We start from the raw sequence: 576716 nt of genomic DNA on the forward strand, positions 1-576716 counted from the left end.
ATAATAATCAATAAATCAGTTTTTTCTAGGAAAATGCCAAAAGGAATGTGTTTAAGCTCATCATTTTTGTTATAGTTTACATAAGCACTTGGTAAACGCTAACCCTAACACTATCTTTTCTCCAGTTTTTTAAAGATTGTGAGACTAGGGCGCTGTTTACACGGGAACGAAACGTGTTGTATCTGCTACTTTTCTCTTTCGTATAGCCCGTTCGTTCACACGAGGCCGTAACGGAAACGCGGAAACGGACCCCTCAAACGATAACGGGTCCCAAGGTGGATAGATCTGCGGACGGAACACTCTGGGGGGCCAAACGGCTCTGTGTGTACGTCCTATACGATCATTTCCTGATAACGATGAAGCCATAGCCCCGCCTCTCCCCACCTCTGCTGCTCACTGCTGTAGCATGGTCAGTAGCATGGTCAGTAGCTACTGCTACTGACCATGCTTTTGGTGTATTTTGTGGCGGAAGTACAGCGCCACTTACAGGCCCGACATATGTACTACAGCGTCTCCAGCGGGTCGAGCGGTCTCGTGTGAAGGGACACGTTTATTGAGCCGTATCCGTGTGAACGGAAGACTTTTTTGATATCGAGTTCGTTTGCGTTTGCGTTTGCGTTCCCATGTAAATGGGGCCTAGGTGTGCCTGCAGATTTTGTTCTAATGTACAGTGGGATTAAGAAAAAAAGCTGCAAAATAGTTCTATAGGGAATACATGGAGAAAGCTATTTGGAAACTATTCGACTATGTTGTCAGCGGGGATTGGATAATGAGCTAAGGATTTAAGTTCCATTTCATTTCAGTTTCAACATACATCTACAGCTACTGTATGGGAGATTTTTGCTATGCATCTAATGTAGGGCGTTTTATGTCAAGTTCATGCGTTCAGTTTCAGTTTTTCTAGCAGTATTTTCTTTGGTAAAAAGAAAACGTTCTTTCTCTCATTCATGTAGAAAATGACCACAATTGACTTGTTTCCTGTCAGTTCTTGTGACGTTCCCTGCAACTGCTCAGATCTGATACACACTCCAAGAACAAGCAACTCATGACAAACGACTCACTTCATGTTTTATTTTTCTCTAGATGCAATTCATAAATGGAATCACCCCCTGACACTCTGTGTTTTACACGGTCAAACTGCAGAGTGGTTCTACACATACTGGGAGTATATGACTCTAGCTCTGTTATACAGATCCAGCACATAAAACACGCTCACCACTGAGGTGGTATATCCCCAGGCGTGTCTGCCATCATCATAAACATAACTGAGCCATCGACCAATGATAATGAAGCCTTGTACTGTAAGAACATACTGCATGCTCCTCATTCTGCCTCAGGCTTTACAGATGAACAGTATGATCTCCGGCTGTAACAGTGATGGAAACCTGATATAATTGACTGAGGGATCATTTGATTGCCTGAATCTGACATTCATTTACACAGCTAAAGTGATACAGAAGGTCATTTTCCATTCAGTCAGGAGAATGTGTGCGCTCTGACAGCACAACCCTGTGAGGTTAGCCCAGCATCGCTCACCGGGACAGCAGGGCAGGAATTAATGTGACACTTAAATGACAGTGGTTTCCTAAAAAGGGTTGAGAATCAATTTTCAATATGCCGCTGCAGTGTCTGACCCACACTGGCAGGCAACATCCCCCCCCCCACCCGCGCCACATGCTCCCAGTAGAGTGTGTTAAATCCAGTCCAAGCGCGGGGCTGGAATAAATCTGCATTCAATTAACGGATTAGCCACTGTTTAAACATGGCTTCCTCGCTTTCCCACTAATCCGCCAAGTGGGTGTCTGTGAATGGCACAACGCAGCATTTTAATACGTTCGTTTTTTAAATGGCTGGGAGATGAAGTGAAGGAAGCGTCCTGTGTGTGTGTGAGATGGAGAGAAATTAATATCTTTACAAGAAATAAAAATGGGGGGAAAAAGGTTTTAATATATTGGGGAAGGAAGAGAACCCCAAATGTGTTGAATGTGCAGGGTAATAAATCATTTTGGACAGTTAGGATGTGGTAATGTAAAAGAGCTGACTGATACGCAGTGGCAATTACTCTGACTGTCAGCATACAGACAGGTTATAAATACGGATGCCAGAGTAATTTTGTTTTGTTTTATAGATGTTTTGACATTATTTCTTAATGTTGACACCTCAACGCCCCTCTGAAGTCTTACCCTCTCTTGCTGATCCTAAATTAACCTCCTGGTGTGATGACATTTCCTCACAAGATTAGTTCACTATCATTAATATCTGTTCGTCTTTACCCCTGACCTTGTCTTCTCGAAGGTCTACATCCTCATCAGCTCACCCTTCTTCTGCCCTATATTCATCCACACTGTTTCCTCCTGCTTCATATTCATTTTATTATGATGGTGAGCCAACACATCCCTATTTTCACTGCATAAGGCATTAAGTACACTAAATTATGATAAGTTACTTTGTGTTGATGTTTGGACCAAAGTGGTTTAGAGAAAGCTTTTGACTGTTTCAGTCATCAGTTGTCAAAATGTTCCAAGGTGAGTTTACTGCTACAGGGTTCCCAGATGATGAATCCTACTGACTTATCCTCTTAGTCCACCATAAGGTTGACATTTGTAGTTTTGAACTACATTTCTGAAACGATTGGATGCATGGGTGTATTTATCAGCAGACATTGTTGCCTTATAATAGTAGGACAAGCTGATTAAAGTATTAACATTAACATCTGCCCGGTTCCACAAAGTCTCCCGCTATTCCAATAAGCCACCATGAACAATACCAGTTCCTCCCAAAAGTGGAAAGCAGTTGGGTCTAGATGTTAACCCTCAATTGGGAAACCTTTGAGAAAAATCTTGTGGGACTCACTTAGGGCAATGCCTAAACTTAACCATCGTCCAGAGTTTACAAATTGAGAGTAACAATTCTATCCTATCCTAACTGTTACCATTCAAGGTCAATGCCTCACCTCAAACAACTTGCAAGACTATCACACATTGGGGGTTAACATCACATCATACATCTTCTGTTAAAATGTCTAAATGTTCAGGATTTTAATTTGACAAACACTTAGGTTGATTTTTGAATACCTGCCCAAACTAATGACATTCCCATCAGCTGCAGTTTATTTAAAATGTGTTAATTAGCAAATGTTGTATATGGTAACAAACATCAAAGCTGTATACACACTGTATTGTGCTTTTCTATTGGGAGGAAAAACAGAACATGGTGTGCTTCTCAACCACTCGGCTAACACAAACACCCCACAGTTTTTCTTCTGTTTGTTTGGTTCTTGTCAAACCCACTGCTGTAGCTGCTGTAACAACAGTACAACATGTCTCCGCCTGTGTGAGGGGTGGTTTAGAAGAGCAAATATAGAAGTTGTTAGTGGCTACACTTTTTAATCATCATTGTGTAAATTAGATTGTGATAAAGAGGACAACATGCATATTTTATGTTGTGAAAATCTGATGGATTCTTACTGAAGATTAAACCACTGTGATGTGGATTTAATGGAAGAGAATGAATTGTTGGAATCCTTTAATCACCATGCCAATATTAATGGATCCCGCTGCTTAAGACACTCACTACAACAGCTCTCCAGAAACAGCTAATTAAAAGAGCCCCTATCTTTATTCCATGATGGAGTTAAAGTGTGTCAGACTCAATTAATTTCTTCAATACGACACCTTGACTTGTTAGGAATGTAGTCTGAACCCTCAAAGTACATTCACATAGACATGTATCCATTTACACGCTTCAACACAGCTATGCGCTTTGCACACGTATTGACAATTTCTCATGCACATCATTTGACAGGCATCTTCAGAAAAAACATTGAAACTTACAGTAGGTAAAGGTAGAGCCACACACAGGCTGCCAATCCTTATCGAGGAGACAGATATTTTGAGCTGTACCCGACATCATGTACTTAGCGCGTCACACAGATGTCACAGCGATGCTGCTCAGATTGCCAGACAGCGCAGTGGAGTATGAATGGCAGAGCCTGCAATGAACTCCTCCGCTGCCACAGTCAGTGGACCGTCTCAAGCCCCCACAACCCCAAAATGACTTACTGAGATAAGTGGCTTTCACAGGCCTTATATCTTACTGTGTGTGTATGTGTGTGTAGCCCCTCGGCTGGGGAGAGTCTATATCACAAGAATGCAAGAATGAAAAAAAAATGCACATCGTTCATTTTGTACAAGCTGAAAAACAAGAGCAACACCACGTTATGTCATGTTGGAAAAGCTACAGCTTAATTTGCGTGTGAGAGACAGCATAACTGAGAAGGAGATTGGAAATTAGTAAAGCCAAGGAACATTTTTCATCACTCCTAAGTGGCTTGAAGTTCTCTTAAGCACTTAAATTTGACACTGAAATTCATCTGTATTCAGATGAACCCATTAACGTATTCATGCTGTGGAGCTGCCACGAGGCTCTCTCTCATTTCCCTGGCATTTGCACGCCTCCTTCTTTAAAAAAACGACTTCAAATGCTGATAAATGATTGCCCTGACAGTGCCAGACAAATCACTCTCAGGCGACCCCGGTGCAGAAACAAGAAGATAACACTTATAATGCCGGATGCACAAATATTGCTCGATGCTAGGAAAAACACTTCCTTCCCTGCCATGGCTCTTGGCATGCAGACAGGTGCGGTGACACTGTAATAGGAGCTAATGAAGCAGTCATCAGGGGAGATTATGTGCTGCCTAGATGTGGTGTAATATTGATGACAGAAGTGCAGGTAGCCACAACAACGCATCAGACCACCCATCACATCACACTGCCCCCGAAGGCTGGAAAAGACCAATTAATTAGTGACTGTTAGTTCGATGGCAATTAGATGCTTGTAAGCAGGTATCCACTCCACTCTATGCCTCTAGTTTCTATCTCTCAGTGCCTCGATCCTACCAGGAAAATTATTCAAGCTGCCCTTGAACGAACTGCTCGAAAATATATAATGTAAGCATGGACGGAAATTCAAGAAAAGAGAACGGGGAGAGATAAAGAAACTATGTGTGAGACATATGCAGTCCTAAAGGAAATGAGAGTGGTAGAAAAGGTAGAAGAAAAGCAAAGAAAGATATTTAGTCATCCTTTGGCAGAGTGACAGTGGAAATTAGGCTGTGGAAGTTTCTGTTGCATTAAGATACATCACACAGAGAATATGTGTTGCATAATATAATGAAATCCCACTGTTGCTGTCTTGTAAAATTCATCCTGTGTTTATGCGAGTGATTATGGAACAGTGCCGTGTTGGCTTCCAAAAGCACAGACTATGAAGCTCTAACAGATTGTTTATTTTCTCAACAGGATCTCAGACTTGTCCCATCTACCTCAACCAGATCTTTGGTAAGGAACAAGAATTACATATTTCAAAAATACTAGGGAAGATGTGGCTCAGTGCATTCAGATTTTTGGATCAGGGGGTCACAGGTTCAATCCCCACAGTCAGCATGCCACTGTGTTCCTGGGCAAGACACTTCACCCTAAATTGCTCCTGTGGGGATTTCCCACAGTATTGAGTGTATGTAAGTCGCTTTGGGTAAAAGCGTCTAACAAGTGACATGTCATGTAATTGAAAATAAATATATGATTATGACATATACATCCAATTATATTAGAGTACAAGTACATACAAGTAAGAGATAGGCAGCATACATCTTCAAACATTTTGCTGACTTGCAAAAGAGTGAGATTATTTCTTATATCCTCCATCCAATTATTTAACGTCAATATATGCAACACATTATATCAAAATGAAATGGCAACAATGGAGTCACTTTTGAAATTTAAAAAAGACCAACTTCCCAAACAGTGTAATGCCAGGTTGCAGTTATATTGCTCCTATTATTGTGCTTGACATCAGAAATACCTGTAAAGAAAAAATGCAAAGCTCCCATTTTGATTGTTGAGAACACTGCTGTCAGAATAGACTCAAAATTGTGTACATTTTCACAGCACATTCTTCTTTTTCTTTATTCAATTATGTGTCGGCCTGACATGGGATTCGACCAATGCCCATCCCATGTTTTTGATTGATTTGAGAGTCAGTATAACAAACACAGTTATACTCAGACACATTTGAATGATAACGGGTGTATATGAATGGTTGAAATGGTGTAAAGTGACTCCTGCAAACAGTTGTATTGCTTTTTTTCCAAATCAAAGAGAATGATGCCACATACCTATAGACTTTTCTATCCATTCCCAGACAGGAGCAGAACAGAATACATAACGTTTATGTAAAATGTGTATACAAAAAAAAGAAATCTAAATTACCATACAAAACCTTGTTTTTTTACACCATTCTGTAGAGATAAATGGATGAAACTCTTCATATCTTCTTTCCGTACAATATGCACCTGCCTCTACTCCCAAGGGCAGTGAGGCTGAATTAAAAGTACATTTTCAACAGTGCAGAGGTAATACTGAAACAAACTACAATAAAATAAAAAGTAATCTCACAAGCCCTCACATTTGGGACATTACTGCAAATATACTATATATTCACATGACATAATGCACAACTGATTGCCTGCAATAGTGCACTTCTCTCTCTCTCATCTCCAGCATGTTAATATGAACCACAGCTCTGTGTCTGGTCCTGCACCAGTGGCTGCTGCATGCTGCTGATGGTCTGGTGTCTGTCTGTGATGTCACAGACCTGTGTGTGAGTCTCCTCTCCTGTGGATGCAGTTTTCAGTTTGAACTCCATTAGCCCAGCCTCCTATCCTCTGGTTGAGTCGGAGCATGAAGGACTTCATTAATCGTCCACAGAGGGCTCCCAGGTGCTGGGTTAACAGGAGGAGGTGAAACACAGGCTGCCTCTGGCACTGAGGGGAGATATGTGTCTCACAGCTGTCCAGAGAGCAAAGCCAGGGAAATAATAACTACAGAAGTCCACACAAAGTGAATATACATTTGATTAACGTTTGTAAGAACACCTGGTGCAGGACAGTACACTACATTAACGACAAAAGGTTTTAATTGGCTCAGATATAGGCAACATTGAGTATTCATTTGATATCAGAGACAGAGAGGAAAATGGTCTTTACCCTGAAAGGCCTGCAGAAACTGTAACACAGGCTGCAGGATTTTGCATGCTCGGCTATTAAATATTAAGAGGACTTCATATTAGGCAGCTGAGCCTTTCTGAAGGTCATCTAAATCCTAAAAGTGCCTAGTTATTCAGTAAGAATTACAGTATAGTGCGAGTTTAAAAGTAATTCCATTTGGTTGAGTTGTCATTGTAGAATTGCAGGACAGTATAGGGTGTGAGCTCAAATCAAACCCTAACCCAAGTAACTTGCTTGAGACTAAAAGGTTAAGACTTGAGATTCATTGACCGTGTGACTTATCCCACCTCTGCTGATCAGATTTACAGTTTTACAGCTACTTTGTCATAAACACAAGTATTTCACAAAATAAGACCCAATGATGGCTATAAATAAACAGCCAGTACGATAAAGTGTCTCGAGATCCATTAATGTCTGTTAAAAATGTTATGGCAATCCATCCAATACCCGGTGAGACATTTTAGTCTAAACCAAAGTGGTGGATTCAAAGATTGATATATTGCAATTGCTCGAGCCATGCCAGCAGAGTGAATAAAATGCCAGAGAAAAGGGTGATGCTTTTTCTATGTGGAATGGCTCTTTATATACTCACTGACAGAAACAAGATACATTTTAATTATTCCATTAACTTGCATTGTTGGCATTGTTTTGAACTGGTCTGCTAAGATATTTACCTCTATTTTACCTTTTGAATTCTGGCACAGCATGTTTTATTAATGTAAAAAGTATACAGGAAAGGTATTGGTTAAATAGCCTTGATAGTGAAAAGGTTAAAAGACTGGAAGAGGCAGATAAATTGAGAAAAATATACATTTATTGCTAGCATATTAACTGACAAACTAATACAAACTGAATTAGTTAGCGAATGCCACAAAGGAAAACTAGCAGAATATTAAACCCTTCTGTTTTGATCTCAGGGCTACACCACATGCTGTTGCTTTATTAGATCTATCATAATCTGTTGTTATATTAAAAGCAGCTGAATGCAATTACCATAACAACAAGCATATGAATAAATAATGGCTTCATGTTTAGTGTTGAGTGTACATATGGTTTGCCTGTATGTAATGACAAGTCACTTTTTATCATGCAGGCAGCACACACACATGTTGGTGGTTATGAAGGCGCTTCCAAATGTCTGTGTGTGTTTTGAGCTACGAGTGTGCGTGTTTGTTGTGTTTGAGCCGAGTGCCATCCTGATGTATCTGGGCTGGCCACCTGTCTGAGCGGCTGACAGGGGCGGGTTCTAATCTGACAGGTAATCTGCCCAGCAGACACAGTGACAAACGACTCCCAGTGACACCCCCACCCCCCCTCTGCTCTCAGGCCGAGACTGAATTAGTCACACGGCCAATCAGACCTCAGGTACACAAAACTAACACCTGATGGCGTAACTACAGAAAGCCTGTGTGCACTGTGCAGCCTTTTAGGCCTATTTACTGTGTAGACAAATTACCTTCCTTATAATTAATCAAAGCAAGTAGATCCAATATAATAATATACTGTATGTTTGATTTATACTGCACGAGAGGGAGAGTAGAGAAGGAAAGAAAATATCCCCTTGAGACATTTGATGTAATCTCTGACTGGATATTTACAGGCAATATGTTTGTAAAAAGGGGCAGTTCAACAGAAGCTTGTTTAACCTTGGAGGTTATCCTCTTTCAATCCATCTTAATAAGGGTCACTTCAGCTAGCTGTCCATGCTTTACTTATCCTAGTTTATAGCAAAACAATGATCTACTTTAGCTGTGTGACTGATGAATGAGACCTTAAGAAAACAAACAGCAAATCCTTGCAGCGCATGACTGAGTACCTGAGAACAGCCTTGCTGGGACTCCTTGGGGAGAAAAGGGAAGCTATCTCATGTAAAGCAAATTGAACAAGGGAGCTAGCGTATCTACATTTACTATGCAAAGGTAAATTGCCAAAGGGGCAAGCAAGCACTACTACAAGTTCATTTTCCCAATTATAAAGTGGCTCGCCAAAAAGAAACCTCTTGCGAATGTTGGTTAAAAATTGCTTGAGGTAGCTTTTCAGTATTTTAAAGAAACTGCTAAATATTGTGGTTTTCCTGTTACACCTGAGGGTAAAGCCAACATTTTGATTAATGACTAATATCTTGGCTGAGAATGTTCTATTATGTGGACCACAACAGCCCTGCATATAATGAACACAATGTTAAAGAAATGCAATACTGCTAATGCTGTTTTTCTAATACAGCAACAACTATCAATAACTGGATTGCCACTTAATGTATGCTTACTACTCATCTCACTGTGTCAAATACAATACCATAATACACCTTCCAGTAAACAGTCTGCAGTCTGAAAAACACTTTAAGCATGAGAAGCAAATGGTATGCTGATGATGATTTAAACTGTCCTGGAATCAGTGTGAACCTTCAAAAACTCTCTTTAGCCGCTTTCACACCAAGTACTTAGCCGGTACTTGTCCCCGGTACTTGTTCCCCCCGAACTCTTTAGTCCCTCGAACTGTCCTAGTAAATCGCGTTCTCACCGGAATAAGTCCCTGAGGTAGGATTAGGCAAATGAAGCCGCTGACGTCACTTCTTCTTCTGCTTTGGGTTCACAAAACTTTTCTGAGTTTTATGGGGCGTGGTTTGCAATTAGCCCAGCCAATCAGAAATTGTTAGTGTGGCCGACACACCCACGAACCATTTCCTCCTCAGGAAAGTACTACCTCTCTAGCAGGGTTATGGCTAGAAAGGATCCGTCTTGTGTAAAACTCTCGCGAGAGTTTGCAAGTCACGTGGCTGAATGTTTACGTTTAGCAGGCAGCCTTTCAGTTACGATCGTTAACATCAGTGGGCCACAGCAAATGATGGTGAGAAGCTAAACTATCTATTAATTATGTCAATTACAGGGAGTGTGATTGTTGAAATAGGGTGTTAGCGGTCTTCCTGTTCAAAGAAGAATGACAACACTGTAGATCACCAACACTATGGTTTATTTTGTATTCACAGGCAAGTCAACGTTGTCGCAGTAAAAGTCCCAAGATAGCTCCTGGTGCAATAAAATGTTCCCTTTCAGTGTTTTACTATTATGTCTGATGTTTCTCTATTAATATTAGAGAACGTGACGTCATATTTACACAAGACGGATCTTTTCTAGCCATAACCCTCTAGCAGGGACTATCTGGGGGTGAAAAGGTTTGCGCGAACTAGGGACTAGTTCCAGATCCTTTTTGGTGTGAAACCAAATCTCCCCCCCCCCTTATCAGCCTAGTTCGGGGGGAAAAGTACTCCGGTGTGAAAGCGCCTTTTGATCTCTTGTCACCCAATAAATATTATTAGGAAATCAAATATTGTGTTTATATTCAAATATTTGCTTTAAAAACAATCTTGGCTAACCATCTTCTCTGTTGCATCGTCTCCCCCGCCTCAACTCCACCAAGACTGGTAATGTCCACTGCCTTTTGGTGTTTTAAAAAATATATAGCTAGACTTAACAATTCACGTGTGCATTCCCTTGATGCCAAATAGCCTGAGTTATAAGACCAGAAAACAGCAGCCATGTAACAACTGCATGATGTTTTTGCAGTTGGTGGGAATCAGTCATACAAACAGAAACAGCGCAGAGAAATACAACATAAAAAGCAATTTGTATTTGTCAGAATAAATACAATTGAACACGTAACAGAGCTGTTGTGCAGCAGAAAGAATGGAAGACCACATTATCTATTGTCATGCCTCCTTCTGCTACTTGTTATCACAGACTAACTGCCCAGGCAGGTTGAATCCATCAGTTCATTTAAGATGAAGAACAGTCTTATCAGTTTAAGTTGTCCCATCTTGACATGGCCTTGGTGTCAGTTAACTTTAAGACAAGCTGACATTTTCCAGGACTTCCTGATCTTTTAATCATTTTTTATTCACAGGCCTCTTATTTGGCAACAAGCAGAAGAAAAATAAAGACAGATACGAATGCGTCCATTCCAGGCAGACATTAGATCAACCGGATCAAGTTTAACCAGAAGCAGCCTCACAAAGCACCCTGCACGATAGCTTAGCTAGTAATCGGAGAAACCGGAGCAGCTCCACGCTGACACCCGGCTGGTGTGTTCAGTAGACGCCGTAGACGCTGCTACTGGCTCCGCCGCTGACGCCGTGGAGACTTGATGACATCCAAGCCGAGAGTCCAGAGCAAAGTTTCCCGGTGAGTGAGTGGAGGAGAGCTAGCTGCTAACGGAGCTAACAGTAGTGGAGGAGAGCTAGCTGCTAACGGAGCTAACAGTAGTGGAGGAGAGCTAGCTGCTAATGGAGCTAACAGCTCCGGGAAAAGCCGACAATCGGACAAATCTCCCCGTAGTGACAACAACAACAAATCATGCCGGGAAATCATCCAAAACAGAAGAAAGACGAGTTGGGAATCGAAGGGGTATTGGCATCAAAGGTGATACGCCTCGGGACTCAAGAACCGGAAAAAAAAAAAACAGACCAATGCTAATCACCACGAACTCCATTTTCGAGAAACGAAAAATAATGTCAAGTCTCTACAAATTGAAGAACGCATCAGCAAGTGTGGCAAACGACCTCTCCAAAGAAGAACGGGAACAGAGGAACAACCTTGTCAAGAAAGCAAAAATCAAGATGGAAGAGGACGGAACGAACTTGTGGCAGTTCAAAATACAAGGACCAGTGTGGGACATGAAAGTGGTATGGCAAAAAATCAAACCAAATTAAAACAAGACAGAACCCACAAAGACATCAATAATAACAAATCAGAGATTAGTAGAGGACTTTCTAAGGGCCTTCAATGTCTTTACACTAATGCAGATTCTGTTATGAATAAGAGAAATGAACTGGTAGCAAACATTGAGAAATATGACCCAGATATTATAGCTATTACTGAAGCACTTCCAAAAAAACCACAAGTACCAATCCAGTTATGTGAATTGAACATCAGTGGATATGACATTTTCAGCAATCTAGATGAGGGTAGAAGAGGTGTCTGTATCTACAGTACACTAAGTCCTACCTCAGAGCAGTACCTAAGAACTTGAAGGGCTGTACATTTACAGAATCTGTGTGGTGTGAAATACAACTCCGCAATACGGACTGTCTTCTGGTTGGATGTGTCTACCGGTCACCAAACTGTCAAAATATCGGCAACTCTGAAACTAGAAGTTTAGTTGAAGAAGCTTCCTCACTAATCCGCAGCCATGTTTTAATTATGGGAGACTTTAACTATCCTGAAATTGGTTGGCAACCCATACGGTCACCAGAGAGTGAAAACCACCTTGCATCCATGTTCCTTGAATGCTTGAGAGACTGCTACGTATTCCAACATGTAACAAAACCAACTCATGCAAGAGGAAACCAAACCCCACACGTGCTTGACCTAATTATCACAAATGAGGAGGGAATGGTTGAGGATCTAAGCCATGAAGCACCACTAGGAAAAAGTCATCATGACTGCCTGTCCTTCAAATTTCTATGCTACTATGAGATATGCGATAATCCAAACCGCAAGTTCATCCTTGATAAAGGAAATTACGAAGGCCTGAAACAGGAAATTATTTGGACAGACTGGGCACAGACCCTTGAAAGCTATGGATAAATGATAGAGTTAAACATAAAATAAAATAAAAAAGCGCAGTTTACACCTTACAAAGGTTATCTGGTACAGAGAGTGACCGTTGTTCAAAATTGTGCAACCAAGTTAAATGGGAGTGTCGGAAAGCATGAGAGCATGAAAGAAAAATTGCAAAGGAAGCCAAAGAGAATCCGAAAGCTTTTTATAAATATGCCAGAAGCAAGCTAAAAGTCAATGCCACAGTCGGAGATCTGAAAAAGGCTGATGGTAGCCTGACTCAAAATGACAATGACAAAGCCAATACACTAAATCCCTTCTTTGCTAGTGTGTTCACAAAGGAGGATACCTTATCAATACCAGACTTCCAGGACAGACCATTTAATAATATACTCAATAAATTGGACTTCACATCAAAGGTCATCCATAAAAAACTATCGAACTTAGATGCCTCAAAAGCATCAGGACCGGATGGCATCTATCCCAGGATTCTCAAAGAATTGTGTGACGAACTAGATGAACCCTTACTTACATTATTTTAAAAATCGCTTGATGAAGGTGTGGTACCACAGCCTTGGAAAGATGGTCATGGAACTCCTATATTCAAAAAAGGTGACCGAAGCAATCATAGGTTGCGTTCGAATACTCCAAAAAAACAGCTCCTAAGTTCTAACCCTATCGTCTATTCCTTGACCTCTGAGTGAAACGTCATGGGGTTAAGGGATAGTGGATAGGAGAATTCAAAAGGATTTAGGAGAAGAGACTGCGGCACTTTAGAGAATCCGACTGCACTTTCACTATCCGACGTGTTTATGATGCGCCAGCGGAGGTCATAAATGTGCGCCTGCTGCTGTGGGGAAACTATGGAAACTACAGTTTTCTATACAGCGGACTACAACATGGATGTTTAATAAGAACGAGGGACTACTGTAAACTCATCTAGAGACTCTGCACCGTGCTCTGATGCTGTTGTTTTATGCTTTATGAACGGGGACAACAGAGAAACATATTCTTCATGACCAAAGTTGGAATTGAAATAAAAAAGGAAAGTGAAACTTATGCTCGTCACCCTCTCCCTCCGGTCCACATTAATACAAATGATCCCAATAGCCTACGTATGATTGTATGAAAAGATCTTAAAATCAATACAAATGTATTTATTATAAACATTAGTCCTTAACATCTATCACTGTGTATATCACCATTCAAACATCTTTTAAAAGTTGAACAAACCCCACACAGCTCAGTAAAGACTGTGAAATGTTGACTTTATTTGATCATTTCAGTAAAAACTAACGTTCATATTTCTCTTTTTGATTATAATACTGATGAACGTTCAAAACAAAGCACTTTGACAACTTACCACATACGTTTTAAAATGCTTAATAAGCACCGTAACTTTCATGATATCATTTCTCATTCATAATCGGTTGTTTCCGTGAACGGCCGACTGTTGTGTGACGGCAAATGCTGCGGCCGCAAGGCATTGTGGGGCAGCATTTTCTCCTCTCCTTTCGGTTAGGGAGGTCCAGTGGTTCCTAGGCTAAAGGAGGTTATAAAGGAAGTTTGAAACCTCCTTTCCTTTTAATTTAGAGAATTCGAACGGCACTTATCATGGCTGCCACTGAGGGACTTCCGGGTCATTTCACTCCGTTAGGAAGGTTCCTAAGCTAAATGGACTATTCGAATGCAACCATGGAAACTATAGGCCTGTCAACTCCTTGAATCCTTTGTGTGTGATGACATCTTGACTCAAACAACCTATTATCAGACCGCCAACACGGCTTCGTCCAGGGCAGATCCTGTTCGACCCAGCTCCTGGCCTGCCTTGACATATGGTCTCGTACCCTTGACGAAAGAGGAAGTCTCGATGCCATTTATTTGGATTTCCAGAAAGCATTTGATACTGTCCCTCACAAAAGATTACTGAAGAAGCTCTATGGGTATGGTATAGTATTTGATATGGATATGGTATCCGTGGAGACATACTCACCTGGATCTCAGACTTTCTCAAAAACAGGCGACAGAGAGTCTTTGTTAATGGGAAACCATCTGGATGGTGCCCAGTTCTCAGTGGAATTCCACAAGGTAGTGTCCTGGGTCCTGTACTGTTTGTCGTCTATATCAACGACCTACCCGATAATGTGAACTCCATGGTCCAGATGTTTGCAGATGATACTAAAGTCTTCAATGTAATTAAGTGTAAGGAGGATGCAGAAAAACTCCAGTCAGATCTCAGAGAAATGCAAAGATGGTCCGAGTGTTGGCAGCTCAAATTCAATGCAGCAAAGTAATGCGCTTAGGTCTGAACCCAAAATATGAGTATAATATGGGTGATAAATCAAACAATATAAACCTATCTGAGACTCAGAATGAAAAGGACCTTGGTTTGAATGTTGATAATACCCAGACATTTAGTGACCATATCCATCGGGCAGCTAACAAAGCGAATGGTATCCTAGCAATGATCCGCAGATCATACACTTATTTGGACTCTGACGTAGTACGTAGTTTATACACATCTCTTGTACGGCCACTCCTCGAGTATGGGAATGTCGCCTGGTCCCCCATGTACAAAAAGGATGCTGAGCTCATCGAGAAAATACAGAGAAGGGCAACGAAGCTGGTTCCAGAACTAAATGACCTACCATATCAAGAACGTCTGCGAAGTCTTAAGATCCGGAGTATGTATTATAGAAGGGCGAGGGGAGATATGATCGAAGTTTTTAATATCTCCACAACATCCACAAAACATCATGCCCACTACAACGGGATTATAACACCAGGACTCGTGGACACTGCCTCAAGTTGAAGAAACAGTACTCAAGACTGGCTATCCGCTACAACTTTTTCAGTTGACTTTGTCACATCCAAGACTGTTAACTGTCTCAAATCCCACCTCGACCATTACTGGTCAAATATCACCTTCACTTTGGACTATGTGACTGTTGCCAGCATCCATAGTATATAAAGAACAGTGATCTACTATTTATGAGCGACTAAAAGGCTAAAAAAAGCCTACTATAAAAAAGCCTACTATAGCCGTATCCTATTGATTGATTGATTGATTGATTGATAAGGAAATATGAGCCAGTTACAGCAGCTAGGCCTCCCCATTCCTTCAATCTCCCAAGCTTTGTAAATGCTCCCGGTTCCAGAGTGTATTGCTCTGCCATTCTCTCAATACAGAAAAGGCCCAAGCACAGTTTGGTTACTATCTAATCAAATGTAGCAATGCTGCCTGGGCTGTATAAGCAGCTGTTATTATAGCACTCCCTAGTGTTATAGGCGTTTGGCAGGATCAGCCCAGTCTTCTGAAGAAGGTGCCTTAAATATTCTTTCCTACTCTATTGCCTTTGTGAGATTGGTTATGTTCATTTACATATATGGGTGAGAATATGCAAGCAAATGAGGCAGGGAAATTAGAAGAGAGGGAAGCCAAAGTGGTTCCAGGTGGTGCACTGTGATTTTAACAGGGGTGGAATAATTGGATCTATTATGAAATCATAAAAGATTCATTATAGCCGCTATGCAGGAAATGGGATGAGAGCGAGGCTGTTTGTTCTGCGCAGTATGGATGTGCAAGTCAGGCGGCTCAGACAGGAGGGTGTGGAAGCCAGTGCTGAGTTGCTGAGTCTATGGAATAAATCATAACTCTCTTGTTGGCATTATGTTTTTTTGCTATTTATTATGCTATCTTAACATGTTATGGCTATGTAATTGATTGTATCTGATGGTAAAAGTCACATATAATAGAATAGTTGTCAAACCAAACAGTCAACATGAGCAGTGCTGGATTGGACCATTTCTGGGCTCTTCTGTATTGGGTATCAGCATGATTCACCAGATGGACAGGTTCCTGTCATCATTAAAAGGAAGAGAAGAAAGAAATTAGGAAAAAAAGTCAGCATCCCAGGCTTGGGAGGCTTTTTTGTTCAAATGATAAGAGATACATTTAATACAGTAACATCTTAGCGCCATTTCCACACCCAATATGATCTGCATGGGTGACTGCTGGTGCAGGGGAGTTAATGGGGGCCTACTCAGTGTAAGGTCAGTGGTCTGATCCCTGCCCCCTGTAATCAGGATATCAAAGTGTCCTTTTGCAAGATATTTAACCCCAATTGGCCCCAGTTTTGGTTACAAGCCTCCAGTAAATAGCATATAATGTAATGTGCGTCTATTTGCTTCAAAATGATCGGTTCGATTCACTTTAACTTCTTTCATATCAATGTGCCAGTCGCTGAATATACACTACTGAAAGATTGGGCTAATATATAAATATCCAGCATCTGTGGATTGTGAAGAATTTATGAATCTAATTAAATCTTGTCTGTTTAATAGGCATAGAGTATGTTCATCATTAGGAGACTCATCACATATTAATGATCAACCTAATTGTGTGTCTTCCTTCCAGCTTTGGTCTAAAAAAAGCTTTATGAAGAGAAAAAACGACACTGCTTTAATCCGTACAGTATGTAATGGTTTGCATGTTGAAATGACTGTTGTTATTATGGTGTACTGTTGCTTTAGGCGCTGTGCATTAAGCGCTGCCTTGTTCCTGCTGACTGCAGCACTGAGCCCCCCGGGAGCTGCTTTTCTGAATCATCAAGTACTGTCGGACAGAAACAACATGGAAGCAGTTAAATACATGCTATGAAATAAATATCCTTACCTTTACTGTATTTTTACAAGCTATATATGTGGTAAGACAATGTCTTTGAAGCCCTTAATTAACTATCATGTCACTCCTCTCACCTGAGGTCATTATTTTGAACATGTACAATGTAATCTTCTGTCAAGACACAATGCAACGCTCTTCATTGTTATGTTCACAGTATTAAATATGACAACAGGCCAATAGCTGTGCTCTCACCGTGAAACAAACAAATGGTTACGAATAAAACTGCTGATCCCTGCAGAGTTGGGGGGTGATGTGGGATATTGTTCATGTGCAACAACCTTTACATCTGAATGAGCTGAACACATACAGGGGGGCCCCATTCTCCCCTGTGGCTCATTGATTTCCCAGGTTCCCTTGAGCTATGCTGCATTCAAAGTGCTTAAATATGGTGATGAATTATACAACAACAACCTTCTTTCTTTAATCTCATCACTGTGTGCATATTGGAGGTTATTTTTTTATTTTGCCTATATTTGAACGTGTATATTTCTAGAGTACTGTAAATATGTGTTCAATTAGGAAGCAAAACCATTTTGAATCTAGTAAAAACACTTCACGAAATGTATTGGTTAATTTCAAATTGATTCACAAATGTGCCTCTCACTTTGTGTTATGCTCCACAAAAATGTTTAAATAAAATCGCTTTGACACATCGTAATTCGTAGCTATTTACTTTGGATGCAATTGCGCCGTCTCTAAAAATCTGGGCATGCATTTGTAGATTTCAAAAAAGAAATATGTATGATGCTTTGCCACATTCTAAGTGTGACTATTAGATAATGTTGTATAATATCATGTTAAACCGTCTTAACAACGTCCATGGTATACAGCTGTGACCTGTATCATGAATACAAATCAGACAAATAAGGAAAGCAACTCTCTTAAAGGTCCCCTATTATACTGTTTTTCATCAATATATTATAGGTCTCAGATATATACAAAACATGTCTCTGAAGTGTTTGGCTCGAAATTAGATTATGCATTGCAGCATCCCATAAACCCCTCTGTTTCAGCCCTGTTTCAAAAGTGCTGATTCTCTGTTTTTACTTTAGATGAAAATAAGGAGCCACTCCCCACGCCCCTCTGAGAGATATTTGGTTAAAAAGAACACAATGGTGCTCTAGGAGGAGATTCAGGTGATAAGGTGGGGGGGGGGGGGGGGGTTACCTTGGTTGGTTATTGGCTAATGGTTACACAAGCCAAAAAAACGTTATGACATCATAAAGTGGCCAAAATCTGATCAGCCCATTTTCAGCAGGTTTTTATATAAATGGATCAGGACAAAAAGGGAGCGAATCTTTTTTCCTGAAAGTTTCAGAATCTCTTTACACAGAGGGGACACGTGTTTATGTATAAAAGACATGAAAAAGTGGATTTTGCATAATAGGTGACCTTTAATGTATGTGGAAATCTGTGATTGCAGTGTGAAGTTCCTGTGGACTTGATCTGCATGCCACCACTATGATACAGCAGGATGGGGTCTGTCAAACTGAAGCCGGAGAAAATGTCCATGCCGTATGTGTGCAAAACGTCCCTCATTGTGAAGTTAGAAGACATGACACCTGTTGGTATTTCCATACATAATACAGCACACAAAGCATTTAACATATGAAAGAAACAGCTGTTCACAGACATGTATATGAATCTTTTTCATTTAGTGGATGTTGATGTTGGCACGCTGCTATGTATGAGACGGTAGGTGGAATCCCTCCAGCTCTGGGACCATGTACATGTACTGTTGTTGTATCTGAATGATATTCACACAACATTTGTTCTCTTCCCCTCCATATGCTATTATTGCATGAGTTGTTGGACAGCACATAAACCTTTAGCTCCAGTTCGATGGCATGCTGCATGATTTTACAGCCTAATGTAAACTATAACTTTGATGTGGCAGTGGTAGGATAAATAATGCATTTCATGAATGAATGCGCAGGAGATTGCGAAAGGTCAGGGAGAGTTTACACGGCAATATGTGGCAGATGGAGGGCAAAAAGCATGAGTGAATAATTTAAAAGGGGAACTGACAGTGTAGTGACAGAAGGACAATTCAGAATTAATCCAGTTTACTAACCTCGTCTGCCAGCATATCTCACACGTCTTCAAGGACCCATGAGTAAAACACAATTTGATTTAGCCTTCTGTCAATTTTGTTAAATTCAATGTAGCTCAATATATATCAGACACACAGCTGCTGATGTAGTGAATGGTTTGCATAATAGCTGCTTGGCAAGCCACGGAGCGATGCAAGCTAATGTGACATCAATAGCAGTAAATGTAATAATTGAACCAGCCTGCCATTGAGCTGGCAAACCGTTATCAGACGAGCACAATCACCATTTGATTGCAGAATTGTAACACCAAATTCCCCATTGATTTCCATTGACATACCATTCATACTGTGAAGAAACAAAGCTGTCTCTTGTGCAATTAAATCTATAGCAGCTCATCGATTCTCCTCGCAGACAGAGAGGCTGAAAAGAAAACATCTCGCTTCCTTCTCCTTTCACATTAAGCAGTAAAACAAAACCCCAGCAATGCATTTAATATGCCAATCTACTAATGTGAGCTCCTACTGTCACTCTCTTCAGGCCTTGTAACCTGAAGAGAAGGCTTGTTTGAGCGGTGTAATGTGTCTGCAGGAGGTTGTACCTGCATGTGTCCTTGTCTGCTGAGGGCTGTGACTGTGCGCCTGTAAGTCTGTTGAAGATTTCTGGACACATGTCAAGTCCTTTCATGTTTTATGAGGGTGACGGCCAAGGGCTTGTTCACAGCGTGAGCTAAAGGCACAACAAGGGCACCTGTCACTTGATAGCACACCTATTGTGCTTTCCTTTCTCCCAGCCATGTTTCTATGAGAAGCCCTTAAAAGATGGAAAGAGGAAAGGAGTAAGTGAGAAGGAGGGAAAGGTGGTAGGAGGACAGAGTGAGGGAAGAAAGAGGAACAGCCTTTTATCTCTTACCTCTGTGCCGCTACTCTTATAATGGCCAGAGTTAATAATTGACAGTAAAAGCTCACCAAACTGAATGAAAACAACTCAGATCCACAAAGGCTGGGTAGTTTTATTTAAAGCTCTCCTGATGAATGGATTCTGGTAGAAGGTGAAGTCAATGGAGGCATTTCTATTTTAACTGCAGAATGCAACAGTATTCTATTATCTTAAACAGCTAAATGCATTGTTTGAGACCCGTACACATAACAAAGGTGACATTAAGACTCACCATCCTAGCATAAGGAGTAGTGGGCATATGTTATATATGTTCTCTTTGCTTGTGCCCAGAGATGGGGTCGTTACTAAAAAAAAGTAATATATTACACTACTTCGTTACTCTCTACATAAAGTAACTCGTTACTTTACTCGTTACTTTACTCGTTACTTTACTCGCAGGGCCGGCCCGCCCCTCCCTACAGGCAGATCACGCAGACTGCTAAAGTTTCAAATGTTCTCTTTAGTTCAGTTTCCATTGTCGCATAAGACTGGTCAAAGTAACATTTCCTTTAACAACTACAATCAATATGCTATACGAAAGACTTCCTTTTAACCAATATTATATATATTTCCTGCTGTTGATGCATAACTTGAGTTATATTTAAGAATTTCTGGCATAAATGCCACATTCAATGTTGTTGTAAACAATAAAAAGCTGCTAATTGAAACAATGTAATATTGTTTTCAGCATGAGAATGTCCAAACCTCACATTTCTATTTGGACACATTTCCCTTTGAATAAAAACGGACAAATGATTCCAATTCATTGGGTTTTTAAGGCAATTTTTATTTCATTTGTCAGTTGTTTGCATTTTCTAGGTTAATTTAAAGGTTGGGAGTAATGCAGTTTCAACGGGGTCCCTAATTACTGTATTTAGAAGGAAGGATAGGTTACCAACACCAATAAACAATACACTTGTGAGTTGGCACTGTAGATGCCAAATTAACCAAATATCTACTGGGAAGTAACTATTATGGGATAATTTTAAATGATAAGTTAGAAAGAAGAGGACTCGACTTGATGAACTGATCGACTCCGATCCTCCACTTCTGAATTAGAATGAAAGCTCCTTAGGCAAAGACTGAACACTTATTAGGAAGAAAATTAGTTGACATTGATAAGACTTATTTGAAAAGCACTCTTGAGGCTTTTTAAAATCCCTTGACATGTGTTCTTGTTCGTGCATTAGTGCTCTGTGTTATCTGTTAGAGAGAAACTGGTTTGGCAGAAGCTCATTTGCACCTTATACAACTTAACTGTACAATACAGGCGCTGAAATATAATATGCAAGTGATGCAGCAGGCTCTTATTTCTGCTGTGTATGCAGCTTCCTACAAATTGTAATTTAATCCAGAGTGCTTTAAAGCGTTTATTGCAAGTCATCCGCCTAGCTATTAGGCTGGATTTTAACTATGGCATTTATGGTTCATAAACAGTGTTTTGCTTTCAAACACTAATGATCATTATACACTGTTAAAACTAAGTGTCACAGCTTGTTTTGGATCTGCGAAGATGCAACAATAGATGTTATTTCAGGCTGGTTAGCGTAGAAGTTAAATGGCTGTTTAAGGATAAATCAGGATTATACATAAACACCACTACATTATGATTACTGGTTTTGTTGGTAATAGGCTTTAGAGGAATGTGCTGCCTTACAGCCTTACCTATCAAGTCTAGTTCTCCCTTAAATGCAACTGTGAAACATATACACTTTGGGATCAAACTTAATACAATGGGTGAATAATAGCAGAAAGCATTGAGCATGCGTTATGGCTCAATACACAAAGGTGGAAAGCACATTTACCCAAGTGCTGTTCTAAAGTATAATTTTGAGATAGTTGTACTTTACTTGAGTACTTCCATTTCTTATACTTCTACTTTCAGGGGAAAACTTTGAAAATAGGACTACTTGCTGGGAATTATTTGACTGTGGTATTACTGCTTTTACTCTTTGACTACTGCAAGCACATGACTTTAAGACGCAGGCAAATGGGATCTTTATGCCCTCTTTCAACGAGTGATGACAACAGCATGTTTCCCTTTCTCTCTGCCTCAGTCACTCATTTTCTCTCAGCTGTTGGTCGGGCTCAGTGCTGTATTATGGGGGAAGCCTTGCGGCACCAGGATCTGTGTGAGGCTTCACAGGCGTCGACAGGGAGCTCTCACTGATCTCCTGGAAGAAGATTTAAACTGTGAGCTCTTTAATGTGTTTCCGGGGAGGCAGGCAGGTGTGTACACAGGCCCCATCATCTCCCCCCGGAGATAGTGGTGCCTGAAATGTGAATAAATTAGGAGTGAGGCGCTGTGTTGATGCTCTAGGAGATAACCTGGGAAAGTGGGGAGAGATTCTTCTGCAAATAGTTCCCTAAGGTGTAAGCCGTGTGAGCAAAAGCTAACTATTCATCTTTGCACGTTTAAACAGGGCATAGTTATGATCTTAGCCTTGGGCGCTGTGGTGGTGATTTATTTTCATCTACTCTGCTCTGGGTTATTTCTCGCTTGCATTTCACTCACTTTTTCTTCAGGTAGATTGCAGCTCAGTAATGCACACCCAAAATGTTCGGTGTCAATACAGGAGCTATGATGTTAATAAAATGAAACAAAATTGCATGGATGCCAACAACAAAAAAAGATTGACACAACATCCATCTACCACAATAAAAGCCCAAGCGTCTCATTAAACGACAACCAACATGCAAATAACCCTCAAGGCTGGAGACCTTATTAATAATTCATGAATTGTTCCCATAAGCAACAACGAATCAATAATATACCCCGTCCTCATTCTGATCTCAGGGAGCTGTGTTTTTGCAACATGGTAAAACAAATTAAATCATTTTGCGGATAAGTAAAAAAACATGACTAAACAGAAGCTTTTTTAATGGACCTGATAAATATTGCGCAAACATCCTTCAGAAAAAGCGAATACACAGTTTCAGAGAGGAGGAGGTTTCCACTGAACATCCAAAAGTTCAAGCTAAGTATCCATACAAAGACTCGATAATATCCCTCTAAGTGTACATCCTGGTATTCATCACTGTCGCTGTTATGTACTTTCCCGTGTCATTATCAACCCCACCATCGTCCCCGCCAGTGTCCTCTCCTCAAAGTCAGTAGCATTTTGATTGCGATCAGCTTGCCCGGCAGTAATACAGCAGCTTAATACTAAGAGTGTGATGCTGTCAGAGCCATACTGTATGCTTCAGATGCCTCACCTAGAGCTGTGCAGATGTTTAGTATGCATGAGCTCGCAATGGAAGACTGATAGCCGTCTGCCTCAGGTCTTTTAGCTTTTACGGCCTCCTCTCCTTTGTCCCTATCATCCATAATGATTCACTCAGGACCTGATCCGAAAATCAAAACCCGATGCAAGGTTTAGAATATGCCATTAAACAAGCAACAACACATTATGCCCAGGGTCCGTCAAAGCCATTAGCGGAATTGGATCAGTCTTTAGGTTCATTACCTCTGTGTGAATTGGATAGCCTCTGTGGAACACTTTGCTTTCTAGACTGCTGCTGTTCAGGCAAGGCATTTGGCCTATTGAATACACACTTCACTACACAAATTATTTACAGAAATATACTAATTAATTGGATATTAGTCTTCACATCTATTCGAGAAGCCTCAGAGAACTAGTACTCAATTACTGTACATGACTGCTTGGCAATAAAAAAAGACAAATGTCATTACCAGTATTCATCTCAAATCTAAAAAGCTGAAAAGCAAAGGAGTAATATTTAAAGTGACAGGCTCACAAAGATGCTAAATGGCAATTCATACCTAATGTTGTAGTTTAACATTTTGGAAATACACCCATGCACTTTCTTAGAGAGATTTGAATAGAAAGTCTGATACTTCTCTCATAGCTGTGCAGAACTGTTTATGTGAAGCCACTATATGCTAGTTAGCTTAGCTTAGCACAAAGGCAGACATGTAAGGAAAATGCATGCCTGGCTCTATTTCAAGGTAACATATCATTAATGCGCTTAAGTGGTGCTGAAACCAGGGAGGCTGATTTGGTTCCCTTTGAACAGAGCTTGGCTAGCGTCAGTTTCAAGTCTTTTTGCTAAGCTGAGGTAAACTGGCTACAGTCTTTATGCTAAGCTTAACTTACAGTACTGGCTGCTGTGGTTGGCTTCATAAATAGTTTACAGTCATGGTAAATAAATAGTTTACAGTCTTGGTATTAATTGGTATTAATGTTGTAGTATAACTGTCAACAAAAAATAAAATAAATGTATTTCCCAAAATGTAAAACTACTCCCTTATGATTTCGGACACCTCACCTATTACAGTACAGTATGTTCTGTGAATCACCCCAATAAAACGCTATAAGTGTTAGACATTTGTGACATCAATGGTTTGGAGCTTTCAATTCGATGAAGGCAATTTCACATTTATCACACTGGCTCATAAAGCAGCTGTCAAGAATATGACTCACTCAGTTTAACATTGAACAGGGTATTGTTCGCAGAGTAGTAATAACGTTGTGAGTGCAAGGATCTTGAGTATTTGATCTTTTTCGAAACACTTCAACATTTCACGAGGGATATAGCTGTCATGTCCTTATGTTAACCATTTTCACTGCCACTGGCAGGGCTTGCATGTCTGTGTTCTCGGTCACAGTAAAACCTTCAGGTCATGATAGAGCTACATTTTCATTGTAGCAATGAAATTAGCAATTACGTTCCAATGTGTTATTGCAGCTACATTTTCATTTATTGTAATAAATCATCACTCTCAGAATCCCTGCTTAGGTCAGCATACTACAGTATCTCAAGTATTTTACTCAAGTGTCTACTACAGTGCCCTGGGAAACACATTTAGTGACAATACGATTTGATAGCTTTATGCACAAATAAAAGCAATACCTCAAAGAACAACTATGTAATACGGCAGAGAATGTAAAATACACTTAAACTGCAAACCTTATATTCAAGCACATTGTTGCACTCTGAAGTTGCTTGTTTCAGGCACATTGCATCATATGTGCTACATCACACAGAAAGTGTTGCTTCCTTTGTAATATAAGCTATTCACTGCACACTTCTAGGAGAGGTTACCAGGTTGTACAGACAGCCAAAAGCAAAACTCTCTGCAACACTCTGAAAGAACTATTGGTTTGAAACTCGAAAACAAGATTAAAATGGTATCTGCAGCATATTGCTCTCAACAAAAACATCTCCAGATAGATTGTATCATGACGCAGGTTACATTGTATTTTGGAAATCATCCCAAAGGACTTTCTTTTTTGCAATTTGTTTCCACAAGTGGAGGCAAAGAGTGACAGGGAAGAAAAAATAGCGAGATATGTGGATACAGGCACCGCTTCACAGAAAGACTACCTCATCAAAGTTAATATATGCAAAGCCATTCATGCGCTGTAGCTCCACTGATCCATACAGATGCACAGGCACTTACAGACGCATCAGTCTGGAAATACCAGATCGACATGCTTACATGAGATGTTTATTGATTGAATTTGAGGTTAGGACAATTACGTTCCAATGTGTTATTCCTGTTAGACACGCCATCAAAGGAATTCTGAAGCATTCTTTATTTGGCGACATGAGATTGTCCTAAGATATTTTTGTATTCAAACCGAAAACAAATAATAGCTTAGATGTGTTAAAACAAGGCTGGATGGTGATCACAGCAGGAACATGTTATGGTTCAGTTCAACATGACTTGAGTCAAGATAATGGGATGTCTGGTATCATTGTTTACAGTAAAATGAGTTAATACTTCCCGGGAAAAAAAAACAATGGTAACATTTAAATAGGTTTTTGATGATAATTCAACTGCATGCTTGGATTGACTTTTAAATTGAATCGGTTATTTCTGTAGAATACGTTTTCTATTAATGTTTTTTGCTGAAATGTTGGCGTCTACCTTAAATGGGTTACTAGGTATAAATTAAAGTGCATCCTCACTCATCACTATGGTTACCAGCTAACATTGTGGGTCTAAGGATGGCTTGGTCTATTTGTCAGTCCACCACTTTGGTTCAGACTGAATATCTCACTACTTCTGGATGGATTGCCATGAAAACGTTTGCCCAGAGGATGAATCATAATAACTATGATGATCCCTTGACTTTTCCTCCAGCACTTTCACAAAGCTGACATTTTTGGTTTTGAGTAAAATGTCTCTGCAACTATCGGATGGATTGCCATGAAACTTTATAAAAACATTCACTTGCCAACAGAAAAATAATGTAATTACTTTGGTGATATTGTAACAAAATGTTGAACTCCCTATAGAGTTGCACTTCACTTCATCTGTCTCCTTTAACCGCTCTATTTGTAAGTGCTGTTAGAGACTGACACTTTCCTGTGGTGCGCTGCTCTGCAGGAAACTAGATAGATGGATGTGTGTGTGTGTGTGTGTGTGTGTGTGTGTGTGTGTGTGTGTGTGTGTGTGTGTGTGTGTGTGTGTGTGTGTGTGTGTGTGTGTGTGTGTGTGTGTGTGTGTGTGTGTGTGTGTGTGTGTGTGTGTGTGTGTGTGTGTGTGTGTGTGTGTGTGTGTGTGTGTGTGGCTCAGCTGTATGCTAATCTCATCTTTTATCCAGCTTATGTCTTGTTTGTTTGATCATTGACGTTTATCTCTCGTTTATCTTTCATTCTCACAGCACTTGCAGTTTCCAGGGTCAATGTCTTCTTCATTTTTTCCCCTTGATGACGAGCAACCTTTTTTGTCAGCCTCACTCTATCAAAGAGGAGGCCACTTCACATAACAGACAAGGGCAACAGCCCCCTTTTCACTCAGCTCCCAGCTGTTTGTTGACTGGAATCAGAACACGAGCTCAGCAACAACACAAAAGGACAGGGTACTACTTGACACATGGTTAGCTTGCAGGGGGTGTACACAGTGGTGGTCCTTGCGTAGTCAGAGGTCTTTCTGAAACAGTTTGACTCCCCAAGTGACATGCTCTGAAACACTGAGTTGTCAAATAAATGGTTCTCTGTGAAGTGCATTTAAAGAATCTCCTTGTGTGTTATGTTGGATTCCCTATTGTGCTTTGCGGAATAGATTTTTTATAAGCCTTCAACTCGCTAACAAAGCTCTTGCTTTGACAGCTCTAAAGATGCTTTTCTTCTTCTTCTGTTCCAATGTGATGCAACATCTACCAACAATATGCACGGGTTTCGTTATGCTGAGAAGCCTGGCCTCCTTCCTGCTGCTTTGTTTCCTCTTCTGTCACTCCTCCCACATTTTGTTTCTCTGCTGCTATCTTTCTCTGACATAGCTCATCACATTAGCAGGGCTGCATACTAAGCCCGCACACACAGTTTGCGCACACACCTGGCTCATTGGACTATAGCTGTTGCGATGTCAAGCACAAGAGGGGGTTGGGTAAAGGTTTGACAGCAGACAGCGGGTTGTTGCTTAACAGACAAGCGGTGAAATGCATGACCGTGTAATTGCAATGAAGGGATAATTTGACAGCCGCTTGGTTATGATAGCCTGCAATTCTCCTTGAATACACACACACACACACTCTGCATGAAAAAAAGGTGCAGACGCCAAACCCATGCTCGCACAGACTACATTTGAGGTAAAGCCCTGTCATTTCTTGATGATTTCTAAGATCCTCCTAGTTTAGAGTATTATAATCATCCAAACATTTCAGCACAGGGTGACTTAATACTTGTGTGACATAGTAGTAGTTATTGTTTTCTCAGAGAAAGGTTTCCATTCTCATTTCATTGAGACTGACAGCGCAATTCATCACTTGCAGGTCTATGAAAATGCCTTGTTTAAACATTTCCAGTGCATCATTGCTCAAGGACTGAAAAAAGGAGCACTGCATACCGGCCAAAAGTACACTTATATTTCATCTCGTCCTTTTTTCTCTCTTTTTCTTTCACAAAATGAAGCCGTCTCACTTGTGTTTCTGTCTGCACAGGCTCCTGCTCTGCTCAAGGACACAGACGAAACTGAATAAAATATGACTGGCATCCTGTCATCTCAGAGAGGACGGGCTGTGAACAGGAGAGGGAATGTACAGTCTCACCTCTGCTTATTTGTCAGCATGGACATAAAGCCAGGAAGACATTGTACATGTGCACATCCAGGGAGCCTGAATATGTTTTTCAGGATGTACGATGTGAAATGATTTCAGGCTACAGTAAGCACTCAATGTGAAGGAAGTTCACACTTCTACCAGCTACCACCCTTCTTTTATCTCTTCTGATTACTGACTTCTTAAGCTCATACATCAAAACTGTAGATCCTCTGATTATTCAGGCAATTGCCCTGCCTTGTCGGTGCTCTGTTAATAGTAATGCCTGATGTCTCTGTAATCACACTCTAATCTACTTCTGATCCTTATCCAACACTGATCTTTTCCCTTTTTGATAATTCTTCTCCTTCCAGCCCAAGTCCTCTATTGCTAATTTCCTCTACGCTCTTGTTCTTCACTCACTTGTTTATTTTCTTACATCATAAGAATACCTTTGAAGGAAAGGCTTCCCCACACTCTCAGTTGTTGTGCCTTGATGTATGGCTCAAGATATTTACATGAGAAAGAAATACCCTTCCAGTATGCTGTGTATACAGTAGACCTTGAAATATCTAAATGATAAACTATCATCAAGACTGTTGATACGTCGAGTACAGCAAAAAGTAGTTTTCAGGAATGTGGGGGAAAAAATCAATCTTAAAGGTGGGGTAGGTAATTTTGGAGAAACCAGCTCGAGATCGCTAGAATTTGAAAATACACAGCCGGAAAAAATCTGCCACTTCCTTGCAGAGCCCCTCCTCCAACACACACGAACACGCACATGACCAATGAGGGCACGAGATAAGTTTGTGCACAGATGGAAGGCTGACAGGCAGGTAGGCCATCCAGTTATTTTAGCCGGGCCGGCTAAAATGATTGGTCGTGCTTTTTACAGTATTACGGCTTCCACAGATGACATTTTTTAATGGATTTTTTGTCAAAGCACTTAAGATATTCATTGCTATCGGGATGTTAAGAGCATTCCATGGAATATAACAAAAAGTGGATCTCGAGCCGGTTTCTCAAACTTACCTACCCCACCTTTAACTTGGTTCAATTCAATTATATGATGGCAAATCTACTGATGGCTGAAATTGGGACAGACAATCCTGTCAACTAAGTGTTTGACTTTTGCTCAATATGAGTAGTTTTGCTGATAAGCTTTAATTGATGGTACATACATCCATATCAGACTGATATTGCAGCCCTTCTCATGCATAGCAAAAGATGGCCATGGTCCCTTCATTGCATCATCAATATAGATGTGTACCACAAACCATGTACCATTATTAAATATAATGTCTGTCTGTCATTTAATTTGGAGGGCTTGTTGTGTTTTACAAACATGTATTGTGAGCCCAGCGGAGAATAAACAAACATTTTGCTAGCAACACCACATCACGATGAAGTGACTGCATGTCGGATTGCTGTTGCTCTTATTTCTATCTTTTTGTGTAAAACATATATGTTGTTTAATATGCAATATGTTGTTTTAATTACTAACATCTTGATGTAAGTTATACAAAAATATTCTCTTTTCTGACTGCTTGGCTCTGAAATGTGATCACTTAGAGTCTCTCCAACAGCTGTGCTGCTGACCTTACAAGTGAGTTAGAGGCATCTCTTCAACTAGAGCAATTAAAAGAACAGCAGGATATAGATTTCCGTTGGCTCCGATAAATGTGGTGGGGAGAATTATAATGTGTGTGACTAATGGTACGCTCACATTATTTAAGCATGGTTCTCTATGTTAAGCATCCAGCACTAGCTCTGTCTTACACACTCCTCCTGAGATCCGTTGTTCGATCAAATGGTTTGCTCTCCCTTTTGTACTTTACATATGGGTGGACATACCCACTGAGATTTCACATAGTTGAAATGACATTTACATGATGTTAGATGATATCAAATAGACACTGAACAGCCTCTCGGGCTACAGGGTATTATACAATTCCCCTAGATGAGATTCAGTCACAAAGGTAGGAGAGCAGGATTTGGAACTGGAAAGAGATTTGATGGGGGCTTATAATCCTCAACATCATTCCTCAGCTATAGTTAATGATGGATGGCTTATTGATAATGTCACACAGGGTTGTTCATCCCCTTCAGGGCTGAGATGTGAATGGCTTAAGCCTTGAAATGCACCCAGAATCTGGCAGGCGAAAGACAACCTGCAGTATTTCTCCTCTATTCGCCAGCTTGGCCCACTTCACTCTCCATCTGTTACAAGCGCTCTATCAGTTTGTTTTGTAGCCTGCCATTCAGAGCATGCTGATGTTTCCAGCCCTCCTGTCAAATAGTGTTTTAATGTACAGTAAGTGTCAAGATGTAATAGGCCGACAATCAATGCCCTGAATGTATTAATTATGCCATACGGGCTATCAAAGCCTTCAGAAGCATCCCATTAGCTCTGGGCTTGTGACAGGCCTGCATATAATTACAAGCTGTGTGTGATCACAACCTGCGAGCTCAGAGATAAAGAGCATAAAGACGTGTATACTTTACATAAGATCTGAGGGAGATTGTCATGGCAACCCCCAAGATATAGTGTAAGTATTCACATAGTGAGTAATAGACCTTAGTTTGCCTTTACATATTATATTCACATTTGCCCTGTGATTACTCAAGAAGCCAGACCTTCTGCTCAATGTTAATCAAATCAATTAGAATCATAAATGTAAACACGTTGTTCAGTGCAGGTGTGTGAAAACACACTGTAGTTAAAGAAAAACAACTGCAAAAAGAGTACTTTGCATGATTTGTTTTGAATGGTTATATGTTTCTTTGCTTTCTTAATTAGTGAAGGGAACACGTTTCCAAGAGTACAATTCTTTTTTTATACGTGTATCTTGTAATAATTGACAACTTACAGAAGGTGATTATCATGTTTTCCTGGTATAGTGTTTTTGAGCACAGTCCTCCTTGGCTTGGTTTATTTGGCCTGAAATTGAAGTGCTGGCCGACAATGTCAAAGAGAGGACAGACCAGAGATCAATTAATTAGATTTCTGCTTTCAATAGGTTTAACGCAAAAAGATGCTGCACTTCACTTTTGGTAACATAAGTTAATAATGATTGATTAGTGATCTAATGACAATGGAATTCATCATTTAAATATGCCTACTCTTAACCCTTATATGGGCATCCAATATTTTGGAAAATGACTTGTTTGATATTTTATACCTAAAACGCTTATTACACCCATTTACACATTAAAACACCCCTTTACACAGTTATTACACCCGTATTACAATCACATTACTTCGTTATTACACCCATGTTACACTATAATTACACCCTCATTATACCCCTTGCTACATTATACTGTACCCATATTACACTGTTATAACTTATTACACCTATGTACAGTAACACCATTATTTCACCCGTATTACACCCATGTTATACCCATGTTACTCCCATGTTACACTGTCATTACACTGTTATTAGACCCATATTACACTCATGCAACACCAATATAACCCCCATATTTCACCCTAATTACACTGTTATTACACCCGTTTCACACATGGAAACAGCCTGTCAAAGAAGTGTATCCCCCCAGGATACAGAAACCATGTAAGGGTTCATTTACTCATGAGAAAAAGTGTAAATGTTTCTGCCTCTGATTTAAGTTAACAAGGGTTCACAAAGAACTAGATTCTAAATAATTCATGTCATGTGCCACATGAATCCAATGTGGTAGTGGGCATATAAACAGATGCTGTCAGATAAACATTCATGTCCTAGAGATGTTTTTTTACAATAATAATAATAATATATAATAATATATAATCAAAAGAAACATTTGCATGAAATAATACTCATTTTTTTAGCTGGCTTTGACATTTAATTTCTACTGATTCTAGTTTTGCTTAGGTGGGTGTCACTGCCTCATGCCTTGTTTTTCCAGGGTGAGGATATTATCTTGAGTGAAGTACTTGCTGTACCGAATGAAAAAACATGGGCCAATACTGCAGCTGCATCGTCAGCCGCTTTAACCGTGTGTGGTGCATTTAAGCAGATGTAGACACGCTCATGAGGGTAATTTTTCATTCCACTTTTGGTGTTTCAATATCCACCTAGCCAGCAAAATCTAAACCTTTGAGCCGTGTACCAGTTCATTCACATAGACAGCAAGGTAAAAGCAACCTGACTCCCTTTCAGCGTAACTCTGAGGTGCCTCACCTTCAGAATAAACAGCTGCCTTAGGGGATTAAAATGAAAGTGTTTTTCTATCAGGTGTTGTCATCTGTTCAGATGGATGATTGATTTGTCTTTACAGCTTTTCTAAAACCTTTAAAATGCTTAAAGGTTAAGTCAGGATAACACAATCGCTCGTCAGATTTAAATCCAACTCATTATTAGGAAAGACTCCACTGATGTTTTTTAGTTTTTACTTGAACATTAACTCAGGACTACTCCCACACGGCATGCTTTGATTTGAACAGCTTTTTCTCTAGAGCTTTTAACAAATTGAAAAATACTCTAAAAGTTAAAAGTAACAGTCCTGCATTCAAAATCTTTGCTCGACAAATGATTGGCATCAAAATATACTTAAAGTAGCAAAGAAATGCGGCAAGTTATTGTAATCTAAAATATATCTGGTATCTGAATCTAAAAAGTAACTATTTACTTAAGCTGTCAAATAAATCTAGTAAAAAGTCAATTGTTGTCAAAATTGTACTTAAATACAGTACTACAGAGAGAATGTACTTTGTAGTCCACCACTGGTCTTTGGCAAGTTTTAAGAAATCCACTTGTCAGTGTATCAGTCTAAAACAGACAATCAATGATTTATTTTGTCTTCCTCCCCTCTGCTTTGTCCGATGATGATTAATACATATTATTATCATAAGAAGATACCTACAGTATGTCTTAAAAATGATAGCTGCCTCAACCCCACACAATCCACAGGTATTTTATGTTGAAAATAAGTAAATCTCTTCATATTAGCTATAGGACATTTTAAAATGTATGTTCAAAATAATTTGTTCTGCTGACCACCACAAAATCCAGTGTCTCTCTTTCGCTGCAGCCGCTGTGAAGAGTTTATTTCAAACTAGAAAAATGCTGTGGCATTATTTAGACTTTTAAGATGTGCATGTTGTTTGTTCTCCATTTGAATATTGTCAGATTGTCACAAAGGACAGAGCGGCAAAACAGGAACATGATTTCCAATTATTTCATCCTACAGTATGCTGGGGTTTTGCTGTCACAACATAGAAACATGTCTTCTTGAAATGAATTGTTACGGTGACATTTTATATAGATTCCTTTTTTTATTTCAGCTATCATGACTTTGTTCAGAATGAAAGATATGTATTTATGTGGCTATGGATGCTACTCAGACCATTGTAACCACTACCGCGCCGGTCTGATATCTATCTTTTCATGTTTTTTGTATTTACATTTGAGGTCCTTTAAACACAATAATATACCATTCTGGCACCAAGTAAAATCCTAAAAAGAGTAGTATACTTCAAAGAGATCATCCTTCTAATCCTCATAATCTGTCCAAATCCTTAGGAACAATGTCTCTCCATTATGGAAATATAAAACACGAGCATTATCCTGGGGGCTCCCTGCAAGACCGTGATATTCGTGAGTCCACAGTTATTGCATGGTCCAATGTTTTTATTACATTTTCCATATTTATGTTACATTGTGTGTTTATGACCACCTAATGAAACACAAGATGTTGTAAAAGCACAGTCATCCCTGAGGATCCATTTTGATGACGCCAGCGCCCTCAGTAATGGACTGCTCCTGTAGGTGGGCCAGTAAATTAATGACTGTATAACGCCTCATCTCCAATAATGCAAGGCGGCAACTCGTTGCAGTAGGAGAGAGATGAGAATCAAAGGGAGTCATAGTGTATTCACCTCCCTTTTTCTGTCACTTTACCACCCTTCGCTCATATATTGCTTCCCACAGAAACCCCCGCCTCAAAAGGAAAAAAAACAGTTCTTATGTCATTTTGTCTTTTACCATCCACTTCATTTGGAGGCTTACAAATTCTATTAAGGTGATCTTGTGTGCATTGCACAGTTGCTGCAGGGAAGAGAGGGGGAGGCGGCCTGGGAGGGGGGAACAAGCCCCTAATACTAATAAACGAGTGCGACTTTGCCTCCCCTGCACTGCGAGAAGGGGCCGAGTAATTGGAAAATATCCCTCCCTCCCGTTACAGATAAGACCCCCTCCCCATACACACAAACACGCCAACCCCTCTCCGAGCCTTAACCCACCACCCTCTCTCTCCTGCTAGATGAAATACACAGTCCCTGCTCTTGTTTTAATGTTGAAAACAAACATCACAGTTAGTCTGATTTCTGTAGCATGCCTCTGCCTGTGACCTAAGATTTTCATCGTCATAACTACACTGTAGCTATGTTCGTATGACAAATAAAAAACCTTGAACCTTGAACCTTGAACCTTGAACCTTGAAAACCAAGGTGGACAAAAGGACAGAAGATATTATAAATCTGACATGCAATCTGCAAAGAGGGATCAGTGGAAGAGGGTGGACAGGTTCAGTAGTTGCATTGATAGACTATATAACGAGGCTAATGTCAGTGACAACGCGACAAAAAACAAATATTTATGGAAAAAAGGAGACAAGGAAACTATTGCCTTGTTGCCAATGGTGATTTTAATGGCATATGAGGGTGTTGTTCATATTTTCAGTGCAAACTTTAGATATAAGAACACAAGGTAGAACAAGTAAACCGTGTACAGGGAATCATTTACACACACCAGGCTGTAGGAGAGTGAGCTTTCCTTTGTGACCTCCATTATTCATGAATTTGACATTGTAAAAGCAGAAATACTGCAACATATCCCTCAACCCCACAGACCTTCAGAATACCCTGCATGACTTCATTATGTTGGATTTAAAACCACACGCTTCCATCAGGCCTCTGTTGCACTTAACACGAGTAAAGCAGGCTGAAATCATTCTCTTTTGTCTCAAGTGGCTGAACTTGATGTTGAACTTGTCATCTCATGAATTAGTTAAAGCGGAATGTTTCTGTAATTGAGCGGAGATGTGCGGTTTAAATGAAGACATTACTGGGTTTTGTTTGCAGTGCTAAAGATATCTGACAACATAGTTAGTTTATTTAAGATATGGTGTTGTGTTAGTAGGTCAGCTATCATTTTGAGTATTTCTTCTTGTCATTCAAGGAGGCTATCAGCAGCGTTTTATTTTGGTTCCACATTGTAAAAGATGGGTAAAGATAGCGGCATGTTGGCTTTGTGCTATTTTCTATTTCCATCTACTTTTTTTATCCTTTCCGTTAGATTATATTTGCTTTATTTGCACAGATAACATCTACGGAAAATGACAGTACTTCTCTGAGGCAGGAGATAAAAGAGAATAACAGCTTAAGTGCCTTGAATCATCCACTGAAATAAAGAATACAGGAGTAAATGACCTCCTCTTCGAGCTGGAGCATGCAGTGAAAGATCAACCTTGGCATTTCAAATGAGGGGGAGTTCATAAAGAGACCATCAGTAACACTGACACAAAACTGTAGCGTGTATTTAAAACTGAAAAGTCAACTGTTGAATAGAAATAATGAATACTCGAGCGCTACACTTTGAAGACCTGTGAGAACAACCTTGTACATATTTGTTTGTTCTTCAATAGGTCTTTTTCACATCAGATTATTTGATTTTAAACAGCCTCACTTCTATTCAAAAGCCACAGTAAGCCATGTCAGTATGACGGCGAGACAGCATGATGAAAAATAAAATGTACACATTTTCTTTTCCTAGAGGTGGAAGAAATACTATGTCCTTTACTTGAGAAAAAGTACCTGCAAAAATGTTTGTATACTTTATTGGAAGTACATCCTTGTGCTAGGGTAACACTACATGGCATTGTTATCAATTAAATTAACTTACAGCAACGTGTCAAGTAACCCTGTGATATATGATTTTATATTATATAACAAGATTGATATGGTTAAAGTTGTGAAAATAAGTTAGGTGATTGAATGTCAAGTGTTAAGTTCAATAAAAATGGAAAATGTCCTGATTAAATGTATTGGAGTAGAAGTTAAACATAGCATAACATGAACAAACTCAAGTCAATACAGTACATATACCTCAATACCATTTCAGCTCTTTACCTTTAGATGATGGTATAAGGTCTAATCTAACATTTAATTCAAACTTTATAAAGACAGACTCATTTTGGCATCCACATAGCAACTGGTGTGTGTGATCACATAGCAATTTAAAACTTGATTTAATCATCATACATAATCAGTCCTCTTCTTTAATGAATGTCAGATCCTTATTTCTCTGATGGTAAATGTGGATTGTATCCAATACTTAAATAGTAAGCAGTGATTGATGGAGTGAGCCAGCAGAAGAACCATGAGCTAAGACGATTTTGACAGGCATCATATATTAAGACCAGTGAGGTTCTCAAAACGTACTGTTGTTATTACAGGTATAAGCCTCCGTCATATTGATCTTGTATGATCAATCACTTACTACAACTCACAGTTCTGCTTTTTGGGTTGTTTGATCTTTTAGTGAAATGTATTCTCACACTATTCAGTAGCGCTGTTATGTCGCTTCTTTCTGTCTTCTTCTGACAGTGGGGACACGTTGACACTATTCATATTTAAGGTTTGCTCTTGAACAGCGGGTCATGTGCCACAATCTAGCAGTGAAAAGGCCATGTGTTTCATGCACTTTAATGGCATTAACCACTTGTTGATAAATGTTAAACCTCCCACACACATTTGTTAAAGCCACTTTATCTTTGATTAATACCATCAACAAATCACGTGTCATTGCAAAGAGGATATAATAGGAGAGAACAAAGTAGCTTACTCTGCACAGATACATAGATATATAATTTAGTAAGGACGATTGTTCTGCCTGCACAGTGCAAATAATAAGGGCTATTATAGTGCTTGTAGGCAGACCTGTAGGGGGAGGAACATGAGCTCATTCTTGTATCAAGAATCTCTTTGTGGCTTTAAGTATCCAGCAATTCAACTTGCATTACACTCAAAGTGTCATTACATCCCACTTGAGTCTCCTTCCTGACAAGTACAGATAATAATGATGAAGATGAACACAAATAAGGTAAAAGATGGTAACATGCAGGTGGGAGATAATATGGGGATGTGTTTCTATTTGTGGATTTGATTCTCTAATTACCACCATCTGCTGTCTGAGTTAAATGCCGAAGAGGAAGAGAGGGAGTGAAGCGTTGCGATCAGAGTTGGCAAATAAAGATATATAAGTACTGTAACAGGAGACATGCATTACTGTATGTTTCTTTCAAAGGTAACACTAGGTGTAGAATGGTTGGCATGTGATTGACTTCTCCCAGGGGCTTCATCCTATTATGAGCTCTTTGCAAATTGGCATCTTATGCGGAATACAAAAAATCTGTTAATCTTTATTAAAGCTTAATTGGACTTAATGGCTTATTAGAGGATTGTTGGTAATGTTCTCTTCTAACACAGTCATTTGTTTCCAGCAAATATGCTTTCTCGTTCTTCAGTTCCTTTCTTTAAACAGTTTTTTCACAGTGATTGAACTTTACCCCAAGTCACAGAATGGAGGCCAAGGGACCATTATTCAAGCTGGTTGGAACAGCCACGTTTGGAAGGGATTAGCTTTGTTGCTTTGAGACCTATTGAGTCTGGAAGCCATGGTCGGTCATAACGTTAATGACATAATAGCTTTACTGTCAATATTACCATCCACCTAGAGGGCCTGTTTTTGGTTTGGATAGTTTGTAACTTTTTATGATGGCTGTTTTTGAGCAAGATTACAGAAAAACTACTGGCATGACTCAAAAAGACACCATTTGTGAAAGAACGTCTTCAATGTCTGTGAACATGTTAAATGCAGCATTGGTCTTGTCCCAGGTCTTCACTCCTGTTAAGCCCCAAGCCTGTTTTTCAGGTCTCAGGCTCGAAAATGACATTTCCAGAACAAATGACCATAACTACACTTCTAAAAGGGGAAAATTAATAATCTTTTTTCTCAAAGTAATGATAAACCTGTGAGTTGGATGTAGAAAAGTCAGAATCAATATAGATGTTTTTTATTTTAAATAAAATTCAGATTGAACATGGTAAAAAACTGTAAATTATAGTGTCCGTCCAAAAATTCTTTTTTACTTATAGTGAAAACTACCCTTGGATGATGGGTTAGTAGACTAAAAGCTTTAGGAATCCAAAGTACAACATATAATAAGTACCCTGTATAAAAAAAAACACTTCTGGGGTCATTTGGGTGGATTTTCCATATCTCTGGCCCCCCTTGGTCGATTTTGATGATTGACATCTCTTTCTAACCGTCAGAGCCAATGGAATCGAGGGAAAGTTCCACATACACACACAGTTGACCAAATAAGGAGTGATAGTGACGCGTAGAAAAACCGGAAGCTGCGCTAACCTCTGGTGGCTACCATTAGCAGCTCATTTTTCTTCTCCGATTTTTGCATAAAAATTGAATTATGGATTATCAATAATTTGTTCAAAGTGACAGACACATTGGTATAACCTATGGATTAACCTTCAGCCGCGTTTTTTCTCGTTTTAATGCCATTGAACACAACTTTTGATCAGAATAACAGCTAAGGTGAGCATATCTCCGTTTTTTGCTACCTAAAGCTACGTCGTGTGTTGTCTGTATTTGCTTCCCCTGTCACGAGTTCTGATCGCTCAGTGATGATCCTTATATTTCTATAATCTGTGGAATCTCAGGATGTTATCTAAGCTTGTTTGTGCAGATCCAATAAGTATATCGATCGGTATAGCTAGAGTTCTGTGCTAACGGCCTTAAGATCTTTTTGCCCGTGGCTAATTCAGAGGCTCAGCGTTAGCTTTGAGGTTTAAAAAAAAAAGAAAAAAAAAAAAAGATCAATTAGCTGAGTTTCTTCCCGTTACATAGATATGAAACATTCATAGTTTATTAAATCTTAAGAAGCCCTCAGACACTTTTGCTTGCAGATGTTGTGATTTCGGCCCCTTCGGCGGATCCGTGGGGCTAAAGAGGTACCATTCTAGTTATTTCAAGTGCAAAGCACTAGACCAATGTTGCAAGAAAATATGTTGGAAATCATACATTTCTGTTGTTTCCATAATACATAATCATATATTCAGTTTTTAAAATACCCAAATGTGGAGTTTGGTTTGACAGTGAATGAAGTTGTGGATGCAGAGAAAGTTAGGGCGAAGGTGTAATTAAAGCTGATCATGGTGAGGCAGAGGGGAGGGGAGGACAGCACATTCTTCTTCTCCATCTAACGAGTAGTGGCTGAGAGAGCTGAATTAGCTGCCTTGCTGTCGTCTCTCCCCTGCCATGCCACTTTGTCACAAGGACACTCCTCCTGGAAGATGAGACAGGGTCAAGTGCATGTGTATCCCCTGGCATTATTCTTACAGGCCGGTGGGGTCCTTGTTCTGGGAATTGAGGCACTTTAGCAAGCTCTGCGCCGCACCACTTAGCCTCTGCATCATTAAACTGAGCTAAAAATACACAGCCCACCCATGGTCCTCTGTTCACAGAAGACCAGTACATTTGTACTCTGAAACAATCGCTGACTCCTGTTCAGCTGTTCAGGAGAGGTGTTGCACCATCATTTTTCACTCACCAATTGCCATGACAATACAATAACAGTATGATTTACAAAATATTATTAACCCACTGATCAGCATTAATACCATTACCCACCACACACAAATTCACACTGTTGTGTTCACATTGTTGTCAATGTCAAAGTTGTCTTATCCCCAAGGTATTAATGGACATACAAATCAATATGTGTTGATGGAAAGCTGGTGTGACATCTGCTACGAGGCAGCACAAATGCCAAAGCTCAAACTTTACTGCAAAACCAAATATTTATGACTGCTACTAATGTTTTTTTTAACATCGATTCATCTCATTTCAATGAGACGTTTAGTCCATTAAATATCAGTAAATACTGAGAAATGCACACAACAATTTCAGCCCAAGGTGAAATCACAATTATATGATGTTGTTATGCATAACATCATAGAATTAAGATTATAATAAAAAGCCAGCTGACACTAAGGTATTTACTTCTTATGGTTTGTTTATCTAATACTGGCCTTTGAACCAACAGTAACATACATTTAGTCCTGGCAAAGAATTATATAGATTTTTTGTAACTGCCCTCTTACATAATCATGTTTCTCTCTCAAGGGCAACTCCATGTCAATACAATTAATCATTCAGCAGACCTGAATCAGTTGGGCTTTACTGGGAAACATATTTGTGGGATAAAATGTTGAGGATTTTGAAATCAATCAGTGTATGTACTAGTAGCGAGAATAGCACAGCTATTTGGTAACATGCAATACATTGGGCACTGCACTCACGTGATAGTCAACCCCACAGCAGGTGTAGGTAATTGCCTGATTGCAACGGTATGTGTAACTGGATACGCAGAGGACCAGCCTTCTAAGGTATGTCCACTTTTTTCAAGTTCAAACACTTCTCTGTAACTGTGAGTGGGGAGATGTGTTAGTTGGCCCCTCGTGTCCCTGAAGCGAATGCTTTCATGCACCAGCTAATCAGATAGCTACCTGAGCTAGCGCAAATAGCCTACAGACTTACATGTATATTTTAATTGTTTAATATATTTAAATATATGACTTGGATAATAGCAGGCAGGCTGTGGAGGTGAACTGAGTCACTGAGCACATGTGAATGAAAGACTTCTACTTGTTGCCCACTTCAATACAAAAAAAAATGTGTCAACATATTGGTGCAGCTAGCTTGTTTGTAAACAGCTTAGTAGGTCAAATTAGCATAGCCTAATTGTCTGTTTCCCGTTAGCTTCAGTAATTATGCTATTAAATGCATATTCTTTATTAATATATTATCCGACACAGTTGAGGCTCACTTTACAATGGCCAGTCATTATGTTAGTGTTTCTTTTTTATTCACAGCTTGCGTTAACATAACAAACACAAACTTTATACTGTTACACCTTCTTGCATTCACTGCCATAAAGTGTATGCCAAACTAAAGACATAAATGCGTCTAAAATGTACTCCGAAGGTTAAAGAAAAGGTGTAAACTAGCATGTCTGGCTTGTGTTCCGCAATTTTCCTGGTTATTCTGTCTCTTTATTTTAACTCTGAGTCTACCAAATGTCCAGAGACGGCACTATTTGCGCCGAGGAGGAAGCATGCAGCCTGTAAAGCGGCACTGCGGCATCACCGTATCACTGCGCCCCGGTCCCCCTTCTCCGGGATCCTGAAGCTCGGATCTGGAGAGAGGAGGAGATACCCTATGGTTTTCCTTTGCGGGATTTATTTTGTCAGCTTCAAACCTTCTTGTGCGTTGTCTTTTAATAGTGACCGAAGGCCTGCAACTTGTCCGGACGGTCTCTCCCCACTCGCAAGGGTTTGCATTTCTTCGTTTTGCATGACGTGTCTGGAGCAAAAAAAAAGAGAGGCTTGCTTTTGTTGTGTGTTTTACAGTGGAAAATGAAGCTTGAGAGCCGGAGCGGGAGGCAGTGCCAGTCCGCTTCTGCTGCTGTAGGCTGGACTGGATTACAGAGTCTGAGATCTCTACTGACAGGCAGCATAGGCAGACAAAAAGGGACTTTGAGCGAAGACAAGGGAAAGAGTCTTTTACTGAGCTAGAAAAAGCCAGGGCGAGTGCTGGAATACAGTTTATTCCCCCCATGAGCGATATTTTGGGAGCTATTTGTGCAGTGTGTGTATGTGTGTCATTAGATGAGTGCTGGCACGGGGCATCAGGTTAAAGGCATTGGTACTCGGGGAAAAAGGTTTAGGACCGTCTTCATAGAGATGGAATTACCTTTTCTGGATTGTTAGAAGGAAGAACATCTGAATGGAAGAAATCTCTTTTCAAATTGTTGCTCCATAATTAAATGGTTGCACGCTGGCTTGTTGGATGTGCCTTTTTAATTTTTTGTACATGTTTATAATTGTGCATGTTTAAAACATGTGTTACTGTTAATGTATTGTATGCTGCAGAAGCCAGATGAGCTACATTGCTTGACAACCTGTGTCCAAGGAGACAATGTAAAGTTGAATATGGTGGTTGACTGTGGTAAATTGCTTTTGGTTTGTGTGTTGATGCAGGAAGGTGTGAATCCTCGGTTTGATATGTCAACCAGCATTTGGAGGCATGGTTATTCAGAGAAAGGATATGTAAAAAGCCTGCATTCTGTTGTTTCAGTTTTCTTCCACATGGAATACAATTTCTATGATGTAATGGATGAGAATTGATATTCTGGACACATAGAGAAGCCATATGTGATTTAGACTACAATGCCAGATTGACTTTCAGTGGCTTTAGGCCTAGGCTTTAGGCTATGCCTTGAGAACGATCCAGAATAGGACTGCAAGCTGTTGAATGTTGCATCTAATATTGTTAAGCAGCCAGATGCCTTCAGTGTCAGACAGTAAAGGCATGCACCTTAAGATCTATAGTGAAGTGCAATATGGCATTATCAAAGGGTCTTGATTTAATGTTAGTGTGTAAAGGCTAGAGGACATCACCCTGTTCTATAAGATCTGCTTTCATTTATTCAAAACAGAAATATTGTTCTGTTTTATTGGTGGAATATGTGAGTGAAATATTGTGCCCAATGTGACATTTTGTTTATTCCGACAGACTTGTTAAAGATTGATACATGTTAGAACAAGTTTTATTCAAGAAAAGCATTACAATCACTTCTCTTGAACTTGAGATGATATGTTTTACTATATGTAAAAAGCTTAAGTCCTACGTTCATATGCTTTAACAATAATATTGAATGTGTTCAAAATTAATGTTTTCTAAATTATGTCATTAACAAAAGTGGGAGGATAGAATACATTGACAGTTCTCAATTTGCATTTGTTCATGTTGTGAGGTTTAAAACACCAAGTGGCAAAGTAAAAAACCTCTCGTTGACTAAATGAACAGTTGAAATTGCAGAGTGAACATGTGGCAAATGCTTGCTCTCTCTCTCTCTGTCTTTGTCTTGCAGGAGGTAGAGTTTACTGACCTTGGGTAAGGGAGTAGGCTCCTGAAGAAGAAGGATGTGGCATCACCTGCTCAACTCACCGTGGCGGGACATGTTCACTGAGCAGATATTTGCTTTAACTTGAGAAGCTCTTCCTCTGGTGGAATTGACAGTTTGGTGATAACGTGTTTAATAGATCATTTTACACCTCTGTCTTAGGATTTGATGGACTGCCTTTGGGGATTTTTGCTCAGAACCTAGTTTGGTTCAGTGACTCGATGCAGTTTTGTGTTACCTGTTAAAGGTTTCATCTGTTGGATATTACATGGTTACCTTGGATATAATACATCAATAACATTTGCTTGGATATTGTGGAGTTTCTCTTCTGGGGTTTCCACACAAGTGTAGGTCAAGCTGTGCCAGTGTTTGGCACTTGAAGAGTTTGTTTCTCTGTAAGAAGTGGGTTTATCTGGATGTTTCCCATGAAAGGCATGGATGGCCCTCGATCTAGTGGCCTCCGCAAGAAGAGGAAGTCAAGGTCGGTGAGGGATCAAGACAGGAGATCAAATGGGATAAGGAACAACCATGTTAAGGGCTCGGTCTTTCGCTTTTCCTCTGACTCAGAGAGGGAGGGCAACAGGAAGCCCTCCTCATCCCGCCCTCGACCCCCACGGAGGAAGCGAAAGGACTCTACTTCTGCTCAAGAGGACATCATCGATGGCTTCTCCATCACAGGATTCGTCACCTTGGAGGCTCTGGAGGTGAGTAAAACACTCTGTTAAGCGTGGTGTGTGGTGAGTTTTTTGCCTGACAATCGTGTTGAAAATCTGTAACACTGTGTAAATATGTGTTGGTTCTTGTGTGCCTCTCTAACTCGGCCGGCCAAGTGTTTTGGCTCCAGTCTGCATATTTGGCTGTTGTGTGAGCTGGAGTTGAACAGATGTAGCTTTAAATGTAGTGCTGCAGCCAGAGATTACATCTGTGTCACTGAAAGGCTGTTGTTTGGTGTACTGCTCTCGATTTGTTTTCAACAAGAGTTTTCCAGCAAAGCCTTACACCAGATTAGGGTTATTCAGGTATGTTTGTAGTGTAAAAAAGCAATTTGAGCTATTTTACAATAGTTTATTCAGAGTAGGAGTCATTTACTGTGTACTGACTATTCATTTGGTTTGGATTGCAAACTGAGCACATGCTGTCTTCCAACAATATATCCTAGCATTTTACAGTATGTAGCACCACTGCTATGTTTGTCTATAATGATAACTGACAGATTGGTGACAAGTGTAAAAGCAAAATTACAAAGCAAAAGTGTCTTAAGGCACATTTTTCCAGCATTTTACGACTCAGTTCTAGTATCTGGTACCTGGTTCCTTTTTAGTTCTTTCAGGTTCTTAGTGAGCTGAGCCAATACTTGAGTGAAGTTAAAACACAGCAGACAACTCATTTGTCTGAAAGAATCATCACTTGTTTGACACATCCTGCAAACCCTACATTTTTAAATGTCCAAGCTACTGGAGATGCACATTACATCCAATGAATTGGCATATACATATATGCATAACTCATCCACATTCTGTTTGCTCGAAAGGAATTTGTTTTCTCCAGTTAAGACAGCAAGCGTGAAGACATATCACACTGAAGTAGTATGTGTTCTGTACTCCCTGTTCACTTCGATGTACACAACATTCACTATGCTATACACTACTACATAAACTACGCCATACAATTGACCATACACTTTGCTATACACTATGCCATACAACCAATAACCTAAGTAACTATGCCGTTCAATGCATCATGCAAAACCTATAGTATGGCTTACACCATGCTGTTGAAGATGATGTCAAATCAGGTTCAAACAGCAAACATCTCAGAATCCTGCCTCTACTGACTTAAAAATACACAGTGGAAAACAAAATAGATAAAAGTACTTTGTACCATAAATGAGCCAAACTTAGACATTAGTAAGGTGTTAGGACACCATGAGCATCCAGAACAGCTGCAGGGCTGGCAACTTAGATTTTGCATGTTTTTAAAATGTTTTCCTTCATTTGGTTTTTGGATAATGGTGATGTAAAGCACTGTCCAACACAAAACGCCAAACATATATTTAAATTATTGTTTTACCTTCGGCATACCTTTTACTACTCATTACACCACTCATAGACTGCTTGGCCCCTGCATTAGTGTGTTCACCACTTCAAATGTTGCTTCTTAAATCATGCATGCCATGGTTGGGTATTGTTAATTTGGGTTAGGGTTCAATATTACCAATCCAACTGTAAGTTGTATGTTTTAAGCATTTAGTATTGTGTTCACCCTGATCTTATTTTTGCATAATATGAAAATAGTTTGTAACTTTACAAGGTCAGACTCGGGAACATACCAGGACAACACAGCCTGACTTGCACTTTCTAATATATGCAGTGTGATATACAGCAGCAGCACTCACTTGTCCTTGCTGTACCCCTTTTGATAGTCAGATCAACTATTTTCACAGCTCAAGAGTGTCATTTATTTAGAATAACTCTTACAGACTTTAGCCTGCATGTCTTTCTATTTCTTCTTGTTTTGTTTGACTTTTTTTATGTTCTTTCCATTCATATTTTCTGAGTCAGTCTACTAAGGCACTGATATTTACATTGAGTGTCTCTTTAGAGGACACAATATTAATGTCAACAGTTAATCAAACTGATCATTCTTTAGGGCAATATATACAGTATTAATCACGTGTCATCTATACTTATATTAATCTAATATTATATATATAAAGGTTACCCCAAATCTGTGTCAGTATATCATTGAATGGAATAAGGATATTTTAGTCGGTATTCACGGTTTTTGACATCCAGCATATGATGTTCTATAAATGTATGAACATTTAAAAGAAGTGTAAATGATGTTGTTGCCTTATACGGCTGATTGTAACTGATTTACAGTTTAATGTTTGTTGTAGAAAATATTTGAACATTCTATTACCCTACACAAAACAGTTGTAGCCTTTTACTGAAGTTAACCTCATGACTTATATATCAAAACAAATTGCAGTATCGAATTACATTAACATCAAACCTCAGTAATATGAAAGGCACTTCTTACAAAACAGTCTTTTCTTTGAGTGATTCACTGAGTAATACAAATGCTCAGTTCAAGTACGAGCAAGAAATAAATATATACTCATGTTTGTGTGAATGTGCAAATGTCTACACACAGGAGGATTTCTTTGAGATTGTGACATAATGTATTGATACAGTGTAATTTAGAGAACTAAAGGGAGATGGCAATATTGTTTTGTATCATATCTAACATTAGTTGAAGAACTTTAAATATAGCAGTTTGACGCCCTGTGTCCAAAATGTTGGAGAGCTGGAGTTTCATATTTTTATACGCAAAATCACTGAAAGTAAACTATCGACTATGGCCTTTAACCACAAACCTCCTCCCACCAAGCTACTATTAGTTTACACTACTACACAAACAAAGCAGCACATCCGTACACAGTAGATGCTGGAATGAGAGAATGCTTATAATTCCGACTTGGATCCAAGATGGATAGTTTGTCATAACTTCTCCATGTCCCCTGTTTCCATACTGGCCTCACTTCTGGTCTGAGAGAAACAGGTGGAAATGAAGGGTAATTATATCAAACACAGCTGTGGGATCATTAAGGCGAAACAGTCAGGCTTCTGATTGAAAGGTTAGTGATGCAAAGATCAGTCTTTTATGTAGGCATGGAATAAAAAGAAAATCCCACCCTAGTTACTGCCTCTGAAGTACTACTTGACCCCCACTTATTCATTATAGCTGGTCACAGGCCAAATAGAAGACATTTTACTTGGCAGCTCTCTGATGTGACTCACTGTGTTAACATGACTGAGGGTTAATCAGGAAGTTGCTGATACAAACTTAAATAAATACAAGTTATTAGGTTTTAATAGGATTACATTCTCCAAAATGAAATCTTTGAGATTCAGACGTATCCCCCCCAACCAGATTATTCAGGATTGTTTGAGAAAAATGTCCTCTGTATTTCAACTAATGATCATAATTGTCACTGCCTGTATAGCTTAAATCATTTATCTGCTGTTTGAAATTGATATATTCAATACAATAAATCTTCTGTTTCCTTATTCGCCTACACTCTGTAATAATGTGGGTGGGATCTTTCCTTTTGTAACCTTCTTTTTAATTGCTATATTTTGCTTTTGTGTTTTTACCAAACTGTGATTAAAGACTGTGTATAGTGTATATATGGAGATATGCACAAGCATAACATAGGACCAGTGTGACTCTTTCTGTCTGAGTAAAGTTACATTCTGATGAGGTCAGACCCCTATATGCAGGTGCTCTCCATCTGTCACCACAGTGCTGGAGCTACACTGCTCCCAGGCCTGCTTTCATGTGCATGCTGATATCTTAGCTTTCCCTTTCTGTTTTGCAGTCTCAGGACTGAAACCTCCATGATCAGGCACTTTACAAACTGAAATTGTTTTTGTTTTCATTGGTTTTCCTACAACTTGTTGTGTTTATCGGGCTGTTTGTTGGTGTTGTTGTTTGGAGTAACTCACCCATGTGGGACTATTGTTAACAGCAGATGAATAGGAAGGCGCTTTTGGAATAAAACTTGACAATCAGAATTAAGCATGTAACTGCTTTTGGTGAATCTTCTCTGGCCTTTTTATGATAAGTATTAGACAGTTTTCACCTACAGTACAGCCAAGTCTTAATATTACAATGATTTGCTTTTTACTTATGCAGGATACAGAATGTGCTTCTAAAATACTCACTGCAAGTAAATGATTCTGAATTTTTTACAATGCTCTTTGTAAAATCAACCATAATAGCTGTTATCGATCCCAACTGAGAAAACACGTTCTCACTCTGCGTTCCTTAAAATGTTAAACACATTATAACTCAATAGGCCTATTCATACTTGCATATCATTTAATTACAAATGTGAGCACAAAGCCATGCTACAGTTGAACTGTTTAGCAGTAAATAAACAGATAACATTCTTATAACATGTGATCATATGGCTGTTTCTTTTTTGTCAGACGTAAAAAGGTATCAAGTGCAAGAAGTCAATGGGTAGCTTGAGGCATTTTGAGCTTATATTGATTGGAGAATAACTATGTTGTTTCACACTGTGTAGTTTTCTCAACCATAACATATAAATAATAGATGGATAAACATATCAATATAAAACAGATATGCATTTATTATGAGCTATTAAGTGTAACAGTGGAGCTTGGGCACCACAAAAGATGCTACAATCACTCACTGTTGTTTCCATTCTGCGTTTCAGAAATGTAGCTCAGTCTGCTCAATTGAGTAAGAAATGAAAAAACAATAAGCATTCATCAAATGAATCAAAGTACAAAGAATCAGCTGTCCTTTAAAGGAGTTGGTATGGAGACAGATTTCTACTGAGAGAGGCCGTAGTGGGGACTTTTTACAGCACTTCTCTCTCCCTGTAAAACGTTTGCTGTGTGCCCGTTTTACTTTAAGTGTTCCTAACTTTGGCATCAACTGCTTATACAGGCTTGGTCAGGCTGCTGTCCAATCAGACTCTTTGTTTGCCCAACCTTTTCTTTGCTGTTTAACATTGCGAGTCCTTTTTTATTTATTTATTTGTTACGTTTGTATTTATTTTGTATTATAGTCTTCTTTCTCAGCAGGTTAACAGCAGTCTATTACATGACTGACTGCCTGTGATAATACGATGAACAGCTCAAAAGCAGTACTCTTTAAATGACCACATTTGCAGTTTCTGTTTTACTCCTTCTTTTCCACAAAAAGAGTCTGGAAAGACTTCTTAATCCACAATGCCCCACAGAGCTCCTGCCGCTTTTGTTCCTCTAAAAGATTTCCCCCTCCAATTAGTTAGTTATAAACCTAACACACAAGAAAATAGCTTCAATAGATAGTCCAGATGAAGATATTATCAAGATGTCTCCCAACAAAAAGCTATATTATATATTCCACGCCAGAGGTTAAATCCTTTCTCTGGTTTTGGTTGTCTTGGTTTTGCCGAAGTACAGCTGAGGTCGTAGCTTGTCGTGGGTTTTGGACCATGAGCAGCAGTGTTTTTAGCTGTATTCTGAAACAGTCACCAAGAGTTTGTTATTTTGTTGGCATTTTGTTTCATTAGCTTTACTCAAGCAAAACATGTAAAGTCACTAACATGATTTGTGTCAGTTCCCCTACAAACTCACTGGGAGATATGTGTTAAAGCGATTTTTGGCTGTGTGCATCAGGTTGCACACAGGCACAAGATTTGACATGTCATGCTTAACCGCACCATAGCAGACCACTAGCTGCTGACCACCAGAGAGCAAGGGGAAAGGCAATCGATTGAGAGCTTTAATGCCTTTCACTGAAGGCTTCACATCACACTGACAAAAGGTCCATATGCATAAAACATGTGTCTGCTAGTGGAAAACCAGTTTCATAAGAGCTGTGGCAATCCTCTACCCGTGCTTTACATTTCATTTCAGTACCACTGATGCACCAGCAGGTCCTTGTTGGTTCCAATGACGTGCCATTTCCTATTTATGACTTTTTCAGCATTCTTTGGTTATTTAATATTGTGCAACAGCTTCACCCCCGTCTGTCACACCCACAGTGGCCTTGGATAAGTGACACATAAGCCAGGGCACAGCGGAGCATCATAGTTCATGTTTTAGTTGAGTCATCAGTGCGTGTGGGTGGATGGTGGAGGTGGTATGAAGAACAAAATGATAATGGGTTCATTGATGAGTTGTCAGACCTTCAAATAACAAACGGTTAGCTAATTAATGCCTATTGACATTTAAAGTGGAGTTAAGGACAGGACTCGTACTTAGCTGGAAGGATCAACTGCAGTAATAAATTAATGATGTCAGCAAAGGGCATTCCTCTTACATATGGCCAAATAAAGATGATGAATTGCAGTTTAACGGTTTGGCATTTTTCTCGTCTTGTATACTGTTTGTAGGAAGATGCTGTCTGCTTGCCAGAATTTCAAAAACAATTGCTTCTCTTTGGCACAGCCCTCAGAAGTCTGCCTGACGGAGGACTTGTAAGTGCAGGCAGAGAAGAACACATTGATTGGGACTTCATTGTACGAAAGAGGCTAATGTGAAATCAAATGTATTGACAGCTTGTTTCCAAAAGACTAAAAAAGAATGACATTTCAAACAATTAAGACAGATAACTATCAAGCCAGGTTTTCTTACAGCTTTGTTCCTGAGAGAATTCATGTTGATGAATAAGGTTGCCTTTGGAGAAAGCTTTTATTTTTCTTGACGGCTCTCCTTGTGCCACGCTGCCTTGACAGATATTCCTGTCTAGCGAATAATACCACTTTTCCAGCCTTTTAATTAATTTTCCACCTTCCACACATGTACAATATTTATTCAAGTCACTTGGCAGTAGTGGCTGCATTTTGGAGGTGTCAGAGAGTGATATATGATATGCATTAATATGCTGTGACAACCCAGTGAATGACACATTCATGAAATAAGATGTCATCTCTGAATTTAAAAAGCAAATTCGATCATCTCTGTTGTGTGGGAATTCTGGAAGGGTTACACAGCATTCAGTTATCAAGCTGTTGTGAGTGTGCAGTCATCAAAAGGACCAGGGCTGCCCTGTTCAAAGCCCCATTGATCGCCTACCGCTGTACATTTGGTATTGTCGTTTCCCAATCGACCGCTCAAGCAGGTAGTCTATTGTGGTGTCCCTTCGCTGATGCTGTTGGTAGACATTTTTTGCCATAGATGCAGAATCATTTGTAAGACTTACTTTGTCTGCAATATTGAACCGTGTTACATGCTTTACAACTCAGACGTTATCTTTTCCAGCAGATTTCTCATTTCCCTGCCTCTGGTGTTGCTGTGGCAGCCTTTCCATCTGTCACTAACATGGTTCCATTGTGATTGGAATGTAACTGCACAGAGCTACAATGCATGAAGTCCAGGTGTAAATCCACCCAGGATGTGTTGTGGCGATCCAGTACTCACACAACAGGAAAGAATGAAACAGAGAGGAATCAATGAAACACAAACACAGAAATAGTTGAGATTAATCATTATTTAGTTGCGCACCACCAAACAACAATGGGGAAACATTACCTTGCTTCAACAGCAACCAATCGCAGAAATGCTCCCACGAACACAAGAAAACACAGGCCAAATATACGTTTCCTAAATGACACGCGAACATGTTCCCTAATCATGTTTAACGCACACACATTGTCAGTTCTCCTAACATGTTCCAGATGTCGAAAGGTCATCATCTCATGACTTCTTTCGGAGTCTTGCAGGATATGAATTATCCAAATAACAAACTATATATACGTTTGCAAATGAACGCACATACATTTCTTTCATTAACTAACACTTAACTGTATTATATCTAAATGTAGCCTCTTTGCATTTCCTCTGAGCTTGGCGTCAGCTCACTTAACGTAATAATTAGCAAAGAGACGATTCTATGGAAACTGTAACTTAATAACATACCTAGTTACTATGACTAGGTCCAAGATTGATATAACAGATGCTTTTAAGATCTGCATCTGCCAAAGTAGGAGCTGCTTACAGACACATTTAGTCGCATCAAACGGCTGTAAAAACTGCTTTTTCGATCTAAAGGAGAAACGTCACATTCAAAAAAGATATAGGAAGTATTCAAGTAAGAATAGAAGTCTGATTTTGTTCTATTAAGCTAAGAGGGCTGTTAAGTTTTATTTTTAAATGTAACCTTCTTACATAAATAGTTTTAAACTTGCATATAAAATGCAACGTGCTCAGGTTTGGATTGATGTCTTGCTGGTGGAGAGGCTCATAAGCACCTGACTCACAAGCACCTGACTCACGTGCCCCAAACTGTCACCTTCAACTCACTCATTAAGGAAGAAACTGACACCGATGCACTCGTGTATATACTCAAGGCAAAAACAAATAGCTCTGCGTCAGGGGAAATGTGCCACAAGCAGCATTAATGTTTGAAGATGACACACAGCAAAAATAAATGGGACTATAGGATGCAAGAGCAAGGCAAAGTGATAATCAGTCTTCAAACTATTAACATATTTTATAATAATGTTTTAGCCACAGGGAATTGTTTTACTTCTAAAATGTTATTTGTTTTAACTAAGGGCTGTCCATATATTTCCACTATGCTGAATAATTAAATATATAATGTCACTATTTCCCAATAAAGCCTCCAAATGGGCATATTTCTACTCTAAAGGATGTTTCCCGGTCCATCTTAAAGCATAGATACTGTTCAGTTTGTGTACTGCGTAAAGCTTTTTGTTACTCCATTGACAGCTCGAAAAAAGCGTTCAAGTGGTAATGTGTGTTTTTGTCATGCAATGGACAGACTTGTTTGCAAAGACTGAAGGCTGTTGTTGCAGAGATTCATGAATGACAATACCAATGAAAATAAGACTACCATCAATTTATGTGTACATTAACGGCTAATCTTTTGCTAATGGCACACCCGGAGTGGCTGAAGAACATCGGATTACTGGATCCAGCTCTTTAAGACCCAAGGCTCCCTGACACTTGTTAATGTAGCATACAGCTCTGAAATGAAATCATTGTGTATCCTTATCCAAGTATTAGCACAGAGGCAAATCACATCCTCATCCTGGTATAATGAACTTGCCTCAGTTAAGAAACATGTATTTATGCTGATCTGTGAGGTACCAGCTCGCCGAGCCCAGGCCATTTTATTTTCCATTTCATCTTTGTTCTTATTTTGGCAGGTTCTAGTGACAGATGTGAGGGGGGGAAAGATAAATGTTGGTTAAGGTCGATTGTAAAATGCCATCTCTGAAGTAGAGCCGTGGCCACTCTCTCTTTAGTGTTTAATGGCTCCCATGATGATGAATTTGGACAGCTTTTTTTTTTCTTACTTGACAAGAGACCCTTTTCATGCTTAACTGCACAGTGCATACTAATGGTGGTGTGTTCAAGAATATGAAAGCGTGTGTGTGACTGCACCACGGGCTGGTGGACACAGCCCTGTTGAGATCTCTACCTGCAGCTTTGAACCTCTGATCCCCCGTCTCTTCTCTGATCCTTCTTTCAACCAGAGCCAGCCTTCCTATGTTTCATTTCCATCTGTTTCCAAGCCTGCACTCAGATAAGCTTTGCTAAAAAAAACTGCACTGCTTCAGTTCTTTTTTTTTTTAAAGAATTGTTTACCCTAGACTGAATGCCAGACTTTATTCCATACTCACAAGCTTTTTGCAATATTTAGGAAATTGGCGTATATCATAGCCTCTAATACCTTGCAATTTGGTTTTCTCTCACAGCACCTTAGTTATCCCCAGGCTGGGCTATGTAGCACAGGATGCAGTTCCATCTCTTTCAGGTCAGATGATGTTTAAATACTAATGAAAGGCTCAGTATGATGTCATCCCCCTGCCTTTGCCTGTGGAAATAACTGCTCTAGATGCTCAGTAGGAGGTTTTCTGTGGACTGTAACTGCGAGTCACTTCGGTCCCTCTTTGGATACAGATTTTAAGTTAGTCATGTTATGTACTCTGTTCGGCATCCAATGTAAAAAGGGTTTTGGGCCATCCGCTTGATGTTGGCTTTTCAAAGTGGCATTTTGATATTTTAGCCAGTGGGAGTCTAGGCGTACAGTCACTAGAACGTGTTTAATAAAGCCTTGAAGTTTGAGCTTTCACATCTACTACCAATCTATTTATCAAATACTTATATATTTTAAACAGTGTATCTATTACTTTTGGCTAACTATTTGAACTATTTATTTATAACTTTAACCTTTTTATTCCAACAATTTACCCAAAGCTTTAAGCAAAAAAAAAGTGCACTGTTAATCCATCAGTTTTAGCTAACTGTTAAACTGCAAATTCCACTTTCAAAATAACACTGCCATCTTATGTCCATGAAATATGACCGCATGCAGTATATTCTTGTTTTTATGCACCACGACACTAAGTCAAATTCCTCGTACGTGTAAACCTACCTGGTAATAAACCTGATTCTGATCTGATTCTGATAATCGTCTGGATTTCTTAAACTGGCTACCTGTTGCTTTTAGCATCATCTTTTACGATCCTATGAATTCTTTACAATCATGTAACATATGCTTTTAATCTTAAAAAAAACAAGACAAAGGTCTTATTTCACTTAGGAAAAAACAATGTTGATTTTTGACGAATGCTTAAATACCTTAATTAACGTGGTGCAATTACCGGCCATGCCAGTAGTTTGAAAAAGCAGCTATTCAAGTTAAACTATTATGAAATCTGATTTGATCGAAGTCTATACTTGGAGAGAGCCGGAGGTACATGCCTTTGTGTGTGAGAGAAAGAGAGACTGCGGAAAATATACTTCATGGTTTCTGAGAGAGGAAAACATCCGACTATGTTGTGTAAGTGTGTGCAGCGGGGACAGAAAGCCAAAAGGATCCGGAGCTTTATCCCAAATGAAAACACAGCCTTGTATTGTTTTCAGTAAGTGCTATTCGGCTCATGTGCCTTTTGCTTGAGGGAGAATAGAAAAGAAAGCCAGATCCCACAACATCTCATCCATAAATAAAACATCTTAAAGAAAAAGCCACTGTGGATAAGTGTTTGCCCAAGGAGGACTTTGCTTAAGAATTTGTTACAACCACCACATACTTGGTAATTGGCCTATTCTCCAGCAAATGACATGTGCGGCTTTGCATTATGTTCAGTCGTTTCTTTACAAGTTATCATCTGACTGTTGTTTTGTTTCTTAGATTTTTGAATTACAAAAGCTTGCTTGATCACATTTTTTTTTATTGTTTATTTTTTTAACAAACTAATTGTTAACTTATGCAAAAAGCTGTTTCAAATAATAATCAAACATGTTCACCATTTTTTCTCCTTGTCAGGGAATTATGACTTTAGAATGAACAGCTTTGAATGATGAGATGATTAACTAAATCAAATCAAATCAAATCAGGTTTTATTTATATAGCACATTTAAAAGCGATTTTTGGTCGAGCCAAAGTGCTGTACATGTACAGTAATAAAAACACATTACTACAAATCACAATAAACGACAATAAATTACAACAGATATATCTTAAAAAACAAAATAAAAATAAAACACACGGACAAGTCAGGAGTCGTGCTCCGCTCTAACTAGACTAATGTTGATCACATGAAAATAAAACATGAGAAATAATCACACACAATATCTAAACAGCTTTTCATGTCAGAGAGTAGCAAAATCAGAATTCATTGATGTAAAAACATGTTATTTCTTAAGACTAAGAACCTGATTGAGAGTTAAAGACAGTGCTAAAGGAGAAGAGCAGTGGAATCCTGGATGAATAACATTTTTGCAAGTTTTGGAAATTGACGTGATTTATAATGAACAATCTGCTACTGGCAAAAATGGAAAGGTTTATGCTCAGCTACATTTGGGCTAATTAGTAAACATGGAAAAGCAGCCAGTCAAATTAATGATATTTCCCAGACTGAGAACATTTAATGAAACCATAACATTTCATTTGAGTTTAATTTTAGGTGAACCTTTCTTCTTTGAATGTACTGCTTTGGACACAAGTCTCCGGACGCTTTTCATTACAGCTGAGGCAGGTCATTGTTGCAGGGTGGTTGATGGACTGTCTGTTGGACCCTGCAGGGGTGGTGGGTTATCGCTAAACACAACCTGTGTGCACTTGCATCTACATTATACGGCTTCATTCCCCTGGTGGAGCGTTTTTCATTAATCCTGTGCAGAGTTTTTTAAATGGAAGGCTTAAGCTCGGACGAAAGGTGCTTTTATGTAAATGCCCACATGGTTTTGTTGATTTAACACATCCCAGGGTGTGCGTGAATCATGTAAACACACATGCTGGCACACATTTACAAACACACAGACACTGTAGCAAGGCAGGGTTTTAGGCTGGATTTAGTTTTACCAGCTTTACTGTACAAGCAGTGAGTGGAAACAGCCGGTGGGCTATCCACACAGGCCTTATCACTCAGCAAGCAGACCCCATGATAAGGCATTATATTTTACACAATAGTCTGTTATGTTTTCTCCTGTTTGTGCAGTTTCCCCGTAGTGCATGCTGCAATAACCCAAGGCTGCCAATTACACATACTGAGTGTGCTACCAGTGCGTAAGCCTCCTTCGTCACATCTATCGTGTCATGGTGGTGAGTCCGTAGTGGGAATGACGGTGAGTGATTTCCAAGAGCCTAAATGTCTAGTGCCCACACTGTTTCATTACAAGATTTCCACCCTCTATACATTTAAAAGCAGAGTTATCCTGCACCCCTCATGTATCTGCTCTGCAGGATCACTCCTAGCTGAACTCTCTGATCCTCTCTGTACATTGTCTTCTCCATAATATCGATCCTGCATTCAGACGTGTGAGGACTGCCAGCATTGGGAGAAAATCTCATTATGGAAAAGAAATCATTGTTGCATTGAAATTCCTTTTGTACTAGATTTGATTTGTTCTTATGTATTCATAGGGATTCATATAGGGATAAAGCTAACAATGATTATAATTAAGGATTCGACTGCTAGTTATTTTATTGATTTAAAATGTGCTCATTAGGGCTGTGCGATTATGGCAAAAATCATAATCACGATTATTTTGGTCAATAATTGATATCACGATTATTAAATACGATTATTCATTGACTTCCATTTATTGAACTTTAAAACAAATACAAATAATAATTTGAACAGTATCTTTTTAACTGTTGATTACCCTGAACGTATAATTCAACTGAAAAACCAATACAAAAATAAATGAAATATTTACATTTAAATAAATAATGTAAAAATAAAAAATACCAAAAAACAAGATCAACAAATATTTTGGAGCGTACTTCCACAAGCTACTAAACATATATAAATATGATAAATAAAAAATAATTGAGACCAAAATAAATTAGATCAAATATGTTGCAGTGCACTGTCACAACCTAGCAAAGCAAAATAATAGTTTTTTTCGATTATGTTGTTTTCGTAATTGTGGCAGGCCAAAATCGTAATTGCGATTAAAATACGATTAATTGCACAGCCCTAGTGCTCATTCTAGTGCCAGAAAATAAAAATAAATGCCTGCCACATCTTCAGATGTCATGTTTGACAAACCGGCACTCTTAGACCAACTTAATTTACAATGATCCAAAAACTAAGAAAAGCTGAAAAACCTTGCACTGGAGTACCTTAACCAGAAATATGCACTTCTAGTTTCTTCTTTGGAAATTTAGTATGGATTATTACAATAATAATAGGCATCATTAATGGAGATCAGAAAATCTTATGATGAAATCATAACCCAAAAACGTAGGGACATGCAAAAGAGCATTTTAAAGTCACTTGTAGTGTAGTGAAGTTGCCTAAGGCTACTGTAAAGGGAAATGTATAATGAATACAGGATTTGGTGAGTCGCCTCAAATTTGCCTTTGTTTAATCGAAATGCATATCTTCAGTAAAAAAAGTTTTTTCAGGCATTGGGTGACCAGACAGAGGGTTGATTTAATGTTCCTCTACCACTGAGAAAACACACACGCACCCCTTCAACATGAGACAAAGCATCAGTTAAATTGATCAATCCACTCAGTTGTTCCTACGCCAGTGAGGTTTTAAGCTATTAATCCAAGCCTGTCTGTGACCTTGAGCCTGATCGGATTTACCAGACAGTCAAACCTGCCTGCCGTAGTTCTTCTGTACTCATCTTTCAATCTCTGGTCAAGTGTAAACCTGGTTAGCTGCTATGTTAAACTTTAACTCATGTTTGTACATAATTCACATCCGTATGTCAGAACTATTTAGGAATATTAACACCCTAAGCTCACCTCCAAATATGTATGTCAGATTTGCTTTCTGTTAAATATTTGACAAAAAACAGGAATGTGCTTAATCTGTGTCCCTGTAACTTCATGTTCCACACAGAGTGGAAAGTGTTTTTTCCCCTGCCCTCAAGGCACTTGACATTAGATAAGGCAGCTGGCACAGCTCCATGTGCTGTGAAAGTGATTTACTGCTGGCTCTGCAGCCTGTAAAAAAAATCACAGTAGAGCACATATAGAGAACAGTGTCGGCATAAATGCACCGTTGCTCATCACGTCTCCCGCGGCCTGTACATTACAATACAGTGTCACAATGGAGTGCTTCTCTCAGTGCTTCTAAAGTGGCCTTGTAACTGCAGTACTGGGAACAGGAGGGTTGCTGGTGATGGCTGTGGTGGTTGTTTGGGGGGGGGGTGGGGCATCCTGCTTGTCAACAGCTCCTCAGTGTCTGCGGGGCCGTCGTCATCCCTACTCTCCCACAGGGCTCGGGCTTCACTCTGCACTGGAGGCTTGTGCAGTCTGTCTCTGCGCCTGTTTCTCTCGCTGCCACTCAGCCATCCCTCTTCCTCCTCCTCTGAGCTGCCTCTCCCCCAGAGAGACTCCTGTGAAATGAACCATTGATTGCCCCTGTGCAGACAGAGCATAATACATAATGATATTGCTCTGCTCACCCCTCTTATACTCTCAAAGGTTAGACGAACCAACATATGCTATTTGACCAATATTAGTTTTTTAAGATGACCTTTGAAAATAACATTTGATTCCTTGATTATACACAATCTTGGGTTTGTTCTCAAACTTTTCCCAGGTAGCCACCAGACATTCTTTCTGAATACAAGCAAGTTAAATCAAAAACAATTGCGCTGTGTCAAACTGTGTGGTACCGTATATTGCTTGGCACATTGAACATGATGTAATTTCCAAACATGCTTTCATGTCCAATTATATAACCTGAAAACTCTACACTTAAATTACCCAAGTGACCCGGTAAAGGATGTCATTTTATCCAATTAAAAATCCTTGACTTATTTTTCATCACACATTGTGGAGATAGTTCAGTTTTCAATCTGATGAGAAGCATCAAAAGGCAGAAATGATACAAAATATGCCCGTGAAAATGTAATCAGGATTAATTCTGTTTGTATTATTGTAATTATAATTGGTATTTTTTGCCATGTATTACACTGTGAACAATTGTGCCATTTGTTTTGTTGCCATAAGACTGGTAGATACAGTAGTACCATCCAGCAAGATAATGATCTTAATTATTGTATTTGCTTCCAATTGTTGTAACAGTTCCATTTTCTATTCTGTTCATTAGAAGTGTTTAACAGTTTACAGTGGCATGCTGCTGAATGCCAGCCAACGGTTTGGTTAAATAGCCCGAGTGGTCCAGGGAGAGGGACTATCACTCCCCAGGACATTTATCCAAATGTGTTAATGGTACACACACACACACACACACACACACACACACACACACACACACACACACACACACACACACACACACACACACACACACACACACACACACACACACACACACACACACACACACACACACACACACACACACACACACACACACACACACACACACACACACACACACACACACGCGCGCACACTGTTGAAACTCACAAAGTTAATGGCATTCTAAATAAACAGTTTATTTAAAGTGATACATTAACCTCAGTTTAAGTACTAGTGACAGCACAGCAAGATATTTAAAATATTTTGACTTCAAACAATGGCTTTTACTTTCCATTTCATCCCAGTACCGATCAAGGGTACTGACAAGTTCTACGATCTGGCTCACTCCACTCCATTTTGTCTGGTAATGCACACATTTAACAAAAACAATTTTTTTATATCAACTTTCCTCTTTAGGTTTATATTATTAAAAGAAACACAACTACAGGGCAAGAAGGCAGTTAAGTATCCAAACTGAAGTTTTCTTGGCAAGCTTGATTACTATCACCCTACATGAACTAGCAAGCACGGAGTCGACCTCACCCTCCTCTTTGTCTGAAACTTAATCCTCTCCGCTGTCAGCCGAGGTTTGTACATTTGCATGCTGATTAGGAGCAGGAGTGACTGAGACTGAGGGTGGTGCACAAATGTGTGTGAGTCTGTGTTGAGGGGGTTTTAATTGGCTGCAAGTGTTTAGCCATATTGAAAGCCCCACTGAGCAATTAGTTCAACACTGAGTTGTTCTGTCAGACCATTTTCATTAGATGTCAAGGCATTCAGCAAATGTAAAATCCCAAAACATTTTTATTTGAAGCGAGAGACAGTTATGATAAAAAGGGCACACAGTTTATCTAAAGCTCTGCACAGCTACCAATGTTATTATTTGAAGATTAACAAAACCAAAAATGTAATTGCAGATTGTGTTGATTCAGTACAAGAGCATTTAAGAGACAATGTCAAGGCTGAATGACTAACTCCAAGCTGCTTAGATATTTTTGACTTGACTTTTACATTTATTCTTAGCTGCTTGTATGAATGTATATTGACTGGAGGCTCGATGCAAATCAGGGTTGGTCCTACCTTCGTCCAGAGGGAGGTGGTAATGCACAATGTTTGTTAAAACTATGTTAGTGTTTGGTATCACAAACGCATACATTCTTTTTTTTTTTTTTTTTTCTTTCTCTCACAGGCTCTAAATTACACTGCTCCCAAAGAAAAGATAAACACTTCAACATTTCAGGGCGCCACCAGTGTGATTACATTTGTTGAAATAGCTGGAGCTGCCTTTATATTTCACTTTTATGGGACACAATATAAGTTGATCTTACATAAGCTGCTATTATCACAGGGGATGGACCCTGTAGAGACAACTTTGAATGAGAGAGCCTACTCATACACTTGGGAGGAATAGAGCTTACGTTGCAAAAATGGATATGAATGCGTCTGGAATTCTTCTTGAATACATTAACACTCAAAACCCTTTAAAAGAAATTCCTGCGTGTATGCGTCTGTCGCTCTGGCTGCTTGTAGATGTTTCTGCAAATTGTTCAGCTCTATATATGTATGTACATATTTGTAGTTGATGCTGTGTCAATGTCAAATCCAGCAAAGCTAGAGCCTGGCAGCCTGAGTTGTTGAGTGTGCTTCTTGTCATTGCCTGGTCTTTCATCTCTGGGTGTCAAGAAAGAGCTGCTTTGCAAGGGAAATTGGCTTTTGGCAGACGGATCAGTAAAATATAATCATGCCAGAGTTGGAACTAGTTGGCTTGCCGTCTCCCTTCCAGCTCATATTCTGTATGCTGTCAACATCATACATATGTTGTTGTACTCTCATAATATGGAAGATAGTTGTAAAATACAGCATGCAGTGTAAGGTTTTTTGATGTAGTTGAATCAATGGAAAGCACTAAGCAGTGAACTGAAATACTTTGCTCAGAAATAGATTTCAGGGTTATTACATCTGTTAAATTCACAGTTTGAAAGGAGCTTAGATCTGGTTTCCTGGAGATGTTATTTCGTAAAACAATCTGCTCGAAGGGCGTGGATCATGATTACGCCTCTTGTGCTGCTTCTCAGGAAGGCTAATTCTAGGTTATACAGGGTTAATGCCTTCATACACAAAATCTCTTGAGACTCCGACAGTGTAATGATGTACTACTAGAGGACGGTGGAGCCTCTGTATTAAATTAGCCTCATGGTCTCTGGGAAAAGTGAGAACATTTGCTGTGTCTGCCTGAGATGAGTTTATTGAGTTCATGTGTGGAGAGTGGAGACCCATCCTATGTAGCGTGTATCATTTGCTGTAATGCAGAGCTGTACAAAATATGAAGCCACCATTGACTCTATTGAAAACAGCCTGGATCTTATCCCCAAACTGAGGTTGGAAGTCACTGTTTTGGTGCCTGATCAGGCCCGCTGGTTAGTAAGAGAGGCACACATGAGCAGGAATGTAAACAATGGTGTTAGCAATAAAGTGTCACAACAACGCAGAAAACGATATTCCAGAATTTGAGATGAGTAATGCATTAAAATAATTTCTGTTTTTTTTGCCTTCCCCATATACGTAGCTGCACCCTTTTTGTTTTATGTCTGGCATTTTATGTCTAATGTTACCTGTCATTTAGGGCTGGAAAACATGCTTTCTACTACCAGACTCCCATACTAACTGAAGGCAGCCATTTGCAACTGTTAGTGTAATACAATTGTTTTGAGAACAAGGTTGTAAACTAAATGAATGTCTGGCACATTTGTCCCCCTTCCCTAAATACATCTTATAGCTACAGTAATTGATATTGATGCCTGCTGCAGGAAGTGCTCCTAAATCACAGCCAGACTTGAGGCACGGCTGTGGGTTTAGCGGCTCCAAATAGTGTGAGTTATGTGTGAATAAGTACCCTCCGTCTTAATGATGTGTTGTTGCCTTCTGCTCCTGCTGGGGAGCTCTGACAGGCCTGATGGATGAAGTGGTCTTGATGTGCCCTCCTGCAATCACCTACGTGTGGTTTCAATCAATAGTTCATTAGAAATTCGGATCCCTCTCCAACAGTGGTGTAATTTATAAGTATTTGTTTTAGTTTGCATTTTATGACTTGCTGCACATGTTTGCATAATAAACAGTCAGTCATAACATGCCAATGTCAAGCTGTTTGATTTCACTTTTTAAATTGTTTCACTGTTTCTTTGACCAGAAAATAAACCATGTTATTAATCTGCTCTCCTCCTGAACAGTCAGCGTACGTTGCTTACACTTTAATCCAGTGCTTAAATTGTGAGGGTTCTCTACGTAACTCACTGTGAAGCCTGCTTGTTTTGTTGATGTGTTTTTCACACCGGCTGCAAGAGTATGTTAATCAGTCTGCTCGGAGACTGCGTTTAACAACAGCCTCCCCCTCTCCATTTTGCCCTCCAAATGAATGGAAAGGCAAAAATAATTTGTGTGCTCCAATGCTTACGGTATCGACTTGTTTCCAGTTTTGCCTCGTCATTAGCGGCTGATAAGTTGAGCCCAGGAACCAGAGCTCAGGCTAGTCCAACAGATCCATCTCATCTTGCAAGTTAATCAACTGGAGGATGAGTGTGGGTTGTTCGCTGTGGCTTTAACCAGAGAGTAAATGGTTCCGTTCATGCTTAGAGGATCGAGATGACCGAGGCCTGTGAATTATGTATAGTAAGATATATGACCCCATATTTTCGGGGTTTAAAAAAGGTTTAGAGTGTATGGGTCAAGTCAATTTTTCACAGTTTGTGCAACAACAAGGATTAAACGGGTTTCCCACTTGTTTTGTTGCTGGAATATGTCTATTTCTGCAACTCCAGTAAGAAATACATATTCCCACTCCTTAATGTACTTACTGTACATATTTTTAACTCCTACTGTATGTCAAAATGCTGTATCCAGAATACCTCCTACCTACTTCCTACTGTGAATGTTACAGTAGTATTCTGACTTTGTAATATATACATTAGGAAACAGTATTATGTGTTTTAAGTAATTTCTACTTACATATATTAGAGGAAATGTGATAAAACTTCAGTTGATGATTATATATATCTCTGCGCTCACAGTACTTGCATCGTCGACCATGTAAAACACCCCAAATGTAAGTTTATTGTGGCTTGGTTAGTTAGTCAGAAACAAATGCAATGTTCTCACACTAATAGGCTGAGGTTAATTAAATCACCTCTTTGTCAGCCCTCAGGTACTAATCTGCTCTTAATTGAATGGCTTGTGGTAAATCAGGGGAAACGTGCCCCCTGAGCTCTGAATTACACAATCCTTCCTAATTGTGATTGGGTAGAGCAAAGTAATTGAACTCTGTTGCTTGGTGGGGGTCAATGTATGGAGAGAAAAGAGTATGGTGAGTCATAAGGGTAATATAAAGTGTAGGTTTGCTTGCAGGCAGCATTTCTTATTCAGTAATAAATGACTCTGTCTGGCTCATGTGAGGGCTGAAAGGGATTATAGTTGTCTAGTTGTCATGTCTGTTTTGAGTGTCTTGTGGTGAGGGGAGTTTGTACTGGGCAGTTTGATGGGATTCAGAGGAGGGAGAGGAAGGGGGGAATAGAGAGCAGCAGGAAGGGGGAGTTTTCTGTGGTTGTACATGACATTATTTGCTTTGTGCAAGGAGGCTCCTCAGGACACTCAGGAGGAGAGTAGGAAAAGAGTGATGTTTGTTTTCCTAGAGGCTCTGTGTGTGGCAGAGCAGGCCCAGTCAGCAACGATGGACAGACGGACAAGAGGAGATAGGAACTAAGGCGAAGGCTGACTGACAGGCAAACATACAGAGAGAGAAGGCAGACACACTAACAGACACTCTTGACAATCAGTGGAGCTGTGGGCTCATCTCAGCACGCTCTGGCGCAGTTGGGGGAAATGGACAGCGCGTTCCCAGATAAATACAACTGACAAAAATAACGTGGCTGAGAGAAAAGTGTCTCAAATCAAAGTAGAAAAAAAACGTATTTTCCCCAACCCCTAATTTAGAAACACTGAAGCTTACCCACAAACCACCTGCTGCATTATGCATCAAATAGCCATTACCTTTGCTATCACATCCTTCTTTTCCCTCCATGTGGGGCCGTAATTGTACACAAGAAATCATGGTTTGGCACAAGTTCAGTACAGTGGGGAAAATACATAGCGCATAAGTATCCTTTTCTTTTCATTTGTTTCAAACGGAGTGTAGTGAAAGTGGCAAGGAAAGAACACTATTCTTTTGCTGGAGTCTGAGATGGCATTATGCCTACTGGTAAGTTTACTAAACTATTCATTATAAAAACAAGCAACATTTCAAACACTTCTGTATTTTTCCAAATTTGACAAGTTCCAATAAGAATAAAAACAATATATCTTATACTATAAAACTGAATTACCAATACAAATCAAACAATAAAAAAGAAACATTGTATATTAAATATGTATTAATCACATGCACCTCGGCTAACAGATTACGGCTTTACGTTTCCTGGTTGAACTCGCACATGTTCCTTTGGACTTGTGTTATGTTCATCAACCTACATGTCGTGTAATTTAGATGAAGTGGGCCTTTTCTGCACACACATACACATTCACACAAACACACTCACAAGCATTCTCTGCAGGCAAGCACTCTCTGCTGCACTGTCTTCCAAATTGTTCAGGTAATTGCAGTATCTGTTACAACTGAGGGGTAGTTATTTCTGAGAGGTGTAAATTGTGTGTGCGTGTGCATTTCTGCTTCTAATGTTCCCGCAACCCAAGCAGCTCTGCAAGTGGTACTGCCTCTGACCTGACGAGTGCCCAAGCTTTCTGATAAGAGTTACAGATATTTCATAGCATCTATTAGAGCAGGGTTGCTTCTTTCCCACCTCCTCCCCCATGAGACAATTCTCACCTTATTGCTGCTGTCATCACTGGGAGGGTCGGTAGAGGGAAACCACTGCCCTTCAAGTTGTTGCTGATAAACATGTCCAATAAGCTGCACATTGTTTTGTGATTAAAAAGGAATTAGGCCACATATGGTTGTAATGTAATACAGTAACAGATGGTTTATGACATGCTGAATACCAGCATATGTGTGTAGTCAGTTTAGCTGCACAGCTTTTTTTTACCCAGAACTCCATAGGGAATATAGCAAAAATAGCCCATCACATTCCCCTCTTTAATTCATTTATGGAAAAATGGGTCAGAAAAAATCTAGTCAAAGATGGATGTGATTGTCGTATGCAGTATGTACTAATGTCTTCTATGAGTAGATGGGTGTTTGATGAAAGTGGCTTAACCTCATTCATATGTGATCATCATGGCACCACTACCCTGTATTTTTTTTTTTTTTACCAGTTTGGAATAGTGGAGTGTTTTCTCAAGGCCATTCGGGACACTTAAGTTTTAAGGAGGCCCCACTGAGCCATAGCACCACAAGTCCTTCTGGAACACACATCCACAATGTTATATTATTCTCTTATTGTTTTACTGAACAGAAATATTCACTTGTTTTTTTCATAATAAAAGATGCCCATGTCATCCCATTAAGTGGGAGTTAGTGGTTCTACATGATTTATCGGATGCAAAATAATTTGGCAGCCTACTGCTGTTCATTGGCATGTTTACATTTCTCTTGAGTAATAATATAATAGTTTATTGTACTATTAAGTAGATTGAAAGATTTATCTTTATTTAGATTTTTCTATATTTTTACACTTCAACTTGCACCTAAACTACTGTTGCCAGAAGCTTTTTTAAAAAGTGCTAGACTGTTGGAGGTGACAAAATAACCGTCATTTCCCCTTGCCCTTGATGCTGTGACGATATCACTTTGAGAGCAAGACCTCCCTTGCAGTGTTTTCCTCCAGTGGGATACACGCCATCTCCCTGGTGGTGTGAATTACACAGTTGGAGACGGAGCTTTTACCATATGGACTGTGATTTGGATTCTTTAAACTGCAAGAATGCAGCGGCGTCACTGCCACATTTAACAAATGAAAAAGTTCACCCACTGGTTAAACACAGCCAGTGGTTTTGCAGAGCCAATATGCACAGGCTACTCTAATTATGAGTACAGGCTAATTGATTAAATGCAATTGATCTCTAATGTTATGTCAGGACATACTTTTGCAGTAGCTATGTAAACACTTTTCTTTTCTATGCCATCCACAGTAAAAGGTGTTTGCTCACACATAATGCCCAATGGCTCCCTTAAACATAATGAATGACTTTGAAATATGTATTAAAAGAAATGGCTACACCAATCAAACTGTAATGTACTTTTCACAATCAATTTGAATGCATGCTCTTTTTTTGTTAAGTACTTTTTGTAAAAAGTCAATAGCCGCAAGTGGTGAGTAGAATAGGACAAACAGCAGGAAGCCAGAAGTCTGTCTTACCTTTTAGATAATGTGAAATTATCTGAAATGATTAAAATGTTGAATTTGGCTAAAGTTATCAAACAGCTAGCAACGGCAGCAAAACCACTCATTGCACTGAATTTAGAATATATGTGTTTTATTGCTTATAAAATAAAAATGTTGTCTAATAAAGAATGTGGAATTTATTTACTCACATATTGAAGTCTAAACATTTGAGGTGATTTTCCAATCATATTTTGTAACTTCCATATCGACACAATCCTGAGTTTGATGATGCTTTCGAGCAACTACAAAAACCTTCCGGTTATCACATAATAGGCTGTTATTTGATCTATTCTTTAGTATTGGTTGAGAGCAGAAGATAAACTAATGGATTCCCAATAGTCTCCTATTAAATGAAGTTGTAAGCAGGGTATACATTCCCATTGTTGAAATCAAACAGTTGACATCCAACAGAAATGAAACAAAACCCTCTTCTCATAATCACAGCGACTTTTTAGTGTTAACACATCTGTAATTACATTCGGAACTGTAAACAATTTACAGCTGTACTCATGCATTATATCATCTACTTTAGTATGACACTGCTAACTACATATGTTCTGTTATGGTATGCAATTGTCAAAGCAACATGCATATAAAACAGTCATCTATACATAGGTCAAATATTAATGTCAACAATTTTGCTTTTACAATAAAATAGCTATGTAATTTCATTGCAATAGACATAGGCCAACACATATTCGCCATCACAGACACTCTACAGTCATTTTGGTGAATGGCCCATTCAAAAGCAGGAAGGCTTTGACTGCTCCTCTGTCTGTGGTTACTGTTCCCCCCCAGAGGGGCTGTGTTGGTGCCAGACAGCAGCAGCTCACCACTCTGTCCTTCCTCAGCATTCATCTGACATGCTCTCAAGGACAGTGCTGCCTTGCCACCAGTACTAAGCTGTCTGTCTTTTTCTCTTTTCCTACTTTCCTCTCTCTTGCCTCTCACCGCCTCCCTCTCCCTGACTGCTCCCATCAGGCAGTGTGCTGGCAATGCAAACAAGCCACTAAGATTAAACGGCATTAATTGGCGGCACTGCGATCATTAAGAGCTCATAATCCCTTAGTAACTATTTCTTTTTATGATAAGCATTTGGCTTGCCTCATTACATTACCACTGTGCTTTCTTGGCATACTGCACCGAAATGAAGATGCTTGTATATGTGTGTCGTCTTAGTTTTATAATGCCTGCATGGAGCAGCACTTCATGGGGCCATCTTTAATCTCTTCCCATCGTTTATTTTAAATTGAGAAGCAGTCGAGTGCATTCACACTATGGCAGCAAACATGTTGGGTTTATTGTTTTTGGAAGGAGAACTGAACTACTGTACATTCTTTCAAAGTTGGCCAAAAGTGTTCTACAGTAAACAACAACACCGTAGACGCCAGCGACATGACTTTTCCCTTCGACTGCTGAGGAGTGTTGGCAAAGGCTTACAATCAGAAACCTGCTTTGTTCACTTGCTCTTCTAATCTGATGGTCCAATAAAGATAAACCACTACTTTTATTGTCTGAGTATGCTGTCGTCCAGCGGAGCAAACATTTGGATTTGCTGAGCCATTTGTTTGTGTTCATATTAAACTGGAGCAAAACACACAGCTACTTGTTGAGGAATGGGCCTCAACCCCAACATTGACAGGTAGAGGCTAAAATGTAAATTACTTCATCATTTCAACCTCATTGGTTTGTGGAAATGTGGTACTTATAATACATGAAGTCACTGTCCAAAGGCACTTCTTCGTCAGGGTGTTGTTGAAATACACCATGGATAAAGTGAAGTTTGATCTTATTCAGTGTTTGTATATAACATGTACCATTACATTTACTCATCTGTCAACTGTACATCTTCCAGTCTTAATGTACTTGAGCAAATCCATGTTATGCCCCTTTATACTTCTGCTTCACAAAATCTGAAAAGGAAATAATGTACTTTTTATTTTCGCCACATTGGTCTGACATTTTCAAATCTTTCACATTAAGGTTTCGCATAGAAAAACATATGATAAACTCATGAGACCTTACATAAAAGCTGTTCGTTTGGGCTCCTTTTCATGTTTAAAATATCCAAGCGTTGTTTACCATGGACACAATATCCCTCAAAGCTTATTTCTGCAACAGTAATTTGCCTCTTTAATAACTATCTAATAAAAAATAAAAATATCTCACACTCACCACCAAGTTCTTTTAATTGGATGATTTCAGCATAACAGAAGGTTTGCTATAAAGAGAAGACTGTGATCAGGATCTCTAACCCCTGTAGTTCATTTTAATAGACTAAAAAATACCTGTTGTGAGAAATGTAATCGACAGTTAGCTTGTTCTTGTAGTTCACAGCAAGTGTCAGGAAAACCAAAATCACTTCCCAGGCTGACTCAGCCGGTGTGCTCTGCTTTAATGGCAGTTTCAATGTTTTTTGGATGAGGCCGGCCAGCTTTACCTGCCACGAAGCCGCTGTAACTTTCTGTTTTCCTTCATGTGCCGAATGTATTTCTTACGGCAGCTGTGTTTCCTCTCAGCGGTGACAAAGGGTCGTCCTGTTATGATGAAAAACAGCTCAGCGGCGTGACTCTCCCGTTTCTGACTCACCCCGGGCTCTGTAACTCTTCTAAAGACACAAACAGCTCTTTCGCCTCATGGGGACATTTTAATGGCTGCAAACCACACATCCATCTCCTCCTACATGTCACCTTCAAATAGGCCAGGAGATGGTAAGAGATTGAGGGGAGCTTGTGTGTGTGTGAGTGAGAGAAGGGAAACAGGGCTGGGTAGATTTTTCATTCCTGAGCCCTTCACCCCTGGCAGTCGCCACAGAGCGTTTCATCTTCCTCTTCATTCATCTTGGATACATGGAGCTGCAAAGAGCAGGAAAGCATAAATAATGCACTCCATACTGCTGGGCCTCTAGATGCTTTAACAATTCATGCTATACAATGCATTCAGTTAATGATACCGTGCTGCTGTTTATGGCTCATCAGTATACATTGTTGTTTCATATCAGGTACTACAAGATAAATGCCTAGTGATAGCTGTTTTAGTGGAGTCCTGCGGTGTAATGATGCACCATGGTGCTTTGTAAGCTCTCACTGACCTGAGATTACATTTCAACACATCATTGAGCTCATTTAAGCTAATGTGCATTCATTTGTATCCTTAAATAGCACTCAGTGCCCATCCATACGTTGTGTAAACACATAAAAGCCTCTCAGGTCCTCATATGAATATGTGGAGTTGCATCTCTGTAGCACGATGTGGGAGGGAGCGCCAGGTAAAGACTTTTCAATTTGAGTGAGAATCAATCAAGCTGCCAGTTGCTCAGCTGACAGCTTTACGGTGGGGAGAGAACAGTGTTTGAGATCTGCTCAAATAACAATGATAGAGTTGAAAGAGACATAGAAAATACGGGTGTTAATAACAGTGGGCGAGGGGTTTCAAAACCTCTATATTTTTAGTTTACTCATTTTATTTGCTCTTTCTCTTTTGTTTTTCTTTTGTCTTTTACTGTTTTTGGTTGGTTTATATTGTATTGTGCTTTAGTTCTGTGTTTCAATTGTTTGATAAGCGTGCATATGATTAAGTGCATTAGGTGACATTCTGTAAACTCTTGCATTTCTCTTCTGCTCAAAAAGCAGCTCATATCAGCCGTTATTTATGTTGAACAATTAAAAAAAAGGTTGCTGTGAATCTGCAGTCATCCATCACTGCTCAATGCATTTTTTTTTACATATTAGGAGCCTCTGATAATACTTTGAAAAAGTATGAATAAAAGAATACAACCTGAGCATAAATGTATGAGGATAATGTAGAATGGAAATGACACCTGTTTTACTGACAACTATTGTGTGCCTCCTCTTGTTATAGCCTACATCAATGGTCACCAACCTTTTCAAGCCCAAGATCCCCGACCTCGGTCTTGGTGAAAGGCGAGATCTACCGATTGCAGAATTGAGTGAAAAAGACAGCCCAGACAGTACTTCCAATTTGAGGCCTTTTATGTCGGCTAATTACATCTGAATGACATCAAATCATTTGGTGCAACTTCCAATTTGATTAAACCAAGAACACAACATAACATTCTCCACTGAAGCTTCATGCAAGTGCAACATTTAACATTATTTTTAACACAATTCTTACAAATTCTAAATTCAAACAACATTCTTTATCCGTGCATAGACCATTGGTGCGTTACGGCCGCGTTACGGCCGCGTTACGGCCGCGCCTCAGAAGCGTCCCAGAAGCGTCCCGGCGCTGGGCTCCGCAAAAAATAGGTGGCTGTTCTATTTTTGACACGAGACGTGAGGCGTTGCATAGCGCCGAGCAGGAAGTGGAACGTTCAGAGCATCCAGTCAATCCCCAAAATAAACTAATTTTGCAGACACTATCCCTCCGTAGTCTTTCAAGTAGGAGGAGAAATGTCAGCGTTCTCCTCCGGTTTACAGGCACTGTGTAAATTATATATATATAGAATAATTATGATGATGAATGCATTTTTTTACCACTAAAAAAAAACAGCAACACATCTTTGATTCATGTAGTTTATAACTGGACTATTACAATTATTATTAACTTTGTCTGTACAAACTAGCCTGTGCAGGAAATATGCCCAAACCAACAAAAACTGCGAGCCGGCACGCAAGACGCTCCGCTTCTGAAACGCGCCCGGTGGGGTTTGACGCTGTAGGAGGTCGGAACAAAACCGCGGCGCAGACGGACCCGGTGGAATCCCGGGGTAAGTCAATGCAAAGACGCGGACAGACGCGGTTGATGCGAATGACGCGTTCGCGGTAGCCAATCAGCGGTGAGGATCTCAGCCTGCCGTCACTGGTGTTGAATCAGAAAACCAAAACAGCAGCCGTTAGCTGTTAGCACTCAGAGCTCACAGCTCCTCATATCTGTTCAGAAACTGGACAAAAGTTAAACAAGTACAAAGTGAACCACAGACTGTCTTTGTCATGGCAAATACAGTCGCTGTTGTATCTTTGTCTGTATCATGTTGTTGTGAGTTTGGACGGAGCATATACAACATTAGTTTAGCCTGATCGATCCGATCTCCATTCAGAAAACACGCATTTTAAAAGGTTTTTTCGCCTGCCGTCTTGTCTGCAGACTTGTCAAAGCATTAATTCATGTTTTTTACAACCGGTATCAGTATGTAGTTATTCGGGCATCATTTTGAAACGTGTATTACAATTAAATCATGGTAAAATATGTTCATTTTGTTGTAGTTGGTATCTACCATAAGTGCAGTGAGTTCAAAAATATGCAGCATCACTTGAAGTCAGTCTATTATTGTCGGGAGCGACAAGGAATGTCTCAAAGATACGTCAATCAAGTGGCACCTGCTAACGGGGTGGTGGATGATAGGCTTACATCTAAAAACTTTATTAAAAAAAAAACTTCATTTTTTTACTTTTCTTTCTTTTGTTACTTTCTTTTTTTTTTACGGTGCGCTATCTATCCACACTCGCGATCGACCGACATCATTCCTTGTGATAAATTGTTTCTTGTGTTTGTATGTTTTGTCAAATGTAGCTTGCTCGCTCAGCCCCGCTGGCTGGCAGACATTGTTCTATGGTGGCGAGGGTTTGTGTTTACATTGGCAGACAGCTCTCTGCTGCGGGCTGATGGGACACGACTGTCTGCATTTGCAGGAGGGCTTCCATTTGTCTTCATCAGGGACTGAGCCCAGATAATGAGAACGGATTGCTGCATAACTGATTAGCTGAATTAAAAGGGCAATATCTTGGAATTACAGAATTTACGTTTGTACATTTTATGACCGTGGACAGCACATTATGTATTTGTAGACACAACAAACCAAACCATTCCAAACATTTAATTTGATGTACCCACATCCACTGAAGCCCAATAATAAAGCAGCAATAATGTTGCTTTTTTAATTATATCATTCTTGGATCTTTGAAGTCATTTTTTTTTATATTTCCTTTTTCATATCCCCCCACATGTCCCTTTAATATTGAGGGATTATTATTATCTTGAATTTAAATGGTTGATATATTAAAATTGGCACCTTCATTTGCAAACTAGGAGTTGTCTCTCTATGCCTCCATGTTTGGGAGTTGTAACTGTTTTTCTCTTTTCTACTCAAATCACTGTGGAGTGGCTCATTAATGTGGCATCACAGATTAGGGATGCCCTTTTCATTAAGGCTCAATAAAGCAGTGGCAAACCGTCAGAGACAAAGTCCAAGGGGACAGGATAAGCACACTTCAAAGATGGAACTCTGCGGTGGTTTTCTTTAAGAGGAAAAACCTCAGAAAATATAGCAACTGATAAAAAAAACATGATGCTTGTTTTCATTATAATTAAATCTGAAGAATTAAGTGGGCAGAGCTAAACCCTCAGAACAGACGCAGTTAAAACAAATAAAAAAGATGGATTGCACATTTTGTGTGACCTGACTTCGTTTTTGCTCCTTGTGAGTTTATGTATACATATTTTAAACCCTAATAGCCATTAACATTTTTACATTCAATGCTATGTTGCAGTCTGTTTCGATGTGTGTTTGCACGCATACTTCATAGCCCAAATGATACCTAATATCATCACTCTGCTAAGGCCACAACCTGCTGACTGCATGGACACTTATAAGACCTGCCAGGCTTCTGAAAGTGTCCATTTGTTATGCTGCTCCATCCCCTTTGTGAGCGGCTGCCGGTGTGAATCCTTTCCATTAAAATGTCCTCTTTGTGTAATTTCTGTTGGCTCAGGTGGTTCAGGTTCAAGAGATTTTACAGACCTGGCTAGATGTAAATTGCACCCGGTTCCTAGACAAACACAGGTAATGAGCTAGATGGAGCCGAAAGCAGAGACATGGTCTGTGACGCTGTCCCACACACTTCCCTTTGTGAGGGCTTTCAGTGTCTGCCATAGTGTTTGAATGGGTTCAGCTGATGGGGAATTCTCCAGTTAATCCAGCCTTAAGACATCGATCAGTCCATCACAGGGCCGAGGGTACATTATTACACATGGAAATGCCTGCTAGCTACATATCTTCCTTTCTCTCTCTTATCTAGCTCTCTTTTCCATCCTTGCTTCATTTTTCGCTCTTGTCCGTCCTTAGTAAAATCATTGATGCGTTGTTGAGCCTGCACATTCACTGATTGATTTCTTCCTCTGTTTTCAATCTGTCCGTCAGCCAAGCTTAGTGTTCCTGCTCCCCAATCCATATACTTGTTAAATTCCCACTCTCTGCCAGCTTATAAGGCCATTTTGTCTTTGTGCAGGCAATGCACTTTGGGAAATGGAGTATTATTCAAATGCATCAATCCTTTTTATTAAAAGCTTTTCAAAGAGAACATGAGCCTTTGAAAAAACTGAAGAGCTTTCCGTTTTTGCTAACTGGTTGGTTGTCTTAATGATAAACTGTAGCTTCTGTCTTTTTATGTAGAGTAGAAAAAAAATGTGAACAGCAGAAACAATCAATAATGCAAAGAGAGAACATAGAAAACATATGAGAACTGAATATTTACTTGCAGAGTGAACCTTTTGAAGTTTTAATCTTGATGTTGAACGGCAAGTGATCAACACGCTCTAGCACATTGTAGACAGGTGTCTAAATGTATCAAGTAAAAACATGCCCTTAAAGCGATAATCTTTTAAAATGTTCATGGACACAGACATTATTTTGATATTATATGGGATTATCATGTTTTACATTTTATGTTTTACATATAAAAAATACATTTGTTTTCTTTTACAATTTCACAATTATTTCTGGAACGAAACGCTGTAGACAAGACAGATGATGTTGCACGGGCATACTGTAGACTGTATCAAATATACTTTTAACTGTAAACTTCTAAATGATTTATACGGAATCTAACCTGTTACAATAATTTCTTGATACCCTACCTAAAGCTGCTATATACATTAGTTGAATTGATGATCCCACCCAAACAAAAATATTGTTCCTTTAATAATGAAGTAATAGGATGGACATATTATATCCGTTCCAATGACCTCTACACTGAAATAACTAGTGCACTTGCAATATCCGGATTGTGTCCGCATCCAGCAGTTAACCTGCTTGTTAAAATCATGCAGGTTGAAGATTTGTCACCATGGTCTGAATTCTCCACTGGACTTTGCACTTGAGAATCAAATATAAAGGTGAACAAGTTTGAGGAGAGACTGCATAATCTCGCTATACAATCCCCCATTGTATTATTATTGAAGTCAAGACTGGTGAGAAAGAATCCATGTTTGGGTATTGGCATGAGATAAATAAATGTAGTTGCTGACACACTGATGACTTGGCATTTCTTCAGAGCAGTCAAGGACACATCTTCGCTCAGACTGGCCTGGTCATGTGTCCTTGAACACCCACCGAATGAGATTTGAACCGTTGGATTGGGTATTTTCTCTCTCGATCTGTCTTGTCTGTGTCTTTTTCTTTGGACAGCTCCAAGGCCTATGTGGTGCTTCGTAGGAATCCACACAGGTGCGTGCGTGCGTGGTTTTTGTCAGACCCATTTTTTCACTCACCACTCAAACACTCATAAGCAGGGGGACTCAATGTGCCAACAACTGCAGAGCTGTGTGTGTGTGTGTGTGTGTGTGTGTGTGTGTGTGTGTGTGTGTGTGTGTGTGTGTGTGTGTGTGTGTGTGTGTGTGTGTGTGTGTGTGTGTGTGTGTGTGTGTGTGTGTGTGTGTGTGTGTGTGTGTGTGTGTGTGTGTGTGTGTGTGTGTGTGTGTGTGTGTGTGTGTGTGTGTGTGTGTGTGTGTGTGTGTGTGTGTGTGTGTGTGTGTGTGTGTGTGTGTGTGTGTGTGTGTGTGTGTGTGTGTGTGTGTGTGTCCTGTTATGGCTGACATGCAGGAACAATGTTTCGTCTTCCTTCTTTCTCCACGAAACACTTTGAGCGACTAGACTTTCAAGTGTTTTGTGTTCCAAGAACCTCCTACATCAGATGCGTCTGCTTTCCAGTGTTCGCTGCCTTCAGAGTCCTCTCACTGGCTTTGATCTTCACACGTACGCCTCATACTGTCTGTGTGCGCTGCTTAAAAGGTTCCAGTCAGCTGTCTACAATACCACGGCAGAAAACTGGCTGCATACAAAACAGTTATCGGGTATTTCAAATTCTCTGTGCTTGGTTACAAATTAGTTTAGTAAATCCGGTTTTTGAAGCGATGGTGTTGAGAAATACTCTGTCAAGGTTTTTTTTTTTGTTTGAATCATTGTGTTTGAATTTCTATGCGGGTAATGTGAATAATGTTCAATGTTGTTTCCTCAGTCCTCATCACGGATAGAGATGTTTGTGTAATGTCTGCAGGGCGTGTGCTGATCCAAACATCTCACATACTTTTTTACGTGTCTTTGGATCCTTTCCTTTTAACAGAGTGAGTGCCTGCTTCAGGCATGGTGAGCATACACAGCATTACAAATCAAGTGCAAGTCAAGGCGACAATACTAAGAGTCATGACAATATAACATGCTGAAGTTTAGCAGGTACTGTACTGTTTGTTTACCACACCGTCTTCGTGTGGGAGATTAGTATGTTTGCATGCTATAATGCCTTAATTTAGCACTACATATTTCACAAATTAAAAAAAAAGTGTTTACAAAATAAAATGACTAAACTTCACAGTGATCTCTTGAATCGTTGTAGAAAGTAAAGTAAAAAGGACAACACCTTGCGCTTTTATCTGGTCTCATCTCATGACTTTATTTGCCTTTTTAAATGGTTAGGTGTCTGAGGCGCTGAACTCTTCTTAGACAAATCGTCTGCTCTGTTTTTCCTGCTTATTCAAACGTTTTTCTCAAACAAACGTTCTTTAATTTTTTGGCAAACCTCTACATCCTCCTTCTAAAAAGATAATAGTGTTGCCATACATCATTTTCCACTTATCTTCTCCACTTGATTTCACACACGATTTGTACCCTCTCATCTACAGTATTTCTGTTTAAGTGCTGCTCTCTGAAGCGTAAGCATGCTGCCCTTGCTAGCTTCCACATTGAGAACCTTTTGTGTAATTGCAGTAGTGCAGCGATAATCACTTGCCTCTGCGGTTTCTCCTCTTAGTCACAAAGCCTCAGATGCCTGTCTTTTAGCAGCCACTTATCCCTTTTCTTTCCTCTACCCTTTTCCTGTGTCGTTCTTGTTGTATCATTTCCCTTCACACTGTCAGACTTACTCAGCACACACACTTTTTGTCTGACAGCTGACAGGTGGCACAGATTTCACCAAGACAAGATGACACCAATGCAAAGTGCTCTCTCTGCTGGCTGATGTATGGTGGAGATCAGTCCCCCGACAAAGCCATTAGTTATGCTCTGACTCAAAGCACTGACATCATCAGCTGCATGCGAATGCTCTGATCATTTGATAACACCTAACTGTAGCTGAGGCCGGTTTATCCCAGGCTGACGTACTGTAGCTCTTCAAGCCTCTCACTGGTGCTGAAAGCTGTCATCTCTGTTTAGCAGTGACCCCAGGGTAGTTTGACAGGCAGGTAAAGGGGGGCAGAACGGACTGTCATCAGGGTCACGGAGCCCTGTCGTACTTTTGTCACACAGCCTATCCTCCCAGGAGACATCCCGTCACAGACAGAGAGAGAGAGAGAGAGAGAGAGAGAGCAGTGCTGGAGGCCAGCCTCTGATATAGAAACGCAACAGAGTGACAGCTCCTTAAAACATCTCAGATTCCACTTCCCTGCAGACGCACAGCCCGGCCCACAGGATATTGGTTGTAAAAGCAACAAAACCCATACACCCTGCCCGTGTACTGTATGTCAGGTCATTTTTCCAGCGGATTCTTGCAAGCCGTAAAAGCTGTCATTTCCTTGATGCTGCTCAGCTTGCTTTATCCTGGGGGCGCACTCCCACCAACAGAAGTGCTTTGAGCTAAATCACGCAGCCAGGCATGCATGCTCGAACCAGAGGGAGGGCTATGGTTAGTGCACGCTGCACTTTGTGTGGTTACTGAGCAGCGTACTGCCCCCCCACCCCCTACCCCACAATAACTCTCTGTGGTCTATTCTAGATAAAGATCAATATCAAGCCTTGAAGATAAGCACAATTTAGTTTATTTACTTTTTTATCTCTGTTGTTTGTTCCAGCCATTTACTAAGTGGATGTTTCAAGTCTCCACTGAGAATGTTTTCTAGCGTGTTAAATTAAGAATTTGAAGTGTCCTTTTTTTATTCAGTGTAGATCCATGCAATCATCGTTTAAAATGGCGCTGAAGACACTTGTTTTTATAGCGGTGATTTTATATGCTATAATAAGCTTTACTGTACATCAAATAGCTTGAAAGAAAAAGAGATAACAATCTTGTAAGGCCAACAGAACTGGGCCGTGTCTTTGTTCTTTTCTTTGTCTTTTCATCTCTCACACTGACTCTCTCACCATATTTCTGGATGTTCTCCCAGACTGTGTCTGCAGTCTGTGTAGATATGAATATAACACACATTCTGCAAATCCTGTCAAAGTAATTGATTTGCCTGATTAATGGCAGGCAAAGGGGAAAGTGTGCGGTGTAATAAAGAAACAGAGTTGTATGAAGATATTTCCTCCTCTGTAATATTTCATTAGCTGGGATAATTAAAAAGGTACTTTTCTTGGTACCTGTTGTCTGGGAACATTAATTCTTAGGCTTAACTGTTGAGATTTTTAAGCCGTTCCTCTCTAGTATTCAGTGTTTTGAATTTGTTTGATTAAATGCTTGGCAGTGTTGAATAGATGAGACAGCTAATTGTGCCATTGTTTTCTAATCTCCTAAAAAAGACATATCAATATCAATCTATTCCATATCTATTTATCGTCAATATTCACTTAGAGACATCTTGTGTTCTCGTAATTGCATTCTGTGGGTTGTGTTGATGAAGGGAAAAAGGCTCCGCCTGAGTGCAGTCTCGAGGGACAGGACTACAATGGCTGGCTGAGATAACATAATTATACACAACGTTACCTAATGTTCACATCTGCTAACCTTAGCAGTGCTTCAATGATTTATTTCTGTTGGCATACCTTCTGTTGTTAATTGAGAGTGGGTGGGCTGTGATCTTTAATGTTACACTACTGTGTTTGTTTCTATATGACCTCAAGTAATAAAGATGTCTTTCAGTTCATGTTGTGCAAAGTCATGTCAACATAACATATTCAGGACCTCTAGCCGCATCTCCGGTATTACCTGCAGTTTTTATTTAAATTAGAAAATAAATAAATAGCACATGCAGTTTGGTTGGAACACAGCTCTTAAACCACTTTAAATAGAAAAAGCCTCAAACCCTCCAGCTTGTACGAGATCTCATGTGTAGTAAATACAGTATCTACTTCTGCAGTGATGGTTATGTACCAATCAACATTTGCAAACTAAAATCGACCAGGTTCAATGACTTAGAGCTCTTTAAATGTGTTCTCCATCAATTAAGCTTTGCTTTTACCTCACAAGAGAAGGATGAACCCTTGCAACACTACAGCTTCTTCTGGTGTTAATTAGAGTAATTGAGTGCAGGTTAATATATACAAAAATACTTTTTTACGCAGTTTAATGATAAAAGTCCTACATGCAACCTCCAACTGCATCAGGTGTCCTCTTTAGAATCATTTCTGTCACCTTGGAAAGTAACATGTATTAGGTTTCATTTGGAGGAAGTGGAAGGACAAGATAGTGTGGGTGGTGAATACCAAGCAGTTAGGGTGGATCGTTATTGTAATTTGAGGGAATAGTGTTCATGCATTGCATGTGCAAACACTCTTGTTAGGCTTGGTGAGCAACTGATGTGCAGGGCGATTCTATTTTTAAAACCTGATGGTAATCAATTCAACTATTCATACAATAAAATGATGGATGGTATTTTACTTAATGTTATGGGCCAGTGCTTTGTAAGGAGAACCTTCAGTTCTGATTTAGATGACTATTACACATTTCAGATTTCTGCTCATTTCTGCCATGTAAATAAAGAAATCCACCCTGCTGCGACTGTAGATTAAGTTTAAATATCCTGATTAACAAAGTCTTGCATATGTGAAAATCATTCGATGAGTATCCACTTAGTGAGTAAATGTCCAATAGCTCCTTGTTATAACCAATTTAATTGGCTGTGATTTTACAGACAGAAATGTATACATAAAAACCATTGCTTTCTTTACCTACTGCTAAAATGCCTAGAAATGTATAAGACATTTTCACAACTGGATGCTGAAACTGGCAGACTGAAAGTGGGAACAACAGAATCGCAAAGACCAGCTTAAAGAACACACAGAAACACTAACATGCACCGTCTGTCTTTTTATAGTACTCTGATTATACAGAGAAATTCCAGGCTTTATTCAAGGTGACTGATGCCTTCACTTCCTAATTTCTTCTGCTGAAACACAGTTGAACCAGTGAAATGTAGAGAAAATGTCTGCCTATGACAGATTACAATTAGTTTTCCTCTCTACAATGAATTCTTAACTCTTTCAGACCGACTTTATCAGTAGATATTCATTTCTCTTCCCCCTCAAGGACTTCCTCGACAAGAATGAAGCAGGTTTCAGGCTTGTAGTTCTTAGCAGACCTATTGCAGGATTTAGTTACTGAGCCAATCCAGACTGCAGATGAATACTAAGCTCACTCCCTTGTAGTCTATCGTGGTGCATTTCCACTGCATCTACTTGGCTTGGCTCGCTCTTTTTGGTGTTGCATTAGGGATAGTGCCTGGTATCTAATACTTTCCTAAGTACCATTTCAGCCAAGGTTCCAAGCTAGCTGAGCCGGTACTAAAAGGATACGGTAAACCACTACAGACCACTGATTGGTCAGAGAAAACCATCACACTTAACATCCTGCACTAACCCAGCATGTTTTAATAACAAATTACCTTCAATAGCAATCACTTTTGCATTTTTCTTTCTCGACCAAGGTTTAAAACAAATAGTAGCTGGCACAATTACACCATATCAATTACTATAACAAAAAGAGGGAGAATTGAGGAGGGTAAGCAGCCCTTTGTTGCAGATAAAAGGATTCAGGGATTTTCCTTGATTGTAACTGTCTAAAGATGTTGAATTTTAAATGGAACTTTTGCTGCAAAATAACTTTAAATATAACTTTTGCTGCAAATGATCAAACATGTTTTGATTGACAATTGATAAATCCAATTAGGCCTTCACTCTCAAGTCTTTACTCTTTAATTATTGATCCCTCTTTGGTGCTAAGAAGTCATTTTTCACTTTGGCACTGATTATGTTGCTAATGAGGTTTGGCTATATTCCTTTCTATTGGATTGTGCTTCTCTGTATTTATAAATCTGACTTCCTCTGAGGATTGTGCTCGGGAACATTTGAACTCCAAAAAAGTAGAGTTTTTGACCACAGTTAGCATTACATTACATTACATATCATTTAGTTGACGCGTCTATCCAAAGCGACTTACAATAAGTGCAAAAAACATTAAGAATCAAACTCCGAACAACAAGGAAAGTGCAGATATATTCTCCTCAAGCACGATCATACCATAGTAAGTGCTGGTGAATCAGTTACAAGGCCTAAATTAACTCAACAAGTTCTTCGTTTGGTTAGCACTATTGAACAATGTTTTTACGAGTTGTTCCTTTTTGTATCATGCACACGGAAAGCACATGAGCAAGCATGCTGATGGAATAATACACATTCCTTTCTACATTTGTATTCTATTCAACTGATCAGGAGGAAAAAGAAGAAATTCAGCACATTTGTTGAACCTCAAGCTTACACACAATGCACTTTGGTTACAAAACCAATGTAAACATATTGGTGTGTTCAGTGTCTGTCCATGAGCTAGCCTGTTTAGATCCCCTCCCCAATTCCCCTGGTAAGCAGGGGTCTTTGTTGCTTTCAGAGGAAGCAGGTTGGATGTTGCTCAGAGATTTACTGCTAATGAGAAGAGCTCAATAAGCTCTCTCTAATGATCGCGAATGCATTGTAGTGTGATTTCAAAGATAGCAATCGTCATTCATTTTGAAGTGGAGAATATATAGCTAACCTTTCATTAAAGGTAAAACACGCAGCAGTTTCACATGCAGTCTGCCGTTGCTTTGTAGCTCAGTTGAACCTGTCAGGGAGGACACAGTAATGATCTCTTGGGAGCGTTCTTCCCTGCTAGATTTCCCTTCTCAGATGCCTGTGTTGCTCCCAAGAGTAGCAAATGTATAACATATCATCAGTGGCCAATACACTTCATCACAACAACTTCATTTGTGACACTGTTGGACAAACACTTGTCTACGCTGGTAAATGAAGGAGTTTCAGTTTCTGTGGAATTTAAGACATTTCAGATAAGTTGTGTACAATCAGACTTATGTATCCTTCTAAAGACTTTGGCACGCTCTCAACACAAAACATGAAGCATATTATTATCAATCTTGGATCGCCAGATGCTTTCAATAAATGTTTGAATTGCCTGTTTGTGTTTCCCTGAGACTCGTCCTAGCCTCCGCTTCTCCTGTTACATCTGGCTCAGTCAGACAGCCTGCCACTCCGAGTGCTGTTTATCAAATAGCTTTTCTCATTACACCTTTGGTGGAAACCTGTCAGTGGCAGTTTATTATATTTTCATAGTTTGGTTCATACTGTTGGAAGTCTGATTTGTTCTCTTACCTGTTTTACACAGATAGTTCTGTGCATGTTATTCAGGAATGAGGAAGTAAATGTCGAGTTGAGAATGCGATCACATGCAAGTAAGGGTTCGGTACATACAATCTCAACTACATTGAAGGGGAGACCATTTTTGTATTGTTTTTTTCTTTCTCCACATTCAAGCTTACCTTTTTTTCCCCCCTATCTTCGATTTATTTGCAATATATGGGCCATTATGAAGAGGAGGACAGCAAGAACACTTGTTTCTTTGTCCATTTGAGCACTTGACTATTGTTTAAAGACAGACCTGAAACATTGTGAGGATTTATTTGTATTGTCTGCTCTTTTCTCCTTCTAACTAAGATACCAATAACACTCAAATGACAGGAGTACATACAAATAAGTGGATTCAGTGTTACTCCTTCCAATTAATTGTGATGCCATCTTAAGAAGCCAAAATACTTTATCTCTGCTGAGTCTTCTTTATTAATGCTGATTTTGAAAATCTGTCTATGCTCAAAACACGGTTATAAATTCCTTGTGAAATATCTTTCACACGTGGCTCACAGTGCAACAATGAGCTGCATTAGACAGTTGAAAACTTAAACGACTCGTTGCACGGTAACTGTTATTGTGACACTAAGCTAAACTTCAGCATACCAACAACTCTTAATCCACCAAAGTGCTTGGAATTACTACATTCATCCTGGAAAGACTGTATCTGCAATGTGAAGCCAGCTGAGCAGTGTGAGAGTGTATTCTGGGTCAGGCCCACTCTGTCTTTCCTGGCACAGTCTCCCTACTCCATTGTAGAGATGGTGATCTTTTGCTGGGTTTCTAATTACCAGTGGAGGGGCAAGTCTGCGCTCTCTGGTTACACAGTTGGCTTTAATGTCCGCGGGCTATAAATAGTGCAGGTGTTGGCTCCCTGTGAGCTGCAGCCGCTGCTCACAGTCTCAATACAGGCAGAAATAGAGCTCTGCATGCACAGACACCGTGTGCTTCATTGATTTAACTTAATGTAAACTTAGCGGAGGTCAGCTTTGTTTTTGCATAAGCAGTATCAGATATTACTATATCTGATACTGATATCAGTACTTAACCATGCTATCTAATCCTGGGAGGAAATTAGATAGCATGGTTAAGTACCTTCACAAGGACACTAAGCTTTTTTTTGGTAAAGTCCGAAAAAAGGTTTTCACAGCAAACCACAGTAAGCAAATTCACTGTCTGAACTGCTGTGATATGAAAGGTTGGTTGAACATTTCCCATTGCTTCTTCATCCATCCGTCAGTCATTCATTTATTGACATTTCCATTTATCAAATTAGCTGAAAGATTATTATTTTGGAATGACCTGAGGTGACTTTACTTCCGTCTGGGTCGTGCACTGCGCTTTTGAGAAATACAAGTTCATCCGAGGGAAGCTTCTTATTCACTGCAGGATGGAGCAACAAGTTTTCAGATACATAACAAAGGACTAAGTGAGCATCAGAGCAATTTAATGATCTTCGTTCTGTACCCAGTTGCTAAGCAACCTGCACTGTGCTGTCTGAAGCCACAGTGTCCCAAAAGTAACATCACGTCATTGGTCTGAGGAGGAATGGTAGCAGGGAATGTGAAGCCACGGGTTAAACAATCATCATTTTTCTGCATGTTGACCCTCCCAAGGTGCCCACATGGTATATTTTCAAAACCACCTTTGTACCGTTAAAAGAAAATGTTCCCATGTAACCAAATGTTTAATAGTATATAAAGAGAGTTAATCGCCTCCTACTTGGTGGTCAAAGCATGAAGATTGACTGTATTCCAGGCTGCAGAAAATCCTGTAAGCCTGCTGGGCTCATCTAACAATCATTTCTTTGCTGGAGAGCCCATGGAGAGAACCTCTTTTGTTCAGATGCCATAAACTGTACACCAGTGTACTGTAGAAACAAAAAACTAAAAAATTAAACCAACTGCTATAAGTTTCTCCCTCTGAAAATCACTGCTACAGCCTGACAACAGTCTTGTTTCGGCAGTGAGCAGAAGAATAGCACATGCAGAACAGGAAGGCTTCGGCATCCATCATTCACTTCTTTACAGAGTCAATGTTCTGCTGTGAATCATAGAGGTGGAGAAAAGAGAGAAATAACAGGGAATGAGAGCTGTTCCTACAAAGCCACAGCTTGAACAAAACCAAGCATTTTCCTTTATTTTCTCACCAAATCCCAGGAGAGAGGGATGCGTTTCCTCCTGTGGTTATTGTTCTGGCTGCACCGCGCACTGAAAACACAGAAAACAACGCTTTTTCCAAGACAGCAGTGGAAGCAAATGGGCTTAGGAAAGTTCGGAGAGGATACGTCAGTATTGCACTTTTTGCCTATTGATTCTTGTTCTATATGATTATAGGCATTATATGTTATCCATTAAACACTTTTACAGGATAAAAAGTACATTTTATGTCCTATACTCAGTTTAGTTGTTTTTTGTTTTTTGTGACATCCTTAATGCATGCATATATTTCATTTGAATGCACGCACACATTATTTAAGTGCTGCAATAGGCCCTCATGCTGTTTCTTTTGCTTGAATTACAATAATGCTGTTTCTAGTGCATTCCTTAACAGATAAGATGAGCAGTTCTGCTCTGATGTTTTCCTTTGAGGCAATAGATGGAGGCTCTCATGATCAACCAAAGTCTCATTAAAGCTTCCTTCTGGCTATACCAAACACTAATATGCTTCAGCAAAGCTTCCATCCGCTCTGAATCCAGGAGGAGGCTAGGTAAAGCTTTGCTCCTCCACTGGTTTCTAACCTGCAACCACATCACATACAGAAACAAAATATGTTTTCAAAACTGATTTTGTGCACTGAGCTGGAATCTCCAGGGGTTTAGACATTACAATGGAATAGTTAAATGGACACATATCATAAACAAACACATTCATCTTAATGTATCTACTCTAGATTTAACAGACGATTGCCTCTGACCAGACATTTTGACTCCATTCAGGAAACAAATTGACGGTACAGTAATTAAATGGTAAATAACACATTCTGAATACTGCTCTCAGTGAACCATCACCCCAGCCTCCATTATATGCTGCCCTCCATTGGTCATGAATGCTACATGTTTCCTGCTAGCAGCTCTTCCTCATGTCACTAACAGCTCTCAAGTCCCTTGCCGTCTTCCTTAAAAAGCTTTCACTGAATCTTTCAAGGGAATCAGTCTCCATGGTTTCGCTTCTCCCAAGCACATTTTCTCTCACCATGTGGCAAGCTTATACATTTATAGTAAGTTGAAAACAAGCAGCTTCACAAGCAGTGTGTCTGTGTGTTGGTTGTGTGTGTGGGTGCCAGTGCTGCTGGCTGCTTCCTAAATGTGGTTGAAGCTTGGCACAAGATGTCGCTTGAACACGTTTGGTTTTAGTTGGATGCAACACTGTAGACAGAAAACCTGTGATATGGGAATTATTATACTCTTACATATGTTGTCGTTGGTGATGCATCAGACATGGCACTTGCTGCCCAGGGATTTGCTTTAATGATGTTGCAGGCTGGTGTTGCAGGCTGGTGTGTGTGCGGTTGAGTACATTAGTGAGAAAAGTAAATCACTCGAGTTGGCTGGCTGAGATTTGTTTTTAGTTATTTCACTCAAATTGATGTTTGTTTTTTGTGTGCTCAGGGACAATAACAATTTATCAAGTTTGTGATGATAATATTTCGATCTACATATCCCTGCAATGTACTTATCCAGAATACATATTTTTAGTCTGAATTCTCGGCTATGCACAGTGGCAGCATGAGTTCTAAGATGACTTGTTAAACAAAAAATTGGAGCAGTATTAGACTTCATCTGGATGTCACCAACACTACGCCAAGTAAATGTTGCTCTGTAATTGTGCATGTATACATGACCAACTATTGGTTTACTATATAAACCTAGATGCTGATAATGTATCAATTAGCACCCTATATATTGTTTTTTATTTATGTATATATATATATATATATGTATACTTTATTGTAAAGCCAAATATTTGCCAAAACCAAGACCCGTAATACATAAAGAAATGTAAATGCATTGACTTTCACAACAATCTTAAATGATGACTGGTTACAGTCAATGAATTACCAATACATAACATAGCCTATAGTATATTAAGTATAATAATCTGCTCGCATACAATTACACAAGCTGTTTTTTTAAGGCTTGTATAAGCATGTAATTACTTTAGAGGTTAAAGGTGGGGTAGGTAAGTTTGAGAAACCGGCTCGAGATACACTTTTTGTTATATTCCATGGAATGCTCTTAACATCCCGATAGCAATGAATATCTTAAGTGCTTTGACCAAAAATCCATAAAAAAAATTAATCTGTGGAAGCCGTAGTACTGTAAAAAGCACGACCAATCATAACTGGCTAAAATAACTGGATGGCCTACCTGCCTGTCAGCCTTCCATCTGTGCACAGACTTATCTCGTCCCCTCATTGGTCATGTGCGCATTCGTGTGTGTTGGAGGAGGGGCTCTATAAGGAAGTGGCAGATTTTTTCCGGCTGTGTATTTTCAAATTTTAGCGATCTCGAGTTGGTTTCTCCAAAATTACCTACCCCACCTTTAACATGAAATGTTCATATAATAAAACATATTTTTGTATTTAAATAGAGTACCTTTTGACGTATGAATGTAAAGTCTCGTGCAGATTACAATGAACTCCCATCATGCCTTGCCATGAGAAGATTTTAAGCAATGAGTGAGTTGTCCGTTGTAGACAGCTAAACAAATTGTCCCTTCTCACAGAAAGTGAATCTTCTTTAGTAATAGTGAATGTCAGACTCCAATAAAAGCTCTAGCCCAGTGCAGTCACCTTAAGCAATAGGTGTGCCTGTTCAAGCAAATGGTTCATTTGCCTTAACATCTGTCAGCAATTGGGTGTAATTATTAAAGCCAACAAGGGCAGCTTCAAAGGCTGAAATCCATCCTGCAGTGCGGCTCGAGCTGGGACCGATCGCAGCACATCATTATTTCCTTGTTGTTCATTCTCATTTGAACAAGGCAGCATCTGATTTCGCTCTCTGCTTTATTTATTCATTGTTGTCGCATGTTATCTCGCTGTTGCTACAAATAAGGCTGAACCTTACAACCGATGTCTGCATCTAAAATGGTCTTTATTGGCTTTTACAAGAAAATGCAGTGCTCTGTTTCAGTGACACAGCAACACAAACCGTGCTGGTTTACGTCTTTCGACACCCTTAAAGGGCCGCTCTGCCTGCTCTGCTTACTCAGTGATTAACATGAGAAAAGCCAGGCTGTATCTGCTCCGCATGTTTATTTAATCAGAGTAAATGTTGTGGGTCCTTGTGGCTCATGCTGAATGTTTGTTTTTCATTAAGTCCTGGTCTCTGTTGGTGCCTCTGCAGAAGGTCTGATTTCCCTCCTGTCAAGAAGCACAGTGGAAACAAACGCATGAACACAAACACATGCAGCGCCATAAATACAAATGTACATGAATAAAGATGTGTTGACTTCGATGCTTAGTGAGATCTGTTGTTTCCAGAATGGAGATATTGTCAGGACCTTTTTAGCAGCAATATTTTTGGAATAATGCCAACCTCCCACCCACTACAGGCCTGTTGGCACTCTGGACACGTTTTCCAAGCATGTTTATGGTGGAAACAATGGAGACATTTGATTGCCGCCTGCGATACAGTACTGTATGTCAATGAAATTGTCAAATTGAATTTATACAACCCAATGTCAAAAATTACACATTTGCTTTAGACTTTATAAATAAGTAAGGCTCTCACCACTTTCGCAGAACATCAGTTGTTGTGTTTCTTTCCGGAAGCCTGATTTAACTGGATGATACAAATAAGACCATGTTGCTAAGATTCCCATTTACCTCAGCTGCCCTCGCTCCTGTCTGCCATCACAGAAAGAAAAAGAAAGCTGTATTTGTTTAACAGCCAGACACAACCATGAAATCAGATTGGCATACACAGGATATCCCCTCGTCTTCTTTCACGCACCCTCCTGACTCAAATGGAGAACAAAAAATGACTCTGCTATGATGAGATTAGTGCCAGGAAATTGGCTGGGTGTCTCTGTCTGTGTGTATGTGAGTGCATTTCTTGAAGTCGACCCTTTCTTGTCAGGCCCAGCTATTGCTGTTAGAGTGCTATGATGAGAAAAGATGGTGAACAAACAACTTGTAGATGGTTATGTCTGTCAGGGGAATCATTTACTGCCGACCTGAAAAGCTCTGCTAGCCTCAGACAACTCTCCCGCTACTTCTGTGTATCAAACAGACTGGAGCCATTTCTCAAAGTCAAGGACGCTCCTTTGGTAGGACATGTCCTTCCGAGTCAGGTCCTTCAGAGGCTAGGCAAGAATCCTTCCTAGCATTCGGAGAACGAAGAATGGAACAGGCTAGCAAGTGTGCAGGTGTGCGTCATATACAAGGCTAATTATGAGCTTGCTTTACTTTCACGGAACACATTTATGGTGATAACAAATGTAACAAAGTAACATATTTACCAACACATTTACTACGCCACTGAACATACTTACATTTAAATGTGTACTGCACGGATTCAGCCATTTTCAGCCAAAGATTTGGGAAATTGGTCCGTGTGCAAAGAATTGTGGGTCATTTAAGACCGCCGAGGATACACATAAGCAGCCTTGACATTTTCTGCAACGAAGGATTCAGTCCTCGGTAGAATTCCAAGGATCCTGTACATTGGAACAGTCCTTCGGCGCGATTCGATGACGTAGCATCCTTGAAATAGAGACATTGAGAAGCAGCTATTGGCTTATCTGCACCTGAACATTTTCTTACTACAGTATACATAAGAAAATACAAGATATTAAAAACAAGCCTGAATTCAAACTGTTGTAAGGTATTTGAACTGCATAAATTGTATTGTGTTTAGAAATTGGCCTCGAGATGTGAAAAGCCAGCCTTGATACAAATAAGTAATAAACCTCCCTAGAAAATGCAGTCTTGAGTTTAATTAGTTTCTGATTTTGAATTGTGTGGGCATCTTTTGATTCTTCATGTAGTGCACTGCTTATATTCATCACATTTAAATCAAGTCAGAAGTCAACATTAAATACTGAGTTCCATGACCTACATGAATGCAATAGTTACTTTTGTTTGAAATTCTGTCCTACCTTTTCATTCCCTTTACTTTATTTGGGAGCTGCTGTCCGCTCATGCAACTCGCGGCTCCTTTCTTTGAGCTACATCCATTTGCACCTTGCTCGATCCCTTCAACTTTGGCTCATTATTCTGGCAGAGTTGTTGTACTTGAACTTCTTGGTATTTGTATTCCTCTTTGTTTCAGGAGATGCAGTTATTAAGGTCCATAGACAGAAGGCTCAGTCAGTGGTGTTTTCTCCATGGTCAGTTTTCTTGCTGAAGCCAGAAATGGCTGATTGTGAACATATGTGGATTGCTCTCACTTTATTTTCAGAGTAAAAGTGTGTTTTGTTGGCAAAACTACTCTGGGACAAATGTTTCAGTATTGCACTACCATTTGAAAAAACTCCCAAAAGCTGTGCCACATTACCATTCTGCCTCATTCAGTCCAGGCATGTTGACTCTGACCCCACAGAAAGACCTGGAGGTTACCTATTGTTTATCCCTTTCATGATTGTGGTTTTAGAATATGAAATAAAAAATAAGTGGGATCTGACAAACATAACAATGTTATTTAAAAAAACTTTTTTGATGCCAAGCATGGTCAAACATTGCTTTTCTGTGTCTAACATTAGCTCTGAATTGTTTTTACAGCTTTTTAATCTTAAGAAAATGCTTAATAATAAAGCAGATTGTGATGCACACGTTTTTTTTCCATCTTAACACAATAATTGAATGAATCCTTGTGCTGTAAAGCAAGTGCCAGTTTCCATGCATCACTGGGTCATCACTGTAAAACTAACCTTTGTATTTTGGCCGTGTGGATTTATATTGTTATTTTCAATTATGTAGAAAGTATGGTATCAATATAAGCAAAACTATGACACAAAGAACAAGAACAACAACAAATAAATGTTCCTATTAATCTGCAGCTTAAAGTCTTTTATCATTTCATGTAGAAACTTTTAGAAAAAACACTTATCTCCGAACTAGTTGACATCTCCATATCGCACCTTTTTTATGACCAACATCCAAAGATATTTACTATACAATAATGTTTTAAACAGAGAGGAAGAACACATTATCAACAGTCATCACAGTGTTAAATAATGTTGTAATTCCCCTCACAATTGGCCGATATTCAGTAAAAACATGCAATTAGGCGAGCTGCATTAATGCTTTCCAGTTGCTGATCCATAATAGTGTGATGTGATCCGTTGGGCCCCTAAATAATAATCACATAAATTCAGTTGTTTTAACATTAATTTAGAAGATAGCTTACATCCGAGTTATGCCCCCACAAGAAGCGCCAAAGTGAACCTGGCTATGAACCATTAGATTGCACATGAAGGAGGTCAGCTGTAATCACCCCCTGTAATTGGTTGCATCTTCACAAACGGCTGTAGTGAATCACCCATCAATTTGTTGGGCCCTACTCTTGCTTAATGCTATTTCACACCTACTAAAACTGTTAATACCAGTTCAAGGAGTCCCTAAAGAATGAGAGACATTTCACTACTCAAGTAACCAGACATCTCAAGTTGATGAGGGCTGTTCTCCCAGAGAGATTGTACTCATCAGTCCTTATTAGCATTCATTAGATCTCTTATTATTGTTTACTTAGTCTTCTGTTGTGTAGAGATTTGAGACGTGTGTGTTGCTGATGTACATGGAGCTTGTGCCTGTTTGTCTCTCATCAACATCTGTTGTTCTGCCACCAGTCATCTCTCTCTTTGACTCTCTGCTGGGAATCCGCTCTGTACACTCATTAAACTGTCTCAGTAGCACAAGTTGGTAAGACTGATTGCTCAGCCTCTCCCATAGGTGTTTGTTTGGTGGCTCAAATGCCATCAAAGATACATTGTCTGGTTTGTTTTATCTTCTGTTGTAGATGTTGAGTTCAGGGTGCTTCTCCCCACATAAGATGGACAACAAAGGTACAAACACATGACAAAAGAGTGCTGGGAGACAGCTGAGATGAGCAGGAGAGAATGCGTCAGATAAAAATAGGACACTGTACAATTTTTGTTTTTGTTTGGAGAAGACATCACATGCTGCAGGATTTATTAATACCTGCTCTTGTCCAGTTGACCAAACTAAATATTCCAATGAATTCCAGTTCATATTTTCAAGCGTAGTAAAGTCAGAGCTATCCATTGTTACATTCAACCTCTCCACAACTGTGAATGTATCCTCATTGACAAACCATTTCACTTGTATTGAGCGCACCAGAGGAAGCACAGTGTATTGACTGGCCCTTCACAAACATACTTTATAAGAAACGGTGATGAGGAATGTTCAGGAGAAAATTGCATGCAGCGTGCGATATTAATACAGTGCAGGCGTCTGGAGTTTGATAATGTGCAATTTTCTAAAGATTCCACATCCAGTTTGAATGCATATTTGGGTTCTGTTATAATGACACAACAGTGAACGTTATAAAGTAGATTCAAGACATGTTTTAATACTTATCTTGGAATAATAGGTTATGATGGTTTTTCGACAAAAAAGTACATATTTTATTATACAATTATTGTTCCCTATTAAACCCTAATTTTAAAATCCTCAATCTATAAATATGCACAACATGTCTCCTAGACACTTCAGCAGTACAATAGAAAATATCTGCACCTTTGTCCTGTCTAGACTTTGAGATGCAAAATGGATGTCGTGCTGTGTATGGTGAGTGTTGACAAATTATACAAAAAAATATTTTATACGAATGTAATGGAAAATCAAATAATCTGAATGCAAAATGCATCATTCTGCAAACATGTGTACGAACACTAAGAAAAACACTTTAATGAGTAGAGAGGGCGACTTTCAGTAGTTATATAATCATTTTTGATGTAAAATATCAGGATCTCACGAAACGTTTAAAAATCCAAAATGTACCAACACAATTAAATAAAGTTGACTAAAAAAAGCTGCCTTTCAGATTATAACAGGTTGTAAGGGTACCTGCAAACATGCATTTCCACTAAATGCCACAGTGTAATTACACTGTACACTGCCAGGCAATCACAAAAATGAAAGCTTGTTGAGAGTGAGCCATATCGGGTAATTACTTTCTTTTCAGTGTCTTCCCAAGGCGCTGAAATAAGGAATTTGTCTTGCTATTGTTCGTAGGGCAGGCAAAACAAAACATGCATCATTTATTCCAGGCAATCAGTTGATTTGGAGGCTCAGAAGCATGCAGAAAGCTGGCACAATGGAACCTATCTCAGCCCCTTCATAAATGTGTCACTCAGGCTATTCTGTACACTGACAATGAATGTCATGTTGCATTATTTGCCTTGGATGAGTGTGGGCGGGAAAGGCAAATAAGATTAGTTGATGCATGCACTTGTTTTCTGCGAGTGACTTGAGGCCTTTAGAGATGGTTTAGTGAGTCAGTGGCAGTAGCACACCCATCAAACTGACAGCAGTACATATCCGTAACACTGGTGATGTAATTCTCTACAGGCACGCTAAGGCTGCTTCGAGGTGGTCCTTCAGCCAGAAACTGCTGCTGCTTGAGATGTGGTGGATTTCTTTTTCTCGCCAGTATTTGGCAGAAAGGCTGCCCCGATTTCATTCCTTATATGCACTGCACACCAAATATGAGTCACACTGTGGTTTCTGAGGGCTGCGGATAAATCCTGGACTGGGGCAAGGTTTTAGAGGCCAGCTTGACTGCTGTTCAACAAATAAGCTATAAACCACTGCTAAATATGTGACTGCAGCCTTACTGCACTGCAAGTGAAAGTTTTAGCAGCAAATATTTAAAAGTACCAAAAGTAAAATAAGTGAATTGGAAAAATAGAAAAAAAAGAACATCAGCACTAATAAAATGTGACTAATAACTGAATAAATGCATTACCGTGTATGCAGTGTAACACGTCATGCCTGGTTGAAGTAAAGCTAATTGTACTACTTTATATTCTGTGGGGTGGTTTAATTTATAACCATACATTATATTTGATAACACTTTACTTGTATTTACTTTGATGTAAAGCCTTGAGCTTCAAATTGACTATTAAATGTACTGCTTTTATATAGAGCTTGAGTAACGCAAGGCAAGTTTTTTTTAATATCACATTTCAAAGTGCTTTAAACATTAAAGGCATCAGGTACAGTAAACATTAAATACATATAAACATTTTTTAAATGGTCATTAAAAGACAAGTAAATAAAATGTAAACAAGCTCAACTAGTATGAGACAGGTATAAACTACAATTATTTAGGTTATACGACAAGACATAGCAATAGTATTGGAAAAACGGCAACTTGGGTCTCGTTACTATAATCAAAACAATAGCTGTACACACCCACCCAGAGAATAAGGCCCCGGCTCCACGAGGACGAAAACGGGTTGAATCCGCATATTTCTCATGCGTATAGCCCTCTAAGCTCGACGACGCCGTAAGGGAAACGTAGAAACAGACCCCGCAAACGACAACGGGTCCAAAGGTGGATAGATCTGGGAACGGAGCGCTCTGGGGGGTCCAACGGGGCCGTGGAGTCGCCTATACGGTCATTCGTTTTCATAGCCCCGCCTCTCCCCCGCAGGGTTGCTATCGTGCTCCAGTCGCTACTGACCATGCTACAGTTCTTTGTGCAACATCTACAGGAGCTCCTCCTTGAATTCAGATTATTTATCTTTATCTCGATATGGACATAAACGCGAGTGAAGTCTAATCTGACAGGACGGAGACACGCAGCTCCTGCCGCTGTGATGCAGCGGGAGCAAAACACACACTTCAAGTCAGATCATCACCCTTAGCTATTTTAATTACCTCTCAAACTACCTAAACTAGTTATAAATATGTTCATTTTTACTGTCGGGTCACTCATTACAGGATCAGCTGCTGCATGAGACAGACACTGACGCTGTCAGAAGAGAGGAAAAAGAGACAGGCTCCGTGTATTTGATGATTATATCGTCGTTATTCATTTGTTTTAAAGCTCAATAAATAACAATGAAGACCTTTGACCGGCACTTTTATAATTTTGTCCGGAAGATTTAAACTTTAACACACGCTGACCGGCGAAAAACTCTGCCCGGTTCTGTCGGCCCCCACCGCGGAGAATACACAGAAGTGCAGCCATGACAACCATTCTTCTTCGCTGCTTTTGTGGAGGAAGTTGCTGCTTTTGTGGAGGAAGTTACAGCGCCACGTACAGGTTTGGCATATGTACTGCAGCTTTCCCAGCGGTTGGATGTAAACGGAGCCGTCTCGTGGAGCTTGACACAATCCGGTGTATATTGCGTGGGGACGGAAGGTTTTTTGCGGTTGCATTTGCGTTACTCCGATGCGTTTTGCCGTATTTGTCCTCGTGGAGCCGGGGCCTAAGTCCTTTATTATAAATCACTATATATACCGTATCATTTCCTTGACCTTTAAAGGGTCCATGTTTGATTGGTGCTAATTGCCACTGGGTACTCAACCTTGTCTTTTTAGCTTTCCTGTGAAAATGTAGCATCGACATGTCATTAGCTCCGCTGTGGCAGCTTTGCACCTCCCCCCCCAACAGTCGGCCTCCACTCTCATGGCTGCTCCACCAGCTCAAATGTCTCCCTGGGGATCTTACCAGCGGTGGCTCTTTGGTGTACAATGGAGCAAAGCAGGTCACCAATTCAAATAACAAAGCTGATTTGTTCCATAAGCTTCACTGCTGTGATACATAACACAGTCTCTCCGTAGCAGATGAGTGGTTCTATTGATCAGCCCTGTCAAACTGTATAACCCCATGTGTGGACCCTGCAATATTGGAGTTGTAGCTTATCGGTTTGCTTTCAGAATACAGTTTACTTTTTGAAAAGAAAAGTCTTCTGATGTTGTTTTTATTTGTTGACGGACAAACTGAACTCAATTGTTTTGATGTCTCTTGCTGTGCTTCTGCTGATCTGCTTCCTTCTCAGAAATGTGGCTTTAGGTGAACACAAGTTCAATCAAAGTTACCAATCATCTTCATCTTTGCCCTTTCTACTTCAGGCCGAGCTTGAATGTTGTTTAGAGTCTTATTATCTGGTGCTCCCTTTATCCTCAATATCCTTGTTGGCTTCTTAACTGTTCACTTTTAACAAAGCAACCCTTTTTGTTATGCTGTTCTTTGTGGAAAAATATGTTAACTTCACTTCACTCCTTTTCTAAAGTAGAGATTTGTTATCTGTCAAAACGGGCTTCCCAGAGGATATACTGTCGTTTTTGTAAGCTCTGGAGTGTTGTATTAGGTGGATTTAGTCCAGGTATAGAAAAGAAAATGATTAACATGTTGATGAACTGAACTACGGAGAGAATATACTCAGCAGCTTCATTCATCTAGCTTTCAGACTCCTAGATTCATTATCAACACTCAGCAATAACATTTTTGTGTTTTTGCCTTTTGCAGTTAATGCATTTAATTGTGCTACCAAATTCTGTACAATGACAATAAATGAAACGTATTGCAGAATCCTCTAAGGTCAGTCATACAATACGCGCTCTAAAACACCGTACCAACATTTTGGTTTTGGACTAATCCAGCTTTCTCTTCTGTTGTTTTCTCTAAAGAAGAACTTGACACTGAGGCCCCAGGAGTGCAGAGAGAGCCCGGCAGTGCCCCTACGCAAGAAGAAGGCTGGGAGGGTCCTCAACGGCCTGAGCCTGGAGCCCTCCAAGAAGACTGTCCATCATCAACGGTCTTCAGACCAGGAGAACAACCCCCGCCTGGTACACACACAAGGCAAGAAGAAGAAGAAAAACCTGAACAAGAAACACAAAAGGGTGAGTTTAAGATCTTTCTGTCGCACAGTATTGATACAGTTATCAGATCATATCTGCAATATATCATTTATGGTAAATGTAGCAGAGAACTACAATTCCATTATGAGCTGTAATATGCCCTGGAGAAAATCAAGAGACCACTCCAAATGTTTCTTAAATCTAAATCTCTACAGGTATGGCAGCCATTCCATTCCAGTGTCTGTTGAATTCAGAGAAATTATGTCAGTAGATTATAGACTATACAATTAAAATGCTTTTAATTTGACTCAAACACATACCTATAAATAGTAAAACCAGATAAACTGATTATGTTGCAGTGGTCTCTTAGTTTTTTCCAAAGCTGTACATATGGATAATAGCAATGAACTTTTTCTGACACACAGACTCCATGTAGAGGCTGTTTATGTTACAACCCATAGAGAGAAAGCAGAATATTGAGACGATCTGGATCATATTTCTTCATTTATTTCAGTATGACAGCTTTAATGACATGACATGCGTGTACAACATACCCATGAGTTGTGGTACAGAGCAATGTTTAACTTGCACTGGTTGAATGAATGAAGTTAAAGTGCACTAGTCATGTGAAATAGACATTAAGGGTATGTGAGTGTATATCAGTGTACTGTATGCCTGAACATATCTTTGTGTGTAGCAAGGTGACAAGGTCACTAATGAATATTTATGTTACACTGATGCAGTGGCATATCTCTACACACACACACACGCACACGCACACGCGCACACACACTCACTGAGGTTATTCTCTGCAGTTTCTCTGAGAGGCTGGGTCTTCTTGAGCTGCAAATTCAAGGACATGTCTGAGTGGGTCGTTGCAGGACAAACAGCCATGAGGGAAAACAAAGACACAGGTTACAAGGCACGGCATTCATCCTATAAACTGTACACTGTTGACTCAGGAGTGTAATGGTTTCTGTTCCACCGTTGTTCACATATTTGAAAGCTGTGATTTGTGTTCCTTTGACACATTTTCAGATTTTTTTTATATGACACACCTTCAATATTTACATTAGTCTAGCTCAGACCCATGTAACACCACAGGTATTCAGTGGTGAAATGAAAGTAAGTGCATCTACAGTATTCAAGTACTCTACTTAGGTATCATTTTATTTTCCATTTTATGCGACTATTAACACTGCGCTAAATTTCTGAGTAGCTCTGGGCAATTTATCGATATTATATCATGATATGAGACTCTTTTGTCTTCAGTTTTGGATATCCTAATATGGCTCAGGTGTTGTCTTTTTTCTGGTTTTCAACTCTGCATTACTCTGTTGTCATTTTCTGAAAATACCTTGGCTTTACCTGCCTGGGCAATTTATCCATACTACTTCAATCAAAAATCTTATTTTGTAAATATTTAGTGAAAGCACCTATAGTCAACCCTTTTCTCCACTCATCCTGTCATCATTAGTTAGTTGTGTTGTTATCCCAACTGTGTTCAAAGGCTTCTATTTTTAACAAGTCACATGACAGAGAGTACAGTAGTGATGTGACTGCAGTATTACATTAGCTGTATCCTGTAGCTTAGCAGCAGGCCTGTTGTGACGGTCATGTCTGTTCCTGTACTGGCTAATGGACAGATGGTCCTGCCTGCCACTCTGAAGGTTGTTTTATAGTGCCGTGATCACAGTACATAAACCAATCAATGTCCTGTATGTGACACTGTGCACCTGCATCTTGATTTCATGTGTCTGGTTATGTTTGTGTTGCATATGGGACTATGGTTGGCTATGTTTGGGTCCTGAGTGGTGTTTAGGGAGCCCAACACTGATCTCATCACAGATGCATTTACACACACAAGCTCTCACACACAAGCTCACACACACACACACACACACACACACACACACACACACACACACACACACACACACACACACACACACACACACACACACCACATTCTCACCCACTCTGTTTCAACTCCCTGACCTACTCACACTGAACGCAGCATGCGCAGCCATAGCCCTCCACACACATTACAGGTGTGACATGATGGCAACAACAGCGATGGGTTAAATGCAAGTCCTTTCAGCTCTGTAATTGAAAGAGCTATTATTAGTGACTAAGAGACTTTTCAATATTGATAATTATTGTTAATGATTTAATGAGTGTAGTACTGATGATTGTGATAATGCGTTTGCCTATTAATACCCAGACTGCTACAGAGTCACCTTTCTTACTTTGATTTGTATTTTTTTTGTTCCCTTATCAACCTTGATGCTCAATAACACCCTAATCTGTCACGCTTGATGACATATGCATAATTAAAAAGATCATCATCTGCGCCCTACGCCACCCCTTTTTGTCCTCTCTGCAGAGAAACAAGCTGCAGTTATCTAGCGCAACTGTTATCTTTTCTTTGCCTTCACTATAAATAAATGTTAAGGCATTGTCCTCCCTCAAGGTTACGTTTGAAATGTCAGAGGTCTATCTCAAAGTTTAATTCTCCATTTAGAAAATGCTTCAGTCTGGTGAGAGAGAGCGCCTGTTATCAGCACTTTTTGTTAGCGATGACTTTAAAGGAATGAGGGAGGAAGAGAGAAAGAAAATTTAGTGTTGAATAAAGCGAGAGGTGTTTTTTTTTCTCTCCTTTTTTTAGTTCCTTTTCCAGCCGAGCTCGCAGATTGCAGCAAAATGTTTTCGATCTCTGGCACTGACCCAATGTACTGAACTATGAGATATTGTAAGCTCAAGGGGGGGGAAATAGACAAATGTTTATAAGCGCCTCTGACATATCGCCTCACAGTGAAAAAGAGTTAAGATAGAGAAAGCTCCACCACAGATGGATGAGAGAACAGTAGGAAGCCCCAACTATCTGACTGACTGTTCTCCAGCATGTATTGCTTGTAGCTGTATGTATGTATTTGTATAATGGTCATCATAATGAATAACTGATCTTTGAAAATGTGATTATTTTATGCTACTTTGTTTTTTTTAGCTCTAAAAGTCTTTGTGATACCTTTTTAGGTTGAGGAGTTTTCAACTTATAATTGCTTTCTGTCAGTCAGCTTTGTGTCTGAATAGTTTGTGTGTGTGTGCATTGGAATCAAAGTAGGTAGTGTGGCTTACTTGCATGTATATGAGAGCTCTACCTTGTTGCTTTTAACTTAATTATGCATGTCTACAGTAACATTTCTCAAGGACAATATTCAGATATGAAGTATATTTCAAACACAAACAAGGAATGTTAAGTGTAGGATTACAGCAGAGTGTATCACAACCTGTTTCACGTAATGTGTAGGAGCCATAATAATTAGAGGCTGGTGTGTAGGAGCCATGAAACATGTTTAGTATTGCGTTTTCTTTTAATATAAGATATTTGTTTGAGCACAATTGATTGGTTGGCTTGGGTCACATGGATATGGGTGGCACTCATTATAATCCTGTTCACCTGCGTGAGGTGTGGGTGGAAGAGAGGGTGACACAGGGGCGTTGTACTTTTTGTTGACCGCAAGTTGAAATTATTGCTCTGATTAATATAACAATGTTCATGTCCAAGGAGAATAAGTTGATCATCCCAGTTTTCATTAAACCACATTATTTTGCAACAGAGTTTTTGATCTCAGCAAATACTTTTTTGTAGCGTGTCACACAATATCAAACAGGCCCGGCCTCAGCCTCTCAGCGACTTTGTTTGTTTCCTGCTGTCGCTATATAATGTATGCATCATACTGAGGTTGTACGCTATTTTCAGGAGCACAGCTGAAATGTAAAGACATGCGCCCACTTTACAAGTTAAGAAACATAGAAGGGAAGACGTTTTGGGTTTAGCTTGTTTGTTTATCCATGTGTCCCAATTGATATCTCAGAACAGGCTTTGACAAATTGTTAGGTAATGTTACATTCCACCATTAACAAGCACCATTAACATATTACACTCCCTGGGCCAATGGTAGTGCGGCATCTACAGGTCAGATAATAACTTCTGTCATATCTCAGACTGGCAGGATACATGTTGCGTCTGTTTACCCGTCTGTCTGTCTGTCTGTCCCTCTGTCTGTCGGGGGGTGTTGTTCTGTTCTTGTGAGGCTCTCCTCAGCTCACTGATGTACGATGATGGCCTGTGGTGTGTGCTGCTTTGTGCTGGAGCTCTGCAGAACAGAGTGGCATGCTGTGAGGCCCATCTGCTCTCTGGCACTGGGTGAGTGGGGAGTAGAGTAGGGCGAGGAGGGGGGGGGAATAAGGAGAGCTCAGGTTAGACCTCCCTCTGATTCTTCACATCTCTATCCGAATACCTGTCCGGCTGTCTGTTTATCTCTCTGTGTCTGTTATTTAGACATCTGGGTGCAATGATTTAAATTGGTCTGGACTGTGGAGTCGATATGGAAGCAATTGAAGTTTGCAAATGTATGACAATTTGGTGAGATTTCTCTCCCGCTCGTGTATAATTACTGATATAGAATTGTATGTAAATACAACACTATTTCAGTAAACACCAAAATAACTTAAAGTGGACCTATCATGCTATATTTAAATGATATATTGTGGGGCCATACCTATATAAGGTATATTTATACGTTTCTGTTTTCAAAATACCAAACAGATCATGCATTTTAGCCATGCCTCATTTCGCTCCATGTGCTATTTGCTGTCTACGGGGCTGATTCTGCTGACCACGCCCCCCTGCAGGAGAGGGTAGCTGTGCTCTGATCAGCTGCTGGGCTGTCAGAAGAGGGGGAGAAAAAGAGATCTCCGTCCTCCGTGTTTTATTATATAGAGTCGTTATTCATTTGTTTTAAAGCTCAATAAATAACAAAGAAGACCTTTGACCGGCACTTTTCTAATTTTGTCCGGAAGATTTAAACTTTAACGGACATCTTGACCGGCGAAACAAACTGAAACTGAAAATCGTTCCTTGGAAGAGGCGGAGAGGTGGGTGTTTGTCATCTGCTGGTGGACTAACCGGAGAGAATTACAGTGCTTGCCTCGACGGGGAGGGATTGCATTGAATTAAAGCAGCGGGAGCAAACGCTTGCCTCGGGGAGGGAGAAAGAAAGCCACAGCGGAGGATAAACAGAAGGGTAACCATGGTAACTATGGGCGGGAAGTCTTCTTCGCTGCTTTTGTGGCAGACTACAGCGCCACTTACAGGCCTGGCATATGTACTACAGCGTCTCCAGCGCTTTCGAGCGGCAATGGCCCAACCCCACATTCCCCTGATAGGTGGAGAGTTGGCCCAATAGCCGTAGCGCCACCGTCCTGACGTCAGGACAGTGTTCAAATCTGGATCAGTTTTTATCAGATCCGTTGCAGCCCCTTTTTTAGAGATTTGGGTATGGAGGAAAATAGAGAGGGTTGTGTTTTCTGACACTTGGTGAGTTCCCTGGAACACCGGGGACACATATTCATGTATAAAAGACGTACAAAAGTGCATTTTGCATGATAGGTCCCCTTTAAGTAACTGGAAACATGTTTGAAAAAGGACATCCAATAAGCAAACCGATTTCTCCATGTGTTCTGAAGTGAAACCAATAGTTGTGCCATCGGGTGCAATTTTGGGATAAGTATCAAGATGCTGCTCCATGCATAGCTGACATGCACCTATTTCTGACAAAACTTCCTGTAAATTAAAAAGTACAGTATGTTGTCTTTACCTGCTTCAATTGTTTTCTGACTAATATACTGTATGTTATCAACCTTGAGCACAAAGTGATATATTCAAGGAGATAATCAAGACTACAACACTAATCTACAGGATTGCTTCCAGGTAACCAGGGTTCCAAGTTTTATTGTAATTTGTTGTCTTTATTTCACAAAGAACATGCAAATAAAAAGATGTGATAGATTAAGTACTTTGCACCATGATATCCTTGTGTAAACCTCTCCTCCACATTAAATGAACCGTGGATTAAGTGTGATCCTGGCATCAGGTGCTGTCAGCTGGTTGTGGTTTTTAATGGCTCATAATAATTAAGGCAGCGGAGTGTAATGGGGATCACAGGCACTTGTAGTTTTTTTAGTTTTCTGCGAAGATACAAAGCCCATGTTAATGCTGGTGGATATCTGCTTCTTAGGACTGACACGACATGAGTTATCGTATTAAAAAGACAGTAAAGGTAAAAGCCTGCCACCACTTCACAGCTGTCCCCATTTGTCAGTCACACCTAAAGCATGTGAAAAAAGAGCTGTGGGCTTCATTCTGTCCCTGTGGTGAGGAGTAATTGCTGTGGAGAGTGTCTGAGCGCCGAGTTGCCCCGGGGTTTAAAAAGGCTTCCTCCAGAAGCTCTAAACAGGTCAGCCAGTCAACCGGAGGGCCCTGGTCTCTGGCCTCTGGTTCCCTGAATCATCCAGTGAATCAGCCCTTCCTTGGGCCCTCCAGAGGCTGTGTTATCATTCAACATCGGGTACTTACCAGCACTGAGCTCTTGTTTTAACCTGCTGGTGTGTGTGTGTGTGTGTGTGTGTGTGTGTGTGTGCCCTGATTTTGTCAGGATGAGGGCAAGTTGACATGCTTTTCAATCTGCAGTAGGACTAATATAATGTTCAGCTCTTACAGCTTCTTGGGTCACCCTTAATAAGCTTATCCACTAAGCCAATAAGGGATTCAAGGAAAGCAATGTCCTGATTGTCAGATAAGATGCTAAATCCAATCTGATGGGGGCCTTGGTTGTGGTGATGATAATTGTTGCTGTCACAGTGGCGGTTTACAGCACTGGATCTAATCAAATCCAATCATGACGGCTTGTTCTGTGGTCTTTGTGTCTGTGTGACACACAAGGCAGCAATCCGTAAACACTTAAACGCATCTGGGGGCTTGACAAGGCTGCATTTAATTAGTGTTTAAATGTGTCTTACTCTTTACAGCACTATATGGTAATGTAATGGTTACACAGTAAAGGTTTGTAGAAAATAATGGAGCCACGCAGCTTGTTACTACGGCAACATGCCTGATTTAGCTTTACTGCTGACCCATAAACCTTTGCATTACTTCACCATGAACTGTGTGCTTTAATGTTTGTGTATATCTCTCATAGTGAAGACTCTGTAGCTGCTTTAGGGTAGGGCTGCACGATTTGGGGAAATAATCTAATTGCGATTTTTCTGACAGATATTGCGATTAGATTTGCGATATTTGTTTTTAAGCGACCCAACGGAAGTTTATTGTAAAATGCGGCCATATCTCCGGCTAGGAAGGTCGTCTCAACGTGCTCCCGTCTCTAGCACCCCAGCAGCCCGAGCTACGAGTGAAAGCACTAAACTTACATGAAACTTCCGTTGGGTTGCTTTAAAGTCAAGCTTCAGTTTCAGATTCACCCTGTAATAGATGTAGAACATGTGATGGAGCATTACTAACCTGACTCAGATGCTTTGTTTCACCAAACCATCTAGGAAAGCTGCATTGGAAGCCATTTGGAAAAGTATTTCAAAAATACTTGGCAGTTGATTGGATCAATCTGTCTATCACCTCTGTCTAGGGAACTGAGCAATGAAATGAAAGACAGACAGCATCTGCTCTCACTAGTCACTGTCCGACCTGACACTGGCTCACACTCTTGACAACCCCTCGTCGTCAATGTTTGAAAAATTAAGAGGCTGCACTTTTAAACCAAAGTGTCGCCCCACCCTAAGCCCTGGCCCATCTAAACTGTCAGTCAGAGTTAGGCAGGGTGCCCGAGGTTTTTGAAGACACTTTTATCACGGCTGTCCCAGTCCCAGGCAGACAACTAGTGCAGCATTCATACTTTCATCTTATCCAATCCGCTAACACTTTTTAACACACAGGACCACTCATGAACACATATCAACTGTCCTATGACAGGGCCTGAAAAACTATTAATGTCATGCAGAAGATTAATTGTGATGATGTTGGTAACCCTGTGGTCTTCTCCTTTGGTGTCAAAGAGGCTAACATGTCCAATAGTACACCCACAAGTAAATACTGGGATACAGGAATGGATTATTTGAATTAAAAAAAATATATATAATGTTCACTCAAGGCAAACTGCCCTGTTATTTTGACATAATATTTCACATAGTAATCAAACGATGAGCAAATGTATGCTCTCCACAAGATACAAACATGACATTTTTGTTACCCCTGACACAACATCCCATCTTTACCCAGTGTAAACAAGATAGGGAAAGTTGAAGATAAAATCTGTTACTATAGGAATCCATACTATTACTACAGTATTTTAACCATGACGATGATTCAAAGCATCAGCCAAGAAAAACGTCAAACTTTATCCTGTAAGCTGTATGATATTTAGCTGCATCCTGGATTTTGCACAATGCTTGGTAATAATTATTGAACTTTTACCAGGTCATAAAGATGTACCAGACGGCAATTTGACTGGGCAGCAGCCATGAAAACTAAAATGTCATAAACTGAATTAGAAAACAAATTGTGATTTGAAAGCACAGTACCCCATTGAACAATTTTCTCACTAACCTTTAGATAAACTACTTTAATTTTCCAACAAGTGACCTTTGCTCTGACACTTCAATTCAACAACTTGTATTTCATGCTATTATTTGAGAATTACATCTTGCAGCGCTGCTAGTCTAACATTTTGCAGTGTAGCGTTTTGGCCCTACTGTTTAATATTATATAATTACATAATATGAACGTTTTGGCCATGTGTAAATTCACAACATTAAGGACCACCCGGGATGTAGCCACACACTTAACATACACGCCACCTCGCTCACACACACTGTGTTGCTGCACTTAAATGGGCTTTAATAAGGTGTATAATTGCCAGAACCACTTCTCCTGCTGCTCTTTGATGCGGCCTGCACATTACAGACGCAGTTGCTCTTTACCCATTAAGCATATCGTGGATTTTCAGCTAAGCCTTGATACATTGAAAAGTGGTCTATAGTTAATCACCTGTGAATGTATGTGGATGGTGGGTGGTTGGAGAGAGCTCTTCAGACATCCGTTTTCTTCTGCTGCTCCTCCCCCTCCTCCTCCTCCTCCTCCCTGTTTCCTTTGCTACACAGTGTTGCCCCCTGTAAAAGAGGAGGTCAGGGAGCAGGTGCAGGCTGGGAAAGTGGAGTATTTATGGGAACACCACCAAAGGCTCATGAAGGGAAATGTTCCCATGTGGTGGCAACCCCGACTGTTAAAGTGTCTCCAGCTTAAGAAAGGCTGGTAATTACCCAGCATGTGCCTCACACAACAACTTTGTTTCCATCCTGCCCCATCCATGACCTCCTACTGGCTTTCTCCCCCTCTGACTATGCCTGAGTGTTGACGAAGATGCGACACACCTTGCTTTTTCATCAAATGTCATTATAACAGGGGGCCTCCCAGGATCTTTCCTTCTTTTTTTCCAATTTTTTCCATTTTCCTAAATGCAGTCTCCGGACAGATTTTGTCTATTTGTTGGTAGGGCTGCTCGATTATGGCAAAAATCATAATCTCGATTATTTGGGTCAATAATTGATATCACGATTATTAAAAACGATTATCCATTTACTTTGAAAACATCCATTTATTGAAACAAAAAATGTGAACAGTATGTTTTTAACAGTTGATTACCCTGAACTTTAAGTATAATTCAACTGAAAAACCAATAAAACAATAAATTAAAAATAAATAAATAAAAATAGATAAATAAATAAAATAAAATAAATAATCGTTTTATTTCGATTATGTTGTTTTCATAATCGTTGCAAGCGAAAATCGTAATTGCGATTAAAAAAAAAACGATTAAGTGAGCAGCCCTACTTGTTGGAAGGATTTGCCGAGAGGGAGGGCCTCCCCCGGCAGCATCTCAATCCAGCAAACATATGTTCTTAATTTGAATGCAGTGCTCCACCATTTCTACAAAATATCCTCAGTTGTGTTTAGTTGACAACTGACAAGTGCAAGTGCAGAGTGAAATAAACATTAGTGGTAAGAATAAACTTCAGAGTGCTTTAGACAACACACACTTACTCAACACTGAGTCTCAGTGGAATGTGTTACCATAGTTCTGAAAGCACTTTAATCTTAAATGGCAAACACAAGAAGTGATTAAAGCTCATCCTACTTGGAACATATCCAGATATTACTAGTGGAATTTTAATGAGGCGTTTTGGGGCACGATACAGTATAAAGCAAACATAAAAGCAACTTAGTGAGCTATTACTTTCCCTTCCTCTTGTGCAGCCTTTTCAAAATACAGTCTACTTTATTCCGCCCCAGTTTTACTTGGCTGAATGTAGCTCGTGTATAACTATACAGTTATAAAACTATGGTTTATATACTTTTTTTATTATAAAAGATTATACCTCTTTATTGTATGCTCAGCTCCCTAAATCTTCATGTGCATTAGTTGAATTTAATATGGATAACCCAACTCCCTTTAAAAAAGGACATGTGTCATTTTGGTGATTGTGTGCATAGATTGATTTGGAAATTAGACTTGGAGTTATGGCCTGGGATAAAGTTTTGAAAAACCTTCTTGTGGGAAATAGGCAAGGAGAGGAAAAGCTGTTCAGCTTACGTGTATCATTAATATCCCTGCTGTGTCACTTAAAACAAACATGAACCCTACTGTACATTGTCTTGTGTACCAATAACTTACAGAATGGCCTTATGGGCACCAGAGAAGGCACACATGTCAGTCAAAAATAATGTTTCCTGTTTTTCTATGTGTCCATTTAATGATCAGATGAGGCTTTTATTTAGTGCTAACAATGTTCTTTAATCTCCACATTGATTTAATGATTGCTTTTAATACATTTATAACAATGATCAGCAGCGTTATTTGTCTAAACCTTTTCTGAAATTAGTGATAGTTTATTTTCAGTAGAGTAGTTTTACTCCATCCTCCCGCTGCTCTATAAATTGGCACTGAAGTAACACAGTTTTGTCCATTTTCCTTTCTTTTTTCCAACCATAACCACTTAAATGCATGACAAGTCCTATTTAAGACTCCCACACTTGGAAGTAGGAGCTGATGATGAGTACTTGAAGTCAGCATGAGTCGTCCTTCATCATGCTGAGAATGAGAGAAAGGCTTAATGGCTGCAGGGGGAGGAAGCTCATATTTACATGTGTTGAGTCATTGCTGAAAAGTTCTAATCTCCTTTCATCGGATCCACATTCCCTGACATGGGTAAAAAGGAAATCCATTTCCCTCCATTCCCTTCCGCCTCATTTCCCTGCTTTTGATAACAGAGTAGACCTTATCCTCTTAGTAATTTGTCCTATAGGAGTTTCATTATTCCCTGTGAATTGTCTCTGATTTTGGATTACTCTCAGTCCACTGGTGATGTAACTCAACTTAGCTGCATGAAATTGAGTGTAATAATGGAGGATAATGTTCACAGGATCTCTGACATGCTGCTTCTGATAAGGGCACTCTCATGCCTATTGTATAATTACTGCATGCCATCTCCCGGCTAATTGTCTATAATGTCATGCTTAGTTACCCTATCATCTGACAACAGGTCACCAATTCAAAACCAGATGGAGATAATGTGCCTAACTACATGCTGCCAAACTACAATCATATGTCTATGTTGGTGTTTAATAAGTGAAAGGGTTTATCATGTTCACTGTTACATAAACTGAACATCTGCTGAGCCCCAACTGCTTTGATGTAGGTACAAATATGTATCTATTAATATTTATGTCTAAATCAGGATGGTATCCTTTCAGTCAGGATGTTGATACATTTCAGGTTCAGGTTTCTGTGCACAGCCTAAGTAGAGTTAACTCTCCCACATCCGTTGACACACACATTTTTTATAAATGGATAAATAGAGGTGGAGAGAAAGCAAACATCTTCTGAAGAGAGCTGCCTGGTTCACTCATTCCACTTTGCTGCTTCTACTTTAAATTGAGTTATCAACTCTGGAGCAGTAGCTGGGAGTAGCAAACACGGAGGGGGTGTTTTTACATAAAGTGTGCATGGGAAAACAGAGGGCTGTGCTGGGATGCATCTTGCATACAGAGATGGTATTGGTCTAATAGCAGGCAAAACACTAGATTTACAGTCTAACTGCTGACGATCTGTTGACAGTAAACCATCAAATAAATAAACCTTTAGCCAATCTCTGTGTGACCTTATGTGAAGAGAGTAGTAACAATGTCTTGGATAACAAGTCAAGTAAAACATTTGTACAGCCCAGTATCACCAACCTGCCTCAGGGGACTTTACCACTTGTATACCATGCAACATCCTTGCCTCAGATAACTCCTCAAACAAAGACCTTTAACAGGTAAACTAATGGAAGAAACCTCAGGAGGAGGAATCAAGGTGGGATCTATATCCCAGGACGGACCATTGAATGGTTGTTTTTAGATGGATAAAACAAAGCCTTGAAGTTTTTACACCCCGGACTTGTCGTTACCGGTAGCATAACCATCATGCAAATACACACTTAAATGAAAAGTATCTGCATCGCAAGCCTTTCTCCACTCTGCCCAACTGCCCTCTTATCTCTGAAATGGAAGTTTGACATCTGTTCCACCAGAATGTTGAATTTATGTTAATCGGTGACATTGCAGTGGTGACATTCACAGGTGGCAAACTGCAAAACTGAGGGAAATAGTGAATTAAACGTTAAATGATGATGGTGTTTTATGCATCATTGACAGATATCTGACTAAATGGACAATTATTTTAAAGGGAAAGGAATTGTATTGACAAGATAAATACAAATACATATTTGCTATTGAGACATCTTTTTAGGTAGGCTACTTTTGATTTTAAGATAACTTGTTTAGGACAAACATATCTTTAGTCTCTTCAAGGCTACACTCACAAGTCAATCTCTGAACGTTACTCTCCTTTAGAGACTGAAGACAAATCTCGCTGGTTGCATTGATAACACTTTTTTTAACCAATTATAGAGTTAAAAACAAACGTTCATCCCGCCAGTAATCATCTCCGCAAGGTGACTGATGCAACGAGCCTCGCAACGTCCCGACCAATCAGAGCACACTGGGCTCACAGGGAGGGGGGGGGCAGGAGCTCCAACAAGCCGTTTAGGACAGAGAGTGAATACACATACTATACAGAGATGCTGTATGAGAAACCAATGTGAGTTTGGAAAATTGCACAATGTAAATCTATTTTAGTAGACCTCAACAATGGAATTATGATCAGTAGAAATGGCCATGACATGGGACCTTTAATACATGACTTTATTTCATTATTTTCCCCCTTCATTTGAGAAACACTATCCAATGATTTATTATGTTTGTGTTACACACACACCATTACTGAATTCATTCTAAAACCAAGAATAACCTACATACAACAATAGGGAGCCCTGGCTCAAGGACGGACAACACAAGGACACCACACATGATTATTCTCCAATTACAGTATATTTATTTAAAGAGAGACACTCAATTGTGAATTTAATCAGTAATGTGTGTAGTGTATGGGTGTGTGATGTGTCAGCAGGGCCGGACTGGGACCATAGGTCAGGCCGGGAATTATACACCCAGCCAGGCCACTACCAGTTTTGTTTGGGGGCGTTTTGCTGGATGTATCGTCAATATTTACAACGTTGCTGCCCTTAGTGATAGCCCTACAGTTTAAATAGAAACATATGGGCATATGATATTGTTAAAAAAAGTGTGCATATGTATTTGGGAACCTTTCCATGTGAACATGTTTTATTTGGGGGTGGACCTCAAATCCTATAGGAGGGTCCGGGGGCATGCTCCCCCGGGAAGATTTGTTTTTTATTTTGGAGTTAAATGCATCAATCACTTTGAGTATAGGCTACTGATATCAGCTCTGCTTGATCTCAGGAAATATGCATCTGCACTATCTCGATGCAACCCGCTTCTTTCATGCTCTTCAATTCTTTGGTGAACATGCTTCCATGCCTGCATGCCTCCTTTAACAAAAGCATTGTCACTGGCAGGCTTGGCAAACATGAGACAAAGCGAGCAATATAGAGAGTGCGATGATTCACAGTAAGTTAACCATTTTCTATTTGTCCCATCCTTGCTGTGGAATACTTTGGGAATGGCTTTCTTGGAAGTTTGTTGTGGGTGGTTGGCTGAGGGCGAGCAAAATAATCCAAAGGCCTCTCTGTGCCAACTTCCTGTGCGTCTCTTTCGCTGTCTTTCTCCTCAGTTGCAATTTCCCTTGTGCTGGACCCTGAATCTTGACTTGTCTTGTCAACCTCCTCAGCATCTGCTGGTACTGAATAAGAACCAGCATTGGGATGAATTAAACTCTGATCAATAACTATAGTAATTTATTGAGAGAACATGAACATAGCTTGCTTATACTGTTGTCAATACATTTCCTTTGGTTTTGTTCAGTGTTTTCATAGTCATAGGGAAACAGTTTCCTCTGTACCTGCCAGTTCTGTCCACTGAGCTCTGCCTGCATCTCTCCCTCAGGGCCATCAGCATCATCTGATAGTGGAACTGAATAAGGAGAACATGTAATCATTACATTAACAACTATTTATGAAATAACATTATTCAAGAACATATATTATACAACACTTATTTTATCACTTAGTTGACCCTGTATTTGCATGGCCTAATACCATAATGATTGTCTCCCCTTTAGACAACATAACCATCTCAAGTGATTCACTCACAGTATGAGGGGTTTGTAGCCCCACAGTTAGCTGCAGTCTAACGGTTATATTACATATATTTGCCTTGAGTAACATTAAGGACATGTTTGGGTTTTGTGTAGCCTTCTAGTCTCCAGTCACACAGGGCCTGCCACTAACTTAGCATTGGACTGAGAAACTGTTTTGTTGACAGTCGATGTACACATCAAGCTACAATATAGAAAGAAATGTGGCTCATAATGTTCGCTCACTCTGCTTCGTCATTCTATACCATACGGGGGGTTCTGAATAAATCAGTGATTTTAGCACATTTCGATGCCTTTTTTTTGCAGGATGGGGGTCCATCCTTACACAATAATTAACCTTGCCGTCTATTTTCCAAAATCCTATGGAGAAATTGCATTGGTCTTTGTCGAAGGAACTGGAAGTGGTAAAATGCTAACTTACTTCCGGGTTTTAGGACGCGTCACTGTGGCACTCTATTCTTGGTCAGGTTAGCACTCACTCACACACAGAGGGCTGGTCACACCTCTCTGCCCCAGCGCCAGTGGGGATCCGTCACAGCTATAGTTCGTTTGCTGTGGCTGATTGCACAGGTGGAAGTTCAGTTCTATCTTTTAAGTGTTTTTTGTATGTTTCTCCTGACATACGTTGCACTCTACAGTTTGTTTTTGTTTATGCGATTTAGGCAAAGTTTTTCATGTACAGACGTCTTCAAGCAGGCAGGGCTATTTACTCTAATGCTAAGCAGAGATTATGGCTTACTTAAATATTGTTAGCTATAATGTAAGGGGAATTAACAACCCGATTAAAAGGAAAAAGATTCTGGGACAATGAAAGAAACTGGAATGCTCTGTAGCTCTGATTCAAGAAACTCAACTTATCTGAAATAGAACATTTAAAATTAAAGAGAGAGTGGGTGGATCAAATCTATAGTGCATCATGTGGGAAGATTAAAAAACGAGGAGTAGCTATTTTAATTAACAAATCAGTATACTATAACAATGAGAAAGTCTTCCAGGATGTTGAGGGTCGTTATGTTATGGTAATTGGAACAATAGCTGGCCTAAAAATAACTATCTTAAATGTGTATGCACCAAATGAAGACTGCAATATATATTTTTTAAAGATTGCAGCCCTAGTGGCAGATAATGGAGAGGGAATAATCATCATAGGGATTCATACTGAACAACAAAATGGATAGATTACCCGTAACAATAAGACCCCTGCCTAAAATGTCCAGAAATGTCTTAAACATGATGAAGGAGTTGGGATTAGTTGATATCTGGCGACACCTACACCCAAGTGACAAAGACTTCACGTTCATGTCCCATGTACATGGAAGTTATTCAAGAATAGATTACTTTTTGGTGTTGAAAAAGGATACATACCGGATAAAAGATAGTGTAATTGAACCAATAACAATCTCAGTCCTGTCTCTATGAAAATCAATCTGGGGTTAGATAAATGGTTTAAGTACTGGAGACTTAACGTCTCACTATTGGCAGGTAACCGGATAAAACAGGAAATACGTTCTGCAATATCTGAATACTTTGCCTTGAAAGATAATGGGGAAGTCTCCCCCTCGGTGCTATGGGATGCTGGTAAGGCCACGATTAGGGGCAAAATGATCTCTATAGGATCTAAATTAAAGAAACAAAGACTGACCCGAAATAACAAGAATTGGAAACAGAAATTAAAAGATTAGAGAGGGAACATAAGACATCTAGAAAAGAGGAAGTACTTAAAAAGTTGAAGGAAGTTAGAATTTAGCTAGATGCGGAATGAACTTACAAAGCAGAGGGAGCCCTCAGGTTCATTAATAGAAAATGTTACGAAATGGGAAATAAGGCTAGCAGATTATTGGCCTTTCAATTTAGAAAAGCCCAGTCCAGCCGCATAATCTCCAAAATTAAACATCCTGAAACTAACCAGACAGAAACAGACCCTAGGAAAATATCAGATGCTTTTGCAAAATATTATGCGCAACTGTATAAAAGCCAAGATCAGGAATTTAAGGAAGAAAGAATTAGTGATTTTTTAAAACCCCTCAATATGAATAAACTGACAACTGACGAAGCATCTAAATTAGTAGAGCCTATCAGAGAGGAGGAAATTAAGGAAACCATTACTAAACTAAAAAACAACAAATCACCGGGAGTAGATGGGTTTGCAGGTGAATATTATAGAGCCTTCATAAATGATCTTTCCCCGATATTAGAGTATATAATGATGTATTAAATACAGGAGACCCCCCACAATTGTGGTCAGAAGCTATCATCACAGTCCTGCATAAAGAGGGAAAGGACCCCCTACAGTGCACTAGTTATCGCCCCATAAGTCTTTTATGCGTTGATTACAAAATACTAACTTCAATCTTAGCAACCAGAGTACAACATCATTTAAAGAAGCTGATAAAAGCAGACCAGACAGGATTTATTTCAGGTCGTCCAGGGACAAATAATGTAAGGAGAGCTTTAAACCTTCAGTCAATAGCGGCAAAAGATAAACAACCTTCAATGCTTTCTCAGCCTAGATGCTGAGAAAGCATTTGATAGAGTTGACTGACTATTTCTTGAACAAACATTATTGGAAATGGGTTCTGGATAAAAATTGACTACATGGATTGGTTTGCTTTATAAGGATCCTAAATCAATAATAAGAGTAAATGGGCATTGTTCAGATGTTTTTAAAGTAGAGAGGGGGGTGAGGCAGGGCGACTCAATGTCACCTCTTCTTTTCGCACTCAGTATTGAACCCTTAGCGGAGGCTATACGCCAAAATAAACAGATTCAAGGAATAGCGGACGAGGGAGGGTCAATACATAACATTTCTTTATTTGCAGATGACATTTTACTCTTTATAAAACACCCGCTAACTTCTATTCCAGCCCTTATGCAGTGCTTGGCTAAATATGGGGCAATTTCGGGATGCAAAATGAATCCAATTAAATCAGAGGCAATGATGATAACAGGGAGTTGGCCCACACAATTAAACATGGATGTTTCTTACCGCTGGTCCAAGCAGGGGTTTAGATATCTAGGGATTATCCTTACTCACCACCCTATGCATTTATTTGAGGCTAACTATAATATATTAATAAAGCAAATGATACGTTGGGAAATTCTCCCCCTCTCGCTATTCGGAAGGGTAGAGACTGTAAGAATGAAGCTACTTCCTCGATTACTCTTCCTATTTCAATCCCTCCCTGTGGGAATTCCAGCCTCTATTTTCAACATGTTAAATAGACTTATCTCTACGTTTATTTGGCAGAATAAGAGACCCAGAGTAAGACTTAAAACTCTTTTTCTACCAAAAGATAAGGGAGGCTTAGGCCTGCCAAATGTAACATATTATTATTGGGCTGCTCAGTTAACGGCAATAGTGGCCTGGATTAGAAAGGACGAGGACACAGGATGGGCACAGATTGAGCAGAGTGCAACTAAGGGTGTGTCGTTATCAGTTTTGCCTTATATTGATATCAAATCCGTCAATAAAGTTAAGATTGAGAACGAATGGATAAAGGATAAAGTTGTGGACGGTAGTTAAAAAAAAATGTCAGGAGCCCAGAATCAATATCAAGAGCCATGCCAATTTGAGGCAATATAGAGTTTCCTCCATCTGTAAGGGATGGAGGATTTAAAAGATGGGCCGATAAAGGTCTTAACACAATTAACCAAATGTTTGATGGAACAGATGTCAAATCCTTCTCCCAACTTCAAGATCAATATGGGCTCCCGTCAAATGATTTGTATAGGTACTTCCAGATAAGACACTATATTACAAGCCACAAGGAAAGAGAAGCAGTCCGAAGAAATCCAAACAGAATATTTTATTAGTATTGCAGAAAAATGCTTCCCAAATAAGAAACATGTCTCTCACTTATATAAGAGGCTTATGGCAGACGACTCCCAAAATACCTGGAATGTTAGAGATAAATGGGAATTAAACATTATAATCGAGGATGCTGTCTGGGAAGGATGCTGTCTGGGAAGGCTTATGTGTGGGCAGCCATAAAGGAATGAATAGTCAGTTATGGAAAGAGTTTGATTAGAAGCTGAAAATCAGATTTTTTAACACTCCTTTTTTAATTTCTAAATATGTACAAGGACCATCGGTCGCATTATGTTGGAGGAAATGCGGAAAAATTGGGGATCATACACACATCTTTTGGGATTGCCGAGTAATTGAAGGATTTTGGAAATCTATTAAAGAGGAGATTAAGAACATCCTGGAAATGACTGTTCCTCTGGAGCCTATGTTGTTCTTGCTCAGAGCTATACCTACAGACACTTACGATTCAGACCAGAGGTACATATTAGGGATACTGTTATTAATTGCCAAAAAGATTATAACTGTGAACTGGAAAAATGCAAAACCTCCGACAATCATTCAGTAGATGCACAGACTTAAACAAGTCTACACCATGGAAACAATGACGGCGAGCCTGCAGATAAAAATGGACTCTTTTACTCAAAGATGGAACTGTGGTAATATCTGGATGTATCGCTGGTTGAAGAGGGTTGTTGAAACTGAACTGAACTTTAGATGAATACTATGGAAAATGTCCCCGTGTAACTGATCCTGCTGTGCCAAAGATGTCAGTCCCTGTGTAAAATGCTTTCATTAGTATTTATTTGATTTGACTTTATTTATTTATTTTTATTTCCCAGTTTGTATTTATTTATGTTATTTACTTAATTATTTCAATTTGTACTGGATTTGCTTTATTTAATTCCTTACTATACTTTGCTTTATCATGTAACCATAGATTTGTTTCATACAGTATGGTTGGAACAAAAATATGTATTCTTATAAAGTAAATTGATAAATCGATTTCTACAAAATGTGCTTCTTCTGAAAATGTCAAGAGGATTGCTTATGTGTAAAACTCCACGTTTTTTAATTGAATATCTTTACCTTTATATACTTTACATCAATAGTGCATTAAAGCATAAACACGAGTTTGAGGATTGATGTGATCTAAAAAGAAATGTAGTCTAATCTTGACATTGACACATTGCCCTGTACCATGGCAACAGCAGCATAGTAAAGCAAAGATGGACATAAAGAGCAGAGCCTGTTGTTTTCTGTGTCTACTGACTGTTTCCTGACAGTTTCATGGTCAGCCCAAGCTGTTTGGATGCAGAGACTTAAATCAGAGATACGAGCCTAACATCTGTCAGATAACATCAGGACACATTCTTTCCAGTTCATTTCATTACATGCACTCAAAATGCAAACACCCTGCAGCAAGTCCCGATTATTCAATTTTGTATAGCTCATCACACGTTCTTGATGTCTCAGTGAACTCTCTGTTGCACTTCCACTTTAATCCAGAAAGATCTCAAGTGGCACGGGGATAACACTTACTGTCCCCTGACCTTGAGCTCAGCTGCTGCCGCCGGTGCTGCTCTTTCATCAGATCAGTTGAAAACTCTCTCTCTTAACCTGCACACGGACAGGGGTTTAAGGTTAAAAAGAGGTATTGATCCTGTAACCTTACAGACCACTGGATAGGGAGGAGTAGAGATACGGATACAAGTGATAATGTACTGTCAAGAAAAAAAACCTTGATGTGCTTCAGAAAAGGAAATAAAATACACTCTCACTGCCAAACACAATACTGTACATACTTATACTTATATTCACTGAAGGAGAGAGCAAGTCAGTGGTGAAGTGTTCTTTACTGGCTGTTTCCCTGGTTCACACACAGTAGAGTGTCAAAGGAAACACCTAGACTGGTCACTGTCACATTTTTCCCAGATGAGCAGATGGAGAGGGTTTCTCCGAGAAGCCCGCAGGGGAGGCAAGACTCCACCCTCCCCCTCCCCCTCCCCGTCCTCTTGACAGTGCCAGCTCTTTGCCACTGCGGGCTGAGGAGGTGGCAGTCTCAGCCTGATTTTCCAGTCCCCTCGGGGCAAGGATAGAGAAATAGCCATCTGTGATTTACCAAGACTGTAGGCCTCGCCTGCCAGGGGCAAGAAGGATATTTGTTTATTCTTCCTGAAAACACGTATACATCTACAGTAATACTCCTGCAAAAAAATGTGCTGCATGCCAATCTACAGTAAGCTGATTTACTGACTTATTTTAACTTTCTTTTCATGTTAAAGCCACCTTATTTACCCTTATTTACAGTTTCAGCTGACATAGAATGCTTCGTCAGTGATCTAAAGCGTATAATATGAACTCACCATGTGAAACACCATGATATGATTTCCTAGAACACCACATCATGTCCAGACTACGTCCCCTCCAAGGTGTAGCGCTATCCTGGCTGCCAGTATAAATGGGGAATTGAAACGTGAGCAGAAAAGAAAAATCACACCAATAGGTCCAGCCTCTGTTTCTCTCTCTCTCTCTCTCTCTCTCTCTCTCTCTCTCTCTCTCTCTCTCTCTCTCGCTCTCTCTCTCTCTCTCTCTCTCGCTCTGTCGCTCTGTCTTTGTCTGGTATTTCTATTTGAGTAAACTGGACCGAAGTTGTGTTGCATGCTGGGTTGCTTTTGTGGTGTGCTGGCACCCTCTGCTGCTAGCTTAGGAGAATGCTTTGGAACCTTTTTATGGAGGAATCTTATTTAAGATTTTGCCGACCTGGACTGTGGTATTTTTTTGTCTTGCATTGGATCCTCTCTTCCTCCCTAATTGGCTGCAGTGTACCTTGGCAGGGTTGGTTCCACAGGGCAAAGGCAAGACTACAGAAAGGGTTAGAAAGAGAAAATTGGCATGTACAGTAATTTTGAGAAAGGTACCAATATTACCCACAAAAGGTGAATGTTTAAAGGCCATGCCTAGAACAAAGTAGCCTTTTTTAAAGTACACACCTCTGGGTTTTAGCCCTGTGAGATTTCCGTGTGCTTCATTAAATGAAGGCACAGTGGCACACACATGCTGAAAGTCACACACAGACATAACACTCACACACACATATCCTGTCTCTCTTACTCTCTTATTACTGTCTATCTCAGAGCCAATTTCTGTAATGTTCTGTGATGCAGGAGAGCTGGTTGGCCATAATGAAGCTAAAATAAGTAGAGCTTATTATTCAGTGGCACATTGGAACTATGCAGGGATCCCTCCATACACCCTCACACACACAACAGTCATTTCTCCAGCTAAAATATGCCACTCTGCACTGCAGGGATCAACATGCAGGGACGCGGGCTTGTTAGTGGAGACGGCTGAAGCACCATGCGGACTGAGCGTGTGTAGCTGGGGCTCTTCTCTGTAAAGCAGATATCTCATGTGTCTGAATGTCGCACTTCAGAGCTAACTGGGTATAATGAGCAAAAACATGTTGCAGAGGAAAACTCAATTCTTTTGATTGTCGTTGGTTGCAGAAATCTTCCTGTTGACACACAGTGGTATCAGTAGGTAGGCAAAAATAAGTCATTCAAATCAGTGGCAATGTTTTTAATGTGAGGAAAAGGTTTGACTTACCTGTATTATATGCTTTAAAATGCTGTATATTACACAAGATGGTATGTAGAACGCCATATCATTTCTGAATGGAAGTGCCGTTTTTGTGCTTTCAGTAACTTTGCAAAACATTATCCCTGCAGAATTGACTGATATTGTATTGATTCAGCAATTTAAGCTGTGCTAGCTTGTCTGGTTAGTATATCATGTTTAGGCATACAGTTGTGGAGAGGACTTGCTGGGATATATACACATATATTACACCTTTACCTATGTAGTCCATCTGGGCTGAGAGCAGTTAACTAATCAACCAATCACATGAGTTGTCCCTAAAGGCAACTGTTTGCAGCATTTAAACACAAAGAAAACGGACAACAACACAAACATAAGACTTCCAGTTAGAGAAAAGAATAGTACATAACTTAAAAACATTAAAACATATTCTAAAAAAGGCGTATTTGTACAATATAACATTGTAAGCTATTACATATTTCGGTCTTGAATGGGTATTCATAGGCTTGAATCTATTAGTTTTTTAAAGGGGACCAATCATGCAAAATGCACTTTTGTACGTCTTTTATACATGAATATGTGTCCCCGGTGTTCCAGGGAACTCACCAAGTGTCAGAAAACACAACCCTCTCTATTTTCCTCCATACCCAAATCTCTAAAAAAGGGGCTGCAACGGATCTGATCAAAACTGATCCAGATTTGAACACTTTACTGACGTCAGGAAAGTGGCGCTACGGCTATTGGGCCAACTCCACCAATCAGGAGGAGACAGCCACGGCCATTACCGTTCGAAAGCGCTGGAGACGCTGTAGTACATATGCCAGGCCTGTAGATGGTGCTGTTCTCACAGAATCAGCCCTTGCAAAAACAGAGCTAAAAAATGTCAAATTGAGCAAAATGAGGGATGGATAAAATGCATGATCTGTTTGGTATTTTGAAAAAAAAAAGGTATAAATATGCCTTATATAGGTATGGTCCTACACTATATTATTCAAATATAGCATGATACAGTAGGTCCACTTTAAATTATATTATAAAAGTACAATCATTGTTTTGGCAATGATTATATTTATGACTTCCACCTAAAGTCAAATACTGTCAAATGCAATTGTAATTACAATTGTGGTGTACAATAGGAATTGTATATATATTTATTATGAAAATCAAACAATCTAACAAATCTAAAAAGAAAATGTAGCTGCACAAACACTTCTGTACAATGTCTTTATGCTTTTTATAAGATCATTTGAATTTACAAATGTACAGTTTTCATCTTGATGTGTTTCATTGTTCAATCTTCCATGGAAATTCTTCTTCCTACTAGTGGTACGTTTCACTCGGACGCATTTACCGGTACACTGTGGTGTTAAAACCATGATACATAATGTGATGCAATATATAACATGCCAAATTCTCGCATTGCGAAGGGTTAAGAGCAACCATCATTATTTTTGAAATAGAGATCCACCTTTACACAGAAGGTGGGGTTCACACGGATCAATATATGCACTTCTAATGGATCTACCTTTATTCCTATTAACTGTGCTTTACATCACTTTGATAGCCCCCCCTCCAAAGCAGCCGTTAACCTTGATTCAAGTGTCTTTAGCTCACTGCTATCTCTCAGAGTTGACCCCCTAAGAGATGTGGTGAAGATGGCTGCTTTGATGCCTTTATGCTGCATCTGCTGCTTCTCCAACTCGCCTCCAGCTATACTACATACTCGCTCACAAGACTGTCAGAAGAAATGGTGGAGAGAAACAAGCCGAGCAGCGGGGAGGGTGTGATGTTTGTCAGGGAGCATGTATAGCACACACGTATGCATTTGTGTGTGTGTGTTGTGATGTTTTGTTGTTTTCTGGAAGAGAGCAGTAAGTAAGAGTCGGATGTGAGTCAGAGTCCACATCCCTGTGCACCCCCACCCCCACCCCCCTGCCCTGATGCATTTCCCCTGTCAATGCTACACATGTAGTTCACAGGTTGCGATCAATAATTTGTACTCTCCACCCCTCTCAAAGAGATGTGGCCCAACCTCCACACATCCACAGTAATGGATTTTGCTAAGGAGCATGGCTGATGGAATGCAGCCTATTTTTCAGGCATGTTTCAACGTTTTTAATGGTGCCGCTTGGACATAAGAGCCCCAGTGTGGATTGTGGTAATAGGCCTGCTCTCCATACTCTGACATTATGAGTGTTATAGCTCGGAGGTCATTATCCTCTGCTACCGTACTGACTTATCCTCTGACATGGGAAATGAAGACGGAGAGGTTCGCAATGGGTTGTGTTGCCAGGACGTACAAAGTAAATAATCCAAAACTGGATTTTATTTTTTAAATAACCCTTCAAGCTTTGTTCTGAATTATTAGTTCCAGCCAGTCCAGCCTCAGCTGCACTTTGTGTTTAGAGCCAATAGGATAATTCTGGCATACAAACTCTCCAAACTAAGTCGATGAACATAAAACACAGTATTCCTGCAAGTCATTAGCATATTAGCATTTTCATAGTGAGCATGACAGATGTTAGGCTCTTATCTCAAAGTAATATACAGTTAAGCAAAGCCGCTTCTATGGTCAGTTTTTCATTCTTTACATGTGCCTGTGCAAATGTATTGTGCAGCTCCAAGAAACGTGTGTGTGTTACTGTAAATAAATCCAATATATTTCCTGCATAAAGCAAACGCAGTGTTTGTAGGATTGAATGATATACAGTGTGAAGCTGCCACATGACATAATGGTTTGATAGTTATTACAATACATTCTGATATATAAATGTTTCTTTTGAAAATAAGGTCATTAAGAAGGTCTGACTATTGAGAGCTGGTATGTAAACAAATGTACGGTCAGTGCACTCACACTGTGTCATTGTCTTTATCAATTAATGGAGTAATTGCAATATAAAAGACCCTTATGCTAGATAATTGTTCACCCGTGATAGATTCCAAGGCCCAGTTGGCGTTACCAGTGCAGAAGGTCACACTGAGTACAGAGAAATCTCTCTCTGGGATTGTTTGCTTGTTCATTACTTATCCCACCCACTCAAGCTTTTAATTATGATATTGCATTTTTATTTTCTGTTCCTTGCTCCAGTGGATTTGTTCAACAGCTTGTGTTTAATCCCCTCGATATTTCTGTCTAGCTTCAAAAGACACATTTTCACACAAATAATCTCTTACAAACACACACAGAGCAAGATGCACAGCAATCAGGTGAGGATTTACAGGCTCATTATCCAAAGAGTATTATGTAATATTGTAGTTTTTGGAGGTCAGCGTGATATTGTATTAATATGGGAGATTAAACTTGTTTTTATAACATACACTTGTTTTAGTTTCAAATCTTTTTTTCTGGCATTTTACAGCTACTATAACTAATTTAGTTTTGCTAATTGAAAATAAAAGATTAGATTTTCACCCACCGTCATGTAAAAGAGTATAACATGAGGGCATTTTAATGGTGGATCTGTAGCAGTTCACAAGTCCTCTCTCTCCATGGCCTGTCTCTGCTCAGCTTGTCTCAACACTGTTAGCCTTTAAGAATTCATCTGGAAAAAGTGTGTATGTATCCACTCATGTCATTTCAAGTCTTGATGTTCATTTAGTAAATAATGGTCCCTTCTAGAGTATAATATATGATAAAGCAAGGCATGCTTTAGGGTGGGTCTTCTTGACAATTCCCCGTTTGCTCCATTAAGTGGTGTCCTTGTTTTTTATCTTAGAATGTTTACCTTTTCAAAGTGTATTTGCAGCGTTCAGTCTATGCACAGAACCAACAGATGATGCCCATTTTTGTAGGAAGTGCTCAGTTGAGTTGTGATGTTGAAGAACTTTGTTCCTCCCTTCTCATGATTCATGATACTTATTTAGCAGTTGAGGATGAACTATTTTATGTTGTGATCAAACAACTCTATGTGCTCTTCCTCTGGCTTCAACCAGGGTTCCTGATTCTCATATCTGTTTTTACTCGCCCCTCTTTTTTCTGGTAATTATTTGGAAGTGTTGTCCTGGGTGCACATGTAAAAGATTTTGAGGGCCTGGCAAGCATCAGTCAACCCAGCAGCAGTCCAGTTATCCTGTTTTTGAACCGTTGGCTTACAACTCCCAAACTCCCCTACTTACCCTGTCCAAAGTCTCTCCTGTCTGGTAGCAATTAATCGGTGTTTATCTCTATTTCCTGCTTTCATCTGATCCATCCACCAGCCAATGCTGGGACTGTTAAGTCTGTGGGCTGCTTCCCTCGTGGAAGAGAGGAGCGGGTGGTTTCGTGCGAAGGCGTCTAGGCAGGGTGGAGGTGAACTAAAACATCATGGAGCTGGCATCAGCTCATGCATCTGAAAGTCATTGGAACATTTACGCTCCTATTTCTCTTTTGTTTTTCTCTTCGGAGCCTATTTTTTATTTCCCCTCCTTAACCAGACCCCATGTCCTAATCACCTGCTGAATTGTGCTTGGAAATGAGTTCCAAATGAAGTTATGGCTTGTGACTCCAGAGACTGTTGTGTGTGTGTCTCTGGGTCTCTGTGTGTAAATCTGTATTTGCAATGGGCTAGCATCCACCTGTCGCTTTCCCCCCTCAGTTTTATAAGGTCATGGTTACGCACCGCATGGCACTTAGCTTTTAGGTATTACGTTTATACTAAACCTAAACAAGCTCCCATGCAATGTAAACCATTCAGGGACATGCTTTACAGCATGACAGTGCACAGACAGTGTCCTCATGTGACCTTGATGTTCTTTTGTTTGGCTGTAGGGACTTTTTACTTAACACTTAAACGTCAAACAAGCATACGTAACTCTTCAATTCAGGCCCCGGCTCCACGAGGACAAATACGGCAAAACGCATCGGAGTAACGCAAACGCAACCGCAAAAAACCTTCCGTCCCCACGCAATATACACCGGATTGTGTCAAGCTCCACGAGACGGCTCTGTTTACATCCAACCGCTGGAAAAGCTGCAGTACATATGCCGAACCTGTACGTGGCGCTGTAACTTCCTCCACAAAAGCAGCAACTTCCTCCACAAAAGCAGCGAAGAAGAATGGTTGTCATGGCTGCACTTCTGTTTATTCTCCGCGGTGGGGGCGGAGGGAACCGCGCAGAGTTTTTCGCCGGTCAATGTGTGTTGAAGTTTAAATCTTCATGCTTCCTCATGCAGCAGCTGATCCAGTAAGTAAACCCGACAGTAAAAATAAACATATTTATAACTAGTTTAGGTAGTTTGAGAGGTAATTAAAATAGCTAAGGGTGGTGATCTGATTTGAAGTGTGTGTTTTGCTCCCGCTGCTTCACAGCCGGAGGAGCTGCGTGTCTCCGTCCTGTCAGATTAGACTTCACTCGCGTTTATGTTCATATCGAGATAAAGATAAATAATCTGAATTCAGTGTGCAGTGTACTTTTGCGGGGGTGAGCAGGAGAGGCGGGGAGAGGCGGGGCTATGAAACGCATGACCGTATAGGCGACACCACGGCCCCGTTGGACCCCCCAGAGCGCTCCGTTCCCAGATCTATCCACCTTTGGACCCGTTGTCGTTTGCGGGGTCTGTTTCTACGTTTCTGTTACGGCGTCGTCGAGCTTAAAGGGCTATACGCATGAGAAATATGCGGATTCAACCCGTTTTCGTCCTCGTGGAGCCTACGCCTCAGTTGTTACCCTCTGTATGGCACCTCTCTATGAGGATGTCTGTGATGCCTTGTTGCAGAATAGCAGGTCGTATTATCCAAGCCATTAGCATGGCTTCATGGAACTCTGTAGGTGAAATCCCTGTTAGCAGTGAGCAGTTCAAATGTAGTTTGCCTGTCCAACCCAATAAAGATTAAAAAAAAGTTCAAGCCACACAAGATAAAAAATATACTGTACATTTCATCTTCTGCCAGTAAGCGTGCAGCCCTCCCAAAAGAGGAAATTCAGGTTATTACTGCAACTTGTGGACCTTTAATACAAGTAGCCTTACTGCGTTACAGCTAAAGTAATGTGTGCCAAGGCAACCTGGTGCCATAATCCCCAGTATTAGCAGGAGGTGTGTGTGTGTGTGTGTGTGTGTGTGTGTGTGTGTGTGTGTGTGTGTGTGTGTGTGTGTGTGTGTGTGTGTGTGTGTGTGTGTGTGTGTGTGTGTGTGTGTGTGTGTGTGTGTGTGTGTGTGTGTGTGTGTGTGTGTGTGTGTGTGTGTTGTGTGTGTGTGTGTGTGTGTGTGTGTGTGTGTGTGTGTGTGTGTGTGTGTGTGTGTGTGTGTGTGTGTGTGTGTGTGTGTGTGTGTGTGTGTGTGTGTGTGTGTGTGTGTGTGTGTGTGTGTGTGTGTGTGTGTGTGTGTGTGTGTGTGTGTGTGTGTGTGACGAGCTAATGTGATTTCCTGGCTGTGGCCTATATGGGACTGGGGCCTGTATTATCTGGCAATCAGAAAGACTCAGCTTCATCTCTTTACTGTGTGTGTGGAGAGCAGGAAATGGCCTTTGTGTTGCTGGCCAATACAGCCCGCGGACAGGAAGAGAGGAAACATGCACTGTGTCATGCCGGGCCACTGCCTCTGCGTGCAACAGTATTACAGAGAGAGGAGGGAGACACAATCAGTTCTTGTATCCCCTTCCCTCCCCCACTAACCTTTCTTACTCTAGGTAAAGCTAATTGTGCTCTGACAAACCAAGAAATATTGCTCTCTTTCTATCCCCTAGCCTTTCCCTTTGTCTCTCTTCTCCCCATTTGATTGTGTAAGACGCTTGTGCTGTATTTAACATTACAGAGCCGTGTTAGCCCCGAGAGCTTGAAGATTAAAGCAACCTCTAAGTGCATTTAAGGAGGTAGAGAGAAAGTTTTGCACAGGAGGGCTTGCTGTTTTCTCCTTCTTACTCGCTGTGTTTCTCGTGCCAGCAGGTTTAATGGAAATTTGGAGCAGCTGAGGCGTCTCAGCCCTGAGGGGGTTGAACATCTGGGCTGCTGTAGCTGGAAAGAGAGAAAGGGGAAGTTGAATCTGCTGCTTGCTAGAACCCTGACAAATAAACACAGAAATGTACTATGTTACATGTGTCATGCACAAGGACACACTTGGATGAGCATTTACAGCCACCAATGTCAAGTTCGCAGACAAGGGCATGTCCATACAAAACACACAGAGTTGTGTCTTACCCCCAGGAGAAGCAGTGCCTCCAGCGGGAAAGTGTCTGTTCAGGCAGGAAGCTCCAGGGCTTCTGAAGTCTTCTGAAGCTGCTGCTCTGTTGGGCCCTAAGGAAGGGAGGGATTCAACAAGGTAGAAATCAAATGAAAAAATATCATCAAACCACGCGCACCTTTGAGACATATCATTGTATTCAATAGTTATCTAAAAACTGGAGCATGAAAACCCGTTTCTTCCTCCTGGGCCCCTCTTGTTGGCTGATGAAGCCATGCGGAAACAATGCTCCTTAACCTCTTGTTATTCCACTCTGTTTCCCCTCAAGTTAATTGTTTTGATATGATCCCTTTGCACGCTATGGTTAATTGTTTAACTAGAGTAGAGATGCAAAAGAATCTCAAGATAGCCCTATAATCTCCAGCAAGTTTGCATTAAAGGCCTTAACGCATTAGCACCAGCGCAATGACTTCATCTTTTCAGCCTCGTTCAAGTCTCTGTGTTGTCTAAATACACACCAGGCGTTGGAATGATACCCTGAGCTTATTTTTTCAGCCCTTTGGATGCAGGCCTACAAGCCATTGCAGCTCTGTTATCCGTGCACAGCGATGGCCATGAGGGACATGGCCAAGCGTAGGCATGTATGTGGGAAGTGAGCAGGCAGGCAGGCTGTCACTTAGCATTACAGCACAGCAGACTCCCCGTGGGTGACATAAGCAGAGTGGAAAGTGAGAAGCCGAGAGAGAGAGAGAGAGAGAGAAGGGTGAGAATGAGAAAACGGGAGCGGGGAAAACGGTGTACAACTGCCTACACACCAAAACACACAACTCCAAGTCTAGCAAACCTGCTGTTTGTTTTTCTTTTGATGAGAACAACCTCTGATCCTCTGAAACACTTTTTGATGCCCTCTGAAAAGAGAAGTCAAAGTGAAAGGATGCTAAGAGGTGAAGGGTTGATAACTCCTGGATAGAGAAGAAAATAAGAGTCAGTTCATATTGATCATCTCTTTGGCTGCTTCAGTAAATTCATTCTCTCAGTTTCTTCTTTATAACTGTGACTATTCTGATAAAAGCTTTTAAATCAGCAGTTCACCCATAATCACTGGCTCCTATACCAGGTCTGTTATACATTACACGTACATTGTCAGGGCCACATGTTGGCATGTTAAGTTTTCATGGTTGTTTTTGTTCATTTTAATTTGTTGAATGGATACAAATTATTTCAGTTTGATCTACGTTATTCTACTGTCCACTCTTTTCATCCCCATTGTTTCAAAGATCTGCACCTTAGCCGCAGGTTGTCAATAGTGTAGACATATTATTTCTTTCTGGCAGCAGCAGCTGTAGTGACACTCACAAAACATCAAACAAATTATCTCTATGTTAGTCTCCTGAGATAACAATTTGTACACTGCTGCGTTTGGCGTTTATTCATTTTTTCGTAGCTTACTTCTTTTTAATCATCTTCCTGTCAGAAATATGGTAGTTTCAGTATTAGCAAGCATGTAAGGAGCCTTAAGGTAGCTTTAAGTTGACATTAAAGTAGCTGGTTTGTTGAGGTTAACATGCTGTACATCTGCTTGCATATAAATAAAAAGTAGAATCTCACTCTGAAGGAAACACTGCATTAGTATGTGCAAGACAATAATACCCGTGAAACATTTATTCCTTTGAATATTTTCCAGTTAAACGGACTAATTAATTAGCTGAACATCATGACATCCTTTCAACATTGATAAACCAATTATTTGCGTTTCCTGTTTCTTATGCACGGCTGCACATAATAGATGTCTTGCCACCCAAACATTTTGCCCCAGGCTTCATTTTGTACAGATAGCCCAAGTGTCATGAGCGTGACTTGTGTAACAAAAGCAGCCAAACAAAAACCAAATGAGAAGTTATCCCTGTCCTAAATGATAAATGAGCCTGACGGACTGGGTGCAAAGTTTTTGCCAAGGAGAGCTATGTTTCCATAGATGCTAAAACAGCTATTGGCACTACTGAGGATGATTGGTTTGTTTATAACCCACTGCTGTCCTGTGATAGAGGGGTTACCTCAGTGTAACTCGGGAGCTGCCAAATTTGGCTAAATCCAGTGGGATACAGGAGCCCATTCTATCTGGCAGACATCTCAAGCAATAGTCAAAGGTGACATGATTATATACACAGCAGTGTTGTATGTATGGGGATGTGGGCCCTGTGCGCAGAGGGGAGTGGCAACCTGTAAACATTGGCTGGGTGGCCCAATCTCTGCTCTGGCTGTCGCCTTTTTAGTCCTTAAGCCCTGGCAGAATGCAACTGGCTGTTTAAATGTCCAAATCTTCATGTGGGTTTGCCCCAGATGACTCCCGCATCCTTACTGCTGGCTCAGTGGTGACATGAGTACAATTGTAGCTTTTAGATGCACCAGGAAGTAGGGCTGCTCAATTAATCGTATTTTAATCGCAATTACGATGTTGGCTTGCAACGATTATGAAAACAACATAATCGAAATAAAACGATTCTTTTTTTTTTTTTTTTTTTTTTTTTTTAATAATATTGGTTTTTCAGTTGAATCATACTTAAAGTTCAGGGTGATCAACTGTTAAAAACATACTGTTCCATTTTTCTTCAATAAATGGATGTTTTCAAAGTACATTTTAATAATCGTGATATCAATTATTGACCCAAATAATCGAGATTATGATTTTTGCCATAATTGAGCAGCCCTACCAGGAAGTCAAATCTTGTACAAATGTACACTTTACTTCAATTAATTATCACTTTTATTTTATTTTTTGTTGGCCATTTGTGTGGTACTGCTGGTTTCCTGTTGCTGCTCCAGTATTTTCAGATCAGATCAGATCTTTAAAGAGATAAATTGCAGGCAGGTTGTTCATTGTTTGCCATGTTAAGGGGAGGGCATACCAGATAGCACACTAACAGTAATGCTTTTTGCAATACTCGTAAATATTTGAAACTATCATGCAGAGTTGAGCCATACCCAGTTTGATCTCTACATAACTACATTTGACAGAGCATTTTCGAGGCACATTTGTTCAGCCGTCAGAGTTTATTTTGCTCGTGGGAACGTTGCGCCTTCGGGGTCAGACTAACATCAGGGGCTGCTGTCTGTAGAAATAATAAAGCAGACAGTGTTACTTTACAGAGGGCAGGGAAAGGCAAGATTGAAATAGATACAGAAGGGGGTTAAACGAGGTCAGACTGAAAGAGCTTAACGGTGCATAAAAGAGAGCAATGGGAAGCACTGGGGGGAGACATTGAGTGAGCAAAGGGCTAGAAAAAGGGAACATTTAAAAAAAAAAAAGGAGCAAGAGAGAGAGAGAAATGGAGCATGTAGGAGAGATGGTTAGATAGAAAGTTAGAGGAGGGAGAGAGGGATCAGTGTAAGGGAGTCCGGTGCATTGGTCTCAGAAGAAGAACATTCTCCTTTGCTGGCATCTGCCACCGCTGCTGAACACAGTTGAAGCCCATCTGAGGAGCGCTTCTGTCAGCCTTCCAAGCCCACCACGCCACACACACACACACACATATACACACACTCCGTACACCACGAAGACGAGGGAGTGAAAACCATAGCAGGATCAGAGGCTTGAAGTCAGAGACGGAGCGAGAAAGAAAGATCGCAAAGACCAGCAGGATAAAGTAGCAGAAGTATCTCAGTGTCACATCCAACATCATTCTTTGGAGAAGACGTAGACTTTCACTCGGCAAACTGAATCCGTCAGGAACACAGGGAGGGAGGATGATCAAGTCCAGTTGGTTTTATGTCAAGTTCAAATACAATGAGAAGGTTAGTACTAATGTAGACTGTTTTCATTGTTTGTCCTGATTTCTCTAATGGGTGTGCTTTTGCAAATATCTTAACAAATAATATTGATTGATTTTGACTTTTTTGTGCTTATAGATTATGCTTATTATGACTCTGCTTGCTCAAGTGAACGCTTAACATAACAAATGTAGTTTAAGCCCTATACTTGCTGCAAATAGACGTTTATACTTTTTTAAAGAAATGCTTGATTTTGCATTCAGTTTCCTAGTTGAGAAAAGTGTGAGTGAGATTTGATATTCTCAAAAACAACCCAGTTCCTTGTCCCTAAACAAATCTAGCTTTCCCTACCTGTAGAATCCATAATACCAAATGTTTGGTAACATTTAATAAAACTTGTTTTGCTTTCTACCTTAATAGCATGTTACATGTTAAGTATTTCCTTCACGTATAGATCACTGTAGTGTAAATGAAGATCCAGCAGAGAAGAGAAAGTTTGTACAGAAACATGTTGCACAAACTTTGATGCACAGTGAGGGCATGACCTTTTGATAAATGGCACTTACAAAGTTCTAATGCATTTATTGATGTCAGCTTCTGGACATTAGATCCCATGGCTTGTGTGATGGGATAGAATCTGACGGGGACACAAGTCCTCAGTGTGACTGCTCTTTGTGTGGATGGGGTTACACTGTGAAAGCCAAGCTTTGGGTCAGCAGCTAGCACTGTCCCCAAATGTTCGCGGCTATGCTAATGAAAACGGCTAGTGTTACAATTACTTTCAGTCAGTTAAACAGTCAGGTAGCCAGACGTTAGCCAACGGTAACAATCCAGTCAGACACTGCGCCAATCAGGTGCCGTTTATGCCTGATCTCTCTCTTTGTCATGACAACAGTTTCAATGTTGACCCCTTGTGCTGCTCAAGTTCTTCACTTAGCATCAGGTGTCTGAACTGTCGGATCAATAAAGCTATCTCATTACAGAACACATGTTGAAGCAGAGCTCTGGTTACTAGGGTTTGTGGCTAACTTCTCACAATTTAGTTTGGACATGTGGTGCTATACAAATATAAAAGTAGAGTATGTTTGTGTACAGGCTTTGCCATCATCAAGCTTATCATAGTGGATGAGAGAGTGCCAAGTGGCCTCATGGAGCATCTGTCGGTGCCTGAAGTGCTGTTTCCATCTGGTCTGCCATTTTGTACTTTGGCAGTCTTGAGGTGGATAACAGAGAAGATGGCAGCTCTTTTTATCTTTCAGGACCATATCTAATTTAATGTTTTTTTTTAAAAGCTTGTCAAATTGTGTTTCAGCACATTGTGTCGAAAAAGAGCAAACTTCTTAACTATGGACATGAGTAAACAGACTATTAACCATAAATGATTTGTGGCAGATTTGTCCTAGAATGGAAAAAGATTCAACATTCAAATGTATCATTATTTTCTTATCTTAGATCAAGAGAGGAGCCAGCCAACAAAAACCAACAAAAGGTGTCAGATCGAAAACAAATGTTTCTTTAAAACTTGCAACAGTGGAGACGACAAGTTAAAGCAACCATGACAACGGCATGAGTGTTCACTCGCAGTGTCTGGTGTTAAAGAAGAAGAAGTGCTATGCTCTTTTCATTTCCTCTCGTTATCATCACATTACATTTGGTCAAAGTTAAGTGAGAACATTTTCACTTCACATATTCTCCTCCCAAAAGAAGTAAGAGGATAATAGAGGGAATTGAAACGGAAAGAACCGAGACAATATGGCTGGTTGATTTTTCTTCTAATCTTGTTAAGTAAAGGCGCAAAGTAATACAGATCTAACGGTTGAGCTGGTTTGTTACAAGCCTCATTGAATCAGAAATATCTCTCATTTTCACTGAATCGATTGCAGGAGCAGCAGACAGTATCATTACTTCAAAGATATGAAGCATTCAACAGCTTGCTCAACTGGTGTTGTACGTCTGGCTTCACCGATCTTCGTGGGCTGGCTATCATTTTCTTTTTCTATTTTCCTTCATGTCTTAGAAGAAAATGTACACAAGAACAGGATGTGTGTGTCAGTGCTTATGGGGTTTTTGGGTGGGAGCTGAGCGTGTGTTAGAGGAGAAGAAGGGCATAGGCAGCCGTCGGCTTTTTTTTTGCTCCCAGCTGTCTCTCCTCGGGAGCAGCCAGCTCTATGCGATTACACATGATTGACAGGCACCCTTACAGCAGCATGCCAATAGGAAGTGACCTTAAACAAGTGCTGCCATTTTTGACTGAGTGGCTGTTTTTCCTTTGCCCACCCCCTTCCTCCGTCGCTCTCTGAAGGGAAAGGGCGAGAAGGGCACAAATCACGGTGGCTTCTGGGTCAAGAACTCAGGGTCACGCATGTCTGGGGAAAGGGTAATTGCCACCCCTGTGTGTGGGCTCATGTCCTAAAGTGAGAGGAGAGGGAGGTGGGGACTGAAGGGAGTCTGGAGGTGGGTTACACAACACTGAAGTCCTGCTCCATGTGTCTGCTCGCAGCTCTTTGTCCTTCTTAGCCAGTGCCAGGATCCCCCAGTGGGCCAACTCTGGGGCCGCAGACCCACAGAGGGCAAACGGCAACCTGACTCACTCTGGACTAATTCAATTTAACACACACCGAGTGCCCTGTGATTGGTGTGTTAACTCTGTCCTCTCCCATGGCCAGATGGCTGCTCTCGGAGAGATGCATTTACAGTTAAGTGTATTTGACTGATAGCTTTATGAACATTCACAATCTACTGAGAAGAAACACAAGTAGGGGACCTCAAACTCTAACTTGACATACATGCACAACAATGTCAACAAGTATACCATTCAGACCCTTTATTCCAAACTCTACTTAGATAAAGTACGGACATATCTGGCAACTGTGGTTACATTGTAAACAAGTCTGTTGCATTATAAAAATAAATGACTGTTCCTGCAAAGAAACCATGATTTGTCATTTTATATGACAGTATTATATTTGTAATACTGAATTGATGTGTAAGAATTGTGTTACTGTTAGCTGAGGTGAAGCTAGTTTTAACTTGAAAGGGTTTTGCCCCTCCAATGGGTCACCAAATAAATCTGTTGAAGAATAATGGAGTGGAACAAAAGGTTAGATTTTCGAACAACTATTTCGATTCATTTCTGTGAAAAGTTTAGAAGGTCCATTACTTTAGTGTAGCTTGTAACAACTCATACATCAGAAACATGACGAGGGGCCCCATCTCCAAAGAGCTTTCTGTAAGAGGTCAAAGGCCAGAAAGGTTGCAAGCCATTGGTTTAACCTTTAGCACGGCAGTTTATTTTATTAGCTTAGCGGATTGTTTTTATTTTACAACCCTTTATCCTCTCAATTATATAAAGCTTATGTTTGAAGGCATTGAATGAATTGGTTGTCGCAGTAGGCATACAGTAGCCGAGGACTTAGACTCCAGATTCACGTCTAGACTACTGTCTGTGGAAAAGTTTAGGAAACAAAAAACGTTGGTTAAGGTTTGGGAACAAATTGTGGTTTTTGTTAAATGTTAATAAACCCTTGCATCTCATGTCATTTTAGACTTTCTTTGTAAGAAACCAGGCCTTGTTCTTTTCCTTACCATGATATAGTTATTCCACTGCCTTACAAAACCATAAAACAAAAAAAAGTATCTGGTCTGCACCAAGCATAGCAAATGATGAGAAATTGTATGTATGCCGCTGATGTGGAGAGTCGTAACTTTAGCAGTCAAATAAATGTAGAAAGGTCAAAAGTAGAATATGTCAATCTGAAATTACTTACTGTCACTACGCACTAACAAGTTGTTACATACAGTATAAGCCTTTTACCCACGCCCTATGAGAATCATATACCAACACAGAAAGCTTGAGTATGCTTTGGGAAAGATTTGTCGCCTTACATTTGGCAGTGGATGACAGTTTCTGTGTCTGACTTCTGTTGTTTGTTATCTTGAGTATGTGAGCAGTATACTGATGAAAATATATATGTTTAACAGACAAACAGCACATTTATGAATTTATCAAATTGTGGGGGTTTTACGTACCGTTACCATAAAAGCTCAATAAGTATTTGCCACTTCAGACCATGTTTTCTGGGAACTCACACACTCAAGGCTCCAGTTAAAAGAAATTGTGGCTTTCATAACATTGGCAGTTTCATATGCCGTATTCAGTATATGGTTCAACGAATACTCTGCTAATCCATCATAGGGATTCCTCTCCCGTGTTTTTCCAAAGCTTCTCAATTAGGGTGCCTTTTTTTATTTTACTCACAGGTCAGGCCTATTGGAAAAGAATGAGCAAACGGTGCTGTGTAATATGTTGCCCCTCTGTCCATGTTCCCACATAGAGAGAGAGGGGCTGTGGACTGTTGATTGACTTTGTATTTACAGAGCCTGTGTGCCAGGCCTGGTTTGTTGAATACTAGTGACTGTAATGACTATAATGAGTGAGTGTGGGGTGTGGGTTATCATTAAAGGAGGCTTATTGTAGTCTCTGGTGATGCCCCAGTATGTTATATGAGAGACACATGGTGTGGAAACTTCTCTTGGGTGGTATCGCCTATTTCAAATGTAAACTCAAGAAGAGGGTCAAAAACAATTCCTATACATTCCTGTGGACTGTTTTGTGTAGGAAAATTCCTAAAGAGCATAATCCTCTATTAGAAATCTGTTGGGAGACTGTTCACTGGCTGTTTTCTCCTAGGTTTGTAGCTTGCGTCTAATTGTGTTCTCTGCTTCAGGGGATTTTCTCTTGTTTAACAATGGCAGAAGCAGTTTACTTTTCGTCGTTCTTTTTTATCTTTATCAAAGTTTTATTTTTCTGCCCATCCATCCACGCTTGGAAGACTTTAATGAGAGTTTATCGGAAGCCATTTTAGCCAAGCCAGTTTAATTTATTTATGCTTAAAAGCTTCCGCGGTAAGAGGCTTACGGAACTGAACCCTGGCAATGCTTGTCGCAAAGCGGGTCCTGTCAGTTTATTTATTTTTATTCTTCCCCAGAAAGGCTTGCTCACTTTACAGACACATTGGAATTCTAGGAGAGCGCTCCACAGCTTGCCGAAGGGATTACTGGTAAATCCCTGCAAACTCCAGATGTTTTCCCAGGCAGCACGCAGTGAGGAAACATCGCCCATCCCCTGTAAACATCTGTCAGACAAAAGCCTCCGCCACAGAGGAGACAACAGAAGCTTAGAGGGAGTAAAGTAGCTTGACTAGTCAGATTTTCACTCTGTTAGATCTGTTTGTTCATGAAGAGCTAAGTGGTTTTGCGGGGCGTCTAGTGTGCCTGCTTATGCTAAGCTTTGAATGGACGAGAGTACAGTATAACTGAACAATTTAGCGGTTGAACAGAGAAGGAGGCAGGACTATCATGTTGCCAACCTTTCCTTCGTAGATCACCAAGAGAGATCTTCAGACTTTTTATTGAACCTAATTTACTTTAATTTCTATTTAGTTTTTAATGTACCCTTTATATACACCTGTCCTGTATAATAATTAAGAGGACAAGTTCTGCTGTATCCTTCACTGTGTCTGAAAGGCCCTGATAGTGCCAGTTAGTTCTTAAGTCGCAGGAGCGGTTTCTTTTTGTGTGCATGCATGCGAGTGTGTGTGTGTTGTGATGTAAGTGGCAGTTGCTGCTGGGTTCAGGCACCAGGCAGGATCTCATATCCCCCTGCCATGTTTGTGTTAATGTGCTGGATGTAAACACAGTGCGTGGGCTAAACAAGGCAGTGGCTGCCTCTGTGTGTGTCTGCTCTCAGCCTCCTCAGTGTAAGACAGAACGCAGAGAGCTGACCAGTGTCTGGATCACTGAACAATCGCAGGCCAGAGAGAGAGTGGGAGAGAGAGAGAGAGAGAGCGAGCCCTCAGTACAGCCACTAGGGACGGGCCTGACAGATGGATGGAGCGAATGACTGGATGCTTAGCCAACTGGAAAGACAACTTTCACCCACACAGGCTGTATGCATTTCGCCTGTCGCCTTTTATCTCCTTCTCAGATACACAACCTCAAGGAGGGAAAACGGGGTGTGTGTGCATAACCATAACATTACATATATATATAATGTGTACTGAACATGTAGGCTGTACTGTAAGTGGTGCAGACCTCAATTTTATACCTACATCATGTGTGTCAAACAGGAGTATATCAACAACATTAAAGGTCCCATGTCATGCTTTTCCGGTTATTACCCGTCCCCTTGTGTGTTATAAAGGTTTTTCTGCATGTAAATGGTCTGCAGAGTCAAAAACCCTCAAAGTACACCCTGTAGCGAGTAAAACTCTAACACAGAAAAGACCTGTCTATGCTGCCCCAGAACGCCTCGTGGGAGATTTCTCTTTTTCTTCCTGGGTACAGTGACGTGCCCATACCCAAATGGACCAATCCGTGGAGCTCCTCACACACACACACTCTCTCAGCGGCGAAACTGTGAGGCGCTGGGGGGTGGGGGGGTGCTAGTGGAGCCTCGCAGCGGCGAAACTGTGGCGCGTTTACACTGTAGGTGCACCGCGTTTGGGGGTGCGGGGGGGGTTGACATGGGACCTTTAAATAAGTGACCTCGATTACAGTCGGTGGGTTTTAAAAGTTCATCTGTAAAACAGCAAACACATTGATATCTGCACAGATTCAACAAATGAGCTATAAAAAGATTTAACAGGAACTTTAAAGGTCTTATGTTAAGCAGAATTTATAATTCTGTTCAGCTTTCCAGTAAAACTTCTGCAATGCTGGCAGAGATGAGATGGCAGTGCATAAAGGTGTGTGTGTAGAGCTGCAGTGAATGTGTGCCTCCATTTCTCCTCCTCCAAGCCCTCCCAGAGCTCATTAGCCCCAGTTAAATTCCCAGTGGAATGCTGGATCCTGCCTGCCGTCTGCTGCCCGCTCCTGAGCAGCTCTGGTTTCAGCCTGCTGGTTGACCGGGCAAAAGGGATGGTTCCCATAGTTGAGCTGCCTGAGCCGCATGGGCAGACCCTGGTACCCCGGCTCAAAGAGCCCTCTGTTGTCTCGCGCACGCGCTCACATGCAGGGCAGAGACGCTCTACACAGAGAGGCAATGTGAGCTATGGGAATGTCACAGATTTGTGGAAGGATGGATCACATGCTCACAGACTGATGCAGAGCAAAGCCCAACAATTGCTTTTTGTCTGAACGTAAACTTGTGTAACTGTCTGGCAATAGCAGCCCATGCTGGCATGGTCCAAAGAAACAATCCTATGCTTTTTTCTGCAGCCTCCCTCTGTGATTGAGGCTTGGCTTCAAATCTTTTTGACGTTGGCCAGCTTTGCGGAACAGATCTGCATACACAGTCAAATGCATAATGTCTAGATCATTATTTTCCATCAGATCTTTGGGGAAAAGTCTGTTTATTATACATCATTCTGTTCTGCAAATGGCCCACAGTTTCTCTGTGTGACCAACTAGCTTTCCCTGCATTCAGTCAAATCCACTGTAGTCCCTACACCAAGTTGGCTTTTTCCCTAAAAGTTTTACCCAGTGAGGGGCGGGGGGCTGGAGGAGAGTGCATATCAAAGAGGAGCAGCCATCTGTCAGCACAGGCAGCAAACAGCTGGTGGAGGAGATGCAAGATGTCTGAACAAAGACGGACAAGATGGAATATGACAGGAAACAGATTTCCATCCCTTTTACCCCTCCTGCAGGAGAACAGGTTGACCATCAGAGTGCTGTGATGTCTCTCAGTCTCCAGATGCTGGCTCTCCTCTCTCCTCCTCACTCCTCTCATCTAGTCTCCTGTAATCTCCTTGCCTTCCTGTCCCTCTCACCCCCTCCCAGCAGCAGAGGGAAGGTAACCTTACTGTTGGACTTCCTGTGCTATATTTTTCCACGACTTGTAACTAGAAAGATTCTTCAGTCTTCTGCCTCGTTGCTTAATTTCCTCATTTGCATTTATGTTGCGCTCAAGAAGAACAGAGAATCTCTCACATGTAGGCACGCACAAAATTAAACTAGCGACTGGAATTATCGTGTAATAATTAATACATGATATGCTTTAATTAAACTAATTAAAATAGCATTTACTTGGTGTAGAAGTTTTTTTTTAGAATAGGATTTTTGTGGGACCTACATATTACATTCAGTGAATTATTTAGCTTTAGTAATTGACCTGCTGCAGCTTAAGTAGATACACATCTCTCCGCTAATTTGCTTAGATAAATGAAGCAGTGTGAGTTGTGTTAAGCACATTTTTAGGAAATGAGCACAGGCCTTCTGTTAATTTGTGTTGCCGCGTAAGCCGCCTCACATCAGGTCTTCTTCTCTCTCTTAGCACAGTCTATTCCCCTTTGTGCCTTTCCCCTCTCGCACCGTTAATTTGAACAGAAAATGCTGTCTCTTCCTAAATAGGGCAGTGGTGCACACTAGCTGCAATCATTAAGCCCATTTTCTGCCAGCTTAGAGCTGTTAAAATGTCGGTAATGGAGGGAAAGCAAGAGAGTTTTTGTCGACTCTCTATCCACAGTGTAATGTGTTAAGTGTGACATTGGCCAGTGTAATACTGTAATGGCCCTAATTGTCTAATCACTCTAATATGTGGCTGTTGCTCTTGGACATGACAAGGGCAAAGTGAGCTAATAAACTGTGATTACTGTCACTTGAAATCAGCACATAGAAGCTGCAGGGGGATGTTTTTCTTCACTACTTTTCCCTCCTCTGCTGTTTTGTACTTGACAGACAGGGGAAGCATGGTTGCGGTGAAAGGTCAGCTTGTGGTTGCACACCACAAGTGATGGAATGACAGAGAAAGAGAGGAAGAGGTATCACAGAAAGAGAGGGAGATGAAAAGCTGTCATCTCCAGATCTTGTCCCTTCGGTCGGTTAGATTGACAAGCTGTCAGCCTGGCCAGCTCATACTCTGTGGAACAAAGAATAGACAAGGCAGAGCTTTCAACATCCCCAACCATCTGCCTCTCTCTCTCTCTCTCTCTGCCTCTTCCTGCTCCTCTTCAGTCTACTCAGTCAGAAATAGAATGTGACATATAAGCTGAGGCTATTGAAAACTTCCTTACAGTAAGTGCAAATGCCAGTACTTTATACTCACTGTGGCTTGAGGTGAATTCGTCCATGCCATTAGGGTGGAGGTTATGAGTCACTAGTGAGAGACAGAAGGTGAAATCTAAAACTGGTGTAAAGCTGAAGACTTAGGAGCTGTGGCTGTTAAATACATTCACTGGAGGTGGGAAAAATGTAGATTCTGAATCATTAACTTCAGAAAAAGAGAAATAAAGATTAATTGTTTCATTAAAGTGGACCTATCATGCTATATTTGAATAATATAGTGTAGGACCATACCTATATAAGGCATATTTATACTTTTTTTTTCTTTTTCAAAATACCAAACAGATCATGCATTTTAGCCATGCCTGATTTTGCTCAATTTGACATTTTTTAGCTCTGTTTTTGCAAGGGCAGATTCTGTGAGAACAGCACCATCTCCAGGCCTGGCATATGTACTACAGCGTCTCCAGCGCTTTCGAACGGCAATGGCCGTGGCTGTCTCCTCCTGATTGGTGGAGTTGGCCCAATAGCCGTAGCGCCACTGTCCTGACGTCAGGACAGTGTTCAAATCTGGATCAGTTTTTATCAGATCCGTTGCAGCCCCTTTTTAGAGATTTGGGTATGGAGGAAAATAGAGAGGGTTGTGTTTTCTGACACTTGGTGAGTTCCCTGGAACACCGGGGACACATATTCATGTATAAAAGACGTACAAAAGTGCATTTTGCATGATAGGTCCCCTTTAAGGAAAGATGACTCTTGTCTAGCAACAGAAACATATTGGATGAAGAATCAAGCTTCTTCTAGCCTTATGATGATCTTACCTTCATTAAACATTTTCAAGAAGCATAATTGATCACAGAAAAATGACTGCATTTTGATTTCTTCTGTATTTGATGGTTCTAAACTCAAAAGGCTCAAACATATGATAGTTGCTAGATATGTTCATGCTTGACTTCACAGCTTGTCCTTTCTGCTATTATTTATTATAGAGTGACATTGAGCTATGATAACATTGGCCTGTAAATGGTGATGAACTGTATTTTTGTAGCGCTTTATAGAGTCTTTATGACCCCTCAAAGCGCTTTACATATACAAGTCATCATTCACACCTCATTCATACAGAGCAATGTGCCACTTGCTCCATGAAGCTAACATTCACACTGTTGGCCGTGGAACAACTTGGGCTTACAGTAAGTATCTAGCCCATGGATACATCGACATGTCGACTGCATATGAAATGAAAAAAAAGACATAACATCAGGATCTTAAGAACTTAAACCCAGTGGTTGAATTGACGTCAATATCCTCAGTAGATCCCTGGTGCATTTAGGGATATTAGATATTACATAACATATGAGACATACAATTAATCTGAAGATGCCCTGGTTTCAAATCAGAATAAACTTCTACTGTATGGATGTTATTTTTTTAACAACATCGACTAGGTAGGGCTGGTTTTTAACCTAGCCAATTGTCGGAAATGCTACTTAAGCAGTCTATCACACACGTTTTAAAACTAATAATAAATAATAATAAAATATGTTTTTAGTTGCTCAAACTCGACTGAGCTAACAACATTCAGTAAAAAGTTTCTATTTGCACTGTTTGTGCAAGTCCAACGTGTTTGTGTCTGTTTGGAGTTGATGTTTTATGCACCATCTCCAGGCTATGAAGTCCTTATTCCACAGCTTCCCAGAGACCAGTTAACCCCTCATTTCCTCCCCAGAGCTTTCAATAAGGACCACAGATGTTGTGTGTGTGCATGCGCTTGTTTGTGTGAGTCCTCGCTGTATCTTCTGAGGAGCAGACTACAGTGGTCGGGCGCTCTGATAGCCCATTTATTATTCAGCTCTACTCCAGCTGCACCAAACCCCCAAGCATCACAGAAATAAAACAAGGTTAAGAATTGGCATGAAATGTGTCTCGGCGGATCAAGTGGTAGGGGAGGGTGGGTGGAGGTTTGGGAGACGGGGGAGGTATGGGCCTTTATCTGCGCGCAATCTTTTATTAATTGCCCTTGTGCTTAGACTGTGAGTTTCTCCGTGATCATTAATGCATGTGCGGAATAACGTATTTACATGTTCTCATGCATTATGCATGGGCAGGGAGGGGGCTACAGTGTTGCGGAGGATCCTCTGCCCACAGGTCCTGTTTTTTTCAGTTTTTTCTGTGTGTGTGTTCCTGTCTGTGTCTATGTCTGTGTGGGAGCTGATTTGCATTAAACCATGCTGTAAAATACAGTCGCTTCCAGGCCCCTGTGCTGCTACACAAAAGCTATGAAGCATCGGACAACAAACAACATTAACACAGGCCGGGGTGTGACTGCCTGACAGAGGCTGACAGGTCTCAGTGACAGCAACAAGCTGTAACAGATATGTTTGCTTAGAGAGCATGCAAACATGTAGTTCCCTCTTTAGTACAATTCTCACCAATGTGCTCTGCAGTTTCTATTTGCTCTCAGTACTAACCCATTCTCACTCCCAACTCCTAGAACAGGTGCTTGGTCAGTGGGTGTAGATGTCTACCGACACACCGAGGCTCCCTTTAGACTTTAGAGTCTGTGTGAGACGCATCAAGCTTTCAACAAGCTTCTATGTGAACCCATCTGCCTCATTATTAGCATTCAGAGCTAATAATAGGAAAAAGAACAAAAACGTCCAAGAAGGGAGGAGGTCAGGATGGATGGTTGGGTCAAACAAACAAACTGTTGCCAAGAGACTGCTGTTTGTGTCCCATCTGAAACCAATTCAACATTGAGCTTATTTACCTTGCTTTGGTTATGCAACTTACAAACTTAACTAATGCCATGTACGTAGGTAATATATTCACTTACTTAACATAGCAAATAGATCTCTAACCCAAAGCACAATCTTTCCTAAACCTAAAACAAAGTAAACCTACGTTGTAAGTTTGTTTTTAAAACCAGTATGCCTGTAATTATCGGAAACCGACACACCGTCCGACACATGTAAAACTTATGTAAGAGGAGTGCTGTCGTTTGAAGTGTGGGGCCACAGGCCAAGCTTTCTGTAATTGACGAGTTACAGTAGAACTAAGAACATGCAGAGTCTTAGGAAAGCCTTGGCTGTGTGCAGAAAGAACATGTTTTAATACATCAGTGAGGATGGGGGAAGTACTATGGTGGAAAGTGCTAGTGAAGCCACTCTGTCTGTCTTGCTACAACACAGCCATGTTCATGTTCTTTTGTCAGCAGGGGTGCTGATTGATCGATTCAAAGCACATCTCCCCGAGATTGATTGATCACTGACTCCTGTAGTTCTTGTATTTCCACAAACTGCAGCTCATTAAGTCAACTCTCTGCACCAGAGTCGCACTCTTATTCTTTTTTTGTGTAAGTATTTCCTCTTCCACCACTCCTGCCTCGATTATCATAAGTCCAAACTCAGCAGAAAGCCCTGATATCGATCAGCGACTGGCCCTACCGCCCTCGTTTTAACTTGTCGTAGGTGAGCACTGTGTGTCTCATTATCTTTGTGCTGATGGCTGTGTGTTGTGATTTGTATGTTGTAATTGTTTCAGATAACAGAGTGGTTGTTGCTCGTTGAACTGCCGGCTACCTTACATCCGAACCAACCCTGCTGGATAATTACAATTGATTAAGTTACAATTGAATTAATCACACTGTTAAATCCTTGGTACTTACTGCACACTCACACTGTTAGCTGTCTGCATGTGTGCGTTAGCTGGCAGAACAAAGAAACCATTTACAGAAAAGATCTTGGCTGCAGAAATCAAAGCGATTTTATTTCATCATTAATGCACTTTTATCACACTGGGACTAAAATATAAGTAACTCAACAAAATATCAGAAACACATCATTTATTTAAAGGTTATCGTTAGTTGTGGAATGACAGAGTCAGTGAGGCAACTCAATCATTTTAGATTTAAAATGGTTGCGAAGGAAGGGTTTTCTTTAAGACAGACTGATTTTTATAATGACCAGATCATGTTTGTTTTACTCCATCTATAAAACCCAGGATGTGTAAGATTTAGTCTGAGATAAAGTTATGAAGTTAATTAAATAAACTTGTAGTTTGGGTTCACTTCCTTTTACAGTGTTTGAAAATCCTGCATACAAAATGCAAATATTGTGCACTCTGCGTGACCCACTGTGCTTCCACAATCAGGGCTTTTAGTTTTGTTAGTTCCACCTTTTTGACATTTTGCATTGTGTTGCTACCAGTGTAGGAAGTACAGAAATCTAAAACGTCCTCTTCCATGCTTAATGAAGCCTCTTGACACACAGTATATAGCTGAAATGTAAATAAAACTTGCTGCAGTTGTGTAATTTGATTGTCCAAGTGGCTCCTTAAATAGCTGCTCAGGCGTGTACAGCAGCGACAACAAGAGAACCGCCACGACTGTTGTTGTTCTCTTCAGGTTTATTCCTCCTGAAGAGTGTTGGAGTGTGTTTGCATCTCTTCGCCTCCTTCACAACATCGCAGGAAACAAAGGCGTCCTCGCTCTCTTGCAGGCCCTGATTGCAGTCATTAGGATGCACGGGCGCTCACGGTGTGGCGGGGCCTCTCCTCGAGGGGATTCAGCTCGCAAAGCGCTGCCGCTCGCCTGTTTTTAATAACAATCATATAAAATCGCTGCAATTAGCCCGCAGCTACAAGGGGATGGAGAGCAGAAAGATGTGGAGAGGGAGGCAGGCAGGGAGAGAGGGAGGGAGAGCTACAGGCTCAGATTCAGTGAACCTTTCCAATGTCAGCTCCTCTTTCACATGGAAAATTCAAGAGGGCCTTTGTGTTCATCAATTATTAGCCTTGAAAGTTAAAAAGATCCATTGTGTATTTTTAATCAGTTACATGGGGGATCTTTGAACTGACTCCCAGTCCCGCCCGGGGCTACAAGCTGAGTTACAGTTCCTCTGCCAAGTCTGCAAGTCTTTTATAAGAAAGAGAGATTGGGCGAGGTGAATGTAGGTGGCGTCTTCAGCAAGGTAGAAAAAGAGGCAGAGAAATAGACAGTTTCTTCCATCTTGGGATGTGATATTCTGAGCCTAAAGTTAGGGAAGGTAATTTTGGAGAAACCAGCTTGAGTGCTCTCGAATTTGAAAATACACAACCGGAAAAAATCTTGCCACTTCCTTACAGAGCCCCTCCTCCAACACACACGGACGCGCACATGACCAATGAGGGCACGAGATAAGTTTGTGCACAGATGGAAGGCTGACAGGCAGGTAGGCCATCCAGTTATTTTAGCCGGGCCGGCTAAAATGATTGGTTGTGCTTTTTACAGTACTACGGCTTCCACAGATGATTTTTTTAATGGATTTTTTGTCAAAGCACTTAAGATATTCATTGCTATCGGGATGTTAAGAGCATTCCATGGAATATAACAAAAAGTGTATCTCGAGCCGGTTTCTCAAACTTACCTACCCTACCTTTAACTAGGTGTTTTTCTCTATTCTGCGTACAGTATGTTAAGTACAGTATTAACCATCTAATTTGGAGTGTGCATGATCATATCCTTGATGCACTTTCTTTGCCAGAAGCTACACTGGCTGCACCATGTGGCAGAAGTTAATTTACTGATTCAGCCAAAAAGGGCTTTTCAATAAAGAAATACATCTTAAAAGCGAATTAAATACATCCCTCGAGTTATTCTTTTTTTTTTAAATATGTTTTTTAAAGTCGGCCAATGGGGTGAAAATATTATTTTAGTGAGGTTTGTTTTCACCCTATGATATTATCTATCAAGATAATAATCCCTGTCCTGCTGAGTAGATTTTTTATGTGTCACATACACTACTCAAACTTCATGTCAATTGTGTTTATCAATTGTGGTTGTTTCCAGTATCCTTATTTTGGTCAAATTTGAGATTTAACAGCAGTCCAATGAAGTCCTTTTTGCAGTTCCTCCCGTGCCAGCAGTACAAGAAACACACATCTAAGTGAACAGTGAGTCATGTGGTGGCGTGGGGACCAAACATTGTATTTTTCTCATTGACTTAAAGAGACATTTCTAATGCAGCACATCATTATTTTTTAGATAAACCAAACAAACACCTTTGCAGTGTACATCTGCCTGGTTTGGAATGTTGCAAAATTATAAATCTACTGTTGCAAAGATGTCTGCTGTTGGAACACACACAGTGACAGCAAGCATAGCCAGTTTGCCGTGGGATTCAGTTAAATAGCTCCATTCTACAGCAAGGTTAAACTTACATTCCCCAGGGGACGGAGCAGTAAAATCAAAGTGGTGCTGAAGGCGAGAAAAGATTGGATAAGGATGTTTGTTTCAAGTATGCTCTGTTTAGTTTGCATCTCCATGATTGAATTTTGTAGGGTAGCGAAGGGTGTGTGTTGGTTTGTGAAATGTTTGTTTCTTCTCTCCTCCTACTTGATGTGTTGTCATGTAGCACCACCCACAGGTCATCAGGAGGGTGACAGGCTGGTGTGCTGCAGCGCTCTGTCAGGGAAGGAACACACTAGGGTCTGACTGAAGCCTCAGCAGAAGCTTTGGTTTCCTGCTGAATATCAACTTTGAAAGCTCAATATAAAGCAGAACAATTCCCAGTCACGAACAGAGAGAGAGAAGTGCCCGCGTCATTGTTCCTTCTTGAGGGACGGGGAAAGAAAGTACAGCGCACACCAGAGAACCCAGCGCTCTCTCTCAGATTCAAGCTTTGTTCAGGCTGTGCTGAATTATTTAGCCCTGTGTTTAAAAGATGGCTCGGGGGAATTTTGACATTAGCTCTTCGGAGCCCGCACTTGAGTCTCTCTGGCCTACCAAAGCCTGGCGTTCTTTCATGAAGTGTAGTGTATACAGACAATTGTAAATGAGGAGTTATCAGGAAAAAAGTTTTGATAAAAAGCATTGTTCAAAGTCTGCTTTTAAATCAGTGGATGCTTGTTTTAGCCTTGTTCTTCAGCTCACATCGTGCTCTCCTGTGAGACTGCAGGGAAGGAAAAGCAGAACCCCCAACGCTTGCTGGTACTTTTATGATTGTTCCCTGCTATGCATGTTGTCTCTGCTTCACTTCTCTTTCCGATTGAAAATAAGCCTTGTATAGTTCTCATTAGCATTCACTGAGCTTCTCTATTATTTATAATACAAGTACCTTTATACTTTTTGGAAAGTAATGCTGTCTGAGAGGGTTTTCACTTTGCTAAGTTACTGCTGTTTTTTAAATTGTAGTCTCTCAGTATAAGCTGTGTTAGGAACAAGATGTCTGCAGGTGCAAAGGAATCATATAATATGATATAATATGTCAAAGCTTTGACAATGTTTTATGTTGTTAGGTGATTGGTTGGGGAACTCTCTGATCCTGTAACTCAGATTTCACAAGGGTTTTTCTGGGTCATGGTTACATGTTTTGTCTTTGTCAGAAGCGTATCTGAGAATATGTAGATTAGTTACAAGGTTACATCTGTGTTATCAGAGGCAGGTTTGCCAGCAGTAAAGCAGAGCAGGTCACAGGTCAGTCTGAAAAGCATTTGTTGAGCCGAACTAAATTCCACCCTTATCACTAAAACCCTGACATCCCTTTCCAAGCAGCAAGTAACATTGCTTTGACATCATGCTTAATCTTATCAGCAGACATGATGGACAAGGTCTCCTCCTTTTTTATTGCTCATTAGCCATAATTATATGAAAGCTGCCTCCATGGCCTTTTTTCTTTTGGCAGTATAATTGATTGTGGTTGTAATACGTGTGCTGCAGGTAGTTCAGATCCATTTGACACCAATCCTGTCGCAGAAACGCAAAGTTTAGCTTCCACATTCAGTATTTCTTTGATTAGACCTCAGTGGATTCTTGCGCTGCTAATATAATGTCTTCATCTCATACTGGCCTGAAATGATTACACCAGTTTTGTTCCAGAAAATGCCTGAAGTTTCTAGTGACGAACCTCAGGCTGAGAACCCAATTTTCCCCAGCAAATTCAGAAAGCCACAGGCAGACTTCCACTCCTGCAGCGCCTGCCTTTTAAATTGGGTTTTATTCATTTTATGTGGGCTTTTCACCAAAATTGCCACACTGAGGGTTACAGAATTATGTTTTAGTGTTTCCTCAGGGGGGGAAAAACGCTACACTCCCATTTCTTTTCTTTTTTGCCTCGACGAACAGTGGTGAGTACTAAAGAGAGACAAACAGCTCCGTATCAGCCGTGATTTCCTGAATAGCCCAGTGGGAGTGCGGGAAGTCGGGGTGCATGCAGCAGATCGGCGTTGCCCTGAAACATCAGCCATGCTGTGAGGGAGATGGCTTTTCTCTGCGACAGTCCGACTGTGAGCCACGGGTCTGCAAATGAAACAGTGGGAGGAGGGATGCTGCCTTTATAGATTCAATGCCCCTGTTGCCTCGCTGGGCATGTCTGCTGCTGTGGTGAGGCAGAGGGAATAAGGCAGCAATGGATAAACATAATTCAGTTGAAAATACAGTGGCTCTATTTCCTGCTGTTTGTGAATTCATCAGGCCCCATGCGGTGCCACTAGTGATTTCTAAATATATGCAGCTCTTCTGATGTAGATGTGTAAACTATGTGTGGGGTTATGGATGGCTGTGCAGACAGATTGTTTGCTTTGGGTTCTCTGTGGACCTGGTGGGTGGGATCTGCCAGCATCATCTTGCATTGTTTTCCACATGTGCTTTATTGAGTTCCCAATTACAATGCTGGTCCTCTTGTCTCGGGCTCACCGCTGCTGTTGAATTGACCTTGCATTTTTGCAAGGGAGTGCTGTTGTGTATTCAGGTCCTGAAGTCCTGTTAGGCAGACGGACAGTGAGGCAGACTGAATCCTTCTCTCCATCCCGGCTCCTGCAAGACCCTGCTTAACAGGCATCAGGTTTACAAGCTTAATGCTTGGGAGGGGAGAGCGAGCTTAGCTTGTAGCTCTCATTGCAGCTGACATTGTATCGGGCGCCCAGACAAGGCCGGGCTGCAGCAGCCTTATTAGCCTTATCAGCCTTATCTGGATTGGCTTTTCCACAGTCTGACACTAATGTAGAATGAGAAAGGTTAGGAGAGGTTTGGAATTTAATGGAATGTGTAGAAATGAGCCTCACGCTGTACATGGACAGCCATCCTCTGCGGGTGTTTTCCCAGTGCTCCACTGGCTGTCTGAACAACATAGGAAGAGGCGCAGAGGAGGACTTGCAGTAGGTGGAGGACTTGCAGTAGGTGGAGCTCTTGCGTTGGATTTTGATGTTGAAGCTTGATTCACCTGAGGCCTGTACTACGAAGCCGGATTTTCGCTTAGCGAGCTAACTTCAGGGAAAACTCTGGGTTTCCGGTCCTACGACGCTGGTTCACTTCTGAGCGGGCTAGATCTCCATGGTAACCAAATGCTGAACGGCTAGCCTGGTCCGGAGCAAGTTAGGTTCCAGGCTAAGAGATCAACTCAGTGAAAGCACCGCCTGCTGACCAATCAGAGCTCAGTGTGCGGAGTTTAAAGCTTTCAAGTCATATTACAGGAGAAAGGAAATACAGAAAAACTGCCGTTGCAGGAAAGACGGCCGGCAAAAATCAACTGACTGTGTGAACGTGAAAATGAATAGAATATCACCTCCCATCTTCAGAGCAATCTGACTAATATAACATTAGCGTTAAGAAAGCTTACTTAAATATCTGCCACAACATAAGTAACCGGATCAAAGTAACATTACGTACAGTCCGCGGCACTGAGTGCAGACGTCGATGTGTCCCATTATCATTCATATCATATCATATCACATCATATATTTCCTTATCTGAGTCAGCTTCTTGAGCCGTATCTGGCCGTGCAACACTCACAGTGTCACATACTGTATGCAGAAGTATTATTTTAAGCAACACATTAAGTTGACGAAACACTCGAGTCAAATGTAATTAAAGTCAGATCCACTCGTGTCAGACAGGGCAGTGATATCATAAACCTGTTAATGTACGCATTCAAACACTTTTTCTTTTACCAGCTGTATTCACCTTGCAGGTGCAGCTATGTTGCTTTTATCCTGGATAAAGTGTTTAAGTCATGGATGTTTAAAGTTTAACTTCTTCATATTTGACTAATATTATAGTTCACTTTTCATTCAGGAAGTATGACGCTGCGCTGTCAGTGCGCTTCTCCATGTTTGCGATTGGTCAAATGTTGCTAACCCCGGCCCTTTTATGTGAACGTGCACATAACTAGATAGTGCAAAACTGGCTTGAGTTACCGAGTTGATAATCAGCGTCGTAGGACCGCTTAGCGAGAGCGCGTTTGTTTTTGATTAGGTAAACCGGGTAACTCAAACATATCCAGGTTATGTTGAACCGGCTGCGTCGTAAAGTGTGTGTGTGTGTGTGTGTGTGTGTGTGTGTGTGTGTGTGTGTGTGTGTGTGTGTGTGTGTGTGTGTGTGTGTGTGTGTGTGTGTGTGTGTGTGTGTGTGTGTGTGTGTGTGTGTGTGTGTGTGTGTGTGTGTGTGTGTGTGTGTGTGTGTGTGTGTGTGTGTGTGTGTGTGTGTGTGTGTGTGTGTGTGTGTGTGTGTGTGTGTGTGTGTGTGTGTGTTGCTAAGATTTTATTTAACAATAGATTTACAAGCCCTCTGTGTACACACACTGCCCGGTCATAAAACACATTTTCAGTGTAAAGCTAATTGACAGGTCTTGATGGGCTGTGCAACACTGCCAACTGTTTGTGTTGACATTAGACCCATTAGTTATTGTAATAGGACTGTTATGTTTTCAGCTGGTGATAGTTTGTGTGTGTGTACACAAGCTTTATTTTCCTGCCTGTAACCAACCGCTACTTTTCTCTCACTGCGTCCTGACACCTCGGTGCACTAGAATAACCGTTAACGTCTCCCTCACAATTCCTCGCTGCTCTGCCTGTTTTACCTCCCCCTTTATGCACTCCCTCCTCCTTCTCTCTGTTTCCCTTGTGCCATCTCCTCCCCGCAATCTACCGCAGGCCCTCCATCTCTCCGGCCTGTCAGCGTGCTTTTTCATTTGGCTTGTTGCTACAGGGGGCTCGACGCTGGCAGATTACAACTCGGCAGCCAGTCATTTTCGATTTATCAGAGCCCCCCCCCCCCCCTCCCGCAGCCGGCCACACTCACTACCCTTGCCAGCATCAATCCAGACACATAGCAATTGCTCAACACCCCACCACCCATGTTCCCTCCCACCTTCCATATCTTCCTCTTTCGATCAGCGCCGAAAATGTAGCTTCCAGCCCTGAGACAAAAAAGAAGAAGAAATATTGTGGCAGTGGAAGCATTTAAGTTAGAGAGGCAGCTAGAGCTGTATTATTACTTAGGCCTCTGTCACTGTTGATGACCCGGGAGAGTGGAGAATATCGATCGCGTGTCACTCAAGGCATTCAGCAGATTGCATTGACAAAGCTTGTCGGGGGCTTTAATAGCAAGGTTAGTAGCCTTGGCTGTTACCCAGGAGAAAACTCTAACTGTGCCCTATTTCATGGTGGCTTTTAACCATTCCCTGGGTTCAGAGAGTGGATTGATAACAGTAAGGAAGTCATTTTACTCTCATAATTGCCTTCCTGTGGTGGACATGTGTGGCCCTCAGCGCCTGTAAAAGTGCCTTTCCAAGAACAGGGGGAAGAGGGCCATTGTCTGGCTGCTTCTTGTGACAGAAAATAGCTTCACACGAACAAATATGTGGTGCCCTTAGCAAAACATTTTGGAAGAAAAGAGGGTGAAAAAAGGAAGGAAAAATCAAAGGGGGTGTACAAGTGTGATTTATGAGTTTAAGGAAGTCCATTAGTCGCTAGAGGAAACCCAGACCAAAACACAAACAGAGTAAGGGCATGGCTTGCAAAGAGGGTCATGGAGTAATTCTTTTGTCCTGCCAAGATCGCTGATAGCTGCTGAAAACACTGCTCGTCAGAGGAGGGGAAACTGACAAGATTTGGATCTCACTTTAATTCTTAACATAAATAAGAGCTCTCAACCCCCTAAATAGTCTCTCTTTAAGCCAAGTGATGTGAAACTAGGCTGAAATGTAACAGGTCCCCCGTGTGTTGTAACATGCCTCACACACATGTTGGGAAGCTATTTCTACAAGCAGCAGAGTCATTGCTGGGTGCTGTCAGGTCTGGCCTGGCAGCTATTCTCAGTGCTGTGTAGGCTTAACTCATAACGCTGGAACAGATTTGTCTTCCATTATTTCCACAGTAAAGCTGTGCCATTGGATAACATACGTGTTTATTTTTGTATGGTTGAAGTTATTAAAAGTTTAGAGAAATAAGAGAATGTTCCATCTTGTAGTAGTAGTTTATTAAACTAATACTGAAAGTGCATGCTCAAGTGTATGCTTCTATACGTAAACAAAGACTCAACAACATCACAGCAACTGTGACATGGTCTTTATTATAACATTTCTAAATCAACTTCTAATATTTTCTTTTTTTTTACCACTTTGTGTAATCTACTTTTTAGGGTGAGTATACATACAGAATAAATCTAAACTTTGATGGTAGAATTCTAGCAGATTAAATTGGAAACCTAAAGTCATGATCTAATGGCTGTAGAATAATGAATATCTCCATTTAGATTTTTTTTATTGAAGTCTCACTTTTACTATGCTGTTGTGCCTATTACTCAATTATTTTACATAAAGAAAGATTATAGCGATTATAGCGAGTAAAGTTATTCAAGTATCAATGTTAGTTCTTTGTTACTATCCCCGGTAGCTGAAATGCACATTTGAAAAAACAGTAACTATGGAAAACGAAATGCACTTTGTCCCGTGCACTGTTGCCCAATCTTCTTCAATGAAAGCGGCTAACACTAGCTGTAAAAGTCACTTAAACCTCACAGATTGCATAAGGCTTAGTTGTAAGCGTATACTGGGGTGTTGTTAGAATATTAAAAATATTCTTACAATCTTAGAATAAGACATATACTATAGAAAATGAATCTATTGCCAGTTGTATTTGGATGTGGCTGACTCATAATGGCGATGCTTTCAACAGCACATGAAGGGAGGCAGCACTGAAACAATGCAGAGCGTGTTCTCTGAAAGATCCCCAGCCAGTCTGCTGCCTACCGGCCCATTATGGGCAGCTGCATCTTTATGGCCAGTCAGATGAAAGGGAGTCAAGTACACTTTCAATGTGGTATTATGTTAATGGACAATATCCAGTAATCATAATGGCTTTATGTACCATCTTGCATCAAAAAAGCAGAGTACGTTTACATGTGAGTTACTTCCTGTCTCTGAAGTCCTGATTATTTCAATTACAATCATGCTGTTTGGCTGTATTTGTGTTGCCCTTGGCTCTTTGCTGTGTCCCATTACCAGTCTGTTACAGCAGCCAGAGCAGATGTTTTCCAGCATAGTTGTCACGAAGCAGGCAAACTCAGGCTGTTATTAATATGGTGGGAGCATACTGCCCTGTCTTGTTTTTATGACTTGATAACGGCAGATGTGAATTTCAGGAAGGTGGCTAAATGAGGACGTTTACAGCGGGGATTAGCGATAACAGCGCGGGCCCGAGGTGGACACACTGGGTCAGCCAAATAGGAAATGTATATCCTGCCATCAGATTTTACAGCCCCCTCTAATCCTCTGAATAGCAGGTAAGGTGAGATGCAATCATACTTGTTGGTTTACACCAGCACGGAAGCCATAGCAAAGTGCATGATAGGCAGTTAACTAGATTGCAATATCCACCTGCTGACCAGAGATCAGCCTGAACCTTTGACCTTCACTTTAACGCCCACTGGGTTATTAAAACTCTAATTGGATGATTACTCACTACAGATATTCATCAGCTGATCAAAGACGGCTTGTAGTTATGAGCTTTCAGGGAAAACTAACTACTATGAATACTTTACTGTTGCATTGTCTGATTTGATACCATTTGCACTAATATGTGTAAACTGTGTTGCTGTAGTTCTTGTGTGTTTTGTTTCAGAGTGGGGGTAAATTACATGTTTATCTAGTGGCCTTCTCTCTTAAGGTTTTGAGCGGTATGTCTCTTAATTAATCAATTAGTTTATACCAGTGCGTTTATACCAGTGCTTCTCAAAGTGTGAGCGCCCCCTAGTGGTCCGTGAGTATATTGGTAACATTTCACATTTTAAATAAATAAATACATTTCAGTTTTCCGCACTCTCGCGGGAATATCTCCACAATGGAGCGAGCTTAAGTTTCACTTTGGATTGCATGATATACTGTAGCCCAGCGCAACACCTTCGTCTATGTTGCCACTTGTTTGTACCATTTTCAGGTGATTTGTAATCTGTTCGAGAAAAACGATGTGTTTTGGGATATTTGTGGAGTTAGGTGGTCCGCGAGTGTTTGAGAAACACTGGTTTATACGCTTTCTAGCTTTGTTTATCACTTTTAATCCAGTAGTTCTTTAATGCCTCAGGGTTCAGCATAGCTTTGACTTACTGTATTTAGGTCGTCTTTCTTAAATAGCCAGGGCTACATTGCTCTGCCATTTAACAAATGTATTTATCGTCTCCTCTTTCCTGAAAGGCACTGGTTATGCACATGTTCATATTCTGCAGCCATGCGTGTCATACCGAGCACTCTGCTGATATTCATGTAACATAAAAAAGCCCACTTTCCCTAAACAAGAAGTGTTTGTCTATCATATTACCACCACACATGAGCCACACACAAAGCTTGACCCAGTGTTAAGTGTCTGCGCTAAATTTCATTGCCTCCATCTACTGGAAGGCCTGCCAATATACTGGCAGTGAATTCCTGGAGGAAAATAAATGGCAATAAAAAAGAGAAATGATAGCCCCTGCAAGCCGATAGGAGAGGGCTCTTTCTCAGCTGTCTTTTTTTCCATGCCTCTCTTTATTGAGGCTGCCCAGCTCGGGGAGCTGTGATTTGGCACACTGACTGTGGCTTTAGTTGGATGGGTCCCTGAAAGCCAATATTGAAGTAACGACTCAGTAGCACAGACTGAAGAGCTGGGGAATCATGTAATTAATTGCATGCAAATTTCTTTGATGAGCAGTTATGTGGTGATGAGCGCTCAACCGGGCGGCTAGAGGGATCTTTTTGACCTCCGCAAAGTCCCAGCACCCTCCTCCCCCTGTCCCCCAATGCATTCTGGGACAATATCTAGTAATAGTATCCTCTTGGCCTGCCTGTCTGCTGTACATGGGGAATGTTAGAGTGCTGGAAATTGGAGGTGCGTAAAGTGGGCAGGAAGGTTATTTTACTGCCACGCGGGGCTACTATAACAAGATGTTCAGATATGATCTGAGAGAGTAGAGGTCTCCCGCTGCTCTTATATTCTCTCCCCCCCACCACCACACAATATTTCTCCACCTGCCCAGTTCATTATTAAATCTGGGAATTGTCCCCATAACTCAATCCACCACACTACAGCATTATATGACCATTTGTGAGAAGGAAGAAGGGTGATTGCGACACGGGGCAGAGGATGGATGTTAAAAGCATATTGATTTGTCTGTAATGTCGTCATAGATCAGAGATTTATGGCAATATATAAATGCAGCCACAAGCTCTATAGCCTCCAGCCTGCGGTGGAGGAAATGGAGTCCTTAGGATGACTGATGAGATCAAGACAGTGCTTTCAGCCACGTTTACCCCCCTCCTCTCGTCCCCCTCCCCTCAAGCCTCCATTTCCCACTCCTCCTCCTCTCAGGATGCTCTCACCCTGCGGCTGCACTGACTATTCCTCAGTGGCTCTATATCTTTGCTCTGGCTTCACATTCCAGCACAGAGGCAAGGAAAGCCTCCTCTGTGGCCTGAGATTGGTCGGAGTGAGTGCATTCGGCCTCACTGATCTCTCCCCTGCTAGAAAAATGATGTCTGACAAGGTCGCCAGAGATCACTGCCGCTCAATGATGTTAGAGGATTGAAAGGAAATGGAGCTTCTCCATGGTTACAGTCTTAGGTACTAATAAAAACTGCTTTACTGGCTGACTGCAAGTGACATCTTATCCACAGGCAAACAGTAGGCTTTGGGATAAACATGACAAGTATTTGTAATATGTCATTTCGTCACAGTGATGAAAGTACACACGACATCCATGCTACAACTACAGGGATAAAAAGAGGTATTAAGGGTTATTTTCACACATTGGGCTTTTTTTCCACACAGAGCTAACAGTAAACAAATCTGGGGCAATGGAAGCCAAGCGCTGATGCTCAGTGACAGGCTGTGAGCGAAGGTGGCAAAGGGGGTTATGGGTGACGAGAGGGCCATGCGGGGCTCCTGTCTGCGGCAGTTAGAGCAGCTGGGCCTCAGATCTGAGCACAGGGTCAGAGCCAGGCCACACTGGTGGGCTCGCCAACACAGTGCACTGTCAGAGAGATGACGTAGGGTTTGTTGTCGCCCCCGCACAGTCCCTGACAAAACCCTCGGCCCCTCTTTTTACATAACCGTCTCTTCAGATAAAGCCGACTGCGAGTTAAACAGGCCCAGCAGTTTCCAACTGCTGCTGTCGGCCAGTCCACAGTGGTTTTACTCTACAGGCTTGCTGTGAGGCTGATGTGATGTAGAGGCTGGTATGGACGTAATTAGCGATGTTTAATGTGGTCTAATGTTTGGCAATCGTGTCTCCTAAGGCTATTCGAGAGCGCCTGTATAAAGTCGGCAGGAATTCTTCAAGTTGTTCATTTTAACTGCTGAGTCGTGAAGCTCACAAGCACTTTAATAGCCTTGGTATATAGACCTCTGAAGGCAGCATAAAGGAGATATTCAAAGTGTAGTCAGTGGAAACCAAGGGGATTTGACAGTGCCGCAGGAAATAGACAATTTATTATCAGCAACACAGCCTAGGTAGTGGATTATCTATAAAACTTTCATTGTCCTCCCTCAGTGGCAAGCAGCCATAAAACTTCCCAAATGAGGGACTTGTTAATTTACTTGTTAAAGCAAATTAAAAATGTATAAGCGCTTTTAGGTAAATGAGATCCTCTTTCATTGCTGCCCTAGTGGGATTCTCTCTGCCAGATCCTGAGAGGACAGGTTAGCTGTTCTGAAAGCCGCAGAAGAACAATAAAAGCCGTTAAATTGTTCCAGGTTTTATTACCGCTGAGCTCCGCAGCTGCTGTTGTGCGTAACTAAGGGAAACCAGGAGCTGATGGCTATCCCACTGAGGCCAGTACAGAAAACTGAGCCTGCTTCTCTCTGCGTTTCCCTTTTTTTTCCATTTCTGAGGGATGGGGATGGGTGGGAGGAGGGGAGGGGGGGGGGAGTGCTGGGCGTGCTGGGCCAGGCAGGTTGTGTATGGCTCTGTTTAAAAAGGCCTTTGTGGTTAGAAATGTTAGCAGGCCTACTTTTGTGCTTGATTGCATCGCGTCTGTAGTGCAGCCCTTGAGAATAGGTCAATACACTTGTAAAATTCCACTATGGCAACGGTGAGCACTTTTCAGTAAGTGAGAAAATAATTGACTCCACATGTTCAAGACAATGTTGTAATAGCTGTTGCAGCACACTTTTCAGGGGAAAACCATTTAAATGAGATATTTCATAATGTATCTGCTCTCTGATCTGGGGACGTACTGTAGTGTGTATTCTGAGTTGTGTTTTAGTGGCTGCATAACACAATTACCTCTCTGCTGCCATTCACCACAGAAACTGAAATGAAAATATTCCATATTGATTTTTTTCTTTAATGACATTTCTTGTATTATCAAGAGGGGCTTCTTGAGCTTTGGTAGACAGCGTTTATGACATTCAATAGCACCTTTGGTATTTCATTTGGCAGTATCAATAATGCTGCTGTGAGGTTGCTGTTTATTATCTATTTCTTTCAGGCAGACCTTTAAAGACATGTTGAAAAGAGAGGTCCTACTGTTATTCCTCATTTATGTGAGGAATAATTAAAAATCAGGAGTGTGGAGAATGTAATAGTGAATATACAGTTTCACAGGAGGAACCTAGCTTTGGTCAAGGCCTTTCAAGAAATAAAACCTACTGACACATTACTGGAAAGGAAGTCTATGACAGCTTATTTGTATTTAAATAGATTGAGGTTTATTATTTGGTGCCTGTTTTCTTTTAGATAATATGGATTTATAGTGTTAGGTTTCGTTGGGATTAGCATGTTAATGTACATTTCATACAGTATGACGTCAAATTGAGATTATATTGCATTCCAACTGCAAAGCTTTTGTTTATTTTGTGTACTCGACAATATAAGTAGTATAAGAAGTATACTTCATTAACAAGAACTTGGCAAATGTTTTGTCTTGTGTTATCACAAAAAGTCAAACTTAAAGAGACATCTTTGTACATAAACTAGTGGATATATCTAGGTGCTTAGTGTACTTCTGCATTCAAATTTAAAGTGGACCTATCATGCTATATTTAAATGATATATTGTAGGGCCATACCTATATAAGGTATATTTATACATTTCTGTTTTCAAAATACCAAACAGATCATGCATTTTAGCCATGCCTCATTTCGCTCTATGTGCTGTTTGCTGTCTACGGGTCTGATTCTGCTGACCACGCCCCCCTGCAGGAGAGGGGAGACGTGCTCTGATCAGCTGCTGGGCTGTCAGAAGAGGGGGAGAAAAAGAGATCTCCGTCCTCCGTGTTTTATTATATTATTATATAGAGTCGTTATTCATTTGTTTTAAAGCTCAATAAATAACAAAGAAGACCTTTGACCGGCACTTTTCTAATTTTGTCCGGAAGATTTAAACTTTAACAGACATCTTGACCGCCGAAAGAAACTGAAACTGAAACTCTGCCGCACGGTCCCCTCGTTCCTTGGAAGAGGCGGAGAGGTGGGTGTTTGTCATCTGCTGGTGGACTAACCGGAGAGAATTACAGTGCTTGCCTCGACGGGGAGGGATTGCATTGAATTAAAGCAGCAGGAGCAAACGCTTGCCTCGGGGAGGGAGAAAAAAAGCCACAGCGGAGAATAAACAGAAGGGTAACCATGGTAACTATGGGCGGGAAGTCTTCTTCGCTGCTTTTGTGGCAGACTACAGCGCCACTTACAGGCCTGGCATATGTACTACAGCGTCTCCAGCGCTTTCGAGCGGCAATGGCCGGCCGTGGCCCAACCCCACATTCCCCTGATAGGTGGAGAGTTGGCCCAATAGCCGTAGCGCCACCGTCCTGACGTCAGGACAGTGTTCAAATCTGGATCAGTTTTTATCAGATCCGTTGCAGCCCCTTTTTTAGAGATTTGGGTATGGAGGAAAATAGTGAGCGTTGTGTTTTCTGACACTTGGTGAGTTCCCTGGAACACCGGGGACACATATTCATGTATAAAAGACGCACAAAAGTGCATTTTGCATGATAGGTCCCCTTTAAATACTGACTAGTAATGACTCTGTTTAACTCGGTTTTGAGTATCACTGGAAACTCAGACATAACGGATGCATTGTAATTGTTCGGGGACGTTCAGATGTCACCACTGCACTATTCAAATAAAGTATGGCAGTTCAGTAATTGAATAGTTTCTAGTAACTTAAGATCAAGCATTTATATTTCTTTCAAAGAATGATTTATAAGAAACGTTAAATGATGTCTCGTACTTGCGGGCTGAACTGTTTCATGCTGAGGTTTCGGCTGCTCTCTTGCAAAGCCTCACGCTGACTGCTGATTGAAAACAGTTGTTGATGCTCTACTTCAGTGAATTCAGACTGGTAAGAGAGACAGGGAAAAAAAAACGTTATGCCTTAACACAGAACAGATTGCAGGAAAACAAGACCTCACTGTGTGGAAATTAATGGCAGATGCACTTACTAGTAGTTTAAATGTTTCATTAGGCGCTAATGTCTGGCTGTGTCTTTAATTGTTGTGAAATTAGCCTCTGGAATATTAAAACCATCTGTCTGTTATCCTCCTGCAGGGCCAGTTCTTACCCGGGCTGCGCAGATACAGTTAGGTCATTAAATAAATGCATCCGTATGCCTCGACCTGCGTCTTAATTAATGTCTTTATGCTATTGCAGTAGCACACACCAATCTGGGGCATCTGTGCACACACACACACACACACACACACACACACACACACACACACACACACACACACACACACACACACACACACACACACACCACACACACACACACACACACACACACACACACACACACACACACACACACACACACACACACACACACACACACACACACACACACGGCTCGTCTCCCTGCCTTTGATCTCTAGTGCATTGGGTTTCATTACGTGTCTGAAACTGAAGCTAAGTTTTAAAGGCTATAAAAACAAACACAGTAAAATGACTTGAATGCATTAAGAAGTTGGAATGATCTGACCAGCGGTATTAAAGCAAAGGTCACAAAGACTGCCCCCCTCTCTGCACCCACACATGGGCTTCTCATTTACATTTATTATCAGACAGCAGGTCATTAAATATCAACTTCACTTTTTGATGGCACTGACCACCGGCATTCCCTCCATTTGTTGAAGACATCCATTAATCACACCATAAAAAATGAAATGAATCCATCATGTGAAACTCCGAAAGTGAGAGCGATGAAGAAAAGAAAAAAAAAACACAATTCTCCAAAGTAATTTAAGGGAGCTCAAGGGGAAATTAAAAGGAACAAGCCGAGGGATACGTTTTCAAATAGCTGTGTAATCAGGTCCCGAGCTATGTAATAGCCCTGAAAGATGAGCCGCTCTTTATTGGAATGTCTTTATTAGACATGTTCTTCAGACATTACACAGATTTAAATTTGTGCAAGATTTCTGATTTCATGGAGTACTTTCCCACTGATAAGCCAGGATACAGACGATGTGATTATACGGTTTCACTACTGCAGAGTCAGTTTGATACCACGTTGATTAATAAAATCTCCATATCTCTACCACACTTGCCTTATTATATTCTTCATAAGCTTACTCTATATGGGGTTTGGATCGTGTATATGTATATATATATATTATATATACATGTGATGCCGGAGTCAGCCGCCGCTTTCAGTAAGGTCTGTGTTTTTGTGTGTGAGCACATTCATAAATGCATGAGAATGCTGGTGTGCGCTGCCCGGTGTTGTCAGCAGGGACACAGCCTGGTTAATAAATATTATAGGTCAACATGTTTTGATGAAGGAGCCACAGACCGGGGAGTAAACACCTTCCCTCGCTCTTTCTTCATTTCAGTTCACGGGCCAGGGTGGATGAGATATTATTCCCCTTTTCTCTCCAAAAAGATGTAAACTCCCCTCAGACAAACTGGCATTTACAAGAAAAAGAGAGGAAATGTGTCCCTGGTTTGTGTGGGAATAAAATGTGTTGGAGATAATTAGTGCTATCACAGCGCAGGGCATTGGTGTCCATGTGTGTGTGCACGTGCCACATTTGATCCTTGTGTGCTTTAGTCTCAGCAGTGCGTGGCTACATAGACACACACTGATGCACACACACATATTCAGACATGTGCACACGCAGAGACAAACAGGCCCATCAGGCATTCCCTGTGCTCAAAAATCTCTTATCACATTCACACTCTGGCGAATCCACCCGCCTTCCACCCATCATGCAATTCTCCCAAGGAATAGGATTCCTTTCACACCGCTAATGGCTACAGAAAAGGGAACATTTTAATTTTAATTACCCACTCAACTCAAGGGTTCTTTTGGTATTCCCACAACTTGTGCCCTTTCATCACACTAAATAATGGCCAATACCTGAAAAGAGAATACTGAATGAGAGGTAAAAAAAAAAAACATACTCTAGCGCTGTCACTTCTCTCCAGAGCTGTAGAGGGGAAAGGAGAATGCCATCATATTATAGTCCAAGTCCTTTGTGTGTGCAGCGCCAGGATCTGCTTTTCCTATTAGTTGGCAGAGCAGCCGTTCACTACACTGTCCCATAAAGCCATCTTTTTATGAGCTTTGAAATGAAACCTGCAGTGTTTGTCTGGTCTGGAAGGAGCAGCCTGGGAGCTTCAGACGACATAAATCGCAGACTTGGCCACGAAGTACAGACCCCACCTCCTCCTTCCACTCAGCTCCGCACTCCCAAGAGTCTTTTATTGTTCTACAGATTTTGAAGGGCCTCAGATGCTGTGCGGATTGTCACATCCTCTTTTTCATTCTTGTAATTTTGCAGCATTTCCAACAGAGCGTCTAGAGGATGACACTTGCTGAGCTCCTGCTGCCTCGGCATGTGGTGTCTGCTTGGAAAGGATAGAGGCTCCATTTGAAGGTTCTGGAGGGGTCTTTGTCCCTGTTCTCTATTTCGTGGGCTGAGAGGAGTCTCCTACTGCGAGATCAGATGGCGTCTATCATTGGCAAGCGGAGTGATGGCTGCTGAATAGGCTCAGAAACATGACAGATTTACAGAGACAGCACGGCGGCTCCTGCCAGTTCACACATATTCATGAGCCGATTCCTGTGTGACGCCATCCCTGCGCCAGCGTTATACATGTTAAGCTCTAAACTGCAGTGTAACCACTTTTGCTTCATGTTGTTAACCCTTGCTGTCATTGTGTGTTATGTTTGGCAGCTGAAACCGGGGCAGAACAACTGTAAGGGCAGCGACAGCGAGAGTGTAAGCGGAAGGTCCAAGCCTTCCATCAGGAGCAGCTCCAGAGACAGGCTGACAGATGTGAGTACATTAACACTTAAAAGTACTGCTTCAGTGGCAGCTGAGGTCCTGTGTTTGTAGTGAGTCATCTTCTTAGAAATAATGCCAAAATCAAATATCTGAGGTCATTGCCAGTTGGTCATTTTGTGTACATAGTTAGGATTTACATTTCAAATATATACCACACAAAAGAAACATACTTCATAATTATACAACAATTCTGGGCCAAACGTTTACCAACTAACCTCTCCAAAGTTGATTTTACATTTACATGCAGTGGTCAAACTCCCAAAGAATTTGAACATACAAAACATATCTCTAGGGCAGAACAAGTTGGCCTGAAAAGTAAAGGTAATGGTTAAAGTTCTAGTGTCCAAACAAATGTTACATGTTTCATGCGTTAAAATCAATGTGTTAAAAGTAAACATGTTGTATTTTTACATAGGAAAGAGAGATGGCATTATTGTAAATATTTATCTCCCAATTCATTAGCAAGTAATCTGCTTGGAGTATTCATTAGTTAAATCCCTTGTTGCACAACATTGGCCTTAACAAGCAACAGCTTCATGTAATAAACTTGTACACATTCAACTTCACGTCAAACCACCTCTGCATCATTACATGTAACAGTTACTGCTAATGCTTTAAAGTATTAGCTTGGGATTGTCAATCAGTGCATGATCTTTCAGCGCAAATGTTATACATCCTACTACAGTTTCATTATCCAAGAATCATTATGTGTATGTGGCCTTGCACCTGCGGAATGTCACAGACAAAAGGTAAGTTATAGATGTGATATCATCTATTGGTCAGGATTTCTTTTGGTGTTGAAACAATACAATTCACACACGCACACACATACACACACACACACACACACACACACACACACACACATACATACTGTATTCTCTCTCTCCCCCCCCTCCCAGAGGCTCTATTACTTACCCAGGTCCTCGTTTCTTGTGGAGGAGCTGGAGGTGAGCATTAGCTGACAGAAGAAAGAGCGCGGCTACGTGTCCCCTGGCCCTGTGACATATTCAGGATGTAAAGCGTGCAGGCTCGAGGGACTCCTGGCCCCTTCTCTTTGATTTGTGTGGAGAATCTAGAGTGAAGCAATCAGATATCTGGCCGTAATTAAAGCTGTCAGTTAAGAGGCGCGCAAGTCTTTGAGAAAGACATGGTCGAACAACTGAAGCAAAACGGATTCTGCGTGTAGCTTTACGATGCTTGACTGGGCATGAAATGAAATAAGTAATTTGATGTTGACAACAGAAATTGAAATGATACTCGTGATTTCTGTCTGACTGCACTGTTGGCAACTGTGCAGCAGTATACAGTACCATGACAAATGTTGCTTCAACAATGCAGGTTTGACATTTAACCTATGTACATGTATGGATGCTTTAACGTGACTGCCATACACATTGATAAAAGCATTCAATGCGTCATCTGTTGCATCCTGATCTCTAATAACTAAATGCTATTACAACAACATAGGGCTTATGCAACACTGAAATACAGTTTGATAATTGTCAAATTGTTCCTAAATGTTTTTATTTTTTGCAAAGAATTGTAGGTTAATGCATTTTATAGTTGCAAACATTTTTCTTTACCTTAAGACAGTTGGCACAAACATTTTTTATTTCAAGTGGTGTTATCCTAAAGGGCCATGCAAGTATTCATCTGTTTGCATATATTCTAATATGTTTTAGAGGCCTCTGCTTCAGTTTAAATCTTTATTCAGTGTTTAAAATTACATAATCTTTTGCTTTAATTTGCAACAGTCACAATCTCACTAATCCTCACTGGCGAAACATTTCCTGCCATTCACATTACATCGCTTTGATACACTCTGACTTGTTACACACTAAACAGTTACATCATGTTATGGTCTATGCATGTTGCTTCACTTCATCTTATTTCAATTTGAACATTGTATGTGAAATGGTTCACTACATTGAATATAATTAACAGCCACAGTCCCATGTGTTACTGTGATTTATTTGATTGGAACATTTCCTAAATTCCCAAATAAATCTGGTATTTGTTTGAAGAATGTCAGGTTTCCTCAAGCAGAAACTCTATTTTCCCATCTGCAGACTTGTTCTCAGGAAACATCTGTCGCCCCTTTATAATCACGTCCACCTGAGCTGGCTTTGAGCCACTCCGTACATCTGGAGGATAGAAGGGAATGGCCGCTTTGGTTCCCCCTGCTGCGTCTGGTCAAGAAAGCCTGCAGGAGATGGAGCATGTATTCAGTAGAGCTGCTGAAAGCTGGGCCGCACGAGGAACGACTTTTAGACCCCCATGTCACCTTGTACGGTCCGACTGTGTGCGGCTTCATCTCCGGTCTCCACAGGTTTCTAAACAAGTCCCTTCCAGCTCTGCTGTAAAAACCCACTTCACATGTTGCAAGAGGTGCAAGTCGTAGCTTTTGCAGCGGAGGACAACAGGAAAATTGATGAAAATAAAAAAGTTTTGTTTAGTACTGAAATTCCTTTATATTATAATGAAAGAAAACATTGGTTGACTTTTAAATGTTATGTTATCTTCTTTGTAGGTCAATGTGCTTGTTCCACTGAAATGTTGTGATTGTAACACGGCACAAAGCAACTGTACTGCTCCTGTGGTTCAGCTGCACAGAGGCGCTCCCATACAGTGCAAACACAAAAATAAAGCATCTAAGTCAGTCGTTAGTACCAGGGAGCGGTGTGAGACTGGAGCGAGCTTTGACCCGAACTGTTCATTAGACCCAACAGTTCGCTAATGGTATTTGCTCTAGCACTCCCTTCCCCTCATGGAGCGACCACGCTCCGATGAAGCAGATGAACCGAGTTTGCCGACCTGGCACTGGCTGGCAGGGAGATGGAGGCCAGAGGAGGTCAGGCCTGGCAGCCTCCTCTCTCCGGCTCGCCTTCCCTCCTCACTCCGTCCTGCCAGCTCATTAAGGCCTACAAATGGCACATCAGCTCGCCTGTGTTTGCCTCAACCCCAAACCCCAGCTAAATTGGCAGGCTTAGCAGCATTTTCTCTGAAGCGCTGGGTTCCCTTTTGGGTTTCGTTTGAAGCCGACATGGCAGCCACCCCCCCCACATCCCCCACCACACCCCACCCCTTCAGTCTGGGTGGCAGACATTCATGCAGGCAGCAGTCCTGAGCAGAGGGAGTCTGTTGGATCAGGGAGGGCAGGGAGCTTGGGATGAATCACTCCCGTTTAGTCTCTGCGGCAAGGGGTGAAATGCCATCATTACCCAGCTGCCTATCAAATAAATTGGCAATTACTGGCCCGGGATTGCGAGTAAACAGCATGTTACTCCTTTTTTTTTCACCCAAGGCTCTTGATGAGAGGTGGGTCCATTAGAGAGAAGCTCCGGAGTACTGGGTCAGAGCCCGCCAGTCAGTGTTAGCCAGCCTGATGAGAGGCACAAGAGGCAGACTATAATGAATGCACCGCTATATTTCAGTGCCATTTTTATCGACAGCCAAAACTGTTATATTGTGCTGTAGCTGCTACTTAGTCAATTCTAACTGTCAAATTGAAACAGATGCAATGCTGTCTATGCTTTTGGACAGCATTTGTATACATATTATATTTATACATACATAAATACATACATATAACACTTGATTGGTGTTATTCCAGACATTTTTTTCATGCTGGTTTTTCCAACTGAAATGAAAATGTGAAATTGTGGTTTCCTGAAATCCATACGTGTGTCCTGGCTCCACTCGCACGAGAAGGTTTTCTTGCGGTGAGGTCTTGGAAAGTTGTTTTGTAATGAAACATCTGGAAGTGATATTGTTAAAAGTCAAGCACATCGTCTTCCCATGCTTTTGAAGCGGTTTCAGTCCAAACACAGCTAAATTCTCTCTAAAACTGAACTCAGTTATTACTGGCTTTCCACTGAAAACAGGACAGCCTATTCAGAATCCTGTGTGCATGTGGTGAAACCATTTCCAATACTCAAATTACAGCTTTTGGAAGCAGACTAATGTCATAAAGTATATTTGTTGTTGTTAAAATCACTGTTATGATTAAGTTTGCTGGAGCATACCGAGACTGCACATAATGTTTTGTCCTTGACTGGAGCGTACAGTCTTTCCATAAGCTTCTTGTCTGGAAGGAATCTCACTGTCCAAGTGAACTGCTTATGTAATCCCACCTTCTCAGTACATTCTCCAATTATTTCCTGACACTCTGATGTAAATGAGGTCGCAGTCCCCCTACATGTCCAGATATGCTGGCCAATTTGCTCCGACACAGGACTTGTAATTGCTTGCATCAATTATCCTTCTCTTTCTCTCTCTGCCTCTCAATAATTTGAAATGTTTCCTATTAGAGAGAAACATTTAGATACGGAAGCAGAAATGTTGTACCTATAATTAGCTCATTATCGTGGGATCGTACTCTTTGCTGAGGCTCCAGTGTGTGCATTGCGGTGGTGTGAAATGAGCAGCACATGCAGTACAGGCACTACTTGACTTGACTGTCTCTTTGACTGTTTAATGGGTTTTTCAGCAGTGATGTAAATAAGTCAGGGCAGATTGAAAGACCAAAAACAAGAGAAATGCAGACATTGTTGGGATTCTAACTTGTTGTGCAGATAGTAATATCAGGGACAAAATGGCACCTGGTGCTAAACTGGTTATACCCACAAAACTACACTTATAAACTAACACTGAAAAGCCTACTCATCCCCCCATATAGGGAACAAGTCAAAGCTTTTGGGAAAAAAATAATATGGGTTAGCCTTATTTTAAAATAAGTTAGTGCTGGTGTGGAGGCGTGTGGCACAGTGGATAGAGCCTTGGTGTTGGTATCAGGGTGTCACAGGTTCAAACCCCACTGCAGTCAGCATGTCGTTGTGTCCCTGGGCAAGACACTTCACCCCAAATTGCTCCTGTGGGGATTGCCCACAGTATTGAGTATGTCAATTTTGATAAAAGCGTCTAACAAGTAACATGTAATATAATGCGTGTAATAGCTCAAGGCAATTTTGACAGCTTTTCATCATATGCATGGAACAATATAGAGGCCAGCTCAAGAAGTCCTTAGAGATCAAATTGACTGGTACAGTATAGACAACTAAAGGAAGTAAGTCTGTTTTCTCAAGCTTATCACAACGTTTTGACAGGATGACTCATCCTTAAAGAACACCTGGAACCTTTTTTCCTCACTAGCTACCTAACTATCTATCTAGTCATGTGTGCTAAAGTGATCCTGTCCACTATTAGATCTTTACAGCTTATTTTTATAGTTTATTATGCTATGTTCTGTTAATCACTACACAGCCATTTGCCAGATGATCCAGACACAAGATCACTTGAATTGCATATGCTTTTGACTTTTAAATGTAACCCCAGAAAGTGACCAGACATGCTTAGTATCACCTCTGGCTCTCAAAATCAACTTCCCTTTTGTCTCGTCTCCCTCTCTCTTATTTCTATTTTTTCTCACATTGCCTGAAGTAGGGTTGACAGCGACAGATTGTGACACTTTGTGACACGGCAGTCGGGCAAAATTATCCTGTGCCTCCATCGCCCTGCCAGTACCCAAACAGCCGAATGTCCGTCAGGGGCCTGTGAGAGGTCCCGCTGGATGGCTTGTCTCTACAAGTGCCCGGGGCACGCATGCCTCCCTGCCCACATTCACAAGTGTTTAACTCAGACTCTGCTGCATCTACTCTCCCGAAATCTAATTAGAATGAGAGAAGCACAGTGTGATTGTGTGCAGTGACCTCTAAGCAGGCCCCAGGTTAAGAAGACATGGCACTAGTTTATCTCTGCTAATTATTTAACACACCTAGAGGCATGAAACACAAAATAAAATATGAGGTATCAGAGGAACATTGCAACCTTTCCTGTTTTTATGTTACTGTACACCCAGTAAAATAAGGCCCTTTAATTGTTGAAATTGATACAGAGTGAGGTTGGTGTGGTAAATACTGTTCTGGCTGATGCTGACTCGATGCAATCCCTCAGTGCTGCGGATGATAAATCTATTCTCATGGAAGATTAATGGACTGGAGAAGTGGTGTTGAATGTCATTGTTGAAGGTTGAAAGTATTGAGCGCCTGAATCCTATCCATATGTTTTCAGGAATGACATAAATAGGCTCAGCCGGAATCCATTTTGACTTATCAAGCTTAAACCAGTGCCAGAGCCATGCAGTACTTGCCAAGTATTCAGGCTCTGAGGCTTCCAATAACAAATCCTATTCCACATAATTCCCACTGAAATTGGCCATGGCAATGCACTGCCACCCTGTTTTTGCTTTTGCTGTGTGTCCCGCAGCTCTTGGCTACGCATTACTTCCGCATTCCCTGTAACCCAACCCTGTAGCCCCAATTTTTGATGTCATACCAAGCTCTGGTGAGGGAGTCTCTCTGCTCTTTGTTCCAGCTTTTTCAGCGTGGAGGCTGTTCCGGTGGGGTAAGTTGAATAAGTGGAGCCCGGAGGAATCTCTACAAAGGTCTCACTCTGATTGGATGCATGCAGAGCCCAAGGAGAGCGCCGGTTGCCATAGCAATGAGAGCAATGTGGGAACTGGCTGCATGAAGGAGAAAGGGGAAGTGGTGCTTTCTTTTGTGATGGGAGGTCTTCATCGACAGACATTTCTCTTTATGAATACACCCAGTCCAACACGAACATAAACACAAATACACAAACGGTATTACACGTACCTTTTTACCCCCCAAAGAGAAGCCGAGATAGAGTGCATACTTCAATCACAATGGCCTGGTAGGGGTGTACTCGGGCCCAAGCTGGGAGCCAGAGAAAACACAATCAGACACACCGGGAGGCCAGAGCCATCTCCCCCTCATAAACATGATTACTGGCCATTCACTGCTACATATCGCTTACCTCTCCTGAGCCGACAAATCATCTTTACCCTCTCTCGTGGCTCATCGCAGCCACTATAAACAAAGAAATGAGGGAAATATCTCTATCTGCGCCCAGATCTCTTTTTGTGTTGTTGCTTGAATCCATGTCTGACTTGGAGAGGCTTTTCTAACTCGTTAACCCATAGCATTAAGGCCTCATATCAGAATAACCAAGGGCTGATGCAAACCTCTCCAAGGAGCATATGTTTGTGTTCATGCATGCGTTTTATATATGTGAATCCCTGGTGTGCCTATGTTTAAACCACAGTGTTTAGCTGCAGGGTTTAGAGACTGTGTGGGAGGGTTGAGTTTTGTTTGTGTTGTGTCGAGTCTTGTTGAGTTTGTTTGTGGTGCACAAGAGGCTGCACATTCTGTATGGGGATTACTCAGGAAGACCTGCTGGTTCATGAACCCTTTCCGATCTGTCATGTCTATTGGCCAAAGCACAGCAGTTGAATATACATTTTTCTCTCATGCATGTGATGATCCTGCAGTTCTTGACAGCTGAATAAAACTCAAATGGAATCAGATACCTATAGAATCCCAGATCTGCTTCTCTCCACAAACTATAACCCGATGCCTATGATCTTTGCTACAATAAAAGAAAAAATATTATTTTCAAAATGCAGCCCATAATCTGAGTTTTCCATTCTTTAAATAAATCACAAGCTGTGTGCAGTAAAATACTTTATGATCATTGGACCGCACTTACTCCGGAAAGTTCTCATGAGCCTATTTACTGTGCATACAACACACCTGGCAGTTTGTTATTATATTGCCACACTGTTTTGATACTGACATTTTATTTTTGCACTAAGGCGTGTCTGCACTATTGTAATTTTTTCTGTTGACTGTGGTAAATAAAAGAGAGAACCAAATGCACTGTACAAAAGATCAGCTTTATTGTCAATTTACAATTTACAATTTACAATTTACATGCTGTTCAGATGCCTCATAAGGGCTGTGCGCATGTCTTGCCCCCCAGCCTCGACAATGGCTGGCCCATCAAGCTGGGGTCGCCGGTAAGGCAGTCCATTCCTCCCTGTACTCATCACCACGACGCTCACACAGGTTATGCAATACGCAACATGCTACCACCTGGATTTTGATATTGTCCATGTTGCAGTCGTTTCGCTTCATCAAGCACCTCCATCTGCCCTTCAGTCTGCCAAAAGCGTTCTCCACCACCACTCGTGCTGTGCTTGTTTTGTAGTTGTACGCACGTTGCTGGGGTGTGAGCCTTCCATTGTCTTGGAAAGGTTTCATCAGCCATCTTTGCAGGGTGTAGGCTGAGTCACCAAGGATATAGTAACCCACATCATGTCCACCAATATTCCTTGTTACATGAGGAAGTAGACCACCTCTATCCACAAAACTATCCAGTGATGACATTCCTAACACTCTGCTATCATGCATGCTACCTGGTAAGCCAACAAAAACACTCCAAAAGAGGCCCTTACCATCCACAACACCCTGCAGGACGACCGAGTGCCAGCCTTTGCGGTTGAAATATTCGTTGTGGTATTCCTCTGGTCTCAGAATGGGGATGTGTGATCCACCTACTGCACCTACACACTGTGGCACACCCCATCTGCCCTCAAAAAATAACGCCATCTCCTCTAACTTCTCAGAGTTCGGCCATGGCATGAACTCAGGAAGGAGTAGCGTCACAACAGAGGAGCAGAACTCCTGCACACAGCAACACACCGTAGATCTGCCGACTCCAAACAAACGAGAGATGGTCCTGTATTCAGAGTTGGTCGCAAGTTTCCACAGTGCTATGGCGATTTTTTTAGGCACGGGTACACACTCCCGGTAGTTGGTGTTGCGTCTCCCCAACGTTGCTTCCAGGCGAATACAGAGGAGTTGAAAAGAGCCCTTGGACATTCGGAAATCTTTGATCCACTGCACATCGGTGTACGTTGGCACCACCTTCTCCCACCAGGCCGACGTTCTATTGTTCACCCAGAGAGAGCGCGGGACACGACACGTTCCGTAATATTCGCATATCTGAAACGCATACAAATACACAAATTAGCTCTACATAACTCCACAAATCCTACATTAGATAGTATTAATGTGATTTACTGAACTTACCATTGCTGTTCTTAGGGCGTGATAACGCTCATCATCCTCCGCTGTCCTACGGCGAAACATGTCCATAGCGTGTGCTTGTCGTCGTCCAATTCTTTTGTTAAGGCTTCTTAACCGCCTCCGCCTCCGAATCAGCATTGCTATTGCATTTGACTGGTCGACGATCTGTATTTGTGGCTGAGTTATTGGCTTAAATAACTCTGTTACGAAGCTGTATAACACGAGCACCAAAACCACAACTTCAGTCAACTCCATACCTGACGTCGGAAGGTAAACAGACGCATACAGCGGAAGCGGAAGTTTTTCTTCTTCTTCTTCTCTCGGTTTCTTCTTCTTCTCTCGGTTTTTTGGCGGATTGCAACTTTAAGGTGCATACCGCCACCTACTGTACTCGCCGTGAAGTTGTTTGCGGCCTGCCAGTAAACTCAAAGCAGAAGAAGAAGAAGTGACGTCAGCGGCTTCATTTGCCTAATCCACCCCCAGGAACTCATTTTGGTGTGAACGCGATCTGCTTTAGTTCATCAGAACTAAAAGAGCTCTCATGAACTAAGTTCTCATGAACCTTTGTGGTAAAAGTACTTGGTGTGAACGCGCCATAGTGTATTATTCACTGTAGTATCCATGGCTTTCACAAAACAAGTTGTAATAATGAAAAATAAAAACAATTATAGGAAACAACAGTACATTACAGTAATGTGTTGATAACAATATGTTACCAAGAATAAAATGGTGATATCAGTGCAATATTTGAATGAAAAGCATGTGCAAAAACAACACATGACAATTTTGGGGGACTAGATTGATAATCGCCATATTAAAAGGCTGAAGTTCATCCTCCCTTATGTTCCTAACAATACAGTACTAATTATATATTTAATGGTGTCACCTGGAATCACATTTTCTGTGTAATAACCATCATTCAGGGCTGCACAATGCTAAACTTCCTGTTTCTATGCAATGTGTATATTAATATTGCAAATTATGCCACGTTTTTATTTTGTGCATATGCACACTATGCAATAATTGCTTTCACCTTTGTGTTTTGCTTTATCCAAAATGAAAATTGGGAACAAGAGAAAAATACTGTTAAAGTGATGATTAGCAGGTGAGTTGTACAGAGAACAGCAGAGTGACGCCATGCACACAATATGGAAACAACTAGCAAATAATATGTGTGCATGTGTCTTGAATCAAGTTTTTCAGACTACACTCGACACACTGTGCAAGCTATTCTTTTCTCCTGTGCTGGAGAAGGGCATGTTGTGTCTTATTCAAGGCATCTGCGTCTGACAGCATTACTGTGAGGCATTGGATGTCACATCACTTCTATTTCAGAAGCCAGTGCAATTTCCCTTAAACCACAAGGCAACAGCTCCAACAATAAATAAATACATTGTGTAGATAGATGGACAGAGAAGACACATATATATATACCAAGAAAGACAGAGAGAGAGCGCCGCTGGAATTACAGTTGCAAAAGATTATTCCAGAGACATTATTTCCCTAAAGTCGTGGGCTTAAGTAACATTTTGGAAGAGAAATGAAATTGCCAGCAGTGAAAACCCAGACTAGGTAGGAGTTCATGAGTAGAGAAATAACATTTTCATTTGTTTCTGCCCCAGTGGGAGACAAGCAGCCTTTCAGTAAATAGAGACAGCTATGAGAAATGATTTTTTTGGTCTGTGGGATATTGTTTTAACGTGCACTTATCCATCTGCAATCTAGATGTCAGGCCTCAGTAATCCACAGGATGACCATTCCACTGTTGTCTTTATGACACACAAGTGCTGGCCTCGTCTCGCCTCCACTTGTGTCTGTTAGTCTGTCATTTCCAGGGGAGATAGTCCTATATGTGGTCATTTTTTCTAACTCCCTTTGTTAAGAACAACCAGCTGATGCTACAGTAATCTTTGGATTTCACGCCTTTTATATTTGGCGTTGAATTGAAATGAAAAATTCAATCCTGGCTTCTGAGATTGTCATCTCCCCATGCAGTAGAGGTGCACCATACAGTATTGTTATTTGTTTCACTGCAATAACAATAAATCAAGTATGGTGCTTTTTTTTTAAAGGAGATTGGCACAAGGTATTACTTTTGCTAGAGTTCTTTTTTGCAAGCATTGTTCCATTGTGTTCGTCCTTGTTTTTTGTTCTGTTGTTTAGAAGCCCACTTTGCCCATGGTAACAATGTGTCACATCCATTCTTCCTTTGTTTATGGTGTCAACAACAAATCTTGACTTGTCACATGCTTGGTGCGCCTTGTCTTATCTTGACTATAATTTCATATATTCATGCCTTTTTATATTCAGGGTATTGTACTTTTGTGCATTTCTAACAGCAGTGTACAGGAAGCTGGATCAAAGGGTCATGCCGTATCATCTCAGTGTTATCTGGTTTTAAAGAGATATCCAGGGGATTATTAGGGGATTATTTCCACGACCATAAACTGCATCTGCTGACTTCTGGGAGATTTCTGATCAATGAATGTGTTCCTAGTATATACAGTACATTGGCTCTCCATTGAAGTTATTTTTTATGGTGCATTACAATTCATGATTAATCTGCGGGAGGAAAGCTTTGATCCAGAGCTGCCAGCAGTGATGTACTCCCAGGTGATTACGTCTACTTCCTGTCATCCACTATCAGCCAACACATAAAGCGTGTGTCACATGGCCCATTCTGATTATGGTTGATATTGACACTGGAATTGAATAAATGTACGCAATAAGAAGATTAGTGTTTCCCAAGAGGCGTGCGTCCCCCTGCTGCATTCATTCCTGATGAGGCGCGCTGAGCCTTTGAGAGACTTGTTTCATTCAGGCAAATCCCATCTCTGACTACATAATGTGCAAATAGAAAAGAGCGCTGAAGATTAATCTGCTGGCCATCTTAAATGGAACAGCAGTGGTCTCACTGTGAAGCAGGGGTGAAATTGTACTTGGGCTTTTTTTTCTTTTTTTTTAAGTGTTATGCATAATCACAAATTCGCTCCACTATGAATTGCATATGCATATCAGTCGACCCCTGCCATGACATATTGCAGAACCTTGCCCTCAGGAGCAGGATTTTTGCTCTAATAAAGTGACATTTTGCTGAAGAGGTTTTTTCTCCATCTTATTTTACACATTTCCTGCCATGATTGCTTCTCATAATAACATTTGTAAAATAATTTTCAAGTCATGTGATATGGCTAATTTGTAACATTTCCAAGTATGATTTAGCTTATTGTCCAAAATAATGTTAATGGCATTAAAGTCTTTATTTGTATGTGTGTGCCTGGTCTTATCATGTCCCCTATGTCTTCAAAGGAACCTCTGTATATTGGACAATATATATGATTGTGGTGCAAGGGTGTAAAATCTTCTGTAAACTAATTAGATGAATGGATCCGACCCGTTTAAAGGGAGTCACATCAGCTGTGTTTTGGTAGCAGTGAGAGGTCAGAGGGCATCGCAGGGCCACATAGTACAGGGGATTGGGTAGGATTAACCTTGGCTGCCCCTTTGGCCCCGGGCCCGGACGGCCCAGGAATAGAGGAATTAGCCAAGGCCATCTGATTCCAAGCCCTCATCCAATTACTTCCTTATCTGCTGGCCAAATGAGATCAATGCATGGAGGGCAAGGAGACCTGGCAGGCTGGCCAAGGTGCGAATAATCAGCAGTAGGGAGCACGGCACTTAACTCCCCTGTGTCCCTGAAAGGGCCAGAGCATGTGTTCAGAGCACCACTCTCTGCCATTAGCTCTTGGTGCCTGCTGCAGCCTGACCTGCACTTTGCATGAGGACAACCTGGTATAGTGCATTTAGGCATCTTAGCTTTTTCTGTTCAAGCACTGCACTTAGGAGGATGAATAATGTGCATAATTACAGTTTTACCTCTTATCCTTGGTGAATCTACCCAGCAGATTACACTGGCTAAAAGGTAGTAGAGGAAAAAAAAACGGTGTAATTGCCTTGCCTTTTATATGTATTGCATATAAAAGGCACTTTCAAGCATGTTGCAGTGGCTTATAATGTCCCTGCTCAGTTAATATAGTCCACTGTTAATTCTCTTGTCAATTAGGGGGAAAAACAAATGTTTGACGTTTGGAAGTGTAATTATGAAAATAATTAACCTCTGTGTGCCATAAAAGCAGACCGTTTTTCTCTCTACTGGCACTTCCTAAAACGTTGGCTGAACGAGACTCTGGTGTTAAAAGGACCTCAGTTAAATGAAATATTTTCTTCTGATGTTGAATTATGTTTAATCCTTCTATTTCATGTTCCTTGAAAACTACTGTTAATTAAATACTGAAGAATGAAGAAGAAATAATATTACATCATTGATAAACGACAGCTGCCATTAACCAAAACCATACTAAATCTCAGCAAATAGATTTTTAAATGCGTTAAAATGAAGGTGTTGATAGAAAAAGTATTTGCTGTCCCGAGCCTTACTCTCATATAAAGCTCTTCATATGTATTCCTGATATTTCTGCCATGTCGGTGATTGTATTGCACCACTGGTGTGTCCCTTAGCCATCTGGAGGACCGTTCTGTGCCCACACTATGGCCGCACAGGGACCCATTCTGGTGAATTTATGTTCGGCTATTTCTTCTCATGCTTGTGTTGCTGGGCACGAGTATCCATTGGAGAGCAATAGGAAGCCCTGAGAGAGAGTCTGTCCTCAGCTGTGGCCCTCCAATTGTACATCCAGTGCTACCCTGTAGTCGCCCCCTCCCACCTGTCCCTGGTCGCGCCTCCTCTCCTCAGCCCAGTTAGATTAAAGTCCTTCTTAAATTCACCACAGCAGGCCGGCCGCACAGGGAGAGCTGGCATCACAGGGGCCCTCTGACAATCAGCACCCGGCTAGAAAGCACTAATGAGCGCTGGGAGGGCGTTGGCGGATTGCACATACACAGCAGCAGTGGTGGGTATTGGGGGGGTTGTTAGGAAGGGAGGGGATGGGCTGGCATGTTGCTGTGCTGGGTCCAGTACAGCACTGACTAGATTAGCTTCCAGGGGGCAGAGCTGCAGTCAGTTTGGGAAAATATCACAGCCCATTAGTTAGGAGCAATGAAATGGAGTCAACTTCTGGGACTCCATTAGGCACGCTGCGCTTAGGCAGACAGCGTCCCTCGGTGTGATGTTGCTATTCTGGAAGGATTGAGCACAGAGATATAATTGGACTGGGGAAATCAAGCAAGTTTCAGTGGTCCTGGTGGGGCTCTCAGACAGAAAATGAGAACACAGGCCTTTGTATTTGCTCTCCCTCTCCCTGTTAGCTTTACAGCTTTTTGAAAAACAGAAGTGAAAAGGCAGCCAGAGTGCATGGGTTTTTCTTTTCATTTGTATTCCTCCTCTCGTACTCTCGGTCCTATTCTTTAGCTCTCTCTCTCTGTCTGCCCCTCCCTCCTTCTGTTCTTCTTATTGGATTTTACCATCTGCTTTAAATTCATTTTTTCATTTGTGGCTCCAGCTCCGGCTAACCCTAAGCTAAACAATATGCATTTATTCATCCATGCTTTTCTCTAAGCATTGATGATACTGAGGATTGTGCTTGATAATAAACATGGCTTAGTCTAACACAGGCTGCTTGCTAAGCCTCGCAAGGCTGTTTACTGCAGATCAGTGCCAGCCAGTTTGGAATATACAACTACATCAATGAAAGCAATGCCCCGCTATAGAAGACCATATTTTCTTCTGAAATGCCCTTTCTCCAACAGTGATGTCCATATAGCTAGCTGACATCTTGGTTCCTTATAGGCACGCCTCAGATGTAGATAGAGCAGAAAGGCATCAGTGCCTCACGTAATTGATGTGCAGTTTCTAGCACCACCATGGGTCATCTCCATCTCTCCAACTCCTAACGGGCATGCCTTACTTGGTTTACCCAAGACACTTGATGCATTATGTCCTAAATAAAGGACATTTAGCCAATTATCACATATACATCATAGTAGCAGTCTATCATACCCTTCTCATGCCATTAGTTTAGTGCCTGTGGTGTCATTGGATAGAGTCTGACTGGACGTTGATATTTAATGTTCACTTTGTTTACAAATCTGTGCCCTTATGTTAGCCAAACATGTATTGCTGTTAGGATAAAGAAATGTTGAATCTCACTGTTAAGTGAGCCATTTATCAGGTGCTTACAAAAGCTTTTCTTCTAGAGATTGGTAAGAGATCAATCAGGATCTATCTATTTAGTTTAATTGGCTCTGTGAGGGATTGATGAGTATAATTCGATTGGATGGTCAGATAAGGTTGTAGTCATTGAGGCAAGGAGACACTCAATCTGTTCGGTGTAGATACCTGTGTATTTCGGCTTAACATTTTAAAGAAAACAAATGGCTTGAAGCCTTGAGAAGCTCAATGTGTTAAAGGGTGATTCACTGAGATACTGCTTGACAAAAGGAGTGCGCTGCATCTCTCTTGCTCTGGCTCTTTGTCCTTTCTAGTCGTAGAATGATGTGCCCGTAGCAGGAGAGTGTTGACATTTGTGCACCTCTTGGGAACTCATCACCATGAATGTTATCAGCACCTTAAAGACAGCCCTCAGCCCCCATACATCCCTGGTAGGCACTCTCAGCCCTACCTCAAAGGGCATACCCCACCTCAACCTTCCACCCCTGACCCGTCTGCCAGCCTGAAGAAAGGGCCCCTGACAGCTCCTTTGATGGTAGGGGGAAGGGGGGGTCTCTTGTAAAGAATAGGTGAAATGGAGGGTAAAAAGGGGGCCAGCCATTTAGAATGTCTGCACTGAGATCTAATCAGGTTGCAGTGACTGTGGCCCTTTTTCAAGAAGCACCGCTGCGTTACAGCTAGCAGCTTCTCTGGGGTCCAGGCCTCACAGGGCGTCTCATGTCAGCTCCCCCTCCCCTCCCCAGGAGTAACCCTCTGGAACACATCATCCAACTCAGTCCCTGCTCTGGATGTATTCCCCCCCTAAAGCCGCCTTGACAGGTTTGTTATCTGTTCACCCGGTCGGCGAGCCCTGGAGAGTCGCAGCACTGGCAGTTAGGAAGGAGAATGCTACAGGAGAAGCGGGGCAAGTAAATGTCAAGTGAACCGCCAAGGATGGATATTATAGCTTCTGGGGACCACAGACGGAGAGAGAGAGAGAGAGAGAGAGAGGGAGGGTGAGAAAAGGAGAGAAAAGGAGAGAGAGAGAGAGGGAGACACAGTCTGTCTTTTCTGTCTGTTTTGCAGCCCACTGCTCAAGATGGCAGCCTGAACTGAATTTGATTCTATCAATTTTCAGAACATCTAGACTCTTCATTTGCATGCAAGTTACAATCATCTGACTGATACACACTATCATTGAATATAGATAAGCTGGTAATGAGTATCACAAACACGTTATTCTTATTAAACGATTGAACATAATGTATTCTTGGCCATTTGTGGTTGTCTAGTAAACTGCAAGCAGCTAAATAATGTGATTTCAGTTTTGTTGATTGACATATTTGTAGAATGGCTTCCTTTGGGACATAATTTACTTTAACAACCATACCAGTCTATGCTTACTTCTTATATTTAGAAAAATAGTTCATTTTAATTTGCAGTCTTTTGGCAGTGGCAAGGCACCAACAATCACATCTAGCTGTTTACTTTTTGCTTTTCTGACGTCTAATTGAATTTGGAATCTGTGAGCAAGAGTTTGTGCTCCACATGTGAGGTTTCCTTCTTGGCCCCTCAACTATGAATAAACTGTATGTATCTCTACTTTAAAACATACCTTTAGCGCTAAGACAGTATGCATAAACATTCAAGCTGCCAGACATTATGTTACATTCAAATATTTCTCATATGCTGTTATTATTAAAACAAGAAATGCTGTTTGTATGACTCACATCCCCTTCAAACGCCCAAACTTGATTACATAATGAAAAACAGATCTCGTCTATAAAGTACATCTTCTGAAAAATAGTCTCACATAGTGCCAAACTACTTTTAATCAGTTTAACTCCAAACAGCTGATTCGCAGACAGCCGGTTTCTTCATGAGCTTGGAATCATTAGGTTCTGTGTGGGTGGAGTGCAGCTCTGAGATACTGTACTTGCATCAAAGATTTGTTACATCAACTGTGAAACTGTCATGTACTTTTATATTTTTGGAATATTCTTCCCACCAAAATAACACAGCTCCAGGCCTAAAGTAACATTCATGGGGTTATCTGAGGAAAAACACCATTATTACGACATAACTCAGTTGGATGGTTAACATTCTGATTCACAATTATACCAACGTCTTAGTTGTTATTAGAGCATCTCTTGCTAAATTGCACATTTACATAGATCACACGCCTGATGTCAAATAATTATTATTAATTAGTGACTACTATGTATGTAACACATTTACGCTTGGTTAGGAAACTGCCTCCTAGCATCAACATCCTTTGATTTTAAATTTGAACGACTTTTATTGTCAAATAATTACTGAGACATCTTAATGAAAATGTCATTTAGTATGTTTTGATGAATATTTTAAATTCAATAAAGTCTTCAAGTATTACCAACATACAGCATCTACAGCCGTGTTATTAAACCTGTCCGTCTCATTCCCTCACATCCTTATTTGACCACATAATCTTGTAGAGAGGAATCCTCAGATGTATTTTGGGAATGAGTTTTCTGTGCAACAGGGATTGGATTTTCTCCTCTTGATTAACTGACTCACTAATAGGGCTTGTCACAACAGTTTGTACCCTGTGGACTTCTAGCAGTATCTATTCTGGAACCACATCACCTGAGTGGATTTAAACCCTAACCTTGTATGTTTTCGGTTTGTGTAGGTTTGTGATGAATTTGTTTGGTTTCACATATTTCCACATTAAAACGTTCACCTGTTAGTCCTCTCATCCTGCCTCGTTGTTAAGAGCAGAGAGTAGGATCTCAATTGTGCGATAATTTCTCTTGCCTTAATTGCATGGCTCCAGTGAAAGCTTTGCTGCTCTCCCAAATCCTTTTACAACTACTTAAACGTTCCGCTCGGGTGTGGATTAGTGGATAATGGGCCTAGCAGCAGGCCAGGTACAAGCTATTGAAGTGTTCCTGAGATAGCCTCGCAGGCCCTAGGGGTAGAGGGGGAGGGTTCATTGTTGGTGTGACAGTTTGGGTGAGTGGATTACATGCAGTTTAGGGGACTGTATTGGATTGGGTCTGAGCCCAATTATCCTCCTGGATTGGATTGCAAGTGAGTATCCTCCTATCCCAATTTATAGTGCACCAGGTGAAGTCTATAGAACCTGCTGTTAGGCGTTCCCAGAAACCATTAAGCTACTGAGCTCAAAGATAGAGTCGTCATATTCACAGTCCTTTTGTGTCCTTCTATAGTCCTGTTGTTTGTCTTGTCTTACCCCGGCTGATATTTCACTAAATCCACTGTTTTAATTGTTCCCTATATTGCCCCTATGCCCTGTAAGGTGTCCTTGGGTGTTTTGAAAGGCGCCCCCCAAAATAAATGTATTATTATTATTATCACTCATATTACAATACTTAAAAAAACTTATATGAGCTTTTTGCCTCAACACATTTCTTGCGACCCTGTTGACTATTTGCAACCAAACGTTTGATGGTTCTGTTATCCCGCCCCAATATCTTCGCAATCTCTCCGAAAGACATTTTTACAATTGTGTACTTTCCAGAGTCAGTTAAATCACTTTTTTGGCCCATTTTGCATGAGACAAAGGAGCTGTCAAATAATGTACTGTAGGGTGTTGGTCTCCTTAGGCCACACCCTCCCTCATTAAACGAATATGCTTAAGACCAATACGCATTCAAGTTTATACAGCTTGGAGTTAGAAAATATGCAAATATTTAAAATGATGATATGGTCAAAATACTCACTTGCCTAATAATTGTGCACACAGTGTAGACTTAAACTCAGGATATCTCAGCATCTTCTGGGATGATTTTGCGCCTCTTTATTTGAAAGAGCTGGACATTCTTACTTTTGTTCTAACTGTATACACATGCAGCTTTGCTCTGTAGTCAATTCAATGTCCCTTTGGTGATTTTTTTTCCCCTTGTACTTTTAGCATCATAAAGAGAGAAATACATTATCCAAATGAAATGGTTTTCCTTTCTCCTCTGTTTGTGTAACATTGCTAGGAGTTCATTCATTTATCATGCTTTAAAATATCACGTGCTTTTTTAAAAAAATAGTGCCCTTCCTCTCCCCTCCCAAGAATGCTCTACCTGGATAATGGATGTCCCATTTTTGACAATCAAATCACAAGTTACGCAGTTATTTTAGCCACTCTGTGTCACCGCTGTGTGAATGCGATAAACAGTATTTGCCATCCATTTATTATGAGATGGAGAATTCAGTCTTGCCTATCTTCTTTGCAACAGAGACTCACAGAAACTCAGTGTTCCTCTCTCTGGATTTGGTCTGAAATCGGTGAAATAGCTACTTGACATTGTTGAATTGAAAGAAGCATTCATATATTGGAAAGGTTTCAGTTTATTCAAATGTGCACCCTTTTACCTAAATATAAATTGTCTGTGTGCATTGAGCAGTGTGTGCGAAGCTATACTTGACTACAAGTGCAATTTAACAGCAAAGTAAAAGTGTCCATATTCAGCCCCCCCTCTTCCTCTTGACGTTGATTCTCATATGGGGAGCTGTCAGAGCCGGCTGTCGCATTTTTTTTGCCTTTTTACTTTTTCACTGGATACTTGCAAGTGGATAGCAATGGGTCCCCTGGCTGTGCTCATCTGATTCCATCAAGAAGAGAAGAAAAGCACCACAGTGTCTTGGGAATATTCTGCCTGAAAATGGTAATTTGCCAGCTCGAGCAAATCCTTGGAGAACAGGGAAGATGAAGAGTAGACAGATTTCACTTGCTTTATTTATTAAATTTGATAACCGGTACAGGCCTCCAGAGAGGCAAAAACATTCTGCTGTGTGTCATTTGGAAGGAAGAAGAGAATATGGTGGAGATCCGTCAAAGGCAGCCTCGCAATCATTCAGTCAGTGTGATATTCTGCATCACTGGATTCCATCATTTAGGTGATGCAACTCTCTAAAAACACTTTTTAAAAGGCTTAACATGTGGCTTCCTGGTATACTTTGAGGTCTTTTTCAAGGATGTTACACCGGATCTCCTTCAGCCAAATCTATCCCGTTGAACGTGGTTGAAATATTTAGAAGCAAGTCAATAATTAGAAATGACTTGAATAGTGCAGAAGCATCTTTCCAGTACTTTGTGTCTATGAGAGACAGTGCATGGCTACTGAGCCTCCCTTGGGCTGGCCTTATGGTAAAGAGTAAGTAAGCTAATTGATTAGCTAACAGGGGCTGTTTGGTAAAGCAAGCAACAACGCTACCTCAAGTCTTTGCTCCCCTAGGCTATTATTTAATACATCTGTGTTGTTCTCAGTTTCCTCCCTTTGTCCAGAAAAAGCTCCCTGCCCTCAGTCCTCAGAGGGCTCCTCAGTGACACTTCACACAACTCAGAAAGCAGGGGGGGAGAGAAACATAGCCACAAAGCCATACTTGAGAGGTATCACTTTGCAATCTGCCCGTCTCCCAGCTCTGGCGTCTCATTTGTTCTGTGTGCTGATGTGCATCAGGGCTCCGGGGCAAGGTGATAGTCTCCAGGGACGAGTTGCAAAGGAAAGTTACCTGAGGAGATAAGCCTGTAAAAGGAAAGAGTGGGGGTGGAATCCCTTTCTAGGCTATGGATCTTTGTGTTTCTTCACAAAAAAACCAACAGTAGCAGCAGTTTAGTAGTACCCCGCAGAAACTTGACTGTGGAGCCAGAGGTTGTTGAAAGGGTTGACTTTGAATGGCTGGGGTCTTTTGAATGTGGTTCAATTGAATAGGAGGACGAGTGAGGGCTTTTTGATTTTCCTGTGCTCCTCTGCTTTTATCAGCACAGCTGGCTCTGTAGGCATGTATGAGTAAAAGCTCCCATTGGCAGTATTCTCTGATGGCATTTGTTTATGTTCATGGAAGTGAAATTGAAATAATCAGGTATTGTGCCTGGCTGTTTTGTGTACATACATACATACATACATACATACATACATACATACATACATACATACATACATACATACATACATACATACATACATACATACTGTACATACATACATACATACACACACACACAGTATATATTTATATAGTATATATTTATATACTGTGTATATTAAAAAGTCAGCATAGTAAAGGATTGGCACACCAAACTTACAAGCAATTGTAATATTTAATCCCTCCTGCTGAATTCCTGAGCCTCTTAATTCTTTAAAATATAGACGCTCATATAGTTTTTGTAATGAACAAATCACAATTTAATCCGCAGTGCATGACAATTCAATTTGTTGATGGGGCCCCCCTCACTCCACCCTCCTCTCTTCGTCTATTTAGGAGTGAAAGGGAAAGAAAAATAATCTCGTTGAATGTATTAATTCAACATGATGAATCCTGTATTCAACTCAGTGGAGTGAATAATTAAAATTAGCTGATAAAACTTTCAGCAGAATTACTTTGCCGAAATTGCTGAACAGATGTGTCATTTTAATGAAAATCCATAGCCAAGCTCCTTTCCCCTTCCCCTCTGTCGGATAAAAATATTATTCCCGTGGCACATTCTTAATTTGGTGGTAAATACACTGGCAGCCGTCTCCGTAAGGGTGGGTGGGAGCGGGTGGAGAGAGAGGAAGAGCAACTTGTCACACTTAGTAACTTGATTTCTCCCCCTGCATGCCGTTACATCTATCTACAGTAATTCACAGCACTCCATTGTTCCAGCAAGTCCCAAGGAGGACTTATTAAAATGCAATAATCTCCCTATTTAAACAGAAACAATAACCATTAGAATTCCCGCAGATCTAAAACAGAGCGTAAGCCCCCATCTGCTGTGAATGATTAGAGTCTTGACGAGGGAATTTAATTTGCAACATTCAAAGATGGGAATCTGAGCAGATCTCCCCTCCGAGGCTCTCACCCTCATACTCGTTTGTCTCTCGCTTTATTTGTCTTTTTAATTATTTATTTAGCTGCCACTAACGTCGCTCTAGAGAGAGTCCATTCAGGCTAGACAACAACGTGCTTTGCAGAGCTGCAGCCCTTTATATTACTTCCCTTTAGTGTTTTAATATAACATGCTGTGATTGTGATGATACATTAGCATGCACTCTGATATTAACATATGACCTGGTGCATATGCAGTATAAGATGCTAACAAGGACAATGGTAATGTGTTGATATGAAGCAATTCATGTTTACCATGTTCAGCTTGGCCTGTTACATTACATTACATGTTACTTGCTTTTATCCAAAGCGACTTCCATACTCAATACTGTGGACAGTCCCCACAGGAGCCATTTGGGGTGAAGTGTCTTGCCCAGGGACACAACGACATGCTGACTGCAGAGGGTTTGAACCTGTGACCTCCTGATCCGAACACCAACGCACTAGTCCACTGCGTCACACGCCTCGGTGTTAGCATGCACTTGCTAATTAGTGCTTAACACAAAGTACAGCTATGGGAATGTAATCTATTTTTTAGGTCATTGGTCAAAGATATTGAACAAATTAAAAGATTGACCTGATCATGGTGCTATAAAAAGGTTAAGGGATCACCTTAATGTATCCACTGGGAACCATGAAGTCGAATTTTGCCACTATCTTATAGTGATTGTCATAGTTTGGCGGCTAACTTTACGCATGGCATTCATAAAACGTGGTATTGCGTTAACCTGAAAAGATGTTCCTCTTAGAACCTATACACTTTTTTTTACATTTGCTCAGATCTATCCAGACAGCAGAACATGTTAAGAAAAATGATGTTAATGCATGAACAATAAAGTGCCTGGAGATGACTGAAAATTGACCACTGTTTGCGGTATAATATTCACCTGTGGCTCCCACCATCGTCACAGTTTTTTGTAAAGAAACAAATATCTTGCCTTGGTCATACTGTAATGAGAAGACAGAAACCAAGAGAGGCTTCTCTGAACTTTGTGACAAGGTACGAGCTTTGTGTTTTACCTCCAGACCTTTACTGCCTGTTTCAGACTACACTGTATAAGCCAAACAACAACATTGACTTTGAACCAATAGAGCACATGACATGTTCAACTGTAAACACGGCAAAGCAAAAGAGGAATGATGTAAAATATATACTACATTACATGTCACTTGTTAGACGCTTTCATCCAAAGCGACTTACATATATTCAATACTGTGGGCAATCCCCACAGGAGCAATTTAGGGTGAAGTGTCTTGCCCAGGGACACAACGACATGCTGACTGCAGTGGGACTCGAACTTGCTACCCCGTGATTCAAAGTTCAGCGCACTAAATTCAGCGCACAATTCCACTGAGCCACACCCTCCCACTACTCCCAATACTCCCAATACTATAGTAGTATGTATTTAGTGCGGCAGGTTGAACTGTGACACAGAGGAAAGGTCAGTAATTCTTTTTTCATAAAACAGCCAGCATCAAACACACTCCTGCTGTTCCACATTCTTGGAAATCAGGTGATAGCTCCTCCTTCACAATGACATCACGTGTGTCATGAAAGATGGCAAGCTTTGACTGGTTGATGACCAACATGTTTTATACCATGTCTCTTTGCCAAGTCAACAAAAATATTGAATAGCCTAAACCCGGCATAAAACCAATGTTTCTGAGCCTCAGAAAAAGAATCTCTTATTCATGCTTGATTCTGAAAGTAAACATAGACCATTAAAAACACCTGTTAACATTATGTTGAGATTTTACTACAGCAGCAGTTACGGTGTCAGTGACGGGTAGCACTAATTCCTTTCTATAACCCTAGCTTAATGATAACGAATCCCTACTTTTTCTTGTAAAACTTCAAGTCTTGCACAGGTGCACAGCTTACTGGAGGTACCATGCTCCACCACTGACTTTAGGATGGCGATAGCATCAATTCATAGAGGCACAGCAGTTCTTTATCATTTCAAATGACTGCCAAAAAGAGAGCTGCTTCCTCCATATTGCACCTCAGCAGGCTAAAACATAGCAGGTGCAATGCTAAATATATAAAGCGCCTTACTCTGCAAGTTGCTGTAATCCCTTGGGCTCCTTGCGCTACTGATCTCTTCGCCTGGTATCATCCATTTCTGGTAGTGAGTGTTCCGAGCGAATCCTAATTCCTGTCTCTGGTTCGCAGTGCACCCTGGAGACTTCTGATAATGAGCTCGGAGGTTAAAAAAAGTGGAAAGCCAGTCCCAGAAGGTGTTGTTGAGTTATGGATGGAGGGAGGGGAGATCATGGGAGCCTCCAGAGACCCAGTTAGGGCCAAACCTTTGGCGGAAGCCATATTATTCCTCAATCTGAAAGAAAAGCTGTGCCATTTTGAATTGCAGCTAATTGGCACTCAATGGAGAAAGACTTCGGAAGGAAACCACTTTTCATGCAAAAAGCAAAAAGGTCCTGTTAAATGTGCTATAAGGACCATAGCATTCAAAAGTGAATGAATATATGTCATTGACTTATAATCATAAATCACATTCATATTGAAATCTTTATATATGTGTTATTGATGATTTTAAAAGGCACTGACCCAAAGGTTAACGTCTAATGATGTCATTATTAATTATTCCTGCAGTCAATTTAAAGCTGTCTGCTATGTTAAATCTATTTGAAATATATCAAACTACGTGCCCTTTTAATGTGTGGGTGCAATTATACACCATGGAAAAATCACACACTAACACTTACCACTTTATCGAATCAATATCAAAATGCAGATTCATCCCCTAACATCTTCTTTTCCTTTGGAAGTGCAGACGGTGAATCATAGTTTCTTATACCGCTTCACATTGTGTGTCCCCACCAGCCCACTGCACAGAGAACATTTAGCTATATCAGATGCAATATGCTACAGCATGGTGGTATTTGATACCTACCTAGTTCAATAAACTAACAACGTTGGTTCACATTGATGAAGCTAGCCTAGAAATATCTAGATTAAATCCTGCAATGTAGGCTATAGGACATGATGAGCAATTATTTGTCTTCTTAGTAGAGACAGCGTACTCATACTCGCACAAGAATACAATTTATACAGTGTACTCTGTCTACTATACGCAATTGCGGACACACAACTGTGTGGAAACTAGGCATTTAGCTGGTAGTACCTTATACTGTGTAGACAGTGAGTTACTGTGCATCGTCCAAGTCATCTGATGAAAGAAGGTTTACAGTATAGGCAATAATTAATTGTGTTTATACAAAAACTTTACCTGCAGCATGGCTTATTGAATTTAGTCTTTAGGGTAGTTGTGTATACTTGCTTATCTTATACTTAAAAGTACTTATTTTTGAGACAAATCTTAAGCACTTGCTAATCGTTATGCAGAATAGTAACTAGTATTGATTCTTTATAGCGTTTCAAAGCACTTAGTAGCATTTGATCTTCCGCCAAAAGATTGCTTTTATGCAGTCATATGGATTAGATGTTTAGATGGAGGACAAATATGATCATATAGGTTTATACTGTAGCATTAGTTCGCTCTTGACAGTCAGGTATCACTTCAAGAAAAGATCAATCATTTAGATTTGAATGTGGTCTTGTACTCTGCTGCATCACTCGGAGCCCTGTCCATGTGAATTTCTTCAAGAAAAAGTGGTTACCTAAATATTACACAGATCCTTTGATGAATAATTCTTCTTGACTACCATCTTCTTTAATGTTGCCTCTTCGTACTCTTCTCATCTTTTCCCTTTCAAGATAGGCAAGAACAACAGCCCCAAAACCAAATAGTTGCCACAATGTATCAAATGACTGCAGCTAGTGCACCTGCACATTTCACTGTTGGCTACAAAACAGTTTCAATGTGTGGACTTACCTTATTCTTTATGCTGTAAATTAACGGAGGAAGAAAATTGGTAGTGCTTTCTGTGAAAATAATTTAGTAAAGCCCTGTGGTGGCTCCTCCTAATAAGGCTAATTATCCATTGTGAATGTCCAATCCAGACAGGGCTTTCATTTGATTGCTCTGATTAATTACAACACACTCAGTGTTGCTCTTACAGCCTGTTAGTATGACAGCAAATTAGAAGCACTGCAGCTAAATGGTGAAGTGGCAAAGGATTTGCAGCCAGGAGAATAATGAAGGACCACAGGAAAAACCTCTAGATCGGCTCTTTGGATTTAGGTAAAGTACTATTTAGTTGGGTTATCAATGTGCTTTAGCTCGTTAGTTAACAAATCAGGCCCTTATTCATTTCTCTGTGGATGTTACTGCACAATTTGAGCATTTGCATGTGGCTGGGTAAAAAGAGTTTCAGCTTCCATTTGAAACTCAATTGCACTGATAATTCTGCTGTTGTAATTCATTTGAAAATATTTCAGTTTTATATTGATGTTGCAGTGACAGTTTTCACATAAGTAACTGCTGACTTGATTGTGTCCTGATGAGCTACTAGGCATATGTGTGTGTGCTTTATTGGCATGGTAAGATGAAATGTGATGAAATGCCTCTTTGTAACAGTGAAGGTTTTCCACCTCACCAAGAAGCTGGTGTTTGATGCATGTCTGGGTCATTAGCTGTTCTGGTGTTGGTGCAGGCGCTCATCACTTCCCCTGGCCAGCATGCAGCACATAACAGCTGGCATGTCACTCTCAGCTGCATAAATATGTGTTTTGTTACACTCCTCTGCCCCAACTTTGAGAGCCATGAGTAATGTGATTGTTATAGGGCTTGACCGCTTAAACTCCCCAGGAAAGCATTGAGCTGAGCACCTTAATATGATTTTCTGTATGCCATTTGATTATATTTCGCATCTTATCTTGTATTGTAATAATGATGATGCATTTCCCCAATGTGATGATCTGCATGGCTGTGTAAATGTGTGAAAGGTGGCTCTCCTGCAGAATGTGACTGCATCAATATGAATGATAGAGAACAGTATCACTATCGCTAATCAGAGATCAGATTATCAATCCATACCCATATTCCTCATGTGGGCAGCAAGTCGAATTTTTTAATTGTGACTCATGCATGGATTTAATATCCATGTAGCTAAAAGTGGTGAAAATTCTGTCCAGATGTGCTCTTAAGGAATAGGCTGTCTCCACAGGAATCTAGCTCCAGCATAGTGTGGAAAATCGTAATGAAGAAAGGCAAGTGAGGGGGAAAAAAATCCTGACCTGAATTTTGTTGGTTTTGTGACAATGAGAAAGATAAGTGGTTATGACAGTTGTGAATGATGTTCTGCCACGGGCCTGTGAGCTCTGCTGTGGCTAAATTGACACCGTTGTCAAACACACTTTTCACGATGCCCAAACCTCCCGTGATCCATCTAATGCGGCAAATGGGAACCCTAATTCTTCATTAACTCTGAGGGAAGGGGAGATTTGATCATGTCATTCTCCTCACTGGCTGTTTTAAAGATTCCAATAACCCAGCATTTACAGTTGACTGAGCGAGAATGACACCCACCCCCCCTACCCCTCACCCTCCTCTTCTTCTCCACTTTTTACAACGTCGGCAAGCCGGCTGTGAAACCTAGTGATGCTTATAGCCAGACTTATTGCCATGGTTATCTTTAATGACTTTGAAATGTATTGGCCTCGTTAATAAGCGGTGAGGTTATCAATTCCTCTAATTAGGCTGCGTGCTCCCCGAAGAAATTTCACATTAAAGAGCCAAAAGATGAGTCGGATGCAAGGCACGCTCTCTGGCAAGAGGTGGGGGGTGGGACTTAGCGGTGATTTAGAGCTAAAATTCAAAGTCTCACCCCATCTAAGAGGATTAGCATTAAATCATTTTACCCCCACAACCACCTAGCTCCCATTCTAATACAACACCCCCCACCCCAACTATCGCCACCACCACCATACCTTTTTCCTCTCCCCTTGAAGATGACTGTTTCACTTACACATTATAGCTATCAGTGGGTGTGTATGTGCAGGAGGGGTAATCACAGTCAGGCAGGGCTGGGTGGTGGTAATGGGACATGAGCACTGCTGAGGTGTGTAATACGATCAGGAGTTACTGTCACAGAGCACTGATGTGCATATCTCAGGCTGACATGTTGAGGCCGCAGCGAGGCCATTTGGGTAAGCTTTATGTGGCGTTCCAGGGGAGCTTCAGTCAGCTGCCAGCAAAGAATATTGGCCTTTTAGATAAAATGGATGTCTGCCTTCTGTCTCTGCCACTTCTCTGAGTCTGTGTGCTTGGCAGCTCTGAATGTACAGCATATATGCATGGCTTAGGGTGACAGAGCCTATTATTTGTATAGAAAAGAGTACAAGACACTACTGTGTCATGAGTAAGCATTTAAAGAAAAGATAATTGCAATCCAAATATTCGTAATTACCTCTGTAAATATGTTCGGTTCCTAATGATATTTGATTGCCATACTAGTTGTTACACAAGACAGCAGCGTTTCCGTATATATTGCATTGCTGGTATATCCATCTAGCATTGACAGATTTGCTTTTTAAACTAATATATTTCAAGGTGACGGTGTACAGATTTTTGTAAAGGACGTAAACATTTTGATCTACTACATATAATGTTTTTGTGTGTACACACATTGCATACTTTGGAAATGTGTGTTACCGTCCATGCACACATCTGAAAATACAGATTAGCTATAAATGGCTGTGATTTATTCGTGCCGCAGCCCCGGCAGCCAGACTGCGCCTCCTGCAAATTTATAGCCAAACGTCACTTTTACATGATGGGTTTGTAACAAATATCTGCTGCATATTGTTAAATTAATCTTCCATTTAAAATTAATGGAGTTAGACTCCCCAGGTTCAATGTAATTTGGTGTTCACGGGCAGCAAGTAACGCAGTGTGAATACAGAATGAGCTGAGGCCAAACGGCCTAATCTTCCATCACCTTGAACCTGAGAGGAGAGGACGCCTCATCCAGCAGTGGCTAATGAGATTGTGCTCACCTCCCGGGAGAAAGAGAGACAGGGAGGGAGAAAGGGTTTGGTGGGAGGGAGGGCGAGTTAGAAAGATGGAATGAAACAGGATGGATGTGTTGAAGCATGCTACGGTGGAAGAAAGGCAAACAGGATATGAGGTGAGAGAATGATGGTCTGGATAAGGGACGTGAAAAAGGAAGCTGGGAGATATATGGAGCAGGTGCCTGATAGCAGCTTGTAGTTTTCCACCACCTCTCACCGCTTGTCTTTTTTTCCACAACTCGAAGTCCTACACTAGGACATGGCTGATGTATGTATGAGAAAGCCAGGGCATGTTGAGATTAAATTAATTCTGTGTCATTATATCACAATCCCCACCCAGCCATGACAAAGACAGAGGACATATTTCACTGCTAAGGATGCACCACCCAGCAGGGGTGTCTGTCTCTCCATAATTCATAAAATGAGAAAAAGGTTCCCCTGTGCAAGCCAGTCCATATCATTGTCAAAGAAACCACAGGGAATAACTCTCTGCTTCGACAAACAGAGTTATCTTTGTATCTGCTGTTAAGTATAGGTTCATATTCCTGTAACAGTAGAATCAGGCAGTTCATGTCTGCACTACTGATATTAAAGCAAATGTGATTTTGATAATACATTTCAATCTGCATTTAAAAATCTTAAAAAGTCTTTTAATTTGTTTTGTAAAGCACTTTAAATTGTCGCGTACAGAAAAGTGCTATATAAATAAACTTGCCTTGCCTTGCCTTGCCTTGCCTTAAACTTGCACGCACAGCTAATTCCTGTTTTCTGCTGTGGATACTGTTATATAAACTGTATTTGCAATGCATTGCCCTCCAGCAGACGGTGGCAGCAGTTTTGAGCCAGCCTGGATTGAGCTCAGCCAACATTTAGGGCTCATGTCGTTGGTTTTGGACAAGAATGTAGCTATCCTGGCCAACAAGGTGGATTAGCTGCTGGAAGTCCTGTGCAGCCGCAGTGCTTCAGCTGAAGCTTGTCCCACTGCAAACACCATGGCATTCATCAGCGACGTCTGTTCAGTCTGCAGTCAAATCCCTTTTTACTGGGGAAAATGTGAATTAGTGTAGTCCCTGAAAGATCAGACAGATTGGGGGGTCATGTGATGCCAAGATTTTTTTAATATGTGGATGTTTTCAGCTTTAGCTTACTCAAGTTTGGGGCTAAGACGATCCACTCATGTATGTCAAAATGACAGCAACCAAAAAATAAAACAAGTACATTAAATGTTGTGGGGGATTACTACTTCCATGTATCACCTCAGAACCTTCAGGTCTAAAAACTATTTAGCCTGTAGGAGCAACAGCTAATATTTCTGGTATCTGGTGTAGCCAGCAGATAACCAAGACCAAGACTACTTTCTCTGCGCTGCTCACTGTTTGCAGTCTGATAAGCAACTCGAGACTGGAGTAGCCAAGCTTACAAAAAGCTAAGTAGTTGTGTGATTAACCTCAGTGATTGCATATTAACAAATTCCTCCTGTTTAGTCTCCTCTTGGACTGTTATCCTGATATTAACAAAAGCCCACTCAAACATGATTGGTAAGTACTACTTGGAATACAGACAGAAAACATAACACTTCCGCTATCAAAATCTGGTCCTGTTGCCTACAGATTCTGCATTCACATACAGATTTATATTTATAGAAATGAATCATCGTGTGGTCAATCAATTATGTATATGTTTGATTGATGGCTAAACAAAATATTTGATTTCCAGTGAAACTGATCAGCACCTGTGTATTTGAATGTAATTCATTATAATATCCATAAGTTTCAACACGTCAAAAAGCATGATGGAGTAAACGTAATTAGTTCTGGGCCCATGCTGTTTACCTGACTGTTGGCTAATGGTATACTAATAATAATATGAATCTCTTCTAAGTTCTACGTGCCTTACTTTGCTCATCATTAATACATTTTAATTAGTTCATTGATTAGCTCTTTCTCTTTATTACCTATGAATTAGTCACACCCTCAGCACTATGTCCTTTCACTCCCTCTCCTTGTTTCACATTTTCCATGGCTGGTTCGTACTAATTGACACACCTACACACTGATTTGTTTGTCCATTCATTCATTGATTACATAGATTTGCTACATTGATCCCATGGTCTCATTATCTTTTTGCCCACACATGATCAATGCACCTCTCTGTTTGCTTGTATTGTGAAGAAGCTAAGCATAAGGTTAAAGGCCTAAAGATGCCTGACTTCGACAAAACAACTGACAAAATATATTGCAATTAGCTTTAAAAAAGATTAAAGATTTTGTACTTGTCTGTCAAAATTGGCCTGTATGCTTCACTCTGATAATTGCAACCCCCCGCCTGCCTCTGCTCTTCCTCCCTAGCTCAAAACCATTGAGTGGGCTGTAGGGTTATAAAGTTCCAGCTGGCAACATTTGTTTAATTACTAAAAATCCATTGGATCAAAGCTTTTCAGGCAATTATGTCAGTGCTTTCAAGGCCCTAACAAGGCAATAAATGGATTCATTCAGCTGGACTGCATACAGCAAACATTCCCCTTTAATAGGTCAAATGGGGGTCAGTAACAAGTGAGCTCAGTGCGGGGGTGTTGTATTAAATGTACGAGTAAACGTGCATTGTGAACTGCACACCAGTCCCAGCCATATAGTGAGGATAGCAACCTTGTGATCGTTCACGTTGCAGCAGAGTCAACATTAAGAACAGAGATAAGTAACATTTACCTAAAAGCTTTTGAACCATATCCTTCCGTCTCTTTTAGCCAATGACAGATCAGGGAGACAAACACCAAGAGGAAGCTGCAGAGTGGTGCAGGAAATAGTCTCATCAGGAAACAAAGGCTCCACTCCATGTCAGACAAGCTCCATTAGGTTGTTTGTATGTGTGTTCGCCATTACTGGTGAGGGAAGAAATGCTTTGATGCCGGATAGAAGACTTGGAGGCATAGCAATCTTCTACCTCTACCTAACTGTGTGTATACGTGTGTTGGTGCTGGATCAGATGGGCATACACATGTGTGGAGGAAAGTTAGGGACAATAAGGAGCAGGTGGAGGGTAACAGGGCATTATGTTTTAGGGCCCAGGGCTACTGATGTTGTTCAAAGTTGAACAATCTAGAAAGCTTCTATCCTGGGTAGTTGTATCATAGGAAGCATCTAAACTTGGACCCTTCTGAAAACAACTCAAAGGAAAGATGGAAAGGTCAATGATCTTTCAAATGGCTTGTAGCATGTTGTTTGTATGAAATATAGCAGAGATATGGAAGTAAGATGGACACATATCTCAAAGACTTATAAAAGGTTTTTGAGCCTAATTCTCTTTACCCAGTTTAAAGTGTTACTCAGGTGGTGTTGACAAAGACTTGCTAAAAGCCTTGAGTCCTGGGAGTTTCCCTCAACATTAGTGGCTTCAATTAATAATCACTTAAATAACCTCTGGACTTGGTATTCCTCAACACTGATGAAGGTTTCAGGACTGGGGCAAATACCTGCAGTTGCCCAAACATAATACACATAATGGATTTCCCATCTCATCAATGTACAGTACAAGCTTGCAAAACTGTCCGCCTTGTGCTGCTTTGCAATGAAAATCCAGTGCCATTGTGTTTATTTGATTGGTAAAATGTTATAACCCAGCATCATGAGGCAGCTGTAAACGCAGCCTCGCAATAAACAGTCACTAGTACGATGAATGGCATTGTAGAAGGAAGAATTAATCCTTTAATGGTTTTTTTTCTGATAACAGACGTTTGTTATGACATTTACAGTTAAGCGTTTTGATGGTTCGTTTTTTTTTAAACAATGGCCATCTGGACACCACCAATACTTCTGACAAGAGATGCATGATGAGGCTGTGTAGCCCACAACTTGGTCCTGTTTTACAATATACAGTATAGTGAAATGTGGTAAATGTAGAGTATATCATTAAGTCACTCTGCTATGTGTATCTTATGGTTAAACTACAAGTTAAGTATAATACGCAGTTCTCATGGGATGAAGGGGTGGTAATTAATCAATGTATGTCCCTTTCTAACCCTGTCTCCAACAAAATTACATCACAGAGTCCTTATTGCATTGCCTGGGTTTAAATCTCACTCATGGCCCTTTGCATGCACTCCAAAAAACGACTTGGTTTTATGTTATTGCTACATAGTTTTTAGGAAACTAGGCTCTCTTTTCTGTATCTAGTAATGTTTCCCATTTAAAGGGACTTGTTATCCATTTCCCATTGACTTATGTTCCTCCAAAACAGACTCTTATGGTGGTTGACGGATAACTTTCATTAATGTGAATAGAAATATGGTGTTCACTTTAACAAAGCAACCTACCATTCATTATTAGTTAAAGGGGACCTATCATGCAAAATGCACTTTTGTACGTCTTTTATACATGAATATGTGTCCCCGGTGTTCCAGGGAACTCACCAAGTGTCAGAAAACACAACCCTCTCTATTTTCCTCCATACCCAAATCTCTAAAAAAGGGGCTGCAACGGATCTGATAAAAACTGATCCAGATTTGAACACTGTCCTGACGTCAGGACAGTGGCGCTACGGCTATTGGGCCAACTCTCCACCTATCAGGGGAATGTGGGGTTGGGCCACGGCCGGCCATTGCCGCTCGAAAGCGCTGGAGACGCTGTAGTACATATGCCAGGCCTGTAAGTGGCGCTGTAGTCTGCCACAAAAGCAGCGAAGAAGACTTCCCGCCCATAGTTACCATGGTTACCCTTCTGTTTATTCTCCGCTGTGGCTTTTTTTCTCCCTCCCCGAGGCAAGCGTTTGCTCCCGCTGCTTTAATTCAATGCAATCCCTCCCCGTCGAGGCAAGCACTGTAATTCTCTCCGGTTAGTCCACCAGCAGATGACAAACACCCACCTCTCCGCCTCTTCCAAGGAACGAGGGGACCGTGCGGCAGAGTTTCAGTTAGGTTTTCTTTCGCCGGTCAAGATGTCCGTTAAAGATTAAATCTTCCAGACAAAATTAGAAAAGTGCCGGTCAAAGGTCTTCTTTGTTATTTATTGAGCTTTAAAACAAATGAATAATGACTCTATAGGCCTATAATAATATAATAAAACCATAGACTGTATATATAAATAAAACACGGAGGACGGAGATCTTTTTTTCTCCCCCTCTTGACTTGATCAGAGCACGGCTCCCCTCTCCTGCAGGGGGGCGTGGTCAGCTGCAGCTCACAGAATCAGCCCCATAGACAGCAAACAGCACATAGAGCGAAATGAGGCATGGCTAAAATGCATGATCTGTTTGGTATTTTGAAAACAGAAACGTATAAATATACCTTATATAGGTATGGCCCTACAATATATCATTTAAATATAGCATGATAGGTTTCCTTTAAACTATTGTTACTTTTATCATTTTTGATGACAACACCAACGTAAGCAGGGTAGTCCTATTCAAGTGAAATATTGTTTAATACAGAGATGCAGACGGTGTGAACATGTCCTGACTCCTTAACAAACCCTAAGGACATTTCATGTTAGATCAAATGTAAAGTATGGTACTGTATAGTTTAGCAGTAGGTGTTGTTCCTTGTTTGACAGACAAAGCTTTGAAACTCTAGTATTTTGCATTTCAAGATATGTCAAGCTAACATTAGCTTACCGAAACATAGTATACCCAACACCATTGATTCTGCTGAGTATTAAGTCAACATTAAGTATTATTTTAAAATGTCTTATGAAGACTCTAGACAGGGAATAGGATATGTATGTTGGGTTCTTGCTGGAAGCTTAAAAGCTATACAAAGAGCTCTTGCCTTGTTATGATTGTCTACTCCATGAAGACATCAACTTTTGTCAGCAAACAACTTTCAAAAACTAAACCCTTGACCCTCTTTTAATCCATAAACCTTCAACCTCTTCTCCCTGGACATCACCTTTGATTCTTTCTCTGTCTCACTTCCCTCAGCCCTATAGGCTCTACCCAGGGCTGTTTCAAACTGCATGTAGCATCACTATTCAGGCCTGAAAAGTAAAGATGCGTGTGATATTTGTAGAAGCAATTTAACATAATGTATAGCATTATTGTGCCTTCTTAATTGTTTACAGATTATATTTATATGATAATATTCCAGTTCAATTAGCGCTGCAGAGAACATAAATAGAGGCTGTTTTTTAACAAAGGAAATGTCTCTCCAGTGCAGCATTGTGATGTATTGAATGTCAAATCCCTAATTGTATTGGAGACGCATTATTTTACTCAGCTTTAATAAAAACGACTTTTGTTTACTGCTCAATCAACTCACAGGAATATGTATTTATTAAACATTCTTAACTCAAACTCTACGCTATCAGCAACATCAGTTTAGTAAGTTGTCAACTCCTCAATACCCATCATGGATACACATTTCCTAGTGCACACAGGGACATATTTGAATAATTGCACCACTATCTCCCATCAAATTTTACCTCATTCATTTTTCTAATCTACTCACTTCATCCCTTTCTTTTCCAAGCCTCACAAGTTTTGATTTAATGACCTGCTTAATGATCCGCTTGGGGGAGTTTCCAAAGACTAAGTGCAGATTCACATTTTAAAATGCAGGCTTAGCAGTGGCAATCTCCGCTGCCAAGAATGGATTTTCCCTGGTGCCCTGATGGTGAAGTAGTTAAGCTCCTCGTTGTAGCCCATCCAAATCTTTATGCTCTGCTCTGCATTCCTTTCTGTCTCTCACTCTGCACTAAAAATGTCTAGAGAGGAAACCACAGAGCTTTGTGTCCTGTCATAGACAAAGCCCTGACTATTCTAATTATCCTAAGTCATATCTTTCCTTGGGGAAGGCTTGACATTCTGTTGATCATAAGAATACGTTCTATGTTGCATTATTAAAACCAGCAGAGCTCCTTGAGCAGTGGTGAGAAAATATAAATGAGCAGGGTATTGAACACATGCTGAATGTAAACTCCCCGTAGAGGAAATCATGTATTGCATTGCATAGTGTGAAGAAAATTCTCCTCAGTTTACAGTGGGATCAAAAGAAACGGGAGGAAGGGGCCTTGAAACATTTATGAGTTGTGACGGATCTGACCCTGGGGGAAAACATCCTTGATCCAATTGTAGAAGTTGGAGTGGATCTGCTGGCTCTCGATGCTTGGAAAGGCTACGATTAGACCAGGAGCCTCAGTGGTTTTCTTAATTTATATCCCTCGCTGCTGACGCATACTTCTGCCCTGTGGAAAATACTGCAGCCTCCCCCAGTGAATAGCTTGCAGGTGACAAATAGCTCCTGCTTCACACTCCATTTGCTCCGAGGCAGCTCACACCCTCCTCCCTCTCTTCCCCGCTCACATCCTTGAGCCTCCTTCATAATCTGCCCCTCCTGTTTCCTCTTCAGGCGCTGACCTTTCAGACGATGCCTTTCCCGGCCTCCCTGGCCAGTGGCACCCCTGGGAGCTATAATGGACTCCGTGTTAATTGCCTGTTGAAGGACAGAGGCAGTTCTGCACAGTCTGATTGCAGACTCCCTTGAGAGTGCAGCTGTCTGTTTGTGTGATTGTTGCTCTAATGCAGCACAGCTGGAAAATCTACCCAGCATGTGCCTACACATATGTAGACAGACACAGTGAACATGATACACACAGATTACTTGCAATGTACACATTTCATGTTAGACTGCACCTTTTGTGATGTTTTTTGAGAACGGAGAGAGACGTCAAATTAGTCTGGTGGTGCAACAATATTGTGATATATCAATCCCAAAATTATTTGGATTGCTAGTTTTCTGTACATTTCAGTATATATTGAGACACTTGTTTCTGTATCATGCTTTATTCGGTACTTGCCTCCACAAAGTGGCACAGGCCATGGTTCACATCAACTTGGCCTCCCCTTGCAGCCTGGATGTCAGCCTAATTCATCGCCACGGACAGGAGCCAGAGAGGAGATTTATCACCCACCCTGGATTCTTTTTTTATCTTTTATTCAGGGGAATTGAGCGGGATGTAAGGTTAACTCCTTCAGCCCTCTGATTCTTGAGGGTCATTGAATACTTCTGGCTGCCATTTCCATGGATACAGCCCCTTGTGTACTGCAGCCCTCACACATAGTTGAAAGGATAAAAGCATTTAGAAATGGGTCGAAGTAGTACCACTTCCAACACAATAGGCCAGTAAAGGGTATCATTCCCTTAATTCTTTGTTTATTACTATCCCTTTAAATAGATTCAATATACCAACAGACCTCCGACTTTAGCTCTGCTGTCAACCTGAGGAAGCAAAATGCAGGCTTAGATATGAGCTTTTAAGAAAATATTAGGAGAAGTGACAAGGTGAAAGCTCACCCCCCCCCTCACCCCCACACCTGAAGACCAGGCTCTGTGTGCATGGCCCAATGGCCCATGGCTGGACCTTGATCTCCGTGTTTTGAAGTTGAAAGTAGGTCCCATGGCCCTGGCGGCCAGAGAGTGATTCCTGCTAGATAAGGACCCCCCTTTCATCCCCTGTTCCTCTCTGAGTTGTGCTGTCACGGTGAGGCTGATTCGCATCAGCAGCCTGCCTCCTGGGCAGACCAGCCAGGAGACGGCCATGCTGGGGATTTATTTTGACATGCTACCGAATTCCCGCTAACCATCAATGTGGAATTCCTCAAGAATTCTGAGTACTGAATATTGACCATGACCGCCGTAAATGTTTCGCCATGGCAAAGTGTAGGCTGTGGCTTCGATACGGTACAGATTCTCAATGTTGACTCATATCCAGCAGTTAGAGCTGCAACAGCCAGTTTTTATTTCTGTGGCATGCCAAATAACAGTAACATCATATCACAAATATAATATAGGATAACTTCTGGCGATGCATATTTATTCGTCAAATAACATTTTGTTAAAAGCCTAACATTATTCTGATGAGGGCTCTTTTCTCCTCATTTCCAAGGCTTTTCCAAGTAATTGGCTTACTTACGTTTCTGTGTCTGTTTATTTCTCTCAATTGGCTGTACATTTCTCTCTTCAGTAACTCTGTAGTTTTAACTTGTTTTCATGCATGCAGTTTTCATTATGGCCTCCAACCACCATCATAATTTTCGATATGTTTATGTTTTCTGGGGAGAGCATAAAATAAGTGCCTCAAAACGAGCTCTAGTCAACTGGAGATGCTTAATGTTTTCAAAATCCGTTTTGGTTAAGTGGACATGATAAATCATTCCCATTACACACATGACTAATTTTTTTTAATTTAGCCGGGGATTCAATTAGCTGTGGTCTGATGGGAGGACTGGAGGAGGAAGAAAGGTCCAGCATACAACATACAGCAGCATAATCACATTAAAAAGCCATGAAGGGGCCCTTGTTTAGACCAAGAAATCACCTTGAGTTAAGAAAATAATTATTTGAGACATTATAGAACTCATGGGTAATCAGCCACAAGCTAGAAAACCAGTTAAGGCTTAAAGGCTTAAAATATTATATTGTGGAGAAATGATTTGCAGTTAAATAATGGACATGGAGTATATTCCACTAGGATTGGCCAAGGGGTGTGGCTTATGTACAGTAAACTGCACAGCTAGTAGTGTATGATGCCGCAGTCTAAGGATTGTTCTACGTTAATATGCATTGAACTAGAATCTAAAATGTATACTAAGGATGATACAGTATGTTCATAAATACATCAATCTTACATTTAAAGCACAATAACAAAACACTTTCAACAGCTACAGTGAACTGTTTGTGACTGTACAGAAACACGTCATTTATTTTGGATTATTATGGATTGAATTCAAAATACCGCTGTAGTTTCAGTCTTCTTTTATTTTCAAACTTCTGTATCAGTACACTATGCTCCAAAAATGTCAATACATTCTATGTTTCTACTACCCTCATAATAAAAAGTATTTTATTATCCATAGTTATTGTAGTAGTCACTGCATCCCTTTTGTTTTTGTGCAGAATAAGAGCAAGATCTGCTTGAAAGACTTTCAACAACTAGATAAAGATATTTTTCACCCAAACACAGCTAGTGATGTAAAAATGAAATAATTAAGATGTTTTGGAGTATTTCTGCTCTTTTTGTTTTTGCTTTGAGGTGACGTGCCACTCTTGCTTGGCCTGAAGTGCCAGCAGCTGCTTTCCATGTTAACTAGATTGGTTAAGAAGCTGTTTATTTATCTGCTTGTGAAGAGCTGCAACATTCACAGAGAAACCGTTTAATTATGTATTTTATTTTGTTGTGCTGTTGGTCTGTACAGAATATGATAGTATTGGTACCTTAGCTGTATTATACACTTGCTTTTGAAGGACTGTTTTGCTGCTTTGTAAATGCTCACTCTGTATATACTCTTACACTATACATGCTTACAAGTCATACTCACAAGCCCTCATCCGTTGTGTGTGGTGAATTCAACATTGTGGTGTTAGCAAAAGGCAGATTTGAAAAGAAAATGTGATTTGTTCCCCAGTGACTGAATGCTCTGAGCTCACAAGGCAAATTGTAGTAACGGTTGTCGATCAGGAGAAAGCGTAGCAGAGGTTGGGGAGGGTGACGGCTTTTTGTCTTCAATCAGCATTACCACGCCTGTTTAGTTTTTTGTTAAAGCAAAGGAATCCATCAGCAGCCTCCCATGAGAACTGTAAGAAAGCTAATAGCAGGTGGCAGTAGATGTGAAATGGGCCTTTGGACTGGGCAGCCATGAAGAGGATAATGCAGCCATTCAGACTCTCTCTAGCAGGGGCCCCCTTTGTGCCCGGAGCTGACATGCTACTTCGCTGTGGCTCCTGAAAGGTTCCATTTTGTTCAATTTGTCTAAAAGCCGCTGACTTATGTGACAATTTAAAGACTTTGGATGTTAAAGTTTCTTTAACCCACCGACACCTGAATGGCTCTTTTGTCCTGCCCTGTGATCTGTCCCGTCATTCTCACATGATCCTACCCAAAAGAGGAGAGTTGAAAGCTGCAGAGAGGGCACCCTGGCGGGAGCTCCTCACCAGTGACCAGGGCACTCTGAAGAGGCCCAGCCAGATGACTTTAATTCTGTGGAAAATGTGAGAAAAAGAAGGTTGGATTAGGTTCCAAGCTAGTGCCTGTAAATGTGCCCATTTCCACATGAGGCGATACATTATTCAGCAGCCCTGATGGACTGGACTGACTCCACAAGTGAGCCAAATGTGACTCTTGGCTTCTCTTGTTTTTTATAGATGACAGGAAAACACGGTCTGATCCCTGACAAAGCTGACACTTGTCTCACTGCCCTAGATAACAAAGAAGTACTCATTAACTAGTTACGTGTCATTTAAATCCTTTACATATGCTGAGAAGAAAAAGGAATTAAATCACGCTTACTAATCAAAATGTTGCTGTCTTTACATCCAGAAAGGCTCCATTCATCTGGCAGGATGCGCTTAGATATTGAGCTTGTCCCACTCTAAGCAACCCGAATCTGCCATGCCTGCGACCACGCTGGTGGGTGGTCATGTTATTGGATAAGAAGCACCTTTCAGGGCCAGACATGTAACAATATGTTCCCTCTGAAGTCAGAAAAGGGGTCCGACATTACCATGGTGTAAAGCCTCTTTACCAGCAGGGGATATACTGTCAACCTCAATGTCAAAAACCTGCGGAAATATATAGCTTTTTTTACCAAGTTTCAGGTATTTGACATTTCTAATTTCCAAGTGACGAATGTACACAATGCCAGTGATATTCCCCCGGGTGACGTCATTCTGTAATTCTGTGCCAGGCCTTAGAATTGGGAGAGATGAGACAGTCAATGACAGTTATTGGAGAGGGTTGCTGTGCAGTCAGGCATCTTGACATGGATACAGCGACCTCACACACATGAAATGTAGCTCATGTCCACAGAGCCTTGTCCCTCTCTCTGGCTTTTGATTCATTATTACTGGCTAACCATAGAACTGTCCCTGATGCACATGCAGAACACGGGCCGCACAATAGAGGTGTAGTCAACTGTTAAAAGCTATTATGTCTGAAATGAAATGAATACGGAGTCAAGGTAAAGCTGTATACTGTGAAACAATGTCAGGAGTTCAAGGTTTAAATAAAGCCCAGAACTCCTTGGATGATTTAAAATGTCTAAATAAAAGCAAAATATCATTATTTATTTTTATTTTTATTTCCCATGCCACAATAAATCCAATTGTAGCCCAGAAAACAAAGTGAAATAGTGTATTGAATGTCATTGTTGTCTAGCAGAGGGCAGCATAGATCTGCCAGTTCTTAATGCAGAGACCTGTCATTAGTTTTCATAAGGAGGGGCCTTTACTTTTTTGGAATGGAAACGCAATGTTAATGCAAAAATGCAAAACAATGAACTTTGTGGAATGATGCGGAGCGATGCTGAAAGCAGCTGATGCTGAAAGCAGCTGATGCCAGCTATTACAGCAGCAATAGAGCTTGGGATGATTTAAATTACATATCATGTTTTTGCACCAAAATAAGGTAGTCTAAACATTTTATTACAAAATATACAAAATACAACGGGCATACTCACAATGAGGTTAATGGAAGTCACTGCAAAAAACCAGGTTAATAACAAAAATCTTTCTTCTATTAAACAACATTTTTAGTTAAGTGTAATCCATCATTGAAAGATGTCGAAATATACTTCATCATTCATGCATAACACTAATGTAATTATCATTGTTATCAAATATTGATAAGGGTATTATTTCTGAACATTACTTTTATAATTCCACAATAACTGCTGCTTTAACTCTTCTTATTTGAGAGTTCACCTTACATTTCCAGCCTTTTTTTTTACTGTTATCTTTATTTTGCTGAGCCACCATGCGGCCAATCATATGCGAGGACACACTAGGATCATACCATCATGTGAAAGAAGGGTGGGACAGCAGGTGTAGTGGTACAGGCCAGATACACAGAGCGACGGGGAGACGGGGAGCCGGATTTAAATGCAAGCGCGTCGGAAAAAGTCAAGAAATGAGTGAAAACCGAAAAAAGAAGCAGCATCTGGCTGCATTTCAATGATATTGGAGAAAGCAAAGCTGAGTGCAGGATTTGTAAAATGAAAATAACCTTCAGAGCAGGGTTTTATTTTGGTAACCACTCAGGATTTATTGCCAGAGGTGGGAGAAGTTCAGATCTTGTACTTGAGTAAAAGTACCGGAGTGTAGGAATACTCGGTTACAATAAAAAGTCCTGCATTCAAAATGTTACTCAAGTAAAAGTACAAAAGTATTAGCATCAAAATATACTTAAAGTACCACCTGCAGAGGGATCTAGATTCAGGTGTTCTTTTCCCCATAGAGACCGGCTTGCTGCACATTATCCCTTGCATAAAGATAGATTGTGGGTCCCTTATAACATGTTGTACAGTGGAAATAAACATTCTGGTTACCTCAACATCAGGGATCTTATCAATTAAACTCCTTCTGAATCAAACCGTCACGGTAGCCTTACCTTACTAATCCCTCTTAAAATAGAAAAAAACACGTTACTTTACCAGCAGAGAGAAAATGGATTATTAAATTATTAATGTGACTAATTAATAGCTGTTTGATTATTAAGTATTATTCTGTTGATCGATGTCATTACATTTGTTGAAAAGCACATAAGGACTTGTTTAAGACTCGTTTTGTCAAAGTTTAGGACTTGGACTTGACTTGAACTTGCCCATCCTGACTTGAGACTTGACTTGAGACTTGACTTGAGACTTGACTTGGACTTGAGCGCAAAGACTTGAGACTTGACTCTGACTTGAGCGCAAAGACTTGAGACTGGACTCGGACTTGAGCGCAAAGACTTGAGACTGGACTTGGACTTAAGGGCGACTGTGGCTGCGAGGGAGTGCGGTCGTCTTTCAACCAAAAGGTTGTGGGTTCGATCCCAGCCCATGCAGTCAACATGTCGATGTATCCTTGGGCAAGATACTTAACCCTGAGTTGCTCCCGATGGCATGGCCAACGGTGTGTGAATGTGTATGAATGTTAGTTCCTAGAGTAACATACACTGCTCTGTATGAATGGGTGTGAATGGGTGGACGACATGTAGTATGTAAAGCGCTTTGAGGGGTCTTAAAGACTGGATAAAACGCTATATAAGTACAGTCCATTTACCATTTACCATTTTACTTGCAAAACAATGACTTGGTCCCACCTCTGCAATGCACTATACCTAACATTTTTCCACATGTTTATATATACACACCTCATATATTCAGCCTTATGCTTAAAACCTTTTAAAAGTCGGAAATGTAACACCATTTCGCCACAATTGAATGATATATAGTTTAAGCATAATCTATTGACAGCTTTTTGTAACATCCATATGAAGATACTGTATGAGAACACTGTACAATCTGTATGCTTCATAATATATGGTATGTATGTGTGTGGAAATGTTAAGTTCACCCTGAAAGGGTTAACTGGCAGGGATAGCTTGCGCTATGGCTAAGAGGCTGAATTTTTCATGTGGTAATTAAAATGTGTAGGTCAAGTCTCCTATGACACCTATTTCTATTGATATAGGGGAGAGCAGTGGTGCCCTTCTTTAATGCGCCTTCTTCACCCAGCCTGAATTTAAAGGATGAAGGTTGACATTTTCCCCCCGTTTTGTAAATTAATGCAATTGATCCGCCTAACAAGAACAAAGTTAGGTTTCCAAATACTGCATGATAAAGAGATTAAGCCTTCAAATGGCTTTCCAAAGGCAATCTTTAGTGCAAGCCCTAAAGTAAGGGCATTGAACTTTCAATTAGAATTTCTAATAGGCTATTGACTGGAATGTATTAAATGTTGCTACACAGCTATATAGATCCTAAGAGGGGATTTTTCTCGATCCAGGGTACATGACCCCAAAATCCCTCAGAGGGAGATACCCAAACATTCACCACAGTCACCTGACGTGTGTGGTGATTAAGTTAAACATGTGTTTTCTCTCTGTAAATTCACATGGTTGTTATTGTTAATGCTTGATGTGAAGGTGTTTACTTTGAACAGTATTACGTTGGCCTTCCTTTGTAATATATGGTAATTTCAGAAAAGTCTTTTGATCCTTGTATTCTCGTATTTGTGGTCGGGAGTTTTTTTAACTCACTGTCAGCTTAGTTCCGTATTTTTCTTGGTTAAGCTTTGATGTTGCTCCAAGACCTTTTGTTAGTCTTCATTTCCGATTTTCTTCGTATCCAAGCACATGAGCTGTTTCAAATGTTCTGTGATTGATCTCTAGGTCTGAATCCAATTGAAATGCCTTTAATGCCGCATTAACTCTTGTCAAAATATATATTTTGACTTGTCATCCTAATTCAGCATGCTACTCCTAAAACAGTATGGTCAGGGAACAAGACATCTGTTTTTCATTGTCTCTGCATCCCTTTCTTAGATGCCTCTCCCTTTTTCCTTATCCCTGCCATCATTTTCCAGGTCTTTATTTTTCCTAGCCTCTTTTTCTTCCCTATCGCACACGTTTTAGCTGCAGGTGATTATAAGCTTTGAGAACGCTGCATCAGGATACAATTTGTCAGGGCCTAACAACCCATTCTGTTCTGAGGGGGTTAACATTCTGTTTGTGTTACAGTGCATTCAAACTCTAATTAAAACAACATTACATTCCCCATCTGCCAATCTCCCATAATCTTCTTTAATTGCTGTAATTAAACTATATTTACATGTGCAAAATACTTGTAATTTAGCAAATTGCACTCTACTCTCTGCACATTTAATCAGTGGCGCTGCAGTGGAAAAGAGTGATTTCAGTGTTTTGATTTCAGCGGTGGGCTGGATCTGACGGGGTAAGTGGACCTCTGCCTGAGGTCTCGCGGAGGTTAGGAAAACAAGCCATCGGAGCAGTATTGTCATTGGGCTCTGATTGCAGCTCGTGTGGCTAATTATAAGCCTGAGCTCTGCTGTGAGACCAGGCATAGCTGAGGTATGTGTGTTCCTGAGAGCTCCTATGTCCAGTATGTGTGCTTAAACAAGCTTCTCCGGCCTAGTGTGCTGCATTCAAAGCTCACTGCTGCCTGCCTCGTGATTGACATCAACAATCCCTTTTCATTTAGTCAAAATGCAAAGTGAATTTGCAGAGGTGTTGTTGCCAACCAAACAGTGAGAACTGAGATGAGGCGGTAAATACCTTGTGGTTAAACCTGCAGCTGGCTGAGCAACTGCTGCTGAAATAAGCGTCAAAGCGTGGCTCACGCTGAAGAGGAACAGCATGCTTGCTTTCAGATTAATGGTATTAGATAGGGATTAATCTAGAAGAGGGAATTTGTCAAGCTATAGCTTTATATTAGCATCACTAATAAGCTAGTTTTTTAACGCCCAACATCGTATTTTAGAGACTTCCTTGACACTTGTGGTTTATTCAGTCATTACCACTGAGGCCACAGGCTGTCACTCGGACAAGCTGATGTTCATCCTCAGAGATTGTCGTGGGCCGACAGTCCTTAGAAAAGTCTCAGTTAAGCCTTGTCAGTCCCATCAGTGGTGTGTATCTTCTGAATGGCTCCATCGCTTGCCATCTTGACTGTTGCTGAGCAGCTAGCGATAGCCATATCTTCTTGGCCTAATTATATTCCTGTTTGCCTTCCTGGCTGAGAAAAGTCCCAGTCAGGCCAGATGGAACCAGATGGACCGGCTCAGCAGTTTAATGTCCCTCTCAACTCCAGGTATTTTCAGGTGAAGGCAGGTGAAGGCAGATCTGGCAGAAAGAACTGGCGCTGAGGTAATTGGTCAGCTTTTTGAAGAGTTTCTCCTGTCCTGCTAGAGCTGCTTATTAACTTCATGGCAGCAGTATGCACATCATTAGGACATACCACAGAGGAAAGAGAGAGAACTGAAGGGAGATTTTGCAGAAGAGAACTATCTGTACCCAAACACAGCGCTTAGATTCAATGCTTTCTTGATTTCCATTTAAACTCTTTTCCGGGTAGTCGTCCTAATAGAATGTATGCCCTGTTCTTCTAACTGAATTTTAATTGCTCATCCTATTACTGCTAATTTGTGACTGACACACAAGTGATGGTTTCATCTGCTTGCTTTGGATATAAAAGGTTGTCTGTGGCTCTCTGAGCTAGAAAATATGTTTTAAAGGAGAGGAGTAGTAGCCGGCGGGCAGTGCATTGCAAATGTGGTTATAAGATGGACAGAGCCCGGAATCCTCATTAGCTGACACATAGTTCTTCTTAATTAGTTTCCATTCACTGTAATTAGCATGGATGAGGCTAATCATCAGATGTGAAAGCAATCTAACGCTTGGGATACAACGTCCTTGGCCTCACTTTCATGTAAGGTTCACAAACGGTTTTTTTCTTCAGGTGCTGTTATTAAAAATGGCAGCATTTGTCAGCTTTTATTTTTAAAAGGTAATGGTTTATGTCTCTTACAATACCGTTTTGTATAATTAAAGCAAGCAAGGCCAATATCTTGGGTTCAGGTTATGTTAAATCATTTCAACCAATAACCCTTTAGACAGAGTGTGTTTTTGTACAAGGTTTGAAGAATATCTTTCTTCAAACCATCATATCCCAACATGTTCAAGACCTTACATGAAGAAGAGAATGAAGGTGGATATTGCGTTGACAGCGCTGTGACGTTTAAGGCTGTTTTCCCAGATGAAACAGATGTGTGTTGTGTAACATAATAAAACAGGACCACAAGTACAACAAAAACAAGTGATTAAGGATTGTTGGAAGCATCCTCTGGAGCAGAGTGATTGACACTCCCTCTCTTTCTGTCAAGCACTTGAGAGATATTCCTCCCACTAATGTTGCATCTGCTGCCAATCATCCTTTGTCTTCCATTTGTTACCAAGCCTCTATCTTCAAGTCTACAATTTTCCTCGACTTCTTCTTTTTTTTAAACTTCACGTGACTTTCTTATTTATACAAACTCTGAGACCACTGAGTCGAGGCTCATACAGTTGATGCCTAACTGTTTTACACAGGATATGAGTTTTGATTTGATTTTCTTCCTGATGGATTATAGTCTTCTGCTATCTGTGTCTTTATTGATACCAAATCCCACAAGTGATCTCCTCAGATCTTAAATATGTATCCACTCACCACAAAATGTCCTTGCTCCTAATCTTTTGGCCGCAGTCAAAAGGATGTCCAATCCAGGATAGTGAAGTCTGATTTTCCCGTAGTGCTGAGGGCGCTTTCTCCTTCACTCAGCCGCTCAGTGCTGTAGATTCTTCCCTGATCTAAAGCAGAACCCTGCTTAACCCGTCCACTCCATCCTATTACGGTAGTCATTGTTTAAGACTGAAAAGATCTGCATGGGCTCATGGTAAATGGCATGTGAATAGAGCAAACAGTATCACATTTCTGGCATTTTAACATCTTTCTATCATTCCCTCATTTCTCTGTCTCTTTCATAATATGCGTTTGCTTTCCTGCAGGCTGGATCTTTTTTTATGAAATGGAGTGTTTGGCATGAACTTTTGCCATATGCCTGTAGATTTGCCAAAAAGTATTCAGAGCAGCTCTTTTCTTTTGCCAAGTATTTGGCCATCTGCTTAAGTCTTTAACCAGCAGCATCTAGGGACTTCATCAAGCTTGAACTGTGAAGTCAAATGGTTTTCTTCAGCTCCCAAATCAAGCTAGGCACTGCTGTGCAGATTTACTGCACTGGCAGATCCAAGCAATGACACATATATTTTATATTGCCGTCCATAGTTGCATTTATAGGATTTCCACTTAATGACAGCTAGGTTTTCCCAGTGCTGTTTTTATGTGGTTCAAATGAATTTGTAGTTAAATAAGACAAAGTAGTCCCTTCTGAATCCAAATCCCCTTTAAAATTAACATTTAGCAGACAGGAACTCCATCTTTGTTACTTTGATGGTAAGTGTTAAGTATCTACTGTACAAATGAGACAAATAGCTGAAACAGCTGCAATAGTCATTTCCCAAAGATGCTTTACTAGCTCTGACTCAAGTTTCTACGGGCCACACCGCCACATGCACACTGAGGATTTTAAAGCAGGAGAATGCTGAATAATGGGCTGCTCATCAAACTGGCAAAGAAGGGGAGATAGCTTTTCTATGGGGGTGGGGTTCATTATGCGGTGCACAGGACACCATTATTAGCCCCATTACACACACTGACAGCTGCACATTCATTCTCCTATACCTGCTTTTTAAAGCCACCCATAAATAATGAGGGCTGCAGCTTGCCTCGTCTTGGAGGAAGGGAAAAAGGTCATTATAGACCCGGCCTCCATTTGTCAAAATTATTTGATAATCTCAGGTCACAAGGAGGGTTTTTGCTTTAGCTAATTGTAGAACGGACCACTGAACATAAATTTCCATTAGCAATAATTTGTAGCTCTCTGCAGATTGTGACCCTATCTGCTCTTTGTTTTGTCCATTAGTGACAGCAGCAGACACACTGCAGAGGGGACTGTGGGTAATCTAGAAAGCCTGGGTGTTAAGCAAAAATGATGTCATAAGGCAAACTAATAATTCTTCATACATTATCATATAGATTGTTGAATATAGATTGTATAAAACTGAAGCTACTACATTGTAGATTTGCTCTCACTCCATTGTGATGTAGAGGTCACGGTGCTCTCCTGGTTAAATGTGCTCTGACTGGTAATCGGTGGAGCTGTGCAGTATAATTACCCCAGCTTTTATCAGAATGACCTCTCTGACAAACTTCCCTGGTGGAAGGAGACACCTGAGAGCCTCCACACTTCCTATCTGGCCTTGTTTTATCGAAAAGGCCCCGCCTGAATGGATAATAGAGCCCCTGTTCTCCCAACAGACGGATAATGGAGGGTGGAGTGGTCCTCTTTGGCAGACTACTGCCTCTTCCGTGCACTAGAGAAACCAATACTGAGGCTATCGGCTGATATATGACACTAATACACAGGCTGACTGGGGCCCTAAACAGAAAAGAAGGATTGTTCCAACTTTCGACTGGCTGTAGGATCCATGACTCACAGGTACCGCACTGTCTGGCCCCTGAGACCGCTCTAATTGCTTTACATCTGTACAAAGGTTTCTTGTAATCGGGCCTTCTGCCTCCATTTGTCTTCCTTTCAGTCTTCTAGTGAAGGCCTTAATTGGTCTTAGTGGGGCTTTTTTTCCAGTTAGCTCCTGGGCCTGTGCTAGTAGAAGACTTTACCTCAGGGGCTGTGGGCTTTGCTGTCTGCTAGTGGTTTGGGAGGTTGCAGAAGAGAGGAAGTCAATACTTATTTTACCTTTAACACTATAATTAATGTTCTCCTGACAAGCAGTTTCCCCCCCCCAAAGCTCAACATGGGGGGGCTGGGCTCCAGGGATCCACACAAGAATCAAGACTTGTACAGCTTTGTAAGAAAACCTCCCTTGCAGTCTCCTGTGGCCAATCGACATTTGCTGAGGATCCAATTCTATTTTTTTTTGTATTGTTAGTGTACGTGCTGTCAGGCACATTTCAAAGTGGAGAAGAGCATAGCTACAAGTGTTGGTATTACAAAATGTTTTTCAAATATTTTCATTCTAAGCTTTGGATTTTGTTAACAAAAGCAACATATGAGTACGCATTTTTCTCGGTCAAAAAAACTGTTTTTATTTCTCACTATGCATTTCATAGACTTGCAGTTGACATTGAAAATTCATGGTCGGTATGTTCTACAAATAATTTGGTTAGTGTCTTTATTCATTAAAGCCAATGTTTGAGATGACCTTATATCTCTCTATTTCAGTTCTTAATTGTTGGTAGTTCTATGAAAACATATCACTGGTGCCCTAAAATAAGATAATGGAGGTGTTTGGTGCATTTTTTTATGTTGCTAACCCAACATTTATTTTCTCCCGAAATGCCTACCCAGGACTCTAATCTCAACCCAGACACATGGTTAGGGTGCTTACAGCTGTATAAAAGTATACCCTTACTCTGGATGTGAGTGAATTATTAGTGTGCATTAGTTCTGAGGAAGTCTGTTAGTCATCAAGCTCGTCCCGTCTCTATTTGCTTTCATTAAACTACTAAGTAGTCATGAAGTGAAGAGCTGCTGTAAACCGAGGCAGATTCCCACAGCGTAATGTGACCTGCCTCTCTTTATCTGACTAGACCCCGTTCACACTTGTCTTGGCCTAGAGATAACATCTCATGTACACTGCTCCACAAACCACATTTAAGATAACATGACATGTTCCTGGCTCTGTACTTGCATTCTCCTCTTAACACAAGATTATATAAAATGTTATTCTCGCTTAACGTTCCCAATATGCAGTTGATGTTTTTTTTTTTAACTTTCATTAGAGAGAAATGTACATAATCTACCACAACAACAGTTTTTGGCAACAAATCTTCTTGTCTGGAATGAATTTGAGATGGCATGATTTGACGGTACAGAAACGATTCTCTTGAATCAGCTGCACATTTTTTAGCTGCTCTTTTTTCTCTGTGATTTAAAAATACAGAATGAGCTAATGTCAGTAGTGTGGCACAGGAGTTTGGTGTCGTGAGCTCTCCTCTGCTAGGTTCTGCTCTGCGGTGCTCCCTGCATTTCCTGCTGACTGACTGATATGGAGCTTTTCTGCCAGAGCTTAAATAGCAGCTGTACGCGTCCAGCTGCTCCCTGCCACGCTCCACTTCTCCCCAGATGGCTTCGAGACGTTCCAGCAGCCCTCCGGAGGAGCGCTCATGAGAAAAGTGTTATGGAGTGGCTCTCTGAAACACCAGGGAGCATCCCTCGCCACACCACAGCCACCCTCCTCCTCCTTCTTCAACCCCCGGGCCTAACGCCCAAATCAGGAGAGGGCTCGTTTGCCAACTTACCAACGGGAGGCAGCACAGATGGTAGTGTCCGCAGCATAGGCCAGCATGCATTAGGGCCTGGGGGGGGCATCCTGGAGAGAGCACATGCCATGCCTGGCCTGGGATGCCACTGATATCCCTCAGGACGAGCTCTCCCTGGCCCTGAGCAGACGACCAGCAAGAGCCTGGCAAGCTCTGCTCAGCCCAGAGATGCTGGAGTGAAATGTTTCTCTTTACCCACATGGGCTTCTTTGATAAGTGGGTTGTGTCAGAGCACTGCCAACCCAAGGACCGATTTCAAAGTCATTGTAATTTTCCTAGAACACTAAGTGTTAATATATGATGTCAGCTGTAGGGCTCCAGGGCAACAGTCTCTTATCTTGGCACAGTCTTAAAGTGATGAATGGTCTATCGACTTCACACCACTGAAGAAAACCGCAGGGTTCACTTCAACCATGACATTGCCCACAGAGATAATATCCTGTTTAACATATCCTGCAATCGCGCTATTCTGAACATATATTTAGTTTGAATGTATGCAGAGGAGATGTTGACCACTGGAGGCACTTTCCAATTTCTGCTTAATATCAATCATTCAAATTGTGTTCAAATATATTTTAGCCCAATATCAAAATGTTCACATTTATGTCAGGGGGCTTTTGCAGATTGTAGCATACAACACCCTCTGTACTTAAAGAAAAACATAAGTACTATAAGTAGAGTCCATGACAATGCAATTTCTTATTGCTGTTATTTTTGCCACCAGAAGATTTATTTTTCAACATTTCTATAAGTCACCTACTGAAACTTTATTCTCTTTTCCCACCTTGTTTCTCCCTTCCTCACCAACCTTTTACTCCCTGGCCAGAGAAGGATAGTGTGCTTCAGGGATGGATGCGGGACTGCTATTGCTCCCACCAGGGGAGGGGGGGTCCTTGCTCTGCTGACCTCACTGTTATCCTTGTCGTGACAGGAAACATACATCATAGTGGGGCCTCTAATGCGAAACACATTCTGCCACAACTTGATCAAAGCCAGGCTGCCTGGACAACAAAGTGCCCTGTAATGCCATATTTTGACCATATAATTGGAGAGTAATTACGGCTGACAAAACACTCCTGTGATTTTCTCTCTCTCCCTCCTCCAGTGTCTTTGGTCTGTAAGAAAGCCCAGAGAGGGTTTGTCATAAACTATGTGGGAGTGCTGAGTTGGCTTGAAAGCTCTTGAGTGGGGCTGAGGGTAGGTCAGTTTTTATTGGAGCATGATCGCTTATTCAGAGACACTGTAACAACACACGAGGGTAGCAGTAACCAGTGGCCTAGAAAAACACCAGTGCACCACATGACAGCTGACCCCAAAAAAAGCTGTGGTCTCCAACTCTTTCTACTTAACATGGATTTAGTCTATTTTCTTGTTGCTGTTAACAGTCAACTTAAATGGCAAATGTAGAGCGCAGACCTCCCCAAAGGCCGCCAATGGTGCGTTCACTGCTCCTCGGATAGTCCCACTTCCAGATGTGAAAATCGTTCTTCTGACTTTTGCATATGAATGACCCCCGAGTCATAATGTAGAACAAATATATAAGCTTAAGGGCTGTATGTTATTGCTTTGAGCATTTTGACAACACATTGATATCTGTTTTCAATTGTTGTAACAATTTGAAGTTGCATTCACATTCCTTTTCACATTCAGGAACCAATTGTTCCTATTATTCCGACACCAGATGAATGTATTGCCCTTTGGACCATGATACACCATTCATCCAAGTGTAAAAAAGCTTTAGCAGAAGTAAAGATGGCTATAAGCCGGTTTTCTCATTTCGGTAAGCGCTAAAACCAGTTATTCCTAGGAAAACATTTGTAATCATTACTTGTCTTTCAATTCACAATACATCAAACAAAAATCACATGATACATTGCAAGAGAGCCTACTTCCAAAATCAAAGTTCCACATTGGCAATCACAGTTTGACAGAATGTTTGCAAACTGCTATTGGTTTCAAGGAGCAGAACAAGCCGTCATCACTACATTCCTTTTATTGCACTTATCTCTGGTCAACTGCAATCCATGAGCTGTCCTTCAGTTGAGTTGAGTCCTGTGATATTGTGGAACTACCTGGCATGTTGACAGGCTGTTGACTACTGAAAAGTGAGAGAGAAAGCTTTTGTTTTTAAGAAAACTGAGGAGCCTGCAAAAACATCAACAAGAATTGTCATGTTTGAGACACTGTATTTATAATTTTCTCACCAAAGATGTGCAGATATGGAATTTATTTTGAGCTGGGAGCTCTGCCTCAGACAGCCTCAGTCTACTTATCTCTGACAAGTATGAATGTGTATTTGTCAGGGGTTAAATCAGGCTTTGGGGGACAAAGGTGGGCTGGACTAATTTGAACCCTGACTGCTCTGCTGGTACTGTGGGAGGTGGTGGATGTCAGATGGCTTGTCTGTGGCTTCCAGCCTGCTATCGTGCTCTACCACTTAGCATGCTAATTAATCCTAACCAAAGGGCTGCGTCAGTCACCCCACGCTCCGCCAGGGACGCTCCCACTGGGCTCATCCTGCTTTAATTGAGCACGTTTTTCAGAAGCCCGCTGTCCCTGGGATTACATTAGATCCCTCTAATTCACCCAGCCTGCCACCGGCGTGGGCAAAGTGAACGAGAGAGGGAGGGAGTGGGATGAGACGTTGAGCTGGGAAATGTATAAATAAACCAAACAAACAAACAAAAAACCAGACTGAGTGTTTATTAACACCCCTGGGATGAAAAAGGAGGTGAGTGCAGGAAATCATTAGCGCAGGAGAGTCAAACTAGGCTCGTTTGATCTTGCTGATGGAGGAGCAAATGTAATTTAGCGCGCTGCGAGTAATTTGTTTTAGCAGTTAGCATGGGTTCCTTTTAATTTCATTTTGCCTTGCATCAGTCTTTCAAATTAAATATTTTTATTTTGTACAAAGCGGATCTTTGTCAGCCTGGCGGCTCAAAGACCAGCCCTCAACAACAACTAATGTTTATTCATCTGCGCTTGTTTGCATGTGTGCTAGACAGAATCTTGACAGGAGTGTGCAGTGTCGGCTTTTATTTGAGCATTTCTGTATAATGAGGCAACTCTGATGTACACTGCGACAGCTAGCAAATCATAGTAGGAGAATAACAAAGTGTTTTTGTCATTGCAGCTCTAATTATTTGGAAGACGGTGCTGAAGCGTCTGCATCTGTTTTGGTGTCTCACCTTATGTTCTCATTCTTACTGAAAGTTGTTGACTGTGCAGTCTGTTTATGAAATCAAGACACCATTGTCAAACTCGGGTAATGAAACAGTTCCCAACTAATAATGCCCAGCAATCGAAATACAGTATATTATGTAAACTAAATAGACTGACATAGGGTGTGGCTTCTCACATAATTGTTTAGAGATAAAATATTCATGTTTAATTCATGGAGGAGCACCAAGGGGGTGACCTCACATCTATGAGACGTGATGCAGTGAAAGAGCAAAAAGGTGAAGTTTATCTCGGCCTGTCAGGGTGTTGCTATTTAATTGCTGCTCCCACCCGTGACTCAGGGGAGGCCTTCCCTTGCATCGGGGCCAGATAGTCTCCGCCTGGGTGAGTGGGGAAGAGAAGGTCTTATCAGCAGGAGATGCCTTGGACACCGTTGCTTGAAGGCACCTTATCAGGCCTGTGGTCACACCGTGTGGAGCCCGAGCCCCTGCTGGCAGCAGAGATGTGAGATGCCCTTCTCTGTTAACAGAGAAGCAGGCAAACCAAAAGGGATCCTTTTGCCAATGTAATGCAGTCTACGGAAACATGGGCAGCCATTTTGAATGCATGGGGAGCATTTACTCAGACTTCCGGTGTTCTAATATAATGCCTTTTACTTTGAAGATATATCTAAAACAAACACCTTACAACTTCTAAAAATAAATAACCGATAATTCTTACCTAAGTGATTTCAAACCTTTCCAAGGCAACGTATTCCTAGCTGCCATTACAGACTGATGAACAGTCTGTGCTCTAATGTGGGAGAGCTGAGGGAACTCAGTATCAGCTGTGTCCCTGGCAGAGCCTGCAGGGGTTGTTAGCGTTGACAGTGGCAGCCTTTATGCATCAGACTTCCAGGCGGGTTGTTGGCAGAGCCGGGCAGTTTCTCTCAGACGGGCGTCAGCTGGCTGCGAGCCTCACAGCGTTCTCCTCCTCCTCCTCCTGCACCTTGCTCTCCTTCCCATCATGGCAGACCTAAAGAAAGAGCTTTATGGAGCCCCATAATGATATGTGGCGAATATGCAGCACCGGGGTGGTTGTTAACGGCAGCAGCTGCGCAGATAGCCTGGATGATGGGAAATCAGTGGGACCTCATTTTAGTTTGCCAGTATGAATATTAATGGCTCGTTTCCAGGCCATGGCTAATGATGAGGAAAATTCCCTAATAAAAACTTGATGTGATGGGCAACGACCCGCAGGGTCACTGGAGACAGTCAAAGTTAATAGTGTGCCATCAGGTGTGAGGAGTTAAGTGATTAGAGGCACAGAACCTAATCCTGATGTTTTTCTCCCCCCTCAGCTATGAGTCAGTGTAGAGGGAGGGAGGGCTGGAAATGGGGGGTGAGAGGAGGTTTATATCTTGACGACAAAGGGTTTCTGCCTGTTGTCAGCATACATAAAGCTATGAATGTAACGCGTTTTATTAGAGGCTGCAGACAGAGATAGTTGCTTTATTGCACGTTATATTATCATATAGAAATATACATATACAGTGTATACAAACCAGCAGTACCATTTTGTTTTTTCAAAACCAAAAGTGACAGAAGAGAATGGAACAAGTTCGCTGAACGATACATTTTTAGGGGACCAAAATGAAATGTGCCTGTTTAATTCCATCTAGTCAGCTGTACAAAACTTCCTCCTGACAGCACTTTCTACAGAAATACATTTTGACTAAATGATACAAAGGAAATTCTGCTTCTTTAGGAGCATGCCACAAACTGATTGTTTATGCGTGCGGCCTGATTGCTGTAATGAAGATGCCAGATCACATCACTTTTAATGTGTAGCATGTGGGGTACTTAAAATACACACCGAGAGGATTCATCTCAGGGGAGTTCCCATAACCGTACAAACAATGCAATTTGATGTATGTAATTATCTCAAAATCCTTCTATTAATCGTTGATTAATCCAGCATCTGCTCTGTGCCTCAGTCCCCTATTGGCTTATGGAAACAGTGCAAGAGTGGGATCAGGCAAGGTGTGTGTTTGTGGGCGTTTGTGTATGTGCCCACACTGGTGTGCTGCAGCTGTGTGTTGTTCTTTTCCATTTCTATCAGATAGCCAGTAAACACTTCCCACCTCCAGGCGCCTGTAGCCAGGAAAGCCACACCAATGATTCTAGACGGAGACACACTGAACTTGCTTGTATAACAATGGATTTTTAAGAAAGCAAAGTACTGCACCTCTCTGTTCCTTCCTCCCTACCCTGGTCCTTGTCAGGTGTGTATGTGTTGGTGGGTGGGTGGATGGCACTGATCAACAGAGAGCTTTACCCTGAGGCAATATCTGTTTTTGCCAAGCATCAGTTCAGTAGTACACTGACACATCTTCGCTTGAGTTAAATGTCCTACCTTCCTCCACTCTGAAGAAAGCAACATACACCTCTTGAATGTCTCCGGAACATATCGTTTCATCCCAGGCATCTGGAAGTATGTCATTCTGTCTGTGTATCTGCTTTTCAGACAGCGCTCCTTGTCACTTCTCTGCTCACACCTCAACATGGAGTCCCTTTGCAGACAGTGAACAGCCACCTCTCCAATGTGACATTGTTGATGCTATTTTTACTGTGTAAATCGTTAGAGGTTTAGCAATGTGGAACTAATGTTAGGAAGATTCAGGTTTAGTTAATGGTCTCAAACTTTCTTTCACTAAAGTTTGGCACTGTCCAGTGAAATAAAACATAAACAATTGTACTGTAGAGTATTTGAATGAAAGGTCATGGACCATAACATTTTTATTATTTTATGAAAATATTTACTTTTCTGCAATCCTCCCCCAAAATGGTCTATCCTTTGAGAAGTGAGAAGAATCCAGAGTTTGCGGTCAAATTGAATTTCTACTGGATAAAGTTGAACATTTGAAGGGAAATTGCATTCAGATGTTGGCCTGCTGCATTTGGCCAGCGCTGCGCATGTGGATCAGACCTGGTTATATTAGTCCAGACAGAAGTCTGATCCTCCCTGACGATACATTCTTGGCTAATGAAAGAGGCCTTTGCCGTATATGACTGTATGGACTGTCTCAAACACTCAAGCTGTGCTGCTTTCTTTTCCTAGGGATTTTTTTGAGGTCTTCTCTTTCCAACCACACTTTTATATGACAGTTTGACATCAAGCAGACGCTGTGGAAATGAGATGTTCGATGTCATCGCCTCAGAATCCTGCTTATTTTAATGATCTGTCCCAGTCAGGCATGTCATGTTGAATTTCCTTCCACCGCATGGACTTTAGGTGTATTTACTCAACTGATTTGAATGAATATCTTTTTATAAAAACATGTGTCTGCTGGAATTATATCTAGTTTATTTCATGTTTACTACAGTCTGAAGTGACTTGAGCATTGTGACAGTTGGGCATGTGTGTGTTTGATTCACAGTCATAATGAACTCAAAAAAAGTGCCAGTCTGTCATGTGGCAGTGGACAAAGGAAAAGCTATTTTTTTTCCGAAAGTCTTTCAAGAGGGGATCATTATTAATTTCACCAGTGACAATGGGTGAATGATCTACAGTACATGAAGCTAAGTTGAAAACAACGGGCATGTTGGTGTTTCCATTCAACAAACTGAACCATATCATTGCCTATTTTTCCTATAAAAGTCTTGATTTAATGTAGCCAAGTCGTGTCTATTTTTGTTTCTGTTTTATAAGAAAGTTTTATGTGAGTTTATTGTATACGGGGCCTGCTGCTCCAGCTCTGTGTGCCAAAGCAGGTGCTGTGTAGCAAACCCTGAGCTCATCAGTCTCCTCCTGCCCGGCTCTATTTGTTGTTCCTCAATTCACAGTGGCGGGACTGGCAGACTGTGTAATGTGTGGGTGAGAAAGGGAGAGGGATACGGGAGGTGTGAGTGGGGGATTTGAGAATAAGCATGGCACAGATCCCCATTTCTCCATGCTGCTCTTCCTCTATTCCCCATGAATAATGCGGCACAGCCTCTACCCAGCGGTAGGCCAGGCATGCCGCCATATCAAGCCGTGGTGGAGAGTGAGGCGACCAGCTTGGAGAGTCTGGGCTCAGTCATATTCTAGCCCCACAAACCCCCACCCCCCCTCAACCTGCAGAGAGAAGCACTGGGCTCCAAGATGGCAATCAAGGCTTGATTTGCCAACACATTTCCAATGATTAAAATGTAATTAGCACAAGCGAGCACCTCCTCCCCAGCTAATTTCCACGCACGCTGTGACAGGCAGGCGGTCGGCGGCACCAAGGCCCCAGCAGCAGATGGAGGAGGATGCCGCGGGAGGGGGGGAAAACCATTTTGCCATGTGACTGTTTGCTGCAAAAAACCATCAGGGCGCGCAGCTATATCAGGAAGGAGCTGTTAGGAGGAGGGAACGAGGAGCCCTCGACAACAGCACATCAAATCGGCACTGTCATGGCTGACCCTGGCAATGACGGCCATCCTTCATGCTGTCTTTCCAGCTCCCGGGCATGCAGGCAGCTTGGCTTCTTCCCTTGGCTTTAACCCCCTCAGCCATCCTGCAGGACAACCTGGCTCAGGCTGATAAACAGACACCTCCCTCTGTGCAACGGGGCGCTTTAATGAAGCCCATATCAACCATAATTAATTCTAAGGTCATGGATGGCAACCACGATAACCTGAGGCTAACCTCACTCATGGGGGCGACAATACGCATCCGTTACAGTTATAGATAGATTCCATTTTAGAAATTATTAGATTAGAGACGACATTTAAGACGGGGGAAGCCAAACTATAATAAGCCAGTTAAACACACTGTTTGCCTTCAGAATGATCCGTTAAGTCATTTGTGTTCTTAATTGACTTAACATCTGTTAGTAATTGTGAACCAGTGGATTTCCAGAAGGTTATGTTAAAAAAGGGAACATGGCGTACCAGCATTGCACGCATCCCTCTGTGATGTGGTTACCTCTTTAGTACAGACGCTTTTCTGCGGGCAGCTCTAGCCAAAATACTTTTGGTGAGCCCTGCTGTTATGGACAATAGCATAGCTGCATCATTTCGAATTCGGCCCATGGCTCCTTATGCTCCTCTTGTATCGGGCCACTATTACTCTCAGCTGGAGAGGATTTAGGACAAGAATAATTTACTCCTACTTTCAGACCAATATAAACAAAAGGCTCAATGCTTGGATAGAGCGTAGGGAAATGTGTAAGTGCACTCAGCCAAAAGAGAGGCCCGCGTGAGAGCTTGGGCAATCAGAAGTGCTCCGGATACAGGCCAACATCAACAGCTCTTAGAGCTGACGCTAATGTTTGACATTCCTGCGTTACTTAAACCTAACACTGGGGTCTAGCTGTACAGTATAATGCTGGCCCTGTGTAAATAGCAGTGGGTCTGGGTAGAGTATCACTTTTCTTTGTCTGCCCCCTCCCAGGACTAATGGTTTCCTTATTGTACATGAATGTTGCTTTAAATAAGACCCATTTCCTACCGCCTGTCAGAGAGCTAACACCACTGATATCAATAGCACTATTGTTGTTGTGTTTTTCATCTCTTCTGTATAATCTATTTCATTTGAAATCTTTGACATATGTCTTTTCATTAGACATGGCCTCGCAGGATTGGTAAAAAGTGTTTTTGACATTACAGTTAACCATAGCTCTGCAGATTTATATACTCAGCCGTCAGTAGCAATAACAGAATTGTTGAGCTCATGCTTACCTCCAAAAACACTACCATGCCTCAGTTATTAATGATGAGGTGTTGCAATCATTCATGTCGTTTCCATGCAAAGCCGAGACTTTTTAGCTTTCCGTCTCTGTTTCTAATGGAACAGTCAGTAAGTGGAAATACAAGCGCAACGATTCCAGATATGCAGGGATTCTTCTCCCCCGCCTCTGGTTGCTTTATGCATGAGGCAACGCATTAGTTCACTATGATCACTTATCAGTGAGTGACAGCTTCGACTTGTTTATATGCCTGAGATGTGTTTTTTTATCTTTTAGAGATGTTATTATTTGTTACTTTCATCTCTATACTCAAGCGGTGAGTTCAAGGGAGCTCGGCGTAAGGACGATCAAATTGCCTGCCCTTGTCTGTCAGGTCTGATCTCAGGAATTGTTACTTTGCTCATTATAAAGGTATTTCCATTTTATTAAGTTGTCCCTTTTTTTCACCCTTTGTCGCTCTTGGAAATTTGCATACCTCTATTCCTAGGGAAAAAAAATAATGACAGCAATTTCTTTTCTTTTCTCTCCACCACTAGCCGTGTGAGTGCTTCGTTTAGTGGCACCTGCGAAAGCGACAGGCGCAGAGATGAGAAGTGAAAGAGAGCAGTTGATTAAATCATCATCAAGTCGCAGCACAGAAAGTCAATTCTGCTTGCCGTCTACAATGATATCCTTTTATCTTAAAGTAATGAGCTATGGCACTTTTGCATCGGGTAATACGATGAGTTCCATTAGCATGTTCCATTTGCTTCACAAGCAAGGGCAAGTCATTCCAGCCGGCTTCTATCTTGGCAATCAAAGCAATTGGCTGCACAGCCAGCGAACAGCGAAAGGAGGGAGAGTGGAAAAGAAAGGGAACACAAGAAAGAAAGGCTGGTAGAGTTTTTTTTATGGATCACAACACAGTGGAAAAACTCAAATGATGTCCATTATTGGAACCCCTCGCATGCCTGTGTTCCCGGGTGTGTAGTGTGCACAGGCAGAGCAGCAGCTAATGAGTGCTCGGTCGCATTACTGTTGTAACGTTTTGAGAGGCCTGAATACATAGAAGCAGTTGAGACGGCTAATGCTCATCAGATCCTGTCTGCTGTTGCATTAGTCAGTCCTCTGCAGCAGGACGAAAAAAAGGATAAATGGCCAACACGCCTATTTATTTACAAGCTAGAATAGATGTGCAAAAATATACTTGGTGTGTAGCTTTCTGTATTACACCAACATTCACATGTAATCAGAATCTGCTATCTTTCATTGTCGTTATTTACTCTTCTACCTGGCAATCTATGGGGTGACTGGATCTCTGCACACTGTATTAAAATGGGGGATGGAAGGTTGTGGGTTGTGGAGAAAGAGAGTGAGGGAGAAATTGAGAGCAGGAAAACGTCTGAGGAGTGTTTGCCCAGTGCGTTTATTGCCTCTGCATAATTTATGAGCTGCTGGAGCTGACCATCATGGCAGTGTGCCGCGGGCGGCCCCTGGGGCCATGTGGGACAGGCCTGTAAATTGGATGCTATGCTCCTGCTGAGCTCGCAAGGCCCCTTTTTCACCATCCAGCCACAGAAACAGACCAGCCACGATCCCAGCCAGCTACCTTTGAGCTCTGCAGGGTCCCAGATCAGCAAAAAACAAGAGATGGAAGAAAAAAAAGAGAAATGGCAGGGCCTTCTGTCGCTCAATCCCTGAGCTGTCAATCATTTCACCCCCTTTACTCACTCCCTCCCTACTTTAATCGACACCCACCATCCCCTCCCTGCACTCCCTGTCCCCCCCGCCTACACACATACACACACTGTGCCAACCCCTGCCCATATTCCCCCCCAGTGCCTTCTTCATTACCGACTCCAGTGCTTCTCTGCACCTCAGCCATATGCACAACGTTGAGGGCCGCCAGTCACCCAGCATCACACTAATTAGTTGATAAAGAATTAAGTGGACCTTGAAATTGAAATGGAAAGAAAAATGAAATCCAACCACTTTTTTCCTCCCTCCATTACAAAGTTTCCTTCCTCTACTTGTCATTTCTCTATTCCCAGCCTCAAGCAGGAACACACATCATGGAATTATAATTCTGGTGGCGGTTCGTGTTTTGAGATTCCGAATTTCACATAGGTTTCAATGTTAACAAGGGCACGGCTGCTCGTGAGAAATTAGCTTTTTTTCCCATTCCCGTGCTTGTGTCAGCTAATGAAGTGATCTGATGATATTCAGCCACTGAGTATGAGTATGTGATAAGTTTGGCATTAAAGTGCTGATAAGATATGCATACATTTGCAAAAGTGAATTAAAATATACTCTGGGATTGAAACTGATACAGTCCAAGCAGGGTCTGTAATAATATAAGAATGTAGACATATTTTCAGCTTTGCCTTTCTCTTTCTTTTGCAGTGTGACACCGAGAGTGACCAAGACGACAAGGTAAGTCTGCCCTTCACTGGGATTTGTAATGTGCTATTGAATGTGCCTCGATCATTTCAGACGTCCTTTACAGTATGTGGTTTCAATAAGATGCACATATAATAATTTCTTAAAGGTCCCATGTTTTGGCCATTTCTACTGATCATATTTCCATTGTTGAGGTCTACTAGAATAGATTTACATTGTGCAATTTTCCAAACTCACATTGGTTTCTCATACAGCATCTCTGTATAGTATGTGTATTCACCAGGTATTGCGAGGCTCGTTGCGAGGCTCGTTGCGAGGCTCGTTGCGAGGCTCGTTGCGAGGCTCATTGCTGCTCGTTGCTGCTCGCCGCTGCTGCGAGCTGCTGCGAGCTGCTGCGAGGAGCGGACAGGTTTCCGGGTCGGCGATACAGCGAGAACAAGCGAAACTCATCCTGAGCACACACAAACACTCACAGCCGAAGTAAAAACAATAAGTGTGGCTTGATATTGAGTAAGAAAAAGGTTTATAATGCTGTGAGAATGGGTCTGCGGAGAGCATTTCCCCGCGATCCCAACTCGTCTATTACCAGCGTTTACCAGCCAAGGGATCCTGGTGTGTGAGGTGCTCCGCGGATTGGTCCATTTGTTGTTGATTTGGGTGTTCACACGTCACAGAACCCAGGAAGCAAACAATGGAAAATGAAAAATCTCCAACGAGGCGTTCTGGGGCAGCATAGACAGGTATTTTCTGTGTTAGAGTTTTACTCGCTACAGGGTGTACTTTGAGGGTTTGTGACTCTGCAGACCGTTTACATGCAGACAAACCTTCATAACACACAAGGGGACGGGTAATAACCGGAAAAGCATGACATGGGCCCTTTAAGGGCTGAGAATGTAATGTAATTAGAATTAAACATCCTGTTAATAAGTATGAGAAAGCCTTAATTAGCTGCGCATTAATTATAAATGACTTAATGATGTGAAAAATCTAAATCGAACTGTTCTGGATTTTTAGGATTTAGATCACATTTAAATGAGACTGCTGTGACAGCTTGGGTACACGCTGTATCTTTGCCTAAACTCTATACCCCATATCAAAGTATTAAGTACAGTGTTTGTGTTAGTATATCTTCATCCACATCTATCCCTCTATTTATTATTTGACCTTCCTGCCTGTCTGTTCCTCGAGACACACTCTTCCTAATTAGAATTACACGTTCCCTTTATTGCTAATAACACCTCCTACTATCAAGATATATAGCTTGTTCCTTTGATGTAATACCGTCGTATATTTGCTTTAAGGTTAATCATTCTGGTTACTCTTTTTTTAGAACAATTTTACCGGGAAAAATCAATAAATGCAGGGAAACACAATAGGTCACAGACAACCAAGTTCTACAGGTTAAAAGTGTTCAAGATGTCAATAGAAGCAATCAGATCAATTTCTATGTTGGACTAGCAAAGGTTTTGCTTCAGGGTGGCGTTTGGGAACGATCATAAAACTCAAGAGGTTTCTTGCACTCTTGAGCATGATCTGTGCAGGAAATGTGTCTGCATAAGGCTGATGGTGGCCCCTGGGGACGGTTATAGTGTCACATACTGTATATTGGTATGTGTTAACTCTTCACTGTAAAAGCACACTCCCTTTTTTACAAACACTTGTTATTGCTTAACCCTTTAGTTTATGGAAGTGGGGTCTTCATTTGTGTCTATTTTTGTATGCTCCATTATTCATTATTTTCAACAGTCTCTTTAAGATGTGGAGTTCAGCCTGATTCACCCAAATATGTTTTATGTCCACTAAAACATCATGGCGTAAGGTATACCTACATTGTTTTGAATAATGGTTGCCACATTTGGTCAATATTTTATAGATTATAATAGACACTAAGTGCTTGTATGTTTTTTATATATTCACAGTTTCTCCATTACCAATATCAAGGTAATAACAGTTTAGGCCTACCTCATAGATTCAAAGAGCAGCCATATAATCCAATGACTTCCAACGAGAGATCGAGATCCACTCTAATGATTTAGTAATGCCATTTGCTTGTGGTGTTTAGACTGTGCAGCAAATTGAGTCATTACTCAGTGTTGTCGATTTAAATTGCTCCTGTCTCGGTGGCAATTCCTTTTTGTTCCAGGAAGAGAAGGAGAGAGAGCATGGTTAGCTGTATTCCCCCAAGTGACTGTATTAATTCAGCCTGGCTCACGTTACGCTCCTGATGAACAGCGCCGACTACACCTTCCTGTCATTGATTAATTGTGTGTTAAAGTAACAGAGGAGTGAATTAGTAAATAGGGGACCCCTATGACAGGGGCTGACTCGTGTGTTCTTCCTCAATGTGAGGGAGTAATTGGAGCTCCCGCTCAACACTTTTTCTCCCTCCGCAGTCCACGTCACCTCTGCCACTATCTGCACCTGCCAGGCGCCGGGCACGCATACGCTCACTGCCACTGTTGTCATTTGCATTCTGTGGGCGACACGGTCTACTTTACAGAAGGACGGGGGAGAGCAGAGTCGCTTTAATGGGTCAAATGTATTCAGATGAGGACAAACGTGGCTTATTTAGTTTCCCTTCAAAAGCAGGAAATGGAAAAAGTGTTCCCGGGAGAAATCATGTTCTGCCTAGTGTAGGCCTCTGCCGTGTCGGCGGGAGCTGCCAGCCTCCGATAAGAGACAGCTATTCGCATCTCAGAGTGTGTGCACACAATCCTGCTCGCGTGTTCGTGTGTGGAAACTGTCAGAGCCTTTGCTCATTATAAAGTGACCTGTAGGACGGGCCCTCTCCAACATGACATGTTAATGACATAGTGGGAGACAGGTAGGAGGCAGGCTCACTGCAGTCACTCGTCACACAACACTGGTATTATTAGCTCTATACGCGTTATTATTAGCATCTCTGCTTAGGCCCCCATTAGCAAGTAAAGGCTCTACCTTGCCTTGCCAGAATCAAGCATCCAATCAGAACTCAGATAGTGAGAACGGAAACACTAAGTGTCATCAATTTAACAGAAAAACTTGCATGCATGTTAAATATATACTTAATAATTTCATGTTGCCTATAGTGTGTCTACATGCATATCTACACATGTCTGGTCCCTAATCTACACAACAACTCACAGTGAAGTCATGCATTTGTGCTGAGTACTTAGAGCTCCTTTCATTACTTCTATCACGGAGGTCATGTTTTCGGCTCGGTTTGTCAGATGATTTATCAAAAGAACTACTCTCCCACTCGTCATAAAACTTGGTTTTAGGGTGTAGCGTGGGCTTAGGAAGAACCCAGTACATTTTTGGAGTGGTTCCAAGTCACAGAGTGGATAACCAAATGATTGTTCTTGCTATTTACCATTGCAAGATAAAGCATTTAATTGCTGCCATAATGTGGTGTTTCAATATTCGAGAAAGTTAGTTCTTGACCGGTAACATGTGACTTCAATTTGGAATCAAAATCTTGGATAACAGCGTATTGATTAAACACCTGTAGCAATAAATACAAGACATATTATATATATATCTCCTGGCATTTTAAGAGTCATGTGGTCTCTTGATTGGCATGCTCCAAATACTTCTCAAAGCTTCTGCTGGCGAGGATTGTTTGTCTGTCGCTGCCGTGTTGCTTGGCCCCATCTTCCACTCCTGAAACCCAGACAGTCATCAAAGTGTGCTCTTTGTCTCATCATCTCCACACTCTACGCAAAGTCCAAATGCCTTGTTTCATGGAGTAGTTAGGACCAACAGGTTTTCCACCATCTGAGAGCTTTTAGGGGGGCTGTGCAACATCCCCTTATACTCAAGATGGTGTATGATCACGAGCTCTAAATACTTCATAAATCAACCCTGCCTCTTTAAGTTTATGTTTTTCTTTGCATAAATATATGCAGTGAAACATTCTCTAAACATTTATCTTCTCTGATTTTAATCTTACAGTGGCAAATGTCTGTGCCTAGTCTTAGTCACCATTGTGATATTGTCAAGGCTCGGCACTCACTCTGTCTGGACTTGCTTAATGCTTAAGTGATTTTTTGATAGTAAGTGGCACCTTGAAACTGCCAGTCAAACAGTTTAGTGTGAATATCTGCTAGTGCTCAAGTGCTTTCTGCAGTTAACTGTTCATCAGGGGTGTTACTTAGGCTTTTTGTGAAGACTCCCAGCTGTAATCTGCATGACTTTATCACTCTTGTCGCTTTTATATTCCTCTCCCCCTTGCCGCTGGGCTTTCTTTTATAGAGACCACACCTTTCCTAAGTGTTATTTACTCGCTCTATCAGCAGCCACAAGCTGTAAATGCCATTTGAAAATGCTTTGCGTCTTATTAATGTCCATGCAACGGTGTGCTGTAATTTGCTGTGCTTTGCTCTTATTGGAGGCGAGGGATCTAAATGGGTGCTTTAAAGCAGCCGAGAGAACCTGTTTGTCCTTGACATAAAATAAAGATCTGAACTGGTAATATATTTGCTGTTTCTCTTCCTTTATTGTTTCGCTGTGTTTGCCCTCAGGCAATTACAGCAGCAGAGTCGAGTTTCTCAATCACTCTGCAGCACTGTACATAAAACCATTTTATACCCCTCCCCCCTCCCAACCCTCCATCTCTCCTCCGCAGTGGGAAGGATGAGTAATAAAAAGGAGAGCAACTTGTCGGCGTTAAAAGATTATGTGTTTTGCCCCCTCCAAAGGAAGAGAGTAGTGTTTACAGGCTTGAGTGGGTGCTCGCCAGGCCGAGGCTGAGGCTGATTGCACTAGAGTACCCTGTCAGCCAGTGATTTGTCATGTACTTTATCATCCTTGTCACTCTGCAGAGCGTTGTCATAGGTAACGTTCCCGCCCGCCCCCTCCCCCTTCCGTTCTTTGTACCCAGTCAGTGTAGGAAATTTGTATTTACTTTGGGGGAGTGTAATTTGTTCCTCATGGATAATATGACCCTTAGCGGAGCTGGATCACGGGTTAGTTGAAGTGATATTTTCCGGTAATGGTAGTCGTACATCATGGCTGTCAGGCCGGGTTAGGAGGCGAGCACATTACAGCTCCATTTTAGCACTGCAGGCATCTGGGATTATTTTCCATAACCAAGTATGACATGACCGCTCTGCGGAGTGCATTACATTTTTACTAGCTTTTTTCCCTCCCCCGGCAACTTCTGTGGCTTTTCCCCGGGTCTGGGTCTCGAGGCTGCCACAGTGATGGATACCCCCGAAGTCCCAGGAGCCCTGGCCAAGGTTAGCGGGTGTCACAGACCTACACCGCTACCCTCCATCCAATAACCGGCAAATCCCTGCTCCCTCTGAGGCGCGTGCACTCAGACCACTGCAGCCAACCCAGAGCCTGCACTCCCCTCACACACACACACACACACACACACACACACACACACACACACACACACACACACACACACACACACACACACACACACACACACACACACACACACACACACACACACACACACACACACACACACACACACACACATAAGTTCAAAGCAAAGGCACAAACATGTTCACCTTTCTGGAAGTCATTCAACAAGGTGCTGTGAATAGGAAAAGTAAAAACAGGAGCATACATCAGGGGTTTGTTTCCTGATTCAGTGTCACCAAAGAAGGAAAGACCAGAGATAGGACACTTAAAACAGAAAGTGTAAAACCAGCCCACTTTTACTGCCATGAATAAAGATCATCTTACACATGGCTGTACTCGTGATGTTAAACAGCATGACGCTCCAAAGCTGTTGATTGCTTTGCTTTGCTATTCTTTCCCACTCTCCACTTTTTCTCCCCCCTATCTGATTCCTCTCTCCTTGGCAGCAAGGTCAGCAGTGAAAATGCCACCTCTTGCCATTGACAAATGGTCGCCCCCCTGCCTGATAATCAGGAGGGTCTCAGAGGTGGACGAGCAGGCGGAGCTCATTAGGGTGCCACAGATGAGAAATTAATGTGGAGATTCCAGGCCTGGCAGAGAGCCACACTGATGGGCCCTGGGTGGGGAGGTTGGGACGTGGGGAGGGGAGGGGGTGTAGTTGGGGGTGGGTGGATGTATGAACCCTGTCTGATGGATGACCAGGTCATCAGGCCGCAACACTCCCTAGACAGTCCCACACATACACAAACATACACACTCCCACAAGCCTGTCCTCCCCCCGTCTACTCCCCTTCGCCTCCCCCCTCTCACAACCCACCTTGTAGTGCAACTCATGCTGCCCCCCCTCCCCCACCCAGCAGCACAGTAATGACACTTCAGAGAGTAAGGCCACAGGAGAAAATGTCAGAGAAGAGACTTTTCCCCCTTTGAATGACACGCTGGTTATTCATTGGAAACGGCCTACTTGACATATTTTTCTATATACCCTTTTTCTTCTGAAATAAAATGTTGACAGAAGGGGAAGATGTCATCCTGTCAATGCATGGACCCTGCAACAGATTGAACCTTGTTTTGTCTCAATTTACACATGTAATAACCATTGCTGGGAATGTGCCCTTACATGTTGATATACAAAACGCTAGCTAGCCTTTTTTAAGCCGCATAGCCATGTTACTCTAGAGAGGTCTTGAGAACTGAGAGTGAGCAGGCTTGCTTCCTCTGGGGCTCTGACCATCCAATGTGACACATGAACGGGAGCACACTCCAGCTTGCAACCCCAGCTTGCAACCCCTCATTGTCCCAGCAGGTAATTCCTCACACTGTCCATGGAAACACCCCTAACCTCAGATGTGGACGGTGATCAACAAGTCATTGCTGGTGTGTTTGTACCAACCATTTTGCGTTTCAAGCTTTGTTGTACATAATGGTTAAAAGAAAGGAAAAAGGAAAAAGAAAAGAAAGGCCCTTCTGTGTCTCCAGCTGTGGACTGTTTCCCTTCCCAGCTTCCCTTTCTCACCCTCTTTATATCCCAGTATCAACACATCTCATATTAAGAACAATGATCAGGTCAGTGTTTGTACTAATTTTCAGCATTCAGTTTTGTTGCCAAAGTAAATGTGGAAACCGTAGCTAACTAGCCCTAAGTTAAATATTGTCATGGTACAACCAATTCCGATTACTTGGCTACAACCATCAGCACCAACAATTATTTTTCTTTGATGTAGGAACCTTCCAATTTCCCACTCTAAACTTACTTTTTACCAAACTGTTTACAATTGGCATTCAATCTGCATGCAGGAGCCTTCTGATAAGGTGTTGACAGTTTACAAAGGCATGCTGAAGCCCTGTATTTATTAAATGTTAATATGAGACCTTTAGCTGGTGGCTCAGGAATAAACTCTAACTCGGGTGTCATAAATGTGTTGATCTGTCAAATATTTGTTGAATGGTCAAAAGAAGCCAAGTTATTAAGGTTGCGGTTGAAATATTTGGACCCAAGCTGATTACATTCACACAGCAGTGCTGTGAATTTTTTTTTGATAAAAGTGCAGACCCTCAAATATTTATTCAAAAGGATGTGGAATGCAATCTAAAAAAGATTGCATCTACAAAAAGCATTGCTATTGCTTTTGAGATTATCTTCTGAGACTTCATAATAGCTTTCCGCACAACAGTTCTGATGTTGAGACACAGGATTGCAGAAGGTTGACTCTTACCTTGAGACGTGATAGTATACAAGCCCTAATGTGTTACCCTCTAGAGTGCTCAAACCCACCATTCATTTATGGCCAACAATAAAAGGTAATAATGCACGCGTTTGAATAGGACAAGGTTGCCAAGTCCTTGAAATTGAATGGGGGGAAAACAGTCGCAGCAGTGAATCATGTTTCAAAGGCAATGATTCAATTCCCAGCACAAGCTGAGAACACAGGGAATGGAAAATAATTCAATCAGCAACAAAAAAACATAAATGCTGTTTGACTGAGATGCTCACTCCCATGAAAAAAAAAATCCATTTCCATCTTTCCTGACCTGGAAAATGAAAGTGTCTCAAGCTAATTGTGTACATATCAGAGACGTGATGAGATGGGTCACATACAGAGAGGCTTTGACGTGGAAACAAAACCACAGTTAAAGAAATGTTGGTCCGAAGTGAGAGTATAATGTGGCAGATTCTTTCCATTATAGAAGTTCTGCACACATGATATAACAATTAGCAGCAAGACTGTTTTATCAATAGAATATAGAATGAATGGCATATTATTCCTAGCCATCTGTTAAGCACACCATTAGCTCCACAAATTGAAATAATGTCACTAATGTTGTTTTAGCAGCACAGCTAAAATTGGCCTCAGCGCTAAGCCAAAAATAACAGCCATCCGGCCAAAGATGTTGAGTTAAACGAAATGACATGCATTTTTTATACAATTGACGTATGCTATAATGAACTTACTCCATGTGGTGTCATTTGTCAGGTGTGAAGACAGAATCAAAACAGAGGGCTGCTGGGTAGAGGCACTGTGTATGTAGAACCCTCTGGGTCATGTTAGGCCGGTGGATTTGTGGCCGATCAAGAGTGAGCAGCGTCCCGGCTCCTCGGGTGTCTGTCCTCATCTCTATTTATGAGGCAGTGTTGCCAGTTACCGGTCTTTAATAATGCATGTAGTAAGACCTTAAGTTCAAACCAGTGTCTCTGGAAACAGGCCGCTTGTGAAAAAAAATGGTTGTTGTTATGCAGAGCGCCTATTGCAGCGCCTATTTCTTTTCTCACACACTCTCTCTTCATCCCTCACTGTCTCTGGATCTGCCCTCTCTGCCTGCTGAGAGTGAGTTCTCCGACACGCCAAGGTTAAACTTTCTCGCTGTGCTCGGCGGATGTCAGTCAAGGCCCGGCTCACCTGCACATAAGCCCCCCCAGCAACTGGGCCAGTGACTCTCACACAAACCTCTGCCCTCTCATTGCCCTTTTGTCAAGCCAATGATTGCTGCAGGCAACTTGCTTCAGAATTGACTGGCTCCTGGCTCTCTCCACAGTTGCCTCAGCTCACCGACAGAAAATATCTATCCCTGCAGCCACGGCAGGATTTCTCTATCTGCACTTTGTTAGATGGCAAAAGCAAACCCAGTGCCCTCGACACAAACACTGTAAACGATCCCAAATGAACAGTGTTGCTGGCAGTTATTCAGTCTTTGGCAGATATAATGTAATACAATTTGATCGTTTACTAAAAATGTAGTAGAAAATCTCTCCCTCAAAATATTTGTGACTTAGTTTAGTACTTAGTAAACGTGCATTTCATTCATTTGAGTGATTTGCTGTTTTGGTTTCAGTGTACTTTTACCTACGCAAGTTATCATTAATAGTCGATAGATTAGTGTCCTAGTTGAGTAACATTTTGTAGTTGTTTGTGAGGTAATCCCCGGGAATTTTATTGTGCAACAACTCAAATAAAACAACATGAGGATATTGTGAAAACTGGCTCACTGACTTTACGACCTAATCAACTTTTGGATTGTGTAAATAGTCCTCTGAGGATTGTTTGGTTGGACATCTTTGTTGTGGTGGACATAAAATAGATTATTATACACCACAAAAATGTAAAATAACTTCTGTATATCTTTAATCGTCTGTCGCGTAAGCCTCCAGAGGCGGTGAGTCACTGTAGAAAAGAATCCTAAATGAGGAAAATGGAGAACTGGCTTGTCAAAATAACGACGCTGTCCCAGCATGCATGGCGGCAGCAACAAACAATCCTAATGACATCAGGGGCTCTTCGAAGGGGCTGTGGGCTCCTGGGCTCAGGCCGGTCGCCTTCCCCCCCCCCCCCCCCACATCCTTCCCTTACAACCACCAGCACCACCACACTGCTTGTTAGAGGCAGTGTAATTAGGTGACTGAGCTTGTTGCAAGTAGCCCAGGTCACAGAGGCATGTCCAACCCTTGTCCTGATTGCTCCTTGGGGAATTATTGACAAAACACAAGGAGCATTGCATGTTGGGCTCTAATTATGTGTACAAGACATAGATGGCCCCGGGGAAATTAAATGAAATTCCCCAGCTTGATGGTTCCTCCACACTCATGGGATCCATTCTGTTTCTTATTAAGCTCAGCCATTGTCTGGCTTTATGAGGCTGCAGTGTGGAGCTAGGCACCAGCTAAATGCTTTTAAGTGTCTCTCCTTTCACAATGGCATTACGTCAATGACTCATGGTGGAAAATCGCCTGTCTATCGAGATCTTCACTGAAAAGAGTGTAAGCAATAAAGTAGCAAATATATTTAGCTAATGCTCCCTACTATTGTAAATATAGGGTGTGAAATGGAACACCTGCATGGTGTCCAATGTGTAAACAGTTTCTTGTCACTGCAGCTTGGTCTGAACACATCCAAACACCTCTGCACTAATTCCCCCGGCCCACATGCTGGACAGGAATTGATAGTCTCCTGCTTGTGCAAATGAAGTGATAAGGGGTCTCACCCAGATTACACAAGCCCTAAGTGGCGCTGAGAAAGCTTATGGAGATGAATGAATTCATGAGGCCGCCTGACAGATTCTTAAGAAGCAATGTAATAAGGGATAAATCAAACGGCTACCATTTTGCCTCTGCATGATTTCAAATTAAAGCAGAGGGAGACGGCAGACCTCCCGGGAACGGGTGAACTTAACTATAGAACTGTGGCTGACCCTTATGTATATTTCTCTATCATTAGAAGGCCCTAATGGCTAATGTACAAAAAGGCTGCATAAGCAGTAAATACGCCATTCCTTTTGATTCAGCCCAGTGGGGTGCTAGCTGCCTTTGAATTTCCAGACTGTGGGGCAGCGCCAATGCTAGAGGTCTGCTCACGGATCATTCTTTACTCTATTAATTATTTCGCATATTATGTTGTAAGATGATGGATCATCCTGGACTATTATTGAAAAATCTGTGATCTTGTTAAAATAGCTGTAGCTGTGCCTTGCTATTACGCAGAATATGTAAGTCATGGTTAATACAAGAAAGTAACTTTTAACACCGGACATCAAACGGACCACACCAGCTGATAGGTCTTTGTAATGTCCGATTGAGCCTATGTTTGAATACAGTAGCACCGCTCTTTCTCCAGAGAATTCACGTTGAGCTGGTGGGCATGTTGATGACGTTTCTATCACAGCATCACAGACAAAAACAGACATCCAAGGGTGAAAAAGAAGGGTCATAAGCATGAAAACACCCTTAAAAAAATATGTTTCAAACTAAAGGAAAGGTATTAGACTTGGTTGTTTAAAAAAAACGGCCTTTGTGCTGTTAGCTGGTTAGTAAAAACCAAGAACAAAGTGAGTATCATAAAGGCATGTGTCAAGGCTAATATTAACATGTGCTGAGATTCATACCATGGCTCCAGCAAGCAGAACACAATTAGGTCAGATGTTCCCCTACAATACTCTGGAGAACAATGTTGCCCACCGTGACTGGTGGCCAACATGTGTGCAAGCAGACACTGAAACGTCAGGCAAACACAAGCCTTTATGAAACCAGTATCATACATAAAAATGTCAGGTCAACTCATTCATATGACCCGCAACACAACAACACATAGCTCTCTGGCCAATTAAGCATGGGCAGAGCGAGCATCTTATCAACCCATTCCACCCAGTCTCACATGCCCCATGACTATACAGACAGCCAGCTCACTAGTACAGTCAGCACACACACTCTGAAAATATTACCAAGACCAGCATTGGGAGAATAATTGGCAGAAGATGCAGATGTGCTGGCTGCCATGATCCCAGGCCAAAGAAAAGAATGTGATGTGTTACGAATGGCAAGTAGAGGTGAGTCATACTGACAGTGCTGGCCATAATGATATTTCAGCTTGGCACTGCTACACAACCAGGGGAGGGAGACGGAAAGATTGTGAGGGTGCAAACTAATGCGAGGATAGAAATTGTTGTGAGCTGTTACTCGACTGCATCGGTAATGTTACATTTTTTGCATCAAGTCCCAGCCTTAACCCTGATTTCATGATGATAATAAATGCTAGATGCTACTCTACCCTTCCTTTTTGTAATCCACCACCACATCTTCAAACACAATGTGTCATGACAAGCAAACTATGCCAGGCCTACAGTTCCAAATAACAAAGCAAAAATACATGTGCCCTTTGGGTGGTGAGATAGCTCATTACCTATGAGCGACCTTCCATCTGCACTCATGGCTGCTCTGGGAGCCATTATGATTATGATGGAAATCTCACAAGCCATTACTGGGAGACAGCACAGGGCTCACTGCAGACACACTAATGGACTCATTTGTAATTGGGAGAGAGGGAAATGACTCTGTGAGCTAGCAGTGGCTTTGTTTGATGGAGTATGGAGGAGCGCATACTCGATATGATAAATGAAACAGGGTTAGTTGTCTATGTGAACTAAACTGCCGTGCTTCCCTGATCACTGCACATATTCACAGACACAAACACAATACTTTCTGCTTTGTGTCCAGCAGTGACTATTTTGATGTGGGATGGGCTTTATAGTTTGACCATCAATCTTTGAGAACCACAGGACCTGTAGGAAGAGTTGTTAAGGGGTTTCATTTCTAAGAAGTGATACAACTTTTGTTTTTCAAATGTACTGCTTTATGTTGGATGAAAGACACGTTCTTAAATCTTTGGAAGCAAAATTAACGCAAAATGTTATTTAGCCCTGACAATAGCAAGTAGAGGCCTCTGAAACATTGAATTGCACCGCTGTATTACTGGTTGTTGTTTTTTCTGGCAATTCATCTGCGCCTGTACATGAAATCCATATTGATCCACTCTCACTGTTCACAGAGAGACTGTTGAGCATTCTTCAGCCCGTAACGTATCTATTTTTCTCAGTTTAACTCAGCAACATCTGGGAAGTAAACTGCTGAGGTTCATTTCCTATTTCTGATTAGTTTATTTAACTGAGATGTCCTTGTTTTCTATTTTCATTGTTCCCATAGTGTTGTTGCACACTTTGATTATGATTTGCTGGTTAAATCCAATTCCAGAAGGATTAGAAAAACCATTGTGGTCAAATATTAGCTCAGCATGTGTTTACAACAATAACAATACATGCTTAAAAAGCTAATAATTATTTTTTGTATCTCTTTTAAAATTGTTACTGGACTTATTATAAAGTATGCCGGGAAATTATTTTAGCAAAGCATTTTGAGAAAAGTCCACACAAATGATGAGATGTTGTTTTGAATCAATGTATTTACATGGACACTATAAAAAAACAAACACCTATAGATTAATGGAATTAATTAAAGGAACGCTGTTTAGTTTTTGTAAAGGGGGAGGCCTTAGACAGACTATTAAACTACTTTTTAAAATAAATGCAATACAAACAACCTAACAACAGATGCCCTTAGCCATAAGCAACATCTGTCAGATATGACAACAAATTATGTTTGGTCAATATATTGCTTTGTTGTTAGTTGTCAAGGTGTTGATGATATTTCACCCACCTTTCTGGTTCAATATTTCAAACTAATGTTTAATAAAAGAAAAATGTCAAGCAATTTCTCCCTTCCACCTCAGTATGAAAAGCGGACAGGTGAGCTGCTACATAATGCATTCATTTCTGCATGGCGTGCTGTCCGTGCTGTCCACACCTTACACATTAAACCAGCAGAACATTTAACCACATGTTTATTCAAGGAAGCTCCCTCAGCAGGGGCCTGACAGGGACCAATCCAACAGAGACACAGGAAGGAGGTTGTTGCGGGGGGGGGGGGGGTGGAGGGCTAATAAGACTGCCCTGACCTGGGTGATTTATAGATTCATTTGTGTGCTTGTTTAGGAACCTGATCTGCATTATTCATGTCCACTGAGGACATTAGCTGGTTAACCCCTGCTCAGGTTAGGGCACATTATTTTAATGGCCATTGCGAGGGCAGGCCTCTCAGCCCCATTGTCAGGGCGAGAGAGGGAGAGGAGGAGGGAGGAAGAGGGAGAGCACAGCTCATTTATTCTAACCAAACAGCTATCTACCATACACAGAGAACAGGTGGGGCAACAACATTATTATTCAATTACGTCTGTTAACGGTAAACAATGCACAGCGCTTTAAAGCTCACAAGAGAATGATAATTGGTAACCAAATGCCTGGCGACATTTGACTGCCACACTTTCCATTATTTATGTTGCACAACGCCTGTCATGCATATGGTGCGACCGCAGCATCCCCATGTTTTTCTGCGTGTGTAATTACTATTCCTGTCTGTTATGATGCTGCCTTGTAGCTATAAAATCGACCGACCAGCTTTGACATGAGTCCGCATGTGTCACTGTCGCTGTAGATTGATGTGACAGTTATTAGCGACACACCAGTCTCCTTACATGAGGCTGTCACAGGAAACAAATCTATAGGATCACAGAATCCGTTTCATTTTGATGTTGTACACCTTTCGGCTTTATTTGCCTCCGGTCCAATTTTTTTTTCATTTTTCAAACGGTATCTTTATCATTTTTTTTAAACAATCTAATGAAAATGTTAGGAACACTAAGCGTATAGCATTGAATGTCCTGCCGTGCTGTGGTCATTGTTTATCACCTAATTTACCATATGCAAATATTACTGCCATAAGGGACTAGGAGGGTTACCCTGTAGTATTTGTGAATGATCTTTCTACTATGTATCATAGTATTACTTCACTGTTACAAATGACACACATACACCACATGCATGTACACCCCAGTTTAAGAAGATATGATAGTTTTCCCTCCATCTCCCTGGTGAGGATAATCCAGCTCCTTCTGAGCTTTTTCTCTCCTCTCTGGGGAGAATGCCATCATGCATAAAGAGAGACGTGGCGAGCGCCAGCAGCATATGTCTGCCGCGGTGGATGTGCCGCTGACAGGCCGGGCTTATCGTCTGTGCAGCTCTTCAGTACAAGCGTGATTACTGCTGACAGCTCCGACTGCTGATAAAAGTGGGAACATTAAAGAAAACAGAAGAGCTGCGAAGTCGACGCACCAGTCTTTCTTCTCATCAAGCCTCCACCCGCTTCCTCCCCTTCCCAGACACCACCTCCACTAGCACTCCAGCAGCTCCCTCTATCCCTCGCCTTCCCAGCACCCCATGCCAGGGTGTCAGAGCTGTCGAGAGCGGGAAGTGACATCACAAGATTTTGCCAGCAGTCTCGAGGCTCATCATGTCAGCGGCAGCCTGTCTTGTGTCAGGCTTCCCCCAGGCAAGCTGTGATCCAGCCCTCGTCTCTGCACATCAAGACTCATTGCCGAGGAGGGGAGGGAAGAAGGGAGAGAAAAAATTAACAGAATGTTTTTCCATCTTGTTAACTGACAGCATCGTTTGTTAGAGCGATGTCTCAGCAAGTGCAGTACGTGGAAGGCTTTCAGATTGGCAGAGGAAAGGCTTGGCAAGTGAAAGCATGGTGAATAATTGAGTTGGGATGAGGTGTCAGAGCTACCGCGTTGTTTTTGCGTGGGTTTCCAAAAAGCGTTTGAGGTGTGATAGGAGAACAAGTGTGGAAAAATGGTGTGATTAAAAAGCTGCGAAGATCACAGGCCATCGTTTTCTTGGGCTGGTCAGAATATTTGTGTTTGTATGTCTGTATATATTTGCATACTTGATAATTACTTTGAACATCCATGTTGAAGACAATGGAACAAAAACGGTGCCTTGTTTCTTCCAGAACTACTTTCTAGTCTGCCAGAGTGAGACACCGCTTCACGAGTCTTGGAAAATCTGCTCTATCTCCTGAGTAAATCTCCATCTCACAGATCTGGCCCTCTGTCAGCTCATTTGGACAGAGAGAGGGGCTGCCTCGGCAAAGAATGCTTTTGATTCTCTTTTCATTTATTTGAACTGATCTGCCGTGATTAAGAGCTCCGTGTCTCATTATTCTCTTTTGGAGAAGAGCGGGGCATTGCCTTTTGCCAAAATATTTGAATGATTAGAGCCCAGGCACAGGCCATGCCAAAGCGACGGGAAGCATTCACTCTGCTTATTAGATTCACTTAAATGCTGTTGTAAATCATCGCTGCCAGTGCATGCTGCCAGGCCCAGGCTTCAGTTCGAGAAGCTTCCGCTGCCAATGCCAGAGCACAGTGTAGAGCCACTAGAGGCAGCCAAGGCTGTTTGTCTGAGCTGCTGTTTGTTTTACCTCGGCCTCATTATACAGCAAGATGCTTGTTTGACCAGTTTTGGATTCATTCCCCAGATGGAAATGCAATTAATCAAGCAGCTGTGAGACATGGGTGAGTTGGAGAAAGCTGATCCTGTTGAACCACGAGACAGCAGCTGGAGTTGATTTCTGTCTCTGAGCAGTCATTTCTTAAAACTAAAGTAATGCTGACTTCAACTTTAAGGCACACAAAAGTTTATTAATACCAGGACAATGATGTTGAATGGAGCCAGATCTCTGATTTAAGAACAAATTGTAGTGTTTAATGTGAATGTGGCCGCCGATGATGTAGCCCCGAGACTGAATGGGCGCGATTAGCACTGGTGTCAAACTTAAGTGTCCGTGTATTGTTCTGGTAAATGTAAGATTGCAGAGTGACAGAAAAGAGAAAACAATGGCAACTTGCTGAGCACTCAAGGAAAAATACTGGCTTTGGTCTTTCAAATTACCCCTGGAAGCTCAATCAGGCCTTCAATTCTGGCACATTGTCAAGAAGCAAATGCAACAAATCAGAACATATTGTTCCTCAGGGGGCGTAATAAGAGCCTTTCAGCCCTGAGCTCCACTGCTCTCTCATGCCCTCCTGGTGACGAACTGACTCCATCACTTTCTTATTCATATTAACCCAGTCAGCGTCTGTCATGAGAAGCCATCTGTAGAGAAATGGCTTCCCTGCCTGTCATTGTCTTTCTTCACAAATAACATGAACGATGTGTCATGTGTCTGTCTGCTGAGTAACAGGTCAGCATTTGAGGATAGGAGAAACAAGACGGGGATTTCCTCAGTCGTGAATGGCCTATAAACACTCACCACTGGCTTTGGCTCCAGCGCAGCTTACTTTTACGATAAATGCTGTGGTGCAAAGGAGGACAGATGAGGATCATGAGGTGTGACTGGGGCTGGGGAGGTGGGGGTAGAAGAGGAGGGGAAGGGGACAGGCAATTTAACTGTGGCTGTGACTCTGGAGGAGGGGGGAGATGTATGGCGCCCAGCCAGCAGAGCAGTGGAAAACAGTGGTCCAGACTAATGATCCACAGCCTGATCGTTATGGCCCCCACAGAAAGGATGGGCACAAGGCACAGTTCCCAGGAAATCAATTCCCAGGAAGCGCATGAGTAATAGCTGTAAATCATGGCGATATGGAAGGATGGATGGAAGGCACTAGGGATGAAAGGAAAAGGTGGAGGAGACTGGGTAGACAGGGAGCTTTCTTGGGTGGATAGATAGTGCATGAAGGGGGAACTCTTTCCATCATAAACCCTGAAGGCCAAATAACTTGTGCACCCTGCCCCCCAGCAAAAGCAAACCAATGATGTAGCTGTTCCAGCCTCTTGCCCCTCAGCCACCCCTCCGCCTGATGGCTCCATCGCAGGTTGAGGCTGAGGTTAAGAAAAGTGTTCTCAAATTGATTTATACCCCTCAGAAGAGCCCCATCAATCCTAATATGAAACTAATGAAATCATTGGGTGTTGAGGGGAGAAGTGTAGGCAAGCGTGCAGGCATTTTAGAATGTGTGAGTGTGTGTGTGTGTGTTTGTGGCGGCGGGGGGTAGAAGTCAGTTGAGAAACTTATCATGATAAAGAAGGCATTGATCAAGGGAAGTCCAATGATGACAAATGCCTCAGCTCTTGAGATAAACAATCTAAAGCAACATTAATGTGATGCAGTTCTATCAGCCAGCGTGTCTTCAAGGCTGCCTTCAATGAGAGCCGCTGCCTCACACCTTGGTCCAACGGTTTCACTTTAATTGAAGTAAAGTCAACTCAATCCAAAACTTTGTGAACACTTTATTGTTTGAACAGAAATGTTCATGTTATTCAACTTAGTTGGTTTTAAATCTATTTAAGACCATACGTATACATCAGCTATATAAACATGTCAGTACATTACCATTTATGTACTTGAATCTAAAAAAACGTTGTTAAAAGAAACTGTAGTCCGATGTCTATGAAAATAGTTTGGAAACATAAACATAGGGGAATGGTGGAAGTATTATCAAAATTGTCCGTTGTTAACATTAACGTGTTAATGTCAACTTAACATGCTTCCACTAAGTTTTACTGTGCACACATTATTAAAACTATTTTTGGGTCCATTCACTTTTTAATGTACCTCCAAATTAAAACGGTTTCCTTATTGTTTTTGGGCAATTACAATGCTATAATAGATGAAGGCAATCATGTCCTAAACTACTAAATATAAGACTCATGGTTTAACATGGTATGTGATTGAGGTATCGTGCCATGCACTTGTTCAGAATTTTTGTGAATAGGCAGTAACAGTAAATATGTTGACCGGTGTAGACTGAGACAGAACACACACTGCAGAAAGAAAAAAAAATACTGTATTACAATAATAATTAATCAGGCCATAACTTCACGTTTCATCTCCTCCTGCCTGTAAGCTGAGGCTCCTGCTGCTTTTCAGATGGTGTTCGAACCGTATCAGTTTCAGCAATACAAAATGAAACCATCCCTTTTCCTATTTTTTCTCCTCCCACCGCCAGTCTCTTCACTTCATTATGCAGGCAGCCTGACACTATTTGACAGAATGTGCTATCTGCAACCCCCAGCTGCAGCAGTCCCCCTCTCACTATCGTTGCATCGCTGGCAGCTTAACCCCACTGCTGCCTGCCACAGTGAAGCAGGCAGGAAATGATGATGATGCCGCTGTCTGAAGAGAGAGTGAGAGGGAAAAAGATAGACCCGAAGCACCTAGTATGTGCTATGTGGATATTGGTGTTTGGGCATCACAAGTGTTTTGCTGTGTGGCAGGGTTTTGGCACAGGTACAATCTGCGGAATAACTCTCACAATATTACATAAAATAATTAGCTTGAAAGATTTGACATTTAATGGATGTAAGCTTTATATGGCTGAAGTTAATACGGCAGTGTGTAACATTGTGTACATAACAATACATTGACAACACACAAATCCCTGCCTGTTAAGCATTTTAATTGACTTTTAAGAGGGCTAACAGCATTAGCTAAATAAAACAACTACAGTTTCTGGCATTAAAATCAAACACACCGTTCACCCGATCTTTCTCCACACTACATAAACATACATATTACTTACTGCATTGGTACTGACTTGAAGGTAAATATACAGAATCCTCCAAAATAAACATAACTCTGATGGAGCCGTGGTTTACATACTGCTTTCTAAACAGTAGGCACAGCTGAGTATACAGTATACAGTATGTAGGCTGAATTTATCAGCATTTTGTCTCTCTCACAAACAAATACTTGCAACAAGATAGCATCCAGCTCAGTCTCTAGAGAGCTGTAAATGAGCTTAATGAAGAAACAAACAAACAGCTTTAAGGGTGAGCCTCAGAAAGCTTGAGCTCTGGAAAGCATAGCATATCTAATTTGTAGGTTAATGTTGGTGCAGGCTTATGTATCTGGGTTATCCTCCGCTCCAGATAATTACGATGTGTACATGTACAGTAGCATTAGCCACAATGTCAACAAAGGGCTTGCTCGCATCAGGCATCTGTAACTTATATTGCTTCTGACCTTTTATGTCATATAGGAGCATATTGTAAAGTCACTGTATTTAAACATCAGATGTATATTGCAAGGGAGATATTGTGCTGCAGATCCTGAACAAATAGCTAATTAGATAACATGTATCTGCTAATAATAAACATATTTCTAATTATTCATGATGTCGAAACATAGGTCCCAGCTGGTGCATTAAGGTAGTAGCATATAAATATGGTTTGAGATTAGCCAGTGACAGGTCTTCATTCCCTGGACTTCTCTGGTCTGTCTCTCCCTATGCGTGTTAACTGTCAGGTGTTGAGAGCCAAACTGCCATTGAAGTTTTTTTTCCATCCTGTCTGCCTTTGATTTCTTTTCCCAGAGGTGTTTATAAAAGCAGCTCGATTGTTAGTGACAATCAGCCGCTCTGGCCCTTTTGAGCAGAAGGTTTGATTTAATCGCGAGGCTGTCATTTATTATTCCGGAGCGGCAGCCGCCCCTGTGAGGCCTGCGCCTGATCAAGCGCCTCGGAGCTGTCCCCAAGATCTCACTCTTTTCCCTTTCCCCCCGTTATGTCTAAATCCTCAATACAAATCGCAGTGTTTCGGCTCTCCCAGTGGGGCCTATTACTGCCTGTGGGGCATTAAAGATCATTAATAGTGCTGTCAGAGAAAGAGAGGGAGAAAGGCAGTGAAGAGGGGGGAGTGCGGGGAGCAGCAGTGAGTTGCTTAGCTGCTCATAAATGGAAAATTAATACATCTGCTTCATTAATGCTGCCTCGTGTTTGATGTTTGTTAGCTGGCAACTTTAATGATGTAGGTTTGAGCCGACGGGGCGCTTGACTAAATTTGATTTCTCCAATTAAGTAGTCAGGCTTCTTCTCTTTTGGGAAAATGGTTAGAAAGGAAAACTGCTGCCTATTTATGGACTCCAAACCTTCAGTTTTGTGGCTCCTGCTCTTTTTTTCCCTCCTTCCCTCCCTGTTTTTTCCTCTATTTCTCTCACTCCTCTGTCAGCGGCTGATTGCACGATACGTTCATCAGCAATGGCCTGCGCTAAGTTGTTTACTGTTCACTAATCAAGGGGAAATACTTTAATCAGTGCCTGCAACTTTTTTAATCATTAACATCAGCAAACATTGTATCTTAATTGATATATAGTGCAAGGTGATGCACAATGTAGTGACTGCTTTTTGTCTTTTTGGTTACTTAGTTGTGTTCTCTGTATTTTATATGTCTGTGTTATGTGTAATAATGTGTAACGTTGCTGCCTTCTTGGCCAGGTCAGCATTGTAAATGAGATTTTATCTCAATGCCTTTTATCTGGTTAAATAAAGGTTAAATAAAAATAAAAGTACTGATAGGCAGTCTTAAGTGCAAATGATGAAATTAACACTATCAAGGTTCTAGATAAGAGCAACTGCATCTTAATCGCAGCCTTGGATAACGAACACGCAGGAAACATAAAAGCATTAAACATTAAACCTCTGAAAGCTTTTTCTTATGAATTCCATCCGGGTGTACTTAAAACAATACTACTTACAGCCTACGAATGTTTATTTTATTTTGAACCACATTTAAGATCATTCTTTGATGTATTTGGAAATGTTGTTCAGACAATGAAAGAAGCCTAAAAATATGTTACATGTCTGATTATTGTTTACCCACTTATTTGGCACACAACTCACGACTCGGATGATGAACAAACGGATTGTCCAATTGTTGATCATTAGCTGTAGGGGACAGTCACACAAAGCACACACTGCCCTCTTACACAGCTCATAATTACTCTTTATTTACACATGGACTATCTGCTGATGGGAGAGGAGATACCAACCTCCCAGCATTCCTGTTATACCCCTTTCACACCAAGGCTTTTCCCGTTCTAGCTCCGTGCTAGAGCTTTTCTGGTGCAGAACCGGTTCTTCGGTTCAGCTCCCGCTCTTTTCACACCGCTCAGAGTCCGACTGGTGCTGCGTCATTGCGTCATCGTTTGCGTCATGACGTAACCGTGCCTGCTTCATAAAGCCAAACCGCGCGGAAACCCCTCACATCGACAACAACAACAATGGCAGATTGTATTGAAGCGCTACTCGTTGTGGTTTTGCTCTGTCGAAACGAAATGGAACAAATGGGACGACTTTACTACCAACTTTACAGTCGTTACATGCTACATTCAAGACTTCTTTACAATCATCATCATCAACTTCAACGACGATTTGCTAGGAGAAAGAAGGTAAATATACGTCCTATTCGATGGCGTTAGAGCTAGCTGTTGTTAGCCTCTGCATGCGCCAAGCTCAAAATACCCAGCTTTGCAGCATTAATTACTATGGTATAACATTAAAACTGATTCTCAATGTTATTTCCACAGATCATGTTGAAGCTGAAGGTTCAGAAGGATTATCGGGACCAAAAGCGAGACCTCGGACGGAGTGGCAGCGGTCGTCCGAAAGCAAGTCCACATTTTGACTTGCTAGACTCGGTCCTCGGAGACAGACCGACGAGTGGTTTTGGATCCACGGTGAACTCGCTTTCTCTCTCGCCGATTGTGTTGCAGGACGAGTCGCTGAATGTGCGGAGCTCATTTGCCGGTGAGTTATGCATTACCGATTTGTTTTATTTGTGACTTTTTGTTTTTACAACCATCTAGCTATCGACAGACCTGGCAATAAAGCTAAAGTTGAGCTACTACAGCTACCGGATGTGCATCCAAACCAATAATAGCGCTAGCATGCTAATGCTAACAATAATAAACAAAGGTATCCCCATGGCAAAGACAGCTAACGCCTCCAATGTATCTTCTTTCTTCTCACTAACGATTTATGATTTGTTGAAGGGCTACTTTTGTTCATTGTGTTTACAGAAATATCTGGTTTGGAGCGTACTGTGTCGGAACCACCACTACCGTCTGCGTGTAGCTCGCCAATGCGGATGGAAGGGTCTCCTCTTACGGCAAGCAGCTCTTCCCAGGAATGTCTGGTGAACCTAATCCAGCCAGTGGGCCGAAACAAACAGGGTAAGGTTTACAGTGATCATTATAGTAATACTGTTCCCTGTTGCCATGTGCATTTATCATGGCATAGTCATTGTAGTAATTGTTCAAGTTATGCAACTGCAGCCATAATAACAATACAACATTTCATTACACAGTATATAATATACATCTCATAAAATGTCATGAATACTGTGTTGACTTTATTATTTTTCCCTTTGTAGTTAAAAGGAAGCGGGATTCGTCATCTGGCCTTCTGATGTATATGGAGGAAAGTGACGTGAGGGATGAAAGGCTACTGGAGCAGGGCCAGGCAATGCTTCAGGAGGTGCATACTGCCAATACTGAGTTCCTAAAGGTGTTGAGCAGAATTGAGCTGAACAGCCACTCAATGCTTGGCTTGGTAGACAGGATTGTGAAGGTGATGGAGACCAACAACAAGAGCTGACCTTATTTTTGTATGTAAATTGTTCATACCTTTTTTTAACACACATTCTTTCTTTTTTTTAACACATTATTATAGTATATAAAGTATATTCTCCACACTTTTTTTGAATAAATCTTGTTTATATACGAATATTGTCCATACTTGTCTCTGATTTGTATATAAAATAAACAAAACTCATGTCTGATCCATTGATTTTATTGAAAAAAAGGATAGGCATGATACAATTAGATCAAGTTTAACTGCAGAAATATTAGTAGTCCCCAATTTCCAGCATATTCGACAGACTCCAGCTGGACAACCACGGCTTGCTTGGCTGGTAGGGGTGACCATGTTGTGAAAGAAATGACTGCAGATAGAGCCATAAGAAATGAATGCAACTGATTATTTAATGTGTAATGTTGTTTTTATAGGCAATCATTTAAGCTTTATTAGTTCCATGTTTAATATGTGCAATGAGTTTTGCAATAAACATTGAACCAGTCCGGCCCTCGACTAGTACCGATTTTTTAATTTTGGCCCACTGTGTATTTGAGTTAAGAATATAGTCTAAACCGTTTGGGTATGCACTTTTTCTATAAGAATATAGTCTAAACCGTTTGGGTATGCACTTTTTCTATAAGAATATAGTCTAAACCGTTTGGGTATGCACTTTTTCTATAAGAATATTGTTCATACCGGTTTGTATCTAGATTCTGTGATTTGTATACAAAATAAACACAATTCAAGTCCATCGTTGTGTACAAACTGGATAACACGCAGGCTTTTTGTTGTTGTTAGAGGTCGCCCCTGCCCCCGCCTCCAACGTAAGCGTGACGTATGCGGTGCTTGCTTTCTAGACGGACAACTTTTTGGTGCTTGAAACGAACCGGATTCCGGAGCTTAGAGGCGGCTCCGCTGCGGTGTGAACAGGAAAAAACTGCTTTTCAAGCTCCAGCTCCAAACCGGCCCTGGAACCGCGTTGGTGTGAAAGGGGTATTAGTGACCTTGTTTACATGTGGTTAATTCTGTAGAAGATAATGGTACAGTCAACCGATTTATCTTCACTTCTGCCTTCAAGCAGAAGCATATACAAATGCACTGTAATAACCGGCATAATTTAAACAAACTAAGAAATAATAATAATAATAACCTCAGTTTACCAGTCCTCAGAAGAATTGGCTGGAAAATAACCTAATTTCATGCATGCTAGAGCCCAAAATTGAAGTTGTGGGGAGGTAAAAGATATGGATATCTGTGTTGGGCCTCGCTTTTATCTGCCTTAGATACCAGCTCCGCTCTAAAAACGCTTTAAATAATAATAAGGGCATTTATTTTGAGTGAATGTCTGCTTAGCATTTTTAGATATTTAAAGATACATAATGCATAAAAAAGTGATTTTGCTTATGCAGTTTGAATATTAGTTTTTTGCAAAGTATATTCCCATATAGACATAACAGTTCATTTGAATATGCAACACAAGCATATTGTGTTGAAGACCTGTAATAAAAACAAGCTGTAAATTCAACTAAAGATTATTTCTTCTACCAGTTTCTGAAATCGTCCTACCCCAACCCTCAATCTAAATCTCCAAAGATCACGGCAAATTGCTCCATTTATTGATGATAAACCTAATGTTCAGATATCTTAACACACATGTTTTTCTTAAAACAAATAAGTACTCTTAGCTTTGCATTTACCAATAGACACATAGACACAGGCACACAACTATATACATATATTTTCACATATTATCACTTCTTTATTTTCATAAAGAGTGCAATGTCAAAGTCAAGTTGACATCTGCAGGAAAAGAACACTTTTCGCTTACAGTCAGAAACACTGTCACAAATATCTGTTACGCAATGTTGAATAACATTCAACAATTTTATTACATTCTAACATGAGAAAACTGACAAAAGCTCCAAAGTGTCCAAAATAAACATTTAAATTAGAAATTACAGTCTCAGAAATATGCCAAAATACAAAGGGAGCATTAACAAAGAGAAACAGTGGGCACAAGTGAAGCTGGCAAGAGTAGCACAGTGTAGTCTACAAGTGTTCCGACAGTGATACACTTTCTATTGAATTTCAACTAAATATGAATAAATGTAAAATGCTGCATGTTAGCTATTTGGCTGCTTGCATCAAGTTAAGTAATCATTGCCATATTACACATAGTTCCCAAACCATGATAGAGTTCTACATCCTATGTATGTAAACACCCTTTAATTAAAGCTGAAAAGGCAGCAATTCAACCCCATAGTGATTATTTTGTTGTAAATCCAGTGTGCTCAAGTACATGTTGTAGTAAACATGTGTTAAAAATGTGTGAATTACAATCTTCTCTGCTTATAGAGACAGTTCCTGTAAAACATGTGACCCACATTTGTAGCATTGATCAAAAATATAATTCACTTCAAAGTCGTCATCCTTTTAGTTAAGTGCTTCCATAAACATTGTGTTATTTCTGTCTCATGATTGGTGTGTTTTTTCACTAATAGGGTGCCTCATTACTTTCAGTTATCTTTGGTTTTATTGGCTGTTTGAATTATTGATCCAGATGGTTGGAACTTCAACCTTAGGTAATGACCCACTCATGTTAAGACTACCTTCAGCCCATTGACCATCTTCTCAGATCTGTGAATTATTCAGCACATCCATACTGGCAGCTTGTGCTCTATAGAAGCGTGTTGGCTTGGGGCGAGGTATATTCAGGTCGGCAAACAGGGGAGAGCATTAGAGGACTGGGCCTCGGGCTCTGCAGACCTGGGACTAATGATAATAGTCACTCTAGAACAACTGACCACCTAAGCACTTTATTCTCTCTTCCCCCTTTTACACTCTGATCCTTTCATAAACCCGACCCATGTTTTGCTTTGGAAAACAAAGGTGAAATGGAGTTGAATCAAAATATATGCAACGTAACTTGCAAATCGCGTTTTCAGAGTTGTAATTCTTATTGTAAAGACAAAACATTATGTTCTATAGCAGAGTTAATAACTGTATAATATGTTGTCTATGTAGAGATTCACTGATATTAACTGATGTCGTTCGGTGATTGTTGCAGTGAGCCACAAATTCAACACCAGCAAAACGAACAGAGACTTAAAGGTCCCTTATTATACTGTTTTTCATCAATATATTATAGTTCTCAGTTATGGTTACCTTGGTTGGTGATTGGCTAATGGTTACACAAGCAAAAAAAATCGTTATGACATCATCAAGTGGCCTAAATCTGATCAGCTCATTTTCAGACAGGTTTTTATATAAATGGATCAGGACAAAAAGTGAGCAAATCTTTTTTTCCTGAAACGTTCAGATTCTCTTAACGCACAGGGGACACATATTTATGTATAAAAGACATGAAAAAGTGAATTTTGCATAATAGGTGACCTTTAATAAAACTTTAAAGTGGACCTATTATGCTATATTGGAAAATATATTGTAGGGCCATACCTATACAAAACATGTCTGTGAAGTTTTTTGCTTAAAATACCAAACAGATCACCCATTGTAGCCATGCCTCATACAGTACAGCTCATACTCCTCTTTTGCAGCCCTGTTGCAAACAGGCTGATTCTGCTGCTAGCCACGCCCCTTTGTAGCGTCACACAGCTTTCCCCTGCTACCGGGAGATCTCAGCTAAACGCTGCAGTGATTAAATGCCATGTTATGCTCCTAACCACTAACCAAGCTTTATTTCTGAAACAGTATGGAGCTCAAACCTTTCTCTCTCGCAGGGTTTACCACAAGGACATTACGTTACACATATTCTCTCCAGTAGCCTACAGCGTTAGCTCCATGGCTAGCTCTGAGTGTTAGCATGCTTGCTAATGTAAACACACAGCATATTACTCCCAAAACACGCCGCGCATTGTTTCTGATACAGCACATAGCTTGACATGTTCTTTCTTAAGTGTTTACCGCTAGAACAGTGCCATTATATGTATTATATATATAACAACTTTACTCTAAGCCTCCAGCAGACATCCTGCTGAATACACAGTTGGGACGTGTCACGTGTGCCGGAGACGATAGGTTGGGACGTGTCACGTCGGCCAGATGTCGCCAATGACGTTATAGGAGCAAAAATTCTGGATCTGCTTGTTAGCAGCCCCCTTTTTCTTTTCTTTTTTGAGATGTGGGTACGGAGGAAAAGAGAGGGTTTTGTTTTCTGACACTTTGTGAGTTCCCTGACACACAGGGGACACATATTTATGTATAAAAGACATCAAAAAGTGCATTTTGCATAATAGGTCCCTTTTAAGTCACTGAGACGGCCTCAGAGTTTTTTTTGCAGAGGTTGTCAAATTATTGTTTACCAGAAAACGTGTTTGGTTGTATTAAGTTAGAGAACACTATTCCTGATGCTGCGGCCATTGATCATAAAGTATCCTTCATTAATGAGACTACTTTTGTGGTGGTGCCTTAACAAGATATGAAGGAATTCACTTGGAGTAGGTTCATTTTCTTACTTTCTACCTTTCCATTTAAATAGCTGCTTTGTGGAATATACATTTGATCCCTTTAATGTTTATTAGTTTAACTTGATCAAGTAGGGCATGGTATTGCAGTAATGGTGGTTCCCTGTGTGATGCATGTGATAAAGAAGAAAAATGTACAACCCTGCTCAAACTGTGATTTCTTGCTGATGCATAACCAACATCTATTACCAATGTAAATGAGCCGCCAACTTTCCTATTTAAATAGGAACAAAGTGGAAAGTGCGCTTGCAGGCATGCTAAGAGAAGACGGAGGGAGCAAAGAGGGAAATGAGAGCTGCACACAAACAAGCCATTATTAAACACATTTCTTCTTTAAGCTGCTTTCTGAGGAGCATCAAGCCTGGAGCACTTTAACTTGCCAAAAACAAGCTCTTTTCTGTGGGCTTTGAAATCGGGAGGTAAGATCAACGCAGGATAAAAAGCTCAACACACAGGAAAGCAGAAGGACGCTTTATTTGTTTACCATGCGGCAGGCCGAGGGCGATAGTCAGACTCTCTTCATCCACAGGAGAGCTCTCGTTGGCGGCAGCTCGATGCAGCACATTGCCTCCCACCAGCACTGCACACAGCGCCATCTGCTAGGACCTGTTGGCTTGTTTGTTTTCCAGAGCAAACAGCAAATCATTTCTTTCCTGTTCCTGCTTTTTACCATATGCTACTGCCTGTGTATCAGAGCGAGGCATGTATATTAATGAAGTTAATCAAAGACACGCACACAAGCACATCTGCCAGGGGAATTTACAAACGATCGCAGCCACATTCACGTCGCTACCTTCGCATGTCACTGTGGACATCTTTGATTTATATGAAACTGCAATTACATCATCTGTTTAAAATATTTGGACTGAAAAAGAAATGACTTTGTATTCAATAATTATTCGTAAAGTACAAATAGTCTTAAATATATGGTGGCTTAATAAGTGGCTACAATCCCAGTGCTTGTACTTTAATACAGTTTGATATGCTCCTATTATCATTGCCTCTCAGTAGTGTGTGTAAACATAACGCATTTGGAAGCTTAACAAATTAGCATGCTGCATTTATTTGTAAATACAGCTGCATATCTGAACATATGCTCACAGTGATCTGTGTTATAACAGCAGACACTTCCAAACTATTTTACTGTCAGCTAATGTAGTTTACACTAAGTGTATAGCAGTACTTGAAGAGACCGTCGGATCCCAGTGTCATTGCAATTAGTGGCTATGTTAAACAGCGGCAGCACCACAGCTAAACAATGCCTCCCTGTACAGATGGCAAATTATCCTGCTGACAAGCTGCAGAACCCCTCTGAGCCCGTCAGGTGTTTCGCTGAGCTGCTGATTCATTGACCTAGACTTTCCATTTCACAACGTGGGCATTTAGTGACACGAAACCAATCGTTTTGTTTGGTTCATCACATGGTTGAAAATCTTTAGAAACTCCCTATTTCCACACTTTTACGTCGCTGTTTGGGGGGATTGTGTCCGCCCATTTCCGAAAACAGAAATTCTCCTCAACCCCAACCACTTCATGCCGTGATCGGTATGATGTGCCCTGGTCCTTGTCTTTATCTAGCTTTTTTCCATTTGTTACAAACTCTTTGTAGCAATTTTAGAGTAGCTAAATTCATCACCATGAATTCCTTAAAGGAGCGCTTGTCTGTAAAAGTCTTACCCCTCTGATTGACGTCTACTTCCTTCCTTCTAGTGTAGACAAACAACTATCCATTCAAACCACTTTATCTGTAATTCCACCCGGCTCTTAGTCTATGCTACTCACTTTGTAACTATCATGCTTTAATTTGATAAAATGAAGTGATACCAGATCCAAAATTGATCTGATTTTCCAACACTCACACTGGCTTCCCTAGGTTTTTAATTGTGTCTTTCGCTAAGCATAATGCCTCTGGTCAGTTTAATTTAGCTGATGACAGGAATTATTTCCAAAACTCTTCTATTTAACAAATGGCATATTAAATCAAACACAAAAGGAACTAAGAAATTAAAGTGTTTTTTTTATGAAACATTATTCTATCTAACTTGAAACAAATTCCCTTAGACAAATGTCTCAATCTTTTCCAATGTGTTTATAGCCTAAGTTGCAGCCCTGGTCACATGATCATCTTGCTGCATTACATTGAGTACATATGGTTGGAGCTTGTTACTGTGGACTGTAAAAAGACAGGGCTACTGCTTTTGAAGCATTTCAGTCATTATGAGGGTCAGAGCTTCTGCCTTACAATGTTCTGTACACAATGTGTCTGTACTGGTCATAAGACTGTTCTTTTTAAATAATTCATTATCAGCATCACAAACACAAGTACCTACCTGAAACAGAAGAACTGAAACGAGAATACAAAATAAATTAAAAAAGGAAATGTCACTCTTAAATTACAATAGAAACCAAAGCCATGTTATTTTCATATTATAGAAGGTTTGGAACCATTTCTAATCATCGTTCTTATTTATTAAAGGGGCTTGATCCTTAAATAGCTAATTAAAACTGACAGTGGAAAAGACAACTTCTCCTCTCCGGGTCTAATGCATCTTATTCAATCTCACTTTGGTAAGAATTGTGTGTCAATATTACTATACAACTGCACTACGTGTGTTGATTTGTTCCTACTTAGAGCATAATTACACTTGTGGGTTTGCTGAGAGGAACTTAATTTGATTGTTCTGCCTGTCACTCAGTATCAAGGAAAACAAATATGAAATGACGTGTTTGAGGTTGTTTGATTATTGCCTTTGGTAGGACATAATTGATGAAATATTTTCTGAAATTCAGTTTGTCGTTTACGCTTCTTACGTAGCCAACTGCTCAACCACAATGTTACTATAAAGCATCTTTTAAATATCTCTGCCAATTGGCTGGCTTTGTTATAGACTGTATGGGGAATCCGCTTTTTTTTCTGAGGTATCTGAACAAGCTTTCCTGTCCTGTCTGGTCCAATAAAGTCTTCTCAAATACAACCATGGATTCCAAAGGGCTTATGGACCAGAGCTGGACCCACGTGTCTGTGCCTCAGGCTGTGTCGTGCACGATTGCCTACATGATGCCTACAGGAGTTTTGGAAAGCAGAGACATCAAAACACGATACAACAATATGGCACGGCTTAACCCCACACTTAGGTAGATCTGAGGCATGAGAGGAAGAATGCTCTGTCTGTCTTAAGGTCCATCCTTGCTGATGAGTCAGTCCAAGAGTTGGCAGGTTTCCAGGAGCCAATTGTATCTCCCCTCAAGCTCTCTAAAAACACAAACTGATCTCCTTCTACCACAAAGGTTGGCTCTGGGCAGCAGTGTAGCTGAAGGCAAAACTGTGATCAAGCATGGTAGTGGTATAACATTCCCCACTTAGACAGCTATATACTGTGGACTTTACAATGCATTCTGGGAGATACTGACCTTTTGTTAACTTGACTGACTGCTTTATGCTTCCTCAACACAATATAGTTGCGGACAGCTCCTTCAGAAATACTGAGAAATATAGCGGATCTTTACATTTTCTTGCCAAAAATTACAAACGTTTGAAACTGTCAATTGCAACTTGTAAGTGCGCAGACATCAGTCACTCAAAATCTCTCATCAGTGAGTTGAACTGAGGATTTACTTAAACCCTGTCTTCCTGTTTGGTCACTCATCCATCTCTGGTCCCCCTATAAGGTTTGTAAATGTATGTCTGTCCATTCTGCACATGCATATATTTTTAAGAACAAGCTTTCACACTGTGAAAGGAAGCTTTTACTATTTATATTTACTTTATACTCCACAGTTTGACCCATATGAGCAAACACATTTAAGTGAAAGCCTGTAGCCTGTAAGAAGGGGATGGATAACTCACCCCACACCCTTCCCCTCAAACCATCACCCCAGTGCTGACCTCCGCCTCCATGGTCAGCCTCCCAGCATGCAGTCTGCTGCCGCTGCCCACTGCTGCTGGCGAGGCCACTTGGTGAATCAGGCTGCATGGTGAAACCCAGGGCCAGGGGTCACTGTGAGCCAGTCCAATATATATGTACACCCCCACTGTTGCTTATTCGGTTTGCAGCAAATAACTAACCCTGACCACTGGCAAGACTTATGTGGAAACAGAAGAGGAGCATGTATTGCTAGTGTGCTGACAAAGCTGGTAGTTATATAGGTTATATACTTTGTATTTTAAATCCTCTCTTGTTGTAAACTGATATTAAAGAACAAAAATAACAGATTTAATCAAATACAAGAAAAGCAAAAATGTCATACGGTATCTAACAAGTTGGCTAGTATATAATTTGTATTCCTTCATAGCTTTCTGACATTTTACAAGGGTATTTGGCGAATGACGGTATAAAAAGAACGTGGCTTGTCAGTCCACCGTAAGTGAGCCTATCAGCCTCACAGTTTGGTACAAATACTTTGCATTTATTGGGTTGTTCATTTGCATCCGTTTTCTTTTTAGACACAATATAACTCCCCGAAGTTCCTGTCAGTTAAAATACATTTGCACTAGAGTGTTTCTTACTTAGTGATATACATGAAAAGCTATATGTTGCTGGTTTACAATCTACTCTGGTATTTTAAAAGCATATTGTTTCAGTAAATGAACTTGAGGCTGTTTTAACACCATGATAAAGGCTCATTAAACATCCCAGATGGTGCTTTCTAGTGGCATTCTAATAATAGCCCGGTGTTTTAGTTATGATCACCCCTAAGGCCTCTGCGCCTCCTCTCCACATCTTCCCTCTGTCACACACACTCATGCTCACACCCTCCGCTCCTGCTTTGACAGGCTGCGTGGAACAATAACCACGTGCCAGCTGAGGCATGATCCATGGGCTTGACCTGCTGACCCCAACACACATTGTTACAGCCTGCTTACATTGTGCAAATTGACAAATGTTTTCATGAGGCCTTTTAACTGGCAACCACCATGTTCCTGACATGCCCGCTTAATCATTTTCCTCTGCCTTTCTCACTTCCTCTGTGACGAGCTATATCCTTTCTTGCAATGCGTGGTTAGCTGAAGATCGCATGGAAGGACTGCGGATGAAGACAAGGAGGAAATGTAGGCAGCAGAAAGAGCACATTTGTATTCTGCCCATGTTCCGAGACATTATGAGGGCATCAAGGTGCAAATATGAGTCCGACAGCTCTCATAATGAAAGAATCGAGACGCATTATGAAATAAGTGGAAGTGACCAATGAAGAGAGACGCGCCACTAGCTGCTTTGAATTCCAATTACAGAGAGCAATAGCGGGAGAGAGGTGCCTTTTAATGTCTCTTGAGGTGATATGGGGCTTGGATATGAAGACCCAGCCTCACACAAAGGTCAGTGTGGCAGAGGTTGGCAGGTCACAGAAAATGGACTCGAGACTCTCCACTACATCAAAATGAAACGGCCACTTATTAAATAGATGAATATAGACCAGCGTTCCCCTTTTTCTCTGGCCTGAGATATTTGCAGTATCTCCATAGAGGGGTGGCAGGGGTGAAAGGGAGTGGTGAGGCATACCATTGAGAAGAGTGGATTACCTCATGAAGGGAAATCAATTAGAACGTTACGGTGGACTGTGAACATTTATCCATTTAGCTTGACCACTATTGAATTTCCATGATGGGCTTTGACTGTTCTGAGGGAGAGATCAGAGTTAATGGCGATTGTTCTGCACACCTCCAAATGTATTATCTGCCTTATTCAATGAGAGACACTTCATCAAACCAGAGAGAGCCCTGCGGCCTATTGATAGATGGGCTTTGTGTGGGGTTTGAAGAAAAAATATGAGGCATGGGGGTTGAAGGCTAAGGGGAGAAATGGGAGGGAGTTTGGGGAGTGTCACAGATGTCCAGCCCTTTGAAAGAAAATTAAACAAGTACCTCATTAGCCAACGCTCCAGTGCTCCCTGGAGGTGGCCACTGAGCCAGGCTTTTTAATGAGCTGGGAACTTAAACGCTGCCAAAGTTTAAACCCGGGCCTTGCCTTTCTCTGTTAGGCCACTGGGAAGAGCCTTGCCCTCCCCCTTCGCCCCTGGTCTCCTCCACCCCCCACCTCACCCCGGCCCTCCTCTTCCATTGAGGGCCGCTCATGCAGAGGAGAGAGAGGCACCACGCTGATTCCCTGCCTTTCAGCTCCGGAGAGGGGGATAATGCTGTTTTTGTACCACGCATCCAGAGGAATTATGTGCGCTAATTTGATTAGGGGAAGATTTGATTAACTGGAAAATGAGGGCTTTGCTTAGACTTTCACACGCTTAATTTATCCCTTGCAAAGCAGACGCAACATTGTGTCATGAAACTCAGAAGGCATATGAGAAGCCCATTCACCAGCTAGATGGCCCTTTCAGACTCAACAATATCTAAGACTGCCACGGTTTAAATTGGGATAATCAGTTTAGAGCTTTTTGCCTGGCCTCAGAATACAAATTGCATTTGGCATTAACAGTGAAAAGGTTCAAAGGATAATGAGGTTAATGTAGCGGGGAATTGAGCTAAGGCAGAAAAAATTCTGAAGAAAATGCAAAACTAGGGGCATTGTTGCAAGAGGTAGATGTGAGGATTTTTGCTCCCTTCTGTGATTATTGTTTTTGTGTGATTCCTACTGTGGTTGCTAGGATATTATGATAATGCTTTGGCAGCAAATGTCAATCAAAAATACGGTATGCCAAACAGTGTAGAAATACCAGAAATTGTTGCAGCATACAACCTGCATGTTCATTTACATTTCTGTGCAAAGGGCGGTTATGCTACGTTGCTTTGAATTCATTTAGTGGTTTTCGCTTGTCTCTATGATCCCTTTGTATACTCTGGAATGGCCACAGGGACCGAAGGATCTGGATGCTTTGTTTTTGCTCCTTTTAACATGCAGCCACGAAGGTCATATTACTGTGCGGTGATGATTACATTTGAATGAAAAGCGACTTCTTCTGGGAGAGAGAAGAAAAAAGAGCCACAGGCGGGCTTGATCTTTTTTCTGATCCAAAACCTTACACTGCGTGACCTTCCCCTCTGTCTGCATGGATCTGCGGTTGGTGGTTCTCTATTTTAAACAAATAGCTCTTTTATTTTACACAGGGATTGTCTGGATTACCTTTTAATAAGGGCTTAGCCACTCTCGGCACAACATCCCGGGCTCAGCACTGGGCTGGCCAGCACTAGTCCATCCAAGCCCATAATTATCCACAGCAAACTAAGGGCCCACGTTCCTTAAAGAGCCAATCTGAGCTGGCTGTCTCATTTTCTTTACCCCCTTGTTTCTGGCATCTGTCACACCGCCAGTGTTGAAGCTTTGAGTTTGGAGAAGGAGCCAAGAATTTCTCTTTAAAAAAATAGCAGAGAGGCGGATGGAGAGAAACAGAGGGATGTAAAAAGAAATGTGGAAACCCAGACAGATGAGCTGTCTCCTGTTGGACTTCACTCCATCTTCCCCATCTGTTCACCCCAGTTTTAATTAAATCTACTGAGATGATGATTTCTCCCTCTCGTGCCACCTATATCTCTCCTCGTTCCCCTCTCCCTGCTTCGCCTCCATGCTGTACTTGAGTGCAGGTGGGTTGATGCCAACGTCCACTCATCTCCCCACCTCGCTGCCAGCTGCTAATGAGAGTGAGCCAGGGTGGCTGCAGGACTTTGCCAGCTATTATGAGCTGTTAATGAGGAGCATTGGAGAAAGGCCCTGTCCTAGGCCTGCTGCCATCCGCTTCTGCAGCCTTCATCCTGCACACACACACACACACATACTGTACATTAACAGACACGTAGACACATTTTGTTACATATGCATACATCTACTAACAATGAAAATGTGTTTGTCGCTAATCAAATGTGGCTGTTTCTTGGCACCTCTTGTGACAGCGTATTTACACACCTCATAGCACAACACAGAGCATATTTAATAAGCTATTTCCCAGGTGAAATGGTTTTGTTTGGTTGGCTAACCTCACACAACCTTGTGCAGGAGTCCTCTGGTCTTTGTTATTGACAAGTCCCTGGCAGACTACTCCCCTATTACCATAATGGCCTTCACATCCCGCAGTCAGCCACCACAGTGCGCCTCACCTGCACTTGGCCTGGAAAGAGGTGTCTGCTGAACCGGTTGGCCGGGTGACGTAAAGGGCAGGTTGCAGTGAGCACCTTCTCTTTCTCCAGCTTGGCACAGGCGCCTGAAGCCTTTGTCTACCCTGGTGGCTAGCTGTACCGCTTAGCCATGACACATTTGGCTGAGGAATTCAGCGAGGGTGCCCCACTCCATTTAAGACGTAGTAAGGTTTGCCTATTGTAATCTTACCAATGCTATAAGACAGGAAGTCAGCTGGCATTCAAGTATTTCCAGTACTGTTTATACATATTTTGGTTTAAGGACGCTTGTCTATGTACCAAATGTTTTTTTTTTTTGTATAATAGTGAATATGCTTACAGAGTTACACCCCTTCACCCACTCACAAGTGCAAACAAGCGTCTCTTGGCCTTGTACTTTTCCAATTCACTTGCCACCTCATTCTGCTATTGATATTATATGTCTGTTGCATCTACTATTACTGTGTATCTGTCATCCTCTCTGCCTCTGACATGCAATCACCTGTCTTGCCAACCTACGGCAAACAGCCCTTGTGCTATTGAGAGGCTGATGCTCACTTTGCACTGGAGTTCCTATCAATTCATTTGTGTTATGGCAAAGGGATGCAGTGTGCAGTTTGCAGTAAATAAAGGATGAGAGCCAGGGTTTTTATGCAGAGCATTGGGGTCAGGTGAGGCCCATTTTCTACACTGGTTGAGAGAGCTAACTCTGGTACACTATGAAGACTACATCAGCAATCTTCTTTGCTATCTTTTGCCTTTTTAGTAATGGATTTAGCTTAACATACAGTATCAAAACATGTCTACGTTAATATAACAGTTTTTGAGAGATCAAACTCTCATCTTTAAATGAACTTACGTCAACATACTATATGTTAATGTCGCTTCATCGTAAAAGGATTATTTAGCGGATTTAAATTTGCTTTGTTTTGTTGAAATGTGGGTGGTATGTGCAAATGAGCGATGTTCATTTTCCCTTCATGCTCTCTGCTGAACAGCCTGCCATAGTCCACCAGATGACACAAAATGGGCCATTTTGTGTCATCTGATGAACATATGCACATACCACCCACATTGCAACAATATAAGGCAATATTATTTGCCTGTAAGTGTTAGAGTTGTCTCTTTGTGCACATATTTCATGAATATTCTAGATACCTTGTTCAAAATGTTTAGCTTGAGTTTAGCTTGACAGACAAAATGTGGTATCAATTGGACTACTAGATCAAATTCAAATTTCCCATGGGCTTAAACAATGCAATGCTACACCATACCATAAAAGTTTGGGTGGACGGAACTGCCAAAGGGTATAAAAGTTATTAAAGTACACGGCATACTTTTGTTTTTTCAGTGAAAATCTCAAAGAGGATGTGGACTGTAGAATGTATGAGTATTTGTATTATTGATAAATAACGTTGGGAACAACTACGCATCTAAGCTTTGAACCAGGCGATAAAGTAAATAAAGCATGTGTGTTTCTTGATCATATGGCCTACATGCTGCACACTTGACACAACTGTTATGTCAGTTGGTGGCAAAGCTGATTTTTCCATGGTGGTGATTAATATAAAGTCTGACACAACAGGGGGATAGATACTTCACTGCAGTGACAATATAACAAGTGTTTTCATCATTCCACAGACAGGCGCCCAGGGCTAAACAGCTTGCGCTTCACATGATTACAACAGCCAGATTATTGGCTGTGGGTTCCATAGTTCTCTGAGTAAACTCTACATTTGAGTAAAGTATTGGGCTTGTAGTATATCATTAAGATGTTTGCAGAAAGAACACACTTGTCTTGTTAGATTCAGACATGAACCAACAAGGAATACAACTACTCTTTGTATGTCAGTTCACTTTATCGCAGGGTGAATGAAATAGAGGAATGCTAAGAAGATGAAAATGGAAATAACACATTCTAAGGATATAAAAGACCAGTGGACTAGCATACCAATATGATTACTGCACTGACTCTTTGATCTATCTGGAAGGATCTGCTGTGTTTATACTAAGGATGTCTTCAAACTCTCAGCTGTCTGGGCACTTTGCTGCATAGAAAGTTGAGGGCAACAGTTTCAGTGTTTGCAGACACCGGACTGTCAAGGCCCTTTCACTTTCTCAGTGTAACTGTTAAGAGCTTTCTGTGAGGATAAAGGCAGCATCGCTCTTGGATAGAATAAACATTAGTCCTCTTTTGTTAAATGAATTTTCTTTTCCTCTGGAGGATTTATTTTTTACCACTTGGGTATGTCTACATTTGTTACAGAGAAAGAGGAGCGAAAGGATGCCCCTGTAGTAGTTTGTGATTATTCTGCGAAGGGTGGAAATAAAAATAATGTAAACAGTATCTGTGAGTGTGAAAACCCATGTTTTCTCCAACATGGTTTGACAGTTTGCATTTGTTGGCCTGAGGGCTTTTGTTTTTTTAAATCTAGCATATTTTGTCCGATGTGTTGCGTTGCAGAGCTGCATTTAAATTCTGATGTTCCACAAAACTCTGCTGTTCATGCCCACAGGTCTGTTTTCTCTCACTGCTAGTTTTACATGTTTTATCTGGTATTCTTCTCAAAGTGGATAATTGACAACAACAGCAGCATGAAGTCCAAACCAAGACCCATTCCAGCTTCAAAGCTTACCGGTGTCCAAAGGAGCTCAGACTTAAAGCCCCTGTGCTGCGTGGAAGCAACTTCAATTGCTTTCACACACATAGGGGATCATTAATTCTTGAGTCGATTGTTCTAGTCTAGTCATCGGGAAAAGCCTTGCCTGTTCCGTCAGCGGTGTGTGCAGCTGTGAGTCTGCGTGTATGTGTGTGTGCTCCTCTGTGTAAATGAGATCCAGCTAGATTTAGTGGAGGGTTTTAGTTCTAGGCAAGGCTGAGCCCATGGCACAGCCAGAACAGGTTGAGTTTCAAAGGGGCTTATCAGGGGAATTAGGCAAGCCTTTGGAGTTTGAGCATAGCCTAATTCCTGGTGACCTTTCCCTGGCTCTGGTTTGACTTTTTGTGGTGATCAGCAAGTGCTCTAACAAGCTTTTCCGTCTGTGTGGCTGGGGATTACTGTGGAGCAGCCATGCCCTCCCCTGCACTCACAAGAAGCCATCTGTGGCGGAGAGAGAGTAGGTGAGAGAAAGCGAGAGTGAGCAGAAGTAGGCAATAGCCTGAAGGGGCATTGTCATGCCTGTCTGTGTGTTGGTGAGGATTCTGCGCTTGTCAGAGTCTGCTTTTGTGACAAATTGGTATGTTTTGTTCTGCCGTTTTAAACTGCCAGGCACTGGCAAGCCTTTCAGCTAATTATTCACGCATTCATGGACATTTGAATTATTTTACTTCAAAAGGCAGTCTCTTACTTTGTTTATGTCTCATAGAATATCACCTTGATATTCATTTTGCCTTCTCTTCGGCACAGAGGATTAACATTACTCTCTGAAAGGGCTTATTGAGGTAAGTCCACTCTTTTTTTCATCATTGTTATGAATCATCTTTCACTGGATCTGATTGAAATACTTTGGCTCATATGATGCTAACATCAGAAACTTTTCCCCGATGGCTTTATGAATCCAGTATTTATTAACACAAAGCTCATCATGCATCATCATCATTAAATAACATTTGAATGCCTTATATTCCTGAAGCAGAGGACTATACATACAAATGAAGCATACGGTTTAATCAGGCTTCAATACAACAATATGCAGATGAGATGTTATGTCATTTGATTGCATTCATTATACTTCCACAGATGATCTTTGTTCAGCAACCCCCGCTGTGTTAACAATTGAATTGATTGCTTTTAATCAGAGCACTTCTGAATTAATTATGGAAACACAGAATGTCACATCACTTGTAATTAAACAGTAGATGACTTGTTGACTGAACAAAAAAGAAAGCAATGCTTATTTTACTCATTGTGCTAGTATATGGAGTACATCAGTACTTTGTGGATCATGTGGTTTAGTGAGTATAGTGTTCTGCTTTTCTGCTGTGGAAAGCTTTCATACAGAGAGCTGTCCGTTGTTGCACAGTTGCTCTTATTTTTATTGATCATATTAACAATGTGGTTTAACATATCCAATATATTTTCATTGAAAACATATTTTAATATTCTTATTTTAGTCAATTCCTTTATTCGCATTTCTGTGAAAATGTTGATTATTGCTTAAGATGTTGTTCATTATAAGTCCATGTTTTTGGTATTGACCGAATGCAATATGGTTTATTGTTTTTAAAATGCCTCTTAAACATAACTTCACAAAATACACTTAAATATGTATTCAACACAAATGTTTAGGATCAAGAGTTACACAATGCAAAACACCAATCCATTCCAGTTCAAACGCCTACAACAAGGTTTTTTCTTAGCCAAAACATTATTTGCTGAGTATATGATTTGTAATTTTGGTGGATTAGATGGTGTACCCAATGCTGTAAAAGTATGGGTTTTCTGAGGCCATGTCAGGGAACTCTGTAGTCTAGTGCTGATGGTGTATCCCTTCTAGGAACCTCCAAGGGTGCAAGGGGGGGAGCAAAGAGCCTCATCATCATGCAGGAGTCATCTGGGTTGCCTCTCCTCCCTCTCTACTGCATTATCATAAAAAGTGATTTAGGACTGATTGATGCAAATGGCCCTCTGTTCTTTTCTATCATTAACGGGCCCTTCGCCGTGGCCACAGGCGGTGATTAAAGCTGTCATTTCCAGCTACTCATTAAAGGAGCATGCAGAGCCATGGGAGGGATTCAGAGAGGGCTGGAGAGGAAGGGAGGGAGGGATGGAGGAAGGAGGGAAACTGACTAAAGCAGGAGGAGAAATGGAGCCATTTATTTCCTGGAGAAGTGCTGTCTATAAAACTACCTTTTTAAAAAATAGAGCCCAATGCAATGTTTTCATAATTGTTGTATTCCCCCGAGCCTGGCTTAGACAGGAAAAAAACATCTGTGGTCAAAATAAATGATAATAGAATGTTTTATGATTCCCCAAATGCTTTTTTAGTTTAGGCAGCCAGTGGGGTTGCCTATAAAAAAAAGCGAGCAATAACAAGCGACAGTAGGGTTCAGATCGAAGTCACTTTACAGTTTGTATTAATTTTTCACATTTTTTTGCAGAACTAGGCAAAAGTTATGACGCACAGAGACAGTAAAAGAAAAAAATCAATATGACTGTTTTATATTTCTGCTTTGCTTCTGGCTATAAAGCACAAGCTCTCAAAGAAAGTGAAACTGTTGACAAAACCACCACAACAACCCCCAATACTGAAGTGTGTCTGCAGACGCCCCATGACTCCTGGCAAAGACATTACTCTGTGTGTGTGTGTGTGTGTGTGTTGTGTGTGTGTTGTGTGTGTGTGTGTGTGTGTGTGTGTTGTGTGTGTGTGTGTGTGTGTTGTGTGTGTGTGTGTGTGTGTGTGTGTGTGTGTGTGTGTGTGTGTGTGTGTGTGTGTGTGTGTGTGTGTGTGTGTGTGTGTGTGTGTGTGTGTGTGTGTGTGTGTGTGTGTGTGTGTGTGTGTGTGTGTGTGTGTGTGTGTGTGTGTGTGTGTGTGTGTGTGTGTGTGTGTGTGTGTGTGTGCTACTTGCCGATAGGAACCTTATCTACTCTAATGGGGGGTTGTTGGCTGTGAGGCAGTGAGATGTGAAGCTCCAGCTGAGCTCTCCTCTGCAGGGGCCAACAACACCGCCGTGTCCTAGGGACCTGCACTAATGGCCTGGGGAGCCCTTACTGCTATTGTGCCCAGCAGGCCTATCCCCCATATACCTACCCAAACCCAAGCCTACCCCCCTTACATCTCCTTAATCTTTCAGTACGATTCAGTCTCTGTCAGATCACATGCTGAGTTTCTGGTCAGGGGGTGCACATGGCTTAGAGCAATGGGGCTTTGGGGATTTGGGGAAGACAATGAGAGGAGGAAGATATGTTTTCTCACTGGCAAGACACAAGGGTACTAAGCTCCAATCAGAGAGGTCCATCGATCAACATAATTCTGTACCAAATGTTTCCTGGCCCAAGATGTGATACCCTCTCTAGAGCCCACCATGCTGGCTGATCTCAGAGTAATCCCACTGCATTCCCCACACATGCTGCCAATGTTCTCACTGCACTGCATCTGACATGCTCCTATGCTCATGAGAGAAGGGGAACAAATAGATCACTGCTACATCCTTTTTAACTATAGGACAAGCCAACAGTACCCGTTTTGCATCGGGGGACTACTTTGACCCATAAAAGCACCTCATGTTTCTTTCCATCGAGTGAGTAATATTGTGCAGGGGGGTTGCAGGCAGAGAGATCAGTGCGGCTCTTACGTGTAGATCTCTTGTGAGATACATTAGTAGCAATTAGTCGCCGGATGAAAGGTCATTAATTACTTGCCAAAGGCAAACAAGTTAAATAATTTAAGGGGAAATTACAAGTAGTGTAGGGGCTTTCACAAGACAATCTGCTTCCTTTGATGCGTCAGATCTTTGGAGCTTAAATCACACGTTTTGACAAATATTTACAAAGAGTATAACTGTCATAGTATTTATTTTTTTAAATGGTCCTTGAGAGTAATTGGATCTCTTACCTTTGTTTATTACCCATTAAATCCCAATTTATTTGTGTCTGTTCTTAAGACTTTTAAGGAAAAACATTTTTCCCCTTCCCAACTTGCTCTCTAAACGGGTTTTAATGAAGACGATAAAGTGGTTTCTTGTGTGTCTCTCAGGTTGCTAGCAGTCACTTCATTTGACATGTTTCTAGTGTGGCTGAATGGAGTAAGCAGCCTGCCTCCTCCATCGCTCCATGTTGACATGCCAGCAGCTCCCTCCTAGGGCAGATGTAATGAGGAAGTAAGGGGCCATAGCATCGTCATTGTTAAAGCATTGTTAAAAGAGGAAATGGAAGGACGGGACGAAACATCCTCCTCTCTTTGCAGCCTTAACCCCACCTTAACATGGATTATGTCATATGTCAAGTCATGCCACACTGCTGTTCCAACCTTATCTGCAGTGGGCTTAAACCCTCAAGGTGCCCGGACAGCTGAGAGTGGCATTATAACTCTCCAGAATATGCCTGCAGGGCCCACCTCTCCAGGGAGGGTCTGCCTGCAGACTGTGTTGCCCGCTGAGGGGAGGGGCTGACAGGGTCTTTATGACTAGACACACTCCCTAAGGACCACTCAGGAATAAATTAGCATGGCCACAACCCTTCTGGCATAATGTGTTTGGACATGAGGGAGGCAGCCCCACCCCTTATCCCTCCCAGAGGACAAGTAAACTCAGTGCTCAATCTTATCTTTGTTGAGTATTAAAATACATGATTGCACCTCCAGGGCATGCACAAAATCTGTCCTTTGTATGCGTTCGACTTGCCATCTACCCAGCAATCATAGATCATAAACTCAGCAGCTGTTACAATGCAAGACATAGGGCTTTATTAAGCAAAATTCTCTTTATTTATCTAGTATTTTCTCTTAAAATGTTTAACTCCATATGCACCAAACATTCTTTAACACTCTAACCTCGGTGTGCAGATTGATGAATCCCACTTGATCATAAATTACACGCATGTGGCTGATTGATATTATTAGCATAGATACCGCCCCCTTAACACTATAAGGGCAGGTGTTGTGCCACATGCAGATTCAATCGTACACAATCATGCAAGGGTTTTAATCTCCATTTGTATGAATACATCTATAGTATTTATTTAGCACACACATCTAATAATCCTATCTTTATAATAACTCTAAAACATATAATAATCTTAATTTGAGCAACTGTTAATCTTGCCTTTTTGGGTATTCTTGCTGACTGTAAAAACTAGATGTTTTTTTACTTCTCTTGGTACTAGTTGATCTTGGAAACTTTATTTTGTATTTGTGGTGGCTGAATATGATCCAAGGGAGGAATGGAGGAATGGAGCATGAGAACAAGAAGGAGAGTGGCTTAGTGTAAGACGTTAAATCCCCGGCTAAAATACGTAGCCCTCAGGTGGTGCAGCTTCTTAACCTCAGCCTGCTTGGTCTGATAAGACGTTTCTTTGTTGTTGGTTGGAGAGTAATGCAGACTAGCTAAAGGCTATTAAACCAAGCTTTGCCCGAGTGATGTTAATCGATAGATTTCATCACCCCTGTTCTGTATTCAGAACATAAAAGAAGTCTAAATAGTGTTCAGCAGGCAAACAAACCATTTATTATATGTGTGCACACTCATGGTTGTACCCCATAGTATCTACTTAAAGGTATGTGATACTTTATCAGTACAAATCCCTTCCCAGGATGACACTGTCTGTGACCTGTGGCCAATATTAAAGAAAGTGTTTCACAGAAATCTCCCATGGCCTGTTCCAGCTGTTTTTATGTAAGTCCAGCTCCCAGCTGCCAATGATTACTGCTGTGGTCCGTGCCCGGAGCTCTGCCGACAGTCCCCTTTTGATAAGCAATTCTCCTGAGAAAAGGCAAGGGGAAAGTCAGACGCTCAGGAGAACATGGTCCCAACCTGTTTTTCCATTAAGTAAAGTTCTGTCAGGGCAGGGTGAGGTTGCTCTGGATCACCGGGGTCTGCAGCACCACTTGGCTTTGATTCTCCCATGCTGCCCAGATGTTGGGATCTGGCTCCGCACCGTTCCATATGGTTCCACTTACTCTCCGGGGGAGGAAAATAAATGGTTTGTTTTTCTATTGTGGTCCCACTCATTACGCACTTATAAAACCGGCTTTTGAAGATTAGAAACTTGTGCCTGCGTTGAGCCAGATATAAGCTGGCATGTTAGCATGGAATGTGTGGCTTTTCATTTTGAGCTCAAAGTTTTTTCCTCAGTTCAGTTTTATACTAACAAGAACACAGATTAGTACCGTGTACTACATCATCCACTCATTTTGGTTGTAGTTTTAGCTGTGACTAGTTTGGTGTGTACCCGACCTTGGGATGTTGAACAGTTCAAAGCCTGTAGCAGTGCTTATATCCCTTGACACATGTGTTTTAAAAAAAAAACTTCTATAAATAGACCAGGATGAAGGAGCAGTGAATGATGGCTGACCAGATACAGTGGATGGATCATAGCCTAGCTTAAAAAGTTAGAGTAGGTTAACAAGCCCTGAGTTTAAAAGATGATGAGAAAGATACATGTTTGATGCTGAATCTTGATATAAATGTGTAGATTTAGATAAAAGCTTTAAAAAATGTCTGCCCCTTATTCACCTTTCCATTTGAAATGCTGATTCAAGATAGGATCTCAAACTTCTGAAAACACGCCAGACTTGCTCAATTGACCCCTGTGACCCCATCCAGTCTTAACTCCTGCTGGCCCAGGGAAGGAATTTCCATCACTGTTTTCCTTCCGAACTGCTGCTTTCAACTTCTTTTGACCGACAACAACTTTGTTTTGCTCTCTGGCGGTTCCTTCCCGTCCACAATAACTTGATCCATGGTCCCCCAGTTCCTCCGAGCACTTAGAGAAGTGTTAGGTTTGTTGAGTAGCAGGTGTTCCCGGCCTCGTCTGCCCTGACCTTTCAAGGGTTAGTCGTCTGTCAGTGGGTGTCGGGCCTATGAGTAAGACCCAGGTCATCCTCCTTACCGGGAGGTCACACAGCATAGAGGCTATGAAAGGAAGAGAGGGTCTAAAGATGAGAGGAAGAGAGAGGAGCCCTCCCTTCAGACACAGACCCTCTTGAGATTTCTTACCTTGGACTTTTTTCAGTTCTTCAACAATGAAAGCACATCTGGCCGCTTCTCTTCGATTTTGTCACAGTTGTCCTTCACTTATGAAAGGCATTGCCTGGGAGAAAAACGGGAGCAAGACTGCCAGTGTTTTTGTTACTTTAACTGCTCTCGAAAAAGGAGTCTTAAGAATGTGGATATTTCCTGAAATACAGCTTGAGGCAATGTTGTGCAGATCAATACAACATTACATTGGCAATCATTGAGGTGTTTTAAAGCCACATTTAATGGAATCTTGACAGTCATCGATATGTTTCTCATGACTGGCATTAGTTACAAATGGCAAGACAACAGTAGGGTGTCAACCATGTGTTAGCATCTTTGTTTTCTCTATAAAAGCTTTTATTTTTCGACACCAGTTTTGTGATAGATTCCTTTCAGCCAAATTGAAAACGTATCTTTCAAATTAGAGTGCCTTGTCCAAAACACAGAGAGGTGAAGAGACGTTGCCTATTTTCATGAAACATCTTTTATTGGCTTTGTTAGGAATAATCTCCGCATCTCTCTGAGCTCCTTGGTTAGCAGATAGGCTGCATAAAATCACAGCTCATCTGTCAAAACGTCAGCCGGATCTCAAAAACAAAAAGCGACACATGCCAGCAAGTTGTTCACCACTGTGTACAAACACTATAGATCACACGTCAATAGAAAGGCCTGTCATGGTGATGTTTCAAGGAAATTAGATTTGGGGTAAACACGACTGCCATGAGCGGTGTTCGTCAGAGAAGTTATTTTTCTGTTTCTTGGCTTGTAATCTTTAAAGGACCCCAAGCTCTGAATATAGGCAGGTTTCCATTCATCACACAGCTTATCTGCGATTGTTAGTGAAACACTGACAGTATCCGCACATTTTGAAGGCCCTGGAGCACTTGTGTTGTCAAATTGAAACGTGGGAAGCAGAATTGCTGCCCACCTGCGTAGCTCAAACAGCGCTCCAGGGTCTTTCCTTGATGTGTGATAGAAGTGAGGTACCACAGAACCAAACAGACCTTACAGTGTGCCTTCTTCTGATTAGCAGACAGCAGCCTGATCTCCCATGTCCTTCACTGAGGCTTTATGCGGTGACAAGCGCACACTGCGGCCCCAGTAAAATAACAAAGAGCGACTTGCCTGCTTGTCAGTCTATTTGCTCTATTTCCTGTCTCACGGCATTCTGCGTCTCTCTAGGCCACACCGTAACTTGGCGCTTAATAGGCTGTATAGGTCTCAATTGAAAATATGAATGTGCCGATCAGAATGTGTAGCCACGTCCGCCCTGGGTATTTAACACAGGACATCTGAAGGCAATGACTTGACCGAGGCATGTCAGGGACAAATGAAAAGCTATTACCGGAGACATGCTATTGTGTGTGTGTGTGTGTGTGTGTATTTGTGCATATGTGTGCGTTTGTGCCTCCCAGCTATCCTTCCAACTCCCTCAATTTCCAGCCAGTGCATCAGTCCAAGCAGGAGTGACATGCGATGGCATTCTTTGTATATCTACTCCAGGGCCACGCTCTTCATGTCTCTTTGTGTCGCTGTCACTGGAGCAGTAAGCACCAGAGGAGGGCTTGAAACACGGTAATAACAGAGGAGACGTGTTTGTTTGTCAAGACAGCTCCGGCTCTCCAGGCGAGGGCCTTGCTGGATTCATGAAACATGACAGCTGTTTAGATAGGGAAGGAAAACAGGAGAATCAGCCTTCGACATCATTTCTAAGGAACTTTTACACTTAATAGTCTATACACTTTTTGGATATTTTAATGTAAGATGCATACTCATTATAATGTACACAGTAAACACTTGACAGTGGCAAAGCAATGCTAGTTTTACAGATAAAAAGTCTAACAAGTAGAGGTCAAGTTTTTTTTTTCAGCAGCAAATGCGCAAAAGCCTTTTTATCAATTTAGTTTGCTCTTATATGTTTTGCCCCTTTTGACCTATAGCATTAACTATAACCAATATAAATTAAATTACTTAATAGAAGTTGGGAGACAATATTGTATATTGCAAGTAGATGTGCAAAGCTTAAAGAATAGCATCACAAGCTAACTGTCGGTGATGGTCCTTAAAAGGGAAATGAGTCAGGGGTGATTTGTGTCTGGATGCATGTTGTAGGAAATCCGAACACCTCGCTGACACTCTACATGTCATCTGTTGCAGACATTATTAGCCATTTATGGGCATGTGGACTAATGGATTTGTGTGAATACATAAACATAAGAACGATCCATCAAGCACTCAGTCTGAAGATGTATCATTAATCATTATGAATATGGCTTTCAAAATGACATTAGACAGGGTTGTGAATGTCGGTGCGGTGTTTGGGTGTAGGCCGGCTCCAAAGCTCTCTACGTGCACACATACAGGGGGAGAGAGGCCACACCAGGCACTTTGCTTTTAATGAGGATAGCTCTGAACACATGCATTCCCCTGTCATTGCACTAAAGAGCTTGATTGCAGACACCAACGCTTCCGATGACAACAACGACATCTGTGAACATCTGCTTTGGAAATTTGAGCTGGCCTTGGAACGGAACATTGACTTTGTTTTCCGTCTTCATGGACCAATTAGGGCTAACGGATTTACACAGCCGGATCAATTCTAAAACAATAACGGCATCGCTATTATTTCTCTCGTTTGATAGCAGTGTGGCTCCAATGTGCCCATTAGCATTAAAGAACAGCAAGCACCCTGACCTCCACAACATTGTTGCTCCAACTCGTATACATCCCTGGAGATGCTTTTTCCTTTAATCTAGAGAACACACAAGGCCGTGTATGTGTGTGTGTGAGTGAGTGTGTGTGCATACCCTCCCTTGCTTCCTCCTCTCTGGCATCCTTGCTACAGTTAATTAACAGTTATTAGTGTTAGCGCAGAGCACCGGATAAGATGTCACAAATCATCAAGTCTCTAGGTGCAGTTCTAGCAATTAAGAGCTCTGTCGCACCTTCCCTCTCCACAGTCATTTGGTACGCATCCAGGTTCCTTTTTAGACCTGAAAGCACTAATCAAATCATTTCTGCTAAGAGATTTTGTCGTCATTATTTCAAGCCCTAACGACATGACACTACCAGCTCAGCACCTCCCCCGTCCCAAACGTCAGTCTGCAAAACAATGCAGAGCTACACTTCCCTTAGCTCTGTTTACATGGAATAAAAACTTGAAGCTTGTTCCTTCCTGAAAAGAAAGTTTCTAATTACCCAGCAGGCTTTTCTCTACACCGAAATGTACGTAGCTGTATAGCTGGAGTACTGTGCCCAGTCAAGCGCCATTGTGTGAGTATAAGCAAAGGATGTGTGAAACTAGGGAGATGAAGAGATGTAGCATCAGATTAGGAGTGTTTAGTTGCTGATTTTAATGCTGGCTATGACTTCTCCTCTCTGATCAATTTGACATCCCTCTAAATGGAAATGTAATTGCATCCGTCTGCAGTAAAGATACATTGAGCTGCGCTTCTTGTTCTTAACGGCTCAACACAGTCCTTGCGTGGGCTTTTATTTATTTGCCATTTATTCGCCGGTTGAAATATGCTCCGGCTTCTTAATGCCTGTGGCCCAGAAGTGTAGTGCAGTGGAGTGGTGCTCAGCGGTGGCAAAGGGAAAGCCTGTTGAATAACCCTGTAAACCGCTCTTCAGGACTCTGGAGATCGAATCTCTTATTGTGTTAGAAAGAAAATCCATTTTATGTGATGTAGCTGCACAAGCTGACAGCCTTGATCAAACCCTACTAGCTCTTACTATTATATTTAGTCTAAATTAGGATGATTTGGGAGCACACTGTTCAGGGTTGGCCCCGTCTGTTGTATTGAATTTGCCTAGCCTCAGCGCCTGAGACAGGATGTGAGCAAAACAAACTGATTAAAAGCTTAATCGCAGCTACAGTAGGTTGTTTTAAAGGACTATAATTAAGGTAAGGTATGCATAGTATATAATGGCTATGATAATTGTAATCATCTCTACTTGTAGTATAGAGGTTATATGTGCGACATCTGTTCTCAGGCTTTGGATGTATTTTTAACACACAACAATTTAACATAATGGTTCATTCTTGAGACAGTGTAGAGAAAAAAATATATTATTTCAAAACCATTGCCAACTTGTTTATAGGCCTGTACACTAAATGCCTTTCAAGTACCTAATCTAGACACAGTTTGGCTGCAGCACATGTATAATTCATTTGTGTTTAATTGCAGTGTGATAAAACATAGAATCAAAGTGCTAAAACAAACGGTGTAATGAAAAAATATGATGAGGGAAAAAACCCACAGAAGCTAGTAAGTAAGTAAGTAAGTACAACTTTATTTATATAGCACCCTTCACAACACGAATGTACAAAGTGCTTTACAGTATACAGTACACAATACACAATTCAAAGTACAATTATAAAATGTAGAAAAAAGCATAAAACCCAGCAAGTAAAACATAGGATAAAACACCAATGAAAAAAGCTATGCAACTTGTTAATTTGTGCAGATGAGTTCATCCCATGGGGAATATGGAAATGTCTCCAAACAAAACAAAACGAGGCAGAAAACGACGAAGAAAGACAATGAAACCAAGATGACAAGCTAAAGAAGCGGATATAAATAAGTAAAATAAACAGTATGAATCCATAAAATGACAAAGATAATACAAATGTAATATCATTAGTAACACACTGATGCTGTACATGTAATTATATGGTGTGTATGATAGTATGAAGCCCTCATTAAACGGTCATATCTATCCAATCTTGATACCTCCAAAATAGGAACGTTTTCAAAAGCAGCCGGTCGTAGAATAGGAGTATCAGAGAGTTTTTTTTAATGCATTTTGGTTAGTTTTAAAAATTGAAAATGACCAAAACATTTAATCACAGCCACAGCTTTTATATTCCGTTACTGTCTCGATTGTGGTTTACTTTGGTGCGACCCACTTAAAAAACAATGGCAATTCTACATTCAAGCACGTCTGACATTTTCTTGAGTATTTCTTTCTCGTCATCTCTCCGTCTATAATAAAGGTATTCTGATTCTGATTAGTTTAAGGGGAAAAATATTTGACATTTACCATGAATTAGGAGAGATATTGGAGAATTGTAACCCTAAGAGAAAGGGAGAGGGTCATACAAATCAGAAGTGACCAGAGAAAATGTGAAATATTGAATACTCCAACTCAAATCCACGTCATTACAGTTTCTTCGTGTGTCAGAATAATAAATGTTTTTATTTCCCCCAACCACCACTGTAGGAGTGTGAGCTCCTCAATCCCATTCACTTGTGCAACTAAAATGAGTAGACGGCCATTTGCTCTGTGTTCGCTTTGATGTGGGCACACTGCCAGCTTTGTTCCTGGCTTTTCATTTCGGAGACAGCTAGCATCCTTCTTGCTTTTCAACGTCAAAATCCCTCCTCCCCGGGGGCCGATTCCTGTCAGGTGTCAGCAAAATGACGTTAACAGTTGTTAGAAATGACACAAGAACTGCCATGGATCAGCAGTCATGAATCATCTGCTGAATGGAAAGAGACGGACAGACAGTGTGTTTCAAGAAGAAAGAGAAGAATGGGGGGGTCATAGCTAAGTGCAGACTGGCTACTCATGTGACTGCACCGGGCTGTGGTATCTACCTGCTTTTTATTAAAGCTGATACAAAGATGAGATCAGGGAAGTGCAGGGGGCATCCGTATTCACGATGTGAGTTGGTTTCATACTGTGTGGTTATATTAGCGACAATGATAGCTATCACTGCTGAGAAGGGTGATATCACAGGCAGCTCCTGAAGGGCGTTATTACCCTGGAGTGATCCGGACTGAGGGGTGAGACTGACAAACACAAAATACGATTTTAGCATCATAGCAATGAAAAATGAGACAATGGTAGCTGTCTCTATAAAAAATAAGGCTTTGTATAATAGAATGTGAATCTATTATATATTCAAGGGATGTAAACAGTAGCAGGAAAACATTAGAATATAATACAATCCAATACCAGGCGGGATGTGTCTGTGATGCCGTGGATGAAATAAAAGAATGATTGTTCACTCTTATCTCATCACATCGCAGACCAACCATTTCTTTGTAAAAAATAGCTCTGCTTCACTTCCATCATTGTGTTCCATTGTGTGACACGAGCAGTTAAATCTTTCAGCTAGGGATGTCACAATACCAAAAATGTAGTAGTCAGAACATTTCTATATTTAAAAAACAATTCTATGTTTTATTGCTGTGAGCGCATATCCTTTAAACAATTGTATGTATTCAAGTTTCTCGGCGAAAACTATATTTAACAAGATTTCAATTGTACCCATAAAATTGCTGTTGTTAACCTTCCCCCTATTGTTATTTTCACTGAATAAAGCTTAAACACAACATTATATAACTCTATGGAACAGTATTTAGAACATTAGAAAAGGGATTAGTGTTTTCAATTAGCAGCAACCTTTGGTGCTAAATTGAAGTGCCAAAAACCTGCAGTTTCTCAAATGACCACTCTGGGATGCCTCTAAAGGTAAGACCCCCATGTTAAAACAGCACATTTGACAGTATGTATAAACATGTTTTCAGCCTGGTTAGAACTCTTTGGGGCACGTACACGTTTGTTAATAGTGCTGGGTAAAATAATTACTTTTCTTCAGACTTTAAGTACAAATAATTTGGCTTTTAAATAGGTGTCAGCCTTAATAATTGAGGCAATCGGTTTCCTTGAATTTCTTTAAATCAACTATGCATCAGGATCAATGTATGCTTCTACTGAGGTGGAGCACCTTGAAGAGTCACCTGAAGGCATCTCAGACTCTGGCTCATGTTTGTTATTAAATAGTATTTCAACATGTTTAGTGCAGTCTGGTTAACCTTCTACTCTGCTTTTCCCCTCCAACATGCTTCTATCAGCCAAAAACACCGTATCCATATATAGCTTTTGGACACAAGCCTCAACATGCCCCATAACCCAGTTTACACTGCATTTCATTAAAATGTGAACATTGGAAAATGGTGACTGCATTGTACATCTCGAAGGAGGAATAGTCATTTCTGAAATCCCAGATGGTTTTATTCGTAGAATCTACTGTGCTCATCTCTGCACATAATGCATACATCTCTATTTCCAGAGTGTTTCAAATGAAAGACAAGGTCAAGTACTGACTAAGGGCTATTCATGTAATAAAATGAGTGTTCTCTTGGAAGGACATGGCATTGTTGCCAATGAGTATGTTGCATTAAGGAAGTGGAATGGGGAATGCATGGATCTCTGAATTTATAAAAACACATTAGCATATTGCACTTTTCTACAAACTCCAACTGCAATCTACAGTACAGCTTTTAACATGCTTGCTGCAATTAGTTTGACATGTGTTCCTTACTTGGCCTTTCTTATATAGAATACACTCGGTTGGCTGGTCATGGGCTAACTTTCTTTGCAGTAGTGACAAAGAATGGTGTACTTGTGAACAAACACCAATAGGTGCTTCCACATGTCTAAAGGGATGTTCTGTCCCCTGAGCTAATGGCTGAAGATGGATGAGTTCATTTAAAATGCTCTCTCTCTGTCTGTCCGTCTGTCTCTCTCTGATGAAGGTCTCATCAGAGGGTTAGTCAGACACTGAGGGAACGGTTTCATTTCCCCCTCATTACAGCAGGCACTGGAGAATCACAGCGCTTCAAAGCTGCTTGATTGCATTATCAGGCCTTCAGTGTAACACGGTCATAATCTGTGCCATGAGACAGGGGGCTGGATGGAGGGAGAGTGGACCTGCATTTCAGACTTGTCTGGGGTGGATTCACTTCCTGTACGGATTCTACAGTGATTATTAAATATATTGCATTATATATCATTCTGACTCAAATGTTTGCACATATTGAAATAGTTTGTTACTGATCATTTTGCTAAAAAAAAGAAAAAAGGAATTCCATCAGAAAAAATGTCACGCTTTTCCTCCTGGAAGACGTCAATGTACCGGCAAATTGGAGAAATTCCGACCATATATTATCTGTGTTTATTGAGCTTGAAAACAATTGATAGACAGGCTATATAGAGAATGACATCAAGGGATGTAAACTCATGATGTTTGCTGTAGATTGACCGGCTTCTGGAATAATAGCTTTCAGTATAATGAGATCAACTCTCCAAACAGACAGTCTAGGGCTTCTAGGGCTATTTTATTTAACTACCGATAAACAAGAACTAACTTAATAACCACCAATGAGATATTGGCAGAATACATTTTTGTCAGCAATTTTCTCAGTACCGGTCGACAGTTGCTTAGTAACAATATCCCTTACATTGCAGACTGTAGTGTGTGGATGTTAACCTAACTATATAACACAAACTCAGTGAAAAGGAGGTCCACATTACTAAAACTCTGGCTGATTTCTTGTTTCCTCAGCTCCTAAATGGCCATGAAATCAGTTATTGTAGCTTCAAGTACACCATTCCTGTTGTATTATGTAATGAGGTTATTTTCAAGCATCACTGAATAACTTTTCTCCCCATTTTAAGTAGTTGTTACTAAGTCTTCTAAAGTAAGCAGCTTGTCTCACCCTGGAGTCCTTTATTTGTTATGTTGGTGTTTCAAAGGTCAAACACTGGCAATCACTGTTTATCACTCCGACAATCATTATCAAGATTGGCTGCGGATAAGGAGCTATAAAAGAATTGTAATTATCACCATTTTAGAAACGGTAATCATGGGCATCATTAGCATCCATCATTATGTTTAAGCGGGGCAACGGTCCACTAAACGGGTGTTCATCCTGCTCCTTTTATCAGTTCTCTACCATCAGTGTAGTAAGAGGAAATATTGGAGGACGTTTTGACATCAGGGACAATTTCAACAGGAGTGTCTGGCCTGCTTGTTTCCCAGAGGCCAACAGCTCCCTCATTCATTTTTAACCAGATATTCACCCTGCTTTAGTTTGAATCAGGAGGAAATCACAGATGTTCATAGCACAATTCTTCTTCAAGTTCAAAGGTGTGGACAGTAAGTGAATTTGTAGAATATGGGTTGAAGGACGGTTCACAGCTTGTGTAAGGGAACAGAAAAAGCTGAGCTTAATTGAAACGAAAGATGTTACATTTAACAATCCCTGCTGATAGACATCAACGTAGTATTCACACTTTTCACCAGACCTAGAAGAGCTTCGGCTGTAAGCGACTGATGTTTGTATTCAGTAGTGTGACGGTGGAATCGTGCATAACGTCTCAACCACAGCTTTGTGGATGAATTAGTCATGCTAAAAGATTCCATTTCGTCTATCTAAATGCTGCTCAACGCGCTCAACCTGGTTAATATAAAGAGCCACTCAATTTTTCATGCCCACGCCAAGTGTAGCCTTCAATTTAACATGCGCTTTTAATCCTGGGAGTGCTAAATTGCTTTTTAATGTCGAGGTACATGGTGTTTTTAGAGTAACTTGTGAAAAATGCATCAGCAATATGCAGAGCAAATCAGATCCATTTATCTTTTTCTTTTAGGGGTAAAGGAACAAAGCAACACTACAGAAAAGAGGAGCGAAACCAATATGTTGTTGTGACACATCTGTCACCTCGGGGGTCTAGGGGGGACACCTCCCGCGGGCTGAGAAGATGTTTGTATTTGTGTGTGCAATGGTGTGATTAATCGCCTATCACACATGGATGTTGTGTTTATTTTCAGTGCTACATACATGCAGATAACCAGCTTATGGCTCGTAATAGGAAAACATGCCAGTTGGTATGTGTGTGCCCCTCCATGTGTGAAGTCATGGTCAGTGTCAGGTGTTATTGTGCCTGTAGCCTAAAGGGGTGACAGGTGTTTGCCTCTCCGGCCCTGTTAGATTCCCTCACAGACCAGAGGCTTCAGTCAGAGCCTGGATTCCATCAAGCATGACTAAAAGACGCTCCTCTAATATCCCTGGTCACAGAGTCGGTGAAATGACTTCCTCAGGGCCAGCCAACCAACCGCCATTTGTTATCACGCAACAATTTGGCCATTGGAGCAGACTCCTCAGTGGACAGCAGATTAAACATAGCCAGTGCTGTTCCAATAACATTTCCTTTCAACACCATATTGTCGAAGACAGCAAACAGGCTTTGAAATGAAGACACTATGAAAACACATTGTAAAGATGTGATAAAAAGCAGACAAGTTAGTAGCTTGATATAAGGTATTTTTCATTTCAAACCTTTATTTATCCAGGTGTATCCCATTGAGATCATTGATCTCTTTTTCAAGGGAGACCTGCTCAAGTAGGTTCCACATGAAACATAAAAACATAAACAGAACATCATACAGCATCATTACAGGGATTACAATTTACATAACTATCCACATGAACAGGTACCAACAGCATCCGATTGAGTAGCATCCAACCGAGCTTTAAAAACATTTAGTGGCACCAGATTGCTCAGTTTCCATTTCAATTGCAGACTATTCCAAGACAGAGGAGCTGCACATCTAAAAGCTATCTTCCCTAAGACAGTCCTAGCAGTTGGCACATTTAATAAAACCACAGCATGCGATATCAGGCAGTAGCCACTTACAATTCGCCGTGAGATCAGGGAGCAGATGTAGGATGGAAGTTTGCCTAACATGGCTTTGTATATAAAAATGTACCAGTGACTGAGCCTCCGTACAGTTAGCGAAGGCAGACCAGCCCTTGCATACAGGGTACAGTGATGAGTTAATGCTTTACAGTTTGTCACAAATCTCAGCGCACTGTGATACGCAGCATCTAACTTGACCAGGTAATTGGCAGGTGCATTCATATAGATCAAATCACCATAGTCCAGCACAGGTAAAAAGGTCACAGTGACTAGCCTTTTCCTGGCCTCAAGTGAGAAACAGGACTTGTGTCATTGTTGCAAAGCTGTCTGCATACATAAATAACATGCTTCATTATTTCACATGGACATTGTAATTCCAGTGGGAGTTGAGATCTATTGCTTTACTGTTGAGCTTAGAGTCTCTTAAACCTATTAGCAAGGAGCCTATAGCATCTTTTGTTAAGTGTGTGGTCACTGTGCACCCAGGAACTGTTCATTCAGGCCTTCATTAAATGAAATATAATGTATTATACAAGAAAACATTATATATGTAGTGGTATTGTTTACTGCAATCTCAGTGGACTGTGTGTGTGTGTGTGTTTACCTGTGTATTCAGGCATGTGAGGAGGGGTCAAGCTGTGTGTGGTGCAGCAGCTTTTTCTCTGGATAAGGAACACAGCTTCCCTGTTGCCAGTGCAAATCCTCTTACAGGCTCTGTGTGTGTGTGTGTGTGTGTGTGTGTGTGTGTGTGTGTGTGTGTGTGTGTGTGTGTGTGTGTGTGTGTGTGTGTGTGTGTGTGTGTGTGTGTGTGTGTGTGTGTGTGTGTGTGTGTGTGTGTGTGTGTGTGTGTGTGTGTGTGTGTGTGTGTGTGTGTGTGTGTGTGTGTGTGTGTGTGTGTGTGTGTGTGTGTGTGTGTGTGTGTGTGTGTGTGTGTGTGTGTGTGTGTGTGTGTGTGTGTGTGTGTGTGTGTGTGTGTGTGTGTGTGTGTGTGTGTGTGTGTGTGTACAAGAGAGAGAGGGAGACAGACAGTTAGCTGCCCCAGATCATCTTGTTGAAGCTTGGTGTTGGTAAACACAGAACATGATAAGTCCAGCTGAGGCAGGCACACATAATTGGGCTTAGCGTTGGCTGTTGGCCGGCCCTCAGCACTGACGCTCCCCTGTGGCATGTGCTGACACCAGGCCACCAACACACAGATCTAAGTCCACGTCACTGTTTCGTCACACACACTGGCCCTACTTTGTGCCTCTGCTGGTGTTGCTTTAATAGCAAAAGCAAACTCTTAAGGTGGCCTCTTATACACAATTACATAAACACAAACAACACACCCACTCACAAAGAATCTCACACACTTCCAGAGAGAGAACCCACTCTATCTGCGCCCTGGGAGCCTGGGTCCACTCAAATAACCCCATGGTGAATGTGCAGTTGTCAGGCGGCCAGCGGGGCAACCTCACAATGTGCACATTTAGGACCCAGAGCCTGACGGCGGCGCAGAGTTTGTGGAGGAAAGCGTGGAATGTGTCCTGCGGGCAGATGCAGGCCGCTCTCAAAGGCATCTCTATTACAAGCAGACAAGCGGGGCCTTATGTCATGGTCACCGGCCCCGAAGACACATTTCCAGACTGCTGCCCTGCACCATGCCAGCACACGCCCTCGTGGAAATCTACTGGCCCCCGCTGCGCTCCACTTCACTGCCGGAGACACATCTTTGATAACCAAGATTGTTTACTGCAAAAGTAGACAGTCATGAGTGCTTCAGTGAAAGCCTAAGTTTCTCTGTGATGCCTTTGACGATAATGAACTGAAATAAGGGTGTGGCAAGCTGTGATGTACTTGCATTTGATATCATTGATCTGTCCCTGGGACATCTTTTAACGTTTTCTGTCAAACAGTTTATTTTTACTGCGGCTGGGTACAATCACATGATCCGGTGCCATGCATGACAGCTCCGCTAAGGTCTGTCTTCAGCCGGTGGCCTTCTATCGATAGTGACAGATAAGAGCCCTGTGATCTTGTGAGGCACCAGGCACGAGCGTTGATTGCCATCCCCGCTGATACCGCCGCATGCTAATCATTGTAAACATCATGTTGTGGCTTTGACACACTTAGGCTTATCTGTAATTGGTGTAATTGTTACTAGCGTTTAACGAGATCGTCTTCCAGATATGCGGCGTGCCAAAAGGGCCCGGCTATGTGAGAGGCTCCCTCAGATCTGCCTCGCTGATGGGGGCATTAGATCGACACTAACTCCTCTCACTGTGCTATTAATGAACAGCAGCCACGAGCCGGAGCGCAAACCTGATAAAAGGGGCTTGAGATGAGGGGGTCATGAAATATTTAAATATACAGGGCTTCAAAGCGGAAGAGGCCTCTCTTTCTTGTCAACAGACAGACCCCATGCAGCCCCGTCGTAGCCCCAGCCTCTGGCCCCCAACCATCTCCACATGTAGGTCACAAACCATAACCACACTGTTCCGCTGTAGCGGCCGCCAGGGGAGAGGAGGGGATTCGCAAATGAAATTGCTCCTGTCTCTAAACACACATGAATACTATCAGTCTTCCCTCTTGTTTAAGCGTTCTCCCATGTTCTAGTGTTTCACAGAGGGGGAGACGAGGTCAGAGAGGGTTTCCCACCACTGTCTCAGTGGAGTCTGACATGTTAAAGCACTCTTTCACATGATTCCTGCCAAACACACACCACCGTAAGGCCCCCTTTCCCACAGAGATATGCAGGCTTTTGGCAGATCCTCTTCTAATGGGGACGCAGTAGGGATCGCCTGTCAACTAAAAAACAATCAGCATTCCATTTTCATTGGGAGAGGTCGCATATCATCTTCCTCACTCGCCAGGCATCTTGTGTTCACCTTGCACTTTTTTTTTTATCTCATAGGGGCCTAAACTCTCCATTTCTCTCCCTCCCATGGTTCAGCCCCCCAGCAGGGAGGCAACTATACACAGAACAACGAGCTTATTTAGCTCAGGCCCTGCAAAATGCAATGAGAAACCCCTCAATGGCCAGCGGGGGCCTGGTATGAGATGGAGGGAGAAAGAAGGACATCGACAGAAAGGGAAAAGGGGGAAGGCTGGGGGAGGGCAGGCAAGACCTCCCTGCTGTCTGTCACCCTGCTGGCTTTTGATGTCCGTGGCCAATCTCGTGTCCCCCTAGAGAGCCTATCATCAGACCCCCACTCCGGAGCTGTTGAGCATAGAGAGAGCCGTGGAGAGGCTTGTTTGAGTGGAGTGCGGGGGATGTGGTGGATGAGTGGGGCTGTCTCTGTTGGTGCCTGACAGAATGGTCTTTACGGAGCGTTTCAGAGGCCTTATCCCTCCAACCGTTACTCCTCCAGCCCGGCAGGTCGCTCGGGGGGTCTGCAGAGGGTCAGACAGGTTTTAATGCAACGCCTTAGTGGTGATTTCCTCAGTGCTTTCCTCTAGTCATTCCTTTTTAAATAACACAGCAGGCTGCTTCTCTTCCTCCCTCTTTGGCTCATTCCCCCCTCAGTCCTGTCTGTCTCTGCCCGTCTCCTCCTGTCTTCCTCTCTAGTTCCTCCTCCTTTATCGCCCTGCCTCCCATCGCTCCTCTGAGAAGAAAGAAACAAAAAGGGAAAATATTATCCCTGCCAGCGCAGTTGCTCTTGCTTAGTATTAAGTCGAGGCCTCACGGGGGGCTCCAGCACCACGGCTCTTTGCTGGGGGTTCGTCATGCAGCGGGTTATCTGTTAGGAATGTTTTGTCTGTCTGGGATATGGCTCCACTGTAGCTTCAGAGAGGAAATTGGGGTCAAATTAAAAGAAGCTTATAATTCTCCTTTTTTTTGTCATTGAGATCAAATGACACTACGGCTTGATGAGGTTATACTGAATAATCCTATCAATGAATTTGTGTGACAAGCAGCACTAAGTCCTTTTTACAAGGACACTGACGTGATGTAAGGATGGAAGTGAACATCACAAATGATCTCTTTGAGGACTGAACATTGAAATTCAGATTTACCCGGTTCAAAAGCTGAGACATTTCGTTTCCTCTGCTTATTTAATCTCCACGTAAACATTGAGTGACAGGCGTATAAATAAGGACACAGATTTGTGCTTTAAAATAATTTGACTTTTGGGAATTTGTAATTAAATTCACATTAAATGAAATTGTTAAAGGTAAGTCATGCCTGATATGCATGATGTTGTTTGTGTTTTTGAGGCGGGTAACACATATGCTCCTTTCTGTTTGAAGGGGAGGGAGTGATTGACTGGTCTGAAATTATCCACGGCATCGCAGCCCACATTCCACGGCAATGTCTGTAATTTAGGCAAAAGGGTCTCCCATTTCTCTTGTGACCGGGCAGAGGAGTAGTGAGTGAGTGGGTGTGTGTGTGTGTGTGTGTGTGTGTGTGTGTTGGAGGGGGTTGCATTAGGGATGTAACTAAAGCATTTGAGCCAGCGAAGGTTAAACCAATTTTCTTGTCTGCGTTGTTTTCTAAAGTGAGTCCCACGGCAGCGGCATTAGACTGATGGCCAGTGGAGTAGGTTTGTTCCCGTTGACAGGCCACTTCTCTCTGCGCTCAATGTCAACTGGATCTGATTATTGCCTACCAGATCCAGATAATGTCTGCCATTGATCAGGCCATTTATCTTGAACTCCTACAGCCTCGGCCTGCTGATAAGCAGATAACATAGTCTCTACAGGCTTTTAACAACAGGAAGATATACGTTCCTGCTGCTTCCCCGGCTGACATGTGATGTGAGTTTCATATATCTTGGCTCTTATTATAACAAAAAGGATCGGCTTTTAGAGGTCTCGTCATCAGATCAGATAGACGCTGTCATCCATGTGTCCTTCAATCTTCCAAAATGTTCCCAGAATGACAATCACATCCTGTCTGCCGAGCATTGGTTCAAGTAAGTAGGTAAGGATATGCAAAATAGAGATTATATTTTGGCATTGTTATTTACAGCTTTCAATTTGAAAAGTATGTCTGTGGCGATACTGATGGAAATTCTCGAGTCTTAAATCTCTCATTCTCTGTCAGGATGTTTGATTGATGCAGTTTAAGAGAAAGGAGTGTTTTTTTTCCAAAGCCTTCTTCCACTTTTGGCATTGCACTGTGTCCCAGTTTGTGAAACGGTTTAATGCTGGGTACATTTGTCTTTGTCTCCGTATGTGTGTTTGCATGCACAGCCGTGTGTCATCCCCACATTAATACAAGCAATGAGTGACAGATTAATTTATGTCTGGCTACGAGTCTGAGGAATTGGGAAGAAAGGGCCTGTCAGTGCTGCTTGTCAGGGAGGGGTAGAGATTAGAGCCTGTTGTCATTGACAACCCAGTGCAGGCTCTGAGAGATAAGGTCGGATGTAATGACTGTTAAAAAACAAATAAATAAGCAAAATTAATTTCAAAAAACATCCTCACTCCGCCCTCGAAAGCCTGGGGAAGAGGAGATGTTGGCATTTCAAAGTGTGTGGGTTTATGTGTTAGCAATTAGAAATATTTCACAGTTCTTGGATTGCTCTGCAACATTTGGACAATTCAGATCTTAAGCAACAAGCAGGGTGTGATCTAATCCCACCCCCTCCTCTGAGAAGATTTAGATTCGTTTTTTTAATATCCATGTAAAGCAGGTTGTTTGTACTTTGAACTGTGTGCACTGCATGTTATTATCAGGCATTATAGTGTTGATTCCAATTGTCTGATTATTGTGTGTAAATAGGCAGTGAAACATGTTGAAACATGATCTTCCTCTGCCAGTGGTCCACTCATTGTGTTTACAGTGTTTCCATGGGTTAGAACCCCAACATTAAACCCCATGATAAAATATGTATTTCTAAGTTGCCATTATATATAGTGAGACTATAACCTAATAAGGTAATAAAGTAAATTATGTGTATGTAAATCTTTTATTTTTGGTTAACATGTTTTATTGTTTTTCAGTCTGATTATTGGGATGGATGATAATGTGGAACTCTTATACATTATGCATTTTAAAAGACATTTAAAAAATCACCCATTTCTGATATTTTCCGATATGGAGAATCAGTTTTAGTCAGTTTTTTAAAGTTTATCTTACACTTCTTATTTTAAGCAACTCTAGCAGTGTTGCAATGCCGGTCTGTCATAAGTTGGTCCTAAATTTGTTCCAGACATAAATAGTTTTGGATAGATGTCCATAAGACTTATCTTAGACATTCATCGTCCCCAGAGGTTGAATCCTTACACCTTTATTGATCCTTGTATTATATTTATTGTTACTGTCGTGGTCCTCAGAGGATTAAACAAATTGACTTTGGTGATCCCTTTTGGTTCCTCTCCTGACCGTATGAGCTTCATATTTGTGGTTTGAATGAAATCTCTCATGGTGAACCGCCATGATGCCCCACACATTCATGTTCCCCTCATTGTAGTCCTTTGTCTAGCTCAGGAGTTACCGTATTTTATTCTCAAAACGATGACTGCTGTTCACCACTCATGATGACTTTGTTCAATGTCATTCACTTTCCATTTCCTGGCCTCTCTGTTCAATCCTGCTTTAAATCATTAGATCTTTTTAGCCCTTGTCAAGCAAAGACCGAGCTCTGAGTCAACAGGCAAAAGTAATGAGAGCTTTTAACATATTACATTGCCGGTACTCATGTTACACTTATCAGTAATATTTTAAACGAGGGTAGATTTGGCATAATGGAAAGAAGCCTCATAAAAGTGAACCAGTCCCTTGTGATTGTAATCTAGGAGAGAGTTCCTGTAAAATTAAACCATGGTTGTGGGGGAGAGACAACGTGCCTCTGGTTTCTTTGAAGTGGGGCATCAGCGTCTAAAAACGGAATAAAAGATGACAAAACGTCAGAGTGAAGCTGATGGTCTATAGACAGAACTTACGTGCCCAGACAGCAATTACTGAGATACATAGCACACATCAAGACATTGTGTTTGATCTCAGTGCTTCATTCTCTTGCTCAGACATTGTGAAACTGTGCACTTATTTTTGTGCGTGTTCATCTCTGACGTTGTTTCATTTGAATTAAAAAAAAGGTGTGCAGTAAGCAATCTGTAAGCCGATTGTTTGGCAGTGTGGCGCTAATCACAGACTTGTGGTTTCCTCAAATCTGATAATGACCATTTAAAATGGGGAACAGCGACTCCTTCATATCTGCTCGCGCATTGGCCTGTGAAAGCGACTGGTAGCCATTTTCTGTCGGTGGTGTCGTATAAATACATATCCTGAAGCCAGCCATGTCATGCTTCTGAAGCCAAACCACCATACGCTCTTGATGTTTCATCACAATCACCGCTTCAAACATAAGAATCCCTGTGATCTAATTACATCCAGCCACAGTTGGTACATGTGCAACTAATTTTAGAAATGATTTACTGCATTTTTGATTTCATGAACTGAGGCACTGTAAAGCTACATTGTGGCACTGTTATCTAAGATGTTTTCCCACAGCCTATGAGCAACAGTACGCCAGAGGTTAATCACTTTATTAGTTTAATGTTGAATGCACAATGCTTACATCTGTGAAACGCACAAGGGTGCATAGCAGGAGCCTCCAACTTGATGAACACATGGTGTTCTTTCTCCCAGGCCCTTTGTGACCACAGCCTTTGTCCGCTGTAACTGAACCAAGTGGCTGGACTTTAACCAGCCATCTGAGGCCAATCCCCTGCCTGCCCCCGGATGGTACTTCACTTTCTGTCCTTCGTGTCATCAGTGTGTCCATAAACAGCTATGCCAAGCCCATTGTAACTTGAAGAAAATATGCTTAAAAATGAGCATCTAACTGCGGTTTGGGGGAGAGTGCTGTTGAGTTGCCACTCTGAATCTAAGGCAACTGTACAGAATATCCCATTTCCCATGACTTCATGTTTGAATGGCCGGTCCAAGCCAGCCAGCGGACCATCAGTCTCTCTGTTACCGAGGGACGGATTAGCATCTCAGCTATGAGCTAAGTCTGTTTTCTGCTCTGTGGTTGCTTGGGCTGCACTGGCAGGGAAATACTTTGCAATGTGACTCTATTGTACACCCATTGACCTCCCAGCCAGTGGGTTAATGCTCATTAGACAAGCTAGAGGATGCTAGGAGTTGCACCATCAAGAGGTTTTCTCAGGAATGTCCAGCATGAGATCGGGATTCGCCCTATATGACAGATCGAGGCGATGAAGGATGAGTGCTGTTGCTTCTCGGGTAAATGTTACTTTCAGGCCTGCAGTGTGAATCCTAAGAAAGTGTCCTACTTTAAAAATCTGTGTGATCTCTTTTAAATACACACTATGGAAACGACTAGGAGGTGGACACTTAAAGAAAGTCGCTCAGCTCTGCAGGATCTGGCAGAGCTGTTTTTTGTGACCCTGGGTGGGCAAGCTAAGGAAAAAAAATCTTGCTGAAATGATCACAAAATTATAAACGTGGTAGTCATGATTTATGTCAGCAGTGTCAGTGGTGGAAGCTTGTTGGGTTCAGACTCTCCGGGTGGGCCGGGGAGAGCTAAAGCTCAAATTGAAGGCTGAATGACCCAAAGTGCTTTTTATATTAGCAGCTGACCTCCCTTCAGGCCAGTGGGGTGGGAGGTGGTCCAACAGGAAGAGCAGCCTGTGGGCTCCGAGGCGGTGCATGCTGCTCATAAAGGAGCGTTTTGTTTTTCCTCCCCTCACGGTAACAGCACCCTACTGGGGAATTCATTAGGGGCTGACATCATCTCACTCAGTACAGAGTGAAAGAAAGAATATCTTTCTGCCTGCGCATTCCCCTCCCTCCCTGCTTTCTCTCATTCCCTCTCTCTCTGCCTCCTTATCTAGCTCTGGTGCGCTGCTGTCTCTCCTTTTGCGCGCCATTTACGCAAAAAAGGTACACGCGCTGTTGTGCGCCTCTGAAATGTGAAATCTAGCTCCAAGCTTCCAAGAAGCCCAAAAACACGCGTGTGGTTGTCTGCTGAAGGAGCACGACTGAGGTTGAATTCAAGTCCGCCTGGAAATCAGGAAGTGGGAGGACCCGACCGTGAAGGCAGCAGCTCTCAGGCAGTCAGTCGCTGGATGAATGGGAGTTTGTCTGGTGCTTGGTAGCGGATGGGAGAGGCTCTCGAGTGCCCACGACCGGGATCCGTCAGAGAGAGCAGGGCAGTCAGGCTGTGCAGCTGAACACACAGCGACAGCGGGCTCTTACCTGGTGAAGTTTCGCTCACTGCTTCTGTGATTTGGCTCCGTCTCCACAGAGGAAACTGGCCGTGCGCTTTGTTGGATTGGTTTGCTCCGTCGGACGCAGCCCCTCTTCCCTCTGCGCACCGACACACCAACCCACCCGGATCCTGTTGGTTACCTCTCCTGGATATGTACCACAGGAGAATATAGGCGAAAAAATTCAAATTGTGACCCGGGGAAGCTGAGAAAGGTGGATCAAAGGATTTTTCTCTCTCGTCGCCTCAGTGCTGTTGCAGAGGCTCTCCGTGGCGAGACACATGGTTCCCTTTGTCCAAAAGGCGCAGTAGCTTTGTGAACGGCTTTGGATTTTTTTTTTCTTGGAAAGGCTTCTTCTATCTTCGCATGGCTGTTCTCAATTTAAACGGAGTAGACTTCGCCGCCCTCTGTGTGGATTATATTATTTGAAAAGCAGAATGTGAAGCGAGGCCATATTTAGCAGACCGAGAAAGTAATATCCTGACTTATTTGCCTTCTTGCTAACCTTGCCACATCAAAGGTATGCGCGCTGGCTCTGAGCCGTTTATAATCTTCGATTTCATTGTGTGTGTGCAAAATGTCTACGTGGAATTGTTTTAATAGTAAGCGTTTTCATGGTCCCTCTTTTGCTGTCATTTATTCTGCAGCCTTCATTGTTTACATTCTGTCAGTGTTGCATTAGTGGAAAACACCTGATTCCTGGCAAGGTTTGTATCGAACCAAAAAACAACATTAATTTAGTCGGCTTTTCTGACTTAATTATTTTTGTTTGTTTAAATACGTTGCTTCTCCTGCAGCCTTAATAAATGACATATAAGATAAAAGACACGAGTCGCATAGAAGCTGTCACAGCACGCTGATTTTAAATATTCCTGACATTAAGGTCATTATATCACAAGGAAATACAACCGTAACGCCAAAGTGTAATGCTTTAAAATAATTTTCTCTTGTTTTACATATTGCATTATATAAATCTGAGATGAGGATATCCACAAATCCAGTTACCAGAAAATAATTGTATTCAGAGAAAGCTGTCTGTCAGTCTTCTTCACATGTGCAGCTGAGCGGGTGTTGTCTTGTTTATTTTCCCTGTTGTTGCAACATTTTTGTTACTTTGCAATATATTTTTGTGAAATATAATATATATACGACTTAGTATTTTCACCCATATTACACTTGTATTTTATTGAGGTATAAATCCCAACTCGCACATTGTATCCTCTCTCCCTGTTGCTCTTGTTGCTGCAGGAGGGCTGGGCTGTGTAGTCACGGAGCAACAGTGCCATCAAGTGGCCTTACCATGAACAGCCACTTGTTTTGTTTCAGTCTGATATCCAATATTGGTTTTGATCATGATGCTCAGGTTACCCCAAATTATTCAGGAGAGAATTTTCGTCAAGACGGGATGTGGACACTGGAGATGTCTTCGCTTTTAGGCTCTTGAATTTGACATGTTGTTGAAATTGAGAGCCTATCAAGTACAAATTATAAGACTTATATTAAAAGCCTCTAATAAACCTTACTGAAGCCAATTAAGGATTTAGGTTGACTTTATCCAAAATGACAGTTTAATAACTGAAGTTTAATCGTAATTTGCCTTAAGCATATAATAACCCCCCAGTCAGCAGTCATTTCTCTGCACTGAACCCAGTAACAATATCCAGGAGCGGGTTTGGACATTTTGCTGTAAAATTATATGGTACTGTGATATTTCTCTAATTGCATTCTCCTCTTCTCAAGGTCTCCGATGCCAACTCAGAGAAATTCTTCAGCACAGCTGCAGTTAAAGGTACAGACATTTCATTCTTATTACCTTGCTGTAATGTTGTCAATATGATGGTGCAGGTATATTACCAATCTCCCTGTTGTCATTGCCATCTTGAAATTGGAATGCGTTCTCCCAGTGCGGCAATTGTAATATTTATGTATGGTTGTTTGAGATAATGCCACAGCAATAACGCATCACATCCATAAAGCTGATCCAATTTACCCTTGGTGCACAGGTATGAAATACAGAAAAACCGAGACATGAGATTAAATTCTCTCTCTGCCAGAATGGAATCATTAAAATGTGCAAACCAAAAATGTATTGCTGTTGTTGTTACATATATGTAACATGTTGCCCTGTGTGGTGTTGGTGACAATTTGTTGCAAAAGTGCAGTAGGGCTTGTCCAGCAGCCAGAGGAGGATGAGGAGGATGTACTAATGCTGCAGGGAGGGCAGGAGGGGCATCTGTTTACGGCCTCAGTGTGCCTACACCACATGTGACCTCATTATCAAGTCACTAATTTGCTGTTAAAAGCCACCCCATTTTCTCCGGCTCGGGGATAATGGAGGTGCCCTGCGTGAATGGACATTTCTCTGTAATGGGAGGGAGTTACCATGCAGTGCAGGAGGGAGGCTCTGCGATGAGGGTTATGACCCCTTCAGGGCTGTGGCAGGAGGGGGACCATTGCTGATGTAGCCCTGCACTTTGCGCAGCGCAGACCTCCAAACACATTTCCCACATTCTGGCCTTTGATTCCCTCCAGGGCTTGATTTGTGGCGTCCATTGGGGGGGCTCAATGGCCATGCTTGACAGAGAGATTTCCTTTTGAACGTGCTTCTCTGTGGACTGATTTGGTTCCCTTGAAAGGATTAAGGCCCCCTTTGTGCAGCCTAAATCAACAGAGGGCCCCCCTCTCTCCCCCTCTATGAAAGGACCTGACTGGGGAAACAGTACACAAAATACGCTTTCTCTCTGCTGCATGATAGTCCACTCTCTTGGCCCCTATCCCCATTTAAATATCCTCTCCTTTCTTCTCTTTTACCATCTCCGTCCCCTCCTCCTCTCCTGCCATATGCTAATGCTTGCCGCCGTTGCAAAAGGCCAGTAAAATAATCCAGGTGCAGGGAGAGCCAGAACCACTGGTATTTTTATGGGGGACAGTGTTGAGATAAAAATAGTTGGGCGGGTATTTATTAGAGGGATTGCTATTACTCTAATGCAACCAAACCCCAGAGCAAGCAACAGCTCCAACACTTTTGGCGAGAGGCTTGTTTGTGGGACGCTGTGTCAATATTTGCCAAAAGGCAGGTGCAAAAAGACAAAAAAGACTATAACCTTGATGCAGCAGAGCTACATGGAAATATGAGTAATTTGTTTGCATATTAAAAAATATATAGCCATTGGTGTACAAATGCAACTTTACTCACAATGCAAAGAACTTTATTGACACTGAAAATAGCTTGATATTTATGTGACATAATGATTATTGTTCCTGATGAGCCAAAAGCTTATTTCCCATTGTGACTGATATGGGCAAAAGTAAGACACATTATTATATCCTAAACCAACAGAGCTTTGAGAAGGCCATTATAATTCAGCAGCTGATGTGTAGCTTTGGTAATGATTGACTGTTGGCTTTTATTCTCTGCAGCAAGACTGGAAATCAGCCCAGGGCAACCTCAGGTCTCTTTGAAGACTTAGTGCAGGTCCCTCATCTTTTAATCTCACAGCCTTCTCACCTACTCAATAATTACAGTGTATCTTTCATGCTACCTCAAAAGCAATGTGCCTTTTTTTTTCTTTCTGCCCGAGGCCTACGCTGCATTTTAAAAAGAAAATCCAACTGATGAGAATGTGGCTTTTGTGTTTTTTCAGACGTTGATTTGTTTTCTCCGCCTCTTGTGTAAGCCTCCCCACGGGGCCGTCGCTGTCAGCTGTGCATAGTTGTCTAATGTGGAGCTTAGAGTCGCCATCACTCTCTGTTTGCCCCTCTGTTTTTCTCCCTGTTCACTCTGGGTTCAGTTTACCCAGGAATGGATTTCATTAACTAAGAGTCATTAAATGTTAGCCCTAATTACCATGCTTGTCAATGTGCCTGCAGGTGTCAGCCAGCTAACCTGATTCATTGGCACTGCAGGAGAGTAAGCACCAGTTAAAACGATGTTGTGTAGTCTATTTGCCAGCAGTGGAATAAACAACTTTTCTGAAGCTGCTTCCAAGGCGCCGTGGGTGGAAATCGGTATCCAAGCCTTTACGAAGACTGTCCAGGGAGGGGGTTGAAGTGCTGGGCTGCACAGATACTGATGATGACAAACCAGCACAGCGTGTCACCCCAAAGGCCTGCAGACAGATCTATCAAATGATTAAAGCTGTGTCCCCAGGCAGTAATATCTTGTCACCCGCTTACATTCCCATCCTTTATGATATTGTCAATCCACAAGTCCTCCCAGAGACTCCGCCAAGTCAAGACTAAGCTCACTGTTCATTGTTTGGTGAGCGTAGCCCCAGCAGCCAGATTAAGATAATGCTGCATGACATTTAAAAAGCTCCTCAGTGCCGTTTATCAAGAGTAGGTTTGAAAATGTTCTCATCAGTGAACTGTTGAGTGGGGTCTCTATTTAGAATAGAAAAGATGCTTTGGACAGAAAATAACTAGATAATGAAATAATGCTAAAATCCCAAAGCTTTTTGATTGTCTTTTACCTGCGTACACATTATCAAAGTCGCACCTTAACTTAATGAGAAATAACTTCCTTCGTTGTTTTTCATATAAAGGTGGAGACTGACTTGAGATTTGTATTTGTTAGATGAAGAAGCTAGTCCCTTGTGAGACATATCCTGCAGCTGTGTCTAAGATGTGTGACTGGGTGCCGTGCGGGGGTAAATGATGTGCACAGCGTAGTGATTCTCCCACCCGCCTCCGAACATCGCTGATTTCACAATGCTTTAATGGAGTTAATGTGAAAATGAAGCGCTGCTACAGCGAGACCCGGGGCTGACGCCAGCGTGAAGAGCGCCGCTGGTGAAGTGTGTCGGGCTTGAGTGCGTCTGTCACCAGGGGAGAGAATAATGTGCGATGTGGAAGGTGTAATTTGCAGTGCTGATGGCATTGTTTAAAAAAATAGTGGAAAGAGGAAAGCGGAGGTGAACTTTTGTGGCAGATATCAGAGCTGAAGAGCTCCCTGGATTGTCATAGAGAGCTCTGCTGGCAGTGAAATTGCCTGTGAGCGTATTACTGCTGTGTGGGAGGAAGCTGAGGGCTTGTTTTTCTCTCTCTCTGTTTCCTGAGAGCTGGACTGGTGATGGAGTTGTGTACTTCAGGCTGTGGGCCGCCACCTGCCGTAATCTCAAGTGATATAGAGAGCAACAATCACGCCACAAATCACCCAGGCAGCTCCCTAACTCATTCAGTGGACTGGAAAGAGAAGGTTGGCCTTTCACTGCAGCAGTGTTGGTTTACTGCCCCAGGCTCCCTGCGCTGGCCTCCTGCTGACCTCTGCCGTCTGTGTGGGTTTGTGTGTCGAGGAATCAGGGCCGCCTGTGGAACTTGACCTGATGCACAGTGGAAAGATGACCTGACCACCATTGGCCTTGCATACGTTCGGATGTAGTGCTGCAGTCAAGATCAGTGTCTTCTTCCTCACCAGGAGCAGGGAGGTCACAGAGAGGTCGCGGCCCCCTTTCCCTTCAGACATAACTGCTGGAATAAAGCATTGTTGTTTCAGCTTACATAAGCTTTATTCAAATCAAAATGCTCTTTTGATATTTAATAACCGTGCATGTTTTGAGAAATAAGACAGGGATCTGGAGGATACTTCACTGAAGCAGTCTCCAGGCGTTTCCCCAGAGCTCTTTGCTTTGTTGGTTACCTGTCCCCCGCTAGGAGCATCTAATGTATCTCTAAGGAGTAAAGGAAGCTCAATATCCTGTGCTGCACAGAGGGGAGGCCTGCCCCTTTCTTCCTCTCCATGGCTGTAACTATAGAGAGAAAGGCTGTAATTCATGGCCATGAAAGGGGGCCTCTCCAGCCGTGCCTCATCTGCTGACACAGCCAAACAAAGGTTAACAAATCAAGGATAGCACTGGCTGATTTACTGCCTCGCTGTCGCAAACAATGGTGAAGCCCCCTTGTCTACAGCTCACATGTACTGTATCTGTCTGCAGGAAGAGAAACATGGCAACAGGTCCAGCTGTACATACTAAGCACAATCAGAGCAATATGTATCCTGACTGTCTTCTTTTGCCTATTGGTCACCTGTTACAGTCACAACATATGCACTATGGTCTAGTTCTAGAACTATCTGGCAGATAATCAGTCTAGTAAATACTGAATGTGTGACCAAGGGTCTTGCTGGTGCCCACTTGGTATAAGTGTGTTGATTGAGGATCAGTTTTAAGGAAATGTTGTGGATGGTCTGTTGGAGCACTGTGGGCCAGTCTCCTGCCATCCACTCCGGCAACACAAAGAGGTCATTCAGAGTTTGTTCCCCATGTCCCGAGGTTAGAGACTAAGTAAATCCATCCATCTTAATGCACTTATTTCAGCACCAGGAGAGCTGGAGGGAGACTGTGTAAACACTCCTATATCCGACATGCCACACTAAACCCAAAGAGCCTGGAACCCATCAGGACAAAATTAAAGGTCTACATCTCAAACACAAACATTTAAATGGGCTGCACTCCAGAGATCAAAGTGAAAGACCTTCGTTTTCCTGCTGGCCCCCATGCGTCTGCCACACTGAGATATGTGGCGGTTTAGCAGCCAGTCAGGGTTGAATGCTGAGCAACTGTATAATGTACAGGTCTGTTTCTTTCAGGTCTCTGAGGTACTGCTCTGTGGCAAATGTTCTGTTGGTCTAAGTAAAGTAGAAGGATTCATGTAAGCATGTTTATTCAGAGATCCGGCTATGTTACCAGGATAATATTTAGAATTATAATGACAGAGACAAAGATTGTTTTGCCTTTGCTGATTTAAAATTGACTCATTTTGGTCCCCCCCCCCCCGGAAAGGGCCTATAATGTAGCGAGCCTGCATGTAACATAGGAAGGAGAACCACATTTGAATGGGTTGTTGATATCCAAATAAATGTTTACAAGCACTGAAAAACTAAAATAAGTCTTTCATTTGATTGTTCAACTTCTACTTAATACATAAACCAAGGCTTTGAATGCAAGCATTTTGCTTTGTTGGCCTTATATTATCACCACGTCCTTGACATGTTTGGAGGATGGAGATGCTAGAGTACTGGGAGTGGATGGAGGTGTTGAAAGCAGCAGTCTCCTCCTCCCAGGAGAGGTCCTCCCCCATCGCCATCACCAGCATCCACTGATCCAATGTGACAACAACCACTCTCCTGCCAACTGTGCAGCATTAACAGGGTCATAACACCACACACACACACACACACACACACACACACACACACACACCAATTATCAACACCCAGCCATTCCCAATGCACTGTTGGTGTGTTCAGGGCAATTATGCCTGTGTCAGTCGTTGGTCCCTGCGGTAGAGGTGACATTGCCAAAGAGGCAGATAGAGCAGACCGCCTTAATGAGGCCTCATGGTGGCTTAGAGGTGTGTGTGCATTACTGTGTGAGCACATGTGTATGTGCATAACATCCTGAGTGCTGGTCCAGAATGATCCACATCTCTGTCTTTTCACTTCTCAAGGTCTTCCCCCTCCAGCCATTTCAACCCTAGCGCCTCTTCAGTGGTTTTGAGTACTCGCTGCTGCCTCATGATGTCATTGCAGCAAACACATTTTGGTTCTGGAAAATAACTTGAGGGCCTGTGTCCCAGAAATGCAGCATAGCAGCTTTTGCAGATACATGCACTGAAAAAGAGATGGGATTAACACAGCGGATAAGATGTAAACTGTTGACTGGGAAATGATTTCCCCAACGGGGCTGCTGTGAGCAGCATGAAGTAGGATTTGGTCTATTTTGAAAATAAAATAACCCCTGATTAGCTAAATGTATGTAACCAAGCATTTCGGATTAAATAGTGATGAAGAGTGTATCTAATGAGACAATGCCAGAAGGCCACCAATAGTACAAATGTGTATCTGTTAAGATTTTTCTTTTTCTGCGAACACTACAGGGCAATCATGTTCTCTCTCTCTTTTTCCCCTGCATCAAATAAATGGCCAACACTGTAATGCTCAACTGGCACTAGGAATCCTGTGTGTAGATCATTTGAGTCAGACTTTGTGGTTTAACACCACCATATACTGTTGTCTATTAGGACAATGGAAGAGGTTGGGACAAGGAGTCTTTCTGTTTCCCTCTCCACTCCTGCAGTACCAGACCAGGGTAAGCACAGCTTTTAAGAAACCCAAAAAGCTGAGTTAGAGACATAGCACAAGGACTCTGAGCAGGATTGATGAAAGCAAGGCTTTAATTGCTCCCACAAGAAAAGAGGTTATCCTTTTTTCTTCTGTCTCCCCCTCTCTGATTCTCATAAATATGCAGGGCAGAAATAAAGCCCTGATGAGCCGCAGGGCAGATTAAAGAGGACTATAGAGAAGGACTCTGGTTTGTTAGCAGCGGTTTTTTAGATCCCTTGCATGTGTTTCTGCTCTGCACACACGTTGCCTGGCTTTCATTTGTCTCAGCCCATTTCCACAGGCGACTACTGCTTGTTGTGATGGGGCAGTCAGAGCTTTAGTGCAACATTGCCCCCTGGTGTTGGGTGTCATCTCAACATAGACTGTAACTGCTTCAGAGAGTGTGTGGAGAGGACATGGTTGATTTGTGGTGGGTCATATGCAGCTTTGTGTAAAGTTATATAAGTATTGTGGAAAGGACTTTTGAAGCATGTGCATTTGATATACACAAAATGTAACACAATGTTCCATTTTATCTCCATTCTTCGGACATCATCTCTGGCTTTTGGCCACCTTTCTTAGCAGCCATCCCAAACCTATCGAAGTCCACCGGACTGTCACCATCTGTTACAGATTAAGCTGCTCCTGAAGGGGGCTGTTTGAATTTGGGGTTCCAGCAGTCCTTCTTTATTCCACGTGTCAGGTTTTACTGTAAACACTGTTGTACAAAAGCCAAAATCCCAGAAGGGATTGCTTTTTCAGGCCTTTCAAGCCAATTGCAAACGTTCCGTTGCGCCTTTACGGGCTGCACGTCTGGTTTAGCTCTTAGCGTGCTGAGACGGGGGCTCTTCTGGGCCATTTAGAAGCAAAGCTGGGAAGCCGTGTTTGGAAGCTTTTTCCCCTAAACCCTATGCTCAGTTAGTGTGCAGTGTGGTGTTGTGATGTATGAATCCCCTGGCCATGCCTGACACTAGCAAGCCTGTCTGAGCCCATGTCTTCTCCAAGTAGGAGGCCGCGGACAGAGGCAGCATTGTTCCCCTAAAGTAACCCAAGCTTAGGGCGGCCGCTGCCCAAAGGGGGATATCAAGTTGTTCTCTCCCCACCAACAACACAATCCCAGCTTAAGCTCTGAGGCTTGACGAGGGAGCAGAGAGGCAGCTGAATGTTTGGACGATGGTGCAGTTCAAATAAACAGCTAAAATCCTAACCAGCCTCCCCTACACTAACCCTCCCGCGCCAAGTGCAGTCCCACAGCCATGGCTCATCAGTCTGAAGCTTGCCAACAGCTCTCAGCTAATTTGTGGTGTTATTTTGAAAGCATGTTGATGTGGATGCTCTGAGGTTTCCTGAAAAAAAGGGCTGTGAGAAAAGGGTGAGAACTTAAGCCTAGTTACATCTTCCTCCTTCCCCTCTTGTGAGCGATGGGTCGGTTTACCACCACATCAGCAGACCACACAGCATTTCCAGGGTAGAGGGATAGAGGGATGAGAGGAGAGGAAGGAGGGCCATTAACAGCTTTGTTTCTGCCCTGGGTGTCCTGCTAATCCAACTGCAGTGAAACCTGAGCAACGGGTTAATGAGACGGCACTTGACACGCTTGCACACATGCACGTAGGCTGCTTCTGTAATGCCGATGAACATTTAGAAAAGAGAATGCTACATGCAAATTGATACTTCCCCAGATTTTCAGACATTTGATCCATGCATTGATTCCTTTCTGGAATGAGTTTTTCCTATACTGTGTTAACACTGCAGGCTCTATTGAATCGGAGCCTTACATGCAGCCTGTATGCGGCGTGTGTAACACCAGTTGGCCCCATTTGAAAGAGAGTGAAAGAGGCCCAGACTGATGACTCTCTGGGGAGAGATTTCTCTTTCCAGCCTTCCATGCCTCTCTCCCCGGTGAAATCATGGGGGTGTCAGTGTGTCAGCTCGAACTGTCACTCTCCCTATTGCTGCAAGCCATTTACTCTCATACTCTGCCTCCTGGCTAAAGAGAGGTAGGGGGTAAGGAAGGGGCAAGAGAGAAAGGGCTTTTTCTACATTTCACACAATGGGTGAGCAAACCATCAACACCCCTCGATGCAATTTAAGAGTCTAAAATGAAAAGAGATAGAGGCAAGGATGTCAATCATGTCAGAAGCCTTCTGTACAGTTAGCAGGAATCCCCCATGGATTGGTTTGGTACAGTCCATTAGGCTTAGCTGACAGAGCTTCATGGAGGACAGGCTGACACGGAACAGATCCAGGCAGAGACATACAGTAGAGCCGCACTTCATGCATCTCAACCACAGTGGCATTGGACCTGTTGACTGGTAGAGTTTCTTTGTGTGTGTGAGAGAGTAAAAGAGTGAGCGAAGGTGTTTATGAGCGGGTGTGGGTTTTTATGAGCATGTGACTGTAATTGAGATTTAAGCATGTCTGTGTTTGAAGTCTGTTGGCTCAACAGGCGATTGTCTTTTGTTTCCCTCAGCTGCCACAGTAACTGACAAGAAACACATGTTGCAGTGCCAGCCAGTGTGTTGTGAGATTCTCGGGTTGTGCTGATCTCTGTTTTCTGATATTCTGGTTGTTGTTTTGTGACTAATTAGCTCCGCCAAGTAGGTTTAATGTGGTTAGTTGGTAGGTTTGTTTGTCTGTTGGCAGGATTAAGGAAGAACTTGGTGGCAAGGTGAAGCATTGGCTATGTGAGAACCCATTACATTACTTATGGAAACAGCCTTGGCAGAGTTCCTTGTTTTTATGAGTGCCCTTCTAGTTTATTTTTGCTCTGGGCTAGTGATTTGACACGTTATTTTAATTAACATTCTTGAGACATTGTAATGAAAAAGTGCCTGGGCATTGTATTCATTGTGTCACACATTGCCTGAGGTGGGTGGATGTGTGACTGCAAGTTATGAAGCTGTGTTTTGCCCAGCAGCACGAGTCAATGTCAGGTCGGAACAGCACATCTTAGAAAACGCATCACAAACCAATCTAAAGTAAAAGCATGCAACCTATTGCCTTTATTTTTGCTTGGATTTGAAAAGCAAGGTTTCTTGAAGGCTAGGCTGAGATTGGCACATCAATTACGTGCTTTTCAACACAGAAATAAGAAAGAAATACATAAACAGTTCTATTCTCCAGCCTTGAACAAAAATGTATATGAAATCAGCTGAGCTTTGCAATGGCAAAGGTGCATGCTAAGCATTTATTTGTTCAAATGGGGGTGGAGAAAGATGAATGCTTTTATGTTGTGGTCAGCAATGTCTTTTAGCTGTACAGTATATGTATATACATAAGATGATAGCAAATTCAATATAACAAAGCAGTATTTTCATAAAAGAGCTTTGTTATTTCACAATGCCCAGCGTTTTTTTACCTTTCACCTCAAGAAGCTTTTGTCAGTCTGTCACAGTAGCAAATAGTACCTTTTAAATGTACTCTGTTAGGTGTTTAATCACTACTAGAACTATTGAGCAATGTCTTTTGAGTGGGCCCTCGTTGTTGCTGTTTTCATGCTATTCTGATGATATTCTGCCTACATGTAAAGGCATTACCAAGCCAAGATGTTTAGCACTGCAAGCTAGCTAACACAGATGTAAACAATAAACAATTCAAATCTATTACAAAATGTATTTCTGTAAGTGTGAGGAACGGAATACAATCAGCATGTTTGTAAGAATGCACAAACATGCTACACATGTCACTGGGTGGCATGTGTCTAAATCCACAGTATGTTGTTGCTATGATATACACACTGCTGTGACGTTGATCTAGAAGAAGGCTGCTGAGAGACATGTCAGCAAGCGTCTCATGTCCTCAGCCAGACATGAGACGTTTGTGTGTATCTCTAGGGAGTTTCATGCACACAAAGAGTGAACACCTACCATTCCTCACTCCTCACTAGTAGAGATATCAGGCCCTGTGAGAAGTCCTATCAGCTGGCTTGCGCTCATCTGACATGTTGAGGTCAAATGGTCTGGCTCGCTCCACAGCTGCCTAGTCTCTCGGTGTAGTTTTACACCACTGTGACAGTGTGTGCTGACCAATTGCTGTGGACTGGATGGATCCTCATTACACGCTGCTGTTATTTCAAAGCCTCAGTGAGCCTGGGCATGACAGCCAAACCCGCAGAGGATCTGTCAGTCACAGGCAGAGAGGGTCCCCCTGAGGGCTGCCCTGCACAGGCTCCTGGCAGGAGAGACTGGCCCCTTGGCCGGCTATCCATCCGCCCCTTCTGGCTGATCACCTGTGCCAGCATGCCCGTCATCAAGTCCGTGACCCACTTGCTCTTCTCCTATTACGTTCTCTGCAGCCTGACCGCACACCCTCAGGGATATATAAAGATTTGTTCTCTAAAGGAGAGCTTGAAATGAGACACTCTGCTGCCACTGATCCCACCGATACATCCTCATGTGCACGTAAAAGATGGTAGAAGTGATGGTGTTTTTTTGGGGGGGGAGGTATTGGGGGAAAGCGTCCAAACATTGAGGACCCAGGAGCTGTCTAAGGCAGCAGATTCTCCTCCTGCTGGTGGGGTGTTAGAGCGAACGAGTTCAGAGCCATTAGAGGAGCAGCTGTAATCAGAGCTACTGTGGGTGGGAGCGTGTTGTTGCTGCCGCCCTCTGTAAGCTTTATTATGACGAGAGAGGAGACAGTGCACATTAGCTCTCCCAGACAAAGTGTGAATGGAGCACGGATGGATACTGGTGAAGGTAAGATACAGGACAGGGCACGTGTTTTCCCTCTCTGCTCTTTCCTGACACTGTGTTACCCTCCTCTGTTTCTCTTGCACTCTGTTGTACTGTAAACATGTGTAAGTGCTTGTTCTTAGTGGTCTGGCAGCCGCTCTCCTATGGCCTTGCATCTGTCAGAAGGGCTCAAAACATTTAGTGGCTTTCCTAAGCCCAATTACCCTAGATTGCTACCATTTTACAGATGATCCCAGTCACAGACAGTTGAAGGAGTCAGGGCTTTATGTCTGGGTAAACCACGCACACCATGCACCATGACATCACTGCACATACACACTATTTATATTCACATGCGCGCTTGCTTTGACTTCAAACTTGTAATTCAAAATTCATAAACCAGATGAGACAAGCATGACATATAGATGTTAAAAGGGGCGACTTAACAACCCTCCCCCTCCTCTGGCCTGCTTTTGGCCTTTGGCTCAATCACGACTTGTTAGTCGCAGCAGTTTGTGTTACTGTGAGGGGCGATCAGCACGCTGTGGTGTTCTCACTGAAAGTCTACACATGTCACGCTCTCGCAGCCAGAATAGTTGGCCTGCTCACCTAACCCCCCTTTATTTCTGTTTAGCTTCCCACTCCCCTTCCCCAGCCACCCCTGGGAGTCTAGCACTAATAAAACAGCTCCAGTCCAAGACCCTCCACACGGCGGGATGTCCAGGCGGTGTAACCCAACACCCCTCTGGGCTCTAGCTTAAGAGAGCTGCTGACATGATAGAGAGTCTGGGAGGGCCAGCAGGGGAGCGTCCATCATTGTCAGCCCTGAACTCCCATCTGGGGCATGTCCAACACGCATGCCTGTGAGCTGTGAACTCATTGCTGGGAGGTGCTCGACACTCTGGAGACACGAGAGGGTATCACAGAGTGTGGTGTTACTGCTCTTAGAGCTGCTAATGCTGTTAAAGTCTTCAGGGCTGAAGAAGGGAGGGATAAGGAGCTAATAGATGGACATTCTCCAGAGGATAGCTTCCCCGCCTAAGGTTACCGACACAAGGTTTCCACTTCTCTGTGAACTGAGATCAGACCAAAGTGCAAACCTTAGCTCTTCTACTACACAACAGTACATTTGTAAACATTTGCATTTAGCTTTTTGCAAGACAGGCAAAATAGACTGCTTAGACTTTTGCCACATGGGCTGTCTCCACTTTGGGCAGCAGACGTGACCAGAGAGAGTCTAAGAAACCTTCCTGTCCCGCAGACAGGGGAGCTGAGCTCAGATGTCATCCAATAATGTGTACTGCAGGGTATTCAGCTGATCTCCCAGAGAAGGAGCACAAACACTGCAGAAAGACAGACTCTCCTGAGTGTGTGAACTATGTACGTTTCACACAGCTAGGAATTGTATTGGACAGCATAATGGTGTAGAGTTGTACCTGTTTATGCTGACAAGTAGCTCTAAAGACATGGAGAGAGAAATGAAGTGAAGTGTTTTCTGTATTAGCTCGATGGGTTTCTGTGAGCATGTGCAAGAGAGGACAGGAGTGAGAGCGATCTCTGACAGAAACAAGCTGTTTATTGTTCTCTTCTATGTGGGAGGGAGATCTGTTAAAGATGTCTGCCATTAATGCGACTGCAGGCTTCATTAAGAACAAATAAACAGTCTGGTTTACTGAGAGCTCTTTGGGGAACATGTGCTGTCTAAACCACTCCTGAGGTCAGACCACTGTCAACACTTGCTGCTCAATTACTACTATCATTTTGTTGTCAAACTAAATATGGAGATAGAAGAGAAGCGAGTTTTCAGTGTTTTCTTTTTTTTTCTAAGGGACTAAATGGTTTCCAGATTATGGCCTGAGGCAAAAACGCTCTCCATAACTGGGGACTGTGAATATTTTTAAAGGGAGATTTTACTTAGACAGCTCCTGAAAGCACTGAGGGGGATCCTCAGTGATTGTAATGAATGTTTACTGAGACATACCAATGCAAGATGGAATTTTCCATGAGGGCCTGAAATCCTTGTTCAGCATAGTGTGCACTTTAATTGATTCAACTTGAGCAAACAGTCTGTCTCGCTTTGTTTATTTTTCTGTTTTCTGAGGAGAAGCAGGATAATGATGTGTGAGGCAGTAAGAGGACAAAGTGTAGGGCAGGAAAATAGTCTCCTGACAACACAAACAACCTCACGGGCCAACAGTCTTATAAAGAATGTCTCTGGGCCAAAGTATTCAGTTTATGTCTCAAAGGGATCGGGGTACAGTTTTCATAAAATGCAGTGTGTTGGCCGGAGAGTGGTAATACTGTAGCCTCTGGAAGAGTGATGTGATCTGTGAGAGGTTTGGGCATGATTCTGCTTACTGGCGCACAACAGGGAGTTGGATGGAGAACACCAGACGGAGATAGAGAAAAGGAGTTGCAGTGGCGACAGTGAATAAGTGCAACATCGAAGGTCTCTGCCAGCTGTGATAGACAGCTCTGGGTTTTGGAGTTGTCAGGGCTTCTGCTTGGAAATACTTTTTTTTCCAGACTGTAGATATACAGTGCCTACAGGCTACATGTTATATACCCCTTAATGCTGACACGGTACGGCTTTTGGAGTGACAGTCAGAAATATAACTTCTGTTGTATAATCCACCATCAATACATTTAATATGATATACAGACTGTATGTTCATGTGGGATGAACCCACCAAAGTCACAAGAACAACTTCCCAACTCTGGAAATGGGATCCAAGCAACATGTGATTGCAGAATTGACCTTTACGGAAATCAGTGCTTTCCAATCTTAATTATTTAATGTTATAATGCCAAATAAGACATTAACGATCCTTGACCTCAGCATGTTGGCATGACAAAGTACATAATACCGCCTCACAGACCTCTGGCTGTAGACTCTTAAGTGATGTTGCTGGCTACAAGAACAGATCCAGTCCCCAAGGTGACTGTTCCCCTCCCACCAGAGGATGGTAGTAACAGCTAGTGATGCAGCATGACGCTGGTACAGGACTGACCTGCAGTCAGCACCCATACTGTAGGTTACCTGCCATTGCATCATCTGGTGCCCCTGGGTCCGTAATGTAGAGCAGACTGCCCCCCCCCTCCCTGTCAGCACCTGTTTCCTCGACGCTCTCAACAGTGGCACAGCTGTCAGTAACTCTGCCCCCGCCATTGTGAATAGAGACGTCGGGAAAGCTGGCTATTGTTCTGAGCATATCTGTTACTATGTTTGGTGCTGTAATGTCTTCAGTTTATTAACACTAAGGTCACAGCACCATGTGTTAAAAAACCTGAACAACAAAAGTCATTTAAAGGTAAATGTTCATGTATTGTTGTAACCCTTTTAAAATCCATTGTGTATATTATGAATGCGGTTAAAATGGGTTCCTGTAACAAAGTACAATGTCCAAGACCTCAAGCACAGTTTTGAGGTATTTGTACCTTTTCATAGTTGTTGTTGCTTTCACGAAACACCTCACATGATCAGCATTTTTCTCTTGATACTTAAAGTTAATTTTATAGCTGGCACTTACTGTACATGCTTACAACACTACGTAATCTGCTAGTGTGACCATACCTCGTCTCCGAAGCAGCAGCATCAGCTGGGCCTCTGCTCAGGGAACAAGTCTGACGCACACATATTGGCCCGGGCTCAGCTGTCAGTCTCGTGGCTCCTGCTATGTGTTAGGTTGTTGGTTTTGTGTGATTTGAGCTATGCGACCCCTGCCAGGATGAAATCCCATAAATGAGTGTAAGGGGTTTAGAATGTGTTGAGGCGCTATTTTGAGGAGCCTGAGACAGCAAGGGACGCAGGCTTGGGATGTCGCAGAGGTCTCAGCAGCCATCAATCTGTCACGATGTCTCCAGGCCCGGGTGTAGGCTGTCATATCCACCCACACTCACCCAGAGAGATATTAGCGAGGGGTTTTGGCGCAAGCTGGCCCGCTAATGTATTTTCAAAAGGACAGGTGAAAAGATGATGTTGTTGGCTCTCGTTTGTTAATCATTTATACGGGGCCAGGCTGTATCGGGATGACATTGAAATATAGTATGCTTAATAAATCCCCTTAAGTACTGCAGTAATGACCTAACACCACATTAAACGTCCTAATGTTCTGCATCCTGTCTCTACCTCATCATTTGAGCCTGCACATGGCTGTAGTCGTCCAAACACCTTGCAGATGAAGGACCATTCACCAACCAATACACAGGCATATTAACCCTGCAGCAGGCTCAATCTGATATAAGCAGCACATACACAAATGCTAACAGTAAATACAGCTGCTTGGTGATAATGAGCTGTGGTCCACTGCAGGGCAGTAACAACAAAGGAAAGATGAAACAAAGGGCATACAAATGACTGTTATGTCTTATAGCAGTTTTTAATAACATTTTTGAGGAGTGGAGATTTTTCATCCACATTTATCATACAGCATAACATGTTTTATGTTGTATTCAGTTCAGTCAGATCGGAGTTATATCCAATCTAATGATGCTTCTGTGTAGGGAGGGGTTTTGTGTGTGTGTGTGTGCGCGTGAGAGAACAGTAGGAGATGGCTCACCCTGGGATAATGAGTTATCCCCCTAAGCCCCTCGCTGGGTCCTCTGACATCTAGCCTTAATGAATGGCTTTCCTGCACACACACACACACTCACACACCCAAACAGATCCCTGCTGTACCCCCTTTCCCCTCTTAAATCTGGCCTCTAGCTTTTGCCTTTCTCCACTAACTTGCACACCCACAGGCCTCATTCTCCACTGCAATGCTTCGCCGAGCAACGCGCACTTGTTAGAAACAGCAGCGCTACTGAAACGTTGAGAAACAGCAGGGCTCTGCGTTTCGAGCAACCCAAGCGGGAGTTGCGCATATTTGTTTCCAGGGATGAAGAAGACTGACAAATGAACCCTCGCGGGAGAGAAGCTGGCGTATGCTCCTCTTCTCTTCTTCCGTGGCTCCGCTCCGCCCGGCCCTGGAGTCTTCATTATGACCAGAATAGACACCCTCTTTCTAGCGTGTTAGCACATTCTCAAAACAAGCCGTGGACCTGAGGGAGGGAGCGGTGCAGCGGGAGACTTGAGAATTGGGAGTTTCTTTTCTCCCCATCTGCTGCCGTGAAGTTGTTTGCCAGCCGCAGTCTCTCTTGACCGGTAATAGCATTTGTAAGTGGAGAAGATTGACATGGGTGAGGGAGATGGATTTAAGTGCTGCTGTGCTTTCTTGTTCATTGATGCTCTTGTTTTGTTGAAAACAGATTTGTGTACACACTGACAAAGAAGAGATTGAGTTTCTCTGTAAGGATTAGTTATCTTTGAAAACAGACGCCTGTCTACTTTATAAGGGGACTTATCTCATTTGAGCTTGCCCCAAGATAACCTAAAACCACTATAACAAAAACACAACTGGCAAAGTGTGCCCTTTGTCTCCTGACAGGCTGGCAGATGTCCACGTAAGCTCTCCCTCAAAGAGCAGGAGTCAATAGCTCTCATTGTAGATATTGATTGTGTACCATGAATAACCTCTTCTGACCCTTAACTACGATATCACATGCACCTCAGCATCTGGCGTTGCTAATACCTTACTTTGCATTTTAATGCTAATGGCCGGAGGTTGTCGCAGAGCCCTGTTAACACGGGCTGCTCCCAGGGGGGGTGTCCGGAGGGAGAAGTGTGTCAGGGAGATGGCAGCCCGCAGTGACAGGCTGCTGCTGGCCCAATCCACACCTCTTTGGTAGGTAAAGGATTACACTGGCTCCCCTCGGGGGGAGGTGGAGCCCGCACTGCTGCCCCTAAACCCTGGGGAGGCCTGGGGAGAGTTAATTACAGTTTATGTATGCACTGTCATCCCCAATGAGCCTCTTTGCCTCTGGAGCAGCCACGCTGACTGCTGATGTCTGAGCACTTAGTTCTGTAGGAGGAGGTCTCTGCAGAGAAATACCCCGGACGGGGCTTATTAGCTATTGTTCTGTGTGACTTCAACATTGTACAGCGGTTATTATTCATTCTCCGGATTAATTCACAATTTATACACAATGGGGCCCGACAGGGCTTTTAATGGCAGGTAATTGCTGGGTTTTGGTAATTACCGAAAGCCCATCAAATCAATCCTCACCTTGTCAGACAGCAGGCTAAATATGCACCCGTCCTTCATGCTACAAGTGAATTAATAAATGTGGTGTTTTCATCCTACCGTGCCCTTTCATATAACAATCATCACTTTAAAGCCTGTTTGCATGTGGTTAAGAACAGACACCAGTGCTTGCAAAGATGATAATTAAGAATAGCTGTGCTTATTTATTGGATAAAGTGTCTCCTTGTCTTTCGAAGAACTAAAAGTGATTAATCGAAAAGAAATGTCAAAATATCTGCAACTATGCAAAAGTCCATACAATCCTGTATACTGATAGATTTCTGTATACAATAGATCTATTAGAAGAAGAAACGAAGAAGAAGAAGACATACTTTATTAATCCCCAATGGGGAATCACTTTTTAAACCAGTAGGTACATGCAAAAATGCAAATAAAATAACATTTGAAGCATTACATTTGTTAAATGAAGTTTTGTGTACAATGCTGACTGATTTAGCCTGAACATGCAAAATACATTTCAGCTGTGTAGTGTGTCCCCGGGGACGGTGTTAAAGGCAGGAGGGGCTCAGGTCTGGGCTGGCACAGCTGCAGCACCAGCAGGGGGTGTCACTACGAGACTAGGAATACATGTGTGTCATTCTGTATGTCACTGACACACACTAGGCATGGCAGTGGAGATGGCAGCTGGTTAGACAAAGACAGGGTTTCTACCTGAGGGCAGGAGGCCATCATGCATGTGTACAGAGCAGGGCACTATAGCTGGGTGCAGGTACACTGATTCTGTCAGGTGTCAGCAGCTTGATATTCCTTCTCAGTGCATGTTCCTTGCATTCAATAACATGTCAGTGAATGTATACGTTAGCACTTGTTTAAACATTTAAGTCAAAATGGAGCACCATATTGAAAACTAAGAGTTGTTTCTCTCTTCACAGTTCCAGATTTTGGCATCCATGTGCTCTCCACCAATGGCAGCCAGGAGCCCCATGGGCCGGGCCCCCTCCAGGTGTCAGGCCTAGAGCGCAGTCAGGAGAGGAGCCAGGAGCCCTGCAGGGACCCCCACCCCCCTGCGTCCAGCAGCCCCCGTCAGCCTCTGCCCACACAAGCCCTCCCCCTCCTCCAGCCGTCCGCCCCCCAGCCCCTGTCCCCTCATCGGACCCTCACTCAGAGCTCTGCCCAGGCTCCGGCCTTCACACACCTGGCCCCCCGCTCCGAGGCGCTCCCCAGGCCTCAGACGCCCGCAGCCCTGCCTCTCGCACAGGGACAAGAGCCCTCGCCGCCCCCCCCCTCCCCGGCCCCAGCACCAGCCTGAACTGCTGTCACACCCTCGGCCTCCCCCGACCCCCAGCCTTCACCCACACCCCCCATCGCCAGCCCTCCCCAACCATCATCAACAGCACCCCAGTCAGGCCGGGCCCCACCGGCCCCCGTCACGCAGCCACCCTCGACCCCTTTCTGCCTACAACGGCCTCAACCTCAACGGGCACAGGTAAGGCTGATAACACGACCTCACAACGTTTATTTTCAAACATTCAGGTCTCTCATATCCTTTTGCGCTTTGAAGCAGAAGGTAGTGTGCAAACCTCCACATTCACACACAGATGGAAATGCTAGAATATCTTTTGATCTGGACGTTCACAGGATGCCCGATCAGTATGTAGATTGCTCTGAGGGAGAGCTTGAAGTTCCAGAGCCAAACAGAAGCACTGATTATTAACAACAGAATAAAAAGGGCACCCGGAGTGCCTGTGATTTATTAGTCATCCACATCATCGCCAAGCCTCGAGCAATTATACTGACTGTATGTGCAAAGGTTTAGCACAACCTTGAAGTGTATTGATGATAGTGTTTTTGTGCATGAAAACAAGAGAAAAACAGCCTTAAAGTTCCAATATGCTTCCTGGAAATGTTTTTAAAGTAACCTCAGCTGAATTCCGCTTTGTATGACCACAGTCATTTTTCATTTGATAAAAACAACAAGAGAGCTGCTCTGTTGTGTCCTATCTCTGTGGAGAAGCACTGAAGCCTGTGAGGCTCTCTCCATTTATTTAAGGCTCCAGGATAGCTCCTTCAGAATCCTCTCAGTCCCAATAACAGCTCTCAGGCCCCCCCCCCCCTCCCTCCCTGTGCCAGCGCTGCCTGACTGTGTGCCAACAGGGCCTGGCACCCGCTGTGAATAATCTCAGTCGGGGCCCACAGCGGAGAGCCGGCGCTGGAAATGAGCTTTTATGCTTAGTGCACGGAGCTGTAGAGAAGTAAGCTCTGTGACTGCCCCCGGGGAAAACCCACACACACTACAAAAGACTGTTTGCTTACACATGCACACACACCCTCCCTGCCTCTCATCCCATTTCCGCTGCACATGTTCACTACCTGGCTCTGGAGGAAGTGCCTGAGCTGTTCACAGACAGATGCACGTTCTGTTGCCGGCGGTGTTTTATTTGCATCCGAGGGTGTTGTGAATGTGGTGTCTTCTCGGATCATGTTTTCCCTGGATTCTCTGAAGGGAGATGCAAGCAGGCGTTTGTAAAAGGAGGACAGTTGAGGTGTGAAAACACTGTGCTGGGAATTGAACATCGGAGTGTTCATTCTGACTGATCGTGCGTGTCTTAACATGGCTCCTTTCTCCATCTTCCTCTGTGTTCTCTGTCGTTACAGCAGCAGCAGGAGCAGCACCCCAGGCACCAAGCCCCAAGGGCCCCCAGCTCCCTCTGTGCACCTCCCCCACCACCCGCCTCCTCCTCCTCCTGCAGCAGCAGCAGCAGCCTCCCCCTTCCCACTGCCCTTGGCGGCGAACCAGAGCACCCCCCACAGCTTCCCCCCTGCCTTGCAGTCCTCGCCTCACCCACATCACCCCAATATGTTCGCTCCTCCAGCAGCCTTGCCTCCACCACCACCTCTTACGTCAAGCACCTTGCCAGGCCCCGGACATCCTGCTGCTGGGCCTGCCTACTCAGGTAAACACACACCCAGCGCCCCCATGTGACGTGGCAGAGGATGACACACACAGCTGCCAACAAAAAACGAATAGCTGACTCAACCAGTTGTTGCATCAGTGTTCCTGGACGGTCAGACATATGAGAAGTACACAGGGAATACATTCAGCAGAATATGATTTGGAAGTATTTGAGATGCAGAGACAGGCAGAATGTTACCCCGGTAATTATTTAAAGGAACAAGCAACTGAGTCCAAGATAATCCACATGTTGTTTATAGTGGACTGTAGACAGTTCAAGTTCACACATTCTGTCACGCTGAGATTGATTGACTCTCGACACACCAGTAATATCCCCAGGTCGGGACACATGGCACAAGCAGACCACATTTCCACGCTGTGGCGTCAAGCTAAATGTCAGGGTCAGTGTTGGAAGAAGAGGGGGGGGGCTCACCATTAGCAATGTTCCCACTACTTCAATTTTCCCCTTGAATAATGTTCATGTGCGAGAAATCAATTTGGTCAATACGGAATGGAGCGAGATGGATTTTGTTCAAATGATACTAATGACATTTTTATGAGGATAAAATTCCATCCCCACTCCCAGCCCAATAAAAAGCATGAAATGAATGCAGAAGATATTGCAGTGAGTCACCGTGGAATAGGAAGGATAAGGTTACTCTGGAGGAGATATCTCTCAAGGCACGTTTGGTTGAATTTAGAAGGAAAGCCAGCGATTGCTTGAAATCCATTCTCTCTCCACAGGCTGTGCAGAGGTTATTAGAACAACAGATGTTGTCTCTCTGGGGCTGAAGTGTATCAAATCACTGCGTTTGACAGATCCAGCAGTCAGACACTTCTAATCATCTCCAGCCTCGCTTGAATTTAAAATGACATGCTGATAATCACAGCCATTTTCTGCTTTGTTTCCTTTGCTGTAACTTTGACATGGCTCCCTTTTTACGACATATGAAGCTCTCACATGAGTCCGGGGCCCTTCAAAGAGCCTCTGGGGGTCTTCCAGAAGGACCCAGTTAAATGTGGAATACTATATATATAATATATCTGAATTGTAATGGCACGGAAGTGAGAAATAGTTTAAATAATATACATTTATATATATATAAGAAGATTATAGAGGGGGTTTGGATGGTGTGTATAAGTAGTGAATTTAGTTTACATACATATTAGAATAAGGCTTAATCAAAGACAGATATATATCAAAGCGAAGGAATGTTGTTTTTTAACTAAGCTTACTGCCGAGAAGAAGTTTAATTGATCAAAATATCTTCCACTATATAATGCGTACCACATGGAAGTCCCCGGGACAAACTTGGTCTGTGGCCATTCATCCGTACAGAATCTGTCATGTAGAATGCTCCTGACATCCTCCTATTTGCTCCTGACATCCTCCTATTTGCTCCTGACATCCTCCCATTTCTCTTTTCCAGAGCAAGAACTTCTGCGTCAGGAGCTCAACACCCGTTTCCTGGCCTCTCAGAACTCGGACCGCGGCGCCTCGCTGGGCCCCCCCCCCCTACCTGCGCACAGAGTTCCACCAGCACCAGCACCAGCACCAACACACCCACCAACACACGCACCAGCACACCTTCACGCCCTTCCCTCACGCCATCATGCCCACCCCGGCACCACCCATGGTGCGTACCCCTGCCAGAAATGTGAGGATAAGTAAAACACACATGCACTGGGTTGGAGAGGGTCAATGGATTCAAAGCCAACAATCCTTTTACATGTCTTCTTATAATGAGTTTTACATGTTTAAGAGTGGGAGTGGCACTGAAAGTGTGAGTGAAGACTTTACACATGTTGGACATGTGTGTGAGCGGCACACTGTAGTCTGTGGGTTTCTGGGACTGCCATTCGATGATGACCATGTGTGTCTGTCCACACTACAATCGTGCCTTTATTCTCCCAGAAAGCCTTCCTAGTGTTTTCTCTGGCAAACTCTAGGACTCCAAACTGGAGACGTTATTTTCTAAATTGGCAATAACTTGCCCAGAGCATGTTAACTTCAGAGCCAGCTTTCAGAACATAATACGCTTAATTCATTCTGAATTTAATGACATCATTTGGTCCCGTTTGAAGGTTTTCATTACTGGCAGAGGCCCTGCGTTAAGAGCCGTGCTGTTGGTTGGGGCAGACCACAGGCAATGGGCGGCTGGACCTAAAACTCACACACACACACACACACATTTGTAACTGCCTGGCCCGTAGAGGGTTGGCTTGGCTCTGATGATACCTCAAAGGCAGCATGGCGAGGCCTCTGACAGCTAATGAGGCCATAAAAAGGCTCTTTATGGCTGCAGTGTTTAGTCTTGACTGGGGAAATGTTCGCCCTGAGCCCACGCTGCACCACTAAAAGGAGACCAGATGAGAAACAGAACCCACACTAGATCAAAAAGGCTTCAGATGATCACGAAAGGGGAGGATGAAAACAGTCTGTTTGGGAAATGGCTGAACTTTTCATCTTGAATCATAATTGTTATCCGTAAGCATGTCCTGAAGTGCTTTTTGTGATGCATTTTGGGTTGGCCTGAAATGACCCTGAAAGAGGTCATTAAATGTTTAGTTCTCATGTTTTCTCTAAGTCTTTTTACTTACATGTCTTTCATTTCTCCTACAGTTTGAAAAGTTCCCAACAAAAGTTGACCCCTTCTACAGACACAGTGTGAGTTTCCCTACTGTTTACTCTCTGCCTGTTGTTTGTTATGCCTTTACCCATGATGCAACACTCATCTGCTTCTTCATAAACACTGCAGGCACAATGTGATTAGTGAAAGAACACACCAGTGCATGCAATGGTAACATATGAGTGCATAGACATTATTACAGAAAGAGACAGTGGCTACCAAGCATAGAACACAGAGGCAATTGTTCCCTTTTCTTGCTTACTGTATTACTCTGCCTGTACGTGTGTGTGTGTGTGTGTGTGTGTGTGTGTGTGTGTGTGTGTGTGTGTGTGTGTGTGTGTGTGTGTGTGTGTGTGTGTGTGTGTGTGTGTGGTGTGTGTGTGTGTGTGTGTGTGTGTGTGTGTGTGTGTGTGTGTGTGTGGTGTGTGTGTGTGTGTGTGTGTGTGTGTGTGTGTGTGTGTGTGTGTGTGTGTGTGTGTGTGTGTGTGTGTGTGTGTGTGCGTGCCAACAGCAGCGGCTTACTCTGGATTATTGTTTACTGAAAAGCACAGACACCTGCTGTGTGTGCCTGCATGAGTGTGCTTTTCTTCAAGCTATACTGCAAGGAAAATATAATAATATAATACAAATCATGTTTTTGTGTTAAGACCAACTCTGGGTCAAATAGATGTTGCAAGTTTGTTTTTAAGTTCTTTATTTCTGAAGCTTAGTATTTCCTCGCTGTTATTATGGTAGCAGCAAATACCCTGAAGCCAATTCCTCTCTATTAAACAGAGAGATGTATCAGAACATGATGCTTAAGGAAACACAAGCTGCATTGCAATCCTCACAGCATCTCCTCAAGCGCTCTGAATAACTCACCCTTTGGGTTGCAATATTCATGATTAAAGCAATGCAAGTGTGCGCATTGAAAACATGAAAGACTGTGTTTTTCCAGTCGGGCCGATGTGATTGGCAAGAACAATTATAATGAGAGGTTGATTACATATCTGTTTCTCCAGAGGAGAGTTTTAGGGAAGACTTAAGCACTTGTTGGGGTTACATGTGTTTTGCTTGTATTACAACATTCTAGTTTTCACATCAAAGGAATGTTTTTCCTTATTTAAATCCAATGGGAATGAGCAGGGAATATATTATTTACTTGCAGTTTGTGAAACATGTAGGCAATCATTTGTAACTAAGCACTCTAAGAAAAAGGGAAAAAGATTCATCAGGTTCATCTGTCAGCGCTGCGTGTGTCATCTCCACTGTCTTGTGTAACTGCATTTCAGACCCAACTATCCTCACACCTCCTCTTCCTCTTTCCTCCCTCAGCTCTTCCATGCCTACCCACCGGCCATGTCTGGCCTTCCGCCCGTCCTCCCCCCCGAACGGGCCCTTCGGCTCGCTACAAGGCGCCTTTCAGCCCAAGGTAAGACACACAGGGACACCAACACACACCCACGTCATTACACACATCTACAGAAAACTTGAAAACAGGAGTTATTTACAGATGATTGTTTTATCCATCTCTGGTGCTCTCTAGACCTCCAATCCACTCGATGTGTCAAGACCTGGAGGCGTCCCACACACATTCTTACAGAAGGACCCCAGGGTAAGACCTCACACACACACAACAACTCACACACATGCTAATAGACAACACTCACAGGGGTCTCAAACTCAAGGCCCGGGGGCCAAATCCGGCCCGTGACTTCATTTCACGTGGCCCCGCAAGAGCTTGCAAAGAATATAATACGTTTATTATACGGTTACATGCCACTTTACAGAAGCAGGTTGCCCATAAACTACATGTCCCACAATGCATCTCGTTTTGTGACATGCGCGCTGAAGAGACTTGCAATTATTTGCCCTGGACTTCTGCTTTCAGACGTAGTTAATTACTAAATTATTATCCTATCTGATAATAATCCAATTCAGAGGCAATAATGTAATATAATACATTATTTTATATATATATTATATTTTTATTTTATTTTATTTACAACCGGCCCTTTGAATGCAACCTTTATGCGAATGTGGCCCGCGATGAAATTGAGTTTGACACCCGTGTAGAGGTAGCCTTAAGATCCTCTGTATGTTTGCATAAGTCTGAGTCATCAGGTGGAACTTTTCAACAAAATAAATGTGGCTATGTCACACTGCAAGCCTTAGTGCCAAATATACATTTGACATAAGACAGTGTCAGCCTGCAAATTTGTCAGCAGATGATGATTAGATTTGTGTGGAGAAATGGTGGCTACCTTTATTCAGATTTCATCCAGAATTTCTGCCAGGTGACTCCCGCCAGTGGATAACTAACTAAATGTTGATCTAGTGACCTAAAGGTTGTATAAATTCCAATGTGACTGTTTGACTGGGATCACCTTTCAAAAAGTTAATCTGGATTAAGGACCACATATGAAAGTGACAATAAAAAGATTTGAAGAGGTTCATTGGGATGAGTTTTGGACCCTTTTCCCCAAAGTGAAGTTGTTATGGATGTTCATTTAGAAAATAATTAGAAGTGATTTGATTGACGCCAAAACAACTCAAAAATAACCTGTTCATTTCCCTCCTGCAGCTAACGGATCCATTCCGGCCCGTTCTCAGGGTGAGTGCTCACTCTCTGCACTTACACACAATAACAGCCATGATGCATGAAGGGGTTTTTGCTAATGGAGTAGATGCTGTCTTTATTAAAGCTGCAAATGCATGCGTATTGTACTAGTTTATCACCAAAAAAACGACATATGTAGAAAATATCATTAAAAAACGACATAGTATAGTATGTAGAAAGAAATCTGAATAAAACGACATGTCGAAAATAACTAAATAAAAACCGACATAGTATATAGTATATTGAAAATAACTTTTTTTTAAAACGACAGTATAGTATGTCGAAAAATATCAGAAAAAATACACAGATAGTATGTCGAAAATATTTAAAAAAAAGACATATGTCATAGTATGTCGAAACTATCAGAAAAAACAAAGACTATAGTAGAAAAAGATAGTAAAGTATATTGTATATTTCAGGAAGCATCACAGCATAGCATGTGGGAAATATCAGAAAAGAGATATAGTAGTCTTGTATCTGCCTTTTAATGGGACAAGCGCATTATTAAGAGCCAATGTTGAAATACCAGTGCTTCCTATATATTTGTAATAGATGAAGACAATGTAGACTTCTCCACTGTTTATTCTGTTGATTAGTATCAGTCCCACTATCACTGTGCTGATGTGTGAGAGTAATGTTAACATGTTTTTGTCTTGTTCCCATAGAAACCAGGGAAATGGTGCGCCATGCACGTCCACATCGCCTGGCAGATATACCACCACCAACAGAAATTAAAGGTGAGGACTCATCTGACAAAGTTTACCGTTTCCCAATTCCATGCTTTTCTCTTTAGCAACCCTCTTTTATACAGGAAATATATCAACATGGGTGCAAGGGCAATTCAACCGCAACTTCAGAATGCAGTTCAACTCTACAGCTTTTGTTCAATAATTGTTTTATTTACTGAGGTGTATCACCTCAATCCCTTCTCTGGTTACAGATGTATTCTTTATTTGAAAACGTTTGTGATAGTCTTATTGTAACACTTAATAACAACACATGTGTTAGTTGAATTCTATAGAACATCAGTAAAGACTGACTTATATTCTCACCATTACTTAAGCAGCTTTTCACAAGTTCAATAAATCCATCAAATGTCCTTTTTGCAATGCATTGTGGGAGAAAAGAGCACATTGACATTATAGTGAAATCTGTATTTTTTAGAATCAAAATACTTTATTAATCCCAGAAGAAAATGAAGTTGTGTGACTGTTGCGCCATATAAATAAATACATATTTATGCAAACATAACGTCCTCCACAGCACAGGGGCGCTTTTCTCCATAAACCCGGAACCAGCTCTTCTCCTTCGTCTCGTCCTCTGTGTCCTTCTCCAGATTTCTGAGGTCTGGAGTTGTTCTGAACCCCCCATGCTAGCCTGCTCAGCGTGATCAGCTGTCCCTGCTGTAAACAGGCGTCTGTGCAGTCGTTTAATAACAGTGGCGTGAATGCACAAAAGCAACAACTTTACATGTATTACTCATACAGACCTGGACGAGGCCACCGTTCCGTTGCTGACTTACAGTAGTTGAACTCAATATAAAATGACTGTTATCCACCGCAGTGTGTAAGGGGTTTTACATGTGTTCTCTGTCCTCTGCTCTCTTCCAGCAGCAGGCGCAGGTCGACCCTCACAAGCTAGACTTCGGCCTGAAGCCTGAGTTCCTGAGTCGGCCTCCGGGCCCCAGCCTCTTCGGCCCCATCCATCACCCCTCAGATTTGGCACGGCCTGCAACACTGTTCTCCGCTGCAGGTGAGTGTGTGTCAGAGCTCTGGGGAGACAGATTGATGGATGGTTAGCAACAGTTACTCTCTGACACATGGCAGCAGCCTGTCACTTCCTGCTGTTCAGAGTGAGGAGGCTTTTATTATTGTTAACAAGGTCAGCTGTGAACAAGCCAAGACAGACAAAACTGTTAGTATTGGTATTCAATTAGCCAACTACTGAAAAAGAACTGGGCATAGGCCAAATATTAACATAGCTATGAACAAACATAACTAACCCATGGTCAATTTATATATATATATATATATATATAGCTTATTAAAGAATGTTCTTGATAAAGGTTTTAGAAAGGTAAAAAAGCTTTCATTGGTTAGGATTGCTATGCTAAATAACTGTTCAATACTAAACCTTTGACAGATGTTTATTTCGCTCACTCCTCAGGTCCCACACACCCGTCAGCAGGTCCTTTCGGGCATCCGGCCCACCATCCTGGAAACTTCCTGGCCCCAGCATCTCACTTAGGTAAGACGATCTCTCAGTTCACTTGATCTGAAAAATGTAAAAAAGGATTTGATTGTAACCATGGAAACACGTGGCGTCTCCCTACAGAACATTTCAATCGGCCCACAAACTTTGGAGGACTAGGGACCCTCAGTTCATCGGCCTTCGGGGGACTGGGCAATCCAGCACTAAGTGAGTTTTACTGTTGGTTAGCACACAGTCGCTATGGCTGCTCTCATGGTTGCTTTTGTACTGTTCCCAATCTATTCATCAAAGTTTGAGAGTTATAGTTGCTCATGCTGAGTTAAAATATAAGCAGAATATCATTTGAGAACTGGCATTTGAAAATTCAAGTTGTCGAGATACGCATTTAACTTGGGTCTTGTTTTTCCACGTGTTGAAAACCTAACCGCTGCCAACGCCATGTTCGGACTTAAAGAGGGCCCCAACGCACAGCAGCACTTCAACGGTGGCCATCAGGAGCCGTGGAACCGCCTGCACCGCACCCCGCCCTCCTTCCCCACACCCCCCCCCTGGCTGAAGCCTGGAGACCCCGAGAGGAGCGCCTCGGCCAGCTCGCTTGAGAGGGACCGAGACTCTGACAAACGGGACTCGCTGGGCAGTAAAGACGACAAAGACAGGTGGGTGATGAAAGGGAGTTTGGGAAAGTATTTAGATTTAGTTGGATCAGATTTGTAGTTTTTTTGTTTACATTTAGTTTGGCTTATTTCAAATAAAAATAAAATTGAAAGATCAGGTAATTTACTGGTACTGATGGACTTTGTTTATGCTTCTAGGGACTCTTTGGAAAAGCGCCATACGAGCCATCCGTCCCCGGGGCCAGTCAACCCCATCAGCCTTCTGGGCCACAGCCGGCCCCCTGAGCAACACAGGAACCACCTGCCCCCCCCCTGCTGGGGAGATCCAGAGGGACAAGGAGACCAAGGCCAAAGACAGAGAGAGGGAGCACTCAGACTCCTGGAAAGACAATGGCACAGATGAGCATAAGCTCAAAGACAACCAGCACAGCGACAAGGACACACCTGTCATCCACGACGGCCGGGTGTCGGAGGACAAAGTGTCCAACAGGGGGACGCCATCGCCCTACGTCCGGCAGACCAGCCTAGAGCGTCCCAACGGCGGGCTGAGCCGGGACGTCCTGGAGAAGAAGGGGGAGCTGCCGTACGAGCACCAGAAGAGGAGCAGTGAGCTGAAGGTGAAGGAGGAGCGGAAGGAGGAGCGGAAGGAGGAGCGGAAGGAGGAGCAGGATGCAGCGGCAGAGAGGGCCAATGAGCATCTAACACAGGCCCCGCCCACACCAAACCTCCACCCTCCCTCGTCAATGCCTATGCCCATGAGCATGGCTAGCGTTCACTCCATGAACAGCATCAGTGGTCTCGAGAGGACTCGAATGGTGGCGCCCTTCATGGGTATCAGCCCCATCCCAGGGGCCGACAGGTTCCCTTACCCTGCCTTCCACTGGGACCCAATGAGAGACCCCTACAGGGGCCTGGACATTCACAGGCGGGACCCTTTGACCAGGGATCTGTTGCTAAGGAACGACCCTCTGCACCGGCTTACAGCGCCTCGACTTTACGAGGCGGAGCGCTCGTACCGGGACCGAGAGCCTCATGACTTTAACCGTGAGCACATGCACGCTCTCGCCCTGGAGCAGAGGAGGGAGCACGAGCGCGCCCACATGGAGGAGCGCGAGCGCCTCAACATGCTGAGAGAGGACTACGAGCATGGCCGCCTCCACCATGCAATGCACCATCCGGCCCTGGACGGACACCTCCCCCACCCGGCCCAGGGCCTCATGGCCCCCGGACTCCCAGGCATGCACTACTCCAGGGTCAGCCCCTCGGCTGCAGCGATGGCCGCTGCCGCCGCCGCCGCCCATCAGAACGGCATCATGAACAAAACACCACCCACCGCCTCTCTGAGTGCCCCGCCCCCTCTCATCCCCTCACTGGGGGCCCGGCCCGGCTCCCCCAGACGGACTACCCCCCTGGCCACAGATATCAGAGACAGAGCGGCTCACAAAGACATCGAGGCCCGGTGAGCCTCATCTCACTGAACTCCACTAAGCACTTAGCTTTGGGCAAAGCAAGACTGTAACATAGCTGTGAATAACTTAAGTGGGCAGAGACATGCCCACACTACGAAATGTTTTTGTATAAAACTACAAAGAGACAGTAATCATGGAACAAAAAAAGATTTTTCAAAGATGTTTTCCCGGTTTGCTCCAGCTTTTTGTGTGCATTCTCCCTCTTGTGACGCGGAGTAAGACTGAAGACTTTTGGAATGTACTTTAGCACTGACAGACAGCAAAGTGTGTAGATAATATGTACAGTCGCTGTGCTCACTCTTTATGGATTAAAATCATGGTACAAATATGCAAAAGGGTGTTTTGAAAGCTTTACTTTGAACACATGTAAATAGAGGAGTATTACAGCAGTGATTCAGAATGTGCTTTTTGCTATTTCCTTCATTTTATTTTGGTGGATGCAAATGTTGCATTGTACCAGAAACCCCATATTCAACTATGCAACAAATGCCTGGGCTCCCTTTCTAAAAGCTCGCCTTCTCATTACTACTGACTGTGTAACAATACAGGACAACAAGCTGTATTCTCTCCACAACTCAGACACACAGGTCCACGCAAACACATCAAGCTTTAACCCATTCAAAGGAACCATTTGGATTTAACAAAACGTTTTGAGAATGACTTTTTCAAACATGATTAATTGTGGTGACAATCCTAGAAACAGCTAATTCAAGTAAAACGATTTATATTGTAAAAAGCCAGCAGCACAAATGTTAACTCTTTTTCTCACTCAGTTCTAACCGGTGTTGTTCTGGGGAGAATGCAGCACATTAAACATCACTACAGCACATGTGTAAAGTACATGTTTTGGAAATAGGTTCTGTTGGTCAAACAGTGTATTAAAGTGCTTTCCTGAGTTGTTGTACTTACAAAATCAAAAGACAAAAAAGCAAGTCTAAACTATGGACCGTTTGTTTCTAACGAGCAGAGATCTATTTTAGTAGTCCACTGAAGGTTTAGTTGTGCGCTTCAAACTCTGTGATATCATGTCGTGCAGTGTTTTTTAATCTAACAGAAAAAGGTCCACCGGAGCCATAGTGGTTAGTCGATGCATATTGCAAAAAGATTGTTCAATGACATTTGTTTTGCTGTTACCCATGTACAGGGAAAACAAGTGAAGTCTTTCTAGATCATGTACACAAATGAGAAAAAAATGAAGCGACTGAATCTTCAGCATGCTCCTCATTTAAACTTGTGTTATGTAAATTGTGCCATGTTATTAAAAAATGTGTACTAACTCTGTCTGTGGGGCTTTTATTCCTCCACCTACTGAGCTGAGTAAACAGGCAATATTTCTTTTTGACAACGCTTACACAGTTAATGACTTTCCACATTAGACACCCAAGGAGGATAAACTACCTTGGGTGTCTCTCACGTCAGAAGTATTTTAAGTTCTAATTATAAAGTAGATTCTGTCACTTGATAGTCATTTATAATCATGTTATATTATTTGCCTGAAGACCAACAAGTGTCTCATTCCTCATGTCTGCTGAGCGGTAGGTGCTGACTTACAAGAAATTGCTTGGTAATGGTAAAAGAAAAAGGCAGAAGAAGAATACATCACACCACGCCAGCTATTGGACTTGTGCTCGGTTCAATAACAGTGCTTTAAACATCAGCAGCCTTCACTGGTGAATCATGGCACGGCACTTGTGTATTCCTCAGAGGAAGCAGGAGTTATTGACAATCCCATTACACTGAATAAAAACAGCATTCATGCACCCCTTCTCTGATGGATGTTTGGCACTGAAGCACCCGGGTCATGCATCAATCAAGTGTTGGCTCCATTCGTCACTAGTGGGAAATGTGGATTGCCTGGATTTCCTCCTGCCAAGTAATGCCTGCTGCTCCAGGGATCAACACTCACTTTCCTTTCAGACCTGATGTGCTGTCAGTGCAATATGTGGTAACTCCTGCTTTAGACCAGGAGGGGGCGCCAAACTGCAACAAAGACACTCATAACTGCTGCCAGAGAAGAGGTCATGATGAAACGACCATCTAACCTTGGTCTGCATGTTATGGTTCATTACATTTAGACCACAACAATTAGCACAGTAATGACAAGGCAAGCAATGGTTCCAGCTTCTCAAATGTCTTTTTCTTCTGATATTGTACACATAATACAATCAAATCAAGCTTTAATTATTGTCTGGTTTTAGCCTAAATAGAATTCATTTATATTAGGAACTTTTGGTTGCTTAAAGCAAGACATTGGAAACATAAGGAAAGCATTTTCAGATTTGTTTTAAAGATCAAACAATTGACCATTAGTCGAGAGAAAATGTGTATAAATCAATAATGACAATAATCAAAATCACAAAAATAATAACTGATAAATATTTGTTTTAACTATTTAGCATTATCAGTTGAGGGTGAAAATGCATATGCAATTAGCAAATCGGTTATGCTAAATACATTTCAATTAGCTTGTTATGTCCAACAACAGAAAACAAAGATATTCATCTTATTATCCCAGAACATGTTATAAAGAACATCTTCACACTTCAGACGTTAGAACCACGACCATCCTTTTTGCTTGACCGTTGACCGATGGCTGTTGCAGAAATGTAACTTGTTGATCAATTGATCATTTCAGCTCTGTTTCATGTCACTGTAATAACTTTCTCATTCCAGCCTGGGCAGCAGTTCAGAGATTAGAGTGCAGGATAGTCGTTTACCTCAGTCAGGAGGTCCCTTTAAACTCTTCATCACAGCTATTGTGTTCTCCTTCAGCCACAGCTGCAATCTGCTCCTATCAGCAATTTCTGGAACCGCCTAATCCAAACAGTAACCAAGAAAATCCTAAACGGTCTGAGTAAACTGCTTTTGGATGTTGCTACAAATCCTTCCTCCACTGGACGGACCCTGGCTTTCAGCCTCCGCCACAGGTTTAATATCTCTAAGCTTCGTCCCTGGATATGTCCCGTCTGCACATCCTGCCAGCAGAGACACAGCGCAGGGCTGGGCCTCGCTCCGATAGGCAAACAAATACCAACAGATTCTAATACTGGAGGATCCTACAATTCCCATTATTTCTGTGGCAAAGGTACACAAATTGAGCATCAAGTTTGAGCATTCACAACAATGTAATATCCCCGAAGCTACTCATTCAGCCAGAGTGATTATAATTACCCTAAACTGCAGCCACATTTATCGTTATCCAGAATCCCATGAAGTCACAGCCTGGAAGCGATAGAGAAAGCGTTAATGTGCACAGAGAGAAGCTATCCACTGTGTGATAGACAGAGGCTTCTGATTAATGAGCTCTGACAGCAGGGGGTCCGATGGGGTCCGATGGGCTTTCAGTGCAAATGGGATCCTGAGAATGTAACTTCTTTATCAAACAGCACACTGACAACTGACAACAACAACAATAACAGAGAGGCCTGATGAGACAAACACAACAAAGCCACTCTGCTGTTTACAGATCACTTAATGATGGATGCTTTTACTCCATGGATTACAGACGTTTCATGTAGTGGGTCTCCTCGCTGCCAATGTTTTTGGAATATTTCAGAATCTTGAAACGTCATGATTTCTTTGTTTAGGATTGGTGTGGTTTATTTGTATGGTTAAAAACACCTCTTGTGTTGTTTTAAGATGCAATTTAGGTTTTTTTGTAGATTACATTTGAATAAAAAGGCCCATCACAGCTCCATGTAGCATCTTGAAATGACTTGTTTCCAAACAGTCCAAAATGAAATGATAGAAGACTAAGAACATTTGCAAATATTTAAATTTGGAAAGTTGAAGTCAGTGATTTTTTTGCATCTACCCCTAAAAAATGACTTCTCTTTTACTAAGAGGGTTTTTTGTCCATTAAATAATTTCAGCTCTACTATAAAAAAGGCAAAGTAAGCATATTGTGTTATAATCTTGGATCAATAAAATGGGTTGTGCTAAAATGGTGTGTGTTGGTCACTTTAATCTTGCAACTGGTAAAGGTAAAGCTCTTTTTAATATTTATTTTTATACAGCTGGGTAATTTCATTAAAAAAAATAAAAGCTGTAAAATAATATTGGAAAGCATTTTCAATAAAAAGTACAATATTTCCCTCTGAGTTGTAGTATATTGGAAGTATAAAGTAGCATAACATGGAAATACTTTATGGTAAGAACAAGTACTTCACATTTGTACAAAGGATAGTAATTGGATACTGGATTGGATAATTGATTTACATCTGAAACTTCTTTAAAGGAAACGTTATTTATTTACATGTCACCTGTACACTCATAAGCATGTCTCTTTGGTCATGTAAGTAGCCTTCTGAACACTAGGTGGCAGCAGAGCACACTCCCACACTGTGAGGTGAGACAAAGGAGCCACCAAGGGAGTTTCAGAGGGAGGTACACAGTGGCACAGTCACTATTTGTCCTGAGAGAGGAGAACCAGTTTGGCAGGTTCACTTCCTGTGATGGCAGCATCATATGTTTGGTATTTACCTAGCTTCCAGAGAACACCGTCGTCATCATCACACATGCTGTCAAACTGGAAGAGCCACGACTCTCCCTTGGGTGTCTCGTTCTTATGTTTGAGCTCAGCTAAGAAGCAAATAAAGCCACGGTCCTCGATGTCAGCTGTCTGACGCCTGAAGCCTGGAATTCATCCCAAAACTGAGAGTCATCCGTCACATAACTGATAGCACACACCTCTCTCTGAGCTCACATGAAATCAGCAAACAAGAACACCTGACACCTCAATGCTTTTGTAAACAAAACCTGTCTCTGGGAAATGACATGCAAAACGCAGAGTATCATATACCATCAAAGGAATGGCACTCCCTGGCACCTGCAGATATTCTGTCTTTCTTCCTAATCATACAGTACATACCATGCATTACCTCCATCTCCTTAATCCAATGTACAACTGCACTGGTTCTGGCTAATCAACCACCCTTTTCCCCTGAAAGAAAACAATTATGTGGGAATGCTCATAGTCTTTTCTCCCTGCTGACAACAGTGCTAATCACATCCAAACAAACACACTCAGACGCTACTAAAAATACTCGCCTGTTTATAAATGGGCAGGCATCCCACTCTCGGTGGTAAAATTCCCCTGGTGTTTCCACTCTCCTGAGAAAAAGCCTGTAAACATAAGCGGGCCAGTACCACTGTCGACTCCTCTACTGGGATTAAGCTGATGCTCAGCCCTCACTAACAAGAGTTCATCCATTCATCATTAGTTTAGTGGTTGATGTTACATTCTGGAAAGGATGAGATCAAAAGAGCAAAAGCTGGCCTCAAAAATGAAATGCTGTATTAGTGCACACAGCAGATCCAGGGAAATTAGCATAATGCTTTAGACATACTGTACGTGTCCAATCATCTTTTACTCTGCCTGCACACAGTGGTCAGAATGAGACTGCTGTGCTGTTGGAGCCCTTTTCTGAAGAGAAGATGAGGCTTCAGATATAATATTTGCTTAAACTATTACGTAAACGTATTCTGACACCAGGTTCAAGCCCAAAGCAGCTGTACGCCCCTTAGCAAAATACACGTTTGTTTTATTGCCTCTGATAGATTCTTGTGATCCACCCAAATCATGTTTTCACTGTCCATGTGTTGTTTGTTGTCTGAGGTATTCTAGAGGATAACTAGCTGCTCTGGAGAATGTAAAGATGTCACAACACACAATCTAAAGAAGATGGAAGTACGCTAAAGAAGATCTGTGTCAAACATACTTGAAAAACAGGATATGCACAGGAAAACAAACACTAGTGAAGCCTTTCTGCAAGCAGGAATGAAAACAGTAATGTTCTCACAGCCCTGACCTTCTAAATGCAAACACACAGCTCTATTGTGACATTAGAAAGCAGAGTAGAACTGTTCACAACTGATTAAGGCAAAAGCCTTTTAATTCAACAGCACCCGGGAGGCCTTCAGACATGTTGCATTTACTCTACTTGTTATGTAATCCCGCTTCTCAAACAAGATATCCAAGGTTTATCATGCTGACCCAGATATTTTCTAGGCATGAAAACAATGCTACTTAATCTCATAGAGTCATTCTTCACCAGTTTAGGGCGACCTTCACACGGTCCATGCAGCAGGGCCTCATTAGCCGTGAAATACAGACGGATGAACTTTAATTATTGCACTTGTTCGTCCTGTACCAGAACATTTCAGTCAGCCAACTCACGTGGAACGCATTATTATTTGAATGCGGAGTATACAGAGTTTATATTGGGTGTCTAGGCTCTGACCTTCTCATTTTGCAGGTGCATTAACCACCAAACGCAAAATGATGGGCTCAGAACAGTCTCATAATACACAGAAGGATTCACACTTGTATTTCATGATCCGCAAAAGGATTCACACTTGTATTTCCGGATCCACACTTGTGTTTTTCAATTCACACACAAATGGGTTCCGTTTCATATACATGTAAATAAAATCCAAATACAGAAAAAAGTTTTACATATGTATTTTTGATCCTCACATATTTGTTTTCCGTTTAAAACCTCTGAACCTGCAAACCGCTTTCTGTGCATGGATCGCTGTGCATTCGTGTGTGGGTTTTTTGAGACTCCCCTGACGGTCACCCGATTCGTACTTGTAATTGTTTCTATCTATAGCCAATCAGATGTCTCCTTCATTCTAAGCCAATCACATGAGCGCGTCCCCACTAGGGTATGATTTATTGCGTTCATGACACTTCATATACGCATTTTGCGCTGTCCGGAGCAGGGTTTCCGCAGACAGAATTTATTTTACCGGACAAATTAGAAACTTACCGGTCATGTTTCAATAATAATAATAATAATAATAATAATAATAATAATAATAATAATAATAATAATAATAAGAAGAAGAAGAAGAAGAAGAAGAAGAAGAAGAAGAAGCAGAAGAAGAAGAAGAAGAAGAAGAAGAAGAAGAAGAAGAAGAAGAAGAAGAAGAAGAAGAAGAAGAAGAAGAAGAAGAAGAAGAAGAAGAAGAAGAAGAGTGCAGAGTGCAGAGTGCAGAGTGCAGAGTTTCCGTTAGCAGGTAATTACCGGACTATGACCGGATATGGCTAATAACACGGGAGTAACGGATCCTCTCTTTTCCTCTCTCCCTCCCTCTCTCCTGACAGCCCATCATGCAGCTCGCTAAAACTTCACTCGTGATTATGTCCATATCGATCAGATCCAGCTCTCCTGATCGGCCTTTATAGAGAGCACCAATCAAACTATTAAGAGTGAATATCGCCGATAATGACCGGCGGGGCTCCCCCCCTGTCTAGCACTGATCGATTAGGCTAAGCTAACCTGTAGCTGCTCCCTCCACACTCACAACAACTTCATACAGACATAAATAAAGCAGCTGTATTCGCCATACAGGAAACACACATTTAAGGCTGGTGCCCCACGGGAAATGGTGTAGCTAATGAAATGATTAATGGCAAATGTGCTTCTGTTAAAAGGCAGCCAATACACTTGTCAACCTGCACCCTAGTGGAAATACATAAGCAGCATGAGCCCTTTTGTTTCAACAAATTAAAATACACCTGTAAAAAAAGTCAAAATGTCTGACGCGAAAAAGTCCTCTTGAGAGCAAAAACGACACAACTTCCTCTCAGTGACACAGGTGCATTGGGTGATGAAGAACTAAGGAAATCCACAAAACAATTGTCAAAACATGTATTAACCTAACAACAGTATAAAAGCATCACAAAGCACCCGTAAAATAAACAAAGGAAGAACAAACGCGCTTAGCCGCTACAAGAACTTAATTCAACCCTATCCAATGTAGGCCCTTCTTAAAGCAGCTAGCATAGCAGCGAAAGCTAGCAAGCAAACATTTCAGCATGTCTGTTAGACATAAGCAATACTTTCAAAACACAAGCAAGGACAAAAAGCCAAGACATTTTTAGCACAAGTAGTAAGTAAAGACTTACCTACGTGGAGTTAAGCGGTGACCCCGGAATCTGTACAGAGAGTCGCGGCTAACGACGACGGGCGTCAACGACGGGCCCCCGCAGCATGGAGTCTGTTTGAACAAATCATCCTGTAGCACGCACTGGGCAAACGTACATAAAACTGGCCTGCACGGTGCACCAGAATTCATTACGTAATAAAAGAATAAACGGTGAATAAAAAAAAAAAATGTGTTGCCTGGCAGCTGTAGACCTCATTAAGCTTCATGACTACAACTCTGCTTGTGTGACGTATTGGATTCAACCTTCCCAATGAATCCTGTCTGCTTCCTAAACCTTAAATTCAGTCTTGTTCAAATAAAAAATGTCTTGGGTTTTCCTGACTTGAACTGCAGCCAACAAGTGGACACACAAACAACCCATGTCTGCAAATATAAAGAAATACACATTAGTAGGCTATGTGTTGTTAATGTGGTCAGAAAGGTTTTTAGTCAAGGATATTCGCCGAATGAAGCCCACCTGTAAACCATAACAATATCATTTTGAGGATGACAACATAAATCTCCTCATCTCTTAAAAAGGCTCACAGACCAAAATTGATCATTATAGTATCACTACAGGGTTTTGACGAATTAACAGCAACATGTCAAGTCTGTGGTATAGCTAGACCGGCCATTAATATGGTGAAGCTTATAATATGTACAATTTACTCATACATCATCATGGTCATTTTAATATATGTTTTGTAATGCAGTATTGGCTTATGCTTTATTGTGAAGTGTTCGTGTTATTTAGTTTTCTCAGTATCCACAAGCAACATCATTTTAAAAACCTTTGTATGAAGTGCAATAGGAATCTAATGTATATTGACAACAAAACAAAAATGTCAAAATGTATTATATTCTATTTACTCTATTAGATGTAGTTTGTTTAAGTGAGAATAGTGTTTGCTTTAATTCCTGGCAATACAAAATCCAGACTACATTTTTTAATGGGAATTGCACAACGATGAATAACCAGAAAATGACATTTCCGGGCAAATGTATACTCGGCAGTGAAAATGTTTGCTTTATGCACCACTGAGCAAATTTCCTAGAAATGAATGTGAGCCCTCTTTCAACGCTTTATCCCATTCTCTTTTATACTTCCAAACCCAGTACCAAGCTTCAATCTCATGCTGCACCTGTGACATCTGGAGTGCTGCATGGAGGGGAGGATTCAGTCTGTGAAGGTGGCCTGAAGTACGTGTCCAGCATGAAGAGAAACATTGTCTAATTGCTGAGCTGAAAATAGCCTGAGATAGGGGGGGGTGGTTGCTCTGCTGAAGGAAAAGGGATTGCCCCATCCTGTTAAATCACCACCTTGACCTTTGCCCTCACTGTGGCCACCAAGGGTAATGCTACTGACATGGATACACACGGACAGCACTAACACGTATGAACACATACACGGGCAGACACTGGAAGACACACATTCGATATATCACTGACATCACTGTGGTAATAATAGAGATGACCCCAATCATCAGAGGGAGAAAAAAGGGAAACTCAGCCCCATTCCCTTGCCAAGGCTACATTTTATTGCTGGCCTCCATTGCACCTTCTTGATGACATGGCATTGGAGGATGATCACCTATAATAGAGTCCAGCCGAGGTGCAGATTAAAAGTACAAATCACATTGTAAACGACTGAGTGGAGTTGCACTGTGTAACCTCCATCTTGGTCTTAAACCAAGGTGCTCCTCTGGTTCTAATCTCTCATCTTAAATGATGAGAAGAAGATAAGAAAAGATCAAAGGAAGTGAGAGTGTAGACTACAGTATATCAGTGAGAGATATTGAACCGAATGTCCGGCCTCTGAACCTTCTTGTATTCTCCTCTCTTCTCCAGCAGCATATGGCAGCAGGTGGGGGAGCATCTCTGAAGATGTTAATTTCCCCACAAGCGGTGTGTCTCCTGTGGTAAGGAGCCAAGTGCTGCTCTCTCTTTTACTCACGCTACACGCAATGTGAATAAAATGTCACATTTGCTGATGTGCGTCATCTCACTGATCCATGAAACTCTCCAGACAAAGTCTCGTCAGAGAGAGGGGGATCTTGATATAACATGATGTTCTTGGACTGAGTCTAATCTCAGCATGCATCCACAGCCACAACCTACTTCTCCCTAGAGCACAGAGGGGAAGGTCATCCATCAAAAGTCACATATTAGTCATAGACATGTGAGCAGCGAAGGGTCGAAATAGTGACCCAAAACGATGCTGAGATGCAGCAGGCGTAGAGGTTGGCCCTTAACAGATGACTCCATATCGACCAAAGGAAGGACAGGAGAGGTGGGGAGGGAGGGATGTCGGATGCTGTGCCAGAGCTCTACTCCACCCAGGCCGGGAGATGGGGAGGACTGACAAATTAGTGCACAGCAGCTGGGTAGGCCTCCTGAGAAATCTGGGCTGTCTGCAGGCGTGGCAGACAAAGTGGGAAGATTGGCTCAGGTTGGACTCGACTCCCTCTCTGCAGAATATCCTCCGCTGTCTCCAGCCACAACATGCAGGTTGTTCAAGGCGATGTAAGGTTGAGTGCCGTGAGTGTTTGCATGGTGACACATTGATGTTGTGCCTCCTTCTCCGATTCCTTTTCATTTCACATGGCACAGTGACTGTGCATTTAAAGATCAGACTGTCAGCTTTAATTTAACAACAGTCACACAGACTGGTTGCGATGTTAAAATAACTACACATCTATTTGCCTGCTCAGCCTCCCACATGTGTTATAATAATATTATGATCATTAAAGGGATATTTCGGATTGCTCTAAGTGGGGTTGTATGTCAGTGTATAACCTATAGCTTGGAGCAAAATGACTAGCAGCACAGAAGCTAGGCTGTATTGATGTAGAGAGGGGCTGCAGTAAAAAGGATTTTAGCCATCTGAAACAAATCAATATCTGTTAAAGTAAACACTATATTTAAAATATTCTTACAACCTAAACTAGTAATCAGACAGCCCTTGTTCCATTCTCTCGCCAAAGCTGCAGGTCTACCGCTGCCTTGAGTGGTTAGATTGTATACTTTGGTGTTTAACAGGGTTTTGGAATCACCCAAGTCACCGAATAACACAAGCAACTAACCAATCGAAGCAGCACTAGACCTGCAATGTAGCATCAACATCTAGTGCTGCTAAATAAAGCGGAAGTACCAAATTTGTATTTAACTCATGCCTCATATTCAGGCATAAAGTTGTGCATAATTAAGGGCATGGCCACTTTGAGTGACTTATGGGTGCTATTTCAGGGTTGCTAGCCACTAGCTGTCTGCTCGGTGCCCACTTTAAGCTTGACAACATCTCTTCAGAAACCTGTGGGCAACATCACAGAGATTACACACCGTATTCTAGTCAGTCCATTCCAGAAATTCCTGTGTTCTACAAGGTTAAATAAGGTTATTATCAATGGACTCAATGGTATCTTTGGCGAGAGCACATAAAAGTAGATGGTTATCATAGTTAAATAATTCAAAATATAGCTTGATATCTATATGTTTTAGGTGGCTACATTTAGAAGCTGCCCCAATCCACAGCAGTACACTGTTCAGCTTCTATGCCAATATTCCTTTTTGTTTCTCTAAACTGGGGGTGTGCCAACTACCATCTCCTGAAGGTAATAGGCTGGCTAAGGATAAGTACCTCATTCAACCCCTCTTCAAACAATCCAAACTATCCTATCCTACTACAAGAATGCTGAAAAGAAAGATAAAGAGAATTTTACACCCAAATGAATGGCTTTTAGAATTATTCCAAGATTACTGCATCTATCTAAATACTGCTGTAACAGAAAATAGAGGGACAAGGTCCAAAAATAGCTCTTGCTACCCAGTCAATTATCCAATGTAGCTGCAAAAGCTTACAATCACATCATAATCTGTGTCATATTACATTCAGAGTGCTATGAGTGCCGAGCCAAAATGTTAATGTACTGCTGTGCCAACGGAGATGATGGAGCCCGCCCTTTATACATATGCATCTTCCTCTATCCTACCCAGAATTCCCCCTGCAACCCGCTCCCAACCTGGCTGAGGTTTCTAAAAATGGCAGAAAGCTTAACGTCTGTGACAGCAGACGTCATACTGGAAGAGAGCGACTTTCATGAGACCCATGCTTTTAGAGGTCTCTTTTGTTAGCAGGGAGCGAATCACGCTTAACAAGATAAATCATCCCGCTAGCAGCCGGCTTAGACTGTGTACAACCAGATAAGGTTGCCAAGGAAACCCTTCTGGAGAACCAATGAGCTTTTTTTTTTTGCCATACCAACCTCCTTGATCTGTGCAAACAATTAATACCTTACCCAGGCAGAAGGGAGGGAGCCGGGGAAGTGGGAGGCAGGCACAAATCCCCAGGTGCTTAGCACAACACTCTCTCCCTTCAGCTATGTGAATGAGGACATGAGGTAAAAAAAAATAATACCACAAATGGATATTGGGCTGGAAGACACTGAGGGATGATGTATGATTCATTGTACATTAATTCAATGAGAACAGCCTTTAGTCCATAAATCTAATCTGCACACAGGAAGTAGCACATATCGCTAATATCCTTTTAATGAATGTTTTTGAATGCAGGGCCATAAAAGTGCCATTATACCCTGCCACATCCATTAGTAGGGAGGTTGTGATTGTGCAGGTAGTATCACTGCAGCTGAACAGACCCGCGCAGAAGTGAACCCCTGATGTGCAGAGCTGCTGGGGAGCCATTAGAATCCACAAGGGACTCAGACTGGCCACAGATCAATGCTCTGGGGCCCTATCTATTACTGACATCCAATTATAGCAATGGACGTCCGCTTAGCACTGCTACTAAGTGCTTTAGTCTTTTTATTGACTACCTGTCAGCAGCCTGCACACAGTGGAGCTATTGGCTGATAATCGATCTATCCACATGTCAAGATAACCAGCATGTATTTAAGTGTATAAAGAGTGTGAGGAAGGCGACAGGAACATGGAACACCAACATGTGCATGATCTGCCCCTCACTCATTAACTAGGCATTTCCCACCGTTCAGCAAGCTTAATTAGAAGGCTAATTTTGTACAACTTTGATTAGTGCTGGCTTGCAATGAAAGTAATTACCCACCACATTAACTAAGAGGGGTAATTGGCTGTAATTGAAAAAAAAGCTAGACAAATGTTGACACAAATGACCATGATGCTAAGGGACAATACAGTGTGGCAGGGGAGTGGCTATATGTCAGTAAGAAGCCTGTATATAAACTATACAAAGCCTATATATAGAGCCTTGCACACTGTTAAACAATCTATGTGTCCCAGTTTATTTCCTGTTGCAGTGTATGCGATTGACATCAGCTGACAGGAAGTAGTCATGGAGCAGTTGCCTAGCAATGCATTTATGTTGAAACGGTGTATAGGATATTAACAGTGCTGGTAGGCGAGCCATGTCACAAACCTTTGCATGTTTATCCTGAAGCTGAATGGCGAGTATTGGAGGCAGCAGGCTGGCTTAATTGATTAATTACAATCATTAAGCCGTTAGAAAGTCACCTCACCTGGTGTGAGGGGTGGAATTCAATGGCTGATTCAAATTAATCACAGTCAAAAAGCTGCAGGAAGCCGAGTCCCAGGAGAACACGCGCCGCTGGAGAGGAGATAAATTGAGTTGTATTCACGCTCAAGCCAACAAAGCTGCTACTGCTTCAGTAAACAAACAAACATGGCTGGCTATTCTTTCTTAATTTCAAGGACTTTTATTATTCAAAAATACAGCACAAAAAATACACACAGAAAAGAAAAAAAATGGTTTCCACACGGTGTGCAAACCTCAAAGGAGATCTTCATACAATATTAGTACTCTGATTTCAAAGCTACAGTTTATATTGTTAGTAGTTAATGTGAGCACATAGGGGACAGTAACAGGACCATCGCCCTAACAACTCGGTACAGTTTGTCAGCAGGTGAAAGCCTAACTACATTTTACAGGGGCCCATCCTGACAACAAACTCCGTCATGTACAATTCACTTGCTATCACACACACATTAGTGTAAAAGAGAAACTGACAGATGTAGTTTCTTTGTCTGGGCAGGTCCGGGTCTCACTTTCCTTGGTGTTAGAAAATAGGTGTGACAACAAATCTACCGGGAAGTACCAGTGCCAAGATGTTTCTACAACTGTCAGCTCCCCTTAGATCACAGAATATACACTAAAAAACGTAGAGGTCACTCACACATTCACAATCATACTAAGGAGCATTCATACTGTACTGTCAAGACCCACACTGACCCTTCTCTTGTTTCAGATAGATAGATTTGCCAAGCACAGCACGGCAGAGTATCACATATACATACAAACATCATTTTTATATCATTCAACTGTGTTATGATTAGATAGGGTAACTCCAACAGGATATTTATATAATGTTTGTCGTTTAAAAGCACGTAAAATGTACTTAAAGTTATAAAACTAAACATAACATGAAGTTCTGTTAGGAATATAAAATCAAAGCTTTACGCTATGTGGGATTTGTGAACAGTAGGTGGATTGTGGAAAATCTAAACTTGACCCAAACAGAAACAATCAATAGGCTCATTGTGTGCTGAATATTATATTGTTTTAGTGACTGTGGGCTATGACGGCCACTCGGATGAAGCTTCTGCACATAGCACAGCGCATATAGGCGGACGTGCTATGGCTCAACTCAACTGGGGCAACAAGGCACAATAGAAGTTATCCGAATCCAGCTGTTAGGGCTGTGCAGAGCGGAACTGAGGGAGGTGTGTAAGGCTGCAATAAAGAATAAAACAAGGCGTTTAAAAACACAGATTGCCCCATCCAAGTACCCATACTGGTTTTTTTAAGTTGAGAAGTTAGGCTTCCAAAATATGTAAGCAAACGATGGAAGAATGGACATGGTTTGAGATAAGAATAACTGCGAGTTATGGCAACTTGCGCTGACTGACGGACTGAACGAACGTTTCTCTTATCCAGCGCTGAACTGCATAATGAACTCAAACCAAAGTGGTTGTAAAGTGAATGCAGAGCAGTAATATCCAGCATTCTAAGGCTTTTCTCATTTGTTCCTCTTTGCCGGCACTTCCCTCATGTCGGCAGGCTTCACGTCCTTCATTATAAAGTCCAATTAATGCTACAGAAGCCGTGAAAGGTTTCACATTGACCACAGAGAGAAGGTTAATCCCGATATCGGCTCCTTGTAATGCAACTGCAAATGAGAATTGCATATGCTGGACATCTGGGGGAGGGGGGGCTGATCATGCAGATAATGAATTAAGACTTGACGCTCTTCTCTGTGTGCGTGTGTGTGTGTGTGTGTGTGTGTGTGTGTGTGTGTGTGTGTGTGTGTGTGTGTGTGTGGGGGGAGGGATACATGTTGTGGTGGTGGCTGGGGTTAGGGGCCTATTGACAGTCAAACACAATCAAAGCAGATTGCTCAGTGAAGCCTGTTGTCCAGCTGCCCAGCTGCCCCTCTTATCCCCCTCCTCTACACTACCTCCTCTAAGATCTCAGGAGGAGGGATGGCGCTCTTTTATTGTTTCTTAAGCTTCGTCAAGAGGCAATAATCCACCCAATCACAAGATGTGGTGGTACCTACCCCTCACCATCAGATAATCCTGTGTGCCCCTCCCCACCACACTGGACAATTCAAAACAGCATACTGTTTAACAGAAAATGGCTGTCCTAAATACACTTATTTTTCCTTCTAAAAATTCATCCATCAATTTCTCTAAAAGGCCAACAATCCTGTTTACCAATGGAATTAAAAATGTCAAAGACTCAAAGATTGCCTGACAAAATGATATTACTGTTATGGAGTTAAAAGATGATAAATGAACAATACATTTCCCAAACTCCCATTCAGAAACATACACTTATATTCACACACACAGCTGCAGTTATATACATACGTGCATGCATACAGCTGTACAGTGGGCCAATTAGGGGCCTCAATCTGATTTCAACACTAAGTATCTCTACAGCAAGGGCCATCTATATTTAAAAAAAAAAACATGCATTCACTTATGTACAATATAATTTGTATATTGACCGTTTTGCTTAAGATCCACACTAATTCATGTTTCAGTGAGAAAGTCCAGGAAGTAAAATTCATTTCATTTTTGTACGTATTTCTATTTGATAAAAAGTGAATGTGCTCTGTTGTGATTCCAGTAAATCTCAATTCTCTCTCTTCAGCACCACAGCAGAGCCAGGTCTTCATAAGAAGATAAACTCCTGTTTGTAATCAATGTTGAGCTTAAGTCAGGCGAGTCAGTCCACCCCAGCTCTTGCTCCATCTTCATTGGCTATGTCCCACTCCCTCCTCCATCCCCTCGCATGGCCCCCCCTGGAGAAGTGGACATGCTAGACGATAGAGCCGTCCCTGTTCTGGGCAGGGATCATGACGGGGATGCCCCCCATGCGGCTGAGGTTGGGGCCTGCCATCCTGGTAGCAGTGGGTGGGGGCAGAGGGACCGAGCTGGGAGGCCTCTCGTACTCATCTGATGGGATCTTGTCGTACTGGGGCTTCAGGGCGTACTCGTGCAGGTTGGAGGGCGACATGGAGCCCAGGGAGGAGCGCTGGCTGCCCACGGTGAAGCTGCGCGCCGTTGAAGCACGACTCTTAGGAGGCGGCACGTCCTCTCTGAAAGGAAACAAGACAGCAGTACATTTAGACATTTGTCATTTGTACATTACATTTCATTGTCATTGCACAGAATACTTGTACTGAAACAAACAACTTAATAACCAGCAGTGCAAAAAGCAGTTTAGTGCAAGGTAATGTTGTATTTCTAATGAATAGATTATGTTTGCTTATACAGTATATTTCTAAATGTGTACTTAAATCTGCATGACATGGTAAATACAGCATGTGCAAAGAACTACATTTCCATTGCATTCCTGTTATTCATCATGGAGCCCTAGCCATTTAGAGAACATTAATGTGAGAAATGATTCTCTCAGGTGCTATAAACCAAAGGAAGTTTGATGATGCACAGGAATAAAAAGGGGGGTGATTTCTGGAACGATTTGCCCAACGGAGGGGAAAACATTGAATACTAAAGAAGTCTGCATGAGTCATTTCAAGAGCGAAACATAATTTGACTCGATAAAGGAGGGACAAATAATTGGAGTTGGCCTATGATTGGCTGGGGCGGTGTGCACTGACTGTAATAGCCTGTAGAGACAGAGTTGAACATCCCAGCACAGCGATGCCCTGGTCTCCCTCTGCCACCACATTAACAACTAATAAGCAGCAATAATCCAGTTAAATGCTCAATCAAATTGAGCCTGAGGGGCTGGAGCTTGTTTAGTCCATAGCTTCGTGTGGTGGTGTTTCAGTGAATGTGTGTGTGTGTCTGTGTGTATGAGACAGGAGCAGTGGTCTAATCCTCTTTGTCCTACAGCGCCAGTGTCACATTGTGGTCTCAGACAGATTCAGTCCGTAGCAGAGTGATAGTAAGCCCGGGGGTTGAGCTGAGCTCACGGGCTGGATGGACAGTTGGATGGTGAGGGGGGGGGGTTAGGGTAGGTGGCTCTGGAGGGTTGGCAGGGGGCAGCCAGCAGCAGACATTACACAGGATCCACAGAGCAAACAAAGCTTTCAAACTGATTACCACAGCTGTTTATTTGAGGAGGGGTTAAAAAAAGGAAAACGCTGATGGAGAAAAAACATTTTCATGGCTGTTGGAGACGTGTTGTTAGTGCAAGGGCGCGAGTGTGTGTGTGTGTGTGTGTGTGTGTGTGTGTGTGTGTGTCTGCGTGCGTGCGTTCGTTCAAGTTGACTGCAGGTCATACTACATGAAGAGCTGACAGTAATAATCACCAGTAACTTTGGCTGCACTATAGTGGGAATTCAAATTGAAAATATAGTGGATTTCCTCCAATGCAATATATTTATGGATCATAAAAATGTTCTCCTAAATGTTTTTTTTATTAACCTAGTGCCATTTGAATGCAATATAAAAGAGACTTGATCTATTAACAAGTTAGTGCTATAAAAGCTGAAACGATATATTGCGTATATTACCAATGGCCTTTTTGGGGCTTGCATTTGATCCAGTATTGAACAACCAAAGACACATTTCTTGTATAACAAAGTCTACACAGTGTTAGAAAATGTACTTCCATCAAAATGGAGCTTCAGGTATCTGTGCGGGGTGTCATTGATGTTTTAGTGAATGTACCTTATCTCATTGCAGATCTCCTTCTCGTACTTCTTCCTGTGACGGGCACGGCAGCAGCAGAAGAGGATGATGGCGATGATGATGAGGAACAGGAGGACAGCAATAATGGCCCCTGCGATGATGCCTGCAGTGTTGGGGGCTGGATGACAAGGAAGGAAAGGGTTTATGTTTGCTTAATGTCACTAGGGTAGCAATGACTTGAAATATGGGTCTGCCTCCTACAAAATAACTAAAATACAGTATACTGCTGATTATCTCCTAAGACAAAGTGCTTCTTTGATCATCATCAGGTGGTTTTAACATTGAGCAACTATATGCTTAGCCTAATGAGGGAACAGCAGTAGGATTTTACTGAAGTGACTGTTTGTGGGCGAGTAAATATTGAACACAGTTGAGCTTAGGCTGTACACGTGCTAGCACTGATACATGTACCACTGGTACAGTCACAGCAGGAGAGAGGTGTACATTCCTAGCCATATTAGAGGGATGGCTTCATGGTAATAACATGGCAGTCTGTTGATAGGCCCAACACTTTCAACCAGATTTAAATATCGCAACTAGGGCTACATTGATTAGTCAATCGATTTATAAAACATTTGACGGTACCCACATTTTAATTCTGAGAATTTTTTTTTTTTTTTCGGAGAATTATATTAAATGTAACATTTGTGTTTAATAATAAAATGTTTTAGGTTTTTGACTTTTGGATAAATCAAGACTCTTGATACAATACTTCTGTACGGCTCAGCTGTAGTTTGTGTTTTCAGGCAGCAAATACTAGCATGCAAGACGGTTAAATCGGTAAACATTATACCTGCTAAAGCATGCTGATGATAAATACATACATACAGAGGGTGTCGTTTTTTCTCATACTGATATTCTGAACAAACTCTGCTGTTGTATTTGCTGTAAAATGTCTTTACTGTAGGGTATTTTTATTATTTGTACAGCACTTTGGCTCGACCAAAAATCGTTTATAAATGTGCTATAAATAAAACTTGATTTGATTTGATTTAGCTCAAAGTACTGCTGCCTATGTGCAGTTTTTTGAGTGCAGCAAACACATTATCCAGCTGACCATCAGACAGCAGAGCAACAGGTTTGAATGTGAAAGTGCATCAAGGTGAAGTTAGTTGGGCACTCACGAGGTGTCACGTTGAGGTACAGTGTGCATTCCTCAGAGCCAACACGGTTGCTGGCAATGCAGCGGTAGGAGCCAGATGCGCCGGCAGATGCGTTCCTCACGTTAACGGTGCCTCCCAGTGGATCTGTGGTGAGGGCAAAGAACCCATCAAATAATATATATATATATATATATATATATATATATATATACACAGTGTTACAAAGAAAGAGGATCTGTGTGCGGAAACTGATTTTCCACTTGTTTGGTAGAGCTTACCCAACACGGCGGAGCTGGGCAGCAGCTTGCCGCCGCTGGTCTTGTCCCAGCTGTATTGCAGGGGGTTGGTGCCCTCGTTGGATTTGCACCTCAGCACTATGTCTTTGCCTTCCTGTGTGGGGCCTTCGGCGGAGCACCTGGGCTTGGATGGCTTCACTGTGGAGAGAAAAGGAATGGGGAAAATGATTGAGAGAGGTGAAGAATAATAATAACAACAACAACCAGGTGGCAGCATTATAAACAGCCCTCCTGAGTACAACCGTGTTTTTTTCAATCTTTCATGTTGTGGGCAAGTTGTGCATGTGTATTGTGTATTCCGAAAGTTCATTTCCTCCCTAGCTCGAAGTAGCAATCATTATCATAATTAGAGCCATAATCAGAGTAATTGATACAGCTGCTGTCATTACAGGAGCTGTCACTCAGGATAATCATGAGGGAACAAGGGAGCCGTGTGCCATTGGACACACAAACACACGTAGCCTTCAGGGTTTAGGATGAAGGCAAAGCTTTCTGTCTTGAAGCCAAACGTGTGCAAACACTCCTTGGCCAGTCAGAGCGCTGGCAGGAGATGAGATGGGGGATTCAAAAACAAACAGCGCTTCAAATTAAAAGCAGGCTGACTCCAATGAAACCCAGACACACAGTCAGCCAGCCGAGAAAGGGGGAGGGGGAGAAAAAGAGAAAGGGACTATGAGAGGTAATGTTTCTGAGGCCACAATCCAAGTCTGTGTTGTGTGTTCACTGACAGAAGGCTGACATCTTGGTGTGGTAATGGTGGGTCGTGTAACAACAGAACCCTGATGTGGGGCTCTCCACATCTGAACCAGGTGTCATGTGGGTGGGAAGCTTAGCAGGTATACACTTGAGGATTAACAGTAGACTGACAGCACTCAGCGCTCTTGCTAATCTAATAAACACACAGGGGGTCAGGGCAGAGGGGGCAAAACAGAGAGCTGGGGAAAGCAAAAATTAAGCGAGCATTGACGGACAGATGGCGGAGTGATGGGGGCCAAGGCTATGCAGCTCCTAACTCACGGGCCTGCTTTTGCTGCCGCTGTGACACACACACACACACACACACACACACACACACACACACACACACACACACACACACACACACACACACACACACACACACACACACACACACACACACACACACACACACACACACACACACACACACACACACACACACACACACACACACCACACACACACACACACCACCACACACACACACACACACACACACCACACACACACCACCACACACACACCACACACACACACACACACACACACACACCACACACACACACACACACTAAATGTCAAGAGAGCTATGACATTTTGAATGCATCTTTTAAAAGGTGAAAGTCAACTCGACTCAACACGTCCGAGGGCTGTAACACACAGCTTCTCTTATTAGGACTGCTGTCCGATGAGCAGATTTATTTTTGTAAAAGATGAGGTCAAAGAAGAAGGTGATGAAGGCTGGAGGAGCACAGAGAGATAAAGGGCAGCGCGATACAGCTAACCTGGCTCTGTTATACGAACAATGAATTCAGATTTATGAGTTGCACAAGGCTATCTTGTGGAGGAGATAAGTAGAAAGGGATTGCTAGATTGTGGCATTCATCGCAGTCAAGAGGAGGCACACAACTGACAACTGTTAGTTGAACGGTAAAGTGAAGTAAAAGCGACTAGTGGGTACTAAAGCCAGGCAGAATGAATTAAAGAGATTGGCTTTTGAGCTTTACAGCGAGATACTGAATGTGATGAGGAATGCCTGAACATCAAGCATGCAGAGCACTATGATTGGCTGCCGAATTCATGGGGGGTTAGGGTCGAGCAATATATTGATTATAATCGCTGTATTGCGGCATGTTGTATGTGGGTTTTAGCACATGAACATCAAGTATAAATATATCACGTCATTTAAACCGTTGGAATCAGAGTTCCCGTTAGAATATTCTTTTGCCGGTCAACATGTCCGTTAAAGTTGAAATCTTCCGGACAAAATGAGAAAAGTGCCGGTCAAAGGTCTTCTTTGTTATTTATTGAGCTTTAAAACAAATTGATATGATTCGATATTAAACAAACTAATTATAGTAGATTAACTACATTATTCAAAAGTTTACAGTAATTTATAACAACACGGGAATAATAAACGGAGCGCTCTCTCTCTCTCTCTCTCCTGACAGCCCGCCAGTATCATGCAGCTCGCAGATCAGTAATGAGTGACCCGACAGTAAAACTAAACATATCTATAACTAGTTTAAGTAGTTTGAGAGGTAATTAAAATAGCCAAGTGTGATTTTCTAACCTGAAGTGTGTGTTTTGCTCAGCTCACCGCTGCAGGTGATCATGCAGAGCTGCGTGTCGACTCGTCAGCAGCAGCTGATCTCTCTCTCCCGTCAGATTAGACTTCACTCGCGTTTATGTCCATATCGATCAGATCTAGCTAGTTCTAGCTAATGATATGACTACCTGCTTATTAAAAGACACCTAAACAATAAGCGTCGCTATGCAACCGGGTAAGGCCACACAGTATAGCGCAGCATTATGCATTTGTTTACATGCCCACCGGAACCCAGAGGCATTACCAACAGATCAACGCACAATCAACCCATACAGGACATCTCTTTCTCCACATTAACTGTTAGACATTAGAATTGACTATTCTTGTCTGTCACATAAGTGGCGCAACTGATGTGGTATTGCGCTGAGGGGAAATTATTTTTAACCGGACATTTTGACCGGAGAGATTTAGATTTGCCGGTCTTCAGCATATTTTACCGGTCATAGTCCAGTAATTACCGGCTAACGGGAACTCTGGTTGGAATTGCACTTGCTTTTTTTTTTTTGCTTCTCTGGCTGCTCTTTCAAGCTCAACAGGATAAGAGCCTGAAGAGAGCGAAGTGAAGTGCCAAGCCAATTTTTGGTTTCATATTGATGTCAGAAACGGTAATGGAAGTTGCCAACTCCACTTAGAATAAAATGGTTATACGTTTGATACATAGATGATCGTTGAAGGGTAATTATTGGTTATATTATATACATTGGTTTGCTTGTATATACTAGGCAGCACGAAAATACTAAAAATGATGATAAAAGTGGCTTCGGGTTAACAAGCAATCAAAAGGACTCAAGTTTCACAATGTTTTAGTTTTTTTAAATAATGCCTGAAACGTTATTTCCCAGAAGAGTTCAATAATCAATCTTATCATTAGAACATTACCAAAGACCATTCTGGCATCAAATTGCCAGTGCGCCCCTGCAGAGTGTTCAGATTCCTTTTCTAGAAAGATCATGCTGGTATGATCATACGCATTAAACATTTAGATATAAAACGCTTTGGTTATTTAAAAGAAAAATAGAAAAAATATCAAGATGCATATCGTGAATAGCTTTACATCTACAAAATAGAAAGAAATATTTATAAGCCATATTACCCGACCTAATGTGAGGTCTAGTCAGTATCAGTTGGAAGGAGTTGAGAGTTGCTGACGTGCAGTGCTGGACTGCAGGTGGGTACTCTCCTCACGTTAACTTCAATGTCCCGGGGCAACCAGAGGAGAATACACAACAAGGGCTACCCACTGCGCAATACCTGGTCACCAAGTGCACTGCAGGTGTCAGCATGTGTGCATACAGCCGTATTTGTGACAAGCCACAGCAACAAGCAGTGTATAAAGTGAGGTGTGTTTATGTTTGTGCACAGATGTGCATGCGTGTCTCGGGACCATCCACCTTGTGACAAGATCGACCTGAAGGTAAAACGCAGGGCAGGCAAGATGTCATTCCCTCTCCTTGTCAATGTTTCTCTGCTAAACCCACCCCTGCCCCTTGGGTCAATAGCTAGAAGGCTGTCAGCTTGTGTAGCCTCGAGCTATCTCTCTCTCTCTCTCTCTCTCTCATGCACACACATGCACGCTATGGCTGTTAGCATCAGCATTAAAACTATAATGAAAGTGGGATACGCATTTAAGTCCCTTAGCTGATGCTCTTGGATATGATCGACAAATTATTTAAAGCACAAACTACTAAGACAACGAATTCAAGAAACTACAAACATTTTGACTGCAGGAAAGAAATAAACAAAAACTACCACAGAAACTTAAAACATTGTGAAATGCCACAAATGTATCAACAATGGATATCACATTATAGCATATAACTGCTTGAGCATGATATTACATTGCAACTGAACAATGATACTTGCAGTCTAGTTCCTTTTTGGATGGGATTTTAAAATGAGCAGCTTGCTAACCTCTCTCAGTGGCGAGGAATGCGGAACTGTTGTAGGGAGGAGAAGCCGTCACAGCACATTTCCGAGCATATGTTTGAATCAACGATGACTTAAGCAGCAATTCTTTTTTCCAACTTGCTTCTGGTTGGATCCATTTTTATTTGAAATAGCCTCCCCAAAGGCTTATCAGTGCTTCCTGTGTCAGCTGTGGTCACAGTTAAATGTCAGATTATCTGTGGTCATTCGTCTCTGCTATTAGAGAAGTGCTTAGTGGAGCCACAAAACGACTTAAAAGAAGCTCGTCTTTCTGGTTGAGCTAGTTGGCGCAGTGCAGTTTTTGTGCACATGATAACATGTCAACAATATCAGCAGCCATTTTCTGAAGCCCGGCCTATCTTCGGAAAGGAGAAACTATTCTGATAACAGTGCTACGATAACAGCACAATATGCAGCTTATCCCACAACAGCGACTGGTGCAGCGCATGTGGGTTGTTTCTCCCATATGCAAATAGCAGCCTGGTTTCGGGAGGCGATTCACTTTCGACATCATTTAGTCAGTTGACCGACCAGCAAGGCCACTGTGTGCGAGCGTGTGTTTGCCTAAGGAGTGAATCATCCGACTTATACAACTGGGATGTGTCACCCGTCTCACCCTGTGCAATAAAAAGACAGCCGACTGCATAGATTCCATTTCTGAGGTTTGTTCCCATTTTTTAAAAGATGGGATTACTTACACTTTGAAAATTATTTGTGATGTTCAAGATTATTTGTTTAATTACCTTTTCCTGTACTGTTACCCTTTCCAAATGAACAATACATATGTACTGTAATCATCCCTGAAAACAGTAATTGTTTTCGGGGTTAATATCATAGAATAAATCTTATATTTGCAAGCTAACAACAACACAGAATTTAATTAAATTGAAATGGGAGCTTTTGTAATATAAAAAAGCTAAACACTAACTGCAATAATGGAGACTTAATAGAAATACAGGAATAAATTATAAATCCTGTCCGTAACATATAGTGAAAAGATGAATACGGATTATCATGTTACACATAATTACAGAGCATCTAGGATAAATATAGAACTGTATCACAAAGGGGGCGATGCTCTACAGCCTACAGGAAGGTCATGCACATTTTAGAAGGGATTATATCAAAACAGCCAAGGAGGGCAAAGGCCGTGTGATTTGGTGCGTTTCCTCTGTGTAGAGAGAAAGAGTTCACCCTGTGAGAAACAAAGACTGGCAGCCTAACACCAGAGTGTGCGGAGAGGTTGCTTCCACTCACCCATGACGATCAGCAGCATCCTCCGGCTGCGGATACCCGGAGCCTTCTTCACCTTACACTGGTAGGTTCCCGAGTCCGCCGACTTTAACCCTGTCAGGTTGATGGAGGCATCGCCGTTCTTAGGGTCGGCTGAGTTAAAGTGGACTCGACCCTTCATTTCGATATAGTAGTCCTCGTAGGAGCGGTCACCGGAGTACAGGATCACCTGGAAAGAAAGAGAGTGCAGGAAAAGACTGAACATACTTAAGAGTGATGTACTGCTGTGCCTGTGCGTGAAAACACATTCTAGTCAAATATAAAACAAAGGCCTTGGAGCAGCTTCCTGAAAGTTAAGGACTTGCTCACTGAACCAGTCAAAATGTATTTAAGAGAGAAAGCTCCTTCCCTTTATCTCCGCGGTGCCCTTCAGCAATATGTGCTGCTCTGCCCTTTCTGTGCCAACAAGAATGAAGGTGGAACAAACAAAGTAACCGCTTTGGAGCCAAGTCAACACCTGCTGTGTCAACAAAGAGCAGTAGCCCCTAATTCTGTAGCCCCCCCACCCCCACAGTCTGGGTATTAAGATCGGCAAGGAAATGCCTACAAATAAAGGCCAGGTGGAGCCAAAGAGAATGTTCCTAGCTGGGGTGATGGAGGAGGGGAAACTAAAACACAAGGAAAAGAACAAGGAGGGTAATAGAAAAGCAAACGACAATGAAAAGAGATCTCATTCTCTTTCATAGACACTGGCATATTCTTCCACATTTCCATGGAGACAGTCATCAACAGGCTTTTCTGTGCCACGATCAATGCCAGGCATACGCACAGCAGCAAAACCCCTGGGTGGAGAGGAGCAGAGAGGAAAAACTAAACATGGCAGGAGGAGAGGAAGAATAATGAACCCATCAGAGGAGGCAGAACATTTAAAGGAAGCACGAGAGGAGCACAGACTCGGGGACTTTCTGGTGTGATTACAGCAAGTTGCCTCTCTGCAACATTTCCAACTTGAAGCCTAGTTCCTGTAGCTCGAAGGCAAGAGTGCTCACAATGGCCGCCATGTTCATCTTGTCCATATTAGCCATGTAAACAGGTAATGTAATTAAAATTCCACCTGGCTCTCCGGGGAGGGAAACCTATCCTTCTAGCTTCACGGGGGATCAGAACATCGGCAGTAATAACAGAGACCGCGGAGAAGAGGAAATGAAATTGCCCCAAGCTCAGCCAGACAAGAAGTCTCACTTGAGCTCCACCACTTCACAGGCACGCAGATGGGAGTGCTTACACACATGCACACCTCTAGCTAAAAAAATCTGAACTGCACAATAACCTTGAGAATCATGATCCAATGAAAAAGAAATCCCATAAAGAGCCCGGGGAATGAAAATGAAAAGGGCAAATGACTAGACAAGCTGGCGGGGGCTGGAGAGGACAGAAGAGCACCACTGTGTGTGTGCGATGCCTTTCATAACAGGTAGGACATTCAATGATACAATCACCACCTGGCCATTCTCAGCGGATGGATCATGCTGCAGAGGTAACGGGCTTAGTTTCATCAGACACATGTACCAATGAGGTCATTGTCATGTGATGCTCGCGCAGGAAAGAGGAAGAGGTGCAGATCATTTGAGAGCAAAGCAGAGAGCTGCGTTACATGTGTACTCTGAACAACCTGCAAAGCTCCGGGAGTGCAGCCTCGTGTCTCTGTGTTCCCACTGAGGCTTTTAACTGGGATGACTCGAAGTGCTGCTGCCACAAGCTTTCACATGAACAGCTCTGCTCCAAACTGCTTCACAAGTTATGACAGAATTACTACCTGAACATTTGTCACATGTCCTTCAGCATTAGGGCGCTAGAGATCGGCATTCACAATCATCACTGATATACACACAAACAATACAATCTTCACCAAACTGTGTCATGGCTTTACGTCCAAATCCTCCGATACCTTGTAAACATGCACAAATTCCTGTCGCAATAAGTTCAGTAAAAACAGAAGGCTCTGCTGCTCAGCCCAAGGACAAAGGAGACAGTTTGTGTGATGGAGGATGAAGCTATGTATTTCCAATGTTTTCCACCGAGCAAATTCCTCTCCTATTCAAACCACTCAGATTTAGTTTTCATAATTGTTTCCCTCATTGTGGTTGTGGCGAGCACTCAGGGTACACCCTCCTTTCAGTTAATCTGTAGCCAAGCACTGGGAGCCAAATGCAAATGACTGTTACTGTAGGCATGCCTGGCATCTCTCATTTAAGCCCAACAAAGCAACACATTAACTATGCATCACCACCCGGACCCTGATGACATGTGAGATACGTCAGATGAAGGAGATTGAATGCTGTTGCATTACTTCTCATTGCATCAATGCAACACCACCCAACCAACCAACCTACCAGCTTGCAAAACCAGGCCTCAAGTTCCCAGTTATATGAGCATCTACTGATCCTGTTAAGTAGCTTCGCACTTTAATGTTTGATCCGATAGTTGATGTTCCTTTAAGAGCAGCCTGAATCCCAAGCCATGTGAGCAGAGGTTCACCATGGTCTCTGAACATCTGGGAGCCTCCGGCTAGAAAGTTTACACTTCATTCTCATCTCCTTGACTGACCTAGTAGCACAGGTCCTTGCAGATCTTCATAATCCTATTTAACATTGTCACATATTAAAGCAGACCCTTGGAACTAATGTTCCGCTAATTACAAAGAGTTTAAAGTGTGCATGACATCATATTTAGCGTGTGTGAATATAGCGAGGAAAATCTGACAGGTCAAGGAGAACAAATGCGTTCAGAGAGAGATGTCTGGACTGCTTACATTCCTGCAAAGGTTTGGCAATATTGATTGGAGTGCAGAGAAGAATGCAGCAGAATGGCACGTAATAAAGAAAATAAACTGTGGAACCAGATGCAGTTAGGTAACATTTGATATATTTCTACAGCTGCATTCACGTTAGGGGGATGGGGCGCGAAAGGGGACCCACACTGAATTATTTGTTTCATGTCGAATTGTTGGGACAAGCCTCACTTCAGGACATTTACACCACCAGGGTCACCAGGAGAGCACACAACATCATCAGGGACAGTACACACCCCCAGCACAGACTCTTTACTCTCCTGCCATCAGGCAGGCGCTACAGGAGTCTGAAATCCAGGACCACGAGACTGACAAACAGTTTCTACCCACAGGCCATCAGGCTGATGAACATGCTACCCCCCCCCACAAACACACACGCACTGATTGAACTGTGAGTGCTACACAGACACACTGACACTCACCATTTGCACTACCTACTTTAACAATGCATAGTGCACTTGTTTTCTGCCGTGCAATATTTTATACACTGTGAACCATGTGCAATACAACTATTTATATACTATTTAAATATCTTTTAAACTGCTGCTACTTGTGTGCCCTCTTATGCTGCTGTTGCCGTGTGCCAAACTTATTTGTTTTTTCCAAGTATTTATTTATTTTTATATTCCTGTATTTTACTTAGGCGTAGGGTGCACTAGCAAAGTAAGATTTTCATTGTACGGTGCAACTGTCTGTTTACTGTGCATATGACAATAAATATCTTGAATCTTGAACAATGAAAAAATAATATATGTATAAAGCACTGAAATCAATCTCTTCCTGAAAGCGAATTATATATTGAGAAAAAAAATATTGATACTGTTTAACTGCACCTGCCTTTTCTCCATTGCTGTAGTAAATGATTTACAGTAAAAACTAAGTAGGTCAAGAACAAATAGATGGAGTAATTGGAGTCTCAGATAATAGCTCAAGAGCAGACGCCGGGGTACAGAGGTCTGTCAGTGGACAGTGATGATAGTGGATGGATGACAGAGACAGGGAAACCTAATGATGAGCCTGTGACCTATTTCTAACATTCGAGCCAAAAAAAACTTAAAGCCACGGGAAACAGGGAAAAAATGAGAGTGGAGGATAGGGATGAGAAGGCTTTGTGACAGGTGGGAGGTGGGGGAGTAGTGAGCCAGGGGAGAGGATCACACTGCTGGAACGTTAGCAAGGATCCGTCTCTATGGCTGTGAAAGCCCTGAGGGCATGTGGAGGTCCTACAGAGACGTGTAGTCCTCCCTTCCATTGCTGAGGGGCATGCTGGAAAGGAAGGAAAGACACTGCCTGGGATAAAAAGAGCTCCCATTGCTCCTACTATGCATCTGTTACCCCTTTCACACCAACGCAACTCCGGTTCAAGCTCCGTGCTAGAGCTTTTCAGGTTCGGAACCGGTACTTCGGTTTAGCTCCGGCTCTTTTCACACCGCTCAGAGACCGACTGGTGCTGCCGCTGCTGCGTCATGACGTCACAGTTTACGTCGCTGATTTTCTCCCCAACGGAGCTCACCTCACAACAACGGGCCGGGGACTGCGTTGCTTTTAATCATACGAAGCCAGATTCAAGTAAATAACGACTTCTCCAACCTTATACTTTTCTCCAGAGTGCCGTGGTTCATTGTTTATTAATGTGTTTCAGCGGCATTTACCGACCGCTGCAGTGCTGGCCGGCTGCTCTTCCACGAGTGTATTCTCCCGTTAGCTCCGGGTTAGCTCACACGGCTCTAAAGTATTCACTGTCTGACTGTCACACAAGCAGCTGATACATATCCCCAGTTCCCCTTAAGTGAATGTGTGTCAGTCTGAATTGACGCTGTTTGGTGTCAGTCTGAATTGACGCTGTTTGGCATCACAACGCTGTTATGAAAGTTTCTCTGGTATAACATGGGTGATGTTAGCATAGCAACCGAAGCTAAACTGACTACTTGCTAAGCCGTGTTATACAGGCACTTTTTACCGACGTATTTTTCATTATGATTCTACTTGTGATAGTCGGACATGACAACCTGTGCAGCCCATGTATTGATTCCATCCGATAGCTGCTATAATAACAAACAAAACGTCTGCCTGCTCTCCACAATGACCAATAACAGCGAACGGATGGTCAAAGTAAGGTACAAATAAACAGAATCACACGAAGCCTGGTTAGTGTTGCCTGACTTTATGAAGCGTGTTTTTTTTTTTACAAGTGTGTGGTTGCGTTCTAGTCACTTTGCTCAGCACTACTGCTGGTTACAACTTTTATTTGCCGTACTCGCCTTAACTGTTAGCTCAGGTTAATCTCGCCCCCCTCCGACGTAAGCGGTTCTTGCTTCTACACGGACAACTTTTTGGTGCTCGAAACGAACCGGATTCCGGAGCTTAGAGGCTGCTCCGCTGCGGTGTGAACAGGAAAACCCGGTGCTTTTCAAGCACCAGCACCGAACCGGCCCCGAAACACCGTTGGTGTGAATGGGGTATCTGAGAACACCGCAGACAACAAATGCTCAATAGTAGTGCACGTGGCTCAAATTACATTTGTTATGTATACTGGAAGAGCCTGTATTGCATTTCACCTCCTGCACAACATACCAAACCACACCAGGGTTAGTGTGAAACCAAACAGACTGCAGACAAATTGGGTACTTTTAAAGTCTAAAGAAAAAAAAAAAAACTGGTTTCTGTTTTTTAGGAGGAAATATTTTCTAAAGCTGCAAACGGAATTTCAGTTTGGAAAAGATCCCAACAGCTACCTAGCTAAACAAATATTGTCTCGATACTTGCTTGTCCAATACCGTCTTTTCCCCACCCTTTATCAACTAAGCCATTATATATTGTATGGTTTTACTTCACTTAAACTAGCCATCTAAGAAAACACAAAGCTCACACTGTAAAGTCAATATTGTACTCCAGTAAAGGAAACAGAACTTGACACTGCTGATTTTCTTTATTTAAACCTTATCACAGATCTTTTAGCAGCATTTTGGATTGGTCAGCACCACTCAAACAATCAAAATGAAATGTAAAGTGCAACAGTTTGCAAGATTTAATCTGTGTTTTGAAAGATAAAGAAATTATAATTCCAATGAAAAGTAATGGATGCTCCTCAGCCCTCAATGTAGCCTCAATGACCATTTCCCCCCCCCCAGATATACGATCTAGTGATCCTTAACTTTCATGTGTTGTCTTTGAAATAACATTTTATTATCAATGTTTTAGGAGAACATCCACACATACCACTTTCTCTTCCTTCTGATTGTCAGTGGGGATCAAGCTCCATTCAATATCCAGCGGTCCAGAATCAACAGAGGCCAGATTGAACTGGCAGTCCAGCTTCACACTCTGACCGCTGGCTTTCTCTATCGATGTTGGCCCCGCGGATGTTATCTCCAGACCAGACGCCAAACCTGGACACACAAAAAGACAACAATCAATGCCTTGCAACATGCATCAACAATAAAACAACTGGCATAGTAAGCCAGAAAAACAGAGCTTTTTCACACGGTTATCAAATTGAGTAGTGAATTGTCAACCACAAGGTATCATCACCCTCAAGCATACCCAGTTTTATCGTCTATTTTACTTCAAATGTTGTAAAAATAAACATCATGCTGTATTTAAGACGACTTGAAACTAACGATTAAAACCATAAATGAATTCTGAAAATGTTTACTGATGTAATAAATCAAATGAGAAGTATGGTCATTTTTTCATAGACTTCGACACAATCTGATTGTTAGTGGTGACTTGCGTTACAGAGACATATTCTGTCAGCAGTGAAATGTTTTGATGCTGGGAATGTGTCACTCATAAAATAAATATGGCTACAACTCATCTGAGTTTAACTCTTAAAATATGCATAATGTAAATCACAAGGTAAAAAGAAGAAACTATCAATAGATGACAACAGAGCTTAGGTTGGGAGGTTAGCAAGGGTGATAATAATGATACAAAAGTTAAACTGTAACCCAGGGGTACTCAAACTTTTTAATTAAAGGTCCACTTGTGAATTTTATACAAGGTCACTGGTCCGGATCAATGCCAAGGTCCGGAGTTTGAGAAGCCCTGCTGTAACCCATCACCAAACTGGAGCAGACTTGAGCATTTATTCTTAGAACGAATAAACATCATCTCCTGGTGACATGAACTGGGTTAAGATTCTCCATTCAATAAGAGATTTTTAAGCCGCAGCATGGAACACAGTCCATAGAGAATGGAGATGTCACATGCTGCCTCGACTCATTAAAATCCTTCTGACAGCCTGCCACCTTACAGTCAGCGAGTGGGGGGAGCACAGCTTAAAAAAAAAATATATAAATATAGGAAATCAACACAATATGTTGATGCCAAAAACATATGTGTGTCACAAATACTTACCACGTCCTACAAATGACACCAAACATGTGTAACTACACATTTTCTTCTGATAATAGGAGAAATGTTCACGCCATCTTAAACGGAGCTTCATCTGCATCTCATTACACTGCTTTTACAGTAACCGACAGATGGAGCTGAATCAGAGATAATTGGTGGAACTGGATCCAAACCGAGGAACTGTAAAACATTTTGTTAACTTCTCTTTTTCCTTCCTGGGAAGTTCAATTTCACCTCAAACAAACAGGAGTACCCGCATCTACACAACCACAAAGGGATCTAAGAGCGTTGTGAAATGTGTGTTGTACGGAAGATAATTTGTACTAAGGCTTTTAATTGGCCTTCACATCTGTCTTCCATCCCAGCCAACTGCTCTCAATCAAATGTACAAACAGTATAAGAGAGGTTAAGGTGACAAGTATGCGGCTCCACAACAAAGAGGAAGTTGCTAGCTGAATTTTCTAGATTGTGGCCCCTTAGGGTAAGGAGGGTGTGAGCAACAGGTTGAGGTCCATGCCGCATCAAATGTCCATCAGCTTATTCAGCCTCAAACCTCTTTTACCTCTGGGCTGTGGCATCAACTGTATGAAAATACACCACAAAGGTTTAGGCACATATAGAGAGTGACAGTCGCAGTCACACCCACCGTTGTTGAAGCCTGTAAGCACTAGATGTGGTTGCACAGCACTAGCATAGTTGTATTCCCTATCTGTCGGTGTTGCAGCTGGTCGTTTCAGCCCAAAGCTTTTGACAGACGCCATTGATGGGAGTTATCCATCGCCTTCAGCAGAAGCAAGAGAAGAAACAGGGAGCAATATAGAGAGAACCGAGATATGTGTCTATCACTGTCAAAGCGGATACACAGCTTGGCATCTGCATGATGGAAAGCTGTGTCAATTCATCAAGCCCTAACATAGGACGGGGGCATTTCTCAAAGTTGCTTAGAAAGGGGAGAAAATGGCATTCTGTGAGAAACAGAAAGTATTCAGCTGGAACAGAAGGACTGGTTTCTCTGACGAGCAATAAAAGGATAGTGTTTGATATAGCTGTTAAATCAATGACAGACCTCTGAGGCCTTAGAAGGCATTTGCTGAATTACAGTTCAGCCAGAGGCCTCTTCCATTCAGCGCTACACAAATGGGAAAAAAGTGCCATTTCAGGAGATCATCCCTCCCACTGGCAAACAGCTTATACACTTGCCAGTGTAGTGGTTCAGGTGACAGCAGTGCCAAGGCAAATATACAAACACACCAAGAGTGGAACCTTAAAGGTTAATTCCACATAAACAGGAAACTATAAACCTATTTAATCCAGCTGCTGCTCATTTAAAGTTGTGGAGAGGAACTGTGGTGAATACAAATGAGATGATAGCGTAGCTTTATTTAAAGCCAAAGTTAATCTGAAATGATAGCAAGGCAGATGTTCAAGCCATGAAAATAAACACCTATTTTTACTGAGTGATGGAGTCCTCCAGCTGTAAACTTAAATGTTTTGCCAACATTTGAGCAGTTTTGGTTAAGAGACATTTTTTACTTTTGGTCCCATCTCTATTCACTTGTTTGGTCCTAATCTTGTCGATTAGCTGAGTTTAAGTCACACTCTAAATATATAAATCCTGTACATGTTTGTTTTTTTACTTTAACTAGGACTGTTACCTATTAAGCTTATTTAATTTTGTAGAGAAATATTGAAGGTGTGTTACAAATGAGCAAAAACATCAAACTATACAAAAAGGATCCTAAAGAAAAAGGGGCACATTTTTACACTTTGTGTACAAGGTGTGTACAATCACTACAACTGAGAGACAAGCTTAGTCAAAATAGTAATTAAATGCCAATAAAATGAGGTCAGTAAACCGGACACAAAGAAGAGAATTGAGTCCCGGTCAGGATTATGCGACCAGGTAAGCCTACTTGGCTGCCATCGACACAAAGGTGTCACATTAGCTTTTAAGGCCCAGACACACCAAGCAGTCACCAGAGAACTCGCCGACGCCGACTGTTGCGTCGCCGTGTTCTCCTGCGTCTTGGCCATGTGTCGCACTGGAACACACCGCAAAGACTTCAGCCGAGCACGTACGAACTGCGCATGCGTGAGTGGCAATAACTCTCCTTACCAGCAGGCGGTGGTAGTGTGTATTCGTCATTCAAAAGAGGCAACAACCGGAAGACAGAGAAGAAGAACAGACTGCGTGATCCAAACAAACAACAAATAGCGTGTGCGTTCCATTTTCACTCCCGTCCATCGAAAACATGTTTCGTGCGGTACTGGAGCTATCAGCCATTGGAGTATTGCTTGTGGAAGACATTCTCAAGCAACCGTTTCGCTTCTCATGCACTGCTTCGCTAGCTGAACAGCCAATCAGAGTGATTTCTTGGTCCGACTGCCTGCGTCGGCCATGAAAAGCCAAATAAGGCGTGTCACGGCTGACGGTTCGGGACACACCAAATTGAGTTTGGGCGACAGGGCACGCTTCGTCGTCCGACTAACGAAGACGGACGATTTCGGCCTGGTGTGTCTGGGCCTTAAGAGACAAAGAGGTTTGGCAGAAAACTATGTTCTCATAGGACCCCATTACTCAAAGCAGAAAGATGATTCGGAAATTGGTTCTAGGGCCTTAATATTCACCAATCTTTTCATGACCAATTAAAGATAATAGCCTAATCAAAACATACCTGACCCGCTAGCCCGCTGCCCCTAGCTTCTCACGGGCCAAAAACAAAATAACCCTGTAACCTGTAAAAGTCAGCTCACAGTGTTAATCAGTGACTATGTGACTCGGAACAGAAATGATCTTACTGACCTCAAAGTCTCTGCTACGGTGAGATTGTGCTCCATATAATTACTGGCTTGTATAGGGTGACAGTCAGTCTATATTTGGAGTAATGGCACCACAGCTAAAGTGAACTGGCCTTCTTGCTTCAAGGTAATATAATCGACTGATAAGAGACCATCATTACAGTCCAAGGAAAACAATGAGAAATAGACCGTTGATAAATGCAGTCAAGCATGGACAGCAGACACATACACAACTTCCTTGAGCTCAGTGTCTGCTGTAGTAAGAATGTGTGGCACTGTATGTGTCTGTGTGTGTGTCAACGTAGTGGGAAAGCCGAGCAGTGGGGGGAGGGCACGCTGGCTAATTAAAAAGTCTCTCTTAATAACAATTCATGGCATGGTCTCTTTCCCTCCAGTCTCCCCCACACTGTCTGACACAGCACATCCCAGCATGGTTACTGGGACACTGGGAATGAACAAAAGGAATTTAGGGTGTCAGCGTGCTCCACCCAATACCCCCACTGCCATTCACTCACTCACTCAACCCCCCACCCCTCCCTGCCTGTCCTCCTCTTCTCCAACACACCCATGATTGTGGAGTGCCAGTCCCCCAAGGCCTACGATTCTCTCCGGTCCCGCTGATTGTAACCCCGCAGCCCACCCCCTCCACCTTTGTCGACATACAATGGGGAGAGAATCCTGTCTCCTGGCAACCAATCCCTCTGAGAAGGTTGCCGGGGCGCTTGAGAGACTGAATGAGAGAGAAAGGTAGGTAGACAGAGAGGGAGAGAGAGGGCAAGTAGGTGGAGACAAAGGGGACAGTCGTGAAAAGGGAAGTTAAAGTTACCTCGGTATTAATGAGCGTTTGTGGAAGTCAGCTCAAACCTGTTTTAGTGAGGCATCTTTATTAACAGGAACATTACAAACAAGCATAGCTTCGCTAAATGAAATAATGAGATGAAAATAAATCATGACAACTTGTCAATGTGTGGCTTTCCTTTCTTTGTTTTTCTCATTAAATAATATCTGTCAGTATTTTTTAAGGGTAGTCAGAATATATATATTTCTTTTTATTTGCCTTAAAATAAAATATGCGATGGCATCTGTTACCTCATTATTTTCTCTCGTTTTTTTGGAAGTACACGGGCCAGCATGGACTCCAATTGTGTGTGCAGTTGCAACATAAACATTATTTTGCATTAGTGTTTAGTACCTGGAACATTTGGAGGTTGGAAGTAGGAAATATCAACTGGAAGGCATAAAGTACATAGATAATACAGAGGTTAAAGAAAAATCTACTGATACTAATATATGTGCAATTAGCCAATAGCTTAGTTTCTCCATGACATGTAAATGGATACCATTTATGCAAGTGTGTAAAAAGTCTAGGCAGATATGATTAAGTGTTAGCAGTAGCTTCAGGAGACAGAATTAAACCCTGAAACAAGGAAACACTAACAAGCTAACCTCCACTGACCCTTATGCTAGCCAGCTAAAGACCCTCTGAGCTTTGTCAGGGGCCGCAGCAGATCATAAGCCTCTTCCTCCTCAACCCTTTGACCTTACAGAGCATCCTTTGGAGTAAAGTCTGAAAAGCAAAGTCTTACCGTGGGGAGATAAAGGCAGCAGCTATTTCAGGCTCACAACATAACAACAACTGCAACAAGAAAAGGCTTGGCTCGGTGAAAGAGGTGAGTGATGTTGCGCTGGGATTGACTTCTGTTTACCTTCTTCAAGGTCGGCTCTCTGAAGTTACACTACACTAGCATGTGGTCTCATGTTAGCCTCGGTGTTAGCCTCGGTGGCAGTGAAAGAAGGGCTTTAGTATTGCAGTAAAACAGCTAATAAAAAAAGAAATGTATGAGGGGGAGTGTGTGTGTGTGTGAAAGATGAAAGTATGAATTAACATCTTTTTCCTCATATAAACAATGCCAGTGAAAATATTTTCAGTTTAGTGCTTCTTGAAAAACAACCCACCCACAGCTAACAATCTTGAAAACAAAGTGTTGTTTTCAAATAAATGAGGCAATATATCACTAATTAGAATAAAAAAACAACAGTGACAGAGCTTTTGAAAATTGTTGCACATTTTCCTGGACGGACTACTGATGGGTTGAATATTGGTAATTGTTTTTAGTGAAACTGCAACCTGGGGGGCTCTGGAATACCCAAATTAAAACAGCACAGACGCTCTGCCCCTCATAACACAGTCAAGCCTACCCCCAGTGACCACGCCAAAGAACATCAATTACTTCGGGAACAGCAGAGGATAACTTTATAACTTTGCTGCCCAAAGAGAAGGATCTGAACACTCGCTCCAGTGCCCCCGCTGGAACTATTCAATTTGAAGCACTGTGGGCGCCCCGAGAGCTAGTGCATCCGTGGTTTATTTAGTGTTGCCGAGGGCTGGGACTCTTGAACCATACCGATTGTGCTGTAATGCAGCCTGAAAGCTCTTCTTGCCACACAGAGCTGCCATCAATTCCCCGTGCAGATGACCTAAAGGCTGTTTTGACATAATTGAACATTAAATGTTGAAGGGGTGAGGAATGACAGGCACTTTACTAGACTGCCTGAGCATTTGACAGCTTTTCTATGAGCCTATGGGGAATGTGGCAATCACCCCTGCTGTGAATGTCCACAGCAACCAATCATTCAAAAAGGTTGTTTTGTCAATTCAATTCAATCAAACCAAATGCTTCTACAATTAGGACATCTATATTTGTTTATGAATATAACATATTCTTCTTAACAGTACATTCCAAATGTGGAATATGGTGTTAAGAATTACATGTTTTCTTTACAAGGAAAATAATGTACTTTTTGAACAATTTAAAATGTAAAAATAAATAAAAATAAAAACCCATAACAATAGAAAAACGTGGTCTGGTTAATCAAAAAAGGTGTTCATCACAGGGACTGTCGAGATATGGCCTTGAGATTGCACTCTGTATTTATAGAAAGCAGTAGGGATTTGACAAGATGCAGGTCGGTGCATTTAAGCAGAAGCTGCTCATCTAACCTCTCTGCCACCATCAATTGCTCTAAAGCTAGGCACAAACCATTAAAAGCAGCACTGGCCAAATATACATCCCTTCCCCCATCTCTGTGAGAGGAGGCACATTTATATAAAGAACCCTGAAGAGTCAGATAAGACCCCCCAGTGTCCCTGAGACCTGTGGAAACACACAGTCACACATACAAAAGGCCTGTGTCCCTCAGGATTTGTTGAAGCCCAGGGACAGTGAGATATGGACAATGCTGTGGGGGGGGGGGGGGGGGCTGGCGCTCCAAAAAGCTGATAGGCGAGTCGCCAGTCCAAGGAGCTTGCAGATAGCTCGCTGATAACACCCACATGGGGAACAACTGCAAGTGTGCCAATATAGTCATGTGAGGAGGAAATGAAAACAGAAAAGAGACATGAAGGGACATGAAGGTGCTGAATATGAGGCGTTTCAGTGATACAATGGAATGCATTGTTTATTAAAGAAACAAAATGTCTGTCTGTATAAGTGGGTGTCACACCAAGGAGATACAAACTGAAGAAGAAAACACTGCAGCTGTCAGAGATGCCAGAGAATTAATTACAAAATCATGTCCTCCTCACTACACAGGGGGAACAAACTCAAAACAATTCACTGCAAGCCATCAGGGAATGTGCGAAAGCCGTATGCATGACTTGGGAAATGGTGCAAAACTGAAAAAGGCCTCACAAACACAACATTTTCTGTTTCTGTTGCCACTTCATCCTCATTACAGGACAAGAGGGCTGGATGTTCAGAGGAGGTTTTAAATCAATCATCAGCCTCTGAAGGTGTGTGCCAAAGAGACAGCACAGAGGTATTTGTTGGCTGATTTTTATTCCTACAACAACTGCCATAAACATTTGGTTTTTTAAATCCAAATACGGTTAACAATCACACTTCAATGTGACTTAACATACACATGAGACCTGTGCTCATGGCCCATTTGCTCAAATATCTCCAATATGTGCACAGAGAGTCAGACGAACTGCAATCACATGTTGCTGAGGTGATGGAATGTGTTTCTGACATCTTCGTAGGTGGTCGGGCAAATAAAAGTCCAAATGGTGCATTTAGTCATTTTATTTTATCAAGCTTTAACAAGATTACCCAAGATGCATGTGGAGGTCTGGCACAAAGAGGGTAAATGGTAATACAATTGTGGGTTGACCTCAGGAAGGTGAGGTGTATTTATGATGTTTTAAATTCACTTTAATAAAAGTGTGTAAGGCTGTTGAAAAGAAATACTGTTTATCAAAGGCAAGTATATGTGTTCCAGACTTCCAGCGGTTTACTGTGAAAATAAATAAATAAATGAAAGCCAAATGTCTCAGTGGGATGTAGTCGTGGGGCGTCTCTCTCTCCGACACAGGAGTTTCTCCTCCTCACTGAGGGGGAGTAGGCCATGCCAGGCCCCACATCCCCCAAAACAAATAAAGTGCCTGATACAGAGAGGGCCCCTGCCGGCACCCCGGCCCCAGCCTTTGTCCGCGCCCCAAGGCACAATGCCAACTGTGATCAGGAGGCAGCCTCGCTGATCACACACTGAGACACAAGTGCAGCAGAGTGCAGCAGAGTGCAGCTACTTCATTCAGACTGATGATGGACTGTCAGAGCGGTTCCACTGTGGATAGGACGTGTTGCAGAGGCGATACAGATGATCAAATGTAGGTTTTAGAAAACATTCAAACTCAGATGCTCATTTGCCATGCAGAAACAAAGCTAAATGTGGGGGCATACAGAAGCAAATAAAAGTTTCTCACAATTGTTGAACACATAATAAGTCGGCTTAAAGCAGTAGAGCATGAGTATCAAAGTAGACCATTCCCCTTGAAATGCAGGGCAAAATGAGGGATTAGAAGTTCTTTCTGCAGCTCCTAACAAGCCTGGTGCTCAAGGTCATTAGTGAAAACTCTCCAGGAGGGGAAACTATTTCACATGTCTGGAATTTCCAGAGCTAAGCAATTTCATCTGTTCAGTCTGAAGTGGGCTGAATGATTCACTTCACCATGTCGAGGGGAAAAGAGTACATGAGAATGAACAGAGCAGGTTAAGTCCGATTTGCCTTTCACAGCGATAAGAAAGCGCTTCCTCATGGCATCTGAAGCAAATCACTGACACTAACAACTCGGGCAGCTTGGTTCGGTCAACTGAGGACGTTTTTCTCATTTGTAACTAGTAGAGAAAAATGAGTGTTTAGTTGGGTAATCCTGTCAAATGAACACAAAATGTATGTAAAGTAAATACCTATGAAGACTCATGGCTCACTGCCAAACCACTAAAAGGATTAAGGTGTGGGGCCAGACTGCAGACAGAGGCAAGTCAAAGTATCAAGAATTCAAACAAAAACACCTCGCAATGAATTCCTAGCTTCCTCCCTTATAGTGAATCACACAAAAAGTCTGCACACTATTTAAATAAACTGTTTGCCAACATCTTCATTACCATGGAGATACAAAAAATAAACAATGAAAAACTAACTTATTCCATCTGACATAAAGTTATTTGCTGGGTATAAATTGCTATGAAGTGAGTCTTTAAAAGGTGATTTCTCATGTTTTGAGTAGAATGCAAAAGGCCAACTCCTGCAGATTAAGATATGACCTCTGCCTATGGTGGATTTACACAGGAACCTATTTTCCATGCAGTGCAGAGGCATGTGTGACGTCGGCTAGATTGGCTTGGAGGCATTCAATGAGTCTGCTATGTTTGCGCCGTTTTCTCTAGGTTTGGTCTAAAATAAGGTTCCCTGCCAGAAGGACATTATATGACGGTGGTCTTCTGGACATGTGTTGAGATTACACATTCCTATGTGTTACATGCCCAGAGTGTGCAGTAAAAAGCTAAAAACGACCAACACGGACTATTTGAGTTCAAAGATATCCAATTGCCGCTGAAAGCTCCCTGAGGACAAAAATGGTGTATGGACAAAGTACTTAGTAATAACTGCTAAAACATCAATGCCTTTTCAAATGCATTTATAACATCCCATCTCTCTAAACCCGCTCATCCTGTCCAAAGCACTCTCGTCCAGGCAGAATGAGGTCTTTGTGAAAGTGTAACAACACAGACAGTCTCTTCCTGTCCTCTGTATGGGGGGAGACACTACAGCAGGACATCAAGATAAGGCCGCTGTTAAAAGATAACAAGATGGATAATCCCTTTTCTTTCCTCTCTTTCCTCCCCTGCACAGGCTGTGGAACAGGCCTGGTGCTTCAAGGCTGGAGTTCTTCTTCTCTCTGAGGCTCTTGAAGGCAGGTGTAGTAAATGCACCTGAGTGTTAAGCCTTGTAGGAAGCTGCAGGCGAAGACTGTCATTTGTTGTTACAGCTTAACCGAGACTAGTGGCTTTATTCATGCCTCTAGCTCGCACTCACAGCCAAAAACAGATGAGAAAGCTAAAAACAGCCAGTCTACACATCACATTAAATGACAAGATGGGGCATTTTAGCGTTAGTTAATCTATCCTACAAAAAGAGGAAATCCTACTTTTGAAGTCAAGACAGAATTATTTCTCTATGTCCTGTTGTTTAACTGTTTAACTGTTTAACTGCGCACAGGATGAGGCTCGACAGGCTTCTACAGAAGAGTCTGGACATTAGAAATACATTCACTAAGCCCATTGAAGACGGAGAGCTCAGATTCAAAAGGGGATTCTATATGTAGTTATTTTGACTCTGATAGTCTGCGTAAGCTAATTAGATCAATCTCAACAACCCAAGCATCTAAAAGAAAAAAACCTTAGAGAGCTTATCACTGCAAACTCTACACAAACCCCTTCAGAAAACATTAAGCACAGTGTACATCGACATTTAAGTTACTCTCACATTAAATTGGACTCCAGAGCATGAAATTGCTTTAGAATCAAAGAGCCGCAGCTCTGCTATTTTGTAAAAAGCAGCCGTGTAAAGCCGATACTAGGGATGCAATGAGGAGCCTAACAACCCAAGATAAAAGCAATTGCACATACAACATCTTCCCTCGTCTATTTTTAATTAAGAATTCAACAAGAAACAAATTAACAAGAGCTTTCTGAAACAAAGGGATGTATTGAAATGATAACCAAATGCTGTAATATTATTTCTTAATGAAAGTTAAATAAAAGAGCAATCAAGTCATTAACATTGTAATGCTTCAGATTTCAGTCCTGGTTGATTTGGTGATACCCATGGTTACCGTGGTAACATCAACTAAGGGTTTGATACTTGATGTAAAGAGAACAGCATAGAGTTTCAATGAAATACAATTGTGCTTTAAATTACATGCTGCATTGGAAAACCTCTCAATCTGATTCCATGTGACAAAGATGCACTCCAACCCCAATAAAAACTCAATTGACCTGTTTCAGTCTGTTCATGTTTTGGAATGTTCTATTTCAGTTTTCTACAATTAAAAAACATGAATATTATATTCAATTTCTGCTACACACTACACACTGGGCCATCGTCTGGTTACAACTGGCTCAACTAGACTACTCTGTGAAAAATGCTAACTTATTCATATAATACTTGGGAAGGAAATTAAAATGCCATCTTTCAGGGCGAACAAGTAAATCAAGTTTGAGCTTTGTTGTGAGTAGAAACGTAACATCAGTAACGTAAACGTTTTCTATTCATTGATGGCTAAGAGGAAGAATGCCTACGATTGATATTGTCTAACTACTTTGTCTTCTATATCTTAAACTCAATTTATACCATCCTAACAATATCTTGGGGAAATTGGCATTTACAAATACCCTGACACTTAAAAAGGTTTCAGCAAGGTTGTCTGGCTCATAAGTGTTTAGTAGATGTAGTAAAGTGCTTTTGCCTGAAACCTAGCACACAAGCAAACTCCCTGCTGGCTTGAATGACATCTAAAAAGGTCTGACCCAAGAGTAGTCTGGAAAAGCAGCCAAATGCTTAAAAGGGTAGTCTGGACCAGGCTGACAAGTACATCATCTCAGAGAAAGTGACAGAGACACAACACAATGTCCACCTTATGTGGCGTGGCCAGTACCCAAAAATATACAATAACAGAATCCCTGTTGAATCTTGATAGAGAATTGAAAGCAGTTCAAGATGTATTTCCCAACCTGATAAATCCATCCCACAAGGTTTACATCACTATCTGTTCACAGGGGCATGCCGCTAGTTTCCCCCACACTATTTTACAGCAGAGCGATAATCAACAACTTTTTGTATCCAAACTAATTAGTCTTTTTGACAAGGTCTTTGAAGCTCTTCCGATGCAACAGTTCTACACAAACATGAATGGCTGATTAATAATAGTCAATAGGGAAGTTGGTTTTTTAGTTGATAATATCACATTGTAGACCGTCACAGCGGCTCTTTTTATGTCTACAGGTCATTCATCTCCAGCTGAAGACTAGTGTTACAGCTGTACCTGCTGCTGATCAATTGTCCCTTAACTCTCATCAGAAAGAAAAAATACAGAGCTGATGTTTACCTAAGAGTGATAAGAGTTGGGTGGTGTGGGAGCTAGTGTAACAGCAGGTTTACTCTCCTCCTTCCAATTATCAGCCACTCAGAAAGAGAGCCAGCCAGCCTTAAAGCTCTGTGTGTGTCCATGAATTATACATGGACTCCATTAAGACACTTAACAGCTGGTTCCTTTGGAACTTTCCAGCAACCACTGCAGCCCGGTTGCCCCTGTGTGCCTGCTTATTAAAACAGCAGCACTTGTGATTAAGGTTGTGCAGTAATGTACGTTCTTACCAAAATAAAGCGGCCAGTCCCAGAGCTATTTTCAGTTCAATCTCCTCTCTCTGGAGGACGACTGGGCCAGCTGCCGATTCCCTCGCACGGCGGCGAGATGCACTACAGTAATGAAATGTCTGTTGGTGCTCGCTGACCTTGCTGTGGTTCAGACGTTGAGCCTTTTCTATACCCAACTGTAGCAGATGTCCTGGTCATTATACCCATAGATCCAACTACGACCCAAGAGTAATAACTTCAGGGAAATACTATTTTAATGAACAAGTGCAGTGCCCGTTTAAAAAATGTCTGTTGGAGAGGACTGAATGCTTTGCCTGTGATAATGTCGTTCAATATAATACACTATTATTCACTGAACTACCCAGCATTATGTTAGATCTCTCCATCTTGATGCGAGGTAGATGCATGTAGTCTACATTGTGCGAATTAAGCTTATTTTTTTTTAACAATTGAATCAAATATTTGAATGCCGGACTTTTACTGTGTGGTACGAAAAGTTGTATTAATAGTTATATACTCAAGTACAACATTTTTTAGCAGCCTGTTCTTGTTCTTATTATGCATTTGTTATGCTTCTGGTTCCCTAAAAATTGAAAGTGTATATTTTTCGATTCTCTTCATTGCATGACCAATGGGTAAGCTTTCATCTAATCTAATCTCATGTAATGCTCTTTCATGAAACAAAGCATTTCCTTGCATTCATATTTCCAAAGGAGATTAGTTACATCTTGCTCAAATGCAGTAGCTTTCCTTCCAATAAATCTTTCTACACCTGTAAACATCCATTGCATCTTATAATATCCAACAGTGAAATGTATTCACATCAGAGAAATAGTGAGGGTCGCTTGATGCCATTTATAGAATGCACAGATATGCAGTTGCAAAGCATTTCTAGGTTAAAATGTAAAACCTACGTTGGATATTTCACCTCTTTACATATGTATGGATATGAAATACTGTCTTTGGCTTCAGCTTGATTATGAGGCAACAAATGGGATTTTCCAGGTCTTATTCTGTGTCGCTTTGTATACTCCTTTAACACACTTAACAAGATTCGGCTGGCATCTTCATTTTTCACTAGAAACCGCTTTAATATAATTCTAAAATCTGTAACACAAGCAATCACAGCGTTGTAAAATTGCTATGATGTTGTGCTTGGACACAGGCCTTTTTCATAAAAATCTCTTAATTTCCATTGACAGGAGTTATTAGCATAACTAAATAATTTGACATGATAATTACCAGTAACATGTAACAAGTAACATGTAATGATTAAACATCAGGTCAAGACACAAAAAGACTGACATGAATATCAACGCCAAAGCGAGTAAAACCCACTGGGACTGAATCAAGATAGAGGCTTTCTACAGACAGCACTTTCTTGCCTTTTTTCACAATATCCACATTAGACAATGTGTAATGCTTTTCAATGAGAGAGGTGCTCAAATTGGCTCCTTCAACAGCTGCTTTACCCCTCCTCCACCCAAAATGCACCCTACCTTCTGCTTATGTCCCTTATTTCCTCAGCCACAATATTGTTCAAGATTAGACACACAATTAACTCTAATGTTCTTAGCGGGCGAGAGAGTGGGCTTACTGCCGGAAGACAAAATATAATCTTATTCCAACGAGTAACACAATGCGCGGACATTAGCTGATAATGTGATATGCACAATACATTATAAAACGCTCATCTCCCAAATTATGCATCCATTGGAAGTAAGAAGCGGTAACAAAAGGTTTGTTGTCAGATCAAATTGTCAGGTGTGGTTTTTTCCACTTCGTAGCCTTAAATTAAGCCGAATTCTTTAACATTGAACAAAGGATAATCTAACAGAGGTTCAAGCATGTGTAGAGCTGAGCTGACAAGTAGCTAGCAGGTAAGCAGGAGCAGACTGCTCACCAGCACCTGATGCAGCACCCCAGGGACCGGCCTGCCACACTGTGCATCCTCACACTGAGATGGCTAGCTCAGATGCCGTGAGAATATTATGCAAAAACAAACCGAGTACATAGCCATAAAGGGAAAAAAAGTGAAGTAGAGTAATGCCTAACAGACCAGGATACTGACAGTTTTATAGCATACACAGTTAAACAGAATTAAAATAGGCAAGTCCGAGAGACGTTAAACCCAGAAACATCCATCATTTGAAAACAGTGAATCCATTACCATTCCATAAATGAATGCTAAACATCCAGGCCTCGTTTACAAAAAAGCTGTGCCTTATTAAGCATAGTACTCATTTCATTTTAAAAGGTAAAATTAATTGCAGAATAACTTCATTTGAATAATTTTACATCAGAGTAACAAAATCCTTCAAATATCCTCCACTGCCAAGTGTGCAGCACATTCTGCTTCTATGCCGTTTATCTAGAATAAAATGTAATCAGGCGATGCTCATTTGAGATATGACTCATATGAGGTATATGAAAACTGTTATTATCATCACAGTTAACAGCTTATTTGTCAAAGAGCATATTATTCGTCATTATAAGCAGAGGGCGTCCGTGCACTGCAACGCTGGGCATCAAGTTGCTATTTGATGAATGTGCTTTGGGCTTGTTTATCGCCCTGAAAGCGTGACACAGCGATGATGACCGATGGACTCAAGAGAGCGGGGAAATCAGCATTGCAGCGACCTTGTTTTAACCAATAGGTTACATGAATATACATGGATAGCAAGGGAAATGTCTCTTGCAAGGCACAATCTCTATCCAACCCTTTGTTTGAGATGTTCAAACTCATTTACTTCTTGAAATTGTGACTCATTTCTGAACCATGGGGTCCTGTTATTACTGACAGAGGCAGACAATCAGGATTCTCGTTTCTAGCCAGCGTCTGCCGATTAATCAAGCCGACATTCACAACAGGAGTCCCCGTCTGACCTTTTACTGTTTCTGTCTGACTAGTTCTAAAACAAGAATGCTTAAGGGTCTTAAACTGAGGTTGAAGCTGCATGTCAAATGCAAACAAATTCAGCATCCTCACCAGTCGATTTTCCATGTAGAAGGCAAGTAAAGAGCAACTGAGTCCTAGTATTATAAGCATTAAAGGGAATATGGAAAGTTATTATATTCTAACATAAACCTAATGCTCTGTTGAGCTAAATTTCAGATTTTCGCATTAATGCAATCGGCAGAAGTAAATATCTAATGCAAGGCTTTTAACGAACTACATCATGTTAGCATAGCCTTGCAATGACGCTAATCTAAAGATGGATTCGTGTTGGCGTGATGACGTTTAGTTGTTATTTGTTAACTTGTTAGGATTTTCGGAGACTCACGACTGAGGTAATACTGAAGTCATTTTTTTAGTAGAATAAAACTTGACAATCTATTAGGCTTGTGTTAACTCCATAACTAATTTAAGGCATCTAACCACCAATATGCTAAAAAAAAGTTGACTTGTAGACGAGGTAAGCAGAAGAAGTAAAATGCTAAGTAATTTCCAGGTCTTAGGACTCATTCGTGCACCACTTTACTTGAGGGAATACCTTAAAACAGTTCAGCAGATACTCAATTCATCAGAAAAGATCAGTACCGTCTTTGCACTTATTGACGCTTGCATACGGAGGGTCAAGAGTCCTAACCTTGAAAACAAGTTGTGTGTTGTATAAATGAAAATAATTTTGCTAATACAGTACAAACATGCAATACAATATATTGATATGCTCTCATTTACAATATTCTGCCGGTTCAGCTGCCCACTTTTCGCTCCTTTTAATTATTTTAAATTAAATAACTTTAGACAGAGGATCAGACTAAACGAGCAAATTGACCAAGCATGCAAAATGACCAATACATGTTGTTCCCCTAGGTCGAAAAAGACCTATGCATGACCTTTATTAACTGATCAGCCACTAATTTGTGTCACAAAGGCAAAACTGTTCCAGAGCAATGCTTATTGGAAAATGATGCACATCATTTGCATGCCTCTGGGGAGTCTGAGGCTGTCAGTAAGCCAATACTTTGGCTTAAGAATGATGAGAGAGTAAGAGTTAGAAGACATGCAAACTAGAAATATCAGTCAATGTAACATTGACTTCATGGCCAAGGGATTCACGTATAATCTTGCCAATATATCTTCCCACAACAATGTGTTGGCAGCAGCCCAGATGCAGTTTTAGCCCCTACCTGTGAAAAAGGAATGAGCTCTGAATACAGAGTGGCTGCACATCCATTAACAGGACTCAGAAACAAGCATCGCTATTAATCATTTTCAGTAATCTCTAGCAGGCAGCAATTTGTTCATTCGGTAATTCGGATATAAAATGGAAGGTGGGGGTGGGAAGAGGCAGAGTAATGTGGCGAGGTAAAGACGGGATCAGCGTTTCACACTCTCATATAAGTGAACAGGAGTTGGCACAGGGTTTGTGCAGCACGGGTACGCTAAAATATTAGCGTCTCGGGCTGTGAATATTCATACGTGGTTGTCCCAATCATCATCAGATTGTGGAGGACAAAGCCGTGTCCCTGGAGTGTAATTTGATTCTACATGTTCCTGCTTAATTTCCAAGGACAGGTGGCTCCGGGCAGAGAGGGTGAATGCTTGGAGGTGAAGCTGTGACTGCAACATGTTTCAGCCAACAGGAGGCAAGTAGTGGACTGCTGGGTCATCATGACAAGTGAATATGACCTCAAGTCATGACTGTCTGCGTGGGGCCAATGACAATGGCTCAGACTGTGGTGAACATGCCTCCACACATCTTTATGGTTGTTACTATTCCTTCACAACACCTAAGCAATCAACACACAGCTTATAAGAGTTCTGCAAAGAAGAGTGACTGATCAAGGCATTATTGTATCAAGATATTCAATACTTCAACAGCAGATATGTCCTGCTCTAAATGAGGATACTATCATTCATAAAAGCAAGGGGGAGGGGTAGTGTTGTACAGCAACTGGAGCACGCACACACACAAGTACACTCCCTGGATCTGCGTGTCTGTTTTCAAAAGGTTTCCAAGCAACCAGATCCTGGCCAGGGCCTTTGGTTGTAGGCTTATCAGGTAACTGCTTTCTGCGCCTGATCACATGTTCACTAGGTTTCTGTTTGCTTGACTTTTGACCAAAACAACAAGGAGTGGAGGAGAACACAGGAAGGGTCCGGAAGAACTTTAATCAGGGGAAATTATTGTTCAGGATCAGAAATGAGAAATATACAGACTAAATAAAAAAAGTGTGTGTTGATAAAAGGAAGAAGTGGACAGATATGACGGGAAGGTCTAGCCATGGTGTTTAATGATTGACAAACACATAATGTTTCTTGGATAAGCTCTACGATGACAGATTTAAAAAGCAGAACAGCTGGGGGCAGGTTTGCTTAAGCAGTAGGCAGCTTGCCTTTTTCTATAAACTGTGGTAATACATTTTCTTTATTCAAATAAAATGATGAAATAAATTTATAAACCTTTCAAATAACTTGAAAATGTTGTTAGCAGAACTATGCGTCAGCCCTTGCATGTAGCACTGTTCAGTGTTTGTAACAGCATCTGTTGCATTGTCACGAGTCCATGCCAACCCAACAGCAACTTGATCTCTGATAACATTGTCATATAAAAAAACATCTCCACAAAGAAGAGGGGGGAACCATAAAATAAGCATTTTCACAACTACACTGTGTACACATGTTCTTTACTCTTTTCTTTTCCTAGCCTCAAATTGTTTAGAAGCTTGACTTGTAATATGATGACTAGCTAAATACTCATCAATGACTACAAGTTAAAGCATTTAAGATCTTCTTTTTACACAACATTCCTTTTCTTCATTTTGTCAACATTATATATGCCATGTGATGGCTCACAGACAAATAGAGCAAGGAAAGCGGAGCATAACGACCCCATTTGTTATTTTGCCATTTAAGAGGGGTTGGGCTATTATTGTGTATTACTAAGCCATGATAAAAGAATGCTACGAGTCTGGCAGATACTGTTTTTGTTCGCTGAAGTAGAACAGCGCCCAAATGACGAGGCCATGATTCCATTAAGATGGTAATGAGCCAAAACTAGTGTACAAAACAATGGTAGTCATGAGACAAAGGAAGGCTTAACAACATGCTGTATACAACCTTATATTACACCCAATGCCCCTGCTTTTACAAAGAGAGTTGTCCTGGATGAAACTAAACAAAGCACACCTTCCTCACATACGGTTTCTCACTAATAAGCAGAATGGAATGTCATTGCCCTGACCATGGCTCTGTCTATCTAATCTAAAAACTTTTCAATAACCACTGCATTGCACAAGCCAACAGAGGAGTCTGTAGAAAAAGTTTCACATTATTGTTTGGAGTAATGTGGGAGTGATCAGCTAGTTTCAGGGTAAATTCCAGGGAGGCCACACCCATACGAATCAAATTGCTACAAATAACAAAACTGAAGAGAGGTAAATTAATACTTTTAAGATGAATAAACTAAGATTGTTATTAAATAGTTTATCACATTAGCAATGTTTCTGCATGTATCACCCTGATGAGACAAAAACAGGTCAAACAACAAAGTTTGACATTTTTGGATAAAAACTTGAATTTGTATTCAACTGTATTATATTGCTTTGAATGACTAACATGCCAAAAGGTAAGTTAGTGGTAGCCACACTTGAGTTAAAATAAAGCCCTTGTCTCTGCCCATGTGGTTTCCAGTCCAATAAAGAATATATTATATCCTTTGAATAATTAACTATAAGTTAGTTAAGGTTAAAAATAACTATTCTGTTCAAAGGTTTCACAACCTCCACTGTTATCTACCCACCTACGGTGTCAACAAACAGCAAAACCCTCGTTGAGGGTGACCGAACTTTCATATTAGAAGGATTAAAAAGGTAAAGACACCAATTTAAGCAGAGATGTCAACAGGAGCAACATGTGGTTATGTTACATGCGATGGTGTGGGATTTGGGATTTGGGACTGTGGAAGGGGGGTGGGGGGGTTCAGCACTGATGGCAGATGGCAGACAAAAATGCCGCCCTTTGAAGTCCTGCAGCCACAGGTTTGAGAGCGGATTAAGATATTGTTTTAACCACCACCACCAGATATCAAACGGAAATAATAGCTACCATCTAATTTCTGTTCGAGGCTCAAACATATTGCCATATATTTAAACATTCCCTTAGACAAGAAAATTAACCTCAAGACAACCACTTATTATCTGTTAAACATGTTAAATAAACCACTGTAACGCATGGGGTTATTGAGATAAAATGCATGAAATAAAGTAAGAAAACGTACATTATCGGTAAAAGCTTAGTAATAAAGTTTGGATACAATGTTGGCAACTAGTTTAACTGAATGTGGTTTGTCCGGACGCTTGTTCTGGTGTGCGAGCTAACTAAACTGACCTGTGGTCGGAGTTACTCGGAGTAAATTCAAGTGTATTAAAATGTGGTTTGGTACTACTACTGAGCCAGTTGAATTTTAACCATAACATAAGGTAATATAACACAACATAAAGTTTTCAGCATGTTTTACTTCTTGAACCAGGCATGTTCCGTGATAAGGCCAGCGGTGTTGTAACGTGACACGGCTGACCAGAGACTGTGCTCGCCGCCGTTTTAGTAAAAAAATCCATGAGAATCACAAAGTGTCTCCCCGGCAGTTGGTGGCAGAAAACTTACCTGCAAAGAGGCTCAGCAGTACACAGCAAAAGCGGCATATCGTAAGCTCCATTCCTGGTCCAGCTATTCCACGACTTCCTCAGTGAAACTCGGTCGAAGAACTTGTGTTGAGTTCGAGTGAAAAGCGGCAGATCAGCTCGACCGAGCATCCAAACTCCGCTCCTCCTTCTCCTCCTCCTCTCTGCAGGTGCAAAGTGGAGCGCGCCGCAAGCTGTCACGTGACAAGCGGAATTTCCAAACGAGATCCGGTGTCGCCCTCTGCCGGTCTGAAGCGGAAGCAGTATGAAAAAACAGCCGTGTTGTCCTGTTTTAGGTTTCAAGGCTTTCAAGGTTTCAAGGCTTTTATTTGTCATACGTCACGTGCTTAGCTGCAGTGTAGTTATGACGATGAAAATCTTAGGTCACGTATTATTACCACAACCACATGTGGAACAACAAGAGATTGTGTACTTAAGTAAAAGTAGAAAATACCAAAGTGTAGGAATACTCTGTTAGATATCTCCCTTAACTAAAAGTACACAAGTATTGACATAAAAATATACTTAAAAGTACCAAAATTAAAAGTAATCGTTATGCAGATGGGCCCATTTCAGAATCATATATATTATATGTTTTGGTTATAATTATTGATGTTTTGATGTGTTTATCAAGCTGGTAAAGGTGGAACTAATTTCAATTACTTTATTTTCTGCTGGGTAGAATGTGAATTGAATCCAGTTGTATCTAAAGTATTTTGTAAGTGTTGATTCTATTGTTTATCATTAATATATATCTGCAGAATAACTAAAGGTTCTACATAATTGTAGTGGAGAAGAAGAAGAACAAAATAGCATAACATGGAAATATGCAAGTGCAGTACAAGTACCTCAAAATTATACTTAAGTACAGTACTTGTAAATGTAATGAGTTACTTAACACCACTGATAATATTACATGTCCTATAGATGCCATTTAGGGTTAGAATCTTGTCCAAGGACACTCCACATGTTCCCCATCTGTAGGGGCAATTGTGGAAGATAACAATTTGTACAACTTTGATGGAGTCAAAGTCCTCTCCTTTTTCCCAGTCTAAAGTTTGTACTATTCAAGAATATTTCTATATTTCAAAATGGTGAAATTGTAAATATACAAGTTCAGATTCTGTTTCAGTTAACCTTTTATATTCAAATTTTTAATCCATATATTTGCCTAAAAAATAATAATGGCAGACCTATATAACATGTTACATTCCAAAAACTGTGGGCCCAGTGGTTTGTGGTGGATAAATATCTAAACAGTGACAACTCAGTGACCTCGTGTTAACTTACTTCTGGTTTGTTCAAATAAAAGATGTGGATAATTAAGCACTTTTATTGCAAAGACGACTGGGAAACTGTAAATATCTAAATAGTTACATTGAACAAGATACAATTACTTCCACCAAACAGTAGATTCTAGTATACAGTATATTATTTGACAATGTTTTATCATCTATGATGTACATGCTTTTTTTTTTATTTACCTCAACTAACTTAACAATTTTGTTTATTGCACTATTATGATGTATATATATATATATATATATAATATTTAGCATTATTAAAAGGTGCCTGAGCTTCAAGATGTTCATTGCCAAAACTATGCTGTAGCTATGAGACATGTAAAAAAACAAAGGCTCCCAATAAAGTGAATAGAATTGCATTTGTGTTGCTCAAACTACTTTATGATTATGCTTGAAAGATAATGCGTATACAAACCCATTTAGCTAAAGATGAATACTAAATGTATATGAAAAGTGATCTGTTGAGCATAACATCTCATTTAACCATTAGGTCCCCAGTTTGATTCTGTTTTCATTCAATTTTTTTTTTTTTACATACCAATAGACAAATAGAGGGGAAAAAATACCCTTGAATGTAGGAATTTAATCACACGATTGTATAATCCTTTTGTTAACACCAACACAATGCACAAAGCATGATACTCCAAAATTGTGTTTAATAAAACTCCATAAATATAAGTCTATACATCTGACAAATCTGCACTATTAATAAATAAAACATAATCACAAAAAGGACAAAGTAGGTGCTATACATGAACGTTTCCCATTGTAAAAATACAGTACTTCAAATTGTGTAGTATTCCAATTCAATATCTAATTTATACAGGTGATTAATTTAAAGTATAACAAACTGTCTAAAGTGCACAAATATTTTTTTATCAAAAACAATCAATATATATCTATAAATATTCATGTTAAAAAAACATTTTTCAGTCATTTTAAAGTCGTCTTCCGCTTTAATGTCTGTGTGAACCAAAAGCACCATGATTCCTAATTGTAACCATGTGCCGAATTTTGGAGGACGTCCCAGTACCTGGTGCTTCTTCCATACGTGTAGCTAGGGGGGACCCACATATTAGGCATTAGAGTGTGGGGCCCTCTGCTATGGGGCCTGAAGCCGTAGTGAGGCTGTGGAAGGATGTAAGCGTTCCCTGGCACCATCTTCTTAGGATGCCACGAGGGAGCAGTAGGATTTATTGCCTTGAATAAAACAAATAAAAGGTTCCATCAAAACCAACACAAACAATCGTAGCCTTTGATCCCAGGAAGCATTTGACTCACAATTATTGGGGGAACAACAATTTACAAAACATCAATTATAAAATTAATTAAATTTGAACACAACAAAACATGGTTAATGTGGTCAACTAAAACCTGGTAGTTTCAAGCCAATGTAAAGTCATGTTATGAATGACATGGATCAATGATGTGTGGCTGTTGTGACAGAGTCAATGGGAGTCTGCGCCCTGTAGAGTCCTGGGTTGCAGTTGAATCCTCTTTTCTGCGTAGGAAGGTTCCTAACTGAGTGAAATGAACGTGAAGCCATAAGGGGTGTTCAAATTCTCTAGATTTTAGGGGAAAAAAACATCATGCTCCCCCTTGTCATCTCCTTCAGCTTAGGACCATCCTTTATGAGATAATGCTATCCCACAATCCCTTGCGTCCTAAACATTTAATCAGTCAGGCGTTTACAGAAATAGTTTACAGATTGTTCTTATTCATTTATGTTTGAAATGTGATATGCACAATAATAGATATGTCGGCTTTACAAGTTACACACATTTTGCATGAAGTATTATTTAATCAAAGAGTTTCATACTAATTGGGATTAATGTTGATTATACAGGAGGCGAATGATCCTAGCCTAGCTTAAGTGCAGTCGAATTCTCCTACTGTAGCACCACAGTAGTCTTTTCCTAAATCCTGATTAATTCTCCTTCACATCTTTTACTAACCCTATGATGTTTCAAGAAAGTGTTAAGGAAAAAACCGTAACATTTATTTTGGACTATTGGAACACAGAGCTGGCGCAGCCTCCCATTCTTCTCCAAACATGCATGGGGTTTTTAGTCATGGGGGTTTTACAATGCATTATGCCTTACCTTGTAATCAGAGCGGCTGTTGTGCACAGTGTGGGGGGAAGTGCGTGTTGCCTCCTCATCAGAGGATGATCCAGAGTGGTAGTCTGATGTCACCCTCTCCAAAGCCTGAGTCACCTTTGCAACATCTTTGTCGTCCTCATCATTAGAGAAAGTGGCCAATGAGAACCAAGGGTTTGTCTCTCCGTGCCTAATAATGGGAAAAGTCATAAAAAAGGTGTAGGAAAGTTTAACATACATAGAATATCTGTTTAAAGTAGACCATTCTTTAAAAGGTTTGGTTGGAAGAAAAATACTTCATGTTGAAATTTAAAAAAGGATTTTGACATATTTGACTTTTTTGTAATACGCTCAAAAACAAGAAAAAGTACAGGGGTGAAACACAAAATACATTTCAATTAGAAGAGTGTGATTCTGTTCATGTTCTGCATTAATTGGCATCAGTGGCTACAGATGCCAGTCAAATATTTACAATTATCCTGACAAAAGTATACTGGTTGCCTTTAAAATGATTTTTTTAAAGCTAAATCCATTAGTAATTTTTTATGAACTTCAAACTTCTTCCAATTCTGTCTCAGATCTTTATGGCAATTTAACTCAAAGTCTTACCTGCAACAGACCTCTCCAGGGTCTACCCACAATGTGAGTTCCCGGGACAGTGCCAGGTCACTGTACTGAACCCCGCTTTCTCGGCAGGCCCGAAGGAGCTCTGGATCCTGCCGCTGGACCCGGTTCACTCTGATGCACCTGCAGATCACAGGCAACAGATTTTAGTACACTATTTGTGAAACAGAAAGATGTCTTGGAAAGCAAAAGTTATTTGTAAAAACTGCAGAGGACAGAGAGCAGCACCTGTATGCCTGTCCTTTGCTGGGGTTTCCAGGGTACCAGTGCCCCTTGAACTTCTCCTGCAGTGCAACAGCCAGCCTCTCAACAAACAGATCGATCTTGTGTGTTTCCAACTTCCCACCCTTTATTACAAGCCTCTTCAGGAAGAATACCACAGCTGCAATTTCTCTCCTCATGTTTCACATGCGTTTCATTACCTTCCTACAGCCCCTGTAACGAGATAACTTTATTAAGATTGGCAGCAGTAAACAAGGCACATATACAATTATGATAATTTCTAGTAAGTAAGATATCAGTTGGTAAATGAGGTTAGTCCTTCTGGTTTTAAGGACATTTAACCTTCACCCCAGCTGGAACTTTTTGGAAAAAAAAGCCTTAAATGTTTCTGATGAAAAGTAGCACTAGTATTATTAGGTCTGAAGGAACAACAACTCAGGGGAAACTGCAATTACAACCATTTAGTTATTTGCCTAAACTAACGTTATCCCAGACATTGATAAAAAAAAAGATGCATTCCAAAAAAAATAAAAATACTGTTGTTATGTTGCCTTGGGAACTTTCAGGAAGTCCCGTTCATTAGTTAGCAAGACTCCATGTGCCCAAGGGAACGATTGCTGTTTTAGAGATTATTGTGGTTTAAAATTATGAAGGGATGAAGTAAACACTGAAACAGATAAAAAGGCAATTTCGTCGCATTTAGTCTTATCTGTTGTTGTTTTTGTTTTCAACCTTAACGGTCCAGCTATTATAATGTCTGGCGGGCTGTGACGCACTAGTTCTGGTTTTCTACGCATCACCGCACTGCACAACATTTGCTGTACTCACCTAGCTGGTTAGGCTAACAGTACAAACATGTTAACACAACGGTGGCGTTTTGAAAACAACTTCATGGTGATTACAAAGCAGTATTCACTCTAGAGAATAAAAGAGTATTAGCATTAGTTCCATAGCTAACGTTAGTAACTTCACCAACAGCCTCATGTCATGTTGCTGACTAACACAGCAATACTTTGTTTGAATGTCGCGGGAAAAGTTTGAACATTGCTATATAATAAACTGTTAAATAGTCCCATTTACGTTATATACAAACTATATTAAAAGTTAGTGAGACAAGAGGCTACATTCATCCTTACTCACCTTTCTTTCAGCTCTCCTCCAGCGTGTGGCCAAATGATCAATGGAATGGAAAGTCGGTCAGCAGAAGAACCCTTGAGACTCTGTTCTTAACCACGCCCTTTACAACACAGCAGCCGCTCACCGAGCACTCTCATTGGTTACAAACAGACGATGTAGCGCATTCATTGGTCGAGCAAATGCTCTTCGTGGAGATAAGCCATTACTGTCATGACTCAAAGCGTCAGGCATGTCTTTTATGTTTGTTGCAACTGTAGCATCCAGAGAAGTCCTTTCATCATGAATGTTTACAAAAATAGGCATAAACCGGATTTTTTTCAACAAAATTAATTTGGTGTAAAGTTTGTAACGTGATCTGATGAAAGAGATGTGCAGCCTAATTGTTTGTTACCATGAGAAAAAGCCGGTGTTGCCCCTTTCATTTTCTCTAATGCTTTTACATTTAACTTCTTATGACAGACTTAGCATTGATTATTTAAAATGAAATGAGGCAACATTCGAGATGTATTGCACATACCCAAGAATACAAACCATGGAACAATCGTGATCTCTTTGCTCAATGCTCTCAAAAGTATAGTGTGAAAAAAGTAATTGTATAGTATGTCACAAACATATTTAAAAGTCATAATAGACGTAGCGTTTGTAATTAAGGTGTAGCATGTCATGAAATTCTTAAAAAAACAAAAACATCTTGTATGTAATTTAAAAACTCAGGATAAGGTCACATTTTTAAGTGTGAATATATATTGAGCTCAGCTTAATTAAGTCAGTTTCTTTGCGTTTAGCACCATCTTGTGGAAATAGTTGAAACAAACTTTTGCTACACTGCCTAAAAACAAGCAGGTAGATAAATAAGGCTGCCTAAGTAAATAATCTTTCACACTTTAATGGAAATAATACAAATTCAGGTGATTACAAGCTTTCTTTTAAAAGAAAATGATCAGTACAAGTAAAAAAAGAAAGAAAATTATCAGAAAGGGTAAAATAATCAAGTCAGGTCAATTACAATGTTAATCTGCTGTCAGGTGTTTTATTTTATTATGCTTAGGGTGTTGTAATTTTTAGATTTGCTGAATCCACTTCAGAATTAAACACAACTTCATAAAATGTATTAAAGGGGACCTATCATGCAAAATGCACTTTTTGATGTCTTTTATACATAAATATGTGTGTCCCCGGTGTGTCAGGGAACTCACGCAGCATCAGAAAATAAAACCCTCTCTCTTTTCCTCCATACCCAAATCTCTAAAAACGGGGGTACAACAAGCCCCCAGGAAGTGCACCGGACTCTGATGAAAATATTCGTTCTGTCCAAACGGCGGTACTACAATTTCCGTATCAGTCCGTGATGTCACTGGGCCCAGAAAGACTTTTCCCCATTGACTAACATAGGGAAAGAGACATCTGTTTTTTAAACTAAATAAACTACCCAGTATGAACTATTTGTATAGCCCTTATTATAATCATTAGGTCCTTAAAGTTCTAAAATGCACTAAAAGCCAAATCTAGATTTATTTTCTGTCTCCATTCATTCTACTGAGCCGAATTAACATTTATTTAACCGGGCAAATAATTAAGAAGAAGTTATTGATAACACTGGCTGTTGGGACACGAGGAGGCAGACTGTGTGTTTAAGGTCATGCTTTTCCGGTTATTACCCGTCCCCTTGTGTGTTATGAAGGTTTTTATGCATGTAAACCAGGGGTGTCAAACTCAAGGCCCGGGGGCCAAATCCGGCCCGTGACTTCATTTTATGCGGCCCCACAAGAGCTTGCAAAGATTATAATATGTTTATTATACGGTTACATGCCGATTTACAGAAGCACGTTGCCCATACACTACATGTCCCACAATGCATCTACATTTTGACTTTTTCTCCAGAATGTGGCTTTTCTTTTTAAATCATTTTGTGACATTCTCACTGAAGAGACTTGCAATTATTTGCCCTAGACTTCTGCTTTCAGACGTAGTTATTTATCACCTGGAGATGTTGCTTGGTGCGCATCCTTAAAATGAAATAAACCGTACCTTTTGAGGGTTTTTTTACTTTATGAAGGGATCGATCGCAGATGCCGTCGTGCTTGCGGACGGATAAAAAAAATCAACCTAAATGGCTCGCGAATTATACTTTGGTGGCCGTTAATATACCTGGGCGGCCCGCCCAAGTAAAGTCTATGTGGGAAACCCTGCTATCTTACCAGTTCTTATGCAACTCACAAATATCTCTCTCTCCTCTCTCTTTCTCTCTCTCTCTCTCTCTCTCTCTCTCTCTCTCTCTCTCTCTCTCTCTCTCTCTCTCTCTCTCTCTCTCTCTCTCTCTCTCTCTCTCTCTCTCTCTCTCTCTCTCTCTCAATGTTGGTGCGCAAATGCGCCTTTTTTCCAATGATCCGGTGCTCTTTTTTTGGCGGGGGGTGCGCATGCGCACCTGCGCACCAGTTATGTGCAGCCCTGGTTATTACCCTATCTGATAATAATCCAATGCAGAGGCAATAATGCAATATAATACATTATTTTATATATATTAAATTATATATTGTAGTGCCGAGAGATAGGAGTCGGAGGCGGTGCATCGAAGGTGCAAATGGGTACTTTAATGAGCGACAGAAATAGACATGCTGTCGGGTCGCAGCCCAGGAAGAGAAGAGAAAGCGAAAGGGAGGACACGCAGTCCGAAGCCGCCGTCGAGGCGAACCGTGAGCCGCGGTTAGAGGTGAGGCCAGGCAGGGGTCCCGAAGCGCGGCACCCACGGGCCGAAGAAGGCATGGGCGACGTCCGAAACCGCCGAGGCGAGGGAAGAGGCCAGACAGGGTCCCGAAGCGCGCCACCCACGGGCCGAAGAAGGCATGGGCGACTTCCGAAGCCGCCGTCGAGGTGGTGAAAAAGCGAGAGGGTCCACATGAGGCCGACCAGACATGGTCGAACCTCCTCTCAGGCACCAGAAAAAACTCAAAAGGGTCGTCCTGTCCACGATCAAAAACAGGTGGGCGAAATTGTGAGAGGATCCACACGAGGCCGACCAGACTTGATCGAACCTCCTCTCCGGCACCACAAAAAAAACAAAAAAACAGTCGGATGTCGATAGCCGCTAGCTGCTAGCCGTTAGCAGTCGTGGCTAGCCGTTCTCGACGGCCGTTAGCCGCTGTCGTCGTCGTCGTCGGCCCCGGAGCCCCTGCTAGGCGGCGTGCCCCCACTAGGGAAGGTGCCGCAGCGTGTAGTGGCCAGCACCTCAGGGGTAAATCGCCGGGCGGCCAGGAAGAACCGGCTAGCTTCTTCGGCCAAAGCGCGGGGCTCAACACTAGCCGTGTTAGCTAGCGCAGCCCGGACATGCAGCCGCATGTCCCAAAGAAACAGCTCCACGAGGTAGAAGTCGGGTTCCTCCATACCTTGCAGGTCGCGGGAATGGCAAGCGACGTCCTCAGCCATTCCGTGGGGCGCACCGAGCCTCAGTCTGTGTGCACATGGCAGCCACGGACGTCTCCAAGAATCTCCGGCATTTCGAGAAAAACAGTGTTTGTTTTCTGCCGTGTTCGGTTCAGTCTCGGATACTTCGCGAGACTTATGTCGGGGTCACCAATGTAGTGCCGAGAGATAGGAGTCGGAGGCGGTGCATCGAAGGTGCAAATGGGTACTTTAATGAGCGACAGAAATAGACATGCTGTCGGGTCGCAGCCCAGGAAGAGAAGAGAAAGCGAAAGGGAGGACACACAGTAGGTACACAGTAGGTACACAGTAGGTACCGTCAACATATGTGTCCGCGCGGAAACAATACCCCCAACCTGTAGTTCCATGAGTGAATTATGTAACCTAGTTAATTAGTGATCACTACGATATATATATAAAACTGGCCCTTTGAGTGCAACCATAATGCTGATGTGGCCCGAGATTAAATTGAGTTTGACACCCCTGATGTAAACGGTCTGCAAAGTCACAAACCGTCAAAGTACACCCTGTAGCGAGTAAAAATCTAACACAGAAAAGACCTGTCTATGCTGCCCCAAAACGCCTCATTGGAGATTTTTCTTTTTCCATTGTTCTCTTCCTGGGTATGGTGACGTGCCCATACCCAAATCAATGGACCCATTGATCCGTGGAGCTCCTCACACACACACACACACACACTCTTTTAGCGGCGAAAATGTGACGTGCTGGGGGGGGGGGGGTGGTGCTAGTGGAGCCTCGCAGTGCGGCGAAACTGTGGCGCGCTCACACTGTAGGTGCGCCGCGTTTGGGGGTGCGGGGGGGATGCGGGTGCTAGTGGAGCCTCGCTGCTGCAGCCCCCTCAGCACCCGCCCCCCCCTTCCCGCGCCAATTCGCGATGTCTCGCAGTCTCGCAGCAAGCAGGAAACCACACCAGTAAGCCAGCTCACACTGTCAGCTCCTCGCAGCAGCGAGCCAGTGGGCTAGCTGACCAATCAGAGCACACTGGGCTCACAGGGAGGAGAGGGGGGGGGGGGGGGCAGGAGCTCCAACAAGGCGTGTAGGACAGAGAGTGAATACACATACTATACAGAGATGCTGTATGAGAAAACCTATGTGAGTTTGGAAAATTGCACAATGTAAATCTATTCTAGTATACCTCAACAATGGAATTATGATCAGTAGAAATGGCCATGACATGGGACCTTTAATGAAGCTTGCTGCTGAAATTTCAAAATGAACTACAAATGTTTTCCTTGATGTTACATTTATGTTGTAAAGATGTTGGATTTCTTATCTGCACAAATAATTAAAAAATGAAAGGTAAAAAAGTGTTTTGCTGCTTATGTTTCTAATCATCTCAGTTTTCTTTTTGACTCTGTAGAATAAATAGACCACATCTGCATTTTGTTGTGCAACCTTGTCTTTCAGAATGACGAATGATCTTTGAATCTTTGGCCTATTATGTCACTTCTTTGCCTGAAGAAGGGCTCTGAGCGTTGCTCCATGCAGAGCGCCTGGTGCTCATTCCCTCCTAGAGCCCTGGTGACACAAGCTGTGTATTTACACGTCAATTGGTGGAGTTTTGGAAAAGCTACTGGTGGAGAAGAGATTTTTATGTATGAATAATGTCGTAAAATGTATTTTATATATTGGATAACTATGTTGTTTGTCCATTTTATATGGAAATGCACTACACATATGAACATAAAGCACCCAATATCATATAAACTGCATCCCAAATCTGCCATTCCAGAGCAGATTCCAACTTTCAACTCACCAATGTGAGAAAATTAAACAGCACTCATTATTGAACATTAAAATAAGCAAATTAAGAGAAAAAATGTTTATATTGTAATTATGTTCTCTTTACTAAACTATATAAAAAAATCTTATCACTATTGTCATCCAACTCATAATATAGAATATTATTAGAAAGGTGTCATACTATATGTCAAAAAAAGGTATATGTAATTCATAAAAGGCTATCAACTGTTTAAAAAAAAAGTTATGTGGCATTCTATTCTATTTGACTAAATAAAATGCTCATTCTTAACCATTTTGAGAATCATTGTTAAATATATGGGCCATTCTACCGAATTGGACCAAAGTCAGGTTGGAAATGTTTTGAAATTGTGTATGTTTTTTTCCCAAAACTTTGTCCATATATATTTTGTACCATATCTAAATTACACATAGTAAAAGAACCGTACATTTTTATATCGTATTTTCGGACTGTATTGGAATGTTCTCCCTCTACCAAAAATGGTCACTACCGAAACATAGTACATACACTGTAGTAAAAAAGTATTATATTAACCTGTTAAGATTGTTTTACCTTCCCTTCTCTAAATAGTATTTTAACAAATATTTCTTGAGGGTTTTCACAATTAAATTAATAAAAGTGAATTTTTAATCAAATTTCAAAGTTCAATTTATACAATTCATAAAAATTATAATGCAAACTTTCTTTGTAAAATGCATAATACTGAACATATTGATTCCAGAGTTGATGATTGTTGAAATTGAACATACATTAAACCAATCAGTATCATATCATTTTAGTTGATAACTCAATATACTTAATCTTTTACAAAACATGCACTGTTTCGGTAGTGACCACAGTATTTTGTTCTCAAGGTTGTATCATATTCCCTCAACCCTATTGCTTAATCTTAACTCATAACATGCCTTATGTTGAAGTGTGAATGTTTGAAGCTACTGACCAGGGGCGGACTGGCCATTGGGAATACCGGGAGTTTTCCCGGTGGTACCGAGTTGGGCCGGTCGGACGGTCGAGTTTCCCGGGCTGATTTTTAGTCCCAGTCCGCCCCTGCTACTTACCCAGAATCAGCACTTTAGTAACAGGCTGAAATAGAGGGGAATGAGGCTAGAATGCATGATCTGTTTGGTATTTTTAGCAAAACACTTCATAGACATGTTTTTTATATATCTGAGACCTATAATATATGCCTAACAATAGTATAATAGGAGAGCTTTAAAGTAACACACTGATTTTCAGACATTAAAACACATTTATTTCAAAATGGTGGGATTTACCTGCTTACCATTCCATTTTGTCACTACCGAAACGATCATGTCAATTACCGAAACTTAACCATATGTTTCGGTATAGTGACTGTTTCGGTAGTGACGATTCTAGCTAAAATTGAGCATAACTAAAGAATGCTAGCAAGTACATGGCTAGCATACACATTTTTGAAGAGGTTTACACACATAAAAACCTAATACTTTGCATAAAACCCCGAAAAAGTGTACTTAATTGAAGATAATATGTGTTCGGTAATGACAATTCTTAAGGTTACACGCCGATTTTCAGATTTTGGAACAGATTTATATCAAAAGTATGGGATATAGCTACTTGCCATCCAGCCATGAGGGACAGGGATGCAGTGTCTAGTCAAAAATCCAGGGGTGTGGCTAAAAACCAGACTCAGCCATTGGACTAAAACCCCTTGTGTTTCGGTAGTGACATGAAAACTGGGGACATGATTTTTTGAGTATAGTTTTTTTATTAAAAAATGATACCCACAATAAATCTAAATATTCCAACTTCTGTTTGAATGTAATCATAAAGATCTTCTAAATACACCATTGAACAAAATGTAAAAAAATGTTTTAAGTAAAGTTTAAGTTAAGAAATTGAAATTTAGATGTCAGGGTTGGGGACAGCTACTTCCCAATAGAAAGTACCCTATAAATGATGTTTTTGTATATTAAGCTTATCACTATCTAATTGAATGCCTTGTGTTTAAATAGACCATAACATATTCTTAGTAAATATCTATGTCTGAATACTTAATTGTTTTCTTAAATAGTTTTTCTTGTTGTGGGACCGCATTTTGCACTAATTCGGTAGAATGCCTCATATACGGGTGGTTATTTTATTTATCAGGCATATTAGAGCAACACACTATTTCATGACAATCTTATAAAACAATTTTGACCTATTTGTAAGTTCTGACCTTGTATTTGTTTTATTGCAGGTTCACCATGTTTGTCCTGAGCTTGAGTTTGGAGAAAATACACTGAAGACTCTTCCAGGGACACAAAACGAGAGTGAATCCGTGATAAATGAGGATGCCAAACCATTAAGACCTTTGAAAACCAGTAAAATACTTGTAAAATCAATTCTAAACGACACTGCGAAAATCCTGCAAACAAATTATTTATTTTTTCCATAGATGAAATTCATTCTTTCTTTTTTTAATGTTTAAATGTAGTTTTACTCAATAGCTTGTATGTTATCTGAATGTTTACTCACCTGGATTTGCACTTTTTACTTAAAGTGTGAGACTTAATTTATTTTAAATAGTTACTGAGAACAACTTAATCTACCTCCTGGTCTTGTACACAGTGTATCAACAGTTTTTTCCAGAAGATGGTGCTATATGCAAGCAGTCTAACTTGCTTCAGCTGAGTTTAATTTATTCACAATTAAAAGAGAGGATCGGGCCATTAGTGGGTATGTTACAATATTTGCATTAAACCTGCATTTATATGACCAACTTTTATATAAATCTAACTGAAGCACAAGACACACATGATGAATCTGCAACAAAACAAATACAATATGAGAACTTAACAAATAGGTCAAAATTGTTTTATAATATAGTGTGTCACAGTATTATGTCCGATGTGTTTAATCAAACAAATAAACAACTTCATACATTTAAAAATGGATCACAATATTGGTAAGAATAAGCGTTTCATTCAGTTCATTAGAGTACAGAATCACTCTTAAAACATTTTTTCGACACATTATATGCTGGTATGAATTTCATCACATATGATCTTTGACAGCACGACATTTTTTAAATAATATTCAACATTTTCATTGTTTACATAATATAGTTTGAAACCTTTTTCAATCATTTTCTATTATGACATGTACTGTATACAATACATCTCTTATTTTGCTTTCTTATTTTAATAATCTTTATTTATTTCCTCACATTGGTAATATGAAAGACAGATCTGCCCTGGAAAAGCATATTTGTGATGTAGTATATTAAATGTTGAGTGCTTTATATACACTATATTAGTATAGTGCCTATAGGGTAGTGTATATTTTGTCTTTGCCAGTTCAAAGGGACAAACAGAATACTTTTCCCAAATATAAATGTAATGTTACGTCATTATTAACAGAAATGTGAGTACATTCAGTGCAGCTCAAATTCTTGCAGAAAACAATGATAATCCGCAAAATATTAGTATAGGCTGATGCACCACACATGGGAAATTAAAGCAACTAACATATTGTACAGCCTCCTAAATATGCTTTCCAGTGCATATCTGACTTGATTTAGTAGGAGATACAGAGTGCACATGTTGAAGTGGAAAATTATGTCTGTATTTTAACAAACCTGCATTTGCATCTGGTTACATTAACATGCTGTAACTACTGAAAATACTGTGTGTTGTACGGCTGTTTAAATATAGCATTGAGGAAGAACTGCTCAAAATAATCCTTCTGACATTAAATAATTGATTTGGATTATTCAGAGAACAAGCTTTAAAGATGTGCTTATTAAGTCCTGAGATGTTTGATGAAGTTCAAGAAACATCTTGAGGACATGATCATACTCAAAATGATCTGACTGTATAAACTCTCCAATGTGAAGAAAATGCAGGGTCAAGTCAAATAGAATTTAATATTTATTAAGAAATGAAAGAAAATGAGAGAAATACTTGTTTGATCACAATGGTTCTATGTTTGTATCTTGATTATACACAGTGTAGGATTAAGTATGTTTGGCAGTCTGTATTGGAAGAAGTATTCTTATCCTTCACTTGAGTTAAAGTAAAAATGAATATTCAGAATCTGTTCATTCATTAAGCAACCAAAATGCTTGAGTGGAAATAAGGTCTGTTATTCACACACGCTTTAACACACGTTCTTTGAGTGACTGTATTGAAAATATTCCCTGTGTGCTTTATAACAAGAGCAGTTTGAACATTTAGCAGTAAAGCAAATAACTGTTTCTTTCCTACATAGCTTCACATCTACCAGTTTTGTCAACATGTTGTCAACAAATCACAACCTTGTTCCTGCTCACAAACATCCAAGCAAGGAGCCGCTTGCCTTTGAGAGTTACATTACATCATCTAAGAGTCAGTCCACAATAACACTTGCAGTCAAATCTGGCTCCCAAAGCTGGCTGCACAGACCCTGACCCACAGGGCCCCACTGCAACATCTCATAATCATGTCACCAAATGATGCAAGAATGTGTATGTAAACAAAATATGAAAAGCAATTAATTTTCGTACATATAGCAAACTTTAACACGTAAAGAAAAGGTTAGAGTCTTATTGCGCCAGTTGTTGTATATAATATTGTTATGTGTTATGAATAGACATGTATGTTAATGATTTATGTAACCCAAATAGAAATGTCAAATTATAAAACGAAATTATTTTAAAAGTCTTCCTTTTTCTAGCCTTCAGCTTGAGCCATCTTTGTCAAAATGACTCGACACAGATAGTTAGTGTTACTTTGATTAAAATCTCTTATTGACGGTTTTCACAAATGCATTTAGAGTAGCGGGTGATGCACAACGCTGACATAACTGGGCTAGCATTTGAGTTGAGCATTGGTCTTTTAATATAATAGCTGTTTAGTATAATAGCCGTGTTTGGCTGTTGTTTGTTTTGTTGTTATAATGATGTTCAAATGGATAGCATGAAGTAAAAGCAGGGCTCTCCTTTTGTGCATTTTATTTAAATGCTGCAAATAAATTATAAATGAGCCGCAATGACAACATGTTATTGGTTATCTTTTGTTTTCTATTTATAACAAACAAGGTTTTTATGTGTGGAAAGGATTTTATGCTCTGCAACAAGCCTATAATGCATTTAGCTCTAGGGCAGATTCAAGAAGAATCCAAATGAATTTCATGCATCTTATCTTGGATGTGTTACTGCGATTTTACTCTGAATTACAAATATAACTATGGAGAATTAATGGACCCATTTTAAGGGGATATTTCTAGAGAACTCAGACGAATTTGTGAGTTTTTTTCTCGGATTCTAAAAACAGAGTGAATCCTAGGAAGCACCTCATGGTCTTTTTGCAGGGCATAGATTGTAGTGTCCTCTCTGCCATCGGCCTGCCAAACATTCAGTTCTAAGTATCCACCTATTGTCTATTGTACATCCTAAAGTGCAGTGCTCTTGCAACTCTGACGAGATTAGACGCAATTTGCCACACAAATGACAGCCTGAAGGCCAAACAACATATTGAATATGCAAATCACATTTTTCCTTTTTCTATTATTCTGTAAGCATGTTTGTTTGTAAAAAAAAAAATACAACAAGTCGGGACATTGAATGTAATTGTTTACTCCACCTCAGTCATTTCAGATGCATTAAGATGATCAAGAAACTACATACAGTTAATTTAAACATTCCCAAGTCCGCCTTGTTACATCCCAGTAAGAAGCCAAATGTAGTCCTCCATAACTAAGTCTTCTGTGAGTCACATCTTGGTGCTTGGCAAGTCTCCAGTGTGTCTGAAGACATTGTTTAGGACTGTAATGAGGGACATGCATTCTTATCTCAAGGCATTCAGCTCTCATAGAAAATGAGACACACAGCACCTGGGAATAAACAAGAAGCGATGTATTACAATCAGAACATTCATAAACACAATAAATTCACATATTGCATCTGAGCATCTACACTCACAGGAAGCCTTTTCCACAGCCCAGAGGTCCAAAGAACAGTTCTGTTGGGAGGCAAACTTTCTTGCACACTCCACTTAGACTGGGACAAGACCAGGGGAAGGATGCGGCTTCATTCTCCACAACTGTAGAAGGCAAACATTTTATCAATCTTTCAAATCCTTCAGAATGACTACATCTGTTTCCCAATACCTCTGGAAGCATAGACATTTGCAAATTAGAGCTACAAAAACATGCAAGGATATTTTATAAAATCTTACCATTGAGCAGGAAGAAGACCAAGAGTGCTAAAACAACAAACCGCTGACAAGACATTGTTGCGTCTGGTGCTGCTGCTCGGAAATGAGGATAAGGCCTGAGTCTGTTGGTATTTTGGTCAGAGGGGAGGAGTGAAGATAATTCGAAGCAGCATACTGGTCACTGGGTTTTATATTATAGAATTATAAGAATCCTTATGAGAACATGCTCTTCCTAATCCCATTTAGGAAACCTAAAGCACTGTGCCAAACTCGTGACCCAGTGTTGTCATGAGACAAGACGCAAACATGCCCAAGAAGCTGCTTGTTTTCACGCTGATCTAAAACCCATGCAAATCCTTAACCCTTATTGCGTTCTGAGACGTAGGACATAAGCACAGAGGTCAGCTTTCACATTATCAGTGAAGGGCATTTTCTCATAAATTGTCACTAATGCATCTATTTCTGTAGAGAGCTACTTGTAAACAGCTTTTAAATTCCAGGTTTTACATGTAAAACATTCCCAGAAAGAATTAATCGAGTACATTCTTTCCAAAACAAATCATTTCAGACTTTAATAATTGATTTGAATAGTTATTGTAAACATTATTTATTTTGGCAAGCACACATTCTTGTATTTTCAAATGACCAGTCACAGCTGATTGGAATCATTGCTCACAGACTATTACATCACATGTGTGAGTTTTACGCTGTGTCTTGGAGTTAAATGTTGGATTTACCATGTGATGTTTTCATTCTTTCAATACAGTGTTTGCTACCACTTTGCCCAATAAATTACTGTAGAGTCGAAGTGATCCAGGAAGCTCTGTTGCCAGGAGTCTGGGCAGCTGGCAGGGACACCTAAGGTGAAATGGTGTGAAGCGACAGGCCTTACAAGTTAAGAGTGAAACGCACAGAGCTGTCATGTGGTTTTATGCATTCTGTCTTCAAGAACGGTGATGTATTGTTCTATAAAGATCATTTGTATTTTTCTGGATATACATGTTAACTCCCTTATCTTTCTTACAGTGCAGACGCTTTTCCGCTTGCTCTTGCCTCTGCTTACTTTTTATGCTGATTTTCCTATTCTTATTCTCTGAAAACTTCGAGCAGCGGCTCCTGGACATTAACTTATCACTGGGACAGTTATTCATCGTAAATAGACGGAGGGTTTCAGCCATTTAAACATTTTTACGACGACCTCAGTCTTACAGTAGCGTGGCCTAGCAACAGCTAAAGCCTGGTAGGCTACTGCATGCTATTTAGCTTAAGCTAGTTGGTAGCAAAATGCCTCCGTTCTCTACAGATGACTTCCACATACTTCTACAGAAGATGGCTGTGTTGGAAATGAAAATGCAACGGTTGGAAGTTAACGTGGAAGTGAATGGACTATGTTGTGGGAATAACACCACTTTACCAGTGTTGCAAAATAATGGAAAAGGGTATGCTAACTCACAGCTAGTTAGCAGCTACAAGGTTTCCAAGGAACAGGAGGGCTGTGTACTGGGTAATACATCTACAAGTGGTAGTCCTCCCTGGAACTCTCTGGGTGCAAAGCCTAAGAGTAAATCATTTCCATGGGATTTGGGAGGACGAATAACAGGCAGAGCCCAGCGCTCTGAAATCTGTGATGCGACCGGCTGGCCTGCATTGTTATCACCCAGGAAGAGTGCCTCTTCAACCCCTATTCATACTAGGAAACAGCCGTGGACAGCTGCTAAAGGGAGAACTACAAACAATCCTCCTAAACCACCAAGTGTGCCAATCCAGAACAGATACGCTCCGCTGACCGAGAACCGGAGATCTCTTTCTCATGACCTGGATAACCTGTCCTCTTCACACAGCAGGGTAAGGACCAATAGCTACTCCAAAAGTAAAAGGCTAGAGGGAAAGCTAACGACTGGGCCTGAAACTCTGATTGTGGGTGACTCTGCTGTAAGAGATGTAAAAGGTCTGTGTAGTAAGAACAACACCAAAGTACTCTGTTTTCCCAAGGATATGGTCTCTGACTTGGCTGAGAAGATCCTGCATATTGGGGCTGAACATCCGACTGTGAAGAATGTGGTACTACATATTGGAACAAATGATGTTGTGAAACAACAGTCAGAAGCGCTGAAAGAAGACTTTAAATGTCTGTTGGAAACTGTCAGCTCTCTAAATGCGGAGGTGTTCATCAGTGGCCCTCTACCGCCAGTCAGAAGAGGAGTGGAGAGATTCAGCAGACTGTTTGCACTGAACACGTGGCTTTCAGCTGCCTGTAGTGACCATTCTGTCCATTTTATTGACAATTTTAACTTTTTCTCGGATCGCAGACATCTTTTTAAGGCAGATGGAGTTTGCCTGAACAAGTCAGGAGTGAAATTGTTTATCTCTAACATATTCAACTGCCTGCATCAGCAATCTGTTCCCTCTGCCAAGGACAAGCGGCAAGAGGAATCAAAACAGGAGAAAGACACAACACATCGCGCAGAAAACCCTGAAGAAGTATCACTGCACCCGCCTGAGGAAAGTTATGATTATGGGAGACCTATGACACAAATGGAGGAGTCTCCACTGCCCGTCACCCCCCCTGTCAACGCCTTTGAGGATACTCTTCATTCATCCCCCAGCTCTCTCTACTCTCCGCTCACCCTTTCACCCTCGCCCTCCCCCCTGGAGTTCGATGACCGCATGAAGGCGATATGCAGGGTTGGCAGCATGTCCTTTACCCCCGCCCCTCAACGACGCCCACCAAAATCACCGAAGACAAGCCTACGTCAACCACCTCCCCCCCCTGGCAGCATGTCCTTTACCCCCGCCCTTCCACAACGCCCACCAAAATCACCGAAGCAGAGACGCGCACCATCTCCCCCGTCTTCATCACCGTGCCTACGTCAACCACCTCCCCTCCCTTCAAGAAAGCATCTGCAGTCTCCGAAGCCTGATAAGGATGTGTGTGTACAAAACGCAACAAACTATTTCTGATATGTGCTGGGTCCAGGCTCAAGGGCATATGGCACTCTCAACTCTTTCCAGCACATGCCGGGGCCCTGCCTGCCAGTAGCTTTGCCGATATCTGTGTTTATAGGTAATAGATTAAGAGCGGTAAATCAGCTTAGAAACAGGAAGTGCTCAAATGTTTGTGTGAGGTTATCAAATTTAGCAGTGATGCCATGTCAGCCACAGCTTGTCACAAATGTTTTTACTGATAGTGTATTTAACAAACTTAAACTAGCTTTATTAAATGTCAGGTCTTTGGCAGGAAAAACATTTTTAATCAATAATTTTATCACTGAGCACAATCTCGATTTTATGTTTTTAACGGAAACTTGGATTGAACAAAATAACAGTGCAGCTGTTCTTATCGAATCAACCCCTCCCAACTTTAGTTTTATGAGTCAGGAAAGAATGCATAAGAAAGGGGGTGGAGTTGCTATTTTGTTCAATGATTCCATTCAATGCAGGAAGACATCTTATGGGGACTTTGCTTCTTTTGAATATGTGGCCCTTCAGCTGAAATGCTCCTCTCGAGCTCTGTTCCTAAATATCTATAGACCACCCAAATACTGTGCAAGCTTTTTTGATGATTTTACTGAACTGCTGTCTATAGTGTGTATTGACTTTGACCGTCTAGTCATTGTTGGTGATTTTAACATCCATGTTGACAACCCCCAGGACAGAGGGGCTAAAGAACTGTTTTGTGTTCTTGATAACTATGGACTGACTCAGCATGTGGCGGAGCCCACGCACAATAAGGGGCACACTCTGGACTTAATTATCTCAAAGGGTCTGAATATCTCAAAGGTTGTGGTGACTGATGTTGCACTCTCTGATCATTCCTGTGTTTTCTTTGAGAGCTCTATTTCTGTTCACAAAAATGTTCAGAAAGAGGTAACCACAAAGCGATATTTAACTGAAAATACTAGGGAAATGTTTACTCATAATTATTCATCCACACTTGCCCCTGCTAACATCTCAGTAAATGAGCTAGTAGATCATTTTAATTCAAAAATTAAAACTGTTATAGATACCATTGCTCCAACTAAGGTAAAGGAAGTGATTGGCAAGAAAATATCTCCATGGAGAAAGGCCATGACCGTGAGAACAGAAAAAAGAGAGTGTCGAAAAGCTGAACGTAGGTGGCGAAAAACAAATCTCCAGGTTCACTTTGAAATCTATAAAGAGAGACTTGGCCTTTATAATTTGGAATTGAAAAACGCACGACTGTCTTTCTTCTCTGACATCATTACCAAAAACAAAAACAACGCACGTGCCTTGTTTTCTACCGTCGACAGACTAACTAACCCCCCAGTGTCAGTAGCCTCTGAATTTCTATCCACCAGGGCGTGCAATGATTTTTCCTCCTTCTTCACTGACAAAATTCAGAAAATTAGACAAGCAGTCAGTGCCTCTGCATCAGGTACAGCAAATGTGTTGTCCCTATGTCCACCTAATATCAATTCAAACACCATGACACAATTCCATCAGATTAATGGTAAAAACTTAGAGGACATTATTCAACTTCTGAAATCCTCCTCCTGCTGCCTTGATATTATTCCAACAGGATTTTTCAAAGATGTTTTTCCTTGCATGGCCTCAGATCTACTTCATATAGTAAACACATCTCTTCACTCAGGTATTTTTCCAGAGGCCCTGAAAACTGCAGTCATTAAACCGCTCTTAAAAAAGAATAATCTAGATGCTTCAGTAATGAACAATTACAGGCCAATATCAAACCTGCCATTTCTAGGTAAAATCATTGAAAAAGTTGTATTTCAACAGTTGAGTAACTTCTTGCATTTAAATAACTGTTTGGATGTGTTCCAGTCAGGATTTCGTCCAAACCACAGCACTGAGACTGATCTTGTAAAGGTCTTCAATGACATCCACTTAAACACAGACAGTGGCAGAACTTCAGTGTTAGTATTATTAGATCTCAGTGCTGCGTTTGACACTGTTGACCACAACATATTACTAGACCGACTAGAAAACTGGGTGGGACTTTCGGCAACTGTTCTAAATTGGTTTGAGTCCTACTTAAAGGACAGAAAAAACTTTGTTTCTATAGGTAAATACACATCTGAGTTGACAAATATGACATGTGGGGTACCTCAAGGCTCCATCTTGGGGCCTCTTCTCTTTAACATCTACATGCTACCACTGGCTCAGATAATGAAAAACAACAAAATAAGTTACCATAGCTATGCGGATGACACACACATTTACGTAACAATTTCACCAGGAGATTATGCTCCAATTCAAACACTGAGTAAGTGCATTGAACAAATCAATGACTGGATGTGTCAGAACTTTCTCCAATTAAACAAAAATAAAACTGAGGTAATGGTTTTTGGAGCCAAGGCAGAACGTATAAAAGTTAGCGCTGAGCTTCAGTCTGCAATGTTCAAAACAACAGATAAAGCCAGAAATCTAGGTGTAGTCATGGACTCTGACCTGAGTTTCAACAGTCACATTAAAACAGTTACTAAATCAGCCTACTATCACCTAAAGAACATATCTAGGATTAAAAGACTAATGTCACAGCAGGATTTGGAAAAACTTGTCCATGCTTTTATCTTCAGTAGACTCGACTACTGTAATGGTGTCTTTACAGGTCTCACTAAAAAATCTATTAGAAAGCTGCAGCTAATTCAGAGTCCTCACTAACACTAAGAAAGTGGATCACATCACTCCTGTTCTGAAGTCCTTATACTGGCTTCCTGTGTGTCAAAGAATAGATTTCAAAATACTGCTGCTGGTTTATAAAGCTTTGAATGGTTTAGGCCCAAAATACATGTCTGACCTACTGCTAAATTATGAACCATCCAGATCTCTCAGGTCTTCAGGGACTGGTCAGCTTTCTGTCCCCAGAGTCAGAACTAAACATGGAGAAGCAGCATTCAGTCATTATGCTCCAAATATCTGGAACAAACTCCCAGAAACCTGCAGGTCCGCTGCAACTCTTACTACTTTTAAATCCAGGCTGAAGACTTTTCTTTTTGCCGCTGCTTTTAATTGAACTATTCACATCTTAAACTGCACTGTAACTTTGAACTTTTATCCATGTATTTTTTCTTTTAATGTTTATTTTATTATCTTTTCTTTTTAATGACTGATTTTAAATGCCATTTTCATAATGTCTTCCATTTTTGTAAAGCACTTTGAATTGCCTTGTGTTGAAAGGTGCTATATAAATAAACTTGCCTTGCCTTGCCTTGCCTTGCCTTGCCTTGCCTTGCCTTGCCTTGCCTTGCCTTGCCTTGCCTTGCCTTGCCTTGCCTTGCCTTGCCTTGCCTTGCCTTGCCTTGCCTTGCCTTGCCTTGCCTTAACTCAAATGAACTGAAAACAACAGATCTGTGAGAGGACTGCCCTCATGGGAGGAGCCAGTGCTGGAGAATAAACAAATGTACCGTGGTTAAGGTTACACATGTTATTTTTTTTTTTTTAAAGAGAGCAACCAATAAAACTACAATATACTCTATGCTGCTGTGTGTAACTGTACACTTTTTCTCGCCTTGACTACCACTTTTAGGAGGACAGATCATGTGAGGCTGACTCACTCACTCAGAGACTTCTTCCAGCCCCCATTGCCTGCGCCTTGGATGTTCAACACTACAAGGCCCTCATAACTCAAAGACCTCTATTTCCCTGGTCAGTACAGTACATGAATCCGGCTACCAGCAGGATGGACACAACGGGGACTATCAGGACCTAACATTATGGGAAACGTGCTTCAAATCGCAAAAGCACTCCTCACTGTGGCCTTCATCCAGGGGTTATATGGGGCCTATTTTGAGGACCTTACGTTTACTTTTAAAATAAAAATGTATTTGGGTCAATTTTGCAGGAAAAGTTGTCATTAGGTCTGGTTTTGAGTAAACGTCACTGCGTCAGGCTTGAGGCGCTGGAGTTTACAGTAGGGTAGAAAAACACTGACCCAACCTACTGTAATTCAGTTTAACACTGCTTACAATAATAGCATTGATATTTAAAGTCACACGTTTTCTAGAGGAGATGGATCTGAATGAAGCTGTACAACACACAGAAATTATTCTACAATGTACAATAAATGCTGGTCCCATGTTCCAACCTGTCCTGGGTAAAGTAAATCAGTTTCTTATTCGCCTTGCATACAACCTGTCCCTCACTCACAACCAGCAGACCCATTGTATTCATCAGAAAATAGAAACCAGAATCTCTGTCCAAATAAAGCTAATTACTAATCCCATATGTGAGTGAAGGATCCAAAGCTTGCCACAATGTCAAGTTAAGTTGCACCCTTTCATTGTCAAGATTCATGTCAAGACCCAGTTTCAGCTGTATGACCGTATGGATACAAACAACTTGATGAGTTACACAGAAAAAACTAGTTATTGCTGTATTTTGCAGGGGTCACGACCCATAGATCATGGTGACATCAGTGTTACAGAGTTCTCCAAAAGGGAAATCATTCATGTTTTCCTCTCATCCCTGGTCTCTATTCTCAAGGTGCTGTCCTAAGAGGTCTCACATTGGTGTCCTAATTGCTTTCCAGAGGATGGAAACACAGAGTGGACTAATGACCTCTAATGAGTCTGTTTATCCGTTTATGCCTTGCATCATCGGTGCTACAAACAAACACCTTTTAAAGGAATTTGTGGCGCTTTGTTTTCTTATTCATCAGATCAAAACAAGTTCAAGACTCAAGGGCAATTCTAACATTAAGAACAAAAAATAGAAAACACAAGTACAACAAAGAAATTACATTTTGAACGTAACATACTGATATTCTAGAATGCAAAGTGCTGTTACAAATAAATAAACAGGGCTAAGTGATAGAGAAAATTAAATATCATAATATTTGTAATCAAATACCTCCATATCTATGTTTCGAAGATATTGTGAGTTGACTTTAAGCTTTTACAAAATAATAAGACAAGGTCTGTTTGGTGAATAATCATAAGAAATGTGATTATTCACCAAACAATCATATTTATAAAACCCAGTGGGTTTAAAATAAAATATGACTGTGTCTAGTCTCTATGTTTTTTAAGTCTTCATATTTAAACAGTTAATACATTTTATTTTAAAGCATTAGTTATTTACGTAGTATTTGTTCTAATACAGATATCATTATAAATCTTAAAGTCTAATACCTTTCAGATGCATTTCTCTTGTATTGCTCATACTCAAGACTGTGGAAGTGTAAAAAATTAGACAATGACTATTCCATGACACATAGCCCGTGTCACGACCTCGACACAAACTGGAGAACCCAAATGCACGACCCAGAGACACAGTCTTGAATGTAACAAAAAATATCTTTTGATTTCGATTAACAAAAAATCCCTCTTAAAGGTCCCATGTCATGACCATTTCTACTGATCATAATTCCATTGTTGAGGTCTACTAGAATAGATTTACATTGTTCAATTTTCCAAAATCACATTGGTTTTCTCATACAGCATCTCTGTATAGTATGTGTATTCACTCTCTGTCCTACATGCCTTGTTGGAGCTCCTGCCCCCCCTCCCTATCGCCAGAAACGCCGACACCTCCTCATCACTCCACCGATCCCATGTTTTCTTTTGTGTTGCCATAAGTTAGTCTCTCTCCGTTTGTGCGCTGGGCTAATGCTAATGCTAATAATGCTAATGCAAGGAAAATAAAATGTCGGCTTCACAAAACTTTTTGGGAGTTTTACGGGGCGTAGTTTGCAATCCGCCCAGCCAATCAGAAATGGGAACCTTTTTCTCCCATGAAAGTACCTGCTCTCTAGCAGGGACTGAAAAGGGGGTAAAAGGTTCTCATGAACTAAGTTCTAGTTCCGGATTTTTGTGGTGTGAACGCACATTTTCGGAACTATATCGGAACTATACTGGGAAAAGTACTCCGGTGTGAAAGCGCCTAATGGCGTTTGTTAGCAACCAGAAAAGGACACCAGTAATGACAAACAGTGTTGGGTGTAACACGTTACAAAAGTAACGGAGTTACAGTAATGTATTACTTTTTGCTGTAACGAAGTAATGTAACGCATTACTAATGAAATTTGGGTAATATACTAGCCGTTACAATTCTCAGTAACGCAGTTACAACTCATTTTAACCCGAAATGAAATGGTGTTTTGTTTTTTAAGAATTCACTAACATCGCGAGACATTCCGACACCAGAGAAAAATTGTGCCGGTAGATTAGTAAGCCTGGTGTTTACGTAATCAGTCAGGCTGATCTTGATGAGCCTGAAGGGTGTTCTTTTCCCCATAATGACCAAGTCGCTGCACATTATCCCGCTTATTACACGGCCAAATACTAAACAAACTAAGGAATCGACTCCCAATATTAATTGAAATGATTTTATTAACTTAAATTCAGGATTTCTCTCCAGGTCTGCGGTCAGTTTTGCATAACGCTACCCAATGTTGAAAGAAGTACTCAGATCCTTTACTAAAGTAAAAGTACAAATACTATGGTCTTAAAATAAGCCACTACTGGTAAAACTTGTGATTTCTAAATTCGTCTTCTTCTAGTACAAAAGTAAAAGCATCAAAATATGCTTAGAATACGCATTCTGCAAAATGACCCGTTTCAGAAATAAAGTACAGAAGAATTATAAGCTAAATATACTTCAAGTACCAGTGAAAGTACTTGTTCGTCTTTTCACAGTATTTTATTATTTTGGCTTTAATATTATCTTGTTTTTATACAAGTAAGAGCATTTTAGTATTGAAGTTGGTCAATGTAGACCACATTTTTAAAATGTGTAGATTAGTAGGACAGTACTACATTTTACCATATCAGCATATATGTGTTATTTTGTGTACAAAGTAACTAGTAACTGTTAAAGTAAAAATAAATATACTTAGTTCTACCACTGAAACTCTCAGGAAATCTGGGGGCCAGTCTTTGACTGCTAGAGGTTAGTTTTCGTGTTTATGCTGTTTCATTTGGATTTAACAGTTGTATACATGCCTGGTTAACACACGCACACTCACAGGCTAGTTGAACTAAGTTTTTGTGATTACACCAAAACTCTGAGTAGACATCCCCCAAAATCCATATAAACAACTGTGGTGCATATGTGATAAAGGGAAACTGAAGAAGAAGTTCAGGAAGCCAAATGATGCATTGAGAGACATTTGAACCTTAAAATGAGCTTCAGTTTAATGTGAAGAGATTTCTGAATGAAAAGCAGAATGTGGACAGCATATTGATCCTTTAAATGTGCTACAACCTTTTCAAAGGTGTCTCAATCCATGTCAGCCATTGCTTGTACATTTCCATAACTTACATCATAGGTAAAAAACTTTCATAACTATGGTAACAAAAAGCACATTGATGAAAAACACATCGCTGGTCTACTTTGAGCCATATTAATAGGGCCACCTGAGCCTTGAGGGGCACACTGTGTGGAGGGGGCACACAGGTGAGGGCAGACTCAGGGTGTGTGTGTGTGTGTGTTTTGCAGTCAACTCAGAATCTTTAGAGGATACTGTATGTCAGCAATGAAATTGTTCAAAGTTTGTGATTTAAAGTCAAATGCTATATAAAACCTTATTGTTTGGTTTTTTGAACAATTAATATTGTGTTAGATTTCACCACTCTTTCTTTTCAGATTGAAACATGGATAACACGACAGCCCTAACATTCACAATGACTGCATACACTGCCATGGAAAACTACAAACACGGGCTGTTTGCTGTGTTCCTCCTAGTGTATTTCATGATTATCACTTTGAATTCCTTGCTCATCACTATAATACATAAAGAAAAAGAGTTGCATCAACCCATGAATATGTTCACGTGCATGTTATCCATCAATGAAATGTATGGCAGCACTGCATTGTTACCTGTGATTATGGCTATGCTCATATCTGAGATGCATGAGATATCTGTGAAGTGGTGTATGGCTCAGGTTTATTTCCTACACACATATGCAAGTGCTGAGTTTTGCATTTTAGCCTTGATGGGATACGACAGATATGCTGCCATCTGTTGCCCCCTGCGTTACCACAGCATCATGTCTTATTCAAAGATATGCAAGCTTGTTGCATTAGCAAGTCTGTACCCTCTCATTGTGTTCGGATGTTTTTACTCACTAACCATACAGCTCAGTTTCTGTGGAAAAGTAATTCCAAAATTATACTGTGTGAACATGGAACTGGTTAAAAATGCATGTTCAAATGGTAACACATCGTTCATAAGCACTGTGGGACTTGTACTTATTCTGGTTTTTGTTGTGCCTCAGGTAGTGATGATTGTTTTCTCTTATGCATACATTTCAAGAGAGTGTAAGAAATTACCCAGAGAGTCCCAGATAACTGCTCTTAAAACTTGTATTCCACATTTATTATCTCTGCTAAACTACACCATCGGTTCTTTGTTTGAAATTATCCAAACTAGATTTAACATGAGTCATGTTTCTGTTGAGATGAGGATCTTCCTCTCATTATACTTTATCATTATTCCACCTATTGCCAACCCAGTGCTGTATGGACTGGGCACTCAAATAATAAGAGTTCATATACTGAAACTGTTTGTTAAAAATAGGATAGTTCCAAGACATTTAGTAAAGGCAATAGTTGCAGCTTAAATACAGACTAAAAGGTTTTACGTTGTAGTGACATATGTTATTAATGTAGTGACATTGCAGTCAAAACTCTTAAATTGTATAGAACAAAAACATTTATTTGTAATGCTTTTTATCAAGTGGTTAATCTTTTAAGGTAACCTGGGTTCCCTCAACTGTTAATGTTGTTTATTTTGCCATCTGTATTTATTTGCATTGTGCTGAAAATGAAGTTATTCTACATATCCTGTCATTCAAATCAGTGGTTCAAATTTGGAAGTGGAAAACAAAAAGGCTCATTTTAAGGACTTGAATATGATACTCTTCTCAGATTTGATGATATAAGTTGCTTTCGTGTTAACTCATATTTATGGTAGTTAACACCTAAGTGTATAATAAGTATATGAACAATGTAGAGTATATAATATTTTACTGTTAAAGATTGCATTTTAGTCATTACTGACCCTGTTGTATTTTTTATAAAATAATCATTTTCAAAAGGAAGAATTTCAGACTTAACAAAGGAATTGCTTGTAATTTGTTGTGCTGCATTTATATGTACATTGTAATTCTGCATTGTAAAAAAATTAAAGAATATATAAATATAAATAGTTTTGTGGTATTGTTTTATCATAATTAAAGCCAACACATGAATATAAGTTTCAAGAGGAAATATAAGATTATTTAGTATTTATTGTACATTGTGTATTTTGTAGAGCAGCCAAGTGTTTAATAAACCCTCTTATGAGTATATTTAGGATGACCTGTGACATAATATTTGCCAAACTGCTGTTTTAATCATTTAGATCACATTTATTAATCATTTAGATCACATTTATACACATTTAAGTGTCAAACCGGTAAACCTTTTTTTTTTTTAGCACAATGCTTGCTTTTTATGCTTTATGCTTTTGATACTTATTAATATATTATTATAATATTATCTTTACCTCATGAACCGAACATAGTTGCATCATTTTGCAATAATTTGCAAAACCTAAAAACACTATCAAGCATTAAGGTCTAGGAAGTTTAACACATTATGATACTGCACTGTACAGTAAGTATCCAACCCAGTCTCACGGCATTTCGTGTTATAGTCACGACATTTAATCTATTGATTCGTGTTCACCAACACGATTTTCCCCTTTTTTTCGTGTCACACAGAACGATTTTAAAAGCAATGTATTTCTATTGGTAGTATGTTTCGTGCCTGCACCACGTCTTTTTGTCCGGTCGGGTCTTGGAAGACCGGAAGCTGTGGGGTTCATAAAAACATGTTCTTACTCAATATCAAGCCACGATTATTGTTTTTTATTTTAAATCGAAAAATGTCGGACTTTTTTTGCTGTCCGCAAGGAAAATAAATGGAGTCACCCAAGAAGAGTCCAAGTCAAGTCCGAGTCACAAGTCTTCATGTATTAATCTTCGTGGATATATGTGTTGAAATGTAGTTGCTCCTCTACATTGCTTTTATCCTGTCATACTAATGTGTCTATTGAACTGCTGTGAAGCCAGTTTGGCTACAATTCTTGTAATAGGTGCTATACAAATATAAAGCTTATTACTAATATTAATATTATTATTAGGGTCTGAGACCAGAGGTCGGCGAAGACCCTATTGTAATCGCTCGCGCAGCGAAACACACCCAAAACAGGGAAAACGACCGGCAAAAGCTCATAAAAATGGGCCTAAATCATGATAGCCCGCGCTCCTAAAGTGACGTGGGCAAAGCCCCCGCAACATAATGTGAAAACTCACCAAATGTTGCACGCGTGTCAGAAGTGGTGAAAATTGCGATGTGCAATTGGTTCCGTAACTTTACGTTGCATTGGCCACGCCCACTTCCGGTTATAACATAAAGCCCGCCACTTTAACTTTCACGTAAACGAACGAAACTCGCTACGCATATCTAGGGTGCGGAGACGAACCAAAAAGCCTCTTGGAGGGGTATAAAATAACGTACAGGAAGTCGGCCATTTTGCATTTGGCGTTGGAAAAACGCGATTTATCCTCCATACTTTAACTATCTCCTCCTAGTAGGGATGTTAAGATTCACCGATTCGCATCGGTGCACCGGCATAAACGTTCAAGATGCGAGTGCACCGGTTGAAAGAGTGCACATCGGCTACAGTTTGGGTTGAACTCGCGATGCATCGATGGTCAGTGTATGTTTTGGGTCAGTGTATGTTTTGGTCATTGGATTTTCTTTTCACAAATGGAAATTCAAAAACAAAAAACGACTGGATATTTGATTTTCGTTTTCAAATTGAAAAACCAAAATTGAAATACAAGGCGTTTTTCTTTATCACGGTCAAAAAGGGATTTACTAAACTTAAAAAACGGGATGATTTTCATTTTCATTTTCTACTTCTCAAAACAAAAAATAAAATCACTAGAAAACAGAAACAAAAAGAAAACCCGTTTTTTCATATTCTGCTACCGGAAGTTGTCTTTCAAAATAAGAGCGCAGATGAGGACGGTCAATCCGTGTATCTCCGGTCCATTTGTTTTCACAACGAAAACAGCCAAGACACATATTGAGCCCAGAAAATGAATGTTATTAAGGGCTGTAAATATAATAGGCCTATGTCTAAAATGGACAACATTGTTAGGAGATTTAAACTATACAGCGATTCTGCACTGCGGTCAACTCAGCCGTCTCTCGAGTTTGTTATAATTTTTTCTGCCATTAGTTCTTCGTGAGATCGATCCTGTTGGACTCAGTAGGCTAGTAGTGAAACTACTCCCACAAGTACTATGAAGTACTTACTGTGTACTTTTTGAGTAATCCTCTATCAATGTCCCCTCCTGAGAACAAGAATGCATGTTTCTCTGCTATTTGAATCAGCGTTAAAACACCTTTCTTCATGAGACTGATATTGTTGGACAGAGTATTTTAAGAGGATAGGTAGACATGATATCAGCAATAGGCCTACTTCCAGTCAGTAGTCCGGCAGCAGCATTTTTACCCCTTGGAAAGTCTTGCCCGCTATTTAAATTGACTTTGATTGAAGTTAATAACAATATTGATATTATATAGATATAGCATATTTGATGCAGTCTTTCTGAACACTTTTACAATAAAATACTGCAAATGAAGAATATTTGTAATGTTCTGCACAGATAGTGCATTAACTTGAATTTGAAAACACGTGGCAGCTTTATTAATACAGCAGATGAAAAGATTTGTGGAAGGATACATTCTTCATGGGCTTCAATGGCTCTCTAGATAAAGGGCGTTTTATGGTTGCTTGTATTATCCCCAGATAGGGGTTTGGTTAAATAACTAGTGACATTTTAATAAATATTGCAAAAAAGGGCTCCAAAAAAGGCATATATCCTGGCCGGCTTAGCCAGCGTGTATTTTTTCAAGCACCACAAGATTCATAGTTTATAAAGTACAATTCTGGGCCATTGATTGTGTCATTTCTCCAAACTCATACAGTCAAAATGGCTGTTTTTGAAGCCTTAAAATGGTGCAGGAAGAGGACTTTACATTGTATTATACTTAAAGACAGGACTATTCAGTTAAGAGAAGAGAAAAAAGGAAAGAAAACTGTTATAATGGGTGATGTAACATTAATGGCAGACATAATATGAGGTCCTTGGCACACATTTTGTGATCATGGGGCATCACCCTTACAGCATCAGGACAATATCATATGGAGTCAGACACTGGAAGTGTGCTGGAGGTGTTGACTGGGACTGATGGAAGGATGAGGCTGATGAGACTGAAGAATCTGCGAGGAACGAATTAGCGGCTGAGAAATAGTTATATATTAAAAGACAGCAGGCAACCAGAGTGACAGAGTGTGTTACTTTGCTGAAGGATATTACTACTAACAATACATTGAAGTAATTTTACTGTGTACTTTTTGAGAAATCCTCTGTCAAAGTCCCCTGGGGGGGGGGGGGGGGGGGGGGTACACTGTGAACCTCTGTCGCCTGTCAGCGCAACTTACATGATGCCGTTTAAAACCATAGACTATATAAAGTTTAAAACACATAATAATAAAGGGCGGTGCCGGCCGTCAGCGAACCGAGCCGGCCTTTCTCCGCATCTGATTCATGTCATTAATCAGATTTTAGAAAAGCGTTTTAGCCAATCAAAATGAAATATGCGGGACATCGTCTCAATTTGCGGGACGCACCAAAAGTCGTGAAAATGCTGTGCACAAAGCGGGACATCTGGTCACCCAGACGGCTGAGTTGACCGCAGTGCAGAATCGCTGTACAGTATAGTTTAAATCTCCTAACAATGTTGTCCATTTTAGAAATAGGCCTATTATATTTACAGCCCTCTATAACATTCATTTTCTGGGCTCAAAGTGTGTCTTGGCCGTTTTCATTGTGATCGCTAAATTCCCCTTGTTTATAATAATCACAGTTCCTTCAACAGGATACTGTAGTGATTCAAAGTGTGATTTTAGCATAGCCTACGAGTGCTTTTGTTTTGAAATCACTTCCGTGAGTTTCGTCTGCGCTCTTATTTTGTAAGGTAACTTCCGGTAGCAGAATATGAAAAAACGGGGGGTTTTTTTGTTTCTGTTTTCTAGTGATTTTATTTTTTGTTTTGAGAAGTAGAAAATGAAAATCATCCCGTTTTTTAAGTTTAGTAAATCCCTTTTTGACCGTGATAAAGAAAAACGCCTTGTATTTCAATTTTGGTTTTTCAATTTGAAAACGAAAATCAAATATCCAGTCGTTTTTTGTTTTTGAATTTCCATTTGTGAAAAGAAAATCCAATGACCAAAACATACACTGACCATCGATTGTAGCGTCTTTGCATCGGTAAAAAAACGATTCATTCATATAATATCCTCTCATCCTGTCAGCACTCAGCAGAGACGATCTTTGATCTTTGCTTCGCACTACGGAGGCCGAGAGTCTCAGTTATCAACGCACATGGAAGTCGAGGAGAAAGAGAAACACAGCGCACCGAAAGATACCTACAAATCAAACGTTTGGCAACACTTCGGATTTTTCAAGAAAGACGGTCAACTTGAAAAATCGCTTGCAAATTGTAAACGATGCCGTGCCGCTTTAAAGTACACAAGTAGTATGAGGAACTTGAGGAGGCGACATGGGGTCTGCGGCTGAAAATAAAAACCTGAAAGTTAGACATATGAGTTAAATCACTCAGTGAGGTGTTATGTCAGAGAGAGTGGTGTTTAGTTTACAACAGCCTGTGACTGCCAATAATAGTTTAATGGCGCATTTCCACTACACGGTCGGCCTCGGCCACACTCGGTACAGCTCGGTACGGCTTGGCCGCGTTGGGCCTTAACAGGGCCGACTCACTTCATGCTGCACTTCCATTACAGTTTAGGAACTGGGGTAGTTACTATATACTATAATAACGCAGTGTAGGCGGAGCCGTGACGTCATCTTCAATGAGAAATCCAGAAACACAACACAGCCGTTAGCTGTGAGCACTCAGAGCTCACAGCTCCTTATATATGTTCAGAAACTCGACAAAAGTTAAACAAGTACACACCACAGACTGCCTGTGTCATGGTGAATACAGTCGCTGCTTTATTTATGTCTGTATAGGCCGTTGTTGTGAGTGTGGACGGTCGGGGCATATACTGCGTTAGCTTAGCCAATCTCCATCTAGAAAAACACGAATTTTAAAAGGTTTTTCGCCTGCCGTCTGTCTGCAGACTTGACAAAGCATTAATTCATGGTTTTTACTAACCGGTATCAGTATGTTGTTACTTCGGCATCATTTTGAAACGTGTATTACAATTAAATCACGGTCAAATATGTCCATCTTGTTGTAGTTCTAGCCCTCTTGCCAGCGCTCCTCTCTCTAGTTTAGCATACTCAGCCCGACTCAGCCCTGTTTGTTGGCCCCGATAGAACCACAATTTTCTAGGGCCAGAAAAGAGGGGAAAAAGTGGCCCCGCGCCGAGCCGCGCCGGAACGAGGCCTAGTGGAAGCACAACCAAAAAAGGGGACGGCACGACACGGCACGCTTAAAGCGAGCTACGCGCTGCAATGGAAATGCGCCATTAATGTCTTCCTTACAATTGTAAGCAGTTATGAAATACCAGTTTGTGAAAGGTTATTTGTATTCTTTATTGTTCATATAGAAACCACACCACTGCTTTCTGCTCACTGGTGAGTTAGCCTATGAATGAGTGTTAAGCACATCAGGCTGGCAGTTGTATGGGCATTGCACTATGGTAGTTGTTATTTGCACATTGATAATCATGGGCAATGCATCCTTAAATTGTTTAACTGTGAGGTGTTATACAATTGTACTGTACTCTGGAGAGTTTTTTAAGGTAAAAATGGTAAAAAAGAAACAGCATGATGGGATGCGCAGTACTAGTAGAGAGAACCAAATATGTAAAGCACTTTTTTGTTAATTTATGATTTGCTGCATATAAGGAATAAAACAAAAAATCCTCTGTCGTACCATATTGAAGTATCATTATTTTGCATTGTGTTGAATCGCATCGTATCGCCCCGAATCGCATAATGTTGAATCAAATCGTATCGAACTGTATCGCAACAGGGGTGAATCGTATCGTATCGCATTGCCTGGTGTTTCAAATGTATCGTTAATGTATCGTATCGTTGCCAACGTATCGAGATGCGCATCGCATCGGCCTCAGTGATGGAGATGCACATCCCTACCTCCTAGGGACTTTATCCGAACGACTCCAAATTTGTCGGGTAGCGTCTCGAGACATGGGCGACAAAACGATATCACGGAACTTTTTTTCTTTCGCACGGCGTGATTTCGCGCCAAAGTTCGCGTTCGCTCGATGCTAGGCAGCGTTTTTATCGTTTTAATGCCTTGAAGACCACTTTTGACCAGACAACGACACAGGTAAGCCATGTTAGCGTTTTTAGCTACCTAGCGCCACATGTTTTGATGTCTGTTTTTGTTTATAAAGTCGCGAGTTCTTATCATGGAGTGATGATGTAGGTACCGATTGATTCTGTGTCTTCTCACAATGCTAGTCGATATGTTGGACATGCAGTAAAGATAAATAATAAGGGTGTTATGAGTGAGTTTCTTTGCAAAACGCTGTTAGCATCTTTTCGCTCGTGGCTAATTCATAGGCCCAGCGCTAGCTTTGTGGGTTTAAAAAAAAAAAAAAGAAAAGATCAGTCAGCTGAGTTTCTTCCCGTTACATGGATATAAAACATTAATAGTTTATTGAATATTAAGATGCCCTCAGACGCTGTTTCCTGCAGATGACGCGTTTTTCCCCCCGGTGCGGTGTAGAAGAGGTTAATAACCTGTGAAGGGGGCAGATGTAATCTCTGCGATCAGGGAGGATTCTCAGAGTGTTTACATGAGTGGATTTGAGCAGGAATAACACCATGCCAGGGCCTTAGTTTAAAAAGACACTGGGTATGTGAGTTGGCACAACTTTTTAAACTGTAGGTTGAATGGAGGCCTACACCTGTTAGTATAAACAAAGCCTTACTCCTTGAAAATAAGAAAATAATGCGGTCTACTTTGAAAGCAAAGCTAGATACACATATTTTACAGTGGAATTCTTCACAAACACAACCACACTCAGAAAAACAAGAAATTACAGTAATTGAGTTCAAATCTAGCAGTCTACAGAAAGACTAATTTTGCAGTTTTGTATTATTGCTGGTCACTGTGGTACAGTTTGTGTTCTTTTTCAAAATAAGAATTTTTTCTTTGTTACAAGTCTGGTTGGTTAGTTTTTGTTTGTTCACTTTTATTCAGTTAAGTTAAGTTGTCAGGGCCCATTTAGTTAGAGCAGAAATAAATGCCTTTGTTCCTTTTTGGCCTATTACAAGTACAATGCAAGGGTATTTAATAAATGTTGTATGATCCTGTAAAACATTTTTTTAAAGGCAAGGCAAGGCAAGGCAAGGCAAGGCAAGGCAAGGCAAGTTTATTTATATAGCACCTTTCAACACAAGGTAATTCAAAGTGCTTTACAAAAATGGAAGACATTTTAAAAATGGCATTTAAAATCAGTCAAAAAATACATGGATAAAAGTTAAAAATTACAGTGCAGTTTAAGATGTGAATAGTTCAATTAAAAGCAGCGGCAAAAAGAAAAGTCTTCAGCCTGGATTTAAAAGTAGTCAGAGTTGCAGCGGACCTGCAGGTTTCTGGGAGTTTGTTCCAGATATTTGGAGCATAATAACTGAATGCTGCTTCTCCATGTTTAGTTCTGACTCTGGGGACAGAAAGCTGACCAGTCCCTGAAGACCTGAGAGTTCTGGATGGTTCATAATTTAGCAGTAGGTCAGACATGTATTTTGGGCCTAAACCATTCAAAGCTTTATAAACCAGCAACAATATTTTGAAATCTATTCTTTGACACACAGGAAGCCAGTGTAAGGACTTTAGAACAGGAGTGATGTGATCCACTTTCTTAGTGTTAGTGAGGACTCGAGCAGCGGCGTTCTGAATTAGCTGCAGCTTTCTAATAGATTTTTTAGTGAGGCCTGTAAAGACACCATTGCAGTAGTCGAGTCTACTGAAGATAAAAGCATGGACAAGTTTTTCCAAATCCTGCTGTGACATTAGTCCTTTAATCCTAGATATGTTCTTTAGGTGATAGTAGGCTGATTTAGTAACTGTTTTAATGTGACTGTTGAAACTCAGGTCAGAGTCCATGACTACACCTAGATTTCTGGCTTTATCTGTTGTTTTGAACATTGCAGACTGAAGCTCAGCGCTAAGTTTTATACGTTCTGCCTTGGCTCCAAAAACCATTACCTCAGTTTTATCTTTGTTTAATTGGAGAAAGTTCTGACACATCCAGTCATTGATTTGTTCAATGCACTTACTCAGTGTTTGAATTGGAGCATAATCTCCTGGTGAAATTGTTACGTAAATTTGTGTGTCATCCGCATAGCTATGGTAACTTATTTTGTTGTTTTTCATTATCTGAGCCAGTGGTAGCATGTAGATGTTAAAGAGAAGAGGCCCCAAGATGGAGCCTTGAGGTACCCCACATGTCATATTTGTCAACTCAGATGTGTATTTACCTATAGAAACAAAGTTTTTTCTGTCCTTTAAGTAGGACTCAAACCAATTTAGAACTGTTGCCGAAAGTCCCACCCAGTTTTCTAGTCGGTCTAGTAATATGTTGTGGTCAACAGTGTCAAACGCAGCACTGAGATCTAATAATACTAACACTGAAGTTCTGCCACTGTCTGTGTTTAAGTGGATGTCATTGAAGACCTTTACAAGAGCAGTCTCAGTGCTGTGGTTTGGACGAAATCCTGACTGGAACACATCCAAACAGTTATTTAAATGCAAGAAGTTACTCAACTGTTGAAATACAACTTTTTCAATGATTTTACCTAGAAATGGCAGGTTTGATATTGGCCTGTAATTGTTCATTACTGAGGCATCTAGATTATTCTTTTTTAAGAGCGGTTTAATGACTGCAGTTTTCAGGGCCTCTGGAAAAATACCTGAGTGAAGAGATGTGTTTACTATATGAAGTAGATCTGAGGCCATGCAAGGAAAAACATCTTTGAAAAATCCTGTTGGAATAATATCAAGGCAGCAGGAGGAGGATTTCAGAAGTTGAATAATGTCCTCTAAGTTTTTACCATTAATCTGATGGAATTGTGTCATGGTGTTTGAATTGATATTAGGTGGACATAGGGACAAAACATTTGCTGTACCTGATGTAGAGGCACTGACTGCTTGTCTAATTTTCTGAATTTTGTCAGTGAAGAAGGAGGCAAAATCATTGCACGCCCTGGTGGATAGAAATTCAGAGGCTACTGACACTGGGGGGTTAGTTAGTCTGTCGACGGTAGGTAATGATGTCAGAGAAGAAAGACTGTCGTGCGTTTTTCAATTCCAAATTATAAAGGCCAAGTCTCTCTTTATAGATTTCAAAGTGAACCTGGAGATTTGTTTTTCGCCACCTACGTTCAGCTTTTCGACACTCTCTTTTTTCTGTTCTCACGGTCATGGCCTTTCTCCATGGAGATATTTTCTTGCTAATCACTTCCTTTACCTTAGTTGGAGCAATGGTATCTATAACATTTTTAATTTTTGAATTAAAATGATCTACTAGCTCATTTACTGAGATGTTAGCAGGGGCAAGTGTGGATGAAAAATTATGAGTAAACATTTCCCTAGTATTTTCTGTTAAATATCGCTTTGTGGTTACCTCTTTCTGAACATTTTTGTGAACAGAAATAGAGCTCTCAAAGAAAACACAGGAATGATCAGAGAGTGCAACATCAGTCACCACAACCTTTGAGATATTCAGACCCTTTGAGATAATTAAGTCCAGAGTGTGCCCCTTATTGTGCGTGGGCTCCGCCACATGCTGAGTCAGTCCATAGTTATCAAGAACACAAAACAGTTCTTTAGCCCCTCTGTCCTGGGGGTTGTCAACATGGATGTTAAAATCACCAACAATGACTAAACGGTCAAAGTCAATACACACTATAGACAGCAGTTCAGTAAAATCATCAAAAAAGCTTGCACAGTATTTGGGTGGTCTATAGATATTTAGGAACAGAGCTCGAGAGGAGCATTTCAGCTGAAGGGCCACATATTCAAAAGAAGCAAAGTCCCCATAAGATGTCTTCCTGCATTGAATGGAATCATTGAACAAAATAGCAACTCCACCCCCTTTCTTATGCATTCTTTCCTGACTCATAAAACTAAAGTTGGGAGGGGTTGATTCGATAAGAACAGCTGCACTGTTATTTTGTTCAATCCAAGTTTCCGTTAAAAACATAAAATCGAGATTGTGCTCAGTGATAAAATCATTGATTAAAAATGTTTTTCCTGCCAAAGACCTGACATTTAATAAAGCTAGTTTAAGTTTGTTAAATACACTATCAGTAAAAAATGTTGTGACAAGCTGTGGCTGACATGGAATCACTGCTAAATTTGATAACCTCACACAAACGTTTGAGCACTTCCTGTTTCTAAGCTGATTTACCGCTCTTAATCTATTACCTATCAACACAGATATCGGCAAAGCTACTGGCAGGCAGGGCCCCGGCATGTGCTGGAAAGAGTTGAGAGTGCCATATGCCCTTGAGCCCGGACCCAGCACATATCAGTAAAAGTTTGTTGCGTTTTGTACACACACATCCTTATCAGGCTTCGGAGACTGCAGATGCTTTCTTGAAGGGATGGGAGGTGGTTGACGTAGGCACGGTGATGAAGACGGGGGAGATGGTGCGCGTCTCTGCTTCTGTGATTTTGGTGGGCGTTGTGGAAGGGCGGGGGTAAAGGAGATGCTGCCAGGGGGGGGAGGTGGTTGACGTAGGCTTGTCTTCGGTGATTTTGGTGGGCGTCGTTGAGGGGCGGGGGTAAAGGACATGCTGCCAACCCTGCATCTCGCCTTCATGCGGTCATCGAACTCCAGGGGGGAGGGCGAGGGTGAAAGGGTGAGCGGAGAGTAGAGAGAGCTGGGGGATGAATGAAGAGTATCCTCAAAGGCGTTGACAGGGGGGGTGACGGGCAGTGGAGACTCCTCCATTTGTGTCATAGGTCTCCCATAATCAGAACATTCCTCAGGCGGGTGCAGTGATACTTCTTCAGGGTTTTCTGCGCAATGTGTTGTGTCTTTCTCCTGTTTTGATTCCTCTTGCCGCTTGTCCTTGGCAGAGGGAACAGATTGCTGACGCAGGCAGTTGAATATGTTAGAGATAAACAATTTCACTCCTGACTTGTTCAGGCAAACTCCATCTGCCTTAAAAAGATGTCTGCGATCCCAGAAAAAGTTAAAATTGTCAATAAATGGACAGAATGGTCAGTGCAGGCAGCTGAAAGCCACATGTTCAATGCAAACAGTCTGCTGAATCTCTCCACTCCTCTTCTGACTGGCGGTAGAGGGCCACTGATGAACACCTCCGCATTTAGAGAGCTGACAGTTTCCAACAGACATTTAAAGTCTTCTTTCAGCGCTTCTGACTGTTGTTTCACAACATCATTTGTTCCAATATGTAGTACCACATTCTTCACAGTCGGATGTTCAGCCCCAATATGCAGGATCTTCTCAGCCAAGTCGGAGACCATATCCTTGGGAAAACAGAGTACTTTGGTGTTGTTCTTACTACACAGACCTTTTACATCTCTTACAGCAGAGTCACCCACAATCAGAGTTTCAGGCCCAGTCGTTAGCTTTCCCTCTAGCCTTTTACTTTTGGAGTAGCTATTGGTCCTTACCCTGCTGTGTGAAGAGGACAAAGGTTTCCGTTAAGTCAACATAGAGTTAAGTTCTGTTTGGATTATTGTTTTAGAACAAGTACCTTTACTCAAGTACTGTACTTAAGTACAATTTTGAGATACTTTTACATTACTTGAGTATTTTAATGTTTTGCTTTGTATTTCTACTTTCTACTAAATCATGTACTTTTATTCCAGTACATTTATTTAGTACCTTTAGTTACTTTGCAGATTTTGATTAATAATGTGAAATATAATCAACACTTAAATAAGACTTTAGTACCTTGAGTACACGACAATCTACCCTGCAGTATACAAAGGAATTAAAACTAGCTGCACCTTTACCAGCTTTGATAAACACATTAATAATACATCAATCATTATAATTAAAACATGTATTACATATGATTCTGGTACTTCTACTTTTACTTAAGTACAATAACTGAGTACTTCTTACACCTCGGCCTGAAAAAAAAAGTGTTACAAACTTTCAAAACATTTGTAATTGCTTCATTTTTTGGGGGAAAAAAATCCTCTTTTTGGAAATCTACCAGTGACCTCTAATGCCTGCCAGCTTGATCCCTCACACTTCCTGACACATTTTATTTGAGCTCATCTTCATATATTTAAATTTAGCTCAGCTCATCTAGGCATGTTTAGTAGTAGAAGTTACATTTCAAGATATGTTAAGTTGAAATGAAGCCATTGATTGTACATTTATCAATCCTTTATTTTAAATTTTATTTCTTTTAATATTTTGAATTCTTCATCACTTATTTGTGAATCAACCAGGGAACTCAGGAGGTGACTCAGTGGATAAACATGCTCATTAGCTGTCAAGTGTTTTATGTCCACTGGGAAGCAATTAGAAAGTGGTTAATAATGAGAGTAAGATACCTGACCTGCGGACAACACCTTTACACCTTCATGTAATAGTGATAAAACAACACATTATAAATATTGGCTGATGAGTAATACAAATAATTATGTGGCTTTACCTTGTTCTGGCATTTATCATTGTTTTAACTTTCACTCTTCGGCTGTGGTTTTGCGAAAGAACCATGGGGTACTGTTTGAAATACTACATAGTGAAACTTGCCTGTACTGCTACATCCATTGCTAGCATATTTGACCTAGTAACTAGAGCTGTATGTGTACTTCTTCCACCCATAATCATGATCATTCCCTCATATGTTAACATCCTGAAGATATGTTTAACGTCATACAGCACATCTTAGCTCAAAGCCCTCAAGGCTGCACCCCCCACATGCTCTGAGTAGTTAACTTCACTCTTGGGTGCTTTTTTGAAATAGCAAAACATTTCAATATCAGTCACCTGCCTGACCAAATAACTTTTTTTTCTATCACTGTACTTTTTGATACTTCCGTCCATTTTTAATCTGGCAATTTAGGGTTTCGGTATCCGAGAGAAGTGCTCAACTGTTTATGATTTGCAGCAGAAAAAAAGAGGCATGTAACAAATAATGTAGCCACGAGGGCTGTTTCTATGGTGTGTTCAAAGTGAGTCATGCAGGGGGTGAGGATTGATGCCTCTGGAAACACATGACATACAGAATCCTGTCTCTCCATGTTGTTTATTCACATTAGCTATGTACTTTGCCACACAGCATTGTGAAAAACATTTGAGTTCAATTCATGTCGGGTTCCTTTCTAGGGCTTTGTGCACACAAAGTACTAGTTTCGGTCAGTTGTCCATGCTTACTAAATAACAAAAATATATGCTGTGAGGAAATATGTTATATCTCTCACAGGCTCCGCCCTCTACTGGACTCTATGGGTACTACCTTATCATGCAAGCATTCACCTACTGAGATTTCTATGGACGTAGCCGGCCACGGGGCGGGCCTACCTGAATGCGCGCTCATCTCCTGCGGGGCAGGAGGGGGAGAGCCCTCCACACTATAGTCTGTACACACTCTGCACGGGGTCAGTGTCTGAGTGTGGGGACATGGGGGGCACTTGCGCTCTCCCTGTGCTCTCAGGAGAGAGGGTGCATAGTGAACCCATACAGGGCTGCAGACTTTCTCTGTCTGCCTATAGGCGGACGGGGGGGAGCCCTCAGCACTGTTTTTCAGGCACACTTTTTTGCGAGGTAACGGTACGTCCACACAGCAGCGTTAAAAAAATCTTGGAGGTGGGCGTATCTGAAGCTTGGGGATTTTTTGCGAGCAACACGACCAACAACCAATCACATGAATCTCCCGCCCCCAACATACAAAGCAAAAAAGCCCGAAGTAAACTGGATATAAACTCCCCAAACAGGCGAAAACCTACCACTGTCTCTGCCACCTCCTTCCATGCCTGGCTCCTCCGGTTTGTATCCCGGTAGGTAAATAGGGACTGGTCATAAAGCACCGGGTGATTCCCTACCGCTATAATTAATTTCTCCTCCATTTTTTGGAATATGAGGAAATGACCTGCGGTATGTCTCTCCCAGCTTACACGCGGTTTGATTGGCTAGCGCTTGTACTGTCAGATTTGCATAAACGGGATTTGATTGGCTGATGCTTCCACCTCAGCTTCAAAAGTTGAACATTGCTCAACTTTTGAAGCCTGAGATGCCTGGAAATCTCCGCTTTGCTTCCCACAATGCAGTTCGGCGAAAAGTGAGGCAAAGTGACGTCACCCCATTCAAAGTGAATGGGCAGAAGCGTTGGAAGATTTTTTTAACGCTGCTGTGTGGACGGGCCGTAAGCGCGGCAGAGTGTGCTCGGTCAGCCGCAGCCCAGACTTCTCCACGGTCACAACCGAGGGAGAGGTGAGTGAGGCGCAGCGGCTGCTAAAGCCGGTCAGGGACAGTGAGGTGGAACGGTGTGCTGGACGACAGTGCGTGTATACATCGGGGCTCCGCCCACTGTACCCATAGAGTCCAGTAGAGGGCGGAGCCTGTGAGAGATATAACGCCGGGTTACGTATTGTAACCCTTGTTATATTAACACAGGCGGAGCCCTCTACTCAGGGGCACTGTCTGTCCTATACCGCTCGCTGAAGAGTGGTGTAGGATGATGGTCAGGAGGCGAGGCCTCCTTTTATACGGAGGTGAGATGCGCGCGCATTCAGGTAGGCCCGCCCCGGGGCCGGCTACGTCTATAGAAATCTCAGTAGGTGAATGCTTGCATGATAAGGTAGTACCCATAGAGTCCAGTAGAGGGCTCCGTCTGTGTTAATATAACAAGGGTTACAATACGTAACCCGGCGTTTCAGCATTCACTACAAGGTTTTGCTTTTCTGAAATAAATCACGTTTTACCACTGAAACTTTACACATTTGTCTTTCACACTTCTCTGCTTTAATGCTCTGACTACCCACTGTTTGTAATTGTGCTTTACGAAAAAAATATTGTGTCAGGTCAAAGTGCTACAATGAGCTCCTCAGATATGAACTTTTAGTGACAAAAGTCTCAGTCTGTGCATGTCATTTAATGGAGTGTGCAGATTCTAGTGTTCAATTTTGTATAATTTGCGATAACTAAAAAAGCAAACATTTCCTAGTCCCTGTTTGAGATGTTCCCATCATTGAATCATAAATCTGTTATTTTTCTGTCTCCAATAACAACATGAATAATGTAATAGGTTGCTCAAAGCTGAAACTATAATCTTTTTCCACATAATACAAAACATCCAATCAGGTTTACTTGTAAATATAATAAATCATATATTACTGCATATTATTTGCGGGGTCTCTATTCCTCTATTGCCAAAATGTGACATCAAAATGCGTTGTTCACGCTGACTAACTTCAATGAATATGCAGAACAACTCCTACCTTACCATGCACCATTATGGAGACCATCACAAGAGCAGGTGGCAATATAAAGGTCAGTTAGATGGTATTATATATGTAGAGAAATTACACCGTGGCTATGAAAATTGGCTAGTTCACTGTGCTCTGTGTTGCATTCTGTTTGTTTGTGCAAAAATGTGCACATCTTTAAAGGATATACCCGAAAACAATTGCAATGTTCAGTGTACTTTGTGCAATTATTATTTTTGTTTTATTTACAGCCATATTTTGTGCAAAACTACTATCATGTGCAACAACACTAAAACGTACTAGTAGACTGCAGCTAAAACCCCCTTACAATAATTCTTCATTGATCCTGGGGCCCTCTGAATCATAATGCATTTTCATCATCAATAATTAGTTTGTACATACTTACATTGCTTCCTCTTCTGTGTCATTCGTTGTGAATTATATGCACCAAAATAAGAACGCCTGAGGCTTATACACAGGGTGCATGTCTATTCTTTTTGCATATCATTATGAATCTCTGTGTCAACCATTGTTTGGCTCGCTGTTGGAAAAAGTGTCTAAAAATAGTCATCTCAAATGAAATTATGAGAAAAACACATTTAACAATCCTTCTTACGTGTGCTCTTGCCATACTTTATTCAATAAAAAAAGTAGTGTAGCTACAATATGGCACACTTGTGCAATATCAATCAATTTCCAATGGCATGGTAATGTGTTTTAGTTATACAAAGCATGCTTGTACATTAAACACTTAATAAATACAGTAATTTCTCTTAACACTTGAAAAAAAATTACATTTTGCAATTTCCAGGGGCAAATAGTAAAATAAATCTTAAAAACACAATGTGGCGAAGGAAGGGGTCGACACCATTATTCTCTGAAGACCAAACGCACTTAGAAATACAAAACTGTCTTACAAACAATTAGGTAGACGGCATGCATACAAAAATATACAACTATTCTCATCATTTCTTTGTAATTTACAATACTGTTTCATTATTGCCAAGCGTTCTATTTTTGTGCTCCTGTTTTGAGGAATAGCTTGCTTTCTCAATCTTCCCTCGTCCCTCTTGAAAAAGTACAATGTACATTCACAATCACTGAGGCACAGCACTTGATTTACAATTTGTATAAGTACCCCAAAACATTGTGTAGTCAACGTTGTTTAATGTAATATTAAATATATATATACTATATATATGGTTAACACTCTGTACACTCATATCATATCACACATGCATAACAAAATGTTGTGTACATCCAAAATAGCTTTAAATTCCTTCATCAACTAACTGAGCGGCTGTACACAACTCCAGCATAATGTTCCAAACCGTTCAACAGAAGCGCGGGGAGGTGGCCATGCAAGTGAGCAATGATTTACAAAGCCCTCCGTCGAGTCTTTGACACGGACACAAAGTGCTTATTTTCCAGTCATGAACCCTGTTATTTTAACAAGACAAACGTATTTTTTTGCCTTTTTGTAAGAGCCCTCATCTTTAAAAAGAGAGTGGAGAGGGACACAAAGTCTGGGTGCTCCTGCAGGGTGAGCGAGGTTGAATGAAAGAGAAGATGTAGAGCCGAGCGGGAAAAATAAGGGTTTTGGTGCCTTTTATCTCCAGCAGAGGGATGCCAGCGGTGTGAGGCACAGGCAGAGTCCATACGTTTGAGGTTCAATCAACACACTGATCATCAGTCTACCCTAAAAAACCCAAGGACCGGTTTGTGTCTTGAAGAGGAACATTCTGGAAGGAGGTAGAGGTACTGATTAGTAAGTAATAAAACACACGTATGGCAGGAGAGACACAAATGCAAAACAAATAAGTAAGTTACCTTAAGTGAGCTTTGGAGGATCCGGAGGCGATGAAGCTTGTCATTGAGGAGGGGGTCATTGACACGGCGGACAAATGAACGCTTGTACTCGAGGCGGCTGGCTGATCTGTGGTCAGCGGAGCTGGACAGGCTGGTCTGCTCCAGAGCCCGGTACAGATCTCCCAGAGAGTCCGCCTGCATCCTGCAGTCCCGCCGTCCATGGCCTGACGAGAGGACAAGCAATCAACAATGGTTTAACATTACATTGAATTCAAGGATAAGATTCATAAGACACAAGAAAAAGAATACAAGTTAACAGCCTGCAGAATTCTTAATTTAAATCTCCTTTTTTAAACTGAACAAACACACCTAAGAGACAAACGTTAACCAACTAGTCTTAGCAGTACATTTCTCACCGCTCCACTTTAAGAAACTGGCAGTAGCTGTAGCCTGCCTCTGCCCACACATTCACACATTCACATGGTGTTTTCTACCTGCACAGCGTGAATAGGCCGAAGATTTGGCTTGTCAAGGGACTAAGATAAACCATCTTGCTGTCAACCTGCTTTAATTTTAAGTAACCAGGATTTCTTTTATGAAAGAAATTATGTAGTAGGGTTTTTATATAGTACAAAATAAATTGCATCCATCTCCGCTGCATTGTAATGTAATAAGATTGAAATACTCAAGGAGAAGTACCTCAAATTTCTATTGCTCAGTATCTGCTTAAGTGACAAAGATGTATGTACACCAATTCTATCTGCAAATAAAAATTAGTTTTTCTAAATTAAATTACAGTTTTGATTCCTTCCAGTGTAAATAAATGATCTCAACATGCTAAGAAATCAGACTTCCTTAAAAAAAAGAATGTCATGGCAATAAGCTGAATTGAAAAATCATATCATTTTGAACGTGAACAGTTCTTCTGTGAATTGCTTATGGAAGCTCAATTTATTGTAATTATTTTGTGTTTTTCTTTGTCCTCTCCCATTTACTCAGATAATATGATCTTCCACTACGCCTCACAGGATGCACATTTCCACTCTTTGTTACTCATCATGCTGTGGTGTGCCGTTCATTATGGTGTCTTCATGAGTGAGGCGGCACAGCTCATACATAATAATTGACCAGGCCCCCTGTGTTTCATGTTTAGATCCACTGCCCTCTGTTGGCATGATGCTGACACTACACCAGGGCTCTGAATCTGTTTGTCGTCACTCTATTTGGGGGTTTTGGAAGCACGGTGGTGTGTTCTGAAGCTTTGAGGCTGTGCTTTGAAATGTATCAAGCTTTATTTTCCGCCTGTTTTGTGTTTTTGTCTTGTCTTTACAGCCAGTGGTGGAGAGAGTGAACGGTAGAGCAATAGATAAAAGAGGACAAGAAGAAAGGAGCCCAAGGCGTGCTTCTTTATCCTGTTCAGAATTCAACATTAACATGGGCTGAAAGGGTTGCTCCTCGCTTCACCATTCAAACACCGCCGAGAGGCACAATGACATCTCGATCGAGCATGAGAGAGAGGATAGAGAGAAAGAGGGAGCGTGAGTGTGAGAGAGAGAGAGTGGACTGCCAAGATAAATCACTACCAAATAAGACACTAAATTTCATCTCGCCGCCCTGGAGGTCTTTGAGGGACGGAAAATGGGCTGGCTTCAAATCTAATCCAATAAAGCTATAATAGCGAGTGTTCAACCTTTGACATTCGCTGGCTCTGACTGCCTGTCAGCAGCTTTGATAAAATAACTGATGACAAACAAGCACACTGGCTCGACGCTGTGCAGAGGGAAACACTGATGTTACAGTGAGATTTCAGATCACAGCTGTTTCCTGTCAAGCAGAATACCTCAAATACCCCTTCATCAACACCAAACCTCATGCAGCAAATATATTGAAGTTTATTTTAGTCACTATCAACATCATTTTAAACTAAATGTTTATTTTAGTTAATTTAGTACCTTAAAAAAAAAAAGATTTCTACTTTATTATTTACCTTTTGAATGGATGTTTCATTTTATTTGTGTGAACTTATTACTATATTTTTTCTTAAGTTAGATTGTGTGTTGCTTTAAATGCCATACTGTGATCACTCAGTTCCATTTTATGTTTAAAAGTCGCTACAATTATACATTTGATATTATTATCTTTAAAACCTTTTTTATAAAAATTGATGCATTAATAAAAGAGATCACAGAGATCCTGAAAATGTCCATGTTTAAAATGTTCAGTAAAATGTTGAGTGGGACAGCATAGCTGAACATTTCAAGGATTTTTCCATAATTTCTTCACTTCTCACTTGCAGACTCATTGTCATCGCAGCAGGTGGTGTTGATGTGCTAGAAGAGCCTCAGCTTAGTGGGAAGCACTTCCTGCAGTTGTTATTTAATAAATATTAGCCAACTTAATCCGTAATCATATTTGTCTATTTTCCTTGAAACACAAATATGTAGATAGAAGTTTTTACCAAATCATAATTTCTTCTTTCTCTTACCATCTGAGCTACTTCACCTTCTCTCCAAGTTTACCCTTGTTAATTTATGAATGATAAATCATCCATGTTTGATGTAGGGTTGCAACTAACAATTATTTATTTTATTTGTCTTCTATTTTTGTTGCAACTCATCAATGTATCCTGTAGTCAGAAATGGCTAATGTCAATAAAAATGTCTACATTATTTTATACTGAAATGTTTAATTGATTATTACAATTGTTTGTTAAATTGCAGTCAATCATTTCTATGGATCAACAAATTAATTAGTCAAGTTTTGGTTCTAGTCTGGTGAACTACACTGTATTTTCTCCAACAGGGTTATAACTTTAAGGGTCTACGTTTCATGTGAAAAGGTGTAAAACTGCTGTGTGTCTGACCACTGCCTCTGGGCCGGTCCAGCTGGTAGTGGTGGGGCTCTCGCTGGTCGGCTGCAGCGGCGGTGGCGGCCAGGATGGCGTGGAGCCCGCTGTCCCGGGGGAGGGTGAAGCTGCGGGGTTTCCCTCCCACGTCTGAGTCGATGCTGGACCTGAGGGGCAGCGGCAGCGCTCGGTACTGTTCCTTCAGCAGGCTGCGCTGGGCGGGCAGGGTGGACTGCCTGCGGTACTCCATCGCCAGGTGGTCTCTGTCCTCAGGACGCAGGGGCTCCTCCACTGGGAACGTCTGGAGGTATTGCATCCTCACGTTGCTCTCCATCTGGTCCTGCCAGGAGTTTCGGTGGATGCTCGTCTTCTGCCCGGGGGAGACGCCGTTGTTGCTGCTGCTGCCGTCCAGAGGCTCGGAGTGGAAGTCGTCATGAGAGGAGCGGGAATGGAACGTGTCGGAAGAAGAGAGGTGGCCACGTTTCGGTTCCAGGTAGGGACTCACCTAAACACAGACAGACAGGTTGCAAGTGAAACTGAAAAGTTGTAACATATCTACTGTACTACAGGCTGAAAGACTCACTGAGGATGCCCGGGGATAGGTGTCATATGGTGGTGGAGGACTGTCCTGTTTGGACATCGAGGGCATCTCCATGTCCTCGTGATCACTCTCACTCCAGTAATCTGTCAGTAACAGATTGTCATGTTTTTATTAAAACAGCAAAATAAAAAAACAAGCCCTTTAAAATGCATAAAAGACAATGGACCATGGCTTTTGAGACTGTAGGTACATGTTAGTAGCTGATAACATATGAAAAGTTAGGCTACTGAACTGCTGCGTCTTGAAACATCCGCTGTGCCCATAAAATGAGAGGTGTAGCTGCAGTGTAGGTGTGTGATGCAGGTCCAGGTCTGACTACCGTTGAGGCTATATATGGAGACGGATGAATCTAAGATGTGAGAACTTCCTGTTAAGTCTTCTGGAGGTGGCTAGGCTCTAATTTAGTAACATTTCTGGGAAGGAAAAAGGCCCCCTCTTCATGAAACCAAAGACAGACCTGATCTCACCCGCCCACATTTGCAGGGTTTCTACGTAGGCTCCTCAAAATAGAGCACAAGGGCTTGGTTACATCATTTCCTGTCCATTTGTGAGGGGCCAAAGAAAACCAGAATATAAAAAACAACAAGAACGCCTTCAGCCGCTAAGATTAGCATTTATATTCAGCACAAAGCAGATCTGCTGGGATCGGATGTGGAAATTAAAACCGGGGAGAGGTGTTAAAAAGCCTCATTTGCTGATCTGGAATCTGTTTGCATGTTTGAGCAGATGCACTGAGATGCTGCTGTGAACCTGTGATATGTAATTAAAACCTTGTCAAATGAAGAAGTGGCAAAATAATTATCCATGCGTTCGTCATCATTCGGTTATATAAGATTCCTTGATCATGGTGTTTTATATAAGTGTTGACCAGAGACCTGGGACAGACGGAGAATCTTTTGCAGCACGGTGAACAGTGACTAATCTCACCTCGGTCCTGGCGAATTTTCTCCTGCTCGGAGTATCCTGCCACTGCCATACTAAGACGACTCAGCCACCTGTAGGGGGAGAATAACGCTCATGACGCACAGCAGCTTGACATTCAATAAAGCATTTTGTGTGTGTGCGTGTCTCCCTGTTCGACCAATCACCTTACAAAAGTGCTCTGTTCAAGGAGAGTGGGCAGACCCGTAGGGGGATTCAATTTACGGCCAGAATGTGGCTGCAGATTATTGGGGGAGTTTACAGCATGACCATCACGGCCTCATAAACTCACCGGGACATGTCGTCTACATTTTCCGCCGCAAAGTAGAAGGTCTTTATCTTCGGATGGCAAGCCTTGAAAGCACTGAAAGAGAACCAAGGAGTATATTTAAATCATATGTAAGCACAAGAGCGGGGACGTATAGCTCATTAACATATGAATACAGAAGATTGTCGAGGTAAACGGGCACACTGTCACACACACACACACACACACACACACACACACACACACACACACACACACACACACACACACACACACACACACACACACACACACACACACACACACACACACACACACACACACACACACACACACACACACACACACACACACACACACACACACACACACACACACACCACACACACACACACACACACACACACACACACACACACACACACACACACACACACACACACACACACACACACACACACACACACACAGAACAATTCAGGCTGACATGAAAACAGCAAGACGTTGCATCATAAGATAAACGGCTCTGCTTATTTTTTCAATTGCTGTAGGGATGTCTGAGTCAGTATCATCAAGCATGCTCGTCCGTGCATACACACACAATCCTGAAAACGAGATAATGAGGGGCATGGTTGAGATACATATGTGAAGGCAACACCCTTATGATTTTCAAGTCATAAGAGAACAAAATTCAGTTTTACATTTCTACTCTAATAACTTATTTTATTCCATAATCCCATATATGTACTACTGGTAGTTTCAGTCCTCTGCATCGATAACATTCTCATATCCACAGTTATAATAAGGCCATAAATGTGTGCACCTGCTGTCTTACTATACTAAAATGCTGCTGGCACAGTTTGCAAGTGCAAACAGTTTGAGAGTCAGGTGTCCTCTGTAAATTGTCCGTTTTGCATGGTCAATCCCCCAAATTATTCAGTATATATGCCAGTTTCTTTCCTGCCGAGAGGCAATTTGCACAAGGTTACCGCTGCACTGAAAACACATTTGTAGGATTGTAAATTCAACATGAGGTCTCTGCTGTCAGTTTTGTGAAGGTTTATCTATTAGTATTAACTTTTGTCATATGTTTAGGCTAAACGTAAAGTTAATCTAAGGAAATGTATCCTTGGGGTATCCAGGAGGAAATCAGTACTTACTACTTCCTTCTGCACTCAATGGCACGATCGATGTTGAACTCTGGGAGGCTGACAAAGCCCTCTGCCTTCTCATCCTGTAATGCAAAGCAGAGAAAAACCACAGTGTCACATAGTTATTAAACAATTCACAAGTAATGCTGTTAATTGCTCTTCTGTCAAAATCATCAACAATAATTTGTACCTCCTCGTTCATGTACCAGTACAGACAAGTGTCTTTCAGGATGAACCAGTACTTCTTCCACTTCTGTGAAAAATAGGTTTTAGCATCCTTCTTTTTCCACAGCCAGCCCTCGCAGTCGCCCTGACCCAGGTCTCTGCAGGAAATCCGCCGCTTGCTGATTGAAGACATGGGACTTGCTGCTGCAGGCGCCAGCAGGGGAGCAAGACAGATGGGGGTGTCAGAAAACACTCCTCCAAAAACACCTGCTCGTGTTTGAGCTTGAGTACATGTGAGCACTCAAGGATATCTCCTTACAAAATGCTCTCACCTTTGCACTTCTTCTTTGACCTTGACATCAGCGAGGAACGCTCAAACACCTGCAAAGCAAACAAGAATGATGACACAGGAGGATCCCAGTTCTGCTTTTATGCTAGCTTACGACACATTTGTTTAAATGTAATGCTCAGACATAGGGGACTGACATGGTAGAGGGAGGCCGAGTCGGAGCTGGATGTGGACAGGGACACCTCCATCTGCAGGGCGGGGACCAGCGTGTACTGGGTGGGGCTGCTTCCTCGCTCAGTCTTCCTCCTGTTCTGACTCAGGCTGCGTCCCAGCAGGAAGCCCTCCCCCGGGGCTTTATCTTCACTCGCAAATCGCAGCAGGGAGTTCTCTGCAGGGACACAACAGAGCAAAACTCAGTCCTGCACACACACACACATTTTACTTCATAATCGACTTCAAAATGCCTATACGGTTCTACTGAGTGTGTTTGAATTACAACATGCTGCACCATTTTAGAACCCTCACTTTTAAATAAACTCTGTAGAGTGATTTTCCATCAAGACTATGAGCTGTTTACTAATTGTGGACCAATATGGGTCTTTCAATGGCAAATGCCTATATTTAGAGAGCAGAATGGATGTTGATTTTTTTCTTAAAATAATTTAAGAGCAATAAATGACATCTGACTTATTTTACATTTAATTAACAGTGCCTTAAAAAACAGCGTTTATCAATAGATAGCAGAATCTTCTCCAGAGGCAATACATATCTTTTAAAGAGGCCCTATAATATATGTTGGGGTTGCTCTCTCCCGTAGTGTGTTATAGGTATTTGTGCATGTAAATGGTCTGCAAAGGCTAAAATCCCAAAGTTCCCTCCAGAGGGAATTTCTCTCCCACACACTCCCCCCCTGCCTGAAAGGCCTCCATTGGACTCCTTTGTTAACTTCCATAACACAGTGACTACAGTAAGTAACAATCACACTTCTATTGGGTAGTGCCGCAACCTTTATATATACACACAGTCTATGGCTACAACGCTACAATACGCGATAGGCTAAGGGAAGGGACCTCTTTAAGCGGTTGACCAATCACAACAGAGACGGCAAGCTAACCAATCAGAGCTGAGTGGGCTCAAAGACCTTTGTGACGTTAAGGCATATAAACATGTCACAGTAAAGGCAAACAATACAATCATGAAACCTGAAAATGAGCATAATAGGGCCCTTAAACTTACACACATAAATGTAACAATGCTTAGTGGCTTTCCCTGGTGTTCTACTGTATATACAATATTATAATTAATAAACAATAAGCCTTGTGAGCACACAAATCAGCTGATGACAATCATCTCAACATTTTATTTTTGGTCTCGCAATACACTCAAACCACATATAACAAGAGTTTATGTCACAACACTGACAATAAATTCTTATGTAATCTACTGTAAGACCAGTCAGTTTGAAAAGCTCTCTTTCGAAATGAGATAGTGCTGATGTTTCAAAACCTACAGAAGAAGGCTGTTGTCAGGCAGGAAACCCTCAAAACTTCCAAATACTGTCTCTTGTAGATAAATATAGCACAATCACTTTTTTTTGGAAAGCCCAAAAGAGCAAAATATCACCATCATCCCCAGAGGAAACAAAACCATCAATCAAGTATTTCTTTGAGACTGAAATAAAGCAGTTCAGTCTCCTCCCACTCATTTACCACCTAGACCCACAGTACCAACAAAATGTGCAAATCTCAGGATATATCTCTACAGTTGCCAAAGCAACGGTGTACTTTTTATATCCAAACAGCGAGAAACGGCAAAGCTGAGAGCGGGAGGAAGGGAACATTGGAGCAGTGGTAGATTGCGAACACATGGAGGAGATCGAGGCACAAACTGATATCCAGCATGTTATCGGTTTTGACAGACCAGCTCATCCCTCTATTTCTTGGCCCAGAGATCTGAGAGGGTGAGGATATTATGAGATATCCACCCACTCACCTTAGCTCCCTGTCCCTCTCTGTCTCCCTCCTTTCTCTGCCTCCCTTTCTGTTTATCTCTCCCACTGCCTCCCACTCACCTCTCCTGCTCTCTCTCTTTATCTTGGCCAGGTCTTCGTTGTCTCCCACCCAGTTGTATTCCACCGGCATGGAGATGGGCCTGAGCCTGCCTGCAGCAAGGAGGCGCAGGGAACGTCAATATCACACAGCGGCCCACACACACATCAAACAGCTGCAGACGTCTCATAAACATCTCAAAAGCGTCACATTCGCAGGGCTCTGAGCTGTCGGCTCTCACAATTATAGCAGCGAGGCTTCAGACGAGGCCGAGGTCTTACCATAGGTGGGCGTGCTTCCCCTGCGGGCCAATGACGCCTCTTGGTTCTGGTCGTACTCGTAACAGTACAGTATAGCATCTTCCTCCACCAGAGGAAATCGCCGCCGACACTCCTGGTCCAGGTAGGAGTTTGGTGACTCAGATCCCTCGGCGACATGGACCACGTCCAATTGAGGATCTTCCTCTGACAGATTTCCCTTGTCATCTCTGAGGCAATGGAGAGGAAATACATTTAATGCCAGTGAAGATATTGATCATAAGAACCAACATCTGTAGCATGTAGAGCAGGGGTGCCCAAACTACCGCCCGCGGACCATTTTGAGTCGGCCCTCAGTAAATTCAAAAAGTATAATGGAGTATGGCCCACAAATGAAACTTGTGCTTGTCTTATATTGTACTTCTTAAATATGAATGTAAAAATATATTACACAGTAGTATTCATGTGTTAAGACCACTTTTCAAATAAATTCACAAATTCACATTTTCTAACATATCTTAGTTGATAAGAAAAAAGCCAGGCCCAGTTCCAGAACAAAATGACTCAGGGTGCATCTGAGATTAGAGAGGGTGCAGGGGTAAAGTGTTATTTTTATAAGTGGGGAGTGTACCTAACACCCTCTGTCTAGGGGGTCCTCACCTCCTCTAGGGGGGTCCGGGGGCATGCTCCCCCGGGAAGATTTTTTAAATATTGAAGTTAAAAGCATCAATCTGGTGCACTTTGAGAGCAAAATGAAGAGATCTATGGATACATCTCTCAACACCCATATGAAACAGAACTGTAAACAGATTTACTTTTTCTTTATGGATATTTTACAAATCAAACTGTATTCTTGTTTTACTGTCATATAGTATTTCATTTTTAGTGAGTGAGTTACTCAGATGAGTACCAGGAGACATCGGTTGGTACTCTGGTACAGTTGTGGTGAAGGCATCTGACGTACTTGAACCGAAATGTCTACATGCATAGCAGAAGATGGCATCTTTTTTACATGAATATTCCAGCCAATCTCTGGTTTTAAACCATGAGCTGCAAAATGAGCGCCTTAACCCACTGTACAGGCGAGTTGGGTACTTTTTTAAATATACCTGCAGGCGGGCAAAGCCGGCGAGTCGGGCGGGAGGACGTTAGTGTCCACGACAGTGGCCGCGGGTAACGTAATGTCCCCATGATCTGAACTGTTATTACCTGCAGTAGATGCAGTGTTACTGCTGGCGATAAGGGCTGGTTGTTTTAACCATTTTCTGATGTCCATTATTGACTACAGTATATTCTTCTTATTATTATTATTATTATTACTACAATTATTATTATTGTTATTATATATGTAATATTTTTCACTTTAGATTTTTTATTTTACACCCTTATGCACCCCCGTAGAACCGGGCCTGAAAAAAGCCCAATGACTTATTTACATAACAAGCTTGAAATAGACCCTTCCTATTTCTCCTTATTGTAATCAATCTGAGGCTTCTGTTTTAAGGGATGAGCTGCCAACACTCACATGCATCATTTACCTACATTTGATTAATTTTGCTAACTTATAACTGAACTTCTGAGGCAATATACCTCTAGTATATGAAGTGGCCCAGCCCTTCGTATTTTTTTCTGTATGTGGCCCTCAGTGAAAAACGTTTGGACACCCCTGAAGTAGTGTCAAAAACAGCCACGTTTTTCGTTAAAATGTTGAATCTGGCAATATTCTGTACAGTTTATCTGTTGTGGTCAACAAAGCCCACGAAAAGAACAAAGCAACAATGTTTGTGTCGTTATACTTTCTAACTTATTCATCCTATCTGTGGCCATTAGTCCTAAATTCATTGGTTCTGTTGTAAAAAAAAATGAAAATGCCACTAATGGATACACTAAAAAGACTGCTCCATCGGACTTCCAATAATAAAAAAACTCAGCAGTTATTTAGTAATGCAGGCACGTCTATATGTTTTTTGTGTGTAAGTGTGAGTTCACCTGGGGGTGTAGGGTTCTGCGGGGGGAGGGGGGATGAAGAGGTCCTGCAGGGCACAGCTACTCCTCCTGGATGGAGTACTTAAAGTGCTGGTGGGGGTGGCAACGCTGCTGCTGGGGCTCTGAGGGAAGATTGGCTGTGTTTGAGTGAATGTGTGTGTGTGTTTGTATGTGTTATGTGTGAGCATGAGCAAAAGAGAGAGAGACAGGCCGACAGAGAGAGAGAGAGAGAGAGAGGAACAGTTACGAGAATTAACACATAGAACATTTGGAGTTCACCGCAGTCCAGTCAGTTTGTGAGTCAGGGACCATTTGTTCGCTTCACACTGTGTTGCTGAGCTTCTCAACCGTGAAATGAGCCGTGTACTGTACATTTCTGATGCTCCACTTCTAACGAGTGCACACAAGAAGACGGGTGAGTGCGCAGTCTAATCGCCACTCTCATTCAGGTCAAGGAAAATCTGGTCGTAGCCTACATAATCTGTTAAGCAGCTCATGTTCATGTTCCTAGTTTATACACGATGCCTTTAAAACTAAATATTTATTATCTTTTAGCTACATATATGATATGATTATATCAGCAACTTCACTTCGGTGAGATGTAATCAAATCACAAGAAGCCTGTTGTGCAGTGATAAAACATGAACTTCTACAAAAAACACTTTAGAGCTTATTAAATGAGTAAGAACTGAGACTCTTGCAACAGTAGAATACTAATTTGTCACTGCTCAAACTATGCAAATATGTTGCGTAACTCACAGCTGACTAATATCAGCAATGTATTAACGGGAGATGTGCTCCATCATTAGACCATTATGTGCGTTAGAGCTACAGCAGGGCTTCCACAGCACAATGTTCTTTTCAATAACTTAACAGACTACCTTGACATTGTTAATTTTAGTCACATTGCAGAGCAGAACACATTAGTTTCTATGATGCCCCCCCCCCCCCCGCACCCCCACCCTTTCTGTCCTTTAAAAAATGCCAGAAGGAGAGCAAATTCGATTTAGGTGGAGAAGAAGAATGAGGATGTGTAGTGAAGGGGGAGGAGGCTGAGCAGGACAGAGCTTCTGGGCCTCAGGGGGGAGAAAACATTTTCTCTGGCCTAGGACTCAAAGAAAGGCTGGGCTCCATTAATACGCAGCCCTCTCATTTCCACCCATTCTGGCTCAGTCGCACGGTCCTAAAAATGTGCTTTGTTTGGCCGAAGTAGGACAACAGATGCCACTGAGGCCTGAAATGTCACATTGTGAATGAATTATACTGGAAACTCCAACCAATTAGTAGCAGGTAGTGCTACATAAAGGAAGTGGAAGCTTTAAAAAGAATACCTGGGCAATTCAGTACAAAACCCATAGCAACCACTCTCTGAAAAGGATATGGTTTACAAAGCTAATTTAAGATTTAGGGATCATTTTGTTAAAAATAATTGATTGCACCCTATAAGTGGTAGTAAAGAAGAGACACTACAGTAGAATAGTGTAAAAAATGGACACTATGAAACGTCCCAAGTTAATTACTTAATTACATTTTTGTTTAAATGTCTTGTTTGAATAGGAAAATAAGGCATTATCTTAAATAATAGAAGAACAAACCCTTCAGTAGAAAACTGTTCTGGCTCAGTGATGCAAATTGTCAAACCAGAATAAAATTAATGTTTCCCTTCCACTCTGAAAATAACAGAAGCAAAATAGTCCAAAAGAAATTGACCACTGCATGACAAAACATGCTTCTGCCAGAAGTGTCTCGCTCTCATTTATTTTTTTTATTTTAAAGATAATTCTTTGTTTTTGTCTCTTTATTTAGAACAGTCCCAAGAGAAGAAAGGGAAAGAAAGGGGATGAAATAGAGCAAAGAAACGCAGGTCAGATCCAACACGGGCCATGTTTTCTCTGAACCCAATCTTCACTTTGTACTATTAAAACTTGATCTTTTGCTATGTCTAATGTCCAGAGTCTTTGGGGTCTTAGTTTTTTAACAGACCGAAATACAGAGATATACACATACAAGTACATGTTGACACACCAACAGGCATGCACAAACATATCTGTGGAGGATGAAAGTGGTCATCATACTTGCAGGGCCAACGGTTTCCATCTCATGTTCTTGAGCAGCGCAGGGGTCGATGTGAGCGTGCTCTGTGGGCGTTTCTTCAGCGTCAGGGTGACACCTGCAGGGTCCCCACGCAGCAAGTTCACCAAGTTCTTCAGCTGCCAGCCCACCTAGCAAACAACAATCGTGTGATGAGTGATTTCTCGACACACAGGCATTCCCATGACTCAAGCTTTAACATGAACATCCAGTAGGTGACTAGTACAGGGATTCAATGTACATTCACTCCAGTTGCCATTTTAAATACTTAGGTGCCAACAATGTTCCCTAGTTCACACATGTCTTGGATAGCCTTTTTTATGCCCAGCCTACTTTCATGCTGTTGTGGTCGTTATTTTAATAATAGACAAGATCTTGATGGTTGTAAACTGCAGCACAGCCTCTGAGTTTGATGATGATGAGGTTTTGAAATGCAGAGTTGTGTGCTGAAGGGCATCTTGTACACCTCCCGTATTATCCGTCTGCAGGCGTTGTGATGAAGTGGTAAACCCGATGTTATGTACAACTGCATGTCTTGTAAATAGTCTTTAACCCAGTTTTTATGACATTTGGCACAAAAACATCTCGCCCAGAGAAACACGGTCCACAGCTGAACCAAATATGCCAGGTTCAGTTTGCTTGGCTGACTGCTCCGAGTCTCAGTACATTTTATGTGTTCAGAGCAGCCTGAGAAACCGGGCAATGACCTAGCAATCACTTTGTTCCTTTCCAAGTCATTTTTCACCTTGGCAACCACTACACAATAAATCTTCACACAGAAAGTGCATTAAAATATACCGACAGGCTGAAACAGACACTTTGATACTCAAAGGCAGCTTCTATGATAAAACATTTTTTGCTGTGTCAGACCATATAAAATGTGTTTATTGAATCAGTAAAACCCATGATTTTTAGCTTCTTCTTTTGTTCAACTATCTACTGCTTTGCCTTGGTAAATACTTTTTATTCTTTAAAAGGTGTTTCACATAAACCGTCATCCCAATGGTTTTTCTTTCTTTAATCTCCTTTCTGGGATTTTTTTTTAACACTGCAGTGTCAAGATTTACCATCCTTTTTGTTAATGTGTCTGAAGCCCTCCTCATTTATTGACCTGCACCAGAAATGCAATCTATTCTTGCTGCCTAGAGTTATTTATGTCTGACATGCAGTCTTTATTCTTGTTTTACAGCCTTTCAATCATGTGCCCAATAGCTTATTCAACATGAGATATAACACTTTGAGTGTTAATCAAAAGGCAGCTTTTGCCTGGGAGGAGTTTTTCCTTCATTACTTTCCTTTGGTTGATGCAACTCCTTACCTCAGCACTCATTGCTTCTCATGATCCTTCTTAGACTGCCTCCCACAACAAACATGTCTAGTTCAAAACAGTATCGACTTGTTTCTCCAAATGTTTCATCCTAGCTAATGCCTCCCACTAATGGGATGTTTAGAAACAATTAAACACCAGGAATGTGTTCTGAACTTTAGACCACAGTATATTAAATGTATTAATAATGTTAAAGCTGGTTATGGCCGTCATTATGAGTGACAGTGCATTTTTTATGTGACGGACACGTCTACTCAGTTTTCATATTGCCATCTTCGACCACTTAAACTGTCAAACTCGAATATAACAACATACAGCAAGTACAACAATATAACCCTCACTGCATAGTTAATACATAAGTAACAAACATGAATAAATATTGGATGATCCAAGACAACTGATGTCAGTCAAGCTGCAGAGTTGAAAAGCTGCTGCCAATCAAAGAATAACATAAATCATGACTGGTTTTGTGCAAGCCGAGCCTTCTGACTCATCATTAACGTAATTAATTACACCTGTGCTTTTCCTGCTATGACAGTTTAAGGGATCTGCCATGGAAAGGTCCGTTGGGATCCAGTGTAAATCTTTTGGTTCCCCATGAGGAGAATGCAACGACACCTCCGCACTCTTGCTTTAGTCAGCCTTCAAACTGCGCTTCAATGAGATGAAAGAGTCTTGACACCAATTTCGACTCTGCATTTGCACTTATTCTTTGTAAAAAATGGCTGCATTCAGTGGGTGAGTTGACTGACTGAAATGAACCTGGCTTGAGCTTTGTAATTATCATTCGTCTTGCTGTTGCGCACACAAGTAGCAATTATTTCAGACAAAGGCTGCAGTATTTAAATAGTGCGCCACCAAAAGCTTTCATTTCCACTGAATTTGTACAATGCTATGTACAACAATGAATTGCAACATCCCCAGCAAAGGACCTTTGTTGCATGTCATTCCCCAACAGTCTCCACTTTTGTCTTCCTGTTACAGTATGTCTCTACTATGTATCTTATAAAAACTAAAAACTACATTTAAAACAAATGCACCCAAAAATGTGCTTAAAATGAACTCTTTGAAAGTTGTCCCTCTCTAATAGGAGCAACCAAACTATTTCAAATTTTAGAGGAATGTCAATGAAGCACAGTCTACACACAGCCACCAGGTCCTGAGGAGGGGTGTAATTAATGGTAAATACACCTGTGTAAGTGCCTCATGGGTATCTGGGAGGTTAAACGTTACTACAGTGTTTTGTCTGGGGTTTGTTAAGGGCCCTAAGCAGGTACCTCTCGATGGACTCATGTGCTCATGTAATCACAAGTTCAATGATTTCAACTGACCATCCATCGGACCCTCCAACGGGCAAATAAACACATTTAACCAGAGATAAATATCCGCATCCTACAAAACGACCTATAAGAGGCACTACAGCCATCCACTTATACAGGAACCGCTCCAGAAGAGCTAACTGTGGATGTTCTGCAACTGCATACACACAATCTGAGGCAGGTTCTTTACAAAACAAGCATATCATACAAAAATATATATATTTGTTTTTATAGCACTTAAAAGGTTTGGCTTATTTAAAGTTAATGTACTTGCTTGATTCTTGCTATGCCGAGTTTGTATCCTCATTGACTTATGATAAAAGAGTCAGTTAAATGAAATGTTATGGTATTAAACAAAATGATATTTGGATAAACAATCTTCAAATGCAAAATGGACATAATTTAGGCAGTAAATATAATAAACACATCAAATAAATAATGGCCTTACCACTGTCTGAAGATTGACCTGAATGACTTCATCTCCAGCATGGATTTTCTTGCAGCGGTCAGCCAGAGACTGATGGACAGACAGAGAGTCATTTACTGCAGCTCCATTTCACGGCACAGCTTACTGTGACACGACCATAAGTGACACACCTCACTCCACAAATTAAACTACAAGTGAATGGGCAGTGAGGCCAAGAACACAAAGAGGCTTGTACTTACTCCTTCTGTTGTCCCGGTGATTACATGCAAACCATCATATGTTGATTTGATATACATGCCCTGAGGGAAGAAAGCAAGAATGTAAATGATTACATCACAAAGCAAACTTAAGGCTCTTTTAACAAAATGCATTTGCAGCCATTTGCAGAACAAACCAGGGCTATTGCAATCCATTTGTGTTAATCTGCTCGTAGTGCAAGATAGGAGTAGGAGTTTTGATTTGTCTCAATTATTTAAAATATATATATATTAAGCTGCAGTGCAAGTCAAAACTATTTTACTGAGCTTGGCTTTGCAAATGTTAAAATGACAAAAGAAAGGTCCTTAAATAATATTGTCAAACATAAAAAGGCACAATATGATTTAAATCATGTAGTGAATCCACTCAAAGCTTTTTAAAGCAGACTGAATCAAACATGGAGGATTATTTTTCTGCAAATACGGTTGTCTGTATACGAGCTAAAGGTTTCCACTAAAAGGGGTCTAAAAGGCCTTGCAAAGATGCATACACACAATCATACAAACACACACCCAGACACACATTCGCACACAGATGTGCATGAGTAAACATGTACACTCTCACACAGATACACAGAAGCAGCATGCCAGCCTTCAAGATGAGTGTAAGAGGTTTATTTTTAGGCCACTTGGTCCACTGCTGTGTTCAGGTTTCACTGAACGGATGAGAGAACTTCCATGCCCCCTGCTAGCGTTTGTGTGGGGGTGGGGCTTTTATTGTGGCCCCGAGCAGGGCGCTCGTGCCTGAGTATAGGTCAGTGGGAAGATGGAGTCCAACCACGAGCTCATAGTTATAATGTGGTGGGAAAAAGAGATGTCCCTGCCACTAAATCCAGAGCCTACAGTTTGTCCCCAGAGTGAGTGTATTCGTCATGTGTTGCATGCAATTGCTAATTTAAGCATTTTCTATTTTGTTCATTTTAACCTTCACCACATGTTTTCTATGTTGCATTTTATCACCTGACTCATATGCCCACAAGCTCAGGAAAAACCTAGTTTTAGGACGGCTACAGTGAGCTTCATTTGACACTGGACAGTAAAGCAGAGCATCGTCTTTATGTCTTTTTTCATTACTCTCTCGTTTTTAAATGTTAAATGCTACCACGAATCATCTGGATGTAAACCGTGAACAGCAAGGGCTCTTATTAACCCAAGGAAATGTGGAGTTAAGATGTCTTCTATATCTCGTCTAATATTTCAGATCCCTCAAAACATGTGCAACAAAACCAAAAGTATTTGCATGACTTATATTTAGAAGTATATCAACTGTTTCTTTTATTCTTTACAATTTAGTTCAACCAACTTAGCCTGTGTGCTCCATGTTGCCAAAATTGTAGAGGTTTACAAACTCTGATAAAGCTGGCAGAATCAAATCAGGCAAGGTTAGTATTAGTGATTGAGCAACTGAATTGTTTATGTTTGCAGTGAGTGAGATGCATGCTGCAGGATCATTTGCACTTGCCATATTTGAATCAAACTCATGCTGTTGCCATTTCTGTGATTAGTTTTTCCACCATCCATCATTATTAGTAGATATGTACTTTACTTTTTTGGTAGCTTTTGCCTGTGTTCATTTCATCAAACCTGAAAAACAATTTAACATTTTAATAAAAGCGTACTCAAGTGTAATAAAGATAATAATTGAATAGGCACGTACCACATGTGTGGTAGGGTATTGGGTTTGTACGATTGTTACATTGTTGTGATTACTGCAATTTATTTCTTGCAATTTTCCTGTCATTTGTCAGGCTGGTATTTAAAACAGAGCATCCTCTAATGGGTAGGATGGTCAATTCTGCAGGTCTCCCTTGAAAAAGAGATAATTGATCTCAATGGGATTTCACCTGGATAAATAAAGGTTTTGAATTTAATTGAATTGAATTAGGAACTTAGCATGGTAATTACACCTTGTGGTTTCTTCTTACCTGTAGATCTATTTATAAATCAATATTTTTTGGGCACGGGTAGCCAAATGTTAGAGGTATTTGCTTTTCTGCTAATGGAATTTAATGGCGATCGGAAACCGTATCACCGTGCAAAAGGAAGCGTGCATCCACTCATTAATGCTTACTCGTTGGCGAGTGTAGTTCAAAAAGAAAATAAATAGCTCCTACAAGAAACAGCTCCCAAATGGCAACTCATATCAATTTAGATGACTAAATAGCACTACTATTTTGGGGTGATCTGTCTGAGTCTGACGGGGATAGCCTTACCAGTCCTTCAGTAGATTTTATGTTGGCTAGCTGCACAACCTCCAGATGTGCAGCCTGGGACACCATGGGATCCGAGGACAGAGCGATAATCTGGTCGCACACTTCTGACAGAGTTTTACACTGGGGAGGACATATAAGGGATGAGTAAAACCTTAAAGAACGGGCATTAAATATGTATTTACATCGGATCCAGTGTAATAAAGTCAGAAACTCACCACATGCAGGATTTTGTTTTCGGTTTCGTACACAGAGCATTCCTGGGGAACATTCAGAGAGCACTATTACCTCCAGAGAATGTGTCAAAATGGAGTTATTATTGGCATTTTTTGCTGTAGGTGGTTTTAAGCAAAAACCGAGCAGCTTGGCACCTATAACCCCCAACACTCCCACACAGGCATGCACAAACACAAAACAAATGAATCATCAATGCGGAGGCATGCCTCTCTCTCTCTCTCTCTCTCTCTGCTAGTCTTCCTCTCTCAGCCTTCAACTCTCTCCCTATCGCCCTATTTCACTCCCACCTGCAATTTTTCCTATTTACATTTTGCTCTTAACTTGATATAAACATTCTCATCCACAGAGACCGTCCTAAAACCAATTAAACATCACTTGGGTCATTATTAACAGATTCTGGAGGGTTGCACAGGGCTGTGCTCATCATCATGTTTAGGCCAAATACAGATGTACCAGTAATAAAACATGTGATCAATTATCAAATTTCATGTGATCTGCAATGCCTTTTTGTTTTGCTGAGACACCTGAATTTCCCTACGGGGATCAATAGGGGTTTATCTTATCTTAAATATGTAATCTAGTAATCTATGTAAACCAGAATATTTGTGCATAAACAGAATAAAGTTAATATTTACATCCATGGTTGGTTATCTGACCTGAAGTCATTAAGTGAGACATTTCTTTAGTTTATCTGCATCAATACATAACCAACTTTGGTACCACTTTACAATAAGACTACCCTTATAAAGGATTCATAAAGGGTATATAATTAGGTTATTAATTAGGTTGTAAACACTTTATTAATCATTAAGAACCATTTATAAACCAGTTCTAATGTAGTTTTCATACATCAACACAGGCTCACTGTTTGGCAAGATGACTAAGCCTTATATTGGCTACCTAGCTTACTTCGTCTTCTTCATCAGCCAGCATCCTTGGTATCTGTTGTTCACTGAGTTGATTCTCCCCCTTCCATCTTGATGTTTCTTGGCATCTCTTTATGACCATTTATTTATGAGTTGCTAACATTTATAACTGCCAAAAGGGAGCCTTGTAAAGTGTAAAACACATTCCCATTTATTAATGAGTTACTACCAATTTGTATTGTAAAGTGTTAAACAAATCACCATTTATTAATGAGTTACTAACATTTATAATTAGTTTAAGTTATATTAAGCCTTAAAGTTATGCATAAATTAGGGTGTGGTCACATTGAATGACAGGTCTGTCAAGTGACTGCTGCTGTTAGCTTTCTGCTCTGCTAGCATCTCCGTGATGCTACAGGGGCTCTGCCTGCTCAACTCATCCGGGGAGCATAACTTGAACTCTGCCGTGTTTGTTGTGCTGGTGCCTTGTGGATTATTCATGCTTATATCGGACTATTGTGACTCGCTCCGCATTTAAAACAGACGGTGCATGAATGCAGTTTTACGGTAAGTGAAATTCGAGTACTTTATTTATGTGTTGCTTATGTTTTTAGTCAGCTAACGTTAATGAATGTTAATGCTTGGGTTAGCATGTAAGCAAGTGGTAGCTACATCTGTGCTAACGATGCTAATCGTAGCCTCCAAGTTAAAGCGTAATAGAGAAGTGTTAAGCATTAAGTGGGATAATACTGTAGAACAAACGGCTTCTGTTTGAGGTTGGTAAAATAAGGTCATCCTTGTAAGTTAGAGAGATATTTTATTAGGTAGGTAACTTTATGCATTGATAAGGTTCATTTAAATTAGCTATGATCGATTATGTAGACAAGCTAACGTCAAAGTAGTGTTGAAGAGCGGCCTAGTGTATGTGAAATTAACCTCACAATAAGATGTATGTATATTACAAATATTAATGTCATATTTCAAGATGATTACTTAGATATTACAATATGGTTGGTTGAGCTGGAGTTCATTATTGAGCTTACATGTTAACGTCACAGTCATATCTGAAGAACGAACCCAAAACTTGTTATTACTACTAATACTAATCACAATAATATATTTTGCCAAGAAATGTATACTTTTATTCTGGAAGAATGAACGTCCCCCAACATTTAAACTTTTCATTGATCAGATAACACATTTTTTACCTCTGGAGAAAATGACATTGGAAAAATATAATCGTGGACATATTTTTCAAGCTCTGTGGTTGCCATTGTTTTCGTATTTGGAAAACATATCTGAGATATGACCAGTGATGGAATGGTGCATTCTGTGGCTATTTGTCCTGACGGCCGGAAATACGTGTTATGGTGTTGTCATTGTCTACATTGTCACTGTATTGTATAATTATTTGTATTGTATAATTATTTGTTTGTTTTACTTGTCTGGTTTTTATTTTATTTTTTATTTATTTATTTTTTGGTTCTATTTTTCCTTTTCATTTTTATGTTTATTTTCATGGCTCTGTTGTTTAAGTTATATTGATAAGCATTTTTTGGTTTTGCCTGTGCGGGTATGTGTGGGTGGAGGGAGGGAGGGGGGAGTGTAGTGAGTGTACTGTGATATTACAATATAAATGAAATGGCATCGATTATTGTACACTATAATGAAATAAAAAGACTATTATATTATTATATTATAAATAAATAAATATGTGTATCAGTCATAAACAGTCATTACTTAGAGTCCTAATTTTCTTCATGTGTGAATAAAATGTTTTGCTTGGCTCTTTTGCATCTTACTTTGCATTTGCAAGGCTCCCTTTTACCAATTATAAATGGTAGTAACTCATTCATAGGTGGTCATAAGAGATGCCAAGAAACATCAAGATGGAAGGGGGGGGAATCAACTCAGTGAACAACAGATACCAAGGATTCTGGCTGATGAAGAAGACGAAGTAAGCTAGGTAGCCAATATAAGGCTTAGCAGTACAGATAAATGTAGGCTCACTATTTGGCAAGCAACCGGTCACAGTTGCCCTGTTTATCTCATGTCTTATAAAAGCTTATTAATGATTTATAAAGTGTTCACAACCTAATTAATAAATGAATTACAAACTATTCATAAACCCTTTATAAGGGTAGTCTTATTGTAAAGTGGTACCCAAACTTTACTGAAGCTTCTAAAAACCAGCACTTTGGCATTACTATGATACTCATGTGGGGAATCAGTTTACTCTTGTTTATGGGAGGTTTTTTAATCTCAAATTGAATTAAAAAAAAGTTGAGTTGCATAACAGTATTATATTACATCATGTATTTACCTGTTGTACAATTGTAGTGAGCTCCAGACAAAGCTGGATCACGTTGTTCCTGGTCACAGAGTAATCTGCAACTGCAGCAAACGGAGATCTGAAAAAGAACGAGCATCTGGAATGAACCATTAGATCATTCTTCCTCTGAGACTAAATCATTGGTAAATCTGAGGGAACATTTCCAAACACGCAACGGTGAACATCAGCATGCATACACAGGCCTTATGACTGCTTCATTCTCATCTACATTTTGGAGGTTTTTTCTTACTCATTTAAAGTGGACCTATCATGCTATATTTGAACAATATATTGTAGGGCCATACCTATATAAAGTATATAAATATAGTTTTTTTTTCAAAATACCAAACAGATCCTGCATTTTAGCCATGCCTCATTTCGCTCTATTTGCTCTTTCCAGCCCTGTTTTTGCAGGGGGCTGATTCTGTGAGCTGCAGCTGACCACGCCCCCCTGCAGGAGAGGGGAGCGTGCTTTGAGATCAGCTGCTGGGCTGTCAGAAGAGGGGGAGAAAAAGAGATCTCCGTCCTCCGTGTTTTATTCTTATATTATTATATAGAGTCGTTATTCATTTGTTTTAAAGCTCAATAAATAACAAAGAAGACCTTTGACCGGCACTTTTCTAATTTTGTCCAGAAGATTTAAACTTTAACGGACATGTTGACCGGCGGAAAAAAATCGAAGTGAAACTCTGCCGCACGGTCCCCTCGTTCCTTGGAAGAGGCGGAGAGGTGGGTGTTTGTCATCTGCTGGTGGACTAACCGGAGATAATTACAGTGCTTGCCTCGACGGGGAGGGATTGCATTGAATTAAAGCAGCGGGAGCAAACGCTTGCCTCGGGGAGGGAGAAAAAAATCCACAGCGGAGAATAAACAGAAGGGCAACCATGGCAACCATGCGCGGGAAGTCTTCTTCGCTGCTTTGGTGGCAGACTACAGCGCCACTTACAGGCCTGGCATATGTACTACAGCGTCTCCAGCGCTTTCGAGCGGCAATGGCCGGCCGTGGCCCAACCCCACATTCCCCTGATAGGTGGAGAGTTGGCCATACAGGTGGAGCTCATCCGTCCTGACGTCAGAGAAATTTCAAATCTGTATCAGTTTTTATCAGATCCGTTGCAGCCCCGTTTTTAGAGATTTGGGTATGGAGGAAAAGAGAGAGGGTTGTGTTTTCTGACACTTGGTGAGTTCCCTGGAACACCGGGGACACATATTCATGTATAAAAGACGTACAAAAGTGCATTTTGCATGATGGGTCCCCTTTAAAGTCCGATTTATGAGAATGATATTAGTGATACTTTGGCCCATATGTACAGTTTATCATCCACTTATAAAAACATTTGTATAAACAACTTCATGTGTTAAATGTTTATATAGTATACAAAAAAAGTATCTTCATATAATGGTAAATGCTTATGTGTACTTTTGGATATTGAATTTTTTATTAAAATGGATGCTGCAGATTTGAATTGCCAACATAGGAAAAGAAAGAGCATTTAACTTGTCTTTTCTTTTGAACATTGTGTGCTTTCAACTTCCAATTTGACACACACACACACACACACACACACACACACACACACACACACACACACACACACACACACACACACACACACACACACACACACACACACACACACACACACACACACACACCACACACACACACACACACACACACACACACACACACACACACACACACACACACACACACACACACACACACACACACACACACACACACACACACACACACACACACACACACACACACACACACACAAAAATAGATGAAAACACACATTGGCACAATCCCACTGAGAAGCAAAGGGATAAAGCAAAAATATAAATAGACTTGCTCAGTGCATTTTTACCACCCTGTCAAAGTCTTCTTATATAAGGCCGTTACTCATCTGTTCTTGTCAGCTGATTGGTTATGGACATAACATGAAAAACAAACTGGTCTGTTGGTGGTAAAAAAACAACTAGCATCCCTACAATTTTACATGAACCAATGCAAGGTGCCAGAAAAACAAGAGGCATTCCTATGTTGAAGTTATTTTGAAAAATTCATATTGAACCATCCATCATATAAAATCCAGTCCAATGCAGAGTTTTTATTTTTGCTTGAAAATGCAATCATGAGTAAGTATCCAAGATTAACTTAGATACTGCATGTCAGGCTGTCAATCATGATGGTACAACATTTGAGACTTTATCAGCCAAAACCAGTGCTGCTACTGTAACACCCAAATATAAAAACTAAAAAGGGGAAACCTTGCCCGTGTTTCAGTGTGCATGTTTTAATCCCTGTGTTGACACATGTGTTTAACAGGATTACACATATTACAGGTGCACTTTTTCGCAAATCTCACCTGTCCAGCCACGCCAGAAGGCTTTTGGCCGCAGCGATCAGGTCCACCACGGAGGTAAGGAAGTCGTTGGGCAGCTTGTGGGAGGCTCTGCCGTCGTAATGGCCGCTGCGCCGCCTGTCTGTGATGAAGTTCTGCAGGTTCTTGGCAGATGCGTTCAGCTTATGAGAAAGAGTTTTCAGATTCTCAGTCTCCAGCCCATAATTCTAGAAAAGAGAGGAAAGTAAACCCAATCTGTTTGACCAGTTTGTCAGTGTTTGTTTTTGCCGTTTTCCAGGAATTGCTCCAGTTCGGAGACAACTGTTGTCATGACATTGCTCTGTGAATAAAAATAGTAACAGAGGAGCCCACTGTGTCACACTCTTACCACATGAGGTAAGAAACCACTGACCCATTCACCCCGCCTGCTCCCCTCCATCTGTCACATTGCATGTGGAGGGATAGCAGAGCAATCATTACCCGGTTACATGCACATGGAGGCCAGTCGGCGACTGTCACGTTAGTTTCTCGGGAGGGGAGGAGGGTCCACTAATCATATTCAATACAGCAGTGCCGGAGAGACTTAAAGCTAAATCCCAGTTACATAACGAGCTTTGGGGCTGAAGCAAGGCCCCCTGTGCAGCGATGCGGGATGAGAGGACTTTAGATTCAGATTGCATCTGTGACCTCAGTCCATGAAATCTCCATCCAGTCTCTCTATGCGTCTCTCGGGCTGAAACGTACCCATCTTAATTTCTATTCCACCATCTCGCCTTCATAATGTTCTTCAAATCTTTATATCTTCTTATTATTATTTCAACCAATATGTTGCCGTCCGATAACTTCAGCCTACTTTCAGCTACAGAAACCATTCAAATATCAAAATATTCAGCCTTTTCAGCACATGATGGGAAACTTTCAACTTTTCCAAAATATTTTACACTTTTTGAAATATTCAGCTTTTTAAACTCTTTTTTTAACATGTAACTCAATGGGAGGAACCTTCAAATCCTCTTTTACCTACACCTTGCACCAAATGCTTCTCCTTCCACATACTTTCAGCTAGAGACTTCATTCCAACTTTAAAATGATCACAAGACCTTCAGCTATAAAACTTGTTCTTCTGATTTTTCATATCTTTTATACTTTTTGAGATATTTAACTTAGTTTGGAGCTTGGTAAAGAGGCTTTCTTCAGATTTTAACATTAGTGTGTATTGCGCAGCTCGTTAAGTCTAGAGTGCTTTGATCTCAAAACAGAGTGGAGGAGTGCTTGAAATTCACCCAAAAAAATGTTTTAAACCTGCCATAATTCCCAAACTTTTAAAAGTTGTGAAGAATAAAATTCCTTAAGTGTTAAATTGCTTAGTTCTAGCTCTTCGAATTTGAGGATTTGCTACTTTTATATCATTTTACTGTAAACCCACAATTTGAAGTCACATTAGGTTCTGTGAAATAGTTATATATTATCCTCATGTCATGTTATGTGAGGATTAAATGACAATGTAATCTGCAGATTAGTCGATTATGAAATAAATGTTCGTATGCAGCCCAATACTGGCGTTTGAATTTTGAACTTTTGTGTTCTAGCAGAAGCATTAATCAACCAAAAATCATCCCAAACTTTTCAAATCGGAGAAAAGGTAAAGGCTTCTCCCTGATAGAAAACAAATACATCTTTGACCTAATTATCTGTTCTTGACTGAATTGAGTTTTTTTTTTCAGAAACTACAGTGCCTTGATAGAGGCGATAGAGACTCCTGAAAAGGATGTTTCTTCAAAATTAGTTTAACTTGTGTCATTGTGGATTGAATTAATCCAAAATGTTGTGCAACCTGAATTGTCTTCTGTACTGTGTTGTAAATTGAAGATGTTGCAATAAAAAAATGTATGATAACAAAAAAACTTGTGTCATTGTGATGCTGCTGACCTGAATCACAAGGTAAAACAAGTCTGAGGTCGCTGCAGTGAGACCCGGGGTGAGTGTTCCAATCTGTGCTGATATTAGACTTTTACTCCTGACTAGCACCTTAGCCATATCATCAACATCAGTCTACTATCGTGCTGACACACACAAAACGTTGTGATTCTAAGAGTAACAGCAGAAATCACTTAAGGGGGCCCTTTTGTGCTTGATTTAATCTTAAGCATTTCCCCAATCAAAATTAGAACTATTCCTGAAACGATTTTGCAAAATGAGTAACAGACTTTATAAAAAAACTCTATCAATTAACACTATCAGTTGAAACCTCACATAGACTAATCTTGACACCACATGTTGGGATTAATCCAATTAATTTGTATTCAAAAGCTGAGGAGGAATCAAAATGTGCTACAGAAACTTTGTCAAACAGCAGTGGTCTGGGAGAGGTGACAGTACAGAGTAGTGGGAGGACAGTGTGGGATTTCTGGACTCACCAGAGCACAAAGTAAGTCCACAGCCTCCAGTATGAGCTCCTGGTGGCCGATTCTGGACACTCCCAAATCCTCCAGCTCCTGGTGGGTGATACGCAGCAGCTGGTCCCCCCCTACTTTCTCTTTCTCGAAGGTCTTGATGTACTGCTGTAGGCAGTCGTCCAGGCCTGAGGGATTCACACAGGAAAAACGTTCAGTACAGCTCCACAACATGAACATTTTGTTTGTTGGCAGTATCAGACTTTCTGAGCACTTGTGAAACCCCCATTTGCATTTTGTGGCTAGATATCACTTTTCCTGTGAGGATAATGTGTCGATATCTGTAAAGTGTGAGCACAGGTTGTATTTTAAGTGTGAAACAGTCTGTGTCAATAAAGAAAACTGACAGATTCCTCCTCCTCAACAGTCTTGAGGTGCAGTTTCACCTTTAAACTAGAGAAAGCTTTCAACTAAGACGAGGCTGCTTGTGCTCAGCTAGTGTTACATCTTTCACTGCTGCAGCAGGTGTGAAGTCTTTTGGTGACGCAGTTGATGAAGAGGAGCAGACTTGAACAGAGTCTGATTCTGCATCAGCCATCTACAGCACTGATTCATACCTATTCAACAGAGGTTTAAAACTGTGCTAACACATGTAGCAATAGGGGTAACATGACTAAAAACCTCAAGAAATACCATCATGTTGACCCAACTTGCATGTTATCTGCAAACAGGTAATTTCAGTAGCATTGTATTGGACTGCATTTTCTGTAAGTGTTAATAATATTTAACAACATATTTAGCTCTAAATCTGTGCTAACAGTGATAAATGATTTTGAAATCATAAACATTGGATGCTGTTTAAAAAAAATGTAATAGTAGAGGTCCATTGAGTCTAAAATGTTTTCTGCAGTTGCATTCCCTTTCATATCATTAAACACACAATTAAGCTGAAATAGAATAGAAATACATAATGTTCCCATAATTGATTAATGTGCTCATTGTGTGATTAAGCATTCGGTCTATAAAATGTCAGAAAGTAGTGAAAAATGCCTATCATAATTTCGGAGAGCCCCAAGGTACGTCTTCAAATTATTTATTTCATCTTATTTTCATCTTTCCAAAACTAAAACATTCGTGTTACTTTTAAAGAAGACAAAGGAAAAGAGCAAATAATGAAGAAAATAGTCCTTGTCTGTCTATTGAGGAACTGATTAATTGATCAACCATGTGAACTCCAACCCATTTTATGTAAATAAACCAAATTTCACCATACATGTCACCAGAAAGTGCTCTGAATGTTAACTCGTTGCTCATCTCGTCGTCTCATCGCCGCAGACCTTTTACATACATGCGTTTCAGAGCTTTCCCTAAACCTGATCAAGCATTCAGATTGGGTTTAGCAAGCAGCTAAACGGTGGAGAGGAAACATAGGGAGTTTCATGGTTTAGCCTCAAATGTAAAGGCTTAACTAATCAGCCTCTTTACCAAGTTAATTGAGACTCATTATGTCAATGAAGTATTCCCCATGTTGCTATAGAAACCTTGAAGTAGGGTTTTGGCAGGGGTACTCCCTGACCGCTCGACCAAATAAAGAAATGTGTGAAGAGAGGACACAATGCTTTCCAAAAAGTGATGATAGCATGAGAGATCTAGCCGACATACTGAGTTCATCAGTAATAACTCTAAAACTCCCATGGGATTTGAGATGTTTATATGATATTGAATAGCACCATGTAGCACTATTTTTTATGAATAAAAAGTATTACTTTAAATGATATGGGGGAGTTAAGAGATGAACACTGATGCTGTATGATAAAGTTTCAATCTGAAATACATTCATACTTGTCCTCCTGTAGCACCATTTTAAAGGAAAGCTTCTCTAGATGGAGTACACTTTGCTGATTGCACTAAGGGATTTTCCTGTCCATGTCATATGCGGGTCAGATTATGAGGCACGCTGAGGAGAAATTAAAAGTGCAGTTCTGACATAGCCTGATCTAATTTCTAGATAATCCACTGGTAATATAAGGTAAAAGAGACACTAAACACTGTTAGCATCTCAAAAATGGATTCCTGTTAATCCGACTTGTCATTGATCGCTTTCTTCGACTGTCACTGAGTGAAACAAAACTGAAAGAAAAGATTAAACTGATATACTTCACAAAACATGAATTATGATAATGCACACTGACAGGAAGAGCCTGCGAGATTATACTAAGCCTGCATTAAGTATGCGCCTCCAAACACACACACGCTATCAATGACAGTAAAACACACAATGAACACATCATGTGTTTGCACAGATACCACGCAGTAGTTTCACAACACAAAATGTTTCAGTGAAAGCGGGAATTCTTTTCTCTTTTGTGACGAGAATCTCTTCTTTAGAGAGGCTTTGTCACAGCTGGGGTCTTGCTCACACAAAACACCAGCGGGGGGAGGAGAGTGGGATTGTGGGAAGGTCACAGGGTGCCCCTATTTGGCCTCCAGTGACATCATGGAGCGCTATGCTAATAATTGAACCTGTGAATGCTCACGACAAAACACTGCCAGTCCTGAGGAGCTGAGAATGGATGGGAGACAAGACTGAACCCCCCCCTCTCCCTTTCCTCTCCCTCTGTGGCACTCTGTCCCTCACTTTGAATTACCATTACTGGGCTCTGGGCACAGAATCCTCTCTGCTCCACTTGCTGGATGTGGGACACTGAAGAGCCCTCTCTTATATGCCATCTCCGCTTCTCGCTCCCTACATTTCTTACTACAAGCTTATTTACAGGTCCTCTTAGATATCATTTAAACTGTTGTTATTTGCTTTTCTCTACCTACAAAATCACCCTTCATTCTTTTGTCTGTATAAATCCTCCATAAAGCCATATACTTTACTGAGCCAGCAAACTTACAAAACACCTTGTTTGAAAAGGCAGCATCAGAATCAAGTACTTGTAACACACAGCTCATACTAAGAGAGGTCTGGTTCTGCAATCATAATATGTCTGAGCCAGCAGAAAAAGGCCCACAGGCTTAGAATTATGACTAAGAGAGTGCCTGTAGAGTATGTGTGTGTGTGTGTGTGTGTGTGTGTGTGTGTGTGTGTGTGTGTGTGTGTGTGTGTGTGTGTGTGTGTGTGTGTGTGTGTGTGTGTGTGTGGAGGCAGAAAACATGTATGTGTATGATGTGTATGTTTCATCCGAAGGGCTGTGGCCTGACACGTGAGCATGTGGCTCTGCTTAACAACACACATTACTGAAAAAAATCACAATAATGACAAATACAGAGACTTGCATCTTGCACATTTGATAATAACAGACCTCCAGAGGCAAACATTTTGTAATGCAACCAGACAAAAAGCAGAAAATCTAATGAGTTTTCTGTGCCCTGACAGTGTGCTTGTGTGGGATATTTATACATATTCAGACAATTATCCTCTGAGGAGCCTCTCATCTAATATACCTAACAAATGTATAAAGGAATTAATGCATATTAACAATTATATAGGCCTAGGCCTCCATTCAGTTCATACAAAAGCATCACTTTCCATCAGGAGAGCAGTTGGCCTCAAGAATGCTTCTGTTATTGGATCATATCTTTGTGTTCAAACCTCTTTGTCTTTTGGGTGTTTCCCAAATATAAAATGTTTTCCAACTTACACAAGATGCTCTTATGCTAAATAAATGCCTATAATAATAGTAAACCTGAGCTCAGAGCTGGTATACTCTTATACCACCTCGGGGTTAGAGTGCATCAGTGGATTTCAAGACTATTTAAGCTACTTGTCAGCTGTGACTTCTTAATGTCTTAGAACATCTGTGGATCAACATTTGGCACAGATGGCTGTAGGCTTTGACAATGTACAGCTATAATAGCTCTTATTCTAGACAGCAGAAATAAACCTTAACCGATTACTTGGAACATGGATTCAGAATGATCCAGTGAGAAGGGTTGTGTTTTTAACTACTGAATCTCTGCTATGTTTCCCAGCCTCCAGCGAGCCAGCCCCGCGATAACAAACCACCGAGGGACACAATAGAGGCACAATTGATCTGAAAGGACAAGTCGTCTACAGATTGAAACAGTCTGGAATAAATCGATCAATGATTCAAGGATGTAATTAAAAGCCTCTATCAGCCGCATGCCGATGAGGCAGCAATCCGAGGCTCAGCAGGTGTTTTGTTCCCTTTTGGCATCTCGAGTGAATCTGTGATGAAATGCGTTTCCACTCGCAGCAGAAGACTGTATTCATGCGATATTGCAGTTTGTGAGATCAGTTCGGCTAACATCGTGCCTGAAGCCTTACCTTTCATCCAGTCAACCACTTGACTGGAGCTCCACTTGCTCACAGGCTCCATAACCAGTGCCATAGAGAAGTTTGTCTTCGCGCTTGACAAAAGAAAAACACCCCAAACACGCCCACTCCCCCTCTCAAAAAATGTTTTTTCTTCAAGAATAACAATTAGAAATTAAAAAGGGTAAATCAGATGGCCCTCAAAATTATTCTGTGGTGGGTTTGAGTGTTTACAAACAAAACGAGGTAGGTCCAAAAGGTCCAAAATGTCGCTTTGATAAGCCCGAGTGCAGCCCGGCGGACTTCTGCACATTCCTGCGCTGTTTGCTCGCTTGAAAGAGCTCTTTTTACTTGTCATTCATGTCAGGTTCAGTGGCGGTAATGCTGGTGGGTCGCTGCTACTCGACCCCCCTTCCCAAATACATCCCAGTACCATCCAGTGCGGAGGAGAACAACGCACAGACTGTCATTTCATACTGTGTCTGGAAAGGTTGGGTTCGCTCTGAGCATCCTCCCTCACACACAGACATGGAGTCACAGCCCTCACCGTGCGAAGTGTGTTTGTATGAGGGGCGATTAGTGCCACAGAAAGAGGCAGGGGGAATTAATGACATCCAGTTTATGGATGTTGATAATAAAAACAATCCAGTAAATGAACAGCTTGGCTGAGCTGCAGAAATGTTGCATTGCAGTTCACGCATGAGCATGCAACATTGATAAGAATGTTAAAAGACAAGTGTGTATAATTTTGGGGGATTTAGTAGCAGAAAAGCATTGAATACAATATTCATAACCATGCTTTTTTTAAAAGCCTATGGTCTCCAGACACTAATAATTAATGTATTTTGTTATGAACCCTATACTAGAAAGTGGGCACAATTCCACACCGTGTTTCTACAGTAACCCACAACAAACAAGAGGCCTTTCATGTTCCTTTGTTTCCTGAAGTCCACTATGTTCACCATCACGCTTAGAAAGGGATATTTTTGCAACCGCATTCCTTTAGGTATTATTGAATCCTTCACACATGTCACTGTCCATAATAGATCTGTCTTTTAAGGAACTGTGCTGGTGGGACAATACCAGACCACAACAAAGAACCCAGGAGTTGCCAATGCCAGAAAAAGGACATGACCCATCATTGGCTTCCCAGCCATAGAAAATGTGAATGGATCAAGCTGGGAGCATTGCATCCATGGATTGGGTCCAGGTCTGAATGAGGGAATGTTTTTAATAGTTTTTCTGGATGTTTTATATGGGGCACACTAAGCGATTGCACTCGTTCAACTTTGTTTCTGCAAGCACGATAAGCACTTATTGCAGAAACAATACATTCTTTCTCCATAATATATACAGCAATTTAGAACATGCAACCTGAGCCACCAATTAATCCATTCAACACAATGACCAGGCTGACAATGATTCCGCTTCCTTCTCCATCAGTCCTTCGGGCACTAACCACCTCTCATACACTCCACTGTTTCCTCCTGCCGTCTTTGTCGCTGCTCACGCCTCCATCACACAAAGCGCAGTGTAGCGGTCACTAACGAGACAAGGAAGCGGACATGCGCCTCGCTTTTTTCATGTCTTGGTAAACAGCCTCAGGGTCTAAGCGTATCACTGCATGGACACTCCATCAAATGCTAAACTGAATCTCTTACCATCTATTTAAACAAATAAATACACTGATGATGCACACTCTACATTTCCATGATATCTGTTATAATTTGGTAATCACCATATTTAAAGTAGGCCTAGCTTATTATGTCCATCATCTTGGTCAAATAAAAATCTACAGCATGAATACATTTTTAAAAGTATTCATTTCAAATCAATAGGCTGCATTCAAATGTAAAACTCTCAGACAAAGCATGCGGTGTCTGAAAAAAACATGTTTGACTTTTTGCAAGTGTTGCCAACGGTACAAGCAGGTAAATGAGCCAATAAAGCAGAAACCCAAGCAGGGCTAGCAATGACATTCAACATAATCGATAAAGATACATAGGGACAGGAAGCTTTTCTGTGTGAAGCTTGATAATGTGGCAGGACAAGCGAATATACTCTGAAAAGCACCAGCTTTTTTTACCTTTATGACTCATATTTATGCAGTAGATAACAGCCAGAAGGACATTCCAGCATTTCACTGGCCATGCACAACAACTAACAGTATCAGACTTGTATAATTGCAGTGCCATAAATTAAGATGAGAATGTTTGTCTTCTTGAAGAATGCTACAAAAATGCAATATATTCCATAACATAATGCTAAACCATGCCTCAAGATTCGTCCCAGTGTTGGATAGAGCTCAGGACGAGTTTGAAGCTAGTTTGGAAAGTTTAGAAACATATCTGGTGGATTGGATTAAAATAAGTGAATTTACCAATACATTAGCTGCAAGTAGCCTAGCTTTGAAGTCTCTGGCAAACCGTCAACAGTCGTGTTGTATTGTGGGTTCTGTTGGCTATTACTATGAAAGCATAGAATAAAGTTGACAATATCTCTGGTTCAACTGCATTTGATCATTTTTTCAAAAGGTTTTTTCAAGCTGAAGTGTTATACTGTAGGAGTGCATTACTAAATCCCTGTAACGTGTTGTGGTTCAAGCTCTTTTGCTAATGAAAGCCTGATGTGGGCCAGCTGTGCAACCTCTGTTTTCACACATGTTTTTAGTATTTATATGGATACAATTCGAAAATAATTTAAAAGTAAATCATTGTTCACCTGCCCCTTTCCTATTGTGAGATAACTACATGTCTTACATATCAAAAGAAAGCAAAAGGCCTATTGCCGTAACAGTAGTGATGTTACGTATTACGCCGAGGCTTTGGAGCGTGTGTCGAGTAATCCCCGAAGCTTTTTGTGAAGCTTGTATCGAGGCTTGTATCGTTTTGGGCCAGTGACGTCACCGATGACAAACGAAGCCTCGCTGCCCCTCAATACCACGTGACTGCTTCAGAAAGTGCGGTTGAACGGCTTGAACCACAACGCTCAGCCTCATATTACCCATGTATAATAAGAACGATATTACCCCTCCTGTACCCGGGCCTGGTGAAACGATGGAATTAGAGCTCAGACCCTCACTTATATAGAGGTCGGAACATGTCATAAGTATAAATAAATAAAAGCATAAATAAATGTAGGAATAAAAACTAGAATAAATACAGGAATAAATACTATTCAGTTTTCAGTCGGATCCAGTGTGTGTGCTGTGGCTCAAAGTGGAAAGCGGTTGTCTCACAACCGTAGGGTCCCTGGTTCAATGACTGGTCGATACGTATTTTTTTTGTTTATAAAAGCTACAGCTAATTGAGATAATGTAGTTAATAATGTATTATTTGATATGGTTAAGCCTTTCTCAGGCTATAACATGGTTACGTTTACGAATATGATTAAGGAATACAAATCCCTCTTTTCAATGTTTACCATGCCTCCTTAGGCTTTTCAATCACAATCATTAAACTGGAATAAATACAATATTGTTAACATGAAAATATGATTTTATGTTCGTTGTGTTTAGAGTTATTTTAAGGCTTTACTCATTGGGAACTCGGTATGAGATACAGCACACAGATGTCAAATCTGCCTGTTTTACACACTTTGACCAACAGGGGGGTTTGTGTTCAGATGAAGCCCATGATGAAGCCTCATGAGATGAACCCAAAGCTTCAAAGCTTCATAAAAGCTTCATCTCGCCATCACTACGTAACAGCACATCTTGCTGTGGTAATGTACTCAAGTTGTTCAAACAGGCTGCATGTTGTTCACACTTCCGGCCTCTAGATGGCAGAGACTGCTTTGTAATGCTTTGCTACTCACGCGATAGTTCAGGCGAGAAGAAGAAACTTTGACTTCCTGAAGATTCGACTGTACCAAAGGTGAGTTAACGTTCATTAGTTGCAATACTTAGTAAGTAACAATAATGTTTTTATATAATTACACATGCTTTGATATTTACGTGTTTTCCGATAGTAAATGTAATGTTATAATTGTACGTAAAACTCACTTCCTTTATTCGTACGTATTTTCATTCCCGAATCAAAGTACTTAACGTTAACTTAACTTCAAGTTTAACTAACTAGCTGACGTTGGATCAAAAGGGATTTTGGAATTAGATTACATCATGTTCACTAAAGACTTTAGGAGAAAGAGGCAGAAGGACAGACACTATGCCACTGATATATCAACATGAGAAGTCAAGACCGAAGAGTGCAGTTAAAATACCATGAAATAGCATTTATGCTAGCTAAAGCTGCTACAGTTGTTTCTGTTAACAGCTTGGATGTATAAAGGTTGATAGTTCGTCCGACTGAACATTAATGCAGCTACAGTTTTTGACATATGGTGACGTGATCTCTCGAGCGACCCAGAGGCTCACAGTCACACACGTGTAACTTTTTAATTTAGCTTCCCATTACTGCACCTCTAGGTTAATATGGGGAGGAAACCGTGTAGTCTTGAGGCAGGTTAAACAACCCTGTTTAACGCTGTTAAATAATATGATCTTTAAATAATACTATGAAGCTAGGTTATTACATTGTTGTTGCTTTTGAAATGATTTAATTTGTATTCTGTATCTACCATTGAGTAGAATCTAAATTATTATACTACATCTTTCATTGCCATCAATGCCATGTGAATTTGAATACAATAAAAATAAATGGACATTTCTGTAACCTTGCATTTAATGTTTTTTTTCTTCAAGGTAATGCATTATCTTGGCATACTGCACACACATGCGAAACAGAGTCCAACTGGAGAAACCTGAAAATCGGGTCTGGTGGAAACCTCTATGCCCTGATAGAGAATTTGAGAAATGATCTTATCTTATGATCTTATTTCCCATGTTTGTTCTTCTGCAGGTACAGACACATTACTGCCTAGAGACCAACCCTGGGAAACATGTTAGTCGTTGGCTGACCCTTTCTATGACAAGATGGACTATAGTTATATGGCGGCGATGGAGGAGATGGACTCGCTGTCAGACAGCTCTTCCATAGGGGAGGCCGTGTCTGGTAGAGGACGACGGCGGCGGCGTGAGTCTGATGAGGATGAGGGCCTCTTCTACATCCCTGAGAGAAGACGTTCACTCCACCTGGATCAGACTCCAATGGACACCAGCCACTGGTACTGAGATTTTTCACTTATGAGCCCTAAAGATCCTTCCTCTCAATGTAGGGTAGTCATACTGTGAAGTTATGTTATAAGGACTATTTCAAATCTAAAACATATAAACAACATCTAGCCTTATCTTATTGGTTTTTTTCTGTGAACAAGTCAAACCAATATTTAATCATTTTGTGTAGCAGCAAGGATAATGGGAAGATCTGCGGTTCCCCTCATGGACTGAATGAAGAATTTGACTTATCTTGCTCCATCTTATCTAATCCAGTTGGGTGTAATATACCCAACCCTTAATTCAATGTGTTAACTGTATCTCATTAAATATACATATATATATATACAATATTTTAGAAAAACCTAGAGCGTTAAAAAACAAACAAAAAAACATTTATAGCTATATTGAGCCATCTGAGTTTCTTATTACAGGGTTGAGTGGGTGATCTATACCTGTCTGTGTATTTTGCTCTATGTTAATAAAGGAAATATAAGATTTGTCTCAGTGTTAGCAACGCCACTCAACTCTCAAAAGATACATATTCATAGGCTTAGCACAATCTATACAAAGCCAATAATAATAAATAAAACCTTTTCCCCAACTCAAATTCTCCAGACTTTTATGTTCTCGGTGCTGCTTGAGGAAAAGGTTTCACATGAGCTGCTTATCTGACATGTATTATGGAAGAGTGTGATTGCTTGTTATGTGGCTACTAGGCAATTAACAAACTGTCATTTTGCCCAGGCAATATGTAGAGCAGGCATTTTCTCCAGCTCTGAGCTACGGATCAATGACAAGTGAAGAGAATTTAAGCAACATGGACGGCGAAGAAGGATCCCCCACAAGGTACAAACAAGACAAAGTACTCAGTCTATTAAATTGTGCATTGATCACGATTAACCTGGAAGCAGCTGGGCACCTCAAGATACACCCCACCTTGTTCCTTTTCTCTCTTTTTTTAATGGCTGGAATACTCTCATGACATTTGGTAGTTACATTGAATAAAGTTTACACCTTCTTGTTGTCTTGCTTTTAGGCTCCAGCTGAGAAGAGCAGATTCTTACTCCAGCTGCTACTCATTGGACAGCGACGATTGTGAAAAGATAATTCCCAAGTAAGAAAAACCACCATTGCAAGGCACTAACATGTGTTAGCCGGTGTGATAAACAAACACTATAATACTCTGTCTCTACACTGGCTTTAACCAGGGTGAAAAACAAAGATGAAACTGCCACAGAGGTTTCTGACACACCTGTGTTAAAGCACAACACAAATGAGTTCAAGCATCCTGCTCTGACCGTGGATTTCACTTTCAAGGTTAGTTTGCATTTCTATTTGAACTTTAAATAATTTAAATAAAAAACATTGAGTTGAAAACCACATCATTGAATTTAACCCTTCATTTGGAATCAGGCTATTTGTGAAATCCTCCAGGAGCTGTCCGAAGACCGCATCTTGCTTTTCAAGGTATTGCTTTGGAAGCGTTACCCACAGTCATTCAACACTCCTCCCCAAAGCCTGGACTTGGTGGACCTTGTGGATCGGTTGCTGGAGTGTTACAACCTGGAGGTATCACTGCAGATCACCAAGACACTTCTTGAGAGTATTAAGGAAAGAAGGCTGGTCAAATGTCTCCAGTCTTTGTGCCTCAGAAGTAAGCAGGCCTATGTGTCTTAATCTCTCTTTACAGTCAATTTAACAACAGAATCAACAGCAAAATATGGAGACAAGGCAAAAGAAGTAATAGTCAAAGTCAAATTAAATTAAAAGGGACATATCATTCTCATTTTTAGGTTAATACTCTTTCTGAAAACACCCTTATCTTTAAGCCCCCCTTCAGAAAAAGAACGCTCTGATTCGCTTGTGCTAAAAATATGGTTTTCCAAAGGTAGTTCTTTAGCCGTTGTGGGTACAATCTAATAAACCTGCATTTGACATAAGGATAGTAACCAAATCTGAATCGCTGGTTGAATCTTATATTTTCTGATAAACATACAGAACACTGACAGGGTTGTCTTTTTTCATAGTATGTGGGTTTTAAGGTACCCCATCTTCATGTGCTTATGATATGTCCCCTTTAAAGTCTTCCCAGTCCATTTTTCAGTTTGAAAGAAATGTGAGAATCTTGCATATTTCCATTCACATTTATCATTTTTCAGATGAAGTACGTTACGAGTTGTGCAAGACTCTGAAGAAGACATACGGAGAAATTGATGATGATTCAGCCGTGCACGGAGAGAGAGGGCCCCTTGACAATTTCTTCGCTAAACTGGACATAACCTCAATAGCTAATAATGGCCCAAATGTTGAACATGAGGTCAGGACCATAGCCACGCTGGACACCAACAGCAGTAAACCAGTGGAACAGCTTTCTATTAAGGATCTCATAAGCGCTGAAAGGCTGGAGAAGACCAACTTAAAGATTGCGCTGATCACAGGAGTTGCAGGGTCAGGGAAGTCTATGGCGATCAAGAAGTTAATCCTCGATTGGATTGAAGGGCGGTCCCACAAACATGTGACCTTTATCTTTCCTTTGCCGTTCAGAGAACTCAACAAGTTCAAGGGTTCTGAGGTCTCGCTGTTGCAAATAATACAAACACTCTACCCGGAAACCAAAAAACTCAGGGATTATGATTATACCTGCGATGAGTGTAGAGTTATGCTTATCTTTGACGGTCTTGAGGAGTACAGAGAGTCGTTTGACTTTCAAGACACTTCGCTTCTCACTGACCACACAGAGATCTCCAACCTGAACACGATCGTGGTCAACATGCTCAGAGCGAGGCTGCTGCACCGCGGCATATACCTGGTCTTTACCCGGCCCAGATTAAGGAGCTGCATTCCTTACGATACGTCTCACGATGAGATTGAACTGCGTGGTTTCAGCGACCCTGAAAAGGATGAGTACTTCAAAAATAGATTTCCGAACCCAGATCAAGCAGATCGAGTTATTGAGTATACCCACTCCTCCAAAACCCTCCGCATCATGTGCCACCTGCCTTTGTTTTGCTCCCTGGTGGCTGATGAGTACCAGCGCATATTTAAGGAACAGGGATTACAGGCCCAGCTGCCCAGAAGCATCACCTACATGTACACAAAGCTGCTGTTAACACTCATAGGTCAGCGCCGCACATTAGGAGCTTCACCTTGGGACTCAGATAAAAAGGGAGACTTCCTCATGGTACTTGGAAAGTTGGCCTACAACATGCTGGAAAAAGACATGCTCAAGCTCAACAGGTACGAATGGGAAGAACATGAACTGGACAATGAGGAAGCAGTGAATAACAGCGGCCTGTGCATGGTGTTTGTGACAAAGCCTCATCTCTTCTGTCATGAGAAAGTCCTCAGCTTTATCCACCCCACCATGCAGGAGTACCTGGCTGCCCTCTATGTGTTTCTCTCCTTCAGAAACCAGGGGAAGAACTTGTTTGAGCCGCCGCTGAAAGAAAAGTTCAAGGGGTATTTCAAGGGGCAGAAGCCAATGGAGATGTACAAGACCGCTGTGGACAAAAGCCTGCAGTACGACGACGGCAAACTGGACATTTTCCTGCGATTCCTGCTCGGAACAACTCTTAAAGCCAACCTGGACCTTCTCCAACCATTCTGCACACCTTCTCCAAAGTGGCAGACAGTCGCTGAGGACGCTGCTGCCTTGATCAAGAAGAGGATCAAAGAAAATCAGCACCCGAACAGGATCGGCAACTTGAAGTGCTGCCTGGAGGAGCTGGGTGTCTGAGCCTCAGAGGCAGCATCAAGATGGAAGACAGTTCAAAGACATGTGCGGCAGACAGTAGTTGGTGAACTTCTCTTTCAGGAGCTGTCAGTACCGGTCGCAGAAGGACTGGTTTCTTTCGAAAAATGCCTTGATTTCATCCTGTGACAGACAATTCTCTATATCTATATACTCTCTGCCACTTCTGAATTTCATTAATGAAAGTGAAAGATGATAAGGGGCCTTATTTTTTACATTTCTTGTTTTCTAGTTTTTCATTGACATTACAACTTCTTGCTTGTGTTCCTGCCTTGGTCTTGATGTGTCTTTTTTTAACTGCATTATTAACACTATATCATGGAATCCGTGACTATTCACCTAAGCAATAATTGACTTGTATAATTTTAAAAAGGAGTTATTTTGCAGTGCAGCATGGTTGATTAATTGATGTTGCTTATTGGCTGCTTACATTTGTGTTTTGGTCTGAAATGCAGTAATCACATTGAAGAGCTGAAGTAAAAAGCATCTGTGCTATAAATGTATTCCTCTTATCACTACCACATATGGAGGGTTGATTTCAGTGTATGTTCTAACAGTGATACCCATTGCTAAGAAAGTTATCTGTTTGAAATAATTGCTAAAATGAACAATACATTTCTAAGGAAACCACCATAAATCACGGTCATCTTGAGTTTGTGAGTGAATTTATTTATTTTCAACTTTATGGAAAGTATTTTGATATGGTTTCAAAGTATGCACATTTAAACTGGCTTATTGCAAACAAACACAACAAATACTGAAATGTTACACAAACATGGATAAGAAATATAGAAGTGTTTAAATATTTAATATAATCTGCAGTCAGTAGATTGTATCTTTGTGAGGTAACGTATAAATGACACTTATTTTGGGTGAAGTCAGTTCCACATAAAATGTTTCAATATGAGGATGATCCTCAAAAAGCTGCGTCAAATTGAAATGAGAAGAATGGAAGTATATTCTAGTTTCACTCTGACATTTGAACACTATTCAAAGCCATCAAAGTAAGTTACTGTGGAACTGAATGCACCCTAAACTTTATACATTTCTTCATCCAACCTTTCTTTGGCATTTTTCCTACCCAACAGTATAAAACAGAATAGTTCAATGACAGACAAGTGGAAGCTGAAATATGAAATTGTTCTCAAGTAAAACATGGCTCACAGAAAACCACTTTTAACTAGTGACATTCAGTGTTTTCTCTTCCTACCTACGTTACAATCTTTACTATCTGTTAAAACGATACGCTTTCGGGTCGTTCCGACATCGTTCGTCACGACACAGGTGAAGGTGGATTTGAGGTCTTCTGACGTGACGCTCCTCAACAGCAAACTCCTCTGGAGGATCGTACCATCATCTAAAGACGATCTAAAACAAACACTGTCATTAGAGCTCAGCAAGAGGTTGGATTCAGGATATTAAATCAATAATTAACGACATAAGTCCCCTTCAATGTTGTACCCTGTGATGTGGTCATTTCCACCAAAGCTTATAATACTCACTCCTCTGATTCTACTATTCTGCCACTGCTGAGCAGGTCTTCAGGGAACGAGCCATTGACGAGCCAGTAGATAAGTGTCACATCTGTACAATTGGCAAACGCTTCACAGTGAAGAAACAGCTTCTCACCTGTAAGTCAGAATACATCCAGTCATACACAACAAGAGTAAAGCTTCAATAATAATAAGGGATCCCTTTAAGTCAAAGTCAACTTTAATGTCAATCTTTCAGTTTGTGTGTACAGAGAGATCGAAATGACGTTTCCAACAATCCCGAATACAAAAATACAATACACAGATATGTATACAAATATGTATAGAATATGTATATCCTATATACACAATCAACAGACACATTTACACATATGCACACATTAAGATAAAAAACACAACAATCAATATATACAAAATAACAGTCACTTCAATATCTTTGAAAGCAATCATCATAGAAAATACCCAACATTTGCAGGTCTTTTGTGTTAACATACCAGGATGAGCTTTTATTTTGACATGATGTGGCCCAATGATCTTTGGATGTTCATCCTGAGAAACTGAAGATCACATTTATGTCAGCACAAAAACATAACCACATATTAATAAGACTTTTAATATCAACCATCAAATATACTGTACCTGGAAATCCATCTACAAGTAGCAGACACAGTGAACCCAGAGCTGTTGAAAAGACACAACATATTCAACCAATGCCATAATACACTGAAAAGGACTGATGTTGGTAACTCTAAGTAATCATACCTTTGACAGCGGATGACAGCTTCATATCGACTCCTTCAGTTAGGTCGTTTGTGTATTGACTGCGGTTTGGGAGTACTATATATATACCCAACAGCATAATTCACTTCCCTAATCCTAGTAAAAACCCAATGCGTGTACATGTGGTACATGGGGATTTCCTCAGAAACAGCCCACGCTTTACTGCCGGTTTGTTGACACACACTGGTTACATAAATTAACTTGACTAATTCACAATTCTAGGTCTTGTGATATTAATTGTCCAAATAATACATCCAGGGGTAAATGACTCAGCTTTAAAACAAACCTGAAGGATGCATTGATAACGACTTCTACACCAGTACACACACTGATGACAGTAATATCACTAAATCAAAGGCCTGTTATATTTCTTTGCATTCATTCCCTTTCTGTGAATAAAAAAAAAAAAGAGGCAATGTCTTGAGTACATTTATTGACCCGTATCATAGCTTTGGTTTGTGCTTCGTAGGTGGCTGCATTTTCAGAGCAGATACAAAAATCACTGAAATAAAGAAAATCTATATTTTCCCTCTTAACTAGTGGTGTTGAGCAATGCAGTTGGTTTTTAATTCAGCTTTGTGATATCAGTCAACCACATAAAAAACACTATTTCTTTGCTAGAAAGTAGTTCCAAAGAAAACAGCTGTAACAAATCAGTATGGTTGGATAACTCTACAAGTGATATCTTTTTATTTGTAGTAAGTTTGGGGACCCTTTAAGTAAAAAAAAGGTAACTTTGTCAACGAAAAAAGTGACTTCCTCAAATTCAAATTCAAACCCAGTGAAGAAATACTGTACAAAGGCCGGAGGTCAAAGAAAATATGACTGTTTTTCCCCGTTGGTATGGATATCCATAAAGACAGTAAGGTCATTTTGAAATCCTGTAACATCCAGTTTCATCTCATCTCCTCCTGAGTGAGGAATCCTCCGTTTCAGATTTTTTTCCCCACAATGACGGTACTTTCTGTCATATGATGCATGAGGCTGTACTTATGAAACGTACTCATGTCACTGAGTTTCAAAATAATGACTCAGAGTTAAAAGGCTAGACAAATGATTACATAAATGTGTGTATGTGCACTTTGGAGACAGAGGGAGGAATTATATATTACTTGTGTTTCCATTTAATCTTTATTACTCATGTGTGATAGCCATCAGACATGAGGACAAAGTCAAACTCCAGCAGGATCTTTTTACTAAGAATAAACAAACACTTAAGACATAAATTAGTAAAAAGCACCCCTCTAATGATTTTTAGAACCGCTTTACTAGGCCATACTGAAAGATGCACCGAACAATTATCAAGTGTAACGCTGTGTGAAACAAATCCTGGGAAACTGACTGACATCCAAATTGAGATTTACCAATAAAATTCAAATAAACTGTAAATACAGACAATATGTGCCTATAAATATATACACAAAAAGTATAGACACTTTTATTGGTGTTTTAGTTCAATGTTAGGCCCTCAGTCTTTTGAGCCAGTGCATATCATCTCCGTGTGGCGTGTTTTGTCCCTTTCTGCATCGCAGGTCACTCCAGACCCAGGACGTAGTTGATGCCTTGCACAAATCCAATGATAACAGGCTGCCACGCCACCAAGTACCGAAGCCAGTCCAAAAGTTGTCCATACATGACATGTGGCCTCTCCCAGCTAAAAGGAAAATGGGTTAAGGAAAAAAAACTTGAACAGCAATCCACAATGGCTAATGAATGGATGCCAATTAAAGCGGTTAAAACACAGATTAAGAGGCGGTAGAAACCACTTTCAGTTTCTGTAAAAGAGATACAGTCATCTTTAGTGTCAACTGTGAACTAAAAAAAGGAACAGGAACAGGAACTTAATATATATAACCTATGAATGTTTCACATCTCATTTCACCACGCCTTTAATGAACTGTCTGAAAAATGCAACTAAACTTTGCCTTCAAAAGTTCCCCCGCAGTTACTAGAAACACGTCTTGGAATGTCTGCTGTGAAAACACCCAATTTAGATTTCAGGCCCTACTTTCACTTTTTTAATCTTTTATACAGTCTGAATGTGGATATTACTGTACTGTTAATGATATCTATAATTAACTTGTAACGATATATACACAAAATACAATTTTGAATAATGCAGCACAGAAGAACAACAGGGAAAGCCAACATGTATAAAGAACTTTAAAAAGGATACGGGTTGCTGAACATCCTCTTCAGATCCACCTTCTCTTTGCAGTACGGACACATCTGCTTCTTTCCGACGATACACCATCCTCTTATGCAGAACTCATGGAATCTGGATGTGGAGTTAAGGCTCGGCACTGAAATATGTGAGGGTCGGTTCAAACACTGGCTCAAAATGTCATTACTAACAAAAGAACCGTATTGTTGAAATATGAAATGTATTATATTTGTAGCCACTGTGCATTCACCTGTTGGGTCAATATTGTTGAAAAACCAAAAACAGTTCTAGGAAACAGTCATGTTACTTTACCTTAAATACAGTTTAAAGTAAAATACATATAGTTACCCACTAAAGGTTAATACATTTAACTGGCAGGCAAGGCACTAATGTTACAGTGGTAAAATACAAGACGCAACTATAAAGTTATTTTCTTTCTTTTTGTAAAACAATCTTTGATATTGTATTCCATATTTCTATTTGTTGGATACTTTCTGAACCTGGGCACAATATTATTTCACTAAATGTGTATGACAAAAAAAAGAGAGATATCCATATAATTAGTAGAAACCAACAATTGTGGATTTTTCGTGTGGATCTCCAAGTCTACTTTTGAGGGAATACATTTATTTAAATGTTTGCATTAACAGTATTATGTTGATGCCGAATGAATCGCGTTCTATCATCTTTTGCAGCTGAACAATTTGCTGTCACCATTGGCAGTAACCGTGTAAGATAACCACACATTTTCCACAGTAAACTCAAAGGGATAAAAGTTAAAATGACTATAAAAAAAAATAAAACCACCGTCACAAAATATATCAAACATGAAATATATAAATAAACGTTCCATTATACAAATGGCAGTGTACGATATTGTAAGTTTTTTTTGCACATCTGCCAAAAACATTATGGAAGCACCAGCCAATAATATCATCGTGCAGATTAACGTTATGGCTCTATGATTTAATTCACAGCATCCTCCACTAATCTGTAAAGTTGTGTTGTTTACAGTGGAAGCTGCACAAGATAACAATGGGGGAAGTAATACGCATTCAGATGAACAGACTCATAACATCCACAGTAAGACATAAAGGTCAGGTTAACTAATTCCCTTTTGCGTACACAATAAAGTTCTGTCACAAAATGTACCATGACTAAACCTTTTTATAGACATGGAATACCCCATCGTGCAGATCGACATCTCTTTCGCTGATAAAACATATAGCTGCATGACAATATGTCCGATTCTCATGAGGAAGGATACACATGGTTGCAGGATAATCTGTACGTGTTCTCGATAATCCCCTCCTCGCTGACATCTACGAGGATGGGCTGCCCACACACTGCACAGATATTGTCAGAGAGGTGCTTGGTTGGCATGCCAGATGCACTGTAGTACTGGAAAACAAAAGAGAGAAAGAGGTGATACTTTAGCTCAGTGGTTCCTCGTATACCCCTTGAGCTGGTCTCTATTCTATAAGAACCCCCTCACTCTGTGATGATACACCTGCATTTTTCCTTGTGTAAACCCTTAGTAATCGTATTTAACCCAACTGCTCCTTAGATGAAATTCACTTGTATAACCCTGAATACAAATGTATTTAAACTTGCACTTATTGTCAGTGAAAAAATAATAATATTAAGACTCACTTCTAGCAGTTTCAACATCTTTTGTTAAGACTTGAGCTTTTAAGAGACACCTGAGCTTGCTTGTCTTTCATAAGTTTCGATAGTTCTGGGGGCGGGACACAAGGGCTATGAAAATAGATTTTTAAATGTTTTATTGTGTGGAAATATATTGCAATCCCTAATCCTTCTACTCCCCCTGCAAACCCCTCAAGTACCCTTAGGGGTCCCCGTACCTCCGGTTGGGAACCACCGCTTCAGTTTACAGTTGTTACCCCCACAGCTTGGGGCCTACAGTCTGTCTACGTACCCCAACAGTGGAAGCCATGAAGTCTGCACACATCTCTGCAAAGTCCCTCCCCAGGACCCCGTAGTACAGACCGTAGAATAGTAGTGAGACGCCAAAGTCCATCGCGTCCTCTGGCTTTATCCTGCAGAGAGAAGGCACTGCATCACGGCTCAGGAGGGGTTCAACGTTAGCTTTAATTCAATTCATTAAAAAAAAGAAGTACAAAACATATGGGCTAGAATAATTCTAATGATCAGCTGTACCCGGAAACACGTTTTAAATGTACAGCTTTAAATAAGTAGGCATACGTTACATTTTCCATTTATTTAAGAAACTGTCAGTTAAGAAAATAATGTGAGAAATGTCTGAAAGTTAATTAGCGTGTCATGTCGCAGCCTCGCTACATTAATGTCCAATTCATATTATTGAAGGTTCTTTGCTGCTCATTAGTTACATAGAAAAAACCTTTGTTAATTTAGAGGCTCTAATGCAGGTGGATTTCCCGCTGTGTTTCCCTGGATGCTGGATATAGACTAAGTGCCATGCCAGCACGAGACCGCAAGACCACATGGCGGAGCTCATGCTGAGCTCCGCCATGTCCCGCTAACATGGCACGCAGACCCCACGCAGCAACCAGGAAACGACACCAGTAATCCACCTCACACTGTCCGCTCCTCGAGCCTCAAAGGGCGGAGCAGTGAGCCCCGCAACGTCCCGCCAACACGGCACCCAGACCCCACGCAGCATTCTCATCTGTTTGTCATTACTGGTGTCATTTTCTGGTTGCTAACATACCCCATTGTAACACAAACACTGATGTCCAACTGTAACGGTGGTTGACCAATCAGAACAGAGTGTGCGAGCTGACCAATCAGAGCCCATAGGGAGGGGGGGGGGCAGGAGCTCCAACAAGCCGTTTAGGACAGAGAGTGAAAACATACTATACAGAGATGCTGTATGAGAAACCAATGTGATTTTGGAACATTGAACAATGTAAATCTATTCTAGTAGACTTCAACAATGGAATTATGATCAGTAGAAATGGCCAAAACATGGGACCTTTAAAGCATATTCAAGTATCAAGCATAATTGTTTTACATTTGATTGATTTAGCTAACTTATAACTTAACTTATGAGGCAATATACCTCACCTCTAGTGAGTGGCCCATCCCTTTGTATGTATTTCTGTATGTGGCCCTCATTAAAAAATGCCTGGACCACCCTGCTCATGTGGGTTAACTACTATAGGACATTTTCCTGTTTTATACTCAGCTAAAATTAGCAACTTCCACTTCATGTGCGTAAGAAGCAGACAAACTATAATTTCTCTGACCTTTACAAACAGACAGAATAGATCTTTGTCATTGCCTACAGGGAAGTATCTGAGAGAACTACCCACGTGTGTATGTCATTTTGTTACAGAGGAAATGTTTTTAATAAAAGGGTATCACATGTTTTACGCGACTTCTCACACAACCACAGGTAACCTTTGTACACAAACACCTGAGGCCAGCTATGGATTATGTAAACACCATGAAGCAGGCAGTCAAAAGAGAGTTATTTGCTCTTGTTCCTGCCTAAATCAGTCAAATTAAATCATCCTTCTGCGTGCTGAATTCTTGTAGGGCTTCAATGCACAAAATGAAATGCAACCAACCACAGGGTCAGCTCATAAAAGACTTAGACCCTGTTTACATGAGGACGAAACGGGTTGTATCCACATAGTTTCTCTCACGTATAGCCCGTTCGTTCACACGAGGCCGTAACGGAACGGCGGGAACGGACCCCGCAAACGATAACGGGTCCCAAGGTGGATAGATATGCGGACGGAACACTCTGGGGGGTCAAACGGCTCCGTGTGTACGCCCTATACGATCATTTCCCGATAGATGAAGCCATAGCCCCGCCTCTCCCCACCTCTGCTACTCACTGCTGTAGCATGGTCAGTAGCTACTGCTAGTGCTACTGCTACTGACCATGCTACAGATGTTAGTGCAAAATCTACAGCTCGACCATGCTACAGATGTTAGTGCAAAATCTACAGCTCCTCTACCACAACCATCAGCAACAAGTGGACATGGAGAATTACATGAACTACATGTTGCTAAATCCACTGCGGAGAATAAACAGAAGGGCAACCATGGCAACCATGCTCCGGGGTCTTCTTCGCTGCTTTTGGTGTATTTTGTGGCGGCAGCAGCGCCACTTACAGGCCCGGCATATGTACTACAGCGTTTCCAGCGGGTCGAGCGGTCTCGTGTGAACGGACACGTTAAATGAATCGAATGCGTGTGAACGGAAGACTTTTTGGAAAACGCATACGGTGCGTAAATGCAAACGTTCCCGTGTAAATGGGGTCTTCGAAAAAGACAAAACGGAAGAGCAATTAGTAACTCAGATGACTGGTGGATATTGTTATGATCAAAAAAGGTATTAAAAAAGACAAAACTAAATGCTACATGTCGAACAGAGAACCAGAAGAAGCTGAACTTCAAACATCCTAAAAAATTGAAAAAAATATGACAGCTCCTGTCAATAGCAGCCTATCGTTTTGAGTTATTTTTAACTGTGTAAGTACATATCCAGTGAAATACAATATTAGGATTCATTTAGCACCACTGAAAAGATATGAAACTAACAATACATACCTGAATATAAGGTTGATACCAAAAAGTGTAAACATGACCACAGTGTAGCCGGCTATTCCTGTGCCATAGCTGATCTTGTAGAGAAGGAGGAACCACTTATACACCAACCTGCCAAACCAAAGACAAGGACTTTTCTGTCAGTGTATGCCAGAGTCAGGGATGTAATAATAAAATAAAACTGAAGCACTAAAACGAAAAATGATATTTTATATTAGAAATATTATTAGTAATGTTGACACAAAATAAAAACAATATCTTTAAGAAACTTGAAGATTATGGTCTGGCTAAAAATCTAAATAAAAATTAGAGTAAATTCTCTCCAGTTTAGTCTTTTTTAGCTATATTATATCACTATCATTAAAAAAGGAACAGCATGAATTCCCATTACTTCTTGTGACATTAAAGCAGAGAAATGTAAGCACCTTGACCTCCCAGGAGATGGCACTCTGCCGCAATTTCTACACAGTTTTCCTACACACTAAGCCAACCATGTCATTGTTTTTATATGTAACTAAATACTTATGAGATGTTATAGCTGACCCTTACAAATAAAAAATGTAATTAAGTAAATAAAAGAAAACCAGAATAAGCAATCAAATTGTGAAAAAAGGTCAACAAGAAAAAGCAAAACCATTAAAACCTTGGTCAGTATCACAAACAGTTAATTCCGCATAACAGCAAGGCATTTTAATTGAAAGGGTTTGATTATGTGTGTATGAGGGTTATTATACCTGGGTGTGGTGCAGGCCAGGGGCTTGCGAGTGGCACGGAAAGAGATGTACGCTGTGATGACGGAGAAGATGAACCACGTGCTCAGGAACCTCCACCAGTGAAGTTTTGTGGTGAAGTAGAGAGGAACTACCCACATCTGGAACAGAGTCACCAGCTACAAGGGAGCAGAGGGCAGACGTTAGAGGAGGCATGAACGCCAGGGAGAAACAGTAACCAGCATGAGACACTGTGTAAGGAAGGGAAATACCATATGCCTCCTTCATTGAGAGAACAAGTATTGATGGATATATACTGTATGATGCACCATGTGTTGCCATATGCTTGTGAGGGAAACTCTATGCTAGTACTTATTATCTTATTTGCCCCTTCCCCATCAATGCAAACGCACACACACACACGCCCAGCTCACAGTCCGTGTCTTACATTGTATGACTTTGAATGTCTCTGTTTCCACTGCACGAGGACTAGCTGTGCGACGACGAGGGTGACGATGAGGATAAGCACCATCTCGGCGTGCATGGCCGCATGACCTTCGTGTTTGGCGTGCATTCTTGCATGCTCCACCCTGTGGAAAGATAATACAACATACTCAACTGATGTTACGTAGCTGGGAGCCACAGTGTTAGTTGTAGTCATAACAAACTCAGGATAGGTGTGCCCGTAAAGGTGCATATCACAGCCCTGCACAATAGCATCGCCTTATGGCAGTCACTGTAAACTGCAGCATTTCTGATAAGTTTTTAATATGTCAATAGTGGGTGTAAAGAACTCTTATCTTACTATTTTTAATTTTTAATTATAATGTCTGAAGTTGTTTTCTATACCAAAAACATTGTGTATTATTCATAAAAATGCTTGCAAGAGTAACTCTGCATTTTAGTCAGTGCAAACTGGCTGAATTTGTGTTTAACCGATAAGTGGTCCTTCTATCCAAGTGCAGTTCATATTATATACATTGCAAAAATAAATGCATTAAAATTAAAAGTGTGTCCAAAACACTAACCTCCACTTCTCTTCTGGTGAAAGCTTGGACAAATCCAACTAAAGAAAGGAAAAAGACTAATTATGACCAATACTGTTGACATTGTATCAACTAAGGTAAACAAACTGATAACAAAAATCACAGAAAATGATACACCTCAAATCACAAGGAGAAAATAAAACTGTAGTTTGCTTTAGCGGAGAGCACTGAATGAATCACATTTCAACACAGAAACTGTAATTATAGTAGCACCAAATCACTGTTTTGTACATCAACTCTCACCCAGTTGACTTTAAACTTCCAAATCTTACACGCATATCAATTACAGAGCAGATAAAACAACCAATTGTGCAGCAATGCGTGTCAAGGCCGAATAACTATATCTAACAAGCGTGAGGTTATTAAAGTGCAAGTCCAAGTTTGTTTAGTGATTATAGTCCCTCCCAAGTTGTTGGGCTTGTTAAGCTACTTAACCATGACTGAAATGAACAGCCAGCAGCAATAACTGATGAAGTGTTCTCTTGTTTTTGAGCTTAATATCTGCCAAAAAATGAATGAAGGCTGACAGTGTAATTGAGTGACTGTTACGAAATCCAATTCCCCCCGGGATAAAAACAATATATTTTATTCGTAATATGTTTTGCTCAGCAGATGAATACATTTGAGCCTTTTTATTGTTTCTTACCACTTGATATAATAATAAGCAGAGACAAATAGCCATCATGGCACATCAAGTCTAAATGTTACAGATTTCCATTCAGAAACATTAATCATCAGTGAAGCAAACACAAGGATCTTCAGTGTATTTTGCCAGCCTATTGTGATGGCAGCCGTGATGGTGTTCTGCGTCTGCATGAGTAATGACACCACACCTGTAATTACACCTGTAAAAGCTAACACCTGTTTTCAGCTTGACATCCAGGTTTGGTTTGACCAGATGATTGAAATCCCACAGGAAGTGGATTGGATGCTTCCCTGTGGCTTGACACTGATACACATCTTGCACCTTAGCACAGAAAAGGCCATATACTTGACCTTTGACCTAATGAGCCACATCATCTTTATGTGTAGAGTTCTCTGAACGTATGGGTGTGGAAATGTGTTATGCGTTATAAATGCCAATATAATTATTCTTAAAAGGCGTGTTAGCTTCTTTTACCAGATGAAAGCAACTACATGATATAAACGTTAGCCGGCTAGATAGCTTAGCATAGCTTAATGCTGTTAGGGAGATGGCACTGCCTTTATAACGAAATGCTATTAGTGACATGCAATGGAAATGTATTTGTATTTAAACCCCATAACGATACCTATGCTTGGTAACAGATGTCTAAACAGTAGCAAGCTGCTTATGTTAAGCTAAACCCGTGAGTAACATGAGTAGCTAGCTAACACTGAGTTACGAGTTAGCAGCTAGAACCCCAGAATACATTCACCTCCATCTGTTTATCTGTCAAAACATGTCACTGGGGTCAATAACTCTCACCTGGTGCGGCTCATCGTGATGCGGGAGTCCATGGTCATGCTCTACACCATCAACCTCCACCTCAAACACCCCGGCCATCTTCGGAGTGCTGCTTTACCGTTCCGGGCCATTAGCATTAGCAACAATCCTGAGTGGCACTTCCGGTCATGTTTGGTTAAGTTTCTTTCAAAATAAAAGTCGGAGATAATGTAGGTCAAATGTTTGTTTTGTTTTTTAATGTAGGTCAAATCTATGAAAATGTGATCAAATAGTAAAGCCCTGACTTTCTGTATTTGTTTGTAAAGTCTGAGGTCAAGCCATAGCTTGATATGAATGAAAGGGGTAAACTGATCAATTAGATGCATATCAATATCTCTAAGACCAATATACTATTCATGATAATATTTACTGTATTATATCAATTTCGTTGTATTTATACGATTTTTTTAATGGAACAACTTTTTTTTAGAAGTGCTACTCAAAGTAATGATAATTGCAATGAATGTCACTCATTTGTAAAGCTTTAATAACTCCATCGAATAACACACGATGTAAAACATTGCCTACACGAGTCAAAGTGAAAATGTTCCATTAAAAAAGTAGACTCTTGCAAGTAGACTAATATTGCAGGTATTAATAGCATATTACACCAGCGGAGTTATCGTGTAAGGAAGGCATTGCACAACAAACAGAGAGTCAGTCACGCCTTCTATATAAACCCTTGTTGGATATTTGTACATTGCAACAAAGAGCCAACATGAAGCAACCCTGCTGCTGAAATCAGACAGGATAATTACATGTTGTGTTTAACCCGTTGTTTGGAAAATATCGCGCCGGATTTGGCCCGGAAACGGAGACCGGAAGTTGTAAAATGAGCGATGATGCATTTTTGATTGGTTTATAAATCTGACTGAGTCTTCTCGGATTGGCTGAGCCGCTGACACAAAGCGTTGTAACTGCTGGCAGTGGCAGGAGGTTGGCGCCCTCAGTTTGAGATTCAAATGCCAGTTGTTTAATAACCTGCTATAACATCTCAGTAATACAGATAACTTATCTGTTTCGAAGCTGAAAACACAACAACTGCTGTCAGAGGAAAACATTGTTGCCAACATGAACGTCATTAAGCGAGGTAAAGTAGCTCACTTTAACGTTCTTGCTGTCAAATAATATCGGATAATGCACTGTTTCGCGGGGGTAATTTGAGGTCCTGGAAAACGTTTAAAATAAATAAAAATATGTAAACTGTAAGAAACGTTAATACTCACAATAAAAACTGCACTTCTGCAAATCTTTTCCTCCTTGTTAATTATGTAAAATTGTACCTATTTCCTAGATAAAGTGTGTTTCCTTATGTTTCTTTGTGCATGGTTCTCGTCGACTTTAAACAAAGACTTGAGTTATGAAAGGACAACAACTGACAAAAGATTTGTATCAGTTTTTAAGTTTGTTGCCTGTTTTGTTTTTTATTTGAATAACGTGTGAGCTTATTTTTTTCAATAGTAACGACGATATTAACTTGAATATCAGGCTCGTTTTCCTGGTTTTACTCTCTAACACCTGTCCAAAAAGTTTTTTTTAAAGTAATAGCGTTGTCCACTATTAGGAATGTATATGAAGAGGATTATTATAAACATGTCTTTTCATCATATGTGTTGGCGCAAAGTAAGAACGTTTTGTTTCCCTGGTTACACAGGTGTTCAGCGCGCGCTTTATCTGAGTTAATTGATCATTGGAACGAGTCCAATTTACATTTATGGGACTGATTATCTTGTCTGCTATTTCAATGTTTAGAACCAGTCATATTCTACAACTTCTTTGATGAAGAAACTTATGTCTAGATTCTTTGAGGGAATTGGGCAAATACAGTTTTACAAACAATGTTTAATTTAATTTTTGTTTTTCAGATGGACGTGAAGAGGCGATAACTTTTGATAAAATCACTTCTCGCATTCAGAAGCTTTGCTATGGGCTCAACTCTGAATTTGTGGACCCTGTAAGTTATGACCGTAAAAAGCATATATCAATGTTAAAAAGAAATGTGAAAGTTTGACGATTTTTACTTGAATTGAAAGATAATCTACTATGCGTTGATTGCGTTCAACCCTTTATCTGTTTATTTGTGCAGGCTCAGATTACGATGAAGGTGGTCCAGGGTCTGTACAGTGGAGTCACCACTGTGGAGCTGGACACTCTGGCAGCTGAGACTGCCGCCACCCTCACCACCAAACACCCTGACTACGCACTGCTGGCTGCACGCATTGCAGTGTCCAACCTGCACAAAGAGACCAAGAAAGTGTTCAGTGGTGAGTACAAGTTACCATGAAAAATACACTGTCTATTGCAAGATATGCACCTTTTGTGTGTGTGTATAATAAATGTGTTTGTAAACATGAAATAACACCTTTAATACATACACATTAATTGAGGAATTGTCAAATGAGGATGCTGCACACACAATACTGTTAGAGTGATTATATTATCCTTACCGATGTTGCACTTTATTTCCTCTATGCTTGTGTAGATGTGATGGAGGACCTGTACAACTACGTGAACCCGTTAAATAAACGCCACTCTCCTATGATCTCCAAGGAGACGCTCGACCTTGTACTTGAAAATAAGGGAGTAAGTCATATTTTATGATGCATTTCTTTCATGTTTTAAAATGTCAAGTCATTGCATTGTGTTTTTACATAATATTCTATATTTTGCAGCGGCTCAACTCAGCCATCATCTTCGACAGAGACTTCTCCTACAACTTCTTTGGCTTTAAGGTCACTTTTATTCAAACGTTACATTCAACATCTCAATTAGATATTGAGTTCTAAAACTAATTTGTATTTTTTGCTTTAAAAGACACTCGAGCGGTCGTATTTGTTGAGGATTAACGGCAAAGGTGAGAATGGCTTTTCCTGGAGCATCTTGAGAAGCATGTTTATGTGCTGTTTGGATATCATTTCTATTGTTTATTTGCTAATTATTGTCTCTCCTTGTGCAGTTGCTGAGAGGCCCCAGCACATGCTAATGAGAGTGGCTGTCGGGATTCATAAAGGAGACGTGGATGCAGCCATTGAAACCTACAACCTGCTGTCAGAGAAGTGGTTCACCCATGCCTCCCCGACTCTCTTCAATGCCGGCACCACCCGGCCACAGCTGTCCAGGTGAGATAAGATATACTTTATAGATCCCAATTCACTCTGAGCAGTGACATCTGATGCTTTTTTCTACATTCAATTTTTTTCTTCTTTCCCTAATCTAATTTGTTTTTGCAGTTGTTTCTTGCTAACCATGAAGGATGACAGCATCGAAGGTATTTACGACACTCTGAAGCAGTGTGCCCTCATCTCCAAATCAGCTGGAGGCATTGGACTGGCAGTGAGCTGCATCAGAGCCACAGGCAGCTATATCGCTGGGGTGAGTCAAATTCATGGTTTATATTCATTATTAATGTGCTGCTTATTATTCAGATTAAGCATTTGATATTTTGGTCTATAAAATGTCAATACCAGTTTCCAGTGTTGTGCCTATAAACATATTTTTTTGTAAGTCCGAAACCAAAGGATATTTAGGTTAATGTAATTTATACGGAAGAATAGGAGAAATGTCAATTTTTGAGAGGCTGAAAACAGAAAAAAAAAATCCTTATTCACTATCAAAATATTTGCCGATTCTGTTTTGGTTGATCGATTGATAATTTTAGCTCTGTATTCAAATCAAACTGAAAAAGAACGCTTTTACTTGTGTCTTAATTGTATGACTTACAGTAGTTCTTGTTTTGTTTGTTTTGCAGACTAATGGCAATTCCAATGGGCTGGTTCCGATGCTTCGGGTCTACAACAACACAGCACGTTATGTAGACCAGGGAGGCAACAAGGTGAAGATTTCAAACACACACTAATGGAGCTGGATGTTGTTGCCGTAGAGACACCTCTGGTAGTAAATGTAATGACCTCTCTCTCTCTGTGTTCCCTTGTTCAGAGACCCGGGGCCTTCGCTGTGTACCTGGAGCCGTGGCATTTCGATGTGTTCGACTTTTTAGAGATGAAGAAGAACACGGGCAAAGAGGAGCAGAGGGCCAGAGACTTGTTCTTCGCCATGTGGATCCCAGACCTGTTCATGAAGCGAGTGGAAGCCAATCAGGTGAATATCTGAGGGAATCCCCTCCATGACTCATTTTCTGCAAAGGTCACAGTTTGAATGAAATGATACACTCTATAATTTATGCTGCAACTAACTATAATTGTCATTGGTGATTAATCTGCAGATAGTTTTTTCGATATTAATAGTTTGACCTTCATAAAATGAGTGAAAATTGTGAAAAAAACTTCACCCCAGTATCTCAAAATCCAAGTTGATGTCTTCAAATGTCTAAAACTACTGTAAGTTTGCTGTGGGGTTTAATCTTCCTGCTATATCTTGAACATTTCTGATTGCCCCTCTTCTGCTTTCGTAGGACTGGTCTCTGATGTGTCCCGGTGAATCTCCCGGGCTAGAGGAGTGCTGGGGAGAGAAGTTTGAGGAGCTTTACACTCGGTAAGACCAGCGACACAACACAACTCTCTTCTGAACAACCACCTGACTTCTCCTTGCTGACCTGTCCCATGTGTCTGTGTTCTCCTCAGCTATGAGAAGGAGGGCCGGGCTAAGCGTGTGGTGAAGGCTCAACAGGTTTGGCACGCCATCATCGAGTCTCAGACAGAAACCGGGACACCATACATGCTCTACAAGGACGCCTGCAACCGGAAGAGCAACCAGCAGAATCTGGGCACCATCAAATCCAGCAACCTGTGCACGGAGATCCTGGAGTACACGAGCAAAGATGAGGTGAGGGGGGGGAGGAACTGTTAGGTCTGCTGTATTCACATTAAATATTTAGTTTATGCTCATTCAGCTTGTCCTCCCTTGTGATCTTTCTGTGATTATACCTCTTTATTCAACATGACAATGCAACATATATTGATGAGGCAGGATTTAGCTATTATTTGATCTCCTTCTGCAGTCCTTTAGCAGTTTCACACATAACAATCAATAGACATTTTAAAAGCACCCATCAACATAAATATTAGCAGATTTAACAGAACTACTATAACATTAAAATCATTTCAAATATAACACTTGAATCACAGTCAAATTAAAGGTAACTTAATATGAATTTCTCTTCTTGTGTTCTACTCAGGTTGCAGTGTGTAACCTGGCATCTATTGCCCTCAACATGTACGTGACCCCAGAAAAGAGCTTTGACTTCAAAAAGCTTGCATCTGTCACCAAAGTCATTGTGAAGAACCTGAACAAGATTATTGATATCAACTACTACCCAGTGATTGAGGTAAGCTTTAAAACAGTGTTCCCTCTCTATCCACTGTGCAGTCTTATGTGCTCCATGGTAACCAGTGGCTCCTCTGTGCTGGTTTGCAGGCGGAGAGGTCTAACAAGCGCCACAGACCAATTGGAATCGGTGTGCAGGGTCTGGCTGATGCCTTCATCCTGATGCGTTATCCCTTTGAAAGCCCCGAGGCCCAGCTGCTCAACATCCACATCTTTGAGACCATCTACCACGCCGCCCTGGAGGCCAGCTGTGAGCTGGCAGCGGAGCTCGGCCCCTATGAAACCTACGCCGGATCTCCTGTCAGCAAGGGGGTGAGTACTTTTCACATTGCCTTCAATCCATCCCAGGATACAGTTCAGCAGCTCAGCTCTGATCCTTTGTTCTCCAGATCCTTCAGTATGACATGTGGGATAAAACACCAACAGATCTCTGTGACTGGGGATCATTGAAGGCCAAAATTGCCAAGTAAGTCTTTCTAAATGTCTCCCTTGTTGGTGTTTCTCTTATCTACTAGTATGTGATAAGTAGATATGTGTCCTCAGGCACGGGGTGAGGAACAGTCTGCTCATGGCTCCCATGCCCACAGCCTCCACCGCCCAGATCCTCGGCAACAACGAGTCTATTGAGGCGTACACCAGCAACATCTACACCCGCAGGGTTCTCTCCGGAGAGTTCCAGGTCAGCACTGAGAGCATGCGTTGCTACAGATTTGGGGATTTTACATACTATGCTGATAAATGTGCCTAGAAATATCCCCACATGAACGGTTGGAGTTTTTGTCAGCGAGCCTTTTCACTCTAAAAGCATTGCAAAAATGTAATGGTCAGGTATTTTGGCAATATACACAGGAAATGACAGTAACATGGGTACATGAATGAGTGATCACACATATTTTAAAATGATATTTTTTTATCCACATAAATATCTAATCAAAACATGCTCTTAAATTGACCTCCCTTGTGTCTGACTTTCTTTTGTGCCTCTGCCACAGATTGTGAACCCTCACCTGCTGAAGGACCTCACAGAGAGAGGACTGTGGAACGACGAGATGAAGAACCAGCTGATTGGTCAGAACGGTTCCATCCAGGTAAACAGCCACTCAGAATGAAATCCTATTCAGTATCATTGCTCTAAATCTTCCTATAATTAAAATATTTGTTGGTGATCAACATGCTGTCTGACTTGTCTGCAGGGTATTGAAGAGATCCCTGCTGATCTGAAGCAGCTGTATAAAACTGTGTGGGAAATCTCCCAGAAGACAGTCATCAAGATGGCAGCAGATCGTGGGGCTTACATCGATCAGAGCCAGTCGCTAAACATCCATATCGCCGAGCCAAACTACGGCAAACTGACCAGCATGCACTTCTACGGATGGCAGTTGGTAAGTCAGGACTGAGGGAATACTCAATGCTCATCGCAGTGCCAAGAAACAAACGTCCTAATGCCGTCTTCTTCTCTCTGCAGGGTCTGAAAACCGGCATGTACTACCTGCGGACGAAGCCTGCCGCCAACCCCATCCAGTTCACCCTGAACAAGGAGAAGCTGAGGGAGGCCCAGGCGAGCAAGAGCGAGGAAGAGGAGGTCAGAGAGAAAAACATGGCTGCCATGGTGTGCTCCTTAGAGAACAAAGATGACTGTCTGATGTGTGGCTCCTGAAAACACACTTCCCCTTACCCACTGTTAAAAATCCCTTTTGGAAACACCCTGCTCTTTTTTTGTATATTACGTTGGAATGATAGTTTTACATATGCAGCTAGTTTCAGGTCTCATATTTATATTTACTATTTTCATCAAGAATTGCCTGTTTGTATATAATTTATAGGGTACAATGAATTAATACATGCTCTTAGTGTTTTTTTATTATTATTTGTATATGTGGGTCATTTTAATGAACATGATTGTATTTTAGATGTGTGGGAATTAAACTTTGTATACACTGGTCTTTATTTAAGTCTCTTTATTTCATGCGCTGCTGTACATTTTTCTAGCTTTGGTTATGCATTTATTGTCATTGATCATATTTAGACCTAAATGTATTGAGGCAATGGCTTTCTTTTACATTTTCAAAAAAGCAAAATATTTTGTACTCACATGGAGGAAAGAAGAATGTCTGCATGCTGTTCTAAAAACGTGTTGTTAATTAGGAAATGAAACTCATCATCTAACAGGATGGTGATTATGATTGGCTGGTGATAAATCATGCCTGTGCACGTAAAACATGAAATACATTACCTGGTGTTAAATGTCGTGGGCTTTGGTGTCAGAATTAATAAAGTGTGATATTTCATTATTTCGTGAAGCAGGATAACAGAATAGACACTGAAAAAAATAGAAATGATGATGGCATCAGTCACCAATAACAGCGACAAAGCGTTACGTGCACAGGTGTGTTCCACAGGAAGAGTGTGCATGTGTCTGGGGACAGGTGGAGCTGCAGGTGGTGATTTAATGAACTGATGCAACCTCAGGGGAGCAGTATGTGTGAAACAAGCTGAGACCTGCTCTGTCACACTGTGGCGGGCTGCTGGTTGTGAGTTAGCAACACTAATCAGCACAGAGTGAATGTTCTCCTGCATTAAGCTCAGGAAAAACAGAAATGAATTATTTCAAATGTTTTAATTGTGTTACAAAGTTTCTATTGTGCAATTATTTTTATTGAGCACAATTCTACTTTCTTCTGATGTTTAAATGTCAACAGAACTACCCCACCAAACATCATTTTGCAGTTTCAAGTTACTACATTCAGCTGATTAATTAGTGTATTTTTTGTAATGGTAATACACTGTAACCCTATTGAACTGCCACTGATGCTTATCAAAGCCTATTGATTTCAGCATCGTGACTTTAAGATGCTTTTGAACATGTTAGCAATTATAAAACAAATTTAATTTAAACTGATTTTTAATAGATATCTATTTTCGGAATAAATTAATTGTATTGCCTAAATCTGACGAGTTTAAAAATATTGGGGAATTAAAGATAACATTTGCCAAACAATATTTTTTTAAATAACTTTTTAAGAAGAAAGTCAAAGGCTTTCTGTGTTAGAGCAAGATAAGGTTTCTTCTTATTTCACATACCGGTTTCTGCTTACTGACTTTCTCACATAACTAAGTACTTAGCTAAATGAATTGTGTTTTGCGTTACGCTAGATGAAAAGTCAGATAGCACTTTCCAGTCTGCAGTAAATATGAAGCTAGCAGCATTAGAGCATTAGATTACCTTTTCACAACATGGGACATCTGCTCTGGAGTTCATTCATTAGCACATTATATTTAGTTTTAGGTACAAAAACAGAGAAATCAAATTACAATAGGCAAGGATATATTTCCCAATATGTGTAACTTGTCACTTTTAAATAATTATAAATGTCTAAGGCCTCACTACCGTCCCTACAATCGCCCCGTCCCCTTCTTCTGACCCGAAGCCGGTGTCCTGAGAGAGGCTGCTTCCTGTTGGGGAGGTGACGGTTTTTGTGGCTCCAGGCTTTGCATTGCCCTCTTTGACAGCAATTTCCCCTGCCGCTTCAAGTTCAAACTTTTGACCTTGCTTCCACGTTGGCTCCACTTTCTGTTCTTTCAGCTCTGCTTCTTTAAACTTGTTCATTGCTGACTTTGTTTCTGTCTTTTCACTGTTGACTGTGTTGCTTACATTTGTGTCAGGAGTTGTATCTGTGTGTGTTTCACTCACCTTCCCCCCTGTCAGCTTCTCATCTTCCTTTCCTTTTCCTGCCTTGGGTTTAGACTCCTTTTCTAAATGATTCAAACTTGTCCCTGCTACCACTTTAACTTCATGTTCAGTATTTTCTCTATTGTCTGCTTCCATCTGCTCTTTCTTCTCAGCTTCCTTCTGATCCCCTACCTCAGTTTTAGCTCTCCCCTCTTCCATCTTCACCACATCACAGTCCGTCACCTCCTTCGATCCTTCTGCTTCACAATCACCAACAACATTTTCATTGTTATCTGTTTCAATTTGATCTTCAACCCCTTCTCTCTCTCCATTGTGCACTGGCACTTTGATTGATGAAGCGTTCTCATCTGGTTTGCAGTTAAATCCTACAAAATTGTTTTTGGCACCAATGATGTATTTCCCCAGAAAAGAGGAGCCCGCATTGGTCAGTGGGCCACTTGTTGAGTGTCCCTCCGCCAGAAGCTGCTGGACCACCTTGATGTCCCCGTGCATCCTGCTGACCGTTTTGGTCAGCAAAGTGATCCGATTGCCGATATCTGAGGGAAGAGAACACTTCCATCACAATACGGCATTGGAGGCACTTTAAAGGGGCCCTATTATGCAAAATCCACTTTTTCATGTCTTTTATACATAAATATGTGTCCCCCCCCCTGTCTGAAACGCCTTCATTGGACACCTTTGTTTTCTTCTGTAACATAGTGACATCACTATTTAACACTGACACTTCTATTGGCTAGCGCTCCAACCAGTGGCGTCGCCTGGCCTGGGCATCCGGGGCTTTAGCCCCGAATGTTTTTTCTGTAGCCCCGGACAATTCTCCCTCAATAATATAATACATTAACCGTGCTTTACGTGAACCTCATCATGACACGAGAGAGGACGGCAGCACTGTAATTTCCCGTGTTCAGTGAATGCAACAGAGGCATGACACCAGACCAATCAGAGAGTTGCATGGAAATAAACGTGTGCTTGTGTCATTCAAGCTTGGCTTGCTTGGTAGCACATGTCTGCCAAGCATCTTGCTTCAGAAGCGAGTCAAGAATACTTCCTGGCATTCGGAAACCGAAGTGTGGAACACGCTAGCAAGTGTGCAGGTGTGCGTCATATGAGAGGCCCCGCCTTACATCTTCCGCCACAGATTTGGGGAAATTGGTCCGTGCGCAAAGCATTGTGGGGATTTTAAGACCGCGAAGTCTACTCATGTGCAGCCTCGATATTTCTCCAAACGGAGTACGCCGGGCTCGGTAGATTTCCAAGTATGCTGGAGATTGGAACAGTACTTCAGCGGCACTCGATGACGTAGTATACTTGAAATAGTGGCTCTGGAGCAGCTTTACTCGCGATTGAGAAACACCCGGCGTGTGTGTGTGGCAATAGCGCATTTAGTGTGATAGAGAGAGAGAGAGGGAGAGAGAGAGGGAGAGAGGGACCGGTGCCAGCATGGACCGTGTTGTTAGCATCTGGTTAGCTAGCTGCACTAACGGACATAAGGAGCTGTTTGTTCCACAAGAAGCTGGAGGAGAGTCCTCTCCTCTCAGACTGAGAGACTCAGGTGAGCTAAAGGACTCTCTGAGTGTTTAGATAGTTAACTTTAGTCTAAGTTATCTCAGTGGGTCTCAAACGGTTTGGTCACAAATTATTCAAAAGATTATTTCCGCGGCACACCTTCATATGATCATTATAGTTATAAAAAAAATAAGAGAATAAAGGAAAAACAGTTATGAAATACTATATGGCAGTAAAACAAGAATAGAGTTTAAAAGGGGAGTGATTAGTCAAATATCCATAAAGAAAAAGTACATCTGTTTACAGTTCTGCTTCATATGGGTGTTGAGAGGTATCCATAGATCTCTTCATTTTGCTCTCAAAGTGCACCAGATTGATGCATTTAACATCAATATTTAAAAAAAAATCTTCCTGGGGGAACATCCCCCCGGACCCCCCAGAGGAGGTGAGCCCCCCACTCATAAAAAATACCACTTTACCCCTGCATATATGCCGTGAGCTGATTATCGAGCCTTCATTGTAACAGTCGCGGGTATACTGTGTGTGTGCGTGTGGGGAGTGTTGCAGTGAAAAATGCCAATGAGTGCCGCCGCCACTGTGGGCTAAGCCCCGAATGTTTTGAGGTCCAGGCGACGCCCCTGGCTCCAACACAATGTTCGTGATAGGCTAAGGGGCGGGATATCTCTAAGCGGCTGACCAATCACAACAGAGCCGGCCAGCTAACCAATCAGAGCGGACTGGACTCTGGTTTCAGACAGAGGGTGTAAAGAGGTGCTGCAGCACAGCAGTATGAGAAACAGAGATTCCACCTGTTTGGGACCCAACAGGACTCTCAGACATTCCTGTGAGACGGTTATTTCATCCTCACGTACCTTTCCTCTTGTTCTCCTCGAACTCCCTGCGTGCCGACTCAATGTAGCGCTGCACCAGAGCTCTGATCACCTGCTGCCGGTACGGTATCTGGTCCTCTTCAGGCTCCTTATCATTGCTCTTAAAACACATGACATCACAGCGTTTAGCAAATATTATGAAGAATATTGTTTTCTTCTAGTCACACTGCTGAATATGAGCATTCAACTTACCATAGAGGGAATAGGAGGATATTTGTTCTCAGAATTTGAAGTGCAGCAGCAGATTAGTCTGAAGAGACCTCTGGAACAGAATCCAAAAACAATAAATAAAGACGAAAATGGAGATGACTCAGCAGTTTCCATTGTTTTTAAAGCTCACCTTAACATGTAGTAGAAGGCTTTGGGTGAGGGGATGATGTTGAAGGGCACGGGAATGGTGAGGCCCTCTCTGAAGTAACTGAGGTACAGCTTGGAGCGGGCAAACTTCCACTCAACGTCTGCATCATCCTGAGAGAGAAATGGATGTTAGTGACAGTCGTTAGTTTCTGCCTATCTTTCAGGTCTGACAGAAGGAAATACCGCTTTACCTCAATTTTCTGGAAGGTGTTGGTGATCATGGCGATAAGCATGTTGAGCAGGACGATGACGATGACGAGGGTGAAAATGCCGTACAGAATCCTTCCTACAAACTCCGCCACTACAAACTGGGGCATGTCCACGTAGTCCTGGTTAGCCACGCCAAACATGGTCCAGAAGAGGAAGTGGAACGTCTCATTAAACCTGCAGCAAAGCACGATGGGTCGGTTTTCATACTCTTTTAAATGGACATAACTATGCTGAAATATATCATGTGTATTATTAGTTTTAGAAACTGAAATGTTATTTCCTGTGTTGGATTTACAAATGGAAGATTGTCTTGGGCAATTACAACCTTATTAAAAGTATAAACAAGATGAAACTTGCTGGGTGATGTGAAATCAAAAAGATCCTGTAAGTCCTTATAAGTACTCTCCACAAACTAGTATCTCAAAATAACCTATTCACTTATTTTCAGATACTAAGTCTTTATTTTGACCAGGCTTCTAGTAAGTGTACTACAAGTCATTAATTTAAGAAGGTACCTCTATATAATGACTTACAGGATCTTTTTTTTAAATCACATTGGGGTAATGGACTTCAATAGCAAAGAAATAAAAACATATTCTTTGGATTATTTTCAACTTTCTACTTTGTTTTTTTCTATTCCCGTTATGAAAGATAATCAGGTTCAGGGACAAACATTAATGATGTGACAAACAAACAATACAGCATTTATTTTTGACTGATTTTGATCATTATGATAAGCTTGAATGACTGTGTGACAAATCAAGCCAGCAACAATATGTTACTGTGTTCACCTTGCAGCTGTGAGAACAGAATCATACCTGCCAAGATGTGGAGAGAGGACATAAGGAACATAGACATTGTTGATGCCACAGAGGAAGGCTGTTCCGATGATCATCAATATAAACATAAATCTAAAAAAGAAAGAAAAATCATTCTCATCAGCTCTGTCAGGTGCTCTTAAGTCCCCCTCAGTCAGTGATCAGTACAGAAATGTGCAGCATTAAGCTTCAGGATGTTTATACCTCATCATGTCATCGATCATCTTCCCTATGGAGATCTGCAGAGTTCCCAGGGACTCGTGAGCTGGCAGGATGTAGGCCAGCCGCGTGAAGCTCAGCATGCTGGTCACTGCAAACAGAACCTCGGCCAGCAGCTGGGGGTCCTCCTGACGCCAGTCCTCACGCACTGTGGGACACACAGTCAGACAGAAAGGGTAAGGGGTAAAGGAAGTAGTGAGCAAAAGCTGGATAAAAGCAACTTGGATTACAATTCACACGATGTGAGAGAGTTGGTAAATGATTTAGTTTGACTGATGTTAAACAAAGACCCCATTCACTGGGATTTGTCAAACTTTTCCCTGTCTTTAGATTCATCTATTTAATAATTCAAGGTCACACAGGGTGAATAATTGATATACAAATGACCATTTTGTGTCCTAAGTGTTCATTTAAGAATTCAGCTATTTTGGATGAATGATCTTATCGTATCATATTTGGATCTTATATATTATTACAGTAAACAGTCATTATTCTACTGTAAATAATTTAATTTGACATCCTGTTTAGTTTTGTTCTGTTTTATGTATGTATGTACACATTTGTCTTATTCCTGCAAATTACTTTAATCAATTTCAATTGCATTTGATGCACTTTTTTCTGTCTTTTTTCTGTTAAGTCTGTTGTATGTTGCATCTTTGTAGGAGTACTACAGATTTTCATTACCAAAACTACTAAAAAGTATTTTAACCTTTGAAACGTTTTCTCACCAGCCTGAGTGAAGTAAGCGCACTCCTCTGTGACATCATGCCCATGGCACACGAATAAGCCTTTGAGCATGATGAGCAGACGTAATGCGAAGGAGGCCAGATACATGCCGAGCACCATCACGTCCAGGCAGTTCCACCAGTCCAGGAAGTAGCTGCGCAGCCCCTCGATCCACACCTCCTTACACTCGTACCAGAAGAACCCTGCGGGGAGACCCCTTAGTGTAAAACACTGAGTTTCCTGTGTGTCCTTCAGGCATGGTTACTTTAAGGAACTCACCGACCACCCACACCATGTGGAAGGAGCTGTGCAGCATGTCCTGATGCCGGGAAGCAAATTTGGTTCGATACATCTCCATGGTTATTGACTCTCCCAGTAACGTGATGAGGAACCACAGGTAGGAGGCTGAGTGCAGGAGGAACTTGATCACAGGAATCTTTAGTAACTTTCCCACCTGGTGAAAAACAGAAAGACGATTTTAGGGCCAATATACACATGGATGAATGGATCTCTAAAGGGGCCCATGTGGAGAAGGCCAAGAGGAATTAAATGTATGGCCAATGTTTTGCTAAATGTTATCGCCATCTAGATCTGCGTGACTTTTATGCGAGACACATTTGCTAAATTATTTTTTAAATATGCTAGAGCTTACCAATTATTTTCAAAAATACAAAAAACTATTGATAAAAAATATGTTTTCTATGTCTCAGCATATATAATAGTTTGGAAATATAGATTAAAGACATCTAAATACCAGTCAGGACCTTTTTATTTTTTTTAATTAAATAATAAAAAGCATTTCATTACATTTTAAAGATCTATAGAAAGACTATGTTTTGCATCTATAAATGCAAATTAACTAATTTGTTCCCAAGGGTCCATTGTCTCATATTCTGTCCACATGCACATGTGTGTTAATCATATTTTCCTGTATCTCATGGCAGTCTGTGACATTTTCGTGTGACGTGACCTTTGACTTTGGAGCGACCCAGTAGATGAGGCAGAGGAAGGGCATGGTGAGGAAGATCACCATGGAGACAAACAGCTTCCAGGCCGTCCTGCTGCCCCGCCATCCAGCCAGGTTCCCGCACCAGATAGAGGAGAGCACCTGCTGGCAGATGGGGTGGGCCACAAACTTCCACAGAAACAAACACACAGAGAGGGAAGAACAAATTATGGATTGAATCTTCTTACTGTAATCCTCTCTGACTGACCGTAGTGTCAGCATCCAGCTACCTGCTTCTGGTTGAAGTTGACAGCGAGCCGCAGGCGGGACAGGTTGGGGATCCCCTCATCGAAGGCCTGCTCCTCCAAGGAGTCCTGGCTCTCGTCTCCGCAGCTGTTCAGGATGGTGGTCACCTCGCTCTGGTTACGACACATGCCCAGCAGCTCCACGGCAAACTCCTGACAGAGCTCCTCCAGGCCCAGGTACTGAGGCTGCAGGAGGAGAGTCAGGTTACAACACAGACAGCCAACATGAACCGGAAGTGAGGAACGTGTACCAATCTCACCGGACCTTGAACTCTGGCTCTTTCTGCGAGAGCATGCGGAGCTCCCTGCTGAGAGTGAAGGCTCTGAGCATGGCGTCCTCAGAGGTGACGGACAGGTAGGCGCGGCTGGCGATGCCGCGGTAGGTGTTGATGCGAGACAAGGAGAACTTCAGCAGGTCGTACTGCCGGCCGTTACGACACTCCAGACAGATGCAGGATATCTTGTGCGGCCACGGGATGACGTGCCCTTTCCGGGTGAGCATGGCGACAATGTCGTACAGGTCCTTCTGGCAGGCTAAGGTCAGAGGAGTCACACCAGGAGCAAACTGGGAGTTGTCAATGGATTGGTCAAAGATGGCCTGGGAGAAGGAGCGCACGTCCATCTTGTTTCCTTTCTCCTGGTCGAGGCGGTCCAGCAGGCGCTTCACCACCCGGGGCTGGTTGGTGTCCACGGCCACGAGCAGGGCCTCGTGAATCTGCCGGAAGTCGAACTTGATCCCCTGCAGGAGGACATCCATGCAGCTCTCGTTGCCCAGGCGGATGGACAGGTTGAGGGCCTCCCTCCACTGGCGGTCCTCGGACTCCTCCAGCTGGCGGAGGATGCCGTCGCCGGTCTTCAGCAGCCCACGAAGTTGCTCTATCTTCCCCTCCTGGATGGCAACGATGAGCTCCGGAGGGAAGCGCATCTTCCGGTTCATTATCTCGCGCCATTGTTCTGGCTGAGGGACAGGACAGCAGAACCAGGTGTGCATTTAGACATTTTATGATTTTAAAGTCAGATATCATGGAGGAAAAAACTAACTTCCAATTTATTTTCATACGATAAAGCCTGAATTTGAGACAATTAAAGGATCAATAAAAACCAAGGTAGATTTTATAAATGATATCAATTAAAAAAACAACTAAACAAAATGTTAAAAGTTATTTAATGACTGTTAGCAGATACTTGAGTACAGATTTATCCCCACATCATAACATTTAAATAAAAATACACTAACAGTTTAAATGAAAAGAGATTTACATTGAACCTTTGGCCTAGAGTTACATACTTAAATATTTTAACAAACCCAACTGTATAACACGTTGCTTACCGTGAGGTTTTCCATCGCTGATGAAAAAGAGGACAATTTTGAGCAGTAGATCCTTAACTGGGGACAGTATCACATTCTCTGGATACATCAATTATATTTCTTATCCCAGCAACTGTAGGCTTCACAAATGAAGTAGAAAAATATGAGTAGTTTGCAGAAAGAGGAGAACTGAGCACTTGGGTGTCCTGCGATCATGTGCCACCGGCTGACTACATGAAAACAGCACCAACAACCTCAATAACACACTTTCACCCCCCATGGGGCGAGGCCAATTAAAAGCACAGTCTGTTTAAAGTGTCTCATGCTTGGCTGGGCCCAAACCAAACTGTTTCTGCGTTGAAACATGAATGAACTCTGGTCTCCTGTTGGAAACAGTGCCATGTTACAATTAGGGAGGCTGTTACTGAGCAGGCAGCAGCTGTCAGAGACGGTCCCAGAGGAGAGTCCACAGCACGGGGAAAACAAGGAGCTGCAAGCGAAATATATGTTGACATTTTTCTTCCACCTTCCTGTTAACATGTTAAGCTCTTATCCTCTCTGCTTTGATTACTTTACTGGCTCTTTGTCAGTATAGTAACAGTCAAATTAACTGTAGCCTATAGTGAGTGTGGTATAATTATTTGTGGTTTGGATGGCGATGGCACATATTTGGAAAGTGTTACTTGGGCCTACATTTTTTACAAACCAATCAATCAATTAGCACAGAAAATAATCAGTAGGCCTATATTCAATCACAGGAAATATTATCATTTGTTGCAGTCCGGTACAAAATTGTAAAAAAAATAGAGCTCAACCAATAAATATCTACATTAATAATACTCTAATTATATAGCATATAATATACAGTATACATATAGTATATTAAATATAACTACATCACATTGAAAAAACTGAAACGTTAACCTGAATTAAATACATTATGCCAACAAATGTCCCATTAGGTGTGTAGTTTAGTTATATATTAAGTTGAACTTAATATCTTTTATTTAAACTTAATATTATTTCTTTAACTAACCTAATAGTTATGTGAAATTGTTGACACTTTTTCAGTGCAGTCAGAGGGGCCAGTTTATCTGTATTGAGTACATTTACTTTTTTGACTGATTATACTTTTATCTATGCAATATTTCAATGCAAAAACTGAAATGTATTATTTGTACAGTGTGGAATTAATACTTTAAGTATTTAATAAGCACTGTGTTATTTTCAGAAAATATTTCTATTTTTAGTCAAGCACAGTCAAATATGACCATGTGCACAGTGACATGTTTCCCTTTCTGTCTGTGATCGTGTGTGGAAGTGAATCCTGATTGGCTGCTTCCCAGCAGAGGGGGTAAAAGGACCGTAGTAGACCTAAAGCTATTTTGTTATGACTGCAATGCTAGAAATACAGAAGATGATAAAACATGACGGGTGGCAATAATGACTCGAACAAATATATATTCTTGGTAGAAGGTTTGGCTAATATGGGTTTGGTTACATTCTGGATTTTAACTCAAATAAAGATGTTCTTCTCTCTCAATTTTTCTGGGCCTGATCATAAATAATCTTGGTTGAGATTATTTGAGTCATAAGACGTATTTAATGATAATTTTAGCCTTCGGATGGGAAACAGGGCCCTGTACAAGAGCTGACCAAAATAAAAGAGAAATGTGTCATGTGAATCCTGAAAAAGAAGAACTAAAATTAGTCATGTTTATTTTTCGGAATATTTCATCATAGGAAAACTTGCCAAATTGTCAAAAGACCACACGACCCAGACACAACCCCTTAGAGCGCTTTGTAACAGCCCTGACATAACATACAAATCAGAATGAGTAAAATCATAATGCTCAGTCTTTCAGCTGGTTATTCAGTTACTGCCAATAACGGAAAACAACAAAATCATATTTTCAAAAGAAATATTTACTACATTTTCAAGGAACTACTTCAATAAAGTACAATATAAACACATTAATTAAAAAATGAACTCTGCAGTTGACATTTCAAGCAATATTTTCCCTTGTAGTACTTGAGTTCACATCTTAATGCTGTATGTGGTTTGTATGTATCATCCCCCCCCCCCTTTACCAACTTGTTGTTAGAAAAATGTGACTGAGAACATAGTCGTTAAGTTAAAACTCATCAGGAGGCGTTTGATGTGTAGCCACTCAAAAGTAATACGAAAGTTACTATTATTGTATACAGAAAAAATAAATGAGCAGTACATCAAATCCTATGATACTACACATTTTGGTTGAGTGCAAATGATAAACTATATAATTGTCCTTGTCTCATCTTATCGTTCCACTTTATGACACAAACTAAACTTTTTCTAGGTGTTCTAAGAATTTTCCCATTCAAGACATGAGTTTGAAAGGAAAGACGCTGCACGGAAAGACATTTGGACTTCCATCTGAAGCGACATTTAACCCTTTCTGAAGAGGACGATCATGATTTAACACCTGAAATGTTGCATCGTGATAGAGACATTTTAAAAGAAGAACGGTCAACATATGAAGCTCCTAATGTCGGTTCAACTTCATTATTTAACGGGAAAACCAACGATACACCTCGACAGCGCTTTGACAATTGCGAACATCCTTGAGAGTGAAAACTATGATTCCTAATAACACCCACAAATTAATACCACTCTTAAAACCAAACACACTTGCATTTTTAAAGTCAAAATTCAAATGAAATTCAATGACCTCATCCATTATTCAGTTAAAAAACACAAAAAGAGGAGAAAGCCCTCTATATTCACATATTACTCCTCAAAGACGAAGTTAAATACAAACTAAAAATCAAATACTAAATGTACAGAGGAACGTGTTTTTCACTTTGTGTGTGAACAGTAGAAATAGTGTTCACGTTGTGACAAACAGTGCAGGTCAGTTCAGTAGCGTAGTTATTCCTTCCTCAGTTCTGCGTCCTCCTTCATCTTCTGCTCCTGCACGCGACTCCGAGTGGAGCCTACAGAGACCAATCATCAAGATGTTAGAGGACCAAAGATGTGATAGACAGCAAGGACACATGAAGAAGATTTAATATAATATATAAAGCGGTTTGCACTCACTCAAATCTGTAAGCCTCTGTATGAGAGTAGACTCTCCTCCAGGTTTGCTGTAAATAAAAACAAACACAGTGAGCCCTATTCATGTTTGGATGCCATGATACATTGTGCTATAAATAAAACCCTGTTTGTGACCAACCTGCCATCGGCTTCATCTTGCCCGTCTACGTCGAAGCGTAGCCTCTTCAGGGGCTTCGGACCGGAGCCCATGTCCAGAGCTCTCTTAAAGGAGCGGTCGCTGCTGTTCACCATCTGGTTGATCTTCTGGAAGCGGTTGGACAGCTGCAGATGGAAACGGGCAGATAGAGTAAGTGAGAGAACAAATACATGGAATTGCAGATTCATTTTAATGAAATGCTCAGTGATTTTAAAAAGAAGATGTACGCACCCCGAAAGATTCCCCGATTGAAACCAGCATTCTGTGGAGGGAAAAACACAAATGAGAGAAAGTTGTGTGAAGATCGTGTTTTTACTCCATAACTATGTCAATGATCATGCTACTTCACAAGTGCAGTTGAAATGTTATCAGGTTTGCCCTATGTGGACAATACATGTTCTGCAGTGTTTGATCCAATAATCAGTCAAAATCAAAATTAAGTATAATATTGAGTAAACTGAAAATAAATGCTTCTTTTCTCATTAAAAAGAATGGTTACATGACATAAACAAACTGTTTTATTAAAGGGTTACAATTCTGAAAATACATGATTATACGCTAGTGAGGGAATGAAGTGCTTTTTCAAAGTAAAAGTGGAAATTAATAAGTAATATGTAATTTTATGGCAGTTCTTTAAAAACACTTTTTTGACTCACCTGGAGCGAGGAGTCATGATCCCCGGGGACATGCGGGGGTTTTTCAGAGGGGAGATGTACACGTTGTTGCTCCCAGGCACCCGGAGGGGGGAGTTGGGGAACTTGTAGGGGCTGCATGGTATTTGTGGGATCGGAGAAAGGGTGGGTGGCTAAAAGAAACAGAACAGCAACAATGAGAGGGTTTGTTAGCCGTGTGAGTTTATCAGATTATGAATGTATCAAAGTCAAACTGCAGATCCAACGTGGTGGAGGGGAGGGGGAGGGGGAGGGGGAGGGGGAGGGGGGCGGGGGGGGCTCACCCTGGTGGAGGCGTACTGCAGGATGTTGGTTTTCAGCCTCTGCATGAACACTTGGTTGTAGAAGACGATGATGGAGTCGTAGTGGCCTTCGGAGATTAACACGTGCTTAAAGGTCTGCAACATACAGGCAGACACCAAAAATGTTCACAAAAACATTTAAATTAAGTGTGATTAGAAAAGCAAAAAAAATATAGTTGTTAGCATTAAAGGTGTCACCTCCTGGTTGGTGTTGGCCATGTTCTTGTACGCTGTGACGATGGTCTTGAAGCGCAGATCAACGCTCTTCACTTTACATATGGCATACATGGCTGACATCATCAACTGCAGGAGAGAACAATGAGAGGCGGTTTGATATAAAAAACAGAGACAAAAAAAGTGCACGAGGAAACAGACGGGTGTATTTAGGGTTACCTGGTCGAGGTGGCGGTCTCTCATCAGCTCGTGCTCGTGCTGCAGCGTGTGCTGGAACAGAGTCCATATGATGGGCTCCAGCTCGGGGTGCGAGGACAGCAGGTAGGAGCAGAGGATCTTCAGCCTGCTGTAGGCCAGGCGGTACACTGCAGAGAGAGGACACACCAGAGACGGTTGGAAATGAATGAACTCGATTTTTCACCTTGTGTTGTATGTCTCCACGGGAGGTTCCCTAGATATTTGTATTAGTGTGACTTCAAAAACATGCTGTGTGAGGTCAGAGTGACCTCAATCTAACCAAGGGAAAACAGTTGAACATTTTTCTGACAGTGATGTTGATCAATGAGAATAAATATCTTCGGTTGGAAAGTCAGCTTACATTTTTTATAGAAGAGGCTGAGAGAGTTGGACTTTGGGAGTCGTGCGTTCTGGGTCGAAGGCTGAGAGGAAACCTGAGAGCTGGGCGGGGCGGGGGAGTCAGGAGGCAAAACACGGGAGCCGGGACGCATGGGGGACAGGTATCTGTAGGGACAATAGGGAAACCGCATGTCATTTACACCATAAACATTCAAGATAACAATATGTTAAAATCACACAATGGGAGGTTTTAGTAAAACAGGTTCAAATCCTCAGAGAGAAAGGCTCATGGTAGGTTAGTCATGGAATTTAAAAGTTTTCTTTTTACTAGTATTATGATGCATGCAATGCAACTATAAAGTTAAACACTATGTGACTTGTTGTAATGACTCATAGTGGTTTCCCAACAGTTTAAGGAAGTTATATGGTCTAATAAAGTTCTCAGAGCTGTTTCTCAGCAGCAACTGCCAGAGAGATAAGTAGGTTGACTCACAGGTCGGCTGCCGTGTGGTTGTGCTGCAGCGGTTGGCTGAAACTGGCCGGGGTCTCCACCTGCTCCGCGGCGCCGCTCTCATGCTCCTGTGTTAGCAGCTCAAACAGTGGTGAGCCCTGCAGAGACACAAACAGGATTATATATAAATATATTTACAATATCTTGCCGCCTCTTTCATGGCTTACATGTTTATTCAGAAAAACATTTACATTTTACACACCTAATTTCCTTTGCAAAAACACACCCGTCAAATTATAATAGGGGCTGCTGATATGTCTGTTCCTCATTGTATACACAATTTACCCAAGGACACTCCCTATAGCATCCTCTCTGATTTGACTGATAACCGAAAGAGCCTCTAAATACCAACATATCCAATCCTGCCTACACACTGTAAATATCCTCAACAATTCTCAAACAACATTTAACTCCAGATTAAATGACATACAGACCAGTGTAGTACTGGAATATCAGCATGTTTACACCAGGCCAAAACTCAGTGTTGAGATCATACAGGGCAGTGGGTGCGGTTTACTACTCAGCCATTTGCACAGCGGCTGCAGGTATAAACCTGTCGTTAGCACATTCTTTGTGTAGCACATGCCACACCTGGCTGTAGCGAATGACACATTTTGAAAGTACACTTGTATTCGATTGCTATGACAGCATGCATAGAGGTGTAGCGGATGCCAACACGGCAATGTTTATTTAGACGCGTTTATTTAAGTAGAATTTTAAGATTTGGGAGGTTGATCTAAACACACCTCTATCAGTCAAGAAGAAAATAATGCAGCACAACAATGTCAGACTACATATTCAAATGAGTGTAAAAACAAAGCAGTGATGGGAGGACTTTGACTCCAGTGGAGGCTCCTCCCTGTGTGTTTGAACAGTCCAGTAGATCAGAGCAGTCTGCTAAGAGGTTTCTGGTTTACAGTCTGGCCGGAGCAGAGTCAAACCTCTGGAACTCAAGAGGAACAAACACCATGCCCCGCGGGGCTGCTGCAGGAACTGACAGGAAACAAAAGAAGGGAAGAACCACTCGAATGCTCACGCCGTTGAGGAGAGGCACATGATTCTACTCTCACAGGGGATTAGAGCTGTGAGAGACTGGAAAACGTTCTGAACGAGGATTTCTGACTGCAGGACTCTTTCACTTTCAGAATATAAGGACTTTGGATACTAATACAGGTATTTTGAGGAGTTGCCGTATACTTTCTGGTATATAACATAACCACACAAGCTGAGCCTTCTTTAGTATTCAAGGACCGCCTTTCCTACCCAAATGAAGCGTAACGTTTCCCTGCCTAGAGCACATGGTTGGATTAAGAGACTGGATTTTTATGACTAACACAAGTAAACGATTGAGGAGCACATTTTAACTCTGTAAAAGTTACAACCCGGTATAAAAATGGATAACCACATCTTTACAACCACACCAAGCTCCGTTCACATTTTCATGAATTGCAGCAAGAATGACGGCTTCAAGTACCCACTGTACAGCTCGGTTTTCAGCGTGGTGTTTGTTGTTGGACTTATATTTAACATGGTGGCTATTTACATTTTTGGCTGTACACTGAAGCTGCGGAACGAGACCACGACCTACATGATAAACCTTGTAGTTTCAGACTTTCTCTTTGTCCTGAGCCTGCCTTTTCGGATTGTTTACTTCATTAGACGTGAGTGGATGTTTGGAAGCGTGCTCTGCAAGATCTCTGTGGCCCTGTTCTACACCAACATGTACGGCAGCATCCTCTTCCTCACCTGCATCAGTGTTGACCGCTTCCTGGCCATCGTGCACCCGTTCCGCTCCCAGGCAATTCGTACTAAGAGGAACGCCAAACTGGCATGCTGCACAGTGTGGGTGTTGGTTCTTTCTGGAAGCGTTCCCACTGGCTTTCTTTTGGCCACCACTTCACCCAAAAATGCCAACTCCTCTTCCAACTACTGCTTTGAAAACTACTCTGAAAATCAGTGGAAGGCGGAGCTATCCAAGGTGGTGGTGTTTATTGAGACTGTGGGCTTCATCATCCCATTGTTGCTCAATGTCTACTGCTCCATAATGGTGCTACGGACACTGAGGCAACCCCAAGTCCTCTCCCGCGGCGGGACCCTCAACAAGACAAAAATATTAAGGATGATCTGTGTGCATATTTTCATCTTCTGCTTCTGTTTCATTCCCTACAATATTAATCTCATATTCTACGCCATGGTCCGCTCCAAAGTCCTAAAGGGATGCAACGTAGAATCTGTGGTCAGAACCATCTACCCCATAGCGCTGTGCATAGCAGTGACCAACTGCTGCTTTGATCCAGTCATTTACTACTTCACTTCAGAGACCATTCAGAGCTCCATCAAACGCAAGTCCACAGTATGGCACAACGGTGCGAGGCTATTCGAGAGACTACAGATGGACAGCTCACAAAGCAGTCCAAACACAACACCCAAAAGCCTGGTCCTGCGGTCTCCGAGAACCGAAGAGTATCACAATGAGTCCACAGTCTGATGTCGACTCCATTATGGAACATGATAAATAATTAATTGATTGCTGGTGATTTCAATCTGAGGACGTAGGTGGAAGCAGAGTGACCTCAATAACAACACATCAACACAACGGTTACTAAGGAGTTACTCTCATCTACTTGACGCCACAGAGCAGAGACTTTAGACGTGGAGTTAAGACACTGATCCCTTTTGAGTCGATAGAAGAGTGGAACAAGTCAAGGAAGAACAGGAAGTGTGTCGCGGCATAGATACTCTTGTGTGGGCTACCAGTTCACAACACAAGTTTGAAAACAAGTGTGTATTAGTGGAAATGACATGTGTGTGTTTTAGCCATGGTAATGCGCACTGGGCTGAAAATAAGTTTCAGCTTTTGCACAGATGACATTGTAATTGTAGTCTTATTTCCCAGAGCAGACTCTCCTTTTTAAAAAGTCTGCTTTGGCAATGCTGAACAAGTATTACAACTCTTTTTGATGTACTGTACATTTTACAAGTATTTGTGGCCTGATTATGGCTTTGAACCACTTTATGGAGAATTGCGTCTATAGCAGCTTTTTCCCCATTCACTGAAAGCAAATAAAAGCGTTTTTAACTTAAAAGGCTTTGAGTTTGAAATTCGTAACCTGTTTGATAGTGTGGTGATATATTTGATAGTATCAGGGTATCAGTTTTTCATATGAAACACTTTGGGTGCAACCGAATGGTTTGTCGAGACTGATTAGTCATACAAGCACCAGCAACACAACCACAGGTGTACCGTACGCTATGAATGCACAATGACTCAATACGTTTGAAAATGTAGATTAGAGGTCAATATTTAACAGCTGCACATTGCACCGGCCAACACAGCTCTAACACTGCCAATGGCCTTATCTCAATAGGTGGTTATATCTGTAGACATGCTGGGATGATGACAAAACTTGAAGCCAAATTTGATGAGAATTATTTAAAAGATCTCAGCTAGACTGGCTACATATCGGACCATTATGTCTGTTGAAAACAGCTGAGAGAAAGTGGAATATGCTGCAGCTTGAATATTTGTTCATTCTTGGAGAAGCTGTGTGCTGCAAGACTGAGCATTGCTGCATTCCTCATGCTGCCTGAGGGTCTGCAGTGACAGGGGTAGACTCATCACACATCGCTGCTGTGGATTGTGAAACTTCAGCAGGCGAGCGACAACATGCCTCACGGGGAAGAAGTGCGTTTACAAAATAAGGCACGTTAATGGTTGCTGCAATCCTGAGAAAGATCTGGAAAATAACTCGGAATGTAAACTTAAAACTGGCATCTTAGAGAAAAGCAACCCGCACTTTATTAAGTTTTTCTTTGCTATGTTTGGGCTTTGTTGATTACATCACGTAAATAGACTTAATAAAGAAGCAGCTGGACCTTTTTCAATCATTATAAAAGCAATATTTTAGTGGATAACTGGTTTTAAAGCAGGGTAGGTCATTCAAATGAGGGTTGGTTTGATAATCACACAACCATGTTCCAGTTTCTCAATCAAGACATGTTGTCTTCCCCATATATTACTTGTACATTTCCATCTAAATGTGTCTGATAAGGACCAAGTGGTGTGTAGTTAAATGGTAATGTTTTTTATTAGCCTAATATTCACCAAATCAAGATTATTCAAACAGAGCCTAACATAGCTTTAAATACATTCAAATGTTGTAGTGGAAAATCTGATGTGAAAATGAAATAGAATCCCTCTTTACTCAGGTGCTAAGACTTGCATTTTGATTTGTTTGAGTAATTCAGACACACATTACATGAAAAGGCTATTATCCACTAACTCAGATCTACACACTGACTTGTTGATCCCTGCCAGACCCAAGGCTGACACACAGGACACACTTTCAGTAAATTATTGCTATTCCTTTTATCTGTACAGTTAATGATTACCTCCAATCAAGCGTGTATGTTTTTAACAAGAAGCCATAAACACGACACCCACCATGACAGTCATGAAACAACCTGTGCTTAATTGTAAGGCTGATCACAGAATTCAGTCAAATAAGAAAAGTCGTTTGTTGAAAATAACAAGTCTTTCCTCAAGCCAACTGTGTGATGAGTAATTTTAAAGCTCATAAAATGTTTTTATATTAGGTAAATAAAACAAACTACAAGACATGCGGCTAGGATAGGAGGGAGAGGAGAGGGAGAGGAGAGAGAGGGAGACCCTGACCTGTGAGTAGGTGTAGGCGTGAACTGCTCCCATCAGTAGCATGTGCACCGTTACAGCATCCTAACAAATGATCCAGCTGTCTACAAGAATCACTTCATGACTGCATGGATGCGACTTGATACTGGTGAGTTTATCTTCCAATATCCTTCTCAGTTTTATATGCAAAGACTAGTAATAGAAAATACTTCAATATTTCAATTTAATGAAATGAAAACAGCAATTTACTGTATAAACCTATCAAGATGTAGTAGAAACTTAACAGTTGAATCCACAAAAAGTATCTAATGGCAGAGAAAATGCAATGCTTGAGAATTTCTTCGGCTTTTAGGGCTAAGGAACCACCTAATAGGATTTGATCTTAGGACACAAAACAATTCTTAAAACAATATCAAGATCATTTCAACAGCTGGATACTCATCAGACACTCAGTGTGACAAGTGAAGGATTATACAGGAGTTGATTTCAGATCAATAATGCACATAAATATGAAGGGAGAAAAAGTGTTTTGAAAAAATATGTTTCTCAATTCCATGGGTCATAGAGAAAAGAAGTCTTGTCAAAATTGTTACTGATGATTATGTAATAATGAAAGTGATGATGGATGTTCATGGACTCAAAACAGTCTCACATTGTGTATTTGAAAATGTATTTTAATAATATTATTCTTCAGTCATCGGTATTGTTTAACAGAATAGTTATTTTGGGACTGGAGTGTTTATAGAATTACGTAAAATAATAGAGGACAAGGTACAAAAATATCCTGATGACGTTATGTATTCCAAACGCAGGAAAAAGAGGCATTTGTAAAGTTCTCACAATCATACTCTTACCAATAAAGACTAAAATATACTTAGCTGGATATTTGATAACGCATCGCAGACTAAAGCCTAGAACTGACTATCAAGTTAAATCAACAATCAACTTCACCAAATGTGATTTTACTGCCTGGGGAACAGTGTTAGATGGCGAGGTGATTCTTTTCCCCACCCCACTGCATCTAATGAAACTACATGTTTGCTTGTTTTATGAGCAGGAAGTTGCAGTCAAAACTTTATTGACAGTTAGACTATATCCTTGCATATGAAATATATATATATGTTAGCTGAAGCTGTGTATTCATGTCACCTCAACAAATTTACATTCCATAAAAAACAGCAGAGTTTAATAAGACTTTACGAGCCACAGGTTTAACTGCCATTAAACCTGTTCTTTTCACTCACTGTATGTTCACTTTAATTTGATTTCCTCCAGGTATACGAGTGACACTGCGTTAAGTGTGCTGGAAAAGTCAATCATTTTAAGACATGGACGTGTGGAATATGAGTGATGTGGCAGCCAAGCCTGTGTCCCCTCTGTCTAACTGCACGGTGGACACCAGCTACCGCTTCACCTTCTATCAGGTGTCCTACAGCATCATCTTCCTGCTGGGGTTGGTCACCAACAGCCTGGCTCTGCGCAGGCTGTGTCTGTCTCCCTGCACCATGAACAGCACAGCCATTTACATGGTCAGCCTCTCTGCTGCTGACATGTTTTTTGTAATCTCTCTGCCTCTGAGAATATTCTACTACCACCAGAGGGCCAGAGCCAAGACAGGAGACTCATCCAGTTGGACTTTTAGTGTGGCGTACTGCCACCTCACTTTCACCCTCAAATACATCAGCCTGTACGGGGGCATCTTCTTCCTGGTGTGCATTGCTGTGGACCGTTACTTTGCCGTAGTGCACCCGCTGGCCTCTACGCTCCGCAGGCTGCGTGTCGCACAGCTGGTGAGTGGGGGGATCTGGTGCCTGGTGCTGGGGCTCAGTGTGAGTCTGCCTCTGCTGCGCTTTGCAGCCGCTCACCAGCACCAGCCCTGTCTGCTGGACCCCTCCTCCCAACGCCACCGCAAAATCATCCTGGTAGCTCTGGGCCTAGTCTTGGGCTCATTTCTGCTGCCCGCTCTGCTTCTCCTCTGCAGCTACTGCAGGGTGCTGAGGGTGCTTCGCCATCCGAGACACCGCTCTCGCAGCCAGCGCCGAGGCCGCCAGCACACTCTCACCATCATTTACTGGGTGCTCGGCATCTTCCTGCTCTGCTTCGTCCCCTATCACATCAACCTCCTGGGATACACTCTCACACACGTGGGACTGCTGCCCTATTGTGGCCTGGCAAAGGTGACCAAGGCGGTGCACCCCGTGGTGCTTTCACTAGCAAGCTCCAATTGCTGCCTAAATCCACTCATCTACTATTTCTCCAGCAGCATGTTGCACAGGGAGGCGCCCGGGGGAGGCAGTGGCAGCCAGTGACACAGATCATTTCTATCATTATCTTAAAAGCACTCGATTATTCAATTGTCCAGGACTTCTTCTATTCTACTACTACAGCATCCTGTTGCTCCTACTGTGTCTGCAGTTCTTCAGAAGTTAAACTAAGATAACTCTGTGTGTGTTGAACATGTAGTCTGTATCATTGTAAGGCATTATAATGTTGAACAGGCTTGTGTGTTTGCTTTGGTGCCATGCTACTATAAGAAGCACAATGACAGCTTAGTTATTTTGTTTTGTGTACTCCGACAGTTTAATGTGCCTGTAACATATTGATATGCTATGACTTTTTTTTAATATATGTAGTGAATGTAACATGTTGCCTCATTTTCCAGAATGCTGCTCAAACCTTATAAAGTATGTTGATCTTGTAATTCTTAAAATGTAGTAATAATACTGTGGAAAAATAATTGTGGGTATTTTTTTCTTTGGCCAATAATGTTGTGTATGCATGAATCTCATTAACATCCTGAGAGATTATTTCTAGCATACTGTAGTGGTGATGAGAGATCAAACTCACCGGCCTCCATGCAATCCTCTCCATGATGAGGTTCTCGCTGGTCTCCAGATGTTTGACGATATCTTTGCTCAGAGTGGGCTCTGCCTTGATGAAACTCTCGATGACTTTGTAGAAGTCGAACGCAGAGAGGTTGACCACATCCAGGATCCAGGGGAAACACACGTTTGTTTCAACGGGGTCACCAGAGCCCCCATGGTTGTATCCTCCAGTCTTAAAACTGCTCTCTAATCATGAGAAGAAAACAACATTATTACAACTTGCTACAGATAACTGTAAGATGAAAGGAATTATATATTAAAGTTATTTCCCAATTAGTTAGAGAGAGGATCTGTTATAACTTGTAAGAAAATTACCTCCATAGGTTGCCATCACTACCTCCAAAGCGCAGGCGAGCAGTGATGTGTGGAACGTGGAGTCATTGAGGAGTTTACTGGAAGTAAAACCATTTGATTTAGCTCAAGGCAAATAACTCTTAAATGCTTATCTATTCTTCACCTCAAATAAAAATATATATAAAGCATGCATGAACAAGTAAATACAACGACTGATTTTTCATAATTGGGATTTAATAAAAACACATACCTGAAATTCTGCACGGAAAGTCGCTTCTCTTCCTATAAAATGGGAAGGGAACAAAACCAATAAGTTATTTCAGACATGTATAACGTCTACAGATCATGGTAGTTGCCTTCATTAAGATATTCTCTTAGCTCTTTAAAGCATAGGAAGTAAAAAAAGGCAAAAAAGTAATTGTTAGCAAATATAAAGTAGATTTATCAATTATGGATACCTAAGATACATTGCTTTGGGTTAAACCGGGAACTGCTACATTTAAACTTACCTAAGCGTTTCAAATAAATAAAAACAATGCAAATACAAAGTAAGTAAATAAAAAACAGTTGGAAACTTAATAAATCAAACAAATCAATTACCGATTTCAGCATCGCTTCCATGACTTTGTAATACAGTCTGACGCCGAGCTTAAATCTCTGAAAGAGGAAAGAATACACACAAGTCAGTGACAAGATTATTTAAGCACTGGAGTGTTGCCATTGTTGCTCATTGTCTTCTTCAGTGTTGGTTTATACCTGCAAACCGAGAACGACACAGCGCAGGCCGACAGCCTGGCCAAACCTCTGGCTGAACACCTGCCCGAGGGTCTCCAAACGCTTCAGCACGCCCTGCGTCGGGTCCACGGTGCAATTCTGGCAAAAATCATAATCACGATTATTTTGGTCAATAATTGATATCACGATTATTAAATACGATTATTCATTGACTTTGAAAACATCCATTTATTGAACTTTAAAACAAATACAAATAATAATTTGAACAGTATCTTTTTAACTGTTGATTACCCTGAACGTATAATTCAACTGAAAAACCAATACAAAAATAAATTAAATAAATGATACATTTATATTCACATTTAAATAAATAATATCAAAAATAATAAATACCAATAAACAAGATCAACAAATATTTTGGAGCGCACTCCAACAAGCTACTAAACATATGTAAATATGATAAATACAAATAAATTAGACTAAAATAAATTAGATCAAATATGTTGCAGTGCACTGTCACAACCGAGCAAAGCAAAATAATTGTTTTTTTCGATTATGTTGTTTTCGTAATTGTGGTAGGCCAAAATCATAATTGCGATTAAAATACGATTAATTGCACAGCCCTACTTTGAAATATGTAGCCAGGTTAGTGGATGGCTGATCTCCACTGGAGGTGAGGTCCCCTCTCAACTGCTGGATGGAGGTCATCGCAGCTCTGATGGGACAAAACACAAATCAGACAGTGCTGAAGGATGGAGATAAACCCAGAACAATGCACACAGTGAAATATGGGTAACAATCTTCATATGGCGCAAGAAATACCAGAACAATCTCAAATGTCCAACTTCAATATGTAGGAACATATACACATTAAACAATTAGGCTTTTAAAACATGTTTATAATATTTGCATATATCATGGTATACTCAAATATTTTTGTAAGCAACTATTTAAACCGTTGATTTTTATAATTTCGCATGAACTGTTACACACAGAGAAAACAGCTCTTCTCAATCCCTAACAATTATTGCCCTTGCACTTCAGGAACTTTGAAATGCACCAGTTGACCGCGAGCAGACAACAGTGTGTATAGACTTTAAGGTTTAAAACTGAAGAGATGATACAAAACAATTACATAAATAAATGAAAGATGTTGCTGAAAGTGAAGATGAGTACTCAGCCCTACTCCACTGAGATCACAGTAAAGGATTATTTCAAAAAGGAACATGTGAGCTCACCTGATTGGAGTTTGGGGAGGGATGAGTACGCCATCTTCATCTGGGAGGTTCTTCTTTGGCGTTCTTTCCACCTGTGATCTGAAAACAGGAGCCAATTATCAAACACGTTTCTTTAAACGATTTAAAGTGATGAACCAGACTCTGAATGATAATGGACATTACATCTCGACTTTAGGTGGCACAACAGTCTCATCTCTGTCAAAAAACAGCCGCCCATCGATGTCTCTGCTCTTGAGGTAGTGCTCTTCATATTGTTGGTTGATGTCATTTGCCTGTTGAAAGAAAAAGAAAAGGTTTACATTACTCTGCCATTCTTTTGAACGGTTCTGCAGAACGCAATGAATTGAAGAGAACTCCATTCAAAGTTATATTTTTGATAGTGTTAAATTGTTGCTGCATTATCCATGAGCTGTGCAGAAAACCACGACCTGCTGTATAAGACAATTCACTGTGGTAGAATTCCTAACTACTCTTTATTTTTGATTGTTATCTTGAGTTCCCCAAAAGCATTACATTTCATTACCTAAATGAATGTTACAAATGGAACATTTTAAAATAAAAGATAGGTCGGCAATCCTATAGATCAGCTAATGAGACAGAAACTGTCACAAGAAACCCCTGCACACAGTAGTTCTGTTGTAAACAGCCCGAAGACGGGCACAGCGGCATCATTACACCCATGCAAAATCACAACAATAATTTGGATGTAATCAAAGTTTGCCCCATAGGCGTAACTCCAGCCTCCCCTTTATACTCTTTTTGTCAATGTGCAAATCAGGCTGCAAACATCTGGAGTCCTCGTTGACCTCGTACAAAACTTGTCTGGAGATTTCAACTCTGTGAATCTCAAAAAGTAAACATCTAAAAAAAAAAGGGAATAGTCCAACTTGACTACAGAATGAACCTCATACACACCTGGCCCACCTTTCAATTTATTTTTCCAATAATCCAGAACTATCATAGATCAGATTGATAACAGGATATGATTATTTACATAAGCCTCTAAATATTGTGTGCCACCTGTTAGTTACTGGGGTAATGTACCAGTAGAATAAATATGTCTAGTAACCATGATAGGAGGAGTGTGTTGGTGTGAGTAAACAGTAGCATCCTGTCTCCTTTGTTTTACAGCAGCATTATATGACACTGAGACAATATGAAAGGATCCCCCGTTTGAGTACACATTTTCCTGACACTATGTATGAGAAACCAAACATGTATGAGCAGTAAATAGAACCACCACCAGCTGTCAGACACTTACACGTTCAACACAGCGAGAGGGATAAGAGATAACAAATAGAAACAGTACATGAAAAGCAATTGCCCCTACCTGAGGAAAATCTGGAGATCTGGAAAGATCCAGAGAGTCCAGGAAAGCTGAGAAACTGGTCTGGTATACATTCTTCACCTGGGGATAGATTTAGAATAAAAAGGGGCAAATGAGAATAAATACACACAGATCGAAGGGCAAAGAAAGAAATGTGCGTGATGACTGTAAGGACAATACAAAGAGGGGGACTCTGACCTCTTCTGCGTTGCATTCATTCTCTTCGCACAAGGTTTTGAGGAGCTGCAAATCCACCTCTGGCTCCGGAGGTCGGGTTTTGACTTTGCTCTGGTTGCGGCGAGATGTTCGTGTCGGAGGGCTCTGAACTTTGCTGATAGCCGATTCTGAGAGAAAAACATTGAAGGGCTTAGAAAATCCCTAGGTGCTGTAAGAAAACAAGTCCTTTCATATCACAGAATGTCCAAAGTACAGTTTATGTTTTCCATTTTCTATGGCCCAAAACCTTGAATAACAGAGATACTATTCTAAACAGATAAACTACTTAATTGTTAAACTATAGTATGATTTGCATATGCTTATAAGCAAACACCGAATTGATATCACATGTCCATCCTTGGTACTAAGAGGAGGGATAATTATTTGACGTTTTTCTTTTCCGACTTTAAGACCTGTTTGTACGATGAGAAGTCAGAACAGATTATGACAAAAGACAGAGGCTTAAGATGTGAATGAAGCTCACTGTAAAGAGGCTGCAGGAGGTCTGAAGGGCAACGCTTGATGAATAACTCCAGTGTACAAAGCAGCAGCTGGAACGATATGACCAGGTCATCCTCCATCTGCAAGGCTCTTCCTGGAAACAGCAGAGATGCAGCACATGAGAAGCTGCATCACAATACTACCACTACCAATGAAAACAGACAGTGAGGAGAAACATTTTCACTTGAGCTCTACGGCTGAGCACAGACAGGAAGGAAGGATGGAAAGGAGAAGATGGAACACTTTGAAAAGTATTAAGTGTGGTAACAGCTTGATGCTACTTGTTTTTGTTGTTGTTAATGTGTTAACCTACCTTTGGCCAAAAGGAACATTGTCCAGCAACTCCGCGTGGTCTCCCTCTCCCTTTGAAAAGAGACACTTAACCATTAATCACAAACCTGAGTTACGTTGTATTAACGCTGCAACAATTAATATACTATTCATTTATCTTTAAAGTGATTTTTCATGCAAAAAAAATGCAGATTTCAGACCCTCAAATATGGAGATTTACTGTTTTTCCCTGTTTTATATTATATTTAACTGAATGTCTTATTAGGACATATTAAACATGATGATCTTCACTATTTTCTGACATTTTACAAAAGTATTAGTTGATAATAGATACAATCTTTAAGAAAAACAACAACAACACAAGAACAGACTAAACATGAAGTGTTGTAAGTACACTTTACTCATGTGGGAAATCAGTGTGAAACTTACTGGTCATCAGAAACCAAAGCAAAGATGTTCTTGCATGTTCTGAAAAACAGGGGGGAAAAGGATGTTATCGATAACAACTCTGCTCTCAACAGTTGGATCAGGCAGTTGTACTTTAAGTTTACTCACTTCTCGAACCGCTGGTAGAGAGCCAGCGTCACATCGTACTTTTTCTCCACTCGCGTTAGTGCTGAGTTCACTTTGGTGCTTATAGTATCCATGTTCACATCCAACTTCCTCACCAGATCCACAAACTGCTTTACACTACAAAAGAGAGTGAGAACAATTAATTGTATAAAACTGAACACAAAATTAGGAAGGAAAGTCTAAATATCAAACAAAGGGTTCAGATTGACTGCAAATCAATGAGAACAAATAAAGACATCTTCAGCATCGCGCCTCAGCTTCATCACAGCTTGCATTTGGACCATTGTGCAAAAAGCAACCATGCGTTATCCATTTACAGATTGTCCATTTAAATGACTGATATAACATGCATTAATGTGTGTGAGTATTTGTCAACATGCATGTTGAGTACTTACTTCAGACTGACTGCTTTCAGAACCTGAGTTAAGGTGAAACAGGAGACATCCATGTCGATCCCCGACACAAACAGACAAGCTCCCCACACCCTTTTCTGAGTGTCCTGAAGTTATGTGAAAAAAGAACATTGTTAGAATTTATGTATAACGAAAAGCAATATTATTTGTATCACTGACACCATGCCATCCTATTCATATCATCCCGTCCTATTATCAGTGGGGTATTTCATCTGTTAGAACAAAGCAACCTTATATGTTATAATTCTATTAAGCAAAAACATCTTTGTTACGGACTGTTTAAATGTACTGGTTAGAAATTAAACTGAAATAGAACTTGGACTGTGATAGTACCTTCATGTCTGATACTGTATTCAGATACTGTTTGAAAGGCAATACAATACAGTACAGTTTTTGAATAGTACCACAGTTACTGTGGATAATCATAAACTTTGGTTTAAACATATTTTTAATTGTAAGGATCATTTGAGAAAGCTTTTGAATCACTGACATCAAGAGGGGTTTGGTTGTGATGGCATGTTCATTTGTCACTGCTGCAGTCTGAATGCCATGAGTGGCCATTTCAATCTGACCAAACAGCATAGTACGCAGGATATTTGATTGTTATCCTAATGTGTATTTTTCATCCAAAGTAATACATATCCACCTATGCCCATTACATTGCCTCAAAAGGACAACAAACAGGATTATATCTTTACAAATCTGTCATATACGTATAAATACATACAGCGATTTCCGCCATGGAGTCTTCAACAGATTTCCACAGCTTCCAGGCACGGTCACACAGCAGGTCTGTCACATGAAGGCTCTTACAAAGAGTAACAAATTCAGCGTCCTTGTCTCTGTGTCTGGAGGAAGAAGAAAACAAAATCACAGTTTCAGTACACCACATCATGCTGCCCATATGCAGAAGTGGAAGACGTATTCCTATCTTGTACTCTAGGAATACTCTGTTATTGTAAAAATCTTGCATTGCAAATGTTACTCGAGTGAAAGTACAATGAAAGTAAAGTAAAAAGTACTCATTATGCAGATTGGTCCATTGTATTATAAATATATTATATGTTTCGATTATAGTTATTGATGCATTAATGTGTTTATCACAGCTGGTAAACATGGAGCTAATTTTAATTGCTTTGTATACTGCAGGGTAGCATGTGGATTTGCTCCAGTTGTAAATAATGTCTAATTTAAGTGCTGATTATATATTAAATATCTTTAAACCCAATCTGCAAAGTAGTTAAAAGGTACAACATAAATGTAGTGGAGTAAAAGTACACTTTTAACCTTTGAATTGTAGTGCAGTAGAAGTACAAAGTAGCACACAATTAAAATACTCAAGTAAAATAATAGCATATCTAAATTGTACTTAAGTAGTATATTTGAGCGAATGAACTTAGTGACTTTACACCACTGCTGATATGACAACAACATCCCTGACTGCTAGTCCAACTCTGTCCCAGACTCAGATGTGTGTGTGTTTGTAGTACAGTGTTATATCTCATTTCTCAAGTGTGACTGTTGAGCCTTTGTGTATCAAAACAAAGACGTTAAAGCTGTGAATACATGCATGACTTTGTTTGAAGGAGCTAGCTAGTGAGCTGACGGTTAATAACGGTTAAGCTAGCTAGCAAGAGTAAAACACAAACAGCTTAACATTAAGATACATTGTAAACAAATGTAACTTAATGAACAATTCATTCGCGGTCTGTTGAATAACTCAAAACAACTTCTCTTACTTTTTAACAGATAACTCTGGGCTGTCCTTCTTGTCAGGAGAGACACTTTCAGCACTCTTCAGCTCCTTGCTCTGTGTCGTCCCCGTGTTGCGTTTTTTAGGTGGCATCTTAGTGTCCGTTTTACGAACAGACTAATATAATATATATTTGTTTTAAATAATAATTTCTTAAAGGCAACAAATGAGCTTCACTACGTTTAAAGCCCACTGCACAAGTTCCGTGGCAACAATACAACAATACAACAATACCCACAGGCTGACTGGCTTCCTGAAACCGTGGTGAAGAGGGTGTTCGTTTTGTTTCACCAGAGTGCGCGGCGGTGTGCCATGGCGGGCGGGGTCTTAAGGTTTAGGAGCCCTCCACAGTCAATGTTCACAATCCCGTGTATGCTAACCGGTTATCTAACCATTTATGATCGTTTGTGTATTTTAAATAGATTTGTATTTCTCTTAAGTTGTCTAAAATGTGAATGTGTACGAAGCGTGCGCTCAGTGGGATCACGTGATAACCTTAAACGAACTCACCCAAACCCACAAGAGGAAAACGCGGGAAAGTATATACGCAACATCCGCTCTCATTAGCATTTATCCCGCCATACAGAGGAGTTACAAAGGGTTGTCCGCTGCCCCGTAGGCTACTGTAGATAAAACATAGGCGACTCATCATTTCAGGCAGTAGATTGTTATTATAGTACAATGACGTAGATCGTTAATATTCGTTTCTTTACATTGCCCATTTCAATTTGTTTGTCGTTTGTTTTCCCTTTACTTATTAGGTTATTACGCAGTGTCTTGACTTTTTGTCATTCCCCAGAGGAGCATATTAGAACTAGAGAATGCAATTCCTGAAGAAATTGTTAGTGGGAATGCTTTATGCTGACGCTAAACTGCTATGCTGAAATGTAATGTGTAAGAAGAAAGTGAAGAATTTAGATTGAAATGATACATGAACACTGGGGGGCTTGAATGTGTGATGAGAGAAGAAAATAAAGTAAAAAGGCTTGGAAAAGCAGCAGAATATTTGATGTGCAAACTTTTGAACGAACTTGATGGCGAATGATCTGTCGCCATGCCAACGGCATTTAATGACATCCCATAATACGCTTAGATGCGTTGATGGCTGCATCGTTACCAAACCTGTGAAGTTTTGGGCCGTTTGGAGCATTTTCACTGAAGTTATGAGAAAACAGTGTTTCATGGCCAGTGTTGTGTTGTCATGGCAACGGCATTTGAAGAAATCTCAAAACTGTCCCGTAGATGTCTTCACGGCTGGACTGTTAGCACACATGTGAAGTTTGAGCACTTTTTGAACATTTTCATAGGAGTTAATGTATAGCGACATCGTCTTTTATGGCGAGGGATGCGTTTCCATGGAAACAGCATATGATGACCCCCAATAATTGACGTAGAGCTGTTGAGGGCAGGACCATTAACCATTATCTGAAGTCTGCTGCTCTGAGCATGTCAGTTGGAGTTATGACATCATCGTGTTCCATGACACAGGTGTTTATATTTGAGCTAACGACGTGTCCAGAGATCAAAGGTTTCCATGGTGATGTGCAGTAATCAGTGAGAGGAGAGCATTTTCATTGTTTTGAATGAGAGATAAACCTCTTACATGTGAACGTTTTGTTGAAGAACCGTAACAGATATCGGTGAAATTTCAAAGCGTGAAGCATGTCAAGGAACTTGAGCATCTGAAGTGTACTTTTTGTGTATTTTCGGGTTAATAATGTGGCCTTTTTGGCAGATTAACTAAAGGTGTGCGGCTGCTGTGGTGGGGATCGATGAGGCTGAACTTACAATGGGGTTTAATGGAGACATGTTGAACGTTTTTGTCACTTCATGCCCTCAAGAGGCATTTTGTTTAATTATTTTTGCTTAATTTTTATTTATTTTTCAAGCTACGAGATGTTTTCCTACGTTTCTCATGAAAAATTATGTCTCAGGACTGTAGGGTTTGGGAACTATGGCAGGTTTAAAAGAAAATATGAAGGCAAAATGAAATCTGTCCTCCACTCTAGCTGTGACATCACGCACTCTAAAATCTGAAGAAGGCCTCTTTACCAAGGTTTGAACAATGTTTAATATCTCTAAAAGTACGAATCAGATTTAAAAGTTGTGTTACACGAATAATGTCAGAAAGATGTGTAACATTTTAAAGTTGGAATGAGGTTTCTGAGTGAAAGTATGAAGGAGCAGTTAGCAGTTGAAGTCGCATGAAGATTGTTCAAGTCTGAAGAGTTTCTCCATTGACTTCCATGTTAAAAATGTGATGAATTATGGGATGTATCTCTGGAATTATGAAAGTTATGAATGAGAAAAGTAATAGCCATCGATTCCCGACCAAGCTGAACGTTTTGATGTTTGAACGGAGTTTCTGCGATGTGGAATGTGGGAGAAGAAGAGGTGCAAAATAACCCGGCGGAATAATAAAGAATTTTGTGCGTAGCATGACAGATAGTTGGAATGCTGTATCAGCATTCCCACTAAATTATCACATAGGCTATAGTAAAATACATTCTGTCTTGTCCTCCTGTTATACTGCTTGAAGTGAGGTTTCATCAGGAGAAGTTGGATTACATGTTTAAACCTTGCTCACTTTGTGCAACTATTGCCCTCTTGTGGTAATATTCACACATTGTTCAATGACTGAGTTGTTTAAATGCGATTTTGCTATTAAGACATTTAGAAAACAGCCTCTCTTGCCTAAATTATACCATATAACCGTATAACACAATCATTAGCAGGCATTTATCGTTACAAAACTAATATTATGGAGGGAACTCTGAAAACTCAGATAAAACTGATCTTAACTGATCTTAACTCACAGTCTTAAATAGTTTCATCAGCCATCTTTCAAAGAAAGTAGTATCCAATAAGTCACAAAAAAGGAATGAAAGATATTAAGGCAATAACAATATTTATTCACTGTGCAGTGCACAGCAATATGCAACAGAATGGCAACACGGTGTACAAAGGCAAAAATATGTTAAAATTAAAGAAAAAACATGAGTTACAATCCTAAAATAAAGGATAATAAAATGTTCAAACATTTCAAAGTTTGCTTGAAAGATGCTTTAAGAGAAAGTACTATTTTCCTTTAAAAAAATACACACGACTTAGCCTAGAATGCTGGAATTGCAACAGGACACGAGGGCCATGAAAACAGTTTAGGAATATACAGCCTGAAATGGGGGGGGGGGGGGTCCTCTGTTAGATATGGTAACAAATATTATTTATCTGGGACAATCCATTTAACTCAACCTCTTCATAAGTTGAACAACACATTCATGCGACTGATGTGTCAAAGTGAGCTGTCTCCCCTGATTCCTTATCATATGATTGTCTATATGTGCAAAGTTTGATATCATTGGCCTTATTTAACAAAGGGTCTTAAAAACAGTATTTGTTAAATAATTGTCCAACATCAAATGTAAATAATAAATTAAGCAGCGTGGCCACTTTGCCAATAAATAACATTCAAACTGATTTTGAAGTCTTCTCTAAAAAAGGCCCTGAAATCCAATTAACATTTGAGCCCTCAGAAAGTTGTCAAGTATAGTGATTTAGTGACAATAATCGTGTGCTAGAGGGAGTATTACATTCATGTCTGTAGCTAATACATTTATGCAATTAGATGCAATCTACCATTAAGAACTGTCAAGGTTAAGTTCCAGTAAACACTAAAAACCTACTGACTGCAATCTATTTTCTTCTTGAAGTAGTAAAGTTGGTTTGACTTAAAGCCTGCATACAATACTACTATAGAATATTTGTAAACTTGATAATATCAATATATACGGAGCAAGTGAAAAAAAGTTAACCGATTGCTACATTTTCTGCAGGAACTGTCAGAACTGCAGATGATCACACATGGACATTACTTAATAACTTAATAGTTGATTTGGCAAGTTCTATTTACAAATGTATGTATTTATTGTAGCCCTAATTCTAGCAATCATTCATTTAAAAAGTAAAATGTGTTAAAAGTATTCCTGACTCAGTGCAGTTTGTATTCTGGCAGGCCGATGATTTGTGGTCACTTTTCCAGCTTGCTGAAGTTAAGCTTCAAGAGTCACTGCACTTTTTTGTCCCTTCTATTCGTACATGATTCAATCTGTTCCCTCAGCTGCTGTCGAGTGTTGTCAGTGATTATTCATTGCACTTTGCTACTATGATTATAAATAAATCTGATATTATGCTACATTATCATCATCCAAATGTCTCATCCAAATGTCTCATTATGCCATCTAAGGTGAAGCCGATCCCAACTCTATAGCTGCAAACTTACATTTTATACAATGTTTAAAAAAAGAGTTTGAAAATGAAATTCAAACATACAGTACATAGTGATATAAATAAAGCAATAGTCCACACTGCCCTGCAGGACACACAGGCTGTCAGACACAGCCACCAGAGCCTAGCTGGGGCGAATAACATAGATACAAAAAATTGACAACCTAGTTTGCTCATCACTCTGCATTGATCAGTGCTCTCACGCCTCACTTCCCGCATCCCATGTCATCGCAGTAAAGTCCATGTCTGTGAGCGTGACAGTGAACGGAGCCTCCACCCTCTCCGGCTCCATGTGCTGCTCTACTCTTGTGGAGCTGTTCAAGTTTACCCTCCATGAATTCAGGGGTCGGATCGATTTCTGGAAACGCTGCAAAAAGGGAAGCAAAGGACATATTTAAAAAGATACTGTTCCGTCAGTTTAATCATGAAATAGTGACATGGTGCTGATACTGACATCTTTCAGTGTTCCAGTTTCTTTGCACAGGGCCACAATTGCCCAGATGGGGATCTGCATACAGCAGGTCGCTCCGATGCAAACGCCCAGCGCTTTACCCCACCGTGGATACACATAGGGCCCGTAGTGGAGTGATGTGTTGTACATCTCCATGAAGATGTAGATCAGGATGAGCTACAGCCACAAATGGAAATGGCAACAGAAGAAGAGTGAATGAGAAGGACAGCAGAGAAATGCTACAGGGGGGGGGGATCAGATTGAATGTCAGTTTCTCCTCTTGAATTATTCACAACTGCTGTTTTTCAGAACAGTGGGCTACATTTCAAAGTAGTGATGTACTTTATTTTCTTAGTTGGAGCAGTTTGTTAATAGACTTATAATACTTGGTTCTCCCTCAGTTTACAAATAACTCTTTAGTCATTTATTGGGATGATTTTAACTCACTGGTACAGTACATTCTGTCACCCATCATCAAATTACCCTTTGACTGCAAGTGCAACATTTCTATATCAAGTAGCCTCACTGTAAATGCTTATTTTGCTTTAGGTGACAAGAGCAGCAGAAATAACAGGGACTGATGTAACATGCATTTTGCTACGTATGCAAACTGACAATACTGTAAAGGATCAAATAACATTTAATAACCTTTCAGCTGGCAGTGAAGGTCATTGCCTTGATATGGCCACGTTTAAGTAGAAATAATTATACAAAAACCTATTACATTCAATGCATTTGGATTATACAGAGGATACCACTTACTTTATGTGATAACACAATAAACCAGCTGCATTTATGGAAGTTTAAAAGGGCCCTAGTATCCTCATTTTAAAGTTCATATTTGTATTGTGTGCCTCTACTGTGACATGGTTTTGCATGTTGTCAACCAACAACACAACACAACAACAGTACAGAGGCCTGTACTACGAAGCCGGATTTTCGCTTAGCGAGCTAACTTCAGGGAAAACTCTGGGTTTCCGGTCCTACGACGCTGGTTCACTTCTTACCGGGCTAAATCTCCATGGTAACTTATGCTGAACGACTAGCCTGGTCCGGAGCAGGTTAGGTTCCAGGATAAGAGATCAACTCAGTGAAAGCACCATCTGCTGACCAATCAGAGCTCAGTGTGCAGAGTTTAAAGCTATCAAGTCATATTACAGGATAAAGAAAATACAGAAAAACTGCCGTTGCAGGAAAGACGGCCGGCAAAAATCAACTGACTGTGTGAACGTGAAAATGAATAGAATATCCCCTCCCATCTTCAGAGCAATCTGACTAATATAACATTAGCGTTAAGAAAGCTTACTTAAATATCTGCCACAACATAAGTAACCGGATCAAAGTAACATTAAGTACAGTCCGCGGCACTGTGAGTGCAGACGTCGATGGGTCCCATTATCATTCATATCATATCACATCATAATATATCATATATTTCTTTATCTGAGTCAGCTTCTTGAGCCGTATATGGCCGTGCAACACTTACAGTGTCACATACTGTATGCAGAAGTATTATTTTAAGCAACACATTAAGTTGACGAAACACTTGAGTCAAATGTAATTAAAGTCAGATCCACTCGTGTCAGACAGGGCAGTGATATCATAAACCTGTTAATGTACGCATTCAAACGCTTTTTCTTTTACCAGCTGTATTCACCTTGCAGGTGCAGCTATGTTGCTTTTATCCTGGATAAAGTGTTTAAGTCATGGATGTTTAAAGTTTAACGTCTTCATATTTGTCTAATATTATAGTTCACTTCTCATTCAGGAAGTATGACGCTGCGCTGTCAGTACACTTCTCCAAGTTTGTGATTGGTCAAATGTTGCTAACCCCGCCCCTTTCATGTGAACGCACACTCAGCGGGAGAGAGAAACCCTGGCTTGAGTTACCGAGTTGATAACCAGCGTCGTAGGACCGTTTAGCGAGAGCGCGTTTGTTTTGGATTAGGTAAGCCGGGTAACTCAAACATATCCAGGGTATGTTGAACTGGATTCATAGTACAGGCCTCTGGTGTGTTTACTCACCAGCAGTAGAAATGGAGTGCAGAAAACCCAGCACGCTTTGAAGTAATACAGCACTTTAGTGCACCAGGGGGGACAATGGCGGATCATATCAATAATGTCCTGACAAAACTGGTTCACTCCTAAAAGAGAAGTTCATAAAGACATGCATGTTAGGAACACTGGAACAACCAATATATCATCAAAACAACAGAGCTTAACAAAAAATGTGTTCACAAAATGCTGAAAATCTTAGGAAGCACACATCGAAATGTCCATGCTCAAACAATAAACATCATGCAGCCCTACTATGAACATTCACAATACAGAAAGTCAAGGATCTCCTTCTTTACAACTTGCTAAGAATCACGTGTCCTGAATTCTTATGAATGATAGGAGTTTGACATGAAGGCTAGGGGTGTTTGATGGGCTACCGTAGAAGAAGGAGATGCCCATGCACATGAAGAGGGTGATGATGATGAGGCCAAAACTAGTGCTGAAGGAGTCAATGAGAGTGAACCAGTAAATTCCTCCCTATGAAGACACAGACAGCATGGGAAATGTGAGTATGATCACAGAGCAGAGGCATTTGAACCCACATTCATCACTTCCTAAAGTTAAACACACTCACATCTGTCACCAACAGGAGACCCATCAGGTAAAAGCAGAAACACAGAGTGCCTAAGAACAAGGACTTGTGCAGCGTGTTTGTTCGGAGATGCGGGAACTCATCCAGCACGGCCGTGGTGATGCCCTCCATGTTGCCAAACTGTGGAGCGTCACAGCAGAAGGTGTCAAACATACAGAGGGGGACTCATTGGTCTTTATTCCTGCTCACATCGTTTGGGGTGTGTGGCCTTACCAGCGTATCGATCCCCATCATGAAGAGCATGAGGAAGAACATAATGGACCAGAAAACCGAGCCCGGCAGCAGAGCAAGGGCCTCTGGGTAAGCAACAAAGGCCAACCCAGGACCTGAAGGCAAATTAGAAAATGTGTAAAGTTTGAAAAGGTAATTCATGCATAACACAGTTTGATAGAATATACTCTTTTCATTCATCAGTAATGAAGTAAACTAACCCTAAGGCTACTTTACCCAAAGAAAAAGGAGTCCTGTTATATTTTTCAAGTTATATTCAGAAATAAATATTATTATATGGAAACAAAACCGACCCCAAAATATAAAATACAGATTTTTTCTCTCACTTGCTTTGCTATTTATTAATCTGTATTGTTTTGGTGTTAGTTGCTTACTATAAAGATATATCAGCCAAAGTCATATCTGCCTAATTTCCAATAAAATAGAACTAGATGGCACTTCTCATAGTTTTTGGATAAACAAACATCAATCTTTATTTCTGCCATTTAATTTGATTATACTGGAAAAAACGCAGACATCTCTAGAACAATATGTCCAACACCTGGCAGCTCACACCAAATCAATCTAGAATGATAAATAGCACTTCAGGTAAAAGAAAAAGTGTAAGGTGAAATGTACCTTTAAGATTCATCTTTTGATAAACATGTGTTATTTAATCTGTATGGATTTCTGGATTAAAGAAGGACCAAAGGATTACTAAACAGTATCTACCTGTATCAGCCACCTCTCCGACAGGCACTCCCTTCTTCCACGCCATGTGACCCAGGATTGAGAATATAGCAAACCCTGCAAAGAAGCTGGTGCAGCAGTTTCCTCCGGTGATAATCAAAGTGTCCCTGAAAAAGAAAAACTGCGAGTTAGAGACCGAACCTTTAATGACTGCAGCAATGTTGCAGTTGGAGCAGAAGAGCACACACACACCTGATTACATTGTTGTCAAACTTATTGTAAGATGCCATAGAAAGCAGTCCTCCAACTCCAATGCCCAAAGAGTAGAAGACCTGCGAGGCTGCGTCATTCCACACCTGTAATGTATCAGACCAAAATACGCCTTAAAAAATGAAAATATCGAGATCATTTTAACACAGCAATTAAATCCTCGTACCCACATGAGTTCCAGTCTAACATCAGAAGTACCTGTGCGTTAGCTAATCGGCTCCAGTCTGGTGTGAGGTAGAAAGCAATGCCCAGAAGAGACCCTTCCAGTGTAGCCCCTCTGATGATCAAAACAATGAGCACAAAGTATGGGAAGGTAGCTGTTACATAAACCACCTGAAAACACAGACAGCACACAATAACATTAAACAAGATGTGCCAGCAAAGGGCAGGACGGTCTGCGTGTGTTTTGTGGGAGCTGACAATAACAACAATGTGTAAATTCACCTTGCCAGAGCTGCGGATGCCCTTGAGCATACACAGGAAGATTATGATCCAGGCGGCCAGGAGGCACAGGGCCAGGGGCCAGCGGACAGGGCCCGGGTCGTGGAGGCCCTCACTGTTCACTACACCCAGCACACGCTCGCTGCAACACACACAAGTCAAACATAAATAGATCAAATGACTCGCCTCTTTCCTTAGCTAGTGGTGCTACACTTATTACGCATCAACAGACGCACAATAAACAATGCAGTACTACAAGCCAAAGCAAGCCTTAGAGTTGTTCTAACAACATCGTTGTCATTTCTTCCTCTTTCTGCTCCGACTCTTCTTTTCAATTCAGTTCCCCAGAGAATTCTAAATGCCTCTGAATGCTATGCTTTTTGTGAGTAGTCCCCGTTACAGGGGTCAACAAACTCACCTAGATATTGTATCTTGCCTCAGTCTCTGAACCCTTTGGTTTGTTTGCTGCATATCAATAACGTCTAACATTTACTGAGACAGAGACACAGCCTTTCATACAACATGTATTGAAAGAGCTGCGGAGTAACTGTTATAAAGTATTACAGTCATGAAGTTTAACAACTGTTGTTTGAAAACATCATAGGAATGTATATTGGCATATTGAAATGTATTATGCAGATGAATTGTATTTCCAGCAACACATAAAAGCTTGTTGCAAGGTCCTGAGTCATATTAGCTCAAAAGGTGACAGTTTAACCAGTTTGAAGAGTCTAGTCATCGTGAAGAATATTTGTGTTTGTTCAAGAAAAACAAATGGTTAACAAGTTTTGTGTGCAGCATTACTGCCAGGTCCATTTAAAAAACAAAAAGAAACGGCCATATATTGACTATAAATAACACTTATGGAGTCTGCTTAACATGCTGCATTACGTTTTGTAAAGAATATAGGATCACACTCTCACATTTACATTTTTAGGATGGTTCCAGAGGACAAAAATACATGTGTAGCTATTTATTGCCACGGTTTTGTTTACATTTATCTCCAGACTTTCATCGTTTCATACCAGCAACAAGGTGCAATCAGAGCTTTCTAAAACAGTATTGTCGGCAGCATGGGTGTGGAATAAGCTGCAATATATGATTACTCTAAACATACTTCAGTCTTTTACAAAATGCACTGTACATAATCCATGGCTCAGTGTAATGTGTTATGGATTGCTACTGAACGCCTCTCTTCCTTAACTATTTATATCGTGGTGTCTTTATGTATTGTATGTGTTTGAAATTGTTTTTATCTGAAACTGGTTATGTTACCCTTTTGACCACTCCCTGGAAGAAGGGAGTTTGTATTGTGAAGGAACCTTCTGGCTGAAGATGTATAGTAGACTTGAAAAGCAGTCCACGCTAATGAAACATTTAAGGTTATTTGTTTCAAAACAGCCTGTAAAATGTTGAAAAGCATTTTATTTTAAATGATAAAAAAACAACTTACTTCCAGAATTTTTCCGTGGGGCTGAGGCCTCTACCAGCAGAGCCGTTGGTGGTGATGTTTCCACAGAGGCCTATATTGGCAATAGCATCACAGGACCAGGGCAGGGGGCTCTGTAACGAGCTAGCCAGGTAGTAAAACGTCCAAGCTATAATGACGTTATAGTAGAGACACACCAGACAGGACACACAGAGCATCCCAATACCAATACCTACAAGAAAGAGACACAGAAAAACAAGATGTACACAAGAATGTCTTATATCCTGTTTTTTCTGGCTATATTTGTGAGGTCCAAAGGTTTCTTTATTATTGATTATATTTAGAAAGTGAGCAACAGAGCTCTCAGGAATTGTCAGGGTTTGCCACATGACGTATGCTAGTGAGGTGGCAAACTGATGCGAGTCAGCTGGTTATTTTCCTTGTCAGGGCTGACTGATGACACAAGCATTTGCATGTCAACTTGAGATCCTGCTTACTCAAGTCATTGCACATGGTTCAAACGGGATGCTCAAGATTCCTGGAGATTTAATATAGAACTGTGATTTAACACTCCTTAACTAATTATGTTATAAGTCCCCACCCTGACATAACTATCTCTTAGGTAGCGTCACTGAATTACGGTGTATGTAAGTGTCCTGGGATAAAAAGCAGGGTGCAGGAGGTTGTTACCTTTGAGCAGAGGGCAGCATTTCCACACAGTGATGGGGCCGGCTGCTCCGTACTGGCCTAAGCTCAGCTCCATGAGGAACAAGGGCACACCCGTAACAAAGAGCATGATGAAGTAGGGGATGAGAAACACACCTGTGAAGAATAGGAATACAGCAGTTTGAGAAAGTGTGGTGCTGGGGGGAGACTTCCACATCGCTACATGTAGACGGCCTGTAAAGGCAGGTTAATTTATATAATCTCTGTCTAGGTGGCAGCTTCACAGACCAATGATGTCATCGCTCTTTACTGTTAGTCAAGTCTAAACATGTTGGATTTCAGATGGAGATGTATTAGTGTGGGTTAGACAGGCAGACCTTGTGTCTAGTGTGTAATCAAGGACAATTTATAGGATTAGTCAATGTTTGGTGTGTTAGTACTAAAGGCTGCCATGGAGACCACTGGACTGAGGGTGGAAAAAATAAGCCAGCGTGGTGAGGAGGACGGTGCACACCCATTGGCAGGGGGAAGAGGGCCTCTTGCCCAAATGGGTGTAACAAATCAGTACAGACGTACAGTACACCCAGGCATTTAAAGCATTTGAGACTTCAGAGGGCATTGAACATGCTTGTAGACCGCTCACCTCCTCCATTGCGATAACAAAGGTATGGGAACCTCCACACGTTCCCCAGCCCAACACAGTATCCGATACAGGAGAGCAGGAACTCGTACTTCCCTCCCCACTGCTCCCTTGGGATAACTGGAACTGGAGAGGGTGCAGGACTCTGGGCTCCTGAGCCAAACTGTGCAGGTGTAGCTGTCGTGTTGTGGCCATTTTGATTGATATTATGCCCGTTTAAGTGTAATGAATTCTAGAGAAAGAACAATTACAGTCAGAGAGGACATTCATACAGGTATTAATATAACTCGGAAATTAACTAATTCCATTTTCCTTTCATGACAAGGTAGTCAAGTTGTTCATATGTGAAAAAATAATAATGCAAAATACATTTTTCATTAAGTCAAGCAGAAAAACATGAATCAATTACCTTTCTTATAATTCTTTATTAAGTACATAACCAAACATTTGCTGGTTACGATGTTAATATGACATTTTGACTGAGTCAAAATAACCACTTATAGGTTTGGCTGAAAAACAAAATGGAAACAACCCTAATACTCAGCCATAAAAAGGGTGTGATTGTTGACCCTGTGGTTTTTATGCTCATAGATACCAAGTAACAGACATGATGCTAGCTTGAACCAGTACTGGGTACCAAAATGTACTCAAATTGGGTTCAATATTACCGAGTTTGTCTTAGTGTGTCGATGATCTTTAATTTCTAATGTCAAACAAGCTGTGTGTAAAGTCTCCCCATTCTGTCTGTAACTCTTGAAATGTTAAAAACCACAAACTGTACTTTTTCTTCCTCTTCCTTCAATCAGACAATCCACTTCGAACAAGACAGGAACTATCCATCTCTGACCATCTCATGTCAGGTAGCAGGGAGGAAGTCTAACAGAATGATATAGCAGCCAGGCTTCTGCTTTTTTTTACGGCCATAGTTATGTGTTTAAAGATGAATAATTAACCAATTATTTAAATGACACCCACACAATAACCACAGTTTCATTAAAGAAGTTCTGAGTCATTTGAAATGTAATGTCTTTTGAGATGTATGGTCTCCCCAAGTAGGGCCTGCACAATAAGAGTATGTGTTCATATGTAACTTATGGAGGCAAAGTGACAAGTAGTTGTCTGGGAAGGTACTGCAATATGTAGTTGTGTTAACAAGATGATATAACAAAGGAATCTGTTTAAACAATTGCAGTGCCAGGCCCTAGAGTAACCTGAGGGCTGATTACGTTTCAAATAAATGTATCAAATATTGTGCAAAAAGAGCGAAAGATATATCCATAATCAACATGTCAAATAAATGAATATAAGAAGCAGACATCTCTATTAATTGACGGATATTTTCTATGTTGAGTAATCTACAGCTTAAGTAACTACTTTCTTTCTTCAATTCAAATCAGAAATATATACAGAAAATAAGCACAGGTGACATTGAAAAGCCCCAGGCAAATGTCCTAGCCAAGATATCAGCATCACTGGAAGATGGAGTCTGGCGAGGTTTGGTGTTATGTTATTTTAATTGCTGGTGATTACGGTCTTCTCCATTGACTAATTGCTTATTAAATTAGATTGAGGACTATGTGTGATCATTCCAGTTCTCAAAATCAGAATCAGAAATATCTATTTGCTGAGGACTTACCCAAATGGCTTTAAAAAAGCACCAATGTAAATGTTAGCTAAATCAGAGGTAAATGAAAAAAGTCCTGAATATTGTATCACAAAAAAAAAAGTTTCACCTCAGGGAATGATTGGGGAAATTAATTGTAATGCCAAAGTGCTTTAATTAAGTTGAATAACGGGATATACCATCATTAAACCACCACAACCATCATCTGTGTGAGTGGTCGTGTAAAAACTTGGGAAATGTCTGGGCACACACATCTGTTGAGTACACACGCTTTATCTCTACGGTCTGCAGTGTGAAGGGTGAAGCTAAAGGCAAGCCTGAGGTGAGAGCGATGTGGACAGACAGGTTAGACTCTAAACAAATGTTACCTGCTGTCCTGCCACGAACTCTGTAAACGCCAGGGGACCTGGGGTAAACTAATGAGTGACCCACGTTTCGTTTGGAGTCAAACAAAAGTGATGTGGTTGGAGTGTGAATAACAAACATACCTGCGCTGTGGTTGCACTTGCTACTCCGGGGCTGCCGAGTGCCGCTTTGCCGCTTTCGTCCTGCATTTCCCACCCCCGTTGCAGGTGGTGCTTCACAATTTTATTTGTACCCTGTTAATCCATATTTTACACGCTAGAGTCCTCTGAGAAGTACGCCACGTTGCTGTAGTTTTAGAGGTAGTTGAATAAGTCCTGTCGCTCGGTGTTAACCGAAGCGGCAGAGGCAGGGAGACATCCGCGGTGACGAGGAGGAAACAGCAGGCCGGGGGCGGTGAGGTGAAGGGCAGGGAGGCAGAGCGCAAGTGCAGGAGGGGGAGACACCTCCTCCAACCTGCTCTGCTTTGTGTGAGAGGAGGCCAGGGTGTATTCAGAGATGTTAGTCATGGGAGGGACCATGGGAGGGACATTGTTTAATAAAAACAAAACATATATCTGGAAATCTTTGTCATTATGTGGTTCTCTGTCTGTCCTGTACATGAGATCAACGCACGGACTGGACTGTATGTGGGTGTAGGCCTACTCAGTGAAAGTTTCGAGTTTTAAAAGTTTTAACGAATACCTATATGGAAGCCCATTTCCGCCACTTAAAAAAAAAAAAAAACTCATAAAAAGTCATAATTATGAGATAGGAAAGTCGAAATAATAAGATAAAAAGTCATAATTATGAGATAGGAAAGTCGAAATAATGAGATAAAAAGTCATAATTATGAGATAAAAAGTCATAATTATGAGATAGGAAAGTCGAAATAATGAGATAAAAAGTCATTATGAGATGATTGCAATTGTCAGAATTATAATATACTTTAACCTGTGATGAATTAAAATATAATTGTAGCTGTTTGAGACACGTCAAAGATGTATCAAATATTCTCAGTACATATATTTGTATGTACACACAAACAAAGTAATGTGTTGCCCTTAGATTGACTATGTGTAAGAACAGGATACAAATGCAAAATACACACATGTATTAATTCAATTATTTATTCAATTATTTAAACAAATAGCATACAAAATTGCTGTTTTCATTTTGACTGCATTTTAATCTAACTTGCTACAGCATCAGCAGCCTTTTATCGTAATCCATCGATACGTTTATGAGTGGTTTAAATGCCAAGCTGTCTTTTGGTAAATAACAAGAACAGCACCTGAATAGAATAGTGCTTAAAAAAGGAATATGTCAATTGTAACACATTGGACTATTATGTGACATCTCTTGTTTTTGTAATAAATCACTTATTTCCCAACATGGTAACGGGTGAACCTGATGTCAAGTGGTGTTTCTTCAGAAAGAACAGTGGGGCTGGTTATTTGGTGCATGTGTTCTGGAGGTTAGATGAACGTCAAATGCTTTTCATTTTCAATAAACACAAGTTGTAAATATAACATATGAAACACAGAGTAAGGTTGTTCCATTTGTCTTTCATATCCCAAATGACCCTAGACATTACCACATATAAACCATGTAATTACCATAACAGTATGTTGTCTGAAATAACTGATTTAGACTCAGGTTATTAGTGAAGTCTAGCAATATAAACCATCAATCTTAAACTACTTCCTTAACTGAGGTATTCACAGAAAGTTCTCTGCATTGAAACGTAAACATGTTCTTAAACTGAAAACAATGTTCACAAAAAGTGGCTAAAAGCAGTAAAGAAATATTGACAAGATGCACACTTATCTCATAATTATGACTTTTTATCTCATAATTGTGACTTTTTATCTCATAATTGTGACTTTTCATGGGGATTTCTTTTTGTTTAAGTTGCGGAAATGGGGTTCCATATACCTACATTATTGTACATCATTAAAACAAACACCATATACACATGTGTACATGGATTAAAAACTCAACTTGAATATGAAATAACTTGAATTTCATATTCAAGTTATGTACAAACTGTTCCAAATCCTTCATAGGGTTAGTTGGTTAGCTAGTCCTCCTAGTTCCCAGGTAGCTACATGCTAGCTAACTGGGACATGCTATGCTAATTAGTCAAATGCACAATGCAACCTGAGCTTTTCACAGTTTAACTTATTTTTATGTTTTATGTTTTTATAAGTTGAGCCAATGTCATGCTAGTAATTGTAGCCCATTTAACCCTCATGTTCATTTAAATCAGTCTTGGAGGCTTCAATTTAACATCACTTAAAGGTGGGGTAGGTAAGTTTGAGAAACCGGCTCGAAATACACTTTTTGTTATATTCCATGGAATGCTCTTAACATCCCGATAGCAATGAATATCTTAAGTGCTTTGACAAAAAACCCATAAAAAAATGTCATCTGTGGAAGCTGTAGTACTGTAAAAAGCACGACCAATTATTTTAGCCGGCCCGGCTAAAATAACTGGATGGCCTACCTGCCTGTCAGCCTTCCATCTGTGCACAAACTTATCTCGTGCCCTCATTGGTCATGTGCGCGTTCGTGTGTGTTGGAGGAGGGGCTCTATAAGGAAGTGGCAGACTTTCTCCGGTTGTGTATTTTCAAATTCTAGCGATCTCGAGCCGGTTTCTCAAACTTACCTACCCCACCTTTAAAGTAGCCCGATTTAACATAATTTAAAGTAGCTGATTAAATGGTCTTCATATCTGATTTGATTTACATTTATCTCCTTTGAGCCGTAAAGAACAAAGTAGCACTTTGCCGCTGGTTTGGGTGAGAAAGAAAGATAATCTTATGTTTCACATGGCTCTAAGGGAAGCTCTCATTCTTGTGTTAATCTGCTTGTGCGTGTGTGTGTGTGTGTGTGTGTGTGTGTGTGTGTGTGTGTGTGTGTGTGTGTGTGTGTGTGTGTGTGTGTGTGTGTGTGTGTGTGTACACTACAAACATTCAGCAAAAGCTCCAAACACCACATGAACAAAAAGTGACATGGTTCTGGAAAACATGTTTTATCTTATACTACAGTGAGAGTGGTCTGAATGTAAAGTCTAAATCTCCCTAAAAGATAAACACCACTGTGACATATTGTATCGCTCAACCAAGGCTATAACCTATAGGTTTACCATAGTTTGTGATGGTATAGTAATTGGGTGTCTCTTTTTATTTTCTTGGTAGCAACTCCTCGACTCCTTAATCCACATAAGCTCATGATGCTTCTTAAATCCAGCCAATCTGTTAGGTGTCTAAACTTAACGGCGCCCTAATCAACAAATCTGGGTCAATAGTTGCTATGGTGAAGCTAAACACAGTTCAGCTCCTGCAGAGCAAAAGAACCATAGTTGGAATTTTAAAGAATCACATTGTTGAGGATGAAGATTTAGCCCAATTTTGTCTGATTTTGGTCCACCTATAACATCGTTAAAATGGAGGAGTAAGGACAAGAATTTAAAGGAGATTTGAGGATTTGGATGAGAAAAATGGAACTCCAAAACCAACTCCAGGGCGATTGGAGCCCGTATATCTGCAATCAACCACCAGAGGAGTTTTATACAAGACCAAACCATCATCATCTCTGCAATGAGTTAACAAACAACTCTGTGCAGCTGAAGGGCAATTCAGATCCATACTGCAGCATCTGGAAGGACACTGAGCAAACAGAAGTCAAGAATTGTAACAATCGGTCATTTGCCATGGATGCTAGAATAAGACTAGATCATTTGAAGTCAGGGTGCCATTCACCCTGTTCCACGGATGGGATGTTGTACAAGTATAACTGTCAAAATGACAGCTGGGACAGTGAAGACTCCCGGGAAGAAGACTCGGCTTTGGACTCAGTAGAGCTTCTTGAGGTAGAGGAGGGTGAGCAGGATGAAGAGAGCTGGTAGGTGCCATCAGACCTTCAGCAGTATTCTCTCTGAGAGTGGGGCTTAATTAATTATTTCTCACTTAAGGGTGGGACAATGTTAATGGACACTTCATGTAAATAAGGTAAAAGAATTACAATTCATATTTTCAGTTGATTACTTGCATCAAGAACATGTTATGCATTACATGTGTTATGAACATGCAAATTAGGCTTTATCTAATGTTTCTTTGGTCAAATAAGGAGAAATCTACAAATGTGCAGTACAATAGACAAAGTGTAGTAAAAACAAACAGCATATGGTGCAAAAAATCCAAACAGCATGATTCTCCCTGTAATGTATCTCCTTAAACTTTAAATAAGACACAGACCCAGGTTTGATTTATTGTCCTTGTCCCCATGCAGTTGAAAAGATGTTAGGATGCTATTGGTTTTTGGTATTTGACAAGACAACTCATCCAAACAGGTCCACCTTGACATAGAGCTGTAGTGAGATATGTTCAGTGTCAGATAATTGCGTATTCCTCACAGGTTATATGAGTCTCCAAAGAAGCAGGAGTTAGAGGAGAGAAGTGAGTCTGCCCTCAGATGGTGTCGACACGTCTTGGATAACCCCAGTCCTGAGATGGAGGCGGCATGTCGTTCACTGATAAATTGGCTGAATCAAAGTAAGCATCAGCACTTATTGTCTGCCTAATATTTTTGATTTTAAGATTGATTTTGGTTGATTAATTTGGTCACATTTATCTTATGCCCTCTTTCTGTATTGTCAGGATCAGGCAGTTTTTACTACAGACATCCTGCAGTTTTTCATCATAATATGGGTTCCTCTATGTACAAAACATCTGTCAGTTCAGGTAACACAAAAGGGAGAGTTTAAGGATCCAACTCCATCTTAATGTAATATATTCTATTAGCCCTTATTTTATATGTATTATTCTAATCAGATCATAATGAGCTGAGCATCTCGCGCGACACGATATATACAAACTACAGACTGCAGGACATCAAAGACGTCCACATCATGGCCCGTATACAGGAAGCCAGTGAGTACAGAGCAGTGTTTTTATGATTTAGTGTACACTGCATACTACATTTTGGTTGGATTGTGATAACCTTGGTTTATCATTTTCAGGTTTAAGACAAGCCTATGTTTCCACACCTACCAGGACGAGAAGCCCTGAGCCATCAGTAATGTTTCTGTCTTATTTTAACACCACTGTTGAACATAGTAATAACTTACCTGCAGCAAATAAAACTAATATTTGTTCTTCCTCTTGTTGGCAGCCTGGTCTTTCGTCACTGAGCTCTTCCCCTCGCCGCTCACCAACAGTTGCTAAGCAGGGCTGCCAAAGTCCGAAACTGGCCAGACTACACCAGCAAGTCATCCAGTTCAAGCTGCTGAAACAGAATCAAGGTACACATAGCATATGTATAGGTATAATACATTTGTGTTTATGTATTTGAGTGTGTGCACATGTGACCCTTGTGTCTTCTGCAGCCACATCACCAGACAGGACGCGGACACCTCTGCGGACCAGCCTCCGCTCCCTTCAGGCTGTGAGGAACAGCAGAAGTTTGGACACAGAGGACTGCCAATTTCTTGACCATATCACTTCCACAGCATCAGGTTTGGATATTTTTTCTCACATAAAAATAAGAAAACACAAGAAAACCACATTCCTTACACCCAGCAGTGAAAATTGGTCCTAATGTTTTCTCAGGTGCATCATCTGTCAGCAATGTGTCGGGCTGCTGGTCTCCTTCACTTTCTTCAGCGGCCATGATCTCCAACAGCTCGCTGCACGCAGTGAGAGCCTCCGAGCGGCTGCTGAGGTCTCATTCTCTCAGCCCCAGCAGGATCCCTCACCCCGATAAAGGACACCTCTCTGATCATGGACGCATTTTCGCCTCACCTGACAGAGGCAGAAATGTGCCGTCCACTCAATGGTGAATCCCTGATAGTAGCCTAACATTTTGATAGGGTAGAATAAAAACAGATGTTTATGTCATATCCAATATTTATTTACTTGAATGCCTGCCTTCATAATAATTTAAACAGTGCTGGGGAGTGACTAGTTCAAAGAAACAGTGTAACGTGATCAAAATACAAAATAACTTTTATTGCTACAGATACAGAGAAAAATATGTAATTTACAAATTAGTGTACATATTTATTTTTTTACTTTTAAGCTTTCTTGCACAGTTTAAAAAAAGTAATCAAAAAGTAACCAAATGATAAAGGTAACATTACTTTGAAAAAGTCATTAAAATGTTACTTTCTACATTTTAACAAAGTATTCTCTCTAATCTATATTTAAAAACAAGCAGATATGAGCAGCAGTAGATTGTGGAAATAATCTTTCATAAAGGCATGTTACATTTTGAGGTTTCCATCTGATTGACAGGGTCATCTTTATCTGAAACAGGTTGTAGATTAAGATCTCAGAATGTGTAATTGGCAATTCTCTGAGCAACACCTGACAGAAGCATCCTCGTGGTTGGGACTTCATACGACCAATCATCCTGTGTGCTGAAATGAAACAAGGTTGTTTAAACAATAAACGGTGTGATGTGGAATATTGTAATATAAGGAATTTAAATGTTATCAGTGTTTGTTACAGAAGTGGTTTTTCTATGCTGATTTGAATGTGAAATACCAGCATTATAAAAGCCTTTTAAAAGTGAAGTTTGACCTAATATGGAAGTCAAATTTCACGTTGCTGCGACAATTCCAGAATAAACTTTTCTGCAGAATTGACACAACAGGAAGTGTGCAGTTTGCCATCAAGCACTGTGAGAATAACACAAAAGGTGACCTCATGCTCAATAGGAAGTGGTCTTGTTACCGAGAAATAGATGGAGGTGTGGCTTGTGTGCAATTTTATTTTATGACTACATACTGTGGATAGTCTTTCCACCATAAACGATACCAGGGTCCTGCAGCCAGCTCATCTAAATGTTATGCAGCTATTACTTACATTAAAGTGACTTAGATCTGTGCTTTTCCTGTGATGACATGTCAGAATGTCGGCAAAAACAGTCATATGTCAATAAAGTCAAACCAAACCCAGTGAAGTTGTAATCATTTTCTTTAGTTGGCATGCAGTGGGCCTTGTGGTTTGTTTCCCCAACTGCACACACAGCATCCATCAAAGTTGACTTCAAATGTAATCAAACCAAGTTCATCTCTGGTGGTGCGTGTGGTCTTTAGATTAAACATGTCAATATGGAAAAACAAGTGGATGTTTTAGATTTAAACCACTTTATTTCACAAAGCTTCATTCTTTTTTTAGCACTTGGAGAGTTAAAACTATCAGAATACAAACAATGCTCATTCTATACATTTCCTGGGCAAATTTAAATTTTAAAGAAGTTAATGTTTAATGATCTCTAACTGCAGCTTAAGTACATGATAAATTAATATACTTCTAATATCTTTTAGAAGTACATGAATTTGTGTTTTTCAAAGAGCCGTCTAATAACCTACAGTGTGTTTATTCTATGTTTTAATCAGGAAGTGGGATAGAAAAGTCGCTTCTTAACAATTTGAGAGCGCGGTATATGATTGAGTTTAAACGGTACAAAACAAATGTACACAGATGTCAAGATACAACTTATAAAAGGCAAAGTGAAATGTACAATATGCTGTGTGTCTCTTAACTGTAGGTGCAGCAGAGCTTACAGTAGAGGAGCAAGCTACAAACGATAATTTACAAAAGTATGTACAACATTTTCTCCTTGGAAATCGTATTTTCTCCACATAAAACTGTGATTATAAACAATGTTTTCCGAATACTGCGGGTAGAAAGAAAAGAAAATGTCACTAGGTTTCAGAGTCCATGTCGCTGTCTCCTCCTATTGATCTGAACTCTTCGCTCTCCTCGTCTTCACTGAGCTGGACCTTGGATAGCACAGCTGGGGCTCTCCTCCGTGCTTCATCTTCTTCATCTTCCTCCTCCTCTTCGCTGATGCCGTATTCTTCTCCGTTTCCCAGGCTGGAGGGCTGCAACTGACTCCGGATCTCTGGCTCCTCATAGCTGCCGTAACTGAGACGGAAGAGAGGGGAGTCAAACAAGAGGTGTTTTAAGTAATAATCTTAAGATCTTCATAAAATCAAACCCTGTTTTCAAAACTATTCATATACAGTATGTCATTATTAAGCAATAGAGATTCGATTATTAATGTAATAATCACATCTCTGTATTAGTTTTATTGTTATAGTAGCTAAGAAAATAAATCAATTGCTTTTTGTCAAAGAAGAAAAATTCCTAAAAGAGTGACTTAAACAAATTGCTTGTAAACATAATGGCGCATTTCCACTACAGCGCGGAGCGCGGTTTAAGCTTGCCGTGCCGTGCCCGTTTTTGGTTGCGTTTCCACTAGGCGTAGTTCCGGCTAGCGGGTACTTTTTCACAGTTTTCTGGCTCTCCAAAATCGAGGTTCTTCCCGGGCCAACAACCGGGCTGAGTATGCTAAAGTGAGAGAATTGCTGGCAACTACAACAAAATGAACATATTTTACCGTGATTTAATTGTAATACACGTTTCAAAATGATGCTGAAGTAACAACATACTGATACCGGTTAGTAAAAACCATGAATTAATGCTTTGACAAGTCTGCAGACAAGACGGCAGGCAAAACACCATTTAAAATGTGGGGGGTGAGGAGCTCGACGTGAACTGTCAACAGGAGGGTGGGGGGAGCCTCGCTGCGGTGTGTGGACCTGTCAGAGCAACTTACATGAACAAATTTAAATAGTTGGTTTAAACGGCGTAATAATAAGGACGATCGTCCGTTCTGTGATTCTCCAGAACACACAGATGGCCAGTCCGCCCCTGTGTAGCATGTTATTTTGTTGAGAGATGAGCAGATCGCCACTGGGCTTTCAACTAAAGACACAGCCACGCAAAAACTGCGGCATTTGTAAAGCTCCTTATGGGTAGCCTACTGCAAGTGCTTTCCTCTGTGGTGAAACGATCAGCACTGCACTACGGAGGAAAGCGGCAGAAAGTCGCCTGGAGTTAAATAGAGCGGGGCTGCGTTGCGTGCATGGCTTCCTTCTGCAGGTAACGGGGAGACGCGCTCTGGCGGCGGTCTCCCCGTATCGGATCCGAAAATAAAATAAAAATATTTTGCACACTTATTCCACTTATTCCTAGTGTGCCACTGGTTACGGTGCTGCGTGCCAATGGTGGCACGCGTGCCAGGGGTTGCCGACCCCTGCTATAGTTACTACCCCAGTTCCTAAACTGTAATGGAAACGCAGCATAAAGTGAGCCTGGCCTACCAAGGTCTAACTATACCGTACTAAGCCGTGCGAGGCCCTCCAGTGGAAATGCGCCATTATAAGCCTCTTCGTTCCTCAGTACAGTTGCAGAGAATGATCGGCTTCTGGGCCAGTTGTACCTGACGTTGCTGTCTTCCATGTGAGGAACATCAGGCCCGTCCCCTTCATATGACATCATGCTCTCGTCCTGCTCCATAGTGGCTCGGGCCGTCTCCTGAGTTCTCCGTGGAGGAGTGGGTCGCACGTACAACTCTCGGTCAGAGTCACTGCCACTCTCCGACAGCTGTATGGCTGGAGGGGAAACACAAGGCATCAGGACAAATGACACGCAACTCAAAACAACATGAGAGGCTACACATGGTTTTCACAAAGGATTCATTATTATTATTATTATGCCATTAAAGGTCCCCTATTATGCAAAATGCACTTTTTGATGTCTTATATTTTCCTAGGCCCATTCCTTTGACCCAGTTTATTTCAGGGCTGAAATAGAGGGGTATGAGGCAGGGCTAGAATGGGTGATCTGTTTGGTATTTTGAGCAACACACTTCATAGACATGTTTTTTATATATCTGAGACCTATAATATATTCGTAAATAATATAATAGGAGACCTTTAAGTGTAAATGTGCAGCACAATACTGCTGTCATGAGGATTTTTCTATTTCTAAATAACTTTTGTTTTAGTACAGCTGTGACTTCCTGCTGCCTCCCCAGGACTTACAGGAGAAGGGGTTGTCGCCCTCCTCTTCGCTGGCGTCGTCCTCTCCGTCAGACATGAGCAGGTCCTGGTACAGGACGCTGGCCTGTGCCGGGCGGTTAGATAGTCCGTCGTCTTCCTCCTCCTCCTCCTCTTCTTCATGGTCGAGCATCTGTCTGCGAGGGGGCAGCAACATGTCCTCTTCGTCATCGTCGTCCTCGAGATCTCCGTCTGCGTCCTCGGCCTCAAAAGACAGGGCAGACAAATATGTTATAAACACTTAACCAAGAAGAAAGCAAGCTGAAGCGTTAGTAAATGTACAAAAATACAATTACAAATCAAGAGAATAAATCATTAAAATAGTATGATTAAATAGCACAAAGAGAATGTTTGAAAAGTGCCAGTCTGACAAAGAAAGAGATGAAAGTGTACAAAGAAATAGATTTGTACAATTCCCAAAGCGTGAAAATATTAACCCCATTTCACCTCAACCAGGCCATCCAACTGCAAATATTAGAAATTGAAGAATAGTTTGTTTGTTCTTGAATTTAGCTGGATTCGAATATTAGGCCTCAGAAAAGGCTTGAACCGAATTTGAAGTGATTTAGTAACTCGCATGAATATGTGAGCGTACTTGGTGGCAAATGTTTTTTTGTGCCTGAATGTACCGGTGACCTCAAATCTACATAATCTGTCAATAAATCCGTCTTTCTTACAGGAGCAGGAGTTTTGGGATTGCCATCATCTTCCTCCTCAAAGCCTTCAATGTCCACAACTGACTCTTCCTCCCCGGGTCTCCTGCCCTGCGGGGCAGTACGGTAAAAGTCTAATGAGATCTCTTGTCAAAAGACAGAGATGGTCTTATAACTACACTGATTCTAGTCTGTTATGTTGTCTGTAATGTTGTGTTGGTTCAAAGATTGCCGGTGATCAAGCCGTTTGCTCTGAGGATAGTTTGAGGAGAGGTGGCATGTGGTTGCGAGCCGTTTTTCTGTCTCTCTCCATACCTGCCCCCCTCTCTTCTCTGGAGCAACCACTAGCGGTCCCTCAGAGAACAGGCTGCTGTTGTCTCTGGGCAGACTCCCTGACGCCCCGCTGTCAAACAGATCAGCAGGCTGGCCGACACCACACACAGCGACACACACAAAGGGAGAGGCAGGGCGAGACAGCAGGAGAAAAACAGGGTGGGAGAAAGGAGAAACTACAGTAAGGAAACTAGAGTGAAACATTCTGGAAAGGAGGGTTAGTGCAGAGACTAAGGAAGAAATAAAATGGTTGGAATCACTACAAGGAGTGGAAAGGAGACTAGTGCCCAAAGAAAAGTATAGACTACCAGAAGTGGCACGTTATAAATAGCTGAAAGGCTAGAGTCTATGGTCAAAGAAGGAAGATACCCAAGAATCCACCAATCACTGAGCTGCTCTCCTACCTGCGGTGTGTACGGCCCGGGCGTCATCGGGTCCAGACACTCCAGGTCTGCTGCATCCAGAGCCGCCTCTTTAGCCGTAGAGATGTCTTTCTCCAGCTGCGTCAGGTGCTCATCGTACTGAGGGAACAATGTCGGTATTACAGCAATGATTTATGTTTTTACTCCTGTCTTAAATCATAAAAAAGTTGTGGTCTCGAATACACAGAAAAACCACCTCTGTACACGATTCATCATTTCATTTGAATGGCCAGATTCCATATTAATTCATGTAAATCCACAGGTAAGAAATCAAGCTTTATATTGCCATTAGCAATGAGTTTAAACAAGATGTGAATTCAACGCAACACTCTGTGAAACAAGAAACAATTAAAACACTAACAGCTTCACTCTGTTACACACACGTGTTCTTTTATTGTGTTCCCTAGTGCACATTTTGTGTGCTTGCAAGATATATTTGGAGAGATCAACACATCTGTAGGAATCTAATATTAGATGCACAGTATGATTTATTGTTTAGCTTCTTTGTTATATAATCTACACTATGTCAATATTATATATATATTTGTAACTATTATATAAAAAATAGGGGTTGTAAATATCTGGAGGGGTAACTACTCATTAGATGGAGAAGGTTCTTTATAAATGTTAGATTGTTAGCATCATTGCTTTACAGCTGTTCTGGTCATCTGGTAAAGCCCAGCCAAATGTGAATTACTGCATGAATAACTCATTAACATGCCACTTCCTCCTTCCATGACTAAAAGACTCAACGTACCTCTGCCAAGGTTTGCTTGCACACACTGACAATATCCAGAGCCGTCCTAGTGTAAGGACTCTCTGCGCCTGTGAAAGAAACAAAGAGAGGAAATGGAGCTTAAAACAACATCTTTACCTCAAATATGGGACTGTGATAATCACGGTGATGTTAACTCAATTACCATTGTACTTGATACTGTTGGCGTGGATGAGACTGACGTCAAAAAGGAACACATCCCGGTTCTGGTATTTGTGTTTGGAAATGTTCTGTTGAAGCAGGAAACACAAATAAATAAAGAGGCACAGTTTCTGCATTGCTGATTTTAAAAACATTCAATGACTTGTTATTTTTGAAGATGACACCTTGTGTGACTCTTACCTTGCGGACGTTCTCCAGATCCATGGGGCATACGATGACTTTGTAATAATCGGGGACAAACTTCTTGTTGACAGGGTGGTGGAACGGCCATGACTGTAGTGAAGGGAGCAGTTCAGACATGAGGTCATTAACTCATTCTGCATGAGAACGGATTAAGATAAAATAATAAAAAAGGTTAAGGAGGGATGACTCACATCGGGAACAACCATCATCTTCTGGGTCACGATGTTGTCCAGGATGAAGGAGAAGGCCACCTGATCGTCATCATCCAGCAACGGGTTGATGGCTTTCTCCAGCCTCACCAGCCTGTCCTCCTTCTGCACACACACAAACACACACATTGGGTTTTATGGTTAATGTGAACATTGACAAAAAAGCGCAGCAAGACAAAACATTAACATTAAAGGTCTCCTATTATGCTATTTTTTAGGCATATATTATGGGTCTCAGATATATAAAAATATATTAAAAACATGTCTATGATGTGTTTTGCTCAAAATACCAAACAGATTCTACGAGATACTCAGCTAAATGCTGCCGTGATTAAACGCCATCATGTTCCAAACCACATCAAGGATTATTTCTGAAACAGTATGGAGCTCAAATGCTTTTTCTCTTGCGGGTTTACCACAAGGTGAGTTCCTTTTTTTATTTCCTGCTTTTTTACACATGCTCTCTCCAGTACAGGTTAGCTCTGAGTGTTAGCGATGCTTGCTAATGTAAACAAAGACCATATTACGTCCAAAACAGTCGGGCATTGATTCTGATAGAAAAGTTTCTGATAGTGCCATGGGTCCGCATTTCCGATAATACGTCATATCGGACGCAAATCTGGATCAGCTCTGTTGCACCCCCGTTTTTAGAGAGTTGGTTACGGAGGAAAAGAGAGAGGGTTTTATTTTCTTACACTTGGTGAGTTCCCTGACACACCTGGGACACATATTTATGTATAAAAGACATCAAAAAGTGCATTTTGCATGATAGGTCCCCTTTAACACTCACCTCTTTCAGCTTAGCATCACACAGGTCCAGCATGGACTGGGCCACCTGCGTTATGGGATGTTTTGCGCCTGGGGGAACAAAAACAGAAACCTGCTTTTAAACTTTGATGCAAGTTTAAATTGAAAGTCAAAAAAGAGTCAAACTTGTGTGTGTTAAGAAGAGGTGGTTAAACACTCTACCGTTGTAGGTGGCGCTGTTTTTGACGACAACTTCCACGGCTTCACGGAACTCGTCCCTCGACGGGTAGAGTCTCTTGCGCACATTCTCCCTCAGCGTCTGCAGGTCCATGGGCCGCGTGATGATCTTATAGTAGTCCTTCACAACCTTGGCATTCACTGGTGTGTGGAACGGATACGTCTGCAAGGGAGAGAAAGAAGAAGTCAAGAGGAGAAAGGCCTTTATTCAAAAATAATATTTTGTTTATAATTTGTGGGATATGCAAATGTTTTTCTGTTTTTCAGGTTTTAGGAGCATTTTCGGGATATATGACGTGTTCGCAATATGCTTCTATGTTGGGGTTCTGTTTACCATCCATAATACTGTGTTGTATACAAACCAATTAGAGGTGCATACCCAAAATACATGCCCACATTTCTGGTCAAATGGACACGCACAGCTAATTTGAAATATTATGGATGATTTTGATTGAATGAATAAAACAAAGCGGCTGTGTTTGCACACTCAAACAAGTCTGCCACTGTCAGAAAAAAGTCTTAACATGACAATAGCATGTAAGTGGGAATATGAGTGGAATATCATTAGCCATAAAAACACCGGACCCATTTCGGAATGGAGGTGAAAGGATGTAATTGAGGATGTAATCTTAGTCAATGACATTTTGTCGAGGAGAATGCCTGCAGATCTTACATTAGGGTGGTCCCGCATGTCATTGATGACGCTCTCCAGCACAGAAGACAAGGTCACCATGGGGTCAGTGCGTCTGCGGTGGATGGCCTTGTGTGGTTTCTGTGAATGTAATGAAACAAAAACAGTGTAAAGTGTAAACTTTAGTAACTCCCAGATTAAAATGTGTTAGAAGAAGCTGTGAAACATAGCTTACATTAAGGTAGTCGCAGTGCACCGCGTTGCCTACGCGTCTCTTCTTCTTTTGGGGGAGCTGCTGTTTGGGGAACTTGAGCACTAAAGACTTTCTGCGCACCTCATCAGCACTGCAGGAGAAAATAAAAAGATGAGGAACAACAGGGGATACAGGTGACACAACATTTATAAACACTATATACAGGGTTCATACACTTTTTCACGAATGATTTTCAATGACTTCTCCATGACCTTTACCTAATTTTCCATGACCAAAAAAATTACTCTTTCTCAGCGGTACCACATGGAACAGGAAAATAAGGTCTGCATATGAAACATGTTATGCCTATCTAAAACAAATCAAATAGGCTTACTAGCTTCTACACGCTAAAGCAACTAAAATCTCTCACCAGCAAAATACCTCGTCAGTTAAATGCCATTTTATGTTCCATTACTATACGATACAGTAATTACTATTTCGGCGATTAGATAAAATATAAATTATATTTGATGCAACTTTAGTTACATTTCCATAACTTTTCCAGGGCCTGGAATTAGCATTTTGAATTTCCATGACTTTTCCAGGTTTTTAATGACCGTAAGAATTTAGAAAAATGCTGCAGTAATTGATTAATTGATTAATTTAATTAAACTGGAAGAATTTCACAATTATTTTCAATGGTAAGAGAGGAGGAAGGAGGCGAATCCCTTACCTCTCGATGAGCTGTTTGCCCAGCACGATCTTGGTGCCCTCCACCTTGATCAGTTCCTCGTTGTCGTTGTGGATGACGGTCTTCTCCAGCTCCTCCTCCTGCTCCTCTGTCATGGCAACAGGGTTGGAAGGTGGCGCGTTGGTCTGATAGTAGAGCGGGCAGAACTTGTTGGTCCTCATGTGTCCGATGGCTCCACATGCTCCACACTTTAACTGGGGAAAAGAGGAATAACATTACAGATAACCTGACTGTGCTGTGTGATAATAATACAGAGAGAGCAGTACTACACATGTACATTACACCAATGCAAGCCTGGCGAGGAAAAGCAAAGTGACAGAGGAGAGTAGCAATGATCCGTTTACTTACTTTGACCTTGAGGTCTGGCCTCTCTTTGAGTTTCTTGGCCTTCTTCTCTGGAGGTCCCTTAATCTTGTCCTTCTCCTGGTTTCTCTTCAGCCTCCTCAGCTGCTCCTGAATACGCCGCCTCTCCTTCCTCATCTCTTCTCTGTGCTGTTCATCGAAGACGGCAAACTTCTTTCTGCAACAACAAAGACACACAATGACAGCTGTTTTAAATTCACTGGTACAATCGGGATGAGGCATGTGTAATCTACAATGTAAGGCTTTATTTTTATGTATACTTTTTTTGAACATCAATGGTTTTTTACTCTTCCTCCGTACACTCGTTTATTTACTGTTATAAACTTTCCAAAAAAGACAAAACCCGAAGTAAAAAAAGGCAAAGATGAGCTTGATATCCTAAATTATTTTGAATCGTGACTAACCTAAAATAAGGAAATTGTATGTAGTGGGGAGCAAACAACAACTAATTGCATAATATAAAACTTCATACTTTTTAACAAAATCAAAGCACCAATTGAAACAGATACTCACATGAAGTCCTCGTCCTTGGTGGTTCTGATCCTGGTGTAGGCGTCGATGACGGAGGCCTTGCGCACCGTCTCGCAGCGGACATAATCCTTGCCGTCCTCATCCCTGAAGGTGCGGTAGATCTTGAGTCTCCGCCCTGTGGCCGCGGAGTTCAGGCTGGTGACGGAGGAGGTGTCGTCGTCCTTGTGGGAGCTGGTGGATAAGGAGCTGGCTGCAGAGTGAAGGAAAGGGACGATTACAGTAAGAGACAAACTGTTTTGAACCCAACACAGCTAATAGAGATGTCCTCGGTGCACCGTGTGACTTTTAGGAACAGAGACTCACACAAGCCTTTGCGTCGCTCCTTGCGTCCCTTGTGATCACGATCGCTCTCCTCCCCCATCAGCATCCTCTGCAGCTCCTTCCTCTCCTGCTCCTCCCTCTCGCGGGAAAGCTGGGAGCTGGTCTTCTTGTTCTGCAGCATGTTCTCGATGTTCTTCCCCATCTCCTCGAAGTCACTGTCCTCTGCTGAGCTGCTGTCTGTGTCTGTAGAGAGCACCTCCCCCGACTCCAACACCCTGTGGTGGATGTGCAACAGGAAAAAGGACGTAAGGTGTGCTCAGACAGAATCCAGAATAATACATACAAAATAAGATTCTAAATTAGAGTGTCACTTGTTCTGCAGGTCAAAGATCCTCTGGCACTCTTCCTTGTAGCGCTCCTGGTGTTCCGCAACGGAGAAACGAGAGCCTCTGGCGAACTTGCTCATTGGCCCCTCGCCTGAACGCGCCTGCTCTGTGGACATCGTCCTCACCACGTCAATCACCTCCCAGCGGGAGAGCTTCTTGATCTAAATCACACAAAGGAAACAAAAGTTTAAAAAGACAGGTTGGTAAGAATAAAAAAAGAGTTTAAAATAAAGTTAATATGTAATTTCAGTGCACACCATTCAACAGAGAGCAATTTCAGAACACTTTCATGAACATAAATGGCTTTCTTTTCAAAGTGGTTACAGTTGTTGAAAATCTGAGGTAGCTTGATCGAGAAGTAGACAGCAGATTTGCTTTGTTCTGACTGAGATTGAAATCACTAGGCTGTCCCACTTCAGCTTTAGGTCTTACCTCTTCCTCTGGAACTCCAAACTTGCGCAGCAGCTGCTTGGCGTTCTTCAGCGAGAGTCTCCTCAAATCAGCGTCTGTCCCCGTCACTGTCTTTTTGGCAGGCGTCGGCTCTTTGTCGTCCTGAAAAACCAAACTAGGTCAAAGTTTTTCTTTATATTTACACAAGGCAGAATATTGGGTTAGCACAATTTAGCTTTAAGCAGTCTGACCTTCTGTTGAGTGGGCTTGTTGGGCACTTTGACGTAGGAGAAGCCCTCTCCACAGCCTGTAGGATCGGCCACGCCCGACACCTCCAGCAGGCATTTCCCCTTCATGGCCGAAATGAAGGCTCTCGTTGTGTTCCAAGGAGCTGTGCGCACCTAAGATGTGTCACACAGGATCAGCACTGTGTAAATCTGAAATGTTTTTTCGTATTTCAAATGACAAAGACACAACTTAATTAAGAAGGAACACATACCTCATCATCAATCTTCATCTGAAAGTCCTCTTCGTTCTCCTCGTCTGGAGCAAAGAAGGATTTCTCACCATATCCAGCATCCTGATGGGGTAAAATAAGTTATAGTAAACCGTGCCCAGACACTCCATCTGTGTTTACCGTTCTGAGAGGCGGATACTGTTACCTTGAGTCTCTGCTCTGCCACCAGCATGCTGTAGTAAGCGCAGCACTGCTCTGGAGACACCATGGCCCTGATCTCCTCCTCTGTGGGCAGTCTGAAGTCCGGCTTCAGCACCCACCAGTTAGAGTCCATCCCTGGCGTGGCGACAAGATACCGTTAGGGGTTTTCTCATATCTACAACCTTAACTTTTGAACACATAATGTAGTATTAGTACGGGGTCAATAGAAGGTCATATAAATTGTACCCGTGCATCACCACATCATTGTACACATTGAATCTGAACAAATTATACTTTTTAATCTGTGAGTAGTGCATGACATTTTGTAGTAAAAAAAAGAGATTTGTACAAAATATTTCCAATGTGTGAGCGCATGAAAAATATTTTGCAAAGGTTTGCTGTTATTCATTGGAATGTACCTGTGTAAATCTTTTTTTTGTTTCCATCAGATGTACAGAATATCATGCAAAGCTACACAGCTCCTTGTGAATTAAAAAGATGTAATCAATATGTTCAGACATTTTTTACATATATAAATTAATTTGATCGAAATATTTGAAAGCATTCACACGTTTGAATGTATTCATACAAAAACCTTTTCATATATTCAGATATGGTTATACAGAGATAAATTATTTGACCCTTTAATGACTCCATATATTAAAGGCAACAAACAAGTCCAGGAACAAGTATGTAAGACTTATGAAATTAAAAGCATTACACGAAACCATAACTTGCTTATTTAAAGACTTGGCATGTTTTACCATGTGACCTCATACTGTCCTTATACTAAATCTTACCTTTCGTGTAATATCCATAGTAGTTGTAACAAGCTCTTTCCCTGCTTAGATCCCTGTCTGTCAATTCAAGGCACACACTGCTGAGTTCAACTTCATAACCTCAATACTGCCCTGACATAGCACAACTGGATTAGGTTAGTCCAACACAGGATAATGATCACTGAATGGTGGGCGGACGGGGTTAATGCTGAGCGTGGTCTACCTGTACGTTTGAAGTCAGCACAGAGCTTCAGCCGCTTCCTGATGCTGCTTTCTGAGTGTGAGGGAAACGCTTTCTTTATATCCTCCATGCGGATTCTCCGGGGCCGGTCCTTGCTCTTCCAGAACAGGCGGTAAATAAACACCTGCAGAGTGTGGACATGTGACAGGTGAACATTTTGAGAAATCAGCAGCGCAAGTATCTAGGAGAGTTCAGGCAATCAAACGCACCTGTAGGAAGTCTCTGATGTGAGTGTTTGCTCGCTTTGAGTTGGGCCCTTGAACCTCAAACAAGGGGCACTGCTGACCAACAACAAATATGTCAACAATCTCTCTAATGTAGTAGCCGTGTCGAGTTCTCAGAACCAAGAAGTCGGTCTCGGGCATCTTGTGCAGGTAGATAGGAGCACGGAAGAGGTTGTTCTCAAAAGCCTGAAAGAAACAGAGATGTACCATCACACTGTTTGCCATTATAACAGATCAGGCTCTGCATATATTTGACTCTAATCTGAAAACGGAATCGTTGACTGTGACGGTGCTGACCGGCAGGAGCTGTCCAGGATGGAGGGAACCCAGGAAAGGGGATGTGTGGCAGTACACGGTCTCTCCATATTTACAGTCGGGGGCTCCAGGATCCTTTCCAGGTTTCTGAAGAGTACAAATAACAACGCCATAAAAAAGATTGTTCAATGTTAAACATGATTTTCATTTGAATAGTTTTGAACATGTGGAATATCTTCAATTAAAAGATTGAGTTGGGTAAGAAATGTATATTTTCAAAAGATTGCATTTTTTTGGTGTTTTATTCCACCTGTATTTAAATATGTAGTTTGCAATTGTCATTTAAATTAATTAAACTAACACCATAATAACATAGAAAACTATTTTGCAAATGGAAAAAATTGACAATCAAAATGTTGACAATTTTAAACAAGTTGGCAAGTCTTGGCTGAAAAAAAGTCGCAACGTCACGAGGCGAAAAACTAAAAGTAGACTCACCCTCTTGTAGTAGTTTTTGATCTTAGTGGCCAAGCCGACTTGCATGATGAGAGGAGGGTACTCTTCACTGTACTCTGCCAGGATCAGATCTCCATCTTTACCCGTCAGGTCCTGCGGGGTTCGCATGAAGAACATGTCTCCTCCTCCTGCTGCCTGTCGCTCCTGCTCTCGCATCTATACAAAACAAATATATTTTACACACACACTTGGTTAATGAACAAAAGCACAAAAAGGTTATTTGAATGCTCTGAATACAAAGTGCTAGTTTTGCCTCACCTTGGCCTTCTTCTTAATGTGTTTGAGCAGCGGCTGCACAGCGTGAGGACCCGGCTGAGCCACAGATCCGAACGAGTATTTCTTCAGAGTCGGTCGATGGAACTGCCGCAGCTTCATGGGCCCCATGTGAGTGGGGAAGAAGGGCTGCCTCAGCTCCAGGGCCGAGATGGAGTGCTGTTTGACACACAAAACTCACTCAAATTATAAAGACATCGACACTTCATATTACAACAATTTAAAGCATTCCCATTTTGATCATGCCCTGTTGGCTCTATCTTTATTTCTGTGGGCTCCACTGACCTGAATGATGTTGCCACCGAACGTCCCCCTCAGGCCCTGCTGTTTGGGATAGTAGAACTCATCATTGGAGAGGTTCCAGGGGTCCTTCACTTCAGGCTGGGACATGTTCTGAGTGGAGAGAAACCATATTTCCCAATGAAAGTAATGTTGATGTTTTTATAGAAATGTTATAGTTGCTTCTCACACTTGATGGTGCTAAACAACATGTGAATCCTCAGGGGCAAGTGTCATGTCTACAGCTGTACCAAATATTTTTAAGATAAAAACATAAAATGACATCCAACTTTTTCAATAATTTCCAACTTTTGGACTACTGCGTTCTTGGAAATGTTTGGACGACAAAAGTTGGAAACAATCCTACAACCACGACTGGAATCCAATTGTACAAATAGTCTATGATTGATAGAGGGTAGGAACTATCAAATAAAGTCTTAATTCTGTCAATTTATTTGTATCTAGTTTGCATTTTCTGATACAAATGACATATCTTCACTAAAGCAGCGGAACTTGTGATCTGCCATCTCATAAAATCCAACATGTTCCTTCCTCTGGCCTGAGGAGGCAGCTTACCTGCTGTGGCTCATCTTTGATCACCCCTGTCTTCCCCAGCAGGATGCGGCTCTTTTTGATTGCCGTCTCCTTCTTATTTTCTTTTGACGGGGAGTGGGAAGTCATCTCCTCTTTTTCATTTGGCATTTCTACAGGGGACAGCAGTTTGTCAACATAACATTTTAGTTGAAGTTGGCAGAGTAGTTGTCAAATTATACAGATCCCTGTAGTCTTTGCATATAATGGCGTACAGGATTTGCACATTTACTTAGAAACTAATATAAGATGTTTTGTTTATTTAGAAGATATCAATTACACAGTCACATAAACATTTAGACAAGTATTCATATAAGTTATATTTGTCTTTGTTATTGTGATTATTCAGCTTTCAAAAACAAACTGCGGAAAGGTCCTTCTGAACATCTATGCCCAATTTCAATGAATGTCAAATTTGGAAATATCATAACAAGGCCATATGTAGCCCAACAATATGTGAATCCTGAATATACCTAGGATGATATTCTCGTCATTGGGGTCCAGTGTAAGAACAGGTGGCATGAGCAGGTGATCCATCTCCTGGTCGTCCCAGATAATGTTCTCTTCCCAGTGTCCATACACCAACTCCTCGCTGTCAATGGGGAAAATGGAGAACCAGGGAGAGCCTTCTTCATGAGAGGCTGAAGGCAGAACAAAAAACAAATAAGGGCAAATGAGATGTTAGCCTGTGATACAAAGGTCTGTTGAATATATGATGTGTACTTGGACCTAAACACGAACTCACTATGATGGTCATGGCTGTTTTTCTCCCGCTTCGAGCCAGTGATTGAAGGCATTTTTGGCATGGGGGGAGGCGTGGGTGGCACCAACAGGGAATTACTTCTCGTCAGACCTGTAAGATTAAATCGATAATAATACATGTATTTACATTATAATATTACAGTGTGTCCCTGCTTGTGCCTCTGGGTTTTGTTTGGGTGACACACAAAAATAATATCGCAAGATGAACCTTTGTATTTCTTGTTGATTTCTTACCCTGCTGTGCGTTGTACGCGTTGGCGTTGCGGGTCATGCTTGAGGGCAGCCATCCTGCCAGGCTAGCTCTCTGAGTCTTTGTGCCCTTGTGTTTTACATCCTCCCCATTCCAGATAATATCTTCCTCCCATTTCAGTTGAGTAACCATCAGGAAGAGCTCATTCTCAAGGTCTGAAACGTCCTTATCTCCTCCATTATTTTCATTATTGTCGTCCTCTTCTCGCCTCAGAATCTAGAGATATATGATACACAATATAAGTAACACAATCACCATATTATCTTGTTAGGGCTACAGATATTCACGTCTGCTTACCTTATGTGAAGTCTCTTGTGTTTTTTTAAGCGTGTCGTGCTCCTGATGCTCACTGCTCTGCTCTTCTTTGAGCCTGAAGCCGTAGTTGAAGTAGCTTCCATCCTCAGGGACACCAAGCATGTCGTACCAGAGCTGGGCCGGACCGTATCTCCACTCTGCTACTTTAGGTCTAGCCTCTGTCTCCTTGTCCCCGTCACCACAAGTCTGGGAAAACTTGGATTCTACCGGAGCCATCATGGTTATCTGGACGGAAAAGAAAAGCATGTAAAGTGTAGGATACGATGGCTTATGCCAGAGTACTACCAGATGCATTTAGAGTCTATGGGATACCCACAGTTTAGGGAAAGTTAGATTTAAGAATATTTAAGACTTTTTGTATTGCTACTTGAATTGAATGCAAGACCTACTTCACAGTAAGCCATTTAAAATTAAAACAACAAATGGATTGAGTTAGGAACTTTTTCCAAGTTAGTTGTAACACAAACCAATAGTGCTTCTGCTCTGAGCATCCCGATCACAAACATGTAACTAAAGGTTTAATTGTTACGGTCGTCGTTACATTAATGCAAAAGGCATTGGGTATATTTAAATGTAAATTTCTTTTTTTTATCTTACAAATTATTGAGATTTTAAAATGCAATGTCAGTAAGAGAAAAAATAAGCAATTAATTAGATCCTATTTCATGTTTTAAAAATGTTAGGACAATATTCAAGATGATTAAAGACATTTTGATTAAGCTCTTATTTTTAGATTAATAAAATCAATGCTATTTTTAATGATTTGTGGGAACTATTCTACAATAGCCTGTAACATTTGAAAATGTACCTCATCGTCAGAGAGACACTGCTCTGGTGGTGGAGGCAGCGCATACTCGTAAATCCATCCAGACTTTTTATCGGGGCTTGTCTCTGTGGGCTCTCCTTCTGGCGGAGGCGTCCCAGGCTGAGGGTCTCGGTGCTTCCGCTTCTTCTTCCTGCGAGCACTCCTCCAAACGGACGGCATGTTCTTTCCAGGACCAAAGAGCCGTAAGAACCTAAGCACCTGGTGTAACATCCGGGAGACAGATGGCGTCAGTGGACTCCTTGATTTAAAAACGATAATATGAATGTGTAATGATAAAACTCAGTTCAGGACAGTCCCTTACCCTTCCAGGCCTGAACTCTGGGAAGAGCTCTGTGACCCCTGGCAGTGCTTTGGCAGCATCTTTCTGCATGATGCCAGCGAGGGGGAGGGTGAGACTATCTGGGGGGCCTCCAGCCCCTGAGCCCTGGCAGGGACGGTCAGTTTCTGACTCAGAGTCTGAAGAGCTGCTGAAGTCGACCTTATCGACGTTAGAGGATGGCGCGATGATGGAGGGCAGGATGATGCCATCACCCTCTTCCCCAACTAGGAAGAGACGACGTTGGATATTTGTGATCTTAAGTACTAAAACCTAATCTGAATGTATTGAGTTTACAATATGATCCGTGTATACACTCAATAGTTGCAGCTCTGTAGAAGAGGACATTATTTTGACGTAAACATGCCCTTACCAGTTGGGCTCTGAGAGGCGGGTTCCTCTTTCTTTGCAGCGGTAGGAACAATTGGTGGTGGCGGAGGAGGCATAAGCTTAGAATCAATATCCTCGCAGTCGGCATCGTAGTCTTCCTCATCATCTAAGATTAAAAATGTTTTGAAAATGTTAACAATCCAACAGTTTAACAGTATTTTGTCATCCGTGGTAGTGATGATGAAAATTGTGGTAAAAAGCAATATGGTAGGAAAACATTTTAGAACCAAAGGTGTTGGTTTGACTTTGCAAAATGTTGTGGAAAATGTGTTTTAATATAGATAAATAGTGGCATTTTTAAAGATGATATCAGTTTTTCAACAATCAACCACAAATGTGAGTCTTAAGGGCTGTGTGTGGATCACCTGTTTGCATGCTGGGCTGCAGAGACCCCATGGCCTGACGGTATTTATTTGTCTCATCCTCCGCAACTTCACTGATGTCAGAATAATCCACAGCATCGTCTGTGCTTTTCACCCAACCTTAATGAGGAGAATAATATGAATGTCAATACATCCTGTTACTCAATAAATGAATGCAAGATTCATTTTTTTATATTTAAACAGACCATCTGCGTCCACATTTGTAGAATCTCTGCTGTCGTCTTGATCATCCTCCTCATTTGCAGTGATCTCTGTAATGAGTGAGCTCAGACCAAGAGAACCCAAACCAGCTAAATGCTTTTTGGACTCCTGGGTGAAAATAAACAACAGAAACAGATCAGAAAGATGCAACAAGCTGTGATACAGTAAACAGTAAGCTGTTTAAATATATTAATAATATACATCAATTCCATCGTGAACCTAATCTTTGTTTAATTGCTACGCATGATGATACTACCTAAAATGTAATGTTAAATGTTGCATTGGTAATATTAAAACACCCACATCGTCCAGCACACTGTCATCCTCTAGCTGCCCATCTTCGTTGATGTTTCCAAAGAGGAAGCCAGTTATAGAGAAAGGGCGATCTTGGTCCTCATCGCTGTCTGAATCAGACATACTAAACGGAAACATTTTCAGTTTAGTGACAGGCATCTCAGTGATTGGTGAATTATCCTGAGCAATACATTCATACTGAAATCCATCAGGATGCATGTTTATCATTCATAGACTGTATATATAGAATGAAATAACTTGGAATAATAATTCCTACTTGGCGTTGCTAAATACTAATACATACATGTTTAGCATTTATGTTCCAAGAAAACGTTTAAACAATGTTGACAAATATTTGTAAACTAATATTAGGTGATGTTGTTGCACATGTTGTGGTGTGCCAATCACGCAATTGTATTAATGCTAGTGAGAGGATCACAATATGGACAATAAACAAATAAACTGCTCAAATGAACTAACAGATTTTAGGCAAACTCCATATCATCTGTATTGCAATGGTCTAAGCGTTATAGCGTTAGCTAGGTGCGTTTGTTAACATAAGTTGTGTAAGTAACGATTCATATAATGTACTATGATAAAAACTAAATATCATAAATGTATAAGATGTACTTACCTTTCGTAACCAAGCTTCAGGTTTAGTACGCTTGTGTTTCAGCCAGCTTGCTGTAGCTGTTGAATGCTAGCAGCTAACCTGCTAAACACAGTTCAGGCAGCGTATTACGTTAGCTATCTTAGCTAACGCTCGCTAGACAAAATAACTTGTAATACGTTAACTCAAATGTATGTAAACACATTTGCTTCCTTTGGCTGTAACAGCAATGTGAGGTCAAAATAAAATGTACAAAAAATGCATTTTATGCAGTTTTTACACAGCCATGTTCGGTACAAACTTCTGTTTTTATTTATGAACCGGGCACTGTAGTGTACTGCAGCTAAGCTAACTAGCTAACGGAAAGTCACTAACCGGATGGGAAGATTGAGGCGTTCAGGTACTCACTGTAACGTGGTAAAATGCCAAGTATGTCAAGTGAATAGTCGTTTTTCAGAAAGTGATTTTTTTTAATCTGAACGTAAATATAAATAACAGAGCACCAATTACTTTAAATAAACATTACAGTATGCTGCATGCAAAAACGTTAAAGACCTATTTTCCCACTATTATTGACACCGGTGGAAGCCGCAGTCCTTTCTTCGGTTTGTGGCTTACTAACGTTTAATGTCCAATAAATGATTAACTTCCATACATTGTTCATATGACTATAACACAATATGTCGCTTTTGCTGGACTCTTCTCGCCTCATGTATGTTTGCCAGGGCAGAGGGTTTCTTTTTATGGGGCCAGGAGAGTGTCGCCGTTTGATTAATTTGATGTAGTAGGACATGATTTCGATGTTTTTCCTGTTTTAAGAACTTCATCAGATCTTTTTGTTTATACTATAACTGATCTGTGCAAATGGTATCCAAATTAAAACAAACTTTTGTTAAATTAACAATCACTTAACAATGGATAACAGGTTAAGCTGATACTTTATTTATCATACATAGACCTTTAACAAATGAAATGATACATTATTTCTAGTTATAAAAATGTGAATACCAGCTATTTACATTTTTTATATGATCTTAACAATAGAAGTTACAAACATCTAAAACACAACTGTTAAACACTTAAATGGTCAATAAAAACAAACATACAATAACAGTTTAGCCAGTTTTAATAGTTTTAAAACAGTTGGTTTGGAAAAAAGTACAAAAGTGATCCTGGACGTCACGGTATGAAACCAGCCCAATAATGCATTATGATAGTTGTGTTCCTTAAAAAGCATCTTCTACATACATGTTAATTTCAACTGGCCTTACCGTACACATACTGTACTCACTAAAACAGATACAAGCAAAAGTTTAAATACAATGGCTGACCCCAGTAATACATTTACAAATGATTCTTAAAAAACTAATTAAAAAGGGAAGGGGAGAAAAGAAGTCTGACCACAATGCCAACCGGTGTCTGGCAGTAAAATCATGCAGTATTACAATTTTTCCACTAAAGAGAAACAGCAAAGCACAACGGCTGTCACACAGTGAGAAAGAGGGCAGCCAAGAGGTGTCTCTCTGTCAGACAGCCTTTTAAAGTGTTCATTGGTAGTTTTGTGAATTGTTACTGAGAGGGTTCTCAACTGTTGAGAGGCAGCTCTGTGGTCACCCTTCCCACGTTTGCATACATTGTAAAGTTGCGCCGGATCTCCGTTGAAGAGAACTTGTCTTTTGCATTCACATACATTTAGAAAAATATAACTAATTGCTATTGAAGAAAACCCCAAAATGTGGATATTCTCTTAGTATGTTGTGAGGAAATAAAAAAAGCTAAGAAATACAGTTGAATAAATAAATTGCATGAGATCCATAAAAATCAAGTGGATACATCGAGTTGACAGAATGCTGTCCACGTATGCACACCATGCGTTCTGTTTTGGCCCGGCAGTGTTAAAACGAGGGCTCCATCCTCCACTCAATCACACATCCCATGAGCCAGTGGAAAAGTTGCCATAAAATATCTAAAATATGCTGATATTAGAGAAAGGGTTCTTTGATTCAACAGTTTAGTTCCATGTACAACATGGTCTCTGTCGTTACCATTTCAGGAGTAATCAATGTTGATGGCAATGAGATTACACAAGAGGGAGACTTTCACAGTGTCACAACAATGAAGTCGCTCTGTGTTGTTACCCGTTGGCCAACCCATTGTTAGGGCAGCAGTGAACTTCCTGTCCGGTCAAACTTTTTTCCTTTAGAGAGGGAGGCGACTTGTTTCAGCAATTCCCTGTTCTTGCCCTGTGGAAACAAATGATACATGGTGGTAAATGCATAGTTCTGGCATTTTTGCACTCACAAAAATCATTAACATTTCAATTTGGCTGCTATAAATACATGTGGAGAAACAGGACATGAATTGCAAAGCATGTACTTTTATACCTAACACTCATCATTCATCTGACCCTAAATGGTTTCCCAACATGGGTTCACTTTAAATGTTAAAAGTGTTCTGATAAAAATGGCGTAAGTCCAATCAGCAGCAGCGGTGACACTAATAAAATAGCAATCATAATAAAAGAAATAACATCAGAATTTAACAGGAAATGGCCTAAATGACGCATTTTGTTCATAACACCAGTCTTCAAACTTATGCAACAAGTGACTCATCCCTGGCACATATGACACACAAGCAGGATATGGGTCCAGATACTGCTTAACATTTTAAAGCAATTATTTTTGCAATAGCTGCAGTTATACAACGTTATACATCATACAACCGTACTTAAAATCACGTGGGCAAGAAGACAATAACAGACAAGGATCATCATGCAGTGTTTCCCCAACAGGTTTTTGCATTAAAAAAAAAAACATTGTAGTAAGTATAACTACAAGATGTACTTGAAACAATCTCAGGAAAGCAAACTTAGATGTCATTGATTTAGCATGTGCTCATTTCTACTGGGCCTTTAAGTCGTAGAAGAGAACCTTTATTTGAACTGACAAGATTGACAGTCAGTTAGAATGTTCGGACTCAGTAAAAAGAGCTAAATAACGAGTAGAACGTTTACATTAGAATCAACTAGGGCTGCACAATATATTATTTTTTATTGTCACTGTTGTCAACTTGCAGGATAAGCATATTGTGTAAGACTGCAATATTGTTTGAGGGTGTTATAAGGTGTGGAGTTTTGAGTTAAAACTTTTAAGAAACACCTGTCATGTGTGCATCTGTGGTTTCCTACCTGCTGGTGCTCCATAGACTCTTTGTGTGATTTATCCATTTGGTTCATCTTGACTCTCATGTTGGATTCCTGGTACTGAAAGTCTGCTTTGATCTCTGTGAGCTAGAGGGGCAATGAATAATCAACACGTCAAACACATAGAAGGAACCAACGGCGATTTTGCATTTGACTCATTAGAGCTAGAGGGTGACAACATACCTTTCGGTCCTTCTCTAGAATGGTTTGATCCTTCTGCTGCAGAAGTCTCTTCAGTGACATCACTTCCTCTTTCAGCTGGCTGATGAGAATGAAGTTATCTGTTCCTCCAGAGTCCATTGACTGGGTGATGGAACTACTGAATGGGGAAAGGAAAAGAAACAAGGCCAGTATTAAGATGGGTAGTTAACATTTGGAAGAAAAAACACTTCAGCAGGATGATTGCAAAAGGAATGAGCATTTTTCCATAATAAAAAAAATCTTTTTTTACCAATACCTGTCCCCGTTGGATGGCTTTAACTCCAGTTTTGGTTTCTTCTTTGGAGTCTCCTTCTGGATTGAAGAAGATTTATGGCTGCAAAGAACAATCAAAATGGTAAATTAAAACTGTTTGCCTTTTTTTCACTCTATTACGCAGTTCAGGTGAAAAAGGAAGTTGTACCTCTTATTCCACAGCCCCTGCTCCTGCTCTGGACTTAAGCTCCCACTTAGTCTGTGTGAGATAATTTAGCCATTAATTCCCTCGATCTACTTCCTACTTTTGAATGCTTCATATTAACAACCATCTATATCATACTATACACAAGTGTCATTACTCTGTTAAAATGCCCAATAATGACCCGACAGAGGACGTACTTGTGATGAGAGCTGCTGTGTCTGTGTTGTTGTTGGTGGTGGTGGTGGTGATGATGGTGAGGTCTGGAGTGGTGGTCTTTCTCATTCAGGGAGGAGGAGTTGGAGGAGCCAAAGCCCTTCCTCTGCTCCTTGGTCTTCTGCAGGACACGGCGGTAAGACAAGGTACAGAGCCAGCAGAGCAATTTCCCGTCCACCTGTAAGACAAGAAGGATATAGTACTCCGTATTAGACTAGCTGTTACATATTCACTGTCAGATGTGGCTGCAAGTGTGTGAGGTTTGTACCTTTCTCCTGCCTTCCTCCTTACGGTCAAAAGCACATTGCTGTTTGCACTGCTCACAGGTCTGTGGAGGTCCATATTTCTTCTCTGAGTTAGTACAGCGCTGACATTTTGTCCCGATAAAAGCTGCAATGATGTTACAGTACTGGCAGGGTTTGGGCTGTAAAGAGAGACAAAAGTTAATGGAAAAAATGTGTTTATTTTACATCATCGACTGTAAACAAATGTGAGTGCCACACAATAAATACAACTGGAGTGCAAAGTGCTTCAAGAAGAACTTGTTACTTACTGTTCCAAACTGTTTGACGTTCTGAGCACACTTCTTGCAGATTGTATTGGTTTTACTGTAAATAATAAACCGGGGTTAGAATCCAAAAAAATGCACACATCCTCTATTAATAATAGCATATATTACTGCTGAAATTCACCACAAGGAGGAAATATCTCACCTTTCCTGTTGAAACTCAGATCTGCAGAATGTGCACTTCACTATTGGATGTGCAATGCGACATTCCTGTGGCAACAAAACAAAGAAATGTTCTCATGAGTGTTATTGTGCTATTAAAACGGGCACGTCAGAAAGAACAGTGCCTCGCCTCATAACAACTTGTGTTTCGCAACAACAACACCCAACTCTTAGGGTGTATACAAGAAGAGAACTACGTTTAATTTGACTGATTTAGGTTGGTCAACACAAGATATTATTCCAGAAGGGATGGGCAGAGTAGGAAACTTAAGCTTAATAAACTAGAGCCGATGTTGGATAAATCTAAGTGGCATTATCTAATAGTGAGAAAAACAATGATAAACCAACTGTAATGTTTTTGCAGTTTTCATTGACCTTGTGCTTTAACTATCATGTACAAAGAAAAGTTCTGACTATAGGAAAAAAAACTGCTGGAGGGTTTCTACAGTGATAAAACTATCAATTTTGTCTATACTACCTTCTTTTAATCAGTGCAGACTTGGATGTTTAGAAACACACTTCTTTAGAATAAAAATAATCTCTAAACAAGGCAACAAGTGGAACAAGTTAGCAAGTATGTAGTATGTACACCCATGTCAATTCCTAAAAACTAAAATTATTTAAAACCCGTAGTAATTATTGTTCAGTGGGTAAAGACACAGTAGGACTGAGTTTTAACTCTGTAATACTCAGGATCGACGTATGACATGATCTAAACAAGATTACACTCTCTGTATTAGCGCTTCCAGGTTGGACAGATAAATGCTGTTACATAATCTGGCTTGTCGAAAGAGCATCACACCACACGGCATCAACACCTCACAAAACATCAACAGTTTTACGCTTGGGATTTGTTGTTGAGTATTGTTATTGTATAAGACATCCTCGACCCCACACACACACATCCAGTTACCTTGCACAGCTGCTGGCCCTGCGACAGCTCCTCGAAGGGGTACCGCTGGTTACACTTCGTACAGGCGTACAGAGCCGACGTTGCCATTCTCGCTGAACTGATGTCACCGAGCTAGATGAGGTTAGCAGAGTCCAGCTGCAAATTGAGCGGATTACCGACGCTATTTCCTTTCTAGCCCTTTCGCTAATTCAGGACTGAGAACACTCAAACAGCGCTGGCATCCACTGTTAGCTAACGTTAGCTAGCTCGGCTAAGTAGCGCTGGGCAACACAGAAATAGCTTAGCTGGAGGTAGCAGGCGAAGAACAATAAACTCCAAATATTTGTTATCTTTATCACGTTATCCAACCCGACCAACTTCAGATGAGTCGTTGCTAATGCCGCGGAATAAGCAACCCGTTAACATATATCTGTCTATTTGTATTAAGTTTCTACTGTTCTCGCCAAGAAAGGTATTATTTTCCTGTTTTCCTTCTATCTTTTTGTATCAACGCCGTCGTCGTCATGTAACAGGAAGTGAGCTCCACAAGAAGAAAGGAAACCTATCGCGACACAACATCCGTCCGCGGGATTTACTGTTTGAAATGCGCAGAGCCAATCACAAGCGTGGATACTTTATATTTATTTACCATCATTTATTTATAATGTATTTAGTTTCTAAAACAATCTTATTTAATCTATTTTATTTGTTTTATTTATGTATGCATACTATTCTATTTAATTATTCTATTGGCCTCTATCCATGATCAGGTATAATTATGTAAGTAACTTGAACAATTTATTTAATTACTAAAGTCACGACTACAATTTTTGTATTCCAGCCAGTTTGCCTGTGAGGAATTTTGTGTGTGTAATTATTGAGTCCTTAATGATAGGTGCATAGTTTTAAATGGAAACAATCATATTATTTTTGAATTCTGCTAATTCTCGATTAATCTTACAAATGTTATTTTTTATTATTAGAAATAGAGATATGTTTTGTTTCAGAAAAGTTGCCATGTAGGTAAAAAGTCATTCATACTAAAGTGGCTGCTGTAACACATAACTATGAATTCAATACATGCTGGATACCTGTACTGTTGATACTGTCTGTCATCCTTTTATTGAGGGTATTAACCAGTGTATAGCAAAGCTTCTATAAATATCAGTTTGGCTCTGCATATGATATTCACTATCAAAATATGGTCATTTGCAGCTCAGTGCCTCATCCAACAGATTGGATCCTAATTCTGAAATGTGTGACATTTCAATCAACATTGTCAGAATGAAGTTACTGGAGGCTTGGGTCCTTTGAGGGAGTTCCTGGATAACCTAATTCTGTGCAGCAGATAAAGTTTCATTTTGTTGATAAACATACTCATTTGGATGAGGCTCTTTTGAATTAGAAATATGACTAACTTAAGCAACAATATCAATTAATTTGAAGTTATAGGTAAGAATGTATGGATTACAATGTAAAGTCAATGGAATGATAAGCCTGTTAATGGGTAAAGGATGCATAAAAGCTAATTTATGGCCAGTCATCTAATATTCAGGTATGAGAGACCGCTTGAATATGATCATGTAAAATGATTCCAGAGCAACTGAGTCTAATATTACCCTCAAGCACAGTCACACTGTATTTCACATACCTTATTTAAAATAAAAGGCACTTTTCTTTATTATATTAGATGGAGACACCATAATCACAATGTTAGCGGTATCAGTATTGGGACTGCTGAGAAAAAAGAAAGTAAGTCACACTCATTAGTGTGCATACCGTTCTGGAAACGGCTTCACTAATTACTCCTAACTAACTAGCACCAGAGACTAATGCTAGCGTACAGCACCACCTACATGATAAACTGTATAACAGCATGTAAAATATGTCTAAAAAGGAATTATTCAGCGAGTGTAATGAAGGTTAATGAATATGACATTTGTAAATAATAAAAAATGTAAGTACGTTTTATCTTAATTATGCATAACGTGCCTCAGTTATTGCTCATGTCGTTGGGGTTCTGCTATCATTTGAAACACTAAAAGATTAAAGGCAGGAAATAAACTGTGTTCACACATCACGCTATTGAAACAAATCATACTGACTCCTGTGTCCTTTGTTTATTGAAAGTATTTACATAAGCAGTGGAAAGGCTGACACTGTATTAGCCGTTTCACCAGTATTAGTTGACATTTTAAAAAACTGTGCTTTTCTCCTATCGCTCAATTAGACCAAGGCACAGATATTTAAAATAAAATTTGAAATAAACACCCAAGGCAAACTATTAGTTGTTACATATTCTGCTTCCTATAAAAAAACATTGGCTGCTACTAGTTTTTAAAAGAATATTAAGAAATGGATACACACTAACTTTTAACGTTAATTATTAACTGGACAAATTAACTGTTGCATATTCTGGTTAGCATATTCATATTGCATGGGAACATTTCTAATTAATTTGTGACATTAGACAGGCATACAAGTCTGGAAAGAAGGATAATAAATAACTAGTTAGAAAAATGAAACTTACAAAACATGAGATTAATACAAGACATAAGTCTATGTATTCATAAAAAAAACTGAGATATTTGGTCACAACAATCTAAAAGCACTGACTTCGGAAGACAATCTGCCAACTTATTTTAATGCTATGTATTTTTCTTAACATTAAAAGAAGCTAACAGCCCTTTAGCTACATTGTTGAATCTCACAGACCACTTAGTTTAAGTACTAGAACTCAAATGCAGTAATTTACATCTTCACAATTGCTTTTAAATCAATCTCTTAACATTTGCAGTGCAGAGGAATGAAGTGAGTGTTCCTATGAAGTGTATAAGGCATACATAATTCACCCGAGTAATATTTTAGTGTACTTCAGAAATGGTCCAACACTGATTGTAGGTGGGTCGATGAGCTAGACAGTACTCACTATTCTTATCACTAACATCTCGACTCTGGAGGCAGAGAACAATATGGCTGTGGTAAAAGCACTAAGAGACAGTCTCAGGTTGTAAGCAGACTCTATATTCCCCGTAAAATGTGCAAACACAAACAGACATTTGGTGGTAGTGTGTAACGTGGCGTTTCACCCAAAGAGCCAGTTTAGCACCCAGGTCCTTCATGGCGTGGCCTACAGATGACTACTGTCAGCTTCTCACAGCTAGTGTTTAGCTTCCGCGACCGTCATGAGGGTCACAGTTACGTCAAACAAAGGTCTGCACCGGTGTGATGGAGCGTGTGGGGGAGCCGGCACGTTCAGAGGAAGAGGCCGAGCGATTGGTCACCTCTCGCTGCAGGTCGTCCACTCTCTTCTGCAGCTCCGCACGCTTCGCCAGCAGCTCCTTGTAGCGCTGATGAACAGGTTCCTGGTAACAACAAATAGGTTGACCTGTAAATCTCAAGTTCAAACACTTCAGTGAAGCATGTATGAAATGCAAACAATTTTCTTTGAAATCTAAAGGGGGGACAACCTGGTAAATAATGTAAAGATTTAACAAATAAATTCCACTTGGAAACTTCAGCAGATTACTTACATTAAGTTATGTTTTAGGTTTATTCCATGTTTTTAGGAATAGAAACTCTGCTCTATAAATCAGGCTATTCATGATATATGAATGAACCCCTCTGCAGTCTGTGAAGTGGAGATTTCTGGAGTATTACAAAAACAAAACTTATTTGAGGCTTCAAAGATATGTATTGTAAGTGGATTATTCAATGGACAATATGTTATGATTCATTATGCTGGTTTGGATGAATTTGGTACATTCTACACATGCAAATAAAGACTGAGTGAAATAAACTGTTAAATGTATATTTTGGAGGTTTTCTTTCCACTAGTCTGAAAGTTAAAAAGCAAAACACCCTAAATCTCAAAATTGACCAGTGCATAAAAAGAAACTATGTTTTGGCCCAATGTATCTGGCCTTAAAAAGCCTATTGCCATACCTGAGGCCTCATGCGAGGGTTCCAGCGGATGTAGTAGCCAACCCAAAGCTCCAGGTGACGTAAGCTGACTACAGGAAACAGCACATGGTTGGTATAGTTCACATACAAGGGATTGGTGAAGTCCTCCAGCTGGCTGTTGATGTAGGACCACAACGACACTGTCCTCTTGGGAATCTCCTGTAAAATAAAAAGGGGAGGTTGACATGACGTTGGATGCAACTCAGACCTCCAACAAAGCTTTGAGGGAAAAAAATATGCTCTTACCTCTTTCAGCCTCTGCTGTTCGCTGTTGCACAAGAATGTCCCAAACAGGCAGCTGTACAGGTGATCCAGGATGGTCACCAGGAAGTTTTCGTTGAACTCGAAGGCAGCAGGAAACTAAAATAAAAACAGCTTCTTTAGTGTCTTTGAAAGACCGTGTTGATCTGAAGATCAGCTCCATTTATTGCTTACCTGGCGAGTCAATTGCCAGACACAGTCGATGAACTGAATGAAAACAGGTGAGCGGTCTGCGTCGGTGTGGTTCTTATCGCCGTGACCAACACGCTAAAAGAAGAACAAAGGGTAATCAGTGATGCAACTGATAAAGCAACCAAGCACATGTATCTTTACCAAACGTCAAAATAGTGTGAGAAAAAGTGTTTACCAGCTGGAAGCGGTGACCGAAGCTCAGCCACTCTTTCTCCAGCAGCACCTCGAAGCCGCGGATGGTGCGGTAGTGAGCATCCAGCATGAGCATGGCCAGGGAGGTGAGCTGGCCCGTGCGATCCCAGCCGTCGCTGCAATGCACCACCACTGAAGTTTTCCCAGACTCCACCTTGTCTGCAATACGCAGGGCTCCTGCTAGGATCAACTAAAAACACATGCACAACAGATTGGTTGTTATTCTCCTTAAGTTGAGAGGAGATCCGGTATATAACACCAAGTCTTTCTCTCACCTTGATGTGCTCAAGCCAATGAGTGGACTCCAGATTGGAGAGCCAATGGGAATCCTCGATGTTGGGGTAGACCACGTCCTTCAGCTTGCGTAGGGACTCTCTCATCACATGGATGTTGTGAATATCCAAGAACACCAGCTCAGCATTTTGATACGCATCTTCACTTTCATAACCACCGCCTTTCATCTGAAGAAGAAAATTACAAACAAGGGAAGACATTTAGCAAGCAGACCCTGAGTTTCTTTACATATAGAGATGCACTTATTGCTATTTTTTTGGCTGATTCCGATTTTGGCTGATTTTCAGTATAAATATACCTTGTTGGCAGCAGCGTTGACACTGGGCCTGGCATCGAAGATGAACAGTTTATGGGACTGAGCATTAGCATCCATGATGGCCTGAAGGTATTTCTCATCCTCTTTGCTGCGCTTCCCGTTTACTCCCACCATGGGCTGACTGCAGCGCGTCACTGTGGCCTGGCTCTCCGGATGGATCCATGACAACACCTGCACACAGAGTATAACAGAATGTTACCAAAGACAGTCAGACCAATATGATGAGGAGAGGATAGGTAGGTTCATGCTGAAGAAAGGTCACTCACAGGTATCCTTCCCTTGGCTCGGAAGGCAGCTACTCTCTTCAGCTCTTCGTCTGGTATGTTCACAGGCACCGCCAGGGTTGATGGGTAGGTGTCACAAACCTCGTAGTGGTCATTGACTTTTGTTACCCTCCAGCTTTCATTTGGTATACCCTTTAAAAACACACAAGGTACCAATTTAATCAAAACAGACAAAGAACTAATGTAATAAACCGTCTGGAATTTTTAAGTGGGGTTGAATGTGTTACTTATTTACATTCAGTTTATTACCTACAGTAGATGTCGGACAGACCTTGCTGATATGGAACTAAAGCCGCTATCTTTGCTTACTAGGCCCTATTTTTCGTTTTGGGGTTTCCCCTTTCCTGTAGTGTGTTGTCGCGCTTCTATGGCTAGCGCTCCAACACAGTGTACGGGAAAGGCTAAGGGGCGGGTCATCTCTAAGCGGTTGACCGATAACAACAGAGCTGGACAGCTAATCAATCAGAGCAGACTGGGCTCTGGTTTCAGACAGAGGGGAAAATAGGTTCTGCAGCACAGGCAGTATGAGATAAATAAACAATGGAACAATTACTTCATACCTCCCTAATTTAAACATTCCCAACAATCTAATTAAGATATGCCGGTCGAACCATGTTGTTTTTAAATACCTGTCTTTTGTATTCTGAGACAGCGTCATACACCTTCCATCCGTTTTCAGGAAACACTTGGCCATATTCATAGGCAAAGATTTGCTGTGGAGAGAGGGAGAGGTGTTCAGTCAGCAGACAAAGCTGATGAACAGTGACAGAGACACCAAGGCTTAAAAATCACTCACCAGCCCGTTGGAAACAGGAAACGCAAATTTCACCAGCACTTCGAAAATGGACTTCCTCAGTGTGTCCTCCAGTTGTTTGTGAACAAATCGCAGATTACGCATATCCTGCAGATAGGCAGAGCAGCAGGTCATGGACATACTCAGAGGTCTATAGTTGTATATAAATGTAAATATGATTTCATAGCAGTAAAGCATCTTTGCTATGCTATTGTAGAAATATAGTATGTTCATAGACTGACTAATTCTTAAAAAATATGATTTCAGATTCGTTATGCCTGTGCACTGTTCCATCTACTGAGTTGCCATATAAAGCAGGTTTAGTTTCCACATCCTACTCACCTTGCATACTAGCCCGTATGACACGTCGCCGCGACTAGAGGCACTTCCAATCTTTTCCACACGACTCACCACCCCAAGGGGCAGGTCCAACACAAATGATGGCTCCTAGAAACAAACTACACATTAACAAAAACTGTACGTTTTTTGGAGCAATTTATACTGCTTTTTAAATGTTTTATTCAAGAAGCATACCCTGTCCATGCATCTGAAGAAAACTCTGTAGTTGGTTACTGTCACCGTCCCCCTCATTGCTCCGATGAAAGGACAGACGTAGGTGACATCTTGGGCTACAAAAAAAAAAAAAAAAAAATGATGTTTATAGACAAGCACAACACATATAGGAAAAAACGAATTTGCCTTTAATGCGTGAATGCAAAGAGAGCACATACCCATGTCATGAACAGTTTCATTTGGAAGTAACTGTGGCTCTTTGTCTGAATCTCTAGGCACCTGCTTAAAAGATAAGATACATATTATACCTAAAGGAGAAGCACTCTCTTAACCTGAACATATTAAAACTAGCTACGGAATTATTATTATTCAGACTGCTTCGTCTAGTTTGTAATTCACAAGAAGGCGTACCTTGGCAGCAGTTTTTGGCTTGACCTGAAGAATGCAGAAAAGAGGAGAGTCATGCTTTGGACATTATTATGAGTAAATAAAAAAAAATCAGCATTGTGTAAGTGACATTTGTGCATGTAACTGACCCTGAGCTCTGGGGAGAGCTCTGTAGGAGTGGCCCCAGAGTCACAAGACATGGCATTGGCTGCTTTGGCCTGGGCAGAGCGGTCAGACCGAGAGGTGGACGTGCTGTGGAGAGATAACAGGACAAACTATAAAAAATAAATACAACTTGTCTGAGTAAAATGTAACTACAGCCATGTTATTCTCATTGTACTTATGCTGAAACCGTTATTTGATTACATATTAGCCACCTAACAAAAATGATTGCTGAGTATAAGCCGAGTAGCAACTTTAGAACAGCGAGAGTGAATTTACTCAATAAGAAGAATTTTAGGTACTTACTCCATTTTCTGTTACTTATACTCCAAAACACCTCAAAGGCAAATATTGTTCATTTTACTTTACTACATCTAAAGCATATACTTAAAAGGTAGGGTAGGTAAGTTTGAGAAACCGGCTCGAGATACACTTTTTGTTATATTCCATGGAATGCTCTTAACATCCCGATAGCAATGAATATCTTAAGTGCTTTGACAAAAAATCCATAAAAAAATGTCATCTGTGGAAGCCGTAGTACTGTAAAAAGCACGACCAATCATTTTAGCCGGCCCGGCTAAAATAACTGGATGGCCTACCTGCCTGTCAGCCTTCCATCTGTGCACAAACTTATCTCGTGCCCTCATTGGTCATGTGCGCGTTCGTGTGTGTTGGAGGAGGGGCTCTATAAGGAAGTGGCAGATTTTCTCCGGTTGTGTATTTTCAAATTCTAGCGATCTCGAGCCGGTTTCTCAAACTTACCTACCCTACCTTTAAATAATATAAAATATAATTAACAAGTAAATGGTGTAATATTATTGAATAAAATAAGACATTATCAATTCAAAATGTGAGTGATGTTCACATTAATAATAATCAAATGTTCTGATTCTGAAATGGGCCATTCTGCATAACGACAACTTTTACTTTTGGTACTGGGACCTATCATGCAAAATACACTTTTGTACGTCTTTCATACATGAATATGTGTCCCCGGTGTTCCAGGGAACTCACCAAGTGTCAGCAAACACAACCCTCTCTATTTTCCTCCATACCCAAATCTCTAAAAAAGGGGCTGCAACGGATCTGATAAAAACTGATCCAGATTTGAACACTGTCCTGACGTCAGACCCGTAGACAGCAAACAGCACATAGAGCGAAATGAGGCATGGCTAAAATGCATGATCTGTTTGGTATTTTGAAAACAGAAACGTATAAATATACCTTATATAGGTATGGCCCTACAATATATCATTTAAATATAGCATGATAGGTCCACTTTAAGTAGCCTATGTTGTAATGCTCGTACTTTCACTTATGCAGGACTTTCACTTAAAACTGAGTATTGCTATACTGTTGTTTTGCTACTTTTAATCAAGTAAAAGATCTGCATACATCCTCCACCTCTTCTTTAGGATTTTTAACTGTAAAGCATACTGAGGAAGTATGAATGAAGAACCTTGAAGGCATCATCGTGGGCTCGTTTTTCACATGTTTTAAAACCAAAACTATTTACTGAATAATTATATTACAATTAATGGGTGGCATTACTCTGGAATCTGATTTATTTCGATTGACATTTGCTTACATTTTCCCTCCTACATTATAAAAGATTGTTGGACCTTTTCATATAAGGGATAATGGCCGATAATGACAGGCTAGTTAAATGGTGCCCAACTGTCAACATCGGGTCGTTTCATGGCAGTTTGTTAATCGCATAATGCATTATTTGTGGTTTAACGGACGCTTCTGAAGTTTTAGTAAAATAACATTAGTATTAGACATGTCAAGTCACGTTACAACACTGAAATACACAGCTGTCTTTTTGTTTTAAAAACTTTTAGCTAGCTTAAAAGCGGCGTGTTGTGGTGCGTTTAGCTACCTGGACAATGAATCAACACTTGGCTGTCGGGACGAGGAGCGCTTCGAGCCCAGGCTGTCGATGCTGCCGCTCTTCTCCATGTTCTCCTGCTTCAAGCGTTAGGATATCTGGTGCTGTTGGCCCCGAATAATGCTCTAAAGATCCCCGTATACACTGAAGAATGTCTTTAAATCCCCCCTCGGAGTTCAGTAAATCCCCACCAACGAAAGGAAGCTGCCATGTTTTCCCAGCAGCCTCCCAAAGCCTGTCACAATGGAGCTTGTTGGAGCGGGCGCCCCCTGCCGGAGGGCTGCATGCGCTGTGGACCTTCTGATTTGATTCAGAAACATCTGGAACAGGCATTTGGTGGTAAATGCTTTTTAAAGAAATTCCAGGGATTTAAATGCATTTAAACCGCGGATAATATCAAATAATTATCGTTATAGTTGTATTCTCCTAACTGTTTTCGAGAAACACAACACGTACACACACATTGCGTTCCAAATGATCCATGTTGCAAAGAATCATTCATTCATTTTTTGGGTTCATTGCATCTACTTGCTGGAATACTGGTGTTTATTCTGCACATGGACCTAAATATATATCTCCTTTGCAATCAAACATTGAAGCTTGAATGTGAGCATTTAAGTGTTTAACATGTCTATCCCAACATTTTAACAATACATGATAGTATAATTAAAGTTAATTGTTCTTTTTAATCATATTCATGTTGGAACACAGGTTTTCATTCTACTATAGAATTAAGCTGGTAATTACATGTGTGTGATTATAGGCTGCAGTGAACATAAAATGTTTTTTTCACCAACTATCTAAACACTAGAACACTAGATTAAACTATAACCACTTTTTTTAAAGTAAGAGATTTAGAAATATCTTTCCAAAAATTATTTGTACATTTACTTCAAGTAGGGATGATATAAACAGTGCTTTACACAACTAGCCAAATGAAAATACAATTATAATTCTTATGTTTGCCTCATTACAAATAGGACAGAAAGCCTGAAATCAGAACTTGCACCCCAAATTAATTTCCTTTTAAATATCAAAATAATGCGACTCTACTTTGAAGAAAACTTAGAAGAATTTGATGAACTAATATCATTCAAATCTTTTTGCCTATTTAATTCCTTTATCTCCAAAGGTTCATTAAATTATGATTGCATAAAACCCATTCTGTTAACAGTTTTAAGTGTATTATCGTGCACAATAGGAAATTAAAACCCCACATTTCAGGAAAAAGGTAGAATACATATTTAAGGAACAATGCCCTTAAAAAGAGAATCCTCCAAAATGACATGGATTTCCTCTAATAAATTCCTGCAAGCCAACAGTCTTAAAGTTGATTGAAATGTTAATTTTATTTAAAAAGAAAAACCTACAGAAAGACATTTAACAGTTTCAACTTTTCATTTGCTTTATTCAAAGGATGTATCTTTCCCACTCATTTATATACAACATCTTACTTGTTGACTGTACAAATACTAATGCATTTGAATACAGAATGTATGTGAATGCCATTTGTCAATCTTGGGATTGAGGGAAAGGAGAGCGAAGTCTAAACAAAAGGTTAAAAAAAAAAAAAAAAACCCAAGTCTTTACTTTACATATTTCTCCATAAATTTCTTGTGGAACTCAGAGCGCAGTGTGTCATTGATAAAGCGTTTCTCCTTCCTTGCTTCGTCAACTCCTTTGGCGCAGTTCTTGAACACAACGTCATCATCCCACCTAAAAATATATTAACACATTCATTTGAGTGGATTATAAGTGGAAAGTGAAGAGAACATTTTTCTTTATACATAAAACTCATGATGTGTCTTTATGCCATACCTTCTCTTGACTCTGAATGTAGTCTGAGTCGGGGCGACCTGCTGTTGCTGTTGCTGCAGCTGCTGCTGCCCGGCCAAATTGATCAATGGATTGCCACTCAATATATTCTCCATGCGAATTCTCTCCTCCTCTGCCTTTTGCTCCCGCTCCTAAAATGGGAAAAGAAACAACGTCACTCAATGACAGCACATTTGCCTCATCTCAAACAGAAATGGTGTCTTCACTGTGCTGTGCAGTGGTTCAAACTTTACTTTGCGTTCTTGCTCTTCAGCCCGTTCCTTCTTGATCTTCTCCAGTTCTGCCAGAAGCGCTGCAGTGTCATCGTCATCGCTGTCCTCCTCAGAGTCCTCGTCCTCATCGTCCTATAAATAACCAGGCATCACTGATGAGGGAGTTCTAATCCCCAAAAAGTGTGATTAAATATTGCAGGGCATGCTCTTACATCGGTGAGAGGGTCGTCAGCATCAAGGTTGGCTGCTGGGATCTGATCTAGTCTGGGCCTCTTTGAGGATGATGACGAAGATGATGATGATGTGGTGTGCTCTGGAAAATTAGGGTCAATGCAGTATATCAATTATTGGTTTAATGGGTATATACGTTACATAACATGAGTAACTTGCATAGGAATAAAGAATAGAAGACATGTTAAAAAACATTAAGTCTCGGCAGAAATACCAACCTCTTGGTCCTCTCTCTCGGGTCTTTTCACGTGCAACTACACGCTCCCTTTCCTCCAGCTCCCTGCGGAAGTCACGGGCACGCACCTCTTCCTGGTTATCCTGGGTAGGTTGTCTGAGAATGGGAAAACACATTTGTTATATTTCCAGCAAATGTCCTCCTTCAGAGTGAGCAGATAGAAAGTGAAGTAGGAAGAGTTCAGCAACAAACATACTGGATAATAATCAGCGGTTGACTGAGTGAAACACCGATAACATAAAAAAATCATTCTACGCATGTTTGAAATACTGACCTGTATTTGATCTTGGTGTGACCCGGGAGATCTCGACTGGAATACTGCTTGGACAGGGCACTTAAATCCCCTCCACCTTCTCCCTTACCTCGCCCTCCTCTTGCCGGCTCAAATGTTGGTCTTGCAGCTGTAGTCATCTTTAATAGATCTGCAGAGAGGAGAACAAAGATTACATTAACATGTTTATCCAAAGCAACTTACATCATTGAGATACAAACTAAGAAGAACAGATACAAACCAACTAAAAACCAAGTGATGTTCAGAACAGTACACACCCAAGACCTGAGCACATTTAAATAGAGAGGGATCGCTAGAAACATGAAGCTCCTGACATGAATATCAAGCTGACTTGTCAATATTGAAGCAGCAGCTCCCTCATTTGAATTTAACAACATATGTTACACTACCCTACGTCTAAGTCTGTTTACTTCCTAAAAATCAAATATGCACAAAGTGTCTGCAGGGGATACATTTCAGGTGGTATGGTTGTGCGTAGCTTTAGTTATTTCGTCTAACATTAAATTGAAGAAGCACATCCAACTACAAGCTAAGCAATGTATTGCCAGTAGGCGTTTTGCTCATCAGACCTTTAAATAACGTAATACTTATCTTACTGTATAAGAGACATCTGCCGTCTTTTATAAGGCAAATAAAGGTTTGCTAATTATTGCTAAAGAACAGAAGCTAGCGAGTTTTCCACTACGGCTAACAAGTTGCTAGCATGCTAACCTGGACCAACAACGATGAATAATAAGAAACCAATGCTAATTTGTTTAACCTGTCTATTGTGAACACTCAAAAATGAAAAGTTTCATAAAGTAATTTCACTAAAACTCATTTTAAGGGTATTTTAGAAATGGATTTTAGAGAAATAATACTTACGGAGCTGCTACCGCACGAGAAAAACCGAAACAACGCGTGTCGTCACTTCCTGTAGAAACCCGGAAAAGATGCATTCATAAACCCTCGGAAATTTAACAACACTCTGAACCCTTCGTGCTAAAGGATTTTCATATATTTGAATATAGTGATCTTGTTGATTCCCACATTTCCGTTATGATGATTAGTGAATTGAGCTCTTACTAATATACTAAATAACTATTCTACGGTATATTCAATTTGATCATCTCTATATTTGCTTGTAAGAACAAGTAAAGTGCCTTAATTTTCCTTATTAATTATTGTGCAATGTTGTATTGGGGAAGGTAGGGGGGGGGGGGAGTGTCAAATAGTAATATGGATGCTTTGAAAGTATTGGAATCTGAATTAAATGTAATCATAACACAAACTTGAAAATCTGCCAATAAGGGTTAACAATGAACAAGCAAAAAATGCGTAAGAAAAAGGAGAAGAGTAATACAGATTTTCAAAGATAAGATTCACTTTATTGATCCCAATTGGGAAATATTTCAGCAGCATGTAAACATTAGGGGTCGAGAGAAGCAAATGTATATATATTTTTTTTACAAATTTGAACGGACACTGATTTAAATTGTTGATAAATTATTACATTTTCAGGCCAGTGGAGACGTCTCAAGATGAGGTCTAATATCAGATTTTTTGTGTCAATTTCCAAAAACTAACATGTAATAATGACAGCGTACACAGCCGAACCACAAAATGGCCCAAAGAAACAAGGTCATTAATCTGTCAACCTTAACTTTGCTGTCGCCAGGGGCTGATTTGTTTTACAGATCACACACACATACTTAAATGCAATACGTTAAGGAACAACTTGTGACATCTTGTGACACATTTGTACAATTCTTTCAACTCCAAACAGGAAACACATTCCTCTGTGCATATTTCTGAAGAGTTACTTTTAAATGCAAACTCTTCCACTGTTGAAATTCAAATATACTGCACACATTATTTTACATTTCCTTATTATTTTTTATTTTTTACATTTTTTATAACAGTTCTTAATTTGCTCTTATTTTACAACTCAATTCCTCCTTCAGTGTTTATGTTTGCATCATTGTACACCAAAGCAAAATCCTTGTGTGTGTAAATGTACATAGCAATAAACCTGATTCTGGAATATAATAAGACAAACTCTAAATATTTAAATTGTAATTCTGCAGGGTACGACAGATTCAACAGTAAAATAATACTTAGTTCTTTCTCCTCTTTTCACCTTTTCATTTTGAATGTAAATGGCATGCAATTGAATAATATTATGAAAAGGCCATTTTCAGCAGTACGTCAACCAACCATGTATTTTCTGTACAGTATGTACTATACTGTCTTTGTTATGGCTTTGAGTGCATTCGTCTTGTTTTGGTAACGTGCTGTAGGAATGCTTTACTGAAGTTGTTGGCTGAGGTTCAAAGAGGCAAACCTACAGAGGAGGTTCTGCTGGATTCCTAAAAAATGATACGTTTTTAGGTTCAAATGCAAATGTTCACACGAGACCCAGAAATGTTTCTACATGCTGACATGCTCCTAAAAAAAGCTGCGAGTATGTTTGTGTGTGTGCGTGTTTGTGTTTAAGAGCTGAATAATATGTGCAATATCGTTTTGAATATTCATTTGATTCAGGGCATGTTTATGGAACATTACCCAAAGGATAAAAAGTATTTTGTCATTTTGTCATGCAGATCCTTTTGACTCCAGGTTCTGTTGAGTTTCTTAAATTACATTAAAAAAACAGCTGAAACATCTCTCTACAGACACAGTAATTCATTTAGTTATTTAACATGGCAAATACAGCAATACATCTATATTGTTATTGTGCATTGATTTATGGGAATGTGTTTGGCAGCTCTTTAGCAGTGTGCAACATCAAAGTAGTGTCAGTTTAAAATGGGCATGTAAATAAGTAGTAGTAAATAAAAGCAGAACAAATAACAAAAAAGGCTGAGGTTAACTTTCTCGATGAGCCAGTTTGAGTTTCACTGGAGCAGATCCAGATGTTTTGCACTGGATTTCTCAGATACTGTAAAGGAGTAGATAACATTCTTAGTAGTATGAAATCAGGTCTTTCTTGATTCCTAGACAGCCCTACTCTGTAACTGCATGTTTGTGAAGGAATACTTTTCTTTGGAGCCAAGAGGGAAACCACACTAAAATGACTCAAAATGTTTCCTTACCTTATTGTCATATGAGGTAAGAGAAGCAGTCATTGGCAGTGAACATCTTGGATACAAATATATGAAATGGAATTTCAAAATGAGAATCTAAGACCCAAAATAGTGCAGGACTCAAATATTAACATGTAGACATTCAAATGTTTTTATTAATTTGTTTAGCTCATAGTCTGCAGGGTTTCATTTCTAGCCACATTTTGAAAAACACATGCGTGAAAAAAACTAGGTCAGGATATAGTGATTGTGAAAACTTGGCAGCTGTAGAAAGTTACATTTCTTGCTCCAGGAAACAGAAAATATAAAACAACGACATTTTTGAAATGCATCCCGCCCACCCAACCTGCATGGCAGCATCCTTCACTCCAGCAGGGGGTGGGTACTTAAGTGACAGGCGGGGTGGTTGCTAAGGCTGAAGTGTCTCTAGCTGCCTGAGACAGAGACCCAGAGGAGGCTACACTTCACTCTGCGCTGACACAGCTGACCTGAACAGGTGAGAACAAAATATGGTGCAGAAAAAGTCTTCAACTTCTAATTTCATGTTCATTGGCTATGCAGGGTTAAGGGCTCATTACAAAGTCAGAATTGCTTTCATTTTCTATGCATAATGGATTTGACCTGGTTAATTGGAGCTGACACAGCCCCACCAAAGGAGATTAAAGCACAAAGTGCAGGTCAAAATGTCAAGAGGGGCTAAAAGAGAATTTAGATATATGCACACACTATATCTTTTTTGATAGGACATCAGCTGTAAACACAGAGCGGGTTGAGAGCCTGAGCAAAAGAGCAACTAGTAAATATGGATACTTAATATGTGGGAGAGAATTTTACAGAACTCTGTCACCTCTTTTTTTACTCAAGGTGAAATTATTCAGTTTCTATTTTAAGCATAAAATGACAAAAGCATAGAAATAGTTAATTATAATATATCATGGCTCCAAATGTTGACACTAGTCAGTGTACTGTAATACATGACAAATGCTTGAATGTCACTTTGAAGAGTAGGTGGTTTCACATCAGAATGCAGTAGGACGGGTCGTGTATGAGATGTGTCTTTGAATTGTGAGCATATAGAAAGAGAAAAAGGTAAAAGGAAGCAAATAAAGTACAAGATATATACTGTAGATGAGTTGTATTGCTGTTATATTTGCTGTTTAACTTAAAAATACAAATCTTGGATAAAACATTGTGTTGTTTAAATCTCATTAGGTTAAATATCTGAGCAAATATCAGCATCATGTCACAAGGTAAGTCACACTTGAATTCAATATTTTATTATTTCATCCATTTATAAGATTTGAAAACAGTATGTGAGTATTGCCGATACCAACCTAGTGCTGACAGAAAGTGTGTGTGTGTACGTGTTTGCGTGTGTGTGTGTCTTTATAGCGGTTGACAGGAACAAGGTGTTCAAAACCACCAGGGTGCGGACTTCACTGAAGAATGATGAGTGTTGGATCCAGAGGGCAAAACAGGAAAAGAAAGAGGAAGAACAAGCAAGGTATTCTGCGTGGTTAAGATTCTACATTTATCATGAAATGTTGATTTAAATCAATATAATTATCACAAATTTGTGGTTATTGTTTTTTTTCTCAGTACTCTTTAGCTTTTCTCATTGCAAGAATTGACCTTTTTACAGAGAAATGGTGCAACAAAGATGCTGCAAACTAACAACTTTTTTCTGTCTTGCAGTACCGACCAGGCTGTGGAGAGCAGACCCTCTCCGGACAGACTGAGCTCATACGTCCTGTCCACAGTTAAGAGATTTGAGTGAGTACCTGCCTGTTGTTGCCTTGAAAGCAAAAAATGAACACACATACAGTAATTCTATAAAACCACCAAAACATTCATAAACCCATACCCAGGTTTGTCCAGCAGGTGGCGCCATGTTTAACAGTATCTAAGCTTTCAAGTGCTTCACAGTGATTTGGAAAGCTTCTCCACATCACTAGTAAACATATAAGACACTATTTTATTTAAAAATATAATGCATAATTGGTCTTTTCTTTTATGGATTTAACAAACTAGTTATTTTTTAGGTTTGAAAAAGCAGTAAAGCTAAATCTTGTAACAGTTACATATTAGACCCTGCCACATCTTGTGTTTATACATATTTGTGCAGAGAGCCATATTGATACACCGTGGTGGCGTTGAACTTTTCCTTTTGACTGTTGCGTCAGTGAATCAAAAAACTATGAAGGCTGCAGGCACTAATCCCCATCTGTGATGATAACATACATAAACATTAACTTAGCCATGGGCAGCTGCTGCTTCCATAAGGACCCACAATGCAATGCAGGCCCACGGTAGCTGGCTGATGGAGCATTGATCTGAATGCCATTCTGACTCCAGTATCCCCCCCCCAAGGCACACAAGAAAAACAACTGCTTTAACTCCACACCTGCATGTTCGCCCTGTAACACCTACAGGCTCCAAATGTACATTTTAAAATGTAATTATAATGTATTTATTTACCAGGAATCAATTTTAGTGTGTGAGTTTAATAAGAATCGTGTTGTGCTGAGCATAGTCACCATCATGATAAATGATCATATTTATATAAGTTGTTTAAATATGCTTTGAAACATTCATTTACTGTTTGCAGTAGTTTTCCCCACCAGTGTTTTGTTGCCAGCTGTACCTCTTGCATTGCGATTACATCACCTGAATGGAACACAGACACACACCCACACGTAATCACATCAAAGAATGATGACTAAATAGTTTGCTTAATAGTACACTGTTAAGCTTATGGAAATATATGTAATGCAGAAATATTCAAAGAATATATTTATTCTGTTTATTCTCCCTGAGATAATACTGCAGTGCTTATTCATTCATCTGTGTGAATGGAGAACATTACAATATTTCAACACATTTATCTTGAGACACTCCCCAATTTTAAAAGGTTTCAACTTTTCTGAACAGTTCTTCATTTTTTGTATCAATAAAATCTGTATCATTTCGTAATGGGCCGAGTAGTACATTCACATGCACAAGCAAAGGAAGAATATGATGCACGACTGAGATGAGTTAGCCGTTTCAAAGCGGGCTATCATTTCCCTGCTATCATTATTACCAAAAGGACATTGTTATCCCTCATGTTCTCGCTGTTTGTTTTATGGCAGATTTCAACATTTTGGAAAGAAACCCCTTAGAAACAACTTTTAAGTATTTCTTCTTTGCAAATCCTCTGCATGGATCATAATACATGTTGCAATTTCCCCAATGTACTAGTTCCTGTAAGTCTTAAACAAGAGAATACAATGTTGCCAAGTTTGAAATGTTTCCGTTTATCTAAGCATGTAAAGAACAGTAATGATAAGAATATATTCATTTCCTCAGCGGGAATATATATTTTTAATTCATATCCTAATAAAACCCTTTTGACTAATTAAATTGTAATTTCAGAGAACTCTCCCCCAGGTTGGAAACTGCTAATGGGCAGCATTTAAATATGTTCAGTTAAATTCAAAATCTGAGAAAAACATTGACATCATTCTCTGAGAGAAAGCTGAAGGAGGTGTTGCATCCTTTAGTTTTTAAAATGATCAGCCAGGTTTAGTTAAATAAAGCAGTCACTCTCATTCCTTAAAGGTACTAATGTCCGACTGACAGTCTTGTGCAGTTATTAGTCTGAATGGGGGTCCAGCAGCTGTGAGCTCTCCCCCTCAGCTGATGGGGACAGGGAGCATCCAGCTTCTGAGCCCATGCTCTGCGATGCCATTAAATGACCCTCGTTGAAAGCAAAGTGGTTCAGTGGGTAGATGCCACATTTTCTAAAGCCGTCCTTCACAATCCTCACACCCTCCTCTTCCTTCACCACCTGATATGTCTCTTTAAACACACCTGAGAACTCCTTCTTGCTGACAGCAAAGTGAGAATCAGGGGCACAACCATCGCCTACGAAGGCAGCAAAGCGCTTCTTCAGGAGAATGAAGAGGCCTGCTTCGAGTGGCTGCAGGATGTGAGAGCAGTGAGGGGGGAGGCACAGAAGGATGACGTCCTCCTTACGAGCTGCTTCCACCACCTCCAGGTTCACCGGAGACTTGTGTCCGTCAAAAATCAGCAGCAGTGGACGCTCCTTTGGTGCGTGCAGGAGGAAGTGTTTGAGGAACCATTTCTTGAAAAGGTCAGAGTTGATACACCCCAAGTTGGACCATCCATAGATTGCGTTTGGAGGCCCTTGAGTCTTGTAACATACTCCCCCTGGGTATGCCTTTGAGTAGATAATAAACGGGGGAATGTCCTCTCCAGCTGCGCTAAAGCAAGCCAGGACGGAGATGTGGTCTCTGGAGCCTGACGTTGGCTTGCAGCCCAGACTGGCAGATTTAGGCAGAATCACCCTCTTCCTGCCCAGCTGAAAGCCTGTCTCATTGCAGTTGAAAATTTGATGAGGCTTGTCTCGGAGCCCACGAGAGTCCATAACAGTGCTTAGTAAGTGTAAAAATTGATCCAATGCTTCTTTTCTCACATGCACTGTCCTCCCACGAACAACATTGTCTGCTGGCTGAATGGTGATATTCTTTTCTTGACGTTTTCTAAAATTGAGCCACCAGGTCTGGCCTAGTTTAGAAAACGCCACCCTCCGATGCTGCCGCTTGTAAATGGATGATGCAAAAGACACCAGCTGTTGCTTTGTGAGAGGGAAGCCATGCTTGGACATGTATAAAGAAAACTCCACCAACAGCTCCTCGTCCGCAGATGTTATCAGCTGAGCAGGCCCGCTGCGGCTCCCCGGTGTCACCCGTCCACTCACTCTGTCCCCCAGCGAAGACTTAGGGACTCCAAACTCTTTGGCAGCCTGTCTCACCGTACACCTCCCAGACTTCACCTCGATCAACGCACGCTCCATGGCCTCCTCCGTCCATTTCTTCTTCTTCTTCCTCCCAATTTTGTCAAGATGATTTCTAGATGGCATTTTTTCTAGGACATAAGGCACAGGACACTCAATATGAATAACACACATGATAAAAAGCATAATTATTTTAAAAAAGTGTAAGGAAAATCACAAAGCTCAATATAACCAATCATTTATACTAAAGGTTGTTATGAATTAAGTAATGTTGTGTAAAGACATAAAAGGGATCATAATGCTATTTTTTATCCATCCAAAACACATTCCCAGCTCTGGATAAAAACCTAAAAATCTGTTTTTCGTCCTGATTATTTGTGAAAAGAGGGTGGTAACAATACACACAACTCAAGGTCCACATGCACAATACATGCAATGCTGTCAAGTCAAATTTGAAATACAGTATAATAAACAATTGACTGTGCATGTTTAATTTAAAAAAAAATATTGAGAGACTTAAAGATAATGTTTCAAACATGTTTATCTTCAACATTATTTATATAAAAAAAATGGAAATCCATTTTTTTCCCACCGATTTTACAGTAACACTTTCCATGTTATTTTAGTAAAGGCATACATGCATTTTTTTATAGCCTACTAAAAATAATATTGCACTAGTAATTTCATTAACCGTCAAAGCTCTCCATGTGCGTAAATAAACCTGTTAAAAATACCAGACTCCTAATTTGGGAGTCTTTGGAATAATGTTTAGTTACTGGGGGACAGATGATCACTGTCTTGGGCTGGTTGAGAGTTCTGTTAATGCATCTATGGTCGCCCAGAGTAACGATACTGTTTGTCGGGTACCTAGAATAATGTGACGCCTGGTGGGTTTTTTATGACTAAATTACGCTCAAAAATACAAACCCATTGGCAGTGTTACGTCTACAGTCGTAACTACATTTCTGTAGGTTTCAAAAAGTTTAAATTAGGCGGTCATGTCTTACCAGCACGCACGTTTTCACTGTCTAGCATGAAACGGCTAGCAGCTAGCATCACAAGCCAGGGAAAGCGGAAGAAAACCGGAAGTAAAGTGTTAGTGTCTCCAAAATAAAAGTTTTGAAGTTCCTGTTACACAAATAAGTGTCAAAATGTATAGATGTTCAGATCAAATCTATTCCATTACATCACAATGCTTATATGACGTGAAACTATTATTGTTAAGTAGAATCAAACAAACAACAACATAACCTCACATTCTAACACCATCTTACCATAGACTGTACTTTTATAGATGATGTTGCACAATGTAGGCCTATGTGTTTTTCCATGACAGATTAAGATAAATATGTATTGCTATGACACAATGGCAATTCGTTTGAATGATTAGTTTCAGTCACTAAATCATTGCAAATGTTCACACTCATATTTTAGTATTTACAGCTAAGACCATGGCCTTAACATCTATCATAATGTAGTGGTCATCAAGATGTTTTGCTACTGCAAGCATGATTGACCCAATCCAATTTCGGCTGCCATCTATTACCAGCAATGTCAATATACGAGAGACAAACACTGGAACCAATTGACTCACGAAAACAGGTCCACCCCCACACTGTTCAAGGTGTTTGGTGATATTTACATCGTTAATAAGCATTCTGTTGTCATTTAAAGCTCTATTTGTCAGCTTTGCTTCATAAATCAATGTAGTTGGTCATTCTTTTCATATTTCTTTTTACATGCTGGTGTCCTTTCTCTGTGATTTGTTGTGCTCATCGTCTAATGCAGGTCAGACTTTTTATGCAAGTTTTTATAGGTTATAAAGCTAAACCTGTCACTAAGGCTATAAAAGAAGAATGAAGAGTCATATTTGGGAACTGCCATAATTCATACATCTCATCTTCCTTTACTGATGAGGTTTTATCTGTTAACACTATACAGGAAGAAAGAAGTGACCTGTTGTCATGTTGTGCATAACACTTTTACGTGCACAGAATTTAAACCATCTCGATATGGAGCATTTGGTTTTAATGGCAATTTTCAGCTTAAGTAGTTTAAACCTGATTTATGTATATTGTTTGTGAATAATTATTAACAAGATATGTTTTGCTATTTTGGTATTGTCTACTTTAAGGTTGTAAATGCTAAGGTTGTTTTCAAAGTTTGTTTCATATTCTCCCCCTTTAGAGCAGTAGACTCTCCACCGAGCACTACCCTCCAAACGGCTCCATCTGAAGGGTATGTACAGTACAGTATATGGGCTGCATTTTAATAACAAATAATGTATGCAAACTATGAGCAGCATCCACAGTCCACTTGTTTCTGGCATTGATACATTATTATTCTCATTTATTCTAAAAATGTAAACTTTAAATAATGTGTATATATTACATGATCATTATTAATATTCTGCTTTATGTTTTTAGCGATTCAGCAAATCATGCAAATGGTGAAGTTATTCCCCCAAAAGATGCTCAGCCTGAGGGGTCAACAGTGGGGCCCACAGACGATGCAAAGTTAGTATTTTAGAGCATCTCTCTACTGATTGTAACTGCTTCTGATTTTAAGGATTTTCTTTCATGTATTTTCTGAAAGATAATTAAGACCCTTTATTACAGGACCCAAGCACCCACTGAAGAACTGAATGTTGAGGCACAAGTAGAAACATCAGTTGCCAACACAAATGCAGAAAACAAGGAAGAAAATGCTGCAGAGAACAAGGCAAATGTAGAACCAATTGATGTTGTTGCGGAGCTTCATTTTGCAGAACGTATCCAAATTGATGAAGCCCTAACAGTTTCTTCAACACAGGAAATTCCAGAGGCAGTGTCTGATGTGAAGACAGCTGAGCAATCAGTTGCCAATGCAACTGCAATCAAGGAAGATCAATCTGATGCAACAATTGAGCAGCCAAAAATAGAACTCGATGAGCCCAGGGTGGCTACAGATGGGCCTGCTGTTACAGATGCAGCAGGAGAAGAGTCTCCTATCCAAGTCAGTGTTGAAACAGTCCCTGACTTAGTGTCCGCTCAACCTGCTGCTGAAATGGCTACAGAGGGAAGTTGTGACAAAGGTTCCCAGGAACCGGCTGCAGTAGAAGTTGTGGCTGAGGCTGCTGTGGAGTCTTCACCTGAGGCGCCTGCTGTTACAGATGCAGCAGGAGAAGAGAGTGTTACCCAAGTCAGCGTGAAAACTGTCCCTGACTTAGTGGCAGAATCTGTTTCTGAAGTGCCGGCTCAATCTGCTGCTGAAACAGAACAGGCGGCAGTAGAAGTTGTTGAAACTGTAACTGAGGCGGCAGTAGAAGTTGTTGAAACTGTAACTGAGGCAGCAGTAGAAGTTGTTGAAACTGTAACTGAAGTGTCACCATCTGACACGAGTGACGTGGTTAATGCAACACCAGGAGAAGTGGCTGCTGTCCAAGATATTGTTGAGGCTGTAGCTGAGGTTGCTGTGGAGTCATCACCTGAGTCCCCTGCTGTGACCATTGTGGCAGGAACAGAGGCTCCTCTCCAAGTCAGTGTTGAACAAGTTCCTGATTTAGTGGCTGAATCTGTAGCTGACGTGCCGGTGCAACCTGCTGCTGAAACTGCTACAGAGGGAGGTTATGAGAAGGCATCCCAAGAACAGGCTGCAGTAGAAGTTGTTGAAGTTGTGGTTGAGGTTGTTGTGGAGTCATCTCCTGAGACACCTGCTGTGACATTAGCCGCAGAAACAGAGGCTCCTCTCCAAGTCAGTGTTGAACAAGTCCCTGACGTAGTGGCAGATACTGTTTCTGAATCTCCTACGAAAGCTGAAACTGCAGTCAAGTCTGTAGAGTGTGAGGTCAAGTCTGCACCCTCAGCAGAGACTGTTTTGGAGACCAAAGCCGAACAGGTAGCTGAAGTCCAGACTGTTGATAACACTGTTGTCGAGCAAATAGTTGAACCGACACCTGAGAAAGCAGCAGATCTTGTGACGGAGTTGAACATCGAGGATGCTCTTCTTGAACCTGTACCAGCTTTAGAAGACGTTCAGGATAAGTCCTCTGACATTGAACAGTCAAAGGCATTGGACGTGGAGCCCCCCAAAACTGAAGCTGCACCCGAGCCTCAAGATGATCCTAAACCTGCCGACCAGAACCAAAACTCCTATGAGGCCAACAGGTGAGTTAGCTCTGAAAGCTCAAGAGCACTGTTAAATTCATTTTTGCTGATGCTTTGTTAAAAATCTTTGACATATTTCAAAATTCCACAGCGTTAATGTAATAACTTATTAAAACCTCTATTATAGACCGTAAGTTTATACACAAAGGTTAACATTGGTAATAATCTTATTTTAACTTTTGTCTTTACTGCAGGAATACCAATGTTTGTTCATACTGTGACAAATTCATTGATGGAAATGTGAAGTTCTTCCTCAATGAACTTGTGATGACCTGCCACCCCGACTGTCTAAAGGTTTGTTCTGTTAGTTCGGCGACATATATGTATCATATTATATTTCGTCATTGCATAATGTTAATATTGAGTATGTTTTTGCAGTGTGGCGTGTGTGCTATGGCCCTGGGAGATTTGCTGACCGCCATTTTCTTGCACGGCCAAGTGATCCACTGTGGTGGCTGCTTTCATAAAACTTTCATGATCTGAAGCCTAACTTGGAGAAGAAGTGATTGATATGCTGTTTTTTTTTTTTTAACCAATTTACCTTCTGAAAGTTTATTTAAGACATAGTTTATTGTTAGAATGTAAGAGTTCCGTAATGATTTTTGGCAGCATGTTACTTTTAAACTGTATACTCCGGTTATCTAGGCCCTTTTTGTTTTGTTTTATGTATACATGTCACACTGTAGGACTGCGGGAAACTATATTTCGAGATTTCTGGATGTATAACACATGTAGAATGTTTGACAATAAAGCTGACTTTGACTTTGACTTTTAGTAGAAATAACCAAAGATGCTTGCCTAAAATACAATCAACATAAAATATTTGTATTGCGTCAAACTGTATATGATTGAATAAAATCACATTTAACTGTCCCAATTGTAAATGGTTTATTCAGCCTTAATTAAAAACACACAACACAACCTTCTCACTAAGTAGCAGGGCTACACATTAAACACGAGTCACCTGGAGGCACGTTATTGAAACATCAACACCCCAGTAACATAAAAACAGCCTTTTCAAGCAGAAACCCAAAATCATCCATAAGAATACACCTCCTTGTTCCCCTCCTACGCAGTGGCATTTAAACGAAGCAGAAATGCATTGAGTGAATGCAAAGTACATGTATTCTAAGTGAAAGCACAAAGGGAGATGGGACGATACACCTAACCCAAACATAGATCTCTGGTTCCCTTGCTTTAGTTCACATGAGGTTGCTACACAAGATGGTGATAATGAGGCAGCAGCAAAATCATATTCAGATCCAAAATATGCATCAGTAAACACTGAGCAGAGTGCATGCAGTTAGGATTTGCAAGGCGAGCAGTCATTGCTCTTAATTATTCATGAAACATCATACATCACAATCTGACAACAGCATCAGCACCAATAAAGCTTCATAAAATAAACCGAGAAGCAACCTGCGAAATAAAAAATGAACAACAAAGCTGAGAGAATCATCTTAGAGGAGGATGTGAGGAGGAGGCCGGAGCTCGCTGCGGGTGAGAATTATCTTCATCTCTCTGTCTGTTGTTCAGTGATGAGAAACATTTGTATAAAGGCATATTATAGCAGGTTTGGAAGGCGCTGTTTCCCAGGAGGAAGTCTGGTGTCGACTGTCCATCTCAAGGCCAGAGGAGGGGGTTCACTGGAACGGAGGTCTTGACCTTAGCGGACCCCTTTCCTGCCCAGGAACCGCAAAACTGCGTAGTTGTAGGTGGTGGCCGCCAGATAGACAAACTGCAAAGGAAAATATTGAAACATAAGATACATGGGCAAGGATACATCTCGCACTACAAACGTTTGAAATCATCTTTTCAAAGTGTTAATTCACCCAAATCCACACCAAATAAATCCTACCTCCCTCAAATGGTATAGCCATGCAGGAAGTTTTGTTAATGAGTTTTCCAAGATTTGAGAAATCGATTTCTGGGATTTTAGCTGCCAGCCCACTACACACAGGTGGATTTTTTTCATCACTGAAAATACACTTTGATGTGTGTTTGTTTCTCAGGATAATCCACATACTTTGCTTTGAACAGTATTGGTAGGCCTACTATTGGAACAATTTTCTTTGGCAGAAAGGAGTTCCACCGAGAGAGATAATAGTGAGGCCTTAAAAGAGGTGTTTCTCCTGAAAGTCATTTTTCAATGGTTTGAGTATCACAGAACTAAAAAAAAAATTCCATTGTGTTGGGGCGTCAGTCATCCTCAAACATCTCACAACCTGACCAAACTAATCCGAAGCCTTCTTCATGGCTATATCTGGTATTTGAGTGAGTGACCCTTTATTTACGAGTACAAAGGTAATATTTACAAGGGCACCTTAAATCAAGTTCATATTCATGACCTTTATTTGTCCCCAAGGAACAACAACACAGGACAATACAAATCAACAAAGAAAGAAAGAAAGAAAATTATGAAAGCAATTGCTCACCAGGGCTAAGAGAGTGACACCTGCACCAGCAAATGTCGCTATGTACAAGTCATAGGTGACGTGGTACTGTAAGACATAAACACAGGTTAGTTTATATATTGAGTATCCAATAGACCAATGAAAGCTGAGAACTGAGTGAAAGGGAATTTCAGATTCAGCTACTCACTTCGCTGGTTTTACAAATAGATGCCAAGGTCATCCCACAAGCCTTGCCTGGCATTGCATTCCAAGGAAGCAGACCTTAAACGGAGACATGACGTAAGTATCTCTTACTGTTTCTGAATCATGATGAGTTATGACGCATTAAGGTTCCCGCTTGCATACAGTGTGAAGGAATTAAGATAAAGATGCAGCTATCTGCATTATTTCATAACTAATTAGAGAAGCAGCTTTGCATCCACTCCAAATGATTTATTCATTGCTTTTATAGGACACATTAGCATTCTCATCAGGTCAGCATTTATAAGGACAACGCACCATACTGCCTGGCGTCAATGCAAATCCAGCCGTGCTGATTAATGCTGGGGGTGGTTTCAGCCAGGAGGTTGATGTTGTGGCAGGTCTGCTCCATGTTGAACAAGAAGAAGACCGGGATAGCAGTGAAGGCAAACACTGCCAGCCAGATGAACGCCAAGATGTACGTCACTATGATGAACTGTCGAAATAAAAAGCAGGTCACAGATTATTTCAAAATCGAGGTGAATCAGATGATTCAAAGAAAACACTTCAGTGAGCTTATAGAGCTTAAACAAACTAGCATTCAGCATTAAACAGTGAACTGACGTCATGTTTGCCCTCCCACTGCTCACCGTCAAACTGATGCAGCGGCCACAGTGGGTGCTCCTAAATTCACCGAAGGTCTGCTTGACAGCGCTCGTGGTGTAGAATCCCTCGGCCAGCAGCAGGATGCCATAGAGGAAGAAAAATGATGCCAGGCCATAGATCACGTACTGGAAGTATTTGATGCTAGACACAGGAAGGAAAGTCCGGTTAGACATATTAAACAACTCATGAGAGGTCAAAAGTTGCATAAAAGTGTCACTCACAAGGAGGCCATGATCGTAAAGTCTTGAGTGTTGCGGGCGAAGTAAGTCTCGACGAGGACTTCGGTGTTGGACAGCGCTTCATGCCCACAGCCACAAAATAACGCCATGCCGG

At 41.1% G+C, this 576716-nt stretch overlaps 22 protein-coding genes across 36 annotated transcripts in view; 8 read left to right on the forward strand and 14 right to left on the reverse strand.

The window, feature by feature from the left end:
* Nucleotides 1-43774: 43774 nt before the first annotated feature.
* On the forward strand, nucleotides 43775-319963 carry auts2a (activator of transcription and developmental regulator AUTS2 a). The gene is given in 22 exon segments (XM_034114083.1): nucleotides 43775-44062; nucleotides 96202-96414; nucleotides 160627-160728; nucleotides 222549-222578; nucleotides 289092-289140; nucleotides 307144-307487; nucleotides 307489-307697; nucleotides 308867-309165; nucleotides 310595-310671; nucleotides 310673-310822; nucleotides 311788-311832; nucleotides 313109-313156; nucleotides 313158-313205; nucleotides 313320-313388; nucleotides 314358-314387; nucleotides 315059-315130; nucleotides 316004-316145; nucleotides 316560-316640; nucleotides 316728-316811; nucleotides 317020-317260; nucleotides 317417-317522; nucleotides 317524-319963. Coding segments are annotated over 22 exon segments (3885 nt in total). The 3' UTR covers nucleotides 318682-319963.
* Nucleotides 319964-332305: 12342 nt separating this feature from the next.
* On the reverse strand, nucleotides 332306-370320 carry cxadr (CXADR Ig-like cell adhesion molecule). The gene is made up of 7 exons (XM_034112916.1): nucleotides 370046-370320; nucleotides 349780-349949; nucleotides 343734-343938; nucleotides 338183-338338; nucleotides 337926-338048; nucleotides 336781-336919; nucleotides 332306-335237 (listed from the first exon to the last, which is right to left on the reverse strand). The coding sequence occupies exons 1-7, from the start codon at nucleotides 370095-370097 to the stop codon at nucleotides 334958-334960; spliced, it is 1125 nt and encodes a 374-aa protein (XP_033968807.1). The 5' UTR covers nucleotides 370098-370320; the 3' UTR covers nucleotides 332306-334957.
* Nucleotides 370321-371653: 1333 nt separating this feature from the next.
* Nucleotides 371654-375530, reverse strand: btg3 (B-cell translocation gene 3). The gene is made up of 5 exons (XM_034152595.1): nucleotides 375452-375530; nucleotides 374318-374524; nucleotides 374075-374212; nucleotides 373469-373655; nucleotides 371654-372566 (listed from the first exon to the last, which is right to left on the reverse strand). Exons 2-5 carry the CDS (start codon nucleotides 374488-374490, stop codon nucleotides 372357-372359), a joined length of 708 nt encoding a protein of 235 aa, XP_034008486.1. The 5' UTR covers nucleotides 374491-374524; nucleotides 375452-375530; the 3' UTR covers nucleotides 371654-372356.
* A 21853-nt stretch (nucleotides 375531-397383) lies between these two features.
* On the forward strand, nucleotides 397384-398352 carry LOC117500288 (olfactory receptor 52D1-like). Its single transcript, XM_034153104.1, has one exon. It carries the CDS (start codon nucleotides 397384-397386, stop codon nucleotides 398350-398352), a length of 969 nt encoding a protein of 322 aa, XP_034008995.1.
* A 16541-nt stretch (nucleotides 398353-414893) lies between these two features.
* Nucleotides 414894-447207, reverse strand: LOC117499585 (connector enhancer of kinase suppressor of ras 2-like). Of its 6 annotated transcripts, none has more exons than XM_034152100.1 (22): nucleotides 446719-447207; nucleotides 442449-442612; nucleotides 440056-440258; nucleotides 437669-437756; nucleotides 434461-434502; nucleotides 434246-434365; nucleotides 432015-432074; nucleotides 431797-431865; nucleotides 428687-428833; nucleotides 426615-426733; nucleotides 424650-424855; nucleotides 424392-424481; nucleotides 422518-422708; nucleotides 422364-422412; nucleotides 422057-422235; nucleotides 421876-421949; nucleotides 420740-420811; nucleotides 420454-420521; nucleotides 419509-419609; nucleotides 418944-419430; nucleotides 416102-416304; nucleotides 414894-416013 (listed from the first exon to the last, which is right to left on the reverse strand). In XM_034152100.1, the coding sequence occupies exons 1-22, from the start codon at nucleotides 446780-446782 to the stop codon at nucleotides 415966-415968; spliced, it is 2844 nt and encodes a 947-aa protein (XP_034007991.1). In that variant the 5' UTR covers nucleotides 446783-447207; the 3' UTR covers nucleotides 414894-415965. The 6 variants fall into 6 exon arrangements, with proteins under 6 accessions (XP_034007991.1, XP_034007982.1, XP_034007973.1 ...); XM_034152091.1 differs by having other exon boundaries at nucleotides 426615-426748; XM_034152082.1 differs by having other exon boundaries at nucleotides 437669-437774.
* Nucleotides 447208-450523: 3316 nt separating this feature from the next.
* Nucleotides 450524-456225, forward strand: nlrc3l1 (NLR family, CARD domain containing 3-like 1). Of its 3 annotated transcripts, XM_034153472.1 has the most exons (8): nucleotides 450557-450581; nucleotides 451409-451478; nucleotides 451566-451830; nucleotides 452567-452668; nucleotides 452859-452936; nucleotides 453031-453139; nucleotides 453236-453476; nucleotides 453982-456225. In XM_034153472.1, exons 3-8 carry the CDS (start codon nucleotides 451640-451642, stop codon nucleotides 455556-455558), a joined length of 2298 nt encoding a protein of 765 aa, XP_034009363.1. In that variant the 5' UTR covers nucleotides 450557-450581; nucleotides 451409-451478; nucleotides 451566-451639; the 3' UTR covers nucleotides 455559-456225. The 3 variants fall into 3 exon arrangements, with proteins under 3 accessions (XP_034009355.1, XP_034009346.1, XP_034009363.1); XM_034153464.1 differs by lacking the exon at nucleotides 451409-451478 and having other exon boundaries at nucleotides 450524-450581; XM_034153455.1 differs by having other exon boundaries at nucleotides 450530-450581; nucleotides 451409-451830.
* On the reverse strand, nucleotides 456222-458177 carry LOC117468476 (interleukin-1 receptor type 2-like). The gene is made up of 5 exons (XM_034112623.1): nucleotides 457829-458177; nucleotides 457706-457747; nucleotides 457561-457623; nucleotides 457076-457202; nucleotides 456222-456941 (listed from the first exon to the last, which is right to left on the reverse strand). The coding sequence occupies exons 1-5, from the start codon at nucleotides 457923-457925 to the stop codon at nucleotides 456764-456766; spliced, it is 507 nt and encodes a 168-aa protein (XP_033968514.1). The 5' UTR covers nucleotides 457926-458177; the 3' UTR covers nucleotides 456222-456763.
* A 778-nt stretch (nucleotides 458178-458955) lies between these two features.
* Nucleotides 458956-467926, reverse strand: rnf121 (ring finger protein 121). Its single transcript, XM_034112611.1, has 9 exons — nucleotides 467777-467926; nucleotides 466312-466349; nucleotides 465732-465873; nucleotides 465308-465462; nucleotides 464577-464684; nucleotides 461950-462070; nucleotides 461278-461411; nucleotides 460023-460124; nucleotides 458956-459500 (listed from the first exon to the last, which is right to left on the reverse strand). Exons 1-9 carry the CDS (start codon nucleotides 467852-467854, stop codon nucleotides 459380-459382), a joined length of 999 nt encoding a protein of 332 aa, XP_033968502.1. The 5' UTR covers nucleotides 467855-467926; the 3' UTR covers nucleotides 458956-459379.
* Nucleotides 467927-468730: 804 nt separating this feature from the next.
* On the forward strand, nucleotides 468731-475017 carry LOC117499531 (ribonucleoside-diphosphate reductase large subunit-like). The gene is made up of 19 exons (XM_034151967.1): nucleotides 468731-468884; nucleotides 469660-469748; nucleotides 469881-470058; nucleotides 470277-470377; nucleotides 470467-470526; nucleotides 470609-470648; nucleotides 470751-470913; nucleotides 471025-471166; nucleotides 471543-471626; nucleotides 471731-471892; nucleotides 472206-472285; nucleotides 472375-472576; nucleotides 472929-473078; nucleotides 473168-473389; nucleotides 473467-473543; nucleotides 473621-473756; nucleotides 474070-474165; nucleotides 474271-474459; nucleotides 474543-475017. The coding sequence occupies exons 1-19, from the start codon at nucleotides 468866-468868 to the stop codon at nucleotides 474732-474734; spliced, it is 2382 nt and encodes a 793-aa protein (XP_034007858.1). The 5' UTR covers nucleotides 468731-468865; the 3' UTR covers nucleotides 474735-475017.
* Nucleotides 475018-476450: 1433 nt separating this feature from the next.
* LOC117470010 (short transient receptor potential channel 2-like) lies at nucleotides 476451-484090 on the reverse strand. Its single transcript, XM_034114527.1, has 14 exons — nucleotides 484076-484090; nucleotides 483011-483703; nucleotides 482731-482931; nucleotides 482465-482629; nucleotides 481774-481948; nucleotides 481497-481697; nucleotides 480754-480916; nucleotides 480550-480642; nucleotides 479713-479905; nucleotides 479505-479632; nucleotides 479357-479426; nucleotides 479147-479264; nucleotides 476718-477304; nucleotides 476451-476648 (listed from the first exon to the last, which is right to left on the reverse strand). The coding sequence occupies exons 1-14, from the start codon at nucleotides 484088-484090 to the stop codon at nucleotides 476451-476453; spliced, it is 3000 nt and encodes a 999-aa protein (XP_033970418.1).
* Nucleotides 484091-485737: 1647 nt separating this feature from the next.
* rb1 (retinoblastoma 1) lies at nucleotides 485738-504651 on the reverse strand. The gene is made up of 27 exons (XM_034113342.1): nucleotides 504385-504651; nucleotides 503373-503493; nucleotides 502628-502731; nucleotides 502215-502349; nucleotides 502089-502127; nucleotides 501682-501731; nucleotides 501352-501462; nucleotides 500850-500995; nucleotides 500655-500732; nucleotides 499487-499596; nucleotides 499325-499402; nucleotides 498714-498801; nucleotides 498108-498224; nucleotides 497952-498008; nucleotides 497602-497633; nucleotides 497373-497449; nucleotides 497020-497243; nucleotides 489504-489619; nucleotides 489033-489175; nucleotides 488654-488799; nucleotides 488459-488563; nucleotides 488243-488356; nucleotides 487944-488092; nucleotides 487519-487549; nucleotides 487270-487412; nucleotides 487134-487180; nucleotides 485738-487030 (listed from the first exon to the last, which is right to left on the reverse strand). Exons 1-27 carry the CDS (start codon nucleotides 504489-504491, stop codon nucleotides 486966-486968), a joined length of 2733 nt encoding a protein of 910 aa, XP_033969233.1. The 5' UTR covers nucleotides 504492-504651; the 3' UTR covers nucleotides 485738-486965.
* On the forward strand, nucleotides 490183-492607 carry LOC117468963 (lysophosphatidic acid receptor 6-like). The gene has a single exon (XM_034113354.1). It carries the CDS (start codon nucleotides 490915-490917, stop codon nucleotides 492007-492009), a length of 1095 nt encoding a protein of 364 aa, XP_033969245.1. The 5' UTR covers nucleotides 490183-490914; the 3' UTR covers nucleotides 492010-492607.
* LOC117468972 (lysophosphatidic acid receptor 6-like) lies at nucleotides 494236-496852 on the forward strand. The gene is made up of 2 exons (XM_034113365.1): nucleotides 494236-494320; nucleotides 495448-496852. Exon 2 carries the CDS (start codon nucleotides 495501-495503, stop codon nucleotides 496479-496481), a length of 981 nt encoding a protein of 326 aa, XP_033969256.1. The 5' UTR covers nucleotides 494236-494320; nucleotides 495448-495500; the 3' UTR covers nucleotides 496482-496852.
* Nucleotides 504652-507289: 2638 nt separating the features above from the next.
* On the reverse strand, nucleotides 507290-518587 carry slc6a7 (solute carrier family 6 member 7). The gene is made up of 14 exons (XM_034113757.1): nucleotides 518242-518587; nucleotides 516133-516361; nucleotides 515514-515645; nucleotides 514848-515055; nucleotides 513398-513536; nucleotides 513152-513286; nucleotides 512936-513039; nucleotides 512726-512850; nucleotides 511997-512109; nucleotides 511766-511903; nucleotides 511569-511668; nucleotides 511159-511277; nucleotides 509137-509310; nucleotides 507290-509049 (listed from the first exon to the last, which is right to left on the reverse strand). The coding sequence occupies exons 1-14, from the start codon at nucleotides 518305-518307 to the stop codon at nucleotides 508882-508884; spliced, it is 1950 nt and encodes a 649-aa protein (XP_033969648.1). The 5' UTR covers nucleotides 518308-518587; the 3' UTR covers nucleotides 507290-508881.
* A 3014-nt stretch (nucleotides 518588-521601) lies between these two features.
* On the forward strand, nucleotides 521602-523941 carry LOC117499479 (SLAIN motif-containing protein-like). The gene is given in 8 exon segments (XM_034151889.1): nucleotides 521602-522005; nucleotides 522492-522655; nucleotides 522761-522844; nucleotides 522935-523033; nucleotides 523123-523178; nucleotides 523275-523404; nucleotides 523489-523617; nucleotides 523766-523941. Coding segments are annotated over 8 exon segments (1242 nt in total).
* A 1120-nt stretch (nucleotides 523942-525061) lies between these two features.
* Nucleotides 525062-543752, reverse strand: taf1 (TAF1 RNA polymerase II, TATA box binding protein (TBP)-associated factor). 2 transcript variants are annotated; one of them, XM_034113430.1, is made up of 41 exons: nucleotides 543430-543752; nucleotides 542805-542919; nucleotides 542486-542609; nucleotides 542283-542399; nucleotides 541901-542023; nucleotides 541513-541754; nucleotides 541194-541409; nucleotides 540368-540610; nucleotides 540055-540286; nucleotides 539804-539911; nucleotides 539532-539699; nucleotides 539044-539171; nucleotides 538474-538581; nucleotides 538174-538347; nucleotides 537898-538071; nucleotides 537442-537546; nucleotides 537130-537330; nucleotides 536903-537044; nucleotides 535905-536035; nucleotides 535742-535822; nucleotides 535494-535643; nucleotides 535285-535404; nucleotides 534838-535013; nucleotides 534509-534741; nucleotides 534188-534395; nucleotides 533660-533831; nucleotides 533294-533505; nucleotides 532603-532711; nucleotides 532410-532508; nucleotides 531722-531899; nucleotides 531543-531610; nucleotides 530735-530857; nucleotides 530541-530633; nucleotides 530344-530428; nucleotides 530181-530248; nucleotides 529406-529522; nucleotides 528984-529091; nucleotides 528693-528779; nucleotides 528001-528220; nucleotides 527397-527568; nucleotides 525062-526036 (listed from the first exon to the last, which is right to left on the reverse strand). In XM_034113430.1, exons 2-41 carry the CDS (start codon nucleotides 542916-542918, stop codon nucleotides 525814-525816), a joined length of 5952 nt encoding a protein of 1983 aa, XP_033969321.1. In that variant the 5' UTR covers nucleotide 542919; nucleotides 543430-543752; the 3' UTR covers nucleotides 525062-525813. The 2 variants fall into 2 exon arrangements, with proteins under 2 accessions (XP_033969321.1, XP_033969316.1); XM_034113425.1 differs by lacking the exons at nucleotides 528693-528779; nucleotides 528984-529091.
* A 761-nt stretch (nucleotides 543753-544513) lies between these two features.
* On the reverse strand, nucleotides 544514-549609 carry fam76b (family with sequence similarity 76 member B). Of its 2 annotated transcripts, none has more exons than XM_034113774.1 (10): nucleotides 549083-549609; nucleotides 548153-548217; nucleotides 547993-548047; nucleotides 547708-547863; nucleotides 547424-547617; nucleotides 547230-547280; nucleotides 547065-547142; nucleotides 546791-546926; nucleotides 546593-546694; nucleotides 544514-545648 (listed from the first exon to the last, which is right to left on the reverse strand). In XM_034113774.1, the coding sequence occupies exons 1-10, from the start codon at nucleotides 549167-549169 to the stop codon at nucleotides 545562-545564; spliced, it is 1011 nt and encodes a 336-aa protein (XP_033969665.1). In that variant the 5' UTR covers nucleotides 549170-549609; the 3' UTR covers nucleotides 544514-545561. The 2 variants fall into 2 exon arrangements, with proteins under 2 accessions (XP_033969665.1, XP_033969657.1); XM_034113766.1 differs by having other exon boundaries at nucleotides 547059-547142.
* Nucleotides 549610-551146: 1537 nt separating this feature from the next.
* Nucleotides 551147-558545, reverse strand: mtmr2 (myotubularin related protein 2). 3 transcript variants are annotated; one of them, XM_034114102.1, is made up of 16 exons: nucleotides 558301-558545; nucleotides 556406-556508; nucleotides 556281-556304; nucleotides 556088-556148; nucleotides 555891-555985; nucleotides 555699-555803; nucleotides 555360-555464; nucleotides 555193-555276; nucleotides 554546-554695; nucleotides 554262-554450; nucleotides 553945-554130; nucleotides 553653-553859; nucleotides 553460-553552; nucleotides 553271-553384; nucleotides 553007-553183; nucleotides 551147-552426 (listed from the first exon to the last, which is right to left on the reverse strand). In XM_034114102.1, exons 1-16 carry the CDS (start codon nucleotides 558378-558380, stop codon nucleotides 552265-552267), a joined length of 1935 nt encoding a protein of 644 aa, XP_033969993.1. In that variant the 5' UTR covers nucleotides 558381-558545; the 3' UTR covers nucleotides 551147-552264. The 3 variants fall into 3 exon arrangements, with proteins under 3 accessions (XP_033969993.1, XP_033969988.1, XP_033969997.1); XM_034114097.1 differs by having other exon boundaries at nucleotides 556088-556151; XM_034114106.1 differs by having other exon boundaries at nucleotides 556088-556151; nucleotides 556406-556531.
* Nucleotides 558546-559633: 1088 nt separating this feature from the next.
* On the reverse strand, nucleotides 559634-562078 carry cwc15 (CWC15 spliceosome associated protein homolog). Its single transcript, XM_034151694.1, has 7 exons — nucleotides 561980-562078; nucleotides 561098-561245; nucleotides 560807-560919; nucleotides 560570-560670; nucleotides 560379-560489; nucleotides 560128-560276; nucleotides 559634-560025 (listed from the first exon to the last, which is right to left on the reverse strand). Exons 2-7 carry the CDS (start codon nucleotides 561232-561234, stop codon nucleotides 559896-559898), a joined length of 741 nt encoding a protein of 246 aa, XP_034007585.1. The 5' UTR covers nucleotides 561235-561245; nucleotides 561980-562078; the 3' UTR covers nucleotides 559634-559895.
* Nucleotides 562079-564576: 2498 nt separating this feature from the next.
* si:dkey-125i10.3 (protein bangles and beads) lies at nucleotides 564577-573996 on the forward strand. Of its 3 annotated transcripts, none has more exons than XM_034112811.1 (10): nucleotides 564577-564676; nucleotides 565393-565430; nucleotides 565573-565684; nucleotides 565876-565953; nucleotides 571166-571216; nucleotides 571405-571494; nucleotides 571597-572300; nucleotides 572334-573123; nucleotides 573318-573417; nucleotides 573502-573996. In XM_034112811.1, exons 2-10 carry the CDS (start codon nucleotides 565421-565423, stop codon nucleotides 573604-573606), a joined length of 2040 nt encoding a protein of 679 aa, XP_033968702.1. In that variant the 5' UTR covers nucleotides 564577-564676; nucleotides 565393-565420; the 3' UTR covers nucleotides 573607-573996. The 3 variants fall into 3 exon arrangements, with proteins under 3 accessions (XP_033968702.1, XP_033968711.1, XP_033968693.1); XM_034112820.1 differs by having other exon boundaries at nucleotides 571597-572285; nucleotides 572319-573123; XM_034112802.1 differs by having other exon boundaries at nucleotides 571597-573123.
* Nucleotides 566970-571152, reverse strand: si:rp71-1d10.8 (tigger transposable element-derived protein 6). The gene is made up of 2 exons (XM_034112833.1): nucleotides 569986-571152; nucleotides 566970-569109 (listed from the first exon to the last, which is right to left on the reverse strand). The coding sequence occupies exons 1-2, from the start codon at nucleotides 570032-570034 to the stop codon at nucleotides 567815-567817; spliced, it is 1344 nt and encodes a 447-aa protein (XP_033968724.1). The 5' UTR covers nucleotides 570035-571152; the 3' UTR covers nucleotides 566970-567814.
* Nucleotides 573997-576716, reverse strand: part of plp1b (proteolipid protein 1b) — a 5203-nt gene continuing 2483 nt past the window's right edge. The window contains exons 2-7 of one of the 2 annotated variants that reach the window (XM_034112845.1): nucleotides 576605-576716; nucleotides 576368-576524; nucleotides 576036-576213; nucleotides 575725-575798; nucleotides 575559-575624; nucleotides 573997-574861 (exon numbers count right to left, since the gene is read on the reverse strand). The exon at nucleotides 576605-576716 is cut by the window's right edge and continues 75 nt beyond it. In XM_034112845.1, coding sequence (XP_033968736.1) covers nucleotides 574790-574861; nucleotides 575559-575624; nucleotides 575725-575798; nucleotides 576036-576213; nucleotides 576368-576524; nucleotides 576605-576716 — 659 coding nt within the window. In that variant the 3' untranslated portion in view covers nucleotides 573997-574789. The remainder of the gene's footprint in view (nucleotides 574862-575558; nucleotides 575625-575724; nucleotides 575799-576035; nucleotides 576214-576367; nucleotides 576525-576604) is intronic. The other variant, XM_034112853.1, reaches the window with a different exon arrangement.

Source organism: Trematomus bernacchii, unplaced genomic scaffold, assembly GCF_902827165.1.
Source record: "Trematomus bernacchii unplaced genomic scaffold, fTreBer1.1, whole genome shotgun sequence".
NCBI lineage: Eukaryota > Metazoa > Chordata > Actinopteri > Perciformes > Nototheniidae > Trematomus > Trematomus bernacchii.

Excerpts from the sequence above, each read along its gene's own strand:
- cxadr (XM_034112916.1), bottom strand. The coding sequence starts at position 370,097 with ATGGAGCTTACGATATGCCGCTTTTGCTGTGTACTGCTGAGCCTCTTT. Across the intron at positions 343,939-349,779 it reads ATCAGAAGGAAGAGAAAGTG|GTGATCCTGTACTCCGGTGA; the intron begins GTATGTGTGGAT and ends CTTTCTTTCCAG. Across the intron at positions 335,238-336,780 it reads GAGATCTGCAATGAGATAAG|AGAGGACGTGCCGCCTCCTA; the intron begins GTACATTCACTA and ends GTTTCCTTTCAG.
- btg3 (XM_034152595.1), bottom strand. The coding sequence starts at position 374,490 with ATGAGGAGAGAAATTGCAGCTGTGGTATTCTTCCTGAAGAGGCTTGTA. Across the intron at positions 374,213-374,317 it reads AGCAAAGGACAGGCATACAG|GTGCATCAGAGTGAACCGGG; the intron begins GTGCTGCTCTCT and ends TGTGATCTGCAG. Across the intron at positions 373,656-374,074 it reads CCTGGAGAGGTCTGTTGCAG|GCACGGAGAGACAAACCCTT; the intron begins GTAAGACTTTGA and ends TCCCATTATTAG.
- LOC117500288 (XM_034153104.1), top strand. The coding sequence starts at position 397,384 with ATGGATAACACGACAGCCCTAACATTCACAATGACTGCATACACTGCC.
- LOC117499585 (XM_034152072.1), bottom strand. The coding sequence starts at position 446,782 with ATGGCACTGGTTATGGAGCCTGTGAGCAAGTGGAGCTCCAGTCAAGTG. Across the intron at positions 434,366-434,460 it reads AAAACAAAATCCTGCATGTG|TGTAAAACTCTGTCAGAAGT; the intron begins GTGAGTTTCTGA and ends TGTCCTCCCCAG. Across the intron at positions 431,866-432,014 it reads TCACCGGGACAACAGAAGGA|TCTCTGGCTGACCGCTGCAA; the intron begins GTAAGTACAAGC and ends TCTGTCCATCAG.
- nlrc3l1 (XM_034153464.1), top strand. The coding sequence starts at position 451,640 with ATGGACTATAGTTATATGGCGGCGATGGAGGAGATGGACTCGCTGTCA. Across the intron at positions 451,831-452,566 it reads CCAATGGACACCAGCCACTG|GCAATATGTAGAGCAGGCAT; the intron begins GTACTGAGATTT and ends CATTTTGCCCAG. Across the intron at positions 452,669-452,858 it reads GAAGAAGGATCCCCCACAAG|GCTCCAGCTGAGAAGAGCAG; the intron begins GTACAAACAAGA and ends TCTTGCTTTTAG.
- LOC117468476 (XM_034112623.1), bottom strand. The coding sequence starts at position 457,925 with ATGCTGTTGGGTATATATATAGTACTCCCAAACCGCAGTCAATACACA. Across the intron at positions 457,748-457,828 it reads GCTGTCATCCGCTGTCAAAG|CTCTGGGTTCACTGTGTCTG; the intron begins GTATGATTACTT and ends TCTTTTCAACAG. Across the intron at positions 456,942-457,075 it reads AGAATAGTAGAATCAGAGGA|ATCGTCTTTAGATGATGGTA; the intron begins GTGAGTATTATA and ends TGTTTGTTTTAG.
- rnf121 (XM_034112611.1), bottom strand. The coding sequence starts at position 467,854 with ATGGCCGGGGTGTTTGAGGTGGAGGTTGATGGTGTAGAGCATGACCAT. Across the intron at positions 461,412-461,949 it reads TCATGGCTTCCACTGTTGGG|TACTACAGTGCATCTGGCAT; the intron begins GTACGTAGACAG and ends TTTGTTTTCCAG. Across the intron at positions 459,501-460,022 it reads AAGAGGATGTTCAGCAACCC|CTGGGAGAGGCCACATGTCA; the intron begins GTATCCTTTTTA and ends TTTTCCTTTTAG.
- LOC117499531 (XM_034151967.1), top strand. Across the intron at positions 470,378-470,466 it reads TTGTACTTGAAAATAAGGGA|CGGCTCAACTCAGCCATCAT; the intron begins GTAAGTCATATT and ends TATATTTTGCAG. Across the intron at positions 470,649-470,750 it reads GTTGAGGATTAACGGCAAAG|TTGCTGAGAGGCCCCAGCAC; the intron begins GTGAGAATGGCT and ends CTCCTTGTGCAG.
- LOC117470010 (XM_034114527.1), bottom strand. Across the intron at positions 482,932-483,010 it reads AGAAAGAGCCAGAGTTCAAG|CCTCAGTACCTGGGCCTGGA; the intron begins GTCCGGTGAGAT and ends CTCCTCCTGCAG. Across the intron at positions 479,906-480,549 it reads CTCTCTCCACATCTTGGCAG|GTTTAATGAGACGTTCCACT; the intron begins GTATGATTCTGT and ends GCTTTGCTGCAG.
- LOC117468963 (XM_034113354.1), top strand. The coding sequence starts at position 490,915 with ATGGATAACCACATCTTTACAACCACACCAAGCTCCGTTCACATTTTC.
- LOC117468972 (XM_034113365.1), top strand. The coding sequence starts at position 495,501 with ATGGACGTGTGGAATATGAGTGATGTGGCAGCCAAGCCTGTGTCCCCT.
- rb1 (XM_034113342.1), bottom strand. The coding sequence starts at position 504,491 with ATGCCACCTAAAAAACGCAACACGGGGACGACACAGAGCAAGGAGCTG. Across the intron at positions 503,494-504,384 it reads CCAGAGTTATCTGTTAAAAA|ACACAGAGACAAGGACGCTG; the intron begins GTAAGAGAAGTT and ends TTCTTCCTCCAG. Across the intron at positions 488,564-488,653 it reads GAGACCGCCACCTCGACCAG|TTGATGATGTCAGCCATGTA; the intron begins GTAACCCTAAAT and ends TCTCTCCTGCAG.
- slc6a7 (XM_034113757.1), bottom strand. The coding sequence starts at position 518,307 with ATGCAGGACGAAAGCGGCAAAGCGGCACTCGGCAGCCCCGGAGTAGCA. Across the intron at positions 513,537-514,847 it reads CCCACGGAAAAATTCTGGAA|CGAGCGTGTGCTGGGTGTAG; the intron begins GTAAGTTGTTTT and ends TGTGTGTTGCAG. Across the intron at positions 509,050-509,136 it reads AAACTGGAACACTGAAAGAT|CGTTTCCAGAAATCGATCCG; the intron begins GTCAGTATCAGC and ends CCCTTTTTGCAG.
- taf1 (XM_034113430.1), bottom strand. The coding sequence starts at position 542,918 with ATGTCTGATTCAGACAGCGATGAGGACCAAGATCGCCCTTTCTCTATA. Across the intron at positions 537,547-537,897 it reads TCAAAAACTACTACAAGAGG|AAACCTGGAAAGGATCCTGG; the intron begins GTGAGTCTACTT and ends TGTACTCTTCAG. Across the intron at positions 535,014-535,284 it reads TTGGAGTTCCAGAGGAAGAG|ATCAAGAAGCTCTCCCGCTG; the intron begins GTAAGACCTAAA and ends TGTGTGATTTAG.
- fam76b (XM_034113766.1), bottom strand. The coding sequence starts at position 549,169 with ATGGCAACGTCGGCTCTGTACGCCTGTACGAAGTGTAACCAGCGGTAC. Across the intron at positions 548,048-548,152 it reads TCTGAGTTTCAACAGGAAAG|TAAAACCAATACAATCTGCA; the intron begins GTGAGATATTTC and ends TATTATTTACAG. Across the intron at positions 546,695-546,790 it reads TTCTAGAGAAGGACCGAAAG|CTCACAGAGATCAAAGCAGA; the intron begins GTATGTTGTCAC and ends TTGCCCCTCTAG.
- mtmr2 (XM_034114097.1), bottom strand. The coding sequence starts at position 558,380 with ATGGAGAAGAGCGGCAGCATCGACAGCCTGGGCTCGAAGCGCTCCTCG. Across the intron at positions 555,804-555,890 it reads TCTTCAGATGCATGGACAGG|GAGCCATCATTTGTGTTGGA; the intron begins GTATGCTTCTTG and ends GTTTGTTTCTAG. Across the intron at positions 553,553-553,652 it reads TCGGTCACCGCTTCCAGCTG|CGTGTTGGTCACGGCGATAA; the intron begins GTAAACACTTTT and ends TTCTTCTTTTAG.
- cwc15 (XM_034151694.1), bottom strand. The coding sequence starts at position 561,234 with ATGACTACAGCTGCAAGACCAACATTTGAGCCGGCAAGAGGAGGGCGA. Across the intron at positions 560,490-560,569 it reads CTGACGACCCTCTCACCGAT|GACGATGAGGACGAGGACTC; the intron begins GTAAGAGCATGC and ends GGTTATTTATAG. Across the intron at positions 560,026-560,127 it reads ACATTCAGAGTCAAGAGAAG|GTGGGATGATGACGTTGTGT; the intron begins GTATGGCATAAA and ends ATATATTTTTAG.
- si:dkey-125i10.3 (XM_034112802.1), top strand. Across the intron at positions 565,685-565,875 it reads AAAGAGGAAGAACAAGCAAG|TACCGACCAGGCTGTGGAGA; the intron begins GTATTCTGCGTG and ends TCTGTCTTGCAG. Across the intron at positions 573,124-573,317 it reads AACTCCTATGAGGCCAACAG|GAATACCAATGTTTGTTCAT; the intron begins GTGAGTTAGCTC and ends TCTTTACTGCAG.
- si:rp71-1d10.8 (XM_034112833.1), bottom strand. The coding sequence starts at position 570,034 with ATGCTAGCTGCTAGCCGTTTCATGCTAGACAGTGAAAACGTGCGTGCT. Across the intron at positions 569,110-569,985 it reads CAGTGAAAACGTGCGTGCTG|AAAAAATGCCATCTAGAAAT; the intron begins GTAAGACATGAC and ends CTTATGTCCTAG.